The 548,808-nt window shown below is 42.9% G+C and overlaps 5 protein-coding genes across 10 annotated transcripts; 2 read left to right on the top strand and 3 right to left on the bottom strand.

Moving 5' to 3' along the window:
• Positions 1-58,405: 58,405 nt before the first annotated feature.
• Positions 58,406-66,500, bottom strand: ZIC5 (Zic family member 5). Its single transcript, XM_048494939.1, has 2 exons — positions 65,363-66,500; positions 58,406-61,380 (listed from the first exon to the last, which is right to left on the bottom strand). Exons 1-2 carry the CDS (start codon positions 66,405-66,407, stop codon positions 60,920-60,922), a joined length of 1,506 nt encoding a protein of 501 aa, XP_048350896.1. The 5' UTR covers positions 66,408-66,500; the 3' UTR covers positions 58,406-60,919.
• A 12,448-nt stretch (positions 66,501-78,948) lies between these two features.
• ZIC2 (Zic family member 2) lies at positions 78,949-84,287 on the top strand. Its single transcript, XM_048494456.1, has 3 exons — positions 78,949-80,030; positions 82,179-82,342; positions 82,833-84,287. Exons 1-3 carry the CDS (start codon positions 78,956-78,958, stop codon positions 83,100-83,102), a joined length of 1,509 nt encoding a protein of 502 aa, XP_048350413.1. The 5' UTR covers positions 78,949-78,955; the 3' UTR covers positions 83,103-84,287.
• Positions 84,288-100,253: 15,966 nt separating this feature from the next.
• Positions 100,254-445,759, top strand: PCCA (propionyl-CoA carboxylase subunit alpha). 2 transcript variants are annotated; one of them, XM_048493110.1, is made up of 24 exons: positions 100,254-100,480; positions 155,322-155,405; positions 161,364-161,411; positions 161,508-161,576; positions 208,999-209,112; positions 211,040-211,093; positions 235,289-235,420; positions 239,745-239,781; positions 244,038-244,116; positions 257,481-257,583; positions 260,262-260,356; positions 264,843-264,993; positions 272,510-272,653; positions 273,923-273,997; positions 282,972-283,040; positions 283,635-283,710; positions 302,375-302,485; positions 306,204-306,306; positions 338,966-339,068; positions 363,339-363,437; positions 369,525-369,578; positions 422,281-422,421; positions 442,659-442,736; positions 445,112-445,759. In XM_048493110.1, the coding sequence occupies exons 3-24, from the start codon at positions 161,364-161,366 to the stop codon at positions 445,178-445,180; spliced, it is 2,004 nt and encodes a 667-aa protein (XP_048349067.1). In that variant the 5' UTR covers positions 100,254-100,480; positions 155,322-155,405; the 3' UTR covers positions 445,181-445,759. The 2 variants fall into 2 exon arrangements, with proteins under 2 accessions (XP_048349067.1, XP_048349066.1); XM_048493109.1 differs by lacking the exon at positions 100,254-100,480 and adding an exon at positions 142,663-142,933.
• On the bottom strand, positions 435,619-465,721 carry GGACT (gamma-glutamylamine cyclotransferase). Of its 2 annotated transcripts, XM_048493112.1 has the most exons (3): positions 465,613-465,721; positions 449,651-450,113; positions 435,619-435,794 (listed from the first exon to the last, which is right to left on the bottom strand). In XM_048493112.1, the coding sequence occupies exons 2-3, from the start codon at positions 450,094-450,096 to the stop codon at positions 435,770-435,772; spliced, it is 471 nt and encodes a 156-aa protein (XP_048349069.1). In that variant the 5' UTR covers positions 450,097-450,113; positions 465,613-465,721; the 3' UTR covers positions 435,619-435,769. The 2 variants fall into 2 exon arrangements, with proteins under 2 accessions (XP_048349069.1, XP_048349068.1); XM_048493111.1 differs by lacking the exon at positions 435,619-435,794 and having other exon boundaries at positions 449,031-450,113.
• Positions 465,722-471,650: 5,929 nt separating this feature from the next.
• On the bottom strand, positions 471,651-525,658 carry TMTC4 (transmembrane O-mannosyltransferase targeting cadherins 4). 4 transcript variants are annotated; one of them, XM_048493282.1, is made up of 19 exons: positions 525,529-525,658; positions 521,042-521,257; positions 507,085-507,200; positions 506,387-506,413; positions 505,305-505,521; positions 500,859-500,946; positions 496,224-496,321; positions 495,353-495,445; positions 491,862-492,023; positions 489,944-490,146; positions 486,938-487,109; positions 486,711-486,842; positions 482,891-482,970; positions 481,954-482,061; positions 481,714-481,855; positions 479,818-479,932; positions 477,827-477,939; positions 476,137-476,206; positions 471,651-475,610 (listed from the first exon to the last, which is right to left on the bottom strand). In XM_048493282.1, the coding sequence occupies exons 2-19, from the start codon at positions 521,201-521,203 to the stop codon at positions 475,465-475,467; spliced, it is 2,244 nt and encodes a 747-aa protein (XP_048349239.1). In that variant the 5' UTR covers positions 521,204-521,257; positions 525,529-525,658; the 3' UTR covers positions 471,651-475,464. The 4 variants fall into 4 exon arrangements, with proteins under 4 accessions (XP_048349239.1, XP_048349241.1, XP_048349240.1 ...); XM_048493284.1 differs by lacking the exon at positions 525,529-525,658 and adding an exon at positions 507,937-508,022 and having other exon boundaries at positions 521,042-521,181; XM_048493283.1 differs by lacking the exon at positions 506,387-506,413.
• Between the last annotated feature and the right edge of the window lie 23,150 nt (positions 525,659-548,808).

Below are 548,808 nucleotides of genomic sequence, written 5' to 3'. Positions count from 1 at the left end.
AACTTTTTAGGGAGAGACCCTCCAGGAAGATCCTTTTCTTCATTTGCCAGGAGTGGGGGACAATTTCTGGGTGTGGAGAACTGATTGGCCCCATTCTTACTGTTGGGGGGACAACCTACTCACTGAGATGGACCACATTCTTGGAGGGGGGAATGGAATAATTTTAGATGTGGACCCCTCATAATCCCTATTGTTCGGTCGATAGATTTCAACAGCTTAATTCCTTCAAAATATATGGGAGAAAAGAGCTTCACAAATAAGAGTCAAGAGAACTTTGATTTGCTCTCCTCCAAGTTAAACTGCAGTTTGGAGGATAAACCCAACCAGAGTTGGCTGAAGTTGCATCAAACTGGGCTGCTGTTCACTGTCAGGGTTCTCTATGGGAGAGGTTAGGTTGAAATGAATATAGCAGTGCTGAATTTGGGCTAAATCTGTTGGGGAGAGAGTTTTTTACTGACTTTCTCTTCATTAATATATTTCCAATTTTCTTTCCCTGCCCCCAGAAATTCTATTTTTTTCTGTTATCTTTTTCTATATAGAAAATGTCCTTAGTTTACAGTTTAAAAAAACTTGTTTAAGGCAACTAAAATAAATATCTTGGTTTTAGGAATCCAGCGGAAGCCACAAAACTGCATGCATGGGGTGGAGGGGCAGAACCGGTTGGTTGGCATGTGAATTGCAGGGCCCAGCTGCTCATGAGCGCCCCGAACTTTGCAAAAGGGGGACCCGGAGGCGCGCCTGGAAATGTGTAGAGAAATAAAAGACCTTCGAGGCTTTTCTTTCTGAAATTGCCAACCCTGCAGAGCGACCGCCTGCCGGGTCTTTTCTAGCCATCTAGATTGGGGCGAACTTTTGAGGCCAAACATTAAGCTCGCGGGCGGCTCAAAGGTGCAGGAGAATTCGGCAGGTGCAACTTCCTCTGGCGCTCCTGGGGAAAGCTGCACCTGCTGAATTTCGGCTATGTCGAAAAGTATAAGGAAGTCGGAAAGTGTGTCGAGGGGGAACACTTTTCCTGCACTACAACAGCCTCTCGGAAGAAGGCGGCCCTGTCCCCTTCTTGCTGCGCTTAGTAAAAACTGGTGGGATGAACCAGATGCGAGGCTGCCTGTATATGCGCGTCAATTCGTCATGCGTGATGCATGTCCACTGTATGTTGGGGGGGGGGGGGTGTTTACATTTTGTCACCCGCCTTGGGCATGATGGAAAGGCATGAATAAATATTGCTATAAATAAATACATATACACCAGTAATAAACAATGATAACAGGGCGGGGATCTATGGATTCCTATTTAAAATAAAACTTGCTTGTCCCCCTATTCTTTCGGGGGAGGCTCAGATATTCACGCGCGGGCGCGCGCACACACACACTCCCTTCTTATGCTGTAAAAGTCTGGAGGGGGCTGGCCCCTCTGCGCTCCCCCACCCTGTCCCCCAAGCTCGTTTCCTTAGCTGAAGCTCTCTGACCGATCGCCCAGTTCTAGGCGGGTTTACTCGGAAGTAACTCCCAATTCCCGCAGGACTGCACAGTGAATCGCAGGAAGGACAGATCCGTTCGCTCCTTCCTCAAGAACGGGAAAAGGAAAAGGTTGCGGAGCCTCCTTGAGTCAACTCAGGAAAACGTTGAGGTCGATCCAACGAAATCCCAGGGCGGCTTCCTCGGGAGTAAGCCTCACAGAACTTGATGGGACTTGCTTTCGAGCAAGCGATCGAGCGGGTTCTCCTGATTTCTGCCCTAGAGCGAAGCATAGAGGGAGGATTTCTCTTGATCGAGGTGACTTCCATGATTCTCTCTTCAACTGACTCCGTTATTTTTTAAAAAATAAAATAAAAATATATTTACGAGCCAAGAAAACGAAATTTTAGTCCTGCCCCCCAAGCGGGCTGACCTTTCTTAGGAAGGAAATGGGGCGACTTGAAAGCGAGGTTCAAAATACTTTTCTTTTTTAAACTGTCTTTATTTGGCTGCCATTTTTCTGATTTCCTTTCCAAGCCAAAGGCTGGGGGAGAGAAAGGGGAAAGGGCTGGATCGTTTGCCGAAAGCCGGGACTGCTTCCCTTCGCCTGGATCGTGGCCCCCGGCTCTCCCCACCGCGCCTCCCCAGCAAGGCGAAAGAGCCGTCTGGTTGTGCGCAAAGGAGCGGCGCGCGCCAGCTGCGATGCGCAAGGAACTAAAAAGCCGCAAGGAGGGGAGGGGGCTAAGAAGAGACCAAAGACGGGGGGGGGGATGAGGGCTCAAGGGGCGCAGGGGGAGGCTGTGGTCAGGGGGAGCCGCCAAATTCCTTCCCCTCCCCCAATGCCAGCGGGCACCTGGGCAGCCTGACCCGGGAGCTTGGACAAAGAGAGCCAGAGGTCCCTTCCGCACAGGCAGAGTCCACTTTCACAATTGATTAAAAGTGGCTTTTGCTTTCCAAAGGCACCATTTGCCCCAGGTGAGCTGATCTCTGTGACTGATCTCTGGGAGATCAGCTGTAATCCCTTGAGATTTCCAGTCGCCACCTGGAGGTTGGCATTGGCCACCCTGTACAAAATGCAGAAGACAGATTTTTTTGCGCCTTACTGATTTAAAGAGAAGCATCGCCAGTGGGGAGGGCGGGGTGTCAAGATTTCCTGCTGAGCCGCGATGTGAGTGGGACTGTGTAAAGACAGGCCAAAAAACAACTAATCCTACTTAAGTTTTCTTGAACATGGTGCCCAGCAAAGGCAAAGGGAATTCTGAGAGGTCCAATGATAAGAGGGAAATGTGGGGCTTAAATTAACCTGTCCGGTTCGCTCCTGACTCACCTGCATTCAAGCCCTTCCCACCAATCCTTACAAGCTACACCCCCCAGGAGTTGTGCAAAATTTTTCAAAGAGATTATATTCCGTTTATGGAAGGAAAGCAGGAAGGCACCGACTACCAGAAGAAATCATCTTCCTCTCCCTGATGCTTTTAAGAGAGGGCCAATATCCCCTCCCCTCCCCCAGCAGAGAATTCCTCAGGAGGAAATGCCAGCAAATGAGTGACAGGCAGGATTCACAGGACAGCCGAATGGCCCTATGGGTACTCCTGACCAGGGAAATCTCTGCAGTCTCTAGTCTGCTCCCCTGACAATGACCAGATAACTTTCCCTGAGGCTTTGCCTTATTCTGAAGTGGAACCTTTCTTTTCCCCCACATTCAGTCCAGAAGGGAGTTTTTAGAACTGTTCTCATTGCTTTCATTATCCATTTTGAACCTTCTCAAAGCAAAGAGATCAGCTCGGACCCTTTCTGGGGTGGAAGTTCTGTCTCTCCCCACCCCAGAGAAGGTCTTTAGCTTGATAGGCTCTAATTCGCCTTTGTGTGGTTCTTGATGATGACAAGTGAGTGGATTCTCTAACCTGCTGTTGCTTATCCCCTTACTAGAGCATTGCTGCCCTGACCTGAATAGGTCAGACTAGCCAAGACATTTTTTGGAGTTAAGCTGGGTCAGTCCTGGTTTGCATTTGGACAGGAGAACACAAAGGAAGTCCAGGTTTGCTATGCAGAGGCAGACAATCACAAACCACCTCTGAACGTCTCTTGCCTTGAAAACTTACAGGGTCACCATCAACCAAGGACATAGGTAATGGGGGGGGGGGGGTTCTCGGGTTCAACCCCCCCATTCATGTCCGAAGCTCCGCCCACCCGTTTGTGGATTTTTAAAACATTTTTAGTGTTTTTCGGTTTTTGGCCTGCAGGGGGCGCATTGTTTAGGCTAGCAGCACCAAACTTTCAGGGATTCTTTGGGGGGACTCTCCTGATGATACTACCCAGGTTTGGTGAGGTTTGGTTGAGGGGGTCCAAAGTTATGGATTCCCAAAAGGGGTGCCCCCATCCTCCATTGTTTCCAATGGGAGCTAATAGAAGATGGGGGCTACACCTTTGAGGGTCCATAACTTTGGACCCCCTGAACCAAATTTCACCAAACCTGGGAGGTATCATCAGGAGAGTATCCTAAAGATACTCTAAAAGTTTGGTGCTGCTAGCTTAACAATTGCACCCCTGACAGCAGGCACTCCCCAAATTTCCCCAGATTCTCCTTTTAAATCCACCCCCTTCGGCATGGATTTAAAGGGAGAATCTGAGGTCCTCAGTTTAGAAGAAGAAAAAGAGTTTGGATTTATATCCTCCCTTTCTCTCCTGTAGGAGACTCAAAGGATCTTACAATCTCCTTGACCTTCCCCCTCACAACAAACACCCTGTGAGGTGGGTGGGACTGAGAGAGCTCCGAAAAGCTGTGACTAGCCCAAGGTCACCCAGCTGGCATGTGTGGGAGTGCACAGGCTAATCTGAATTCCCCAGATAAGCCTCCACAGCTCAAGCGGCAGAGCAGGGAATCACCCGGTTCCTCCAGATTAGAATGCACCTGCTCTTAACCACTACGCCACATTGAAAGTGATGCTGTTTCACGGTGGGTGATAATCCACCCCAAAACAGCATCACTTTCAATGTTGTTTAACTGGGGACCCCAGATTCTCCCTTTAAGGTGGATTTAAAAGGAGAATTTGGGCTCTCTAGTTTAAACACCATTGAAAGTGATGCTTTGGGGGTAGATTCCAGCATCACATTCTTTCCCTATGTAGGTTGGTAAACTTTGCTAATACAAGTGGGTGGAATGCTCAGCCATACTGGCATCCCATGAGGGGGTCTGTGCCCAGGAAGAACAATGCCCCTGTTAGACCAGGCACATGTAGAGCAGCCTGCCTTATTGACGCTGCATCTGCGCCTATTCCAGATGCTCTCATTACCAAGACAAATTCCTCTGCAGTAAACTAAGGCAGATTCCGCATGGGTCAAAAACAGCAGTGTGAAAACAGTGTAAACCCTTTTACACCATTTTAAACCATTTTCACACTGCTGTTTTTGGCCCATGCGGAATCCGCCAAAGTCTTTAAAAACTGTTGTATATTTGCATATATGGAGTTGTAAATAAAAAAATATTGTTTCCATTAGCTGATTCATATTCTGGAGGTCCTTTCTATACGATGGATTATGCTGCCACCAGTTGTACAAATCCAAAGTAGTAAAGAGCACATACATATATGCAGTCTGAAAACTCATGCCCATTGTTGGGGCATCATCTGAAGGACAGTGTCTGGATCTTTTTCTTTAGCTTTCTTCTTTTTATGCACACCACACTACCTGTACAATCAACACCACAACTGAGGCAATAAGTCTTTCTAGGTTTAGAACTTCTATTTGAGCGCATCAATTCCTCTCCTTTACCCACCCCGCTGAGGTTCATCTTCTTCCTTTTCCTCCTCTTCCTCTTCCACTGCTTCCTCACTGTCCAAAACACTCAAAACACCTTTCTCCCACCAGCACCCGCTGCAGCTCCCTCACCCCCCTGCCCTCTGCTGTTGCATCAGAACTGCAACCGCGCCTCCTCCATCCCATTGTCCCAATCCCCCAGCATTTCTAGGCGTAGCGGCCATGTTATTCTGGTTGGTGGGAGGGTTTGGTGAGGACGGGGGCACAACTGGAGGTGGCAGCTGTGACCAGAATTCCTGTTTAAAGGGAGACTCCAAATGATGTTTAGTTGGTGTAACATTTAGCTGAGGTAACGTTGATTGACAAGTATCCTTCTATATGACCACTGAACTTTGTAAGACTGATTGCTCCTGCCCACAACAATTGCCTATTTTGGACAGCAGCCAAAAATAAAGCGATTTTTGTTTTACCTCTCACTATCGGCATCTTGACTTATTGGGACCATCTGGGGCTGAGTCTGAACCGTTGGTCTGCCATTGTGGCCCCACTAACCACTCCTGTAATTTCAACTGCAGCCCTTCTATCCTCAGCAACTCTATTTCAATTCATCTTTTCCCTGTGGGAGCGAAGGCTTGTCAGTGTTTCATTCCTGCTGATGCTGTGTCCACTCATCTGGCTCATCCTACGTCCAGCCTGAATCCTAGGTTAAGAAAAAAGCAACCCCAGTCATATAGAGATTCCCATAGAAACACAGTAAGGGCAGGTGTTGAGCTACACATCAGGAATGCCTTGTTTCAAATGCAACCTGAGCTATGATCCTATGTGCACTTCTGCCACACAAGGAACACACCCACCCACATGTAATACAAGGCTCCCACTACTGGCCTAGGTCAACAGCTGTCAGGATTACAGAGTTCCTGTGAAGAAAACAGTGTGAGCTCTCACAAAGTACTGAAGGTTTGTTTGGATTAAATTGTTCTTTCCTTCTACCTTGTTCCATTAGAAGGCCTGCTCGTTCCAGCAGACTTTTCCCCACAGGATCCAACAGTAAAGAAAAACGGATGCCGTGCCTTCGAAAGAGGGTTCAAGAAATGTTATTGAGCAACAGAGCAATGAATGTGCGCCAACCCCAATTCCAGCTGCACGGCAACTTCATTTTGAAACTGAGGGAAGTTCCCTGAACAATGGATCATATGCCCTGTGGGGGGAAAATAATTACTACTGGGCTGGAGATTAGCTTGAAAAACATCCGCACTCTTTGAACCCTGCCCTGAGTTGTTATTGCAATCCTACTGAAGAAGGGAGAAGCACCCACCCACACATATACACATTTCTGTTCCAACCCCTCCACCCATGAAGTCCATGCTCTTGCTCAAGAAGATTGATGGATCACCCCAGTGCTCATCTAAACAACCATGCTTGCAAGAGTCACAGCCTCTGGTAGATGTGATGGAATCCACCTGAAACTGGGCAGGAGATCCAATAGCAGACCATGCTTTTGCCCATACATGCTCTACTTAGTATGTGTGATACATACTGTTGAGCATCTTCTTAGAGTCCTCCTATCACTTGATTCTCATTATGCGCGGTTCTTTCTGTGCCAATTACTTTCAAATAAATTGTGTTGCTTCAGAAAACCCAGACAAAATATTCCTGTGGGTTGCGCAGAGGAATAGGAGCCATGAAATGATGCAGAACTAGCAGTTTACAGGAAGAGCTTGAGCCCCCGGTGAGGCTAAATTATCGTGATGGTATTTGTTCTCTCTCGTTTTTTTAAAGTGATTTATTAGTTTATGTCTCATTGATATTCCAAAGAAGCTTAATGACAAAAACATTGTATCAGATGCTTGCGATAAATGTCTTCCACATGTGCTCCCCATAATAACGTTAAAATTAAACTCATCTTATTTATTGCATAGTATTACATTCCAAGTACTTAATTCAATATAAAACACTAAATACATTCCAAGTGATCTCTCCATTGGGACAGTCTGGGTAAAGTAGACATTCCAATATATTACAAAATGACCAATTGACTAGGTAGTATCTGCTCTTTCCCTACTTCCTGTTCCCCAAAGTTAAACAAATGGGCATACCACGTACAAGGTATTGTAAAGTCTTTGCTGTGTTGAAGTCTTCTTTATACAAACCTCACCTATTTTCCCATTTGCTTATGATTTCAACTCCTGATGTTATTAATAGGTTATTATCTTTCTCTTAATGTTCCATTTATCCCTCATTGAGGACACTGGTAATAGATAAGAAGGAATAGACTTAGTAGGTCTCCATGACAGGGCTATGAATTTGGACAGAAGATAGATTCTCAGTATTAAGCCAAACATTTGGAGAGTGTCTTATGCCCCTTCCCTGTGTAAATACAACCAATAAGTATGTTGAAATAATAGGTGCCATTTTTTAATTGTTAGGATTTTATTGATATGTGTAGATGTTATATTTTTGTACAGTATTTTATATTGTAAGCCACCCTGAGCCCATCTTTGGAGAGGAAAGGGCAGGTTATAAAGCCCAATAAAATAAAAATTAAAAAAAATAGTCAATCAAAACCCAAACGAGAGATACAGTGTTTATTTTTATAGTGAATATAAAATACTGTGTTTATTTTTATAGTGATTATAACTGACCAACTGAAAATTTATTTAGCAGCTGAAATATTGGGAAACATTTAGATCTCCTAGCTGGTATTCTAGTTTCGAGTTCAAGAAGTTCAGAGGGAAGGGCTATGTCCCTGACAGGAATGTTTACCAGTCAGCAGCCAGAGAGCATTTTTCATGCCATTTTCTCTCATTCTGCACTGCAGTGTACACTGGAAACAGCAGAGTTATACACTTCTAAGTCCATTAACTTTAGTGTAATTAGAAGGCTGTAACACTGCCTAGGAACACACTGTTAGCAACACAGAAAGACAGACAGACTAGGCCAAAGTGGTTGAAACACAGGACATCAGTAATGAGGATGTGAAGTTATTCAAAGCAGCTGCAAGGTGAGAGGATTTGGGTTGGGGGTTTAACGCTCCCACCCTGCACACATGCACTGTTTCCTCATGAGAAGTTTTCTCCAAGCTGCTATTAGACCCAATAGAGAAAAGGGACAGGCAATGTCAGGTTTTACAAGGGGAGGGGGGGTGTTTCTAATCTTAAGTAAACAACCTGCAGGAAAGGGGAACTAGACCCTGCTCCCTCCCAAATAATAGCATGCTGTGCTTTAATAAACCACAGCAACCCCGTGGCATCCCAAAGGAGTTTCAAGACTCCTTGCTTTGCTTTCTTTTAGTTTTTTTTCCTCACAACCCAGCTCACTTTCAATCTTGCCGCCTGGTGAATTGAAAAAAAAATGCTTCAAGAAATATAATGAAGCAAAGTAAGGTACCTGATGGGGCTGGATTCAGCTGCCCTCACCTGTGCATTCTGCCTTTGTTTGATCATAGATCTCTATCCTCATTTTAGATATGAATCACCCCTGAGGATTCCCCACCAACATTCATTATATGCTATTTGGGGGCCCCCACTTTCTAGGTTTCCCAAAGTCTGTCTTCAAATGAGGTTTTTAAGTGTGTAGCAAAGTTGGATCCTTTCTTCTTTCTGCCTGAAATATGTTAGGGAAGATTCTTTGGATGAAGGGCTGAATCTCTACGAAATTTATCTCTCTTGGGCGAAGAAAGTTATAGCCAGAAGTTTCTCTTAGAACCAATGATTAACAAACATACTAGAGGACACTAACACATGTAGAAATGAAAATAACAAAAGAATAGTAAAAAAGTGATAAAAATACATCCCTGCTCTCCCTTAATAATCTTGACTATTTCAGCAATTCTATCACATGTGTTTTAAAGTTAACTCGTGCAGATAAACATAAACATAAATTATTAAATACTGTAATAGTACATTTGCTTATCGTGGTTGGGGCATGTTTTCAAATATGGAGGACTTGGTGGTGTGTTGGATCCAAAGGTGACCTTCTGCTGATAGGAGCAGCTTCCATTCATGGAAGAGCTCTTTCCATTATCAGAAAACTCCTCTGATGAATGGAATTGTCCTCTGTTAGTGGAAGAAGATTCATTAATCCATCTGCCAAGCTAGTTAAAATAGTGTGCCCCCTCTCATTCTAAGAATAGTTTCCCAGTTTTGATCTGTTATTTCCTGTCTACACCCATGAACCCATTTCAATTTGAGCTGTCTTTCTTTCCACCCCCACCATAGCAACAGTCCACCGGATGCTATTTTGCAGATGACCCTTTTGTTCCAACCATTAACCAGCCTTTGCCCACCCCCACCCCCCTGCACAGCATTGATCAGCAACTTATTTATGTGGCACAAGTTTGATCTACCTGGCGTGCCTAAAATTTGGAGTGCTCAGTGAAGTCAGCAAAAGGGTTATTTGGTAAGCAGTGTCAGAAGAAGAGGGGCCTTTGCCTAGGCCAGTGGTGGCAAACCTATGGCATGGGTGCCAGAGGTGGCACTCAGAGCCCTCTTTGTGGGCACGCGAGCTGTTGCCCCAGTTTGGGCACTCGGCAGTGGCATAGTGCTAAGGGGGCAAGAGGTGTGTGACGTACTGGGTATGCGTTCCTGCGGGGGTGTGGCGAGGGTGTTCTGGGGGTGGGGGTGGGGTTTCCAAGGGGATTCCTGGGCAGAGCGGGGGCATGGAAGGGGCATAGGGTGCACATGTGCCCCAGGTGCAGTTTTCCCTCGCTCCACCCAGGCACTCAGTTTCTAAAAGGTTCGCCATCACTGGCCTAGGCCCACCAGAGAAGTCCAGCATCGCAACACAGAGGCAGAGACCTGGGCCAAAGCAGCGATGGGTGTGGGCTGTCCCAGTGGACCCAGGTCTGAGCTGATCAGCCCCTTGTGGTGCATTAAGGGATGAAGCTACATGGTTGTGGCTAGAGGATAGTGTGGTGGAGAACCAGGTTTGATTCCCCACTCGTCCACATGAAGACTGCTTCAGTGACAGTCCTCTTAGAACTCTCTCAGCCCCACCAACCTCACAAGGGGATTCTTGTGGGGGAGAAGGGAAGGAAAAGGAGTTTGTAAGCCACTTTGAGACCCCTTATGGTTGAGAAAAGCAGGGTATAAATCCAAACTCTTATTCTTCTTCACAAAGGTGGCTAACAGATCAACACATAAGAGTCTCCCCCTCCCCGTCACACACGCCACTGGAGGGATAACAGAGAGACCCATTCAGTGCATCCCCTTCTCCTAGCCTGGGACAGGCCTGTGCTTCTGAGTATCTCTCCCGTGAGGAAACCAGATGTTGATGTATTGCTCTGCTTTGTGGTGTGTGTGCCAGCAGCCTCTGTCTATCTGTGTTCATCTGTCTGGAGTGTAATGGTGGCAGATCAAAGGCTGCCCGTGCCCCTGCCGAGCCCCAGAACAATCCTGCCACTATTGTTGGCTGTTGCTAGGAGCCCGGAAAACTATAGGAAAGTGTCAGGAGCATGTTAATCAGACTCGTTACAGTACAACAATAACGTCTCTCTCCAGCGATGCCCTCCCCACTGCCACCTCCCCAAATACAGAAGGAGGCACTCGGAAACACTGGTGGGCTGCCTCTAGCCCAGCAGCATCAGGGGCTAAGCCCCATTTTCTGGAAGGTAGTACAAGCTTACCCCTTCGTAATCTGGATCCGGGGTAACTATTACTCCCCAGTTTGGTACTCTCACCCTCTGACTGACATGAATTAGAATATGTGCGGAGTCTTAAAAATATACTTAGATGGGGAGGTAGAACACTTTAGTCCAATTAAGCACTGATTTGGGATCATGGGTCGTGACAGCGAACACTCATTAGGAAGTAATCCTAATCCATGGGGGTTTTTTTGCTTAAAAATGCATTGTCATGTATATTCTCAGACAAGTGCAGGAGGGGGGGGGGCAATCTCCTGTGCCTTTCTGTGAGAAACACATCTTGCTGTGACACACTTTTAAATATTCCAGCCATTGTCACAAAAAACCTACCAGACCATGGCCACATAGCCAGAAAACCCACAACAGTCACTTTGTCAGCTGAATTAGCTGAAATTTCCTGGCAAATTGTAAAGACGTCTCCAGATTTTTGATCAGGTTCAGAAAAGTGTGGTAAAGATTTTTCCCCACTGTTTGACTGGAGAATTCAGATGACCAGTTAGGAAGCAAGCAAGTCCATACACAACATAGCATGGTGCCATTTGGGAAATGGTTGTCAGCATGGGCCAGTATCCTTCTGTTCAGGTCTCAGGCTAGATGACAATGAAAAACAGGACAGTTATGTAAGAGAGGGTTGTTTAGGAGGCACGACTTAACTTTTAGGAGTCAGAAAAAATACAGTCTAAAATTCCCTCTTCTGCACAGCTATTTGGGTTACAGGAACTGGTTCAAAATGCAGTTTGCCACTGGACTCTTTACTTACGCTAACTGCTAATGACTTTTTGAGCAGGAATCACAAAGACTAATGGCCCAAGCGAAAAAAGTTTGCTCCCCTATCCATCTGGGCATCCTCCCTCGGTTTACCATCACATCCAGCTACCTTCACTTCTTAACTGATCCCAAAATGCGACGAGTTGTTTCTCTGGCTAAATGCAACGTGCTTCCTTCCACCAGAAGATTCAGAAGAGAGAATCATATTGCAACTGTAACCTCTTTCTGTGGGTTCTGTGGGGCAGTACTTGGAAGGAGTTGCAAAGAACTAAGTTTAAACAAAACAGTTTACTTCTCTTAACAAATAACACTTTTAAAACATTTAACATTTACACTTTACAGTCCCGTTAAGTTTGCATTTTTGAGTCCTTATATTTACAGTCTACTGATATTGCCAAGTCCAATTCTTCTTTGCTGGTGGTTGGTTTTGAAGACTTCAGAGGCTTGGTGAACAGGATTCAAGGTGTTGAAGGTTCCCAGAAAACTCTCAGCACTTACATACACAAAAACCCTTAACAAGGTGTTAAGGGCTTAATAAAATAAATCAAGGTCCCAGCCTGGTAGCCTTGCTTCCTCCAACCTCATGAGTTCTGCAGCATTCTGCTTCTTTTCAGACTCCACCTCTTTCTGGGTCATCCATTCTGGGCCAATCCATTCTGGGCATGGGGGTTACACAACCACTGATAGAACTTGCAGTTGCACCCTTGAATTGGAGGAAACCGTCCACCATGTCCTTCACCACAGCCCTTTGTGAAGGAAAACGTTCTTGAACCCCTTTTCTCTGGCCTAGACAGCATTGAGGATGCTGCCAAAACTCTTTTTTTGTTAGATAGCAACTCTGTCTCAATACTGGAACCTATGGCCAGATTTCTGTGTGTTGTTGTCACCACATTCCCAATTTTTCGCCAAACAGAACTTTTAATCATTTCTTTTTTTTAAAAAAAAAGATTGTTTTATTTAATTATCTTAAATTTTATATTCTTCAAGTCTATCTTTTTAAAAATGCCATTAAAGGTTTCTATTTCAAGTCTAATTCTTCTCAGGGCCAGGATGGTTTATTTGTATCAGGTCTGTTTTGTGTGTTCAATTATATATTATTTTTCCCCATGTGAGTTTTAAGGCTGTGCGTGTGTGCGTGCGTGCGTGCAAAAATAATCTCCAGAATTTTTTGACCAAGGAGAGGAAGATGGCATGAGAAGAGGTGAACCTTTAAACCTTTCATCCTCTCCTATTTTCTCTCTAGAAACTCCTTAAGATGGATTTATTCTGCAGAGGAAAACTTGCAAATACTTGTGCCTCTGCAAAAGCAGAAACATGACCCGAGTGGCTTTATCCAGTGAGAAAATGGCAGGGGAGGAAAAAAGGTCTCCCTCCCTCTTAAACCATGCCATTTCCCTCCTTGATCAAGCAATCCTGGGGTTGCATTTGCAAAACAATAAAAAAGTAATTCAAAATAATTAAGGTGGTGGATGCTTAGCTGAGCTCTAAGGCTGCCTATTTCTTTCCAGGTTTAAGTCAAGGTGTGGCTTGTGGCCCTAAAAATCCTTCTCAACCACCAGACCCACATCCTTCAAAAACCAGCCAGCAGGTTTGGTGGTTTTGACAGTAGTTCCTTTTGGTTGATAGGTTGCCTGATCATCTCTTTTCCCTTGGAACAACCTCCCCAAGCAAGCCAGGGTCTGCTCACATTTTTTATTTTTATAAGACTAGTGTGAGACAGGAGGGAAGGAGGCATAGACCAGCCCTGATGAGATCTTGCAAGCTAAACAGGATCAGTACTGGGAAGAGTGCCCACCAAGGAAGGCTCTGTGCAGGAAGGCAACGGCAAACCAACTCTGCTTACGATTTGCCGTGAAAGCCCCTTTCAGAAGTTGGCTGCGATTTGAGGAAATAGATGTATATAATTTAAGATGGCGCTATTCAGAAAAAAAATGCTCGACGGCAGCTAATGAAAATGGGTGTTGATTTTGCCAGGTTGCTTTCTGCTTTCATGACTTTTATATATATGATTACCGCTGGATTTTTAAAATAGCCATTGTAAGCTACTTTGCGGTCACTTTGAGAGAAAAGCAAGGAAGGAGAGCTTTAAACAAGCAAGCAAGCAAGCTTCCAGGCACAGCATGGTACAAGAATGGGCAGGTTTCTCTTATTTCACATGAATAACCACATTAGCCTTTGGTGACAAAAATAAACAATAATCCAGTGGCAGTTTAAAAAAATACTTAGCACAGTCTTTCCTAGTTTAGAGTCTACTTTGTCAGATCAAGATCTACAAAAACTGATGCTAAAATCAAACCGTGTTAGTTTTTAAGGTCCCCCCAAGGCCGACGTTTATTTCAGCTTCCTCTTGGAGAACTGCACAAAGAATAAGGGCAGGTGACTTGCTCTGGCCCCTGTCACGACTATACAGCAGTCATGGACTTGTTGAAGATTTACAGTGGGCTCTTGGCATCAGGGCTGAACGCTTTCTCCTCATAAAGTAACTCTGGAAGCATCTCCTGCTCTGACCTTAGGCATCTGTTCATCAAAGGCGCTTTCTTCAAGCTGAGCTTCGTTAGCAGTTGAAGTCACAGGAGGACAACCGACTTCCTCCAATGTTAATGGGAAACATTCTCTTGCACTTGTTGCTGGAGTGTGAAAAGATTTCCTGCATGTCAGTTTCTTCACTAGTTCTTTTTTTTTTTAACTGGCATGTTGGGTGAAGAGATCAATGTCTGGGTTTGTGAGGGCATGGAGTCTCTGCATAGGCCTCCCGGGCTTAATCTTTATACATACAACTTGAAACACAACTGGTTGGCCTCATTTCCAGGCTGTCTTTCAAATATATTAGGTTGGTGTAGGCTTGAAAGAAGGAGTTTCCTCAGGGCTGTATAGATGGAGTCGCTACCTTTGGGCCTTGATAGAAGAGACAGCTTGATGGGAAGAGAACACGTCTTCTAGTTGTGCCTGTAGAATGGAGCTCTTGAATTTCTGAAAGCTCTTTCTGGGCTGGAGGAGGACTTCCCTTGGTGACCTGAGAGAATCATAGCTATTGAATCTCTCTGTGCTTCAGGGATAACCTCAAGGAAGGACAGAAAGAGAACTGTGACCTCTTTTTCTGTTTACTTCACTAACTTTTTCTGGACCTGCTCTGATAACTTCTTGTCTTTATATTGCCTCCTTTATATTTTTTGCTCCTTCCTCCAGATTTAATTTCTTTCTAATTTTAACCTATTTTGTTTGTCACTCTCCCTCCCCACCTTCCTCTTCTGACACTGAAAGTTTGAAACTTCAGCAATGTTAGTTGGGTGGAGCAGCCACTTGAAGGGGGGGGGGGTACCCTCAGCTGCCTGGCATCCTCCCCGCAAGAACTCTGTGCTGCCCAGACAGGTCCAGCTTTAAACTTTGGACTCTTTCACCAAAGTCCATGTGGACTCTGGAGGTGGGGTGCAGTTGAAAGCTGCAGGGGAGGAAGAAGGAAGAGGGGGTTTTAGCGCTTGCCTAAGTAGAGTTTTCTGCAGATACGTCCCCTGTTTGGGGTTGCCTAGTAACCCCAAACTGACCACTGAGATCTCACACCATAGTGAGATCATTAGTTGCATACTTTTCTTAAAGAAGCAGATTTTATTTCTATAGTTTGAGGTTTTTAAAACACACACAACACACAACCCAAATGTATTTTTAAATCTCTCAGGGCTTCCCCTAGGCTTGTGGAAAAATCTCCCCTGTCTATTCCTGGCTCCATTGTATGGATTTTTTTTGTCCATACCCGAGCTGATAGTTAGATATAATGATAGCTGTGCAAATGTATCTTGCTATAGTCCTCTATTATCAATGTTAATACAGCTACTGATATAACTGCAGGACCAAAGTGTGCAACAGCTCTCTTAATACCTTTTATTAGCCTTTGTCAATGGTCATTTTGTATTTTATCAACCTTTTTAGGTGCAATTTTAACATGTACTTAGAATTCCATATTCAGTATTAAGCAATATTTCAGTTACAGGAAATTTATCAGGGACATAATGGATAACTGTGCTCTCCATAGACACCAACAGCAATGGCCAAAAATACCGGCAGGTAGCAAAAGGGTCAAGAGCATGCCAAAAAACCCCAGGCAACAGGTTGCAATCTCAAGCCCCAATTTATTCAGCAGGAATAAAACAGGATTGACCAATTGCTAAGCACCAATTTTCTCAGCCAAGGGCAGAAATATAACAAAAGTATATTTTATTTAAACCTCAAAGTAGTTAACATAGCTGAAGGAAATTTCCCTTTCTCCTGCCAGCAGCATTAACCTAATCCAAATAAAATGAGCTTTTTTTTAAAAAAAACACCCAGCTTTTTAGTAGAGTAGCGATAGATTAACTATGAAGAGGAATCTTGTTATGACAGAAGCTTGGAGCAGATAATATTTAAAATCATGTCTTCCTTGCCAGTTCTCTGCTCATCCTGGAATTAAAGGCAGAGAGATGATAATGTACCAAAAAGAAGTAGGGGAGACATGCCCAGTTAGCATCAATACATGTGCTGTTTGTTTGTCTGTTTCTGGAGTGGGAGCCACATGCGTGGATGGGATGTAAATCAGCATCTGAACACAAATCTATAGTGTGATGTCAATGTAGGTGAGAAGCATCTGAACAGCTAAAGAAGGGGACCTACATTTATTTATCTCTGTACTGGATAAATAGGCTGGAAATATAGTATGCAGAACATCTGGAATTACTGTCTTGCCCAATGCACCTGCATTTGCAAGGAGCTGCAACTCCAGTGCGGCTTGGATGAATGTTCTTATCACACCATTGGATATGAATGACAGTTCCTGGTATGTTATCCAATGAAGTACATCGGTTCTTTCAGAACAGTACTGGCGGATACGTTGTCAGCGGATACATTGATGTCAGTGATCGTTTCCCCACTTTAAAAAATAACGTTGAGCCAAACCGCGCTCCTTGAATCTGTGCTTTTGAGCGCGAGGTCTGACTCTCCACCGCAGCTTGTCCCTGTTGTAAACCTCGTGGCAGCCGTGAGCTTCATGACATGCAGCATTCCCCACAACCGCGCGCTCAGTGGTCATTGGCAGGGCACTTCTCTGTCCCAATTGGCTGGAGCGCCGGTTTGTGGGCGGAACTTGGTTTTTTAAAAAACCTGAGATCGTCGACGAAACGTTGACATGCACAGTCATCTTTGCAAACTGAACCAATGCCTTTTTTCCTTTAAAAAAAAAATGGTTTCTGATTGGTTGTCATGCTGCGGCGCGAAAATTTGCGGAACACAGAAATGCCCGCTTTCCTTTCTCCTCCATTTCATGAGATGAATGTTCTGAATGAACAATGAATGTTCTAAATGAACAATGAAAATAAGCTGTGTCCGCGTGCGCTCGAAGCGATGTGCAGACGAGTGATTTCATGGTAAAAAAATGGTGGAAGGAAATGCTGCGTGCTCATTGCGCATGCCCTGCAGTGTCCTGATTGGTCCACGTCACCATGTACAGCGGGAAATTCAAACCCACAGTGACTCCCGGCTTCCCCACTGCCTCGCTCTCCCCTGCGGTCGCCGCAGGGTTTTCAGAAATGTTGCTCGACCATCCAGGGGGAGAAATGACGTGCACTGAGGAGGACGGAGAGCAGCAGGCCCCCAATTTAGGTAGTGGGGATTGCAGCAGGCCCCCGATTTATTTGCCGCAACTACTGCGCAACAAAAGGTGAGTGGGGAAACGACCAGTGGCAAAACTGCCATTGGTTTGAATGGAGATGTGCTGCATCCATTGAGCGCAAGTTATGCCATTCTGGGGAGATCTGTTTCAGAGAAGATATACGCATCAAAGGGCCATGAAGAAGTAACTGAAGTGGGACAGACTTAGGGCAACCTCAGCAAGTGGTTATCAAGGCAAGTGAGTAGAGATGGGTAGCTATTGTCTTCTTCTCCCATTCTAGTGCTGACCCAGCTTAACTTTCGAGATCTGATGAGATCGAGCTACATCACGAGTCCTTCCCTCCCTTGCAAACAGTTATGCCCCCACCAATAAAATATTCCTAGTAAAGAAACTGATTTCAAATATGAATGTTTCCAGAAAAGCAGGAATGAAACCAACCAGTCTTATACCTCAAAAAAATGCAGGTGTAAAAAGGTAACCTGTCACCAGCAAAGACCTTCTGATGGAAAATGGTACAAAGTTTCAATTGATGTGATCCATTAGATGATAGGAAACGGTTGCCAGAGCACAGGTATTAAAAGCTTAGAAATACAAAAACAGATTAGTAGTTCAAGGTTCTCCCCCACGCCCCACTGCCATCTTCCCAAAAGTGAAGGCATTTGTGTGGAGGATGAGGATGTCCAATGAAATGGTTAATGGAAGTACAATGGTTATATGAAATCCTTGGACTTGGCAGAACTATGGAAAAACAGGAGACCATCTACTTCACTTTCATGCACTGAGGCAAGATCTCTTACTCACAAATGGTAGCCATTCAACCATCACAATCCAGCAAGAATGACCTTATTTGGTGTCTAATGTGAAGTACCAAAGTACCAAGAGGCAACGTTAACATCCCTCCTTTAGCTGTACATCACCTAAATGAGCCAGCGTGTTGTAGTGGTTAAGAGCAGGTGGATTCTAATCTGGAGAACTGGGTTTGATTCCCAACTCCTCCACCTGAGTGGCAGAGGCTTATCTGGTGAACCAGATGTGTTTCTGCACTCCTACATTCCTGCTGGGTGACCTTGGGCTAGTCCAGGGGTAGGGAACCTGCGGCTCTCCAGATGTTCAGGAACTACATTTCCCATCAGCCTCTGTCAGCATGGCCAATTGGCCATGCTGGTAGGGGCTGATGGGAATTGTAGTTTCTGAACATCTGGAGAGCCGCAGGTTCCCTACCCCTGGGCTAGTCACAGTTCTCTCAGAACTCTCTCAGTCTCACCTACCTCACAAAGTGTCCGTTATGGGGAGAGGAAGGGAAAGGAGCTTGTAGGCCACCTTGAGTCTCCTTATAGGAGACAAAGGTGGGATATAAATCCAAACTCTTCTTCTAAGGGCAAGATTCCAGACCTCCCATTCCCACCCAGGCTCCTGACAAATCTCAAAGCAGAAGTCAGCAGTTGTTGACCTGAAGGATTTGCTCATGCTGAACTGGCCTTGATTGATGGCCAGATTACAATTATAATACATCCTTGTTGGGAAAAAATTTAAGAACCTAGAATTGTTTGCAGAAGTAGTTCAACATAGCCTACGCTGATTGCAACCTGTAAAACATTGGTGAATAATGCCTATTTGCTAAATAATCAGAACTGTGAGCGGTAATGTGGAAATTTGAGAATAAAGTTACTGTGGCACAGAACTTCCAACAATAAGTACATTTCCCAAGTGAAAAAACATAATGGTCATTTATGCACTTGTGGTCTGCTCTGCAGAAAGTGTTCATTCCCTTTGGGATTGATTCTCTGTAACACACACATTTAAACCTCCTCACATCTCACTGTGCCTCAGATCAGACTCTCATTGGGGTTTATAAAACTTGGTAAAAAATACCCCCCCCCCCCCCCCCGCTTCACAGGGAAGGCAAAAGGAATCAGGATGTGTTTCACTTTCCTGGGTTTTCTCACTCCTTCTGGCTTTCTCTGCCCACCCAACAGCAGTTCCTCAGGCAGGGCTAAAACAAGGAAGGGGTGGGGGGTGGGTGGGCAGGACAGACTCCTGTGGCTTCATGCTTCACAGCCGAAGACTTCCCTGTAAACCTCAAACTATGGGGAAAAGCACAAAGTCACCTGAAAAGCGAAATAACTACACAGTTGTCACTGCATGTTTTGTAGTTAGTGTGTTATTGTCACACCCTTCGTACAAACCCTTCTTGTTCAGTATAATAACACCTCACCAGCAGTTGCTTTATCTCGCCTGTACTACAGGTAGTGTTCTCTCACACTGCGAGCCAGCGTGGTGTAGTGGTTAAGAGCAGGTGCACTCTAATCTGGAGAACTGGGTTTGATTCCCTACTCTACCACTTGAGCTGTGGAGGCTTATCTGGTGAACCAGATTAGCTTGAGCAATCCGACACATGCCAGCTGGGTAACCTTGGGCTAGTCACAGTTCTTCAGAGCTCTTTTAGCCCCACCTACCTCACAAGGTGTTTGTGGGGGGGGGGGAAGGGAAAGGAAATTGTAAGCCCCTTTGAGTGTCCTTACAGGAGAGAAAGGGGGGATATAAATCCAAACTCCTCCTCCTCCTCCTCCTCTTCTGCAATGTTTTAGCTCTTCACTATCTCCCTTTTCTCTATGTACTCCTTAAATATTATCCTCCGTAGGATTAAATCTCTCTGCCTCACCCTCCCATTTCTTCCTCCCTTCCACCTTCCCCCTCCCCTCCTTTAATAGCGGTGCCAAACTTAGACATTTTAGTCGAAGACCTGCCAAGACACTTTGTACCTATATCCGCCGGCTGTGTTGTGTTTATAATACAAATGAAGCTGAAAGCCCACTCTGCACATTTTCTGTGCTACTGTTCTTGGCAGCGTATCGTTGTGAAGTTGCCTTTCCAACATCTGGTGGGAAAAAAATTGTTACCAGATGCAGAATATGTGGCTTCCCTCACATGAAGCTGGAGCCAAAATCTTTTTAACGCTCTTTTCTTGAGCAACTGTTTAGGCTGCAAGGCCAGTGCTCAACCCAGATTGACATGTCTGAAGCTACAAGGGACCTGAGATCTGCCAAGCAAGGTGGATGGCATGGTTCGGAATTATCCAGCTTGAGAGAGAGGTTGACAGCAAATAGAAGCCTTCGCCCCTCCCCAGCTGTCCATCAGGGATGAAACATTTTGCAGAACTGCAGGAAGAGATCAGCTGCAGGGGGCTTATCAGTCTCCAACATCCTGATCTGAATTCTTGATGGCTACCCAAACTCCCATCTTAAGCCCATTTAGTAGAAATATGGGAGTGAGACGGAGGCAGCGCACACAACTGAGTCCTCTCAGCTCCACATGCAACCCAAGCAAATGCACTAAGCAGCAGCTATTTAAGGGAACTGATAAAGCAGCAAGATGCCAGGGAGCTTCACCACAGAGGCCCTTGAGATAACACAGAGCAGACTGGGGCACAACGGTCTCAGAATGCATGCCAAATTACAGCCCATTGGCCTCTGTGACAAAGAAGTGCTAACTCTCTTCTATCATGTGGTGTGGCTGTTCAGGTAGCGAAATGTCTCAGTCCAGACTTTGAGGAGAATAAAGTAGTCCCCCTTCTAGATCAGAGCAATTAAGCCAACACTTATGGACTAGGGATTGAAATATACCTCGAGGGATTATCACCGCTAGCTGCAGTCATTTTGTGAGAGCCATTATGAATAACTGTAAGAGGGTCAGACTAAGATGTGGGAAATCCAGGTTTGAACCCCCACTTTACTTGCTAGGTGATCTTGGGCCAGACTCTCTCTCTCTCTCTCTCTCTCTCTCACACACACACACACACACACTCTCTCTCTCTCTCTCTCACTCTCTCACTCTCTCTCTCTCTCACTCACTCACTCACTCACTCACTCACTCACTCACTCACTCACTCACTCACTCACACTCAGCCGAGCATATTTCTTAAGCCTAGCCTTTCTCATAGAATTGTCGTGAGGATAAAATGGAGGAGACTAGAATTATGTAAGCCACTTTGAGTCCTTACTAGGGAGAAGGACAGGGTCTAAATATAGACATTCATTATTTTCATTTATTCACTTCATTTACCCAGCGGAGACTCAAAGCAACATAACGTCGTTATCCTCTCCTTGATTTTATCCTCACAACAGTCATGTGAAATAGGCTAGACTGAGCGTATGTGATTTGGTCCAAGGTCACCAAGAAAGTTTCCTTTGCAGACACTGACACTCTAACCACTGGCCATAACTCCTGCCAGCCTTCTGCACAATTGTAGCTTTATCTCCTATAATTTAGATTTTTCTGCACAAATTGGGTCTGGCCATTGATTTTTTGCCATGCAGTTGCTATTTAAGGCTCAGTTAAAATTGCCAACCCACCACTGGAAAACAGAGTGCCCCGACCAGAGGGTCCTTCTTTTAGTGCATTGCCATGGGGGGGGGGGCACTACACAGGTGAGTCACACCCACCCCTGGGCTCTTCCATGGCCCCTCTCCCCCTCACAAGGCACCTACAGAATTGGAAAAGGTAGAGAAGAGACAAGACCACAAGCAGTCCTTTACAAACCAATGTAAAAGTAGTTTGAATTCTGGAAAGGACCATATACTTCTCCTTGAGCCTTGCCCAGGAGAGAGGTTAGCCCAAAACCAAGTGGCTGTGCCATACTTGGTGGGCAAGAGGATTCTACAGCAGCACTTTGCAGTATTTGCAAGTTACTGTCATGCCCAGGCTCCACTGTTGTTGTTGTTGTTGGTGGTGGGGTGTGTGTGTGTGTGTGTTTTGTAGTATATGACCTCCTGCTTCATGAAATCCAATCTGGCTATTGCTGCACCATAATTCTGCTCCCAGCCTTCTGTATTTTCGCCAACTTCCTATTAAGCTTCAACGAAAGCAGCTGAGCCACATTCTTATTTCTCTTTCTTAGCTGAAGCCCACAATAAATCTCGTTCCTCCAAAGAGGAATTCCTGATGGGATCCAATCATGGCAAGCCTTGAAGAACACTGTCCTATCAGCCCAGTTTCCTACAAGGGTGTTCCATGGGTTGTGGCTCAGGGGAAGGGCTCTACTTTGCATATAGGAGGTCTCAGGCTCAATCCCCGGCATCTCCAGCTAAAAGGATGTGGTAGTGGGTGTAAGTGGAAGACCTCTGCTTGAGACCCAATATTGACCTTGGTGGACTGATGGTCTGATTTGGTATAAGGCAACTTTATGTTTACGGCCGCATGACGTAGTGGTTAAGTGCTTGCACTGCCACTCACACGGTCCGGAGTTTGCGTCCCCAGGGGTCAGATATCCTGGCAGCTGGCTCATGGTCAACTCAGCCATCCATCCATTCCTTGGTTGGAAAATGAGTACCTAGCTCATAGCTAGGGGGTAAAGAATAGCTGGGGAAAGCAATGGCAAACTACCCCACAAAAACGGCTTGCCTATGAAATCACTGCTTGCAGTGGTACCCCAGGGTCAGACACGACTGAAGGGGAAACTTTACCTTTTAGCTTCATGTGTGCATCATGTGTCCTACATTGCATAGCTATTGTCCCTCTCAAGTTTTCATGACATCGAGGAGCATAGAGATACATGAAACTGGCATGTTTTGAGTCAGACCATTGGCCGAGTGAGGACACTTTTGTCTACCGAGAGCGGCTCTCCATCACCTGCTGCTTAACTGGAGGTGCTGAGGATGGAACCAGGGACATTCCACCTGCCACTGAGCCACAGCCTGTCACAACTTAAAAGGACTGAGTTGCAGGCTGGCAGCTGTAGCCCCTTTCTCTTTGGATTAATCTTCCATCATTCTATTAGAACCTCAAGCTTCAAAGGTTTTTCTCGGCTGTGAGTTCCCTGATGGTTCTTTGCGATTGTTTGTAAAGACTCCCAGAGAAAAAGCAGAATGCACACGAAAGTGCTGTTTAGGATCTTAGCAGGTTTCTCTTCTGCTTCATGCTTTAGCCAGTTGGATGCTGAGCGAAAGCACCTGAAATGGCTCCTCCGGGGCTCTGTTTACAGTCCTGCCTTCTACGTTGCTTCCAACCTGGAGCTGGGTGGACTCCTGTCAAAGCCTTCACACAGCAGCCACCTGGTGTGATTAATGCTTTCTAATTCGGCAGTATCATCTGCTCTGGAATGTCCAAATGTCTGCATTTTCTGCCAGCTGAAAAGACATTTCAGGGCTAATGGGCAGAATCCAAAATAAGCCTGCCAGGCTAACAGCAGTAAGCTCGCAAGGCACTGGGAAAATTGCATGGCCAGGAGGCCAGGTGGTTTATGCCACTTCTCTTTCAAATATGGTTGTTGTTGTCATTGTTGGAAATCATTAAAGAAAACAAAAGATGGCTGCACATGACATTCTGAAGTGCAACGCTGCGGCACAATATTGGTGCCAATGTGACATAAAAGCAGCAACCAGCTTCAGACAAGAACATGGGCAGCTGGTTTGCAGGAGCAACGTTTCTGAGGATAAAATTCCACACTGACATCAGTGAATCTTTGGAATGTATTACAAACACCAGTGAATCTTTAATTGAACAGTGGAAAGGTAGCTTCTCCATGATTTTAATATTTGGTGATCTGATAGAAATATACTGGTTTGGGCTCTTGACTTGTTTTTCGGATGTGGCAAAGGGATGGCAAATTTGTCTTCTGGGGACAGAGCTGTATGTACTGAAAACAGTGCCCAGGGCAAGCATTATGGCTCCCCCACCCCCAAACTCCATGTGGACTTCAGGGTCAGAATGTGCCTGTTCTACACTGGGCTCAGCTGGGTCGGGCTTTAAACTGTAGACCTTGAGCCTGTAGTTTAAAGCCCGACTCAGCTAGATTAAGCCCAGTATTAAACTGAGTACTCGATCTGACCAATTCCAGCTTTATACTGCTGGCTCTGATCCCCAAACACCATCTGACCTCCAGTTTAGAGCATCAACAGACAAACTGGCCCCTAAATTTCACACTGGCCAGGTTCAGTTTTAAGCCTCTGGGGTAGGGCAGGATAAAAATAGGATAAATAAATAAACTGCAACTACCTCCTAACTCTACATGGAGTTTGAAGGCAGGGGGCAATCACCCTCAGAGGCTGTGTGGTGCAGTTTGGCACCCCTTGAGGGGACATGCCCTACCCTTTTCCCACCCTAGATACACCTCTGCCTGGGGAACAAACACAGGAATGACCAGCAGCTGAATTCTCAGGGGCCATTCTGTTTTCTGGAGAGCTGCAAGTGTCTTGTGCTGTGCTAGCGGGTCAACTGGCGTGTGAGCTGGCTTCAGAACACAGTGGGCACCATCAAATAGCACATTGATTCACCATTTTAGAGCACTTGAGTACCAGATCTTAAGTAGAAATGGAGCACAGTTCAGAATTTCTCTTGTTTGGTTTATTTTATTATTTCAACACTTGTTTCTTCTCCTCAGAAGTTTAATAGTGGGCATTTTCTTTAAGGTGAAAATGTGGTAGGTCTTGGGAGAAGCAAGATAGAATTACTTTGGGGACAGTTCCAGTTTGTTGGCTGCCAGTCATTCCTGTTTGAACACAGACATGCAATTTTAACCCACTGGGAAGATGATGAAAGTCCTTCTTGGAAGACGAGACATGAGAACAGTCGGGAGCGGAAGAGGCAATTCCATTCAGGCCATTTCTTCGTTCCTGTCTCTAATTCTACTTGCACAGGACTTTCACCTTTGAAATGTGTCAACATAGTTCAGTATGGTATTGTGTATTTTTAAATTTCTCTTGATTTATATGTGCCCTTGAATATATATGCCCTTAAACCTGACATAAGCCCAATGCTAACAGCCCTACATACTGGCTACTATACATACAAACTGAAGCCCCCTCATCTGTCAGTCTTAACAACTCTACTGATCTGTTTAAGGTACCGTAATGTATGTAGTTGCTGCCCCAGGGAAGGGGGTTGGCAGTGGTGGGGTTGACAGGAGCTGAGCTACAGAGAAATAACCTCTATGGGCTGGTTTACAGAATCAAGCTGTAATGGCTCACAGCTTTTCCCCTCATACCACTTTTGGATTCTGGTGAGAAATTGCATATTTGCCTTCCTATAGGGCCAAGGTGAGGAAGGACATTTTAAAAGTCATGTCAAAGAGAGGAATAGGTTGCACAATTTGCCTTAATATGCTATTTTGCAATTGCAGTTAATTCATTAAGCACATTTCTATTCCATCTTTCCAGAGCAGACCCCCCACCCCACGAACAGCTGTTTATTCAAGCAGCTCCCCCTGCCCTGTGGGTGAAGCAAGCAAAAAATCTGGGTTGGATTCATCCAGCTTTCCTGCTAAGAAGCAAGGGAAGATCCTTGTGCAGGAGATCAAGGATCTGCCTGACCAAAACAAGCTGTAGTAGCGAGGAAAATCCAGCAAGCTGAGTGAAAAACCAAGCTGGATTCAGCCCTATGAGCTGGATACAGCTATATTTTTCAGTGGCAGAATGGAATTTTTCTTTTCTGCCTCCCACTCCAGCCTTCTGATCTCCACAAAATGCTGCTTATGAAGATCTGACAGAGGACCTTGAGGGATGACAAGAAGGAGGAATCAGTGGAAAGTGTCAATTTAGTCTGGATCTGTCCCTAGGTTTTTCCCCTGAGTTGTGCTCAGATCCATATCAGGCTGAACATTAAACACAACCACATTGATCCTTACCTCTGAAGATCTCCGTATTATTCATTTATTTGCTCCCAAGTCCCAACCAATCTACAGTAACCCCATAGGGTTTTTAAGGTGACATTCAGAGACATTCAGAGGTGATCTTGCCATTGCCTGCATCTGTGTGTCAATCCTTGGTGGTCTCCCATCCAAGTACTAACCAGGGCTGACCTTGCTTAGTTTCCAAGATCTGACAAAATTGTCGAGCCTAAGCCTAGGCCATTCAGGTCAGGGCAGTGGTCTCCACAATTCTTTGCTGATGGCATCTCAATTAGATGGTAGCTCACTGAAGGCTTCTTGTTTCTCTGGTCAAATAACAACTAGATCAACCCACAATGGTGGAGAATACCTTCCACAGTCACCTTTGTCAGTTCCAGGAACCCAACCATCCATAATTTCTAAAAGTACATCCAGAACTGTGCATGCTATTTTACCAAAAACCTGTACTCATATTTTGTATCCCTAAAAGAAGCCAGCCCAATTTTGTCATATCTCAGAAGTTGAACACCAAGGAAGTCCAGGCTTGCTAAGCAGAGGGAGCCAATGGCAAACCACATCTGAAATGCCTTGAAAACACAATGGGGTCACCTGAGTTCGGCTACAACTCAACTGCACTTTGCACCACCAGCACAGAGGGAGGCGTTTTCAAACCACTTTCACAACTGTTTGCAAGTGAGTTTTGCTATTCCACACAGCTTCAAAGAGCACTGAAAGCAGTTTGAAAGTGCATTATTCTGCATGTGCGGAAAGAGCCTCTCTCTCTCTAAGGCAGCGATCTGAAGCATATGAGCCTAGCAGATGAATCTGCAAGCACCACTGCTGCTGCTTTTTTGTAAATATGGGATTTATGCTAGAACCAAAACAAATCTTCCAATACAGTCAAAATTCAGAATCTGACTAAGAGCATTCCTCCCACAATTTATCTCAGCTCTGTTTAGAAAACTAAGAACATAACAGATGTCATCAAAAGGGCATTGGCATCTCTGTCTTCCTGATCAGGAAGGAGGACCTAAGAAGTGGGAACTGTGGGCAATATTTAATATTTGAAGAACAGAGATATGTTGATATCTGAGTTTCCAAACTGAAATGTTATCACCAAACTGTGAACATTAGCACACATACTATGTGCTCAACAAAAGATGGAATTCCACTTCACAACTGGAAAAATATTCAGTACTGAAAACTTAAATATCAAATGTGAAATTGTGCTGAGACTTTCAAATGTTTGAGATCAATGTGCAAAACATTTGAAAAATATATCTCATGGGAAATGTGCTCCTGCCTGAATATTATTTTCTTTTGGCCCTTTTGCAGCTGCAGAGGTAGATTTTCACCCTCACATTGAAACATACAGATTATTTAATGTGTTTGTCCTTAGAACTTCTCTGTGTGATATTCTATTGTTACGTCCATCGTCCAGATAGGTAATGGAGGGTGAGAAACACACAGACAGACACACAGACACACACACACACAGACACACACACACACACACAGAGAGAGAGAGAGAGAGAGAGAGAGAGAGAGAGAGAGAGAGAGAGAGAGAGAGAGAGAGAGAGAGAGAGAATTGTATAATGAGCTTGTGGCAGAAGAGAAACCAGAACACTGATCTACCCAATGGTATATCGGGGGGGGGGGGCAGAGGGGGAAGACAACCCAGGTGCCATTTGTTGGGATCATGTGGGTAATCTCTCCGCATGCCCAGACCCTGGCCAGCCAGCCCCACCTCTCCTGTCCAAGCCCTTTCTGAGACAGGGGGAGCTTTGCTCGAAGTCAGGAGAGAGAGAGCTTGTGATCTTGCATGCCAGTCTTCTCAACTTCTCAGCCCGGCATGCAAGATTCCTGCCCCCTGCCTCTTCTGTCACAACCCAAAAGGTGGGGGGAGACTGCCTGACTGGCTCACACTGCTTGCAGACCCACCCTGCTCTCTCACACACCCGCCACTCAATGGCAGGGATTGCTTCGCCCAGGCTTGCTCCACCATGGTACTGTTTTATAACAGTACACCCATCATCTCCTATATCAAACTTTCTGCTAACCATTTATCTTATCCACATGGGCTCTTTGTCTTCTACAGCCCAGCCAGCAGAATAATTTTTACACAAACTGTCTTTACCTGGGTAAGAGCACCTAGCTGTACACTCAAATCAGTCTTTCTGCTCTCTAAATTTCGCATGAGAGAGATTCATGTGATTACCTGGGCATCAGAACCCGCACCCCCCAGCCTCCACCTCTCTTTTTTTTACTACATCAGCTCTGCCCCACAAGGAGTACCCTCTAAATCCTGCCTTCCATTGAGCCAAGATGAGCTTTTTATTCAGTATTTTTTCCAACAGCAGGTAAGAGATTGCAGGTTTGAATCCAAACAACATAATTTCCTGAGTGCATGGCTATCACTTCTGCTAGTTTGCTAAGATCTGTGAGTATTTTAAATGATAAACACCCTAATGGTCTGTTAGCATGGCCTTCATCCCCTGCCTTATGAACTAGTGGATTTTCATATTATTCCTTACATTGTGTGCTGCAAAATGCCAGTTTCCATGTTTGTATGGGTGGATAGCAGAGTGTCCAAGCTGAAAGCAAGCCTAAGGCAAAACAGTCTGTTTGCAGAGATTAGATCTATGAGTTACTCCAGTAATATAATCTGGACACCTCATAACAAGGACATGAATCTTTTATTACTCCACGCTGCCAGAGTACTCCATTAACATAATGGAATCTGTAGAACTCCTGAACACCACACCTCGCTAAGCTGTTTCTTTGGAAGCCCCTGATACTGTGCTCTTGAGAAAATATTTCTCCAAACAATTGCCTCTTCCCTGCATTTCCCACACCTCTCAGATACGATCTCCCTAATAACAAGATCCCTTCCTCACTCAAGCCTCAACCAAATTTAAATACTTAAGGCAGAGATTCTAGGAAGCACCTCTGCATAAACTATTCAAGGTTTCACTGATATAATCTAGGATCAATTGACCCCATTGTCCCGGGGAGTAGAGACAATAGATAGAGCTGCTAATTAGCTCAACCCCGCAAGTCCAGCAAGGAAACCCCAAGCAGTTGCAAAAGAAACGAAACCTAAGTTTGAATTTTCCACCTTAGCTGCATAAAAGGGTATAAAAGTACTGCACACCAGAGCCTCAGTGCTCATTTCTAACCTGAACCTCCCTTGGTTAAGTTGGTGTGAGACATGATATATCATCCTTCACTTGGGTCCCTATGCTGGCATAGAGATCCTTGCCTTCTTCTGGAACTTCTCTGCAGATTTTAGGTAACGTATAAGTCCCCTGCTTCCCCACTTCCATTCTATCATCCAACTTATCTTTTCCTCCCTACCTATATATCTAGGAACTGTGTGTATGTGCCTTAACATCTCACTGTGTGATTGTTTGCAACCAAAACTTATATAAAAATATTTAAACTGCAATTTGGTCTCTTTTGTGAATTCTCTGCGGATACGTTTCAAGCCATTTCTGGTATAGTTGTCTAAAAAGATCCCCTCCCAGCCTACCTCTTGCATTGCCAAGCCAAGTAATTCCACATTGCTATATAAAAATAAGTTCATATACTGTTAAGCTGGGTAACAGGTCCCATTGAGTTAGTCGCAGCAATTAACAATGACCCTGGACCTCTTAAGAGAAAGAGTCCAGCACACATAGAAAGAAACAGAATACACAAAGCAATATACACCCAAATACTCTGTAACCCTGTAAATAACTATAAAAGCCTTACAATTTTGTGACTATCCTCAGTTTTTAAAAACTCTCTTCTTGGTCTATATTTTCACTGTCAGATGCTGACCCATTAATTTGTTAAGGGCCTCGACATTGCTCAGATTTTCAGAGTGAGCTGTAATGCATTTTATGAACAACAGTTTCTTCTCCCTTCTCCAGTCACTGCCATGCTAAACCAGGTGGTCTCCCCAGTCCCTCCTTGCGCAATTAGTTAATGGCAACCTGTCAGTGCCATGTACAGTAGAGGACTGCGTTAATGAGTTATTATTAGGAATGAATGATGAGGCCCTTTCCCATTCTCCCGTCCCACTCCCAGCCTCAGGCCTCAGGAAATGACGAGACCTTCCCTGCTAATGAGAGGGGGAAACTTTGGCTGCAAAGCTGCAGTTCTCAGCCAAGCCAGACTTCAAAGCAATGAAGAACAGATTTGGGGCCTCTGCAGCTGAAAGGTTGGTTCCCTCCAACACAGACCTGGTAAGGATAGCCCTAGGTCTGGAGGCTATAATTTGTCTGTCTGGACTCCAGGTTGGAGGCGAGGCACCTTGGGACAAAGGTGTTGGGTATTGGTGCTATGTTTCTTCCCATTCAGGGTGTTCCTTTATACAACAGCACCTAGTCTTCCAGTGCTCAGGCCCCTTCCGCACATGCAGAATAATGCACTTTCTGCAATTGTTTGCTAGTGGGTTTTGCTATTCTGCACAGTAAAATCCAGCTGCAAAGTTCATTGAAAGTGGATTGAAAGTGCATTATTCTGCATGTGCGGAAGGGGCCTCAGTTTTGTGATGATTAACTGCCATGTCAGGGGGATAAGGTTGCCAACCTCCAGGTGGAGCCTGGGGATATCCTGGAATTACAACTGGTCTCCAGATGACAAAAAATGGTTGTCTTGGATGGTGAGCTTTATGGCATTATGCCCCTCTAAGGTCCTTCTCCACCCCAAGCCCTGCCTTCCCCTGGATCCACCCCCCCCACACACACACACACCCTCTCCAGGAATTTCCCACTATGGAGTTGGCAACCCTATGAGGAGAAAGAAATTACTTTAGCCTATGTCTCTCCTCACGCCCATCCCATCTTGCTTACTTTCCTTTTTTTGTTTTTTTGTTTTGAGAAATCACCTCGCGGTTTCCTTCTACTGCCTGCCATCCTTTGAAGTCTGTTTTACAAATTTCTTTTTAAAAAATACCCTTTTATTATTTCCCCCCTTTTGTAGCCAGATCAAAGAAGCTTCCATTTAAAAAGCAAAACAAAACGCTGACTTCTCTTTCAGCATTTAAGGTGTGGTACTCAAAGCATGGGGCGGAGAAGAGAGGTGCCCCCTGCGCCAGGAACGGCCTGCTTTGCTCAACAGCACAGCGAACACCAACTCCATAGGACCCAGCAATTGAGGGACGTTGTGGGCATCTGTTCACAAAGGGCTGTTTCTCTGCCAGCTTTGCAGAAGCATTGCTGGGACCTTTCAGGGATCTTCCGGGGATGAATCATGCCTTGGACTCAGCCGTGGGGGTAATATTGATGGCTGCTGACAAAACAGCCTTGATTCATTTTCTTTAATGTGTCTTGCAGGAGGGCTGCCAGGTTTCCCCTCACTCTTAATGAATCGGATCCTGAGGATATTTGGATCACGTTTGACCCATCTGCTGTTACAGAGCAGGCATATTCCATGGGGGGAGGGGGTGGGGGTGGGAATTACAGTATTTGTTTTTCACGAGGCAAAGCTTTATGGAATCAAGGCAATGAATTGTTTTCTTTTTGGCCATGTTGCAGGAATAGAAAACTAACTTATTGTTATTGCTGCTATGGCTACTACTATTACAGCTTATTACTACAGCTAGTAGATCCAGTAGGCAATGCTCCAAAGTGCTTGATTTCCAAGTCCACTAGGAGGTGAACTATGAACCACCTTAAGTGTATCTAAATTGCTGCTTGTGAGTCTCTCAAGTCATTCTAGGGATTCTACAGTTTGAAGGCATGTGCAAATATTGTTCCTGGGAGAGGCGAATTTTAAAACCAAATGAATGGTCTATGAAAATTACATTCCCATTAGAGACTCCAAAAACACGAAACCTGATTTAAGCACCATCAGCATCCTAGAGTTCACTTTTAGAAAAAGCATGGAAAATCTCCCAGACCTCAGTCAACATTATCTAAGAGAAAAAGAGCCCCATATGTAACTTCAGTATTATTATTCCAAATCATCAGACATGACATAAGATATTTTTGAAGGCACAAGTAAAAAGGACTCCTCTCCCAAAATAACATCCCTCTCAATGGGAGATCAAGAGTCACTGGCAATTTGCTGCCCCCCCCCTCCCCCGCAAAGTAGCTAGCAGGGATGCTTGTAGCATCCAGCTCATCTTGAGCAGGAAACGGTTGGGCCTGATCCATATTGCTGATTGGGAGGGACTGAAAGATTAGTGGCCTGTCCAAGATTACCTAGGCAGCGTATTCAGGTGCTCCATACCTCTGCTTTTTCTCCCCTGAGATGTGTCTGCTTGCCTGCACCTTTGCAATAGAACTGATGCATGGACTTCTCAGGAGTTCATGCGCCAGTTCAATCATCAGTCCTCTTCCCCCTGTCAGTCTCCAGGTGGACTAGCTGCTTTTGTGGAGAATTTTTCAAAGCTCTGTTTGTGTTTCTATGCAACTAATCGATGACCTTTTGTGCAATTAGTCAAGGACCTTATGCATATATTTGATTTTTTTAATGTACAAAACTGCTAATGAGGAGCAGCACAGGACAGCAAAGCACTGGACAATCAGTACTGTGCGCAGTGCAAATGTGCGGAAGCTGGATGTCTGGAGTTCGATCCCAGAGAGCAAATTGTTTGCCCGGATCCCCATGAATGTGCTTCCATAGCAAACCCAGTGGCCTAGTTTTGTTTGGATGCAGCCCAGGTGAACTTGAGAGTGCTGGGAAATTGGAAACTGGGACTTCTGGATCTATACTCTTAACCACCTTATGACATGGACTGGTTTTATTTATTCTTCTGGCTTGGCTTGGTTGGTTGGTTTCGCAGGATGGTGTCAAACTAGAGTCTGAGAGACTCAGGTTCGAATCCCCACTGGGTGACCTTGGGCAACTCAAACACTCAAAGCTGAACCTGTCTCACAGTATTGTTAATGTGGGGATACAACTGAAGAGAGCAGGACAATGTGGGTCACTTTGGGTTCCCACTGGCAAGTGAGGCAGGGTATAAACAAACTAAATAAATAAAAATGAATTGCTTAGGTTTGGAGAGGCAGCATACCTATATCCTAAATAAATAATATTTCATGACTAAAAACAGCTTGAGAATGGTATTTGCATTCGTAAAACTGCAGTGAAAAGAACACAGAATATTGTATTACATTTCAGATCTCCCTTCTTTATATTGTATTTGCACTATTCAAACATGCTGCATTCAAGGCAACACTATAACTTTTCATATCAGTTCTGAAAAGGCCCTGGGGTTTACCATTTTATTTTGAGGACAAAATGCTCCTCCTTACTACTTCTCTTCAAGACTTTTTGCCCTCCTCGCCATAGCACATTTCCTGGGTGTAAGGGATTGGAGGCCAAGAAAGAGGCTTTGGATTCTAGAGGATTTTGGTGCTTGTATCTGAGGGCCAGAAGGAGTAATGGGGGGCGGGGGGGGGGGGGGGCTGGGTTTAGTTCTGAGAACTGATAATTGGCTATCTTTCTCTGGCCTCTGCAGGACACAACCAAATGGCAAATGCTGCATCTGACATGTGAATGTTGCCAGTCTGGACTAAAGAAACAAGTGCTGACAGAACCATAAGGATGAAAGCAGCTTGGTAAATGAACATTGCTTTGGGGTCTTCCTAAAGAAGATGGAATGGCATAAAAGAAAGACAGACACACAGAGAGAGGCCCAAAGCCAGTAATACCATGGTAATTGGAAGCCTGTGGGTATACTGGGCAGACTGTTGTATCCTTTGGTCCTCTATCACCACAACATATCTAACTGTGAACTGGTAATGAAACTCCATGCAAGTGGTCTAATCAAGGGTACCACTGAAGGCAGGTGAAGGGCGTGGCCTTCTCACATTCCAGATCACATACGGTTCTTCTCAGTGGGTTTACTTGGGAAACTGTTTGGATTCTTCTGAATGCTTTAAGCGAATAATAAGGAGTGGGTTTTTTAAAAGGTGGCCAGTTACATGTGCTTATGGCTCTATTTCTAGAGATCATAGGTCAGCTGCGGGTGTATGCACATACATGTATAGGTATGTGGGCATATGGTTACACCTATATCTATATCAGGTAAATATGTTTACATACACCTGAACTTGTAAGTATAACCAGATTTGGTGTTAAAGAACATAGGAGCATTTTTATTTATTTATTTCCAACTGTAAAGGTAATTTCCTGGGGGAGTTACCTTGGAGAGAAAAAAATGTTTTGTTCTTATAACCACATTAAAAGGTATAACGTTTACATAATTTTCTTTGGCAACTGAATCTTGAATGTCATCTTTAAGAACCTTGCTAAGATTTTCCCTCCACTCAAAATCTCTTCACCTCTCCTATATGAAATCTGAAATACAACTTTGATTCTAGTATGCTCAAACAGAAGTATTTAACATAAGGATGTTTTTTAAAGTTACATTTTAATAGAATTACAAAACAAATGTCCTGGCTGTGTGCTATTAACAATATATATATTTTCAGAAATAAATTATTGGTTGAGCACCAGGTTTAGGTTTGCCCTTTTCATTTTCTTTTCATTTATCCCATTGCTTTTTAATTTGTTAAACAAAAGCCTGCAATGGAAGAGCGAATTGGGTCCTTCAGGAACCAACGGACAGAATACAGCCTCCATTTTCTTGAAACACAAGCTAGAAATTCAGAGAAAGAGACTGGAATATCCTCCACTGTCTTGTTCATGTAATGATGGACCAGGGGCAAAGAGGTTAGTTCTAGAGGGAACAGAAGTCAAGATAACAAGATTCCAGAGCTTTTTACTTCTCGCTCTGGAAAATGAACTCAAGAGCCATACATCAGGAAATGCTGGCTCAGCCTCAGCAAACTCATAAGACTCACTTCAGGTTGTAGCCCATAAAATCAACAGCAGTAACTCTCCACGGAGGCAGAAGGGTATTTTAAGGGGGGAGGGGGAGATTAGTCCCCTGTTGTTCTTTTTTAAGACTGGAGACTTGAGAGCGACCCTTTGGGCTTCTTTTCTTAAGGCTGTTATTCATTGTTTTATTATTTTTAAGGGATCTTTTTAATGTCACTTTGGAGAGTCTGCATTTTTGTGGGATTCCAATATCCTTTAATTAAGGCACTGTCTCTTGCTAGAGAGAAAAGATGGATTTTAATTCATTTTCCTGTGCTGTTTCCATTCCTTTCCTATTTAATAACAAGGCAGGGAAATGTTAAGTGTCTGCTGTAAAATAGATTAGCGTTGAAGGCTCCAAGTGCAACTTTTGAACACCCCAGACCCCAGAGAGCAAGGGATGAACAGAAATGGGAACTCCACAAAGAAACAAAGGCCAGAGGCCAGACTAACAGGTGCTGCTCAGAGCATGTTTCCATACCGACTTCCACTGTTGGGGAACGAGAGAAAGAGTTTGAAATGGATTGGGTTTTTGAATCAATCAATGGCCACACAGCAATCTCATCTCAGTGTTCATGGACTTTATGACACTTCTTACTTGGTTACTTCATTTATACTCTAATGGGAATCCAGGATGGCTTACAACAGGGGTGGCCAACCGGTGGTGCTCCAGATGTTCATGGACTACAATTCCCCTCAGCCCCTGCCAGCATAGCCAATTGGCCATGCCGGCAGGGGCTGATGGGAATTGTAGTCCATGAACATCTGGAGCACCATGATTGCCCCCTCCCAACTTGCAACATTCTCCCCTCCTCCATTTTGTCCTCACAACAACCCTGTCAGGTAGATTGGAGGGAGAAATGTCCCCCACTCTTGCAGAGATTTTCTATTTCCCTGGTGCAGATAAATGTGAAAAAGGTGCCGTGAAGCCCTTCAAGTCTTCTGAGTTCAAGGCTCACTTCATGATAGATACAAGGAAGCTACCATCTGTTAAACTCTGTTCCCCTATAATGCGAATATGATGCTCACCTACTTTACAGGATTCCAATGAGATGTGTTTTCACCATTTCAAAATGCTAGGCAAGTGTTACATATGATTTCCGATCAGAAACACTGAATGAAGCAAGATGCGAAGCTGCCTTCGGGAGTTTCCAAATCCTCTGGGCCAATGACACCTCTATTTCCAGCAGATTGTGGGGATTACAATGTCTTCCTAAGAAGGCCCAGTCAAAATCCCATTTGTGCCCATCCAATAAGGGTTAACCCCAAGAATATGTTCTCAGGATTGCCCCATTAGGGTGCAATCCCAAAGTACCTTTCCCTGGGAGTGATCTCCATTGAACAGACCATGATTTACTTCTGGGGGACTGATGTCTGAGCAGACCTGTTTAGGATTGCTCTGGTGGTCTGTTATAGGAAGATTAAACCTATATAGATAATCCTGTATACATATAGATGCACTGACCTGGTATTGCAGTTCTTTATATATTGTTTACTTGTGTATCTAAATTATTTATACTGTCAAGGTGGCTTTATAAATCTATAGGGGAGTATGGCTAGCAGATCCCAATCCTATTTAACCCGTTGATTTCATGAGGTTTTCATTCAATCTCATGTACATAGGATGACAGCTTCAATCCATGTCACATGTACAGTGCAATCCTAAACAGAGTTACATCGTTCTAAATCCATAGAAATCGGTGGGTTTAGAGGGCTGTAACTCTGTGCACGATTGCATTAGTTTAGTGTAAAGACGCCGAACACGCTAGTATTACTTGGTATTAGAGTTAGCGGGCACAGGTGCAAGTTGTTAAATCACCCAACAATATGAATTAACCTCTGAAACCGGAGTGAAAATTGGTCCCCCCCCCCCCCCCACAAAGTCTCTCCCTGGAGACTGACGCCGATCTGGGACCTGCCAGCGTGTCGGGTGGTCTTTCTTCCTTTCGCCCTTGCAGTAGATCCGGCGGGTGCGAAGTGGATTTCGGGCCGGGGTGTGACAAGCCTCCTTCCCGGGCTGGGGTTTGACGTGCGGCGGGCAGAATCGTGGCCGGCGGGTCGAGAGGAGGGGGCTGCGGCGGGCGGGCGCGGCAGGGGGGCGGGCGGCGGAGGGGCCGGCCCCGGCCTCGCATTTTGTCTGTTTTGTTTTGTTTTCGTCCCAGTTAAAAACCAATTTGTTAGTAAAGGGTCAACGAGCTGGATCCAGCCTGTTAATGCTGCCTTTGGAAGGGGAGCCGCAATTTGTTTGTCCAAGGCACAAAAGCAACAGACAAACACCGCCTCCGCCCGCCCGCCCGCCCGCCCGCCCGATGGGTCCTCCCCGGCGCTCCCCCCCCCCCGGTCCTTTGGATCAGAGGGCGGGAAAAGGCAGGCTTTTTTGGGGGGGGGGAGTCTTTAAGTTTTACATTTTCGTTTTTTATTTCCAAAAAGCAAACCAGTCGGCTTCCGATCCCAGTTGTTCTGCCCGCCGCGCCTTTCCAACTCTTTCAAAAACTGAGCAGATCCTTTTTCTAAAGGATCGCAATCGGTTGCAACAGGACCCGGTGGGTTTGGCTCGCCCGCAGCCGCCTTTACGCCTTATGGGGAGACGGGGGACCACGGCCAAGGGCGGCGGCGGCGGCGGCGGCCCTTGGCTGACCGGGCTTGGCCCAAGGCTCCGCGCGTGAGGCCGCGTCCTGCCGAGCAGGGCCTGATCCGGGGCCACTCGTTTCGGGGGTGCAGCGGCTAGTATGAAATCTAGCGAGGATCTCGGGAAGCAATTCTCACCTGAGTATCCCCCACGGATGATGACGATGATAACAACAACAACTTTAGAAGGGATGCTTAAAGCACCCTTTTGCATGCCAGGAGGCGCACAAGGCACACCCCTGACTTCGTTGGGAAATCTCTTTCCTCTTCCTAACTCCGGGGTTGAGGCAGGCTGCACTTTGCTCCCCCCCCCCCTCGCACTCCGCCCAAAGAAGTGCGGGACGGGAGTGCAGGGGAGGGGGTGACCCACGGGGGACTCCTCTGCGGGAAATCCACTGAGGGGGCAGCCGATGCACGCCTTCGCCAATCGAGCCGGGCAGAAGGCCCGACCGGCAGAGCGCAACTGGTGGGCGGGCGACCCCCCCACGACTAAGCCGAGGCACGGGGTGCGGGCCCCTCCCTCCCGTGGCCTCGCGGCAGGACACTCGCGCAGAAAGGGAGCCAAGGCGCCGGGGTGTAAATGCGCGTGGCCGCACTCCCATAAGGGGCCCACTTGGCCGGGACCATCCCCCCAACCTTTGCAAATTCCGCTTTGCAAATTCACAAGTTGTTTTGGACGGCTCAAAACTTTTTCTTTCTTTCTTTCTTTCTTTCTTTCTTTCTTTCTTTCTTTCTTTCTTTCTTTCTTTCTTTCTTTCTTTCTTTCTTTCTTTCTTTCTTTCTTTCTTTCTTTCTTTCTTCATCCTGGCCAGATAAATGACATAATCTGGGCACCCGGGGAAATTGCCTTCTCCCTCCAAAGGGACTTTCTCCCCGCGACTAAGTAAATCCATCCTTTGCTGTGCTACCAATCCTGCCCGGCCCGCGGGGTTTATTAACTGTAGAAACAAAAGGGCTGAAAATCCTCCGCTAACACTTATTTTTAAATTCAATTTGAATTGAATTTTTTTAATCCATTAAAAAAAACCACCTCGTTCGAACCTGGCCCTCCTTTGTTCTCTTGAACTTTCAAATCCTTGCGCTTCTCTCTCCCCCCCCCCGCCCCCCAACTCCTTTCTTTTTCTCATTTCTAACCCGCCGATGCTCCGGCACCCAAGTGGCACTCCTTGGCGTCTGTCTCGGAACTGGAACCCAGATTCCAATCCGGCTTCGTTTTCGTTTTCTTTTGCCGTCTGTTCCCCGACTTTCTAGAGCGCCGCCCCATATCCTCTCCCGGCCTCTCCCTTTCCCCCAAAAAACGCTTTGGGGCAGGACCCAGACGACTGTAGATCTCAGCCGGTTTCTCTGGATCCCAGGGATACATGGGGGGGGGGGGGATGTTGCAAACACCCGGCCTGAAGGAGAACTTCTTTGCAACCCCCCCCCCCCCCAGAGGGTCCCTCCCTTTCTAGAGGGAGCGGCCAGACCCGTCGAGGGGCTCTCCTTGCTCGGTGTGTCGAAACCAGGTGGGGCCTCCCGTGCTGCGGAGAAGGGGCGCCAAACAAACATCCCGCACAGGTTTCAGGGATTGGCGGGGGGGGGGGGGGTTGCTCTCTCTCTTTGCGATGTCTCCCTCGGGAAGCCACTCCGGGACTGGGGACCTGGAGCCGCCGGTGTCACTGGAACCAGAAGCGCCAAGCACTTGGAGGAAGAACGTCCGCCGGCTTTACTCAAACTCTGGTGCCGAGTCTTTCACAACAGCAAGGGACCGGGAAGGGAAACCGAACAGCGGCGCCTCGGGTCTGTCTCCCCCCCCCCCCCTCGCCTGTGGGAGAACAGGGGACCAGGTGGGCCCGTTCACGAGGGAGGCTTGGCTGGACCCCCACCCCCACCCTCCTCTGACACCCAGTCGGCGGTGGGACCAGGGTGGGGAACGTTTGGACAGCTCCCGGCTCTGGGCGCAGCTTTTCACCCGGTCCTGGGGGATGAAGCCCCCTCCCGGGGCCGCTCCAAATACTCCTAGAGCGATGATGCCCAGCACGTCTCTCCCCCCGCCCCCCCGCGACCCGTCTCCCAGGGCTTCTCGGGCTGATGCGGGAGACGAGGCAGCCAATCACAGGCCCGGTGCTGCAACTCTCTTTTTTGATTCCTGAGGGAGGGAGATCCTCAGGTGCTCCAGCCTGCCTTGGGCAGCAGACGTCGGGCTGGATCTTCCCTTGCCCTGCGGAGCAGGTCGGGTGGAAGTCGCTGGGACTCTCTCCAGGGCGATATATATATATATCTTCTGTTCTATTCTGCTAATATATTTATAGATATAGATATACATATTTATATAAGATAGATATAGATATATAGATATATAGAGAGAGAATAGAACAGAAGAGACAGATTCTCAGTTGCTTTTTATATGTGAGTTTATTACCTATAAAGGGAGGGTTATGTGGAGATAAAATAAATCCTTTCTTTCCTGTTACACATCTACATTGCTGCATGTTTGGCTACATCTTGCTACCTATCTGCTGTCTCACATGATGTCGTGAACCTGGTGTTTTCTCATTGGGGTCGTCTCTGTTCAAATACAGAAACAGAGTTAACTTTATAACTTCAGATGGGGGTGGTGGTGGTGGAGGAATCAGCCAAGCTCGTTGCTCACTACCATGGAAGCAACGGGCTACCTGACTGACCAATAGCTAATCAATAGATCAGGTCACAAACAGTGACTTCAGCGACTTGTTTACATACGAACAGTTAACCCTTTTATAACTGAATCGTGACAGACCCTTCCAAAATCCCAACAGACTTTCGGCGGCTTAAAAGCCGGAATTCTTCCACGCAAATTCTCCACCCGCGTTTGCTCGAGAGAGCTCCCTTCTTCCTTTCCCAGGGGGGGACCCTCGCCAAGCCTCGGGCCGGGATCCACGGAAGCGCGGCTGCCCCACTGGCCGCCGGGAGAGCCGCACTTCGCCCGATCCCCCACCTAGTGGGGAGGGTCGCCGCATGTTCTTGGGATCCCCCCCCCCCCCGCGACTGGGGACACCGATTTGCCTTCTCGGCAGGCCGACGGTAGGTACGGTTGGGTTTGGGTTGAAACCAATGCAGCCTTCGGGGAGTCGTCGGGGCAAGGGCTGACCCGGCCCCGATCCGAGGGCCGGTTGCTCCTCCGGGCATCCCCTGAGCCGAGCGACAAGGCTCCGTCCCGGCAGCCGCCTACAGATACGCCGCCGCTGGAAGCTACGAGCGCGCTCGGGCCGGCTGGCGGGGCTCCGCTTGCCAAGGAAAACGGGGGCGGCTTTCAAAAGGAGCCACTCAAAATAAAGGGAACCCCCCCCCAATTTCTCCCAGCCAAAGAAGTGAAAACGGGGTTCACGACGTCCTTCCCCGCTTTTCTTGCAAAGGGTGCAAAAAAAACAACGAATAAGTGACACGTTTGGAGAACCGAAACTCGCACATGGGTCGACTGCGGAACTCTCCGCTACATTTAACGGGCTCAGACAGACGAGAGACGCTCCTCTAATTTAGCTCTCTTGCTGAACACCTCAGCCCTTCCTTCCTTCCTTCCTTCCTTCCTTCCTTCCTTCCTTCCTTCCTTCCTTCCTTCCTTCCTTCCTTCCTTCCCGCAGTTTCTGGTAAAAAACCCCTTCCCCTCCCCCCCTCTCTCTCCCCTCTTTCTTGACTGAAGCCTAAGCCACCCAAGAGTGGCAAGAGGTGGCAGGAGAGGCGCTTCTCGAAGGGGGCTGATTTCTTGGTTGGAGCGCCCAGGCGACCGAGAGGCTAGGAGCTCTGCAGGCCTGGCTTGGAAACCCCCCACCTGTGCTCAGCTCATAAAGTAAACCGCGGAAGTGGTTGAGGAAGGGGCGCTCCACGCAGTCACTCACACAGACACACGCCCCTCTGCCTGACCCACGGCTCAATGAAGCCACAGCGGGAAGTGGGGGCCTTCTCCCTCCCCCCCCTTGCTGCACCCCCACTCCCAGTTCTGCCCTTTGGCGCACTGGAGCCGGAGAGAGGGCGCAGCGGAGACTCCTTTCCCTCACCCCCTCCCCAGAATTTCGACTGGAGTTTCACCCCCCCCCCCCGCCTCCACCCAGTTTGGGAAGAAGAGGCCTGGTTGTGGCGACCAGCCCGGAGTGGGCAGAGTCAGGAGGGCCGCTCTCAATTCTCCCTCCTGTAGACCTAGAATCAGAAAGAGCTCCCGGGCTGTCGAGGGTGGGGATCGAACTCTCTCGCCCGCTGGGGCTGCCTCTTTTTTCGTTAACCGCGGGGGAAGGAGGGGTGACAGACCTCGGGAGGCGGAACCAGAGCAGGGAAATCGCGTCTCCCAGAAAGGATCTGCTGCGCTTCTTTGCTGCGCAGCGGCTGGGAGGGCGGGACCCCCCCCCCGCCCGTCTTGCGCGCAAAGACCCGCGTGGTCCTTCCGAGCAGGGGGGGGGAGAGGGGCGCTAGGACTGGCTGCTGCCCCTCCCCCTTGGCACTCCGGGGAATCACTGGACACGATCCCCCCCCTTCCCACTCTCACACACTGGTTTAGGGAGAACTTCATGCGCGCATCCACGGTGACAAGATCCAGAGCGAGTGGATCTGACTGGGCGCTTTTTTCCCCTCCCCAAATTCTCTCTGTTTTTGATGGCCTTCTCCCCCCCCCCCATTTCCCCCCATTTCCCCCACTTCCTTTTTGGTCTCCTCCTTATTCCATTCTTATAGAAATTAGATAGATCGGACTGGAAGGAAATGGCACCCATTTTGTTTAACGCGGGCTCACTTCGGAGTAATTCCTTGAATCCTGCCTGTTAATTTTTTAAAAATGGTGAAATAGAGGCTTTCAGTCAAATCGACATTTACATTTTATCTCCGCATGTCTCTTTTATCCATTTTATCCGCCACCCTTTGCCTTGTCTCCTTTCTCTGGGGGTAAACCAGAAGCAGTCTCTCTCTCTCTCTCTCTCTCTCTCTCTCTCTCTCTCTGTTTTTTTTTTACAGATTTGTACAGCGCTTTGGAGACCTTTCAGCGCCTATTAGAAAGAATTAGAAGTAATAACAAGAAGAGCCAGCGCAGTCAAAATGACCAGCCAATAACGGCTGTTGTTAGATTTAGAAGACCACCTAGCACCTGAAGAGCCCAAACAAAGCAGCCGCCCCTCCTTCCTGCCACCTGCTTTCTGGGAGGGAGGTAAAGGAGCCAGGCCCATGGGGGTGAAAAAGGAGTCTGGGGGCACCCTGCCCCCCCCCCAGTCGATTCACGATTGAGACACGAAGTTTCCTCGTTGTTGAGGCCAACCCAGAAAGGGGCTTCTAGTCCCCGGACAGCCCCGCTGGGGCTCGTCTGGTCCCTCCGTCGGCTGCAGGTCCTGGGCGCTCCGGACTCTCCACAAGGGGCGGTAGCTGCGCCGGGGAGCTGATTGTGGCGAGGGCGAGGGAAGGAGAGCCCCCAAGAGGGGTCCGGCCTTGATGTGCCCCGGGGATCTGCTGCCAGCCCTGAAGGCTGAGAAGTATCAAAGGCGCTGGGGCCCTTGAGCATATGCAGAGTGCAGACCAATGATCTCTTGGTCTCCGTTGGACCCCCCCCCCCTGCAGCGCTCACCAAACCTCCCCAGTTCAGGAGAACGGCCTCTGGCGCCCTTTCCTGCCCCGGAACCATCTGATGCCCAACGGGGCATCAACCCAGCCCCCTCCCCTCCTGTCCGGCGCGACCCCGCTGACTCACCCAGCTTCCCCGCTGCATGCCCGCGAATGGGTTTCCCTGTCTCCTGTCCGGAGCCCTCCTGAAAGCCCTTCTAAGCCTGGCCCGGCGGCTGGCGGCTCTTCCCCAGCCCGCCTGCCCGCCCGCCCCCCTCCCCATAGCAGCAGCGGCAGCAGGTAAGAGGGATGCTGGCCTGGGACTTTGGCAGGGTGCCTGGAAAATTGGTGGGGGGGGTGAAGAGAAGGAGGTGGGAGCCCTTCTGGCTCGGGCCACTCTTCAAAGGGGCCTGGGACGGGGAGGGGGGCCGGAGGGAGAGGCTCTGACTTCCTGGCGCAAAAAAAGTTTTGCAGCCGGTGAAAGTAACAGGCGAGTTCCCGCTGCAAATTCCCCCGAGGGTCGCTGTTCAGTCTCCTATGCTCTCAGTGTTCATTCCGCGTTCATTCCGGATTAAACACCTAACACCCGCTGAGTTTAGACTGGTTTACGCTGCAGAGGATCGCGCTCTTAGGCCGGGAGCGGAGTCTGGAGTCTTCTTCCCTGGGCTTCCTTGCAGCAGCGGCGGCGGCAGGTCCAGAGAAAGCTGCCTCGCCCGCCCGCTCCCCTTTTCCCGCCGTGCGAATCCACGGTCCCGGAGAGACCTCCAGACCCTGCCGCGGCGCCCCTCCTTGGTGGGGTGAAAAGGAGAGTCGGAGGGAAAGAAAGGACAGGCCTCCAGATTGGCTGTCCTCTGTTGGTATTTGTTTAGCTCAACAGAGCGGGCTGATTGACAGGTGCTTTTCTCCCGCGCCTACTTGCCCTGAGCGGGGATCAAACCCTGCTCTTTGCCCTCCGCGTTCCCGCTCCCTCGGACACTTTGTAGGGGGGGGGTCCTCTGCCGGGATCATCGCGCTCTTTGATGTTACCCATCGCGGTCTTTGATGTTACCCACCGAGCAGGGTGCGGCTCCAACCAGCAGGTTTGGAGTTTCTGTGAGGGTCAATCGATGCCAGTCCTGATCATCACCTGCTCAGCCCTGGCCAGGCCAACGGGATCCAGAGTCCTGGCTGGCTAACCACTGCCATCAATGACCTTTCCATTTGGGATAAATTGTGCAAAAGACTGGGCAAGCTTTCTGACTCTGCAGAGCTCTTCACCTGGATTGTATGTGTATGTGTGTGTGTGTGTGGGGGGGCACATTGTGTAGGCTATTGTCATTTGCATTGCTGATACAGAATGCCAAAATGCTTTCACATTAAGCAAAATTAAGTGGTTAGTCCTCACAGCTGCCGGTTCTTCTATTGCCCAGAAGTGCACCATTACACCAGCTCCATATCCAGTCACTAGTGAGTAACAGTGTTGCACTATCACTGATGTTCCTTGAGACATCTTCTGTGCAGCTGCACCCTGGGACTGTGCACAGAGAGCCAGTTAAGTCTGACCTGGAGAACCAGCATTGATTCCCAATCCTCAACATGAGGGGTGGATTCTAACCAGATTCTGTTCCCCCACTTCTACATGTGAAGCCTGCTGGGTGACCTTGGCCTAGTCACGGTTCTCTCAGGAGTCTCTCAGCCCCACGTACCTTGTGAGGTGTCTGTGGTGGGGTGGCGAAGGGAAAGAGGAAGGAGTTGTAAGCTGCTTAAAGGCTCCTTTCCCAACTGTTGTGTCTTGCCTTGCATCCGTATCCACCACATAACGGCAGATGATTGTATCTGGATATGACCACATGTCAGCCTTGCAGGTGTTCCAGAGACTCCACTGCAGAAGTCAGCAAAGGTTGTCTGCAATCTAGCCCTAGCAGAGTCTATTGGAAGCAACTGAGGGCAATCCATGCTAGTCCTCCATTGGCAACAGCCCGATCTGCACAGTCCATGGAGACAAAGTATGAGAAGACACTGAATGTCCAGCAGGCAGAACAATAAAACAGATAAGCAGAGAATGACTCTTACCAAAATTCTTTGTGTGGTATATCTAAAATAATAAAGCCCTCTCAATGTCCAGGCTGTGCAGCAGATGAAAGGGGGTTGGGCCAGAACACAGGTAAGGAAAGGGCCTGGGAGAGATGGAAACTGGACACCACCTTTAATAACTTGGGCACAGGAGAACCCAGGAAAAACTGAATGACCAGAGGCCAATACTGGAAGCACTTCCGGCTCACCTGCCTTCATAGCAGACTGGGTGATAGCTACCAGGAAACAATTCTTAAACAAAGGTGAGAAAAGAGGGCTCCCTCCCAAAGGCTGAAACTGTGGCTTCATCAATCAAGATAATACTAAGGAGGAAGAGAGACCACTGTGATGCAGCAGGCCATCTAGGAAGGTGCAGCTTTAACAACTCCTTAAGGAATTGTTTGGATGCATGATGGAAAAATAATGAATAATCATTAATTCAATCATGAAATGCCAAAACAGTGGCCAACCCAACCCAACTTTCTGAAAGGGTAGGAAATATTCTGGAACAAAAGGTAAAGGGCAGGAAGGTGTCTGGGCCCTCACTCACCCCCACACCACTGGAAGGTTCCCTGGAATTAAATAAAACTTCTAGTACTCGATGGGAGAACTTCGTCAGGGAAGAAGGAGGAGCCAGGCTGTGAAGTACAGTTTGTGACCCTCCTGATGCAGGAGGGGTCCCATGTGAAGAAGCTCCTGGGCCTACTGAAGGTGTATAAACCTGCTATTGGCCATGGATAGGAGTCTGAGAATCGCACCTGGTGTGGCCTAAAACGTTCTACATGGATACAGCTTGTGTTCTGTGTTCCTGTGCAGGTGAGCACTTTTCCCATCAGGGGAAGGGTGGGAATGGTGCACTTCTGGCATAAAACAGACCAGTGGTCCAAAGGATCTGAAATGTGTCCTCTTCTGATCCTGGGTCATGATGTGATCTGGAACAGACATGGGTGTTCTGGCATTCACTGAGGTGGCAAACAGATCCACTGCAGGGAATTCTCATGCCTGAAAGACTGGAAGCAGGGAAGATCACTTGACAGACCAAAGAACATCTGCTCAATCTATCTGACACTGAACTGTGAACTCTGGCAACATGAATTGCTCATAGGATGGCCTTGTGCTGAGTTGCCCAGTTCCAAATTTTTGTGACCTTTCCACAGAGAAACAACATCATTCCCCACCCCCATCTTTTTATATAGTACATATCAATAGTGTAATCTGTATACAGTGTAGACTCTACACCATCAGTTGCTCATTGTAAAGTATATCTGAATTTAGAAACCAAAGCCTGTTCTAGGAAGGAAATGTGTCATTTAGATTCTCCATTCGGCCACACTGCTTGCACAAAGCACCCCTCACAGTGGACTCCCCCAGCAAGGAAATGTCTGAGGTAAAAGGGACACCAACCAGTAGATAAGTGTCCATGAACCACCAAACCAGAATTCTTAGAACAGCTCTGGGAATGGAGGGGGTAAAGAGTAGACAACCAGGGAAGGCAACCACAAGCCACCCTGTAAAGAAAGTCTGCCTAGTAAATGTCATGATGTGATGTCACCTCTTAGTTGTAGAGGTAAAGTCATCTGGCAAATGGGATGACCACTGTAGTAGAGACCTAATAACAACTTGGAATAAACCCCAGGCTCCAGCCAATACACTTCTTCAACAGTTTTTGACACCCAAGAATCTGTGATCATCTCCCTTCAGAGTAGAATATGCTGAGCTAATTTGTCCTTGAAGCTAGCAGCTGATGGCAGGGCAATATCATCTAGTCAAAGGGTAGATTTATGCCCCTGTTGCTTTGGGGACTGTGGCCGATAAGACCTGGATCTGGGATTTGAAGACTTGCATCTTCCCTGATTCTGTGTTGGTTAGTAAAGGCACTAACTGTTGTCCATAGAAAATGGAGGAATGACCACACTTGTGGTACCTCTGCTGTTGGAAATGCTCTCTCCTTGAGAATCTCAGTCTAGATGATGGAGGGAGGAACAGCGACATCCAAGGACTGAGCAGACAGTTTGTCTTTCTTGATTTGTGTCTCTGCAGTCTTATCTGAGAACAAAGAGTGGCCTTTGAAGGGCAGATCTTCCATCCTTGAGTAAGTCTTAGTATGCAAGGCTGTAGAGAGTAGCTAGGAAAACATCTAAGTGTAATCACAGCTGCCATAGCAGTCAGCTGCCTGGCTGTCTGCAATCTTTTGTTGTTTTGGCAGTTTTGTCATGAGAACTTTAGCTAAGGTGACCTTGGGCTCGTCACAGCTTTTTGGAGCTCTCTCAGCCCCTCCCACCTCACAGGGTGTTTGTTGTGAGGAGGGAAGGGAGAGGAGATTGTAAGCCCCTTTGAGTCTCCTTACAGGAGAAAAAGGGGGAATATAAATCCAACTCCTCCTCCTCCTCCTCCTCTTCTTCTAGATCAACGTAAGATGCCATCTTTGATCCCAGCAAAAACTGGTAAGCAGCGATGATAGCCTGATAGCTGGCTATATGGTTGATGATGAAGATGAAGAAGAAGAAGAAAAGAGGAGGAGGAGGAAGAGGAAGAGGAAGAGGAAGAGGAGGAAGAGGAGGAAGAAGAAGAAGAAGAAGAAGAAGAAGAAGAAGAAGAAGCAGCAGCAGCAGCAGCAGCAGCAGCAGCAGCAGCAGCAGCCTTTAATGGCATATGTAAATTATACAATGGAAATTAAAAATTGGCTTGTAAAAAAAGTTTTAAAAAACATGCATCGTAAGAGCTAGAATATTAAACCACTGGATTGGAATTAAGTCTAATAAGCAATTAGGAACGTTCAGTGATGACAGCACACAAGAATCTAGCAGTTTGATCAGCTGAGTAGACCTTTCTACCTAGGGCATCAGTCTTGTGGCCATCTTTGTCCACTGGGGCCCAATGTCCACCCTGCATGTGTTTTGACTGTACTTAATCTATGACCAGGTGTGAAAAATAAATAAATCCACAAACAGCCTGTTGTTCTTTATACAGATTTTCAATCTTTCTGGCCATTGTAGGAATGGGGTTGGGTTTCTCCCAAATATTCATGGAAATGTCCATGAAATCCTCCAGAACTGGGAAGGTGACAGTCACTGCTGTCTCAGAATATATTGACAAGATCTTGGCTATATGCTTAGGGTTGGAAGATACTAGCCTCTATGTCAAACCCTTGGCTATTCTGAGCATCTGTTCAGAAAAGAGTTGTAGCTCATCATTGGGAGATATAGGCACCCTCAATAGTGAGGGTCCAGTACTTCCTACAAGTCTCATTTGGCAACAAGTCTGAGGTTAACTCAAGTCTGAAATCTAAACAGGAAGTCTGATCTTCATGGTCAGAATCAGAGAAGCTCCCAAGGAAGTAAGGCAGTACTTCAGGCTGTGAACTTTGGGGAGATGGTGAATAAGGAGTCATAGGAGGGCAATGACTGGATGATGGTAGGGAGCTGCTGGAGTCACCATGTAGTCAATAGAACATTCTACTGCTAGGTAGGGAAGGGCCATTTGGAGTTAATGAAGAAATATGGGAGAAGAGGCTACAAAGAATGAACTTACTGCTGTTTGTTTAAAACAAAATTGAGAAGATAAGATCAAGGGGAAAATGTATTGTTTGAAAATGTAAGAAGATACATATTTATATATACAATGGAAAATTCAAACTATACAATAAAAACATTTTTTTAAGGGAAGGGCCATTTGAGGCTCCACCAATATTGGAATGGTGGCTGTAGTGGAAATGATTGAGTGGGAACCAATGACTGTGGAGCTGGTGGCCATAACTCTGAAACCGCTAGATGTGGAACCTGTTGGAAGTGAAGGACTTTACACTGTTACGCTGTTTCCTGCCTCTAGCCACCTGTGCCGCTCTGCTAACTACGAATAGGGATAATCTCCAACTACCAGGAGCACTTATCCCAACAGAACCAACAACTGTGTGACAGACACCTGTAGAAGTGAAAACTGCTTTTCCAATAGCGAAGCATGCTCTGATAAACTATTTTTGGAACTGTAGAAATGAAGTTCAAGAAAGCAAGGTGACTGGTTGCAAGGAAAGGGTAAAGGCACTTCCTCAATTATAATCCATTCTGAAAGCTCTGGGATCTGCAGCTGGTCTGTAGTTTTGGACATCAGTATGCTGATGACACCCAATTATATAGGTTCATGGAGGACTGGTGAGAAGCAACCTCAGAAAACCTGGCCAAGTATCTGGAGGTTATTGTGAAATGCTTGCCTCAGAGCCAGCAGAAGCTAAATCATTCTAAGACAGAGGTCCTGTGGCTGGGTCAGGGAGGAGAGGTGGGAAAAGGCCGGCTGCCAAGTCTGGTTGGGTGACATTGCCACACTCACCTGTGTATGATCTTGGATGCCTCATTATCTTTGGAGGCCTAGGTCACATGGACAAATTGGCTTTGTCAGGTAAAGCAGCTGGCCCTCTACCTGTCTTGGCCCAACCTAGCCATAGTGATTCATACAATGGTCACCTCCAGACTGGATTCTGCATTTCACTCTACACTGGGCTTTCCTTGAAGTTGCTCCAGAGATTACAGCTGGTTCAGAATACAACGGTGAGGGTCCAGTAAGAGCACACATATCTCCAGTGCTTTGCCAGCTGCACTGGCTGCAAATTGAGTTTTGGATCAGTTTCAAGGTGTTGGTGTTGACGTTTAAAGCCCTGAGTGGTCCATAGCCATTATCTACTGGACTGCATCTCCTAATTTCACTTCTGGAGGACCTTATGTTCCTGCAGTAGTAACATTCTGGAAATCCCTGACCTAAAGGACATCCGGCTGTTGGGACATCATCTTTGTTCCATACCACTGAGAAGTTCTATGATGCATCTGATGTTAATCCAGTGCTAGATATTATATTATTCATGCTTTAATTGTATCAGTGGCTTGATTATCAGACTGACATTTTATAGTCTATATCATTATATTGTATGTTGTTATTGTTATTCACTGCCCTGAGTCTGCTTGCTGGGGTAAGGTGGGTCAGAAATTTAAAATAAAGTATAGTAAAGAAATAGTAGCTGGGGTCTCCTTGCTTTTATGGCAAGGTGTGGAATGCTTGTCCACATGTTTGGACTTTGCCTTAGTATCAGGCCACACCATTATCGGCCTGCCAGAGTGCACGTCTCCAGACCAGCAACAGCTGGGCATGCCATCTCCGCCACCCCAAGGCCATGGAGCCTCTTTCCTTTGTTCGCATGTAACTACTAGTTCAATAGAACTTCTCTTTCTTTCATAGGGAGTAACTCGCCTTTCCCAAAACAATGAATCTGTAGTTCTCTTTCTGTCTTTCTCATGCTGATATTGGGGGAATGCAAAGGTGGGGGCTTTATGGGTTGAGCCAAACTGTAACCTTAAGGTATATACTGGGGCCAGGGAGTTTGAATCTCAGATTCAGCTGCCCGGTCTTTGGGCTGACACAGATCTGATTAAAGCTCTTGAACCTTTCCTGAGTCTTGTCATTGACTGGAGTACCAGACCCTTACACTTAGCTTTCTTCGCAGGTGATTCCTGGTGACTGCTGGATGCGATGACCAGACCGATATTTGTGAGTGGAACTAAATGACAGCATACTACAGAATCAGACTCAGCAGTCAAATCTTGAGGCCGGCTTACCCAAACAGTATGGTCCCGCTGAGGGGCTTTGAGCCACCAAGCCCTAACTGCAACAGGCCTTAGGCATGAACTGATGGCAAAGGCAGCTGGCTCCAACATTCCTTTTCTTTCACAGCAATATAAAACTGCTTCATTGACTGGTTTACAATAGTACAGCACAATAAATATCGATCCCAGATACATCAATCATATAGGACAAGGACAAAGAAGGTCCCTGAAGAGTGTGATAGAAAGGGACAGAACAAAGCTACTCCAAGAGATACTCTGCTAACTGGAGTCCTTTCTGTTTCTTAGATATAGCAGCGGTGAAGAGTTCATAAAGGACATAGACCAAAGGTGTCCAACTCTGGCCCTCCAGATGTTCATGTACTGCAATGCCCATCAGCCCCTACCAGCATGGTTTTAAGCATATACAAGCTTAGTTAACATCAATGGGGGGATTCTCTAGTTTTAAGAATACGCAACCAAAAGTTAGTAAACAGGGAGTCCAAGGCAGCTAGCCGATATAAAATGGTTTAAATCCCCCAAATGCCAATTATAACATTCTAAGCTATTCAGATCGGCTTTATTGGCCCTGCTTGCATTTGAGGCTGAAGAAGTCAGAAAAGCAGAATATCATAGTTTAAATCCACCCAAATGCCTTTTGACATCCTAAGCTATTCAGTTTTCCCAGCTTTTTCGGGGAAGTTTAAAGAGAGCCTTCAGTAGCGGCTAGCTGCCTTGGACTTATTTAAAGTTAAATAAATGTTGATGGCCTATACTGAAGTTTGGTACCTAGCCCAAGAAGAGTTCTGGTTCCAGATCGTGCAACAAATTGCCGAACAAACCATTCCTAACAGCCATTAGAACAACTAATCCAGAATGCATTTCCCTTCCACTCCAACTCAGATATCAATCTGTATCTCCCAAACTTATTTTGGAAAGTCTGGTTGGCTGGACATAGAGAGGTTTACCAGTCATACAAACAGGTTTGTGTGTTATCTCTGGGATGTTCCTGGCTCCATCTTCCCTTCTGCTATACCCTTTCTCTGAATCATCCAGGAGTTTCAGACCCATGATGGGGTTGTTATACTGAACTACCTTCTAGGGCTGTCATGAGGATTAAAATGCTCTGAATATGTTAAAGCATGATATAAACAGCCATTGAAGGTATGGAAGTACATTATAACTTCTGCAACTTCCTTCCTTCCCATATATTTCCATGATTATGGGAAGACTTCCCGCCACTTCTGCCTTTCGTGCCACTGGACCATTCTACCAGGAACTTGTTCCCATCACCTTTCTGGTGACCATTTGTCACCTGGGTGGAAAGTCAGCTTCACCTGCTTCCCTAAAGATCTTTTGGTTCTCCCCCACGTTTTAAGAAAGGAAGCAAAGGTGTGCACATGTGTAAGGAACGGGCCTGGCTCTCTGTCCCAAAGGTAGCCTGTGTGCCTCTTGTTTGCCCAACACAATGCTCTTGGGAATGTGCAAACACCACTTTGTCCCTGGCTACTGAAAGCCTCCCCCTTCTTTTCCTCCTGAATATTCTTCAATTAAATAGCATTTGATCATTATATTGGCCTCCTCTTGAAAGGCCACTGCTTGCTTAGCCTGGAGTTTTAACACAAGTAGTGACGCTTCCCTTCCCTTCCCCCAGCCGTCCCTTTCGTCCCCCAACCCACTTCCCCAACCGCGGGAAGCTGTGGTCTCCAGAGAACCATTGAGAGTGGACAAAGGCAAGCCGCAGGGAAGCCACAGCAGCCTTCATTAAGGGCTGCTGGCACAAAGTTGGGTCTCCTGCACTGCACAATCCTGCCAAAGGAGACTCAAGATGACCCGTCCTGTCTCTTAAAATGGACTTGCAACATCCGGGAGATCCTAGGGAAAAGCTATTTGCAGTCATGTGACCCCAACGGGCAAAAATGGCTGGGGGGAGGGGGGCCTCAATGGGTTGTGCTTGACTGTAATAGGAAGAGGAAGAGTTTGGATTTATATCCCACCTTTCTCTCCTATAAGGTAGCTTACAAACTCCTTTCCTTTCCTCTCCCCACAACAAACACCTTTGAAGGTAGGTGGGGCTGAGAGATTCCAAAGAACTGTGATTAGCTCAAGGTCACCCAGCAGGAATGTAGGAGTGTGGAAACACATCTGGTTCACCAGATAAGCCTCTGCCACTTATGTGGAGGAGTGGGGAATCAAACCCGGTTCTCCAGATTAGAATCCATCTGCTCTTAACCACTACACCATGCTGGCTACTGCCTTCTTCTGTACTCATGATAAGGGGAAAGGCATTTACATGTGCACCTAAAACTCTGGAGAGCTGTTGAAGGCCACATGCAAATTCTTCATGCGCTGTATCTGTTGTATGATAGCCTGTCATGACTAGATCTTGCCGCCATCGAGATGCCACATGTGAGAACAGATGGGGTGGAGTGGGGTGGGGGGAAAGAGTGGATGCAAGGCATGTTTGAGTACATGAGCAGGTGCTGTGCTTGTTAACAGACAACATCCACAAACTGTGTGAACGGGTGGGAAGAAGAAAGAGGAGAAAGAGTTTGGATTTATACTCTGAGAGAACTATGAAGGGCCCAAGGTCACCCAGTAGGCAGAGGCGTAGCTCCAAGGGGAAGGCATTCTGGGGCGGGGCAGAGGCGAAGTACCAACTGGTGAACTGGGTGCTTTTGCCAGCAGGCTTCATGTGGAAGAGCAGGGAAACAAATCCAGTCCACCAGATAAGATTCCGCCGCTCTTAACCACTTCACCATGCTGGCTCTCAACAGAGTATGGCTGCAGTTTGTATTTATATGAAAATCTGGAGTGTTATGTGTGCACACTAAAGAATGAGTAAGGTTTAACTAGTTGTAATTAAAGCATGTCTGACTGTTAGGAACATATGCTGGCTGTTGTGGGGACAGAAAGGGAAGGGGTTTGTAAGCCACTTTGAGATGCTTTGCGATTGAGAAAAGCAGGGTATAAATCCAAACTCCTCCTCTTCTTCTCATCCTATTCCTAGAAGCTAGAAAATTATCTCCGTTGGCATGCACAGTCTCAGTGTGGGACTGCGTAGAAGCCTGAAGACAAACCCACTATCCAAGCAAGGGGTGCATTTGCATGCTTCAAAGTAGCAAGCTGGGATCAAGGAAAGAAGGAGAGCTGAGGAGAGAATTTTGTGGGTAACAAAGGAAGGGGTGAGGTTTGGGCACCAGTGGGGACTCTGGGTGCCTGGAAAGTGCTCAGGTGACCCGGTAGGAGACTAAGAATCCCTCAGGGCTAGAAAATGAAATGAACCACAGGTGCCCCAACTGGATGTGAGGGCGATCTGGCTGCGACATCTGTCACCCCATTGGTCGCCAGGGTTGATTCGGCTGATCTGGCTGGCTAGGCGGGTGTCCCCTACCTCCCTCACCGCTCCATGTGCCCGGAAGCTGCCCCAACTCAGCTGCAGGGAAGGTCAAAGGGGAGGCAGCATTCGAAGATCCCAGAACCGCCTTGGTGCGGTGGTGAGCTTGGGGTGCTAAGACCAAGGAGACGCGGGTTCAAGACCCAGCTATTTTAGCCGCTCTGTGGGTGAGCTGGGGCCAGAGACCCACCCTAAACCTGATCTCCCTCACGGGTTGCTGTGAGCATGAAAATGGGAGAGCCATTTATAGTTCCGGGATGCAAATGTGCCCAGTCTTTGTAAGAACTTTCCCGTGCAGTCTGGTGGAAACCTGCACCCTGCAAAAAAACAAGCAGGCAAATAACACCAAAGGGAGCGCTGGCGCCTAGCCCTGCGGAAAAGTCGCGGAAGGACTGCGCTGCTTCAGAGTTGGTAGGGCAGGCTCAGTGGTCTGGGGCACCCCTTTCGCTTGATCCTGCGAGATAATTCCCCTGACCTGAAAAAAAAGAAGAAGGGGGGGGGGCGACTTCTAGGGACTGATGAAGGGGAATGAATGGGTGGGGGCGGGGGTCCCCCTTTCTCCTGAGCTGCACCCCAAAATAGGGAAGCAGTGGGTCAGTGCATGGGTGTGTTGGGGAGGGGGCGCTCCCCTCCTCCTCTTTTCTGCCCTCCCCCACTTCTGCCCTCAGGAGAGCGGCGCCTCCAAGTCTGAGCTGGGAGTTGGGGCTTCGCCGGATGCGCCCCGGAGGCAGCCCCCGTGTCAGTCATTTCTGCGGGCGACCCAGCAAAGGAGAACAAATCGGGGACAAAGGCGGGCGCTTTCCTTTCAGCGGCGTCGTTAGGGCAACCCCCAAGTATGCCGGCCATAATAAGGCCCACTTCAAAGGCTTTTTCTCCTCGGGCGCCGCCCGCCTCCTCCTCCGCCCGCCACTTTTATGAAGTCCGACCCCCACCCCCGGCAATCTTTCTTTTCCACTCGCGCGACGGACTCATCTGTTGGGTTATTTTTCATCGTGCTTATTTATTTTCTTTTTGCACCCTTCAGGCCAGCCTGGCATGAAATTAGTGCAGTGAAAGTGCCCTTAGGTGGGAACATGCGGAGAGGGGGGTCGGGGGGTTGGGCTGGAGGTAGCGGATTCCCCCTAGTGAACCTCCGTATTGATTGACCAGGTGGGAATTTGGGATGTTAAAGGAGGAGGGTATTGGGGGAGAGATGGGCAGAGGAGCTGCAGAAGACTGATCCTTGCTGTTTAATCAGCTTATAGCGAGGCCGGGGGGGGGGGCAGTTTGGGAAGAGGGGCGTAGGCAAGGGGGTACACAACACCGCCGCCCCCCTGGGCGGGCCTGCCAGGCGAAATGGCACCGGGGCGCCTGATGCCTGGGCTAGCAGGCCGGGAAACATGAGCTCGTCGCAACTCTGCCTTAACGGGGTGTCGTGAATCGGGGCCACCTGGAAGCAAGGTCGCGCTCGGAGTTTGCCACGCCTGGCCCGTCCCCCTTTGAATTTTCCCCGGCCCCCTCGGGAGTCACTAGCACCCAGATAAAGTCGGAGAGATCCGACTCCCCTACACTCCGTGAGGCTGGAGAGAGACACGGGTTTGGAGAGTGCGCGTGTGAACGGGTGCGCAGGCAGGATTCATAATTCTGATGGAGTATTAATTAAAAGAGAGACAGAGATCTAGAGGCTGGCTCCGAGGCATGGAAGGGGACAGGGCGCCTTCTCTCACCCTCCACCCATCACCTGTCCCAAGGATTTCCCCCCCCCCCCTCTCTCTCTCTCTCCTATGATCTACGCCTAGGAGAGGGCATGAAACAGGCACATCTCTTCGGGCTGCCTGCCCGCCCACCCCTCCACGCACGCCTTGTGTGAGCCTGAACACCAGCACAGGGAAGAGAAACACCTCCAGCCGGTCCACGCAGCCCGCGCACGGAGGCCACGGTAAAGCACGGCTTCTTGCACGTGCGCACTGAGCCCTGGCGTCTCCAACACCGCAAACATCGCTTTCCACACCTCTCAGTGGCTGCGCTGTTCACACATTCAGCTGCCAGGCTTCACAGGTATAGTAATCGGACACCGACAAGTTACTCCAGCTGTCTACATGCACGTGCGAACTGGCCCTTGGGGTGTGTACGAGGGAAGAGGGCAGAAATCAGAAGAGGCTGCTTTAACCTCGAAGTGCCAGCCACGTAAACAGACTGGATGGCATCACTTTAAAGGCACCCTCGCTGCTGAAGGCCCCTAAGACGTGGATCCACGCAAACATTCGTATATCACCTGCACAGTTTTCCTCGGACGACCCTACCTGCTTGTGCAGGTAATCCCTGGAATGCGAGCGCCTGTCTAACTCTGTGCCCATATTGATGCTTTATGCTCTGGATGCGTTTTTGAACGCTGGCGTTTAATAACTTGAATAATGTATTATGATTTCATTTTATTTTGTAAGCCACCTGGAATGCCCCCGGAGAGGCGGTACAGGTGATGTTACAAATAAAACGAAGAAAAAAAATGCCCACTCCTGTTCTTAGCCTAAACCCTGGCCACACCACCTTCCGACTCTCTTCCGGATCTCTTCCGTCTTCCCCTAGTGTAGGATCTTTGATGGATGCCTGTAATGCACGGACATTCATCCTTTTAAAAGGGTGGGAACGTTCCTAAACAGGTGTACTCAAAGGTAAAAGCTTCCTTTATTCGATTACTCTTACTCCAGGGGAAAGTGTTTTTAGGATTGCAATCTTGGTTTAGGATTGAGCTGGTGGATGGCAACCATTGCTCCAGGAAGAGGGAAACACTATTTTTCTCTCTTGTTTTCCAAGGATCCCCGAGTGTTGAGGGCAAAATTTGGGAGATGTTCTGCACGTGTGAGCCAATCTGGCCTAAACCCTGAAGAAGTAGGAGCCTTACTCGGAAGTAGGCGGCCCATTTGCACCCAGTGGAGCGGACGGAAGCAATTGCGCTCAAGGCACCGGGTTGGATCCGAATCAGCTTTTCTGCTGGTTAAAAAAAGGGGTGGGATTCCCTCAGCCTACTCAAAAAGGTTACCGCTGGGGATCGTGGGATCGAATGGGCAACAGGCGTCGGGTTGCAGGAAAGAGAATCGATCGGGCCAAGGCTGAGCTAAAAACCTGGCTGAATCCACCCCACCCCTCAGCCAACTCGCCCTGCCCCCTGCGCCATGGCCAACGCTTCATTAGACCCCCACTCCCACCGGTAGCGAAGACAAAAGCGGATCACGGCTGATTTAAAGGTATCTCTCTTCCCCTCCCCCCCCCCGCCCCTTTGTACGAGAGCCCCGGGGGTGGGGGTGTTGTTTCTTCTCCTTCTCGCGCTGCCTGGAGGAGGCGAAGTCTTTGAAGGGGGCCCACTCGGTGTCCAGCCGCCCCCCCTCCTCTGAGTCGCATTCAGCTGGGAAAAGCCCCGCTCGCCCCTCGCCATAGAAATCCTAACGCGCCATGAAGACGGGCCGAGCGCCGGGCCTTCCGCCCGGGCCCACACCTCGCCCTTGGAAGGGGCGCACTCACGGGGTCCATCCCTGGCAGCCCTCCAAACCGGCGGGGGAAGGCGGACGCAAAGGGGCCCCCACGCGCATTTGAGGGCGCCTACATTGTCCGGCCTTCTTTTATCTTTGGTTTATTTCCCATGAATGATGGGGGGGGGGGTGTTGTCCAGCCCTTCTTTTCACCAAGAAACTCCATTAGAGAGGGATGAGCCCCCACCACCCCAACACACACACCGGAGTTCTCACTTAAGAGGGGGCAGGTTTTTCTTCAACCCCTGGGAACTAGTCTTGTTTCGCTGATGCAAGCGAGAGCAAGCACGCTCTCCCCCCTCCCACTTTTTGGGAGAGGGGAGAGGACAATGTTGACATTTGGATCAAATACTTTTATCGAAAATGTGGAGAACAGAGAAACATGCCAAACAGGAGGGGGGGTACTTCGGTGGGGGGGCGCTTCGGTAGATTGTTCCCCTTGTATCGGGAATCAAACGGAGCCCCCCCCCTTTCCTTTGTGCAGAAGCCAGTGAGCACAGCCCCTTCACCTGGATCACCCAGCGACCTTCTCCCCTTGGAAGGGGACTGGTCAGTGTTGCAGACTTAACTCCGGAGTCCTTTCCAGAAATCATTTCGATCTATGGAGAAAGTTCCCATATGTGGGGAGGGGGAGCACTTGCCAAATTTTAAACTCCCATCTGTGGATAGTTGCCTCTAAAGATTCTGGAAAAAAATCTATATGGGTTTGTATCTATATACATGCACATATGTGATATTTTGAGGAGGAAGTTTTTCATCTTCATGCTGTGTGTAGACACACATTAATAAAGTCTTCTTGTGTCTTGACCAGGAAATTTTCCTTTGAGTTTGACCGGAGTGTGCACAGAGCCACAAATTTCCCCTTCCAACATCTAAGTAGACCTGTAAATCCAAGGACAGAGGAATCTTATTCTACATTTTTCTTACATGTATATATGAGGGGGAGAAGGGCAAATCAGGAACTCCCTAAAATGCAACATGCCAACTTCCCTCTTTAATTTCTCTCAGCACAAGAAACCACAAGTAAATATATTAAGAAGTATGTTTTATTGTACTTTACCCACTCTTGCTTTCTATGACCAGGTTTACAGTATTGAAAGAGGTATTGTATGTTGCAAAAAATGCGGGGGGGGGGGAGATAATTTTGTCATCTTCAGGGCACAGCAGATAGAGATCCAGCAACTTCTACCACCATCCTCCAAGTAATCCCATTTCCTTGGTGGCAAGTCCTATTGAAAACTAAGTAGTTGCATCCAAATAATTGCATTTTCTGAAATGTATTAGTTTCCTATCAGGCTGCTGTAATGAACAGTGCAATCTATTTTGTGGGGAAGCAAACACATAAATTAAACAGTTATTTCAAAATCCACAGCAAATTTCCTAAAACAAAAATAAATTATCCTTTAGAAATCCATGTTCTGCTTCACTGTTTCCCCCTTATCTGAATAGGTTATGAAAAAGAAAGGAATGCGAATCAATTTTTTTTAAAAAAGGTGTGTGTTCAAGTTTTTATGTATATATTTATAGATATTAAAAGGAGTGTCCTTTCCTCTGTTCATATGATCAGCATATAAAGGCTTGTGGATGGACAGCACCATGCACTGTACTATGAAACAAATATTACTAGAAACTATATAAGAATCACCAACACACTGCACAGAAGACATGCAGGAAGGGCCCGGTTCACATTACATTGTTCATTCAAGTAACTTGAAAAATATGACTTTCCCCCCTCCTGAACAACCACAGAATCATAGACACCTATCACCCGGATTATTAATATTCCTCTTTGGCGTGTCCTGTACTCTTCCAAATTAAAAAAAGAAAGAAAAAAGATGACATAAAAATAAATTAATTCAACTGTACAGAAATTAAGCACTTCCACATACAGGTTGTAACAATGACAAGACTACGTATCACGGCACACAGACGCACACAAAAATCCCCACGCATTCCCACAGGTCTTGGAAATGAGTAGGTGAACGGATCCTTCCTCAGTGGTCTCTGAGGATACATTAGTGCTCTTGAGATGATTTCTGTCGGGTACTTATGAGGAATCACCATTTTGCCTGTGAAAGGTGTCATTTACCAATGCATCAGAAACTGTCAGCTTACCATAACCTTGCCCCTGAATAGCTTGGCAGCCATGTCAAAGATCATCTGTGCCGCATCTCCCTTCTCCCTTCGGTGCTATGTTGATAACAATTTGCTTTCTTTAAAACCTCAGTTCACTTTGACCATTGGGTGGGTTGCATACAAAACAGGGCTCCTGCCATAAAAGTGTACAAACCATTTTTTTTTAAAAAAAACCCTTTTGTTCACAGTTATGGAACCACCATGTCATTCGCATCATAGCTCTTTTGACGGGGAGATTTGGTCACTGGTCACAACAACAGTGGTGAAGTCGACAGTACTTCTGACCTACCGTACCAAACATGCTTACTCAAAACCCCCTACAGGTTGCATCACAAGTGTGTTTAGACTCAAGGCTTCTGCCATTAACAGCACAAGAAGACAAACCATCAAATGCAGCTGATCCCATACACTAGTCCTGCTATAAATAACATTTACTTGCAAGCAAATTCTGTTGCAAAACCAAGGGATAGATGTTTCAAGACGAGATACCAGTAATGTTTTTTTAAGCCATAGGATCAGTGTTGCCATATTATCAGCTTTTAACAAATGGGTTCCTTTCAAGATTATAACAAGGAAACAAATTAAGAGAAATATACATCCTTGGAAGTCAGTCCTATTTAAATCAGTGTGATTTATTTCTGAGTAAACAGTTGAAAATGAGGGTGCCCCAAAAAGAAACCTTCACAAGAATGCCCAGTGTTCCTTTCAAAACCTTTCATGGGTTAACATCTGTGAAATGCCATTGACGGAGAAACCAGTTTCACTTCAAACAATGCACCAAAATACTGTGCTAGGGTTTTAGCCTTGATCTGTAAAACTAAGAAAATTTTGCTGCAGGTTTGAGAGGGCTGTGTCCACAACCCCAGGAGTACCTTCAGGGATTTTTTTTTTTTAGACACTGGTGACAGTTAAACCATGAGGGTTTTAATGGCAGTAAACTGTGCATGTAAACATCTAGGATCTGGAAATTGAGGAACTGGAAACTGATGGGGGGCACGGGGGGGGGCACCAATGTAACTTTTGGCAAGGGATGCAAGATCTTCAAGCCTGTGCCGGAACACAGAAAGTCTATCTGCTACTAAGTTACATTCATAAACACCCCCTTCCATCCCAGTTTCATTTCGGGTAAACTACTGCATGGGAATTGCCAGTGCATGCAATTCCCTGGACACGATCCTTGAACTTCCTTAAACTTGCAAAGGTGCAAGTTGAATCATTGTCACAGTCCAGCTTGGTGGATGTTCTTCCCCCTCAAAAGATTCTTCCTTTTAATTAAAAAGAAAAAGCAAGTCCAATGTCTTAATTAAATTAATTACACATACAAACACCATAGGGTTTCATATAGGAATAAATAGCTGAGTTCTCCAAGATAGCACAGGTGTGCCACCTCTCTCTCGCTCGCTCTCTTTCTCAGTTTGAGTGAATAGTTCTGGCCTCAGAGTTCCTATAAGTCTCTTCCTCCTCCTCCTCTTCCTCCTCGGAAGATGTGGCATTGCTGGATGGCTTGTGGAAGTGGTTGGGTACCCCACTGGCCTGGCAGACATACCATTCGTTGAGATTGGTCACCTGAGGAGAAAGGTTGGCAGGGCGGCTCCTGCCCATGTCCTGGAGAGGGGACAGAGGGGCCCCCAGCGGTGTCCCTGCGGGCTGCAAGCCATGAGGCCCTGGAGGCGGAGAGGGTGGGGGGGATTTGCAGTGGATCTTCATGTGCTTGCGCAAGGAGCTCGGGTGCGTGTAGGATTTGTCACAACCTCTGACTTTGCAGAAATATGGCTTGTCACTGGTGTGCACATGGGAGTGTTTTTTCCTGTCGCTGCTGTTTGCAAATTTCCGGTCGCAGCCGTCAAACTCGCACTTAAAAGGCTTCTCTCCTGAAAGAAAAATAAATAAATCTATAATATGCCTCCTCCTGGATGAAAAGGAAAAAAACCCCCAGTGTCTCAGTGTACATGACACACCAAACAAAAAAACTAGAAGCAACAAACAGAAGGCCTTGCTATGCCCAATAAAGATCCAGCCGAAAAATTCTTCTCTTCTTCTAACATAAGCTCATTTTCCATATTTGTTATATGGTTGCTGAAATACACGTGAGAGTGGGTAGGTTAAAATTCATTGTCAAAAATTCAATCAACGCCCAAAAGGAACATTTTTGTGAATCCCAGTCTGCTACCATTTCAGATAAACACACCCAGGACAATAGAGATGTCTTCCAAATGAAACATTTAAGTGGTGGATTAAGGGGAGGGGAGAGGGAGAATGGAGGCTGCTGACACATTGATACAGGGCAATGGCTTTGTCTCCAGACCAAACCCATGTTGGCATAATCCCTCCTGTTGGTTTGCAAGGGAGAAGTCCTCTTTTTTCAAAAATAAAAGCAACACCTGCTTAAACACATTACTCCTTCTGCTGTCTTTGCATTTTACAACTGCAGCAGACCACCCTCTCCCATCACTTTAAAGCAAGCCCAACCTACCCTTCCAAGAGGAAGGCACTGGGATAACAGGAATGACAATAGCAGAGTAGCTGGTTGCCGAATCTCTTCACCAGAGCCTGGTTTGGGCCTGGAACCTGATCTTAGATTTGTTCCAGTAGGTTTAGGGGAGAGCTTAACAGCACAAATTGTGTGGAAGCAACTGTCCTGTCTTCACCTTTCCATTTACCTGCAATCCTGCAAAACCAAGATTTGCTGCACAAACATCTCCTGGTCGGATAATAACTATTTTTTATTTTCTCAGGTCAGGAAGAGTATCCAGGACCGTACTCTCACAGGGAAAAGCAAGCAATTTTATACAATACAGAAGTGTATATTGGCTTTAGATCCCCCCCCCCACACACACACACACTTTTGACTCCACAAGGTTGCCTTCTTGTCCTTATTTGCCCCAGTGGATTACATTAAGCCAAGTGAACCCCAAGATTGACTCCCATCAAGGCCCACCCCAGATCATCTTCTGGCTTCTGTCAGTCCACCAATACAGCTGAGGAGGTGGGAGGTCCCAGATGGTCCCCAAACATCTTCTTTGTGGTGCCCTCTGTGGGTGCCCTCCTAGCCCCTCCAAAACATTTCTAGTGTCATCAGGGCAGAAACCGACTCAAGCAAAATCTGCATTCTGTTAAGACAGGTGTGGATTCTGCAGAGCATATTTGTAACAAGCTGAATTCGTTATAAATGAACTGTGCTGTGAGGAATCACTCACAGGGAGCCTGGAAGGTGTTCATTCGAACTTGGATACAAGTTCCTGTGAGAGGAGCCCTGCCAGGGAGCTTAGCCAGACGCGGCAGATTTCCCAGGTGGGTGGGCAGGTTCGCCTCTCCGGATCTGATCAGCTTTCCTACCTCTGGACAGCGAGCTGGTTAAAACTAGTTCCGTTTTCGGGGGGGGGGGGGGGGCGAGTTGGGTGGGGAGATGGGATCTCTTACGAGGAGCCCGGGCCAGTTGATCGCCAACCACCATGACCACCCTACCCCTCGCCCGCACCCTGGCCCAACTTTCTAGTTCAACGGGAGGACACATGGGGTGCAAGCGAAGGCTTCCCCGGAGCAAAAGGGCGCCGGAGGTGCAGGGCCCAGGTCTGCCTCCGCCAGCCATGGGGCCCCTTCCCTGCCCCGGAGCAGCATCCAGGGCCGGAAAAGGGAAGCGGCTTCGCATTGGGCTGGCCAAGACGCGGGGAAACCTCCTCCAGTCGCCAAAAGGCACTCCCTGCCTGGCCCTGAAGACCCGGGGTGGTGCTGGCTGGGGAGGGGGTAGTCCCTCGACGCCCCGCTGGGGATCCACAGGCCAAGCCCCATTCGATCTCCGGGCAGAGGCTCGCAATGGCCCAGGGCCCCAGGCCATCCGACAGGGCAATCCCAAAGGCAGCTCAGTCAATGGCGCTGAGTCCCCGTGGAGCCCCGCCCCCACTCCCACTCCTAACCCGGCGCCACTCAGGAGCACGCGTGACTCGCTCCGTCCCGGGGGGCGCCCCAAGGCTGTGGCCTCCGGCCCCGCATCTCCTGGCCTTGATCGCCACAGCGGCCGCGTCGTCCTTCCCGCGGGCGCAGCTGGCCAGGCGCCGGGAGAAGGGGGCCCCGGGAGTGGCGGCGCCTGAGGCTGGTTAGCGAAAGGGCAGGTGGCGACGTCCTCCCCCCCACCCCTCGGGTTGCTCACCGGCCGGAGGCTGGGGGAAGGAGAGCCTTGCAAGGGAAGGAGCCCTGCTCGCCCCCCGCTGTCTGTCGGGCGCCTTTGGAGCCAGGAACGCGAGAAAAGGATCAGAGAGGCGGCGCAAAGGGCGCCCCAAGCGCACCGGCCTCTAGAGCCTGACGCTCAGTGGAGTGGGATGGGGTGGGGATGTGTGTGTAGGTGTTTGTTGGCCCCCCTGAGTGAGGTGGATCAGAGAGTCCGCCCGATTCTTCCAGGTTCTGGAGAGGAGCGACCCCAACCGATCTTCCCTCGAACAGGACCACCCTGGATCCCAGGCGCGTGTACCCCGATTCCCTTCCAAGGGCCAGGAGAAAGGACGCTGAGCACTGGCTAACCGGAACCAAGAGAAAGCCGGGCCGGGGGAGGGGGCGCAAAACGGGAAGACCTGCCAATGCCAAGCCAGAGCCTGGACGGCTGTGGGGAGGAAATCCCAGCTGAGCTCTGGTGCCCCCGGATTTCGAAGGGCTGCCCCATCTCCCCAGCCCGCTTCCTTCGGGCCAGACAACCCGCGTCTAGCAGGGCTGTCTTGACCAGCTCAGCTTCTCCAGAGGATCCGGAGGCAAGCTGGCACACTGAAGGACAAACGCTCCCCACCCCACTGAGCGCACACGAAGGTGGGGTTGGGCCAACAGAGGAATCTACCCTCCTCACCAGGAGGGCCATTCGCTTGGGCGTCTGAACCGCCCCTCGCCCCCTTCAAACAAAACGCAATAAATAACGAAAACCAATTACGTGGAGCCCCCCCCCCCCCCCATTCGCCCCTTTCCTCTTAAAGAGTCTCCGGTGGATCATATCTGTCCCTCCGCAACTATAAATCCCAGCGGCCTTTTAAGTTCAGCCAAAAGAACAGTCGCAAATCAATACCAAGGTGGTAAAAAAAAAAGAGGGAGAGCTAAAGGTCATAAAGGAGATGCCGAGGCGGGGGCGGGGGCCTCTTTCACACAGCAAAGAAGCACACCCATGTCGCTTTGGGCCCCGCGGCGGAAAGGAAAACAACGCAGGAAAAGTTTTCCTTTCCAACGACACACATCTTATTGGCACCGAGAACTTCCGCTCAGGCTGCCAAAGTTGATCGGAACAAGAATAGACCCGGGACTGCCGCCACGCCCCCATCCCCCACCCCCACCCCCACGCCCCACTCCCCGAGGAGAGCCAGCCAGCCGAACAAGAAGAATCACGCCAATTCCCCAAACTGGAAGCCGGGGGAGGCCTTGCACAGCGCCCCGCACCCCAGCTCTGGTTAAAGCCATTCTGCCCCCCCCCCCCTCCAAAGAGCCGCCTCTCCTTTCAGCGCAGGTAAAATCCCAGGAGGAGGGGAGAGTTTGGATTTGGATTCAGGGACGGCGAAACACGGGGGGGGGGGGCTTCCTCCCTCGCCACCTCGGAAACCGAAGGAGAAGCTGGGGGAGCTCTCAGCCCCCCACCCCCACGCCCCTGGGCCGCGGAAGGCGCTCTGCCTGCCCGACCAGCCGGCGGAGGGGAGCCCGTCTGTCGGAGGGGGAGGAAGAGGCCGCCCTGCTGGCCCGCGCCCCTCCCGGGAGGAGCTCCGTCCCGCCCCCGGCGCGCAGGCGAGGCGAGGGGCCGTCGATGGTGACGCCCGGCCCGAGCGAGTCACGTGGCCGCGCGTGGCTGGCCCGGCGAGGGGGGAGGGGAGGAGGACCGCCGCCACCCACCTGTATGAGTCCGCTTGTGGATCTTGAGGTTCTCGGAGCGAGCGAAGACCTTGCCGCAGCCGGGGAAGGGGCAGGGGAAGGGCTTCTCGCCGGTGTGGACGCGGATGTGGTTGATGAGCTTGTACTTGGCCTTGAAGGGCTTCCCCTGGCGGGGGCACTCCTCCCAGAAGCACACGTGGCTGCTCTGCTCCGAGCCCCCGACGTGCTCCACCGTGACGTGCCCCACCAGCTCGGGCATGGTGCTGTAGGTCCTGGCGCAGGGGGGAGCCGGCCCCACGTCCCGCCACTTGCAGATCAGCTCCTGCTTGATGCGCGGCTGCCGCAGGTAGCGCAGGAAAGCGGCGGCGGCAGCGGCCTGGGCAGGCCCGGGGGGCTCGGCGGGCGGAGGGGCCCCCGACGGCTGCTGCTGCTGCTGCTGCTGCAGGAGGGCCGCGGCGGCCAGGTAGGCGGGCGGCGCGGAGGGGCCGAAGGGCGCCTCGCAGGCAGCGGCCGAGCCCGGGCGGAAGGCTTCCCCGCCCCCGCGCCCGTAGAGCTCCGCCGCCGCCGCCGCCACGGCCAGACCCAGGCGCAGCTGCCCGTTGAGCGGCGCCGGCTCGGGCAGGGGCGGGAAGAGGGCTGCTCCGTGGGCCTCGCCGCCCGCCCCGTAGGTGCCAGCCGAGGAGATGAACATGGGCGCCTCGGTGGGCCGCTCTCTGCGCAGCGCCAGCAGTTCCCGCCCGGCCGCCGCCGCCGCCACCACCGGGAAGGCGAAGGGGCTCTCGTCGCCCAGCTTCAGCGCCGCCGCGGGCTCGGGCCCAAAGGGGGCGGCGGCGGCAGGGTCGGGGGCGCCCAGGTCCCCCGGGTGCAGGTGCGCGGGCCCGGCCCCGAGGGCTCCTCCGGCGTGCAGCGCGGCCAGGTCGGCCAGGCGCAGGCCGGGGCTCCGCTGGCAGGTCAGCGCCGGCTCCATGGCGCCGCGGCCCGGATGCCCGGCGGGGGCTGCGGCCCGGCTCGCCCTGCCCGCCGCCGCCGCCGAGCCCGCTCCGCCCGCCGCCGCCTTGGCCAACATGGAGCGCCGGAGCGGCGGCGGCGGCGGCCGGGGCGCCTCTTTTGTCTACTGGGCTGCGGCGGGCATCCTCTCCCGGCGGCGGCCTCCAGCGATTGGCAGAGCGCTCGGCGCATTTGAGCGGCGCCGTCGGGGAGCAGAGTTTGGGACCGTGCGCGGGTGGGATTGGAGGGAGACCGGTGATTGGCAGAGGCCAGGGCAGCGCGATTGGCTCCCATTCAGGCCGGGCGCTCAGCGGGGCACCGCCCTCCGCGCGCTCCCGCGCTCCTCGCCCCCTCCCCCACCCCCTCTTTGCAAAAGTTTCTCTGGGAGGAAGAGGAGCGGCAAAGTTTGCGCCCGGGCGCGCGAGGGAGGAGGAGGAGGAGGGCGGGTGGCAAACTCGCTGGGAGGGGGTCGGCTGGGCAGGCGGCCGCACTGGGGCGCACAGGCGCCTCCTCGAGAGCCGGACTTCCCAGCCACCTGGAGGGAGGCTGCGGGACAACTTCTTTTTTCTTTGTGGGCGTATCAGGCCTCTTGGCTGGCCAGCTCGTGGAGAGACCATTTTTGGAAGCAGCGGCGGGCTCGTGTCCTCAGAGATATCAGATGCAATTATAAACATGATTTTCTCTGAGTGTGTATGCATATCTCTGGGCTTCTTATCCGCGCCCTTGAAAATTATATCTACCATTTTTATAAAGGCCTACAATCTTTGACTGTCTTTCGTCCACATTTTGCGCTTCTGTTCCGGAGCAACTGCCACGGAACTTGGCCGGGGGAGGGGCAAGCGGCTTCGTCCCAGAGTGTCACTTTCAGGTCTGTGTCCCTTCTGCGTAGCACGATCTTTGTTGTAAAAAATAAGCCACCGGTCAGAACGGTCTCGTTTAATATTACAAAGAGAAGCGCCTTTACGCGCGCAGAAGAGACCGCGCCGCCCTTCCCGAAGCACGCCCGTCCGATCGAATCGGTGCTGCGGATTGCAACGCCGGCGCCCGCTCCAACCCACCCTCGCTCCTTTAAAAACAAGTTCCATTCGCTTCCGAGGGACTTACTTCAGTGTAGAGACGCGTGGTTTGGGGCTGCGAAACAGCGCGGCCTGAAACCGAATTCCGTGGAAGTAAAACTCCAGGAAAACGAATTCTGGGGCCGTCGGCGCCGGGTAGCTTGTCAATCACTCTCGCCCACGGTTGGGGCGGACGAGGGGGGGGGGTGTCTTGGGACCAGGGCGTTGACTGATAGGAGGTGTGGGGGACGGGACGATCTCTTCCTGGTCCAGGCGCGGCACAACTGTCGAGCCCTGTCGGAAATGCCGGCACAGATGTTTCGGATTCGAGTTCCGTGGTATATGTCGGAGGGGAGCGCATTTGGGGCCAAGGCTGAGCCGCAACTACCCCCACTTCCCCTAGACGGCAGAGTCAACTTACTGGTGGAGGGGATAATAGGAATTCGTTTTCGGAGACTTTTCGTCTCAGATGACGAAATCTGGCCGCGGACGTCAGATCCGCCTCTCGACTGCTCTCCCGTCTGAGCTAAGGCTAATAATAGATCCGTCTTTGGGTCTTCCGTTTGGAAACGGACCCGACGACGGAGTGAATCGTCAGGATTGGGAGTCAGTCACTCCTGGAAAGAGTATTCGCTGCTCCGGCTTCTCGAGGCTTCACCAACTTTCGTGTCCCGTTTAAACCGGATCTGCTTTTACCGTTCGGAAAAGTGGAGACCTCGGAGTGTTTTTAGGTAGAGGGAAGGGGCTGCCCAAGTCCTTTAAGGAAGGGCCTTAGCTTTGTCTGTTTAGTTGCAAGCGGGCCGGTAGGGAGGGAAAGACTGCAACTTTCCTCTAAAGGGTCTTTTGGGTTTATGGCGTTTGCCTCAACGTTGCATTTTGCGGCGAGCCTCCCTTTCGTAAAAGCTGATCTCCCTCGAGCAGGCGAGAGGCTGCCGCCCCGATCCTCAGCCTTTACACTTTGCAGTTAATCTGAATAGTAAGTACCAGTGAACTGAATGAGACTTGTCCCCAAGGACGCGCATTACGCGGGAAAATATGCGCTCCGGTTTTTGTGAACGGGAAGGCCACGCCCACATTTCCCTGATAAACAAGCGACAAGGAGGGAAAAAGGTTGCCCCCTCCTTCTGCAAACTCAATTCTGTGGCTGTTGCGGGGGGGGGGGCGCAACCAACTCTGGAGGAAGAGCGATCCGGGAGCCCTTACCGCTCTGCCAAGTTTTAGCCTCCCTAAATGGTCAAGGCGGACTCTTTGGCAAAAGGGGCCTCCAGTAGTCCTGCGCCTAATTCGAAACAGACGCCGAGGACGTGAAAACGCTCCCCAGCCAATTCCGGCACTCTCTCGCCAACTCTCATAAACATGCGGCAAGACGGCGCGCCTGCTCTGCAAACTAGGCAGGGACCGCGAGGGAGAGAGAGGTTTTAGGCACCCCGTGGAAACTGCCACCACCTTCTAGCTGGCCAGCTTTCGGGGAGGGTGTGGGGTGAAAAGCCTCATCTGGTAGTCAATTCGTCGGCAATCTCTTTCGTGGACTGCTGCGAACGAAATCTGGCGACCTTCCGGTGAATCATATTCCTGTTTCAGGAGTCCTGCTCGCGAGCAACACGCATCTGTGTCCTCCTCTCCACAAGATCCAGGCTGACACTCTCTCTCTCTCTCTCTCTCTCTCTCTCTCTCTCTCTCTCTCTCTCTCTCTCTCACGCACACACGCACACACGCACAAAACTTACTCAACCCGGCTGCTTCAATGCAAATGGTCACCCTTTGCTCCAAAAGCCAACCCTCGGGGGCGCCCTAGACTGAAATAACTAGGAAGGCTGTAGACCTTTTGAATATACATGTTGCGTTCACACTGTGGTTTGGTTGGATGTTTTCCAGTGCCCTGAAAACTTTAACAACATTTTACGAAGGGTTATATTTTTATGTATTTATTTGTTATTCAATTTATTTACTACTACTATTACTGCTTGCACTGAGTCTCCTGGGCGGATAGAGGGGAAGGGCACTGGCAAGTCTTGTTCGAAGCAGCAGCGTGATATGGATCTGTGATGGTTTTCCTACGTCTTAATTCGACTGGATCTCTCTGATCAATTCCTTTGTTTTAAGAGGAGTACTAAATAGTGTGTGGGGTGGGAGGCAGGCTTGCATTTACACACAGTTAAAAACACCTTTGCACGGGAGTAATCAGGACGCTTAAGGGCAACCTAGAGGTTGCTTTGCCATTTAGCACTGGTGTATGCTTGCCACCCCGTGACAACTGCAAACCCAACGCCGGCTATTCTGAAGTCCCCCTCCTCTTACATCAGATTAGCTGCCTTCCAGGTCCTAAACACAGGTCTCTTGAAAAGCAGTTGAAATCCCATTGATAGCCACTGTTTATTCATATTTTTTAATTTATCACATTTCTTTGCTGCTCCTTCCTTTACCCGCTCCCAGCGGTTTCTAGCAATAAAGATGTCCACTCCCTGAAGGCAGTTGTCTCTGGGGGACATACCAGGAGAGAGGCGGGTACGCCGGTCCCAGATCATCTAGGGTTTTGGTCCTCAGCACTAAGACCTTGAACTTGATCTGGTAATCCCCTCCCCCAGCCAGGGCAGACGGCCCAGAGCTGCCCCCAGGTCCCTTTAATGACCTTGGCTGCTGCATTCTTGACCAGTTGAAGTGTTTGCAGCAAGCACAAGGGTTGCCCTACGTAGAGGGAGTTGCAGAAGTCTGGTCTTGTTGGGTGGATCACTGGGGTCAAGTCGGCCAGGGACAGGTAGGGGGCCGACTGCTTCGCCTGCCGAAGATGGAAAAACGCCTGTGCCAGTGATTTGTGCCACTTCAGCCTCCGTCCTCGAGGAGGATGTGCCCCTTCAATGGCACTATTCCATCGCAATCAATGGGAACATGTTGTGTGCATGTGCCGACCCTCGCATATACCCGGGTCTCCAGTCCATTCTGAGTCCCTTTCGAAATAATTGCTATTGCAAGCGAGCGAGCAAATACAATATCTGCTTCCTACGACTCAACCTATTACGCCTGGAAGATTTTATTTTTCCTCCTCCGGTACTTTTATTTCTGGTTTTCTCTTCCCCTCCACGCACCTCTCTCTCTCTCTCTCTCTCTCTCTCTCTCTCTCTCTCTCTCTCTCTCTCTCTCTGTTGCCTTTTTTTAAAGTCAGTTCACGGCACGTTTAGTAAATCAGCTCTCCAGAGTTCGTGTTTTTGTTTGCTCGCTGCTTAAGGCGTTTGTTTGACGGCAGCATTATGCAAATATATGCTAATGATCATGAAGTCTATTTGCAAGTAGCTGTCTTTAGTGCGCAAATGTTATTGATATTTAGGGGGAAGGGACGATATTCCAGGAAAGGGGGAATGCCTTCTGGGGAACAATTAAAACGAGAGAGCAATTAACAGCTTTTCTGAAGAAGTTCCCTTTTTTTTTCCCTGAAGGAAGATTTGCCAGGCGAGCAGGAAACGTTCTTTACGGCCAGACGCGCGCAAACAAGCCTCCCTCGCAAAACAATGGAGGAATGTAAACAAAAATGCCCAAGTTGCAATCCTATATGCGAGCTTCCAGATGAGCCCAAAGGATTGCGGACAGCCCCACCTTTAGGAGTTTAATAGCAAAAGTGCTTTGGAGAAACCGCTGTTCCAGGATCGCACGTGGCTGGCCCCCTTCTTCCCACTAGAAGCTTTGCGCGCTTCGATTTCGCCTCGTGTTGGGCCTTCCAGAGGGAGAAGCGACAAATGGGTTTTCCCCTGGGGAGGGAGGCCGGTCGACAAACGGAGCTGAGTCTCCAGTTGTCCCGGGCCGGTTTAGCTGCCTTATAGGCGCGGATCTCAGCGAGGGGGTTCTGCCATTTGCCCCTTCAGATGAGCCCGTCCATCAGGCACGGGGCGGGGGGAGGCTGCCTGGTTGGCTTTCGGTGACATGGACAGCTTATCCCCCCCCCCCCAAAAAAGCGAATATGGGTGGCAGGAGGAGGAAAGGAAGAGGGCCATCTTTTCTAGGGCCCTGGAGATTTGGGGAATCTTTTCTAGGGCCCTGGAGATTTGGGGAAGAAGGAATGAATGGGTTAAAGGTTTTCCCGTCCACTTTCTCGTCCTTGTGTTGCTGGAACTGGGCTCCCAAGTCCAGGTTGGGGAACAAGCAGTTCACGCGCGCCCCCAAGTCAATTTTGAAACCAATTCTTTTGGGGTCTGTCTAAGTTCCTTGTAAGAAGCCTGGGTCAGCTTGCCCAGCAGGGGATCATTATGTGGCATGGGAAGCCAGATCCACAACCAAACCCCAAACCGAACTACTTTCCGAAGGTCAAGACCCCCCACCGAAAAAATAACTCGGTAGGCAAGGACCCGCGGCTTCTTCCTCCACGTAGGAACGGGAGGGCTTGCGCCTACGATAGTCATCGTCCCCCACATACACACTCTCATTCTAATATGTTTCTCCACCGACTGGCATACCCTTGCAGGTTAGTGCCAATTGCCGAGGCCTGCGGTTTTCCTGCCCTTTGCTCGAGGGCCGAGGCTGGCACCAGATAGGCCACGCGAACGTTTGTGGACGGTCCAGTTTGGCTGTCGTGGGTTTTTGGGGCTATGCGGCCGAGCTCTGACCGGAAAACCCCCCACAGCCAGTTGATTCGGCCCTGAAAGCCATCGACAATACAGTGTCCGGTCTGTTTCTCTCCCCGATTTCTTTTGGCCAGGTCAAGCAGCCAGATACAAGATGTGCTACAGTCAGGCATAGCACAGCGCTTGAAATACTCCGGAAGTGAAATGATAAGCCGAGACTGGAACCGACTTTACGGTGTGATCCAGGGTGTGCTTCTCAACCACCACCAGCCCACCCCCGTAAAACTCTAGGTTTTTACACCGGCGTAAAATTGACATTTCAGCCCCCCTCTCACCCCACCCCAAGTCTTTCCACTGTGGTGTTGTGGGTTTTCCGGGTTGTATAGCCGGAAACCCTCTGAAGATGCCAGCCACAGATGCAGGCGAAACGTCAGAAGAAAATGCTACTGGAACACGGCCATACAACCCGGAAAACCCACAACACTGTAGTGACTGTGGTCCTGAAAGCCTTCGACAAAAAATCCTTTCCACTGTCTTGCGTTCAAGGGTCAATCTGGGGATCAGGGCCTGCGAACGGCTGCTAGAGATTGCAGCAACCTGGCACCTGGCAAGCGGAGGGCGAGCGATCCCCTGCTTGATCGCGACGGGATGGCCCGTCCTTTCCAAGCGCGCCTCGCCTCGCTTCCGAGGTACGCCTGGAGCCTCGCTGCACTCCGCAAATCCAATTTCAAAATCGCCTGGGAAAAGGAAGGCTGCGATCCCTCAAGCCGCTGAGCAGGAGCTCAGCCCGATAAAGCAGGAGTTTACTTCTGTGTCAGCACTCCCAGGATCGCGTTGACAGCCCTTTCCAGGGACTACGCTGCGCGGAGCAGACGCTCTCAGGATCGCTGTGCCAATGAGTCCCCCCCCCCCCTTCCCCGACTTCCACCAACAGGATGTCCCCAGTGGAGCGGCCAGGCCGTTTTGCTCAGCCGACGAGAGCGCATTGCATCCTTCTAACTCGGTCCGGTTTTGAAGGCTGACCATCAGGTGGGGCACGCAGATTGAGGGTCGCTGGACCCCCCCCCCCGTGCCAGGCGACTGGTGGTCCATGAGCCCCATCCCCCGTGTCAGAACCAGCCTTCCGCACAGGCCAGGACGCTTCATATGGCAGCCAAGGAGCAGCCCAGCGGCACCTCAGAGACCAACCACATTTATTTCACTTCCAGTTTCCCCCAAATCAATGTTGTTAGTCTTCAAGGTGGCTCAATCCAGACCAAGCAGGTTTGGCATTTCATGGGAACGGTGCTGGCTGGCTCTCCCTGCAATAGGAAGGGCAGACCCACCCCTCTGCCTTTACCCAGGAGTCAGGGTCTCCTTTCTTTAGAGAATATTAATCCCCCAGCAAACGGTTGCAAGATCTACTCGCCTGGGCCCACTTTTCCTTTGCTCCCAAGGCTCCGGCCACCCCTTGGCCATCTTCAGATGGGGGCCATTGAAACAAAGATGTCCCCTGACTGGCAGGCAAGGCAGCCCCTGATTGGGAATATTGTTCCCACCATTACTGGATATTTGTAACAGTTCCCCTTTCCTCCTAAACAAACAATAATGTGCCGGCACATCTTGTTTTAGGAAACGCCAGGCTGACCGAATGCTGCGGACCTACTCATTCATCCACACCTCTCTCTCTCTCTGTGTGTGTGTGAATGTGTGTGCACGCGTGTGTGTGCCTACGTGAGTGTGTATTTGGATCTCTGGGCGCATCCTTCCGGTCTCTTCTGTTTCAGCAGAGTGGGGAAGAAGCTGTTCCGATAAATCAAACGCTGACATTTTGACGGCTTGCCTTGTATAAGCGATATGGTTCCCATATGGCCCCCTTATTTATGAAAGGCAGCCCGAAGTGCATCACTCAGTCCGGTGCAGCACCCCGGGGGACCCCTTCTCCAAGAGCCCGCTTGGCCGGGTTTTCCGAGACCAGCACCCAAGGGAAGACCAAAGGCCAGGCAAGATCTGGCGTCCTTTCCTGCAGTGGGGAGACCCAAAGGACTGGGCACGATCCAGACAGAGTTCTGTTTCTGCGATTCTGCTCATTTAAAGTATGGCTTTAAACCAGGGCTTCCTTTGCCCCCCCCCCCGCCCCCACTCCCCACCATGGTGGCAAACCCAGCACAGGTTTCCTTCACTGATGCGGTCCCCTCCCACCGACAACCACCTACACCCCTCCCCAAATCCACTGTACTTTGGCAGCCCAAACCGCCTGCGAATACAGGGAACAATAAATTTTAATAGCAGGAGGGGGGAGGGTGATTCTCTGCGGACCGCCCCCCCCCCCGCCTTGCGGTGGGGCTGTTGTTGTTTTTAAAATAGGCATTTAAAAGTTACAACTTTGGCTGAGATTTTCACAACTTCCCTTTCGCCTGGATATTAGGCTTCTGTAGAGCAAAGCCGGAGAAAAGGACCGGGGATGGATTTTATTTTATTTTTTGTTTCCAAGAATAACAAAAGAAAGCTGCCCTCCCCCCCTTCTTCCTAGAACAAGGGCTTCTCGAAGGGGTCAGAGGTCGAACGGCCTAAAAGTGGCTGAGCTCCGATATATCAAAGGTGACGGGCTCATCAACAAGATATTAAGTTGCAAGGTGACGTGCAACTTAATATCTTGTTAAAGAGCCCGTTGAATTTACGAGTGTCATGCGGGGCAAGCAAGGCGGATGGAAAACGCGCGTCGCTCATGCACACGTTCTCTTCGGGTTACACAGAAAACGCGAAGAGTCCCCCTGACCGCCGGCCAGTTTCGCTTTCTTTCGGATTTCCCTTGAATTTCTCCCACAGACATATTTAAAAACAAATTAGTAGGAAGCAAATCTGGCACCTTTCTGTTTGTCTCGGCCAAGAAGCAAGACTTTCAACACACCGGGCTCGATCCAGCCACACTTGAGGCCAAGCGGGGTTTGACTGTCATGGGAACGGAGCTCGGCTCTCTCCCTGCAATTGGGAGGGCAGGTCCGGCCTTCTAAATTTCGGGCTCTACCTTATTTACAGAATATTAATTCCCCAGTGGAGGCCGTAGGGCCGCGGCGGCAGATCTGGCCGCTTGGGGCCCTTTTCATGAGAGCAAACCCTGTGATCCTGATGGAGCCACCGTCCCAACGAAGGCGGCCACCTCCCTTGCTAGTCAGTCCCGCGGAACAGCTGGCAACTTTTCCGAGCCTGCCCCCGGACGTCACTCCGCGCCACGATCCTCCGGGTTGGAAGGGACGAGCCCTGCTTCCCAGGAAGAAGCGGAGGTGGGTCTCTGCTTGCAGATCTTCTGACTGTGCCATCAAACCGAGACGGGTGCAAGGAACGCCGGACGCCTCTGCAACCCTTTCCCCAACCTCGGCCGCCCTCCCCAGACCCGTGGAGATATCCTGGGAGCCCCCCCCCCCCAAAGTCCCCATCTACCAGCTGCAAGGAAGCCTGGCTAAGCAGCGAAGCACCCGACTGAAGCAGGAGGATGTCTTGCCAAGGGGAGCCCCGCCACCCTTCCCCGCTGCCCGGGCCTGCCGGAGACGAGGGTGCAAAGAAGGACACTTACAGACCCCGGGGCTTCTCCCGCAAGAGCTGCGGCGGCGGCTGGGGCGGGTCTGGCCGATCTGCAGAAACCTGTTGAGGCCCAGGAGTCCGGCGGCTGCCCTCGGTCCCCTGGCCAAAATAAAGCGCTTCTTCGCCGGCGGCTCTGCGGCCAGTGGCCCATGAAAGGGACTGCGGGCTCCTTTCTTGGCTCCTTCTCTCCCCCTCTGCCGCCGCTTTCCCTTCTCGCCCCCCTGACATCAAGGGAGGGGAGCGGGTTTTGCGGTTTGGAGAGAGAAATAAAGCATTTATTTTGGGGGTTGGTGGGGCGGGGGGGGGGAAGGGAAGGACGGCGATCTGCCTTTGAACTTGGATGAGCTCCTGTTTCCTGCGGGGAGAGGAGAAACTGGAAGTTTTGAAAGAAAAGCGGAGAGGCCAGCCTGCGGGAGCTCTGGCTGGAATGAGCGAATTTACAGCCCCCCCCCCCCCGTCACTCCCCGCCAAAAGTGTCCTGAAGCAGGAGAGGCATTTAGGCAGCAGGAAAGAAAGGCAGAAAGAAGTGTGGGCTGTGATTGTATTAAAAATCCCCGGGCACAGAACTGTCGTGTGCGCGAGTCTTTCTCTCCCCTTCATTTTCTTGAAAAACAGGGGAAGCAGGACTCCGATCCCGGTCACGGTTCCTCGAAAAGCATTTCCCCTGAGAGCGCTGGGTCCCCCCCCCCCCCAAGCAGGGTCGCCCATGATCCCCAGAGTCGCCGGGTACAGCAGCTCTTTCGGTCTCTCGGTCCAGCTGCCCGAGCAAAGGCGGCAAGACTTTATCTCTGGGCTCGCTGCCTCCAGCCCTGCTTCTGTGGGCTTCCTTCAAGCCTGCCTTTCGGGAAAGGGGGCTTCAGCCCCACGGAGAGAAACGGGTGGGGGCCTCAACAAGCCAGGCTGCTTGGTTCAGCGGAAGGACACTGCCACCCCCACCCCCTCCACCCCACACGCAGCCCGCTGGCAAGAGAAGCGGAGGGAGCTGGCCAAGTAGCCCAGGCAGGGAGAAAGGGAAGGGACAGGTGGGGGTGGGGGTGGGGTCCAGCCCAGAGGAACCCCCAGAGCCTGTGAAAGAGAAGGTCCATTTTGCCTGGGAAATAGCCCGGGCTCCCAACTGGAAACCAGGTCCGAGGTCTGGTCTACCTCGACCTTTTAAACGTGCATCAGAATAGATAGATAGATAGATAGATAGATAGATAGATAGATAGATAGATAGATAGATAGATAGATAGATAGATAGATAGATAGATAGATAGATAGATAGATAGATAGATAGATAGATAGATAGATAGATAGATAGATGAAAATTAAATCTTTATCCCTGAACTATCATTTATTAAGATAACAAAATAGTGTAACAAAATGAGCAAATGGAAACATTTATTGCAAGTTATTGGATTTGAACATTGCAGGTGGGTGTAATGTATCTTTCCTCCCTGCTCTTTCCAAATAATAAATGGGTTCCGGGGAATGCAATCAGAATAGGGGTGTTTGCGTGTTTATGAAGAATACGGTTTCTTGCAAACAATAGCATTGCCCATTCTTTCCCGGTTTCATCTCTCAGCTAATCATAAAGATTATTGGGTTGATACTGCTTTTTTTAAAGGGTATAAATCCGTGGGTTCGTCCCTAGTAAAACGTGTGCACAAATCGGTCATATTAAAGATTATTTTTAGCTCCTCCAAAACCAGGATCACTGTCAGGAGTGGGAATCTTGGAATCTCAACTGCAAATTTCGGTTTATCAGGACTGGGGATATGATTCACAGACATTCTCTTCCTCACATACACGAACAAGCACCGCTGAAACCTTTTGCAGTTAAAAAAATCCCTTCCCTATTATGCAGCTAGATGCTCCCCCGCCACAAAACACCCCACCCCCACCAGTCCTCTCTTTTCTTTTCCACGAGCCAGAGACATCTCCATTGACACCCGTGTCAACCTCCTCGGGCATCACAGCTCCGGTTGTGGATGGTGGCAGTCGCGGATGGTGGCAAAATCCCGTCGGTTTCAGGCGCAGGCGGCGACTTCTCGCCAGTCTCTCTCCCCCACCCCCCACCCCGCCACCGCCGTTGTTTATTTGCTTGGAGTTCCTTCTCCTTTGACCCCCGCCCCCCCAAGCCACCCAAGTGCGCCTTGCCTGTTTTCTACCCAGGTTTCCATGGTTGAGAACGGGGGACTGGGGCGAGTTCCCTTTCCCCCTCCACTCCCCAAGATTCCGCCTAGAAGGGTCTCTGATTTTTTTGCTGGCCTCGTACCCCCTTCCCCCCCGCAGCGAATCCCAGAGGCAAGGGGGAGGTTTCTGTGCCCCCCAAACCACCAGGACTGGTTCTTTCTGCCCTCTGAACCGAGGACTGCTTCTCTCCGGCCTTGGCCAGAAGGAGGTGTGTGTGTGTGTGTATTTGTGTGTGTGTGTATTTGGGGAGGTGGGGGGTCAGCGGTGCTGAGGAGCTGCCGCCGCTGCCCAGGTTGGGAGCGGAGAGGAGGCGGGCTGGGGGATGGGGAGGCGGGCCGGCCCGGGGCCTGGCGAGTGGCTATTAGCCCGCGGAGGGGGGACGGCTTGGATTGATGGGGCCGGGCCGACCAATGAGAGGGCGCCTGGAGAAAGGCCTGGCTGCTGTTAAAGGGGGCGGTGGGAGAAGAGCTGCCAGTCCAGCCTAGGCTCGAGCGGGAGAGGCTGGGAGGAGGAGAAGGGGGTGGGGAGGGCGGATAAAAAGCCGCCGCAGCCGCTGCGCCCACCGCAACAAGCAGGCGAGCGAGGGACAGGCGAGCAGGGAGATCCAGCCGGCGCCGAAGGAGACACCCTCCCCCCACCCACCCCCGCCGGCGGGAGAAGGAGGAGGAAGGACGGACGGACGGACGGACGGACGGGGACGGACGGACGGACCGCCGGAGCCTCTCGCGGGCTGCTGCCGCCGCCACTGCTGCGCCCGGCCGCGCCGGAGCGGGACCCGGACAGAGGGCCGTCCGCGGAGCCCCCTCCCCCGCCCCCTCCCCCGGGTCATTGTTCTGGACAGCCTTTTTTAATCCTCCCCCTCCTCTCCCTCCCCTCCCCTCCCTCCCTCCCCCTCCGCCCCGTCCCCTCCTCCTCCTCCTCTTCCTCCCGGCTTAAAGCGCGAGCGCCAGAGAGAAAGAGCCCGGCCGGCCAGCCGAGAGAGCGGCGGAGAGAGGCGCCCCAGTCCTGCCTGGGCGCGGGAACGGCAAGTTGGGCTCTCCAGCGCCAGAGAAGGGCTGCCGGAGACACAAGAGGAGGAGGAGGAAGGGGGGGACCGGGGGGAGGGGGGACCGGGCCGGGGCCCCCCGTGGTGTTGTTGGCCGAGCGGCGGCGGAGGCTTTGCGGTTGGTTGGGTGTCTCCGTAGGCGGCGGCGGCGGCAGGAGGGGAGGACCGGTGCGCGGCCCCTGGTAGCCCCGTGCGGGCGGTGGTGGCGGGGCGCTGCCGGTGGCGCGGCGGGGCGGGCGGGATGCTGCTGGACGCGGGGCCGCAGTTTCCGGGGCTGGGGGTGGGCACCTTCGCGCGGGCCCCCCCGGGGTCGGCGGCGGCGGAGATGCAGGACCGGGAGCTGAGCCTGCCCAACAGCTTCGTGGACGCGGCGGCGGCGGCGCACCTGGGCGCCTTCAAGCTCAACGCGGCGGCGGCTGCGGCGGCGGCGGCGGCCCACGAGCTCTCCCCGGGCCAGGGCTCGGCCTTCAGCTCGCAGGCGCCCGCCTACCCGCACGCCGCCCATGTGGGCTCCTACTCCGCGCCGCCCTTCAACTCGCCCCGGGACTTCTTGTTCCGCAGCCGCGGATTCGGCGAGGCGGCGGCGGCGGGCGGGGGCCAGCACGGACTCTTTGGGGCGGCGGCGGCGGCCGGGGGGGCCCCGGGCAGCCTCCACCACGCTCACGCCGAGGCGCAGGGCCACCTGCTCTTCCCGGGCATCGGCGAGCAGCACGGCGCGCCCGGGTCGCCCAACGTGCTCAACGGGCAGATGCGGCTCAGCCTGCCGGGGGAGGTCTTCGGCCGCACGGAGCAGTACCGGCAGGTGTCCAGCCCTAGGACTGACCCCTACGCCGCAGCCCAGCTGCACGGCCAGTACGGCCCCATGAACATGGGCATGAACATGGCGGCGCACCATGCCCACCACCCGCACCACGCCCACCACCCGCACCATGCCCACCACCATCACCACCACCACCACCCGGGCGCCTTCTTCCGCTACATGCGCCAGCAGTGCATCAAGCAGGAGCTCATCTGCAAGTGGGTCGACCCGGAGCAGCTCAGCAGCCCCAAGAAGAGCTGCAACAAGACTTTCAGCACCATGCACGAGCTCGTCACCCACGTCTCCGTCGAGCACGTAGGCGGGCCCGAGCAGAGCAACCACATCTGCTTCTGGGAGGAGTGCCCCCGCGAGGGCAAGCCCTTCAAGGCCAAGTACAAGCTCGTCAACCACATCCGCGTCCACACCGGCGAGAAGCCCTTCCCCTGCCCCTTCCCCGGCTGCGGCAAGGTCTTCGCCCGCTCCGAGAACCTCAAGATCCACAAACGCACCCACACAGGTCAGTCCCGGCCCGGCGGGTGGGAGGGAGGGCGGGAGGGCCGGGGGCGAGATCCGCTCCCTCGCCACTGCCTTTGGGCCCTAAGAGAGGCCTTTCCCCGGACCTCTGGGGAGGGGGAGGGGGGAGGTTGGAGACTCCCTTGGCTGGCCGGAGTCATTGCTGAGAAAGCGGGCTTTCTTGTGACCCTGCACCTGGGCACCACTGCGGAACGAACGAGGCCCCGAAACCCGGGAAGCAGCCACGGAATTCCGCAGCCCGGCGCTAGAGCCAGGCGTCTGGAAGGCACATTTCTTGCAAATGTGTCCGGTTAGTTTCAGTGGGATTTACAGCCATGCAAATAAATATGCCCTCCTCGGCCCGAATGGCTTCGTCGCGACTTCCTTTGAAGTCCACAGGATTTCATTTCGCATCGAAAAGGGACTGAGAGAAGCGCTTTTAGCTGCATTTGCGGAAACTCCGGGGAAACAAAGCAAGCCTCGCTCGTGCCATTTCGGAAATGCGTGAGGGCTTGCAAGGAAGAGGAACGTTTGTACACTCTTTCTCTAATGTTTTTTTCCCATTACGGGGGAGCTCTTCTAGAATGGTAGAATGGAGTTTTTGCCCCTTTCCCCCACGCTTCGGACAGGCTGCCCATTAAATTTAAATAGGGCGAGGCAGAGCCATAAATGTTTTCTCATTTCCCAGAGTGTTTGGAAAGTGCACCTGGGGCAGGCGAATGTGGTTTTCCGCCAGTTTATTAAAATTATGTAATAACCGGCAGAGGCTTTGACAGACTTCCCAGGCGCGAGATGCCCGCGCCCCTCGAGGCTGGGTTTAACGGGCCGAGAACAGAGCCGGCGGGCGGTTCGAGGCTCCGGCTGGCTGCTGCTGTCTGCAGCCCACCGGCAGAGCAGCCGAGCAAACGCCTTCCGCGGACTCCCGCCCGGATCCCCCTCCCTCCCTCCCCAAAAAGAAAAAGGCAGCCAAATACTTGAGCGGTTTCCGGGCATCAATATTTACTGGGTGCAAGACAGGAGCCCTGGACCTCGCCGGCGAAGTGTTGAGGCTGAGGTGCCAGACGGGCTTTAACAAGGTTTGGCCAGGCGAGAGCCCCATTTGCATGGAGTCGGCCGCTTTGGGAAGGGGACTAGGGCCGGCGGAAGACACCATTGGGGGGCTAATGGCATTGCAGGGGAAACGGCACGTCTCCCCCACCTCGGATTTCTAGGGGAGGATTTGTGCACGGGTTTGTTTGTGTGGTTTTTTTTTAGTTCTCGCACCTTCAAATTGCTCGGAAATCTGGCAAAGGGGTGAAGAATCTCTCGGCAGAGTCCGAGGGGACAGTTTTGCGTGTTGTTTACGGGGAAGGGGGGAGTTCCTCTCGTTCTCCTCCCCCCCCCCCCGCGGATATCTTTAGATTGACTTCCAATGTTCTTGCTGGAAAGGGGGAGATACGTGGGGGGGGGGGCTATGTTCAGCAACGCAGGAGACTTTGGGTGAAGTTTAGCGAGGATGGACGGGGTTTGCTGTTTTGAAGGCGAATCGGTTGGGGGGGGGGGTGCCCGGCTTTCCAAGAGAGTGTAAACAAAAGAAAGGGGAAAGAGCCGGACTCAAGCTCAGGTCCCTGGGAAAAGCAGATTCTCTTCCTCGGTTTCCTTAAGGGCTGAGGGAAGGGGCCGGAGGATCATTTAAACGTTATGGTCGACCCTCCCAATAAACATTCTCTCTGTGTCCAAATTTGCAGCTCGGAAAACGGTCTAAAATTCCCGTTTGTCGGGTCTGGGCTGGGATCCTGGCACTAAAGATCGGGGCTCGCCTATTTGTTACGGCTTCTTATTTGAATTTTTAAAATAAGTATGTAAGGCTGACTTATTTCAGCACAACTGCTTTGGCGCAGTCAGCGCTTCCTGGCGAGCTCCGCTTTCCGGAGAGCCGGTTCTGCTGAAATCCAGAGCAAACTGACCTACCCGCGAGGCAAACTTCAGGTGCGCGGAAGGCAAAGCTGCGCCCTGCTCGACGGCCTTTGCAAATCTGAATTTCGGGGAGGAAGTTGCTGCCTAGGCGGGGGTGGGGGTGGGATCTGCCGGGCGAGTGGTCTGCCGCGTCCTGACGCTTCCCGGGCCTATCTGTGCTCCCCCCTGCCCGATTTTCTGCCCCCTCTCCTTGCAGGCGAGAAGCCCTTCCAGTGCGAGTTCGAGGGCTGCGACCGACGCTTCGCCAACAGCAGCGACCGCAAGAAGCACATGCACGTCCACACCTCGGACAAGCCCTACTTGTGCAAGATGTGCGACAAGTCGTACACCCACCCCAGCTCCCTGCGGAAACACATGAAGGTAATCCGGGGCGGAAGGGAGCCGAGAGGGTGTAGAGGCTTCTGTAGCCTCTGGCGGCAGACTTGCTCGGAAGTCAGTCCCACTGAAACCGATGAGGCTTACTTGCGAGTAAACAGGGGATGTATGCCATTAAAGGTTGAACTGAATTGAGTAAACTGGGGAGGGGGACACCCGTGGGAGGGAACTTGCAGGGGGCCTGCGGGGCTGCTCTCCGACGTTCTGCGATTTCTGTCCGAGGACTAGCCAGAAGTATTCTTTTGTTCCTGGGCTCAGGAATTTAACTGAGGGGAGGGGCAACCAGGACCCCCTCCCCAAAAAAATCCAGCAGCCTTTGGATGCCTTGTGAGTGGGGGGGGGGGCCTTGGAAGGAGGGAGGGGGCGAGAGGGAGGGAGTGAGATCCGCGGAGGCTTCTCTTCCTTTTTCTTGGCCAGCAAAGGTGGGCCCCGGCGACTGACCCGGCTACCTCCCCCCCCTCTCTCCCCACGGCAGGTCCACGAGTCTTCCCCGCAAGGATCCGAGTCCTCTCCGGCCGCCAGCTCGGGCTACGAGTCCTCCACCCCTCCGGGCTTGGTGTCCCCCACCGCCGAAAGCCAACCTGCGGCGCCCACTAACTTGTCCCCGGCGGCGGCTGCGGCGGCGGCCGTCTCGGCGGTGCACCGGAGTACCGGCGGCGGGAGCGGGGGCGGGGGCGGCAGCGGCGGCGGCGGCGGCGCCAGCCACACCGGCCTGACCTCCAACTTCAACGAGTGGTACGTCTGAAGACGGCTGGGCGGCCGCGGGATGCCGGGCGCCGCCTCTGCGCGCTCCCTCTCCCCCCCTCTTCGTTTTCACCTGCGGAACATTTGGGAGCAGCCAGAAAAAAGGAAGAGAAAGAGAGAAAAAGGGGGGAAACGAAGAAGGAGAAGAAGAAGAAGAAGAGGAAGAAGAAGAAGGAAGGAAGGATTTGAAAGCCGCCCCGAGGTTTCCACGCGCCCCTCCTCCAGGGCCTGGCCAGGCCAGCGACAGAGAGACAACCCCCCCCCCCTCCCGCGCCTGGCTCCCTCGCCCGGGGAACAAAAGATCAGACGCCCGGACTAGCAGCCCTCCGGCTCGGTTGCCTCCTCCGAAAGTCTCTTTGTGTACATAAGAGGACGCGCTTCCCTCCCTCTTCCCTGCAAGGTGGGAAATCAAAGTTTTCTTGGGTTTCTTGTTGTATAGAAATTGGCCCACTTCGTAAACGATGGATTGGTTTTTTGGGGGGGGGAGTGACTTCCTCTCTCCAAAGTGACGCGCTCCCTTCTTTCCCTCTCTCCCCCCTTCCAAACCGCCCTCTCTTTCTCCTTTTGATTCACCCAGGGGATCGGGGGAAAGTAATGTGGAATCAAAATGGTTTCTTTTTGTAATTGTGGTATTGAATATCGTGTTTCTTTCGAAAGAGGCAACTTTGATTGTAAGCTTCATTCAAACTATAGACTGAAAAGATTTTTTTTAAAGCGAACAAAATTTTTTAAGGTGCCAAAGTCTCTATGCTGTCCTTCAAAACACCGCCAGACTAATTCTTCCTTCTCTTCCAACGCTTGTGAATGTATTTTTCCCCCTGTTAGCTGGGTTTACATGTGATGTTTTAGTGCTTTTGCCAGTTGGATTTGTTAGTTCTTGTTTGGAAGGTGACCGGGAGGGGGGAAATCTGCGTATTCCCCCCCACCCTAAATAATACCCTTCCTTTTGTAAATACCTGTTGACATATTTATCCATTTGTAATTAAATTATGGTATTAACTTGCTACAGAGGAAACAGTATTTATAAAGAATGTTTCTTAACTATAAATATGTACAACTGTGAGCATTAAACTGTTTCAGATTTTTTTTAATTTGAAGGTTGATGTGGTTTTATCATTTCTTGTGATATGGTTTTTTTCCCGAGAGTAATGCATACAGAAATATAATAAAATGTGTTGAAACTGCAGTTGCTGAACATCTTTTTTTCCCGCTCTCCTTAAAAAGAAAGAAAGCAAAGCTTTGCATGACCTTGGCTAACCCTACCCTCCAAAAATATAACACAGAATCCCTTTTTGATAAGCGAGGGAAATCATATCTGTATACAAATGACCCCTCAACGCTAAACTGTGTTTATTAATGTAGACAAAATGGTTTTTTTAAAAAAAACCAAATGCCTTATTTTTGGATGTCGTTGCCAAGTCTTTTTTAAAATACCCAGAAGGCCTAACGAACCCAGCCACACAACCAAAATCAAGAGCTTCTCGGGGGTTCCCTTTCAGCGGAAGAGTGCCCAGTCTATTGCAGTCTCTCTAACACAAATCAATGGATTTTAGCTTGATGCTCCTTTTCTGCATTACTCTACACTGGATCCAGCACTCTTGTCTTTCTATAGATTTTTGGTTCTCCGTGCTGCCTCTATCTCGCCTGTATGCAGATCACCTTCCTCTCTCTTTGCATTTGATAGAGGGGGTCTGTCCCCCCCCCCCATCGCATTCTAATAAGATGCATTGTTTTGCAGAATTCGGGCGAGTTTGAAGGATAGTTAAGCTGATATTCTCCGGGGTTAGATTTTAGCTGCCTTCTGCAACTGGAGTTCTTGCAAAGTCTGGAGCCGGTTTCTCCCGGCGTGGTGTGGAATAATCTCTTTTTACCCGGGTTTTATTCGGAGAAGCTTGTTGGGTTTGCTTGTTTTTTGGCTTGCAGGGAAAAAAATTAAAATAAACTGCCCCCCTGGCCTCAGTGGCCTGGCGGCTTTGCTTTGAGAGAGGAGCTCTAAAGTTTTCGGGGGGGGGGGGGGGGGGAACCGAGTGCCTTCAGGGGCTCATTAAAACTCACGCCCCAATCCGGCATTTAAAATGGTTAGAAATAGAAAATGATGAGTGTATTGGGGGAGTGGGGGAGATGCTGAAGTGTTTCGAAGGACAAAAAAGCGAGAGGTCTATTGAATCCTCGCTTGGCTGCGGGGTTTGCCTGCGGCGGGAATGCTCCGGATCCCGGGAATCCGGGAGGCCGGAGCCGAGCGGCAAAGTCGCTTTTCCAGGAATAAGGCGGACGAGGCCATGGACGGAGAAGTCTCCCAGAGGCCTGGCCTGGGCCCAAAACCCGGCGCCAGCCGTCAGGGTCCCCCCCACACACACACACACCCACCCCGAGGCAGGCGCACGCCCTCCCTTCCCCCAGCCCCCTGGAAGCCGTTCTTGGCCTGCTCTTAAAAGCCCAGCAGCGCCAACCCAAAACAAAAAGGGCTCGCAAAAGATTCCTCGACCGCTCTGTCGCCGACGCTGCTTCCCTTTGCCACCCCCCAAGCCTCCCCGCCCCCAAATCTGCCGGGGATGAGCCCCTTCCCAGAAAAAAAGTAGGACCTTAACGGGGAGTTAGTCTTGCTTACTTTCAGTGGCGCTCACTTTGCAATAGGATGGGGCCGGTGGGGCCCCGAAATGGCTGCAAGCTGGTAACGGAACAGGGGGCTGCTCGGTGCCCCCCCCCCCAGCTTCTCCCTCGCCCCTCCTGGGAAGCGTTTTATCCCCTCAATCCGAAGAAACCACCCCGCGGAATCTTCTTTGCCTTCCATTCATCCTTTCATTCATTCATTTCCAGCTGCATAATGTTAAACCCCCGAAGTAATCAAATGGCGGTTAAAATCTCATTTTCCTCCGTTAATAATATTAGGCAGAGTTTAAAAAAAAAGGAAAGAAAGAAAGGGGGGGAACCCACCGCCATGCCAATTTTTATTAAAATTATTAGGAGAGGAGGACGACGCCAGGGAGAGATGACAGTGGCTGAGCGGGGAAGGAGAAGCAAGAAGTGGGGGGGGGGGGAGCGAGAGGGGCCAAGGGAGGGGGGCTGCCTTCCAAATTTCGTCTCGGCGTCTTCTTCCCTCTGTTTCGCCCTTCAGCCGCTTACCAGTTCAGCCAAGTTTAAAGTTGAAGGTGAACGATTTGCTCGTAGGATGGGGTGGCGGCTGTCTGGCTTGTGCATCGCGCCCCCTGCCCTTTTGCGGAAAGGGGGCAGGGTGTCCAGGAGCCTGCAAGTGGAAAGGGGAGTCCAGACGAGGTGGGGCGGGGGGGCGGACGGCCGTATCATCTGCACCCCGGAAATGTCTGCCAGCTAGAAAGGGAGCAGGGGGCTGCTTGGTACCCCCCCCCCCAACTCCGCAGACGAGTTCAGCCGCGCTTGCACCCTTTTCCCCACAGTTCAGCTGGAGGAAGTTTCTGCTCGTTCATGGGATGCAGGCCTTCCTTCCCACCGACTTACCCCCAAGCCAACCCCTGTTTAGGGCCGATTCACCACGGTCAATTAATTGCGTGATACTCACAGGAGATCTCAAGGATTCAGGAAGAACTCCCCACTGCCTGATCCACGAACAAGGATTCATCCCAGTTCTGGCGCTCATTCTCCCCTTTTTCCCCCGCGTCTTTGCCGAACCTGATTGGAAGTACTACTTTTTCGGCCTGGAGATGCCCTCTCTCCCCGAGGTTTTTCTCTAGGTGCGGCCTTCCAGCCGGTGGGAGCAGAAACCGGCGCCTCGACGGGGCGGTCAGGCTCAGCTTCGGCAGAGGTGCAGCACCCTCTGCCCAAGCGGCTCCGCCTCCCACCGGGCTGCTCCAACGGCCTTCCCTTGCAGGGGGGCCCTGAGGAGAGCGAGGGGGGCTCCTTTCCCTCCCCCTCCGCCAGGCTGCCCGTGAACTTGAACTGGGGCTGGCCTCCGGGCTGTGCGACGGCCCGGTTTTTCCCAGGATCCGGCAGGACTACGGAGAGAGTTGGGGGGGGGGCGGGGTACACCCGACCGGTTGTGAAACGCGTGGCTGGGCGCGGGAGACGGACCCGGAGGCAGAATCAGCAACGCGGAGCCGACTCTAATCCCGGTGTCTCATGTTTAATGCATGATGGCGGATGGATGTCTAACAACCTCTAATGTATAATAGAAGGCAGGATAGATAACGTAGCCCCGCGAAAGGGCGCTGCGAGGGAAGCTCGACGGAGCCCTCGCGGTCCCCAGCAAGGGCGACTCTGCCGGCCTTTCAAAGGCCCTTCCAGCGGTGAGATCCGTGCGGCTCCCTGGCTTCAAATTGCGGCCTTACTCGGGAGCAAAGCCCACTGGATTCGGAGGGACTTCGGAGCAGCCTTCAGGATAAACTCGGAGCCTTGGGATTTATTTCCACGGCAGACATTAGACACTCGCGGGAGGAGGGTCTATCCTTGGGAAGGGAATTCTAAAGCCCGGGCTTTGCACGACTTCATTTGCGCGTGTGAATTGAAGCCGGTGGCGCTTTCGGGAGGACCAATATTTATCCCAGCCCAGAAATCTGCAGAGGAGAGGTTGGGGTGGACGGGGTGTCAGCCTTGCAGGCGTCGCCGGAGCCATGTTTCATTTTGCTGCTGCGGACGAAACGAGCGGCCTCGTCTGGAATGATAGAGGTGCGGGCGTGTTCCTTGAATGCTGTTCACAAACACGCACGCAGACACACACACACACCCGTTTGGGTGGGAGGAAGCGAAGAAGTCTTCCTCGCCCTCTTTCCCACCCCTCTTTTCTCTCTTTCTTCTCCCCCAGCCCTCCTTCGCCCAAACCGGTTTCAACGTATCATTCCGAGTCCCCTGGATTTGACACAGCTCTTCCACAGCCGTCCAAATAACATCAGCAATAATCGAAGCCCCCCCCCTCCCTCCCCAGGACGTTTTAGCTTTCGGGTCCTCAGCGGTTCGACTTCCGTTTGGTCGCAGCCTGCACGGAGCAGCTGGTAATAGTAGTAGTAGTGTAGTAGTAGTATCGTGGCCGCTTTGGGGAAAGAAAGCCCGGGAGAGGCGAGTGACCCTACCCGGGCAACGGCTCCTCAGCGGCCTGCAAAAGAACAGAGGAGAATCTGGTTCCCCTCCCGCCCCCTCCTGCCACAAACAAACCCTCGATCACGCCTGCAAGGTAGGCCCACGCCTGAACGAATCGGGAGTTTCCCTTAGGAAACTATAGGCAAGGCCTGGGGGAAGGCTCTTTGGACAGATCTGGACTCCCAAGGAAGCCTGCCAGGAAAGGGAGTCATCAGAAGCTGGTGCAGTATAGTAAAGCTGTGAACTTTGTTTTCTTCACCGGCTGACTTGAGTCAACCGATTTTGAATCCGAATCCAGCTCTGCTTGACTCTGAATGCAGCTCTAAGGCTCCTTCCGCACATGCAGAATAATGCACTTTCAATCCACTTTCACAATTGTTTGCAAGTGGATTTTGCTATTAGGCACAGCTGCAAATGCACTGAAATTGAATTGAAAGTGCATTATTCTGCATGTACTGAAGAGGCCTTAAACGAGAATCGCCATTAGGATTCACCCTCCCTTGTGCTGTCCTTGAACTGGCAGCCCAATGAGAGCAAGACATGATCCAGAGGAAGTTAAGCATGTGAGTGTCCAATAGGTGGGCCTCCCTGGAGGTTCTGAGCACGTGTTTTCTCATGTCCTCCACAGAAATCTTTCAAATGCTCAACTGAGAGGGACCCCTTTCCCTGTCCCCACCCAATGGAAGGGGTTGTAGGTGGATTATGGGGCGGGCGGGGGGGGGGGGAAGAGTGAGATATATTTAAAAGCAAGTTCGGCCAGACGTTCGTCCCCAGCCAGGTTACATTTTCCACATCTATCCACAGACTTGTTCCATGGAGCTGAATGAGATCCCCTCCCCGTAGAGAATCACAAAGGATCCTGGATCGGATTGCCCAGGCTTGGCCTGACAACTGAGCAGGGTTGGCCCTGTTTATTATTTGGATGGAAGGCCCAGGGGTCCAAGAAACGACCTCTGAAAACCCTTCGGATCTCCATAAGTTGGTTGCGACTGGATGGCCCTCTAGTATAGGGAGCCGCTGCCGTGGTTGAACCCAAACCATCTGCAGGGTGGCAGGGAAATTGCTGAGTTCCCTACCAACCCTGGGAATCCGTTGGCTGCCCTTTTCTGCTCAGAATCGCCCTAGTATCCTTGTAGGTGCCAATTCAAAGCAGCATCACTTACTCCCGAGTAAACAAGGAAAGGCTCGGGCCGAAGGAGACCTTTGAACCATGGAAGGGCCATTGCAAAAGCCTCTCAAATCCGGCAGAGAGAGCAACCCTCCAAGAAACAAAACTCCACGGATCTCCCCGTCTGATGCTGTCTAATGCTGGCTGCTCCAGGTCAGGTTAGCGAATGGCCTCTCGGGCAATATCGTTTCTCCCCCCCATCTGCAACGCCAGAGGTCTCTTGGTCCAGAATAGGGGCCTTTAGGTGCCACTTGGCGGTGTTTATATCCGAGATAGTATATCCAACTAGATGGGTTGAGGATCATGCGCTGCAAATAGGTGGACAGCTATTGAGGGAATGATGTTGTGTACAGTAGACTTATATGAAACAACAATATCAATTGATCGTATCAGTTATAAATTATTAATTATACAATATCCTCACTGCGAAGCAGGTTGCTTAAAGGTTACTTCCACAGTATCACTGTATTCTGTGATGAGACAGCTATATGGCGCTTTGAACCCTGCCAGAAAGCATTGCAGAAGCATAGTGAATAAATACACATTTCCATTTTATTGGACATACTGCATTGGCTTTATTGGATATATTGGCCTCTTGCTCAGGGAAGAGCAAGTAATTCCCAGATAATTCCGGAACTACAAGGCCTCTCTGGAATTCATATTGGTATTGTATCCGCCCTCTTTTCCTCATACGCAGTGGCCACCAGAAGATAGAAATGCCCAGGGCAAAGCAGTGCATGAGATACCTGCACCTACCTGCACTTGGGGTTGCAGAGATGACACGATGCTAAATCAGAGGAGAATGCCAATGTCCACTTGTCATAAAACTGATATTAATATTTTTTAGAAAAACACATGCTAAACATCCACTTTCCAATAACACACATTTTTGGTTTATCATAGTATTTATTTATTTACTGACAGCAAGTCACAACCTTCATTGCCTGGGGGCTGTATGCTCCTGGGGCCCAGGGGGAAATAGCTTGGGGGGAGGGGGGAGAATCAATGCATTTAGACGGACGGCCCAACCGGGTCACCAAAAGTCAGATAGTACTTGACTGTGCTTTGCACCACTTTAGTGGACTCCGCACAGCATATTTATAAAAAGCTGAAATCGTTGTAAGTGCAGTTGTTTTCACTTTCGAGCTCCTTATAAATATGCTGTGCGGAATCCACTTTTTGAGACAGAAACAATGTTTCTTATCTGTTTGCAGTTCAGGAAAGAGAGAGACCCTGTTTCTCTCCATTTCTAACTCAGCCCCCCAAATCCCAGCTCTGAAACAAACGGAAAATGTGCTGGGTTTGATCAGAGGCCATTTTTCATGTCGCCTCATAACAGACAGGCCCCATTTTCCTCATGAATCCTGAAGCTGCTTGCCCCTGATAAACACCCGCTCATCCTTCTTCTTCGAGGGGATATCCAACTATGGGTGGGGATTCTGACACAGAGAAAGGCTAGGGTGGTCTTTGGGAGGAGGAGATGCTGTAAGATTATTACCTACATTAGGATATTCCTCTCTTCCTTTGGGCCCTCGGACTGGGAGACAAACTTTTTTTCCCTTTATTATATTTCTATGCTGCCTCTTCAGAGCCCTCCTTGAGGCGGCTGATGATGAAATCGATCTAATAACAGAAAAATAAACAAGGCCACTAAAAACAACCTATGAGGCATGTCCCCAGCTGACCCTCACAACCAGCCTGTAAGGTATAATGAGGCCGGGGAGACGCATTGGTTCAGGGTCACCCGAGGAAAACTTCCTGGCTGAGCGGAGATTCGAACCCTGAGGACCCTGAGCTGCTCAATTTGCCCCCCTCCCTTAGCGCCTGCGGCTCAACCCCAGGGAAAGGGAATCTGATCCTAAATAGGTTTATTTTCCTCTCCCTTGGGCGACGTTTTTCAAGGGATAACTTCGAAGGAGGTAAAGACTGCCGAGACCACTGTTATCTAGCAAGAGAGATTTTTCTTGGGTGGGTTGGTGTATCCAGACGTTCCTGCCCTCATGGAAGCCAGGTCTCTTCTGACTGGATGGAGAGGGGGTGGGGGGTGGGGATATGGGATGACTTCCAGCCAGCACAGGGTGTCAGAGTAAGAGCGAAGAGACTGAAATCCATGAAGCTTGCTCGGAGTTCTGGACCTTGTCTTTCTAGCGCGCTCTCTCTCTCAGCCTAACCTACCTCACAGGATTGTTGTGAGAATGCAATGGGGGAGGGAGAAAGACTGCTCTGAGCTCCTTGGCCGGAAGGACTGGCTCAAAATGTACCTGAATAAGTACATCAAAAAAACGGGTTCATGGGTTCGAGATCTAGGCGTGGCGGGTCGCTGGAGGGGGAGAAAAAAAGAGCCCATTTCCCCGGGCGCCGTTTGGAGCGACCCAGCGAGCGGTGGAGGGAGATGAAGAACCCCGAAGGGGTGACTCTGGAGCGGGACAACGGCTCCGTCTGCCCGGGAGGGACGGAGGGAAAGGTCACCCCAAGGCGGGGCCGTCATATTGATCCGCCGAGCGCGCTCGACATGAAAGCCGGCCTGGGTGTCATGAATGCTAATGAAAGGCGCTGGCGGATTTTAATTGGCCTTGACTCTCCCCCCCCCCCGCGCCTCCGCTTCCCCTCCGCCCACCCCCAATATTGCACGCACTCAGGCGGTGAGGTGGGAGACCCCCGGGCCAGCCGAAGCCCCGCCTGCCCCCTCCCACGCCAGAGAGAAGCCAAAGGACGGGACGAGAGCAGACCCCTCCCGCGTGGCTTTCAGGCCAGGCTGCCCACTCCCTCCTGCTTCCTCGGAAGTAAACGTCCTCCACATCCAGCAGGGGACTGGCTGCCTAGTCAAGGCGTTGAGGGGCCACGCAGGGGCTTCCCGGCCTGGGCGGCGCTTAGGCTGTTTGCAGAAAGCCCGTGGGGGTCAAGAGGCCTTCGGTCGGCCCCTTTGATCAGACCTCCACGTGGGTCGGGACTGCAAATACTGGAGGGTTTCAGGGGTCGTCACGTGCAGCCCGATCCCGGGAAGGAAGGATCGTCGCTGATTCCAAGGAAGTGAGTTCAGGACTGCAGGCTGGGATCGGAGTTTGGATCTTGGACTCGATCGAGGCGGAAATTAAATGCTGCTGACCGCATCGATTTCCAAATCGAAGCCATCAGATGAGACCCCGAGACCACGGCTGCCCCCCCCCCCTTGCTGAACTCTGCGGGTCTTGCCTGCTTGTAAATATAGGGAGCCTGCTCTCTTCATCAACTCCATCGCTACTCTTAGTTCCAAGGAAGGATACACAAGGTGTAAAGTCAACCTCCTGGCTCCTAAACACGTTTGTAGTCCGAGGCCCAACAGATGTTTTCTCGGAAGTAAGTTCTACTGCGGACAGTGGGACTTACTTCCAAGTAAGATAAAGGACACAGGCAGCCTCCTGGGTGCAAAGCACCATCCCAGAACACAATCAAGACAGGTGTTTATTTGAGCCCGGTGTAAGAGCGCTGTGCCCCCCCTCGCCCGCCCCCTTCTGTTTCGCTGGCCCAGAGGCGACGGTCGGTGACCTTCGTGCACTCTGGGGTGGCCGCCTTAATTGGCTGGAAGTCCTACTTCCGAGTAAGGATCCCATCCTAAGTGGTTGCTTTAGTCTTCATGGAGCGGGGCCCCTCGGATGGCCGGACTGAAAGTAAAATGAACCCGCCCGCCCGCCCGCCCGGAAAAAAAAATCGGTCCCCTTGAGCAGCGGTAGAGAGGGCCTCAGAGAGGCAGAGGCGATTTTTCTCCCGGAGGAGCGAAGGACGCCCCAACTTCGCTGCATTTGTGCCTGGTGGCGCAAAACCTCTTTTGGGGCCCGACACGTGCAGGCACACTCACACGCACGGCGCGCTCCCCGCATCAGCGTGGTGAGCAACAGGTCTTCTTGGCTCAAATGCCAGGAGGGTTCTCCCCCTCCGTCCCTACTCCCCCTTCCTTTCGGAGCTGATTTATGGCAGGACTAATGTGCAGGGATCGAGTTTACGGCTTGAGTGATTAGGCCAGGCACCTCCGGCTGACACCCCGACGCCTTTTCGGACAGCCCCCCCCCCCCCAGCCCCCAGCCCAGCCCGCAGCTGGGAGCACCAGCCGGCCCCCAAATCCCGCCGCTGCTGCAGCGCCGCCGCCGCCGCATTCCTGCACAAAAGGCGGCTTCCTGCGACGAGCAGAGCGCGGATCAAAGGCGCGGCGAGCAGAGCCGGACCGGGAAACCCAGCAGAGCCATTCAGGGGCCGAACAAAACCCCCGGCCAAAAACAAACCCCGGACCCTGCGCGGCACAAGGCGCGGGAGAAGACGGCTGGGGGCTGGAGCTCCCCCCCTCCCGCAGCAAGGGAAACGAGGGGGAGGGTGGGTGGGGGGTCGACGCCCAAACAAGCCAATATTTTAGTCTCCTGGCCCTTCGCATAATACAGGGGATTTTCTTTCTTTCTTTTCTTTCTTTCTTTCTTTTTTTTCTTCTTCCTTCCTTCCTTCCTTCCTTCCTTCCTTCCTTCCTTCCTTCCTTCCTTCCTTCCTTCCTTCCTTCCTTCCTTCCTTCCTTCCTTCCTTCTCCCTCCCTCCCTCCCTCCCTCCCTTCTCTCTCTTCTCTTCTCTTCTTCTTCTCTTCTTCTTTCTTTCTTTCTTTTCTTTTCTTTCTTTCTTTCTTTCTTTCTTTCTTTCCTTCCTTCCTTCCTTCCTTCCTTCCTTCCTTCCTTCCTTCCTTCCTTCCTTCCTTCCTTCCTTCCTTCCTTCCTTCCTTTCTTTCTTTCTTAAATCTGTTTAGGGTCCGGGTATGACTCAGAGGACTTTAAGAGGTGAAAGGCAAGAGTTTTTCACAAAGGCAATAGCTCATGAGATTGTGTCGCTCATTGAGGGACAGGAAATACGATTCTTATATGTTTAAGCAAATTATTATTTGTCTGCCATGGAAGGAAATAAGTTCACGGTGCAGAATGAAAGACTTGATGCACTCAACATGAAAAAAACCCCTCTGTTCTGTTCCTTTGAGTGGGAAAAGAGGGGGTCGCCCACTTAAGATGAAACAATTTAGAATTAAACTGCAGGTGAAAGTAACGGAAGGCAGAAGCACAAGATTGTGATTCTATAGGGCCGAAGTCACCCACAAGAAAACGGTGCAGTTCTGCTGGTTGGTGGGTTTAGACTGAAGTAAGTCGCATTGGGTCCCTCTGATAGTTAGAGCCCCCCCTAAAAATAAACGGTGCCCTAAAGGCTACCAGCATTTATTCCCACATGAACTTTTTCTCTTGCTATATCACTACAGCCAGAATATCCTTTCTACTTGCGATTTTGCCACAGGAGGTGAGTTGCTACTCCAGATGGGAAACCTTGGTGGATCGGGTCCCAGGTAAAACCATCCTCACTGCCGCCACATCCCTGACTCCGAGTTGAAAAAGGAGAGCCCCAAGGTCGAATCCTGCGTAACTAGCTAGCTCCATCCACTCCTGCGGAACAGGAGGAAGAATCCACTTTTCTCAGGGAAGCCCGTTTCTTTCTAAAAGTGACACCTACGTAGAGATTCCCTCTCTCTCTCTCCCCCTCCCCCTTTTCAGGTTGTCGACAGCGAGCAGACTCTCGGATTTGAATAAGACGTGAGCCCTCAGCCGGCTTTGACTTCCCAGGTCTGGGAGTGCCGATCATGTTCACCCATTCGCACTCGTGTCACCAAGGCCGGCTATGGAAGAAAACGGGGCCAGGACTTATTGCTTCATTTATTAACCTTTCGCTGGCTCTTGGAGCGGAAGGCGAGAAGAAGATGCAAAAACAAAAGGAAGTCGTTTCCTGGCCAAGTAGCCTGCCAGTTCTAAGAGTCTGAGATATCTGGGCCAAACTGAACGCTGCTGCATGAAGATGCACACGCAACAAACATGGGGTTTGGTGGGTCCTCCAGATCAAGGCCGAGGAAGGCTTGTGGTCGTGTAAACTCAATCCCCGGAGTTGGAGCAAGCGTCTGGACGTTCAACACCGCCCCCCCACCCCCGGACAGTCAAAAGGACACCTTCCTAGTCTCAGGACCCTCTTTAGAGTGACCTTCTCCCAAGTTATGATCGCTTCAAACGTTTCCTGGGAGACCCACAGCTGCCCCCCAAGCCTCCTTCTCTCCCTTCCTTTCGCAACACATTTCTTGTGCTTTTGGCTAAGACAGGCTCTTTTTGCAACTAGTCCGGACTTGCGAAGTGTTCGTGAAACACCCAGCGCTTCTCGGGAAGCGAGCTGAGACCCACAGACGTTTATGCTGCGCAGTACCTCTGATTTAGAGTGGTTGCCGGACTCCGGTTTGATTTTCCAGTCTGAACCGTCTACTTTCGAAGCAACCACTTTGGGACTCACAGCAAGGTCGTAATCGGAGTCACGCCCCTCTAAGGTCCTGGACTTCAGTGGCCTGAGAAGAGCCTAACTCTGTTTAGGAGTGGCCCGCAAACGGTCCCACGGTCACGGATGGAAGAAGGCCCCCATGCCACCACAGCTGAAACTTAAATATAGCAGGCTCGGGAATCTTGTGCGGAGAGGCGGCCAATAACATATTCGATGCTCCTAATGTTATTTGCATTGTGTGAAACATTTAATGCATGGGTCGTGGTGGGTTTCCGGGCTGTATGGCCGTGTTCTGGTAGCATTTTCTCCTGACGGTTCGCCTGCATCTCTGGCTGGCATCTTCAAGGAAGATGAGGGCAAAACTTCAGGAGAAAATGCTACTGGAACACGGCCATACAGCCCGGAAAACCCACCACATCTTAGTGATTCCGGCCGTGAAAGCCTTCGACAGGACATATAATACATGTTTGGATTGTGTCTGCAGTCACCTCAGGGTTCCATAGTCCAGACCCCGGCGTGGAGAAGAAGGGTGTCTGCTACTGAACAACCAGGTAGAAAACACGCATCCTCCCCTCTCTAGCTCAAGAAAAAGGCTGAGAAACTCCCAGGCCAGGCCCCATTTGGGAGGGGGGGGGCAACAGAAGACAGGAGCAGCCGCCCCTTCCGGATTTCTGACTTCAGGTGACTGATGATTTTGAAGCTTTGGAGAACAATGGAAGGGGTCACGGGCTACGAACTGCGCACGTCAAAGGCACAAATCCCTCTGCCTGTGAAAACACACAGCAAACGGTGCTTCTGTTCACCAGGATCCATCCTAGTTACTAACAGGCATGGAAAACTAATGACAGCACACGCTAGTACAATTCTCTGGGATTTTTTTTTGAGGGGTGGTGGTGGTTGAACCTGAAACTTATCCAGGCACGAATAAATGTTTGTGAACGGTGGTTGTAACTCTCTCCAGGTGTCCACTGAAATATTTCTCCCTCCCATCCCATTATCGACATTTCCATGGGCGCTCTCCATCTTCTTCCGAAATATCAGTCATCAGATGGAAATAACAGAATTGCCCCCTTCCTTGAAATCCTCCCTCCACCCCATTTACCCCACATGTTGCAGTTTGGCTGTTCCGGTCAATGTAATTTTAGTAAAGATAACGAAGACGTTTAGAAACAGAAAAAACGATGGGATTTCTGGTGGAAGGGACTTTCTTCGACACAGAGAAGCACTCTGTAAACAAGTCTTTTTGGGATCAAAATGATTTTCAGTCCCACAAGAAACGGGGCGGGGCTTCTAGTCAAGAAGAATGAGGGTTTATTTGGAACAGTTATTCGAGTCCAGAAATGCTTTGGAGATCAGGCAGATTTCATAAGCGTTGGGGAATCAAAGTTCCCTTCCTCAGATACTAGCAGGAATGAATATCTGAGTCTTTTTCTCCAGTCAGAAGATGGGAGGGGTGTGGAAAAGGATGCGGCTAAAGGATGCGCACGTTGGATGCTCGCTGTAATCACAGCTGGATCACAGCGGAGGGGCAAACTGATCCTGGCCAACTCTTCTCAACTTGTTGTGGGTTTTCCAGGTTGTATGGTCGTGTTCCAGTAGCATTTTCTCCTGACGGTTCGCCTGCATCTGTGGCTGGCATCTTCAGGCGAAATGTCAGGAGAAAATGCTACTGGAACACCGCCATACAACACGGAAAACCCACAACACCTTAGTGATTCCGGCCGTGAAAGCCTTCCACAGTACATCTTCCCAACTTTTCACACTATTTGGAGACGCTTCTGCACATGGTTGGGCTTCTTTCCTCGACCCAGTGTGAGTCACCATCTGTCCCCGTGCGACGGAAATTGGCACACACACATACATGAAATTGACGTGTTGGGTGGGGGGGAGGAAGATTTTTACAGAATATATAGGAAAGAAGCACGCACACCCCGATCTTGTGGTTCCGATCTTGGCATTTGAACCAGTGCAGATTCGTGGCAAATATGGCGCTTTCTGGAAAAAGTCCTGGGGGGCAGAGAGAGAAAGAGAGAGAAAGTGGGAATGAGGGAGTACTACCCGTCAAGCCTCTTTCAGTGGATCTGGCTCACAAGCTTTAATACAGGAGTCCCAGGAAATAAGTATTGTTGACTCCAGAGCTCAGAGCAGCTCAGAAAGGTTCGTTTTGCCTGTCGCCACAATTGCTTGTTCAGTCGCGCCAGGATTTCACACACGGAGTGCTTAACTTTGGCTGGATCGCGCAGTCCTTGAGGGGGGAGGGAGGGAGGGAATGGACCGCGGCGGGAGGAATGGGTTTATCCAGATCGCTTCCACGTCCCGGCACACGTCCCTTGCCTGGAAGGAAATATCTCCCCTCACGTCCAGTTTAAGTACCATCTCGCCAAATGCACGGTCCGGAGCGCAGAGAGATTCTAGCTGCACCAAAGTTTCATCGCAGACATACACGCGTTAGTCAAAGTGACATTCCAGGCAGCCCCGTGTAGATCCAAGCCCCTTTCGCCCCCCAAGAGTTTGGGAAGAGACCTTGGCATTGTGGGGAGGAGGCGCTGTGTCCCCCCCCCCCCGTTCTTGGTGGAGGACGTGCCTTTGGAAGTGGGGAGCCACAGCGGGCTTCGACGTGTGGCGAAGGGGGGGCGACCTCGGATCGAGGGAAACTCTGCCAGTCCGTGGCTTTCTCTCTGCAGCTCCGGGATGCCATCGTGGGTGAGCAGATGCTCCTCGGGGGCCGCCAGGAGCGCGCTTTGTTCCTGGCGCCTAAACCGAGGTCTCCTCCTGACTGGCACCGGGGGCGGGTGCCCAAGTCACGCCGCTTAAGATCTGGCACTGCTTGGGAGGGAATTCCGAGTCACCCATTCGACCCCCCCCCCCTTTGCCATTCCGCAAACACCTGCCCAGGGTAGGGATGTCACCCTTGGCTAAGCTCTGGGAAGGCAACGCAAGGAGAGCTACTCTCATCTAAGCTCAGGGGGCTTCCACCGAAGTCACTGCATAGGACTGCACTTTGCCCCGAATTCGGATTTTTTTAAAGGAAAAAGGAACCCAAATTTCAACTGAATGTTTATGATGCGTTTGAAAGCGACCCTCAGTAATTTCCAGGAAAGGGAAGGAAGGAAATAAAAAGAAAGGGCGCAAAAACAGGCTGGCTGCACTAAAGTCTCATCGCAGACCTACACGCGTTAGTCAAAGTGACATTCCAGGCAGCCCCGTGTAGATCCAAGCCCCTTTCGCCCCCCCAAGAGTTTGGGGAGAGACCTTGGCATTGTGGGGAGGAGGCGCTGTGCCCCCCCCTTAGAAAGTGTTACTTTCCCATCGCTACATTTTTGCCTGGGGGGGGGGGGATGGGGAAGTGACAGGTTTTGTAACAGGCATAGTTTGTCCGCACAGTTCCGGCGCGAGGCGATGCGGCCTCCATCCCACTGCCTTTTATGCAAACCTCGGAATGTCAAACCTCCATTGGCTTTAGCGGGACTCGGTTAGTTGAAGCCCCAAAAGGGATCTCCGAGTACAACGCACGGGAGTGGGCGGTTGCCCCGCGGCCGCAGGCGTTTTTCGCGGTCTGGCGTGGGAACCTCCACCCGCACAATTCGATTTGGATTTCCCGTGTTCTGTTGAAGGGAAGCCGGAGGGGCTCCACTTTGGCTGCTGGGCCGTGGGGAGGGGCAGGGGGGAATGGCTCCTCTTTCAACCTGGCACGATTTGCCTGCCTAGATTATTTTGTTATAAATTTGAATACTACGAATAAATAATCATTCACGTCGTGCGGGAAATTTTCCCTACCTTGTCCCCTGTTTGAAAGCAGTCCCCGAGGGCACAGCCCGGAGATGGGCGGAGGATATATATAGCAGCATAAAATAAAATAAATCCATCCCTTGGAATGGACATCCCAGCCAAGCTTCTTAGGTCCCCTGTTTAGAGAGAGAAATCTTGGGCCTCAATTCTAACACCCCCCCCCCCCATTTCAGCACTTCCAACCTGCTGAAGAGTCCTGGAGTACTCGGAAGTTTGCACACCGCTAGGTTCTGAAAAGGGATAAGGCTTCCCCCCCCCCTTCGTGTAAACGGGGCCTTCTGGGATTCGAACCCCGCTTTCCTTGCAAGAGGACGGCCTTGCAAGGAAGCGGCAACTTCCCTCCAAAGTCAGTTCCAGGGGAGGCAAAGGAACTTCCTTCCAAGCATGGGGGGGAGGGGGGATCCGCCGCCCTGGGTCGCCCAGCCTGCCCCTCCCCGCGCGGGGCTTTCATGGGCCCAAGAAGGTGCATTCAGCGCCCTGACGACAGGTCTATTAAGGGCTGCGCGCCGCTCCGGCCAGCCCGGGCCTTGAACAGTCCGTTGCTCAAACACAACAGCCGACAACCGCCAGCTGCCAGGACGACTGGGGGGAAAAAGAAGGAGCCGGAGAATGCCGGGGCTATTATGGGATAGCTCTGGAGCCCAGGAGAGGAGAGCCGCGCTCAATTAAAAACCACGCAGGAGTCACCGAAACAAAAGCTCCTCAAGTTCAAGTGGGTTCCCATTGAAGGGCTGGAGCAAGGCGCTGGCCTGGCCCGCCGGGGGGGGGGGGGGTCTTCCTTTTTTGTGGGGTGGGGGTGGGGGTGCGGGGGTGAAGGAGAGGAGGGCTTAATTAGCTAAAAAGGGAGGGAAAACTGTTTGCATGGGAACGTGCAGCGCCTCTCCCGCTTGTGGCCCGCGGAGCTGCCAGCGGAGGGGAACGCGAGCCTGACACCTTTAGGCCTGTTCACACGTGACGCTCAAGAACCTCTTCGCCTCGCTCGCCCTCCGGTTTCGTCGGACACACACGTCTGAATGATGTCGAGTTGAACAGAGCGGGACCCCGTTCAGCCTCGTTGGAGAAGGCAGGTAAGGTGCCCCCCACCCAAATGAAACTCGGTGGGTGGGTGTGGGGGGGAAGGGGGGGAAGAGGCTTAACCAGCTGATTTAGCCCCAAGGGCCGCTGGAGACTATTGCAAGTAGAACCTCCGTGGGAGAAATGTTTTCTAAGCCCTTTGGGTGTGCATGGGAGGCTCGTGCCATGAACAGGACTGGAGGGGAGGGAAACTGGTGCCTGAGAAGGGTTGCAAGTTAACAGCCTAGCAGCGGTGTCCAACTCTGGCGCTTCAGATGTTCATGGACTACAATTCCCATCAGCCCCTGCTTTGACGGAATTTGGTGGAAATCGTAGTCTATGAACATCTGAAGCGCCAGAGTTGGACACCTCTGCCCTAGGGCTTCTCCTGCGGGCTCTGGGCCAGAACTGGCGGCTCCAGCAATCGACAAGAAACTTCTTTGAAACTTCCTCCAAAGACGTACAGTTTAATCTCTCCCGAGGAGACGTCTCCATCAGGGAGACCTTAGGGGCGGACGCGAGTCATGCACATGTGTCTGGGAGAGAGGGTGGCGCGAAAGCCAGAGAGCCGAGCCCGGCTACTTTCCCTCTCCGATGCGGTTCTTGAGAGGTGCAGCGTAGGAGAGGATCAGGCCTGGCGGCAGCTGGGATCCCAATCCCAACTCTTCGGGAGGCAGGAGCAGCCGAATTTAGCCAGCTAACTTCAGAGCGACCTGAATGGGTCGATCGACTCCTCCCTCCCTTCCAAGTTCCCCAATGAATCCCTAAGGAGACGTCATGGACACTGGGCAATCATCCCGCCTCCTTCAGGACTCCCTTCCCCCCTTGCTCTTTCTCCCGAGACAGAGATCCATGCGGCTCATCTATAGACAAAAACACACGCGCATCAACCTCGAGATTTCCTGGGAAAGCCAGGTCAGGCACCGACAAGGAAAAAATGGCATCGAATATCACAGGAGGAGCAGCTCAGCCGCCTCCCCGCTTCCAGAAACCTGGCATCCACCTCGAGCCATCCGCCGGAGTAGTCCCCGGAGCCCGACCCAGTGACCCAGTGTTGGCAACCCCACCCATAATAATGGAGGCACACGGTGCCCCTTCATGTTGCAGTAGCTGTCCAAAGGGATGGAGAAGAGATCTGGAGAAAACTAGTTTTGTCTTGGAGGGAAGAATCAGACAGTGCTCCCTCCTGGGTCCTCTTTTCCACATTCGATTCCTCCAGCCTCAAAATGGCCCAAATGGTCTGCTAATACCACATACTGAAAGATATGAGGCCAGCCAAGCCTAAAAAACAAGGACTGTATATATAGGGATACAAGGCAATGAGGTATAAGCAGTTAGTTTGAGTGTAATTTAAACAGATACTTCATAAACCGTTCATAAAGATTGTTCATAAGGATATATTATGGTTATTTAACTGGATAGAAAGGTAATAAAACATATATAATGAGAGCATGTCATAAACATTGTCCATGAGGCACGAAACCTGCAATAGTCATATTGCGTTCCAGTCAGTAGAAAGAGTCAGTATCTCCAAAAATTCAATGAATCAAAGATATTAAGTTGAGTTGTGGTAGTTGACAGCAACAGCTCCAGCAAGTGATAGAAGAAACTTCACAGTAGCAGCCACATTCATGGAGACGTTAGCAGCTAATCCGCGTTTTCAACAGAATTTCTTCATTCGCGTTCAGGTAATTCTATTAGAAGTAGAGATTGAATTCTCTTATTTTGTGTGTTTAGCTAGGTAAAGCGGCATACGAAACTTGCATTCCGGTGAAATCATCTGGTTACAAAGATGATTCGCTGAGATGTAGAAACTTTGTATGCCGCTGCTACTCTAACTAAACTACCTGAATAAAGAAGTATAATTCAATCTCTATTTCTAATGGAATTACCTGAGCGCTTACTGAAGAAATTTCTGTTGGAAAACGTCGGATTAGCAGCGCTCTGCGAATAGTAACTGCTAACAAAGCAATCAGTTCATCGCTTGCTGGAGCTATTGCTCGAAACTACCACAACTCAACTTAATATCTTTGATTCATTGGAATTTTGGAGATACTGACCCTTTCTTTTCTGACAGGAACATAATATGACTAATGCAGGGTTCATGCTACTCATGGTGCAATGTTTATGACATGCTCTCATTATATATGTGTTTATTACCTTTCTATCCAGTTAAATAACCATAATATATCCTTATGAACAATCTTTATGAACGGTTTATGAAGTATCTGTTTAAATTACACTCAAACTAACTGCTTATACCTCATTGCCTTGTATCCCTATATATACAGTCCTTGTTTTTTAGGCTTGGCTGGCCTCATATCTTTCAGTATTGGGTTGACTGTATATATTTGCTGATCTGCTAATACCACAACCAGGATGCACATGGATGATTTTTTATACTACCTCCTGATCCAGCACTGGCATGGCAACACCTGGTTTTCCATTCTGAGGAGGAACAATCCAATCAAATAAAAAAAAGATGTTTGTTTTTGTGCTCAATATGACAATTTGGCAGGCATTTGTGAATTAGGGGTGTGCATTTTGTTTCATAAAGCAACCCCTTGAGACTACCAACAGTTTTAACATTTGAACTTCTAACAGGCTCACTATCTGTCTAGTCCACACATATGTGTCTAGTCCACTACTAATGTTTGGTTAACAAGCATTAATGTGTCAACTAGTTGAGTCCTGTTATTAATTAGCATGAAGGCCAGCACTGGGAAATACCCATTCTGCAAACCTGAAAAGAGAATTAATATATAAATGGTAAACAAATCTTTATTGGCCAGATTGATGTAGTGGTTAAGAGTCTCAGACTAGTATATGGGAAGCCCAGGTTTGAATCCATTCTCTGTCATGTAAGCTGACTGGGTGACTGCAACCAGTCATACTTTCTCGCCCAACCTACCTCACAGGGTTGTTGTTGGGATATAGTATATATAAAGCCTTTACTGGCATTATAAATTACAGTAAAACATTAATCAATAAAAGAAACAAATAGAATGCATCAGATATATACACATACAAATAGTTCCTATGGGTTTTGTTTGTAATTCCAGCTCTTATAAATAAAAAGCCCAGACATAATCACCAAAAGCTACAGTCCATAAGTGCTTACTATTTTACGGTTCAGATAAAAAGTGACACCTGATAATGAGACTGCAGCATCTTTTTATAAGTCCTCCACACTTGCTTTGTTTGGTTATCAGGGGTCCTGGGTTGTTTTCTAGCAGAACTATTCCCAACATATTGAGAAGTGGACTGATTAAAAAATTGTTATAGATTTCCAAATCTATCAAGGAATAAGTAATACTACTCGTTAAGAAAAATGTTGTTAGGATATAATGGAGGAAATAATAATGATGTCAATTTCTTTGGATCTCTATTGGGGAGTAAGGCGGGCCATAAAACAAACAAATAAACAAAGAAAGGTTTAATCCTTTAATGTTTTACATTTCTATTGTGCAGCTGGTGAGAGGAGCTACAATTTCACCCTCTCCCTTTTTGTTTAAGCCGGTCTATATAACATCATCAGACCCCTCCCTACCTTCAGAAGTTTATCAATCTGGATATTCTTGGATTGGAAAACTGTTTCAGCAGTTTAGAATGTGTTGATTAATCCAAGGAAGCCATTTTACTTGGGGAAGGCAGACTTTGATGAGTGTCACTGAGAGTCAAGGGTCCACCTCAGATTATTTTCATTCTGGTGCGTAATTTGCAAAAGCTTTCTTCTGGAGGGAAAAATGTTCAGCCCCTTCAACAGAGGCTTCATGGCATTGGGCATCTGAAGCTTTTCACCACATGGAAGTACAGGAAGTACAATAACATCACATGATAAATAACATCCCATCAAGCTGTCATTGAAGGGTGGTGGGGTGGGATATGTTTTTTTCCCCAGGTTATTGGCAATCCTGCTTTCTCTTAGTGTGACTGCACATTGAATTGCAAGTCACCTCACACTTCCTGCAGTATCTCAGAAAGGTTTGTGGGTTTGGTGCTACAAACACTTATGAATAATTCGGTAAAAGGTAAGAGGAATATTTTTCATTATTTACTGGTTGTGTTTTTTCCCCTCCTACCTTCTTCACTTTGGATCTCCAAAGAGGAGTCCAGTTGCACCTTAAAGACTAACAACGTTTATCCCAAGATAAGTTAATCTTGAAGGTGATACTGGACTTTTGGCTACAACAGAATAATAAATCTTTCGATTCCGTTACCTCAATAACAGCTACATTTTTTGGTATCAGACAGCTATATATCTGGCCAGAGTTACCTTCTTCCATTTCTACATCAACACTGAACTAATTCCACTGATCTTAATAGGACATTTCTATTCTTGTATTGTAAGTGTCACAAGGAAAGATAGGGTAGAAATGTTTTAATAAATAAAAATAAGAGAAATGTTCTCTGGTAAGACTCCCTCATGTGCACCATGCATCCTGAATTTGTACAGCCCAATTTTTTATTTATTTTCTTTATTTCTGTCCTGCCTTTCTCTCCAGTGGGGACCCACAGAGGATTATATCATTCTCTCCTTCATTTTGTTCTCAACAATCCTATGAGGTACTTAAAGCCAAGAGAATGTGATTGACCCAAGATAACCCAGCAAGCTTTCATGGCGGAGTGGGAATTCAAACCTGTGTCTCCCTATTCCCCATTCTGGTTTGAGAAGGCATTGTTATTTGTTAGGTATCTGGAATCAGTAAGTATTTATTTAGTCAAAGCTGTGCAGAAACTTACATAGTTAATTCCAGCATGAGCCTTTTGTACAAAAAACAAAGACTCTTGTTTTGCGTTAAAGACTGATTTATTGTGGCATAAACTTTAATGGTCTGGAGTGTGATAAAATGGTCTCTAGTTCATGAATCTCACAATAAATATTTTAGTCTGTAAGGTGACATAGGATTGCTGTTAGTTTATAAACAGATAGGTTCATTCAAGACTGCAGCCCAGCTTTGGCACACTTGTTCATTTCTAGCTATTGTTGCTCTAGATGCACTTTTACAGTGACTTATAATGTATAATTTGGGAGCTAAAATGTACTCTGTCAAGAATGGCGTTGGGAAGCTTGTCTCAGTGGAGGAAAAGGTTTGAAGGTTCATCGTTATCAACAAGTGGGAAAAATGAGAGAAGGGTCCACTCGGTCTTCCTGATAGTTATGCGAATGAGGAAGAGGAAACTTCAGAGGAATTCTGTGCTGGCAAGCCAGTCATAATCATACACTCTGTGTTGCCACCAATCTTTGAAATCAATTGGATTTACTTTATTAACAGCTTATGCTGGGAAATCCAGAAAGGAAAATATGCATCCCATTCCTCTAGCATAAGACGTAAAGGCTAAATCTTCTTTAGATAGGAAATACATAGCATACCAATGGCTAACCTAAATGGTGCTATGTAGTAGTTAGAGCCATGAGGATTCTGGAAATGCAGGGTGGAGTCCCTATTCTACCATGGTCATGGTTGCTGGGTGACTTTGGGCCAGTCACACAGTTGCTGTCTCACTGGTGGTTGCAACAATAAAATGGAAGAGATCACTATGGGTCCATATTCATAAGAATTTTTTTAAAAAAGAAATATTACATCTGAGGCCATAAATCCCAGATATACCCTCTGGGCATGTCTAGCTGAAACCAGTTTCAAAGTAAAATGGCACCCGAAAGACTGACAGAATTTATCCAGCATGAGTCAGAGATCACAGCCCTTGCATTTAATGAAGTGAACTCTGGCGGATTCCGCATTGGCCAAAAACAGCGGTGTGAAAATGGTGTAAAATAGTTTAAAATGGTGTAAAAGGGTTTACACCATTTTCACACTGTTTTCAAATCGCTGTTTTTGGCCCATGCGGAATCCATCTCTGACTCGCAAAACTTTATGCCTGAATAATTTGTTTCATTTGGTTTTGTTTTACGCACCAATACGGCTACCCTCCTGGAATTATCAGTTTCCAGGTGGAGCTTCCTTCCAGAGGCATCCTTAAGCCCCATGGAGGGATGTCAGCTTCTGTTGTACTGAGGAATGCTGAGAAGATGGCATAAACAACAAGCAGCCTTTTCGTGCCCCAAATCTGACAACGATGTTCATATGTCTGAGATGGTTGGATGTGGTATATAAGGAGAATACAAGAAGCTGGAACACTTTCAGCCCCACATCCATCAACGCAGAAGAAGGTGGCCGCATCAGAAGAAAAGAAAACCACACAAACCACACGAACACTGTGACATCTGGAGCATTGGCCTAAGGTCACCAGTTGGACCTACATGCCCCTTTTGGTTTATTCCATGCTCTGCTGCTCCTGCACAGAGGATCATAAAACCAAATAATTAATCCTCATTGGCTGCAGAGAGAATATACTGGCCTGTAACCAGTTCTTGTGATTTAACTGGTTTGTAGATGCTGGTGGTTGTGACTTCCCATTGGAACCCTCCCGTTGTTGACCCGTGAGTTGATTTTGTTTCCCCAGGCTTGGGATTTTAGCTCTGATTTGATCAAACAGGAAATAAAGAATGAGTAGGTAAACAAGCAAATAATAATAGTATCTTTGTTCTAAATACTTATGTTTGGTCTCAACGGTTAAGGAGCCCTCATACTTCAATTTTCTTTAATTTTTGTTTACTCGGATTATGTTTTCTAAGGCACTGGGAGAACTCCCACACAGGAAACAGTCCTTAGAAGAGGAAATATCTCTGCTGAGAGTTTCACAAAGCCGCTGTTGTGTAGTCTCTCTGAGCAGCCAATGATACTAACAACAGTCATAGAAACAGTCTTGTAGTGAGAATTGGTGTCCAGTACATCCAGCGTTGTATTACTAAAATTTGTACTTCAACCCAACACCTATGGAAGGATTAAGCTTGCCGGCTAAATACCTGTGTTAGAATGAAGCATACCAACCATGCTAGTTTTGCAGGGAAAACTGTGGGAACTGGCAGCACCTTGAAGATTTAACCATCTGTTTGGACAGCATGGGCTCTTATGCATTAGATACCACTTCATCCAATATACGAATCACTATCCTCATTTGACAGACATAGGTAATAGCTAAATGGTCATGAAATGCAAGGTGGATCTGTGTAATTTATATGCAAGCCTAAACAAAGACAAGGTAAGAATAGAGTAAGCTATTCAGAACTGCTTTCACTGGAATAATATTTTTCTTGTTATGCTAATTTCCCACAGTGGGAAAGAAATCAAATTCTGATTAAATTCAGTTAGAATAGTACCCAATTTTCTGACAAATTCTAATGCAGCAGTTTCATTTTGGAGCCCTCTTTTGAGGTCTTTTTTGGTCACAGACTGTAACATTTTCCCGCTGGTTTCTTAGGCTGGTCAGTTTTTGAGGTCCCTTTATTCTCTTGTACACCGAGAAGTCCCATGCACGTGATGGAAGGTTGGATACACTCACCTTTTCTAGTGAGAAAGGGAGGAGGGATTCTCTTTGATTATCAAAAAGGTATGCTTCAGATCACAGGATCATGCTTAGGGATAGTGGAACTAGTCTAGGAGAAATGGGGACTTTTCACAGATGCAAAGTTGATGGATGTCTCTAGGCTGTTCTGAGCTGGATCTTTTTAAAAGACTGAAAAATCTTTTCATGGAGGGGTGGAGGAGATGCAAGTATAACCAGTATGTGAAGAGAATGGCAGGCATATAGTTTTAGGGGACCAATGGACTTCTTAGAAATCCTTTACAGAAAGGGAAATGATCAAGGAGAACAGTTGCCATTAATCCAAGTGTGAAGTATGATAATGATTGTGCTCCAGTATATTTAATACTTGCTGTGAGAACTTAAATGTGCCATTTCGTAATAAATGACAAACCAGTGTTTGGGCTGCAGAAACATTGTGGATTATTAACCAGCATGCTAAAGTCAAGTTGTGTATTCTCGATTACATAAATGGACTCTCTAATGCTTAGTTGATCTATTGCTCCAAATTTTGGTATACACTGGTGTTCTGCCCTGCACAGAAAAGAGATTTTGTTCAGGGCAGAGCTTCTGTTATGGACGCGTTTTCCCTCCTCTCACATTCACTGCATGGGAGATCCCATAATCTCCACAATTTGTGACAGCAGGCAACGAACGACCTTTTCCCCTGCTTCTCAGGGAAAATGAAACAAATGGTCCTGTGTTGTTCTTTGGTTTGGGCTTTTTTGCTCCCCCCGCCTCCCCCACTCTGCTTCTGCCCTCTTCCGTGGGTAGGAGGGCTTTAAAAAACTTTATTTCAACTTCAAACATTTATACCACATTAGATTTATTGAAATGATAGATCAAATACAGGAATATTGAAATACCAAGGAATACAAAAATAACAAGCCTCTCTCTCCTCCTGCAGGAGCAGTGGCAGCGGGAAGTGTGTTTGTAGAATATCAGTTCTAGAACATGGTCCTCTCCTTCAGCAGAGTGTGGTCCAAGGAATTGTTTTGCCTCTTTCATGGGGGGGGGGGGATTATTTTTGGAAAGGGGCTACAATGTCAACATGACAGCAACAACAGCAATATCAATATAACAGCAATGTAAAGGTTTTTAACAAAGCCAGAAATCTTTCAACTACTAGGTGTGATGAGATGTGTGCCTTTAAGAGTGAGTTGATGGGCAGATATAAAAGAACCAAGAAAAACAGTTAGAACTAAGACCTGAGAGAGTTCAGCAGGCAAGCCAGCTAGCAGGCAATGGTGTGCCTCAGGGGTGGAGCGAGGGGAAACAGAGCCTGAGACATGTGCATGCCCTGCGCCAGGGCCTGCGCCCCTGCCGCAGTGTCACCCGCCCCCACCCCGGAACGCCATGCACAAGCCCCACCCCCTCAGTGGCCCAGCCATGCCTTTGCCACTGCTGTGCCTGGGGTGTTGTGCCCCCGGCCCCGTGGGCATTATACCAGTGGGGTGCCTCTTTGCATGTAAACAAACGTGAGGAGGCTCCCATTACAATCCTACTGCACAGTGAAGAGCCCTGATGAAAGCGTTCCATGCCTAATTTGGCTCTTTTATTATAAATGGCTGCTGATCCTGGTATTAGTACTAGGAGCTTAGCTTTTTTTGCTTGCCTGGGAAATAAGGTAGTGTCTTCTGCTTCCAGATTCAGTTGCTGATCGTAGGGATCTGGAATTTGGTGTCCAAGTATAGGTGTAGGTATAGTAACCTACAGCCATGCCTTGGCTATGCCTTGGTGATTTGGTAGTGAAATCCACTCATGTTTCCAGAGTGAACTTGATAATCTCTTTTCATCATCCAGCATAAATACTTTAAAATAAATATTTATTCTGGGGCTGTGATTCAATGGTAGAGCATCTACTTGCATGCAGAAAGCCCTAGATTTAATCCCTGATCTCTTCAGCAAGAAGGATCAGATAGTAGTTATTGTGAAATACCTGGGATGCAGAAGAGTGCTGCCTGCCAAACTAGACTATGCTGCCATTGGGGCAGAGCAACAATTTGACCAAATGTAACGTGTGTTCATGTATATTCTTTAAGAGAATCACTTTGCAACTTGAGCAGTTCAGAGCACTCTCTTCTGAATATTCACATCACTAGTTTGGGTTCAAGAGTGTTTGAACATATGTTTCAAGTGACCCTTTTTGATTTTTTTTTTACATTCTCTGCCTGAAGGCACCTTACAGAGCTGTGTTTCTACAGTCTCCAGCATTGTTTAGAAAATTGTTTCTGGTGCCAATCAGGGAACAGAGATTTGTTAAGTCTAGCAATTCCTTCTCCTTGTTGGAGCAGCTTACAAGGATACATGCTAAAGAACTGAAGAGAGAGAGAAAAAAATCGTTGTAGGCATAAGGTCAAAATTTCAGAGAATGAAACAATCCTGAAGTATAAGATGAATATTAACGTTTAGACTTCAGTGCATCAGATCAGTATAAGCTTTATAACAAGGGCTGCTTAAAGTTGAAGTCTCACTGATGAGCTGACCTTAGTAACTGTAAGGAATATGGAAAAAGCCAAGGACTCAGGTCCCTTAGTGTCATTTGATTAATACTTAGGCAGTAATTTATTTGACATAATAAACTGACCGGTATGTGGGGTATGGAGATTCCTTACACTAAGTTGTCAGAAGGCATCCCACTTGTATTCAAGCACAATTCAAAGTGTTGATGTAAAACCCTAAATGGCTTGGGGCCAGGGAACTTGAAAGACTGTCTCTTCCCATATTGTCTAGCCTACCAGTTAAGATCTGCCTCACAAGTCCTATTCTCAGTGCCCCTGCTGTCAGAAGTGTGGTGGTTGAACCAGAGACAGGGCTTTTTTAGTAGTGGCAACTGGCCTGTAGGATGCCCTTGCCCTTGAGGTTCTCTCCATGCCAGGCCAAATTGTTTCTGTATACACAGACTTTTAACCTTTGCTGAGGACTTCATGACATGGTCTCAAATGACAATCCGGAGTAGCAGCTCTGTGCTTGGCAAATGGGATTTTACCAATCATGGCATTGTCAAATTGGTTCAAAACTAGTTTTCTAAGAAAACGATGCCTGTTCATAAATCATTACATGGTGTTTATTCTGTCTCAGGAACCTCAGGGGAAGATGTCCTCTTTCCCACTCTGTTCTTGATTTTTCATTTTTTAACTGGCAATTTAATGTTCTCTGTTGTATAAACGATTTAAAGCACATGTAAAGATCTTAGCAACCAGCTAGTGCAAAGCATTGTTTCCCTATCATTGTTATATGTTACAGTCTATTTTTCACCTACCAGATTGTGTATTTCCAGATGCAGAATTTCATTTGATTCACTGTGTTTGTTCCTAAGGATCTTGTGAACTTTGGCTACATATGCTTGTGGGAAGATCTTTTTCATCACTAGCCTTTAACATTTGGTAGCTTGTTTGTAGATGTTTTGTTCTCCAAATACAACTAGTACTCAGCTCTGATGTTTGCAAATCTCTCCAACTCTCACCACTGTTTCCATTCATTTACAGAACTTTCTGTCTACCTGTATTGAATGTTCTTTGCACAAAGATACAGCATATATGAGCAGGACTTTGATGATAATGGTTCAAAACTGATCTGAAATGTCAGAAGTTACAATAGGAAATTTGAGATTTAGTCATTATCTGTGCAAGTGGTATTTCAAACCATGCATCTAAGAATAAATATAACGCTTTTGCCTTTGGCAAATTCATAATGCTGATTTATTATCATACAGAGGTGTGTGACTGCCTTCATTCTCTTTTAATTATTGGTAAACTGAAGGTGAGATCAGAATAGTTCAGGGATACCATGAGGCTTTGAAAAAATCCTACTAGAACTTGAGCCCCATGAACAACATCCCATGTTAAAATAATACTTTTGTTACAAATAAAATAATTTGGATTTAATTGTAACTATGGCCCCTTCTGCACATGCAGGATAATGCACTTTCAATCCACTTTCAATCCACTTTGCAGCTAGATTTTACTGTGCAAAATAGCAAAATCCACTTGCAAACAATTGTGAAAGTGGACTGAAAGTCCATTAATCTGCACGTGCGAAAAGGACCTATGTGCTTGGAGTAAAAACAGTAGTTTGGGAATTTAATTGCATGGCTGCAGAATGCAAAACCACATGGTCTAGGAGAATATAGTTGACATGATTTCTGCTACTGTCAATAATACGAATGTTGATTCCAATCAGCCCCTTGCCTGGTTTTTCTTGACCGTATCCAGTTTTCCTGGACTGGGACCTAGGGGGGAAGGAGGCAGTCCACTGTTTGCCTCCATGTCTTTGACTCAGGAGAAGTGAAATCATATTGAAGGTCTCTTTTCCCTGCTGCTGAACTAACAGACATGTTGGAGGTCAGGAAAGAGTCAGGTCATGACCCAGTTTAGAGAGCATCTGTGGTTGAGTGGACAGAGACAACAGTGAACTTGGGACTATTTAGACAAGAGTCAGTTGTGGTTGGAGAGGGACAATGAATGAGCAGTTTCTTGCTTCCATCCTTCCATTTCACATCCCTAAATTTTGCCAGAGTGCTAGTTCTTGAAGAGCATATAAGAATACTAAGTTTAGTTAAATAGCTAAATTAGTCTGTAAAAATATTAAACCCGATGTGCTTTGGAACAATGGTTTATTAGGTTTGATCAAACCAAATAACAGTCCATTTTCTGAGTTGCTTAGAATTGCCCGAAAAGGAATATAAGATCCTATGTATAGGAATGGAGAAGTTCAGATGCAAATGCCCTGTCTAAATGTTTGCTGATGCATGAATGTTAACCAGAGCTCCTGATCAATTACTTAATTTTGAGTTAATGAACAACCTTCTAAGCTGATTAAACTACATTTAAATAAACGTGTGTATAAATAAATCTCACTGTTGTGAGATATTACAGGAACTGAAAGACCATTTGATCTAAATGTATAATGGAAAGTCTACTATTATTCTTTTCCATTCCTTATTACAGCAGTTCAAGGTAATCCTGAGCTCTCAAACTCACCAATGAAATTACTCCCTTTAGCTGATTGATCAGCTAATCTAACACAGCATTCCTAAGCAGTTACACCCTTTGAAGTCCATTGCCTACGTTATGTTTAGTCTGGAGAAGAGAAGGTTAAGGCGTGACATGATAGCCATGTTTAAATATTTGAAGGGATGTCATGGAGCAAGGTTGTTTTCTGCTGCTCCAGCGACTGGGTTAAGGAATAACAATTGGTTCAAGGTACAGGAAAAGAGATTCCACCTAAACATTAGGAAGAACTTCCTGACTATAAGGGCTGTTCGACAATGAAATATGCTGCCTCAGAGGTTGGTGCAGTTTCCTTCTTTGGAGGTTTTTAAACTGAGGCTGAATGGCCATCTGTCAGGAGTGCTTTGATTGTGTATTCTTGCACGGCAGGGGGTTAGACTCTATGGCCCTTGCGGTGTCTTCCAACTCTACGATTTTATGACTTCAGTAGACTTAGAAGGATGCATCTCTGCTAAATTACAGTTATACTGCAAACCTTTGGTCCTTAGGTGAATAGTTTTTGGAATTTAGGTCAAATAAAACAAGGTAATAGGAAGGACTTTTCCATGGTGGTCCATGACCTCCAGTATTTCTCCCCATAGCTGATCACCTGGCCTATCTCGGCCTATCGAGTTTGAGGTTTTCCTTGGGTGCCTTTTTGCTTACTCCTGCTTTTTCAATGTTCTGTCCCGCATGGCCCTTCTTCTTTTGCAGTTTTTTTTCAAATAATTAATGTGTGGAATTAATGTATCATTGCTAGCTGCTTTAATTATTGTGATTTATTATTGTAATTTTACTATTGGGAACAACTTCAAAAGCTGTATTTTAGCCAATTAATCAATTAATAATTGGAAGGTTTGTTGTTGCATGTCCTGTCATGTTGCATGTTTCCATCTTTAGTACATCTACTACAATTTCAAATGGATTAAGAGGCTTGGTCTTTTCAGCTTCCCTCATCTTCCAGCTAATCAGAAATTTGTCACCAGCAAAACTTGGAGGGATAAAAAGTTCAGCTGAGCTTGAATTGAAAAAGGGGGAACTTTAGTCCTTTTCAGACATCACATTCATGTTTTATTAGAAGTATCCATTTGCATGTAGATGGTCTTATTTCGATCCCCCCCCCCCCAATTTTTATCCTGCCCTATCCCCAAAGGTCTTCATACGGTTGGAGAACAATCCTCAGGGCCCTTCTGCACATGCAGAATAATGCACTTTCAATCCACTTTCACAATTGTTTGCAAGTGGATTTTGCTATTCCACGCAGTAAAATCCAGATGCGAAGTGGATTGAAAGTGGATTGAAAGTGCATTATGGTTGCCTGTGGAGCTCTGGGGCCGTTTGCACGCTGAGGTGTGAGTGACCCCAGAGCAGAGGCGCCTCCATTTTCTTTCCTCACACTTACCTTTTCTCCCTGCAGAGTTCCGGTGCTGTTTCCATAGCGCCAGCTGGGAAACGCTGTTTCCGCGGGGGGGGGGGGGGGGAGCACGGCACTGCCTCGTTGCAGAGGCAGTAGTCATGCAAACAGCGCCCCAGAATGATGTTTTTGCCATTCCAGGGGCACTGTTTTTGGCCCATGTGGATTCCGCCTCAGAACCCTACTCAGGCCTATTCAATGGAACTTACTTCAAGAAAATGCTTTTTGTAATGCACTCGTGATTGCTGTGTTGTCTGTTGTCTGACTAGGGGGCAATGTGCATATTTTGGAAGGCTGTGCAGCTTTTGCCCACTGGGTTTTTCAGGCTTCTGGTCTGTACTTACTGAAGTTGTGCATGCAAAATACCCACCTTGTCCCTGTTCTGAAAACATAGTGACCTGTATTGAGAGGATCATGGGTAGTGTGTGCTCCTGATATGTGCTGTTGCCAGGTTACCATTACATGTGGATGTAATATCTTGAACAGAATTTTATCTAGGGCTGAGCACAAACAATTGTGATCAATAAATTTCATGTTCGGATGATAAAAACATGGACATTGGTGGTAAAGTCGAATAAAACCAATATATATCAGCTTCATTTGTCTTTTACTTAATTTGGGCGCGGAATGTGAAAAATGTCAGTTTTCCCGGCTGCTGCTTTTCAAGTACACATGGTCTTGAGAAGCAGCAGCAGGGAGAGCTTCTCCATCCACCCCCATGCTGCTGGTCATAGGGCTGAGAGAGAGAGAGAGAGAGAGAGAGAGAGAGAGAGAGAGAGAGAGAGAGAGAGAGCGCATTTCAACTGAATTCTGGACTCCAGCATTCAGTTGAAACTCTCTTAGCCGATAAAGCCAGCTTTACTGGTTCCCAGACTATTTGGCTCTGCCAAAAAGCCTGGGGAATTTTGGGGTTTTTTCCCCAAAAAACTTGATAAGTTTTATCATGAATTTGTGGGTAATCAAGTAAGCCTGGGGAATTTTGGGGTTTTTCCCCCAAAAAACTTGATAAGTTTTATCATGAATTTGTGGGTAATCAAGTCCTTATTTTACAGGACTACATTTCTTTACTTTATAACAGCTATTTACACTCTGCTGTCTCCCACACTCATGATTTAACTATTGTTCTACATTCTATACATCTTGGTCTTCATCAGGATTGGTATTTACTGGGATTGTCCTCCTAACCAGAATCCTAATCCAGATTTCGAAATGGGTTACCAAAGTTTGGTTTTAGACAAGAACTGGGTGGGACCTAGCCATGGTTAGAATAAATACACGTATAATACAAAACCATGCCTAATAGAGGGAGGGGCAAGGTGTCCATCTTCCTGAGGCTGATTTTTGATATACAAACCAGGGTTTGCTGGGAGCCAGCACTGATATCTGCCTCAGCCCAGTATGCTATGACTCCACTTGCATAAATTTCATGTTGATTTGAAAACTGGGAAGGTCTCTGACCTCCACTGGTATACATTCATAATCAAGCTCCTGAAAATGGCTACAACATAGAGTGATTTGGCCACCAGAAACAATACCTTTGCTTCCATTGAACTCACGTAGAGTTCAGTCTAGTCCCAGAGGTGCTGGGCTGGAGACATGTTTTATTAACATTCTGGAGTTGTCCCTTCTTCACTAACCAGCCATTAGCTGGCTCACTGATCCTTAACTGCAGTTCACTCTCTTATTTAGGCTGCATTTCCCTTAGGTTCCAAAATAATTAGTCTCACAGCTATCAATGGGATTTCCTGTCAAGCAACGAGGGGAATGTAGACAGAGCAGCACCGCACCGCTACTGCTGGTAAGCAACTCGACTCTGCTTATTTTTAACACTTGCAGAACTGCAGTCTGGTTTGACTTTCAGAATCAAAGAAGCAGACCCACCCAAAGCCAGAGAGAGAGAGAGAGAGAGAGAGAGAGAGAGAGAGAGAGAGAGAGAGCTACGTTTGTCACCCTGTCCAATTTATAGTGAAGAAAAATGTGTCCTATGTGCCACTCACGTCATAATTGCTTCTGTTCTTTCCATCCCTTTACCTCACTCTCCTGCCAAGCAAGAATGCTAAGCTAAAGCTACAGTATTGACCATGGAGGCAAGAACTGGGTACATTTGTTTCCTTTTTAGATTTTGGATATTTCTGATCATGTGTTTTCATGCGGCACTGAAAAGAATCCATTAATGCTTGATGTTGTTCCCATGTGTCAGGGATCAGTGGCTCAGCTGCATTCTGCAGAGAATTTTTTTTCCAGCTGATACATGGTAGTAAATGAAAAAAAAAACCTTAAATCAGACAGGTTTGTTGATTGACATATTCTTTCGCCTTCACGCTTTCCCTTCCCTCAAACATGCTCACTCTTACCATTTTCTTTACGTTTCTATTGGTTGGCATGAGACCCCAGCCATTGCTTTCCAACTTTAACCCTTACATAGATTTATTTCATATTATTTGAATATGTATATGCTGCCTGTCCAGAGCCCTTCTTGTAGGAAGCTTGCAACTAAAACAAAATATTTTAAAACAAGTCACTAAAATTAAGTCAAAACCATTTAGTCATTAAAGGAGCAAGCCAGGACATAAAAGGGGCATTAAACACAAATCAGGCAGCCTGGGTTTGTAAGAGAATGTATATTTGTAAAATAATCCCTAGTCCAGAAGAAGACCATTAAAGAGAGAGAGAGAGAGAGAGAGAGAGAGAGAGAGAGAGAGAGAGAGAGAGAGAGAATCCATTCATTAAAAAATCCTAAAAGGGAACTTTTTAGCCTGGCACCTACAGGAATGTAAGGTAGACACCATGTGAGCCATCATGGTGTAGTGATTAAGAGCAGGTGGATTCTAATGTGGCGTATCAGGTTTGATTCCCCACTCCTCCACATGAGTGGTGGACGCTTATTTGGTGAACTGGATTTGTTTCCCCACTCCTCCATATGAATTCTGCTGGGTCACCTCAGGCTAGTCACAGTTCCCTAAGAATTTTCTCAACCCCAACTATGTCACAACGTGTCTGTTGTGGAGAGAGAAAGGGAAAGGAGGTTGTAAGTTGCTTTGGCTCATTCCGCACATGCAGAATAATGCACTTTCAAACTGCTTTCAGTGCCCTTTGAAGCTGTGCGGAATGGCAAAATCCACTTGCAAACAGTTGTGAAAGTGATTTGAAAACGCATTATTTTGCGTGTGCGGAAGGGGCCTTTGAGACTTCTTAGGAAATAAAAGTGGGGTATAAATCCAAACTCATCCTCCTCCTCCCCCTCCTCCTTCTTCTTGGGGCACGGCATTCAAAGGCAAGGTGCCACCGCTTAAGGAACTCTGCCTCTGTGACCTACTTCACTTTTGAAGCTGAGGCATGAAAAGGAAATCTTAAGAAGAGGAACCTCTGCTCAGGCACTGAATTCCTGGACATGACTGAAGATTCTCAGGTTTCATGAACTTTATTCTTTCATACAAGGTGCCAATTAAATGCAGCTGCACCTCTGTGCAACTGGTTTCATGCTGCCCAGCAGATACCATTACTGCAGATATATAATACGTACATTTATTTAAAACTTTTTATGCCACCTTTCCTCCCAATCAGGATCCACAAGGTAGCAAACATTTTTTAATCAAAACATTGAAACAATTAAAAATGCAGTTACAATTATAAAGGAATTCAGTTAAAAACACATAAACTACACTAGAAGGAGAACTCGTAATCATTATTGGGGGTATATTTGGCCAAAAAAAATAGTCTTCGCCTACTGGCAAAATTGAGTGAGACAGACAAATCTCCCTGGGGAGGGAGTCCCTAACCTTTGCTGCCTGCCTTGGGTTGCCACCTATTTAAATGCACTGCTGTGTAAATGCACTGCATTTGGTAGAGGAGGCACTTTTGTATTACCAATGTCCCAGCAGCCATTGCATATGTTAAAAGAGATCTGGCTGTCCTGGACCAGGGTCACAGCTTTTTGGCTCTGGCTTTGGCCTAGTGGAATGCTCTGTCAAATGACACCTGAGCCCTGCAGGACAGTCACACATCTGCAGGGCCTGTAAGACAGAGTTATTCCACCAGGCCTATGGTTGAGGGCAGCAAGGACATTCCAACAGAGCTGACCTTCCTCTGCCTTCAACTCTCCCCACTCCTTATTTAGAACTGGTTAGGGCACCACGGGGATACTGTGTTGGGAATTTTCAAATGTGTTTTATGAGTTTGAACTGTATTTGAATGTGCTGTAAGCTGCCCTGGTCATGGCAGGGGAAGGGCAGCCTATAAACAAACAAACAAATAAATACTGGTTGGGTTTTCCGGGCTGTGTGACCATGGTCTGGTGGATCTTGTTCCTAACGTTTCACCTGCATCTGTGGCTGGCATCTTCAGACGTGTATCACAGAGGGGAGTCTGTTACACACTGTAACAGCCTTCCCTCTGTGATACACCTCTGAAGATGCCAGCCACAGAAGCAGGCAAAACATTAGGAACAAGATCCACCAGACCATAACTATACAGCCCTGAAAACCCACCACAACCAGTTGAACCCAGCCTTCGACAATACAAACAAACAAACAAATAAGCAAGCAAGCAGAATAAGGAGCCACTCTGATCGTGTGGCCTTGGATGTGTCTAATGTTCTCTGGTGGTTGCACATTATTCAGAGAGACCCATAAAAAGTAGTCAAATTAACTACTCCTTCACAGCCCATCCTCAACAGTTCCTTAGCATTTATCTCTACATCTAAATACGTCTCATGCAAACTTTTAATTAAGTTGTTTGGCACTCTTTGTTAGAGCCTGCTGATAATGCAAGGAGTACAAAGATTCTGGCTGCTTACTACAGTGGCCCAATAACTAGGTGCTCCCTCTTTCTTCCTACATCCCTCCTTTGAAAATTAATGATGTCCCCCTGCCCCAGTCAATTTGTCTAAGAAGGATGTCTTTTTAGAAATGGAGAACACATGTTTGTAACAGAAAATCAACAGTTTTAACTTAAAAGTTGTGTTGTCCATGGGTAATGATGTTCAACTGATGTTGTTTGTAATGTTGCTAATGCTCTGCTATCTTCTGAACTAACACCTGAGCTTCAAGTAGCACAGGCAGCTGAAATTTGTAGTATCTCTGGAAAGGTATAGGAGAGTCTCTGAGTCCAGCTATGGAGTAGGGTCAGGCCTCAATTCCCACCTGTCTCCACCCCATTGCACTTCGATGTGTTCTCTGGTTCCATATGCCTGAGAGAGAACCACTCAAAGGCATGGAACATTGGCCTGTGTACTGATTCCAAACAAATGCTGCTTTCCCCCTTAACCACTTAGCAACTATCACTGGAAAATGACACTCTTTTCTGGGAGCATTCCATCTATAGGAATTCTGTAGTAGTTCGTCCCGTCCCCCGTCCCCCACATTCTGATGTTTGATTCTGAACCTTTTTTGTTTTTTTAAAACATATTACAATGCTTTTAGTTTCAAACCTACTCTGCCTTTTCATGTGGTTTGTGCACAGACCTGACAATATCCTATTTATTTTCATTGTTCCAGCAGGTGTCTGAATGTTTATTTCTACATTCTCTTTTAATTACTAGACATTCTAATCCACCCATCTTGGCTCCAGGCTTCCAGCATTTGCATATAAACACTGTATGTTCTGTCACCCTTTCAATGTCCTTTTTAGTGTCTGTCTTTTATCTGACACTTTAATTGCTCATATTGCTTTTCATTGGTTTCATGTGTATGTTGTCAGTTTCTGGAGAATTCTTGTTTTGAGTGCATGAGATTCAAGTCACCTAACTATGTACAGGATTGCTGATATGGGTATAGCATCTTCACTAATGACTTAAATGTCTGTCACTTTCCTGTCAGGTGCCTGTCACTTTCCAACTTTCTCCCAAAGGATTGACTTCAAAGGTCTTCTGCACCATTTAAAAGGTACTCATAGACCGCCATTTTGTTTCCAGTAGATACTGTTGGAATCTCTTGGGGACTGCTCTCTCTTTGTCTGGATCCATCTATCTTGAACTTGGTCTGAAGAATGTGAACTGAAGCTTCTTGAATTAAATGTTTTATCTTTGCATTAACCTCTTTATAATTTTTCCATAGCTGCACTCAACACACATTGGGCTGATCCAAAATAACTCCAACAGACACTTTCTCAAAATTTATCTCCTCCTAACTGAAAACATTCTTGGAGAAGTTCTTGGCAAAACCTTTCCCAATTAATACTCCTAACTTCTCATGGAGATACTACATATAAAAATATCTCGTATTTTTCTATCATGGCAAGTTTAAGAGAACGCATTGGCTTGGATTCAGATTAGTGGGTACAGGTCCTTGTTCCTGCACAGTGTGATTCCTCAAACCTCCCCCTTTCCTGATATCCCCCCATGCTGTTCTGGACCATGAACTAGCCAGACTCTCTCAGCCTAGCCTACCTCACAGGACTGGATCAAGGAGAGAGGCAAGAAGGGGAAGAAACTGCCCCTCTTCTCAGATGAGCTGTGGGTGTGTAAGAGGAAGGAAGAGTGACTCCCACTCATCATCCGCCATTACTACAGTTCTCAGAACTCATGCATGTTTCTTCATTGTGGGTCCTGTAACCCCAGGACTACTCCCTCTAAGGAAGAAGAGTTTGGATTTATAACCTTTTCTCAACCATAAGGAGTCTCAAAGTGGCTTACAAACTCCTTCCTTCCTATTCCCCACAACAGACACCTTGTGAGGTATGTGGGGCTGAGAGAGTTCTGAGAGCCCAAGGTCAGCCAGCAGGCTTCATGTGTAGGAGTGGGAAAACAAATCCAGTTCGCCAGATTAGAGTCCATCACTTATGTGGAGGAGTGGGGGATCAAACCCCATTCTCCAGATTGGAGTCCACAACTCTTAACCACTACACCACACTGGCTGTCTGACAGAGCAACAGAGAATTGCAGGAAAGTTATACCCACCATTTACAGAGTGGTAGGATAATGGCCACTGATTATGACATTCACAGTTTACTGATCCAAGGCCACTTCCTGTGAAGGTAAGTCCCTTGTGATTAACAGTTCTTCTTTGATGTGCATTTACACACATACATAATGCACCACCTGAGACTTTAACTTTGAAGTCTGTTTCATGCCCCTGTTGGATAACTGCCACTTCTCTTGACGATTTGTGGGTATGATATTGATCATATTTGAGTCTGGTTTTTATATGTTTGTATTAAGGATAGTTTAATGATTTTATGTCAGCCGCCTGGATCATCCAAGAGAAAGAGGCAAGGCAAACATGTTTGCAATAAGCAAATAAATTACACAAAAGAGTGGTGAGAGGTCCAATGTCACACACAGAACTTGTGTATCATCTAAGCTAGTCCACAGATTCTATTTTTCAGTGGGATCTGCAGACACTTTCAGTTGCAGGCCACCAAGTATAGAGTAACCAAGTGATACCCTGTTGTGAGTGAAATAGTCTGAAGTATTAAAAAAAACCCTGTGATATTAGAAAATGTAGCTGTTTTTGTAGAAATGATGTCCCCAAGTGGATTTTGGCAAGGATATTTCTTTGTTTTGATCTAGACAATCAATTTACCCTGATGTTGATGACCCAGGTTAGCCCTATTTTGTCATATCTCAGAAACCAAACAGACCTGGTTAGTTCTCAAATGGGAGACCATAATAGAAGACCAGAGTCATTACACAGTGCCAGGCAATAGCAAGCCACCTTTGAACATCTCTTGCCTTAATTGTATTTTACACGCGCACACTCTCTGTCCATTGGGTGTGCTCATTTGGGTAAAAGCACTGGGTCATTACTGACCCAGTACAAGCACTGGGTCAAGCACTGGGTCATTACTGACCTAAGGGGTGATGCCACATCACAACAGTTACTCGGCAGACAATATTTACAGGGTAGTTTGCCATTACCTTCCCTAGTTGTCTACCCTTTGCCCTCAGCAAGCTGGGCACTCATTTCACCAACCTTGGAAGGATGGAAGGCTGAGTGAACCTTGAGTTGGCTACCTGCAACCAACTTCTGTCGGACTTGAACTCAGGTTGTGAACAGAGCTTGACTGCAGTACAACAGCTTACCGCTCTGCGCCACAAGGTTCTTGCTTGTTTTAGATCCTGGCAAAAATTGGGCTTTTAGCTGCATTTCATAGTACTTTGCTAATGATGTAAACCCAATGGGATCTTACTTTACACAAACATCTATAAAGAATGAGAAATAACCTTTGTTTCTAGAAGCATGCTTCAGGATGAAAGAAGGTTCCTCCCTTGGCTTAGTCTCCTTTTGCGTGCATTTGCTCACTGTCTCTTTTATTTGGTGTAGCGAGGGCATACACAGCAAAAGAGTCTTTTCATCTCTCTAGGTGGGAAGGTGAGGGGAAGTTGAAATACTTTTCCTATTTACTTTTTATTAAACTGTATCTTCCTGGATAATTCATTAGAAATATTGGCCGTTTCAAATACACGCTTTGATCTGGTTCCTTGGTAATTAAATTGCTGCCTGTTACATTTCCAGCATTTAAAATAATCCTTATTAATACAGTTTTGCCCCTGTCAGACATCAAATATTGATTTTTAAAATATTTGAGTGTGAAGAAAAGAGTTTGTGATTCTGGGTCTATTTGCTTAATCACAGCCTGGTTAGTTCAAACGAAGAAATTGATTTTCTTGCCTCTTCAGTTAATGTGTAGTATAATCCAGCCAACTTTTACCCAAGTGAGCAGTCTCATTGGTTCATGAATTTAATCAAGGCATATTCATACAACTCTGGGAATGATATATTGTGATTCATTTCATCTGAACCCTGCAGTACAGGTGTTCTTGCATGTTTTGCCTGCAATTGCCCCCAATGGCAGTTGATGAGAAGCCGGGGAAGACATTCCCAAGAGTTCAGGGAGTCCACAGCAACCTGAGCAAGTATTTGTCCTTTGCTATGACATTTGCCACAAATCTTGTGTCACACTACTGTGCTCAAGGGAGAGTATGGGAAGCTGCAGTTGAGCATATCCACAAGCAATAACACTTGTCAAAGCTGGGCAAGAAATGTCAGGCTCAGATCTTAGTGTGGCCAGTCATTCTTCTGAACAGAATCCTAGTAAGGCATCACAGTTGCCATGTGACTTTGTAGCTGAGTCTTTTCCCCACTCCTTTCTTGCAGGTAACCTTTTGAAAATCTGACCTGGTCCACAGGTATGAGTCACGGAGCTCTTAGCCTTCAGTTCTTAGCCCAAACTGGGAGGCAAGGGATGTGTGTATGTGTGTGTGTGTGTGTGTGAGAGAGAGAGAGATTGGCAGAGAGATATATAAAGAGTCAGGCAAAGAGAGAGACACAGAGAGAGAGACAAAGTGAGAGACTGCCCTGCCTTCAGAGGCATTTCTTCTCCTTTCCTATTTGTTTACATAGTATTAGCTGTTTTGGGTCTCCATTTGGAAAAAAGGTGGCATATGTATTTCAATAATATGTAATAAATGCTATATTATGAAATGGGAAGGAAGGCAGCATAGTATAGCCTGATCTCATCAGCTGTCAGAAGCTAAGCCTGGTCAATACTTGAATGGGAGACTTCCAAGGAGGAATCTGCAGAGGGAGGGAGGTCAGGGCAAACCACCTCTGTTTTTCATGTGCCTTGAAAGCTCCTTCCTGGGGTAGCCACAAGTCAGCTGTGACTTATGGCACTTTTCACACACACACATGCATTCGGAAATAGCCACAAAGGTCTATAGGAGAGTTCAATGTAGTACTCAGGACCAATTTACATTTTCACACAGAAAGCCATTTAGCAAACTGTATCTTTTCCATGGGGTTGTTACTGTGCTTTGCTTGTTTTTGTAGGAGATTCATGCAAGCCAATTTACATGCAAACAGTCTGTTAATTCCTTCAATAAGACTGACAGAAAAGAGCAGAGATCTGGTATAATATTCCAGTTTAGCTTATGAGCTGGAAAATCCCTGATTCAAATATTGATCTCAACCAGGAATTCAAAAGGCGGACTGGAAAACCTATGGCCATTTATGCACTCGTTGTCTCCTTTGCATTGAGTGTTGTAATGGACTTGCCCCACCCTGAAGGGCTGGTGTGAAGCAGGCCTGCTTAAAGAGGCTGAGTGACAGTAAAAGTAAGGCAGCAGGCCCTAATTTAAATAAAAGCAAGGTGATTGGTCGATGGAAGGCACAGTTGCCCCTGTCCAATGTAAGGGGGCACTAAAATGCTGCTATCAGGGGTAGGGAACCTGCGGCTCTCCAGATGTTCAGGAACTACAATTCCCATCAGCCCCTACCAGCATGGCCAATTGGATGACCAATTGGCCATGCTGATAGAGGCTGATGGGAATTGTAGTTCCTGAATATCTGGAGAGCCGCAGGTTCCCTACCCCTGTGCTAGATAAACAGAAAGACAGAGAGAACCTGTCAGACAGTTCTTGGTTGGGAGTTCTGAAGAGAACAGCTTGTGTTCAGTTGAGAGCAGAGTCTGTGGAGTGAAGTCTCCCCGCTCTGTCTCTGGTGTAAAGGAATTCTGGTCCAGCTCAGTCAGCTGGCAGGATTCTAGTGACTCTCCTCAAGCGAAGGAAGCTTGTGAGAGGAAGGAAGGCACTGGCTTTTTGGTGCAGAGCGAAGCACAGGGCAGAGGCTTGTCAGTAGACACTGACCAGACCTAGGAGTTTGTCCAGCCCCTGTACAACACCAGTCTGGGAAAAGCCGGATCCAGTGGCAGTGAGGCCAGTTTGGGAGTAGTGTGAGAGAGGGAGGCTTTGTATGCCAGAATCTCACAGGGCATAGACTGTGTGTGTGTGTATTCAGTGGGTTGTGGATCAGAAAGGACTAGTGTCTGTCTGTGAGGAAAAGCAAAGTGTATAAAAGCCAAAATCATTCCTGAAGAGACACCTGTGTGTGTCTCTGTGTGTGAAACCTAAGTAATATCTGAAGCTCTGTATCTTTTAAGTGAAAAGAACCTCTCTGCAACCATCAAGCGTTAGTACCTCTCTGAGCCAGTTTAAGAAGCCTTTCTTTTGTTTTCAAAATAAATTTCATTCGTTGTGTTCAAGTTACCCTCGTGCCAGCCTACGTTTGTGTGTGAGAGATTGAAGAGTGTCTGTGTGGCTAGAATCCCACCCAATTTGAGTTCCCTCCATTTTTGTATATGGGACTCTGAAGGACATTCCCCTCAGACCAAGAGTGAATGTGAGGTGGGATCCTTTATATATATTTGGCAGCAGCTTTGGGATTCCTAGTTCCTTCTCTTTAATGGTGGCAGCAGAGTAAAAAGAAGATCCCTGAATATTAGCCTGGGATATTTTGGGTGGCCAAGGAAATCCCACTGGTCAGTTTAGTGGGAACCTTGATTGTAGGCCACCCGTCCCATTACAATTGGTGGCTAGTGGCAAGATAATATCTCTCCCTTGCCCTTGAATGTAAGCGACCCCGTTACAAGTGTACATTCTCTTCCCATTTGATTCTCTATTATGCACACATTTCCCTCTCTCTAAACCACTGTGCTCTCAGATCAGAAAATCTCTGTAATTTCAGAAAGCACTTAAAGTGTGACTTTTTCTCTCCCTTCACAAGGAAAATGAAGGAGATCCAAATGAATTAGGCTTTGTTCAGGTTTTCTTGCTCCTTCCTGTTTTTCCCTGCCCCCACCACAGCAGTTCCTCCTGTACTTTGGGCCATCATTTCAGAACAATCTGAAGGGCTTTGCAAAAATGCTGTAAAATTGACATGAAATTGAGCTGGTCTAGTGAAGTAGCATTAGACTAAAAATGGCAGAGAAAAAAGGTGGCAGGCATCCTCCCCAAAAATGGAGGTTGCATGGAATCAACAAGGAAGTGGTGGGCAGGCAAAATGGTGGCTTGGCTTGGCTTGGGACACTTTGCAGGAGAAGAATCCCTGTGCAAACAAAAACTGGTGGGAAAATCTCGCTATGAAGTGAACAGCTGCAAGATAAGTAGTGCATGGATAAATGACCATTGTTTCAGCCCCACACCCGTCTATAAGATAAAAATTCTGGCTTACTTTACAGGGTTGTCAAAAGAATGAATAAAATACTCTTAGTACCCCAGAAAAGAAAGCATGGTTAGAGTGGAATGCCTTTGATGGAGGAACACACTTATTTGGGAATCGCCCTGAGTCTCCCAGGGAAGGGCGATGAAGAAATTGAATACATAAATTTAAAAAATTAAAAATCCTAAATAGTTTATGAACTGCAGCCATATCCCATCTGATATAATAAACTGGGCTTTCTAAAACCACAGTGAAGCCTGGCTCTCCACAGTACCAGCTTGGTACAGTCTGAATAACTAAAATAAGTTCCATGTCTGCAAACTAAAAGTACTCTTTTGCTGCAAAACCCCATTTTCTGTACATGGAAAAATTATTTTCCTTTGTTGTCAGCTTTGCAAAGAGAACACCAAGTCAATCCAGAGGATTGTTTCTGCACGTGGAAGTCTTGTTACTATCTAAATGTTCACAGAGCTTGTGCAAAGACTTACAACTGCGTGCCCATCTCCAAGAAGGAGTGTGTGCCCTTCCCCCCTCCCTTTGGTTTACAGCCCTCTAGATTGTGGTCCAAAGTTCTTTGATGTAATGCAGCACAAAGAGCCTTCTGCATTTTATTACACATTACGCAACTGACACTTTAAAATGTCAATTCCTGCCCATATTCGTGTACACATTTGCATCTGCGTTAATTGTTTAAATGATGAAGGGTCTTTTTAAGGAAGAAAACCCCCTTGCTTTAACCATACAATTAAAAAAGACAGATTAACAGTCTTTTTGATGAGATGGAAATATGGAAAATACCACGTTGTTTAAGTGGGATTTTATATTCGCCTACTGAAGTGATGAAGGAGCTTTTGTAAAGAAAACCTTTCATCTTAAACATGCAATGCTCCATCACAACATAATTACCCTAATTTGTATTCCGCAGTAGAAACAGGCTTTTTCTGCTTAAACGAATTAAGCAACGATCAGGAAACCTACATGCCTGCATTTTTTTCCCCAGGTATGCTATTATCTGGCCAGCGACAGTGTGACTTTAAAAAAAAACTTGTGCTCCAGATTTTTCTCTGTTTTGGTTGGTTTGAGGAAATCAGACTTGGAAATATAAATATACATTTTTTTGTTTGTCAAAAGAGAAACATGTAGAAATTGATATTTTTCAACTGGGGACTTAACCATACATGTCTTTGTGGATTCCTCTGTTAGCTTTAACCACCATAGAGAACATTAATTAATTAATCAATTAATTAATCAATCAATTAATACCCTATTGTTCTTCCCAATGGGAGCCCAAAATGGCTTCCATTGTTCTTCTCCATTTTATCTTCACAATTGCCCTGTGAGATAGGTGAGGCTGATGGTCACCCAGAGTAGTTCTGTGGCACAAACGCTGGCTCCCAAATACTAGTCTAACACTCTTAACCATTACACTGAACTGAACTAGTATTTGCCACTGGCAATTGGTCCACAACTTCTTCTCCAGGAGGCAGTTGTTGTCTTGATGTTTTTTGGGTACAGAAATATACAACATTAACTGTGTTCTCTCACAGTCATGAGGAAATTGGCTCAAACCTTCCAGCTTCTCAAGCATTGATCTCTTGAAGATACAGCAAAATATTTTTAATAAGCATTCTTTACCTGACAGGGTGTGTGTGTGTTAGGAATGTCTTAACTGAAATTTAATACCAAAAAAGGGAGGTGTGACAGGTAGGAGGTCTTCTGACCTGGGAAATGGACTATCCCTTGTTCTGGATGGGATCTATAAAGGAGCAGGTTCATAGCTTGGGGAGGGGGCTCCTGGACCTAGGCCTTCTGTTGGATAAAACATTGGCAGAGTAGCTAAGGATGCCTTTCAGCAGCGTTGACTGGTAAGTCATCTGTAGCCTGTCCTGAACAGAAAAGGTCTTGACACTGTGGTGCGTGCACTGGCAACATCTAGACTAGATTACTGCAAAGTGCTCTACGTGGGACTGCTCTTGAAGACAGTCTGGAAGCAACAGTTGGCACAGAAAGCTTCAGCCAGAGTATTGACTGGAATGGGTTGTAGGGTCTATAACACTCCAGTCTTGTTCCAGCTACACTGACTTTCACTCAGCCCCATAGCAGCCACCCCAAGTTTCTCTATTAATTTCTCACTCTGTTTCATTCAGGTTTATGTAGTTTAAAAGTCTAAACTTCACAGATTTTGTGGGGTTTTTTAGACAGCTGAATATAAGGTCCAAAGGAAAATGTCAAATGTCCACTTCCAACAGTTAAATTATTTTTTAGTATATAATTTTATTTCCAGTAACTGGGTAAAATCTCAGATTGAAAGACAGCTGATGAGCTTTGAGACCACAATTACAAATCATTGTTATTATTTCAAAAGAGCTAATTCTTATTTTTAGAAAGAAATCAAGATTGTAAAATACTTACTGGACAGCATTTAACAGGGTGGTCCTTAGCAGAATTATACCCCTCTAAGTCAAGGGACTTAAAAGCACATACCTCTACAAGGGATGGGACTAGAAATGTATTCAGAAGAGATCCTATTGACATCTATTGGGAGTATTCACCCAAACTCAATACTATGTAAAAGATATGAAAGGTATATCATCCCCATTCAGCCACTTCTTGTTTTACAGGACAAAGTCACTAATGAGGATGTATGTAAATTTCAAAGAAAATTAATAATCTTTTATGTTTCAGCAATGCCATGGCAGATGAAGGGCCCTGCCTCAGAATCACCAGGTTACGGGACATGCTGAGATACCCATTCATTACAGGACACTATACAACGCTCACCTGAAGAGCATTTTGAATGATGATGCCTTTGCATTACACTTTTGAAAACTAATCTCTTCAAAAAGCCAGCTGAATGACCCTTTATTTGTTATTGATGAGTATGGAATATAGCCTTTGTGTGTGTGTGTGTGTGTGTGTGTGTGTGATTTTCTTCTTTCCTTAAGAAGTTCATTATCATATAGCGCTTTCTTCTTCCCTTAAATGTCGTTCATCATTGGTCAGTGTTTGCATACCACTGAGTAAAATTGTAAATGATCTTTTAGGGGGAAAAGGAACTGGAATAAACAGATCTAAAGAATGAATATGGAAATCACAAATGGAAAAAAATGATGGGTTTTAATAATTTCTCAAGAGAGCACAGAGCGGAGTACTACATGTAGGGAGCAGTGAAAGAGAAATGGGAGAAAGAGAAGAATGGTAAGAACAAGATTGGAGGTAGATTTTGTGCATATGCCTCCCACACCTCACAGGCTGCTACAGTGAGACAGCACCCCTCACAACCCCTGTGTCCATACATTTCCCCTATACACACCTGAATGCAGAAGACTGCAATACCCTGTGGCTGTTGTTGCTGTTTGGTTCTGCCTTGATGCAGCTCCAGCCAGAAATCAATGTTAGAAGGACATGACTGGGGATGAGTACATATGCAGGGAGGTTCACCTGAATGTGTGGCCTCAAGGAGTACACTTTGTACCAGGAAAAAATGTAGCCATGGATTTTGCATGGGGGAAGGACATGGTAGTTGAACAGTACAGGGACGAGAGAGAAAGTCACCAGGGAAGTGGGAAAACCTTTGTTTCTGGTTAAAACCCTTCTTACTTTTGAGGAAAGGGGCATGAAAAACAGACTTTCACCAACAGAGGTTTATTTTTTATTTTATTGTATTTGACGTAATGTCCTGCCCTTCCCCGACTCAAAGGCAGGGTCAGGATGGCTATATGGGAATCCATGGCTGCAAACTGTTTAAAGATAAGAACCACCACTTTTAATTGTGCTGGGACATGAATTGGCTGGCTATGTATACTTCTTTTAAGACTGGCAAGATACACTGTACCTACACTAGTCCAAAATCTGAACCATTTGTGGTTGCTAAGCGTGGTGTAGTGGTTAAGAGCAAGTGGATTCTAATCTGGAGAAATTGGTTTGATTCCCCACTCCTCCGCCTGAGTGGCAGAGACTTATCTGGTGAACCAGATGTGTTTCCGCACTACTGCATTCCTGCTGGGTGACCTTGGGCTAGTCACAGTTCTTCAAAACTTTCTCAGCTCCACCTTCCTCACAAGGTATTTGTTGTGGGGAAAGGAAGAGTTGGAGTTTGTAAGCCACCTTGAGTCTCCTTACAGGAGAGAAAGGTGGGATATAAATCCAACTCTTCTTCTTCTTCTTCTTCTTCTTCTTCTTCTTCTTCTTCTTCTTCTTCTTCTTCTTCTTCTTCTTCTTCTTCTTCTTCTTCTTCTTCTTCTTCTTCTTCTTCTTCTTCTTCTTCTTCTTCTTCTTCTTCTTCTTCTTCTTCTTCTTCTTCTTCTTCTTCTTCTTCTTCTTCTCCTTCTTCTTCTCCTTCTTCTTCTTCTTCTTCTTCAGCTCCACACAGACAAAACACTGCAACCATCTAATCTAAATGCTATTGTGGAAAACAACAGCCAAATCTTGCTTTCAAAAAATGGGCATGGAAGTTGAACAATCATGTAGTCCTAGCTGCAGAGGGTGGCCATGTTGGTCTGCCATGAAAGAGCTAGACATGAATCTGTAGCACCTTACAAGCCATCAAGATTTTGGAGTACTACAAGCTTTTGAGAGTCAAAGATCCCATCATCAAAATGTAGAGTTGCCCAACTCCATGTGGAGCCTGGAGATCTAGAATTACAACGAATCCCTAGGCTACAGGGATCAGTTAACCTGGAGAATGTGGCAGCCTCAGAAGGTCAACTCAATAGTATCATCAGATGATCCCTGTTGCACTCCCTCCCTCCCCAAATTCTGTCCTCCTGAGGCTCTGCCACCAAAACTCCAGGAATTTCCTAATCCAGAGTTGGCAACCTTATGTCAGATTGAAGAAGGGAGCTCTGACTCTCAAAAATGTATACCCTGAAAATCGTGTTGGTGCTACTGCACTCAAATCTATCTTGTGCAATCCTTGATAGTATTATACCTCTCGAAATCCATTGGAGTTAGTTTAGGATTGCATGGAAAAAGTGTGTCGCACAGAAGATTTGAACCTCCATCTGCAGACACAGATCTAATAGTATCCCCAAGCTGTGATTGGTTGCTCTTCCAGGGAAAATGCAACCAATATCCAGGACAAGGTGACTCCTTGATTCCTGAACTCCTTAATCTCTGTGTGGCTGATTGTGGTTTGGGTCTTGTGCAGATCAAAGTTCAGTTTATGGGCTCTTACGAGCCCACCTGCAGCTACTTGTTCAGAAAGATCTACTGACTCACCTGAATCCATTGTCAAAAATAAATAGAGTTTGGTGTCATCCACATAGTGATGATCCTTTACTTTCCTGGGCACCATCTCCCCATGGTTTCATGTGTATGTTAAACTGTACACAAGTTGGATGGAACTTTTAGCACAGGTGCTGAAGAACCAAGCAACTGTCCAGACAGCATCATCTTTCGATATTGGTCAGCCAGATAGGACCACACACAACAATCATCCCTCAAGGCATTCTGTGGAGAGGGGTATGTCTTTTTCTACAACCGGTAACAAGAAGCAACATCAGGAGAAGGTCTGGGCCTCTACGCCCTGTTTGTTGATCTTCCAGGGAAACTGTTCAGTTGCTGTGTGAAACAGGCTGTTGAACTAGCTATGGGGGGTGGTGGTGTTTACAGAAAATGGCAGCTGTCAAATTGTGCCCCCCAAATTCTGGATCTGCCTCTCCCTCCCCAGCTTTTGGCGTTGCCTATCATTCTCCTCCTCCTGTTGGCAGTGAGGCTTTGCCACTGCCTGGAGGTGTCCCAGGTGCTGAGCACCTGCCACTTCCTGCCTTTGCATCAGCCACCCGGCTGCCACCAATGGTCAGGGCACCCCGCATTCCCCTGCCTTCCTGCATGGTGGACTGGGCAGGCAGTTCAGGAAATGATGCCGGGTGCTGGAAAACCTGCTTCCCCCGCCTGCCCTGTAGTGCAGCTTCTTGGAGAGCAGACAGGTGCCAGGCTCGGGCTGGCCTCTTTGCAAAGGGGTGGCCCGACTACTCATCCAGGGTGCTCTGCCACTTCCACCCTCCAGCCTGGGATGAGCTGTGGCCAGGTGGCAGCTTTCCTAACTCCTCGCTGGGAAGGGGAGGGAGAGGTGGCTGGCTGAATACACCCCAAACATGATCCACGCAAGTCATGCCTGGGGTGCCCCGTCCCCTCCCGTCCCCTGGTTCCGTGTCTGTGGACTAGATGGACCACTGATCTGATCCAGTAGGGTTCTTCTTAGGTTCTTCAGCAATGACTCACATTTCCAAAGGCCCATATAATTTTATTATTTTTCCCCATGATTGCTGTGCGCTGTTTTCATACATGCACTGCTGAACTGTCTTTCCTGAATGCAAAAATGAAGAAACAAAATAAATAAAACCCTGATGAATGCATATGTTTCTCAGAAGTACCAGGCCTACCAAACCCTTTTTTGGAACACATCACTGATCGTGACCTAATCATGCCATACGACTCAGTGTTATTTACTCTGGCTGCAGTCTCAGTCCTAGCTAAGCCTCCTTAAGTCTCATTGATTTCAGTGGGATTTAGGGGCCCGTAACTGGGAACAGGATTGTGCCCGATGGGGCCTGTGCAGCCTGCAGTTCTTTGGAAGGGCGGAGTGTAATATTTTTCTCCTCCTTTCAGTCTTAATGAGCTCCTTCCATGCGTAAAGTGCCTTAATTCTTTTGCGAGGGAGGAAAAATGACTTGGGTCAGGCAGTTTTCCTTTGGCCTCCAGCTCTTTACTCTCCCATCCAGCTGGCTGCAGACATCCCGGTTGTAGCCTTCTCTCTCTGTCTCTGTAATCCTAGTCAGTTTCTTGTGGCCACAGTGGGGTGCTTCCTTTGATGTCTCTCTGCAGGTGGCTGCCTCTGCATAAAATGGGGACTGCAAACAGAAAACCTTCTGCAGAGCAAACGAAAACACACGGAAGATGCCTTTGTGCCTCTGTGCCTTATATACCGGGAGGAACTGACGTCAATGCCTAAAGATTTTGTTGTGTAATGTAATAACTCAGTGCAGAAAGGGCAAAGATGTATCATCCGGATGTGATCTTCTCTTCTCTACCAACAGAGTTAAGATATATTAATGTTCAGCGGGAAGAGAGAAAGTTGGAGTCACAATCTGTGTGGGATTCTTCATCAGACCCAACTGGTTTTGGCATGAATGAGTTACTGTATGAGTTGGCATTAGAAGATAAACATTTCTTTTGGCTTGGGTTATTCTTACCAGAGTGGAGTCCTGCGGCTTGAGCAAGCACGTTTAACATTTTTTAAAAATACTGCATCAGAAAGATTAGCAATATATTATTCATTTTTTCTTACTGCTTTCCTAAAATAATGGCCTCAGTCAAAACTCTCTGTGATTGTATGTAAGTAGTCAGCCTGTAAAAAGTCAAGAGGTGAACCATACATCTTGAGAGAACTCAAATCTCTGAGCCATAGCCTGCATTCATACACTCTATATTTTGCTGTTGTTACACTGTAGTAGTCATTTGCAACTGGCTTGGCTTGTCCGCGCAGAAGAATGCAGTTCTTCAAATGATTGCTATGGTACTGACAACACAATATCTCCTGCTGTGTGCATGCAGCCATAATGTCAAGCAATCCCATCAAGACGCACTTGCACACAAACCAGAGAGAACACAAAATGTACAGGGAGTGGGGGGAAAGTAAATAACTAGGGCTCAGCTTACGTTGTCTCAAAATAACTAGGGCTCAGCTTACGTTGTAATTCACACACACAATTTGACATTCTGTATGAAGGCAGAGTTGGGATGCCAGCCCAGCACTGCCTTGGCAAATGCCTGAGAGTTTGAGGGTGGAGTTTGGAGAAGGTGTGATGTCACTTCTGGGAGATGCTCTGGGAATTTCACTCAATCCCAATGGTAAAGACACTGGGAAATTCCTAGTGTCACTATGGAGCCCATTTTCTGGCTATTTTTCTCCTTTCCCTCAGTTTCTTAAGGGTAGGAGAAGGGGGCTAGGGATGTCAAGCTCCCCATTGGGGCAGGGATTGTCCCACCTCTAGTTACCATTGTCTACTTTCACTCTGAGCAGAAACGGGATATGTGTAGTGCTACATTTATTCTAACAAAAACGTAGAAGTGTCGCAGGGTCACTCTAGGAATTGGAGTAAACAGAGCTACCCTGTGTCACTTGATGTAGTCTTGTAGCCAGAGTTGTGGCCCCATGTCCCACCCAAATCCCTCCCATTGCCTGGCAGCATTAATTGGGGTTAAGGGCAGGGGTTTGCCTGCTGTTGGTTGGCCAGTGACAATTCTATAGCATAGTCAAATTATATGGTAGATCATTGAAGGTTTCTGCAATGCCCTTATCATGAACTAAGCTTTACCCAATGAAGTTTTACACTGTGGGTGGCTCACGGCACATGTGGTGGAGCCAACTCGAATGGATCTGAATCGACTACTGAAAGGACTTGGTGAGCTTTCTATGACAGGGTAGTATTTCTTATAGTTTCCTCAAACAGGAGGGGCTGCAGAGATTTTATGCTTCCAGTTTGGTGAGATTTACTCCCAAGGTTGATATATCTCTTGTCTCTAACACTTCCCATTCCTGCTCTCTTAATTTGGAAAGCATTCTACTGTGAAAACATTGTTTTGCGCTCACCTCTTCCTCACCAAAAAAAGCCTCCTCTCCCTGGCTTGGGAAATCAAATTTGTTGTCCTTTTATTTTCTGGGTCCTATGAAAATGGGAACTTTTCAGCATTCCAACTCATTCTAAGCTGATCATCCCCTTCTCCCCCACCCCGGTCTTTGTTAACCCTAGTTCATGTCCTTTCTTTTTGGGATCTCCTTGATTTATTGCCTAGATTTCTACCTGGATTCATGCTTCGCTTACTTACCACACAATCCTTCCAGGAACTCTGCCTGAATCTCTGGGTTTGTGTGGGTCTGAAGATTCCTTGGATCATCAGAATACTCATTATCCTCCCCAAATGACATCTCTACACAACAAAGGATAGTCAGTCTCCGTTCATCTTTCCACTCACTCCACCTCTCCATTCTTTAGGGTTCATAGGGTTTCTGTGTGGGCACTGGGACTGTGTGAGGGTATTGCGGGCACTTTAGCATTCTGGGCTGTAAAATACTTGAATATTACTTTGCCTATATGCCTGTACTTCTGTTTTCCTCAATAAACTTTTTTCTGATTAATTTGCTAAATTCCTGCTTCTGTTCTCCTAAAGACATTTTAGATGAGCTGGGAGCCGGTCCTTTAGAACAGAAATGAGAGTTGGCAGAACAGACATTGGTTCCCCCAAGACTGAATGTCCATCCATCCAGGAACTGGACCTCACTGGCACAGCCGCTTAGCTAGCATGCACATGGTCGCATCCTGTTGAAGCTCTGGAATTCTAGATATCCACTTTCTGAGCCAACACCTGCTCTTTAATTTATGGAGGAACTTGGAGCAATGAAACAAATCACGAGACTGTTCAAATAAAAAAAAAAAACACCTCCAAACAAACATGGCAAAACATGTTAGATGCCCATTCTGTGGGTAGCAACAGTGGCACAGCAAAATTTGTCTGGCCTGATCCAGGTTATGAAGGTTATTGGAAAACTGGAAGGTCACTGTGACACACAGACATCAGTGACTTGCAAGCTGGGTCTTAGGGAATATCTAGCCCCATTCAAGGGATCTCAGTGGCTGCTCTGAACCTGGCTGTTGAGCCGAGAGAGGGGGACGGGATATTAAACCTAAAAAATAATAGTAGGGGGTTGGGATATTCCCTGCAGCTTATTCACGTGGAACTGCATTTTGGCAAGAGAACATCTGTCTGTTGTGTCAATGAGACCCATCTCCTAGCTGGATGGACATTCAGTCTTGACAAAACCAAGTGTAAGAGAGAAACTTGTATTCACAACCTGAACAATATTTGGCGTTTATCCCTATGGAAAGGAAGATTTTTGTGATGATTTCTACCGATTTCAACATTAATCTTTCCTATCTAATTTCAATTACAGAAAATGAAAAGAAGGAAAATAAGTTTTCTTGTCACACACTTATTGCACAGAATCCCAACTGTGTTACTAAATCTTGTGGCTTTTCTAAACTTGTGGTTTGTGGAACATAGCTGTTAAGCTAAATGTACATTGATAGAGATTTCGGAAACAGATTAACAAATTACAGGTGAATAAAGGGGAAGAAAACAATTGGAGAGAAGAAGGGTAAGGGAAAAGATGAAAGATGAACACAGATGCTTTTCTTTTAGACAGTAGCTGAAGTATAACAGTACAGGCTTAAACCTTTCCAGACTAAGAACCCGACTTTAATCCCTAGGAAGCATTATGGGACCCAGTAAATAGCAAACAGTTCATACTGCGATGACAAGAAGAGGGGGAGTCAAATCAAATCAAAGACCTTTAATAGCATTTTACAAATAATATAAGGAGAATATAAAAATCCATGTGTAGATTAAAAGATTGTTTACAACAAGGGAGCAGCTTATATCTTTGGTTTGATGGTGGAATAGGTGTAGTCGTGGGATCTGTCAGCCATTATGGTAGATAGAAAATAAGCCACCGTAGAGGTTATTGTTTCCTTCCTGTCCATCAACAGAAGCTTCACCCGATCCTTGTCCGAGCGACCATTCTTGTTTTCAAGCAGTTGTCCGAAGATAGATGTTCGGACTTCCTTATGTAAGGGGCAGTGAAGAATAATATGGATGAGTGTATCCGGTTCATTAGCATCACAAGAACACAATCGGGCAGAATATGGAGTTTGTAAAAATCTCCCCAGGGTGACTGCGGAAGGGAAGACATTTACTCTTGCTAGGAGGAACGCTCTGCGATGTATTTGATCGTTGAGTGTGGTCAGATATTTTGCACTTGCATCTACCGGGGACACTATTCCGAATATTCCTGGGGAGCATGTTCTGGGTTTGTGAGGGTACAGTAGATGCCTATTATGATCTATTAGTCTTTGATTATTTGGGAAATATATTTTTCATCACACATTTGCAGGGTGTCCAGTGCAATTCCAATTTTGGCTATTTTATTGTAAATGGGTTTGGACCAGTTTAAGAATTTTGGGTCCCTGAGAAGAAATGAAACAAGACTACCTTCATTAAGGTTGAAGTGAATTTTCAACCAATATTGGATGGTAAGTAGCCATCCTTTGGACTCAAGTAATTGTTGGCCTGTTTCAACACAAAGAGCCGTGTAGCTGACACATTTGGGAATGCCAAGAATTTGTCTAAGAAAGTTGGCTTGTACCTGTTCGATGTCTTTGTGGAAGGAATTTATCCAAATTGGAATGCCATACAGTAATTGTGAAACAGCTTTAGCCTGAAAAATCTGAGTGGCATCAGGCACGTACTGGTTCCCCTTTAGAAATAATTTTTTTTTAATTCTAGCAGCAGTGCATTTTGCTTGTGTGGTAGCTTTCTTCCAGTGGGTAGTCCATTTAAGATTAGATTGGAAGTTTAAACCTAGATATTTTAAGGATTTCACCTGTTCCAAATAGGCTCCACCAAGTTTCCATGTGTGGAGAGGGGGAGTCAAGTTATAATCATAGGCCAGCAGACCAAGAGAACCAGAAACTGGAAACTCAGCATGAGGAGATGATCTATAATGAGGAACAAGTTGGGGGCTAATGGTTTGAAGGAGTTTTCTCCAATACTGAGTGGTTTCATCTTACCACCCTGCTGTTTTTCTCACAGTGCATGCAAAGAGAGGCAGAAGATGTGGCTCCCTTGTTCTCTGCACATGCACACTAGCACCAGGTTCAGCGTGGTGTGGTGGTTAAGAGCAGGTGGACTTTAAGCTGGAGAACTGGGTTTGATTCCCTAATCCTCCACATGAACAGCAGAGTCTTATCTGATGAACCATATTTGTTTCCCCACTCCTACATTCCTGCTGAGTGATGTCAGGCTAGTCATAGTTCTTTGCAACTCTCTCAGCCCCACCTACCTCACAAGGTGTCTGTAGTGGGGAAAGGAAGGGAAAGGCATTTGTAAGCCGCTTTGAATGTCCTTACAGGAGAGGAAAAGGGGGGTGTAAATGATCCAAACTCTTCTTCTCTTCAAGTTCTTCCAGCAAAAGTAAAGATGGCCTTATGGGGACTTGCAACCCAGGAGGTGGGTCTCCATGACCCATTTCAGGGTTCTGACCACTGGGCTGAAAAGCACTGCTCTGGTTATTTGCAGTACAACTCTTCACAGAGTTACTCCAGTTTAAGCCCATTGATTTCAAGGAACTTATACTGAAGTAACACTTGCATAAGATTGCTCTGTTGGTATAGGTTGTGTGAGTAAGTGCCCATAAATAAGATTGATACATGTGGGTCTCATTTCCTAAAATGCATAGTGCTAGAAAACTAGAAGGTATGCAAAATATTAATGCTCACTTTGAATATCTCAGTGTGAACTAATTAATTTACTGGTCAAATCTGAAAGGTAAATGAAATCATGAAAATTACATTCACACCCCTGTCCTGTTTTGAGTCCTGCATTTACTTCTGCCCTTGATTGTCCTGAGTGCAAGCCAGTTTCACAGGGTCAGCCTGTTTGCCCTTTTAAAAATATTGACACAGCATCAGGTCAGAAGACCATGTGCTGAGAAAGTGGTTTACTGAATGAATGGTGTTTTCCTTTCAGGCATTGACCTCAAAGTTAACACAACTTGTAAGCAGTTGAACTTGCCTCGAAGGCATGGGGGCCAAAGACTGGCATAAGGCAAGACACTGCTCCTCACAAAATGGATGCCTCTCAGATAGTTTTGGGATCCATCTGGTGTGTCAAGTTTGGGCAGGAAGGAGATTGGCAGCGGAACTTTTCCCCTGGCCCTGAGGTGTGCCACGTGTCACTTTAAGCATTCTCTTGGAACCTGGTGACTCATCAAGCCTCTCCTATCTTATTATTGGAACCCTGCAAAAGCAATAAATACTTTGTTTTAGACGTTCCTGCCAGCTTGCCTCATAATGCCTCAGGACACTTTTGGGGTACAAATATTGGCCCTCTGGGCCGTTCATAGTATGTGTATGTTCTAGATCCATGCATGCACACACACACCTCTTTACGTGTGGGCTCTTTCCTCTGTTCCTGGAAATGCTAGTTATTTTTTTCTTCAGTGCTGCTTTTCCTGGATGTCCCTTTAAGAGTGATAATGATCCCTGATCCCTGAAGCCCTGTCCAACTTCCTCTCTTTCCTTGTAGTCAGCTCTTATATTCTTTATGTGTGTATGTTCATTGCTTATAATATATTTCTTGTTTTTGTTATTCTACTTTTTAACAAAACCAATTTTAGTTATATTACTGCCTGCTCATTTGTGAGTTTTCACCCAGGTCTATCCTGGTATGCATAGGTTATCGATCTCAGTTACCCCGTCTTGTTCTCCGTATCTAGCTAATTTCCCCAACTAAAGTGAAGACGGCCTACTTTGAGTAACAAACTCTACAATGTACTCACTGTGGAAAAAATCACTTTGATTTCAGCATACAATGCCAATCATGGCTTGCACAGATACAAACTTTTAAAATATATATGTGTCACCTTACTAGCTGACTCCCAGATTCCTATTTAGTAAATGAATAGTCAGACAGACATAGTGAGTTGCAAACAACTGGGCTGGGGGGAGGTGAATCCCCATCAGAATAACCTTGAGATAAATTTTGAATTTCCATTTCTAAAAGGGTGCTGTATTTAATTGGTCCTTGCATATTTATAATGATTGTTAAACTATTATTTTCCAATAAAATAGTTACCCTAAATGTAACATAAGTCATGAGGGAGGAAGCAAGAGGGGAAGGAGATGGGACTATAGAATGTAAAGAGTGGTGCTGAGCACCTATGAAGAGGTAATGTACTTGCAGCAGTTGTGTTTACTCCATACCTCACAAAGAACCACACCTGCAATTATCAACCTGCAGAGCTATGCTTGTCCTGACCTGGATGGCCCTAGCCAGCCCAATTTCATCAAATCTCAGAAGGTAAGCAGGGTCAGGCCTAGTTAGCAACTGGATGGTAGACCACCAAGGAATACTAGGGTTGTCAGGCTGAGGAAGGCAATGGCAAACCACTACTGTTAGTCTCTTACCTTGAAAATCCTATTGGGTTGCCTTAATTTGGCTGTGACTTGCTAGCCCTGTTTACTTCCATCTTGCAAAAACTCCTCAGGATAGCTTGCAGTTTACATGTTCATCTGGCACAAGTCTGTTTCAAAGTTGGAACCATCTCCCAACCACAAACCCTCCTGGCCAAGAGCCTTGTCCACAAACTTGTTATTGAAGAACTGTGCTCAGAAGAGCCACAGGTTGTATGCCAAAGGCTGCATGTATACCCTTTTCACGATAAAGATGACACCAGATATGAGAATTCATCTGCTGTTTCCTGGATCACCTTTGTTCTAGAATGCTCCACTTGACTCCTAGGGCCTTGGGGACAAAACTAGGAAGGCACCAGGACCCAAACGGAGCATTCTAGAACAAAGACAATCAAGGAAATGGTGAATGAATTCTTAAATCTGCTATCATATTTATCCTGGAAAGGGCTCCCAAGTCCTTGAGTATCACTGACATGCAGGTTAAAAACCCAGTGATTAGAATATCTGTATATCTGTGAAAGATTTCCTGGCCACCTATCTTGAAGGGTTGTTCTCAAGATGAAAGAGAGCAGGGAGTGTAGTTTTACTTCCAAATAAGTAATACATGTACTTTAGTAACTTTAGTGTCCTAAACAGTTACACCCTTCTAGGACTTAGAATGGTGTAACTCGTCTTATGGCACTGCAACTCTGGGGTTAGGGTGGATGGAGATGAATATGCAGGGGTCTTCCCTGGGCAATGAAATGCTAGTTTTACCATCCATGCATTGCCAAAGAGTATAAATTAAGATTGTTCAACACATTCTTTTGCTCATTGCAGGGGTCATAAATGCCAGAGATGGGTCAACATTTTCTTTTCCATTTTGAGAACCTCTTCTATGTGTGTGCATGGGTTATAACAGTACCACTGGCTTCTTTCAGCTCTTGAACCAATCTGTTAGCACTGAGAAGAGCAATCTGGTCCAGTTTAATTCATGTCTGCCACATGGGTGGTATTCCACCTTACAGTGGAGAAAGTTAATCAGATCTAAGGGACCTTCCTGCTATGCAAAAGCCAGTAAAGTTGAAGTAACTTTCCTTAGGACTGGTGAAATTCTTCAGACTTTGCTTAATAGAGTAAAAGGATGCAGGCCCTGTGTATATGAGCGTGAGTTGGAAAGAATGGGAATCGTAAAGATTCTGTCTCTATTTTCTGTTTCTGGCCATCCTGTCAGTGCAAAGGTATTGGCTGAGTGAACTTTTGAAGCTTAGGCAAATACACTTCATCATCCTTTAATATTCCAACTGAGAACTGTCTGAAACCTTTCCCCTCAGTTTACAGTGCAAGTGAGGTGACTGTCCAGTAAGATTAATCTTTAATCACTGAGGAGGGAGTTCTAGAGCAATCTTAGATAGGTCAGGAGAAAACCCCACACCTTTATCTGATAAGAGATGCTTGGTGCCAATAGTAAGGTGTGGGACAGTGAAATAACAAAATCCATGGGTTTGATCTACAAGCTATCAAAAAGAGAGTACTCAAATATAAATGTGCACTGGCTTCAAAACACCATCTGTGGAGGTATTCTGGAGCAGGCATGCATGGTATCTAATTTGCAACTTAACGATTATCAATTTTTGTTGTAGCCATGGCCCATAAGATTACAGCTAAGGCCACAAAAGCGTCCATTTAATTTTTTCAAAATGTGTTGCGCATGATGCATCCTTTGGAGATGGAGGGGTTGTATTTTGTCAGCTTGCATGTAACAGCAACTTTTGTAAATATGCCCATCTTTACCTTAGAGTTGCCAATGCATAATCTAAGCTAGAAACAACCTATTTCAAATGCAAGTGTACAAAAGTACAACAGTGTGTGCCAGCACAGGTGTTTTTGAGAAAGCATCAGAGACTACTAAAATCCAACAGATTTTAATGGTCAGATATTTATGAGCTGAATACTATTGCTTTAATCAGTTGTGTGGGCTAGTAGTCTGACGTTTGGTTTGTATTGTGCACGGTTCAATGGACCGCAAAGTTCTTAATTAAAATCAATAGTGTGCAAGCTTTTGAGCCCTCCAAAACTTTTCATCCAGCCTACCTGATGAAGAGTTCTGGAGAACACGAATGCTTGCACATGATATCGTGATTTCGGTTTTTCTTAGTGAAAGATATTGACGTGGCCCTTCCCCCCCCCCCCCCGCCCTTCATTAATCATTAACCCCTAGAGTTAGATTTGTAACTATGCTCCGCATGCCTACCAGTGGTGGATTCACATACGCTTTACATATTCACATGCAACAGCCTGCAGTTCCGAAACCAACCCGACTGCGCTTGCGCCATTCCTTCCGCGCGACAACTATGCCTCAGGAGGCACTTACTCTCCGCGTGGGCCACGCCCACTCCTCTAAGCCCGTCCCAATAGAGAGGCAAAATCTTGGGAGTTCTTCGCGTCTCATTCGGCAGTGGCGGTAGCCCCGAGCGGGAGGGAAGAGAGAAGGAGGCGTGTGCCTGTCATGGGGAAGGAGCAGTTTCTGATTGGTCAAAACGAGGCGAGGTGAAAGGGCGGCCCAGGCTGCAGAGGAGAGGCCAGCGGCCGGTGTGGAGCGATGGCGGCGACGGCCTTTCTGTGCCGGGTTGGGGCTCGGCAGCCCCTGCAGCCCGGCGTCCTGGAGCGGCTCTCTGCAGCGCGGAAGGTGAGGAGCGTCTGAGGGGAATGGCCGCGTTGGGCATGCCTGGCCCCGTCTGCGCAGCCGCGAAATGAGCTGGAGGAACGCGGAGTCGGATACAACAGAGCCAGCCAGCAGTATGGCAGGAGCTGCTTGCTGCACTCACGAGCGTCCCTTTCCCATGTCAGGGGTGTTCGCGCGCCGTGAGTCCGGAGGGCGTTTGCATCTGGGAAATGTCAGACGCGTGTCCAGAGGAGCCGGTGTCTGCGCCTCTCCTCGCCAGCACCTTGCCTCTTCGGCTTGCAGCCCTATGCACCGCCCACAAGTCCTTGAGAGAGTACCTGTCTTGTGCAGGTCATGGGCATCGTATGCATGACCTGCGTCTACTATAGGCTGAATGGAGCAGACACCCGAGTCGGTTTGGGCACAGTTTAAAAAATCCTACTGTTTTCTCAAGGGGGCTCGGAAGAGCATATATGACCCCCCCTCCCATTTTATTTTCACAACGTGTTTGGGTGAGAAAGTGTGACATGTCGAGAGGGTGTCTGCTCATCCAGTCGGGAGGTGGGTATTCTCCGTGGCTTCTCCCCACGCGTTTGAGAATAGCATCCACTAAGAGCACAAGGATGCCCGGAAGGGAGCGGGAGTCTCTTGTGAATCTCAGGTTTCCTGTGAAAGCCAGTTTAGAAAGAGAAGATCTTGTGTAAGAGGAGCACACTGCTTAAGGATCAGTATCTTTCATGGCACACGTTTGTCTCTGTCCTGTGGTTCATGCTAGATTATTATAAGTTCTTATTTAGCAGCAATATGTAATAACTAGTATGCCAGATTTTCTTCAGTGTGTCACCTTTGTTTATGAATGCATCTAAATAGGACTGTGAGATTATAGTACAGTTACATTACATAATGCACATGAAGGCTGTATGCATATTTAATGTATCTCAGAGGGAGAGCCTTTCTGGCTTTGACAGTACATAGCCAGTACATGGCTAGTTGTGCACAGTGAAGTACAATAGGCTCCCCACATTGCACTTATGCACTTGATTATCTGGATAGTTGAGGTTTGTTCAATACCTACCTAGGTTCCCTTTTTTTCCCCTAAGAGTTTTGAACTCATTTATCCCCCCTCCCACTGCAATCAATTATTTCTGTGTTGTGAAGGAATTTTAGCATAGTGTTAGCTGACAAGTGACAATAAACTGAATATCAGTATGTCATCTCAGCAAAACACAGAATTGTCCCCAGATGCTATGTATTTTTCTCTTTAATTTGCCAGGTGAAGTGAACATATGGATGGCTAATTAAAGAAATGTTGTCTGTTGGTATTTATTTAGAAAATGTTATGTGATGCATCTGCAGAGACCTTTGTTCCAGATTTTTGGCAGAATAAAGAAATTATGGGATGATAATTTAGTGAGCCTATGTTTTTTTTGTACCAGTTCACACATGGAGGGAAGGAGTTTCTCTTTGGCTTAAATTGGATTTTAAATGTCTGTCCTGACACAAAGCAGCTTGTCTGCTATTTTGGTGTAATGTCTGTTAGACCTTCTGTTTTTGGTATATTCCATCCTAACCAGCTGTTGTGTAGTGATTAGAGCAGTGGTCCCCAACCTTGTTGAGTGTGTGGACACATTTGGAATTTTAACATGGCATGGTGCAACAAAATGACGGCTACAAAATGGCTGCTGCAGGAAGTGGAGCCAGCTGCAGAGTGATTGTCACATCTTAACTTCACTAACAGTGTACATCTTTGTGCTGAGGTGGCAGCTGTTATCAAAGCAGTATTCATAAAAGGTCTGCACGACCTATCAAATTTCCAGTTGCTGGGCAGAAACTGTACCTGACCTCACCTACTTCCTAAAAATACTTGGTGGCTCCTAGAAAAGGTGTCAATGGGTGCCATGTTGGGGACCCCAGGGTTAGAGTGTCAGATTGGGATCTTGGAGAGCCTGGTTCAGACCTTCATTCTGCCTTGGAAGCTTGCTGGATGATTGTGTGCCAGTCATAGATTCTCAGCCTAACCTCCCTCGCAGGGTTGCTGTGATAATCAAATGGAGAAAGAACAATGTCAGCCACTTTAGATCCTCATTAGGGAGAAAGGTGGGGTAAAAATGAAATAAATAATTGTTGTAATGGGTCAGTTAGTCTGCACACTTAAGTGTGGAGGGGTGCACTGAAAATACTAATCAGCCCTAATTTAATGGATTCTTTGTAGATCAAGGTCATGAGTAACTTTTAAAATTACTCTTTATACTTATACCTGTCTGCCTGCAAACTTGAGCTGTGGCATTATCAGCTGGTAAACTGGCCTGGAGAAAGCCTGCCTCATGCTGTTTCTGTATCTGCTGGCCATTTTACTTACTTGTTCATTGGGCTTTGCCCTGTTTACCGTGAACTACCATGCTGCTGTCATGCTGCAGTGATATGACAGACATGACAGTTAGTATTGTGTGTGGTCAGCTAGCAACAGGTTGAGTCTGGGTTTCCCGGGTCCTAGTTCAATATTCTACCAGTACACCACACTGGCTCCCTGACTGCTAGATTCTTAAACTTTGTGGGAGAGGAGGAGGAAGTTGTATCAGATGTATATAACTGTACATTCTTTTGCTGATAAGCAATGGTACTAAGATATTGTGTGGATGCATGGATGGATACAGGTACTGAGAAAACAAGGGGATCTGTTCTCCTTTACTTTCATTATTTCAATACACATGAAAAACAGCCTTTAAACATTTATGGTGTTTAAGAAGAGAGAAGATCTTGACTGGTAGTTCTAATAGATAGAGGATGTTAGCACTCATTCAGACCAAATGAAAATGTGTTTGTGTTGAATCTTTAGAGGCTGGTCTGGTGGAACGTTTGGGCTGTCAGTAGAAAGACAACTTTCTATTAAAATGTAGATTTAAATTACAGATAGTGAATACATTTCTAACTCATTATCAGGGTTAAACATTAAATCTTCTTGTAAAAAGTTTATGAACATGCTTTGTTCTCAGTTGAATGTATTTTGCCAGCAACTAACATAATTGGCTATAAAGTTTTTTTAACCGTGCAAAAGTTAAACTGGGCCATGTTTCTTATGGAGGATAATTCCATAGTGGCATAGAAAGGGTGGTTAGTGAGATGTTGCAAGTCTGGTGATTGCAAGGAAGTTTAAGGCCGCTGAATAGGGTTGCCATAAGTTAGAAGCGACAGGATGGCACTTAGAACTTTGATAAAATTATGAGAATGGCATAGAGACCCAGCTCACAGCAGCCGGCATTTCATACTGAAACACCTATGAGAGGCTTGCTTACCGGTATTTGCTGTAGTATTTTATGGTGTATGAACATCCAGAGGAGGGAGGTATTTGGCATTTTTAAATATTATTCATAATTTGTAATGTTTTAATCACCACCTGCATGCCTTGAGCCAAGGTATGGTACCAATATTTGAGCCAAGGTATGGTACCAATATTTTAATAACAGATGGTATAAATCAGGGATATTTTACCCTAAAACTTCATTTGACTGAGTGAGAGTTCCATATGATGCTTGAGTGAGCTGACTAGAAGCACTCTGTTCCATAGTATTATGTACAGTATTGTAGAATAAATGGAAGACTCAGGGGAAGAAGAGAGTTCCCGAATAACCAAAAGTGCAAACTGACTGAAAAGATTTGGAGAGTTGTTTTGGTAATTTGAGCTGTTTGTATTATAGATTGAGAAGTCTTTGCTGGGTCATTAGAATGTGAATAAGACTAAATCTAAATCCTGCACAGATGTGTGTGCCTGCTAATATAAACAAGGGCTGTAATCTGAGAATTAAATAATTTCACACTTTATAAGCAGAACTGTTCTTATCTAGGCCCAAGTTTGTTAAGGATGTCCTTTTCTTCTTGGGTAGGTAATCTCCCTCTCTTCGCGATAGAAGGCTGGCAGCAAACGTGAAAAACTATTTCTGGAGCCCAATGGCAAATCTTCCAAGGATAAAGAGTTTAAAAAGAAATAAAACTAATTTAAAATCATGTGATACTTAGTAGCAACACAATCTTTGCTGGGTACCTTTCCTTTCCCTTCCTGGTTGCAGTACTTGATGTGCATCACTTTGTTGTTCGATGCAACATAAACACCTTTTTTTACTTTGACCATTTAGGTTCCTGTTTCACATACCTTAGTTCATTCTGATTACCTGGTTAATCATGAGATCAAGTCTTGAGTTTCTCCTTTCAAATGATATGCATGCTGATGGTTTTAATAATGTTCATCAGTGATGATACCCCGACTTCATGGACTATGGCTCTAGAAAGAACTGGAAACAGCTAACTTGCTATAAAAAATAACTATCCCTCTTTACAGGTCTTTGTATGCTATTAGCTTTATTTTACAAATTCACCCGCAGTTGGAAACAGCCCATCCATAAGGACAGTTTTCTCTTTTGATTGGCCCTGATCTTCATCAGCAGCCTGCAGTAGTGATGTGGGATATAAAATTTTCCAGTGCTGTATTTTTCTGTGGAATATGTTCCACTTCACGCATGTAAATGTAGTCAGTTTATCTATAGTTGTCAGGGCTGTAGTTCTGCAAATTAGTCATGTCCGATGGTCTAAATATGTGATATGAAGCATGGACAAACTCCAGCGCTTGCACATGGTGTATTTGCTTTCATTAAAATCTGAATTATTTAAACATGAACCCACATCACTTCTCTGCATTATAATGCAACACCCCACCTGTTGTGTTTTTACCCTGTGTATGTTAGCATGTACGTGACGTAATATGTACACAGTTGGTGATACGTAAAACATCTTCATACATCTGATTACTTCATTCATCTTTACTGTGCCATAAGATTCCTTGTCCTGAGTCAGCCAGACCTACCATGATTTAGTCTTCTAGTCTGTATAGTTGGAATTCTATATTAAGGATGTATCTTGTAGTTGGATCATGGGGTCATGGGCAAAAAATTGATCTCTTAACATGAATGAGTGGTTGATGTTCTCTCATTGTGAATAACAATGAAAGGCTGGAGACACTATTTGCAATAAGCCATGCAATAGTTAGGCAGTAGAAGAAGAAGAACTATTTGCTTTCTGCCTGTATAACATTAATAATCAGGCCTATTTTAGGATGCCATCCTGTTGAATTAGTCACTGTATCAAATTTCTTGGTGGGTTTAATGAACCCTGGACATGTTCACAAATCAAGATGAGGTCTAGGTACTTTATATACTAAAACAAAGAATTTTAGATGTTGAAAAACAAACTTTACTAGCTCATACCAAGGGTCCTTGTTCGCCATTGATTTATCGGATATCCCAGCCATCCTCTGGTGCCTTACCAGACTATTTTGCCAATCTTACGTCACCTGTTTTACGACATGCTGCTATGCAGACCTGATTCAATATCCTTCCCACTGCGATAACACGTGGAAGATACCTCCGTTTTCCACTATCTGAAAGGACCTTTTCATTTTCTTCAACTGTGATGGAAATGACAGAACACGTTCTATTGCACTGTCCCCACCACACTGACCTATGCAGATAATTTTTTCGAGCTGTATATAAATCCAAAATCTGCCTTTTTCTGACAGGACTATGGCTCAGATACTCCTCAACGATTGCTGTCCCAAACGGACCGAGGATGTGGCATAGTTTCTTGCTCTGGCACTGAACAAAACCTAGTAATCCTGATTTTGTTTTTCTGTTTTTTTTCTGTTTAATATTCTTATCTATGCCGAATAAAGGTCAATGAATGAATGATTTAATGAGCCATCTTGTAGTTTCCAAGGCACAAAATAACAGCTTAAATCCAGTGATACAATGAAGCTGTCCAAAGAGGCTGTGGGATAGACTGTAGGAGAGACGATTGCTCTTCACCCTGTTCCTATTCTCCACTGTTTCCTAGTGGGAGATGAATTTCAGCGTTTATTGATTTAAAGGAATGTTGCTATTGTATGTGTCTGAAATATCTCATAACCTTTATTTGCATACCGAAAGAGAAGCAATAAATCAATAAAACTTAAATTAGATCAGTAAAAATGTACTAAGCATACTAGATAAATGCTAAAATAGACACAGTATATAAAATTCAGCTATTATGAAACTACTAGTACTGTCTCTAGATTCTTAGTAGAAATTTTAAAGTTAAATATAATTTCAGAAATATCTTTAACAAACAACCATGAGAAGACCTTGAATTTGTAATGTGAATAATCAATACCAATCGTCTGTGTTCTGGCAAATCTACAGTAATGCAAACTCAACATGGCCATCTTTAGTTGCCACCTATTTTCACCTCAAAATAGGGAGTAAGGTCCTGGAGGCAGATCTTAATAGGCAAGCTAAAAAGTGTGGGAGGAAACTATCCTTCAGATTATGGTTGGGCATATTTCCTGTACTTTTGGGGGGATGTGGAGAGGTAAGGGGCTTGCCAGTAACCTCCACCTCTATCTCCCAAAGAAGCTCTTAAACTGCATTTTGAGGCATGGACATCCATGGTCTTGGAGAGCTGCGGGACTGACTGGTTGTACTGCCTTTGTTTGGGAGGTGGCATGTTGGGAAGGGAGATTATTGCCCCTCACTTCCTTTTTCCGCTAGGTCACAGGTGTCAAACTTGCAGCCCTCCAGATGTTATGGACTTCAGTTCCCGATGATGGGAACTGTAGTCCATAACATCTGGAGGGCTGCAAGTTTGACACCTATGCTCTATGTCTTCTAGCAGGAGAGCTATAGACCCGTAACACTTCTTCTTCTGCCTGCCAACTGACAATGAAGGCTATGCATGCCCATTCCCAGGTCTTTCTGATTTTAGGGAATTCTAGCATTTTGGTGAGTGAGTGAGTGAGTGAGTGAGTGAGTGAGTGAGTGAGTGAGTGAGTGAGTGAGTGAGTGTGTTAATTAATTATATTTATATACCGCCCTATCCCCTAAGGGCTAATTTGAGAACTAAATTTTCCAGGAAAGTGGGGAGGGGGCGTTTTCTCCAACCTAGTGTATAATAAATAACAGCAAATTAGAAAGCTTTGATAAAATCTATATAAACTATATGTAATTGGTGGGGGAAAATGACAATCACTAGGATGATGTTTGAAAGGTGATATGAAAGGGGTAAATGAAAATGCTGACTGTACAGCTGCATTGGAAGGAGTTGTCTCAGTCGGGGAGTTAGAATACAATTCTGAGAATGGCAGTTGGCATGAAAAAGAACTCATTTGGGGTTGGGATCAGCAAGGATTCATAACCAGTTATCTAGGAAAAATAGCTCTAAAGTTTATAGAGTGATTTTGAAGAGTTTAACGGGAGATAGCTCTGTGGAAAGGAGTGATCCCAGGCCACGAGAGAGAAACTGGGGAAATGTGTTAATGTTCCTAACACCTCCAACTAAACAACTGCTGTGTAAAAGAAAGGAGATTAAGTTTAAGAAACAAATCAGTGACTGTCAAGAGAAATCACTCTCAGAAGAAAATAAAGGTTAAAGCACATGTATGTTAATAACCTTGATACATTTATATCATTGAACTTAACCATCTCAGACCTGTAAATTCTGTTATTCTGTTTGACCCTATATTCCTACAAAGCTTTGCTAATCTGACTTTTAAATCCCACAAAAAGAGACAAAAGTGTTTTAAGTTGTATTTCACAAAACCTCTTGAATGCCAAATATATGACTATTTTATCAAAACAAGTCCTTCCATCGTAGGGACAGAATTTTAAAAGTGTGGTTTTAATTAGTAGCTGTCTACTAGCACATTTGATGTTGGAAACATGACTGTGTTGTTTCTTTAAACTAATTGAAACCTGAATTCATACAGCTTTTCTGTCAGAATACTGAATTGCATTGGTAACTATTATATCTACAGTGGCTTCTGATTTAACTTCTACCATCAAATGAACTTATTTTCTTTCATTTCTCCTATCTTGTGTTACTCCAAGAAATACTTTTTGATTGTTTGTGTAAACCATTTATGGTCTTATTATTTTGCGATATGGTAAATTCACTAACTTCCATTGCAAAGAGTAAGCAAGAGCCTTCAGAGGCATGGTGAGAAAATGTTTTTATGTTTTCTTTGAAAATTTTAAAGTAGCTGAAACATCTGGGAGTTTGGGTAGAATGTGAGGGAAATAGCAAATGTGTTCTCTGTATATGCCATTTTATTTTCACCCATTGTTCTTTATGTCTCTCTGTCTAAAAGGCCAAGCTCTAGTTTTTGTTTTCCCTGCGTTTGGTTTGGTGGGCGTTCAGTGTGTTTTCTGATCACTTTCCCCTAGGCCTAGGAAGTAGATTTGAGTTGTTGCATTGACCTTGGCCTATTGTTCTCATGCTACAGGTCAGCACAAAAAGTGGGTTGCAACTTGCAGGTGGAAGACTCAGTAGTCAATTCAGGTTACTTCTGCATAGTTTGTGAAAAGACTATGAAATACAACCTGTTGATCAGTAATGCTAAAAATAATACATTATAAATGCATTCCTTATTAACTGATTGGAGATTCCTGTAATTTTATTTTTGGGTAGGAAGTTGTAGCATGAACTTACTTAGAAAATGATAAATACAGTACGTTTGGAAATGAATCTCCCTTCAAATAGTTTGAGGACTGCAGGTTTTGAAAGAACACCCAGAATGGAAACAACTCGTACAAGGCTTATGATAAGAACTGAATACCTACTGGAAGTTTGCTGGGTTGCTAAATATTATTTGGAATCCCACATGGGAGCTACCTTATTGTTACACTCTCAATATTCATGTCGGCATTTTATGTCACTTCTGTCCTCCTTCCACTTTAGACTTCTTTCTGACTTTCTGCCACGAATGAGAATGGCCCATAGTCATGCAGCAAACTTCTGTGGCAGGGTGGGGATTTGAACCTGGGTCCAATAGGAAACCACCTCTCCTCATCTCCTGCTTTGAACACCCCATGGTGGGGGTTACCATGAATTGGTTCCAACTTGATGGCATGCTCTTTCCCATATTCTAGTTGAACACTCTAACTTCTGTGCCTCACTCCCTGTTTCAGTGCTATTGTTTGGATGAAGTCCTTATGTTTCCCAAGTACCTAATGGCAAAGCATATGTTGTATGTGACAGATTCCAACCCTTAGCCTTATTTACTGCAGGTGGACTGCAGCCCACAAGGAGCTTGTGACTGGCTGGGAAAAGCAGAGGTCTAAAGGCTGTGTGAGGAGATTTGAAGAGAGTTCTGATGAGTGCCCGAGTGAACGGGTGCGTGCTGAGTGCCTGGTATTAACAAAATAGTGAAATGGAATAAACACAGGGTTGCTTGGTTGTTTTCTCTCAGGAGAACCCACACTCGGATACTAAACAGTGAAGCTTATGAGAGTGGGAGGATCCTAATATAGAGATAGTGAGGAAACTGACTTTCTGAGGGCTACCTGGAATTCCTTCTCTGTTAATCAGTGTGTGGTGGCAGGACATCTCTCCTGGAGTGTTTGAAGAAACTGTATTGGAATAATTACCTGAGGGTCTTTCAAATTAATAGAAAGACAAACTGCACATTATGTCACCTATAGTGGTGCGCATATATTTGTCTATAATAAACTGAATGTAACCTCTTGAAGGCACGAAGCTAGTGACCTGAGCCATCTTGTAACAATTGCGAAGAAAAATACAGAAACAACTTGTAAATAAGAACATCTCAACTTACCTACTTGTTTCATAATCTTTATTATTTTGCCTAAAAGTATTTTTTGTTGTTCCTGTTAATAAAAATTTAATTTAATCTTTTAGTGTTATCAAGCGTCTGGTGCCTAAGTTATTATTTTCTGAGAGAAGGAAAAGGGTTTATTTTATATTCCCTTGCAGCAAAACTCTGCCAGACTGAGAGGTGCCCAAGCTGAGCAGCTGAAGAATTTTTACTTTTTATTATAAGGTGGAAAAGCACAAAGTGGGAAAAAAGTTAAAAACATTGTTTATGCTATTGCATCAATATAATAACTGTCAGAACATTTGGAGGAAAAATCTCCTCAGGGCTCTGCTGGGCAGAAGGAAGCAGCTTGAGGGTAACACATTGGGCTATGACTTGAATCCTAAACCTTGCATTTGCCTTCTCTGCATCCTTTTTTATAGCAGAGGTGGCCCTCCCCCATTCTTTTGGCTCTCAGTTGGGTTTGTTTAGTGAACTAAAAAAGCTCTGCACAGTGGAGGACCATTTCTTCAGTAGAAGAACAAGAGCACGAATGTAAGCAAGCCTGCCATAAGATCCAGACCCAGGGCATTGTTGATTCTGGTTCAAAACAGTACTCTGCATTAAATTTGCTGAGTGACCTTGGCTATTAATTCTTGTCTCTCAGCATAACTTGCCTTGTAGGATTGTCGGGGGTGGGGGTTGAAGCAGAGGAGACAGACCAATATACACTGCCCTGAGGTTTTTGGAGGCAGGTCAGATAATGTACTAAATAAATAAGCTTCTGTTTTTGCATCTCTTTTGCATTCATTTTTCTTGGAACTGTAACCATAGCAAAGGGTCCCAGTTCTTAACCAGTCTGGCTAGCTAGCTGCAGATTTTGATTTAAGGAAGACTTAATGCTAATTCTTCGTCTACTGCTCTGTGCAGATGTGATTCCTTTTTAGAGCCTACTCATATTGATGCTGTACTTAATTGTCTTTGAACAATTGTGCAAATGTGCAGAAATTTCAGGGATTTACATCAGATGTGAGATATGTATTGCCAACTGTTTTATATGATCATTTGTCAATATAGACTTTCAATTTGTAGTTTCTTCTTGCTTGACCAATTTATCCTTTTCAAGGCTTGATTGCGTATATACTTTGTTCAGGACAAATATGGTTCATTTACATCCAGTTATCTCTTAGACCAGTGGTTCTCAACCTTCCTAATGCCGCGACCCTTTAATACAGTTCCTCATGTTGTGGTGACCCTCAACCCTAACATTTATCCATTTTACAGATGGAGAACACTGATGCAGACAGTCTTAGACGACCCCTGTGAAAGGGTAGTTTGACCGCCAAAGGGGTCCCGACCCCCAGGTTGAGAACTACTGTCTTAGACCGTTAATTTTTTCTATAGCTCTTGACCACATACCTTGTTGGAGCAGCAGTGGCATAGGAGCAGCAGTGGCATAGGAGGTTAAGAGCTCGTGTATCTAATCTGGAGGAATCTAATCTGGAGGAACCGGGTTTGATTCCCAGCTCTGCCACCTGAGCTGTGGAGGCTTATCTGGGGGAATTCAGATCAGCCTGTGCACTCCCACACACGCCAGCTGGGTGACCTTGGGCTAGTTACAGCTTCTCGGAGCTCTCTCAGCCCCATCTACCTCACAGGGTGTTTGTTGTGAGGGGGGAAGGGCAAGGAGATTGTAAGCCCCTTTGAGTCTCCTGCAGGAGAGAAAGGGGGGATATAAATCCAAACTCTTCTTCTTCTCTTGTACTCTTGTGCTAAACCTCTCCAGCAAAAAGAACAACAGTAATATTCCTGAAGTATACAGCTTATATCTTTTAGCAGACTGACAACTTTAGTGAAGTATCTACATGCAGATGGGCTTTCTTTGGTAGTGACTTTGTATGTTCAGAGAATTATTTTATTTTAGTAGAGGGTGAGGGGAATTGGGAGCAACAGAAGATGTGTGTAAACAGCTTTATGGATGACTGATAAAAATAGCGTATTGTGGTTTTCCAAATTTCTGTTTGGAGATCTTTTTGCTTACAGTTTACTTTATTCTAAGCCAAATAAGTCATGGACTTTGTTTTATAATGTACTTTTCCTCTATAAAAGTTCCTGAATAAAAATAATTGATCACCCTAAACAGGCTGATGGAGCTGTAATGACTTCACTATTTGAGAAACAGTTGGTAGGTGGGAGGGAAAACAAATGGGCATCTGAAATATAGTTAGAATTTTGCTCAGGTGTTTGAAATAAAGTCTTTGGTAGGCTCTGATTGCTCTGTATGGAGACTCTTGTGCATGATTTTTCTGTGCACATGAAACTTGTCTGTTCTGAATATAGTTATTCTGGGGAATGTTAGGCAGTTAGTGCTGAGAGTTTGCCTGATCCTCATATAGGAAGATGTGTCTGTGTAGCTTGTTAATACAGATTCCTTTGGCCTGGTAATCAGCTTTTCAGTATAATTTATTAATGCAAAAGCACATATAGCCCCCCCTTTAAAATATAAACCAACCAACTGTCTTAAAACTGAGCTTTAAAAAAATCACATTCATGTTGCTTGAAAGTGTTGTGCTGAAATGTGCTTGAGGTATTTAAAATTCAACAAATTTTTTTGCTGATGCTTTAGACTTAATGTCACATGAACAGTGTGTATAAGTTTAAAGGTTTCATTTTTACTTTTTCAGTGTATTATTTGTTTAAAATTTTGTCTTCTGGTTTTAAAAAAAAGCTGTGTCCAAAATCCTTCAAAGGATTTCTGTTATTTTTAATCACCTGTATTTCTCTGTCTCTTTTAAACAGTGTGCTGCACGGATTTCAAGATGGAGATGGTGCCTTATCACATCTTGTGGCTTGCACTCAACTGTATATGATCCTAATGAAAAAGTAAGTTCTTTGTGCTCGCTTGTTGCTTATCTCTTGACTGCAGGAAGGTACAAACAAACCTCTGCTCCACGAGCAAAATCTGGAGATGGTTAGTTCAGCGATCCTTTTATAGATACCTTTAATTTCCTGTTCCAGTCCATCTGTTAGCTTGCAAACTTTCTTATTTTTCTATATGGCTTGGTTTTGAAGACAGTAATTTTATTACATGAGCAGAGTGTAGATGAGGAACCACCGTATGGCTTTCCTTCAGGAGAATGCCCCTGGGTCTGTTCTACTGGCATTTTGGAACTCTGGCTGGCAAACATTTTTAATTTTTATGTTATTGCTTGCCCTATGCAGCCCTTTGTCTGGAGTTAGGTCAAAACTCCTTGGAATCAGCCGCTTGGTCGCTTTTAGATTCTGGCTGCGAATCCATTTTCTCTTTTAGATTTTAGATTCTGGCTGCGAATCCATTTTCTCTCGGACTGTAATTCCCTGGTCCACCGTCTGTTCTCTGACACCCATTCCAACCCCTGGTTTTCCATAATCAAAGAATAAATGGCTTCTATTGGACTGTCAGTGGATTCACTTTGCCCTCCCTTGTCCCATTCCAGAAGCTTCCTATAGACACTTCAAAGGTCAACTATTAGATTGAGAGTTCTCTACCCTAATCACTGCAGCCAAGAAAACATGCTCCCCCCTGTATTTTTCTCTACCATTTGAACAGGGCCACTCGGCACACTACGTGTATTGTTTAATAAACCCTGCTCAAAGGAGAGCCGTAATGCTTGCCAGGTTTAATGTTATGCCTTCTGCCTTGTTGCATGGCAGATTTAACAAGCAAGAAAAGGCTAAAAGATTGTGCCTATGTAATGATGGCTCAGTTGAATCTCTGACCCACCAATTACTACACTGTTTCAGATTCAAGGAAATCAGATCCAAGTATGTGAATCTTACTCCTTTACATTTCCCCATCTCCCTGATTTATTTAGATTACACTACTTGGTGGACAATCCTGATCCTTCTCTCTGTATGATAGTGGCAAACTTTCTCCTGGAAATTACTAAATGCCAGTAGATTTCCCTCCACTTAACATTTATTTCCTGTATTGTATATGTTTTTAATCAGTTTTTTTACTATTGTTTTACTGTTGTCTATGCCAATAAAGGCTTGCTGCTGCTGCATTAAATTTAAATTTTTATGTTAGTAACCTATATTGGAACCAATTCAGCAATTTTTCTACTCCTAGCATTCAAACCTCAATGTTGGGTGAAACTTTTATGCTTTAAGGGCTACAAGAGATCCCTGAGTTATAGCCCTCAGGTATATTCCAAGAGTTCCAGGTTGGAGTGTAGGAGAATATATTATTGTAGTTAATTTTGCTTCTTTCTATACTCTGTCTCACAAAAAGATGTTAGTAGATTGCATATTCCTTTGCCACAGAACTCAACATGTCAAATTGTCTTTGTTGTAGAATGCTGTACCTGGGTCCTAGTGCCTACCTAGTCTTGCTCCCCTCCATCCATTTGAAAGTTTGATGATAGTTGTTTAATGAACTCTAAGTGCTCTTGCATCAAAGTACCATGTTCAAGTGATACACAAAATAATGGTTTTGACAAAGGCAGTGCATAAAAATGAATGATAATTCTCATATTCGTTGGGACTATATTCTAATGTTTAAGCAAATAATTTTCTCAACCACTGCACCTCAGCTAACTGTATTAACACCTTTACCTGAGACAGAGTATAACTTGCTCATAATAGTAACAGGGTACTTTCTTGTAACTGTCTTACATACTTTCAAAACTTCATTGAAATGCTACATAGATTGATGCAATTGTGTTTGCTCGCTCTTAAATGAACTTGATGTGAATTGATATTTTCTGTTTTGGACTGAATACTTGTAGTTCACTGTAGATGAATTATTACTGTCAACTGGTTTGTTAAGTTAAACTTGCCCATTCAAACTAGTAACAGAGAATAAGAGGATTCCAAAACCTAACTTTTATGTTAGTTTGTACATCTGTTAAAATGACTGCAGAGTATGGACAACACTGAAGATAGTACATCAGCAGAATTTGAAAGTATTAAAACAAATGTTTGGTTTAAATTGGTAGGTGGAATATAATGTTGCTAGAAATTGGGATGACAAAAGCTGGATGTTTTGAAAAGGAGCTTTGGTAACTATGATAAGATACTAAAGAATGTTCAAGAACATCAAAAGGAAGTGGGGAATAAAACTGGAGTATTTGTTAACTAAGTTGAGTATGCAAGTTGAAGACTTTCAAAGAAAAGCCGTGGTAAACAACTGTATGGATTTGTTCCTGAGCATAGAGGATAGAGCAGTGATGGTGAACCTTTTCGAGACTGAGTGCCCAAACCGCAATCCAAAACTCATTTATCGCAAAGTGCCAACACGGTAATTTAACCTGAATACTGAAGTTTTAGTTTAGAAAAAAGGTTGGCTCCAAGGTGCACATTATTCGGGAGTAAGCTTGGTGGTAATCGGTGGCTTTGCTTTGAAGCAACCATGCAATGCTTTGAATGGGTGAATTACGACCCTAGGACGGTTTACTCAGAAGCAAGCCCAATTGCCAGCAACTGAGCTTACTCCCAGGTAAAAGATCGCACTTTAGTTCTTCCCATGAAAATCAGTGGGGTTTAACAGCACTTAACAGGGTTACCTACACTGCTTCCCCAAAACTAGGTCTGAAGTTTGATGCTAATAATCTCCCTGAAATAATTACACTATTATCACACTGGGGGCCTGGCGGGGGAAGGGGGAGGGGTGCAGGGTGAGGGGGAAGTAAAACTTACTTTCTGAAACCTAATAACCCCCCATCACAAAACTAAAAAGGCAGTCAAGGAAGGCAATCCTAAGCAAGAATTCTGTGCGAGGGGTGTGATAACTTCAGGAAATCTAAATTTGTGGAGCAGCCATCTGATCTGCGGTTTTTCCTTCACATGTCATCACAGCACTTGACTTTCTACAAAAATGCAGTAGGAACAGAAAAATAAAAGCATGGAGAATATTTTGAAATGGACTTCTCTGTCCCACATTTGCCTCAGTCAGAATAGCCCTAATTCTGACAACGGGGGTGGGGAAGGAATGCTCAGGGCGGTAAGGGGTGCTCCTCTCCCTTTTCTGCCAGTTGGTTGGGGCCTGGTTTAGCTCAATTCTTTATCGGTATGAAATGCCTTTTGTATTTTGTACTTTTGATCCTGTCAGAACAGGATTGGTGTGGTGAGCCTAGGGATCTTGCAAGATCTCTCCTTCCTGCCCTGTGCTCCCAGGCACTAAAAGCCCCATCACTCTCTCTACCAGGGGAGGGGGGCCATTAACAAACAGTCCACTCCAATTGGGGCAAATGCCTGAATCCCACCACTGTGCATGCCCTGCTCTTGGCAGATGCACTACTCCCAATGGAAGCCCCTCACCCGGAGTGCTGCTTTTTAATCCTACCCCCAAAGTTTTAGTTTGGTCCCAAAAGTTACATGCCAAGAAAAGCGCGCCAGCCTCCAGTCTCCCAAGCTTTGTGGGGGTACTTATGGGTGGTAGATAGTACCTACAGCAAATCAGGTTGACTCAAGAGGACCTCCCTGAAGCTCAGCCCCAGCCGGCAGAGCGCCTTGTGCACAGCCAGCCTGTGTAGCGTGGCTCCTAACACATCTGCTGGTAGCCGCCTCTGGCTTGGCGATGGGGAAAGGGGGAGGGGGAGATGATGGCATGAGTGCCCACGGAGATGGTTCTGAGTGCTGCCTTGGGCACCCATGCCATAGGTTCGCCATCACGGGGATAGAGGGTTGGGTAACTTCTTTAAGACTTGCGGGCAGAACATTCAACTTTCAGAATTCGGATAAACATCTCAGAGGTCTTCCTAACTGTGTTGGATTCAACCAGCTTTTCTACTGGAGAAAATAGGGGGAGGATTCTGCTTTGACCACACCCGAAAAAGATTATGCTGGACATCATGGAACCTGAAAAAAACAAAAGCCATGTCATACTGAGGCTGTAGGAAGGGAATAAATTCAGTGAAACTTAAAAAAAAGCTAGCTGGATCCAGCCCATGGTCACTTTTTAAAAAGTATTGTCAGATGCCTATTAGGCAATTGCCAAATCCTTAATCCAGACAACCGATATGTAGAGCTTTTAGGAAGCAGAGGTTACTAAACTTTATGACCTCTTCATTGCAACAGAAAAAGATTAAGTTGTTGGCAGTAACTTCTCAAAACCTACCTTTTCTGGAAGACCATGAATGGTTACGTCTCCATGTCACTTTGATATTTTTCTAATTTGTTGTAGGGGGCGTGTTCTCTGGGCCCTTGTGTCAATACTAATATATTAATTTTATTAGGTAAAATATTGAGATATTCCCTAAAAATTTTTGTATTTTTTTATATTCCCCTCCCCCAATAATAAATAAGCTAGTCGTTCTGGTGACGATGCTGAAGACACTTCATAGCTTTCAAATGGCTTTTTATCAGAGCCAACTTTTTAGCTAGAACCTGGCCTTCAAGACTTTTGAATATTTATTTATTTCCTTAACTATCTGTAGTAAAATGTTTGAGGCAATATAAAAACCACAAATACATAACAAGGTACCAAATGAAAAAGCACCCCAACAAAATAAAACCATGATTTGCATCAGCAATGAATTGAAAAACCATCTATAAGAGCAGTGAATATAAAAGTAGTAAGATCTTACAACTGTTTTAACATCTGAAAAAATCTCCTGTGACCAAAGGGGGAAAAATGTTGGAGGCCTTGAACCAAACTTCATGATCAAAGGAGATAAGTTCTTGGATAAGACATTTTGATAGATAGACCAAGGATTGGGAAAATAAAACATCTTTCTTATGTTTAAAAGACTGAAGATTTGGCACTAGGCAAGCTTCTTGGGGTATTGAAATCTCAGTGTACCAACTGATAAGGCCCTTCTGTGGTGTCCATTCAACTTAGGCTTCCTAGTAGGAGAAAACAACAATCATAAGTTGTAAGAAGATTTATACTGGAGAAGATACACTCATCCCAGTCTTCATAGGACTTCATGGATACTCAACATTTTGGACTGTGTCCAGAAGCAGACCAGCAGTCAGTAAAGATCTCTTAAAATTAACACAATAGTACCAGCACAGTCCTTCCTACATTTTGAACCAATTGAAACTTCTGGTCAGACTTCACAGCTGTAGGTCTTAGCATATTGCTGTGATCCAACTTGGATATAATCAGTGAATGAGTAACAGTGGGAAAATTGTGTCTTTTAAGATGACAGATATTTGGGCCATCTTTTTCTTGCTCTCTGCTCCATTGTTCAGTGTTGGGTTCAAGGATGTTCAGCCTAATGTTCAGCCAGATTCAGCGCAAGACTAGTTATAAGTTTGGTTTCTGGTATAGTGTCATCAAAGTGTGCAAGTCCTTGGGAAGTCATCCTACTAACTTTTTGAGTAAATCAATCCATAAGAACTAGATCTTTAAATTGCTTTGCCCTATATGTTAGAGATGTTTGAGATTTCAGAGTGGCCCACATAGTCTTCTTTCTACATTCCAAAATGATCTGAATGTAACTGCTGATCACTAATTGTTTATCAATGTGAAGCAACCCCGTTCTATTCTTTTCAAATTTGTTTGTGGTAAATAATATCTGTGCAGCATTAGATGGGCCGTTAGTCTGATACGCAAGGCTATTCTTGTCCATGGGTTTGAAGCTGGTTAGAAATCTTGGTGGGATCCAGGTTCACAGTAGATATTGGTGCCAATGTATCCTTTAATCAGAATTATGACCAGAGAGGGTGTACAATTTTGTGTCCCGGAGGGTTCAGTGATGCATCCCTGTATGGCTGTATGTGGGAGGGTGAATGCAAATCTAATATGCAATTGTACTGGATTTAGAAACGGTTAACTTCACAGGCTAAATAAATGTATAAATGTTTTATGCTATAATCTGTGGAGTCATGCTTTCCCCTTTCTTGTTCATTCAGATGTTTGAAAAGATTCTTATTGCCAACAGAGGAGAAATTGCATGTAGAGTAAGTATAACTTCTCCAAAACAATTGCCTCTTCAATCTTGTCACTTGTGTGATTTTCTTTAAAACTCATCTTTTTTTAATTTCCCAAATTACTAGGTAATTAAAACCTGCAAGACGATGGGCATTAAAACAATTGCTATACACAGTGACGTTGATTCCAATGCTGTAAGTACCAGCCGCGTAAAATTTCTTATGGAATGGTTGTCTTTCAAGAAGTGGATTATATGCCAGTTTATATATGTGAATTATTGTTTAAATGTCTAAATAAGATGAAATACTATCTGTCTTATAGAAACAAGTAATTCTAAAATAGGGGTTGTAATTTAAGGGCTTCAAGGGAAAAGCAGATCAAGCATATAGTAGGTTTATATCCCAGAGAAGTTCGGTTAGCCTCAATTAGGGCCAGGGCTTTTTTGGCCCTAGCCCCAGTCTGGTGGAACACTCTGTCCAATGAGACCAGGGCCTTATGCAGTTCCGCAGGGCTTGTGAGGCAGTGCTGTTCCCCAAGACGTGTGGTTGAGGCAGCCATTGTACCATCCAGCGTCTCCCCCCTCACCCCTTTCTCTTTCACCATTCTCCATCTGACTGTTATGAGTTCATTTCACCACTTACAGGAATATTGTATGTTTTGCCATCTGGACAAATATAGTCGTAAATTATTGGAATTTATTTATTGAAATGTTTTAATGTTTAGATGATTTTCGGTTTTATACACATGTTGTAAGCCTCCCCGAGCCCGAAAGAGGAGGGGCAGCCTAGTAAATCTAATAAAATAAATAAAATATGACTATGCTAGTAGGGACCACTGAGGAGCTCACGAGAGAGGGGAAATCCCACATTCCTCCTTGCATTGCTTTCCAAGGGCCAGGGCTCTCATTCTTCCCTCTGGTGCCCCACTCTCATTCTTCCCTCTGGTGCCCCACTCACTTACAGTGCTTCCCCTACTGCACTGCCCCTGTCTGTTTGACTCAGCCTGCCTGATCATTTTTCTCAGCTGCCTTTCTCGGTTTCCCTTGTTCACCTGTTGGCGGTGGCCGTGCCTCTTACAGTTTCCCCACTGCTGTTCCACTCACATGCCTGCCTAGTGGTGCCTGGTACCTTCCTTACCTTCGCTGTTGAGTGCTCCCACCCCCATCTCTCTACCCACTGGCTGGTAGAAGTTGGACCTTTCTTGGCTCCCCTGCCACCTCTATCTTCCTAGAAAAGCCTAGTGAGATGTTGTAGCATTTGTCAAGAAAATGATTCCTTCAAGCAGTTTCTTGTTCAGTTCAGGCTGAGACCTGCAAAAGGTGGAAACTTCTCTTTCTGAAAACTTAGACCAAGCTACTTGTAGCTTCAGAGAGTGAGGTAAGGGGAGAAGGGAAGAAATCCAGGTGCCAGTCACACCATTGGGCATAATAGTTTCAAGGTTATGGAGGCCTGGGAGGATACATTCCATCTCATTAATGCCTGAGCTCTGGGTTGGGAAAATGTGTTTGTTAACTGGACCTGATGGAGCCTCAGGGCATCTGGTTGAATGGGCAAGCTAATTTGATTGGTTGGATCACAATTAGCAACATGTTTCATTGGTCAAGTTACATCATTGGCTGTTTATTTTATTGGTTAACTGGAACGAGGCCAGCATGGGTCATTGAGCATGTAGGTAAGATATTTCGTTCTAGTTTTGCCCTGTGGCAGGATTACATCTGACTTTGAGATACTTCTTGACTTTGGTGGGTCATACTGACCGGAAACCCTGTCTTCGACTTTGGAATTTGAAACTTTATTTGACTCAGTTCTATTGGTAACATATGGAACTTAAACCAGTGCTTGTAAATGTGCTTATTTTACACTTATAGTTGTACTATTTTTATCCTCACTGTTCATTGCTATTTTTATTGAATATTCTTGCACAAGTTTAATAAAACAAAAAACATAAGTAATTGTGTGGTGGTTTTGAATTCTGGAGGCTTCACTCTGAATCCAGTTCTTCAGCCTTCATTGGCTCCACTACCAAATTAATTGTGTTCTGAAACTTGGTTTGTATGCATCCTATCTTGCAAGGGCAACTTTCTTGATTTTAGTCCCAGGAAACCTAGAGGTTTTTCCCCTTGGTCTCTTGTTGCCTGGGCAGGAAGGGGACTGGTAGCAGTGCTGCCTGGAAATTGTGACAACTCATAGTTCTGCCTTTTAAGTTTTGTTTTGCTTGACTACCTCCTCCCAAAGATTCGTGGGCTGCAAGATCTTGGGGTTTCTTCTTTTTTGATTTGAAGTTTCGGTGTTTTAAAAAATTCCCGTACTTTTCCCGGTTCTCATTTTTTTCCCTTGTAAACCTTGGTATTTTCACAGGAGCCTGCCTTCTCTGTATATGGCCCTGTTTGGGTTTTGTTCTGCTTTTTGGGTCAGAATTGGGTGTGATTGGTCGCTCATCTTCTCTCCTCTGTCCTCTGAACTTTTTTTCTGTTTCATAATGGAGAGACAGACTGCCAACGTTATCTTGTAAAACCTTGGTAGCTATTTTGGAGCTTCTAGGCAACTTGTTTCAAATGATAGCCTTGTTAGTATGCAGTAGAAAAGTTAAGATTTGAGTCCATTAGCACCCTAATGAGCAGCAAGATTTTTGGGCATGGACTTTTGAGAATCAAAGTTCCTTTTGTCTGGGTCAAGTAGGGATGGAGATCCGCGAATCCTTATATCCTACTTTGAAGTTGAGAGGGATGTTACTAAGAAGGGAATGAGGATACAGAGGTACAAGGCAAAATGTGATCAGCTTGATTAGTGCAGGAGAGAAATGCTTAGGGGCAGAAAGCTACCATGTTGTCATAAGGTAAGAAACCTTTGAACCTATGGAGCCCTGTTCTGAATTTGTAAATGAATTTGATGAGGATGCTGGGAGTTGGATTCAGAAATAGATTATAAGATTGTTATAGATATTGCATGCCTGCCTGTATTGTGTGTGATCAAGGCTGGGACACAGCCCTAAGGTTCTTAGGTCTTAAGGTCACCTCTATTTTGGTGTGTGTAGGGGCTATTTAAAACACAGGTGCTCTTGAAGATTCTTTTTTTTTTTAAATTTTTTATTGTATCATTTGAATTTTACAATTTATGATAATAATTTCTTTCTTCATACATTTTCAAACAATACATTTTCCCCCTTTTCTCCCACCCCCCCATTGCTTCCTCTTAGTTTTTTCACACAAACAGCAGTAAGTTCATTCTTTGTAGCCTCTTCTCCCGCTCTTGAAGATTCTTAACCAGTCAGAGGTTCTGAATAAAATCAGCCTCAGAATAATCCAGAACATGATGCCTGGTTGAAAAGCTTTCTAATGTTTAGGTGGAATCTCTTTTCCTGCACCTTGAATTCGTTACTCCGTGTTCTAGTCTCTGAGGCAGCAGAAAATAAGCTTGTTCCCTTTTCGACAAGACATCCCTTCACATATTTAAACATGGCTATCATGTCCCCCTTTAACTTTCACTTCTCCAGACTAAACATCCCCAGCTCCCCAAGTCTCTCTTCGTAGGGCATGGATTCCAGACCTTTTACCATTTTGGTTGCCTTCCTCTGGACATGTTCCAGCTTGTCAATATCGTGGTTAAGAGCAGGTGGATTCTAATCTGGAGAACTGGGTTTGATTCCCCTGAGTGGCAGAGGCTTATCTGGTGAACCAAATGTGTTTCTGCACTCCTACATTCCTGCTGGGTAACCTTTGGCTAGTCACAGTTCTTCGGAATTCTCTCAGCCCCACCTACTTCACAAGGTGTCTTGTTGTGGGAAAGGAAGGGAAAGGAGTTTGTAAGCTGCCTTGAGTTTCCTTGCAGGAGAGAAAGGTCGGGTATAAATCCAAACTCTTCTTCTTCTTAAATTGTGGTGCCCAGAACTGAACACATACTCTAATTGAGGTCTGACCAATGCAGAGTAGAGTAGTACAATTACTTCCCCCGATCTAGACACTATACTCTTATTGATGCATCCCTGAATTGCATTGGCTTTCTTGGCTGCCATATCACACTGCTGACTGATGTTCAGTTTGTGGTCTACTAAGACTCCCAGATTCCTTTCACATAGTATTGTCAAGCTAGGTGTCACCCATCCTATATCTGCATTTCTTTTTTTCTGCTTAAGTGTGGAATCTTACATTTATCTCTGTTGAAATTCTGTCCAGATCATTTTGAATCAAGGGGTGTAATTCAAGTGGTGTTGCAGAAAATGGTAATGAAACTGAAGTGTCCCAGTGACCTGTTTGGGAGAATTACACTTGGTTGAAATAGATGACTGGAAAATAGGGTTGACAGTTCTAGCATGAGAAATTGCTGGAGATTTTGCAAAAGTGCCTGGAGTGGATGGGATTTAGGGAGCGGAGGAAGGTTGTGATCGCGTAGAGTCCTCTGCCAAAGCCACCATTTCTTTCAGGGGAACTGATTTCATTCTGGGAGATCTTCAGGCCCGAGTGGATGGCAGCCCAAGTAGGCAGCCACATACGTGGCATATCATCAATTCTTCGTGTGTTCTAAAATTGAGGTCAGCAGTTTTCACTGCCTTTGGCTTTTTTCTTACATTTAAACTATGTAAGAAATACGTGCTGGATTGTTTTGTAAAAAGAATTCTTGTTCCAGTAAAACAGTTTAACAAAACAGTTTGAATTGTTTGAATGTAGCATTTAAGCCATGCTTGACTTTTTGCCCTAATTAAATATTTCAGATCCAGCATTTGTTGCTTTGGGGACATAAAAGTAACATGGGATGCTTAAAAACATTTTTTTCCTAAATAAAAGTAAAAATAAGCATGGTAGTTTCAATTATATTCTCCTTAGAATATGTTAAAACTTTCTGGTTCATATTCTTCTGGGGAAACTCACATATGTGTTCCTTAATTCTTTTTTGTTCATTGACTGCCAGACATCCCATGGCCTCACAATTATGTTAGGTAAGCTCCATGGGATTATATGAACCAGAAGACTTGGATACACAGCTGATGCGTCTAGCTGTAGACTTGTGTTCTCTAACGTATACCTCTAAGTGTTAATACCACTGTGGAAAATATTTATTCTGCACTAGAATATTTTGAAGCATGTGTGGGTTACATGTTCTTTAGAACACTATATAGATGGTTCTATTCATTTGTTTCCTGTGAGGATTCTGCTATCAAAGTGTACAGAGGGTCAGCCATCAAAAGTGTAGATGTATTAGCCTGCTGGAAAGTATCTTTTATGTAAACTTGAGTCCTGGGCTTTGGAAAATAGAATCTTTGCTAAGGAAATAGCTTCAGAGAAGTGTATTCTTCTATAGTCTATTCTTGAATCAGTGCTTTGTCCTTCTTTCATGTTAGCAAGTGTACTTTTACTCACACAAGTCTAATGTATTCAGCTTTTGTTGATTTTAAAAGCTGCCTATGATACCAACAGTTTCACCCAAAATAAATTTATAATTGTATTTTGGAGCACAATCTTTTGGAATGAATCCCCCCCGCCCGTTTTTTTAAAACTCCCATACTGTTTTACAAGGTTGCTTCCCCATGAAGTTTTTCTTCCAGCTTGGCACCCAAGGTCAAGTGTAATTTTATAACAGAGACTGTTAACTGTTGGTGCTAAACTAAGTGAATAGTTCTAGAATTGTTAAGTAAAATTACCTTTGGTACTGGTTTCCCAAATTACATCATATGAAATGAATGCCCCCTTCTTATATTGGCTGACTTGGTTTCAGAGTCTGCTTCAACTGTTGCCATGTCATGGACCTATTTCTTCACTTAAAAGACAGATCAGGCAAAAGCTTAACATTTCTACCCAGCATGCCATGGCTTCATAAGACAACAGTACAATTTATTTTATTTAGGTTGTTTATGGCCTGCTTTTCTTCTGGAGGTGGAGGTCATCTATCTGGGTGTTTCTTGCCTTTGCTCAGGGAGGCAGGAAAAAGAATTCATCACTTCCTGTAGAGGCTCTGGACTCCATTTTGCCAGTATTTTTCCTGCCTCTACAGGGAGTGCACGGATTCTCTGACTCCTCCAGCAGGATTAGCTTTTTTTCTTACTTCTAAGTTTCATTGTTGCTCTCTCTGTGTCACTCTTCTGTCCTCCCTGTCCTTTTCTCCTGGATAGGGTAGTGTGATGGAATACTACTGTAAAATTCCATCACAGGTAGATATTTTCTGTTGGGCTTAGATTAGGCTAGGTAGCTTTCACGCCAAAAGTTGTGAGGCAAAACCGCCACCAAGGAATTCTCCCCAGTCAGGGAGATCTTCTCAATTTTGGCTGTGGAACAACTAGGACAGTGACAAAGAACAGGGCTTTCCTCATTTTGCCTACAGGCACTGAAGAGGGTTCTCCCAGCTGCATGCTGGAAAATTCATCCCAACAGGAGCCTCCAGATCCAGCCGTGGCACAGAACTCAGCCACATCCAAAAAGGAAAGTGAACGCAAGCACACCGCCACTGCCAGCAAAGGCGGTAAGAAAGGGAAGCTTGCACCCGTGAAGAAGCAACTCAGCCTGGCCCCTCTTGGAAAAGGTCATCCTTCAGGGTGACCAAGGCAGTTTCAGTTCCATGACCGGGTCTGAATCCAAATTGGATTGGACCTATATAATAAGCTTCTTCCAAGCATGCCTGTAGTTGAACAGCCACAAACCTCCCTAATATCTGGGCAAAAAAAGGTATGTTAGCCACCAGGCGATAGTTGTTTAGATCTTCAGGGTCTAGAAGAAGAAGAGTTTGGATTTATATCCCCCCTTTCTCTCCTGCAGGAGACTCAAAGGGGCTTACAATCTCCTGGCCCTTCCCCCCTCACAACAAACACCCTGTGAGGTAGGTGGGGCTGAGAGAGTTCCGAAAAGCTGTGACTAGCCCAAGGTCACCCAGCTGGCGTGTGTGGGAGTGTACAGGCTAATCTGAATTCCCCAGATAAGCCTCCACATCTCAGGCGGCAGAGCTGGGAATCAAACCCTGTTCCTCCAGATTAGATACACAAGCTCTTAACCTCCTACGCCACTGCTGCTCCTGATCTCAAGAAGATCTCTTAAAAAGCGGGTGCATGACCACCTCCTTGAGAACCAGCGAAACCACAGTTTCTCTCAAGGAAGTATTCACTGCCCCTGTATCCATTCAGTCATACCCATTGATACCAATGACCATGGTATCCTCCTGGAAAGGCTGCAAAACTTGGCAGTTGGGGGTACCGCGTTGAGATGGTTCTGCTCCTACTTCCAAGACCAGTACCAGAGTAGTCATGGGATACTGTTGCTCATAATCGTGGATACTCTCTTATGGGATTCCTCAGGAGTTGGTTTTGTCTCTCATGCTTTTAAACATCAATATGAAGCTGCTAGGGGAGGTTATCAGGAGATTTGTAGTTAGGTGCCATCAATATTCTAATGATACTCTAGCCCAGGGGTAGGGAACCTGCGGCTCTCCAGATGTTCAGGAACTACAATTCCCATCAGCCTCTGTCAGCATGGCCAATTGGCCATGCTGGTAGGGGCTGATGGGAATTGTAGTTCCTGAACATCTGGAGAGCCGCAGGTTCCCTACCCCTGCTCTAGCCCCTTATGCATGGAACAGTCACCTTGCGGCTCTTAGCTGCACAGCAGGGCTGTAGTGTGGTCTCCTTGCATTTCTGTTTACACATGAGGAGGCATTCACTGCCTGTCCCACAACTGCTTGCTGATGCCTCAGCGGGCCTTTTCTTGGTTCTCTTTACTCTGCCCATCAGCTCCTTCTTAAAGACACCGTTCTCATCCCAATCAGTAGTTGCAGGATAAAGGGCTTTGTTAGAGCCCTTTAAATTGCAGTTATATTGGCACACTTGTGATTGCAGTTATAGTGATATTGTAGCCCCTTTTTTGAACCCCCCCCCCCAAAAAAAAAATAAGAAAGAAAGAGGCAAAGAAATTCCCTGGACCATACTGTGCTGTCCTGGAACTGATATCTCTCCCCACCCCAACACACACTCTTCCTGGTTTTCAAATGCTATAAAAACAGTGATTTTGCAGTGATTCTCTGTTTATAGTGCTATGTTGATATATCAATAATATATAACAAACACTGAAGCAATAACAAATCTGAAAAGGGGGAAGGAGTGTGAGGGACTGGTGGTGGGTAGAGGGAAGATGTCTGGGGCAAAGCTATGCTCACTGGCAAATCTCCCCTACTCTGACAGTGAAGAAAATTAAAGTTGCACTTAAAGTAGTGTCATTTGTCATGGGAAGAGTGGAAATTGAAAGTAGGGCTCAGGGAAATACATATGAACAAGACATTTTGCTGCAACGGACATTTGCCCTGCCGTGCAGCAGACACCTGGTGCATAATGGGCCTCAGCGCTATCTCTCCATGCCATCTGAATCTGGAGAGGTAGTCAGCATTCTTGTCAGGTGCTTAGAGGTAGTAATGGGATGGATGAGGGCCAATAAATTGAGGCTGAATACAGACCAGATGGAGATGTGTGTCAGTAGATCTCAGGTCCGTGAAGTGGGGAGGCAGCCATACTTGATGGGGCTGTATTTCCCTGCGAAGGACTGGTGTGAAATCTGGGGGTGCTCCTGGACTCTGCTGTGACATTTGAAGTACAGGTGTGGAAGGTGTGGCCAGTACATATTCCCAGCTCTGGCTGGATTGCCAGCTATGGCCCCTTTTGGACAGAGACCATCTGGCTAGAGTAATCCACTCTCTAATAACCTCCAGTTGTAATATTCTTGACATGGGGCTACCCTTGAAGACCGTTTGGAAACTGGAGCCAGTGCAGAAAGCAGCAGCAAGACTGCTAACTGGTGTTGCTGGCTGGATGCACATCATGCCAGTCTTAGGAGAACTACACTGACGGCCAATTCACTATCCAAGCCAATTCAATGAAGTGTTATTGACTTATGAAGCCCTAAACAGATTGGCCCCCAGATATCTAAAGCAATGCCTTCTCCCATATCAGCTTGCCCTTGCCCTCAGATCAGCAGATGAAGCCTTTTTGGTGGTACCACCACCAGTGGCAAAAAAGGTGGAGATCTGGGGCAGTGGTGGCCCCAAAACTGTGGAATGATCTCTCCCTGAGGAGCATCAAGCACCTTCTTTATATGCATTTAGAAAATTAGTAAAGACAACCTATTTTCCCTGACCTTTGGCTGAAGAGATGGTTTCTCCCTTCTGGTAAATGAATTTTTAAATAGGTTTTATAATTTTAAAAACATTTTTAATGGATTTAAAATTATTGGATTGGATTGGTTTGGATTTAAAGTTTTATGAATTTTGATACGTTTTAATAGATTTTATGGATTTTAAATAAGTGTTCTTGTTATAGTGATACAGATTGCAAGCATTTTTAGGTTTATCGATACTTTGTGACTTTGATCTTATGTTGTAATCCTCTCTGAGACCTTTGGGTACAGGGTAGGCTAAAAATACAAATAAATAAATAAATAAAAATACCCTCATTTTAATGTGACGGAAATCAAAAAGAACTTGCATTTTTTTTAAAGCTTGGCAAAAATTGAGCTGATATGCTGGAATAATTTCAAATGGGCAGTACGCTGCTGAAGTGGTTTTTGTAGTCTGAAAAAACAGATGCTTCATCTTTGAATTCTTGACTGTTCATAGAACCGAGTCTTCAGGATGAAAATACCTCCTCAAACATGAGTACAATGTCAGGAGTACAACTGTACACAATAGGTCTTTAGCATTTCTTTTGACACCTAATGTACATGTAGTTAAATTTTTTTATGATAAACAAAGAACAAGCTAACACTAATTGGATGGGAACAAAAGAAGTTATAGCATAAAGCAATGAATGAGGGATAATTTTATGTGGCGTTTTTAACACAGCAGGGATGCTGTAGTCTTAGAATGTAGTGGCTGTAAATGGTTAGGAAAATCCCATGGTAAAGTAATTACAGGAATTTGGTTTAGTAAAGGATTATTAGTGTTTACCTCAATATATGTTCATTCAGACTGCATGCATCATTGTAGTGTAAGCATCAGGACCTTGTAATCAGAGGTGTATGTGTGACCGAAGTCCTCAGATTGTATTTTCTCTACAGAACACATTTCCTTGGTGATGATAAACATACAAATGAAACTCATAGATAAAATGGAATGTTTTAGAAGTTTCCTTTCCAGTCCAACTCTTCTGACTGGAAGCAATGAAGCTCTTTCCTGTGTCGGGCCCACTAGTCCCATGGTGGCCATGTGGAGATGAGCCAATCTTGTCAAAGCGGCCTCTGCGTGAATGCTGGTATCCTGCAGAACCAAGTCTGGGAGATGCCAGCAGCAACCTGGAGACCATCTCTGTCTGCTCACACAAGCTATCCAGTGGCAAGATAGGCAGCCGATAAACCAGGACACTTAGTCTATCCCTGGTTCTCAGCATGAGGAACAGTCAACCAGTGCCAGCAGCATTCTGCATTGGAATTCTGTGAAATGAGAAAGACTGCCAGGGGATGGCTGCTTCCTTGACCCTGTGCTTGTGGTTGGTGAAGGACCATATACCCATCTGGGATCAGCTGAGACCGAGTAACATTGTGAAAGTCATCCAGCGAAGTCTCAATCAGAGAATGTCAACTGGCTTTTCAATAGAAGGTTGGATAAACCAGCAGTGTGAGTTTGGACAGACCTGGTGTTGCATGTTTTTCCTTTATCTGTCTTGAATTCAGGTGTAGATTTGGCATTGTGTACTTACGTGCTGGCTCTTCATCATTTTATGGTGGACCCTTCAAAGGGGGAAATCCCATGTTTTTCAGTGCTGTTCATTCTGGCTTGATAGGGCTCTTCATGTTACTCAATGCAGGGTGGGTTCAGTCTTTGCACATTTCACCAGCTCTATGAAAACTTTCTCTATACCCACTGCTGATATCTGTAGTGACACTACTTAATCCGTTCCTTCCATTAAGTGCTAAGCCTTCTGAAGTATGAAGTATGAAGTCAACTTTAGCAGAACTTTCTTGAATGGTCTTTTCAGTCGATTATATCTCTTATTGATTGTCTTCTATTTCTTTCTTCGCTTGTAAGGAATTTTGAGAATAATGATTCCTGGTCTTTCAGATCTTTCTAGAAATCCTGTCTGTGGTCTGCATAGGTAATTGAGAGAGTGGTGTTGGAGCAGCTTCAAGATTTTCTGGATGACGCATCGGCTTTCGACCCCTTCCAGTCCGGCTTCCGTACTGGGCATGGGACGGAGACTGTTCTCGTCGCTGTCACAGATACACTTCATATACAGCTTGACCGAGGCGGATCGGCGCTGCTGGTATTGCTTGATCTTACAGCAGCGTTTGATGTGGTCGACCACGACCTTTTGACCCACCGCCTGGCTGTCTCTGGAGTGCGGGGCACTGTCCTTCAATGGATTGTCTCGTTTCTCCGGGGTCGGACTCAGCAAGTGAGGTGTGGGGATCAGGCCTCCCGGAAGTGCCCGCTTCATTGCGGTGTACCCCAGGGGGCATTACTATCCCCGCTATTATTTAATATCTATATGCGACCCCTTGCTCAGCTGGTACGGAGTTTTGGGCTAGCTTGTCATCAGTATGTGGATGACACACAGCTCATTCTGTTGATGGAGAGGGGAGCAGTCACCGCCCCTGCGGCTCTACAGCATTGTCTGGAGGCGGTTGCTGGTTGGTTGCGACAGAGCAAGTTAAAACTGAATCTATCGAAGACGGAGATCCTTTGGCTTGGCTGCGAGGGAGGGGGCGGGACTTTCCAGCTGCCGGTGTGGGAGGGGGTCACATTGGCGCCAACCCACTCCGTTCGCAACCTGGGGGTCCACCTGGATTCGTCTCTTTCAATGGAGACCCAGGTGGCCCATATAACCCGGGTTGCTTTTTTCCACCTTCGTCAGGCCCGGCGGTTGGCTCCCTTCCTCTCCCAAGCGGACCTAGCCACAGTGGTCCATGCAACGGTCACCTCCAGACTGGACTATTGTAACTCGCTCTACGCGGGCCTTCCCTTGCGTCTGATTCGGAGACTAAAACTGGTCCAACATGCGGCGGCACGGTTGCTTACAGGCATCGCCATCTGGGAACACATCCAGCCTGTGCTGCGCCAGCTGCATTGGCTCCCAGTAGAGTTCCGAATCATTTTCAAGGTGTTGGTGCTGACCTTTAAGGCCTTACGTGGCTTGGGACCCTCGTACCTGCGAGACCGCATCACCCCATATGTCCCTACACGGCCTCTCCGCTCGGCTGAGGCCAATCTTTTGGTGGTCCCTGGCCCCTCAATGATGCGGCTGGCCTCCACACGGGCCAGGGCCTTTACGGCTCTGGCCCCGGCCTGGTGGAACACTCTTCCACCAGCCATCCGGGCCCTGCGGGACCTTGGGGAGTTCCGCAGGGCCTGTAAAACAGAACTGTTCCGCCGGGCCTTTGGAGGGACCAGCCGCTGAAGGTGCCCCCCCCCTTTAGCTCTTAACACCTGAGTCCTTCTACCTAATAGGACTCGCCACTCCCTCCCTCTTAGGGGAGGATTTAAAATTAGGGTATTTGGACGCCTCTTATTATTCTACTGCTGTTTTTTAAAGGTTTTAACCATATTTATTTGTACTGAGATTCATGTTGTACACCGCCCAGAGCCCCTTGGGATGGGGCGGTATAAAAGTTTAAATAATAAATAAATAAATAAAAATAAACATTCCGTTACATGCTAATACATTTTGGTCAAAGGGCATAGTACTGATGATCAATACAGCGTAGAATTCTCCCCTTGAACTTGATGGAGGAGAGGTGGAAGGAAATCTCCCTGAAGCCCAATGGTAAACATTGTACCAGTAAAGTCAACTTTGACCTGCTTTACAGATTGTTATAAGGACAGAATGGGGCACATCCCATACATACCACCCTTACCTCCTTGAAAGCAGGATGGGCTAGAAATCTGACAGATACCCAAATATCCTTGTAGCAGTGTTTTCGAATAATCACCCACATGTCCTTGGTAGCAGCTGCTGGTTGTAAATTCTTTGGTTCTTTCCAAATCCTGTTGGTTGGCTTTCAATGCAGTTTTTGAAAGGGAGGTTTGAACAGCTAGTTTTTTTGACAACCAGCCCTGGCAATGGCTAGAACATGGGAACAGGAGCAGAATGTATTGTCTAGACTAGGCTGAGACATGCCATTTTTTGAAAATTTTCTCTGAAAAACTGATGACTCTCCCAGGTTTCTTCCCCCCCCCCCCCAATAATTTTTATTTTATAAAAAAAAATACTGGAAAATAAAAGAGAGTGACCAGCAAAAAAATAAGAAGGGGAAAGACTAATGAGGAAAAACAAAAAAAAGCGGAAGGCTGCTTCCAAGAGCTCAACGGATCACTCACATTTTTGATCCTGGATTTTCTCAGAACTAGTGGGTCTAAAGTCTAGACACTTCCAGTCCCCAATATCGGGTAGGCGAGAGTTAAGAAAAACGTGCTCTACAGCCAGCAAAGTACCCCCTATCAGCAGAGTGTAATCTGGGAGCTCTCAGAGGCTCAACCAGTTTGAAAGGCCATCACACAGGAAGTCCTGACTTTTCCGGGTTCCTGTGCCTGGATTCTTTTTTCTTTTCTTTTGTATTTTATTTTGATAGGAGAAAAAAATATTGTGCGGCTGGAATTATCATGCGGACACAGAGCAGGAAGAAAACTTCTTTCCCATCCCCATGTTTCTGCAGAGTAGGTCATATATACTTTAAGAACATTTTATGATGAGCTTTAATCCTATGATTAAGGAGCACAGGTGGAAAAATTTCAAGATCAGAAACTATGCTTATACTGAAATACGATGCTTCAGTGTTTCTTGGATATATCACAAACTGTATAATAGTGGTCATAGACCAAAAGGAACCAACTCTGAAATGGCCACCTGATTTAAAAAAACAAACAAACAGCAGGTTGGATTGGTTGGGATTTTTTTTTTAAAAGCCTAGAGTTGTTTCTAAAGAAAGTTCAGAAACTGGCTTTGTGATCCTGGGGTCTCTTCCCCAACCCTTTCTGCTTTGGTTATCTTGGAGAGAAACAGAAGACTTAACAGTGCAGTCCTAAGGAGAGTTAATCCAGTCTACTCCATTTCAGTGAGCTTAGATTAGTTAGTATAACTCAGCATAGGATTGCACTGTTAGGACAGTCTGTGGTTATTATTTTTTTTATCCCTGCTGCCCGCGGGCTCTAAAACCCGCCGTGTGGTCCCCTTCTGGGTGGGAGGGGGTGAGCGGGCCACCTGCCCGTGACGGGCCTTCCCAGCTGACCCGGAGCCGGGCACGGCGCACTGCTGGCATAGAAAATGCACCTGATGGGGGCTGGGCACCGCCCGGGCGGCTGTCCCCTCCGGGGCCCTTTCCCCGTGAGGGGGCGGGGGACGGAGGGAATCCGCCGGGCCCAAGGCGGCCAGCGCCACCCGCCGGGTTGAAATCTGTCTGTGGTTATTGAACTGGTGACCTTTCTTTACTCTTATAGATATTTTAATCTAGGTTAAGGAGAGACCCTGTCCTATCCTGGATGGCCCAGGCTAGTCCAATCTCACATTTCAGAAGCTCAGCAGGGTCAGCCCTGGTTAGTATTTGGATGGGAAAGCAGCAATGAAGTCCAGGTTGCTTTGCAGAGGCAGGCAATGACAGACCACCTTTGAATGTCTCTTGTTTTAAAAATCTTTTCAGATTGCTGTTTTTTCTGCACTTTCTACCACTAAGGAGAGATCCAGCATTAAGAGAGCCTACTCTATTTTTTGAATCTCTGTAAAATTACAGAAGCAGCCATCAAGATGCAAGCCAAAGGATAACCCAATCATTCTGAGAGAAATTGAGGGGAGAGAGAATAATTGCTTTCTAGGCTTAGAATGTAGTGGACTAGCTATGTTGAAAAACATGAGTGAATATTTTTGATAGTGCACTTTTCACTCTAATAATGTCTAAGCTACTTTAATTTCCATCCTTTCATCTTCCACCTTAAGTATTTTAGGTACAGATTTTAATCTCTCAGCTTTTTTAGACACTTCTCTAAAATATCACCACAGACAACAACCATTTGGATAGCCACATATATGTGCTGCCTATTTTTCTCTGTCTCACAAGAGTGAGACTGTGCCCCCATTATCTTGGGAGCAGCGTTACTGTTTGTCCCAATGGCATCTAATTGCAGTGGGGCTATCCTTCTACTTTAGCAGTACAGAGTAATTAAAAAGTACTGTTTGAGACCAAGTCCTGGAAGTGAAAATACAACTTCTGTTTTTAAAAGGTACATTGTCTTCTGGTGGGCTTACAAACTGTTGAACAACTTCACATTGCCTTGTTGGTAGACATCTTATTAAACTCATGTATATTCTCCCTCTTATTAGCGCAGTTGCCTCCTGCTGTGTGGTGTCGATGATGAAGATGGTCACAGCATTTTTGTTTTTTGGTGGAGGATATATTTCACCATTCTGCATGGGAGGATGGCAGCAGAGTGATATTCATTTGCTTGAAAATAAATATTCATTTGCTTGAAAACTAAGTGATATTCATTTGCTTGAAAACTTTTAACAGAATGTATACTCTTCACCACATAAAGATTAAAGAGTGATCAGTTGTGGTGCAGCAGAAGAGACAGTAGCGCGCTTTTGCAGTAGAAAAATAGTCCTGAATGGTTATGAGCATTGTAATTCATTTTTAAGTGCAACCTTTGTCAAAAACCATAATTCTGTGCAGTATAAAACATGTTACTTTGAAAAAACAGCATTTATAGTGCCTCAAATGACTGTAAGCAAAACCTGCCTTCTCCACCTTAGATCTGCTGCTTTCCTTTTTCTAGCGCCCATCATTTTCAGCCAGCTTCAGGTGCCTCTGTGCTGCTGCCGCCAGTTGCAGAAAGTTCTCAGAAGTTTCCTCTGCTTGCAGCTCATCTGATGACCATTTCACTATAAAAAGTAGATGAATAAAATTTGTTTTTCCTAGTGATCCCGTGCACATGTCATTTCCCCCCTTTTTTTAAAAAAATGAGAAATCTTCATAGCCACGACAGCATCATCTAAGAATTGCAACTGTTTGAAGGGCTGCTCTACCTCCCATTAAGAAGCAGTGGGTAGACCTGGCAGCTTTCTACCCATTCCTTTCAATTGTGGATAGACCTGCTTTCCGGAGGGCAGGTCTATCTGCGATTGAAAGTAATGGGTTGGTCTACCAGTGGTAATGTAGCAATTTACAGTGTGGCTTTCTTTCTCTTTTTTAACCCCCGTTTTTCTACAGAAAGCTGGATTAGATTTAGATGGAAGGTAGAGTGAAAATGAGTGTAAGGAACATTAACAGATAGTGAAAGGAACACTAAAAGGTATGCAGATGATACCTCATAACTGGCAGAAAAGAGTAAAGACTTGAAATGATTTTTGATGAAGGTTAAAGGAGAAAGTGCCAGAGCGGGATTACTGCTGATCATAAAGAAGACAAAAGTAATGACCGTGGAGGAATTGCACAGCTTTCACATTGACAATGAAGAAACTAAAATTGTTTCCTTGGCTCAATCATCAATCAAAAGGGAGACTTCAACCAAGAAATCCGAAAGAGATTGAGACTGAGAAGGATAGCCATGAAGGAACTTGAAAAGATACCTGAGTGCAAAGAAGTGTCACTGGGAGACCAAGATCAAGATAATTCATACTGTGATATTCGCCATCACTATGTATGGATGTCGAAGTTGGATTATGAATAATGTTGTCAGGAAGAAAATTGAAATGTGGTGAGACGTTTATGTCGACTATTGACTGCCAAAGATACTATATTTATTGATTCATTTGTACCCCACCCTTTGCTCCAATGGGGACCTAAAGCAGCTTACATTGTTTTCTTCACCATTAAATTCTCCACAAGGACCCTGTGAGGTAGACTGAGAGAGGGTGACTGGCCCAAGGTCACCCATCAGAAGTGACAGGGCAGATGAGACTTGATGGCATGCAACACACAAAATGACTGTTCCACAGAATTCTGGGATTTCTTAAATCTACCAGGTTTCCTATGTGGAAATTTGACTAATGATGAGCAAGCCTTTTTGAAAAACTATTGACCCACCACTGTCGATCTTCCCAAGGAGATGGCAGCCACAGTTGGAGTATTTTCTTGATTGCATTTTCATCTCATCTGGGGCAAAAGGTAAAATCACAGGACAAGTCAGAGCCTTGCATGAACTGAAGGTGTTAATTCCCATAATCTATGTTTTGAATTTTAAAATCAAATTTTCTTGTTCAAAACGATTGCATTGTAAACATGGATTGTTGGTACTTTGGATGGCACTTCATACTTGTTTGCAATATCTTTCACATGTATTTGTTTGAGGAAGTGATTCGTGGCTTTCTCCATCTCCTTTTCATAGCTACATACTTCTTAAACCTATAAGTGTTTGACATTTGTGTTGGAAGGAAAGCCGATGGGAATTCATCGACCATCTACTAAGTTGCATCTTTTCAGGGTGGCCTGCTGTTTGAAATATGACTCCTGGAGTGTATTGTCTTTGTAGCCCTAGGATTCAGTAATGAGATTGAGTGTTATCTTGTGTGAGCCCTCATAGATGATTGACAAAGAGGTGATGTGACTCATCATTTATCAAGATATTATCATGCCTACCCTTTATCATTTATCCCTGCTGTCTTGGGAGGTAGTGAGGACAGCTATGACTTTGTGATGTCAAAGTAATTAGTGTTTGTTTTTGGTATCCAGCTGAACAAACTGGAAGCTAACGATCAGGTAAATTAAGATGGCATGCATTAGTGGAGGAAGGTGAGAGGACCTCTGGGAAGAGCTTATCAAAATTTCATAATTTTAAAAAACTGTCTTGTGTCTTCTAATTGTTTCCTTGTATTCATTTGCCATTAATAGGCATTGACTAAGTTAAAGATGCCTTATAGCACTGTCTACTTTCAATTCAAGGCACTTCCTGCCTGAAATTACGCTGAGGTACCTTTTATTTGATATGTCTGCAATTCCAAATACTCAAAAATCTTTGTCTTAAAATATTTCAGTTCTGTCATAATTCAGCATCTCTTTTTTTCTGAAAGTTTGATCTGTCGATCATCCTGTGTCTGAAATGTCTGTAACCATATCAGAATTTTCCTGGGAAATTAATGCAAAATTGGGCTTGAGTTAGTCATATTTAAAAATTACAAAAGAAATTGTGAATGAACTTCATAAAAACTGTGAACAACTTACTTATTTGTGTACCATAGAGTAAATAATGTAACACACCACCTTTCTGTTTAAAAGCATTCACAGTTTCTTTCAAGATAAACATAAAGATAAATAAAACTAGCAATTAAAATTAAGAATAAAATAAAAGTCAGGAATAAAAGAGAGGAAACATCAGAAGTAAAAAATCTATCCCACAGCCTATCAAAATTTAACGAAAAAATGAATGTGTATTGCTAGCTAGGCTGCTCTTATGTTGCGAAATATTCTGTTCCTAATTAATGAAGCCTGGTAGGGTATGACATGTTCAAAAACAAAAAATTGTGGTACGGCACTATAAATACTAAAACTTCTAAACTTGTTCAGTTCAGTCATCTTTGGAGGCCCTGCTTCAGGTGCCTTGCCTTCTGTTACTATTCAGGTAATTATCTGAGAAGTGGTCTTCTTGGTTGTGGCTAGGAATGGACACCACGAAAAAATTGGTATCTTTTGGACCTGGATACTAAAGCTGAAAAATATTGGTGTCTAGATTTCAAATACTGGTTTACTATTTGAATCTGTTGCGGCTGTTTTTAAATATGTATATATATATATATATATATTATTCACTATGGGGAGACTTTTCAGGGTACTGGCAAGGCAAGTTTTTAAGTTAATGGCACCAAAGTTGTAGCAACACTGATAGTGCCTGCGACTAAATAACCCTCAAGTTTCAAGTGGGCCCCTGAACAAAGTGCCCTTAGCCACCCTTCATCGTCTCCTATGGGGAGAAAAAAAATCAAGCTTTCTCTGAGGGAAAGAGTAACCAAATATTCAAGAACAAGCAAAGCAGCCACTAACCAGAAGCCTCACAAAGTGGACAAGACCAACATGACAAAAGAACTCACACAGAACTAGACAGACACTGCTATGTGGCAAGCTTAACAGCAAATGTCAAATCAGAAAATCCAAGCCAATGTCAAACTAACAAACCCTCCAAATTAAATCAAGGTAATAAGGAAGGATGCTGCAAGCCAAACACATCAGATAATCTAAGGCAGTGTAGAACTGAGAATCCAAGCCAATGTAGAAACAGAGAATTCAGCACAAAACATAAACTTGATGCAAAATATCTTAAGCGCAGAACATATTCATTCATTTATTCATATTCATATTTATACCCTTCCCTTCCCCAGCTGGGCTCAGGGTGGCAACAACAATAAAATTACAATTTAAAACAACTATAAAACATCAGTCGATCATTAAAACATTAAAACAACAATCAGATGGCACTAAAAACTCTGCCCATGCGAGGCCAATGATGACAGCGGTCAGGCCGGCTGGCAAGGTGGAAATACCTGGTGGAAAAACTCCATCTACAGACCCTGTGGAACTCATTCAGGTCTTGCAGGACCCTGATCTCATAGGGGAGCTTATCCTACCAGGTAGGGGCCAGGACTGAAAAGGTCCTGGCCCTTGTGGAAGCCTCCTTTGGGCCAGGGATCTCCAGTAGGTTTCCCTCCGACAAGCGAAGGGACCTAATGGGGCAATATGGGGAGAGGCGGTCCTGTAGGTATGCAGGTCGAAGACTGCTCTCAGCCTTAAATGTCAACACTAACACTTTGAACACAATTCGGAACTCGATCGGCAGCCAATGGAGTAGGTACAGAACCAGAGTAAGACCAACAAGACCAACAAAACAAAATCCAACTTAAAAAAAAAAAACTTGACAAGTCAAAACCAGAGATGCATAGTAAAATAGAAAAAATAATCTTGGAAGCCTTGAAACGACTCCCAATATTCTTGATTATTCCTGAATACATCTGGGATTTTTTGTGGATCCTGGTATTCCAAAAATCATAGTTATCATCTGGATACCTGACTATATCCAGGAAATATTGATAAGACAATATCCAGACATACACCAGTAGTCATGGTGCCAAAACTCTGGAATTCTGGAATTCCCTTCCAAGGGAGATTTGTCTTTCTCCTTCTATCATTGTCCTCTGTCAGTGGTCTAAATCCCCCTGTTTTTGGCACACTGCAAATAATTGATATTGACCTTCTTCCCTGATTTTAGTGTTATGTGTGTTCATGTGTTTTTATTGAATTATTGTATATCTATTTAATATTTTTAGTGTGGAAATTTTTAATGTTCTGATGTTTGCTGCCTTAAGAACCCTATTTGTAAAAAAAAAGTGGCATAGATCGAAAAGTGACTTTCCTCTGAAGATGACAGCCATAGATGCGGGCAGAATGTTAGGAGCAAAAACTACCAGACCAAAACCACCCAGCCCAGAAACCCCACAACAGCCAACTGACATTGAAATGTTTTAAATAAATAACATAAACAAGCCAAGTACATAGCAAAGTCACAAAACCCTCACACTGTCAGTGAAAACATAAAAGACCAAACAGGTTTTTGACAAAGATATCTTCATCAACTGTCATCTGTGAAAAACTATTTTGAAAAAAGTACAGCTGATTCCTATGTCAGAAATATGTATACAGCATACAAACCATTGCAGACAGTATGACCATAATAAGACATCCGTGTTACAAAGCAGGTGTATTTGGGTTTGTATATCAATTCTTATGAATATACAGTTCATTTTTTTGTTTTTGGTCTTTGGGGGTTGGCTGCATGTCTTTTCTACTTTTATTTTGTTGCCTTTCCAGGTTCTAATATAGCAATAAAACCAGTGTAGCTGTTGGAAAGGTTGCAGAAAATTTAGCTGGTATGGTTATTGGAAGTGTAATGCAGGAAGGTTGAGATTCAGGGGCTGAGGAAGCAGAATAAAGAAGATTTTACATGTAATATTTTACAGTTATAGTAAGCAAAATCTTTATTGCAAGTTCAGAGCAGTCTGGTGCAGATGTTATGTTTCTCATTCCTGTGCTCAGGTAAGTAACCATATGTGGGGGACAACATGCTTCCTCTTTTCTGCTTGTTCCTTTTTGGAAATAAAACAAATAAAGAAGTAAATTGTGCATGCGTGCTCTTTACTGTTTAATTGCTACTCGTAACTATTTTGTAAGGAGCTGTGGTTAATGCTAACCAGAGTTGGCGCTTAACCTAGAACTGGTAGCCCGTTTCTTGTGATTAACATTGGTGCAAATAGTAAAGATCTACACTTATTTATTTAATATTTATCGATTTATCTATTTTGTATCCTACTGTCCCGCCACCAAAGTGTGCCTCATAGGACCCAAGTGTGAATTCACACATGAATGAAGAAACTGGGGAAGCAAGTGTCCATGGCTATGGAATAGGCATGCTACCCTCCTACAAGATTTAGCAAACCTTCAGATTTGGAATTAAAAGCTAACGCTTTATCAGTAGCAAGTGCATAAATTAACAGTCTGAGTCAGATAGAACTGAAACATTTTCTTAAGGAGACAGCTGTGGGATTTTTTCATACCGCTTTACCTTTATTAAACTGTATTGTGACATTTTCAGACTGGCTCTGATTTTAAATAAACCGCTCTATTGTATTGTGAATGTTTTCCCTTCTGTGGCTCCCCCCATTCCCCCCTTTTTGGTGAGATTAAGTGGAGCAGAATCCCTGGCAGAAATTTGTCCAGACTAATATGGCTAATCAGAGACATTATGTTTAATTGGGGAGCCTGCGGTATAGTAGCAGGAGGCTGGAGGGAATTATTGAGCATTAGCAACGGCTCGTCTGGGAGTTGTGCGCTAATCAAGGAGCTTGTGTGTTAGCTGTAGGGATGATGGGAATTATGACGATTATGACATGTTAGCACATGTCTGTGGGAGAGGTGGACAGGCAATGAGTTAATCAAGAAGTATATTAAATAGCTCCCATGCTGCTTTCTTACCACCCTTTATACTGTCTGTCAGGGGGTTGAATTTTGAGGGAAAATGTTTTCTCTGTTTGATTTTGTATGTGTAGGTAATGCATTAAACTTTTTTTTTTACACAAAAGGGCCCTTCTGTATACATGTGAAGGAGAGAATGAATTCACCATTTGAGGCCTGCTTGAAAATCTGCTTTTTCTTAAATGTCCGCTTGCCTGCTTTGGCTGTTTTCTGCTACTGCTAGATATGCACTTATGAATTACTGCTTTTAAAACGTAAACCAGTTTGTGTGTCTTTTTAACCTATTAAATATTTTTGAAAGTTTTCCATCTGCAGTCAAATCCAAACTATCAGCCTTTTGCACTGTCAGAATGCTTCAAAACCTTAGTGGTGGGAGGAGGTTTTTCTTGTGTGTCAGGGAAACCTATTCTATGCCCAGCATGGGCAGAACTGTACATTTCCTATCTGTCATGAACCTATCAGTTAATAATGCTAGAAGTGTGCATGATTCTGGGAAGCAGAACTAATAAACCGAGTTCGTTTTTAAAAAAACGAAACGTTTCATAAATCTCATGAGCCGACTGGATTATATCTGTACGTAAACTTATCCTGGAGTTACTGTACAGATGAGCATAAACATTATTTTATTATTAGAAGCACTGCCAAATTTATTAAAAACTTCCTACCAAACTGTGACCTTCACGTATTAACTTAATTAAAGTAGTGTCATGGATGCTACTCAAAAGTGTTAACCTGTAGGAGGTTGTTATTGAAATCCATTATCTATGGAGTCAGTATTAGTGGTCAGCAGCATCAGAAGTAAAACTGCGCGAGTCAGGTCCTCCCTTGGGTGCTGTGAGCCCAGCAGGTTAAACTGTCAAAGCTTCTTAAAGGGACTGATAGTTAACCCTCCTGGAGCTATAGGTAAACCAATCATTTGCCATCAGCAGGGAATATGACTTTATTTAGCAGACGGTGGGAAAAAAACCCTAATTGCTAACAGGAAAGAGGATTTAGTTGTGCAATACTAGAAATACGTTCTACACCCCCCACCCCACCCCACCCCCTCTCTCTTTTTTTTCTGTGTCTATACCTTGGAAAGTTTTTACTTCGATTTTATCCTTGGTTTGCTGTCTAAGAAATAAGGTTCATCTGTACCACTCTTGCATAGACTTCTGATCCCATCCCCTGTTGTACTCCTCGCTGTTGTGCTAACCCCTTTCAACTACCACAAGGATAATTCTTAGGTTTGTGGGGTCTGTGTAGTGGAATAGCTGCATGGGCCAGAATGCTGCAGCATGAAGGGGGAAGCAATATCAACTCCTTCTTTCTGTGTCTTCTGCAAGTGCATCCTTGAGAAGTGATTTTTAATTATCTCCTTCCTTCTCAGTGCGGGGCCCCAACTCCTGCAGCTATTCCCATGCACAAGTTCTGCAAACCCAGGTATGATAGTTCGGGGAATCTGGAGGGGCTGCCATAATGGAAAGGAATGTAGGAAAATTCTTCATGCCTTCCTTGAATGCATGGGTGGATATGTTCCATCGTAGGTTGTTTTTTTTAAAATGTAACCAGTCCCCCAGTGCTTGCGAGAAAAAATGCAGGCCCATAAAATTGGAATCCCTGACTCAGTCTTCACCAAATTTGGGGATTCAGGTAGGAAGAGTTACTAGCAGCTGTTCTGCAAATTTGGTGCCCCTATCTTGAAAAAGAGCTTCATCAGAACCCTTCAAAGATATAATTGACATAATATTCATCTATGTCAGAACTGGGAATCATGGAGATAAAATTTTCCCAGCATAAGGAAACTATTGGGAAATCTTTGCGGGGCTCTTGGGAGGTGGTTTTTGAGATAGTGGTAAAAAAATTGTAGCATCACTGCTTGTGACTCATTATGAGACTCAATGGAGAATAGATGGGACACCGTCTTTGGGTGCCCATAATTGGACCCTCTGACTCAGTCTTTACCAAACTTGGTGGTTCTAGAGTCACCTGAGGTTACGTTGAAAAATTGGTGCTTTTATCTCAAAACACAGCCTCCCCAGAACGTCACAAAAAAATCCCTAGGGCACAATGCACTTAAAAATCCAATAAAGAAACGAACTGTTTTTGGGATTTGCCTTTTCAGTTCCATAGAAATTCTACCTCTTTGTTTAGTTCAACATATCTAAATGCACACCCCTAGTTGTATCACAGATGCAAGCCATGACAAACCACCTATGAAGGTCTCTTTCCTTGAAAACCCTTTGGGGTCACCAAGTCTGTAGAGGTGATTTTACAGTGAAAGAAAGAAACTCCTCTTTTGAATGGTCCTTGGAGACAGATTCTGGATTACAAAGATAGTGATATACAGTGGAACCTCGGTAATCGCCGCCTTCGGTTTTCACTGGTTTCAGTTTTCACCAGTCGCCCCCGGCCGTTTTTTTGCCTTGGTTTTTGCCAGGCGCCTCCGTTTTCGGCTACGCCATTTGCGTAAATTTACACTTTTTGCGTAAATTTGCTACCCCGTTTGCGTAGCACATGTGCGAATGGTGTAGTTTCGGTTTTCGCCGGTTTTGGTTTTCACTGAGCATCACCGGATGGATTACCGGCGAAAACCGAGGTTTCACTGTAGCTGCTTTTCGCTTTGAAATATTCATGAATGGGGTACAGTCCTTTCCTCTGTTCTTGTGTTTCAAAAGTGGAAGTATGGTAACAATGGTAGACACTTCAGTCCTTCAAAAGCAAAGTTGTACGGACTTGTTTGGTTATTGGATACCTGCACCCAAGAAGTAATTCATTTTTTCCTAATTGGCCGAAGCATTTCATGTCAGTTATCTTGGTAATCATTACAGCAGTTTTGTAAAACAGAGCACTATTATCAGAAATAGAGCCTTTAAGGGATCAACTGAATTCAAGAAAGATCTGAACTTTAGACTTCCTAACTCATTCTTCATTCTCTTTGACATGATACTAGCTCCAAGGTAGCATTCTTGAACATGTGTCAAGACTCTCCAGCAGGTCATGCAGCCTCACCTGGTAGGTCATGGGGTTTCTGCAGTGCTGCCTTTTTGTGTGTGCTGCTTCTTGGAAAAGCCATGCTGCTTGGGTGTCATGCTTCCTGTCTTTCTTTGCAAGCATGCTCAGAGGAGTAGCAAGATAGTGACTCAAGTCACTCACAGTTCATTTGTAAGTACATTCTTCTGGACTGTGATGATCTTAGAATGATGTAGCTCTGCTCAGAGATTGCACTTACAAACACTGAAGAGGACTTTTCTGTGGCCCTGACCCTTCGCTTGTTTCTCACCATGGTGCTCGCAGTGCTTGGCTTATGTTTATGTTCCTGACTCTTCTCTGCAGATCATGGTTCTGATTCCAGGGAGGTCATAATCATGTGCTTGCAGCTGATGTTCTGCATGTCCCAGATCTGGGAAGACTGAATAGCATGATTATGTTACCTTAGCTAGACTCTCATTGCATTTTTTTTGCCATGAAGTCACAGCTGACTCATGGCAACTCCATAGCATTTTCAAGGCAAGAGGAGTTTGGAGGTCATCATGACCCTGATATTCCTTGGAGGTCTCCCATGTAAATACTATCCATGGTCAGGTCTGAGAATGTGAGTGGCCCAGGATCACCCAGCAAGCTTTCATAGCACAGTGGAGATTTGAACCTGGTTTTCCCAGGTCCTAGTCTGACATCTTGGCTGCTGTACTTATTGCAACAGGGATGTTAAAATGGGTTTCCTAACTGTGTAGTATGCCATAAATGTGACTAATGCATGCTTGTATTGCTTGTATTAAAAGAGGTTCCAATATAATTCTAAGCCTTCTGTAGTCATTCACAGTAATTAATTTTCAGCTGGCGGTTTGAAGTGTTCACTTTCAATAGAGGTGGAGTGCTGAACTCTTATCTTGTTAGCCAGCTATAGAGGTGGATGGTTAGTTGTCACCAAATACCCTTAGTTTCTCTGCAATGTGAACTCTTTGCTGTTTTAAACCCACAACTGAGTGTGGTTCCACACTTAAAAAGTTTATTTGAGAGGTAGGGTTCCTTGTTTTCACTGCAGTACAGTGATTCTTGGCACAAACTTGCTTGGTTTCACAAGATTTTCCTCCCAGTGCCACAAGCTAGTCTATGAAAAAGCTAAGTTGCATATTAAAAGCCTTTCTTTCCCACTTTTCTCTATGAACAGACTCAAGTGTGAGTTACTGATGTTGTCCAGGTGAAGAATCCCCCAAGATTCTTTCTCTTGTTAACTATTTGATTTGTGAGTCAGAAAACAACAGTTTTGTTTTTGGAAAAGCTCAGGTCTTTGCTTTAATCTGAATGGTGATTCTATTGCAAATGTTGCTTATTGCTTTCATCACTGTTGTCATCTGACTCATCTGTCTCTAATCCAGATATAGCCAAGAATGTGAAAAAGAGTTTCTTCTGCCTCTTTCCCCATGGTATCCAAGCCCTGCCCCCATTTAAGAGAATCTTAGCCAAGCCTCACTTTTCTAACTAATTTCTGTTTCCCCTTTTCAACCTGTAAACTCGCAGACTTTGTTGCCTATTTTGCTTTCCTTGCTTCTCTGCTTTCCTCTAATTCAGTGATTCCCAAAGTGGGCGCCACCGCCCCCTGGTGGGTGCTGCAGCGATCCAGGGGGGTGGGTGCTGCAGCGATCCAGGGGGGTGGCCACAGGTAGAAACATTAATACATATATATTTCTGTTTAATTGCTATTAAAATTTTAAAAAATTAATTTCCAGGGGGCGCTAAGTAATATTTTTTCTGGAAAGGGGGCGGTAGGCCAAATAAGTTTGGGAACCACTGCTCTAATTCCTCTCTTTACCCGCTAAAGACCAGTTTCCTGCTTTCTGCATTTCACTGAAACTTTCTTCATCAAAATCAGTGGCTATTTTCTCATTGCTGGACCTAAAGACTGATGTACTGTTCTCACCTTTCTTTACCCCTGGTTGTGCTTTGGACATGCATGTTCTCTTCTTTCCCTTCTCTTTGGGTCAAGCAGACATTACCTTTGGACCAGATTGTGCACGTTTTCCCCCTTCTTCATATCTCACCACGCCACAGATCAGAGAAACATGGGGCGATTCCCCATGTGGGAATTAATCCTGGAATAGTCCCAGCAGGTGTCCTGGGACAACAGAGAACTCCCCATGGCTCCTGTGTCAAATTCGGGTCAGTTCTGCCTCCCTTCTCCCCCCCCAATCCAGGGATTTTCAGAAACTGCCAGGAAGGTACATCTTTTCTGGTGATTCCGGGATAACCCTGGTATCGTGGGGAATCCCTGAGTCTCTGTTCATGCTGTGAGCCAATCACAGCACAGTGGCCTGGGCATGCGCAGAATGGGAGACTCAGGGTGGGCAGGAACGCGCCTTTTTTTAAAAAAAATTCTTCTAGCATACGAAGCCACGACCATGCATCTAATAGGCGCATGTTTGTGCAGTGTTCTTGTTTTGTGACGACGTAGGCCATTACGGAAAAAACAAAAACAAAAAAGGGAATGCCCCCTCACATTCCTGCCCTAAAGCAACAGCCAATCGGGAATGAGGAGCAAAAGAGCGATGAAGCTGATCCCAGGCTCTGATCCCGGTTTCAACTTCAGATCTCGGCTGTTGTGCGGAGGGACAGACCGGGATCAAAAGGTACTGTACTTTATGGTCCCGGTCCAATCCCAGGATGATTTTCCCCATGGGGAATCAACCTTTGATGTTTCCTGGAGTGGAGAAAACACAATCTTTTCCCCATCTGCACAGAGAAAGCAGAGCTTGCAAGCATGCATTTTTCTACACTTGACTTTTCCACTCCTCCTCCTTCCCTTGCCCTCATAGGAGCAGTTCCCCTAGCATTTCTGAGGGATCTGTGGGGCCTCTTTAAAAAAAAATTAAGGCTTTTGATCTGATTTGATCTTTTGATCTGTTGCCCCAGATAGTTGAAATAATGTGCAAAAAGAAAAGAGGCGGTGAACAACTTCCCGATCCAGAAACAAGAGGTCAGGAAAAATGGCGGCTTGGCTTTAGAGAAGCAGTGGGGCATCTCCTCTCCTGTAAATGAGGAAATGCAAGGAGACCCTGCTGCAAAGCAGAGAAAGCAAAGGACCAGTGTTCTTGAGGGACATCATCATATCCCTTAGCTTTCATCTAGCTATGGATTTCATTCCACGTTTTCCCCTATTGCTATCTTCACATGGTTTTCTCCTTTGCTGTCCCTTTCATCTGGAACTCTCTCCCAGAACTCTCTCTGTGTGCGTACCACGGTCTTCCTTCAGATGTGTCCTCAGTGCCTGCCTGCCTTCTGTGGTCTTTATCACCTCCAGCTAAACATGAGTCTTTGTGCTGGAACTGGATGCCCATTGTCCCCATGTTTTCCCTTGTCTCTATGTTGCTTTCCTCTCCTATGGAAATTTTTTGACAGTGTGCTCCCTGGGTTATGCTCCTGCCTTTTCATTAATTTATGAAGCACCATACATATTGCTAGTGCCGACAACCATAACTAATCTTGATCCTCCTTGATCTGAGATTGCAAATGCCTTAGCAGACCAGGTGCTCGGGAGCAGCAGCAGCAGCAGCAGCAGGCCATTGCTTTCACATCCTGCATGTGAGCTTCCAGAGGCACCTGGTGGGCCACTGCGAGTAGCTGGATTAGATGGACTCTGGTCTGATCCAGCAGGCTTGTTCTTATGTTCTCATGTTCTTAATGTGTATGGATGTAAAATACAGCTTCTGCAACTTTTAAACAGCAGATGAAGATTTAGAATGGGAAGAAGATGAATATACTATTCAGGGTATGGCAACTTAATCCAAACCTTCTGCTGCCTCCTTTTGTTGAGCCACATTTTGCTCTGGCCCAGGGGTAGGGAACCTGCGGCTCGAGAGCCACATGCGGCTCTTCTGCCCTTGCACTGTGGCTCCACGAGCCGAGCCACCGGCCCCATCCTTGCCCACCCTGCAGGCAGCAGGGTGGGTGCACCAACTGCCCACGGTTGGCTGGGCCGCACTGCGGGCTTCCCCTCTCGCCCGCCCCGTTGGAGTGGGGCGGGCGCTTTCTCAGTGGTCGGTGAGGCCGAGCCGCCGTCTTCATCCTTGCCCGCCCTGCAGGCAGCAGGGCAGACGCATCCATGCGCTTCTCAGAATGAGCGGAGTAAAAGGTAAAAAAACCCCTATATATATATAGCGTTATCTTTACTTTAAATGTCAAAAATTATTTGCGGCTCCAAGTGTTTTATTTTCCCGTGGAAAACGGGTCCAAATGGCTCTTTGAGTGTTAAAGGTTCCCTACCCCTGCTCTGGCCCAATCAACATAGTTTCAGTGGAGTTTCCCCTGGTTGAAATAAGTGAAATTGATTTACTGTTTTATTATTGAATTTTTAATTTTCCCCCTGTCAGGGTTAGGCCTGTTTGGACCAAGAAAAGTTTTAATGTTTTTTCCTCTGCACAGGAACATACAGGAACAGCTAATTAAATGCAAAACTATTGCATTGTATTTATTTATTTGCTTCATTTGTTACCCTCCTCATTTTCCCCAATGAGGACCCAAAGGACCCAAAGACATCATTCTCCTCTCCTCCACTCTATCCTCACAATAACCCTGGGAGTAGGTTATGCTGAGAATATGTGACCAGTCCAAGGTCACCCAGCAAGTTTCTTCGGCAGAGTGGGGGGTTAGAGGGTTAGGGTTAGATCCTAGTCTGGAACTATAATTACAACGCTATGCAAGGGTCTCTGTGCTGTGGACTGGGAACAGGCTTTGAAGAATATAATTTCTTCATGGAGAAATTCGCAACAGGATGATTCTGGTATCTGATCTTCTGCCATTGATGCATTTTAGTTCATAGAAATGAGAAAAGTTGTAAAATGTGAGTGCTGTCTAATCACAAACTTCAGAAAAACCCATCGTACCATGGGCATGGTGGAATGATGAAGATTCTCTGAATGCACCTTTTTCTTCAAATCCAGTTCAGAATTTGTTTTTGTAACCTCTTGACTTTCCGTTGGGGAGAAAAACCAAGGGAGTTTAATGATATGCATCCACACTCATCCTGTGTTTCCTCTCGTTCTTCTGCTGTCTTCTTTCTTCTGTGGTTTCTTCTGTTCAAATCTAGGTTGTTAACTTTTTGAGGGCAAGAGCCTTGTGTTATTTGTCAATTGCCATGCACATGTGATAATAAATCTCCCATTTAACTAATTCGGTGGGAGATGTTTCTAGAATAGATTGTCTCCCTCACAGTAACTGTTACAACTTCTTAAAGGTTATGGAAACATGGAATGCGAAACATTGATGATATTTATTTACATGCTAGTTAGTATTTTTCCAGTTGTGTTTTTTTACCATTATAAGAACTTCCCCATTAACACTTGTTGGAGTTTGATACCACCATGTGGTGACACAATCTATATGATCTGATATTGCTTTTAAAGTTTTCAGCCACTGTACACTGTGTGCTTAAATGTATTTAGATTTGGTGGACTGTACAAAGCTTGGTATTGGTACCGACTTCCTTTGTTAACAGTGGATTCAAAGTTAATTTGCATTCAATTGATTTTTAATTCAGGACTTTGCCATCCTTTTTTTCTGTGTGTGAGTGAGGGAAGCAATCTTACAAAGGATTTACTCATTATCCTCATTTTATGGGACAAGCTAATTGTAGTTTGTCTTGCTGAGCTGTATTACACTGTTTGGGTCAATTGAGTGAATCCACTTTAACGCTGAAACATCACTCATGGCACTGTAATATTGATTTGAACAAAGAAAAGGAGGATGCTAAGTTTTGTGTAAATGCTCAAGACCTTGGCTAATGTTTTAAACAGACTCATTGCACAGAATGTACTGTGACATTGGGCTAGATTTTGGAAGATGAACCGGGAAATGAAAATGGAAGAAGAGTGTTGTGTGGAGTGTGACTGCATCCTGCAGCGACATCAGAATCTCTGATGGAAGTCCTAAGGATGTTAAGGGTTGACCTACTCTGCATAACTGGGACAGTGGGTGATCCCAGACGTTCATCTCTCCTGAGGGACTGGTGTGCTGTGTTGTGTGTTTGCTTTTAATTAGGCATTTACATTCTGCTAAATTGTGTCTGCTAAGTGGAAAACATCCTCAGCTGTTTAACGTACAGAAAGGTATTGTGAAAAAATGCAGGTGGGTGGCTCTGGCGGCCCCAAGTAGGCAACTGATCCGCTTTTGTTTCTATTTTGATTCTGTGACTTGGTAAGAGGAGTAGTTTGTACGGAGCGTTCAAGATTTTGGTCTCATTTCGCAGGACCAACCATAGAATTAATTTCAGCAAAATTTTTTGGTGGATTTGCAGAACTTTTAAATAAAAGTCGGCGTGAGAAGTTATTTTCTTGATTTTTTTTAGCCGTGCCCCTTTGTAAAGTTCAAGGTTTAATTAAAAAGCAGTGGGTTAAGGTTTGTATCATGTCATTGAAGAGCTGTTTGTAGGAGCGCATCTTAAAAATATTGTCAAGCACAGGATCCCTTTATATCATGGTTAAAAACTATTTTAGACTTTTGTAGGGGGTGTATAAGGCGTGGAGGTGTGTGGTGGTGTGAGTGCTAAAATACCAGTCAGCAGGATAATACTGCCCGATAAACTTGTGTTGCTTGTTGTATTGCTGATCTGATTGGGGATTTTTATGATTTTGGAAGATTATATGACTTGTAAACTCTGTGGTCGAGCCTGAGGCTATCTGTGTGCATGTGCACATGTTGCAGTTATATTTAAACGTTGCGCATCCAGAGCAGAGCCATGCAGTCTGAACAGGTAATTCTGAATGTGAGGATTCACTTGCGTTGTTCTTTTCACACTATGACCAATTAGGTTTTTATAAGTGTAAGAGGATCAATAGGCTTTTATTGTTATAACTGGACTGATAAACATGTCAGCCCCTCCAACAGAAATCCACTGACAGTTTATTCCGGCAGGAACTTTTGGGAGTCAGTGACCTCTTCTTCAGATGCTATGAAGGGAAAATAATTTTCTATATTTGATAAGAAAAATTACAGAAGGAGGTAGTGCATTATAAACTGAGTTATACCATTATCTTCAGAGGACTTCTCCTCATCCTCCATCTTTTACAACTTTGTTTTTGGGTTCTTTCTTCTTTTGAGAAAAAAAGAAGGGTGACTGAAGGTGATGATCTTAGAATTATTTCCTGTGAGAGCCAGCGTGGTGTAGTGGTTAAGAGCAGGTGCACTCTAATCTGGAGAACCGAGTTTGATTCCCCACACTGCCACTTGAGCTGTGGAGGCTTATCTGGTGAACCTGATTAGCTTGTGCACTCCAACACATGCCAGCTGGGTGACCTTGGGCTAGTCACAGTTCTTCGGAGCTTTCTCAGCCCCACCTGCCTCATAGGGTGTTTGTTGTGAGGGGAGAAGGGAAAGGAGATTGTAAGCCCTTTTGAGTCTCCTTACTTTTCTTCCTACTCTGTAATTACTCTACTCTGTGATATCTCAAAGAACAAGCCAGAGTTGTGCTGGCATAGTCCTTCATTTTAGTAGCTTCTAGGCAGGTTATTTTAATATGCTTCATGGGGTCCTGCCTTTTAGAGGCATTTTTAGTTTTTCATTTGGTAAAAAATGCTGCAGGACTGTTTTCATAAGAAGCTGGTCTTAGAGAACATATCACTCCCATTTTTGCTAACAGTTGCTGTTGTTTGTTTCTGAGCCCAATTCAAAATCGTGTATATCACCTTCTAAACTTTACATAGCTTAGGCTTGGATAACTTCTGAGAATTCCATCTCCAATGTAAACATCTCTGGTTATGGATCCTGACTCTGCTCTACTTGTAACACAACATCTACAAAGCCACTTAGTAGTCTTTTTATTGGTGGTATTTATTGTATTGGAATAGTCTCCCTAGGGAGGAAAACAAGTTTATTTTTTATCTTCTGCTATTAAAGTGATCTGGCTTTAACTTAATTACCAGTTGGTGTTTATATTGTAATTGTTGTTAGTTTTTATAGTTTAGATAAGCAAACTCTCATTTTGCCCTTTTCTTTTAAAATAAGTACTTCAGGTTGTCTGGTTGCTGCTGCTGCTGCTGCTGCTGCTGCTGCTAATAACAACAACAACAACAACAACAACAACAACAACAACAACAACAACAACAACAACAACAACAACCAATACATTACAACTTCCTAGACTTCTGGGTGAGGCTCAAATTGTAATGAAGGCCAATAATAATAATAATAATAATAATAATAATAATAATAATAATAATAATAATAATAATAATAATAATAAAAAGAGGATACCTCAAACGAATGTACCAAGTCTGGAAAGAACTTCACCCAGACACAGAAATTACTGAGCAAAGACTTGCTGATCAAAGAAGATATATTGAAAGGAACAAGGTTTTTAGTGCACTAGAGCTAGCAGAAATCCAGCAGAAAGCACAAGACAATGGTATTGAAAATATACCAAGAAACACTCAAAGAAATTCAACAAAATTGGCAACAATTCAAGGACTGCAAGAGACAGAATATGAAGAGGAGGAAGAAACAACAATAATCACACCTCCAAAGGAGCCAACCCAAACAACCCAAAGTTCCCAATTGACAAAAAAGCAGGAAGAACTGATGGGTTGTTCCTAGAACACATGAACAATGCAAATGAACGTACAAGATTGCCACCATTGAAGATTGTTCCAAGGAAGGATCTGCTCAATTCACTGAAGGATGCAAACAAGGTCATTGTTGGAATCCAAACAATGTCACTGCATGAAACAAACCAGCTTATGTACAGCACTGCAGTAGTGATTACTAAAGAGCTAGGGGTAAAGATCCATCACCCAGAAAGAAGACCGAAAATAGGTACTCCAAAGTGGAAAATCAGACTGGGAAGAAAAATCAGCAAACTACGATCGGATGCCAGCAAACTGAAAAGCATGAAGGAGAAGAAGCTGAAAAATGAGAAAATCAAGGCAGACCTAGTTAAGAGATACCACCTGGACAAGAGGAAACTCAATGAGGCAATAGAGGTAGTCAAACAACAGCTGGTGGCAGTTTCAAAGAAGATTGCAAGATTCGAAGCAAGGGTTGCTCAATTCAAGCAGAATCAACTTTTCTACTCCAACCAGAAACAATTCTACCAGAATGTAAGTGGAGATGTGAAACGAAACACAGGAGAGCCAGACAGAGAACAAACAATTGAGTTCTGGAGAAACATTTGGGACAGCCCAAAGAACTACAACCAAAATGCAAATTGGGCCAAAGATGTGGAGGCTGAACTTAGCAGCAACAACATGGACAACCTTGTAATAACAACTAAAATGGTTGGAAAACGAGCAAAAAAAGGTGAAGAACTGGACTGCCCCAGGCAATGATGAACTACATGGATTCTGGCTGAAGAAACTGACCAACTTGCATGAAAGAATTGCCCAACAGTTGAATCAAGTGCTGCAAACAGGCCAAATTGAAGAATGGATGACAACAGGGAAAACGTTTCTGATAATAAAAGACCAAGAAAAGGGAGCAATCCCTAGCAATTACAGACCAATCACTTGCCTACCAACAACCTTTAAGCTGCTTACTGGCATATTAGCTGATGCAATACAAGACCACCTGGAAGGAAAGAACTTGCTGCCCCCAGAACAAAAAGGAAACAAACAAAACAGTAGGGAACAAAAGATCAACTGCTCATAGATAAAATGATCCTTGAGAATTGCAAAAGAAGGAAAACCAACTTGCATGTAGCTTGGATTGATTACAGGAAAGCATTCGACTCACTGCCACACAGTTGGATACTTCATTGCCTGGAGATAATTGGAGTCAGTGAAAACATCAAGAAATTGGTCAAGAATGCAATGCACACTTGGAAAACAGAATTAATAATCAATGGAGCAGGAATAGGGAAAGTCAACATCCGAAGGGGAATATTCCAAGGAGACTCCCTGTCCCCACTACTCTTCATCATTGCTATGATTCCGCTTTCTATAATTCTGAAGAAAACAGGTCAAGGATATCAGACAGCAAGAAACTCACCAAAAATTTCACACCTTCTATACATGGATGACCTAAAGCTCTATGGAAAATCAAAAGCAGAGATTGAGTCACTACTGAACACAGTGAGAGTCTTTAGCACTGACATTGCAATGGATTTTGGACTTGACAAGTGTGCAACTTTGGAACTCAGTAAAGGTAAACTTGCAACATGCGAGGGTGTGAATATGCCAAATGCCATAGAAATAAAGAGAGCCTACCAGTGAATGAAAGCTACAAATACTTGGGGATATTGCAAGCAGAGAACATCAAGCATGCAGAAGTCAAAGGCGCAATTAGGAAGGAATATCTTAGAAGGGTAAGAAAAATTTTGAAATCAAAGTTAAATGGAGGAAATACAATACAAAGGCAATTAATACTTGGGCGGTGCCTGTGATGCAGCTACACTGCTGGCATAATTAACTGGACACAAGCCAAATTGGACATCCTGGACAGAAAAACAAGGAAAATTATGACCATCAATCGAGAGCACTGCATCCAAGAAGTGATGTAGACAGACTCTACCTAGCAAGGTCAGAAGGAGGAAGAGGAGCTGCTCCACATCAAGCAATCAGTAGAGGAAGAGAAAAGAGGCCTGACAGAATACATCCAAGAAAGTCAAGAGCCAGCATTGAAAAGAAGTCCACAAGGCTGAGATGCTGAAAGCCAAAAGAAGCAAAAAGAGTATAGAGTCCAACAGTTTAAAACACGAAAGGAGCAGTGGCTAAACAAGCCACTCCATGGGCAGTACTTTAAGAACATTGAAGGGAAGGTTGACAGCAAGAAAACATGGGAGTGGCTCAGAAGGGGAACTCTAAAGAAGGAAACTGAAGGCCTGGTTTTTGCTGCCCAGGAGCAAGCATTAAGGACAAATGCAATAAAGACACGAATTGAAAAGTCCTACAATGACCCAAAGTGCTGTCTCTGCAAAGAGAGCGATGAAACCGTGGAGCACATCATCTGCTGTTCCAAGAAAATAGCCCAAACTGACTATCTCGAACGTCACAATAGGCTAGCAGTATTGGTGCACTGGAACCTTTGCAAAAAGTACGACCTGCCCTGTAGCAAGACCTGGTACGAGCACAAGCCAGAGAAGATCACAGAAAATGAAGAAGCAAAAATACTCTGGGACTTTAGAATACAGACAGACAGACACCTGGCACACAACACCCCAGACATAACAGTGGTAGAGAAAAAAACATGTTTGGATCATAGATGTTGCTGTGCCAGTTGACCAACTGAGGTAGAGGACAAAGAGCTGGGAAAAGATCACAAAATACAAGGACCTACAAATTGAAGTCGAACGATTGTGGCAAAAAAAGAACAACAGTAATCCCACTAGTAGTCGGTGCTCTAGGAGGAATCCCAAGAAATCTTGAAAAACATCTGGAAAGCCTAAACTTGGACAGAACATCAGTCCACATGCTGCAGAAAGCAGCACTTCTAGGAACTGCACATATTCTACGCAAATACCTCTAATATCCTAGGTCCTTGGGAAGGACTCGATATTCAGAGATGAATTCCAGACACTTGTGCTGTGCTGTAATGTGAATAATAATAATAATAATAATAATAATAATAATAATAATAATAAAAGTTATTTAAATATTGCTTCCCTATCTCACTGGTTCTTCAGGCTTAACTTAATTCAAAAAACAATAATCCAGTAAAAGCAAGAGCAAAAAAGTTAAAACTAACACAGTTGGTGGCAGCTCTATTCAGTAGCACTGTTGTCCACAGGTCTACCTGAAAAGGTGGATCTTTATTTATTTATTTATTTATTTATTTATTTATTTATTTATTTATATTTTAGATTTATAGGCCGCCTCTTTCCCGAAGGGCTCAAAGGGATCTTATTGTCCCCGAAGGGATCTTATTGTCCCTCCTTCCCCGAAGGGATCTTATTGTCCCTCCAGAAAACTAGCAAAGACCTGCTGTGGTAGACTTCTGAAAAACTGTTTCACGTCTAGGGCTGTTAAGAGAGAGTCTTGTTCTATCAGAGGCAGTATTTCAGGACTAGGTCAAGGCACTTTGCTGTCCTAAACATGGTGGTAGAGTTGGAGGTAAAGAAGGTGACACTTGTCTCTTTCTCCCACCAGGATGGATAAATCAAATCGATTTAAATCACTAGCAAGGAAGACTTGATTTAAATCATTTTTTTTAAACATTGTGACCCTTTCTGCACATGCAGAATAATGCATTTTCAATCCACCTTCACAATTGTTTGCAAGTGGATTTTGCTATTCTGCACTGCTTCAAAGTGCATTGAAAGTGGATTGAAAGTGCATTATTCTGCATGTGTGGAAGGGGCCTGTGACTCATTCTTGCTAGTATAATCTTCATATTTACAACCAGAGGAAGGTTTTATTTTTAGAATAATTCCTGCCTTACCCAAAGGTAGAGGAACGTCATTAATTATATTCCCAAACTTGGACTCTTTTATGGTCTGCTGTCATCATAGATTTTCTCCTCCAGCGAGATAAAAATAAGATAAACCTCAGGCTATACACACAAAAATCCCAGAACTTGTGGAATATTTCGCTCAAAAGGTTTCATTTTAATGTTTACTTCTTGCCCCTCCCTCTTAGCTCCTTATGCAGATTTCACTCCAAATAATCTTCTATTAATTGAACTTCTTGCAACATACCACTTAAGAGGGTAAGGAATTTATTCTGTGAGCATAGATTTTCAAAGGAAAAATGGAGTTAAGATCTTTTCCCTCAACTCTGTATGTTTATTCTATAAAATTTTTACTGTGAAGGAGAGTCATGTTATCTCTGCAGATACAAATTCAAAATTTTGAGAACTGCCAAACCAAGCATGTGCGGTAATCACTGCTAGATGTAAAAACTGCCCCAAATATTCTTAACAAAACCTCTGGAAGCACACAATATTGTAAATGAGTTAATGAAATTCATGTGCCAAAATATTTAAACATTTCATGAATATACTGTTTCTTGCAACATAATTAAAAATCAATCCTCATTTCATGATTAATAACCTTTGAACTGTAAAGTATCTTAAATAGAAAACTATTTAAGCTGTCTGGTGAAGGATTCTCCTCAGGAGTAAAAAGGAACACATTTTGGGTTTTTGGATCAGGACAGGATCCATAAAATAGCTCTAAATTTTATAGAGTGATTCCTAAGAGTTTAATGGAAGCTCTTGTGAAACAAGTGATTCCAGGTCAGTTTAGGAGGGAAACTGGGAAAGTGTGTTGATGCTCCTCATACAAATAAAGAACTCTTCTCAATTCAATTTATTATAATCCAGGATCAGCAAACAAACTAGAGATGGTGACAATTACACGACAATGTTATAGGGCATATAATCCATAAAATGTTAATCCATATAAAATAAAAGAACTACTCTGGTAAAGAAAGAAGCTGAAGTTTAAGAAAATGTAAAAAAAGCTGAAGTTTAAGGAACAAACCAGTGACTGGGTTTTGTGGTTTGTGTGCCTATGGTCTGGTAGTTTTTGCTCTTAACATTTTACCTGCATCCATGGTTGGCATCTGCAGAGGCGTGTCATGGTAAGCTGTGTTTCTGTCTTTGACACAGTGGCCTCTGAAGATACCAGCCATATAGGAGCAAAAACTACCAGACCATGGACACACAGCTGTGAAAGCCTTCAGCAAAACCATTGAATAACCAAGAGAAACTATTCTCAGTATAAAATAAAGGTTTAAACACTTGTATGTGAACCACCAACCATCTCAAACTTCTCAATTCTGTTATTGTGTTACAAACCATATTCCTGTTAAGAAGTTTTGCTAACCTTACTTTTAAATTCCCCAAAAAGAGTCAAATAAAACTACTTTTCAGTTGTATTTCAAAAAACCTTTCAAGAGCCAAATATTTCTGACAGTTTTAAAATTCAAAATAAATCTCTCCATCATTAATCAACTACAGGTAATGTAGTGGTATTCAAACACTGGCAGTCAGGGACAAAGCAGATATTATGACATCCTCTGCAGTGAGGACTTGGCTCCACTTTGGATTCAGGGAGTCTGCCATGGGGACTCACTGCCTTTTTACAATGCCGTGGTTGCCTGATTCCATGTGGGACCAACCTGGCACACGAAGAAAAGAGGCTTCTGCCCTCGGTATTGTTTTCCTTATCTGAAATGACACTGGGGATGCAAAGATGCAGAGAACACCTTTCAGCTTGAGACGATGATGCAGTGGGAAGCCTGGAAGCCCCTCCTTCTCCTGCATTATGGCAGCCCCCAGTGGCGTAACTAGGCAAACTGGAGCCCTGGGCAAAACTTTAGTTTGATGCCCCCCAAGCGTGTGCCCGGTGCAACACGCACCTCCCTGGTCCCCTTGTAGCAATGCCCAGTGGCATATCTAGGCAAACTGGAGTTTGCCCCCCCCCCCGTGGGCAGCCACCCTCCCCCACTGTGACCAAGCAATTATTTTTTATACCAGGTCGTTTCAAAGTCATGATCACATTATAGAACATGCCCCAACTCACAAATCTGAACACAGCAATAGACCATGCCACACAGCAGAAATAATTTTTTAAAAAACATTTTCAAAATGTTTTATTACTGCTATGAAAACATTTTATGGTGTTGTATGCAGTCCCCCTAATTGGGGGAAACAGCATCACTTTCAATGTTATTTCAACTGGGAACCCCAGATTTTCCCTTTAAGGTAGATTTAAAAGGAGAATCTGAGCTCCCTAGTTTAAACAAGTGATGCTGGAATCCACCCCCAAACAGCATCATTTTCAATGGTGTTTAAACTAGGGAGCCCAGATTCTCCTTTTAAATCCACCTTAAAGGGAGAATCTGGGGTCCCCAGTTCGCTAAAATCAACATTGAAAATTGATGATGCTATTTTAGGGGTTGATTCTCCCCACCCTGACAAAAACAGCATCACTTTCAATGTTTAAACTGGGGACCTTTCCAAGATTCTCCCTTTAAATCCCATGCCAAAGGGGATTTAAAAGGAAAATCTGTGGAAATTTTTTTGGGGGGTGCCTGCTGTCAGGGGTGCAATTGTTAAGCTAGCAGCACCAAACTTTCAGGAAATCTTTAGGAGACTCTCCTAATGATACCACCCAGGTTTGGTGAAGTTTGGTTCAGGGGGTCCAATGTTATGGACCCTCAAAGGTGTAGCCCCATCTTCTGTTAGCTCCCATTGGAAACAATAGGTGAGGGGGCACCCCCTTTGGGAGTCCATAGCTTTGGACCCCATGGACCAAACTTTACAAAACCTGGGTGATATCAGTAAGAGACTCTCCTGATTATACCTCCCAGGTTTGGTGAAGTTTGGTTCAGGGGGTCCAAAGTTATCGTCCCTCAAAGGTGTAGCCCCATCTCCTATTAGCTCCCATTGGAAACAGTGGGGGATGGGGCACCCCTTTGGGAGTCCATAACTTTGGACCCCCTGAACCAAACCTTACCAAACATCCCTGAAATTTTGGTGCTGCTAGCCTAAAAACTGCGCCCTCTGCAGGCCAAAAACGGAAAAAACACTGAAAATACAAAAAATCCCACAAACGAAGCTGCAGTTTTTGTGCCCCCCACAAGGGGGCACCCTGGACAACTGCCCACTTTGCCTAATGGGAGGAACGTCTCTGGCAGCCCCACACAGAATCAGACATTTTTTGCACTTTTAAAAAGACTTCCACTGGCAACACCCCAGCTCCCCTTCACAGACTTGAGAACACTGTAATGTGTAGTTTGGCCCTCCTGGTAAAACCTTTTAAGGAATTTGGAAAGGTATGAGAAAATATATATTTTTAAATTGTGTGTGATTAGTTCACTGCTTCTGTAGCCACTTTTGTAAGACTGACACTTGTGACATGGCTCTCAATATTAGTCTTATTTTGGGGTAAATGTAAGTTGCTGAGGCGGGAGTGAGGCATGTGATAATTTCACTAAGACTTAGTCATCCTCTCTCTCTGCTGTAAGGCAACTCTTCATAAATTAATTCAGGCTAGAAAGACCATCTACTGTTAAAGAACAAGCTGGGAGCTTGAAAAGTCTTGGGGGAGGCGCGAATAAACAACTGAGAAATCCCATGTCCTTGCAGTCGCGTGAGGCTACTGAGTATCAGTGAGTTAGAAGCTCTTGTGAGCTCTAGTGAGTTAAAGGCTCTTGCACTGAAAATGCACAATACAGACTTTTTAATATTCCCCAAACCTTGTTGCACCTTCCAGTTCCAACTTGAGAAGGCGCAACTCCCATCCCCTATGTTTTCCTTACAAAATTACTTACAAAAAAAAATTAAAACAAAACAAACAAACTGAACTGATGCTCAGTGGCTGTTACTTTTTTGGGGTCTTAGAAGGCACTCAGTATACTCCATGTTTTTTAAGCCATTTTTAAAATTTATGAATGAATACTTTTTCCTGTTTCCATGGAATGTTTCCCAAATATATTGGAACTCCTGCCTTTCCTGCAGGTGATACCATTTACGGAAACCATCAGGTTTGCTATTAGGAAGGATGATTGAAGTTCAGGACTAGGTAGGTACTAGGACCCAAGCAAAACATTCTAAAACTAAGATGGCGAATGTGGCGAATGAAGTTACTTAGATCTTTCAGGGAAAAAGAGTTTATAACAAGGAAATTAGTGTTTTTTAACTCACTGAAGGACATATTACAGGATTCTATAAGAGACAATACCAATCAGGAAGCAGAAGCCCCTAACAAAACCCTCATGCCGTTGATGTCACCTAAGGTGAACAATCTTTGCGAAATGCAAGAATCGCAGGAAGTAAGTTCACCTGGAGTGCCGGTGGGGAGAATAATTCATTATGAAGTAGACCTGAAATCCCATAACTTTATTCAAATGAACCTTAACCCAATAACAAGGGGGGTGAAAAGACTTCGGGCTACTGGTGGAGCTCAAAGCGAGCTTTTAAACATTCCACCTGCCACGCCTTACAGGAGCCATCACAAGTACTAGATGGTAACACCCAGATACATTCCTAATTTTTGTTCTATAACATCTGAAGCAACACCAAGTGTAAGGGGAGGCAGACCATAAAATCCAAGGAGGGTTAAGGAGGAATATTCATCTCAAATCCAGTCTACAGGTGCAAGTTAAAAAAGAATTTGACTGCCACTGCCCATTGGCCCTAGTGGTGTTATTATATAAATAAGGTATTTAGCTTTCTCTGTGTGGACATCTACCTCACCCCTTCTCAATCTAAAGGCACAGGTTGAGGAAAAAAAGTGAATGAGAGCCAGAGGTAGATGAAATGCTGGGGTTTTTTGCTGTTTAGAACTACCCAACAGTCCAAATAGTTATTGCGGGTGATTGTCCAATGCAAAATGGGACAGAGCGATGAACGGTTGTTAGCGCGATATGGGGCATGCATTGCAGAATACAATGAGAAACCATGCAGATATACTCCAGAGAAACAATCTGGATACAGCAATAAAATTATGCTGGAATGTGCTTATGCACCAGACAGCAAAACAAATATAGCTTGAAGTTATCATGAATGGGAAGCCAGCCAGGAGATTACCCAGGGGCAATTTACTTTTTTGGACTGGAACAAAAGTGTCTACTATTGATTATATGATGGGCTCACAGGAAATTCTAAATAGAATTAGACACTTTACTATTGTCCTAGGATAGAAAGTGACCACTTTCCCCTGGTGTTGAAAATGACAACTGGACAGCTGAGACCCACTAGGAAACTACATTTAAATCTCTCAGTGGAGTCAAATAAACTGAGAATAAAATGGAACAGCAAATTAGAACAACAATTTACCGAGTGGTTTAACTCAGATATTGGCAGACTGATGAAAGACAAGTTCTTAGAACAAGCCTATAAAGGGTCAGTGGTGGGCGGTTATGAGGAATTGGTACAAACTCTTAAACCCCTTCTTACAAAGAATAGCAGAGACACCCTGTACCCAGAATCACGTAACAAACATTGGTTCGATCATGATTGTAAATCAGCAAAAAATAACCTTCTAAAACTATTTAACAACTTTCAAGATGGCTTGATTGAACAATCACAAGTATTAGAAGGGAAAAGAGCATATAAAGCCTTAATAAGAGACAAAAAAAGGAGAGACAGCCACGGCAAATGGCAGGCTTTAATAAGAGCGACTAAAACAAATGATTCCAGAACTTTCTGGAGTCTAATCACACAGAATAAAAACTTCCATAACCTCAAGATGGCAAATTCAATTGCAGGGGATGCCTGGGAGAGATATTTCTTTAATCTTTATAAAGACCAGCAGGCCCCAACAAGGCAACACCTTGCCATAACCGATACCCCTTTGTGGCCACCAGTGACACCAGAGGAAGTTAAATCGATGATCTCAAAACTGCAAGCGGGTAAAGCCCCAGGAAATGACTTCATGCCACCAGAATTACTGAAATCCAATGCAGAATGGTGGGCACCGGTATTGGCCAAACTTTTTTCCCATATTAATAGCACCGGTCATATTCCATCAGACTGGAATGCCGCAATTATCGTTCCCATTTTTAAAAAAGGTTTGTCCACAGAACCGGCTAATTATAGACCAATTAGCCTTCTTAATGTCACGAGCAAACTTTATACTAAATATCTGAGTACAAAACTTTTAGAATGGATGGATAGGGAAAATATATTGGCAGATGAACAGGCAGGCTTCCGCAAAGGCCGGTCGACAATGGACCAGTGCCTAATACTTCTAACTACATTTGATAGAGAGAGAATATGTAAATATTAAAAAAGGATCTCTATTTGCAGCCTTCATTGGACCTTAGAGGTCGCGATTTGATGTAATGTCACCACGTAGCCTTGACTATGGACAAAACTAGTGAAAACTAATATTACGATAGGCGTCTCCCTCCATCTAATCTCATCAAGTTACACGAAAATACAACTGTACAGATAAGGTTTAGCGATGATGCAGCAGGCTAACTTGGCACCCATTCCTACCCAGAAAGGGGTGAGGCAAAGGGTGCGTCTCCTGAACTCCTCATTTATTTAACATCTATGTTAATACACTTATAACTGCATTTCATAGGGGCAGATACCCACGCTACCTTCCTTACCCCCACCCAATAAAAGAATAGCCATTCTTATGTATGCAGATGATGCAGTGGTATTATCTCTTACAAAGAGGGTGGGACTGAAGAGAGCACTGAGGATTTTTTGACTCAAAAAGTGCACAGGAAGAACTGTTAAAGGCATCAATTATACCAAGACTGAGATAGTGCACTTCAGCACTAAACTCAAGAGATCTAAATGGCAGCTGAAAGGGCAACTGTAGATAGAGCAAAACAAAAATGTTTCAAATAATATCTAGGAGTGGTGTACCAATACAATGGAAGCTTCCACAAGCCCAATGTACAATCAGTTATTCAATCGGCTCCAAAGAAGTTCACAGGCAATCTTGAGGTTTTTTCGCTCACAGGGGAACGGATTCATCCCAAGTGCAGTTAGACTGTTTGAGGCCAAAAGCCTTAGAAATCCAATTGACCCTATGGTGCTCCAAGTTGGCAATGATTTCAGATTTTGTGCCTTTGGAGAGAGTCTGCTATCGATCTCTTTCTGAGATACTTGTTTAATACACCGAAATGTACAGCCAATGTGGTATTAAGGCAAGAAGCAGGGCTGCGGGATGGCCAAAGTCGGAGACCATCTTTTGGAAATTAACCATCAAATACTGGTTGGTTGCTTAAAGTACTTTCCTGTCCCCAGGGATTAATCGCTCTTCATTATTGGCAGCAACACCCTACTCCTGTGGATGGCTAGAAAAGATTACATCAAAAACTCAGACAGTGTGGTCTTGATCCAATGCAACTTTTTTGGAGATTGGAAGTAGCAGAGCAATGGGTATGAAAGTCCACCAACGCCTTACTGACATTGAGTTGCAAACAGATTTCCCCGGCTACCTGTCCTATATAAACCACTCGTAAAATCATGGATAGGTATTTCAGCTGCACCTTATCTATCCCGTAATAACATTCGCAGCGCAAGAAGCCGATGGGCTTTTTTTCTAGGGCTCGCTTTCGATGCCTTCTCATCAGCTAATCTGATGGGACGCATTCCCAAAAAAAAACATTCCAAGGCACAGGAGAACCTGTGTGTGCGGCTCAGGGGAATGTAGACTCAATGTCATATGATCTTACTGCATTGCAAGTTACATGAAGGTGAAAGGAAGCTGTTGGATCCCAACCATTGTTAACTCTTCGTCATGTATATCCCATTCATAGATAACTCGGATACCTGAATTCTGTAAGAATATTATTAGAAGATCGTGTTTCTGCCATCTCACAGAAGGTAGCTAAATTTTGCATACTGGTACACAACAAGCGTAGTTCCTTATTAAAACAAAGAGCCGCACTGTGTGATGAGGACTGTAATAATGCCTGAAGCTAATGTTATTTATTAATAGATTTTATAATGGATTTTAATTTATATTATATTTTTGTATAAGTGGAGTGCTATGTATTCACATGTACTCTGATTTTAAACTATTGGCTGGCCAAAAGGCCGTAATAATAAATATCTATATAGTGTTTTTTAACATGATTTTCTCCCTTCTGTTCAGTAAGTCAACTGATTTGCTAATTAAATAATAATGTTTAGGAAGTTTGGGATAATTAAATTACGTAACTGTTTCTATGATTTCCAATTATCAGTGCTGAGATTTGCTTCACTGTTGAAAAGTGAGGCATTGAGGAAGTATAATGCTGCACCTCTCCATTGTGGTTACCCACATTTTTTCTGGCCTTGCTTCTGCATCTTTTGATGTACAGATATTCAACAGGTAAAGCTTCTTTTAACACTTCCCCCCCAATGTCAGTGAACATATCATTTTAATGTAAAAATCGGTTAGGTAACCCCCCATCCCAATTGGGTGACTGGAGAGTATCTGTTATGGCGATATACAAGTAGCTGTTAAAAAAAAGTTCCTGGCTCCTTGATAAGACTAGTTGATTAGTTAGTTACTGGTTAAATCCTCTAAACATCTAAAGAATTAGGAAATATTTATCTGCTGCATTTGGAGATTAAAGCCTGTGGTTTGGTTACAATTTGGCTAGCAATTTATTTTATATACCTTCTGTATGTACAATTCATTAGGAATTTTATTTTGTTTTATGTGATAAACACTACTTCAGAAGCTGCTTAGTTAAAGATGACGTTCTAATAGAAACTTATTATCATATTATATAAATATATAATTAAAGAACACACATGCAAACAGGCTATAGTGTGATCACTTTTTTTAAAAAAGAAAGGCCCAGTAAAGGTTGCATTATGATGTATTTTACAGATTTGCCTCGAAGACAACAACTTCGCCATGGAAGTTTGGTATGCCTATTCAAGATAGCAGTCCGTATTTCAGGTTTAAAGAGTAGTTATGATCTGATCACCCCATTTTTGAAGTAGGGGGTGGAATTCATGATCAGTTGCAATAAACATTGCATGTGAGACTCCTTGGAATACTATGTTAATTTTAATTAAATGGGATCCTAGTACCTACAGTAGGGAACATAATGATGAACTCATAACGTTTTATGACTTAGCAACTGCTTTTGTTCTGGCTGTAAACTGGCTTTGGCATCCAGTATGGAGGAAAAGTTGGGTTCAAATCCTGTAATCTAATCCAGGGACTGCAGTTCTTATTAATTTTAAAATTCTGACTGCGGAGCTATTTACGTCCTCTCTTTGTTTCTGTTCTAAATATTTCGTTATCTTGGAGAGGCTGGCAGATTTCTACCTGAGACAGTAACAAATACTTCAAAAGAAGTTGCTGCTAAGCGTCAACTTAACTGCATCTACTTATTTTGCTACTGTTGTCAGTCTTGGACCACTGCTGTGGAAAAAGGAAACAGCTACGCTACTGATGCCTGGTTTATTTATATGTCTCTGTGTGTATTTTATACTATATATATATATAAATGTCTGCATAGATATTATTAAATAGTATGTATTTGATAAAATAAAAAGTCTTTCCCATTCCTAATTATTTAAAATGCTGGCTGCTTCCTGAGTAATTTTTGCCCTTTTAAAAAAAATTAAGCTTCCTTAAACTTTGCCAAACCTAGTTCTTTTAGACACTCTGGATAGACTCCAGGCTATTGCTTGGAGCTTGCTATAAAAAACCCCCTCAGCATATTGGACAATTGCTCATGTGAATAAGGATAACAATGAATTGGGAAATGAAACCTAAGCCTCCTTAAATAATTCCCAAGATTTTCTGGTTCACGTGTAGTGATATTGAACTCTTCAGTCATAGGCTTTAATTTGTGTGCGGTGCTGACCTGATGCTGTGTAGGGACGCTGGCTGCATCCCCTCATTCAATTCACTCTAATTATCACCAACTTCCTGGGGAGCCTGCTTAGATGGAACTAGCCGTGAATGTTTGTTGTTAAGTACTAAGATATTAGGCTACCCTGGTTACATTTAACAAAGTAGTTTTAAGTTCTGAATTTACATATAGATTGTCAGTGTAGTCTACTTGAATTTGTTATCTCTTTGCATGTATTTTTCCAAACACAAACTATGGTTGGATATAAAAATAAATTTTAATGTTCGTATGTTCATGTATACACCAATGACTCTTCATTATATGCTACGATAAAAATAAGAGACTCCTTCTGAGGAGTGTCTTATTTTTATTATAAGATTACATCTGTGTTTATTTGCACCTAGACAGTATTTTAGAAGAGGCTATAACATAGGATTCATTTTTTATAGTGGTGCATTGGGGGTGTTTCTTTAAAGCGGGGAGATGGTGCGATCAACATTTGCTGGGTGCGGATGTGTTTGAAATATAGACATTTTGTCTTTTCAGGTCCATGTGAAAATGGCGGACGAGGCAGTCTGTGTTGGCCCAGCTCCCACTAGTAAAAGCTACCTCAACATGGATGCTATCATGGAAGCCATTAAAAAAACCCGGGCCCAAGCTGTGAGTCTGAATGAGTCTCTCCTCTGCAGCTGTTTCATATATAGAAAGCAGAGAAGCTAGAGTTTTTATTTAAAGATTTAAAAAAAGGCGAGGGGGGGGGGTGGGGAATGATTGAATATGCTATTCCATTTTAGTTCATGTCACATGAGTTAAATGTGGCCGAAATCGCTACTGGAAATCAAAGGCTTTTGTAGCATCTGGCAGTGCCGGTTGCTGATCCTGCAGGTGGCTTCTGGATTCAGCTTTCACACCAGGGAGCAGCTTCAGTTCATTTCCAAATTTGCTGGGGGGAAAAAATCCCAATTAGTTTAGAGCGCTAACCCTTTCTGTGCCACAGTCTCTTTTTTTCTAGAAGTCTTTTATAATATGAGATATTTGTTTTTGTGTTTGCTGTTCAATCCAGTTTTTGTTTTTTTTAATTAATGTGTGTTTATGCACACAATGAATAGTTGCATAAAGGTAAATGGGCCACACGGTAATTATTTTTCTGTGTTTCATGTTGCTGGCAAATGTTACCTTGGTTTAGATGGGTGTTTTCCTTCTCAGATTGGATCAGAGATATGCAGTTTTGAAATAATTGATTGCTGTTTTAAAGAAAATCATGGAAATAATGTTTTGGGACTAGTGGAGTGAGGCTGCGTAAGTGAATGTAAACGTGGTGTTTAGAACTGCTGAATTCAGCATCATCTTTAAATAAAATTCGATGAATGGGGAGTCGATCAACACCAACAATTACCCTGGAGTGTCTCAATTAGCATTATCATTTCTTTTGAAATAAATGTTTCAATGTGGTGCATTTGGAGGGGGGAGGGGAGAGAAAGGGAGGAGGAAAAAATGGCAAACAACGTTAATTAGCTAACAGACACTGCAGATGTTTACATTGTTCGTTAAAAAGACTTAATAGAGATTAAAATAGTTCAGGCTTTCATCTTTAGTCTGCCATGTATATTCCCTTAGCTCTGAGCTTACATATGATTATAAATGCCAAAACTGACCCCCCCCTCCCCCATTACTGTGTTGTGTAGTTACACATCATGTTATTTGTAAAACGGAATTGCATACTCAATTCATTGTTTTTGTGTTGGGCTTATGATGTCTTTTCTATGCTATACGAATTGGGATCTATACCATTAGCCATGCCAGTGCTACTAGCTGTATTGTTAAACTCTATATCAGGAGAACATTTCAGAGAGGAGCACGACTGGTTAGGAAAAGAGTAATTTAAAAAGGTGGGAATGTACACTGAGAAAAAGGTAACATGGAAAAGCTTCTGAAATATTTTTGTCTGGTGTGAACAGAAGGGAAACCAAAAATAGGGAGAAAAGAAATGAATCAGCCATTTCTGTATCTGTCTCGAATATTCTCCTCAGTTGGGCTGGTTTGTATGGGTTGGGATAGTTCCAGAGAGATCTGCTCAGCATCGTCTATAAACCAGGTTGTTGGCCCCTGTGTGGGCACTATCAACATACTAGAGGTCTGTGGCCTTGGAAGCACCTGACACTGGCAGGCTCCTGTGCCAACAACTTGGCTTATTTGTGATAGGAACATGTGGAGCCCTGAACTACCAAAGCTGTTTCTGTTTTAAATTCAGTGAAAAAGAACCCCTTATGTTTAAAACCAGGACTGAAAGACACACAGTATGTTGTGCGTAGTGGGGCAGCTGAAGGCTTGTCCATTACAGTTGTCATAAGACAAGAATGGACAGATATACTGTTTCTTACTCAAAAACTTGCTTATTTCTACTCCGTAAAATATGATCCTTTTATCTGAGGTGATCAGCTGAATTGCTGGGAAGAGTGACTCAGGGTGATCAACTTGCCTATCATAATTACAAGCAAATGGGTTGCCTTCAGATTTAATTTCTGTAGAAGATATTGTTTGAACTCAAGTTTCAAATGTTTGAAGTCCCTGGCTTTTGTTTTTAAAGGTCCACCCCGGATATGGATTTCTTTCGGAAAACAAAGAATTCTCAAGGCGACTGGTAAGTTTTGTTGTTGATGTCCTGAGGAGAGTGTGACTTGGTGTATTGCATACCTTGGTGTATACCTTCATCGCTTCAACAGTGAACCAGTCTGATTAATTTATTATACCTTCAATTATACATGACAATTCTGTTACTTTGCCACACTCGAAGACAAAGAATCTTAAAATGGACTTTCCTTTCCAGTGTGTATAAATGCATAACCAAAACTGTGTTGGATATTTTACACGTGCTGAAGTTCTGTGGTTCTCTTTTTAACAGTAAGGGTTAAAAATGCCAGTGGACAAATAAAAAGAATGGATACATCTTTTAAACCATTTCACTGTGCTGCTTGGCTTTTTAAAAAATAGTTTAACTCTTGGATGTACTGTGTGGTTTTTGGTAAACCAAATATAATAAAAAAGAAACTATGGAACATGGTTGATTAGTAGAGAATCATGTTTAGAAGGAAAAAAATATCTTTCATGTTGAAGACAAGTTATGACTTCCTTTCAGGATCTTCTGAACAATACCTTTGAGATTTAAAAAAATTACATCATGATAAAATGCATTTGTGTTAACTGTGACTCTTATTTGCTTGGTAGATTTGATTTAAAGGCAGTCTATAAATAGTAAGCACCTTTTGTTTTGCATATACTTAGTTAACTTTAATGAATTGTTTTAAAACCGTAAATTAGTTTGCTTTTTTAATCAGTTAACAGTCCTTTTAGGAAGCTAGGTCTGAATATTTAAAGCATTGTTATGGCAAGTTTTATATTAATCTGTGTATACAACAAGTTGATTTTAGCAATAAATTTATAGTACCTGTAAGTAGATATAAATATTCAAAGTCTTGTTGGTATTTATCAGTGGGGTACTCTGAATCTCTTCCCATTGTTGAGACTTTGATGGCTTGAAGAACTACTCAGAGACTCTTTGGGGCAGAATTCACTGCAGTGCTGACAGCACTGAAAAGAAAGGAAAATTGTCTGGATCCTGGCTGAATCCTGGAAGGTGCTCAGAATTTAACAGTAGATCTCAATAATTTTTTCATTCCGTTTTTAAAGAAGTAACAGACAATACCATCAAAAGAAGATATAAAATTAAGATGTTGAGAGACAGCTCAAATATCTCAATAAATTGGGTTGTATAATTTACAGATATGTTCTAATTGTATGAAAGGGATTTCCAAAGACTCTTCAATGTGCATGCACTTTGAAATCGTAAGAAGGAGCTTGATTTAAATCATTGACTTTAGTATGAACTCTAGTTCAGGAAATTGATTAATTGGTTCCCCTGATAATTAAAATATATTGACTTAAAACTAAATAACTGTACTGCCTCTGAGAATAATCCAAATGCTGTTGATAATTAGTTATAAATGTTTATAATTTCCTCCAGTATTAAATCTGTTAGTCATATTTAAAATGAGTACTGCTGAGGCGAAATATTCTCTTTTTCTTTTACATAGACCAGTGGTGGCGAACCTATGGCCAATTGGCCATGCTGGCAGAGGCTGATGGGAATTGTACTCAGTGAACATCTGGAGAGCCGCAGGTTGCAGACCCCTGCACTGTGCATTATAAGGCCAGATGCCAGGGACAGAAATAGGGAAGGGCTGCTGGGTTTGTGTCCTACTCATAACCATGCAAGGAGCATTTGGTTGATCGCTCTTGGGACACAGAATGCTGGACATGATGGATCTTAGTTTTGCTCTAGCAGTTCTGTTCTTCGGTCCATGTCATCAATGAAAGAGACTGGACAGAATGTAATCACTTGCACGTCACAGGAAGAAAACATGTGAAATCTTCCAATTGGTGTATTTATTAAAAAGGTTTGCATTGAAAATATTGACTTGTCTTGATACTGACACTATTCAAACTACATTCAGCAACAAATTTAAAATTATGGAGCCAGTTCCAAGAAAATATGTACTGAATTGTTTCAACAATTTACACTGACAAAAAGATACATATATTGTTTCTACTTTGTTCTTTTTGTTTTTTTAAAGCACACATTGGCAATGACTAAAGAATGCCATAGGTTCGCCACCACTGACATAGACTAACTGGCTTTAATTCAATTTGTCCGAAGGTCGTTAATATTTGTGAGATGTGGAAACCAGCGTATTTGTATCTAAGTTGATTTTAATTGACTATTTTTTCAAAAAATAAACAATATAATACAATTTTTCATCAAAAAATTATGAAAACTCATGTTTAATCCAACCTGCAATCTTCATAAGCACTTACAAAGTAAGTTGGTGACCAGACCCACAGTAGTGTGGTTTTCCATATAATCTCAGTGCTTGAGATATTTGAGAGCCAGTGTGGTTTAGTAGTTAAGAGCAGGTGGACTCTAATCTGCAGAACCAACTCTTCCACATGAGTGGTGGTCTCTTATCTGGTGAACCAGATTTGATTCCCCAGGCCTACATATGAATCCTGCTGGTGACCTTGGGCTAGTCACAGTTCTTCGGAATTCTCTCAGCCCCACCTACCTCACAAGGTGTCTGATGTGGGGAGAGGAAAAGAAAGGAGTTTGTAAGGCGCCTTGAGTCTCCATACTGGAGAGGAGTGGGGTATAAATCCAAACTCTTCTTGTTCTGTTGCTATTTCAGAAATTTTCTTACAGGCACTGATTTCTAGTGATGTCATTGAGGTACTTGCAACTAATTCAGTCCTGATGATTCTGCTCCTAATTCTGAAGTGGCTGTACGCCAATCACTAAGGTAATCGAAAAGGCTACAACCATGAAGGACATTGCTGCATCCTGGATCTGCAGAAAAACTGTGCCTACATCCTGCCAAAGAATCCTGCAAAAGAATCCTGGTGGTGTGGGTGTAAACTGTATCTGCCAGGTGGGGATTAAAATGAAGATACATCTAAGAGTAGGTGGAAATTGAGAGTGGGGCTCAGATGCTTTCATGCACTTATCCCTTACCCCATTTTTAAAAAAGTGGATCTAGGTTGCTTGAAGCCGTTGCATGGGTAGCTCCTTACTTCACAGGGAAGGAGAGAAAGAGAACCAACTGCTCCTGTAGCCTGTGATACCTCAGCAGTCTTGGGGAGCTGCTGGTCTGAGCACACTCCTTCACTTCTGTGGTTGCATCTCCTGTCTTGAAGTATGACTCTTGTTCCCATTGGCTGATGGCCATGCCAGGGGTAAATACAGCTTCTGACAAGGCTGTGGCTTTTCTTCCTCCTGTACCCTGAAGCCCTTAAGTCTCTTGCTTGGTATTAGCTAAAAGTGGCTGTGCTGTGGTCAGAATACTTTCAAAACATTCTCTTAAACTCAGGGAAGGTGTATCAGGCTTTAAGCTCTTGAGTAGGGGTGGAAATTGAGGCCATGGAATAGATATGTGTATGACAGCACTCAAACCCCAGCCTGCTCAAATGACTCTGATAGCACACAGGATTCTGGAGGGAGAAGTTTAGGTATGGGGAAGAAATGGGGAAGAAATGGGGAAGAGCACAGTAATTCTCTCTTGCCCCTTCCATCCCACCTGTATCGTATGAATAACCAAGTAGATTTATATTAGGCTCCAATGGGAACTACATATTTGTCACTTAAAGCTTTAATTTTATTGTCTTAGTCCAGACATAAAATGGTATGAAGGGGATGCATGAGAGTTTGTCATAGGTCACTAGTGATGTCTTGGAATCTCTCTTCTCCACACCCTGTGGCTGTGATACATACATGGTCACAGGTCTGCACATCACTTCGAAACATCTGTCTTTGAAGTATTACTAATTGGGGGAATAACTTGCATATTCCAAGTGACAAATACTGTAATCTTTAGAACCGGAGAATGAAGTGTCCTCACAACAGAAGCGCCACCTTGAGGTAAGATATCAGAGCACTGTGCGACAGAGGAGTAGGGGAAGCAGCGGTTGTACGGGAAGACTGTGAACTGTATTAAAACAGTATTTTACTTATTGTGCATAAAACCTAGCTTGTGCTTCCTAGATTAGTATAATTACGTGCATGCATTAACAGTGGTTTCCTTCAGAGTTTGCAGAGTGCCAGTGGCGAGTGGTCTGATCTTAGATGTAGATCCTGAAACTTTGTGTGTTCTTTTTTATTCTCTTTTTTTGTCTCTTGTGCCATTTTCAGCTTTTTCTAAGCCTGATTTCTGTTCACTAATTCCCATGTTTCTTACGTTTATTGTAACTTCTGATCTAGGTGGACTCCAGAAGTTCCTTGGTTTCCTTACATCTCTTGCCTTATAGCGTTGGTATTTCTCTAAGGAGTTTTATTTTTGCTTCAGTGCCTTACTTGATTCTGATCCTAGCTTGTTTCTGGTCTCCCTCATCTTGTCATTTTCTAGACATCACCTTCCCACATGTCCCAATTCGCTGGTGATTCCCCCTCTCGCTTCCTCCTGTTCCTGCATGGCTGGGGAACAGAAGAGGCAAAATCCAGCCCTGTGATCAGTCAGCAAAGTAGGCTGCTTAAGCTCTGTTATGAATTCATTTTGTGATGTTGTGCCAAACCTCTGTTGACTTTGCAAAACATGAACATTTGTACAGTAGTAAAACCCAGTCACTTCATGGCAGCTTCAGTGCACATAACATCTGGAAAGCCCTTGGCATGCCTTGTGGCTTTCTTGTTTGTGACAGCAAAAGGGGGATGACAAGAATCTCAACACAGTGATGCGCTGTGATTCCCATCCCTTGCTCAAAGATGACTCTGGAAACATACATGCTTCTAGATGAATCTGTGTCTGAAGCCAGGTATACCAAGGAATTAGCATATCTGAACTGCTTTTTATAAAATTCAGAATGCGATTTAAATTTTGCACTCTTTTCAGTATGTAATGCTTTACTGCTTAATAGAGCTACTAACTGCCAGGCCTGCATACTTACATTTGCCGGTAGCTGTATTTTAGAAGACATTAAAGAGAACATGGTAGCTCTGTGCAAGGACAGAGGATTTAGATCGGTTTACAATACCCAAACAAACAAAAACAAAGGAGCCTTTTTCTGCACATGGGAGATTTGTTTACTTAGGATTTTTTCCCCCTCGAGTATATTCTTTCCTTTGTCCACCTAGTGGAATTGGGGAGAATAAAAAGTGAGTTAAATAATAAGCTATTGAATATGGGCATCATGAGTGTTGTTGGTATCAGTCCAACCAAGAGTTTGTTGGTCCATATTTTGTAACATGAATAAGCAATAACCAGTGCTCATTAACATACATGAAGCTGCCTTGTTATCTGTGCTGACTGGCAGTGGCTCTCCAGGACCCAGGCAGAGGTCTTGCATATTGCTTCCTGACTTTTTAAATTGGAGATGCCGGGGATTGAACCTGGTACCTTTTGCATGCAAAGCAGATGCTCTAACATTGAGCTATGGCTCCATCCCTGGCACATTATTGGTTCATTGGTTCAATTTAACCTTTAATGGCATATAAAATTGCATATATATTTACAATTTAAAACATTTAAATATTGGTATGTAAAATGTTTTCCAAGAACTTAGCCACTGCCAAGGTAATCAATGGACTACAATCACTTAACAAAAAGCGAGTGGTCTGGAATTTAGGGTGATTAAGCCTTGGAAGCAACAAAGGGTGGATTAAAATCATGCGCAGGTTGCTATGAAGATGACATTCCAGGAGGATATGAGATATGGTTTCAGGAGATCCACATCCGCAATGGCATAGTCTCTGTTACTTGGGAATTTGGAGGTATCTCCCAGAAGTAACCGCTGATGGGGAGCTGTTGAGGTGTCCTAACATAAATGCGCAGGGTTGCTTAATGGATGACATTGGTTATTTATATCCTTTGCTTTGTTGTTACATGTGCTCAGGTATGTTCATAGGTTGTGCTTCATTTATGGTATTAAAATTACCTCAGAGTGCTTACTATACAATCTAAAAGCAAACTGAAATGATTGACAACAGACCATACTCTGTTATCGTACCTAGCTCTGATGCAAGTGAAAATGAAGCATATTTCAGATTCTTGTGATTTTTTTATATCCAGGAGTTGCTGTCTTGGGGCATAATTATTAAAGGTACTGTTTCCTTGGGGATTATATTTGGAGTTGAGATATAGTGTAAAAAAGAGCATACCAATTTTTTTTAAGGCTGTTATTTGGCTTTTCCTGTATAGTCTGACCTGTAGGCCCTTTGTTCAGTGTTCTAGATGCCATAGGTGTGTGCCTGCTTTCCTTTGTTACCATAGTCAATGTCATCTTTTATTCAAACAAGAAAAGCTGTTTGTTAATTATATTAGAAATCTTTATTATGTAGCATTCAGATAAACCAAATGAGACTCTAATTCTTGTGGGTGTACAGTCCTTTCTACATGACACTGAAACACCGCCCCCCTCTTGCTGAAGTTGGTGGCAGTATGTATCCACTCTAGTTCAATCAGTAGCTTGTCAATCTGATAAATAGTGCAGTCTTTATTTAAAATTATTAATTAACTTATTAATTAAAAGAAATCTTGGAGTGCTTCTCTTTGAGGGAAGGAGGAGTGTAGCAGAATGATTTGATCTTTAATAGAAGGTATGCTTTATTCTCAAGCAAATGGTTTTCCTACTGGGCTGTTCCAGAACTGGCAATACTTGGCAAATTCCCCAAATATAAAACAATGAAACAAAAGCATTTGTTCATGTTGTTGATAAGCTATTATGTTGCTGTTTGGCTGCCAACCTTGGCAATTTTGCAATCATTATTCTACTCTGGGCTCACTTCCTAGCAATCTGGTGGGTTTGGGGGGCGGGGGGGGGGCGTTTGGATTACAGGACTGGTGGCAATATCCTTGGCTGAATTTATTGTAATGCATGCAGAATTAGTTTATTCTTGGATAGTCATTTATATTTTGAAGTGCGTACTGTAACAAATAATAGTTTATGTTAGTATGATTTTTCCATTTCTGTCCAAACTGAGAAAAATGCAGAGCTCTCAAAAATGTACTTTATGGTCTTTTTGGGCCGTTCACATAAGATGAACTCACTCTCCTTATACAATTTCCATGTATAAAATAATGGGAACTCCTCTGTGGACACTTATTACCAGTTATATACACACAGGCACAGATTTGTTTGTGAAGCATCTCTTGTGAAATTTAATTTGGGAGACTTGTGACCAGAAGGCACAGACAGATGTGTTTGTCTTTAAATAATTTTTTAGCCAATATTATTCCCCATGATGCGTAAGATAAAAACTTCAAATGAAGTTGCCATGCATGCTTCTTCACCATTGCTTTCATTCATTCATTCATTCATTCATTCATTCATTCATTCATTCATTCATTCATTCATTCATTCATTCATTCATTCATTCATTCATTCATTCATTCATTCATTCAGTTAGATTTATTCAGTAAGTTAGATAATATTCTTCCCCTCACCCTTTTGATCTCAGGGTCTCACAACATTTTATATTGCAGATTACAACATTTTAAAACATTACAAATAAATTACATTTCATTTACAATATTTTCCAAGATGGTCATAAACAGTAAGCAGATCCATTGAGGGTTAAACGGTGGATTTGATGGAAGAAGCAGGGAGGCTTGATGGTATTGTAGCTGCCCAACCATATGCCTGATGGAACAGATCTGTCTTACAGGCCCTGTGGAGTTGCACAAGATCCCTCAGGATCCTGGTCTTGTTGCACAGTGCTGCACTGGACTGGGGCCGGTTGAGGCTAGGTGGACTTCCTTTGGGCCAGAGACTACCAGCAGATTAAAGTGATCTTTGGGGAACATACCAGAAGAGATGTTCCCATGAGTATGCAGGTCCCAGACCATTTAGGGCTTTGAACGTAAGTAAAAGAACCTTGAATCTGATATAGTCCTCCATCTGGAGGCAGTGCAGCTGGCAAAGCACTGGTTACATATGTGCCTGCCACAGGGGTCCTGTAAGAACCCTTGCTGTTGCATTTTGGACCAACTGGAGCTTCCAGAACAGATGCAAGGATAGTGTAAAGCAAATTGCAGTAGTCTAATCTGAAGGTGACTCAGGAGGGGCAGGACGCTAGCTGCTTTGCCTGGCAGAGATGGAAAAATACTGTATGAGTCATATGTGCCACCTGGGCCTCCATAATTAAGGTGGTATCCAGGTGCACACCCAAACCTTTGATGGTTGGTATAGCTTTTAGCTGGACATTGAGAGAGTGGTGCTTGCGCTGGTTTGGCCATGTCTGACGAGCAGCCCTGGTCACTGTCGCCAGCATTGCCTATCACATTGAGGATACTGCCTGGTGGCCACTCGGATGGCCAAACCAATGATGGCAAGATACCATCAATATGCTCGATCGAGAGAAGTGGCATTTCAAAATCCGAACAGCGGACCCTGCATTAGTGGGACAACGCTAGGAAGAAAAAGAAGACGATTGTCTAAGTCAGCATCTGGCACTCCCCATCCAACCCGCGGTTGTCCAGCCACATGAACTCCATCTTTGTTTGATTCAGCTTCAGTCAGCACTCTTTCAACCATCCCACTACAGTCTCCAAACAACTGCTGATGACCTTCCATCAACAGATATAACTGGGTGTCATCAGTGTACTGATGACAACCCAGTTCACACCTCTGGATTAACCTGGCAAGGGTCGCATATCAATGTTAAATACTATTGGTAAGAGACTCACCCCTTGCAGGACTCTGAACACCAATGGATGGTGGGCAGAAGTACTCTCCCCAATTGCTATCTTCTGCTCCTGGCCCTGGAGAAATGAACACACCCATTGCAAAGCTGTCCCTTGATTCCCCATGCCAGTGAGATGGTTGGCCAAGCTGTCATAGTTGAACAAGTCAAACGCTAATAATATTAGCGCGCTGTCTAGCTTCTGTTTAGGTGTCTCCGGAGGTCATTTATGAGAGTGGGCAGAGCAGTAACCCCTAGTATGTCCAGTCAAGGAGGAAGTCTGCTCTTGAATTGGGGACCTAGGGTAACCCCTAGTCTCTCCTTGGGCCTCAGTCTGTGCTGGTGCTAGAGGAGGTAGAGAAGGGGTAGACCTGCCTTCTCTAGTTTGCTGAATTTCTTGTAACTTGTTCTCAATAGCTCTGTTAAGGAAGGCAGCAAAATCTGCTGGTGTTAGGGAATGCCAATCAAAGGGAGTATTAGCAGACACAGAGGAATTTCCCTCCTGAGAGTCCTAATCTCTCCCCCCCACCCCCACAATCAACTCTCTTTCCTTGGATCAGATATTGCAGATGGAGAGGGTAGCTCTGGCCTACTTGCAGAGGCGCTGTTTACTGGGTGCATGTCGGCTCGGGGGCAAGGAAGGTGCATCCTGTTGCCCTATGGGTGGTTGATGAGCTAGCAATGTCTGTTTGCCGTGCATTCACTTGTTTTTCTGAGGCTTAGAAGCTTCCAAGGTGGTTCCTTTGTTTTGTGCACATTTGTGTGTTCCGCAGTTGTTTTCGGCACGCTGTTGCAGGACTCAGCTATTGGGGCCCTCCCCAGGGTTGTTGTTGTGTTGATCCCTGGGGGTGGGGGGTGGGGGGTCAGCTCGCTTATAGGCTGATCTAGTTGTCTCTGCCGCCGACTTATGAAAGTTTTCCCTTATGGGGCAAAATTCCCTGGTTGCCATTTTAGGGAAATTTGGCGGAAAAGAAAGGGGAGACACAGAAGGGCTTAGAACACAAACAGCTTGAATAGATAAGAGAGAAAGACAGAGAGAAAAAACTGCTACAGGCCAATTTAGGAGATGGAAGGATGGATCAGGCACAAGGATCACCAGAAAAACAGTAGAGTGCAGGAGAATTCCGCGTGCTCCCTGTCGAGGCAGGAAAAAAACTGGCTAAAATGGAGACCACCTAGCCTTGACAGGAAGTGATGAATTTTTTTTCCTGCCTCCCTGAGATGGGGTGGAAATTACCCACCAAGATGTCCTCCTTCCTACCAAAAGAAGGCCCCTTCTCTGTGAATATACAGTGGACCATTTCTACCCCATGGCCAGCACGGAAGCAAAGGATCTGGGGCTGATGTCTCATCCAGAAACCTCTGGAGCTGCTCTGTGACTGCTCTCTCAATTTCCTTGCTCAGAAACAAAAGATTTGACACTGGGCAGGAATTGAAAGGATCTTGAGGATCCAGTGATGGCTTTTTAAAGAGCGGTCTCGCCATGGCCCCTTTCAGTCCCTCAAGGAAGATCCCTGAACTTAGGGATAGATTTATAATATTCCCTGAGAGAGTCCACAACTCATCCCCACTGACTTTCACAGGCAGGATGGGCACGGATCCAAGAAGTATGTGGTGGAATTCACAGTCCTGAGAACTCGTCCTGTGAGAGTCAACTGAAGTGGTTCAATATATCATCATCATCACCACCTTTTATTGGCATAGATAAGTACAAAAGTTAGAAAAATAAGATAAAATAAATAATAATAAAATATATTTGGTCATTGTATCAGGATTGTTGATTAAAAGATAGTTGGACAGAGCCTGGATCAAATTTGCTGAGCCTGTGCCAAAATTTTTGCTATGTCCAAAGACCTCTGTGGGTGTTGGTCACAGAGCAAATAGAAGGTCTTTGCCTTGGCTGAGAGTAGGATATTGTTCTGGATATGGGGATCGATATACTGACTTCTGATAGAGGCATAAAAATTACAGTCTAGAACAGGGGTCGGGAACCCGCGGCTCGCGAGCCGCATGCGGCTCTCCCGCCGCTGTTCTGCGGCTCCATGAGCCGAGCCGCGGGGCCCATCTTCACCCGCCCTGCAAGCAGCAGGGCGGGCACATCCCTCGCCCGCGGCCGGCCAGCCTGTGCCGCGGGCTTTGCCTAATGCCCGCCTCGCTCATTGCGAGGCTGGCGCTCTCCTGGCGGCCGGCCAGGCTGAGCCGCCGGACCCATCTTCGCCTGCCCTGCAGGCGGGGGGTGTGAGCGGGCGGGGGGTGCAAGCGAGCAAGTGGGCGGGGGAGCAGAGGGGGGGCGTGCGAGCGAGTGGGGGGGTGAGTGGGGGAGGGTGAGCCAAATGGCTCTTTGAGGGGAAAAGGTTCCCGACCCCTGGTCTAGAAGGACATGATAGACCAGTGGTGGCCAATTGGCCATGCTGGTAGGGGCTGATGGGAATTGTAGTCCTTAACATCTGGAGTGCCAAAGGTTTGCCACCATGGTGATAGACTGATTCGATGGCCTTCCATGGGCAGGGGCAGGTTCTTTTATGATATGGAATCCTTTGATACCTGCCACTCAGAACAGCTGAAGGGAGCACTTTCAGTCGAGCCAACATTAAAATATGTCTCAGGAAGGCGAAGAAAAATTGATAAGATATGCTGATGGACCCCTATGTCTTTCATATGGTGGGGAGATAGTATCTGAATTTCAATATCAATTAGCCTTTGTGTCAAAAGGCTAACAGTTTGTGTTTCATCCATGTTGTTAAAAAAATCCAGTGCGAAGCCCAGTGAATTTATTTTGGATGTGATCTGGGAACTCCAGGAAGAGAGAAATGGTCCAATATATTTATTTCTGTAAATTTATATCCCACCCATCACCAAAGTCCCTGGGTGGGTTACAATCATATATATAGGACCAGAAGACAGGCAAGAGGCCTCTAGGACACTATCCGCTTCAAATTTGGTAGGAAGCTCCTGATGGAGTGATAAGATTTTATCAGCAAAATAGCATGTGGAATCATCATAGCTACAATGAATGAATGTGAAGGTATTTCTATATTTGCATAATTGGATTATTCTCTGCTTTCCTTTTCCTCTGCAATATTGAATGCATTGCTATAGTTGTGAACCTTTCTGTGTCACAACTTTGTTTCTGCATGTTTCAGAAAGTACACTGTCCAGATAAAGTTGCTGAGTTTAGGTTGACAGCTTCTGCAGGTTTAGGGATGGTTCCTGTGGAGGGCAGAGTATGGGGAGGGGAGGGAGCTGAGCAGGGATGTGATGCCATAGAATCTGCCTTCTGGAGCTACCGTTTACTCCAGGGATAGTAATATATCTGCAATCTGCAGAATAGTGACAATTCTAAGGCAACTCTAGGCCCCAGATGATGGTAGGCAACTGTACGTCTTGGAATGGGAGTGAGTTTGGAATGGGAGTGAGTTTGAGGTTAATTGTTCTAGATGTTGAAAAGTAGCTGGAAAATTTTTACAAACTCTTGGGAAAATGGGAGGGGATTCTTTACGAGGGGTAAAGGGGACTGTGAATGCCACCTTCGTCAGAACTGACTTTGCCAAGTATGGTGCTTCGATGCCTATTCAATAAATGCTACTGATCAATAATTCAGAGTCCATTTATTGTCTTAAGGTTGTGAGACCTAACAGTTCATCACTCCTCCATGTGAACTTTGCTGGGGGACCTTGGGCCAGTCACAGTTCTCTCAGAACTCTCTCAGCTCACACAGAGGAAGGCAATGGCAAGCCAGCTCTCTTGCCTTGAACACCCTATGGGTCAGCTGTGACTTGACAACACTTTCCATCAACAAGTATTTTGGTTAGTGGCTTGAAGCTGAGACTTTGGCTTGCTGAAGGCTACCCAGTAAGCTTTTGTCTTGAGCATATAAGTGATAATTTGGGTCACAACTAATTCATTTAACCACTGTGCTATACCAGTTAGACATTTCAGACTAAAATCACCACTACCACCACTTGTATAGGATTTGGGATATAATATGCTCTCAGTTGGGCCCCATTCCAGTTGAATGGATAGATCTTTAGGTTATGAAGTAAAGACCTCAGATATAACAATCATGGACAGATTAGTTTTATTGCCTACAAAAGGAGATTATTGGCAAATTGTGCTCAGGGCCTGATGAACAGAGAAAGTGCAGTTGAGCTCTTCAAGCTTTTTAACAAGCCTTCTGTTAGATTTTGCTTTTACAAACAGAAAAGTTTTCAAAAGTGAGGCGATCTAAAAGTCAAAATGAAAGCCAATTGAACAAAATCAAATATCTTTGGGTACTGTAGGGGCTAATAAGAGGAAGCCCAATAGAAAGCACCTAATAGATCAAGATAGTGCAGGGTCCAGAAGAGACTAATGGGTGGAGGCCATAAAGAGGAATATGAGGAATCTACAGCTGTTGCCATTTTCCCCTGCTCGTGAACTCTGAGGCGTTGGTCTGTCTACTGTTGGGAGACCAGAAAGCTGCTATAGATTGACAAAAGGTATAACTCAGTATGGCAGGTCTTACATTCTTAAACAGCAGCCTTCTTGGCAGCCACGCACAACTTAATTATGTGGTTTACAACAGTAGTGTCATTGGAACTGAACCTCCACTTCACTCAACATCCAACAGTTTTCTTATGCCTTTCAGGTTAACCCTGAGTCAATAGTTAAAAAGCTGCTGTGTGGCACTTCTATTACAAGCTCTTTGATATAATGCCGAATTGTGGCTTTCAGTACGCACAGGGTTAAGTGAAAAGGTTATAGTAATCTAGTGAGCATTTTCCCCTTTTTAATGTGCTCATTAACAGTGGCAAGTCCAGGTTTTCGCCCATGTCAGTAATTTACATTTCATTGCTAAGTGACTGCTCCTGTTCAAGAGCCCTTTATAAGGCTGTTGAACATACTTGTATTGGGAATAAACAGAGTAGAAGAATTGAAAGCCAAGTACCCTGCTAGGCTTTTCAGTCGGTTCTGAAGTTTCCAGTAGATCACTGATTAGCAATGCATGGAGTGATATAAAAATAAAAAAAGATGAGGTCTATAAACATTATCATGGGTAGGCTATAGGCCAGTGATGGCGAACCTTTTCAAGACCAAGTGCCCAAATTGCAACCCCAAACCCACTTATTTATCGCAAAGTGCCAACACGGCAATTTAACCTGAATGCTGAGGTTTTAGTTTAGAAAAAACAGTTGGCTCAGAGGCGTGAGTTACTCAGGAGTAAGCTTGGTGGTACTCGGTGGCTTTGCTTTGAAGCAACCGTGCAACTCTTCCAACGGGTGAATCACGACCCTAGGAGGGTTTACTCAGAAGCAAGTCCCATTGCCAGCAACCAAGCTTACTCCCAGGTAAAGGATCGCACTTTAGTTCTTCGCATGAATATCAGTGGGGTTTAACAGCACTTAACAGGGTTACCTACACGGGTTTCCCAAAACTAGGTCTTAGGTTTAATGCTAATAATTGAGCCCAGCAGCCCAGACCAGCCTAGATATGTGGGGGGGGGGGGACTCTGCGCGTGCCCACAGAGAAGGCTCTGAGTGCCACCTCTGGCACCCTTGCCATAGGTTTGCCACCACTGCTATACGCTATCCTCCTCCCTATATTCGTTTCTCCTGCCAGGTTTTCTTAATATGAAACGGCACCGTATTACAGACAAAGCAAGAGAATAATGTACGGAGTATTAGGCTCCTCAGTCTTTTTTTCCATCTGAACTAGTCTGGTTATTATGGGGACTGAGGAAAACAAAGGGCTTGATGGCCTTGCAACTCCCTGGAATAACTTTATAAAGCATGGAGATCATGTGAATTCTTGCTCTGGGACTTATTTCCCTCCCATCTTCCTGACTGGTTCCAGCTTGTTGTTATGTCCTTAATTTGGAGAGACACTCACCATAACGGTGTAAAAGAAGAATGGCATGGGCTTTGGGGAATGTAACAGCAGTGCCAGGGGCTGCTCTTCATGTAGACATGGCCATCTGTGACAGGCATTTGCATGTTTCCAGCCTGTAAAAGATGCTGCCATTCTGAGTAACACAGGGAATTCCCTTTGTTTTCGGATTGAGGTGAATCAGCATGTGAAAAAACTAAAAACATATTTGGAATTAATTTCTTCACGGTGGTGGAAAGTGCTGTCGAGTCAGGGCTGACTTACATAGGGTTTTCAAGGTGACAGACTTTGGTGGTGGTTTGCCATTGCCTGCCTCTGTGTCATGCCCCTGTATTCTTAGGAGGACTTCTATATAAATACTTGCCATGGTTAAGGCTGAGGGTGTGCTGCAGGCAGGCAGGCGCTAGAGTGTGGTTGGGTGAGCCAGAATCAAGGCGGGCAGCATGTGAGATGTGGTCAACCAGTCCAGAGTCAGAACAGGCATGGTCAAGGCAGTCCAAAGGCACAGGCAGGAGATCAGGAAGGCAGGCTGAGAACTGGAGGTCAGAGAAGTGCGGAGCTTACCAGAAAATACACTCGTTCAGGCAGAGCCAAGCCCAGGGGAGGGTTTATATAGGGAGTTCTGGTTACTGAGTCTGGGATCCTGCGAGGACCCAGTCCTCCTCAGCTGCAGATGCCTCCTGATTTTCCCTTAGCAGACTTTGTTCCCCTGTAATTCTATCTTTGATTGCACTTTCTGCTAATTTTCCTGGAACAGACATTAGACTACCTGGCCTGTAATTTCTTGGCTCCCCTTTGGCCTCCTTTTTCAAAAATGGTGTAACATCTTTTTTTCAGCCTTATGGTACAGTGGGTGGGTTTAGTGACAAATTGCATATACTGGTTAGTAAATTAACCATCTCACATTTCAGTTCCCTACGGACCCTTGGGTGTATGCCATCAGCACCTGGACACTAATTGCCTCATCTCTCATCTCTTCAATTTGACTCTGTTCTTCAATCTCCCTTCCTGAAAATAGTGGCTGCGGCCTCAGTACACTTCCTACAGTGAGCACAGGTACAAAGAGGTCAGTGAGGGTCTCTGCCATTTCCCCATCTTTCTTTAGCAATCCTTTCATTTCTTGATCATCCAAAGAGCCCAACTGCTTCTCTAGCTGGTTTCCTAGCATCCTTTCAGACTTGGCAGTGCCTTTCGTAACCTGAGGAATGAGCTTCAATTAGAAGGTTTTAAATAGCTTCCCAGCATCCTCTAGGGATTTGATTCTCTTGTGTTTTCCTTTTAACTTCCTTCTAACTAGACCTCTAATTTTTGTAAAGTCCTTGATCTTCATGGAAATAGTAATGGATGGTCTAAAATTAGATTTGCCATTCGAACCACATCACAAACCTCACTGTTGCCCTCCCACCTTTCTCCTTGGGGCTGCCCAAGACGCCAAGGAGATTTGAGGTTCTTTTAAAAGACCCCCCCTTTTCACCAACTCTCCCCCCAGGTGTGGAACTTTAATCATTCAGTAGATCACTGCCACCATCAACAGACATTTCTCTCCTTGGGGAGCATCAGGATGTGTTTGTGTGTGTATCTGTGAGAGAGAAGTAAAGGTGTTTTCAGTTTCTCGCTCTCCCCTTCTGATCTCCATTATCACTCAGCCAGCTGTGTCCCTTTTGTGCGAGAGTACCTGAAGCAGACAAGTCAAGATCATTAAGAGTATTTAAGAATCTTTATTAAGATACATGCTTAGTTATTTTTTAAAAATTGGAAATAAATTAGAAACCAAATCACTTGAGGCAGAAGACTTGCCAGAAGAAACTGAAATATGTAATCCTAGCTGGTTGTCTACTTAGAGCAGATAAGAAGATCCTCTGAAGATGCCAGCCACAGACGCAGGCGAAACGTCAGGAGAGAATGCTGCTAGAACACAGCCATACAGCCCGGAAACCACACAGCACCCAAAAGATAAGAAGATGTTTGTATTTGTCTCCTTGGAATGGGTACATCAAGATGCTGTCTGGCAGGGCTAGTTTTAGTTATCAGCACTGTGACAGAACTCTAAGCCAGGTTATTAGTTGCATTGATTCTAAGAGGATCTTTGTTAACTGTCTTGGTTCTTTTGAAACCCATGAAAAATGAAAACAGGATCTCAATTTCCTTTGGTTAGCCCAGATTACTATAAACCTGCCTCTTCCTTCCTAGGATTCAATTTGGAGATTTTTATTTCCTGGCTGTACAGATGTTTGAGTGTTGTTCTAAGGCATCTTTCAGAACTTGCCTTTTGTGATCACAAAAGTGTCCAGTGAAGGTCCAGGAAGTGGCTGCAGATTGACTCACATTGAGGTTCTTTCTTTTGTTGAGACAGGGTATAGGTTAAAACACTTTAGAAATACACCTTTTGCTCATATTTCTTGGTTCACTAAAGTTTTTAAACTGGCATGGTATGCTGATCTGTATGTTTTTGATATGTAGGTATCCCTGTTCCAGCAAAATTGTTTGTCTGAATTCACCTGCTCTCCTTGTAGGAAACTTGGATGATAGGAACACGTCTAGCTGATCCTTCTCCCTGTCTTTCTTTGTTTCCCTTATTGGCAAGTTTTCCTATTTATTTCCAATCAAGGTGCATTCTGCCTCCCCCCCCCCCCCATGCATCCCCCCTCCCAGCCTGTAGAGAAACAGCTTGGACACAGGCTTACCATTAGTGAGGGAAGGAGACTTCTGGAACTGTTACTGTCGTCAGTGAGGAAGGAGGGAAATTCTTCCCTGTCCTGTGAGGATTTGTATAGTTACTGAACCAGTTTGAAGACTTAAGTTGTGGAAAGGCAAGATTTAAATCTCTATATCTATTTGTCAAGTGTGGGCAGATCTGCAGTTAGCTAAATCCACAGATCAGGCCCACGCTGAGGGAAAGTAGATTTTCCTTCAAATTTGGAATCTACAGATTTGCAGAAAAATCTGAAATTGGTAAAAAAAATATTGCAGGGTGAGTTTAACCCCCCCCCCCCCCAGTAACAAGAGAGTCACGTTCACACATGCAGTCGGCTATCACCATATCTCCACTAATCTATTTGCAAGTCTCAGATTGCTCTGATTTGAAGAACATTTTTGGGAGGCAATTTTGCATGACTGTAAAATTATGTAAGGTATTGCCGTGGTCTTTTGCATGCTCTTCTGCCTTTTCTTCTCCTTTCAGTTCTACTTTGTTTTGCATACAGAACGATTCTCTACCCAGCAGGGATCTATTTTATGTGTAGCTGCATTCCTCTTGTAATAGCCTTGTGTTGTGCCACTTGTGCTGCTTTGGCAGGGCATCAGTGTGCAAATGCAGGCATCAGGTGAGTTAACAATAGGGAAATGAAAAAGTTAAACCAATGGTCACAATCATCATGATCTATGGGAACTGCAGGAACGTAAAACTCTGAACATATAAGTGGGGAGAAATGACTGAATTAACCCTCTGCAATGTAAACACAGTTCTTCGTTTAGTGGTTTTTAGAGTAGATGCCCAGATATTACATTGTACAAAGTAAAGCTTTGATGAAAGTGTGCTCAAGCCCTATCTCATTTGACGACATTTTACAAGTAAACCACAGCATAAAAGCAATCCTTTAATGAACGACCACTAGGTTTTCCCAAGCCTTACATGTTACTATTCAAATACCTAATGTTCTGGGTTGGGTTGTTGAAGTTATGAACCTACATACTTAGACTGGCATTTGAGCCACACAAAACACTTTTTAATAGTCATTTCAGAGCTTGATAAACTTCAAGGTTCATTGCTCCTGTACATTTTTCAAATTATTAGCTTCTTAATGCATATGGCTTTAATTTACCCCCTACTGACATTCTTAAATGGGTTTTCAAGAATTTTAAAAAGTGGACTACTATAGTTATTCCTTCACTCTTGGCCCTGATTGCTGACACAGAATTTTGTAAGTAGTCTCCACAATTAACAGAATGGAGGTTCAAACAGTTCTACTGCCAAAGCTCAAGATTCCCTTGAAAACCGATTTGTGTTTGGTTTCCTGTAGTGTGTTTGCTCCATTTATTTCTAATGAGATGCCAGAAGCTTTTGAGGAGGTTCCTCTTCTGTGGAAAGAAATCTAAGTGTCATTATCTGTTTGTTTCACAATTGTATTTATTTTTTTAAAAAATGAATGTTCTTCAAGTGACAGTATTGGTCCTTGTGTAAAGGATTAGAAATTTAAAAGTCAGAAGATTTTTTAGCAGTCATTGTTACAGATTTGAAAAAGTAGGATGTAGCCGCATGCAGTGCTGTTTAAATTAAACTTTAATTTAGGGATTTTTAAATATTACAAAACATTTTTAATATATGCTGGAGATATTATTTGTTGTGTGTTACTAAATCTTCAAATGAAACTTTTCCAGTATTAAACTGTGTTTCTGGGGTTGAATCTTATAAAATGACAGAATGAAACCCTTAGGCTGTGATGGATGTAAGTAAGCTTTGAAGGTTCTTTTGTTGTACCAAATGAAAGTGGAATTTACAGAACTGGTCTAGATCCCAAATGCTTACACCTTACTGAAGGACTTCAACCTCATTCCACCCCTCCACCCATAGGAAATAAGATTTAACTGCTGCCACCAGCATGAGGAATGGTCCTAAAATCTCTAGACGTACTTCCATGAAATGATCACTGCTATAATCATAACTGAAGAAGATCCTACAAGTTCCCTGAAGAACCGATCCCGGGCACTTGTGATGAAACTCAGAGTGGTTGTGGTGGGTTTTCTGGGCTGTGTGGCCATGGTCTGGTGGACCTTGTTCCGGCCGTGAAAGCCTTCGACAATACATTGAAACTCAGAGGTTTATTTATATATTATACAATTTGGGCCTAGAGGCAACAGTTCCAGCCCACTGTTTTAACAACCACCTCATTTGCATAGTTGAATCATGGGAGGATCCTCGCAGAACAATATTAATAAGTTATGTATTAGAAGTCCTAGTCTCGCATCCTCATTTTCCTTCATTCTCCTCCTCCTTGCCTTGCAAGCTTTAAGCAATATGTCACCAAACATTGGATTTATCCAGCCATTTTTTCTCTTGGTAAAAAGGGAAGAGGTGCCCCCTTTTTGAGCACCCCAACAAGCAATGCTGGGGATCATGGGACCTGCGCAGACAAAAGCCAAGTGGTACAGGGGCTGTATTAAGGAGAGTTGGGTGAGATTGGCTGTGTTGCCCTAAGGATACTTATTTGGTACTTTACCCCAGTACTTTATTTCTGGACCGGCATCAGCACATAAGTGTTCAGAACAGGCTACACTGAAGCCAGTGTGTTGTGAGAATGTCACCATCTCTGACATTGGGTTGATATTGAGTCAGCCTCTCAAATTGCTTTTTGTTGGTTGACATTGCTTTGCTGACCCCATAGAATCGAGTAGCTTCTAATACTTGGCTTTAATCTGTTGCAGATTTCAGATGCTGTTTTGTATTTTAAAAGCCTTTGTATTTTAAAAGTTATTGTTGCGAGGCATTCCACGAACCTTTTACATGGATGGAGAGGGGCATAAGTACCTTAACATATATGTTATTTTGGATTTTACAGACAGCTGACTTGTAAGGTGGAAGCCTGTACCAGCTCATCTCTGTGCAGTTTAGGTTCCAGTGTCACAAAGTTTTATGCGATATATAATTATTCTACATGGTTACAAGGATTGACATCTCAATATTTGTTCAGAAAATGTATATGCCACCTGCTGGCGTTGACTTGCAAATAAAACATGATAAAATTATAACACAGCATAAAAATCACTACACAAACAAAAATAATTACAGTGATCATTAAAAGAGCATAAAAATCCAGAGTGTAATAAATGTAGCAGCTAAATATCATTGTGACCATGTTTAGACTACGAACAAATAATAAAACCATTTAAAAACATCAATATCCTAGTTAACAGCCCAGGTAAAAAGAAATACTTTCATCTGGAATGCCAGAGAGAATTGGTGGACATCAGTCAGACCTCAAGCTAACGGACATTCCATAGGCGAGGTGCCATCACTGAAAAAGTTCTTGTCTTTGGGGGCCACCTACTCAACAGGGTAGGCACAAACAGCAGCCCTTTCAAGGAAGATCTTAACTGGTAGGCTGGTATTCTGGTGAACTGGTGCTTGACAGTATGAGAAGAGGTAGTCATTCAGGCCCCATAGGTCCAAACCATTTAAGGCCTTCAAGGTAAGAATCAGTACTTTGTGCCTGGAAACAGATAGACAGCCAGTACAGATCTTATGTTACGATTCTTGTACCCAGCCTCTGACAGTAACCTGGCTGCCACATTTTGGATAAACTGAAGTTTTCTGTACAGTATTCAAACGTTACCCTCCATTACATTAGTCTAAACCCGTGGTGGCGAACCTTTGGCACTCCAGATGTTATGGACTACAATTCCCATCAGCCCCTTCCAGCATGGCCAATTGTAACATTATTTATTTATTTATTTATTTAATTGGATTTTTATACCGCCCCATCCCTGAGGGGCTCTGGGTGGTGTACAGCATTTAAAACAATATAATTAAATTAGTCTAAGCATATTACATTAGTCTAACCTGGATGTGACCAGAACATAAACATCTTCCACTGTAGTGAACCTGGTATGTGTTATAGCCATCAGTGGACTTTATAAAGAGAAAGGAAGTTGAGCTTTATCTTTGTTTTTTGTCTTTCATCTCCAGAAAATGAAGAATGGCTACTCAGAACTATAAGGCTAGAAAAACTGAGAATTATGCTAGTTAGTATTTGCTGTTTCCTGTAGCATGTACTTGACTTCCTTTCTCTGTCTTCATGCAATCAGCATCAATATCCTCTTTCGAACTGCAGTTGATCTGTTCAGAAGAAAAGAGCTGAGGCTCTGAAGCTTCTGCATTCTCTTCTCTTTGTATTGATTAGTAGTGCTAAAAAGAGATGAGTTAACATAAACCTGAGTAGACTGTTTAACCTTCTCTCTCTCTCTCTCTCTCTCTCTCTCTCTCTCTCTCTCTCTAAATGTAGATGCAAAAACATTTGCAGATGAAAAGGTTCATTCTCAGTTTCTAATGTTTAAGGATGCAAATGAAGCATTTTGTCTTCCCTGTCGCCTGGAGGTGTTATGCAGGAAAACAGAGGTTTCTAGGATTAGTTCCACAGATTTCTTTTATCATGTAAAACCTATGAGCGATTTCAATGCCACTAACTGAAGAAATGCTATATGGAAAAACATCTATAGAAAATTCTTTACATGTTTCACTTTGTTTCTAAGTAAAACCACTAAGAAACTTACTACTTAATGAGTGCTTTTTCAGTCTGTAGTCTTATAATTCAGGTGAACTTTTTAAGATGTCTTGGGAAAGAATGTTACCCATAATGCTGCATACAGTTTACAGTATATTTGGTCTAATGGAGGAAGGTACCTTTCTGTTTAGTGCATTTTAATGTACTTTGTGGCTATTTGTATGTTCTTCTGTCTGAAGTTATGTGCAATTGAAATCTTCCAAAAAAAAGTACAGACATTCTCATTCATAGTTTTGTTCCTTCTTCATGATGTTCAACGGTGAGGTTTCCCATTGGTGTTTCAGCACTTTCCCCCCAAAGTTCTAGGTGGTGTTGAATTTAGATTCCTTCATTGCATGTATAAACATCAGAATTTATTTAAAAATACTATAGCAAAATGTTGTTTGCTGCAGATTCGAAAAGGCAGACTTTTTTAAAAAACCAACTAAATAGTTGAAATCAATATTCTAAATAATTTGGACAATGGGTTCATAATAATATGGAGTTGTGAAAACTGTTTTCCAGGGAATTAGAGTAGGTTAAGGTGTGGCAGGCACGAGAGCTCTCACATCTCTTTTGCCCATTCCTTTAAACCAAACAGCTGTAGGGAATGCTGGGAGTACTCATAGGTGCACTCAGAGTTCAATGTGGAACCATAGTGAGGAACAGTAGCCTATTACCATGCTGTGTGAATTGAGTCTGTTCTCACTTGTATCTGCATTTTAAAGCACTTTGTGGAATCTGAGGTAGATGCGGAGGAGTTATTAGTCAAGCAGGCTCATATTATAAAATTTCACAAACTAGAAGATCTGAAGATCAGTTTAGTGGATGGTATACTAGTATACTCTTGTCTCTTATGTGAGCAGTTTCCTTCACTTAAGTAAGTTTCAAGTAAAACATGACTCTGTTGGATGTCCTTTATATGTTCCAAAGCTGTCTTTGCCATTGAAAAAGAATCCATGATTCCAGTTTGTTCCTTATTTACTTATCTATTTACTTCATTTACGTCCTCCTTTCTCACTCACATTTACAGGAATACTTTAATCAGCAAGTTAATTAAGTTGATCATTTGAAGATGGCCTCAGTATGAAATTGTGACTTGCATGTTCTGTCACCTTGTGTTGCCATCTTCCCCCAGTGGGTGGAGACTTTTTTGTCTTGTTCAGATTTCCTTCAGCGATCCTTCCTTTTTGTCCAGTGTTCTAATTATTGTGGTTATGTCTTTGTCTACATTTTACCTCTAATTTTAATAGTTTTAATGATTTTGGTTGGTTTTAATATGTGATTTTATTTATATTTTAATTTTTAAGCCACTTTGGTGGCCCCTGTGAAGCAGAAAGGTAGAATATAAATGTTGTAAAACAAAATAAAATGTGTGAATCACTGATCAAACTATAGACAGAACTTCATTACCTCAAACATAAGGCATTTTTCAGCAGTTAACTTCATTTAACTGTGAGTAAAGAAGTAGTATGGGAAACGTTGAGGCAAACATGATGACACTTTATTTTATAAATCTATCTCTAAATAGTTTTGCAGATGTTTAGTTTAATGATAATACAGGATAGTGCCAAGGTATGGCAAATGGTTTTATTATCTGATTGCTTTAAAACCTTGTCATGTGGGACAGCACTGTTTTTACCTTTGTAATACACTTCCTGCATTGTTTGTGCTATGCCATGCCTCATACAGGGTTTTTTTTGTTTGCATTGCTGTCTTATGCTGACTAAATTGATTTTTGTACTTTGTAATCCATCTTGAGTCTCACTGAGAAAGGTGGACTACAAATGAAGGAAATAAACAAATAAAAATGAATAGAAAACACAGGTAACTACCATGACTGCCTTAACCGCTCCTTACCTACCACATGAGAATGAGAATGATAACTTAAAAGCTATGCTATAATACCTAGTCAAGTGTTACAAGGACATGGCTTTTTCTTTATGTATAAAAAAGCATCACTTTAGGATATTACACTGAGGTAAAAGCATGTCTAGTCTTAAAGATGGACTCCAGATATACCTTTTATTACATATGTGGTACCATAATATTTTTTAAAAGTCATCTTGTATGTCTTGAACGCCTTTAAGAGGAATTTCATTTCCTTTTTGTGTGAGGCTTATGTTTTAAAGTATGGAGAATGAAATCCTGAACTGTGTTATATATTAGTGAACATACCTTTGTAAGCCACTTGTGGCTCTTTGAGTCATGAGTTAACTGGTGTTCTCTCACTCAAGGGATCCGGCAAATGTTCTAGCTGAAATACTTTATGACTTTCAGCTATTTTGTCTTGGTCTGGCTTTAATTTATACAAACAGTAATTATAGGAGCTTTGAGCTTGTGTTCCTTACAGGCTTAACAAACTCATATACATCTTTAATGTAATGGCTTGAGTTATGTTGCTTACATAAATCTGGGTGTTTCCTGAATGAAATTTCATCACAGTATTTCATTGTTAATGTGAGTAAACCCCTTTGTCTTCACTGTCTCTTAGGAATCTGAAGGTGTTGCTTTTATTGGACCAGACATGCACGCTATTCAAGCGATGGGGGACAAGATAGAAAGCAAACTCATAGCTAAAAATGCAAAGGTCAACACAATACCTGGTTTTGATGGGGTGGTCAAGGTAAGAACATTCAAAACAGAAATGTATTTTGTTTCCCGTTTTGTTTTTCATTTTATAAGGAGCATTATTATGAACTAGTAAAATGCTCAAATGGTATCTGGGGTTTGAATGAATGGAGCGATCGTATATTTCAGAAGATAGTGCAGTGCAAATAGGGTTGCCAACTCTGGCTTTGTGGGACGTTTATGGAATTTTGGGGAAGGTACCTGGGGCTTGGGATTTGGGCAAGAGACAGGAGTATGTATCAATGAGTGAGAATCACAGCATAAAGGAAGAACAGCAGAAGCCATCAGGTTACATATATGGTGTCCTCAGGAAAGCTATTTTAGTACTTTTGAACTAAAGAGTGAATTTAGGGGAAAAGTCTACTTAAACTGTCCTTGTGTATTATTCCAACTGTCCTTGTGTATTATTCCGTTGCCTTTGACATATAGACATTCTGTGCTTACAGCATTATATTAAACAGATTTTTAGTCTGAGGGCGAGTCCATCTGAGTTCAATGTGGGCATTGGACCCAGCAATGTTGCGGTGCCAGCATCACATCTGTGCAGGCTGGATAAGAGCCCTCACCCAACTTTTTACATGTGACACAGGCAATGTGGAGTCTTGTGTGCATTTTCAGTGACTTTTCTGGATAGGATACCATTCTGATTGAATCACCATTATGTGGGAGCATGTTTGATGCAGTATAAAGCGAGTCACACTGGGGATCGAGGAAAATTAAGTTCAAGTCCTTGCTTGGCCATGAAACTCACAGAGAAGCCTTGGACCAGTCACCACCTTTCAATGGTATTTCCTTCATCTGTTGGCTGAGAGAATTAAATAACACTTCTGCAATGCCCCGAGTTCCTTTAAAACTAAACCATTGTGCAGACATAGTGAAGTCTTGACTTGAACACTTAGAAACACAAGTTATTTGGGAGGGGATCATAGAAGCATGTTCTATTATAATATTTATTAACTTGGGGGCAGATGACAGGAATGGGTTGTGAGAGGAGAATGTTAGCTTTTCATACTTTTTGGCTAGTAGTTTATAGACTTATAGTGCAGTCCTCAGTGTACATAGACACGCACATAGTAGGGTGTATGTGTGTGAGTAAATCTCATTGAGTTCAATGAGACATACTTCCCAGTAAGTGTGTTAGAACTGCAGTCTATGTCCTCTTAACAGTGGAAACACAAATTTATATTTCAGCCAGGATCCAAAGAAATAGGCAGTTACTACATTGTAGCTCAAGTTTCCTTGGGCTTCTGTTTTTACAGCAGCACCCACCCACCTGTTTTGCATGGGAGACCAATTATGGAAGCTGAGGACAAATACACCTCTGAAGATGCCAGCCACAGATGCAGGCGAAATGTTAGGAACAAGTTCCACCAGACCACGGCCACACAGCCCAGGAAAACCCACCACAACCAGTTGAATCTGGCTGTGAAAGCCTTCGACAATACAATCTCATTTTGTATTTTCACATGGTTTTTCAGGGGCAAGGTGCAGTCACAATTTGCATTTGTCTACAGTGATTCTAGACTGATTCCAGAGAAAGACACAGCTAGCTTAAGCTGACAATGCATCAGAAGTGTCTTATATGAATTGGCTTGAATGCTAAAACAAATAGCAGATATTTCAGCAACTTGGCTTAAAAGATGTTAAAGGGTCAAATGTAGACTCACAAATAACTCTAGTGATATTAGGTGTGTGCACATATTTGTATATTGTTGTTGGAGCATGTTCTGCTTTCACAAATAGTATGGGTTTGTTTGGATTTAAAACAGAAATAATTGGTGGTTTTCAATACTTGCCACCTATGCTGTGTCTTTAACACTTGTGGCATGTGACTGCACTGTCACAGAAACTGTCCTGTGGAGGTTTATTGTCACATACTGTAGAAGCCAGAGTAGTGTTCACTGTCAGGCGTGCACTCTTGATAGGAGACAGATGACATTTATAATTCTGCAAAAGTGGATGCATTGGATGCCCAAGGAAAAAACGGGTTCCTTAAGTGTTTTCCGTTGCCTTTGATATATTTTTTTTCAAGGTAGCAAAATTGTAGACTGCATGTTTTTTAAAAGTTTTTTTTGGGGGGAGAGAATGGTTCAAAAAGCACAGTAGTGTCAGTTGTCTTGGATAATTTGCAGCTTGCTTTCAAATGCGCTTGCGGCATGCACCAGTTTGCAGGTACTAAATGGAGGGAAAATGACCTCCTTTGGTGCTTTTATATTAAAATTCTGTTTAGCAAATATCTGCCTGCATTTGCAAAAGAAAAGAAATGTAAAAGTTTCCTCCCTGCTTCTAATCAGGCTCTTCATCAGTCATCACTCTTCCTGCATTTTATTCAAGAGGTTCTAATTGTCTGCATTTGGCAGGTTTAACACTTCCTGACAGAGAGGGCTATTAAGGGGAAGTATTCTCGCATAACTGTCACAGACAGGAACAAAGAACCTTCAGACTCAATGTGTGGAAACCACTAACATTCTTAAATGACCCTTTTCATGCATTTTTTTTATCCCTCTGAGCAAAAACTTACAGGCTGTGTAGGCTGCAAGGTTGCGGAAAGTAACAGAGGTGTAATAAAACAATAAACCCCGATTTTTATTCTTTCTCCTCACTCCTCCTTTTTTTTGGTAGACTTATCTGTGCCTTAAAAACAATTGTTGTTTGGGAAATCTCATTAACAGATGTGCCTGCTTCAAGTAAAAAAAAAAGTCTTAAAAACTGATGTTGCTTTCAGAGTTGCTTTGAACTTAACAAGCACCGATTTGTGGAGCAGACTAGCTAATGAAAGGAAATTAAACTTTCTGACAACTTCCTGTACCAGCTTCCTTATTCTTCATTGGGTTCTTAGTAGGCACTAAGAGGATTTTGTTTTATTGTTGGGGGCAAAAAAGTTAGCCAGGTATGAAAAACTCCGCTGTTTTTGCTTTGCTGTCTTAGGTAAAAGAAAGCTCTGGCCTGAAACTTGGGTGGATCGGTGGGTGTGGAGAAAGGCCTTAGATGCTTAAAAATATCAGTTTTCATTTTAATGTTCCTGAGTTGAGCCCCCATGGATACAGCCAAGGTTAGCTGTAGGAGGTTTCTAGACATTGTTGCTATATACATAACATTAAAAGGATTCAAGAGTAATGTAAATATTAACACATTTTGGATGGACTTTCAAAGCTGAATGTCATTTAGTAATGCGTAATGGAAACATAGCATGTGGGTAAAGGGAAAGTTAGCTGACTTCTTGACAATTGATTTAGGTCAGTAAGTCAACTGCCACTTGACGGGGGGGGGGGGGGGCACACACAACCTTTCATTGACCAGTTGCCAGGAAGAGTGTGCTGTTTTCTTTTACCCAAACCTCTCTGCTTGGGATATTGCTTACCTTTTTTGAAAGTTAATATATGAAGCTGGCAGACACTGTCAGAAAGATGACTCAGCTCCGTCTGCTTTGATGGGCCGTCACTCTCCAAGATACCAGGCTGTGGTTTTTCCCAACTGTGCTATCTATAGAATCGTGGATTTTTCACATGCAAAGCATGTGATCAGCTGGGTAATTCTCCCCCTCCCCTGCGTGTAACTTGTGGGGAGGGGGGTCTAATGTGTTGTGACAAGCACCTCTCAGTTTGTGTGAAGGTTGGCATAAGATGGCTGTGATGTTTATGGCTATATCCATACTGATATTTTTCAATCCATGTTGCAAAGCCTCACATTAGTTATCTTATATAACAGGTAGTGATTGTAGACATTTGCTTCCTGCCATTAAAATTCCAATCAGCTCTTTAATTATTAGAGATTGTGTGGATTTGAAGTTTTTTTTGCGGCGTCTGATATGCATTAAAAATTCCTGTCTGCCTTAAAAAGAAAATACACCTGTGAATACATTTGGATCTTTCAATGAAGTCTGTAAAAATCGTTCTGACCCTGAAGCTTAGCCAAACAATAGAGAATCAACTCCCCCTACTGCCTGTATCCAGGAAAACACAACACACGTATACCTGAGGAGACAGGAAGCTCTGATATGTACCTTCTCTATGAAACCATCTAAATTCTGTAACGTAAATTCTAGCACCTTGAGAAATCCTTCTGTAGTCCTGCTGATCTGTTTCCCTGCCAGTTGATTTTCCACTGCTTAGAGCTTAAGTATTAGGCAACGATGAAGTAAAATTTACATTCCACTTATGGTATTAATTTTACATTCCTCCGAATGAAGTGGGTCAGAAGGTTGTAAAATCAAACATTAAATGAATCGAAGGAGACAGTAGTGCAATATACGGCTGCCCTAGAGACATAGTGCAGTTGCTGATGGGATTAATGTTGGGTCTAATTTCCTGCCTTTACAGGATGCAGATGAAGCTGTCAGAATTGCGAGGGAAATTGGTAAGTTCTTAAATTGGTTGTGCTGAGATTTGTATGCTTTTCAGAAGACACTGGACTAAATTAACTGTGTAATAAGTAGTCCCTATGGAAAAAGTGTTTTTAATGTTGTTAAATTCTTGGTTGCCTTTGGGACTGGAAGAGTCTGAGCATTAAATCTCTTTAAATCGTAATTTTGTAGGTATATAAGTAGACTTCAGACTCAAGTTGCGTACAGGATATTAGAGGTAGTAATCAGGATCTTCTTAAAAGCAGTGTGGTATTTTCACGAAGGGGAAAAGCAGTATTTGTGCTTAACGTGCCAAGAAAAAGTCAGTTGTCTTCTATCAGAGAGCTGACATAAACAAAATTTTGCTTCTCCTAACAACCGTTTGGACTATGCTGTTTTTTACATGAAGACCAGCAAACCATGCAACTTATTTACCATCACCACTCCATCCCGGTAGCCTTTTGCCTTATTTTTCTCAGACATGATGCAAGACAAATCAATGCAAGTCTTGAAAACAATGAATGTTTTTGGGGGAAAAAACACACCAATTTCAGTTATGGGAGTGAGAGATGCCTTTAAGGGGAGTTCTAAACTCTTGAGATTCTGGCCTTAAATTTGGGGCAATATGACAGTTTCCCTTCATCAGATGAACATAGGAACTGTTTAACACATTGCTGTTTTTTTTCTGGGTGTTCACACTTAAAGATTTTAAAATATCAGGAAGATATAATTATATAGAAATGTGCATTAAAACTTCCAAATTAAAATGTTCCACTATGATTTTGAAATTACCTTTATTCAGATTCAGGACCTTGAAAACACTTTACTATATGCCATTAAAGGTTTTGTATTTGTATTTGTATTTGAAAACACTTTACTCTGCAAAGTGTGTCTGATCTCTGCTCTTCAGCTCAGTTAACTTTTTCATTACTACCTCACATATTTTTTAATTCTGAACTTCGGGGTGAAATATTGCCCCAATCAAATTGAATATTAGCCAGATCTATGTTCTGAGAAACCTACACATAACCTATAAGAAATGAAACCCAGGCACATCCTATAAGAAATGAGAAAAATCCGCTAATACCCCATGGGAGAAATTAGGCATGCAAAAATTGTAGCTGGATTTGGGAGCAAATATTCAGCTAAATTAATACTACTACATTGTATGCAAAGCCTAATTCTTCTGCAATAATATCCATAACTACGGTTGCCCCCTAAGGCTGCTAACCAGTGGGAGAGTTATTGGGAGAGGCCATCATGGGCAGGCCACTTACAGCATAACAAAGAAGTGATGTCATTACATAGCAGTAAGGCTCTAGCATTTGCCTAAAACTGTATTGTTGGCCCATAGAATTTTGGGTGAATGCTAGCGTGTCACCTGACATAGTGATGTCACTTCCAGGTGTCACTGGAAGTTGCATAATGTTGTATTAACAAAAGGAAAATGATTATTTGCATTCAATGTATTGTCGAAGGCTTTCACTACTGGAATCAACTGGCTGTTGTGGGTTTTTCAAACTGTATGGCTGTGGTCTGGCAGTTTTTGCTCCCAATGTTTTGCCTTCATCTGTGGCTGGCATCTTCAGAGGTATGTCATGTGAAATATTAGGAGCAAGAACTACCAGACCTCAGCAACATAGCCTGGAAAACCAACAACAATCAATTATTCGCATTCCTTTTCTATTTTAATTTTTTAAAATTAGTAAATATGTTATTCAAATCTAAATCGTTTGAAAGATGTACATTTTCTGGTGAAGGAAAGTGAAGAAATTCGGGCCAATCCATGACTTCTTTACCCATCAGTATTTGTTTATTATAAAAGTATACATCTGCTGTTGAAAGGGTCAGTACAATGCTTACTTTAAATTTCTGTCTTTAAGAATTTATTATAAATGAGAAGAGGCTTGACTTTGGCTGATTCCGCACAGGCAACACGGGTTTACGGAACCAGTTTCTGTTGCCTGTGCCACCGTTTGCACAATGGCTGCAGAAGCCGTCTGGGATCAGAGGCAGGAGGCAGCACAGTTCTCACGGAAAGGCTGTGTTTCTGTGCAAACTGCGCAGCCAAGAATCCCCCCCACCTGAGAATCCACCTATCTACCTGTATGGCACGATGGCCACCTATTAGAATATCCACTCTAATGGTGACCTCCTGGTGGATGGAAGGGTTTGGGGAATGAATGTTTCCTGCTTGCTGTAGTTCGCACAGGTAAGCAAGAAGCGTTTGCAACCCGGGTTTAAGAAAAAAGGCACTAATTTAGCAATTTTCATTTAACCCAGGTTCTGACCAATAAAACGGGTTAGAAGCATTTGTGGGGCGAGTTCTGTGGGAACCCCCTCCCCGCCGCTTTTAAAAAGGGCCTCAACCTATTTTACTTGGCCTGTGCACAATCACCCTAAATTTTCCAAGAACAAGGAACTCTGGGGTCATATTACAGACTGACATATTATTAGTGCAGTCTACTTTTTCAGATTTTTTTTTCAGATGGGGAGTTCCAAATAATTTATTAGAGTACATGCTTTGCGTACAGAAGGTTCCCAGGTTCTGCCATTGCACCTACAGTTAAAAGGATTTCTGGAATCAGGGCAGAAGTTAGCAGTAGATAAGAGCTTAAGGTCATTGCAGTTCACAGTAGAAGATGCTGGACTGGCTTAGAAGTAGGGTTGCTATTCATGAGGAGAGGATGGGAACTCCCACCCTTGTGGCCTCTTGCTCTAGTGAATGCTGTGGGGATAATGCAGAACCTATAATGATGGTTGGTGTGATGATGATGTAATTTCAGACGTGTAGCTAGGGAAAATGTAGCCTGGTGCAAAATCTGAGTTTTCCACACCCCCCCTCATATGGGTGGCTGCCCTTCCCCACCACAACCAAACAACTTTGTTTGCACCAGGTCATCAGGGAAGGAGGGGGGGTGTGGGGGCAATTCCTACTCCCCACATGACTAAATGGCCACAGCCCAGGGACATTTGACCCCATGTGTTCCCCTGGGTGGTATGCCCCTGTGTCATTTCCAGCATATGACTGGAAGGGATGTCACTAGATACTCTAGCAGCCATCCAAAATGATAAGGTTTTACCATAGAATTCCTAATGAATGTTACAGTCTCCAGCAACATGGTGACCTTATTTCTGGTTCTGCAGCTGGAAATGACACCATCATGTTGCCAAATGTCACTTCATAAGTCACCACCTCCCCAAATCTCCATGATGTTGCCAGGGCCCCCTCCCCCTCCCTCCCCCTCCCTTGCATGCTACTCCTCCTTCCCTCCCCTCCCTTCCTCCTCTTCCCTTGCAAGCCCTCCCTCCCCTCCCCCTCCCTCCGTTAGGGTGGGTGGGCCATGTTCAGATGCCAGGCCCCCTCCCCCCTCCCTTGCATGCCACCCCTCCCTCCCTCCCCTCCCCTTGCATGGTGGCAACCCCACTGAGAAGAGGACAGTAGAACAGGCCCTCAAAGACAGCTGGAATAGCTTTGAAGTACAGAGCAGTATCAACTTGAAAATAAAAGTAAAATGGGTGGCAGGCTTTGAAGTATGAGCTTCCTAAATCAAATATCTTTGCTTTCAAAACAGCTTCCAGGAAGAAAAACTTTCTTGCCATGGGTTGATAGCATGGGATACAACAGTTTGCAGCTATGTTTTGCTTTAATATTGGATGAATGTGCAGTTTTTCCTGTGGAAAACAAAGAGACCAAGTATTCTTCTTGGGAGTAAGTTCCATATAATTTAATGGGGCTAACTCCCAGGGAAGTTTTCTTAGAAGGACACTGCCAAGAATTTATATTTTTAAATCCCATACATATGCCAATTAAAATTTATAGCGTTTGTGTTTACTGTTGACTTCCTGTCTAAACATTTTATGGCACTGGGCTGCTGTTCAAATATATGGTGCTTATTTCTAGAACAGATTACACAGATATCCTGATTTAAATCAACATATATAGCAAAGTCATTGCTGTGGTACTATTTCAGTTTCTATAATGTAATTCTGCACTTGTAGCAATAATACACCTAAGTAGGAACTGTTGCTTGAGGATTTTAAGTGCTAATCCCTTTAGTTTGCTCTTATACTAGGTTAAGTTAATCTGATACACTGAAATTCTTAAAATGGCGTTTGTATCTAAAGCAGCTTTAAAAATGTTCCTCCCCACAAAACCTTTTAAATAAGCCAGTTATTTGCTGTGTTATTGAACGTGTAGTCAGTTGTTGCATTTGTATGACTTACTGATCAAAGTCTGAACTTCTGTCTAATTGTTCCCTGCTGCTAGGCTACCCTGTCATGATCAAGGCTTCAGCAGGTGGTGGTGGGAAAGGCATGAGAATTGCATGGGATGATGAAGAGACCAGGTGAGATGGTGTCCAAAAAAAAATAGTCTTGTTCTTCTTCTAATATCCACTGTTTTCCTAATATCCACTGTAACATATCTTGTTTAATACTGAAGTTTTGTGTGTGTGTGTGTGTGTGTGTGCATTTTGATTGTGACTCCAATTATAGAATGTACTGTAGCATTATGAAATAAAACAAAAAAGGTATTTGCTCAATTCTTTAGTCATTGCCAATGTGTGCTTAAAAAAACAAAAAGAACAAAGTAGAAACAATATATGTATCTTTTTGTCAGTGTAAATTGTTGAAACAAATCAGTGCATATTTTATTTGAACTGGCTCCATAATTTTAAATTGGTTGCTGAATGTATTTTGAATAGTGTCAGTATCAAGATAGGTCAATATTTTCAATGCAAACCTTTTTAATAAATACACCAATTGGAAGATTTCACATGTTTTCTTCCTGTGACGTGCAAGTGATTACATTCTGTCCAGTCTCTTTCATTGATGACATGGACCAAAAAAGAGATCTGCTAGAGCAAAACTAAGATCCATCATGTCCAGCGTTCTGTGTCGCAAGAGCGATCAACCAAATGCTCCTTGCATGGTTATGAGTAGGACACAAACCCAGCAGCCCTTCCCTATTTCTGTCCCTGACATCTGGCCTTATAATGTATAGTGTCTTTGAAATAGGGGATACTACCTAGTGATCATGACTATTGACAAAATGAAGAACAGTAGCCTTAGTTGCAAAATAGCATCTTACAAATCTTAGTAGTAAGATCATGCATCAAAAATAAATTTAATGAATATAATATCAAGGCACTAAAAATAGCAACCTGCCCAATACATCTGAATAAAAATTTCTTAAAACCTACTGTTTTACTGCTTATTAACCGAATAAAATCATCTATTCATGGAGCTGCTATGTATGGATCAGATATCAAATTAAGGCTGTCTTGTCTTCAGCGGTTTTAGTGTATGGGAGGAGTTACAAAAGCAGTTCTCATATTGTACAGGGAGAACCATGCTTGAGAAATAGCTTTTTTGGGTATCCTCCTTTTCCCAATGCATAATTCTTAGTGAGTGGGGTTTTTTTTCCTGTCAAGTCACATCTCACTTACGGTGACTCCTGATGGGGTTTTCAAGACAAGGGATGTTCAGAGGTGGTTTAGCATTGCCTACCTGACATGACCCTGGTATTTCTTGGAGGTCTTCCACCAAATACTTGCCAGGATTGACCCACCTTAGCACCTGAGAACTGACAAGATCAGGCTAGCCATTACGATCATTTAATTGTCTCCCACATGGGTCAGTAATGACCTGCTGCTTGCACCTTTACCTTTATATGCTCCATTAGCCACATCTGAAAGTAAAGCTCCCTTTATGTGGTTTGACAGGGAGAGGTGTCGATGGCAGGAACCCTCCTTGTATGGGGAGAGAGTTCGGGAACAAGTGGGGAGGCTTGGATCATGCCCTTAATTTCTTAAAATTTAAATAATGTTCATCTGAAAAAAACAAAGGAAAGGAATTGTGATTCCTATGCGAAAGACAAGCAGGGGGAGACTAGTGGGATATAAATAAATAAAAATATAGTAATCTTTTATGACAGCAGAGTTCCTGGGACCTTAAAATGCTGAAAAGCATCGCATGTATCAGAGGTTGTAGCTAGCCATATTGGTTCAAAGCAAAATCCAGAAACAAAAATTGTGAAATCCCTTTAATTAAATAAAAAGTATTAAATGGATTTTATTTTTGTAGTTATCTGGAAATCTCAATAAGCACTGTGACATAAATCATCATTACCATAAATTTAATGGCACGTGCTAGGCTTTTCTTTGTATCTAAAGAATCAGGCAGGTAAAGGATCAAAAGCTGGTGACATTTTCCTTGTTTTTGAAAAGCCTCAAGAATGCTATTCAGCTTATTTCCGTTTTGTGCCAGATGGTCTTCTTGCTGGTGTTATATTCGCTTTGCATCTGTTCTGTTTCCTATCCCAAGAGCATGCAGAGTAGGAGAGAAGATTTGACTTACTGATGGGGGAAAAAGAACCAAGTTTAGATAGGCTCTCAAAGTTTTACCATCACTCTAATTTAGTAGAAATTCGCTGTTAAAATTTCATTTGTTTGATGAAATGCCAAGGTTAACTTTAATCTTGCTTTTATATATATGTGATGTATTATATTTTTAAAAATTACTGGGATACTAGCATAAGTACCTAGATTTTTCTTAAAAATTTAAATGTAGGGAAGTAAATACATATTAGACTGCTCTGGGTTTGGATTTTTGCTTGTGTTATCTGCTGCAGAAAGAATATCCCACAATAGAGTATAATTTTTCACCACCCAGTTCCCTCTGCAGCTCTAAGGCCCCTTTTTTGCACATGCAGAACAATGCACTTTCAGTCCACTTTCACAGTTGTTTACAAGTGGATTTTGCTATTTTGCACAGTAAAATCCAGCTGCAAAGTGCATTAAAAGTGGATTGAAATTGTATTATTCTGCATGTGCGGAAGGGGCCTAACCCCCCCCCCCCCTGCCATGGTGCTCCTGCAGAACAAGGAACTATCAGGAAGAGTATGAAGGAGGTCTTGGAAGTTTGCACCTGTGTGTGCGTGCGGGGGCACACTAAAATCCCCCTGTTAGTTATCTGAGAGATATTTATGTCAGTGTAGTCTTTTTATTCAGAAATTTTTTTTATTATGGTCTGACTGTGAAACAAAAGTGGGTGCGAGTTGTGTTCATTCTCTATTCTTCATCATAACCTAGTAAAACCACTGACTATTTGGGTTTCGTTGTACAAACTCTTCTCTTCTTATCATGTCTGTCTTTGTTGAAGGAACCATCTCACACTTTTAAGACCTGGGTTAAAAGGGCTGCAGGCCTGTGGTTCTTGCTCCTTTGACTACTGTTCAAGTTTCCACTGATATAAATAAAATGTGTTTTTATGTAGACATTGTTCCCAAAGTGGTAACAGTGATTATTTTCTGAGTGCATAAATTGAGTTTAGATGTGACTAACTTCAGAAATGAAGTGTAGTCTTATCCTTATTGACATGAAACAGACTGGTGAACAGGTTTCATTGCATGTGTTTGCCTGTGTTCTTATGGAGGGTTTATCCTCATTGTTTCACCAAAATTTGTATTAGTATTGTTTAGAATGATGTTAGATAATGTCTCTGAGTTAATTATTTTTAAAGGTCATTGAGTCTTTCAGTAATTTTTTCTGTTCATGATAGTGTATGTGAAACAAAAAGTCTTACAAATTTAGTTCCCTATTGCAGATTAGACCGTATTTGTTCTGTTACATTTTTTTCAGGTATATGTAGCTTTAAGGTCAAGATAGCCGCTGCAATGTACTTTCTATCCACTAGTACCCTGAGGAGATTTTTCTCTTCAAAATTATAACTGCCTGCCTCTGGAGGCTCTGAGCAGTCTTTACTGTTCGCTTCTATAGAAAAACATAGTGTGTGTTCTATTTCTGTAATTTCACTGTTTTTCTACGCTGTACTAGAAATAAATATATTTGGTCTTCTTCAGCTCAGAGTTCCAGACACCTCCCAGTAAGCCAGAGAATGTTGCTTGTTTTTTTTTAAATTACCACCATTTATAGCCAGAAACAAACAGGTACAAGAGAGTTTTTAAAAGTTAAAAACAGATGAACTTGGTTGACATTTATTTTAAAAACGTAAAGATATTTGGCGAAGAAATATAAAATAAATAAAGCAGGTAAGTTGATGAGACACTATATACAAGCAAGCTGATGTTAGTAGTTTATTATACTGGTTCAGATTAGCTCAGTTCTTCAAGAGATGTTGGTTTTCTTAGTTTTTTAAACTACATTGATCAGATTTAAATACTTCACAGATGTTATTACAGTTCATTGTTCTCTTTCTCTCTTCTGAGAGATTTCTATGTATCCTCAGGTATAACATATTTTAGCATGATTCCTCCATACTGCCAGGACAAACTGAACCTGTATTCCAGTAGGATAAATCCACTCCTGTCTCTGTGAAATACTGCTGTCTTTAATAAGCCTTCTTTGCTTATTCTCCTTTGGTGGATTTCCCTTAGAGATGACTCAGTAACCAGAGTGCTTTAGTGTATCACTGCTATATTTCTGGGAACTCAGAACAGATCTCTTTTTTCCCCCTCACAAAGAGTAAGCTTTACATGAAGAAAACAGAACAGTTGTATTCTAAATCTATTGCTTAGCTCACTCTGCCTCGGAATCCCCCTGAAATCTCACAGTGCTGACTGAAAACTGGGTCTCTAGCTGCCAGCCAACCACAAGCTGACGTGGTTAACTCCTTGTTTGCTGGAGCTTGGCTCTGTTACAGTGCAGCAATGTCCCGGAATTCGTCACAGCCACCAAGGTTCCAGGATATGTATGTGACTATACCTTTCTCCACTGAAAGAAGATGGGAGATGTGTGAATTAATACACCATATCTTCCGAGACCTTTTTGTGGAAAAATGATCTGCTGGTGTCTTAGTGCTTGCCTTACCCCCCCCCCCCCCCCGGATTCTCTTTTAAGGCTAGAAAATCATATTTTGGCTTCGCCAAAACCATTATCCTTTGCAACATTAAACATAACACTTCAATAAAAGAGCATTTATAGTGCTCTGGACAGCTATCAGCACCACTTCCGTTTTCTTACAGTTGTATCCGCCATTTTGTTTCCTGTGTCAGGAACAGAAAACAAAATGGGGAGCACAACTGTAAGAAAATGACAGTGATGCTGATAGCTGTCTGGAGCACTATAAATGCTCTTTTATCAAAGTGCTGTGCTTAACATTGCAAAGGATAATGTTTTTGAAGAAGCTGGTGCTTAAATACGCATCTCTAGCCTTAAAAGAGAATTGGTACCTCTTTGAATGCCACTTGGCTTCCGCCAAAGAACACACAACCGCACCGTCTTCTTTTTGTGGAAAAAAGCATAGATATTTTTTCCATGGCAACAATTTTGTTGTATTCATGTTGTCTGCAGATAATGGTTTCTTGTTGTCAGTTCTCTTTGCCCCCTTGTGGCATAATTTAGTGGTCTATTATTTTTTCAGACCTGGGGCTCCCCTTTAAAACTCTGGGTGCAACCATGAGGCCTACTTCATTTTTTAAACATACGAGTCTTTTCTTCTTTATTCTGTTTCCTGCCTCTCCCCATCTTTTTCCTTCCCTTAAAATATAGATAAAGAAATTATGACAAGGATATTCTGTTGGGTCAGTTTGGGTGATGGGTTGACTCAAAAGTTGACCATCAGCTCACTAGAAATGTTACACAGCTTGATTCCTTTGAGCCGTTTCAGATAGAAGCTTTTGTTACTTCAGCTACAGCAGGATCCTGCACTCAGGAAGGCAGATGGAGTCATTGTGCTTTTCTGCTCTTCTTCTGCCATCTTAAGAGTGCTGGGAGGGCTCCAGTTGCTTGCCTGTGTTATAACTCATTCCCCTTTTTCTCTCTTGATCATATAGGATGAGCCAACAGACTCATAAACGTGAACTGGAAATTACTTTCAGTACTTAGCTGCAATGGAACACATATTCCTAAGTCTTTACATATTTATAGATTATTAATTAGGCATATTGATTTTAACAAAATAAAAATAATAAACAAGAACAGCAATCAATAATTTTAATTAGCACATGAATCAATTAATTAATCATTATACATATCATCCAACTGCTTACCGAAAGAAGCCAAAGAATTAAAATAGGCTTGTTTTAACTGTTAAAATAGTACTGCATCTAATGGTGCCAAACATTTTTTGTAAACAGGTTTGAAAAAGAATAACAAATTTATTCAACTGTGGACATATGCTAATTACTTTGGACATTATTTGTTCTACTTAGTTTCTTTTAAAAAATCATTCATATATACCAGTAGTTTTTTTTTGTTTTTGTGTTCAATCATTACAATCAACAAAAACATTAATAGGAATTTCTCATATTTTCAGTGGATTGTTTCCAACCCCACATTTCCAAAACTTAAGGTCACCTACATTTTTGGAGGGGGGTGCATGGGATGGTGATTTCTTCTGATTTTGCCCTCCATCTTGCCCTGTCTCCATTTTGTCTCCATTTTTGTTTGGGAAGGTCTGTTGACCCCCTCAGAAACAATAGATCTGAGTGGGTTCCAGTAAGCTCCATTGTAAAGGGGTGTAAATCATTCAGCCATTCTGAAAATTTTAAGTGCCCCTAAGTTTTTGGAGTTGCATGGTTGGATACAGACAAGTGTGTTCTGATTATTTCAGATGAGATTATGGAATGAGATTATTTAAGTGAAAGAGATGTTGAGTGTGGGCAGTCTGAAGTTCTTTAGTTGTGAAAAAATTAAAATACAGAAACTACCTCTGAAATGCAAAGGAATTGTTTAAAAATAGTCTGACGTGAAGCAGACTAAAAACATCTCAATATTGTTATTTTTGATATATTGGTATTTTCATTTATTGATATGAATTTCCCAAAAACTTTTAACAAAATGGTTCACCAAAGGCTCCTAGTAAATTTTTTTGTCATGGTATAATGGAATAAGCAAACAGAATTTATCGTCTGTAACTGGCTCAAGAATGTCAGAGAGAAGGTGGGAGTCAGCAGACAGATGGCACAATATGGAGCCAACCAAGTTTTTGGGCATTTTTGCATCAGTTGTTTACAACATATCTTGCCGCCAAATGCTATTTTTTTGTTTTAATTCCATAAGTTTTGTTGCTCCGGGGCAGGGGGGGGGGGCATTTTTTAACTTGGGTGTTTCTCACTATCTGCTTAGGTAGTCAGGACTAAAACTTTCCCCAATCTATCTCCTAGGCAGGAATGCATCGGCCAGTTTTACTCCTGCCTTTCAAAGGAGAGCAACTGAGTTAGATCTCTGCAGCCAAATGCAGACTGGCACTGACTGTTGCATGTGAACTTTGTTTATCCTTCATCTTGTCCATGCCTTCTTCCCCTGCCTCCCCCCTGCAAATGAAGGGAGACATGAATATCTATTCCCCCCCTCCCCTGCAAATGAAGGGATCCACAAATACCTATTGGGCCTGCTGTCTTCTTTGCAGTTGGGAGCTCTCATGAAGCCACATAGCCAGGCCAATGCTGAGAGAAGGGGAAAAGGAGCCACAGCGCAGCAGCCTCAGAAGCAAAAGTGGCTGAATGTGCTGATAGGAAAAAGTGCATAAAGAGCTCCTTCAATGAAAAAACGCTTAATGGCTGCTAATTTGGCTTAGTGTGGCAGCAATTGCAGGTCTTATCCCACAGAAATTGACATTGCCATCCAGATGGTGAAGATAGAAGGTTGCCAAGGTAATGTAACTTAGCTAACTCATACTTAGTGGTAATAGCAGAGCCAGAAATATAGATACTTGGGGAACTTGTTTACTTACAATATTTTTTGGTCAGCCCATTTTAAAACAGCATCAGTAAAAGCTACGTTGACTGCAAATGCTTTACTAATGTTTTTTTATCCTAGTGGACGTCAATATATTACAGCAGTAATTACGGCATTCAATGCAAAAGTAGTTCCTCAGCTACTCTATGGTTCCCCAGTCCTCTCTTTAGCTCAAAACACCAGTGTAAATATTATAATTCTAAATTTTTACACAGGACTATGGGTTTTCCAAACTGCGTGTCCTACACAGCCTTATGCATTTAATTAGGCCAGTGTTCTCTAACTACCTTGGTTTGGATAAGAGCGATAATATATTGACTAAAAATCCACCATCATTCCAAGCTGGGAAGTTTTAACTATCTGCTGTTGTCCAATCTTAACACCTCCAACTGGCATGGGGAAATTGTTGATAACATTGCAGAAATTGGTATATATGGATGAAATATTAATGCTGACTTATCTAGTGGCCAAAAAATGGATAAAAGACAAATTCTTAGAATGGGATTATCAAAGATCTTTAATAGCAGCAAATTCAACTTGTTCACCTGTAAATCAACTCTTAGTTGGAGAAAAGGGTTGTATGTCCTATTATCTGTTCTACATGACTAATCTTAAATTAAGGCATGCATTTTCCTTAGCCAGATTTAATATCTTGCCATCTGCTTTACTTGAGGGCAGGTTTCAAAAAAATACCAAGGGCTGAAAGAGTATGCTTATTCAATAGTGCACAAGTGGAAACGCTAGCGCACACTATGTTTCACTGCCCAAATAGGGTATACTTAAGGCAGGGGTGTACCTAGGCAAACTGGCGCCCGGGGACAAAACCTGAGTTTGGCGCCCCCCCACCCCCGGCCCAGCGTATGGGCGGCCACCCTCCCCCACCATGACCAAACAATGATTTTTTGTACCAGCTCACAAAACACCTCCCACTCCCATCAAAACATACATGGCTCTCTCCCCACCAACTCTTTTCCTAATTTCCTAATCACAACAACCCCATAAGGTAGGTTGTTAGCCTGAGAAACAACTCCAAGCCAGTGCAAGTGGGTATTAAGCATGTAAATCTCTCACAAATCACCCCCAGCAAAACATTTACCAAACAAATGTCAGCATCATCTCTCACAAAACACCTCCAGTGGAATCCACCTCCAAACAGAATCACTTTCAATGGTGTTTAAACTAGGGAGCTCAGATTCTTCTTTTAAATCTACCTTAAAGGGAGAATCTAGGGACCCCGGTTAAAACAAAGTTGAAAGTGATGCTGTTTGGGGGTGGATTCTTCCCCACCCTGAAACAGCATCACTTTTGAGGGTTGGAGATTCAGATGAAACAAATAGCAGATTTGGCTGGAATCTGGGCAAATTTGGGCACATTCGGACAAAAATTGTCCGATTATGTCCTGCCCAAATATGAACAAATGCGAATGCAAGGTATTTGGGTTTTTTGGGGGTATTTTTGGTGTTTTTTCGGCCTGCAGGGAGCATATTTTAAAGTTAGCAGCACCATGATTTCAGGGCATCATCCAGAGACTGTCCTGGTGATACCACCCGAGTTTGGCGATGTTTGGTTCAGGGGCAGCAAAGTTATGGACTCCCAAATGGAATGCCCCCATCCCCATTGTTTTCAATGGGAGCTAACCTGAGATGGGGGCTACCCATTTGGGGGACCATAACTTTGGTCCCCCTGAACATAACTTCACCAAACTTGGGTGGAATCATAAGAATAGTTAACAGATGGTACCCTGAAATTTTGGTGTCACTAGCTTTAAAAATACACCCCTTCCAGGCACCCCAAGATTCTTTGTTTTGCAGTGACTTTGCTCCATTGTAGCTAATGAGGAATGTCTGAGGCAGGCTGCACATTTTTGAAGGTAGAGGCGCCAGACTTTCAAGGTGGCTCCAAGAGGCCTTGAGTAATAGCATCCAAGCTTGGTGAGCTTTGCTTCTGGAGTTGGGGGGGGGAGTTGAGAGAGTTCTGAGAGATCTCAGCACACAGGCTTTCATGTGCAGGAGCGGGGAAACAAAATAAGCCTTTTGGGGGCCCATAAAATTGTACCCTCCAGAAGCAAAGGTCTCCAAACCTGGATGCTATTACCAGGAGGACCTCCTGGAGCCACCCTGAAAGTCTGGTGCCTCTATCTTCAAAAATGTGCAGCCTGCCTACACACTCAGAAATTCCCCATTGGCTACAATGGAGCAAAGTCACTGCAAAACAAAGAATCTTGGGGTGCCTGGAAGGGGTGTATTTTTAAAGCTACTGACACCAAAATTTCAGGGTATCATCTGTTAACTATTCTTATGATTCCACCCAAGTTTGGTGAAGTTATGTTCAGGGGGACCAAAGTTATGGTCCCTCAAATGGGTAGCCCCATCTCAGGTTAGCTCCCATTGAAAACAATGGGGATGGGGGCACCCCCTTTGGGGGTCCATAACTTTGCTTCCCCTGAACCAAACATCACCAAATTTGGGTGGTATCATCAGGACAGTCTCTGGATAGTACCCTGAAATTGTGGCACCACTAGCCTTAAAAATGCGCCCCCTGCAGGCCGGAACGTGGAAAAAACACTTAAAAATTCAAAAACGCACGAACGACCCTGAAATGTTGGCGCCCCCCCCCCCCACGTAACTAAATGGGGGGCGCCCGGGGACATAGAGTACCCCCTGTCCCTAGGCAGGAACACCACTGACTTAAGGCATAAGCATCGAGTATTGTTCACATCTTCTAACCTGGATATGACAGATGACCGAAGGATAAATCATTTTTGGATGACTCTAATCAGGATTTTTCTGAACTAGTTGCCAAGTTTTTGTTTGATATAATTGGTACTTCTGCAAAGGGAAGTTTTTGTATTAAATGATGGTTATTTTGAGCTGTATTAATGTTATTCTGGTTGTAAACTGTTTTGTTGTATGATGCCAATAAAGGCTATATGCATGAAAAAATAGCAGAGCCATGAAAGGGATAGGCCATGTCTTTCCTAGTAGCTGCATCCCTAGACACTATGGCCTTGCTCGATCCATGACCACAGCAGCTATTATGAGATGGGCTCTGTGGGTATGGATATGGCAAGCAGACCTTTGCTAAAGCCACAGTCATTTGCTAAAGCCATAGTGATACCCCTTCTAAGGCAGTAGACTGTTTGAGGGCAGTCTGTAAAAAAAATAATGATGGAGACCAGATACAAGACAAAGGGGAATGGAGGTATGTGGAATGATTTCACAGAAGATGTTTCCAAGACACAAGGTTTGACCACTGGGAATATCTGTGGTGAGCTGTGAATTAGGAAAAGGCCCCTGTTTTGAGACCAGTAATTTATTTGTAAGTGATCTGGAATCAGAGATGAACTTAAATTTGGAGTTGACACCAGATTATTCATAGAGGTGAAACTTGTATCATACTACAAACATCCCTTAAAATGACCTTTCCAAGCTGGATAAATGGATAGTAAAATGTAACAAAATATAAGTCAATACAGGGATGTTGTGTAGGTGTAACTTTCTTTCCTCTTGTTTACCTGGCTCTCATATTGTGTGTCCTTTACCCATTTATCCTTGAGTATGGTTATGACTGTATGCATTGTGAAAGGGAAAAATCCCAGCTTCATGTATATAATGTCTAAACATTCTGGTTAGTACTCAGGAAAGAGGTATTGGGGATCAGTGACTAGCACAATGAAGACACCAGTTCAGTGTGTGGTGGTGGTAGGGATTATTAGAAAAGGAAATCGATTGATGATGCAGCTACATTTCAGATTCAGTGTATAGTTATAATTGTTGCAACCAAAATAACCAAGGCTTTGGAGCAACTTTGCTGTAAAGACAGGCTTGAAACCAATGGTGCTTTTTTGTTTTAAAAATGACTAAATTTATGAATCTGTGCTGGGTATTGAAAAAGCAAATAGAGGAAAATCACAACACTAGAACTTGGGGTTGGTCAGTGAAATTGATTTGTTCTAGATAGGGTGGATACAAGAAACCTTGCATTATTAAGTGGTGGAATTCATTACAACAAAATGGAGTGTTTCCATTGGGTTTAATGACTTTCAGAGAGGATCAGATGAATTCTTGGGTGATAGATAGTAACTACTATTAGTCATGATGGAGCTGCTGGATTCAGAGGCAATATGAATACCTGTTTCTCTGGGGACAACCATTTTAATGTGCTTCTATTAATCTTTACAGCTTTGAAAGCCCTTCATCCAGTTTAACTGTAGAACATCTTTCTTTCCTATCAGTCCCTCATATACAGTGAGACCATCTGAATGACCTGTGTTTAGGAGTTGAATCTTTGTTAAATGATAGATCAGTGGTTCTCAACCTTCCTAATGCCGTGACCCTTTAATACAGTTCCTCATGCTGTGGTGACCCCCAACCCTAACATTTATCCATTTTACAGATGGAGAACACTGATGCAGACAGTCTTAGACGAACCCTGTGAAAGGGTTGTTCGATCCCCAAAAGGGTCCCAACCCCCAGGTTGAGAACCACTGTGATGGATTGATTGAAACATGTAACAGATCCACCTTTGAAGTGGTATCGTTATCAAAGATCCTCCTCCAAAAGCCCTTTGACCCATCTTGGTCTATTACCTGCAGGTGCAGCTTGTGTGCATATTGGAACCATCAGACTTGCCACCGTTGGAAACATTTTGCTCATTTATCCTTGATTTGATCCAGCAGAGCAGTTCTCGTGTTCTTATGATCAGATCCATGCTTACATCCAATCTGTGTGATCAATTCTGGATTATATGTGATATACTGATCAGGCATTGTATTTATACATACCCATGTGTATCCAGAGGTCTTTAAGGTGTACTAGAGTGGATCATATGGTGCAAATTATTTCCTATGACCATGTTTCCCCGAAAATAAGACAGGGCTTATTTTCAGGGGATGTCTTATTTTTCCCCATGATTTTGCGCCCCCCATGTGGCCAGATCACCTGCGCTGGGGAATCTGTAACTAGGGCTTATTTTTGGAGTAGGGCTTATATTTCAAGCATCCTCCAAAAATCATGCTCATTTTCAGGGTAGGTCTTATTTTTGGGGAAGCAGGGTATGCATAGTGGTGCCTTTTACTAACTGAGGTTGTTTGACATTTCTGATCATTACTAGAAAATGTGCGCTTGCCTACTGTGATCTGTGGCTTGGCAAATTGAGGCTGAACTGCTATTATGCCCTGCCTTTGAAAACTGGGAACTTTCTGTTAGTTCAAAATACCTTTAGCGCTTTGGATGCTCTTGGTCCAGTTAACTTTAGAAAAGTACTTCTTCCCTTTCAATCTCTTGTATACACGGAGATCATCTGAGCGGTCTGTGCTTAGGAGATGCATCTTTCTTTGATGCTAGACTGATTGCAGTGAAGAACAGATCCTCCTTTGTCATAGCACCTTTTTAAAGGAACATCCTCCCAAAACAACCCAATTGAGCCACTCCAGACTTTATTGTTAGAAGGTCAGTATAAGCCAACTAGATTTTGCTAGGGGTCAGATCTTGATTGCATAAACTGGCATAGGTTTTCTGTTTTTTTTTTGCTGTCTGTTGCTTTTCAAATCATGATTGTATTTGGTACTGTTAGGTGCCAAAATGGTTATAGGGAGCTGTTCTTGGTGAGGTGCAATTCCTAAAATAAAACTTCCTGTGTGGGTCATGGCCTAAGCCAGGGACAGGCAGCCATAGGGTGGGGGGTGCTGAACAACAACTTGCTTGACCATTTGGCTTCACACACATGGATGGTTGTCAAACCAAGATATTGAGGTCAGTTCCTGTGGCATTGCTAGGATTCAGCTTGCTCTTGCTGTGACTGGCTAAGAACAACCCCATCTGTCTCTCTCCCTGGTGCCTTCCGCCCTCAGTTTGCTGATCCATTTTCACAGCTCGATATTGTGGGGATTTTTGTTAGTACTCTGGCCAAAAAAGTTGCCAACCCTGACCCAGTTGTTGGATAAAAGTTCAGTGTATTAGTTTGTTTTTTCTAATTTGTTTTTTCTAATTCTCTGATTTGTTTGCTTAAAGGGAAGGCTTTAGGTTTTCATCTCAGGAAGCTGCTTCAAGTTTTGGTGATGATCGATTGCTAATAGAAAAGTTTATCGATAACCCTCGACACATAGAAATTCAGGTTGGTTTTTTTTGCACATGAATTAAATATATTTGTTGATGGAACTGATGATTGAATTAGTCTCAAATTAATTTCTCCTCTGAAATAGAACTGAACAGAGATTCAGCAACAGAGAACAAAGATTTATGTTTAGCCTTTGAATATTTGCTTCTTGGTATATATATTAAACTTTATTGTACATGAGTATAGTAGTAAGTTAATCTGTGTTTTCTCCCCATCTGTAATACAGAGTCCTTAACTTCTATCATGAATTTTGTTTAAGTAGCTTGGAATAAGTTCTGATGAGCTCAGTAAATTAATGCATCACAAACCCTTCTCAACCCATGAACAGCTTTCAGTGGTGGCGAACCTATGGCACTCCAGATGTTCAAGGACTACAATTCCCATCAGCCCCTGCCAGCATGGCCAGTCGGCCATGCTGGCAGGGGCTGATGGGAATTGTAGTCCTTGAACATCTGGAGTGCCATAGGTTCGCCATTGACAGTCCTTGCAGTTTTGTAGCATTGTAATCCAAACTTCCTTAGCACGTGGTAACATTCAGATTCTAAATGCAGTAGCCAGAATCCAAAGAAGTGGGCAGCCTGGCCTGTTTGACAAAGGAAACTTCAGATTTGTGTTTGTAAACAACACCTTCACGTGGTATATAAAACCCAATTTTTGGAATGGCAGCAGTACTGGCAAAGCAGTTTACCTTCTGGCTTAATGGTTCACTATCACTGGGCATGTGCAAATCCTTTGACACTACTGTTCGTCTCTTCCCTGCTTCCTAAAAAATCTGAATAGTTCCTTTAAAAGTCGTGGCTCTTGACTGTATACTTATTTTATCCCCAAGAGGATTTTGGCCTTGCTTTATTTTATTTATTTCAAATTGCTTTTGAAATGAGGATTTTAGAAACAGTTTAATATATGGTATGGAGATTGTCTATTCAAAGAATAAAACCTGAAAAGTCTTACAAGACAGGTCCTTTGGAGAATGCATAAAATGTCAATCCAGAGATGCCACTGGACTCAAGGCCAGCCTCTCCATGGCCACCATGGAAGCACCTGGCAGCCCCACTCTGGCTGGCACAGAGCCCAGCAGCATCTTGGGTAGCAACATGGAAACAGTGTCAGGCTGGAACAGGCAGGACTGATGCTTTTGGGGAAGGGGAAGAGTGGATATATATGGCCCTTCCCTGAACTTGACTCTAGGTGCTAGTGGAATAATGATCTTGGATGTGAAGCTCATTCTGGTGGAGCAGATAGTGCTTCTGCTCAGGTAGGGATGATGTTTTTTATTTTCTCTACTTCCACATTTAGCCTCCTCTCCCTGAAAACTTAGGTGGATTCTGCATGGGCCAAAAACAGCAGTGTGAAAACAGTGTAAACCGTTTTACACTGTTTTAAACCATTTTACACCATTTTCACACCACTGTTTTTGGCCCATGCGAAATCCACCTTAGAGTATGGAGATGTACGTGGGAAGGGATGGGAGAAACCATTTCATCAGCATAAGTGCCTTTTGCTAACATTGTGGGACCTTTTATGGTCTTGGGGATATCCAATTCAAACATCAATTAAAAATCTTAGTTCAAGAAAGTGAAATGAGTCGTTCAGCTAGTTTTTTTAAATGTCAGTTTGTATCTGTCATATTTTCATCCTTTGGGGAAGGTTCTGTGCGACTCCAGTTGCAGAATGCATGGAGGTAAGATCTCCTTCTTACTAGAAGAGAATATTTTTACCCTGCTTTTCTCAACCGTAAGGAGACTCAAAGCAGCTTATAAACCCCTTCCCTTCCTGTCCCCACAACAGCCACCTTGTGAGGTAGGTGGGGCTGAGTGAGTTCTGAGAGAACTCTCACTAGCCCAAGCTAACTACATCTGGAGGAGTGGGAAAACAAACCTGTTTTTCCAGATTAGAGTCCACTGCTGATAACTACTATACCCCTCTGGCTCAAAGATGCCCCGAGAGAAGCAAAACTATGATCTGAACACACTTCTAAATATATTTTTGATTTCATTTAGCTGCTCATAAATACAGTACATTGGATCAGGGTACCAAAGTAACAGGATTTATATTTTTTTACTTATGTGAACTTAATTGTCAATATGGATTTTTTTAAAGTTGCCTGAGAGACCAGCTTGCTGGGGAAGAGGTTTAGTTTGAGTTTTAACGTTCTTACCACTATGAATCTGATTGAGCAAAACAGTGAGGTCCTGTTCCAATTCAGGGAAGATTCCCAACCTGTAAGATGAGAACATGCACCCCTCTCTGTTCCCTTCTGTTTGAAAGTGACAAATGAATTGATCCCAGTTGTCACCATTAATGTCACAATGTCACAACCTGCATCATGTCTTTGACCACCTGGTTCAAACCCCTATTCTTTCTGTAACTGCAGGGTGATATGTTCAAAAAGATACAGTCCAATTTAATTCACCTGTTACTTGTTTATTCCCATGGAGGGGGCATAGTATAGCCTGACACTTTATCAAGTGGAGAATTATCCCTTGAATGAATGAATGACTAATAATCTTGGAGTTTCTGAATATTATGTATGCATGTAGTTTTTTTTTAAGGCAGCCTCAGTGGATTGATTTTTGTATCATTAATTTTATTTTAACTGGAACTATTGCATCAATGTTCCTGGTACTGAGAGAGACAAACAATGCATTTATTTATTAAAAGTTACCTTTTACTAGGTTTTGGCTGATAAGCATGACAATGCATTATGGCTGAATGAAAGAGAATGTTCCATTCAGAGAAGAAATCAGAAAGTGATTGAAGAAGCACCAAGGTGAGTATTGGCACTTTTCATGAGTCTGTACAATCCTTTGGAGAGTGTAGGTTGTGAATTCCACAAGCCATTTAGTACGGATGTGCAGTACAGCAGAGAAGTGAGGGGGACGCCTCAACTGTTCATCTAGTACCATGGGGTTGGATAGACACACTTTGTCCCCTTTGGCGCAGAAGCAAATACCATGGAAACTAATACCATGGGGAAAAAAATACCATGGAAAAAAATGAGAACTTCCACAGGTGTTCCCCTCCTTTAGCTGTAGCCTTTGTACTTCATCCTGTACTAGGAATACCCAAACTCTTAGGAATTACTTTTTTGGTGATGTAGGGGGTTGCAGCAGAAATGTTAGAAAGTCTGCTGCTTGAGCTCTGCTCCACTCCCAGTTCTTCGGGTCCAACCTGTATTTCTTAGCACAAAAATTGACAGAAGGTGGTAATAACATTCTGGTTTGTTTCAGTATTATTTTGCAATAATATTTGGTGCTGTGCATAATTCTGTGCTGTGAGACATGGGCTTCTGAAATCTGTTCTATTCTGAGAAAAGGAATTATAGTTTGGCATTTCAGATTCCGAAGCATTGGAGCACTCTTAGAAAATAAACAGATGGGCAGTAGCAATGTGTGGAATGACTCAGAACTGCCTCAGCTAACAGAATTACCTGTCTGTTAAAATCATATCATTACACACATTCTGGATTTTTAAAGGGTTAAAACTCCCAACAGAAACAGATACTCAGCCTGTTGAGATGATAAACCCCCTGGAACTTGTATGGGTGGTGAGATTTCACGTAGGGTGTGGGCTGCTGCACAGGCTCGGAGTTCCTGTGTTGACGCATAAACAGTGTCTCCCTGTTTCAGCATTACCTTCTATGACTTGGACTGGGAGAAGAGCAAGGTTGTTTCTGCATGTGTACGTTGTTATTGTTTTTTGTGGTCACCCTCTTCCACCTGGAAAGCCTCCCTACACCTGGGAGCCCTCTGGAGCAGCCCCTCATATGGCATAAGGGGCAGCTGCTGGATTCTCATATTGTCCATCCCTGTGCCGCTTATGCATGGGCTTCTCTGGATCTGAGATTATGAGTGTGATGAGAGGAAGAGGAGGAGAAAGAGACGTGATTCAGAGGTTCTTCTCTGATATCACTGCAAATAGGGGTTGAAGTATGTGCAGGGGATTATCACTGGAATAGGCTGTCTGCTATGCTTGCCTGACCTGTTTACTGGGGAAAAAAAGATTTTTATTTTATGGTTTTGATGTGAAACCTGAAGCTGAGTTTTTCAGGAGGTACTTGTGAAGTCTGCAATCCTTTCAGTGTGGAAAAAAATTCCTCTCCTTTATACCCATTCCATTTCAATCTACAACTCCTCTTGCTTCTGTACTATGTCTTTCTTGTCCTTGACTGTGAGCTAGCAGATTGTCTTTATTTATGTTTTATTTCTGTATAGCACCTAGTTAGTTTTTAGGCGCTTAATAAACACAGATTTTCAACCATTTTGTGTACAGGAAATGCTCTATTGTAGTGTTCTGTTGGAATTCTGATTATCTGACTCCCCTGCTGTTGGGATTATTACATTAGTTTGATTTACCACTCTAATATGAGAAGTGTGATAAAATGCTTGTTGGTCTTTGCTTTCTAAGTGGGGTGGATGGGAAGAGAGACAGATTGTCAAATTTCAGTTTTAAAAATTCTGTATACACTTGTGTATCCAGATCAGGTTCTCAGCATGAGGACAGGAGTAACCTCCTCCCTATTTTGATAGGTAAAACTTGCAAAATTTTATAGAAGTCGATATAAATTTGAACAGGGTAGTATAGAAGCATAGTCTGAATAGTGTGAAGAAATATGGCCAGAATAGACATTTTTTCTCCCTGTGTTTTCTGAGCCTCTGGCCTCAAGATGATATATTTAGTGTCCTATAGTGAGAAAACTCATTGGTTGGGGATCAGTCTTCACAGAAGTTTTCAAAAGGATTTCCACAACTGCACTCTTGGGAAAAAGAAACAGCTGTGCTTTGGGTGGGGATGGGGGCACCTTGCTGTGTGGAACAGATGAATCAAGTAAGAAAAACAAAAAATTAAAACTTTCAGCTTTAAGGGTAAAGTTGAAAGAATAATTTAAGCTGCAAGCTGTTACTGTCATTGGATGTCACATTCTGTGTTACAGGCGAAAGTTGAAACAGCAAGACAGTTCAGCGGGAAGCTTTACAAGTTTTGATTTCAAGATTCCCCCCCCCCCCCGACATACCCAACCCTTCCATCACTAATGTCTTAATTTGTTCTCTATGGAAACAAAAACATTCCAAATGAGAGTGTTGCTTAATCCCGTATATTAAATCATTAACTGAAGTTTTTTTTAAAAAAATTAATAATGTGCTTTGTTTAATTATGGAGGCTATGATTCCAAAAATGGAGGTATGCAGGTACTTGCAATTGAGTACATATGTTACTGTGATGGGTGGCCCTCAGCTTCTTCATTTGCTGAGGTAGGCTAAGCACTTTCTGACTAGACTTGCCAGATTTCCCGCCTTTTCCCAGTCATTGAGCAGCTTAAGATGGTACCATGTGGTGAAATAAAGCACTATTACTGAGCCCTGTAACACCCCAGAAGGTAAAAGGAGCTTGTTATTTTTACTTCTGGCAGTTCCCCTTATCAAGGCACCAAATAATGCTGAGGCAGGTTTCAACAAACAGAATTTAAATTTATTTAACAGAGGGAATGAGAATAGGAGAAACTTAGATGGTAAAAGATCAGGAAAAATATATGCAAGAGGTTTGGCTTCGGTATCAGTTTTCAGTTTCTGGCACATATCTTATTTAGGTTTAATATGATTCAAGTTCAGTAGCTTAGATGTACTATTTGGTACAGTTACAGATGTTTCAGGCTTAAAGATTATTACAGCGTCCTAGCAGCTGGTACTTTTCCAGACTATCCTCACACCTAGTCTTATCTCAGTTAGAAACCCCAAACTAAACATATAACTCTCTCTGGAAGTTAAACAAAGCAAAACACTAAATACACCAGACTAACTGGTCCTAGGAATTATTCTACTTTCTTAGAAAATCTGTTCCTATCTGGTTTATATGGCCGTCTGTGGAAAGACTCTGGTCTTCCACCTCAGCTTTGACCTCTCTATAAACTATCAGTTCTCTCTGTTGGGGTATCATTTTTGCTCTCACAGCTCAGGTTATCACCATATAACCAGTCAAGTTCCTCACACTATCTGAAATACAACTTCAGAGAAGGTGTGTTTAACACAGTTAAGGCACTCAAATGTTCACACAAAGGAATCGGAATCCAAAAGCTCCTTTCGATCTTTTCTTGTCAGAGAGATATCCTCCTCCCTCTCTGAGTCATCCTGTTGCTACACCAATCAGAGCACAGGTTAGCGCATCCAATCAGATCGCTCCCCCCTGTACTTATGGGGCTTATTCCCCACTCTGAAATGTAAACAACATTTTTCCTTAGACAGACCTGCACATTTAAACTCTCTTATACTGTGCAGTCCATCACAGTTACATTTTCATCTTTAAAATATTGTGCTAATCTTTGCTGAGACAGGAATTAGCATACATGCAAATTGTTCTGGTGCATTCTTTTGTGGCTTAACTTGCTTCTTGCATGTTAGAGATTTAGGGTAAGGTCCTGCTTGTCCAAAAGAGCACAAATCAATTTTGGGAATTTGCACCTCAGTTGTCTGGATGGGTATTTTCAAAAAGATGCTGACCATTGGTTTCTAAATTTGGTTTCTAAATGTGGTTGTGGAAGAACTCAGGGGATGTGGGGAGGGGTGGGAATATGGATCAAGGTTATGGTATTGCGAAAGTGGGGCTTAACTCCCACCCTCCTCTATGCCATTTTTCTAACCGAAAATTGCCCTGGCTGCTTTTAGCTACAATCCAACAGGCACAATGCTGGATTGTTGGGAGGGTTAAAACCGAAGAATTGAGAATCACATTTACTACGATGAGCTCCTTGGAAGATGAGCAAGGTAAACTTGTGAGAGAAAGGGATAATAATCTATGCTCAATAAATGTTTTATCTGTTTTTACACTGGAAACAGGTCTGTGGAATGAGAAAGAGCTCTCCTAACTCTAACATTACTCCTGTGGACACTACAAAAATTGTTTATCATCTGTAACAGAACCATGTGTTCATGTGCTAGGCTGAACTCCTAATGATTTGATCCTGTGACTCCGTACCTCTAGTTTTCCTCTAATGGAGAAAGAATTCCTTCAACAAAGAAAGACTGTTCTTTCTAAAATAAGCCTTTCACCATCAAAAACGTCATTATCTGTTGGAAAAAAAGTCTTTGTTAACGGAAGACTTAGTGAAAGTGTTGCATGATCCAACCCCATATATCTGATGTGAACCTCAGTGACTTTATGTTTCTGTTCCCCACCCTCAATTCTATTTTGGTATCAAAGGTATAAAATATTCCCAAATGCTGCTGTCTATGTTTTAAAACTTTTTTTTCAACATGTGTAAGCACTTTTTTAGATCCTGAGACACGCAGAGCAATGGGAGAACAGGCCGTAGCTCTTGCCAAAGCTGTAAAATACTCATCTGCTGGAACAGTGGAATTCCTGGTGGACTCAAAAAAGAACTTCTATTTCTTGGAAATGAACACTAGACTTCAGGTACCGCATGTGGGGAAGGTGGTGGTGGAGGGGAGAGAAGTGTTCTTTTAATTGTTAAGTGTGTGTACAGATTGTTTAGCATAATACAATGAATGCATGTTTGTCATCTTGTGGCTTCAAATTCATAGTCAAGTAACTCTTAAGAGATCTCTTTATATAGTATTCTGCATATGCCATGTCAGAAACAGTGCTTGGAAAGAAAACCGTTTCACTTAAATCATATGGTAGCTATATGTGTTCCCCAGTCACTGTGCCATAGGGAATGAGGTGTCTGTATTGTTCTCTTGGGCCATACTAAATGTGGTAAGGAGAGGATGCTTTAACTGACAGTATTAAAAGGTTAACTTTTGAACATACATAGTTTGGGTCACAGTAATGTCACCATAGCGATCCAGGAAATTAAAAGGTGATTGAAGTGAGTCTTGGGAAAGCACTCATACATTAGTAAAACTTATCCATAAAACTTCTCAGTGCTTGTAAATGTAAGCAGGTTTGCATATTCTGTGTTTGTTAGTTTTACAGGGTAGTTAGTATGTCTTCTGATATTAGACATTTTAAAAGTTGGAATAAGTGTTAGTTTTAGAATTACCAGTATTGGAGCACTCCTTGTTGTTTATTGGAAAAGCCAAAACAAGATCTGAGAAGTGTGACTGTTGCTATTGCAATAGATACTTTCAGGTGGGTAGCCACGTTGGTGTGCAGTAGAACAGCAAGATTCGAAATGAAGTTAAGTTGCAGCCAGAACTTATCTGTGGGAACCAACGGAAAACAAATTAATGCACAAGTGGTGAAATTTTGGAAATGGAAAATAAATCCCTGAAACTTCAGCTTCTCTGTAAAATTTGTTTTCTGGTTTAAAGAGACTGAGCCGCCATGTGCAGTGGAAATTTCCAAGGCTGGAACAAAATTGGAAATTGCCAAGGCTGCAACAAAAAGCTTTCCAGATAGAAAGATTGTGGTTGCTGGAAACTTTAGAATGCTTATTTTAAACACTTTTTAAGGCAGTTTGAGAAAGGCTTCCCTTCTGTAGTAGCAGATTCATTCTTTCCCAACTTTGTCAGAAATTTAAAAACCATTAATTAAAATGTATATTAGGTACATTCCTCTAATTTCACTAGCTTGGCTGTGTATTGTCCCTAATTAGTGTTTCAATTTGAGGCTGGTGAGTAGTAATTTTATTGGTTTCATCCCCAGGCTTTTCCAGATGATCTGTCACTTTTCTCCTTCCCTCAAACTTTGATGTCTGTTAACGGACTTGTAACTAGCCATCTAAGGTTTTCTTTCCTTTTCTTAAGAGCCAACTGTTAATGACTCTAATGATGCTCTTCCAAATTTAACTTTAGAACTAGGAAAGTGTGCAGATGTCTTTGTTTTTTTGCAGTCATTTTAAATGGTGTTTCTTTTCTGCCATTTGTTGTATATTTTTTTGGGGGGGGGGTAAGTTGGCTGGATGATTCATTCACTTGCAGCTCCTTCACAGTGCCAAGAAAGATCTGTGCCCACTGTTATGGCTAAGGACTGCATTTAGCCTTTGTAACTTTCTACATTGTTTGTAAAGGAAGCCTTCTTAAAACATCCTGTAGAACGGCTGTCTCATCTCACAGCTCAGTTTTCAGTGATATGATCTTAGCCTCATGCTCAATATGCCAAAATATAGAAGGCTGTTAAGGATGCTGGACTTGTAAACTTTTTCATTTGGTAGGAACATTGGGTTGGATAAGTATGAGTAAGGCTTTAATTGTGGGACAGTCCTTTGCAGCCTTTACCTTCCTATTGCAGACCCATGCACCCCTGAGTCGCATCCCTCACCTTTTCAGCCTTCTCTGAAAAACTGTGCAGGACTCATGAGAAAGAGGCACAGCAAGGGTGGGTGTGATGGACAGCTGTATTTTAAGGAGTTGTTCTGGTCATAGAACCCTTCAAAAGGGATTGAAAGGGAGGTCAAAGAGAATTCTGAGAATGGCAGTTAGAGAATTCTGACAGTTGAGAACTAGCAGTTGAGTGGGAGAGAAGTTAACAGACAGAGCTTGGAGACAGCAGTGTGAACTGCAAGCTGTCTGGAGGGAAAAGGAATACAAGGGATGAAAAACATAAATGGGAGGTGCAAAGGCAGAAAACTAAGGTGGCTCCCATATGGGAATTCACAATGGCAACAGAGCCACCATGGAGGAATTGGCGCTACGCTTTCCCCTCCCACCTGCCATTTACTCCCTCCTTCCTTAACTGTTGCTTGCAGACATTTTCCCAATTTTCTTTTTAAAATTCTACCGGTAATGGTAAAATGTTTGCTAATATCAGAGGCTGGTTGATATGATGAAAAACAGGTAGGATATGGCACCAGGTGTAGGAAGGGACGTGCCCAAATCAGCACCTTCCTATCTTCACAGGTCCTAAACCTTAGAATCTCCTTAGAATCTCCTTAGAAACTTCCTTAGAAGTTTCTTAGAAGATTCCTTAGAAGATTCCTTAGAATCTCCTTAGAAACTTCCTACCAAAGGAGGTCTGGGAAACCTCAGAGTGTAACCTGGGAAAACGTGGAAAGAGGGAGGGAGTCTTAGTGAAAACAAGCAATTAAGCTGCGAAGAGACTAGACAAAATAATCCATTCTAAGTATTAAATGAAGACTGTTTAATAAAACTTAAAATGTAACCATCCTGGTTGTGAAACAGTATATATTACACAGAGTATGTGCCTGGTTTCTTGGTACTTACAAAGTAAACATGGGACCAAACTCCTGAAGTAAACCAAAGCAAAATGACCAGTTCACTTTCATATGCCAAATCTAAGTAGTTCACTTTCAAATGCTGATCCTAAATAACAATGAGTAATATTTAATGACGTGTTTACAATTAAAAGCACAAAACACAACATCAAACAGAAAAGCTAGATAGATATAATCTTTTCTACTAAAAGATTTAAATGTGGTCAGAATTGATGTGGTGGAAGAGAGTGCTTCTGCGGTAGAAAATAGTCCCAAATGACTATGAGCATTATAACTTATTTTTAAGTGCAGCATTCATCAAAACAATTATTCTGATCAGATTACCTTCTGGAGAGAAATTGTGCACGCTGTGATAGCAGTATGTAAAAGCAAGTACAGAGGAAAGGAAACAAAAATATGAAATGAATTTGTGACATAATATCCCTCTGCGTTTGGATATTACTGCATTTCCCTTTGTTAGGAATAAATTCCCCACGTTGTGGCTCCTCCCCTCCACCCCCAATCTGCAACTCAGAAGAAATGAATGATTCAAGAAGAGGTGCTTCTCCAGAAATAGAGGAGGAAGAACATGAAGTTAAAGTGAGAGTGACTCCAATGAGCAGGACTCCTCCTGGGAGGAGCTGCGTACACCACCCTGGTCGCTATCTCTGCCCGTCAGCACTGGCTGGAGCTGGGGGACCACTGCTAGGACTGCTTAAAGACCAGCTATGTTGGCCTTGGCTTTGTAAGAAACAAAGGATGACTTGGTTACACTGTCCACCGTGATGCCGCCCAATATAACCAAGTCATCCTTTGTTTTTTACACTAGCCCTGAGATAAGTTGAGAAGGGGAAAGTGAGTCTGAGAGTGGGTTGCGGGGAAAGGACAGGGAAGGGGCCAAGGAGGAAGAGGGTTGGGTCAAGTCAGAGGGGGATGTGAGGGTGGAAGACGGGTCAGCTTTGCTCCTTTTTCCCACTCAGAAACTCAGGGGTTGGTAATGCTGGGAATAGCTATTGACTGTAGGCTCCCCCCTCCTGTTTTTAGGTTTTAGTAGCATGTTTCATATCAATATGTTCCCCCCTTTAAAGCGTTTTTTAGCATGTTTAATGTTGATTTTTAAAACTATGTGAATGTTAGCTTAACCAGGTGCTTTTGCTCTTTTAGAAAAACTTCCTTGGTATATTCTGTTGGTTCTAACTTATGTATATTGACTGGCAATCCTTAGCACGCGCGCCATCCTACTTTTGGAAAATTGGCAGGCAAATGCCAAACTGACTGCTTGTCACAAGGAGGAGGCTTCTTGCTGAGATTTAGTTTCACCCTGGGTAGAATATAAGGAAGTACCTTACTAGGGAGGCTGACAGGGGGAAGAGGCAGGGGGAACAGAACAAAGTAGCCACTAGGACCTAATAGGAGCATTCTGCAACCAAGAAGGTCCAGGAAGTGGCGACGGATGAATTCACAATTGTTCTTAGATCTTTCAGTGGAAAAGAATATAAATTGTTTCGCTTAATCAAAAAGCTTTCTCAGTGGAATTGTTGAATGAAGGGCAGGTATGACTTGTTACATTTGGGAGTTCTATTAACAAGCCTCTGCTATATTAAAAGTTAAACGATTATAAAATCAATCTTATGTTATTAAACATTAAATCAAAGGCATACTAACGCAGTCTAACTTACTCCCAGTATTTGTTGAACACAATTCTTTGAATGCTGTAAAGTTTTAACAATGTTATACTGGAACACTCTGTTCACCAGGGTGTGACCAGAACATTCAAAAAATCATGGCTGATCATGGGGTCTCCATGGACAAAAACCATTTGAGACGGGAGCTATAGTAAGGAGGGGAAGTTGGCAAGTTGGAATAGGGAATATGGTTGACTCCATCCCAAAATGAACATCACTCCTTATCATGTTAACTGGGAAAATTCAATGTAGGTTGATCTTTCTGCATATATGCTCCTAAATTGAGATGCTGTCCTTTCCACATTTCTTCTGCTTGCCAAGGAGTCTGCTGCATTCATTTAATCCCAAAGTACCTAGCGCAAATACTTCTTAGATCAACAGAAGTCTTTCATTTCTTGTAGGTTACACCACTGATGATTTGTACAGCATCAAACTGAATTCTGCTCTGTTTACTTCATTTGAATTCCTCAACTATTCTTGGTGTTGCATTAATCTCGGTATCATTGTTGGCCTCAATAACTAGCATAGTTTCACTGGAAAAACAGTGGCCTTTGCAGATACTGTTTGTGCCCAAAGTAGTTGTGGTTATCTTCATAGAGTCCCCCTCCTGCTTAATAAGTGTAATGTATTATTCTGAGCAATCCCTATTTTTTTGCTGAAATATCCTCTTTTATTTTAATTAAATATATCATGGTACATATTTATGCACTTAACACATTTTTTCTTTCCAGTCTCTCATGTTCTTAATAAGAATTCCAGTGTAAGACGAGTTGAAAAGTGAATTCCATTTAGATTACTGAGATGAATACCCCATTTCACTGCCAAAAGTTGTCATTGAGTTTATTTCAGTTATTTCAAAAAGTTTAATTAACCATTCTTTAACTGTTTGGAATACCTCACATTAGATATTTGCAGTCAGTGCCTCTCTGAGGCTGTTACACTGTCTATCATCTGGGTACACTTTTGGTGTTAGTACACCTTTGTCTCAGATTGCGCTGAATTTTTTGAAGCACATGAAATAAATAATGTGTGTAAAAATCGTAGCAGAACCAGAACAGATACTGAAAAAAAATCCTTGGTGTTTTAATTTGTACTTTGTATAACTTATTTCATTAAATTAATTAAAATGTCAGTAAAAAAAAAAGTCTATAAGAAGAAAATGCATAAGTACAATATGAATGCCTTGTTAGTTAAGATAGTATTTTTTCATTGTCTTCTTTTCCTTCTGTCTTCCTCCCACACACATACTTTGTACAAAGGAAGTATGTTGACGCAATAGTCAATGTTTATGAAGGCAAAGATTTCTTTTGAAGAACTGATTAAATAAATGTTTTGAGAATAAATTGTACAAATATTTTGGTTTCTGGAGGAGTTTTATCCTAGTTTGATTGTTCACTATAAAAGTTGGCTCCACAATGGAGTATTGTATTTCACATTGGGATAATGATTCATGGAAAAAAGATGCAAAAACTCAATAATTAAAATGCTTCTGCAGAGATTTCAGTCATTTCCCAAGACATAGTTTTGAGAGTGTAGTTCTTAAAGGTGCTTCAGAAACGGCAATAACAAATTAATGTGCTGAACAAACTTCTTTTCTCACAGTGTTGGTTCTTGATAAGTTGTAAAATGTTAATAGGAAATGTATATCTTCTGTTGAACATGGCAGGGAAGATTAAGAGCTGTCCTCATCTGTGAATGCTATGATTAAGCTTGACATACTGAAGTGTATCATGTTTGAGGAAAAATGAACTGATCCCAGAGGTAGCTTCCAAACTGCACAATCAAACCCCCATTTCTGGATGTTGTAAACATCATCTTTGCTTCTTTTTCCCCCTTAAAGGTACTGATTTCAGTGATGTCATTAAAGTTGTCAGGCTGTCTTAAAATATGGTGCTGTAAACAAACTCCAAATGCACAGAGGGCTAATTATGGATGCCATCTGTTTATTTTTACTAATTTTTTTACAAGGCTTACTGAAAGGATATTACAATAGACAAAACATTCTCCTTCAATTAACGTACTTGAAGGAAGATACCTATCTTGTTCAATGACCTTATCCTGTTTCACCAAATATATATGCTATGACATCTCATGATAGAGAAACCTCATTTCACAAAGGTTTCTTCAGACATATCACTCCAACCTCAAAAAAAGTATATATAAAATATATATTTTAGGAAGCTTCCAACAATGGTAGAGTAGTTGTCTGTTTAAAAACATGCACAGTTACTGCACTCCTGTTGTGTAACTTTTGCTGCAAAGTCTCTGAACTTGTTCCTTTTTTCTTTCTTTTGGAGCATCCTTGTTTCATGGCTCCTCCATGCTGATTAAGTTGTGTTTGCTCGGTTAAAATATACATGTGTATAAATCCTGCTTTAACAAGAGAGAGCGCGACTTGTGCGCTCGCTCTCATTCTTGGTTTCTCTGTGAATGAGGGGGGTATTCCCATGACAGCATCATCCTGAGCTGTTAGCAACTATTTGCTGAGAGCACGCTGTAATTCTACTGGTCCAGCTCAGCTATTGTGCATGCTAAGCACTACACAGATAAGTCTGGAGGGGGAGAAAAAAAAACCTGAAGGATCCATCTGCTCATTTCTGCTACACTGCACTGATGTAAGATTACGCTAATCTGGTTGCTTGTCAGGACAGGTTAGTGAAAGCAGGCGTGTGGGTGAGACTTAGGCTAGTCTGGTTCTATGGAAGGGTGTGGGCTGCTCCTGTACATGCCATGTTAAGTGTAGCAGAAATGGGTTGATTATCAGCCAGCTACTTTGCGGTTCCAGTTAAAATATTGTGTGTTTCTAGATCAAAAGTTGATCTCTTAGGTTTTGTTTTCTAAAGTCCCTCCTCCAAACACTTGGAAACCAGTTAACCCTTCATTAGGCTTTAATATTAATATTATATTAATATTTAATGGCTTGCCATGTTTAATTTGGCTTGTTTTATTGTATACTTTTTTGCCTCATGTCTTGAACTTGGGGCTTGTTCTCTTCGGTATGCTGAAAATAATAACCATAATTGTAAATCATCCTCTTTTTAGTATTTTTATTTATTGCCAGAGGATGGAGAGGGTAGGGATGAGTTAGTTGTTTGTGCTACCTACTGACTGACAATTCTTGCCCTTGCAGGTTGAACACCCCATCACAGAGTGCATTACTGGCCTGGACCTAGTCCAAGAAATGATCCGTGTTGCTAAGGGTTACCCTCTCAGGCACAAGCAGGCTGATATTCCCATCAACGGCTGGGCCATTGAATGTCGAGTGTATGCTGAGGTAAAAACTATTAACAGTTGGGAGGGTGGCTAGCTGTGTGAGAAGCAGTAAACACCAGGTGTAAGAAAGCACCAAGATTTTGCTTTGAGCTTGATCTGTTGTGTGTGACGTAATTGACAGAGGTTTTCAAATTTTTTCCCCCTATTGTTATGCAAACATTTTCTAAGATGGAAAAATATATGCATTTGTAATAATAGCATTTGGTGATTATTTCATGATTCAGTGCAGTTGCATAGTGTTTGAATAGTCATTTTCTTATGACCTTACCTTAACTTGGATATGTTTGTTTGCTTGCTTGCTTAAACTGATCTGGAAATGACAAACAATTCCTGTACTTTCCCCTATTTCTAGGTGAGATAACCATCAGCTAATTAAAAACAAAACAAAACTCCTGGTCTTTTAATTAGAACTGATGGGATGCTTGCTCTTCAATCGAGAGTGGAAATGTTCTCTGTATGAAATATTTCTCTGTAATTCTCTGTGGGCAGTAATTTTCGATTTGGTTAATGCTGTGTCATTCCCCCCTCCCCCCCCCCCCCAAGACTTGTAGTCCTTCTCTTTGAACTGTATTGCCTTTCTCACCCTGCTAACACCTTTCTCCTGTTTATGTATAGTGATCTTTAGCAGTCATAGCACAGCTCCAAGATCTCTCTCACTGAAAAGCAGAAAAACATTCAAACAATACATGTGGATTTTGCATATTTCTGGCAGTTCTGGTATTTCTTTACCAATTCCATGTGCAATATAATTGTCTTATAAAAATTCTTCCAGTAAAATATACTGCCTAGGATTTTTGATTTGCAGTACTATTTCACACTTTGCACTGAGTGCCACAAAGCAGTTATGCCGTGTGTTGTGCCTTGAATAACTTCTGTTAGTGAATATTTTGGATGTGCTCCTGGAAGCACTGAAGCTTGAGTAAAACTCCACAACTACTTGTCTGGTTTCTTTCTTTTTGGGGAGGGCGTTCTTTTTGTGTTGCATGTTTTTGTTCTCTGCCCATGCCCCTACTATTGTGTCTTCTCTTAGAACGATTGCCCTTGGTTTAATAAAAGCACAGCAGGAAGGTTTTAGCTTTAACAAACCTTCCATGACTTGAATGGAAGAAGCAAATTCATATCCCCCCCAAAATAAGTCATTTTGAAAACAAAATATAGTTGGTTCGAAATTTAAAGTGGAGGAAACTGCTGGCTTCCCAGTGACTTAACCTTGCTTCCTGTGCTTTGTCTTACGGAGTTAATACCACCCTACATTTGAATTTCATTTCAGGATCCCTACAAGTCTTTTGGACTGCCATCTATTGGTAGGTTGTCTCAGTATAGAGAGCCACTGCATGTGCCTCATGTAAGTAATTCTGATGCTCCTTTCCTCCTCATTTTCACAGATGCTAAGAAACCACAGATCTCATTGAGTTCAGTAGCGGTTATAGGTGTTTCGCACCATCTAAAACCAGTCACCTTAAAATGCTTTTCTTAAATGAAAGAAGTGGAAGTTAATGTCATTAGTTTATAGTAATTGGAAATAAGATACATAGGCTTTGGATTAATAAAAGAAAAACAGACCTATTGAACATTCTTCATACTCATACTGTTTTTTCTAGTACATACTGTGTAATTCTGTTCTCAAAAATATTAGCAATTATAACCAGGAGAATCACAGCAAAAAAGGAAAATATAGACAACGTCAGATTGTCCAGTGCTACAAAATGTCCCAACGAGGAGTAGTCCTATTTGTTTAGCTTTCAAGCTTTTAAAGCCAAATGCAATTTGCTACCGTTATCAAAAGTGATTATTACAATCTCAGTGTTGTAGACTGTCTTTTTAGAGTGGTTGTTTAACAACCAGTACAAAAAAGGACAAGGGCATCTCTTCTCTTCTGTATAATCAAGGTAGTCAAAGTAATAAGTGCGTATATATGGCATGGTGTCGGCATTGTGAAATGACAAGCCAATACCATCTGTGAATATGATTATTTACCATGATTGCTTCCATGGGAAAAATGGTGAAAGATTACAGGCTGAATCCTAAATTTGGTGATGTTATTGGATATAGGATTTATTTCACTTCTTAAATTGTTTTTGCCCATATGCTTCCTAGAGAGGACCTGACCCTTTCTAGGGCTTTAAGGCTTCATGCTGTGTTCAAAGCTTAAAGCAGAAATACAAATTGTCAAGGTTTAGCAGTCACTATGTGATGTTGAATGGAAGATGTGGGGTGGGGGGGGGGAGCAGCTATTACCTAGAGAATGTATCTTAAGCATATTTAATGAAACCCAAATGAACTAAGAAAGAATTTTCAGTAATTACTCCAGGGGCAGGTTGAGGTTTTTCACCATGTTATAATAGCTAACAGGATGTCAAATATTTTGCCCTTGTAAGTTTTTGCAATTTACAATTTTCTAAACATGAGACCTGTTGAAAGTACAAGTGATAATGGACAAACTGTACCCCCTACAGTCTTTGTCCCACCAAATCTTTCTTCAATTAATGCTGCAGCAGGAGTTTTATGTAATAACTTTTGCGCTTGTGAGCCATCCAGAGAAAGAAAAAACAATTAAAATGCCTTAAATGTTCTGCTTACTGCTGTTATTTGCTTTCGCGAATGTTGCATGTCAGCTAAATGGACCACGGAATAGATAAAGTGATTGGGTGCAAGAGAGTGCATACTAAGCTTTGTCTATCATTATTGCTGGGAGCAATCAAATTGATGCCAGCAGGACAGTAGATGCGTTGACAGCTGTAATTATGTATCTCCATGGTGATCACTTTTGGCCTGTCATGGAGGCCCACGAGTCCCCTCCTTTGCAAGCATTTAATCAGATTGGGCTGTCACTTGTCAGGTAGACATGGCGGGTTGGGAGTTGTGCTTAGGGGGAGAGGTGAATTGAAAATGAAGAGTGGGAGAAAGATTCACGTGGCCCATCATAGCACCGAAATAATAAATTTTATTTATGCTGGAAGCCTAAGAGCAGTGTGTTGAGGATCACATACAGAGTGACTTGGCTGTTACCATCCTGTGGACTCCCACCGTTTTGTAAAAAATAGAGCAGGTAGTTTTATTTAGCAAACAGGATTTGCTTGGTTTTTTTCTGTTTACAGAGGCAGAAATTTTTGAAATTGAGAGATTAATTTGACAAAATGGGAGAGTTTTATAATTATGAGAAAATCATTTGTTCCAGAGTTTTATCATTTTCCTTGTAAGAAAAAAAATGTGGTCAGAAAAAAAGATTGCTAATTGTTTGGTTCATTCTTCTTATTGACACCGAAGGGTTGTTGTTCATCATGATTTTATAAAAAGATGGTTGCTGGTTTTTGGGTGGACAGTGTGTAGGAAATGGAAGACATGTATTAGAAGTGATTGCTGTATTAGCCATTCTTTCAACACCATGCTACTAAATGGTGTTTACTTATCTGGGGGCATACTGTAGCCATATTAGGGTCATACTGTAGCCTTTCTATTGGAGGAGTTCAGCCCTGGTGCATGTGAAATAATAAGAAATAAAAGATCAACGAGAAGTGTGTTCCAGAAACTAGTTTTGCTTCACTAGTTCTTCATGTAGTTCTTACGTTTCTTCAACAAACAGTGCAATACATGATCCCACAGAAGTAAGGCTAATTTTATTTACGGGTGATTATGCCAGTGCATTTGTTCTTGGGATTGCTGCCTAACAGTGCCAGTCTAAGTGGAGTTACACTCTTCTAAGTCCACTGCAGGCAATGGGTGTAGAAGGGTGTTAACTTTGCCTGGAATGGAAGTGACTAAAAGAGTTTGAATCTTAATAACTGTTGGAATCAGTACATCTGTCTGAGGTGCAGAATGCATTGCTAGAATGTTAATTCATTTCTTTTTTATTCTAATTAAATAACTAGATAGAGAAAAATTTCTTGGTCTTCAACAGCAATTGTTCAAGTGTATCAGAAGCTGTGGTACAGTAGATTACAGACTGACTTTTAACATCACTTTATGGACTAATCACTGAGCATACAATTCATGCATACCTTCTTGATTCATGATGTCCTAAATATTAGTTGTTGATAAATCAAACCTTACAATTATTGTCAGGGGAATTTTTTTGGGGTGGTGGGGGTGGGAAGTACACTATATTGACAGTTAAGGAGCCCCATGGTACAAAATGGTAAGCTGTAGTATTACAGTCAAAGCTCTGCTCGTGATCTAAGTTTGATCCTGACAAAAGTTGGGTTCAAGTAATTAGCTTAAGGTCAACTCAGTCTTCTATCTTTCTGAGTTTGGTAAAATGATTATCCAGTTTGCAGGCGGTATAGGATAGGTGATAGGGAAGGTAATGGCAAACCACCTCATAGTCTGCCTAGTAAACATCATGATGTGATGTTACCTCATGGGTCAGTAGTGATGCAGTACCTTGTACAAGGGTCTGCCTTTACCTTTATACTGAGAATGCAATCCTAAGGAAAATTAAAACCATTGAAGTCAGTGGGCTTAGAAGGATGTAACTCTGTTTAGAATTGCACTGTACGAACCTGGTTTATACCTGCCTACTTTGGACAGGCAGAGGAAATCAGATAATAGAAATTATTATTACTGCTTACACAACCCACTATTATTATTGTAGATTTCACAGCTGCCAGATCTTTAGCTGGTTGTTGGCCTTTATTACAATTCGAGCCTCACCCAGAGGCCTAGGAAGTTATAATGTATTGGCGTAGTATTCGTGCAGATCCCAGCAGGGCTGCCTTCTGAATTTGACAGATGTTAATTTTGTCAATTCGAAGATGTTTCAAGTGCTGCCCTAGTGTTTTTGGGATGGCGCCCAGCATGCCGATTACCACTGGGACGACCTCAGCTGGTTTGTGCCATAGATGCTGAAGCTCGATTTTCAAATTTTGTTCTTTTTCAATGACCCTGCTGTCACCGGGGACTGCTATGTTGATGATGGTCACTTTCTTGTCCTTGATCACGGTGATGTCTGGTGTATTGTGTTTCAACACTTTGTCTGTTTGGATTCGAAAGTCCCATAGGATCTTGACCTTCTCATTTTCCATTACTTTCTCTGGACAATGTTCCCACTAGTTCTTAGCTGTTCTTATGTTGTAAATCTTTAATAAATTCCAATGGATCATCTTGGCCACTGAGTTGTGTCTCTGTTTGTACTCAGTCTGGGCAATCTTTTTGCAGCAGCTGAGGACATGATCTACAGTTTCATCAGCTTCTTTGCACAATCTGCATTTTGCATCATCTGAGGATTTTTCGATTTTGGCCTTGATCGAATTTGTTCTAATGGCTTGCTCTTGGGCAGCTAAAATCAGGGATTCCGTTTCCTTTTTCAGAGTTCCAGTTGTTAACCACAGCCAGGTTTTTTCATTGTCTACCTTGTATTTGATTATTATTCTGATATTATTATTCTTTTCATTGTCCCCCTTGTCTTTGATAATTAATAATAATAATAATAATAATAATAATAATGATAATAATAATGATAATAATGATAATAATAATAATAATAATAATAATAATAATTATTATTATTATTATTATTATTATTATTATTATTATTATTATTATTATTATTATTATTATTATTATTATTATTATTATTATTATTATTATTCCCCGCCCTTTACAATAATCTCAGGGATGGTTACAATAAAAGCCATAATAAAATCTCATACAATAAGTCAGTAAAACCACTATAAAATCAATCCTAAAACCATACAAAATTCTAAGTTCTAAAGCTCCTAGCCCAACCACCCCCAGGAGTGGGAAGAGTGTACAGGACACCTTGAGGGCCCCCATCCTGGTGGGGAGGGAATGAGCCAAATGCTCAGATGAAGAGGCCAGTCTTCACCAGACTCCAAACTCCAGGAGAGTAGGCAGCTGGCAGGCCTTTGGTGGGAGGGCATTACACAGTGCAAAGCCCACTACTGAGAAGGCCTTCCAGGCATCCCCCACCCCCTTATTTCCGAGGGGGTGGGACAGCCAGGCAGGACTCCCCTCAGACCTCAGTGCCAGGGTAGGAATACATGGGTAGATGCACTCTCAAGTATCCAGGACCAAAGCCGTATAGGTTAACACCAGCACTTTGAATTGGGCCCATTAGCAAGCACTTCAGAAGCCAGTACAAACTCCTCACAGTTCTGATGATGTGGTCCTGGCAGAAGGCATTGATCATTAGACAAGCTGCCATATTCTGTACAAGGTCAAGATTCTGGATCTTCCTCAAAGGCAGACGGGGTCAGAGGATCCTCTCCCTCCTGGTTCTGTCCTCCTGGTTCAGGCCTCAACATTACTTCCCAAGGTGCTTCTACCATAAAGTTTTTGCCCAAATACCAGATCATCTCCTGCAGTGTTACTGACGTGATGATGTAACTTCTGCTTATGAAGTCATCCCTGTAGCCATGTGGAGGCCTAGGCCTCAATTTAAGCCTGATAAGATCCCCCCCCTCCCCCTGGTCAGTTGATAGAAGGTACCTTCAGTGGATGTTTGTGTACCTATGTTCAAGATTTATTCAGTACTTTCCATAGCAGAAAACACTGGTACATAACACATTGATGTGTATTCTGTGCTAAGGTCTTTTATCACCAAAGTGATAAACTTTATCTTAGTTGTATTCACTATACTTTCAAAAGTGGACTTCATGCCTAAGGCCTGTGAATGGAATGGATTTTGCTGAAGAGGTTGTTGCTGCCTTCTTTTTCCTACTTAAGCTGTCTGCACCCTGCAGTTATTCCTTATGCAACTGTGGACTCTTTGGAATGGAATGGGATATGGTAGATGGGCAAAGAAATGTAAAAACTCATTTCCCTCACCATGCAAACTGTTGCTCTGTATATTTTTCTGGTTCCCACTACATCCCCAGCTATATAGTATTTCCAAAATTTCCAGACTCTAAAGGCTTCTTCTTTTTTTAATGGAGGGGCATTCAGTTAAGTGAGTCACTGTTCATAATCTGATGTGATGCAGTCATATACTGGTTTATCACCTCGTTGAGAACTAGGCCTAAGATACAATATAGTCCGATTGTACCTCAAGGGGAAAACATTATGGTAGCTGACTGTAAAGTTCTTTGGTTCAGTTATATTGCCTTTAGCCTTTCTAGGCTTTTATGTCTTTTAATGTGTGAGTGTAAAATTCTGTAAAGTCACAGCTGACTTATGGTGACTCTAGCGAGGGGTTTTCAAGGCAAATAAGAACCAGAGGTGGGTTGCCATTGCATTCTCCTGTAGAGTCTTCTTTGGAGGTCTCCCTTCCAAGTACTGACCTGCTTAGTTCCCGAGATCTGATGAGATCAGGCTACACCATGCCGTCTTCTCTCTCTTCTTTTGTTATAGCTACCGTAAAAGAAGCCACTGCTACAGTGGTTCTTTGTCACAAGCAATGTACAATTTTTTGGTTTTTGCAGAATAAAGGGGAAAATTTAAGAGAAATGACAACAGAAATTTCTTTCTGGTCCTATATAAACAAGGTGATTGGCAGAGATTGATCCTCCCATCCAGTATGAGCAGTTTGTAGCTTGTCTTCAGGGGCTAGTATGGAGCATTTAAGTGGATTTTAAATATGGAGTCTGATGACCCAAGTGTGCCTGTGAAATTGGATTTTCTTTAACAACTCAGTTTAGTTAACCTTTTAGAATACCATCTCACTCTCTGTCTTTCTGTGTTCACCTGTGAACAAAGTTTTCATTGTGGTACTTCAAAAAAGTATTAGGAAAAAAGCAGGTACCAAAAGACTGGCTATTTTATCTAAATTGTAGAAATCATTAAATAGCCATTTTCTTGAAAAACAAAAGCAGAACAGAATACTACTTTTAGCTATACTGGAAACATAGATCTATATGACCAGTAACAGTGGTCCTTTTCCAACAGCTCATTCATAAACACATAAAACCCTGTATAAAATGTCCAGTCTTATATTATGACCCACAATAGATCTAACAAGAACATTTTCAGATTTCTTATCTGTTTCTTTGAACTACTGATAAATATTTGTGTGCGTTGAGTGCCATCAAGTCACTGTCATGACGATCCTATGAATTGATGTCCTCCAAAATGTCCTATCATTAGCAGCCCTACTCAGGCCCATAAAGAAGGTCTGTGGCCTCCTTTATGGAGTAAATACATATTTATACATAATTAAGTCATATCCACATAATATTAATTTTAAGACTGTGCAAGGATATTATACCATCTTTTGTCCTTTGAATCTTTTTGATATATTGTTTAAACATCTGGATTAGTAATGTGTTTGGAAGCTAAACATTTAATGCTTTTCTCTAGAACGGGGGTTCCCAACCTTTTTCACTTGAGTACCCCTTGGCAACCCATTTCCCTAAAATTGTACCCCAATATTAGTAAACCCATTATGTAATTTTTTTGCATACCCCCAAACTCTCTGGTGTGTACCCCTGGTTGGGAACCACTTCGCTAGAAGTTTCTTTTTAACATTCTTATTTTAACAAAGCAAAAAGGATGTAAGGTTGTGCTTTATTATCATTTCAGGGTAAAAATTATCATTTCAATACCTAAATAAATAATAAAATAATGCCAATTTCTCAAAAAAGTTAGATCTGCTGAGACTAGATCTTAATTTACCATAACCATAGTGTGATAGGTTAGGCATTGATAAAAAGTCCCATGTATGCTTGTACCAATCTATTGGTAAGGCGGGTATTAGTTTTTAGCTGGTATTCAACAGTATAGTTGTGAGCCCAATATCGGACAAGGTACAGTTTCCAGGTCTTCATTCATGACAGTGTTTTTTTAGGAAAACCCAGCCAACAACAACAACAACAAAACCCAAATAAAAAGTACCTTAGGATCAATTGGTAAATTATATCCTGTTGTGTCTCCTATTGTATCCAAGATTGTTTTTCAAAATTGCTGTATAACTTAGTGTTGCCAGACTATTTGGAGTAGTGTTAACACAGAACACCTTGCTGAGAACTGAAGTTAGTGCACCTAAGGCACCTTGACATTTTTCTAATGAACATGCTAGGCAGCTGCCATTGCAGTTATGAAGCCTGCATTAATGAACAAGCAATGGTATTATGGTAAAGGCACAGTTAATTTTTTTTCCTCTAGGAAAAAAGTGTGATTCAGTTTCCTTTGCAGAGAATAAAGCCTATTAGGACATGTCATTTGGATAATAAAGTCATCACTGTGACCTCATGTGGATACTGTAGACAAGAGGTTCTACATCTGGCCCCTTGATAATTGCCTAAATTAAAATCTAAAAGCCTAACAGCCGTTGGGTTGACCTCTTTCTGCCTTGCTGCAGACAGATGAGCTGTTTTATTACAAGGTTTTTTTCCCCCCAGGTGAAGATTGAAGGGAGGTTTCTTAGTCCTTCCCCTCCCCCCATTTCTTTGCCTCTCCCAAGTATAATATTTTGTATTATCTGCCTTTGTTTTTTCTCCCTTTAGATTCCAAAGATATTAGTAATTCTGAATTGTTTTGTTGGTATTGTAATGTCGTTTCTAAATTTCAAAAACAACAATCTCAACAAATACTTATTTAAGCTTATGTTTTATGTAGAGATCTTTCTGGGGCAAAAATTGTACCAACAGATGAAAATGGATATCAGCAATAATGCTAAGTTTTGATGGCTAACAGCTATCAGATTCTTCAGAAGAAATATCTGAATATGTGTCCACTCTTAATCCCCTGCTTTGCAGAGTCAGAGATTTAATTTTGGCTATATCCTTATACAGCAGAGTCATGGAAAAAGCTGTGTAAACATTCAAACCTCAGGAGAGTGGTATCATGAGAAGAAAAATATGCCCAGATGAATGTGAGGCAGAAAAAAGAAAGTGACTGAAACATAAAAGCTAGAGAATCAGTATTCCTATAGGGCTGATAAGCAGGACTCCATGGCTGCTGCTGAATATCCTTCAGTTGTGTCCCTCCTGGAGCTCTTGAATATTGGGTCAAGTGGGGCATAGGGGGTGCGATTACACAGTGGGGACATTTTTGACAATAGGTATCAGTTACAGGACTATGTGCATTTTGTCACGGTGCTTTAATCTGGTTTTACCCATACTGAAAGTTCTAGATTTGAGAACTTCAAAACAAACCATTGAGAATGTCTGTGTAAGATCACTTGTAATTTATTTATGAAGACATTTATAGATGGGCTCATTATTGAGGTTCTTGAGTTGTTTCACAAAAATAAAAAGTATAGTTGTAAAATTAACTCCTAAGTATAATAGCAGTGATACAATTTCCTGTAATTCTAACCAATTGTCATCTAACAGTGCATTGTAATTAATTGGGTTCAGTTTGATGATAACATTCTTTTCCTCCAAAAATTGTTTTACTCATAGTGTTCTCTCACTCTTTCAAAGGTCCGTGTTGACAGCGGCATACAACAAGGAAGTGAAATCAGCATTTACTATGATCCCATGATTTCAAAAGTAAGGTTTGGATGATTTTTAAAAATCTGGAAAAAATATTAATTTTAACTTAATTTAAAAAACTGATAAGGATAATAGATATATTAGGAAGCACAGAGAGATTATTCTTAGTGTTTTTCTTGGAGTTTTTCTTGCTTTGTTCATTGCCACTCTTGACATTTACATACAATGTACATTTCATAGTTCTGGAGCCAAATGGCTTCATATGCAAAATCTTATCAGATTAATGATGAAGTATCAGATTTCATCATTTGTTATGTAAGTAACTGGACCTGGTGATTATATATGGCATCCTGCTTACTTTGCAAAAAGGGTCCTGGATCTCTCTAAGCTTTAAGTTTTGAGAATCATAATGATCGATGAGGTCTCTGAATAGAAGAAAACTTATTTATTGGGAAGGATCTAGCTGTTCTTCAAGGAGCCTCCCTCCAACAAGTCGATCTTCAAACTTTGCTCAGGGTTGAGGTAGGATCGTTATCTTGAAATACTACTGTTCACATAATCCCATAAAATGGCAGCTTGGACTAATCTTTGGAAATCTTGGAAAGGGTTAATATTTGGTGCTAAATGTAACTTAGATATTTTTTGTTTCAGCTGATTACCTATGGATCTAATAGAACTGAAGCCCTGAAACGAATGGAAGAGGCCTTGGACAATTATGTAATAAGAGGTAATTATAAAAATGTGGTTTTCTGGTGCAGTAGTGGACAAAAACAGCTTAGAAATGTAATCATTTGTAATTTAGGGAAGCATATATTCAATTAAGAAAATATTGTTTTATGCAGTGCGTCCTCTTGGATATCATGAATAAAATTTAGTTAAATTCCAGTCCCTTAACTGACAATAGCATCCTCATTTCTCTTGCAAAGTAAAAAAATTATATTGTTTGAAATTTCCATAGAACAAGATACCTGTAGCCAAGTATTTAAGAGATTAGTTCAATCAATATCCAAAAAATGCACCTCTCTTTCTTTTAGATCAGTCTGAGGTTCCTTGATCTAAAAATCTTTAGATCATCCAAAGCTTTCTTGCCGTTTTGTTCCCTTCTGGGCAGCTGTATACAGCTTTATCTGTCTCTAGATGCCATTTTGAAAATTTGGTTCATCCTTTCTTCCCAAGTTAAATTATTTCTATAATTTAAAGATAAGGAAATCTTCAGGTTCTGTAGAATGTAGGCCAATACAATGCATTAGGTATTGTAGCAATAAACTTAAGAAGTTTAGGAGGGATATTTTCTAATGAAATGTTTAAAGAGTGCAGCCATATTATGGCAAACTCCATGCTCCAACCCTTTGTCTTGTAAGCAATAGTAATGTCTGTGGGTGCTTACTGAAGGTCACCTAGATCTTGTACAGAGCACCAATCTAAAGGTATATTTTCTCTCTTCTCCAAATTCTTTTGGTATGCATCTATTATTAGCTATATACTAGTTGTAAAGATGGCAATTTCAGAAAATTTAGCAGTGAAATTGTTTTATTTTTTTCCTTCTCTCCCAAAATACGTTTTCTGGTTTTGAGTCTACTTTTATCCATTTGAGACGGCTGTGTAATTCCGACACGGCAGGATTTCCAGTTGCTTGACGTCTTTTCACCTAACCCCCATTGCTAAACTCCGATAAATCAGTGCATTAAAAGAGAGAATTGTGGAAAGTTTTTTTTTCTGCTGCTGCACTTCTCCTACGACCTTTTCTTCACAGAAAGTAGTAACTTGAGAGCTTCAGCATATGTGTGTCTCTGTAGAAATCCATCCAACTGCTGAAATACTTTGAGAGACAGTAGAATTACAGTTTGCTTCCTGGTTGCTTTTCTGTATGGAGCTATTTAATATTTGCTTGATTCTAAACTTGTTTTTGTCAGTAGTCTGAAATAAATGTGAGATTTAATTGGATTGTTGGCATTACTCTAATGGCTCAGCTGCACATGGAAAAAAACGTGTTCTGCTTGGTCAATGACAGGAACTACAGAAATAATATCTATCTTTATATTGAGTGCCAGTATAAAAATACACTTGTCTTGAGCAGCAGTGGCATAGTGGTTAAGAGCAGGTGCATTCTAATCTGGAGGAACTGGGTTTGATTCCCTGCTCTGCCACTTGAGCTGTGGAGGCTTATCTGGGGAATTCAGGTTAGCCTGTGCACTCCCACACACGCCAGCTGGGTGACCTTGGGCTAGTCACAGCTTTTCGGAGCTCTCTCAGCCCCACCCACCTCACAGGGTGTTTGTTGTGAGGGGGGAAGGAAGAGGAGATTGTAAGCCCCCTTCAGTCTCCTACAGGAGAGAAAGGAGGGATATAAATCCAAACTCCTTCTCCTCTTCTGCTTCTGCTGCTTCTGCTTCTTCTTGATACTTGTATACATGGAAGCTGAGCCAGTGCATGTGGAAATTTGATTCACCTGAAACTGCGGTAAATTACTCTAGGACAAAAATGGAGCAAAAATGTAGGATTGTACTGGCTTAGAATCTACTTAAAAAGACACTTCTTTCCTATGATTTAAACATTTAACATGTCATTTGACATGGTGGTGGAGCACTACTACATTGCTGTATCAGGTAACCAAAACATTTAAATAATCAGATGAACCAGATAGATTGATTTATTTCTATAAAGGATTGATTTACCAATTTTGGATGGGGTATTTTGGATGGGGTAAGATTAGGTGACCATGTGAAGAGATTAAGCATAGTCTTAGACCTACCCTTGTTGATGTCAGCTTCAGGTTGGGAAATACATGGATATTTTAGGGATGGCATGAGGAGGTCAGAGTTTGGGGAGAGGAAGAACTTGGATTAATGCCACAGAGTCCACTTTCCAAAGTAACCATTTTCTCCAGGTGAACTGATCTCTATTGCCTGGAGATCAGTTGTCATCTCCAGCTATCACCTGGCAACCCTAGCACTGATGGGGACTGCATGCGATGTGGATGAACATCTCTATCAGCATATCAGATAAAGTCCTCCTCTCATCCACCTGTGAGAAGGTTCTCACAATACTAATCTGATCTTTGAAGCACGGAGGGTGCAACTACTTTAACATTCTTTGCTGATGCTTTTTCCATATTATTTGCTTTTTTTACTTCTTCCATTTTCCAGCATTTTTATGTGTGTATTTTTTGCTTTGGTGGTAGGTGCTGTTCATTCTTAATATCTTCATGGTGTCCAGATTGCACTTAAACACAGAATAAATAAATGTGTTTCTGAAAGAACAGATCTGTACAGGGCCCTGGTCTTGAAGGTATCCTGGATTAATCTTGAAAATTATCTGAACTTTTCCCCCTTTGCTCAAGAATGACAGGATATAAAATTCTAGGCAATGTGTGCTGTCTCTAGAATAATAGAATTTTATGAAAGAGAAGTTCTGAGCATGAATTAAACTTCTTTTTCCTTTTAGAAAAACTTCATAATTTACTTGTACATAGCCAAGTGTGGAATTGTGTTGTATGTACTTTTTAAGGCATACAGTTTGTTGGTCCAGGCTAATAAATGTCTGAAGTAGAAAATAGGACATTTTCTTTATATTTCTAGGAGAGAACATTTTCTTAACTTGCCAGCATCATTTCTTAACTTGCCAACACAAAAGTAGAGAAACCAGTTAGTACTGTTGCCATTGTAAACAATGGAGGTCTCATAATTAAAAGCTTGGCAGCCTCTCCCCTCTGCCCTTGGACTGGAAGTAAATGACCTGGAAGTAGGGGTGGGTAGCGTGGTGGCCAAGTTTGCAGATGATACCAAATTATATAGTGTGGTGAGAACCGCAAAGGATTGCGAAGAGCTCCAAGCGGACCTTGATAAATTAGGTGAGTGGGCTAAGAAATGGCAAATGCAGTTCAATGTAGCAAAATGTAAAGTGATGCACATAGGGGCAAAAAATCCAAACTTCACATACACGCTACAGGGGTCAGTGCTATCAGTCACAGACCAGGAAAGGGATTTGGGCGTCTTAGTTGATAGTTCCATGGGAATGTCAACTCAATGCATGGCAGCTGTGAAAAAGGCAAACTCTATGTTGGGGATAATTAGGAAAGGAATTGAGAATAAAACTGCAAAGATTGTCATGCCCTTATATAAAGCCGTGGTGCGACCGCACTTGGAGTACTGTGTTCAGTTCTGGTCGCCACATCTCAAAAAGGATATTGAAGAGATAGAAAAAGTGCAGAGAAGGACAACGAGGATGATTGAGGGACTGGAGCACCTTCCTTATGAGGAGAGGCTGCAGCGTTTGGGACTCTTTAGCTTGGAGAGGAGACGTCTGAGGGGGGATATGATTGAAGTCTATAAAATTATGCATGGGGTAGAAAATGTTGACAGAGAGAAATTTTTCTCTCTTTCTCAAAATACTAGAACCAGGGGGCATACATTGAAAATGCTGGGGGGAAGAATTAGAACTAATAAAAGGAAACACTTCTTCACGCAACGTGTGATTGGTGTTTGGAATATGCTGCCACAGGAGGTGGTGATGGCCACTCACCTGGATAGCTTTAAAAGGGGCTTGGACAGATTTATGGAGAAGTCGATTTATGGCTACCAATCTTGATCCTCTTGATCTGAGATTGCAAATGCCTTAGCAGACCAGGTGATCGGGAGCAACAGCCGCAGAAGGCCATTGCGTTCACATCCTACATGTGAGCTCCCAAAGGCACCTGGTGGGCCACTGCGAGTAGCAGAAAGCTGGACTAGATGGACTCTGGTCTGATCCAGCTGGCTTGTTCTTATGTTCTTATGTTCTTCTTATGACTCAATATGAGTGGAGCATTTAATGAATGTTCTTCTCATCAGTGTAGCCCCCCCCCCTTTCCCAACTACTTATCTAGTTGTGGCTGTAGCAGCAGTTAGGAGTATATTCTAGGCTGCTGAACCTCTCAGGAATGAAATGGTAGCATTCCAGGTAAAGGGAAACCTGAGATTTCTCCCGGAGGAGGAGGAGGACATCTTGTTAGGTGATTCCCACTGACCAATCAGGAAGGCAGGATTGAGTTTTTCTTCTAGTTTCCTGTTCCAGTGGGAGTCGTCCTTCCATTTCAGTTTTATTCCTGTCTCAACAGGGAGAAGTTTGTCAGAGTAGCTGTTCCTCACTTTACTAACAGCTATTGCAACACTTTGCTTTACTTACCCCTTCTAGCCTTCTTTTGTACTCTTTTCTTCGCCTTTCTTCCTCCTTTGTCTTTTGCTCAGCTGGGCTTGCTCCCTTCTTTCCCCGGCTCCTTTCCCTATAGTTGGTGAATACAGGCAGTTTGGAAAGGGTGCCATGGCTGCTTAAACTGCACCCAAAGAAGTGAGCAGCGACAAGAGCAGCTTTCTCTCTGAGAATGAGGACTGCAAGACTGTGATAATTCATTATCGGTCTCAAATCTTCACGGACTCCAGTCTTTTCAACTGGGGAGCAATCCTAAATGAAGTTCTAATCCAAGGGGAATGGATTTCAGAGGAATCTCTACTATCTATTAACCTCTTGGAGCTCTTGGCCATTTGTCTAGCTCTCCAGCACTTCCAACCACAATTGTCCCAATCGCATGTCTTGATCAGGATGGACAATATAGCTGCTACATGAACAGCCAAGGGGTTCCAAGTCATCCAGCCTTCACAGGGAGGTGATGCGGATTCTCTTTTGGACCAAATCCCATCTATTATCTCTTCGAGCAGACCACATAAAGGGAGTGGCAACATTAAGGCATACTGACTCAGCAGGACCTCTGTACAGGAGAAAGAGTGGCCTCTCAACAGATGAGTTGTTATGCTGATAGTTGAACAATTTGGGAAACCAAAACTGGACCTTTTCACCTTGGAGAACAATCACTAGGCTCCAAGATTCATGTTGTGGTATCATTATCATCAAGCCATTAGGTGTTGGCTCTCTCGATCCCAGTGGCCTGGTTTTCCTCCTCTGCCCATTATTCACAAGATCCTCAGAAAAATCAGAGAACAGGAGGTAATGGTCATTCTGGTGGCTCCCTTTTGACCTTACCTTCCCCGGTTCATGGATCTACTGAAGCTATCTGTGAAACCACCCTTTGTGTACCAGTGTCATCAGGCTTGCTGCACCAGGCCCAGTTCTCCATCCAGACCGGGGTTGGTGGAATTTGACCACATGGAAATTGAGCGCGATAGACTCTTAATGTTGGCTACCAGAGGTCACGAGAGAAACGGGTTTGATTCCCCATTCCTCAACATGAGTGATGGACTCTAATCTGGTGAACTAGATTTGTTTCCCTGCTCCTACTCATGAAGTCTGCTGGATGACCTCGGACTACTCACAGTTCTCTCAGAACTCTCTAAGCCGCACCTACCTCACAAGGTGGCTGCTGTGGGGAGAGGAAGGAAAGGAGCTTGTAAGCTGCTTTGAGACTTCTTATGGTTGAGAAAGGCAGGATATAAATCCAAACATCTTCTTCTATTTAACAGAAGTTTCACTGCAGTTGTGGGACACATATAGCTATATAGATCCAATTTGCTTGAATGCTGTGTGCTAAAATTCAGATTATTTCAGATCATTACTGAAAAAAACTACAATAAAATGTTATGATAAAAGCCAATCTAGAACCAGTACAAGCACTGCAAGTCACAATAGACCTAGAATGTGCACTTCAAAAGTTGCTTACAATCACATCCACCTGATGGATTTCATTGAGATATATGGATCTTTTTCTGGCTACAAAATGAATAGAACTAGAACAGAGATAATTTTAAATGTTCAAACAGAGCAAGAAATACAGAGGGCCCAGGAAATTACAAATTGTGCTTTCCATTTAAAACTGTGAGATAATTGGGCATGTACATAACTGAACATAATAAAATGTTATTTAAAGACAATTTTTCAGTTATTTGGAAAAAAGATTTATTAAGATAGTCCAGATTAAATAATCTTGGTTCAGAAGGACTGCAGAGATCAAAATGAATGTTTTGCCAAAACTAATTTTTTGTACCTAATGTTACCAGTGTTCATACCAGACAAGATATTAAGGAATTGGCAATTACATTTAAGTGCATTCATCTGCAACCATTAAAAAAACCAGAATTAATTTTAAAGTTCTGCAAGATGAAAAGAGAGGAGGCCTTGCTATTCCTAATGTTATGCTTTATTGTAAGGCAGCTTCCCTGGTTTGGAAATTGGATCAAATGCCCAAGAATAATCAAATTAGAGACATTTAATTTGAAAACTGGTATACATAATTATACATGGCCAGAAAATCCATCACATTTGAGAGAAACATACCAGAAAGAAAAACAGGCAATAAGGAAAGGTTTATTTGGACTATGGATAAAGACACACAAAAGTCTCAGTATGCCAACTTCACCTTTAGCGTGCCCTGTAGAAGCCCAGTATGATGTGAATACCCAAAAGAATAATGATCTTTTATTGTACAAAGACATGATTAATAACCAAGGGACAATCAAATCAAATCACAGCAAGAAGTTAAGCAAGGAGGGAAGGATATTCAATGGATGATATGCTTCCAAATCGAGTCCAGACTAACGATACATTTAAAGACAACAGAAAATGTCCTAGAGATACGTCATAATTTGAAAGAGAAACTGACCAAACAAAACAACATTTAATAATGAGAATCTATATGTTATTACTTAAATATGACCTTAGAAACCGAACAAGTCAAGAATTATATGATAAAATGGATGCAAAATGTTCAAGCAGAGATCGACTTTCAACAGTGGGAAACATTATGGGCAAAAAAACATTAAATTTACTACTGGTCAGCAGCTGAGAGAAAATTGGTATAAGATGTTTTACAGATGGTATATCAACCGAGAAGATATTTTAAAAATGGACCCCAAAAAAGGGTATGTGCTAGAAATGCCAAGAAAAACCTGGTTCTTTTTTTTTTCACATGTGGTGGTGAACTTGCAACAAGACAAAAAAAATTCTGGAAACTAATCCACACAGAAATACAAAAAATATTAAAGATGAACTTTCAATTGGATCAAAAAGTCATGCTGCTGGATATCTTTACTCAAAATTCACCAAAATAGCATCAAGAACTGTTCTTGTACTAAATAACAGCAGCAAGAACTGCATATGTTTTTTCTTGGAAAATGGAAAGCATCTCCTGTCAAGTGATTTGGGAGGATAAAACAAGAGAGTATTACTTAATGGTGAAATTAGCCAATTTTGTAAATATATGAATTCAAAGAAAAATGGGATTCTTAATTCGAAGTATTATAAAATGTAAAGTTATATTTAATTCCACGTGCAGCTATCATGATTCCAATATATGTGTATAAATGCAGGTGTATTTTTAAAAATATTTAACAGTTATTAATATGGATATCTAATTCTAAATCAAGTAAATTCCAAGATTGTAGAAAAGAATAAAAATATTATTCTTATCCTCCATTGTTTTTTTAAATTTCTTCAGTATTTTTGATAATTAATGCAGAGCCATCTTTCATGTTCTTGTATGTTATTCTTTTTGTTGTGTTCTTTTTTAGTGTCTATTGCTATGCTGTTATGCTTTGTTAAAAATAATACCTTATGTTAAAAGTTGTTTACAAACATATAGTTCACAGAATATGGAAGAGCTATAGAGATCATAGCCTCAATTTTAGGCCGTTTTGTGGCTATGTTCAAAAATAAGTGGGAAAGTTTGTACTTTCCCCACCCATGATCACAAACTCTACACAATGTCTTCATTAGATCTTAGATCACCTTGGAATACAGATCCTGGGGTAAATCAAAGCAACCACTGTCTTTCTTTTCCCATCAAGTCAGTCACAGATGATGGAATAGAAGCTGCACTGAAAACAATTGGGGTGCAGATCAGGAATTATTATTAGAGGGCACGGGGAAGAAAAGAACAAGAGGAGACAAAAACAGAAATTTCAAAGAATAGAAGCTCAGGGGGCAGGGAAGGTTAACAGTAGGAAGAAAGGAAAAGAGATATAAAGTAAGGTTGAACCCGACCTAGGGTAGATTAAATAGAAACAAAGAGGAGCTGCGGGTAGTGGGAACAGCGTGGAAAGTACAGGAAAATGGTTTGGGAGAAAAACAGCAGGAGAAGGAACTGAAGAGTAACGAGTATCATTTTCAAGTGGAGTTCCTTTTACAATCTAATTTCTCTTTTGCCTGCCTATTTTAATAAACTTATTGAGTGTCCCATTTTTCAACTTTCTATCATTCTCATGTTTGTTTTTAAGTTTTAAGCTTTCAAGGAAAGCAAGAGACTCTTCCTGTTCACAGATGGAAGTTCTAAAGTCTCTCTAGCAGCCCCTGAAGCTAAACGAGACAGGAACATTTCCTACTTACATAGTTCCTAGCACTAGAATCCAGCTTGCCCTATGTCTGTGTTTCAGTTATGGCATTTTTCATTAGCCATATTGGCTTTTTATGACTGTGGGTGGAGGAAAAATATACAGCAGAAATATAGTTGTTACTTTTGGGGGGGGTCATTTACCCTATGACCATAGCAACAGTAAAAATGTGCCCTCCAGATAGTTTTGTGGTCTGGATTCTTCTGATACACCACTGATGTCTTTATGAGCTATTTCTCCATCTAAAATATGGATGAATGCATACAACCAGCTTATGCTGAAAATGTGGAGAAAGTTTCCTTGTATTTTAGTGTTCCATTGTCACTTTTTGTGTTGGGTTTGTTTCTGATCTGTCGTTGGTGTTTTCTTTACCCTTACTAAGCCATTAAGGTTTTGTGGAGTAGAGATGTTAGGTTTAAATGCGGGGCATCGCTGCATTATTTTGGATGAACAATTGTGCTAGGATTTTGAGATGTGGCAACGCAGTTAATTCCCACGTCCTGAATAATATGATCAGTGTATTTGCCAGAAGTTAAAGAATGGAAAAATCATTCTGAGTCTATAATGGATCTAGATTTATTTTATTTAAACAGCAGTCACCCTAAACCTCATGGGAATCTGGGTTTGAAAATGAAAGAGATTCAAAAGAAGTTTGTGACATGTATCATAGGTCATGTTTTCCAAAAGAATGGAAAATAAAATTTTCCACTGGGGACATGCAAGTCTTTGACCTTAAAGGAGTTCTCTGGATCCTGACCGTTATCTGAGAAGCTGTACATGACCATAGAAAAAAGGCAGAAAAGTGTGTAAATTAGGAAGCATCTGACATATTTCTATGCTTCTGATGTAGTGACATGTCATTTAGACTGTAAATACAGTTCATCTTTGAACAGACATTGGGAGAAGTGGTCCATATGATATGATCTGTTATACTTCATAACAATATGTAGTTTACGTGTCATGTATGACACTTCTCAAAACTGCAGCCTTACCTAGTTAGGTGAGGGACGTAAATCAAAATGAATCATGAGCAGAATTGTCTTCATTGAAAAACTAGATATGGGAAGAATCTATAGTCTCTTTGAATGCATGCTTTTATTTTAGTCCAGATATCCCCAAACATGGTGCCTTTTGGCATCATGGCACCCTCTGACATCTTTTCAGGCACCTGCCAAATGTTTTTAGGAAGTGAGCAGGGCCAAGTGAGGCTTTCTGCCCAGTATGGCTTTTGATTGACTGTTAAAGATTTGATTGGCCGTGCAGATCTTTCAAAATACAGCAAAATACAGCTTTGGCAGCAGTTGCCATGACAGCACAAGGACCTTTACTGTCTGATGAACGTAAGCTCTAGCAATCATTGTGTGGCTGGCTCCACCAACTGTAGCAGCCATTTTGTTGCAGCACCCACCATGCCATGTCAGAATTCCAAATGTGCACACGGGCTCAAAAAGGTTAGGAATCCCTGTTTATACAGTGTTGTCACAAATGTGAAACATCTGAAATGACTGTGGATTTCTGTTGGTAGGTGAGTGAGCAGTGTTCTCTCTTTTCATTATAAGTGCTTTTCTTGAGGTGTATTTTGACCTGAATACAGTAGATGTCCCTAATTCCCTAATTTTTACTTCTATTTTAATAAAATGAAACATACATTAAATGTCCGATACGGACAGTACGTTTTTAAGATAGTCTTGTACACTAACGATGCCCAGTTATCATTATGCAGTTAAATTTCTCATAAAAATGAATGCAGTGCTTTTGCAACTAATAACTATGCAAATAAAGTTCTTTCCATTCCACTTAACACAATTAAAATTCTCAGCAAGTTAAATATATTGAATTGTTTATCTATGGAGAGACATGTAGGACACCAATTAAGTTTACATGGATAAATGCAGATTTGTGTTTTGTGAATGTCAAGCTGACAGAAGCTTAATAGTGTAAAAAGGGCTAATCAACACAGAATATGTTTAGTGTCAGTAAATATTTATTCTGAAGAATGTTTTCCATGAATGATGAACTACAACAGCTTATTCTGAGTTTTACTAATTAAAGTCTATGACTTGTAGATTGTTGTGCTCCTACAATTTCTGTACAATTGATACACATTTTGGTGAGAGAAGTCAGGTTGGAAAGTGTGTACAGGTTTTTCCTCCCGAACATTGAAACGATAAGTATAATTTTGCTGTGATCCACGGTGCTTAAGTTCTGTACTAGGGGATAGAAGTCCATCGTCTTGCAGATTACATTGGCTGGGGAGCCTAACTTGTTTTTTCATTCTTCCTGTGAATAACAATCTAGTGAAGAAATAATAACTGGGGTGGGGGTGGGGTGAGATAGGGCAAGATTGTTGCCCTTCTAACATCTTGCATTAGGTACTGCATACAATTACTCTGGGACTGTGGAAAGTGCAGTTCTGAACTGACTGAACTGATTTTCAAGATCTAACTTGCCATGATGCTTATTTGAGAGGCCTTGGGTTCAAAGCCCACTATCAATTCAGACAAATCTATTGCCAGAGTAAATAAATACCTTTCATGCCTTCAAAGGTGTATTGTTCTGCTTATCTTCCAGTGTGATACATTTACATCACCAAAAAATATTCTGTTCCAGCTTACATAAACCACCAGAGCTCTTGAGAATCAGAAAGAAACCTAGTCTTGATTCTTCGTTTCTGGAACCCTACATACTGTAATAACCATTTTTTCCCTGTCAGGTCGCATCTGACTTCTGGCAACCCTGTGGGGTTTTCAAGGCAGGAGATGATTGGTAGAAGGTTTTCCATTTTCTGCTTCTGTGTCATATCCTTGGTATTCCTTGGAAATCTCCTAGCCCATGGGTCTGCAACCTGCGGCTCTCCAGATGTTCATGGACTAGAAATCCCATCAGCCCTAGCCAGCATGACCCATGTCCTTGCCAAATACTTGCCAGGATTGAGGCTGAGATTGAGTGACTGGCCCAAGGTCACTCAGCAGGTTTCCATGGCAGAGTGTGGATTCGAACCTGAGTTCCCAGATTCCAGTCTGACACCTTAACTGCTACATCACACTGGCTGTCAATTGATGTAAGCATAGCCTAATATTTTAAATTGAATTAAAGTATTTTGTTAGAATTTGGGATTTAATAAATGCTATTTCAGTAAGATAGAGTTGACCTTTGATATTTGATGCTTTGTATTTGATAATGAACCCAGCATGGTGTACTTGTAAAGATGTCAAACTAGGACCTGGAAAACCCAGTTTCAAAATCTTCACTTGCACCCTGGAAGCGTGCTGGGTGACCTTGGGCCAGTCACACATTCTCAGTCTTGACCCTGGCTAGTATTTAGAAGAGAGATCTGCAAGAAATACCAGGGTCGTGATGTGGATGCAGACAATGGCAAGAGACCTCTGAACATCTTTTGCCTTGAAAACCCTACAGGGTTGCCATAAATCATTATCACAGATAACGAAAACCTAGCCTAATTATTCAATAAAAAAGGTTTCTTACAGACCCCCCCACAGAGAGAGACAGACTCCCCCTAATTTTTCAAACTGCTCTTTCTCAGATTCCTCCCCCCCACAGATAGGCCCCCTAACTTTGCAAATGGGCTCTCTTTTCTCAGACCCCCCCCAACAAGCTTCCTTAACTTTGCAAATAGTCTCTTCTTACTCAGATTTCTACACCCACACACATACATAGACAGGCTCCCCTAACTTTGCAAAGAGGCCCTGCTTTTTCAGATCCTGCTCCCCCCCCCCCCCCCCCCGCCCCGTTAGACAGGCTGCCCTGTAAACAGGCTCTTCCAGCTCTGCTGTGGCTTGACACAGTTTGCCCTGTGTTCCCAGGCAGAAAGTTCTTCAGAGTTTACCACAGGGACATAGTCCTAGTAGGGAGAATCATACCATGCGGGGAGGAGGGTAGAATGTCTTCCTCCTGTACTTTCCCCCCTTTTAAGGCTTGCTGCCACCAGGGAGAAGTTCACTATGGGGAGAGGCGGAATAGAGCCAGCTCCAAGTCCATCCCTGCCAGCCGAGGGAGAGCCAGATGTGATGCAGCTGGTAGAGCTGTCAGCAGCCCCCCTTGAGCCACGTTGTGAACCAGCTGCATGAAGACGACAAAGGCAGAGACAGCAGGTCAGTAGTAAAAGAAGGGCTCATATTGCAGCTTGTTATGACAAAATGCTCTGTGAGCTGGAAACAGCAACATCAGAGGAGGACAGAGCCTTTGTAGGATCCTGGTCTCATTAATAAGGGCATCCTATATGAACATTGTCTTGGGCTTGGCTCTGCCAGGGTGCACTGGAAAACTCCAGGTACCAGGTTCCCTGCTCCATGCCTTATACATCTGCGCCTAGCCTTCCTTCTTGAACTCCTGGACTTGCTTGACTCTGGACTGCCTGATTACACCTTTGCTTGCTGCCTGCCTTGATTCTGGACTGTCTACCATGTTTGCTTGCTACCTGCTTTGACCCTGAGACTGCTTGACTGTGCCTTAGCTGTCACTTGCCAACAGTAAACCAGATGGCTGAGGACTACACTTCCCAGCAGTCTATGCTTTTTCTGATTTGTTGTTGACAACATGCTGCTCAATTATATAGTAGGACTAGGATTTTACAAGAGAGATTGCTCAATAGTTTAACATTATGTATGAAAGGCTTTGCTAACAAAGCCAACTTTGCAAATAAATCCACTCAAGCTACTAGTTCTCACATGTTTTAGCAATTCAGTGGCAGCTGGCACTCATTGGGGCTGGTGCATTGGAGCCAACTAAGTATAGTTTTATCTCCATCCTTCTTCCTTGCAACTCTGCAGAAGAAGGTAATTGTATATAAAAGTCTTTCTAGAAACCGTTGTACAAAAGGGATTGTACAATCCTTTTGCAACTGCCAACCTAATGCAGCCTCTAGTTTTACAACTGTGCTTCCCTCTCCTAATGACTACTACTCAGAAAGTAACATTAATGAGATAAAGGAGAATATGAGCACTGCAGGTCTCCGTTTGATCCAGAACCCATGAAGATTGTAGCTCAAGGACTCATTATCCATGTGACACAAAGGCCGTTTCCGCACGGCGGCGGAAACGGCGAGGTCGGTGCATTGCGCGCTGACCCAAAGACTCTGGGACCGTCCGCACGGACGGTCCTGGGAAGAGGCGGGATGCCGGCGCCGCGGAGCGCCGCCGCCCCGGCGTGTCCCTGGGCCTCCGGCGCGTTGCCGAGGCCTGGGGACACGCCTCCCTGGCCCTGCGCGCCTGCTCCAGTGGCGCAGGGCAGGGGGGCGTGTCCCCAGGCTCCTGACTGCAACGCGTCGGAGGCTCTGGACAATGGACAAGGTAAGCAGAATGCCGGGTGGGGGAAGTGACGTGAAGTCGGCTGCCGTTACGCTTCGGCAGCGGCTTCACGGCGGCGTATCCCCAAAAAGAGCGCTTCCCAGCGCTCTGGGAATACACCGGCTTCAGGCCGGGCGGGCGGCGATGAGGCTGAGGCGGTTGCAGCGGCTGCGCTTGCAGCCAAGCGTACCCTGTGCGTAATGAAGCTGGCCTGGAGGCGGCATTTTTTTACCGATCTCCCAGGCCGTCATTTTATGCCTGTGCGGAAACGGCCTATGAAAGGAGGCGGCTTTTGGCTACATGTGGAAGTCAAAGGCATTCTCTTATCATTGGGTAACTAACTGCATTGGATTAAGAGTTGCTGGCTCTGGAGAAAACTTTCAGGAACTGTTTTCAGGAATTCTGGTAAAAAGATTATTGACAGCATGTGCAGTGCCTTTGAATTAACACTCATTTTACAAGTTCAATCAAAGTCCTGTATGTAATAGGATTGATTTTTCAGCGAGTGTGTGTACGATTGAAGACTGAAGATTTGGTGTTTTTTTGGGCAAAGAAGTGTATATTGAGAAAGAGTTCAACCTTTTTGTTTAAATAGATATTGTGTTTTGACAACTAAGTTACTAAGGTTGTCAGACTTAGTGTCATTGGTGTGGTGGCATCATTGGTGTGGTAATGTTGCTTCCAGTCACCTGGAAGTGACTTTGCTGTTCCTGCACTACACTAGAAGTTTCATCTGTGTGGCACAAACCATAGAGATTGCGAAAATTCCTAGAGAATTGCAGACGTGGTGACCAAAAGTGATGTTACTACATCTGAAACATCATTCCATTCCTTTTTTCTCCTGCAAGAAGAGCAGGGAAGAGCTGGTGGGAAATGGGGGTTTCGCGCTAAAGTGGACGGTCTATTATTATTATTATTATTGTTGTTGTTGTTGTTGTTGTTGTTATTAAGATTTCATAGATCACCTCATCCCCGAAGGGCTCTAGGCGGTTTGCAACACGTAATATCTAACAACAATTAGAACATAATTACAACCTTTAAAATCAATAGCAGCATACAAAAAGTCTAGTAGACCTATGACTTACTGAAGAAATTATCTTCTACCATTCTGCTTCTTAAACTTCTCAGAGTCAGAGAAAAGGCTGAAGGACAGGATTTCCCCCCTTGCACTGAGAGAAGGTTATCTCTTTATTGTGCAGCAGTAAGATTTCATTGTGAGACAAAAGAGCCAAGTGAGTACTTTTTGCCTGGCTTTCCCCTCGTACTAACATCAAATGGCTGCTTCCTGCTGTTCATGAACTGTACAATCCTCTACGCTAAATGTCCTGACTGAAGGAGGCATGTGTAAAACAGACAAACACACACCACTACTCTGGATTCATTCTGTTGGTAAGACCTGATTCTGACTCATGGTGGGGTGTGTGTGTGTGTGTGTGTGTGATACTTTAAATGGTCAGTAGTCTCCTTCATTTGGGTCTTGATAGCCATCACATTTCTCCATTAGAGAAGAATGACCTGACCGTCGTTTTTCCCCTTCCCTGTAGAAAAGAAGATTGACACACCTGGTCCATGGATTCTTACAGATCCAATAGCCAAACTGTGGAAACCATGAGAACTTTTTCCTGCCTAAGGAACTACTGCAATGATTTGGATGAACCTAGTTCCCTCTCCCATTGTTAAGGGGGGGACTTATTTGCTAGCCAGGGTTACTTAACAAAGCTGACTGACTGACTATAGCTGACTATTTCTGTCATCTCCTGGACTCTCTAATGAAGACCGTAAAGAGGCAGGCAGGAGGGAATTGGTGTTGGGGGGCGGTGGCGGCGTTGCCTTATTTACCCTTAGATACCAGCTTCTATTCCATGCATTATATTTCTCATATTGCTGGGTGAAGAGAAACTTTGTCACCTTGAATTATAGCAATGGTGTTCTTGTTCTGGCATGCTGAGGCTCAGAGCTATAGGAAGCTACTCATTTAAGCCTGGACCTTATGCACTATAGTGGGAAAGGAAATCTCTTGTCTGTTTATCTCCTCCTCCCCTAGTAATTCCTTGAAATCCCTCAACTTGTAGACGGTCTGTTGCGGGGGTTTCCACCTTCCTTTGTAAATTGAAACGCTTCCCTCTTTGGTCACCTGGAAGAGATTTACTCACCACAGGAATCCAGTGGAGAAGTGGTTGTATACAGTGAGTAGCCCATTATTTTTGTGACCAGAAAGACCTGTATTTCAGCCTCTCCTTAGCCTTCAGTCTCACTGGGTGGCCTTTGGCTGATTATGACCTCAGACCTACCTCACAGAAGTGTTGTAAGGATAAAATAGGAAAATTCAATTTCACTGACTGCATTGAGCTGCTTTTGAGGAAGGGCAGGTTTCAAAAGTTGAGCTTTTGAGGAAGGGCAGGTTTCAAAAGTTGCTGTTGTTCGTTATGGGTGGTTTAGAAACCTTCAGAAAATTACCTCAGAGGGATACGTTTTTAAGAAAATCTTTAGAAGTTATGGGCACTGATTCAAAGATTTCTCTAATCTCCGTAGAATTGTGAAATGCAATAAAGGCTAAATATTTTTTTAAGACGATGTTCCATTTAATTTTCCTTTTTCCGCACACCACATAAAATAAAAGATTTGATTATTATGTTGAGCTTAACATTGTTCTTCTTCTCCTGGAACTTTGAGCAACAAACCTACAACATTCTTATTTTCTGTTAATCAACCTTTTCCCCCCAATCATGAATTAAAAAAAAATAGAGGTGATTATTCTTTGAGTTTTGTGGCTTCAGTCTCAGTTGCTGTTTTTTCTTAAGTTGGTGCAGAAGGAAATATCATTGTGGGATGGACGTAATATATAGTTCAGTGTGCAAGCAGGCTGGCCTCTGTTTGATCCTGTGAAAATGTGGGGTTAATGTCTGGCTGGTGTTTTGGAAGCAGCAGGTAGCCAGGAGTAAACTCCTCTAGGGGTCCAGATTTCTGTAGCCTCATAGTTATTCACACAGATGGGGGTTACCTTGCGAACTTTCACTGAGGTCATGGCAAACTGCAAATCATACTTGAAATTTCTTAAGTTGTGGAATACTAGAAACTTCTTGTGGGGGTGGCAGCATTAGAATTATGAATGTGCTTAAAAAGTTATGTTGGCTTTTGTTTGATAGTTCAAGATAGATGTATAAGTCCTCGCGGCAAAGGAAAAATCCAAGCTTAGAATGCTAATTTACACATATAAAACGTTTTCTTGGCACTTCTCCTGAAATGTGTTAAAAGGATTGCAGGAGTCTTTGACTTAATTTCTCTTTTGCACATAGTTTGCACTGAATTAGAATACTACTTGATTTTGGCTCCTGAGTGCTGTCAGTAAACATAAATAGATCCCTGTCAACTGCCACCTCATTAGAGATTGCATAGCACCCTAACCTTTTATGAGCCAGTGGACATCTTTCAAATGCTGACACAGGGTGGTGGCGCAGCCACATAATGGCTATTACAAGAGGCACAGCCAGGCACAAAATGGCTGTCATTGCTTACTTTCAGTCATTCAGTGAACATCTTTGGTCTCTGCAGCAAAAGCAACATTTAAAACTAAATCTTCACAGCCAATCAGAAGACTTGCTGGCCAAAAGCCCCACCTGCCATCTGACATTCTAAGTATTCATCAGGAAAGGACTTGGTAGGGGCTGTGGTACCCCCAGGTGCCACATTTGGGACCTCTGGCATAGCATTTTGGGGCAGGAGAACTTTTCACCTGACTTTTCATATTGCAGTAATATTGCTGGCTGGAGGCCCATAAGAAATTGCAGGTGGGGGTATGAATTATTTGGAAATCTCTACCACGTGCCTCTGTTTTTCCAGGACTCTCTAAACTGGAAGGACTGAAGAAAGACCTATTGTTCTCTGCCATTCCTATTTCTTTTACTATTTAGTTTAGTTTACTATTCACTATATTTGCACTCAGTCAGGTGTATGTAAGTAAAACTGCTGAATTTGTACTAATTTTGCTATCAATTGTTTTCTCGGCTGCCTTTTGTTCACAAGAAAGAATTGTAAATATTGCTTCCTTATCTTTAAACGTGTTTCTAAGTTTCTTTGTTTCACTGAATGGGCATTAAGTTTGCTTAAAAATACATTTTCTACAGGAATGATCCCCAATATCATGCTCATAGTACTATGCATCCCAACGGTATATTTTCTGGCGCTAATTCCCAGAATATTTGTGCTCCCAAACAAAGAGTTGACCTAAGAAGTAGTCTTTAATCAGTAACAGTTAGGCTGCCTTTTTACATTAAGAGGTGCATTGTACCTGCTAAACAAAAAGCTATAATATTTCTACTATAGTGGAAAATGTAGTCTTTGAATTGTTTCTTTACTCTTTGAATTGTCTGTGTAGTTCTGAAGTGAAGTAATAGAAGAAAAGAGTGTCAGTTTTAACTTTTAAAATACCCCTCTTCTCTGTTCCATTGAATTTTCCAGTGATATTGTCTCTTATTACAGGAAAACATTGTCCAGTTAGTGTTGTGAAGCATGATTATGTATGCCTCATTTGAAGTTCCTCTGGTTTGGTTATGTTGAACTAGCTTTCAGAATGAATGATTGTGTAGTGCTATAAAATATCATTTATTCAGATGTTTCACATCTGGATCTTTCTGTACACTTGTGTGTTTTTAGCTTTCCCCCCACTTGAAGCACCAGTCCCTCTAAATGTATCTGCATAGCATGTTTGAGTTTCCACATCTCTTCCAGAATACAATATTGCAACATGACTTGAATATTACTTTATTTTTAGGTGTGGCCCATAATATTTCCTTACTACGGGAAGTGATCATTCATCCACGCTTCGTACAGGGAGATATCAGTACTAAGTTTCTGCCTGACGTGTATCCAGATGGCTTTAAAGGTTAGTCCTCAATGGAAATGTTATTTCTGATTTAAAATGTGTATAGGATTTTAATTTCTCTGTGCTACTGAAATAGTTCTCAAATTCTTTTTTGAACTTTTAATCTCAGCCCACAACATTTTAACTTTTAAAAATTGAAATAATGATTATCTTCAATCTGAAAAACAGCTGTCGTGCAAGTTTGGTTCTAATTGTCAGACTGAGCTATTAAACTCGGGAGAGAAACTGATATTTTGGAAGCCAGAGCCACTAAATTAAGACAGTTTTAATTCTGAATATTTATACTGAGATATCTACTTGTCAGGATTTTGTAACTTCCCCCAATCGCCTGTCTAACCAACATGATGGAGTGGGGGGCATGTCAGGCTAGGATCTTGGAGACTCGGGTTTGAATCCTTAGTCTGCCATGGAAGCATGCTGGATAGCCTTGGGCCAGTCTCAACCTAATGTACTTCACATTGTTGAGGATAAAGTAAAGGAGAGGGGATCTATACAAACCGCTTTAAGAAAGCTGTGCCATAAATGAAGTAAATAGATAAATAATAAACCTCATGGCATGTAATGACTTCACTGGTGTAGTTGTTGGTACATCCCATCGTAGACCACCAAGTGCCAGAGAGAGGACTGTCACCATTTGTGGGGGAGCTATTCCTAATATCACTGTGAATTACAAAATCCATGACACCTATGTGACGACTATGATGATGGCACAGTGAGGGGGGAAAACAGGCCAGAGACCTCACTGCATGATTGTACTCGGTGAATAAATTAAATAGTGAGTATAAATGCACCAGTGGTGAAGATTTACTGTATATTTTAACCATCAGCTGTGTTTTGGAGGAGCATTTCTCCTCCACTTGCATAAAGTCCCAGGATACTTTGCAGAAATCTTGTCTCCCTTATGGCATGCATGCGAAATTGAAAGCTGAACTACTCTTAAGTTGATTGAAAGGTTCTGATAAGTAAAAAAACACTTCTACATTTTTATTTACGTTTTAATTAGAATAATTGTGCATGCTAGCAAATCCAAGGAATAAATATTGAGAGAGATTACTTTTAATTTGTGAAGCAAGTTTGTGCACATTTTGAAATGAAAGTGACATTTCTTACTGTAATTTAACAGCATTAATTAGATTTATAGCACTTCACAGGTTTTTCAGGTGTTTATTAGCTGTACCTATCCACATTATACTGAATTAAATATTTTGCCAAGAATTATACATTATGGTAATATTTGAACTTTATGAACATATGCTCCTTATGTCTTTCTTTCTCATGTGATAGGATGTATTCCTGAATATTGTTGTCTTTCATATATTTCACTTCTCATTCACTCAAATGTAATATCCTCGGACTGGATAAATATTTACAGCTGAAATTTAGTAAGGTGTTGAACGATCCAGATCTATTATAAACTTCCTAGACTTTATAAAATGAATTTAAATTAAAATAATTATGTTCTAAAACAGCAGATGAAACCATAACATAAGAAAAAGTTTATTGAACAAAAGAAACAGCAACAATTATAACAATAAAGAAATAACAATTAACTTCTGAGCTGTGATTTACAAAGATTAATCTAATAACAATAATAAAACTTTATATAAAAGAAAAAGTAAAGAGATATAATCAACCTAATGACAAGAGTATAATAAAATTGTTAATATTTAATGGTACGAGTAACGGTTGAACAAAAATTTAATAACCCTTTAATAAAATGTTTATAATTTCAGAACATCTTTTAAAAAGTCTGAAAGGGCTAAAAGCTTTTATTTCAAAAGGTGTATGAATCTGAAGGATGGTTTATATAATAATATTTATTAAATACTTTATAAAATATAGGTGGAAAACAAGACGAACCCACATGTTTAAAATTATTTTCACCACCAAATCGCATGGAAACAGTTTTGTAGCCACCATGTGCTGAATCGATAAACTTTAGCTCCGATTTCCATAATTGTGGCTGCAATTTTGTTGCTACTGTAAATGTAGGAATTGTCTACCTTAATGTGTTTCCAGTCTGCTTGGCATTTTCTTGGTGCAGTTGGACATACAGTGATAGATCTCATGGAGACAAGACTGTGTGAACTGGCCCTGAGATGCTTGAATTGGTTTCATTTTTTATTTTATCCAACTTAACACCCTGCCCACCCTGGCCAAAGCTAGAATCAAGAATGGGAATATGAGGAGGAAGGAGAGGAGGAGAAACCAAGGCTGTGTACCCAACAAGTCCTGTGCAAGTAAAATTCTATCTGAGTGAAACTGTGCTGTCAATTTCTGATAGACTATTTTCTTTTTTTTTAAAAATTAACTTAAGAACTCTTAAGACCACTCATTCCTTTCATGTTCCAAGTCTGAATACGATAATTTTACTAATGGGCTTGATGAAGACAAAGTACCCCTGAGTTGGAAAAGAATAAGATTTTTACATTCAGGGATCAATAAAATAAACATTTTAACAACTTCATTCTAAGAAATAGCCTGACAGATTTCCTATTAACCTCAGCTGGCAACTTTTAATTAAATTTTTACTTGGAGTGGAGTACTTGACACATGTTCAGGCTAATTTTCTAGGATATATGTTCCTCATGTGTCAGCTTTCATCAACACAAAGCAGCTTGTTTAAAAAGGCATTCTCTTTTTTTCTGCTTTGCATACTTTAGTGATGGGCTTTCTGAAGGCATCCACATCCCTACATTACTGTACTTTTCTTCTCACCACTATTACAGAAAGGCTATTTCTTTCAAAAGTAGGGCCAATTGGCAGCTTACAGGCAGTAGTGCTTAGTTCCAGAATAGGTCCTGAGTGACCTATTTTGAATCCCTCGCTCAGCCATGAAAGCATGCTGAGTAACTTTGGGCCCCTCACGGTCTCTCAGTCTAACCTCACAAGATTGTTGTTGTAGGGGATACATGAAGGAAGGCGGAACGATCAGGGAGAAAAGTGGGATATGCACATTAAACTGCTCAGGTGACTTTTCTTTCTCACTGCAACTTTCTCCAAGGCAGGGCCAAAGACCAGCAATTTTCAGGCACAATACAGGTTCCTGAGGCTTTTTTTGCTTGAATAGGGCCACTTGTGGCATGAGTTTGCAATGGGCTGTGTGCTGCCCATCCCCAAAACAATAAAAGAGAGCTTTGGATGCTACTTCTGACCTAGCCTAGCATCCCTCTGCACATAAGGTAACAATGTAACCCAGCAGCTTTTTGTGACAGAATGCGAGCCTCTTTTTGTCTCCCCTCACCAATCCTCTGGATTGGGCCCTGAACAACTGCTTGGACATATGGTCTCCCACTGTGAACAAGTTGGCCACCCTTGCTGTAGGAAATGAAGAACTGAAACACATGCTGTTTGAACGAATTCAAAGGCCCACAAGAACTTGCTACCAGAATAAGTCACAGTATGTCACACGATGCCGTAGTTTCATTTCATTTATTCCATTTCTGGATTATTTTTAGCAAAAATGGACAGCTTTTGCTGAAAGTATGAAATCATTCCTGAATTTCAGGTTTTGAACTTCCATTATGTGGGCTACATTGCAGAGTGTCCTGTAGTTTGGATGACATGCTGTTGTGTTTCTAGAGGGATTTTAAATATTAATCTGGCTAGATGGAGTGTAGAGATTGGGCATTGGAGGGTAATAGGAACAGAGCAAATAGTGGATAAACTATTTCTTTTTTGACATTTCAGATACACATGACTTTTTTTTTTAATCCAGGACACCTGTTGACAGAGTCTGAAAAAAGGGAGCTCTTAGGAACAGCAGCGTCTTTGTATGTGGCTGACCAACTTAGAGCACAAAGATTTCTAGGGAGTCCAAGGTAAGCTTGTTAGAAAATTACATATTTTGAACACTTTACATAATGGCATCTCTACATATGTATCAGAAGCACTGTTTAGAATTGACACCCTTCCTAGTATAACTTGCATCTTTTTATAGTACTCAGAAGAGCTATACTTTTTAATTGCTACAAACTCAGCACCACCTGTTCTCAGATTCCTTTGAATTGGTAAATAACCTTTGGTCAAACCTGGGCTATAAAGAAGACATAACTGAGGATCAATAGGATGCCACTTATCTAGTTCTGCTCATCTAACAAAATAGCAGCTGCTCCCTGGCGTGGTGTGTAGTACTGTACCTGAAATTCATGATTTATCAGGGAAATCTTCTGTTGTGTTGAAAAACGTACAAGCTTAACTGGAAAGCCACAAGCTCTGGACCTGCCTAAAGTAGTTCTTTGGATTCTGAAACTAGTGGCAAATTTACTTCAGAATATCATAGGCTAAATTCATAATGTAAACATAATGAAAAAATTAACACATATTCTTAGATGTAAGCCAAATAGGAAGGAACTGTGAATATTTTAGTTCTCATAGGAATAGGGGTAGTGGCTTAAACTCAAGTATACTGGTGATTGTCTTTTGAAATTTAAAGTTACATTTGACCCGTAAATGCTTCCTGATTACTAGTGCAGTCCTAAATATAGTTACACCCTTCTACATTCATTGAAGCCAATGAGTTAAAAAAAGGCGTGATGCTGCATAGGATTGCACTTTGCTGTACCTAATAAAGTCCCTACCTTAACTGAACTACAAATTCCTTTCTTGGTTTGTTTGAAGGATCAGTTTCTCCCAGGTACAAAACACTCCTCTTTTAAACTGACGCGTTTCAAAAATTTCTTCATCATAGTATGCTAACTTAATTCCTGAGGTTTTAAAGAATGATAGCCCATAAGTCCTTGGGACCCTGAAGCTTCGTTTCAGTAATACAAAATTTTGATTCTTTCCCATTAATAATTTAGATTGATACAACAGCACTACAGTATCCAAAGCAGAAGAAATTGTACAGGATTAAACATTTTTCAGTTAACTTTATTACTTTATGTCTCTTCTTTCTGCCCAAGACTATGTACACAAAGATCCTAGGTAGTCTCCTGTGCAGACACTGAGCAGACACAAACACGTTCAGCTTCTGCAAGGGTTTACCATCATGAATCGTCAGGCCATACCCTGGGGCCCCTTAATTATAGTTTAACAAAGCAGGCTGAAAAGGAAAAGTTTCAAGAATGCTTTTTATCGTTCAAGAAAAAGCATTTGCTGTGACAAACATTGCTGTGCGCTTGTCAGACATGACTGTCAACAAGTATGCAGGATTCTGAAATACACAACATTTTATGAGGCAAACCCTCTAGGGGATGTTGGAAAATAAAGCACCTCATCACTGTTTGGTCCCTATTATGTTTCCCATGGCACAGAGCAAATGGACAGAGAGCATGACCTCTCTACATGTAGGAGTGTCAGAGGCAAAAGGGGGAGACAAAACCTTTGTTTTCCCCTTTGTTGGGCCCATGAAGAGGTGATTTAAGTCTCTATTGGGTTACTTTATCTCCCTGAAGTTGTGTCAGAAATCATGAACTGTGCTGGGTCTCTGACCTTCTGCTTGCTCTTTAAGCTGGGCTTTGCAGCTTCAGTTCTAAGTAAAGTGCAGCATTGTCCCACAAAGGGGGAGGATCAAGGCAGTAAAGGTGTCCTGTGTGCCAAGGGTATAAGGTTCTTTATTGTCCAATCTGGGGGACTTGTTGTTTCCTATTCTTGTCCACTGACCAAATACAAGTATGTGCAGGGTGGTGAATTAGAGCCACTGGCTTAATTTTCGTTGAACAAACTCTGCTACCCTTTGTTGTCAATAGCTGTAGTGGTTCCTAATGAAAGCAAAACTAGCAGGACAAAGAGATAAAGTGGAGAATAGCATTAGGACTTAGCGCAATGCTGAGCATGGATAAATTTTGGAAAAGCAGAGACATCAGCATCAAAACCAAGCACAGGCTAGTCCAAGCCATCATCTTCCCCATAACCATGTATGGGGGTGAAAGCTGGACTATAAAGAAAGCTGACAGAAGAAGAATAGACGCTTTCGAGTTGTGGTGTTGGCGAAAACTACTGCGCATACCATGGACAACTAGGGTGACAATGCAGAAGTCTTGAGCCTCATAAAACCAGATACATCACTAGAAGGGAAAATAACCAGGCTCAGACTTACATACTTTGGTCATGTGATGCGATCAAATTCGTTAGAAAAATCTATGATGCTCGGACTTGTCAATAGTGGGAGACAACCTGGACGCCAAAGAACATGATGGCTAGATACCATAAAAGCTGATACAGGCTTGAGCATCAACCAGCTGAAGGAAGCAGTACTTAATAGAAAAATGTGGAAAGAGCTTGCATATCGGGTTGCCAAGGGTCGAGAACAACTGAATGGATAACATCATCACATGTGAAGGTAACTTAGACAAGTCTGAGCAGTGCCTGTGCCGTCTCCTGTTTCTTTTTTCAGATGGGCAGAAGTGTCTGAAAGTCTAGACATTTTTAGCATTAGTTGCTTACCTTTGAATAGTTCCTAAACTTATTATGCTTTATCCCATAATTCCTTATTAAAAACTGATAATGTAGATGCATGTGCATCAGCCTTATTTGTAATGTCTTTCTTGCCCAGTGAAGCTGACTTCTGAATTAACTGCCAGTGTTCTTGTGTTAGATCCAACTAGGTTTTCCACTGGTAGAGGTGACTCCCTTGACCACTCAAAGGCTATGCTTGGGATCACAGGCTATGCTGGGGATCACAGGAATTGGATGGACAAAAGCTATGTGAAATGGAGGCTGTAATAAAGAGAACTCGGTGAGACTGAAGCGGATTCTGCATGGCCCCCAAAAAAGCGGTGTTCAAACGGTGTAAAATGGTTTAAAACTGTATAAAAGGGTTTACACTGTTTTCACACTGCTGTTTTTGGCCCATGCAGAATCCGCCAGAGTGGAAAAAGTTGGTTGGATCCAATCCCTATTTTCCTATTTAAATTCATATTATCCCAGATTTTGGTATGAGAAAATGTAATCACAACTAATTGTACTGGCCTATTTAGACATTATCATACTCACTGGATAATCTGGGTGGTTCAGTGTCGTTGTCCTCAACCCATGGAACAAGGTCCTCAGTTATATTACAGAACGTAACTTGGATAACAAACTTCTATAGAGCTTCCAGGTTTGAGGTGGTATTGTTTTTTTGCCAATTTCTAAAAAGAGTTGCTGCTGGTGGGTTTAAAATTATGCAATAATGGGTTTAAATTACAGGCTTTAAGGTACTGGCTGGATATTAGAAAAAAATTACAGTAAGAGTTGTTCATAGTGGAATTGGTTGCCTGGGGAGGTGGTGAGCTTGTCTTCTCTGCTCTGTCAGTCCTCAGATGTGGTTGAATTAACACTTGTTAGGCTGATCCTGCATTGAGCAGGAGGTTGGACTAGGTGGCCTGTATGCCCCTTCCAACTCTGTGATTCCAGTGCCATGCCTCCTGATTGTCTTTGCATGCGTACTCTGAAGAACAACAGTATAGTGAGACTGCCCATTGCGTAATGGATCACATTCTCTCAAGGTTCTGACCCTGGGCCTCCTATTTTCAGTAATGACATATCCTGATACTTGGCTTGGGTTTTCTGGCCTGGGCTCTCTTGGTCTGTTGCCCTTGGGATCTTGATGCTGATAAGGCCGTGGGGTCTTGATGCTGATAAGGTCAGAGAACTGCTTCCCCTTCTTCCTCTTACATGACTTTGATATTACTTGATTTCCTGTCACAGGCGTAAAACTTAGTGGGTTCATTTGTTGCCATCTCAGTCTTAAAATTGGGTCCCACTTTTTTGCATATCCATTTGTTAGTTGTTTGAAGAAATTTTGCTCACATATGTTCTAATTGCCATCGAGACTGTTGCCCCCCGGCGTCCTCTTCGCCCCCGTGTTCGGCAGGCTCCCTGGTATACCGAGGAGCTGCGTCATATGAAACGGGTGCTTAGACGACTAGAGCAAGTGTGGAGGAGATCTCGTGATGGCGCTGCGCGAACATCTTATAGGACGTTTATGAAAACCTATGAGATGGCAACGAGGGAGGCGAAGAGGGCTTCCTTCTCCTCCTTTCTTGCGTCTGCTAGCTCCCGCCCGGCTCAATTGTTCTGTATAATTCGGTCCTTGACCTCCTTATCGGAAGGGTCTACAAATTGTCGATTGGTTATTAGCTGTGAGGCATTCATGAGCTTTTTTGCGGATAAAATCACGTCGCTTCGCCAGGACCTCCCCGCCACATTATCTACAATTAGTGAACTGGAGGCTCCCTTGCAGTCTTCAGGCCCAAGTTTGGCCCAGTTCTCCCTGCTCTCCGAAGCACGCTTTAATGCGACAGGGCCTTGGCTGCTGTTAGACCTACTACCTGCCATCCTCTGGATCCGTGCCCATCCCTGGCTCATTAAAGCTTGCCGAAGGCGGAACTCACGACCCATCTGTTGAACATCATCAATGGCTCCCTTGAGCAAGGAGTCTTTCGGATGGGTTGAAAGGAGGCAGTGGTCCATACACTCTTGAAAAAGACCATCATTAGATCCTGGCGATCTCTGGCCAATTACCGCCCCGTTTCGAATCTTTCGTTTCTGGGAAGGTAGTTGAGAGAAGTGGTATGTTGGAGCAGCTTCAGGGAGCTTCCTGGATGGCGGCATCGACCTTTGACCCCTTCCAGTCCGGCTTCGAGTGTGCTGGAGCGCACGGGCCGGAGAGCTGCTCTTAATATAGCCATCACGGAATACACTCGGTACATGCAGCTTGACCCGGGCGGATCGGCGCTGCTGGTTTTGTTAGATCTTACGCAGCGTTTGATATGGTGCGATCCGCGACTTTTGACCCACCGCCTGGCGTGTCCGAAGTCACGGGGCACTGTCCTTCAGTGGATTGCCTCGTTTTCTCGGGCGGGCCCGGAAGCCAGCATGAAAGTGTGATCGCCCGAGGATGAAGCCTCTAGGAAGTGCCGGCTTTATTCGCGGAGTACCCCGAGGGGGGGCACTACTATCCCGCTATTATTTAACATCTATATGCGACCACTTGCTCAGCACAATGTTACGGAGTTTTGGGCTGATCTGTCATCAATATCGGATGACACTCAGCTCGACATTCTGTTGATGGAGGGAGCAGTTGCCGCCCCTCGGCTCTACAGCGGTGTTTGGGCGGTATCTGGATTTGGTTGCAGCAAGAGCAGGCTGAAACTGAATCCAGTAGGAAGATGGAGGTCCTATGGCTGGAGGCTGTGAGGGAGAGGCTTTCCGGGGATTTCCAGCTGCGGTGTGTGGGAGGGGGGCCTTATTGGCGCCCGGCCTCCTCATTCGCTTCGCAGTCTGAGGGGTCCATCTGGATTAAGATCTCTTTCAATGGGGCCAGGTGGCCCATACAACCCGGACTGGGTTTTTCCATCGCTTCGTCAGGCCCAGCGGTTGGCCCCCTTCCTCTCCCAAATGGACCTAGCCACCGTGATCCATCTGCAGCGGTCTACCTCCAGGCTAAAAGACTATTGCCCAACTTCGCTCTGCTGGCGGAGCCTTCCCCTTCGCTAGTTTGATTCCGGAAACTAAAGCTGGTCCAAAAATGCAGCTGTATTTTTTTCACAGGAGAAGCGCCTTTAGAAAGCTTATATCCAGCCTGTGTTGAGCCAGCTGCATTGGCTCCCGTTTGAATTCCGAATCATCTTCAAGGTGTGGATTCCTGACAGCTTCAAGGCATTATGCAGTCTAAGGACCCTCGTACCTTCGGGACGCATCACCCCATATGTCCCTACTCTGCCTCTGCACAGATTTCCAGCAGAGGAGCCAATTTACTAGTGGTCCCCGGCCCACTCAATGAGTGCGAGCTACAGCCTCCCACACGAGGGCCAGGACTTTTACAACGCTGGCCCCGGCCTGGTGGAACACCCTCCCACCAACTGTCCCTCCGGCGGGCCCTGGGGACCTTGGTGTGTTCCGCAGGGCCTGTAAGACTGTGTTGTTCCCACAGCGGGCCTTTACTGGCGTGTCCAGCAGCTGATATGGTGCCCCCACTGCTCCTGCTTTGGCACTGGTACAACAGAGCTCCTCATATTGAGGGGCCTGCGTCCCCCCTTCTTGGGGTGGGTTTTTAAATTGAGCCTGGGCGCCTCTTGTTTAATTTACTTGATGGTGTTAGTTGCTGTTTTTATGTATTTTAAGATGTTTTATTGAGAGCCTATGTTTGTATGTTACGGATTTGCTCCTTTTTTATTGTTTATATATTATGTTGTTCCTTGAAGAGCCCTTTGGGAGATCGGTGAGGGGTATAAGTGAATTAATAATAATAATAATAATAATAATAATAATAATAATAATAATAATAATAATAATAATAATAATAATAATAATAATAATAATAATAATAATTTATTAAATCTACATAAATTGGCCTGTGAATAAAAAAGTCTGAAGGAAAAACCTCTTTTAAAAATATAATTTTACATATTTTAGAAGAGGCATTTCTTATGTGAGAGGAAGGAAATTCTTCTTATGAGATGACACCAAACGTCTGCATGTTTTATAAGTTCTTGTGTTAAAAAAATTAATCTGATGGTGGAAAGTGTTGTTAAATTGCAGTTGATTTATGGCACCCCTGTAGGGGTTTCAAGGCGAGAGACAAACAAGGTGGTTTTCTGTTGCCTGCCTCCATAGCACTCCTGGGCTTCCTTGGTGGTTTTCCATCCAAGTGCTAACCAGAGCTGACCCTGCTTAGCTTGCAAGAACTGACTAGCTCAGGTCATCCACCGTCTTAGGTGGATCACTTCTATAAATTGATAAAAATTAATCACTTGGTGGAACAGTATACATATTTTGATCTTCAGTGAACTAAGATCTGTTTTTGCCAAACTTTATTTGTTTAAAATCTGTTTGTACTTGTGACTCTGCTATGTAGTACAAAACAAACACACAACCGTACTTACGTTATACAGTATTTACGTTATACAGTTATACAGTATTTGGAGAGATTCAAAGTACTGGCTTGCTGAGGGCAAAATTTGAGAGAGCTGATCTGTTGTACTCTGGGCTTGATCAAGCAAGTTGAGAGATATAACCTAGCATGGTGTAGTAGTGGTTAAGAGCAGCAAACTCTAATATAGAAAACTGAGTTTGATTCTCCACACCTTCACACGAAGCTTCAAGCTAGTCACTGTTTTCTCTCAGCCCAATTTACAAAGGGATTGTGATTGTAAGCCGCTTTGAGACTCTTTAAGGTAGAGAACTGTGGGGTATAAAACCCTTCTTTGAATCATTAAATGGGATTCCAAGTACTGATAGCATTGTAATAAATCCAATTCCCGAAGACCTCTGTCTGCCACCACCTAATCCTTCCATGATGATGTCACAGGCCCAGGAATTCTTGTGCTTGCTTAAGGGGAAAGAGGGGCTAGAGACTGGGCTAGACTGTGTAGAAGCCTGAGTGAGATGTGCCACACTCCTGTCCCCCACCTACCCTTAACAGCAGGAAGAGTCAGAGGACAGCCTTCTTTTGCTGCTTGATGTGGTTGGCCTGAGAATCACGACCTTCTTGTGTCCTTCCAGAGTGGTGGGTCTCTGCAGACACATGCTTGTGAGTCAGCAGATCTGGACTACGGTGTAACTTCTATGTTAATTTGAGGAAGCTGGCATTATTTTTTTATAATTTATTATGGCTTGAGAAAACTTGGCTTTGTAGGAACGAAGTCATGGAGCAGGTTGGGTGACCTTGATCAGTCCCAGCCTAATGTACTTCATAGGATTGCTGTGAGGATAAGCCGGGGAAATTATGTATGTCACCTTGAGCTCCTTGGTGGAGTAAAAGTGTAATTAATATATAATGAATATATTGTTGGGTGTATTATGGTGTTGCTACGTAAAGGAAGTATGTGAATTTTTGTTTTCCCTTTTGGAGTTCAAAGTTTTTTTTTAATTTGATCTATCTTCCTGGTAATTCTTCAAACTGCTTTCTTAGGGGAAATTGTAACATTTTTTTCCCAAGCTAATTATCTAAATATTCAATATCACAAGGGTCAAATTGCTAATGTGCTTTTCAGATAATAGGCACACAGATTTCCTACAGGAAGTAGCTGTCAGTGGTCTATGACTGTTTTTATTGTTTTTTTTTTAAAACCTATTTTACTGAGAATTTTCCCTATTTATTCAGGAGGCTGGCTTGCCGTCAAGTGGGTACCACCCATTGCTGCAGATCAGTTTTATATTATCCAGTTTAAAAAAAATTCTGAGGTTGTCATAGAATATGATCCAGTTTCCAGTGGAAACATTTTAATTTAAGTGAATCCAGCTTGTTTGATGTAGCAGAGGCCCTTGCAAACCAAAACTGATGTTCAACTGATGTATTGGCTGTAGTCTTATTTTCATTAGTCGTTTGGACAGGGGAATAGGGGAGCAATGCTCCAGGTGTGGCTATATCATACTCTCTCATGGGTCTACTAATGTAATGTTTACACTTCTCGGCCCAATTGCCTACAGCACTTCCTATGTGTTGCTTGTGTTGGCTGCTAAATTTATTTTCCTAATTTCTGTATTGGTTTTGGCTTCTCATCATTCATGGCTTAGAAAAATTTGTCATTTGCTGCATGCCTCCCTTACTCCAAGGTAGAACATGTGGAAAAGGTTTGCCTTTGCATTGAAATAAGGGGATATTATTTTCTTAGGAAGCAGCAGACATTTTCTTGGTGGCGGTACAGATGAGACAGTGGAACTGACAGTTTAGAGATCGTATCTATCTTACACTTGTTTCTCCTACATAATACAACATCACTTTTGCAACCACTCTGTCACATACTAGTAGATGGCTGTCTTAAAAATGCTCCATCAGCAGGTTCTTTTGTGTTCATAAATTGTGCCAAAACATCTGAAGAAGGAATGCAATAAATGAATATTAATATAACATAAATTAAATCTAGATATATTTTTGAATAGCTATTATCTTTCTGAAAGGTAGAAACCATTGTAATTCAGTGATTCAAGTGCTGCACTAGGAAACCCTGGTTTCCTCTTCCTTGAAACTCACTGGGTAACATTAAGCCAGTCAATCTCTCTCAGCCTAACCTACCTCAGGAGGATGTTGTGTTGCTTGCACTGCCTACTAAATGTGTTTTCCTAATTTCTTGTATACCATCCTGAATTCTTTGGAGGAAGAGGTGTAGAATGTAGTTGAGCCATGAAGTTTTATCACTTTTGAATCCATGACACTTAAAGAAGTTAATCAGAAAGGATTTTTTGTTTTGTTTTTTAAGATTCATCGTTTATTGTTATGGGAGTCAGTTGTACTCAGTTATTTAGCTGAAATGTATAAGCCAGGGTGATAAAGTGACAAAAAGGGTGAATCTTAGGGACGTATCAACAGAGGCCTAGCATGTAAATTGCTATATGTCCTAGCTCCACTGTACACTACATTGATCAGGCCTCACCTGAAGTATTGTGTGCAGCTCTGGAGGCCTCTCTTCAAAAAGGAGGTTGGCAGAATGGAGTGGGTGCAGAGGAGAGCGAAGAGTATGATCAAGGGCCTGGAGACCAAACCCTATGAGGAAAGGCCGGGGACTTGGGAATGTTTAGTCTGGAGGAGATTGAGGGGGGACATGATTACTCTTTTTAAGCATTTGAAGGGCTGTCAATTAGAGGAGGGCAGTGGAGGATAGGACTCGTAATAATGGCTATAAATTATGGTCAGAAAAATACCAGCTGGACATTAGAAATTTTTTTACAGTAAGAGTTCTGCAACAGTGGAATCAGTTACATAGGGAGGTGGGGAGCTCCCCCTCACTGGCAGTCTTTAAGCAGTGGCTGGACAAACACTTGTTTGGGATGCTCCAGGCTGATCCTGCATTGAGGAGGAAGTTGAACTAGATGGCTGGGATAGCCCCTTCCAATTCTATGATTAGTTTTTAGATGAATTTTTGATGAATTGTGATTGTGGCAAATGTTAGATTTGTCTGGAAAAGAAGGCAAAATAATTTTGCAACATTCTATTGTAGTAGAATATGAAGGTAAAACTGCTAGAGACCACATTTTACCTGTGCTGTGCCGTCTGCACTGGTTACCGGTTGAATTCCGAGTCATTTTCAAGGTGCTGGTATTGACCTTTAAGGCCTTGCGCGGCCTGGGACGTCCGTACCTGCGGGGCTGTCTTGCCCCATATGTCCCGAATCGGCCCCTGCGGTCAGCAGAGGTCAATCTGCTGGTGATCCCTGGCCCCTCAATGATGTGGCTGGCCTCCACCTGGGCCAGAGCCTTTACAGCTCTGGCCCCTGCCTGGTGGAACGCTCTACCTCCAGCTACGCAGGCCCTGCGGGATCTTAATGAATTTCGCAGGGCCTGCAAGACTGAGCTGTTCCACCAGGCCTTTGGGGAGACCGGCTGCTGATGGCCCCCCCTTTCTATAACATCTGTGGATCCTTCTGTCCCCTCCCCCCTTTTTCTTAGGGGATTTGTTAGTAGGACGCCAACTATATATCTGATATTAGAACGCTGCATTTTAATGGGGTTTGGTTTTTAACATGAATAGAGCCACTACTTAATGATTTATTTAATTAATTTGATATTATTGATTTTATTTGTGCTCTATCTATATGTTCTGTTCACCGTCCTGAGCACTCCGGAGGAGGGCAGTTTATAATAATAATAATAATAATAATAATAATAATAATAATAATAATAATAATAATAATAATAATAATAATAATAATAATAAAAACAGGCAAGGCTGCAGGAAACTGTGTGCTCTAAATTATGCTGACTGTACAGGAGGCGAAGTTTTATCATATTTATTCTGCTTTGGTTACTATATCTATTTAAGGCATTATTTACTGCTTCCCATACATTATCTCAACAGTTCTTAAAATATCTGTGAGAGTCAATATTGCCCTATGTTTGAAAAGTTTTTAAAAATTCAAAGGTTTGCCTAATAGATTTATGATGGAGACACAGGGAACTTCTCTTGTCCTGCTTCTGTACTACATTGGCTAACTGCTGGTTACCGGTAGTTCCCATGAGTTAATTAAGTGAAAACGACAACTGTTCTGGCAAAGCTTTCAATTCTGTGCATATTTAAAGCTATAGGAGGTGCTTTAAGTTTTGAAATCGGCAACCCTCCACCCATTATCTCTCTGGTTAATTCTTTATAACTTTACTCTTCCCTTTCTTGCTGTACTACTGAATAGAAGAAGAAGAGTTGGATTTATATTCCCCCTTTCTCTCCTATAGGAGACTCAAAGGGGCTTACAAACTCCTTTCCCTTCCCCCCTCACAACAAACACCCTATGAGGTACGTGGGGCTGAGAGAGCTCAGAAGAACTGTGATTAGCCCAAGGTCACCCAGCTGGCGTGTGTTGGAGTATACAGGCTAATCTGAATTCCCCAGATAAGCCTCCACATCTCAGGCGGCAGAGCGGGGATTCAAACCCGGTTCCTCCAGATTAGCGTATGGATCCATGAAGACTCCAGTCTTCAGGGATGGATCTGCCAATAACACTGGGACCAGTGTATTGGGACCAGTGCTCTTTAACTTATTCATAAATGACCTGGAAGTAGGGGTGGGTAGCGTGGTGGCCAAGTTTGCAGAAGATACCAAATTATGTAGTGTGGTGAGAACCACAAAGGATTGTGAAGAGCTCCAAGCGGACCTTGATAAATTAGGTGATTGGGCTAAGAAATGGCAAATGCAGTTCAATGTAGCAAAATGCAAAGTGATGCACATAGGGGCAAAAAATCCAAACTTCACATACACGCTACAAGGGTCAGTGCTATCAGTCACAGACCAGGAAAGGGATTTGGGCGTCTTAGTTGATAGTTCCATGGGAATGTCAACTCGATGCATGGCAGCTGTGAAAAAGGCAAACTCTATGCTGGGGATCATTAGGAAAGGAATTGATAATAAAACTGCAAAGATTGTCATGCCGTTATATAAAGCCATGGTGCGACTGCACTTGGAATACTGTGTTCAGTTCTGGTCGCCACATCTCAAAAAGGATATTGAAGAGATAGAAAAAGTGCAGAGAAGGACAACGAGGATGATTGAGGGACTGGAGCACCTTCCTTATGAGGAGAGGCTGCAGCGTTTGGGACTCTTTAGTTTGGAGAGGAGACGTCTGAGGGGGGATATGATTGAAATCTATAAAATTATGCATGGGGTAGAAAATGTTGACAGAGAGAATTTTTTCTCTCTTTCTCACAATACTAGAACCAGGGGGCATACATTGAAAATGCTGGGGGGAAGAATGAGGACTAATAAAAGGAAACACTTCTTCACACAACGTGTGATTGGTGTTTGGAATATGCTGCCACAGAAGGTGGTGATGGCCACTAACCTGGATAGCTTTAAAAAGGGCTTGGACAGATTTATGGAGGAGAAGTCGATCTATGGCTACCAATCTTGATCCTCTTTGATCTCAGATTGCAAATGCCTTAGCAGACCAGGTGCTCGGGAGCAGCAGTAGCAGAAGGCCATTGCTTTCACATCCTGCATGTGAGCTCCCAAAGGCACCTGGTGGGCCACTGCCAGTAGCAGAGTGCTGGACTAGATGGACTTTGGTCTGATCCAGCAGGCTAGTTCTTATGTTCTTATGTTCTTAGAGTACACCTGCTCTTAACCACTATGCCACTGCTTCTCCTTTACTTGAACATTTTGTTTTACTATTAATAAATGCATTTGTAAAGACAGATGGCCTCATGGCATGAAGGTAATGTCCTGCATAGAGTATCACTTCTGTGCAACAAGGCGCAAAATCTCTGCGATATTCCCTCCCCCCCCACCTCCCAAGTAGTGTCTGTTAAGAAACTGTTAAATGAGAGGGAATCAGTAGAAACAAGAGAACTTTAGTGAATTGAGACACTTGAATAAGATGTGTATGAATTCACATAGCGAGCCTGTGAATTGTGGGATACAAATTCTGTGTGGGTGTTCTGAGTTACCCTATCAATAGAGTGTGTTTATACTTTCATATTTTCCTACCTCTTTTAGAATTATTGCTTGTGGCTGTCCTTCTGAGACAACAGTTCCTATCCGATTAGTGGGGAATAGTTTCAAACTAGTATTTCTGTGGACTCTCTTAAGCTGTTCAGTGTCCTTTGTGTGTAGCAGAAAGCATCTATGGCAAACATTAACAGCTGTGGTGTTTACATGATCACATCTTGGAAGGGAAAAAGATGAGTTAGATTTTTCCAGGAGAACATGTTTGTAGCATCTTGTTTACCATTTGTAATCAACTAATCTTTTGCATAGGACTTTTTCTGTTTACTCACAAGGGGATGGGGGTGGGTGGGGTGTAGAATGGCTGAATAACTGATTTGCAGGGTTTTTTTTAACAAGTACACATATTGATTTCTGATCCATAGCATGCTTGATACATTTGACCAAGATCTATAGAGTCGCTTGAGGCTTGCACTTGCACATGCCTAATGGAGTATCCTCCTTTTTTGTTTGGTCTGTCCTGTGTGATGTCATACTAGAAAGTGTTTTTGAAATCCCTTTGTCTTTCAAAAGTGGTTTTCCATGTGGCATGAGAGACTGCAGCTGGAGGCGGAACTGTAAAAATTCCCTAGGGCTTATGGAACTAGTGCTGTAGAACCTTGGATCCTGATTCTTCAGGATGCGAGTAGTGGCGGATTGCTGTTGTGAAGATGCATCATTCCTTTGATTCTGCCGTCCGGGCCAGAATGGCATCATCATTGTTGGAGTAGTCCTCTCTTCTCGGCAGTGATTCCAAAAGCTCTTGCCTCTTGCGCACTTCATCAGTATTATTGTACTTCTTTGGCTGCAGGATATTTGGCAGCTGTTGCACCCCACTGGCAAATCCTATTCATACTTTTCTTCTATTCACCACTGCCATTGGAGAATTGATTTCTCCCTCCTCTGCTCTAACCTTTCCCAATTCATTTTGGATTGTTCAATGTGAAACATTTTAATTTCATATCATACAGCCATTCAGCTGGCAATCCTTTTTTTTAACCTGTCACTAGGGTAACAGCATAGCATGCTTCCTGTAGGCAATCAGGTTTTTATTTCACATGCTTAATGTTGCATTAAATGTTTGCATTTTTGTTTAACCCTTTTAAACTGTGAGTATGTTTTGCAATGCAATTAAGTCTCTCATTCTGACCTCAAGCCTTTTCACAAATTGCTTAGTTTTAAAATAAAATGTCAGAAGAGAATCTAGTGGTAACAAAGTGATTATGAATAAAATCTGCAATGGCCAAATAGAATACTGATTCTCCTATTTTTAAAAAATCTCTCAAATAACTTTGCATTTATAATGCAATCTCTGAGTATGAGCTACAAGCGATGTAGGTTTAAATTGTGAGCATTTCTATAAAGTTTATAAATCTTACTAACGGTTACACTGAATTTGAACAATATGTAATAATTACCCCAGACTGTAAATTGAACATGTTTATAAAAATAAATTTCACGATTCTGCTATAGAAGTTAAGGTCAAAAATACTTTCATTGGTCTTAGTTGCTCCAAAATATTGTGGATTTCTGAAAATGTTCTTTTCGGTTTTGTAGCATTACAGAGTTGAAATTTCTGCTTCAAATTTTATTTGGTAAGATTGTGATCGTGATGGCAAAAAAATGGATGTTGTAGTGTAATTTTGAAAGTTTGTACTCCTGACATCATTATAAACATTATCTTAGAAAAATCATCTGCCTTGGGGAAATAACATGCCTGATACTACTGTATGAGTTTGTTTCAATTATTGAGCTCTTTTCCCTATTCATTTGTGGGTTATTTTCTATTGATCAGTGGCTTTATAGATCTAGCCAGATATATTTACCAGCTTTGTTGGAATAATTTTTCTATAAGCTCTGTTATGTTAATAGTAGGGTTTCTTCAGTTAATTTCCAAACTCTCTTTCAAGTTTCCTTGTTTAAGTCAGACTAGAAGCTACTTTAGCCTGACTCTCTGCCAGAAAGTGGTTTGGCAAGGTTTTTGTGACTGAATTTGGCCAAAGTGAGTCAAACATATGGTAACGGTTAATTTACTGGTGGTTCTTTCCTCATGAGAACTCAGTTCCTGAGAGCGTATTATATTTTAATCTAACCTTTTCTAACTGAAAGAGCTACTGATTTGAAATTTGATATGCCAGAGTTAAAGTCAACGCATATTCAGTTATCGTCATTTTTATTAACTAAAGAAATACATGACTGCATTCAAATGCTTCCAAAAGAAAAAAAAATGCCATGTCATTGATTTAGTTCTCTTTTTAGAATGAACTTGTGACCTGTTTCTCCCTCTGTGATAAAATTGATTCAGTAAGCCAGCTTGATCAGTTGTAGTGCAGCCTTTCAGTCCCACCCCCATTGAAGATGTTCTCAATTCCAGTGATTCTCTCTACTTTCATTTGTAACTCGCCACCTTTGCATTTGTTTTTCCTGGCCAAATATTTCATTTTGTCTTTCTATCCTGCCATCTAGAATGAATGGCTTATGAAATTGAATAACCAAACAAATTTAAAATAAAAGTTAATGGACTCTCAAGCAGCCCAGTTTAAAATAATCTTGTTTGGGACTGTCAGAAAGGGAGACAGTCTTCTGTGTGAGTAGCTGACTCTTTTGAACTGGTATAATTACTGAGTAGCTTTTATGTTGTGTTAACGTATTTTAATTTTAAGAATATTGTATTCTGACAGAGTATAACCTATTCTGAGAAAAACCAGTTCTAAGCGCTTCAGGGTGACTTGATAGATTGTGAATTGGTTACAGGCAGCTTCCAATCAAATGTTTATTTCTTTGATGATCCTTAAAGAAATCATAGCAGCATTAAGTCAGTACTGTGATGTATTACTGAGACTTTTTCCCCAGTTGCCGTTTATAAAAAACAGTAGTTTTCCACCTCTCTGCCTATTTGACGATCACTTTCCATGTTGATTTTGTCTGCTAAAGAAAGCTCATGCACCTGATAATCTTCTAGAGAATTCTGGAGCATGTTCTAAGCATAGATTTGTGCTCCATTCAGTACTTATTATACTTGATTGTCCCTTTATATGAACTGAGTGTAGTTGCCAGTATAGCACTGGAAACCACTTCATACCTTTTGGCGGTAAGGAGCAACACTGTGCATCACTTCTTGTTTGTACCAGAAAGTGATGTCATTCTGCTCTAGGAATGTTCTTGTCTCTGTGGCTTTTATCACCCAACAACACTCCTCCCCACTGCTCTGTGCTCACATTGGAGCGAAGAGGCCCAGTGGAGCCTGGAGCCTGGGAACAGGCACTTGCCCACCTCCCTCTGCAGAACCACAATCTTGGTGTCTAAGAACACACCAGCTACTTCATCAGATACTTCACCATGCAAGAGATTAGCTACAAGGTCAGGGATGCTTATGTTTAGGTATTAATTCATAAAAGGTGTTACATGGGCTCAACTACTGTTGCTCTTTTCCTTGAGACATACATATTTACTCACAAAACAGCCTGAAAACCAAAGATCTCAAGTTTTCCCTGTGTAGTAGAGGCACCATATGCAGGAAATGGTGCCCGGGGCAAGCACCAAAATTGTGCCGCCTCACTTCATTGCCCCAGAGACAGAGTTTTAACCCTTTATCTTCCCAAATGGAGGAAACACACACACACACAGCAGCGCACATACACACGCAAAAAGGAGTAGGTTTTTTTAAAAAATAAATAGAAACTTTTGCAGCTGTTTCCCCCTGGTTCAAAAAAGACAAACCAGCCATGCAAGCAAGCCAAACAAGCCACAGCGAATAAATTGATAAACTTATGCAAAGGCAGAAGATAAGTGGTGGGGGAGGAGGTGCGAAAATTTGTGCTTTGGGAACGCACCCACTCTAGAGGTACAATTCACACTTACTTGGGGGTAACCAATGAAATCCTTGGACCTTACAGCTGAGTAACTGGATTGCAGAAGGGAAATAAATTGATCCACACAATGCATGATGCCCCTGATATCTCCTTGAGAGAAAGGGCCACCACCTCCCTAACCCCACTAGTACAATCCGAGTTCTTTGTCAACAATAAACCAAGAACACTTGGTGGCTGTTCTGGACTCCCTCTCTTCAGGCTTCTGCTGCTTTGGAGGTGTCTGGCCAGAGATTGGATGCACCATGCATAGATGAAGGTGGGCTAGAAGCGGCAGAGGTGGGCAACCTGGGTGGCAGGCTGCTCTGGCTGGCGAGGGATGGAGAGCTCCATGTGCCACTTCTGCTGCTGCAGTGGCTACGGTGGCTGCTACTTCTTGCCCCAGGAGCGAGAAGGTGGAGGTGGCGGGGCTCCACAGACCTTGCTACAGTGAGAACCCTCGGGCAGAGCAGCCAGCAGCATCTGGGGTGTTTCTTCTGCAAGTGCCATCACTGGGCTTCGGAGGGCGATCTCCAAGGGGAGAAGAGGGTTGGGGGCTTCCCTGAATTCACATGGGAAGCTGGGTTGTTCCAGTTACGTGCCTGTGGCATCTAAGCCAATCCATGCAGCAGGCCCATGATGGAGCCACCCTTGTAGCACCACTTCCTCATCTGGCTTGCAAATGGCAGAAGTGCAGAGTAGCCCTGCAGGTGACAACAAGTGGCAAGAAGTGCCAGAAGTGGCCTGACGAGAGTGACAACAAGTGGCAAGAAGTGGCCGCAGTAGGCAGCAGTGGCAGAAGTGTAGCGATCTCTGCGACTGGGGGGAGGTGAGTTGGATGAGTGAGTGGCGAGTTATACCCACAACGTGACCCAGGAGAATGGCACCTGGGTCAAAAGACCACTACTGACCGTATGATTGTCAGGTGTGCAGTTCTGAGCCAAGCAGTTGCAAAGACTGCAGGGAACAGGAAAAGAAGGGATGATAGAATGGAGTTTGTAACCCAGAAAGGTCCTAGCAAAAGCCATCTTTGCTTGGGTGAAATATGTGTCAGAAAAGGCCTGAATAGTCTGAAAGATAACAACTTTTAAGGAAATAACTGGTAGGATTCAGCAACATTTTACCTCAGTGAATGGTTCAAACAAGCGTTCGCCATTTTTACACAAACTGTGTTGCTCCTTTATTACATTATATCTCTTTAGCAAATTTATTAATTTAGCATATTTATATGCCACTTTCTCCCTATAATACATAGTCAAAGTGGATTACAAACTTTAAAGTTATAGACAATGAAAAATAAGCATATAATCACTCAGAAGCTTAATACTATAAAACTTTAAAATGGGACAAATACTAGCAAAAACACCTACAGAGACAAAACTGGTAACCCGCAGGCTAGGGTGGTAGTAGCCTTTTCCTCTTCCCAGCCCCAAGTAGCATGCTGTATATCATCACTAAGCAGGGGCTGAGTAGCAGCTCTGCTGGTAGAATGAGGAGCTGGCGGTGGGCCGGCCCAGGCGGCAGGCCACTCAGTTCCCCTCTTTTAGTAGCTTGGTAATATTCTTTCAATATAGAGTTCCTTTCTGTCCTCGTATACAGAGTTACACACTTCTAAGCTCATGTATTTCAATGGACTTAGAAGGGCGTGACAGTGCTTAGGAGAGTACTGCCTGTCTCTCATGTTAGAGTACTCATTCCTGGATGGAAATTCCTGGAAATTTGAGGATGGAGCCTCGGGAAGGCGGAGTTTGGGGATGGAGGGTCCTCAGCTGGTTACAATGTTATAATGTTTACCTGTGGAAGCTGACATTTTCTCTACGAGAACTGGAGCCCAGTTGGTAATTCCAGGAGAATGCCGGTTCCTTTCTGAATGTTGCCAACCCTATTTTCATGGTGGTGGATTGTAGCCATTTATAGTGAAACTGGGTGGAAGAGACAGGGAATGACAAAACTGCAGGGTGGGGGGGGGGGGAGGCTGGCCACCCTTGGGACTCCTGTAGTTGGTCCAATCATATCATTTGTTTTCAAACTACATTCCAGTTGTATGGGTTGGGGTCTCGTAGGAGTATTTGTCATCGGGGGGTTACAGTTGGCAGAACTCTGCTTAGGATTACTATTAAAGTCAGGGCAAATCTACCCCTTCCCTCTGAACACTGGAGTCCCTGTTGTCTGAAGAAAGGACAGGTTAGCTTACTCTCCTTCTCTCATAGAAATCATTGGCACCTGTTGACTAGTATGGAAGATGATAAAATACTGAGTATTATATTGGTACGCTGCTAGTGTTGTATGAAAGCAACTATAAAACTTATTTGACAGATGCTGTTGAATAAAAGGTTTATTAAGGTGGCCTGAAAAAGTGGGTGAAGGGTGGCATGCCTTTTGAGCTTCTCAAGAATTGCTACATTATTGCATTGTAATGTAGTTTTCATTCTTAACATACAGAGAAACGGATAGTTGTTTGTCTACAAGACTGGAAAGTGAGTTGGGTGTGTCTGCGTGTGTTAATATGCAATAAATAAATAAGCAGAATATTTTACATATTTTATTTTCTAAAAAATGGAAATGCTGCTTTTATCTCTTGAATTTGTACTGTCATGAATTTTTATACTGGAAGATGTTGAAAGCACTTGAATAGTAAAGCTTCAAATTTTTTGTTTTGTTTTGTTATGTTTGGCAGTCAGCTTCTGTTTAAAATTCTTTTAATCTATCTGTTCCATGCTTTTATGTTTCCCTCCACTGCTGAAGGCACTGTGAAGGATTTTTTAAAATATGAACTTATTAAACAAAAAATGCCAGAAAATGCATTGTCTTTTTGTGTGTGCGCGCGCCATAAAATGAACTGTTGTGTGAACTGTTAAATTTCTGTTTGCCTTTCTTGATTCCCCCCTCCCCTTTTGGAAGAAAACCACAATTTCTGTGCTTCATCTAAAGTTTCATTGAAATTGCTTATGCCCTGTCCCAGCCATTTTAAGTGGGCCATCTGTCTAAACATCTCTCTATTTTTTTCTGATCATTTCCTCGACTTATTCATGAGCCATGGGAGGGCTTCTTTGTAGTCTCTGTGTAGCTGGTTCAGTCTACCCCCACTGAATACATCTATGTGCTTGCATAACATATCTTTTCACAGTGCTGGAAATTCTCTGAACTTGGTTCAGATGAATGGCCCACTTTCTGAAAGTTCCCCCCTCCCCTTCTGCTGTAAAGATTTGTATGCAGGAATTGACCTCGGTGGCTAAAAAATCCGGCACATTATTCTCGATCATCTTACAGGCTCTCCTACGGTGAAAGTTATGATGAAGGATTTCTTAATTACTCTTGGACCATTAATATTGTTTTAAGACAATAGGTTGCTTTTATTTAGCTGCCAAAGTAGGTAATGGTGCAACAGGAAAAAAAACACCCTTGCATTTGTAGAGTGCTGCGTAATGCAATTTCCAATGCTGGTGTATGAAGACTGAAAAGTTTTGTTGGTCGTATTCTGATTCTCAAGTTACTGAAGAGATTATTTAAAAGGCAAATGACATTTTAATGTAATCCTTTATTCTTTTGGCTTCATGCTTTAGATATTTTGAATTTTAATAAAGATACCTATGCTTTGGTTCTCATAACTCCTGGTAATACTGCATTATTTTCAGCAGTTGCAAATGAAGGTGGGAAAGGCACGTATTTCCTGAAAGGTGCGTGTTGGAGACTTAGGCCCATTCTGCACTGGCCAATAAACATGGGTGTAGGACAGTAAAGAACCTGGTTTTTGGGGGAGCTTTGCACAGATCCCACCCCTAAACCAAGTCTGCCCCATGTTATTTCCCCCAAACTGGGTTTTTTTAGAATCACACTACTAGTGAGTCTTTTCAAAAATTCCGGGTTGCAGCTGCTTGCGAGTGAACATCGGGGCAGGAGGTGCTTTGTTTGCCTTCGTTTTCCTTTTAAAAATTTTTGCATCTTACATCTGCACAGCTACGCAGGCGCAGATGGTCATTTTGTGAGGCATGAGCATAGCTGCGGGGGTTCATTTGTGCATGCCTGCATAGCTATCCATGGGTGGGAAGTAAATTTCATCTCCATGTGAAAATGCAACAGTAACCCAAATTGTTTCCGTGGGCTCCAGTCACTTCCTGCATGGATGTATGTGAATGTGAAAACAGGAAGACGGGTTCCTTTATCCCGATTGCAACCCATTATACATTTGCTTTGTGCAAAGGGCCCAAGTCAGATCTTTCATTCTAAGTGGTTGCTAATAATCAAAGCCCAAATAACTGTTGCTTTTTTCTGGTTTATATTAATGGCTCTTCAAATGATTACAATACGATACAATACGATACAATACGATACAAATGATTACAATACGATACAGGGCTCTCAGAACTAGGACAAAGAGGCTTAGAGACAGCTTCTACTCTAGAGCTGTGGCTATGCTAAACTCCGCTGCTTCATATTGATGTATTTGGGGCTGTGTAGGGATGGGTGGAGGAAGGGGAAGTGAGGATGATGTATGAGTCTGAAATTGTGTGCATCGAGGAATGCTGCTGTAAATTTCGTTGTGCGTGCACAATGACAATAAAATGCTTATGCTTATGCTTATGCTTATGATTACGGTTGAGTAGAGGTTCTAGTCACTTCTTCCACATGGAATGATTGAGTGTGGTGTAATGTCAAGTTACAGGCAACATGGCAACCTCATAAAATTTTCAAGGCAAGAGATGTTCAGAGGTGGTTTGCCACTTCCTTCCCCTGTGAACCAACCCTGGACTTCTTTGTTGGTTTCTCATTCAGGTATTAGCCAGGGCTGTTTAGTATACTAAAATATCTCCCCCTCCTTAAGCTCTACCTCTGTCAGCTTTTCCTCTAAAACAGATGTTACCTAGCCTAACATGGGTTATAAATTTCTTAAAGGAATCTCCACCAGCTGCTAAGAGTGTAACAGCACACATATGGTTTAAAACAGCGAAGGGGAATGAGCACTCAACTTGGCAGTGTGAGAGGTGGCTAGGAGGGGATATTTTAGACTATGTATACGGGGAAGGGATTGGCAAGGAGCGATCCGCAGAGTAATGCAAGAGTCCAAATTGAGTTTCAAAATATTTAGATAAATTTGGTTTAAAAGGCATACATACAGCAAGGCATAAGAGCACATACATACAAGTTCCTAGAATATAGAAAGGTTGGAAAAGTAGGTGGGAGGATAGAGAGGGAGTTGGGAAGCAGCAAGGTGATACATTACCTAACGATCTTAAGGAGCACACGAAGCAGTAGAAGGCAGGGATTCCACACCAGCACAGAAACCCAGTAGAAAACGATATCGTGTCTCACACTAACCAAACCAAGGGAAGCACAGGCTAGTAATGAGCAAGGTGTTGCCGGTGAACTAGGTTTTTATAAGGTAGATCGTTCTCTTGGCGGGAAAAGGAACCAATTGCACTAAGTTTCACATCTGTGCTGGGTTTGGGGTGCAGAGCTAATTAATCAGCTCATCTATTGCTAAGTCCGGGACAATGGGGCCAAATTACATTGTTAGGCTAAATGAGGAAATGCTGCAAGGCTTCCATGCAGATTAACTCTTTAGAGTCACTGCCCAAGTTATTCAGATTTGGCTGAGACATTGGATCGGGATAAGGTGAGTGGTTGAGGAAAGTCATAACAATGGGTAGAGGAGATGCAGAGAAGCAACCATTTGTTGCTGACCTGGTTTCCAGAAGAGATAGGGAAATGCAGCATCTGATATTACTGTGTCTTTCCATATTCTTTGTCTTGACAGTATCTTTGCAAGGTGTGGTAATCAAGCATGCCCTTAAACAAAATGAGACCTCCAGGTAATGCAGGAGTAACTCATCCCCTTGATTAGATTTTGTGAAGCAAACCTTTGACCTTTGGCTTGCTGTCAAGTGGACATGCCGCTACCTACACAGAGAGGTGTTGTGACAACTGGATTCTGCCAATATGATTTTAAAGAAAATATATATATTGCAATAATATATGTATGGGGGTGATCAGGGCCATAACACAGAAGCTTCCCTTTCCCCCTCACTTCTTTTGTCGCCTTTTCTCCTGTTGTTCCTTGTATCCCTTTCTTACTGCTAGAGCATCATCTTCCATCCTTGATTACTACCTGTTCTATAAAACACTGGCCTGTGTCTAAAGCCCTGGAAGGAATGTAAGTGGGTCATTTTTTGTATCAGAATCACCACAAAATTGTACTGCATGTATCCTCTCTCTCTAACAGATTTAGTTGGCTGAGAGCAGAGGGCTCCAGTCTGGTGAACCAGGTTTGTTTTCCCACTCCTTCATGTGAAGCCTGCTAGGTAAGCTTGGGCTGGTCACAGTTCTCTCAGAACTCTCTCAGCCCCACGTGCCTCACAAAATATCTGTTGTGGGAAGGCGTCTGTAAGCTGCTTTGAGACTCCTTACAGTTGAGAAAAGCAGGGTATAAATCCAAACTCTTCTAGTGGTAGCAAGCAGAACCATACGCTTTCTCAGTTAATTGCAGGCATCAATTGCATGCAAGGGAAGAGCTGAGGTTGTATTTTTCAGTGCTTATGCTTATGAAGAACTTTGAACATGTGGCAACCCTGTAAAGTACAAATGCTTAGTGAGGATGAGTAGAGCAGAACAAAGTGGAACATTGACTTCTTGATTTTTTTTGATGCACCAGACCTCTCAATTCACAAGTGATTTTTTTCTTTTAAAAAATGAAGAACAGACACTACCAAGGGAACGAGGGTTCTGATGCCAGCAATACAAGTGTCTATAAATATTTATAGGAGTAAAAATTATGCATACTTTATCCTTCTTTGAATAGGCACCTGGTTTATTTGTTCAAGAAGTAAAACTATGTGCTCGCTACATTTTATCCATGTAACGTACCCATTAACTGTATTATCACAGTAGGCTGAACCGCATGTTTACCTCCATCGGAGTCTGCCATTGATTGTTATGCTAATCATTCACCACCTATAAGGTGTCACATACAGTAAGCATTGCTGTGATTGTGGTCTAAAAGCAAATGTTTGCTAAATGTAGAAATTGTGAGTTTAATATTTGAAAAAAATATAGCTAACCTTGAGAAAGGATCTTACTCAAATATGTTTTGACAGTTACTTCTTCATATTTGTTATTTGGAGGAGATCTAGTGACTCTCTTTTTGCTAAGGGAGAAGTCTTGCTCTAGCAACGGACTTTTCACCACTTAGTGGGAAAGAGCTATTGGATCCAACCAAAATATATTAATAAACATTCTTTGCTTTGCAGTATGCGTGGAAATGTACTCAAATGAATTGTTTGCTTTAAAAACTTAGGTGATGCTTTTGCACAGCTATGATTTTACATCAAAATATGGAAATACGAAAATATGAATTCACACACCACAGTCATATCCACAAGTTTTCATACAGTTTCATACAATTAATACCTCTCTTACAGCAATAAATATAACATATAGATAACACTAAATGCTTTGTCCAGTTCTCCAGGAATCCCCTGGAGATCTTTCCAAAGTTGCCAGAAATCTTCAATTATTGTCCCAGTATCCTCAGTTCAGAGGTTGGTTGTATTATAGATCCAAAACAGTGATCAATAATCTCTGGTCAGTAATGATGTTCTCAAGTGGGTAGGCAATAACTGGAACAAGCAATGAAATAAAAGAGTCATTTCATCATTGTTTGCGCTCTAACAGGTGGCTTATCAAGTACATTTGGCAATAATTATTCCATTCAAAGAAATTCCATACATGCACAAATTGGCATAAATATGAACGTGGTCCTTGGTTAGACTCCACGCTTTCAGGGAACTTCACCCCTTCCCCAGACAGCCAATTCAAATTTTTGAAGAAGGAGATCTTTTTTGGAAGTTAATCTGAATGTATCTCCTTCTAATTTCATTATGGAATACAGATATAAAGGAGAAAAGACTCTATATCATACTACTAAACCAGCACCCACTGATTGAAGCCTGGTGAACTAAACTTCAGAATAAAATGAAAAAATATAACTTTTGTGTGCTCTACGACTATAAAACAGAAATAGCACCTTTTTGACACTTTGAAATTATAATAGCCTGATGGCAAACCAAATACAGTACTGAAATACAACTGTAAAGATTTCAGAAGACATTTGTTGCCCCAAAGATGATGCTGTTTCACCAAAAATACCAACAAAACAGTCTTGTACTGTCAGCTGCAAGCTGCACACAAAGGGCTGCTGAGCAGATATTTCTTCAAAGTACCCTCCCTCAAAAGTTTTCCAGCAAACAAAAGGCTTCTGAGAAAGCAGTCTGTTGATTCTCTCAAAATCCACTAGTGCTGGGGAAAATCATCCTCTGTAGAAATAATAAGTCCTTTCTCCAACCAACTCAGTAGATTGTTGGTTCATCCTTCCATCGCAGTATAATCTTAAAACATAATTCTGGCAACAAGGAAACCCTGAAGTAAATTAAGTCAGCTAAGCACCAAGTGGGTCTAGTCTGGGGACAATGTCATATCTCGTGCCCTCTGAGGAAACATGTTTGCTCACATGCTTGCACTTTTGTGTAAGTTTCTGGTGCTCTGACAGACATTGGGGGATCTTCATATAGTATTTTACTTGATCTGTGCAGCTCGGTACTATTTACTCTGACTGGCAGCAGCTTTACAGGTTCTCAAGCAGAGGCATTTCCCAGCCAGTTGAGATTCTTTTGAAAAACTGAGAATACCAGAGAATAACACTTGGCTGTTCCAGATGTAGAGCATGTGCTTCACCACTGAGGTTTCATTTTTTTCCTGCTATCTACAACATTAACAGTGTAATGCAGGTTCAGCACATTTTTAAATCTGGTTCCACATTGGTTTTGGAACATATATTGACTTCAGTAGAAATTATTCATTTTTACAAATTGTTGATCCCGTCTAGTTTTCGTAAGTAGTCACACATCAAGCAAGGAAGCTCTTGTCACTCCTTGTTAAACATTTGCTGTGAACAAGCCTGCCCATCTCTTACTTGGGGGTTGCTGTCTATCTAATAAATTGTGTATGGTGGAAAACTTAAATGTTCTTCTTTCAAAGACACTATCAGCTTGTATTGGTCTTAAAGGTTTTCCTTTTAAATCAGGGAATGTTCTATTAGGGGATTATTTGAAGTATATTGAGAGCAGAGACAAATAGATTCCTGCCATAATGAAATCACCAAGCATATGTTCAGTGATAACGGGGGCATACGACCACAGGAAAGAACTCCAGGAGAAAAGTGGGCCAATTATGGTAATGAACAGGTAGCCAACTGAAAAGGAAGGGGGAGAGAGCACAGGGTAACCATGTGAAATTATGATGAGCACAGTAAGCAGCTGGCACAGCCTAACTATTGTCAAATGTCTGAAACATCATTGCAGAATACAATTTAAGGACAGTCTGAAAGGACAAAACAATCTGGGCATTTCTACAGGGAGTTGTTGAAAAGTATAAAGATTGCATTGGAAAACCATCATCTTCTGAAACTTCTAACTAAGACGAATTGCATCAGTCCTGGTTTCTAGGGTGATCTGTTCTTCACTGGTTGCCTTCCATTTACTTGCTCTCCATAAATGAGGTTTTCAACCTGACATGACTCTCAGATCCATTGTAGCAATGTGATGTGGTTAGGAAGGCTGGAAGAATTACAGTGCCAAAGCAAGCAAGTGTTCTTTGAAATAGGCATTGGAAAATATTTCTTCTTTTCTGATATGCCAAGACAAAAATTCTATATTTTGCCCTTCTCTTGCTGGTTTTACCCACAACATGAAAGCAATTAAGGTTCAAGCATGTTAAGAGATACCCTCAATAAGAGTATGATTATATACCTCTCTGAATTCCCTCTAAGGCTACAAGACTTATTCACTGCTTTGTCATATTCCATCTTTCTATTATGTTCAAGGCAACTAACAAACTAACATTGCACAAAATCATAACAATTCAGGACCAGCAAACCTTATAGTTACTATATGGAATATTATTCATGATTGAAACTTATAAGATTTGGATTTTGCTACTGTGCATTACAGATTTAAGACTGTGCACCATCCCCCCGGCCCCACTATTTTTCAGATTCCAGTTTACTGGAAGTTTTCAGAAAAGCTGGATACCCATACTAGTAAATGGGGTTTTTCAGCTTCCCCATACTAGTAAATGGGGTTTTTCAGACTCCATTAAAGTTTATGGTAACTTTTTTCAAGGCTCCAGGTAGTGATTGGGCTGTTTTTCAAGGTGGAAGCACCAAATTTGCAGCATAGCTTCAGGTGAATCTTGTTAGAAGAATCCCTAAATTTGGTGAAATTTGGTGCTAGGGGTCTAATTTTATGGGCCCCCAAAAGGTTTCCCCATCTTCCATTGAACTGAGCAATTAGTATTCTAAGTCCACCCCGCTTCAATTGTAATGAAGCTCAAAGCTGACACTGCAAAGGTATATGCTAATTAACTGTTTGGCAAATAAGATCTTCGACTCTTCTTAACACCTACAATAAGCCAAATTAGGAAGAATCTAAGGCCCTACACCCAAGTTAAAATCTGAGGTTTTTAAAACCAGTTCCTCATATACCCTTATTAAAATTAGATTCTGTTTAAATCTTTCAACTGCTATTTCAAAATAGTTCAAATGATACCTGCCAGGAGGAGCAAAGCAATATAACTCCACCAATTCAATACAGCAATGAAGAACAAAACCCACTAAATGAATGAAAAAAGCCCAGAGAACAAGGGTCCAGCTAGCCACAACACCTCAACACAACAGAGAAACAAGCACCAGAAAATGAAGGGTGGGGGAGGAAGAAGAATCAATGCAAAAAACTGAAAGAGTTCCCCCAAACCCTGAAATTTAGAGAAAGAAACCCAAAGAAAAAATCCTGGAAGACAGGTGAGAAAACACACACAAAACCAAATAAAATACCCTTTTAAAAAAAAAGGCTGACCCCTCTCCTCAAAGCCCTAAAATTTAAAAAGACCCTGAAACAACTTTTAAGAATACAACAGGGAAACAAAAATCAAACAAGGAAAATTAAGGCCCTTTAGGCCTTCCAAGGCCTTGAGCTCTCCACCCGCCACCAACAGGCTAAAGAAAAAATATGCAACAGGCACACTTCACAAAACAATAAAATAACCAAATTATTTAAAAATAAACCAGTTATTTCAAACCGTTTAGATAGCAGGCAGAGAACAGGATTCCAATGCAGGCAGCACAGTTGAAGCACTGGAAACCCAGAGGAAAGAGCAGCAGCTAAAGCCCAGCTTTGCACATAACACTCTCAAACCTCTGACTGGAACGGGGTCTGCTGGAACAGGCCTCCTATTTATGCTCTTTGGCCATTCATAGAAAAATCTGAAAGAAATCCAGGGCAAACACACTTTCTGTGATTGGCCAAAGAGCCATGTTGTCCCTAATCCGAACTTCTAATGGCCACCCATCAGGGGCGTACCTAGGCAAACTGGCGCCCGGGGACAAAACCTGCATTTGGCGCCCCCCCCCTGGTATGAGGCTGCCACCTCCCCACCATGACAAACAATAATTTTTGTATCAGCTCACAAACACCTCCCATTCCCCATCAAAACATACATGGCTCTCTACCCTGTATTTTCTAATTTCCTGATGCAACAACCTATGGTGAGTTGTTAGCCTGAGAAACAACTCCAAGCCAGTGCAAGTGGGTATTAAGCATGTAAATTTCACAAATCACCCCCAGCAAAACATTTACCAAACAAATGTCACATCATCTCTCACAAAACACCTCCGTGGAATCCACCCCAAACAGCATCACTTTCCAATGGTGTTTAACTAGGGAGCTCAAGGTTCTTCTTTTTAATCTACCTTAAAGGAGAATCTGGGGTCAAACAAAAAATTGAAAGTGATGCTACTGAGATGAATTCTCTACCCTGGTAGTATCACTTTTGAGGGTTCGGAGATTCAGATGAAGACAAATAGCAGATTAGGATCTGAGCCAGAATTTAAGGCACATTCAGACAAAAATTGTCTGGTGTATTCTCTGAAACATGAACAAATCACGAATACAAGGTATTTGGGTTTTGGGGGGGGGGTATTTTTTGGTATTTTTTGATATACAGGGGCGCTTGTTTACAAGCTAAGCGGCACCTTGATTTCAGGGCATCATCCAGGGCTGCCTGATGATACTACTGAGTTTGGCGATGTGTTTGGTTCAGGGGGCAGCAAAGTTATGGACACCCAAAATGAGATGCCCCCCCGTCCCCACTGTTTTCAGACTAACACAGAGATGAGGGGCTACCCATTTTGAAAGGACCATAACTGAGGTCCCCCTGAACATAACTTCATAAACTTGGATGGCATCATAAGAATAGTTAACAGATGATACCTGAAACTTTGAATTGATAACTGGCTTTAAAAATACATCCTTCCAGGCACTGAGGAATTTACTTAGATTCTTTGTTTGCAGTGACTTTGCTCCATTGCTTAGCTAATGAGGAATTTCTAGGGGCCAGGCTGCACATTTTTGAGAAGAAAGAAGCCAAACTTTCAAGGTGACTCCAAGAGGCCTTGAAGTAATAGCATCCAATCTTGGTGAGCTTTGCTTCTGGGTAGAGGTGGGAGTTGAGAGTTCTGAGAAGAACTCAGCCTGAGCTTTCATGTGTGCAGGAGAAAGGAAACAAAATAAGCCTTTTGGGGGCCCATACAATTGAACCCAGAAACCAAGGTCTCCAAGCCTGGATGCTATTACCAGGAGGCCCTCCTGGAGCCACACTGAGAATTCTGTTGCCTCTATCTTCTCAAAATGTGCAACCTACTACCTCCAGAATTCCCCATTGTGGCTGATGAACAAATCACTACAAAAGTGCCTGAAAGGATGCATTTAAATCTAGTGACACCAATTTTTCAGGGGTTTCATCTGTTAACTCTTATATTCTACACAAGGCTAGTGAGATTGTATTCAGAGGACAAAGTTATGGTCCCTCAAATAATTGCCCATCTCCATATTGAATTCCATTGAAAGCACTAATGAGAGAATAAGGGCACCCAGGTCCTGGCCTATTTAAACATGAAGTCGAGTGGTATCGTCAGGACAGATCTCTGGATGTACCCTGAAATTTTTATTAACAAAATCTTTCACCAGGCAGAGAGCGTGAAAAAGGCACTTTAAAAAATTTAAAACACACAAAAGCGACCTTCCTGAGATATTTGGTTGCTACGTGACCAAATGGGGCGCCGAGGACATAAGGCACCCCTGTCCTAGGCAGCATAATGGCCACCCATCCTCTCCTTTCTAGAAGTTCTTGCAGACCACACATTAAGACTGTTGCAGCCCAGCAAAACTGTAGTGCAAAGTGCATTGCAGCCATTAGTCAAATTGGAAAGCTCCATCAAGCTCTCCTATTTGCCCCTTCAAATTGCCTCTCCCTGACCCTCCTGTTGCCCAGGAAACCAGCCACAGGGTAGGAAAAGGGCAACAAGAAATTGCTCTTTCCAGAGAAATCCAGCAAAGGGGGGGGGGACTTTTGCCAGCCCAGCAGAACCTATCTGGAAGCCCCAACAGAGTACCAGCCAAGATAAGTTCTTTTGAGGGTGTCCGGGGGCTGTGCCAACTGGCTGGGACAAGTGGCTCGCCGAGCGGCCCCATCAATCTGCCACCTCGCTGCCCCGCCCAGCGACTCACCGCCTCGGGATCCGGACGGGCTGCTGATCCACATGCTCGTTGATCCACCGGCCCGTCGCCTCTCCGATCTGCAGACCCGGGCACGCAATGCGGAGGAGGCGAGGGGGCGGGGCCCAGAGCCCGGCCGGGCTCACCCCCCCAGCTGAAGAGGATGTAAGGCAGTGATGGCAAACCTTTTCGAGACCGAGTGTCCAAATTGCAACCCAAAACCCACTTATTTATTGCAAAGGGCCAACATGGCAATTTAACCTGAATACTGAGTTTTAGTATAGAAAAAATGGTTGGATCCGAGGCACACGTTACTCAGGAGTAAGCTTGGTGAAGCAACCGTGCAACGCTTCGAATGGGTGAATCACGATCCTAGGAGGGTTTACTCAGAAGCAAGCCCCATTGCCAGCAACCGAGCTTACTCCCAGGTAAATGATCATGCCCAGGCCAGCCTAGATGTGTGTGTGTGTGGGTGTGTGGGGGGGGTGATTTTCCACCCCCCTCCCACATGATGAACTGTGCACGAGTGCCCACAGAGAGGGCTCTGAGTGCCACCTCTGGCACCTGTGCCATAGGTTTGCCACCACTGATGTAAGGGATCGAGTGGGGCGACAGCTGGGACGTGGAAGGGAAATGAGGTGGGGAAAGGGATATAAGGGGGTGGGAAAGGAGGCAAAGGGGCGTTGGCTGGGAGAAGAGGATGGAAGGGAGAGTTGGAAAGAAGCAGAAGGGAGAGGGAGCTTGAACAAAGAGGCAGGGAAAGGGGAAAGGATGCAAGGGGGGAGGGTTTTGCAGTCCAGCTGTGCTGTTCAACAAGCTGGGGGACCCACGACTCCCTACTTGCCAATAGGTAGCCCTGCCCCTGTGAGGGTATAACAGGGAAGGGGGAGTGGAGGAGAGCCTGGGTGGCCAATGGACCCCCGCTCAGTGAAGCAACAGAGCGAGGGGGGGAAGACAGGGTGCGGGGAGAGTGTCAGGGTGCGCCCGTTTCTAGGCGCCCTGTGGGCGAGACTGTTTCTTGGCCCTTCAGGCCGAGGGGAAAGAACATCGGCTGGGGAAGTCAACCCCCAGGTCAGGGAAGGTGGGACGGCACACTCGCCTGCAGGAGAGGGGCGGCTAGGGGAGATGCCACAGGGGGAGAAGTTAAAATTTAAAGCCCAATTGGCAGCCATATAGTATGAATTTAAAATTACCTTGAGATTCAAGGCAAATTACTTTGAGATCCTGACTCAAAAATGAAAGTTTGAGCAGGTTGCTCTTGAAGCAATAGGAAAATATGTGGCCATCCCCTGGCAACTGCACATGACACTTGCATGTGTCAGTTGATCTAGTGCTTTGTGGTTGTCCTAACTAGTGTATACAAAGGGACTGACAGATTTTTTAAAATACAGGAACAAAGCTGTCCTATCTCGGGAGGCCTTCAAAATCCTATTGGGACTGATGCACATGATTTTACAGTATTGTTACAACTAAGGGTACATGTGGCCCTGAGTGGCATCCAGCACAAGGGACCTTTGCTTAGAGAAGAGGCAGGTGGGAGCAGTTTTGGCTTCTTCCCCCTCCCTGCTGCAATCTCCTGACCTGCATAGCTATGACTCTATGGACTCTATGGACACTTTCCACTGACGGATTGCGGGATCTAACCCAGTATACACTGGCATAGCGCCCAGGGGGCAGGGGTGGGGCATCTTGCACCGGGCGTTTGCCGATGCGGGGGTGTTCCGGGGCGGGGACGGGCGAGGGTGTGGCAGGGACGCAGGATACACATGTGCCCCGGGCGCAGTTCCCCCTCGCTACGGCTCTGCCAGTATCTCTGAATTTTCTAAAAATCTAAGGCCAGTGTCTCTATCCAAAACTGTAAGAATATTTGGACAAAGCATTACCAAGTGTTTGATCATTCACTGCCCCCAAAATGGTGAATAAACTGTAATAGACTCCAGACCATGTTACAATGGAGCTTTGGGAGGTTCAGTGCAGAAACTTGTCTGTCTGGAATGCTCAGTGTGGCTGGAAGAGCATATCCCCAAACTTTTAGCACTGACATTTTATATAATGATTTTGTTTTATATTGCGAGGTGAGGAGATGTTTTTCAATCTCTGGTATCATTGAATTTTAAAAAACTGTGATGAAACATTACCTTTGATCAATAAGGATTAAAATAGGACCCCCCTTTTTTTTCTCTTGCTGATACAGAGTCTCTATAATTAAATCTGATGCAAATAACTGGGAGCTGTCAGTCCAACTGGGAGACACAACTCACTCAGTTATAACGTCATGTCAAGGGTCAACATTCTTGGTAAGTGTTTGCTCATTGTGCACCAACTTTTAATCAGTATTCTTGATTTTGGTCCAAAAGTATGTGGAAACAATAATGAATCATATCACAATAACAACAATAACATATGCATTTCTCAAAGACAATTAAAAAAATCAGTACACATTCATGTGCTGTTTGAAATTTTCTAAGAATTGTTGTTACAGCAGTTTCAGATACTACAATTAGTCAGTATAACAGAACCTGAATGTGCTTTGACCTTTGGGCTTCATCAGCTGCTTGTATATGAGCTATTCAAGAAAAAGTGCATTTTTAGAGCACGTTTGGGAAACTGCGTTGCCTGATGAAGACCAGTGGGCAAAACCCACTGAACTAAGTTATGGAGTTATTTTGTAAATAAAACTCATGTTGGAATGGCTTATTGTTGATCCTAATTCTGAAGTTGTGGGCATCTTTTCTAGTAAACTATTTTGAAGAGGGGACTTCTTGACTTTGAATGTTTTTTGTTTGACTTTGAATGTATATTTTGAATGTATATTTTGTTTTTTGCACATATATGACTGTATCAAGCATTCCTATATTAGATTTGTGGATGGGGTGCTCAAGTGGTATGGGAAAGAGGGAGAAAGATTATGTTTGGCAGAATTTGCTTAGAAGGGAGCAATATAAACTGCACCTTGAAGAGACTAACTAGAAGAAATAATCAGTGAATTAGGTTACAGTGTTATTCAGCTTTCTATTATGCACTGCCTATGACTTCATGTTCCTTTCCTCATTGTGTTGCATTAGAGAGAAGTAAAAGGATAGGCTGTACTATGCTGTTATAAGTAGACCCAGTAGGCAGAGAATATGAAATGATGTACATATTTGGAGAGTAGTGTTGTGAAGATCTTGGTGAGTTGTGTCATTTTAGACTATAGGTGAGGGAGTACATAGTTGATTGCTTCTCCCACACATTTACAAAAATAGCATTTCCGGAAGTAAGACTCTAGTGTTGCCTTTTTATTTGCAGAGAGTTTGTGTAGAAGAGAATTTGAAATCAACTTCAGTACTTAGTCTGATAGGGCCTAAGGAGGTCATTTGATTCTCCTGGCCATGTGTAGTAAAAGAAATAGCAATGTAGACTAGTCCTAGGAATTCCTCCTTCTGGTCAACTGTGCTGCATCTGGACTGACACAGTTTAAAGCCAGATGCTTCTGTGCCTGTCAGTTGCGTACCAAGTCTAAATGGCGCCCAGAGACCAAAACCCTCTGGGCACCCCCCGTGGAGCCCTGCTTACTCGCGAGTAAGCGCTGCAGTGCTTACTTGCGAGTTGCGCGTGCAGCGCCTCGAACCCTCACTCACTCTTTACTTTCCCCACAGACTCTGAGGCTTGGGCCGTTTCCACACGGCCACGCTGGGGGTTGGGTCAGTGTACATGACGCCGACCCAACCCCCCCGGGACCGTTCGCACGAATGGTCCCAGTAATGAAAGGGAAGACGGCGAGCGTGAGTGCGATAAAGATCGATCGACCTACTTCTCTCTGCGACCGTCCGGCGCATCGCTGAGGCCAGGGGACACGCCCCCCTGCCCTGTGCAACCGCTCCGGAGTCACAGGGCAGGGGGGGCGTGTCCCCAGGCCTCGGCGACACGCCGGACAGTCACAGAGAAGGTAGGTTGATCGGGCAAAGGGGGAAGGGATGGTACCTTCCAGCTGCTGCCATTCGCACGGCAGCGGCTGGAAGCGGCTGTTTTCCAAAAACCTCGCTCCGGGAGCGAAGTGGGGAAATGGCGCCGCATGCGAACAGCTCCCTGGGGATGGCGTTTTTGCCGTCCCCAGGGCGCTGTATTTACCCTGTGCGGAAAGGGCCTTGGCTTCAGGGAAGCTGCCGGTTAAGCAGCCTGTCTCTATAATTTCTTAAAAGAGCAATGCTCCAAAGATTGCTTAAGCCAGGGGTCTGCAACCTGCGCCTCTCCAGATGTTCATGGACTATAATTCCCATCAGCCCCTGCCAGCATGGCCGCAGGTTGCAGACCCCTGGATTAGGCAATCTTTGGAGCATTGCCCTTTTAAGAAAGTCATAGAGACGGGCTGCCCGTGCAGCAGCTTCCCTGAAGCTAAGCCTCAGAGCCTGCGGGGAAAGTGAAGAATGAGTGAGGGGGCCGGCCAGCCAGCGGGCAGCGGGCAAGGGGGGGCTGGAGCCTGCTGGACGCCCCACAGGCGTGCACCCGGCAACATGGATGGCCCCATGTCTCCATAGGCCTCTGGTGCCTGTGCTCCTCACCAGCCCCATCTTGGGGACAGGGTGGGGCCTCAGTAGCACACAGGGATATTTCCTGTTAAATAAAGGGCCAGTGTTCCCCTGCTCCATATAATAGGATTCCATGCAATAATGGAAACGTTCATCTACTTGTTCAGAAAAATAAGTGCTGAGAAGTGTCAGTAAGGTTCTCTTTCTCAGTATGTGCTGCACTGAGCTCCTTGAAGGCAGGGCAGAGTAAAATGGATAGATAGATATGGTATATGTGGTATGGTATCAGGAGGACTCTCTTGCATCTTGACCCTACTTGATCTGGGAAACAAGGTCAAAACTTTGCTTATTCTTTCAAGGAATGGGACGCCATCCCATCCCACTAGCCTTCCTGGCATATAAGAAACCTGGTGTTATGCAAGAAGTTTGCTGAGGAAGATGGGGGAGGACTTCTTTCTGGCAGAACTGCATACTTTCCTTCTCTTCAAAAGTAAATGGGAGACAGGATCAAAAGATTTTGACTGTCTGCAGCTGAGCTCCTTGGATCTCTTTTCCCATTTATTTTTAGAAGCTGTTTGTTTACCCAGTGCAGTATTGTACTGGTTTTCACTTGTCTGCATATCTGAAAAAAGGTGTAGAAAGTAGTTGAGTGTAAGTATCCTGGTCATTGTCTTGATGGTATAATCCACAGTGTCTAAGTTGTTCTAGCTCCGTTTATGGGTCAAGAGTGCCAACTTGTTTCTAAGGAGCAAATCTAAATGAGACAGTTTAATGTTACTAGAGAGAATCTTGCAGGAAACAATGCCCCTTGTGATGTCTAGACATCTTCCAAAAAGAGCAGTCTACCAGAATGATCTTACAGTGGCCCTCTCTCACTCCAACTCTCTTTTGGAATGCTTTTTCAAATCAAAATAATGTTTCATGTATAGTAAGACTAATAACAAAGCATAGAAAAAACTGTAGAAATATTAACAGTGCTGAATCTACATATCATAGCCTAAAATGGTACAAGGTTCATTTGATCAAATTTTCCACTACCTAATTTTTCTGTCACAAAGAAGAATAATGCTGAGCGAGGAACAAAAGGGGAAAAAATAAACAGTGGTCCTTGCTTGCTGAAGCTGCATCCTGCTCTCTTTCAATATTTATTGGGTCTGTGTTCTTTCTGCTGTGAATATCTCCGAATTGGGAAGCTAGAAAGCATGCTCATTTTGGTTATCTCCCTGATGTTAAAAGTCTCAGGGATAAAAGGGATAGAGGTTTTTAGCTATGTGTATCCTACTTCCGACAGCTTGAATGTCAAACGTTTTTAGCTTAGAATTCAGGCTGTTTTTTACTGATGGTGTCTTTTCACGCTGCCTACCAGCTCACCAGGTGTGTTCCAGAGTGGAAAGAAGCAGCCATTTCACCAATGAGATTCCTTTTCACTAAGCTTTAACTTGCTGTTTGACTGGAGAACCAAAATAAGCTTGGAAGTACAGTATACAACTATTTCAGAAACAGCTAAAGTTAGCTTTAGGGTAAATGCGGTAGAAAAAGTTCTGTGTATTGTCTTGCCTTGCAGGTGATAATTCACTGCATATGCTAACCAGCCTCTTTTATTATTTATCATCTGCATGTTTTTTCACGTGTGTGTACCCAGCAATGTCTAATGCTTTGCAAGTTGTCCCCACATCAATATTTATAGCACTATAAAATATTTTCTATTGAATCAACTCACTGCTCTCTTCCTCATTTTTCATGCTTTCCATTTTGTTTTGGAAACTTTGGTCTTCTTGTGTGTTATGATGATCTTTTCTGACCAAAAGTGCATTCCAACCGTATCTGTTATTTTTCTATCTATTTAAAAATCAATGGAAATTTTAACCTGTGTGGCCGTGGTCTGTAACAGATTTCCCTCTGTGATACACCTCTGAAGATGTCAGCCACAGTTGCAGGCGAAACGTTAGGAATAAGATCCACCAGACCACGGCCACACAGCCCGGAATACCCACCAGAACCAATTGAATCCGGCCGGGAAAGCCTTCGACAATATCTTGAGCTACAGCCTATTCATAGAAGCTGTGGCAACAGCTTCAACAAAGTGGGATTTCTGCTTCATCTTCATGTCTTCTGTGTAGTTCCACATGGGATGGCTGCAAAGAGTAGATTTGCAAAGCTTTTGGAAAATTCAGTTCTATGGTGCTCTTCCCTGTCTCTTCGTCATGCACTGGAGGTAGAGATTGTTCCCACCTGGTCACAATATCTGCCTAAAATATTACATGATAGCGGGGCATAGGGAAGCATTCCTCCATCAGTTCTTTTTCTGTCACTGCGGAGAAAGGACCTATTTTCAGCTTCTCTTGGAATTTTGAGGTATTTCTCTAGTGATCGAAAACATGACTTTTTAAAGAAATTTCAGCAGTGTGGTACTAACATTTCTCTGAATGATAAGCACATTGATTGTTTAATGTGCCTAGGAAAAGATCATAACACCATGGCTTGCCGGGCATGTGGGTTATTCACCCTGAAGGCCAGACAAAAGAGGACCTCCTGATTAAAAGCAGTTTTGTGGGAGAAGCTCTTGGGAGTTCCTGAAAAAATCGGAAGGGCACATAAAAGTGGTATCAGTGCCAACGGCATCTTCAAAGTCCCTCTCAGACTCAGCCTTACTAGTTCAAAGAACAACATGAGAGCCTCCTAACAAAAAGGCCAAGAAAAAAAAAAGTCTGCTCCAGCTCAGGTTCCAAAATCACCTCAGGCAAGTTGCTCACCATTGCCTTACAGAGTCCCAGTCTTCTTGCCAGGTGCCATGTACCATGTTTATTGGCCTGGCATTGATGGTTGAACTTGTCTTAATGTCATCCTCAAATCTCTTCTCAAGGTCAAAGCCTATCTTTGCCTCAGCACCAGCAGTGGACTTCAGCTCAATGCTGGATACCAATGCCACCTTGATATTGATCTTCTCTGTCAACTCTGACACCAAAATCTTTCATCACCCCAATGCATTGTCGAATGGCTTCCCCAGATATTGGAGGGATTCTAGACAAACAGCCTTGCACACCATCTCTCTCCTTGGGAGTCCTGGATTCCCCATCATCAATGACGATGTCATGGAAGTCCCTCCAGCCATCTCCACTGGTCTTGTCCACTGTTCTTTTGGCTTTTCAAAATAATACTGGACTCGATGAAACTTACTCCAAGGCGATTCTTGAGCTATAGCTTATTCATGAAAGTTGTTTCAACTAGCTGGGATTTCTCCTTCCCCATGCTGTGATTTCTGTGAATACCCTTCTCTGGCATTACACAGTAAGTCAGGTGAATGGTGATTTTGCAAGCTTTGATGGCTGTAGGGTTCTTTACTTCTTTCTGGAAAGGGAGAAACTTGTCTCCAGAGGAAGCCTTTGACATGTACCAAGCTCCTCTTGAATTGAATTTCATCTTGTATTGCTGTATTGTTCATTTGCAGATGCAGGTAGCCTTTTAGGCACTTTTAAAGGTATGTTTCACACCACTGTGGTGCAAGCAAATGTGGCATGTGGCAAATAACGAAAAATTTGCCATGTGGACTTCCAACAGGATGCATTTTAGAAACGTTTAACATCTACGATCTAGAAAAGAGCTTCTGTTATTCTCATATTGATGTTCCTAAATTGGCCTAAAGCAGACTTTTCCCGTAACTTCAGTGAACTTGACAATGCAATGCCTCTCTTTAACCATCACCTAACTTTAATTATACTGCATCTGAATGAGATAAAGTATTCCCATGAGATAAAGTATTCCCATCTTCATGCTTTAGTGCTTCCTAAATATACTCCACATTTCTTAATGAAAGAAAGATAGAAATGTCCTATCTCATGTGAGTTAATTATTTTCCTGTTCAGAAGGATGTTTGAATGTCTTTAAACCCCCCTCCCCCCCACTTTTTAAAAGGTAATTCATTATATTTTTCATGGTGCAGAAACCAGCTTTTGAAGGAAAATGTGTATTTTATTACATGTCATGATCATGTTGTTGAGTGATAACTTTCATCTGTGAAACAGCCACCATATATGTGGAATTTCTTGTATCTTGTAGAACTGATATTATCTCAGGTTTTGCAGTAGAAGATATCTGCACATTTGGCTGCAAGTGAGCAACATCATCCATTAACGTGCGCCATTGTGTCATGTAGACATGTAGAATTAGGATTTTGTATCATTGTCAGCCATTCCATTGTTCAACTGGATCAGGAATTTGCATAGTCTGTGAACTGATTTCTTAGTTTTTGTATTAGTAATCTAACCCTCACTTTCCATTCACTGGGTGAGATCTAGGCTGAGCTTTCTTCTCATGCAAGGTACTTTTGTCAGTGGAACAAAATGTTCTTGCCACCCTACCCTAACACACTGCAGCTCTAAAATGGTGCTCCTCTTACAGTACTTTATTAGAATAACCACACCAAACACATAGATTCCCATTCTAGTGAGTAGTTTACAGGTAGAAGATGAACAACCACTGCTTGCCAGTGAGAGCCACTCTGGGCAGATTATGATGTTACTTTCTAAGGTGCCATAGCTTTGGGCAAATGAACATACCAGCGTGATGTAGATTACCTTGCATGGAGATGCTTTGAAATTTCTGATGCATCATTTGGAAATGATGGTAGGTACCAGAGAACATTTCTAGGTAATTTTTTTGACTGCAAAGCAACTTGATACTCATCCCAGAGGGGATTCTTTATCAGCATGCAGTCTTTGATCACCATCTGAGTGTGGAGAAAAGGGAATAATACAGTCACATAGTATGCTTGCTACTCAGGATACTCACAGTCTGACAACCAGAAGCTGTCACAAAAGCAGGAAAATTAAAAGATCCAGAATGCACAAACTGGGCATGGTTCAGTTTGAAAGCCCTCCTGCACAGGCCTCACTGAAATGGAGAGCTGCACACGCTTGTTGGATTGTGCCCATTTATTCTATCCCTTAAGATATAATAACCATGAGCTCCTCCTGCTGGTGTAACAGTAGCACCTGACTATGCCAGTACATTCCACATAGCGTTGAGGGGATGGGCATGAATCAACAAAAAACAGTGATTAATTCTACAGGTCTTAGTTTAACTGTTTTGTTAGCAGATTTACTTCCTCTTGTAACATCTTCTCTGAAATTCATCTGAATTTCGGCATGTGGGGGAGAAATGGGATTATTCAAGAGTTGCTGGTTTGCTGGCTGATTTGCTTGCTTGCTGTGGCTCCAAATTGCATTGCCTCTCTCAGGGCAAGAAGAAAACAGGCTTATTAACATGACTTTAATGTAGCTCTTAGTCTTTTATGAAAAATAATGCCGTTGTAGTGGCTATATGTGCATCAGCTGTAACAAACTGTTTTGATGTAGACTTTTCAAAGGGCTAGACCAGAGCTTTCTTTCTGAAACGTGCAAAGCAGAGTAGATGCGGCTTCTCAGATGGATCTAATTAGTCCTTCGTAGAGGCTGGATGTCCGTTCGTTGCAGCTGAATTCTCATTTCATTCACCCATAACTAGAAACACCTCGCTTCAAACACATTTCTTCAAAGAAAAGAGGGGTTTAGAGTTCCATGTTTTTACTACTTTTTGATGTCTGTTTCCCTTTAACAGAGAAGACCTTATGTTTATACAACTGTTGTTATTAAGAAAACATAGCTTTGTTCAGGAGGATTCATTTTGTATCAGTATTTGGCTTTTGCTAAAAGTGGGAGATCTTGCTTGCAGTAAACTGCAAAGGGTCAGTTGCACATCCCTGATACAGCAAACTTGTTTATTAGAAAGATGAGAGCTTTTCTGATAGTAGGATAAAAGAAAAGATTAAACAGCACAGATTATGGGGTTTATGGAGCCCTTAGAAACCATATTATGGTCTTGCTTCAGTGGTGCTATTGTTGTTAGCACTAAAGTGATACTACATCTCAATTGCTAATGTACATTTTTTTGGAAAAAATTGGTACTTTGGATTTCTGATACTGAGCAATAGGATTTCTCCTGTATTTTCTCCAACATGAAGTGGCTAAATTATTTTACCAATAAAGACTCCTGCCAATGAGTCATTGGCAAGATCCTTTGTTACTCAGATAGTGTTCATAGGCCAATTACACCACAGGCGTAGCTGGACCAGAGTGCGCCCGGTGCGCACTCTGGCTTCCCCCCCCCCCCGCGGCGCCCCCCGCAGCGGCACCCCCTCCCACTCCCACTTACTTTAGAAATGGTCCAACATGCGGCAGCACGCCTGCTCACAGGTGGCGCCTTCAGAGAACACATCCAGCCTGTGCTGCGGCAGCTGCACTGGCTTCCGGTTGAATTCCGAATCATCTTCAAGGTGTGGGTTTTGACCTTCAAGGCTTTGCACGGCCTGGGACCCTCGTACCTTTGGGACCGCATCACCCCATGTGTCCCAATTCGGCCTCTGCGTTCTGCAGAGGCCAACTTACTGGTGATCCCCGGCCCCTCTATGATGCGGCTGGCCTCCACGCGGGCCAGGACGTTTACGGCACTGGCCCCGGCCTGGTGGAACACCCTTCCTCCAGCTGTCCGGGCCCTGCGGGACCTGGGTGAGTTCCGCAGGGCCTGCAAGACTGTGTTGTTCCACCGGGCCTTTGGAGTGTCCAGCTGCTGAACGGTGCTCCCTCACTGCTCTGTGCCTGGGACAGTTACATCAGGGTCCCCTCATATTGAGGGGCCCCACCACCCCCCCCTCATGGGGGTAGGTTTTAAATTGGGGTTGGACGCCTCTTGTTGTTATTATGTATTATGGTTATTTGCTGTTTTTATGAGTTTTAAGCTATTTTATGGGATGGAGCTTATGTATTTATATTTGTATGACCGGTCCTGTTGATGTTCAAATAATGTTGTTCACCGCCCGGAGCCCTTCGGGGATCGGGCGGTATATAAATTTAATCAATCAATCAATCAATCAATCAATCAATCAATCAATCAATCAATCAATCAATCAATCAATCAATCAATCAATCAATCAATCAATAAAACAGACCGAGCAGGCTGGAGAACAGGCACATTTCCCAGGGTCTCCTGGGAAATGTAGTTCCCACCAGAACAGGAAGGCCTGTTCTGCAGCCTACTCAGTTTCCTAAAGTAAGTGTGGGGGGCGCAGGGGGGCTGCTGTGGAGGGAATCATGCTGCCCCCCCGCGGCACCCCCCCACTCCCACTTACTTTAGAAAACCGAGCAGGCTGGAGAACAGGCCTTCCTGTTCTGCAGCCTGCTCGGTTTCCTAAAGTAAGTGTTGGGGGGCTGCTGTGGGGGGGAATCATGCCCACTCCCCCGCAGCACCCCCTGCGGCGCCCAATCACTTGCGCAATCAATCAATCAATCAATCAATCAATAAAACGAACTGAGTAGGCTGCAGAACCCAGGCACATTTCCCTGGTAGTAAGGCTGACGGCCCCAGAGAACACGCAAATAATTCCCTGCAGAACAGGAAGGCCTGTTCTCCAGCCTGCTCGGTTTTCTAAAGTAAGTGTGTAGGGGGACGCCGCGGGAGTTCTGCGGGGGGAAAGGGGGAGGGGCCGGGGATTTCACGCCCCCCACGTGATCCAACTCCGTGCGCCCGGTGTGTCGCGCACCCCCTACCCCCTGGGAGCTTCGCCACTGGATTACACACAATGTGCTTGCTGCGTGATGGGGGCAAGTGTCCATCACAGCAAGATTTCTCATATGGACCTGTTTACTGATGCCCCGCTTTCACTTTTCATTCTGTACATGGCAAGTAAGACCACTTTTAGCATGAGCAGGACAGATTTGCCAGTGAGTACAGCTTTGCCCCGGAGACCTTCCCTCCGCCCATGGCCAGCCTTCCCTGTCCCTTGTGCTGCTTTTCACATCTTCCCATTCACCCCCTTTCCAAGTTTCTGGCTTCTTCAAATAGCAGAAAAGAAGCTCTCTCACACAACACCAATCTCTTCTTTAGCAGCCTGTGGTCCAGGGAATTACTTTACCTCTTTAAGGGGGGGGGGTTACTTTTGGAACAGTAATATCAACATAAGTGCAGTTTGAATGACGAAGCCGGCAGTCTTGATTACCAGAGGTAATGAGATCTGTGCCTTTGAGGATTATTTGATGGGTGGAGTTAGGAGAATCAGGCCTAGTGAGCTCTCTGCAGAAAAATTCTGGGGAAAGGAGAGAATGCTTTCTCACGTGTAAACACATAAATGCAAGGAGAGCCCCTTACAAGCTCCCTGTAAGCCACCCTCGACTTATACAAAAAATGTGCTGAAAAATTTTACTTATATGCGAGTATATACTGTACCTTGCATGGTAAATCCTGAAAAGATTTGTTCACTTTCTTAGTAATCGTGTACTCTGGATAACCTAAATACAACCTTTTTTCTTTTCCATGTGAATATTAACGCATTGTGGTCTGGGAAGGTTTTAGGGCAAACATCAATACTCAGGCACCAGTATATTTAGCCCTACTGGATTTGCAGTCCAAACCACATCAATTCTTGAGTGGGATTTGTGTCTTTCAGAATAAAAGGTGTATTCCTTGGCATTGCTATTTTTATGCCAGCATAAATCTTGCAAGTTTAAGTTCTTCACCAAATAAAAAAAAACTTTTAGGAAGCTTACCTTCTGTCGTTCTAGTGATACTTTCAGATTTCTTGTCTAACTGCATTGAGATCTCTCCATTAAAATCTCCTATTAATATAACGTTTTCTATGGTAAGTTCTAATAGTCTTTATTCTACCTCTTTGTAAAATAGTAAGTTTTTAAAAATCATTTAGGGCATACATGCCTGCTAGAATTATTTTAAGTCTGTCAATTGTAACCTTCACCATCAGCAACCTGTCCATATCATGTTTAAATATCAAGGTTGGTTCAAGTTGTGTTTTTATATAGAAAATCACTCCTCTTTTTCTTAATACCAGCAGAAATAAATTGTTGGCCCAAAAACTTACTGTTCATGTATTTCCTGTCTTGTTTTTTAATGTGTGTCTCTTGTAGGCATATTGTATCAATTTTTAAATGAAAAATCTTCCTTTTTGCTAATGAGTAAAGTCCATTTATATTACAAGACACAATTTTGCAATCCATCATATTTATTTTTCCTGTGATGTGTCAAAGTCTTTTTTTGTGTGATTTTTGGGCTAGATTGGGGCCGCAGTGCTGATGTTCTGCTCCAAGGGAGGCAGAACATTGGTGCTGCAGCCCCAATCTAGCCTCGAAAGACTGCGGAGGGATTGATTGGATCCCTTGGATCCATCAGTTTCAGGCACTGTTCTCCTGGTTTTCCCCTTTTTTCTCTCACCAGTCCTTTCTGATCCTGGAAAAGTTTATTCTTGGTGTTGCAGTACCTTCATGAAGTAATAGCTACATCAGCTGGAAGGCTGCATTGTGGTACAAAATTACATCCTCATGCAGAAACCATGGTCCTCAGTTTGCAAGAACTACAAGTGACAGGACATTTTGGGCATCATTAATTCATAGGGTCACCATAACCAGAAACAAGATGATGACACTTGATGCACACATACTCACACAGCCTTTTGCATGACTGGAACTCTGCTGACAGAAGAGGAATTGGGCAAGGGTTTCACTTATTTCCCCCTCTTTACTGTGTGTGGCTATTAGGCTAGATCTCAGAATTAAACATTCCTGTGTTGGAAATGGCTATTTGTTTTTTGGGGGGGGGAGTTGGGGATCATTGTGTGGCCCTTGCATGGTTCTTATACCTAGATCGAACCTGGTGTTTCCATTAAGAAGAGAATCTGTGTATGAAGAGCAAAGTAACACATAACTAGAGGAGCAAGGACAGTAAACAACTTCTTCGGGCATTCTCTTAAGATGGGCTGCATCCTTGTGAAACCGCAGTCATATGTTTGTATAATTCACATTATTACCTTATGCAGAATTACTCTACTACAGATGGCTTAGACTAGAGAAATGTGGCATAGGATCACACTATCAGTGCCTTGGTTTACTCTTTGTAAGCATGGAGGTTAGTTGTATTTTGCATTTTACAAATATGTGGTCATGTATTGTGCTTACTGTGCTATGGAAATGATTCATGCACTCTTACATCTTGAGGACGTATTTATGATTTCTCAGCTCAATATGGGGCACTGAGCAGTTGTGGCTTCCTTGTAGAAAGCGCTTCTTTTGGTCAAACTGGATGAGAGAAGGAAACAAGAATTTTGGCTATAAACGGCCAAAACTGACTGCTACCATGCATTGTGGGACAAAGTCAAGCTGGACTTTATAGTCTTCCCAACATCATATTTAGTGGAGCAGGCTTCAGTACAATCACCTGGCTTCTTCCCAAGCAGAGGAACAGACTAAAAATCACTAAATGTGGCGATCTGAGACTTCTTAGTTTGGATGTTGAGAAGCTGATATCTCTGCACCAAGCACATCCGTCCCATTAAAATCATAAGAACATAATGAGATTCAAATGTATCCTTTCAGATTGCTGAAACAGCTCAATAAATTGGTTTACTTTTACTAGGTCATGTTTTATTGGTGAAATAACTACGTGTGTTTGCAGTCTTAGAAGTTGCTTTGCATTCGGAGAAGACTTAATACTGAGAAAATGCTGGGGGGGGGGGCACTAGAGATGTGGCCTGGGAGCCAAGGGAACGGCAGCTCAAAAAAGTTTGGGACCCACTGCTTTAGGCTCTCAGTCTTGGGAAGAATATAAAGTTGGCCAGCTCTCATCTCTACTTCACATGCAACTTAACAATTAAATCTGGGTTTTTTTCTGAGCAAAATATACTAAACACTGTCTTCTACAAGTTACTGGTGTTTCAGAGCATTGTCCTGAAAGTTTTCAGTATTTTTTTAAAAAAATCCGAAATAAAAACCTCATATTCTTAGCCTGCTGGAGAGCATTGCTATTGGAAATAAAAATCATCTCAAGTTGTCGAACAGCAAGCATGATGACTTATGATGTTTGCACCAATATTAAATGAGAAATGTTACCTACAGATGGAAGCATTTTATCTCCAGCTATATCAGTATACCCTACCAAAAAAACACATACCAGGATGCATCTTGCAGATAAGTTCATCCTGTGATACACCCATCAGGCTATTCATCATTATGCAGAAACAAGAAGGAGTGAATCAATAAAATATCACCCTGCAGCATTAAATGTACTATTATGGCTGCAAATTTGTTATCAGGAGGAATTGGTAGCTCAAAGAAAAGTAACAAATAGACTAGATCAAAAGAGATGCAGGGAATTAACGTGGAGAAGATGAAAGTAAAAGAGACAAATGATAGAGTAGACAGTAAGTGGAGGATTAGCATAAGTAGTCATTTTTTTATGGATCAGAGGAAGAGAAATAGAGGGAAAGTGTTTGAGGGTAGTTCACGGTGCAAATGACACTAATTTTTGAGGGTCACATGAAATCCATAACTTGGTTGTGGCTCGTGTTGTAAGTTATTCCTTGTGGGAGTGTTTCAGGTTATACTCATATATGTGCATGCTAGCACAAAACCTGGCAGACTCTTCTAACCATTTCATGGGAATGTCTTCCTTCTTTTGCCACAACTATGTGGGCCATGCAGTCTTTTAATGTTACCATTTGGTAATGCTAGCGGATGCTTGACGCAGAACATACTGTGTTCAGATGTTTAATTCCATTTGCTAAATTGCAATACCTTGAACTGTTTGGTTGTGGGTGGCTTTTCCGACCGTGTGGGCATGGTTTGGTAGATTTAGTTCCTAACGTTTAACCCGCATCTATTTCTGGCATCTATGGAGAGAAACATATCTTACCATGACATACCTCCAAAGATGCCAGCCATTAATGCAGGGGAAATGTTGGGAGCTAAAACTACCAGACCACAGCCCCAGAGCCTGAAAAACCCACAATAGCCAGTTAATTCTGGCTGTGGAAGCTTTCAACAATAACTTGAACTTTTTGTTTGGGAAGCAAGTAAATGTATTGTGCCCACTAAGTAAATTTTGTTTACATGCGTAAATCCTGATGGGACTAGAATGGGTAAAATGAAGGAAAAGAGCCTATGAATTGGTGCTGTGTTCCTTGACAGGAGAATTCTTTACCTGTATAGTTTGGAAAATATAAAATACATCCACAATAGCAAAGAAATGTAAAAGTCAAATATTATTGGGCTTGGTTGCCAATGCAATAATCTTATTTTTTTTGCTTTCTGGTCATCTGGTGTAATAATATCTTCAAAACTGTGATGACAGCAGCTGAGAAATAAGACAGATTCATTGTGGGCAAGTGGGGACTTTGTTCAATTATTTTATGCATTTAAATGCCAGTGGTTCACAAGCCCAAATAATAGTTGGAGAACACATTTTCACATTCTACTGGTGAAGCTGAGAAGATAACAGGTATGGCCAGGAACTCTGGGGGTTGTTACTGGGAAATCCTATATTTTCTTTTTTCAACTGCTTGGAGGAAGTGGAATAGGAAAACAATCAAGTATGATCAGTATCTCAGGCTCATTCATTTTTGTGAATGGAATGGACACACACACACACACACTGACCTTGCTATAGGACAAGTCATTTTTACCAATTTCAAAAGCAGACATACATGCCTTGTAGAGAGGAGCAACTCTTCAAGGAAAGCATCTCGTAAAGCGGAGTTCCCTGACTTGGTGTCCATGAATGGCATGATACCAGCTGACACCTTTTCTGGACCCTGTCTAGTGTTTTTAGAAAGTGAGCACGGCCAGTTAGGGCTTTGACCCAGCAAGGGTTTTCATTGACCACAGGAGGCTTGATTGGCTGTGCAGTTTTAAATGTTGCTTTGATAGCAGCTGTTACTACAGCACAAGAATCTGCACCGTGATGCTGAGGTTAATCTGTGGCAATCGTTTTATGACTGGCTCCGTCTCTTGCGGCATCCATTTTACGGCAGCCATTTGATTGCCCCACCCACCATGCATGTCAGAATTCCAAATGTGCCCACATCGTCAAAAAGATTGAGAATCTCAATCTTATAGTCTTGAGCTTTGGTCCTCTTAATTAACCATTTGTGAACTTTCACTCTTGTGCCCTTTTAATGAATGACTACTGTTAGTGCCTTCTACCTGTAGCACAAAATTATCTTCATCGAAGGCAGAAATTGCTTGATTTGAAATGGTGTGTGGGTTGCTTTTTGACATGTAAAATGGTAAATAATAAATATGGGACATTTCAGTAGGGGGCAGAATTTGTAGAATTTCATCACATGCAGCTTTCTCTGTCCTTTGTGTGGTAACTATACAACATTCCTCCTTGCAAATGTTTTGTGTTTAAAAACTCGGGTAGAGAGCCAAGGCCAACTGACTCCCAGCTGCTTAATGCTCAGTGAAATGAGGGTGAACAAAGCCTAGTGAAGTGTAAAGCTATTAAACCAAACATATTTCCAGTGTCAGTAATTCTTAGTAATGTAACTGATGCATGTGTTTAACCATATGAAGCTGTGACTGCTCTGAACTGTTTCATGTTAACGGTTCTCAACGTCAGATTCCTCCCACTTTTCATCGGTATGCAGTTGAATGTTTCAGAGCCCATCCTAAGACATAGACACCTGTGATGCACAGGCTGTGCTAGTTAGTCAGTATTGTACGCTCACTCCTTTGCAAGGAAATAGCTGACAAAAATAACCGGTTGTAAGCTGCTGACGGCCACCCATCAAGAAGCAGTGTTCCATCAATGCTCTTGGGATAGGCAGATGAAGACTGCCTGCTGACATGGCTGGTGTGGTCATGCCCCCCTAATATCAGTCGGTTGTCATCCCTACACAGAGTATTCCAAGGAGGGAGCAAAGAGAACCCAGCCTCCTCACTGGAAGCCATAACCTGCTGTGACCAATGTGAGCCCTGGTGTGAACATTTGCCCGGAAGCTCCACAGGTGTGTGTTCAGCTGAGGTTGCTTTTCTCAAGGACATGAACAGCATTATCATGTTTATTTGGCTCACACAGCATAGGCAAACCTCATATAATACATGACACGCCAGGTGGCAATACATATCTATAGAAGACCCTCCAGTTCTTCAAACAAATGAAAGAATCCAGGTGAACACAACAAGACTCAGCCAGAATCTGCATAGAAAAATTGGTCTTACATACGATGGGTGCCAATGTCTAGAGAGTTTTGTGTTTGAACGAGCTCCTTGGTCAAATACTTGTTTTCGTCACTACTCCTTCAGTATAAATCTTTCAGGTTGCCATAATAATACAGGAACGATATTGCAACAGTAATTATACTTGGAAATGTTCCACCCAACAGGCTAAGCAGCATGCATCATTTTTCTTTGTGTCTGACAGCATATTTAAGACCAATTTATCTGTGCGGATGCTGGCTGAGTCTTGCTATGGATTCTTTCATTTGTTTGAAGAACTGGAGGGCCTTCTGTAGTTGTATATTGCCACTTTGCGTGTCATGTATTATAATTCACGTTTCATATATTTGTGCTTGCTTAAGAGGTCTGAATGCCTAGTAGCCTAAGTTTGTAAATTCTTCTGTCCTTTAATGCCTAGTAGCCTGAATGCCTAGTAGCCTAAGTTTGTAAATTCTTCTGTCATTTAATGCACATGTTATGTCCACGTGGTTTTGTTTAGTGATTAACTTTGATGTAATGCCCCTAAGGCCTCTCATTCACACAAGAGTTGGGTCTTGAGCAGGATTGGGCAGGGAACACCAGCTTTTTGCCAGATAAGGGAAACATAGACACTGGGGCTAAAACACAGAAACAGACAACTGCACCTTCATAAAGGGCAGTCCTCTCAGTTCCCCAGTGCTTCACTGGGGAATTGCATCCATGTGGAAAATGGGAGGCATGAGTTTAGTTACTGTTGGGCACTTGCAAAAAGGTCAAGCTCACTTTTCTCCCAACAGACCTATTTGTCTAACAGTGTTGTACTCAGAAAACTTATTGGTACTCTGTCTCAGGACACAATCACCAAAGGGGAGACTCTACTCCCAATTGGGCTTGTCACAACAGTGCTTCTCAAAGCAATGGAGGCGAAGACCCTACCTTGAAGCTGGACTTCTGAAACCGTCCATTACTGCCCTCCTCCATACCTAGTCTTGTATTACCCCCAAACCTGGCTCATACAATAGCAGCTATCAGTGAGTATGAACAGTGCCATAGGGCTCTAATGAGTTCCACAGTAATATTCCACAGCAAAAGCACAGAGTAAGTGGGTTTTCAAGGTCTCAAAGTCTGTATGAGTCTGCAGTCTTCCCCACACACTGATTTTGCAACCCAGTAGGCATGATAGCTGTTTCATCAACAGCAGCACAGGGTGAAATGAAGTAGTTGGCAGTCTCTCTGGGCTACAGTTGCATTCCCTCTGTCCCCCATTTGTCAGGTTGACGGTTGCATTAACTTGAAAGTACACGAACACTATGGCAGTGGAGCACTGGCATATGTACAAGAGCTTCTCCGACAGAGCAGCCCTGACCTGTATAACCCAGGGTAGCTCTATCTCATCAGATCTCAGAAGCTAAGCAGGGTCGGAGGCTACAAAGGAATATCATGGTTGCAACATGGAGACAGGCAATGGAAAAACACCTTTGAATGTTTGTTGCCTTGAAAACCCCATGCTATAAATCAGCTGTGACTTGATGGCAAAAAAGGAGGGATGGGACAGAACAACCATGGTACTATTCCAATTAGTCAGCATCTCCCAGTCTCTAGATGAATGTGTTGGATAAATAAATGCAATGACAAATGGAATACACCTACAGAAGAGTCATGGAGAAATTTGGGGGGAGGGGGAAATTTAAGGGACTATCCCTAGGGACAAATTCTCTTCACATGATAACCCTGGCTGTATATGTCCCATGGTAGCTGGAAAGATGGGTTTCTCCTGGAACAGGATTTTTAATACAGCAAAATCCCCATTCCTGTTTAGTGTAGTGCAAGACAAGTATTTTGGAGACATAAGGTTTTCTTCTTCCATGTTACTATACTTTCTTGAGGCAGAAACTTGCTGTTTTCAGTTGCTGTTTTCAGGCTAAGCCCAACTTGTCTAAATATTCTTCTAAGCAATCCAGAAGCTCTTCTACCCTCTTCTCTGTGGGAAGAATCCCTGAAGCCTCTTACAAAAACGATTATAGACTGATTCATCTCTTTTGCACTGAAATGATGAGTCAAGGTAGTTTACAGGAAGGAATAATGCCTCCCTCTTTCACACAAACATTAAAAATTACATCAGCAAAATTGTCAAAAGCAGATCAAATCCTGACTGCCAATTTTCTCTGTATATTTTAATCTATCTTCTAAAGGTTAAAATGGTTGGTCTCTGGCTGATCTTTCTTGCATGAGCATTCCATAACTGGGACCCTGTTCTGTGCTGCAAAAAATGTCTTGAGTATTTGGTAGCCAGAGCAACTCCTTGCTGGTATGAGGATTGTGTTTTGGATCTGTAGCTTCTTTAGGCTCCTTAGTGATAATGGCCTGGCATATTAGGATGATAGGCCTGTCTCATTTACTTACTTAATCTTTACTTAATCTCCTTAGTGAGTCTACTGTTTAAGCTTCTCTGTAGAACCCACTAAAGGCTGATGTACACAGCATCTCGTCTTCTAGGGTCAGTTCAACATGATATTTATTTTGACAATGAAAATACCATTTCTGAAGCCATTGTTTCAGGGTTCATAGAAGTAGCATTAAGCAAGACAAGCAGAAGAAAGATCACAAGGCTGGGGAATTGAGAATTTATAACATTAGCCCACAACTTTCTTAATGCTTCTGCTATAGAGCCTCTTTTGATCTATCATAGCAAGGAGGAAGAAAACCTGCCCCCTCCCCAGGCCTTTGAGACTGTTGTCTGCTAGGGCACAATTCCAACAGACATTTCTGGAGAGGGTACGTTCCTGGTGACCCTACTAGACTTTTCTCTATGAAGTTTGGATATCACAAAGGGGACGTCTGATCTTTATGCTGTTTTCTGGATATATCGATTTTGGTGGTTTGACTTTCCTTGCCCAGTGAAGGACATGTTGTAAATCTTTAAGTGAGAGCTGGAAGGAATCACCACTGTTGAGAGTAACGTGGGAGTGAAGACTATGGACCTTATTTGAATGTTGACGCGTGAGAGGTTTGTCTTGTTTATATCATCCACGTTTGTCTTTTGGCTCGTATGCTCTTGAACTCTCAGGGATAGAGGGTAGCATTTCTTGTGTGTGTGTGTGTGTGTGTGTGTGTGTGTGTGTGTGTGTGTGTGTGTGTGTGTGTGTGTGTGTGTGTGTGTGTGAGATTGGGGTATTTTGTGGTAGTGTATGTGGGGGGAGATGGGGTTTCAGATATGAACAGATCAGGAATAAAGATGATCATAGAGTTGCCATACTCCAGGTGAGGACTGGAGATCCCTTGGAATTACAATTGATCTCCAGACAAAAAAGATCAGTTCCTCTGGAGAAAATGGCTCTTTGGAAGGGTGGACAGTATGGCATTGTAGCGTCTCTCTCCTCCCCAGATCCCCTCTGCACCTTCCATCCCCATATCACCAGAAATTTCTCAACCCAGAACTGGCAACCCTACATGATGATGGAAGAAGGATGGGTCAGACAAGGGGTAGAGAGCAAAGATACATAGTCTGTTCTCCCTTTTGATTTCTCTACTCGCTAGAAGGTTCCCACTTGCTGTTTCACTGTCATGTGCAGTGTAAAAATGTTGCTGATTAATGCCAGGTTAGCAAAAGGGATGTCTAATGTCATCCAGAGTTTGATCTTGGATGAGCAGTCCTGTATTATAGAGACTTGTGTGAGCTAAAATAAGACATTTGATCACTTCCAACCATGTTCATTTGGATTTTCCCTTCAGAAGTAGAAAAAGCCTTGTAGGCAAGGTAGCTGTAGTGTGCATCATGGTTTCCTTTCCCTAGGTAGGCATTCTAACAGTCTCCATACCTGGGTATTTGTGTCTGGTCCTGATCTCTTAAAACCATCTACCCAGCTATTGGAAGTTCTCCTTTCTGAAGTGGTCTTGGAAGAGAAGGTGAAAACTCTTAGGATTTTAGACCTGGGGGACATCCATGCCTAAGGCATGATATAACTCTGAATGTTAGGATTTCCACAATATGACCACAAGTCCGTCTCAGATTATATTTGGCTTAATATATTTATTGGAGCCCACTCTCAGTTCGGTTTTTCCTTCAGAACACGAGGATGATGATCAGGGAAAGTACATGTAATGCCCTTTCCCCATTGTTTTGTATGAATCTGTCATTAGTGTGTGGAGTGTTTTGTCATGCATAATTGACCTTTAGTCCTCTTGTTTCATGTCCTTAACAATGAAAAGGTTAGCCAGGTTTCGGTCATTTGCCATTGACGTTTTCCCCGTTCATATTAGATAAAAGGAGTCAGCAGTATCAGTTCATCCTAATACTTTCATGTGTTTAACCTTCAATATATTTTATTGTATAAGTGGTAGATAAAAAGCAAATGTGGACATTTTTCCATCCACTCGTTGGAACATTGAGTTTTCCAACTTGCGTAAATGCAGAGGAAAAGGCAGTGTGCACACCCTGGAAGAGCTTGGCACTTGTGCAGAATTACCTACTTCCATTAGCATTAAACACAAACCATTTCCTCACTGAATAACCCTAATTATGTATGACTACAGTAATGTCACTAGAACACCTTTTTATTCGAGCGAAGCTATTCAAAAACTTTTTGGCCAGTGAAAACAGTTTGGCCTGGTTGTTGCAAATGTTTACTCTCTTAATAAAGCATACAAAATGATGGATAAGCATTTCCCCCGAGGATGATCTCTTTCAGAAAAAACTGTCACTTTCATGGAAGGTGAAACAAAATACTGAGTTCTTATCTCAGGCACTTGGAACTCGATAATTACAGTGTTAAATGTTACCTTATTTTTAATCTATTGAAACAGCACATTGAACTTGTTTTTCAAGAGATGCATTTATAATGCTGCTTTACTGCTACTGGAATACTACTGCTACACCAAAATTAAATTTGTTGGTAGGACCTGTTAAAGTAACTCAGGAAGCTTTTGCGCAAACGGTTGTTTCAATTATTGAATGCATTCCTATGAGAAATAAAGGCACTGCTGAGACTTCTGTAAGAACCAAATCACTGGTCTTAAAATCAAGGCAATCAACATAATCCTTGAACTGTTTATACAGATGAGTAACAAAGTAGGTTAGTTGGCACTGATGTGCTACTTTAACCCTCTAATGCATTTGAGGCTTGTGGAAATCCAAAGGGCAACTACAGTTTACATAATGTGTAGTGGTACAGTGCATTCTGAAAGCGATTCTAGTTTTGCCAGGTCAAACAGATTAGCAGTGCAATCCCAGATAAATTGATTTGAGTCCAGTAGCTCCTTAGAGAGCAACAAGGCTTTTAAGATACAAGCTTTTGAGAGTCAAAGCTTCATTTGTCAGAAGTGTCTGATGAAGGGAGCTGGGACTCAAGAAAGCTTCTGTCCTGAAAATCTTTAAAGTGCAACTGGACTCGAATCTAACTGTTCTGCAGCGGAACAACATGGCTGCCCTTTAAAACTATCCTAGAGAAATGTATTGTTGAAGGCTTTCACGGCCGGATTCAACTGGTTCTGGTGGGTTTTCCAGGCTGTGTGGCCGTGGTCTGGTGGATTTTGTTCCTAACGTTTCGCCTGCATCTGTAAACATGAGGAACAAATTGCCAGCTACAGATACGAAGTATCATCCTGATCTGCTCTTCCACCAAGAAACATATCCTAGAGAGAGTTACACTCTCCTAAATCATTGAAGTGAATGGACTTAGAAGGGGTGTAGCTTCGTCGGATTGTACTGAAGGTTTCCTTCTGTTTTCTGACGTTAAGAACTTCTGAGTGCTGTGGTTGATTTTGCACATGTCTGTTAACCATTATGCTACCACGCAGATACATCAGCTGTGTATCTTGCCGTTTTATGAGAAGATGTAGATGCTTCTGTAGTTATGGTCTGTAAGCAGTAAAAGCTTTTAAAAGCAATGGTAATAATTCCTATCATATTGAAAATTTACATTTGACGAAAAAACTCCCTGCAACTCAAAAATCTTCCTGCCTCATTGGTAGCAGGTAAAAGGCTGCTTTGAAGACACTTGGACAACATAGGATTTTGCCCTGCCATCATGTGTTTGGAACAAAAGAATAAGATCTATAAATAGGTAACTGGGCTTTCCTTAGGATATGAAATAAAGTTGCTCCCTTGGGGTCTTTTATTAAAGGCTTTTGTTTTAATAAGACTGAAACCCCATGTACTTGAACTTCCTTTTGTGGTTATACCAATAACCCAAAGCTATTTAAAGCTGACCTTACACTTATCTGTAAGGAATGTGTGACCATGTATGTGAAAGCATATAGCTTTTTTTGTCAACAAAATAAAATGTAGTTTGCCACTATAGTGACACTATATATATATTGTTTTGACTGAGCTGTGCATAGTATGCTCAGCTAACTGCCTTGCTTACTTTTTGTAGTTGTTACTAGTCTGCTTTAATGTAGTACAAAATGGTGCTACTTTTGATCTTTTCTCTTTCCTAACTTCTCATATATATTTCTGCTCTAGCAATAGAAGTAGGGATAATGTACACTATAAATATATTTCATTGAAGGATCTTTGTATATGATTTAACTTTTATATTACTACATAAATTGGATGTGAATTGTAATTTGCTTGGGCCATCTTGGTGGATTCTGCATCATTATTCAGGAAATAAAAATAACTATGTAGGATTAATGTATTGTCAAAGGCCACCAGACCATGGCCACACAGCCCAGAAAACCCACCAGAACCAGTATGTAGGGTTAGTATCCAAGGTCTGTTTTGCCACTCCTAGAAAGTCTAATCAAGTTAACAATTAATTTGAATTTCAGTAATTTATTATAAATGTTAGCATTTTGAATTTATCCTGGTGCCAGTTGCTAAGAAGAGTTATAATAATTTTAATAAATTATTCAGAAGCACTTACAAAGGATAAGAATATTAAATGCAAAATTTAAGTAACTCATTTCCAGTCTCAGCCAGCCCATATCTGCATATGTAAGCAAATCATTCTAGAAGAGACATGGTTTTGGGTGACAGTAAGTGGCTACTTTACGAATTTCTTTTTGAGAATCACCATTTTGCTTATTTGGCACTATCAGGAACCAGTCTGGCTAAAAAAGACCACAGCCTTTTTGAAATTAAATAGTAGGCTTTTGGTCCAGTATGGGTGCCCACTTAACCATGCAATCCTGTGCACTATGAATGAACTCCATTAACACAGTGAGATTGGCCTCTGAAAAAATATGCATAGTATTGTGCTGTTAGCGTTTGTGAATAAATGATGAAAAATGTTTTGTCTTTTTTGAATTAGAGTCAGCATGTTAAATCTGTTTTCTTTTTGCAATTAATAATGGCAGAGTTTCATGATTTTTTTTAAAAATGCTTTTTCTAAATTCGAATTGATTTTTTTAAAAAATAATTGTTGCCATCTATTTTGTTTTATATTATAATTGTTTTATATTTGCCGTATTTTAGGCAGTTCATGCTTCATTAAATAATGTCAGATTTGTTTATTTTTCTTATTGTCAAAGAAATAACTATTAGTGACTTCATTCATAGCGTATTGAAAAATTACATTTTGTATTACTGGTTAGTTAATGGAGGAAGAACAAGACAGAAATTGCAAAGTTTGACTGGACTTCGAGATTAATTACTGTCTTATTAATTAAGATAACAGTGTGAAAGCCCTTCATTAAATCATACAAAAAGTTCTTTGTTGGTCCTTGGAGAGCATTTTATATGCAAGGCCTGTTGTGTGGGTTGCCAAGTGTCAACGGGATTCATATGCATTGCTTGTCTAATTACAGTAAATGCTGCATGTCCAGATATGGTTTAAAAGTTGGATGGCTGTTTGCTACTTGGTGGAAATTACTTTAAACCCTCCATAGGCAGCTGTTCACAGGTCCTTCACCTCTTCCCCAGAGATGCTCAAAAGACTCTGTTGTTAGACCCTGTCTTTTGTGTCAGAGACAGTAAACATGACAGGTTGCTTGGGAGCCATCTGTTTTAAGATGGTTGCTCCTTTGTATGCAGCAATGAACTTGAGTTCTGTTTCTTGTCTGGCTTTATACTAATAGTTTTTTTTTTCCCTTTGGTGCTACAAAGGCGGAAGTGGATGGAATAAAACTTAGTGTGACTGGTGAGTGGAACTTCGCTTCAGCACTATTGCCTGTTACTGTGAATGGGATTCAGAGAACCGTACAGGTAAATGTTCTTCTGCTTCTTTTTTACACCTGTATAGTTTTGGAAAGATTGGCTGCACTTCAGATTGTATTTGCAAATAGTTAATCTTCCATGGGAGGCAATGGGGAAGAGCTTGCACACCTACAGGCTACCTTGTAGGTGTTTGCTGGTTTCCAAAGAGCCTGTACGGCATAATCAGACTTGCTAGGATTTCCTCACTTTTCTTATGCTTTGTAGGTTGCCTCAAGACAAGATATGTCTTGCCAGGATGTTGGATGACCTCTGTCAGAGGGAGAAGTTGGAGCTCCAAATCACCAAATCCCAAAGCATTCTGAATTTCTCGTTGCATCCTTGCCATTTGTCTGTCCTTGTAGAGACTGACACATTCAAGAGAAATTATTTGTTTTAACAGAACTTCATTTTGTGCTTGATGTGGGCTGCAAAGAACAAATTGTGTTCTTGACAGTAAGCAAGACCTCTCCCCAAATAAGTCTACTTTTCTAGTATTTTCTAGTATGGTCTTGACTCTTTGGAGAACTTCACCTCTTGGTAATAGAATGGGTCCTCAGGCTAAAGATACCAAGAGGCTTTCTTCATATCTGTCACATCTGTTCATACCTGGGTAGCAGGCACCAGGATTCCACAGCGGACCCACTAGATACGAACCCTCTCTTTTTTCTCCTCCCCCCCCTTTCCCTCTCTTTTTCACCCTTCCCCTTCCCAGTTAGGGTGCAGGAGAATCAGAAGGCTTGCTCCTAAATTCGAAAAAGAGAGACACTTTGGGAACATCCCCTCTACTCTGCCCACATTTTTGTGAGTGTTAGGGAATGGTAATACTGAATGGCTGCAGGGACAGCTGGGAATTCAGGTAGAGCTGCCAATGCTGACTTTTACATTTCAAACTGTATAATACTATGGTTGCTAAATACAGGGCCTTAAATTGGGCATCATTTTATTGTGACCACTAAAATCAGAATGGCAGAAGGATGCTCTGTAACTTTATTTATGCTCACTAAATAATTATTTCTAATAAATAATTTAATTCTATATTATTGTTAGATGTACACTAGTAATTTTTATCGTGTGTAGCATAGCAACATCTTGTTATTATGGCTAACAGTGTGAAATAAATAACATATAGGAAATGTATGCATTTGTTTTTATGAATAAGGAGAAACAGCAATTATTAATCATGCTTTATTTTCCTAGTTGCCAATCATGTTTGCAATTAAATTTGCAAATCTCTGAAATGACTTCTGTTTAATAAGTTAACAGCATTTCATTATTGATATTTATTGACAACTAATTTGCAACATTATGATAACGTGTATTGGCTTTTGCATTTCAATACTGAAAAGCTTCCATTTCCCCCATTTTTCAAGGTTAATAGTCTTTTTGCAACTTGTACTCTGGAGAAGAGATTACTGATATGATCAAATATAGAGAAACAGAATAGTTTTCCATTGGCAAAGGGGTCAGACAAGGAAGTATTTTACCTCCTATCTCTTAAAACTGTATGCAGAACATATCTTAAGGAAAGCTGGATTAGATTTTGATGAAGATGGAGTGAAAATTGGAGGGAGGAACATTAACAGTTTGAGATAATGTAATACTACATTACTGGCAGAAAATAGCAAAGACTTGAAACAACTACTTGTGTAAATTGAAGTGGCAAGGACTGCAGCTGAATGTCAAGAAGACAAAAGTAATGACTACTGGGGAATTACTCAACATTAAGGTTGATGATGAAGAAATTGAAATTGTTGAAGATTTTCTGTTCCTTGGCTCCATCATCAGAAAAAGGGAGACTGCAACCAAGAAATCAGAAGGACATTGAGACTATAATACAATAGGAAGGGCAGCCATGAAGGAGCTAGAAAATATTTTAAGTGTAAATACTGGTCACTGGCAATTGAGACGAAATTAATTCATGCCGTAGTGTTCCCTATTACCATGTTTGGGTTTGAAAGCTAGCTAATGTAGAAACCTGGCAGGAAGAAAGAAGATTCCTTTGAAATGTGGTATTGGAAGAGAATGTTACAGATACTGTGGCCTGCCAAAAACAAATAAACGAATCAGTGGGTCTAGATCAAATCAAGCCTGAACTGTCCCCTAGAAGCTAAAATGTCAAAAAAGAGGCTGTTGTACATTGGTCACATAATGAGAAGACAAAAGTCACTGGAAAAGGCAATAATACTAATAAAAGTTGAAGGCAGTAGGAAAAGAGAAAGACCTAATATGGGATGGCTTGACTTGATAAAGGAAGCCACGGCCCTTAGACAAGAACAAGGATGTTAATGATAGGACATTTTGGAAGTCATTGATTCATAAGGTTGCCAGGAGTTGGAAGTGACTTTACGTGACTCCTGGCAACCTTATAAATCAATGACACTGTGACCATTTTTGCACTCATGGTCTGCTTCACAACCAACTTACCATTCTTTCACCATAGACTTTATACATTATTATTTGCCCTTTCTGAAGACACTGCAGGGCAGAGCGGAGAAGCTGTACAGTTTCCAAATACTGGCAAAACATGACTTTTCCTGTTGCTTCGCTTTTCCTCACCAAGTAAAACTGCTAAACAGGAAGCATAATTCTTTATTTGGGTTTGGATCTAGCTCTAAGCTGCAGACTGCAACTTAGCCTGAAGCCAGCTGCTCTCAATCCCGCTAGCTTTATACTGTGGACTCTGTTCTGGAGAACTGGGTTTGATTCCCCACTCCTCTGCATGAGCGGCAGATTCTTGTCTGGTGAAGTGGATTTGTTTCCCTGCTCTTCTGCACAAAGCCTGCTTGGTCACCTTGGGCTAGTCACAGTTCTTCACAACTCCCATCAGCCTCACAAGGTTTCTGTTGTGGGAAGAGGAAGGGAAAAGTTGTCTGTAAGCCCCTTTGAGACTCCTTACAGGAGAGAAAGGAGTCTAAACCCAAACTCTTCTTCCTTCTGTAAAAACCACTGGCACAAGTAATTTGGATGCCTTGGCCCTTTTAATGACAAGTTTTGAATATTTTTTTCCAGTATAATACCTTCTTTTTTAAAGTCTTTTGGTTAAAATATTTCACCACAATGAGATCTGTATTTTATTTGGTGTGATGACTATTCAAAAAAATTCTCATGCACATTGTCTGTGTCTCTCCCTGTGCGTGTACAAATTTTGCTAGGGATTAAAATGGCTTGTTCTCTTCTTAAATACGTCACTAATTGACAGGATGCTAATGAGAGTGCAGCACATTCCATTTAAGAGAATTAAGTCCTTGATTTTTGTTTCACTTTACCAACTTTGACAGCTTTATCAAATAGTCTGTACCTGTTTACTTTGGCTTAATCTGATTAATTGTATGCAGCTGGTACTTTGTTCTTTTTTCCAGTTTCCAAAACTTGATTGTTTTTTCCCAATCTGTAGGGGAAAGTGTGTATTCCTGTTTCCTTTTTAAAAGCTAACATCAGAATTTTTGTATGAAATTTTATTTCCCACATTTTCTACCCCATTAATCATTATTGTTGAAATATGTCAAGCTTTGGCACATCGCCTTTGTTTTCCTGAGGCTGTAGAGAATGGAGTGCTACTGAATGACCCGTTAGCTGGGGGGAAAAAATGATTCAGCAACAGCATTGCCTTATTTATATACATATAACTATGAAGATTATCTAGAAAGGGTACTTAACACCACTCATTTTTGGTGAGGGGAAATTGGTAGTGTGTGGTCTATTTTACCCCACTTTAACATGTTTAAATGAAATTAAGGCAGTGGTGGGATTCAGCAGGTTTGCACCACTTTGGCAGAACCGGTTGTTAAAATGGTGCTTGTATACAACCAGTTGTTAAATTATTTGAATCCCACCACTGCAATTGGTTGTTAATTTATTTGAATCCCATCACTGAAATAAGGGTGTGCGTGCATGCGTGCGTTCGTGCGTGGGCGTGCTGAAGTAGCTTGATGGTAGTTTTATTACCTCAAACGACTGTCAAAGATCAAAATTTCATTAGTATTTGATTTGACATTGCTAAGTTGATTTGACATTGCTAAGTTCATTGCTAAGATCTGACATTGCTAAGTTGCTACTCATTATCAACCTTGGGATGGAAATATTCATGTTGAAGTTACTGCTTCAATGCAAAACTTATCCAATGACCTTGAACAGATCACTGTCTCACAGCACAAACTGCCTTATGAGGACCCTGTGAGGTGAAACATGACTGAGTTTCTTAGTGAAGGATGAGAAAACCCTTACACTAAAAAGATACATGACAGGAACTCTGAAGGAGCATTAATGAATTATAACTTTCCTCGTCTGGTTTACCGTTATTATATTTGATGCCACTTTTTACAAGGCCTAAGTATTGTTTATTATTATGTTAATTATGCATTCAACTCTCCTTCAACTGTCAGACCCCCAATGTAAAAGTCTATGAGAATTTAAATTTATGTAGGGTTATTGCTGGCATAACATTACACTGGCGTTGGGGATGTGAGGGGGAGCAAAACAGCCATAAAATCAGCAGAATGGAACTAAAGCAAATATCCATGTCCAAGGAGAGCAAAGGGTTGAGGATACGTCTTCACCTTCACACAAATAAAACAAGATGACAGTCAACCAAATGCCCCAGTAAACAGAAATTATTGTACCTCACTAACTGTGCAATCCAAAGGGAGTGGGGGAGCCTCTCAGGAGGCAGTGTGACCCCCAGTGTAAATGTCACTTATGTTGACAGAAGGGACATTTATGCTGGTGTTGGGCAGCACACTGTCTGGGCACCAGCACATCTGGTACAGGCGCAAGTTCTGGCACCAAAGGGGGTGTTCCCAGTGGTTCAGTCAGCTTCCTGAGCCCTTTGAACCTGGGAACACCTCCATTTGCTGGTGTGAGCTTACACTGGCAAAAACAGTGGCACAGCCCATTGTGCTGCATAGGCCACTTTCATGGGGGAAGGGGGAGTGCCAATGTGTAATTCCTGACTGCAGCTCAGCAAGTCTCTTAGGAGGTGTCATGGCTGCATTGTGTCTGTGTCTTCCCTGGTTATGGCACTACTACGCCCCCCCGCCCCCGATTGCACTATAAGACTTACGGTGAGCTACTAGACAGCTTTCCGATGATAGTAAGCTTGTACAGAATAGGCTCTCCACCTTTGCTAGTTGCTTTGTTCATTACTGAAAAAGGTAGATGAAGAGTTTCATCAGATGGTAAACATAGTTTCTTGTGTAACAGAAGGGCTTGGATTCCTGATTTTGAGATGTTCTTCATTGTCACAAAATCAGAGGTGTAGCTAGACCAGAGTGTGCCCGGTGCACACTTTGGCTTTTTCACCTCCCCCCCCATCGCCCCCCCCCCCAGCGGCACCCTACCCCATTTACTTTTAGGAAAGGAGCAGGCCAGAGAAGAAGACCGGAAGCCTGCCTGCATTGCCTGGGCCTGGTGGGAACTACATTTCCCAGGAGCCCCTGGGAAATGTAGTTCCCACGAGGCCCAGGCAACTCAGGCAGGCTTCCAGCCTGCTACATTCCTAGAAAGTGAAGTCAGGAGTAATGCAGTGCAGCGAGGGGGCACCGTGAGGGCAGGGGGGCCATGGGGGGAAGTGGGAATTTTTCCACCCCCACGTGACTAGAAATGGTGCGCCCGGTGCGTTGCGCACCCCCCTCTCCCTAGTGGATTCGCCGCTGCACAAAATAGTACGGAGTCTGCCTTTAGCACTTCCTTGTTGGTAAATTGAACTGTTTTCAAAAGTAGCTGTGCTGTGGAGTCCAGGTTCAGTAAGGAGTGACAGGGCCAAGTAAGTTAAAGCAGTAACTGATATAGATTTTCCTCATTTTTGGCAGTGATTACTGAAAAGAGGCTTTGGATCAACTTCAGTCCATCTATTGTGAATATGAAACTGGGGTCTTTCTAGCTTGGGATGATCCATGTTGTGTTGTTGTATAATATATTACATTATGCTTTAATCACACTGCTTTTAATGAATCACATTTTTCTTAAAGTTTGAGTTGATTATTAATCTGTCACCCAGCTCCCTCTATCATAATATAATTTGGAGGCTTTCTCAGAAAAAAAGTGACTTCCGCTATTTATATAGTATAATTTAATGATTTCTATACCTGTTTCTTTCAGTGCCTTTCATGGGATGCCAGTGGAAACTTCAGCATTCAATTCCTTGGTACAGTGGTAAGTACTAAAAGCTACTGCACATTCTTTGTTTGAAATAAGCATTAAAAATGGAGAACATAATGACTCTACTTGTGTTACATTTTTTGTTCCTCTTTGAAGACAATATCATTCGTATACGTGTGGCCAACCCTTTTTTGGGCTCCTCGCCCTCTTGCTGCAACCTACTGACTTCCTTGAAATACTTCTGGAAGAAAGGGGGACCATAAGGAACAGACTTAATGGCAGATTGGAGATCTGTAATGAGAGAGGAGGATTGACAGAAATTGTTCTCCTTTTCTGCTGAAAGAAAACAGTCTGTAAGATCCCATCATGTGGCAACATAAATGTGAAACTGCACTGCATCTGAAGAACAATGTAGGGGGACAAGGGGCTGAATTTTCCTCCGTGGAATAGTTAGCAAGTTTTGTCTCCTCTCAACTGTATGTGAAATTTCATCCCATTTAATTGATCCTGCTAGATTCTGTGGGGAGCCACTGAGAGCACTCCAGACATGGATCCTCCATTGGGATAAACATGTGTGTAGATAAAGATAACACCATATATGCAGCCCAACTCATGTGGTCTTTGCCAGTATTTATATGCATACACTCCCAATTGTAAAGGCAACCCATTTTCTAGGTATTTGATCAAAATCTATTTTCATTTGCATTATCTTTGTAATGTTTTCACTTCAAAATAGGATAGTATTCTTGCATGGTAGTAAAATCCATGGCGAAACAGCTGAATGTTGATGGTGATCTTGAGTCAGAATAACACAAAAAATCAGGACTATTGGTTATTTATTAAATGAGACCTGTTCACATATTACAGTGAATGCATATACATTGTACACATACATGTGTAAATCTGTCTGTAAGAAACAGCAACATATATTCACTTTACATGACATGAGAACCAGTATTTGTATAAACAAGAGGTTTAAATCACACACTCAGTTGTACATGCATTGAATGTAACCTGAGACTTACTCAGTGTAAAAATGAGGAAAAATCAAGCACATTGTGTATACAGATTGTACATTTGTTCACTGTAACTTGTGTGTCAAACATCTGAGGTGATTTATGCAAGCTTTTATTTGTGCATTTAGAAGATGCTGTTATACTTTCCTCTTTAATGTATAATGGCACTTGTTTGCCTTCTGTGCCATTTGGGGATGCACTTTGTCACATCAGCAGCTGTCTTGCTATGTATCTTGGGTACTTGGTAGTACACCAGAGACTATTTTTAGGAACATTTTGGGTATGTACAGCTGCACCTGTCTTTGGGGAGCAATGTTCAGTGTTTGGGGAATGAACTTCCCTATCATATCCCGCCTATCCTGTACAGTTCTGAAACAGCTTGACTTGAATAAATACGCTCCTTAGTTGATGGTGTGTTATTCAATAGGTTGTTTTGCATCTGAGTTTCAGACCTAGTGAGTAGCTGGAGGCTGGTCTGTTAACATACCACTGGCCTCTTCATTGGCACTTGTTCTCTGATCTAGCTGTCTCAGAGAATAATCATCCTGTTTGTCACAGGGGCATTGGTTGAAATAGTTCACTGAATGGTTTCCCTCCTCTGAATTTAGATGCTTTAAATATTCTGTTACTGTTTTGTTTTTCATGTAAGGTATGTGTAGTGGCTGAATTAAGACAGCTGACAAATTGAACAGGGTCTCCTTGTTGAATAATTTTTGTTGGCTTCTCTAACCAGAACTCTAACTAAAACTTTGTTCCAAAGAGCAAATTTTTACAATTATTTTGAAAAGAAAGTTTTAGGTAAACAAATACAATTGGTACTTGTGTGCAGTTTCAACATTTGTACCCCACTCTCACCTTCAGTCTGCTGACCCGTGAACAATCGTACAGCCCCAAACGATTGTTCATATGATACAACTATCCCTGATCTCTAGTGAAAGGCACTGATAAATCACTTTTTCCCCCTATGTTGGAATACATTGTTAAAAATGTTAATATGAGATGCTAGAATTGTCATTCCTGGGAATTTTGCTTCTTCTACAGAATGAGCTAAATATTTCTGAGTGGGTTCTCAGTGTATTTCACACACTATAAATGAAGAGGTACATTTTGACCAGATTGTACAAGCAACTATATTTTATATTCTTCCATATATTCTGCCCATCCTTTAGCAGGGGTCTTCAAACTATGGCCCTCCAGATGTTCAGGAACTACAATTCCCATCAGCCCTGCTACTTGGCCATGCTGGCAGAGGCTGATGGGAATTGTAGTTCCTGAACATCTGGAGGGCCATAGTTTGAAGACCTCTGCTTTAGGGTATCTTTACATAGCTCTAGACTGCACTCTAGCCTCATCTGGGTATCTGTAACATTCTGTCAGTTGAACTGAGTTTTGAATTTACTGCCTCTCCATTTAATCATTCTAAATAAAAGTATGATTTAATTATTTAAATGATTTTTACCTCTTTCCTTTTCTAAGAAATACCATATATACTTGTGTGCACGTCGACCCACATATAAGTTGAGGCACCTTATTTTACCACAAAAAACTGGGAAAACTTATTGACTCGCATATAAGTCAAGGGTGGGAAATGCAGCAGCTACTAGTAAATTTCAAAAATAAAAATAGATACCAATAAAATTGCTACATTAATTAGCAGAGGCATCAGTAGGTTAAATAAGTTTTTGAATATTTATTTCAAAAGAAAAACAGTAACCCTGAGCTCTGTAAGCCCTGATTTCTCCATACTTTAAATCCCACTCACAGAAAGGCTGGGGTGTGTGAGTTTAAAGGGAGAATCTAGAGAGGAAAATTTGAAAATGAGGGAGGTGCACTGTCAGGGGAGGAATGTTAATGTTAGTAGTACCAACATTTCAGAGTATCTTTAGAGACCTTCCTGATGATACCATCCAGGTTTGGTGAAGTTTGGCTCAAGGGGTCCAAAGTTATGGACCTTCAAAAGGGTAGCCCCATCTGCTATTCACTTCCATTGGAAACAATGGGGGATGGGAGCACCCACTTTGAGGATCCATAACTTTGGATCCCCTGAACCAAACTTCACCAAACCTGGCTGGTATCAGCAAGAGATTATCCTGATGATATCACTCAGGTTTAGTGAAGTTTGGTTCAAGGGGTCCAAAGTTATGGATCCTCAAAATGTAGCCCCATCTACTATTAGCTCCCATTGGAAACAATGCGGGATGGGGCACTCCCTTTGGGGGTCCATAACTTTGAATCCCCTAAACCAAACTTCACCAAACCTGGCTGGTATCATCAGAAGTGTCACCTGATGATACCCTGAAATTTTGGTGCTGCTAGCCTAAAAACTGCACCTCCTGGTGGCCGACAAAGTAAAAACCCTAAAATATTTTTTAAAATACATCTTACTCTTGTCTAAGTCAAGGGGGGCTTTTTCAGCACAAAAAATGTGCTGAAAAATTTGACTTATATGCGAGTATATATGGTACTGTGCCAAACCAGACTCACATATGCACAGGCTTAAATATCCGAAAGACATGGGTTTGTAAGTGCACATAAGAGGGCTGTATCTGTACCTCTAAGTCACAGCAAACACAGGAATCCTCAGACATGCTCATAGGACAGCAGTAGAGTTTAATAAAGAGAGAAGTCTGGAAACACGACGTCTCTGAACATAGACAGAGAACAGAAACTACAAGAGAGCAACAACCAATTTATGATAAAACAGCAGACTTAACAAAGATCAGGTGTGCTAGGGGAACAATGCTACTTAAAGGAACATATATCACAGTACCCATGCATCAGGAGCAATTTGTGTAACAGTGGCATTCAAGGTGGTTTCCAGTAAATAAAAACTAAACAACCAAATGAAACTATATTAAATAACAATGATTAAAAGCAGAAACAGAAAAACCCAAAGTAATAGGACTACAGAGTTAGGGGGAAATATCAGTCTTAGTGACAAAGGCTTAGGTAGGTAGCATAGATTTTTCTTGCTGATGAGGACACTCATATGGGAGAAGTTGCTCCTTCAGATACCCTGGTCCCAAACTGTTCTGAGCTTTCCAAGTGCATGGTACTTCTTTTATTGTGCCAGAAACAAACTTGAAGTCAGTGAAGATACTTAAAAATATATCCACTGCAGTAAGGCCCTGTTAACACTCTAAGAACATAAGAAAAAGCCTGCTGGATCAGACCAGAGTCCATCTAGTCCAGGACTCTGCTACTCGCAGTGGCCCACCAGATGCCTTTGGGAGCTCACATGCAGGACTCTGGTCAACATATTGTGGACCAATTGAAGACTCTTCAAAGGCAATAATGCATAGCATATTACAGTAGGGTAGTCTCAATGTTATTGAGGTATGTCTAACTGTAAGAAGATAACTCTTTTCCATAACGGCAGAGGGAAGTGGGCATTTATACTTACTAGTGTGTAAAATGTAGTTTTGCCTTTCTGTTGAGGAGTGTGGTTTGACAACATACTATATCACTCCAGTGTTTTCTAATGCTTTTATGTTTAAAGGTATGAGATATTTGAATCTCTCGTCAGTGAAGGATTGTACTGTTCAAGTTGTCATTTTACACAGCTCTGTTGCTTCCTTAGTATTTGTAGGAAAACATTGATTTATCGGGCTGTGGCTTAACCACGGACCTTAATGAAACAAAATACTGAATGAAGTCAGTAAACCTAATTTAAATCTCGCAAAGTACATCTTTAAATTAAGTTTTTATTGATAATAAATGTACTTCATTTCTCATTTTTTCAGCTTCAGTGAGGATATCAGTAGAATAAACATGTTTTTATAAAGCTTTAGCAATAAGAGTGCTATTAATATGACCCTTGGCACACTACCACAATTAGATTTCAAAGCGAGCATTTAAGATGTAACAGCGATTAATGACAACCATCGAAAACAATTTTGAACTCCATCAGTTTAACTCAGGAGGGTAAACTTAATATGATAATTTATCTAGTTGAATTGTATCAGCTTAGCAGGAAAGTATGCAAATGTGTGACCCTTACCTAGCATCTAAATGGCTGCTGTGCTGATAAATTTATCAGTTCCATTAATGAACTTTGGGGAACTTTGGAATTTTCAGCATTTGTTCCCTCGGAGGCTGAAAGCCAAACCTGATCTCATACTGGGACCATTCTGGTCTGCATATTTCCATAATTTGCTGCTGCTACTAATATGACAGCAAGACGCAAATAACTGTTTCTAATAATATCAGATGGAGTTGTGGAGGACAGCATTTTAATGTAGTAAAAGACCTCCCTGTGGGGTTGTTATTGCCACTATAGAACAGCAGTTACGCAGTTGCAACAATAGTCTCTTAATTGATTCGTTTAATTAGCAAGAGATGAAGCTTGTGCTGTATCTTGTCATTTGAGATCATGGGGGATGATACACAAAGACTCTGTTTTTATCGCATGTTTCCATACTTCTGTTAAGTGTAGTGGATAGAAAGTTCCTAACCCTTCTGAGTAAGTGTTCTTGAGTGTATACAAGCTTTTTGAAGTTCCCTTTGGATAAATTATGGTTGTTATGCCTTGTGGAAATAATTATAAACCATTCATAAATTCCAGGAACTATGTTTGGAGTTTCTATGTTAAATATGCAAATCTAAGATTTACAGGGCTTATGGATTATTTAGAAGCATCAGTGCATTTAACAGTTCTCTTGATCTGGTCTTGGACAAATAAGGTCAGATTAATAAAACTGGCCATCTGCCTTGTAGCTCTGTTCTAGTTGCACAACCCCCCTCCGACCCCCGCATATGAAATGAGTTTGACCACATTGTCCAGTAGGCAGCATGTGTTTGGGCAGAAATTGCATTTGCAGTTGAGTTTCCTTAGGGGATGCTTATGAATATAGTAATGCATAATATTTCAGACTAGAACAGGAAATACATTTCAGTATGTAGCAGCTATAAGTAGCTTTATTATAATTATCTCTTGTTAATAGCCAAGAGTGAAGTAATAATTTGTTAGGGTAGACCAATGTTGCTGTGTGCTTAGTTATCCTGAAAAAAAATTCCCAGGTGGTAGTTCTTTTCCTGATGATTGCTTCTTACATGGTAGGGCAATAGAAATATTTTTTTCTTTTTCAGGAGACTATATTTTAAAATCTCTTTGATTAACCTGAAATGTAATGATTGGCAGCATGAAAACTCAACCAGAGAGGTGTCTAGATTTATTTCTGTACATTGAAAAACCTTTCCCCATATAAAGCCTTCAAGGCAGTTTACCTATCAAAATAATACAGGATTGCAAACACCCCATCCAACTGCCCAATAAGTTTTACGTTGCTGTCCTAAACATACTAAGTTAGGAATCAAGTCAGGGGAATTCAATGGAACTTACTTCTCAGAAAGCATACTTGAGATTACACTGGAAGTTTCTCAAAACTTAGTACTATGTTTTCATTTTTTAATTTTCTATTATATTGCAGATTTACTTCTGTAGAATATGATGTTCTACGGAAGTGATGTTCTAAGAGCATGACTGAAAATTCAATGGAACAAAATCTGGACTTTGCTGTCAAATTTTGAATTCTCTGTATCTAAAGAAATGGAGTGGACTGTGATGGCAAACCACAAAGTTCAAACCACTGGTTATATCTACCTTAGACTGGAGGAGGTTCCTCCGATGTAGAACCTTCCTCCAAATTAAAAGGCTGTTCTGTTTGAAGAACGAGCACTTAAGTTGGAGGAAAGCTTTAACACTACATAGGAGATTGATTGAGCACTGAGCCATTTTTTTCTGCGTATTCATAATTTCTTAGACTATTTTATTTTATGCTTCTTAGCAGTGCTGAATTTAGATAAAGAGAGACCTTAGGCTGTTCCACTTGTGAGGCTCCTCTGCTTCAGCACTAGAGAAAGATGGAAGAATGTTTTAAACAAAATTGAGTAAATACAAGGATGGGTGTCTGAAATTCTATTCCTCCTCTTAAGGACATAAATATATTATTGTTAAATATTATAGTGATTGGGGGGAATACATAAACATTAAAATTAACACTGTGAAAACCTTTTGCTATAACCAAACTTTTTAAGCATTTTGTGGAATAAGCAGGAATTTTAGGAAAATGAAATTTTAAGTTTGTTGTTATATTCTTTTTAAAAACCTTGAGCTTACAAATTTTATCAAAAAAGAAAACATGAAGGGGTGTTCTCACAAAATGGGGTCCACTTCAATGAAATCCTGGAAGGTCAAAAGCAATACAGATGGTTTAAGACAGTATTATTCCAAAATGGGTTGCAAGGAAAATTACTGAAGAGTTGTTTAGAGACTACAGTGCGTCATGACAACATATGTAAGAAAGGCCTATGAGAGGTGTCAAAATATTATACATTGGTCAGAGGCCCCCTAGATGTTGAGGCCATAGACTTTAGCCTGCCAAGCTTATAGGTAAATCCGGCAATGCTTCTTGGCTACTGCAAGGCTTTATAGGCTTGAGAGACAGGAAGAGAAACATGCCGCTTTAATAGGCAAGGCTAGACTGGTAGATCTGGTTGCCTTTAAACTAGCAATAGCAGATTTGGAAAAAACAGTTTGATATGGTAACTATATGAAGCCACTTTTTTGTTTAGGGTATTTTATTTTATGTGGTTTCCAGTTGTCTGAAGGTTTTTCTGTTACAGGCATGAGATAAGAGCAAAGCCTCAACATATCTTCCCAGATGCATTTTGCTAGGGCATTGAGTATCTCATTTGCAGATGGGAAGGAAGAAAGGGATGGTTAGTGGCATTATAGCGGTTCACATGTATATTAAAATTGGCAGACATTTATCAGCCTACCCCAGTGTGGAAGAGGTAGCCCTAAATCATTCTTAATGAAATGTCCAGGAAGATTGGCATGGCCAGGTGAGCCACAATGTTGCTCTGTAATGAACAGCTCATTTTTCTCCACACTGCTGTCCATTTCTCTTATTGGAGAGGCAGGTGTGTGGTAAGTTTCCTACTGAAGTTGCCTACAACTGTGTTGGATGTACTGTTGCTTCACTACTAAAACCAGTGTAGTTTTCTTGAAACTTTCCAGTTATGTCAGTATCTGGCTATCTCCATCTTATTCAAGCTGTTACTCCTCAGCACCTCCCCGCTAATGATAATGCCTTTTCCCATACCCACGCTAGTCTAGCAACTTAGTGATGAAAATGGCAAAAAAGTAATTAATCAGCCTAATTCAAATTCAATCAAATTACAAAATGCATTACCTGGGAGAAGGAATAGTTCAAGTAGGCCAAATGGCTAAGCCAACAACCAATCAAGAATGACACAAAAACCCCTCCTCCTAAGCCTCCCCCTCCACAGATGATCAATTAAAGCCTTGGTTGCTCCCCTACAGGTGGGTTGTACTACATGCCTGTCCAGGCTGATATGAGGGCTTGATTGGAATAAGCCTTAAATAGATCCATCTCTCACATGAAGCCTCAGGCTGCGTTTCTAATCTCTTGAGACTGCTGACAAAATTATGTATTGTGCTTTTGTGGGGGAAGCCAATTTGAGTTAAATCCTGTGTATATCACATTGGAGATTCAATTTGAGTTAAATCATGTGTATATCACATTGGAGATCCATAAAAAGCTGAAAGACCATCATTTTAATGTCAGCCATAGCACTGGGCAAGGTGGGGGTAACTCCCTTGCCCCCTTCCCCAGTTTTCCCAGTTGAAATGAGTCCTCTTGATTCTACCACAATTAGTCTGGTAGGGAAAAATATAGGATACATGTCTTCTTCACTTGTCAGGGTTAATTGTAGCCCAGAGGGGCTACCTTCAATCAGCCCCTCTCCACACACACATTTTTAAGGTAAAAAACACATTGGGAGATCTAAGCACAGATCTCCAACACAGCATATACTCTGCTCTTTAGTGAAACTGGATGTTGTAGGGCAGTGGTTCTCAACCTTCCCAATGCCACAACCCTTCAATACAGTTTGTCATGTTGTGGTGACCCCCAACCATAACATCCATTTTACAGATGGAGAACACTGATGCAGAGTGTCTTAGGCGCCCCTGTGAATTTGACCCCCAAAGGGGTCACGACCCACAGGTTGAGAACCCTGTTGTAGGGTAGTACTGTAGAATGTTCTAAAAGACAAATGATACATATGTTGACATTTTGCATACATGTGGCTGGTTTCTAGAGAGTGATCTAACTGGCTACCCTGTGAGAGCTGCCTTGTGGGACATTTTGAAGCAGCAGCTATATGAAGAAGAATTGGTTTTTTAAACTCTGCTTTTCTCTCCTTAAAGAGTCTCAAAGAGGCTTAAGTTGCTTTTCCCTCCCCACAACAGGCACCTTGTGAGGTAGGTGGGGCTAAGAGTTCTGAGAAAGTTCTCACTAGCCCAAGGTCACCTAGCAGGCTTCATTTGGAGGAGTGGGGAATCAAATCCTGATTAGAGACCACTGTCCTTTTGTCACGAGGAAGAGCAGGTTATCCTTGGGCTGGCTTAAATAGTCCATCCATTTCTTTAGCTTGGCTAAGACAATCCTTGCTGTTTCATATTTATTGAGCATTATGCCTTACAATTTGGTGTTTTCTTAAGGAAGTAGAAAGCAAAGCTCTTGAGGGAGGTCCTGATTAGCATAGGAAGTATCATACATGTGTGGCACATCTCCCAAACATTGTTCCAAAATACATCAAACATTAGCATAGCAAATTGTAATGTGAGTCCTGGATTCATACAGGGCTCTTCCTGTATCTCTTGCTTCTTGCTTGATTTGAAAGAAGAGGTAATAAGGAGATTTTTTTAAAAATCAATAACAACAGTGGTGGAAAACAAAATAATTATTTAATTAGCCCAGTTCTCAACTATCTTAGGAAATTCTGAAGCAGCAGATTTTTAAAGAATTGTTTAACCTCACCTACCAAGAATCTTTATACGTTTTTTTTGCCAAAAACTTTCCTATGAGTATGAAAAGTTCAAAAAAGTTAAAATGGGATTTTTGAAGCATCTTTAGGTCAAATACTATTCTCTTCTAAGGGAACTAGGGGCTTTAAAATCATCTATACATTTGGAATGCTGCATAAAGTATCTGCAGCCATATTCTCCATATGTTATAGAAGGTCATCTTGAATAGCAGAAGGAAGCAGAAGGTGCAGAAGTAAGATGGGAGAATACAATTTTGTGAGAACTTTGGCTTGTCAAGGCAATCTTAAATTTTATCTGAGAAGAAATGGGGGGAAATTGTGCCCGCAATTCAGAATGAAGAGCTGTGGCAAGCTGATAACATCTTAACCTGTCAAAATCTAGTTGGAAGGGGGTGATGGAAGCTGTAGAGAAGGCTAAGCACAGATTAGCATCAGACATGAATAAATTGCTGGGGTGTGTATACATGTCCCAATTGCTTTCCCCTAAAGAAATAAGGAACTGTAGTGCCAAGGCATTGATTCAGTGGGCTCTATATTCAAAATGTTACACAATTTATTCCCCAAATACTGATTTGGAATTGTGTCCTTCTTGACCCTTAAGAGGACAAAGTTTTCCCTCAATTGAGTATATGGATAATAGTTTTCTTCTAATTAGACAATGAAAACATTACAGAAAGGAAATTAAAAGGCACCTGTGAAACTCATGCTTCTTGGAACTGTATATTGCCCCCCAGCCGTTTGCTGTAGCCAACCAGATGTGCAACAAATTCCTGGTTTTCCTGCCTACTGCTAATAGATCATTTGACAGCCAAGTATACAGCCTGGGCACTGTTTGACAGCCATATATGATCTCACTCAATATTAGGAAGAGTCATTTTAAACCTTCTTTAGAAAATAAATAAAAGTGCACAAAGGGGATGTGCCGTAAATTTACAGTCATGTGGCACCATTTATTGACCAATTGATGATACTGTAGTGGCCAGCAGTGCTGGCAACAACCAAGATAACAACTACAGGGCTACTCCAGCACAGGGTAACAAAACCAAAGTAAAGTGAGGAGAGTCTTTTTGTGGCTGAATACAGTTTCATGATGGTAGTTTCCAGGAAACAGTTGAGAGAGGAGGAACAATTTTCTAGAGAGCGGCGTTAGAGCAACAACCAACCCAAACAGAAATGGTCAGAGTTTGAAACAACCTGAGCACCACCTGAGATGATACTGTCATCTTTCCTAGACAGCTGAGTTACCCATGGCTTCCTAGGCAAAGTGACCCAGCATTTTATTGGTCACATTTTATTGGTCACATTTTATTGGTTATATGAGCCTACAATTGATGACCCAATGCCAATCATGCATGAAGGTACTATGTGGGGATTGCTTGTTCAGAAAGGAAAGGGATTGAGAACTTTTTCATGGCATTATATGTTCCTTCTGGTCTTCTCGGAGCTATGGAAGCTAGTATACTCTAGCACCAGTTTATGGCAAGGTGGGTTTGCCTGGAACTGAACACTTCAGTCTTGCCCGATGGGTCAGAATACCACAGTAGCTTCAGTGATGGAAGCCATTGCTTCTACTTCCATGGGCAATAGGATTGCCAGGGCGGGGGCGGGGAGCATATTTTGAGATAATTTCACCAATCCATTATGTATATTCTCTGTAGTTCTCTGTAGCAGGTGCTCAGTAATGAAAACAACAACATGTGTTTCATAAGGCTTCTAAAAAATGCAGTGGACAATTAATGATGTGAGATTTCCACAACAATCTTGCCAGATGACTGGATATCAGTGGCAAGAGCCCTGAGAACAGAGGTAAAAGATTACAATGGAACCTGCATTGCTGATAACAGCTTATAAAAATTGATATTTTGGTTAAGTTTAATATTCTTGGTTTTGCAGGTTTATTACAGAATAAATTGCTTCAAGCTGCTTTGTGCAAGTATTATTCCTTCCTTTCTCCAGTTGTCTATTAAATAAGACTTTGAGGATTAGAGGAGTTGATGCCTCTAAAAGCAGAAAATGCAGGGAATATCTACCCCGTCTAATATGGCACACTGCTGACACCACATTCATAATCAACAGGACCACTGAGTTGTCACAAGGTAGTTGCTGTATTCATTGATGTCAGTGATAGTTGTAATGAGAATGGATGGATGACAACTCAGTGCCTGAGAAAGGATGTTCTGTTTCTTTCATGTTGATGATGAAACTCGGATAAGAATGATGTAATAAGTTCTGGGACAGATCCGCACAGCTTGTGACTTCCATCCCTTCTTGCATGCTGACTGCCAGCCATGCATTATGGCCTGCTGGGCACTTGATGATTGCCCTGTTGTTGTAGGCAGACAGTGACACTAGGACGGTTATCTAATACTCTGGGCAGCCATTCATGGCTACTGTGCATTCAACTTCCAGGGTTTTGCTGGTGTATTCTGGGAGTCTTCTATGATGCTACCAACATGGGGATGGTTTCATATAGTATCACTTGGTGGTTTTTGCACTGGATCAGTGGCCTGCAGTTATGTTTGGTTAACCTCACAGTCTTGTTAGCTGTGAAAATGGTGGGAAACTATGCAGTAACTTTATAATCAGTGAAACAGCACCTTTCTTTAGTCAAAAATTGGGGAGGTAAAAATACTTATATTCATTGCATGGGAGACTTCTTCCAACTTAGACAAAGTGGCATGATGAGGAATGATGGATCCCCAGTTTGTCTCACATATGGATATTCAGTCATTGTGTGACAATGTCTGTTTTTACATAGAATGAATGAACTCATTAATTTGCTAATGGCATTTTATATGTGCTATCTGCATTGACTGTTTTTGTCATACCTGTAGTTACTAGTGGATCAGGAACTAAATGCCATGTGAATACATGCACAGATAGCTTACATGAAACCCAAAGGACTAGGTCAGAGCTGATTTTGATTGATATTAGGGGTTTCTGATGTGATGTGCCAAAGTCACCAAAATAGAAATTCCCTTTTTTGTATAAAGAATGCCCCCTTCTACCAGCCTTCTTTGGCTTCTCTTTCCGCGCTCCAAGAAAACACTTTAAAGGTGCCGTAGCAACACAGAACTGACACAGATGGTAAACATTTTTACTGCAGAACACCAGCCGTGAGAGCCATATCATGGAGTTAGTGCTCTCAGCACTGTGCTTGCTCAGCTGTACATAATCGCTCTTGTTTCCTTCTCTTGGGTTTCTAGCCAGCTCTGGAAAACTTAGCTGAGTGTTTCAGTTCAATTCTACTGACAGCACAAAGCTGTCATCTAGTTCCCATGGATGCTGGAGTCAGAAGTTTGGTTGCTGGAGCTGCTGAGAATATAGGTTTTTGTTTTACATCATTCTGTGGTTTCTTGAAAAAGTTTTCCCCCCTCCCACCCTGATCCACTCACAAAAGATCATTACAAGCTCACTTATTGGGCCACTTAGATGGCTCTGTAGCGATACCTGGAGTTGTTCATAAGTGGCAGTGGCAGCCTTCTAGTTTTGTGACTGGATGAGGCCATGTGTGTTTGGGCTGTGTGTGCTCTTAATTTTGAGTGTGTTCCTGTAACTTCCACATGTCACTTTCGATCCCACCCCCCTTTGGAAGTTTTGAAAGTTTTAATTATTGCTAAAACTCTAGTGCACTATTTTTAGTGATTGTTTTCCTGTTACCTCCTCAGTGCTGTTTTGTATACCAGCTGTTACGGAGGAAGCTGTTTGCTGTTCAACGTGGGATTTCTGTCCCTCTTGTTCAGAATTAGTCAGTATTGGTAAAACTGCGCAAGCTATGACTTAAAAAGGGCCCTGTTTTCATTAGCTTGCATAAACCTGCTCGTTTAATAAATGCTTGGATGCATATACTGTCAGTCACTAAGCTGATTTCTAGAGTAATGCACATCTGTGGCAAATGTAATAAAATACAGTTATGTTCATCCCCCTTCACTGTATTTGACCAAAAAAGTCAGAATCTCGAACCCCTTCAACATTGTTTGTAAAATGTTATATTTCTGTGGGGGCAATTAATTTTATCGTCTGCCTGATGGTAGCAGCGTCAATCCACCATTTTCTGTTTTAGTTTCCTTGCTGTTCTGGCCTTGTCCTCGTGTCTCATTGTTTGGCTTGCAAAAGAGATTTTTTGTTTGTTTGTGAAATGCAGAAGCATCCAGCTTTGAAACATTTTCTGGACTAACATTTCCTTCTCAAGAAGATACAGCTAATGGCGGCTGGGTTTATTTGAACAGCGTAAAGTCAAAGAAGCAGCAGCAAAAACAAATATTTCTAATTCTTGTGCTTTTTCTTTGGTGTTTACCTTGGAGTTGGTGTCTTCCTTAGATAAAACGATTTGATATTAAACAGTTCCTCTAATTTTATGGGTCTCTGTTTCTTTTTACGGCAGTGCACACTGTGCAGGAAGGTCATTATGCTGGGAGGGGAGAACTGTCAGCATAAAAGAGAAAGTGAACATTGTACATGTTGTCTTTGTTTATGGGGTTCCTGGAATGTGTTGAGATTCATTCCAAATGACGGCTTGAAATAATTTGTTGCAGTGTGCTGGACAACTGCTTCATGGGATTCTTCAGTATGAAGAGGCATTTCTGTTGAAAGTGTACCTCAAACAAATATCAGCCCAAAGGGTGTAGAATGTTTATTGTTTATCTGATCTTTTTTAAAGTGGGAGAGATCCTACTGCAGTGGTGTCAAATTTCAATAAGGGATTGGATCTGGCTACTTGATGGGGCTTATTAGACCCCCCAGCTGGACTCACCAGGCCAGATCAGAAGTGGGGGGAGAGGTTTGCCTTAGCTGGCTCATGGGCCTGATAAACCCTCTCAAGGCAACCACCCTACCCTGCTTCAGGCTCACTAGTCCAGGAACCCCTCAGTGCCGTTCTAGGGCCAGCTGAGGCAGCTGTCCCCAAGTCACATTTATGTCATATCAGGCCCTTCTAACAAATGAATTGAACACCCCTGCCCTACTACACAGCCACATCTATTTGTTTCATACAGTTCAAGAAATATGTTGGTATTATAGGTAATAGGTCCCAGCTGTAAAACACAGAAACAAAACCGCCACTCCCATTCCTACCCTCTAAGGTTAGCAGAGCCATAAGTTTTGTAAATTAATGCTCTAGTCTGTGCACAACATACTGATAATTTTCCTTATTTTCTGTTAGGGCTGGTGACTATTGTATAACAGAAGACTGAGCGGATTTTCTTTCTTTCTTTCTTTCTTTCTTTCTTTCTTTCTTTCTTTCTTTCTTTCTTTCTTTCTTTCTTTCTTTCTTTCTTTCTTTCTTTCTTTCTTTCTTTCTTTCTTTCTTTCTTTCTTTCTTTCTTTCTTTCTTTCCAGAAGAGAATGTTTCAAAACCCAGAAATTTTGGAAGACTTCTTACTTATTGAAATGTAAACATGTGGGACTAATTGAACATTAATGGATTGTTATTGGAATGTTTCTGCACAGTAACAAGGCGTTTGGGTTAACGAGTTTGGCACTTAGCTGTTAAAAGACGACGAAGTAGAAAGGAAGAAGAAAAAAGGGATTAGCTAGGAAGTGTTAAATCAACAAAAATCTGAAACAACTGATGCACCTGCTTAATCTTATGGGGCATAGTTCCCCCACCCCTTCCATAAGTGTATGAATCTGGAAAACTTAGAAATAGAGAACTGTTCCATCTTGTTGAATGCCTGTTGAGCAAGCCAGAAAAGAAAATATTAACAATGTGATCCTATTTAGATTTCTTTCTTTCTGAGCCTGTTGATTTGAACGTGTTTAGAGTTGCACAGCAAGTCTTCAACTGTTTTCAGATATCTTGTGAACTTGTACATTAAACCTCATTTGGTTAGCTTAAGTGACATATTTGCAGGCTTTAATAGAGATGCTGTTGTTTTAGTCAGGTATCAAAATCTGGGTTTTTTCCTGTTTCTTAAAAGTGAATTTAAGGTAAATGTGGTCCCCTGTGCAATCACCAGGTCATTACTGACCCATGAGGTGACTTCATAGCACGGTGTTTACTAGGCCGACTGTATTTATGTTTGCCCCTGTCTTCCCCAGTCTTCACACTTTACTTCCAGCAAGCTGGGTACTCATTTTACTGACCTTGGAAGGATGGAAGAGTGAGTCAATCTTGAGCCAGCACAGTTTTATATTTGAGGGAACAGGAGCTGTCTTTTCTAGTTCCTTTTGAGAAGATAACCCTTGTCCTGTTTGAAACCCATCCAACTAGTGTGAATGGTTGCAAACTAAAAGAAAAGGCCTATTGCTGATCACAGTAGGCAGTAACAGACATAAAACCTTGTTGTAGACATTTAAGCTGGTTTTGATGAAGAGATCACACAGCAAAACATCTTTTGACTTCCTTTTTTTTGCTTGTGTGATGAAACTCTGAGATAAGTTGCTTCTATACAGGCTGCTTTAGATTGGGATTGCTTCTAATTGGCCTCTGCTTCAACAGATAATCAAGACATTAATGGTACCATGTTTCATTTCATTATTGTTTTTGTTCTTTCCCTGATATGTTTTATGGTAGTTTTTCTTTCTTAAAATGCAGTTGTTGCTGGCTGTCCAATGCAGACAGTGAAAAAACTGTGTGAGATTTCTCAGAGTTTCTGTTCCCTTTTAAATGTTCCTTCTATTTTTTTCTTCCCACCTGAATTGAAAACTTTGTATTTCCTTGCAGTTCAACTTTTCACTTTCTGTCCACCCAAAGTCACTGCTTATTTAAAATTTATTGTTATGTTGTTGCTTTGTAAATGAGCTATTACATCAATTCAACAAAAGTTGCTTTGAATCGATGCAAAATAGAAAAGCAGGATTTAAGCGCACACTCCCCTGTGAAGAGAACATGGTCTAGAACATAAACCAAAGCTCTTTAGTAAAAGACTGAGTAAAGTATTTAATTGTTGGTGTTGTAACTCACAGTACATGTCCCTTAAACATACAATTTGGGTGTGTTCAGTTATTTGGTTTTTCTGGGAGTACTCATATCAATCTTGTATTACAATGCTCATTGCTTTTGAAGATGTTTATGACTTTTTCACTATCTCTTGGAGTCCAAGTGATGGTAAACAAAAATGGATCTTTAGTGTCCTTACGACAGCAAAAAGTTAGTACCGCAGCATTAGAGAGATAAATGCCCACCTCATATAAATTAATGGATTGAGCACTTTATGCAGCTTTGTCAATATTTGAATGCATGACATAGACAAAAATTGTGTGTGATCTTATTTTTAGACATTTGGAAATCTTTTATAGGAACTTATGCCACCGCTGCTGTATTTTTGCTTCTACTTTTTATATACTTACCCTCATTTTTCTTTTTTCCCCTTTTCTTTTTGTTGCTATATATTTAGACCCCCCCCCCTTGTTCTTCTTTGGGTTTTGAAAGAAAGAAATAATCAAAAGAGGGGACATCGACTAATAGCCATTGATTCATAAATGCTGATGATGAACCAGTCAACTATGAGAAAATAGAACATAATTATGCTAAAAACAAAATAATAAAAGGAAAAGTAGCACCTTTTTCTGATAACTGGAACACAAAACTAGAAAATAATAGCAGAATTAAATATTGTTGGAATATTTGAGGTGGAAGCTTGAAATGAAGCAGAAGAGCAACTCATGGAATTCTGTGAAGATAACAGTTTGTACATCTTGAATATGTTTCATGTAACCAAACAGACAATTGCATATATGGTTATCATTGGATGACCACTATAGAAATTAAACAGCTTACACAAGCAGAAGATGGAGAAACTCCATTTTCTGTGCTAAAACAAGACCAGGAGCTTATTGTGGTACAGACCAAGAATGGTTAATATTGAAAATTAGAATAAATCGGAAGAAAACACCAGAACACAATCTAAAAAATCCTGAGGAGTTTAAAGACCTTAGAAAGAACATTTTTTTGCATTACTAAGTTTAGAAAGAAATGAAATTTGCAAATTTAAGAAAGGACTTCAATGGTTAAAAGAACCAGAGATATTATCAAGGGATGAAAAAGGAATGGACAAAGGCTAATTCCAAGTGACCCCAAAAGGAAATGGAATGGGAAGCATCAATGGATGACTGATAAAATTCTCAAAATTGCTAAAAATCGATGAGAAGTAAAAGGTGATAAAAATAGAACCAGAAGTCTAAATTTAACATTCCAGTGACTTGCACATAACCTGTGTAAATAATTACAACAATAAAAAAGGAAGAACAAGAGATCTGTTCCACAGGATCCAAGAAATCAAAGGGAAATTTAAAGCATAATTAGGCATGCTGAAATATTAACACAGAAATGCATTAACTGAATAGGACAAAATAAAAAATAGACTAATACACTGAAGAATTATACAGATGAGATGAAAGGATGACAGATTCCTTCACAGAAGAAACTTTTGAAAAAGAACTTACAGTTTTAGAAAGTGAAGTGAAAGCTGCACTGAATGCAGTTTGTAGAAACAAATCACCAGAAGTAGATGGGATATTGCCAGAACTGTTCTAATCCACAGAAATGGAATGCATCAAAATCTTAACAAGAAAATGCCAAAAAATATGGAAAACAAAACAATGGCCCCATCTGGAAATGTCCAATTTACATTCCAGTTTCAAAAAAAGGAGATGTCAAAGACTGCAGCACTATTGGACCATTGCATTATTTTTCATGTAAATAAAATCTTACAACAAGGACTGTCACCCTATGTAGCATGAGAAATGTCATATGTTCATGCTGGATTCTGGATTCAGACAGAAGAGGCACTAGAGCTCATATTGTGAGTTTACATTGGTGCAGATGAGAGAATTCCAGAAGAAAATCAGCTTGTGTTTTATAGATTATAGCAAAGCTATGGTTGGTTTTAAAAGAAATGGGTGTTCTACAACATGTGATTGATTTGACCTGTGCTCTGGATAATAGGTTACCATTAGGACAATATGGAGAAAAAGATTGGATAAGAAAAGCTATATCTGATTTAGATGAAGTTGGAGTGAAAATTAGTGGAAGAATTTAAGATATGCAAAGGATACCACATTACTGACAGAAAATAGTGAAGACTTGAAACAACTACTGATGAAGGTTAAAGCAGGAAGTACCAAAGCAGGATTACAGCTCAACATCTAAAAGTGGTAATGATGATTTAGGAATTACACAACTTCAAGGTCAATGATGAAGAACCTGAAATTGTTAAAGATTTTCTATTCTTTGGCTTCGTCACCAACCACCGATGGGCCTGTAACCAAGAAATCAGAAGGAGATTGAGACCAGGAAGTACATCCATGAAGGAGCTAAAAAGATCTTAAGTGAAAAGATGTGGTGCTGGCAGCCAAGATCCATGTCCTAGTATTCCCCATTACTTTGTATGGGTATGAAACTTGTGCAATAAAGAAAGCTGACGGGAAGAAAGCTAATTCACTTGGAAGGTATTGGAGACGTGTTTTAAGCAGACTCTAGATCAAATCAAGCCTGAACTCTCCCTAGATGGTAAAATGACTCAACTGAAGCTATAGTAGTTTAGTCACATCATGAGAAGACAAGAGTCACTGAAAAATGCAATAATGCTAGGGAAAGTGAAGGCAATAGAAAAGACATTAGATGGTTTGATTCAATAAAGGAAATCACAGTCCTCACTTTGCAAGATTAATAGGTTGCTCCGGAGGTCATTAATTCATATGGTTGCTATAAGTTGGAAGGAATTTGACAGCAGTTAATACACACAGCACTTTTTCTAATGGGACTTATTTCTATGTAGCTATACAGTAGGGTTTTGCTCAACAGTGTGTGTGGTTATGTATTTGTACCTGTTTTTATGGTAAATACAGTGAGATATTAAGTGCTATGTGGAACCATAGTTTCAATTCTGTTTCCAGCTCACAGTCAAAGAATGGTCTTATAGCAGCAGAGAACAGCTTTCCTGTGGAGAGTCTTATCAGAGCTACCACTGTCCATCCAAAGACCAAAACTGATTTCCTGACCAGCCACCAGATTTTAAAAATCATCATGAGAGAAGTACCTTGCCCTTGCAGAGTGACTTAATCAGGGTCAGTCTGCCCTGTTCCTCAGTGCCATCTTGACAGGTGGAGTGGGGGAAACTGAACAAGACACTAACAAAATTTGTTGCTGCTATCTACCCGTCACCAGAACAAATATGTTTACACAGTAGCTGCTGTTGAATCCAGAGGATGTAGTCATTCATCACATTTCAGTGTTTTCTGTGGAGTCTTTCTTTCCCATCTAGTAGCAATTTTTAAAAACTTATAATCAAGACGTAGCACTAGCTGCTCATCTGTGGACTGACAAAAATGCAACTGAAGCTCTGCTGTACAACAAGACTTTTTACATTTTTCTCCTTGTCCTAAAGCAGCTTCTGCTTAATTAATTACTTTCTTTCAGTAGGATGTCATAGCATTCCTGAATTAAACCATAATCCGTTGGGGTGTGAGTGCTAATGTCTGCTTTTTAATTATCAGAATTACATATTTATGAAACTACGGCTATGGTGAAGGGCAAGGGATGAGTAAATTTCACTGAAAAGAGAAAAATAATAAAGCTTCCCCCCATAGAGAAAAATAATAATTAAAGCCCCCCCCCCCCCCCCCGAAGAAAGAACTGGTTAACGGATCCATTTAGATGCCATGGGAGCAATAAAAAAAACAAAATAGGAAGTGAAGGATAATTGCAAGCAGTGTGGTCTAAACGGGACTTCCTTGCATGTCTTGCCTGGAGGAGATGGGCATTATGATTACTCTGACAGCTGAATGTGGAAAAGAATTCTATAATTCTCTTCTATCAGCACAACAAGGTTTTAGTAGAGAAACAATGCACCACACAGCCAATATGAAATCTTCAGCGGATGCTTTCTGGGCATTTCCCTACGTGTGGTTATAGTGCCTGGTGGCCAGCCAATCCCAGATTATAAAGATAGAACATATATGTCACTGCCCTCAACTGGAAGCCGCTTCACCCTGACTTCCAGATACCCAGCCAGGTCCATGCCCCTACGTGGTTGTCTATCAATAGGTAGAATTAGGTGCCATCAGCATACTGGTGCTAACCAAGCCCAAAGCTCCTAACCAATTGGACAAGAGGCGCATACCGACATTAAACAGCATTGGGAAGAGGATTGACCCCTTTGGTGCCCACATTCAAGAGAGTACCTGGCCAATATTTTCTCCCCTAGCACCACTTTGTCTTTGTTCCTGGAGAAAGGAGGTGAACCATTGTAAAGAAACCCCCTGGATTCCAACAGCAGAGAGGCAGAAGGTCAACAGAACACGTTAGACCAGGGGTAGGGAACCTGCGGCTCTCCAGATGTTCAGGAACTACAATTCCCATCAGCCCCTACCAGCATGGCCAATTGGCCATGCTGGCCATGAAGCGGCAGGAAAGCTCAGTAGATTATGGATCCCTGAACTGGTATCTGGAGAGCCGCAGGTTCCCTACCCCTGCGTTAGACCATATTGAGTGTGAGTGTGACTGACTGGTCGAGTAATGGGAGCTGACCCACCTCAATCCAACTGACAGCAGAGATTGTGAGGGTGACCAGTATAGTCTCAGTCCCATAGCCAGGCAGGAAGCCTAACTGGAAAAGGTTGCAGGCCAATGCCTCATCCAGGAATTTCTGGAGAGCTCAGTCATGGAAGAGAAATAGCTTGAGCATGTTAATCTGGCCCAAAGAAAAAGGAATTTCTCAGAGTTAAATTGCTTTTTACTATTTCTGAACTTTGTGATTCAGGGCAGCATTTTCCTCTAACTCTTTCCAGTAGACAGGTTGGCTTTGTGTACAGCTGCTGTCTTGTTGAGTATGTGACCCTTTGGATTTGGTGATAGTATTTCTCTCCAAATATTGAATTGCCATTTAGGACATCAGCCTTCATTTTTGCATTAAAAATAATTCCTTTCAAGTTTCTGATTTGCTGTGCTGATGGCTTTGTTAAGGAAGATGACTTTATCCAAGAGATAGGGGGCAAAAATAGAAACATCTTTAATCAGCAGAACAAAGAAAAACCATGACTACTAGTAAATTAAAGGTGTTAGATAAGTTTTTTTAATTAAATGTGAAAAATGAAGTTGTCTGGTCCTCCATGAAACAATCTCACCGTGCCATTACTTTATTAATGTTTGCTTTCCAACTAAGAAGGGACTTATTTATTGAAATTATATCCCAGCGGCTGGAAAAAAGCACCTTGGTTAATAATATCGCTGTGATGCTGAAACAGTTAAAACTATAAATATTTTTTAATATTTTCCTCTTTGATGGCTCAATTATTCCTGTTAATGTCTAAAGAAGTGGCTCACCCAAGCTGTTCAAGAAAACAATTTGAGTGTCAGTGTCAAATGAAAAAAGTCCCCAAAGGAAAAGGAAGCAATTCTCTCACAACGGGACATGTTGTCGAGGAGGATAACCTACCTTCAAAGATTTTGTTTCGAGTATTATGATGTTTAATAAATTGTTTGCTTCAAAGCCTTTGCTACAACAAAATAAGCAGCCTTCCTGCTATTCTTGTTCACTGGTAAGCTATAAGTAGCTCATATCCTGTCCTCTCAGGTGGCTTGCTTTTGTTTGTAAAACCAAAGCTGCCGCTTTAAAGTGCTCTGATACGTCTTTGCGTTATTAGCAAGTTCACAATGTGTTTCAACAATCAGTTGAACTTCTCATATAGTTACTTGACACTTTGGTTCATTATAAGGAACAATGAGCCACATCTGCTTGGCATATAAGGCCATCTTATCTCATCTAAAAAAAGTTGTGATTGATTCTCTTGTAATAAAAATGTGATTGATTCTCTTAAAATAAAAATGTTCCCCCTGAAAAGTGTTGTAAAACACTCTTGCCAGGTAAATGGAGTCTGCAGAGACTAGATGTGGTCATCAGGGCCTTTTAGGTATCAAGTTGTGTTGGTGAATCATTTATTTGTTTAACTATTTATGGCCCACTTTTTTCTCCAAAAATGACCATGTAGGAAATGCTGGCTGATTAAAACACAAGGTGATTACTGCATGGTGGAGGCAAATGTCTGCCATGGCAGGATTTATTGGACAGGCATATTTTCTCTAGCCCCACTTTCACTTTTCATTCTCACTGTGGCAAGCAAATCCACTTATAGCATGATTTTAATTTTGCTTTGCTGTCAGAGTGGGACAGATTTGTCAGTAGGCACAACTTTGCCACAGACCTCTTTCCTCTACCTGCAGCAAGCCTGTCTAGTCTTACCCCCCCTCCCCCACTCCCTCAAGCTGCTTTTGCATACTTCCCCCTGGCGCTGCTCCCTGTCGCTGATTACTTCGCGCTTCTTGTTCTGCTGTATCATTTCTGTTGCCCAGGGCCTCCCCACTTTTGAATACCTTTAGATCTTTAGATTTTTAAAAAATTAAACAACCATATCGATAGATCAATAAATCAATACTAACATTACAAAATGTAAAAATAATAATAGTTAATCAATCCAAACACCTGATTTGCCCCTGCATTTGATCAACAGACTGGGATGTCTCCAGCCTTGTAGTTTTATACACAAGCCATCAGTGATTCCAGGCCACACTGGGAAAAGCCCATTGGTCTTGACTGTTGAGTTTACCTCACAGTGAGAGACAGACGATTGTGAATCTGGAGAGCTTAGCAAATGGCAGTTCATGTTATCCTTTTGTGGTTTTGCAGTTCGTATACTGCCATTACTTCCCCTCACTTCCCCCCATAAAAGACAATCAGTGTTCCAGCAAACTGTATTCAAGACTTTACTAGGTCGCGTTTTATGTCAATCTATTGATAAGATTAAAGATAAAAATTAAAGGTTGTATTAAAAATTAAAGCAAGCATGTCCAATAGAGAACCCGCAAAATATTGTGGGGTCCCCTTCCCCCAGGACACAAGCAAAAACCAGCCTGCCCCGCTGCAAACAGAGTGGTGGTTAATAATGCTGAACATCCCCTGAAACAAAGACTCCCCGGGCAATTTTCTTTGAAGTCATGGGAACCTCACCATGCGTAATTGGCCACTGCATTGCCAATGAGACACCATTGGTAGGATTATCAATCTCAAGGTGGGGTCTGGAGTTCACTAAGAATTAAACTGATCTTCAAACTACAAAGCTCGACACCCCCAGAGAAAATGGCAGCTTTGGAGGGCATTGCATCCTGGTTGAGCTCCTTCTGTCACCAAACTCTGCCCTCTCCAAAAGAGTCGCCAGCTACCAGCAAGCAATATGCATGAGTCTGGGAGGCAGTGATATGTGTGTGTGTGTGTGGGAGGGGGGCACTGTTGGCCTTCAACATTATGTTACTTCTGGGGAAAACCTGGAATTGATTCCTAGAGCAGACCGACGCTACTACTGAATTTCCTCCCAAAATGATAAAATCTTATCAACTAATGGTGATTTTTAAAAAAGCAACTCCAGTTGGCTACTCTTACCTTGGCAACTGAAATCCCCTCCCAGAGACCCTTCTGCTGTGTTAGCAAGCATGATATATACCTTTGTAAGCTTCATAAGCTTCATTTCACTATGTGGAGAAGAACCAGAAACTTGCTTCTTTTAAGAACCACTGACAGGAATAAGTGATGGTTAATACCTGATTTCAGTGCCTTCCTTTGATGCACTTGTGACAGTGTTCCTGTTTAGAACGTTCTTGTGTTATCAAAATTCAGCATTTTCAAGATTCTAATATTACATCTTACAACCTAACACTTCTCCACGCTGTATATAGCTTAATGGTATTTTATGTTTGTATCATAAATGGTAAATATGATGCAGGGAAGCACAGACGTGAGTGTTCAAGAACTAAGTTGTCATAATATTTATCTATGTTGGTTTGCTAAAATAAGATAGCCATGTTGCTTAGACTAACAGTGGTGGTTCAGATTAAACAATTATGGTGTAAGTGTGCTGCACTGTACTTTGGTAATTACAAAGAGTTAATAATTAACTTTGAATTGTGCTCCTGCTGTAATAAGGATGAACACTTGATATAAATGCTTACATTGATTTTTTCTTAACAGAACCTGGTTGGCTCAGATTCATGAACATATTAGTATGTAACTGGTAAGCAATGTACAGAATTGTGAGAATTGATCAGGTGTGAAATAAATCAGGTCAAGTGGAAGTAAAAAACCCCCACTGAAATAGGGAATGTTCTAAAACCTTGCATTAAGTTGTTTTTCTTCCTTTGGGTTAGTTGCACAGAACTTACTAACCTTGTAAGACTCTTTAAAATCACTAGTAACATGCACACGTGAAAAGCCTACAAAATATCTAATTTTAAAAAACGTTTATTCTTCCTACTGTGTCACGGGGCCGGGGAGGGGGAGAGTTAGATGGCTAGAGTGAATTTGGGGAAGTACTTGTGGAAAAGCAGCAAGAGCATCTTACAGGATATTTATGAAATTCTATGAGATGGCAATGAACTGCTAGAAAAGAATATTACTTGACCTCCATTGCATCCACTAGCTCTTGCCCAGCGCAATTGTTTACAGTAATTAGATCCTTGAATACTCTCACAGAGGGATCTTCAAATATTAGGAATTTGACAATTAGCTGTGAGGCCGTTCTTGGGCCAGCCGAGGCACACACACACACCTGGGCACGCCCCAACCTACTTTGAGCTATGTCATATTCAGCCGTCGTAACAAATAAGTTCAACATCCCTGCCCTAAACGGTTTGGAACTTTCATATCTGTGGGTCACTCCGCAAAGATCATTACAGTCAGTGAATAGCGACTTACTGGTGGTTCCTGGCCTGAAAAGTGATCAGCTGTCCTCAAACAGCCCAAGAGCCTTTTTGGCTCTGATTCCAGCCTGGTGAAATGCTCTTTTGAGTTAGATCTGGGCCTGCAGGATTTACTTCAATTCTTCAGGGCCTGTAAGACAGAGATATTCCACCAGGCCTGTAGTTGAGGACAATGATGGTTTCCATCTAAACTGGCCTTCTTCCCCTCCCTTCTCCCTCCTCTTTTCTCCCTTTTTTTGGTTTCATTTTTATGCCCTCCTTAATTTCCTTTAAGAATGCTATGTGATCCTTTCCTTGCTTTGGTCGTGTTTCCATTACAAATGAGTTTTAGGTCATCGAAATGATCCAAATTTTTAGAGTTTGGGAAATGGTATAAATTTTGTTTTTATTACGGTAGAATTTGATTTGTTGTGAACTGCCTCGAATCGATCTTGAGAGGAAAGGGTGGGTTATAAATCAAATAAATGAATCAATGTCTTGATCCTGCTTGTTGTATCAGTAAGCTCCAGGTGACTGGAGAATTTAACAGAGTCTGCCAGAGCTCTTGAGGGGGTGGACGAGCTTGCACCTGCCCAGCTGCTGCCAGAGCCAGGAAGGGAACAGGCAGACATCTATGCAAGGTGGTTGCTGAGCTGGCCAGCCATTGCCCAGCTCAAACCCCTGAGGGCCAACAAATGTGCATAATGGCTGAGCTAGCTGGTCACCTTTTCCCTGTAGGGGGCAAATGCATTGACAGTAATACTTTCTTCCTCCTTCCATGGGGGTGGGATATGAGCAGTCAGGGGCACACTTACAAGGGCAGCTGCCCCGGATGCCCCAAAACTTAGCCTTCCCCTGAGCAAGAGAGAATGTGTAGAAATACATACTCTTTGCAGGGATTTGTATGCCCAGTTATAAGGCAAGTAGGAGGGGCATTGGGGGTCTTTTCTTTTTTGACTTGATGACAAAAGGATGCATAATTCTGAATCAACTTGTGACAAAAAAGGTAAAAGATGACTGGGTCAGGAAGTGTTTATGAGATCTATATACAGCAAAGGACATGCTAATAATGACATGGTAAAACTTTTGGGAGCAAAAACTCCTGAAGGGTAGCCCATGTTAGACTGTTTTAGCTGTTCAGGTGTTTACAGAGTCTGTAAGTGAATATATTTACAGCATGAAAACACATGCTCAGTTTAGGAGTGTAGCATAATGTAACTATTATTTATGTATTACTTTAGAATTCTTCAGGCCAAGAAGATGGCAAGATCAGGTCTGAAAGCAGTAGCTGATGAGCCTGAAGGATTATTGGTATAACATTATTATGTATATAAGGTTGCATAATAGCCTGTGAAGACACATATAAGCATCTAGGACAGATTATAAAATGCTGGGAGTGTCTACAATATTAGGATATTGAGTTTATGTAGTATTGATTACACTGGGTTTGGAAGACACGTAGAGTGTTGAGGATTAATTGGTTTTATGTTATTCAATAGTAGGGTACTGCCAGCCGACAAGTGCAAAGTGCTTTTCATTGATTTTAAAGCAGCTTTTGATTCCATCTCTCAAGTTAAACTGTGGGAAAAATTGGAGGCTTCCTCACTTGACCAGCACTTGCTCTACCTAATTCATATGTTGCATGAAGGGACCTCACTCATTTTGATTTAACCCACATGCTTATCTTTTCAGTGCTGTTGAAACTGAGAAAGGTGTTAAGCAAGGTTATATATTGGCCCAAGTTTATTTAACTTTTATATTAATGATATGTTGGGCGATCCTTATAATATGAGTTTTCACCCCCCCTCGCCACCGCCCCCCCCCCCACAGCTTGCCCCCCCCCCACAGCACTGAAAGGACTACCATTGTACTGTAAGGAGGACAAATTAGAATTTAATTACCAGAAAACCAAAATCATGGCATTTCCAAAAGTGGTCTTGGGTCTTCTGCAAATTAGTTGGTCATCCTGCTACTTTCACCAGGGCACTAGACGTTCCTTACTTTTGTCTTTTATTTTAATGCAAACATTCCACATAGTCATGGAATACATTATAGTTATGCTTTTTTCAACTAACAGGGGCCCGATTTCCAGATGCTGTAACTGGAGGCCATGGCTATTTGGCCTTGCCCAACAATGGGACGTTAAGTGTCCTGTGCTTTTTTGCTTTTTTCTTGACAGGGTCACCCATCAATGGGGAATGCCCTTCTGTTCCCTTGACAGGATAATCTGTTTTTATCATTTTCCCCTAACCATTTTTGCTGTGCTGATTGCTCTGCAGGTTGCACAAGGTTCATTTATGCTGTCCATCCTTTATTTGGCTGCATCAGGCTTGCTTCACTATTTTCATGATTATGGTGTGTATTGGCTCCGAACCTTGAAAAGCTGACTTTTAGAGCAGGAATACCATCTCTTATTGGGGCAAGCAAGTAAATCTTGCTCTCCCCTTTCTCTCGGAATAGTACCTGAACAAGGGCACATAGCCAAATATCTCAAACTATTAACTGAACCCCAACAGAGATAGATTATCACAAGGACCAGATGCAATACTTTCCCATCTGCCATTACAAAGGGTCGCTGTTTATCTATCCCTCTCTAGGATTGGGTTTGTCCACACTGTAAAAATCAAGTGGAGACTCTTGCTCACATTATCCTCAACTGTCCGAGATATGTGGGTATCAAGAATTTCTCTCCTTGGCTGGACCTAGACAAATCTGCAGGAGACTCTGACAATTTTGTTGTGGGGTTTCTGTTAAATAATACAGACATGCTCTTGGAAAAAGTAGCAAAATTTATCTTACAAGTGATGGAACTCTGTAAGCAATATCTAATGCTAGACACACTTCCTCTGTCTGTTTTGATCTTACTCTTGCTTTGCACATTACAAATGTCTGGTAACGTAACTAGAGCCTAATTTAGAGCCTAATTTATATGTTGTGTTGGTTTATTTATACTTTTGCTGATGACTTGTAGTTTTAATTAGCTTCTTTCCTGCATTGCAACATGGCCTCAGGTTTTTCTGAGTGGCAAGCATCACTCCTTCACTATGAGAGGTTGTACCCCTAATTGGGAAAGTCTCTTTGGGGGCTGTAACAGGGTTTCGACCCTGCTTCTTGTGCTATTGATAATGTTTTGGCCGCTGGTTGGGATTCATGCTCTAAACTTTCCTCCTCCTTATTGGCTTTCTCAGGATATTATAAACAGAGGTGTGAACCTCGTTGATTATTTGTGCACTTCCCTGGTGCTTCCTTTATAATAATGTTTTGTTGTATGCAGCACTTCCAAATGTGGAATGAGGACATGTAGGTTCTACCCTATGCCTCCTCTATTCAAGAACTTACTAAGGTTAGGATGTCTGATATCCTGGCTAGGATTCCCTATGGAGGGATTGTCTTTCAGTCCTCATGGCTCACAATGCTATCCATACACTTGTTTCTGGTACCAAACATCTGTGTACTCCTTACACATTTGGAATGTGACTTTTCTTAGGTGTGGGTCTGTTAGGATTCTTAGGCTCCAAGAATGACTGGTCAGCATCCTCACACTGCTTGCCCGTGTGGGCTGGTAGAAACTATCCCACTCTGTCCAGAGTGCATGGCTGCTCAATGCCACTTTACATATCACAACCTCTCTCCAACTGAGGTCTGTTTTTCTTTGCCACATTTCATTCATGCATTTCAGTAGGGACATTGAGGGAATTCCCTGCTCTGTTAATGAGACAGTTCTGGATGAATGTTGATGTGGGATGCTAAACAACTGTTGGGAATGCGACCCTCTATGGTCTCTTCCACTGAGATCTTCACATCCATCTCCTTAACTCAGTAAGCTTGCTAATCTCCCAGTGTGGGACTGCACAGAAGCCACAAAGATGAAATACAGTGTTGCGCTTACCTATAACTGTTGTTCATTGCGTGGTCTTCTGTACAGGCACTCATCTCTCCCTTCCACCCTGCTGTAAACTCTCTGGAACTTTAGTTTCTTGGGGTCTCTGGCAGTGACACGGAGAACTGAGGGAGTAGCACCCCTCCTTCTGGTCATGTGATTGTTTTGATGGGAAAGCACCAGAAGGAGGAGAAGCACTCCTACTCTGCTAGAAAGCTATGGAAATCTTTTCCGTGGCTGGCCTGCACACGTGCAGTTCCAATGAAGATGTGTGCCTACACAGAAGACCATTTGATGAACAACAGCTACAGGTAAGTGCAACACTGTTTTTATCCTGCTCTTCCTCCAAAGCATTTTAGGGCAGTATATATAGTCTATCTCCCCACCTTTACCCGCACAACAATCCTTTGAAATAAGTTAGGTTGAGAGGCTGTCTAGTGATGTGAACAGGGATATGAGCATAGATCTTCCCTCTTCTGCTTCAATACCACTATGCCATACTGGCTTTCCAGTTGACTTCCGTAGTAACTAGTTTATGGCTTATGGTCCTGGGGTAGCCATGAGACACTGGTGACTTGATGGCAATTATCCATAACCATATTGCCCATTGGAAAGACACCAGTACAAGAGGTCAGTAAATTTAATAGAAGGAGATACTTTTGAGAGAAATTCAATTTTCATTTCAGTAACCATTCACTTGCTACAAAACAAACTTTTTTGGCATATTGATTTTTTCATTTTCTACTGCAAAATGCACTTCCTGATAACTACCTGCTGATGTGGAATCAATCTTGTGAGAAGCATGGAGACAGATTTGTCAGGTAGGGTAAATAACATTGATTCTATCTTTTAATAAACAGATATAACTTTAATTAGTCCTGAGAGATGTCTTTAAACCATTTGATACAACAAGGCAAATTCTAACTAGAAGTTCAGGTATTTCAGGCTACTCTTTTTCATCTGAAAATAAAAGTATTCATCATTTTTTTTAAATCATACTTGGTAATTTTGGTGGCATCCCAGTCAAGCTACACTACCCTATTACCTGAATGACCATCTGTCAGGAGCACTTTGATTGTGTATTCCTGCATGGGGTTAGACTCCATGTGGAATCCTCCAACTCTATAATTTTGTTATTCTACCTGCATGCTTATGCGTTTTCTCAGTTGCCATGTGATCCAGAAGGCTTTGGTTTGAAGGTTCCCTTCGTAATCTGAGAGATTCAAACACTCTTATGATAGCTTCTGGCCTGCTCAATGATGAGATTTTTGATTGTCACACCTAGTTTATTTCTTCCTAAACCTATCAGTCAGCTAAACTGTGAAGGATGTAAAAACCGATTGCAAATCATCTTTGTAAAATTGTACAAAAATACACACACAAAGATATGTTAAAATACCATACAGTAAAATAATTAATAAATGCATTAGGAAAACATGAATTTAGTAAATGAAAACTGGTTTTTGACCATATACATTTGCTGAGTTCAGAATACATAAACCATACACTCACTGCAAATTAAGAATTGAAAGACTTTCTTCTATTCACGCTCTCTTCCTCATTTTTGGTGACCATGTTAGTGTCGCATGATCAGGTATAATTTTACAATTACCTGGCAAAAAAGACGACTTCCTGAAAACAGGCAACTTATCTATGCACTCTCTGTTATACACTAAAATTAAGTCTAATTGGAAAACAAAAACAAAAATCTGACTCTTCAAACACCAGCTGCAAAATATTGCCCTGAGGATGGAGGTTAACTCAATTGTGAAATGACGGCCAAAGCTCATACTCTTAATAACTGTTTTCTTTAGCCCTTGAGAAAACTCCATAATTTAATGTGAAATGCTTGGCAGAAAGAGCTTCAATTTGGAGACCGTCTCAGCAGGGGAGGAAGAGTTGAAAAGTCTCGTGTTACAAACGTGCTTATGTTTGCGACTTTACATAATCCCCCTGTATATTTCTAACATGAATCAAATCCTAACAATTTATGAAAATTTAAAACCTTGAAAGATATGTATCGAGGATTACATGAAAAAGAATCCATGTTGTGCACCCTAGGTAATATTGGCAGAAACGTTCCCCTGTGTGTTGCATGTGTGCTACTGACGTGATCAAACCATCAAAACTGTCCTCTTGTTACTAAAAGTGTTCATATCAATCTTTGGAGTCACAGGTTAGCATCCAATCATACATCTGAATGGAGATAGGTTATAAAATTATTAAAAAACATTTATCCTTTTCATCCTGTTGTGTCCCCAAGGCAGTTTACAGGGAAGCTCAAAAGCAACGCAAAACCACAATATGAAAATATTTTAAAACAAACCCAAAATGAAAACCAGCAGACGCTAGCTGTCATTAAAGCCAGCACTATTCTGGCACTTCAGTCAATAACAACTATCCAAAATTTGTGTTATAAATTACAAATTAAGAGCCTATGAAAGAGGACCATCAACTCTTTTAACAACTCCCAAAGCATATGGTATGCTATTTTATGCATTTTTTAAAATTACGGTGGATGTGAAAAGACTTGTGTTGGAGGGGGTAGTATGGTTTCATAGTTCTATGTTCAGTTCAGTCCTACATGGGAACTGCATGGGCACAGGCCAGCAGTAGTGATCTGGCCAGAAAGTCTCTACAAGCTTTTGAGTACTAAGAGCGCTCTCCTCTCTCCCCTTCTGGAGCCAAGAGCAGGCTAGTTTCCCACCAAAATGGTCACATGAAAGGAAGCAGGGAGAGTGTTTCTCCCTCAGTTTTCTCTTCCTCCACGATGTTCCAAAATGTGGGACAAAAGATGACTCTGAACAGTGAGCACAAAGAATGCCTCTTCTATCTTGGTGTGGCTCATGTCTTGGATATGCATCCTTCTTGCCCCCTTTTCACTTTGAAGGCCAGACATGAAGGGGTCTTGAGGCTCTGGGGTCTTGAGGCTCTGTGGTAGAAGTCTCTCATCCAGAGAGAGTGGATATTCCCTCTGCTAAGCTTTTGAAGATGACATGTATGCCCTTGGCATTTTAAAGTCCCTATGATTCTGTTTGGGTAGCCTTCTGACATGGCTTTACTTGAACCTCCCTGTTAAAAAGGCCAAAAAGAAAGTAAAAATACCTTTCAGGCCGAGTCACTGGTTTATTGTTGCTGTCACATCCACAGTTAAATTCACCAGTTTGCCCACTGGAGGTCTCTTCTTGACGTTGATCATTGTCCTCACCTTGATGCCAAGGGTTGACATCAACAGGCCAATTTAACTCCTCAATTCACCAGTCTGATATCTCCTCTCATTGCCAACCTCTGTCTTCTTGACTCAAAGATCCATAGGTTCCATGTCACCCATCTCTTTGATATGGTTAGTTGAAATCTCTTCCAATTTGGAACCCCTATTATGGTCGTAGTCCAGGAGTTTCACATTGGAACTCCCATTTCCCCACCACCACCCTTCATCCTTGACACCCGTTGTAGACTTTACTGTCAGTCTGCAGCTCCTCTGTCATTCAAGGACACTTCTACCACTCTTCAGAAGACATTAATATCCTTTATCAGGGGATAGTGTTTTCAAAGTTCCTCTCCAGGTCGACATCGATACCATGTTTGTCTTGTCATGTCAGTCAGGTTTCCGTCATCCTCTCCAATTTTCTCATGCTTGCTCTTTGGGAGTGTATATGGCTTCCCATCAACTGTCAGAACATGCCTCCTCTGTGTCACATCTCTTCTTGGTTGAGATCAACTGTCCAGCATTTGAGAAATTACAGAGGGTATGTGGGTTGGAGGGAGCAGCAGTGGTGTAGTGGCTAAGAGCAGATGCACTCTGATCTGGAGGAACCGGGTTTGATTCCCAGATCTGCCACTTGAGTTGTGGAGGCTTATCTGGGGAATTCAAATTAGCCTGGGCACTCCCACACACGCCAGCTGGGTGACCTTGGGCTAGTCACAGCTTTTTGGAGCTCTCTCAGCCCCACCCACCTCACAGGGTGTTTGTTGTGGAAGGGAAGGGCAAGGAGATTGTAAGCTCCTTTGAGTCTCCTTCAGGAGAGAAAGGGGGGATATAAATCTTAACTCTTCTTCTTCATCTAGTCAAGCCTCCACAAAAAAGTGGGGAATCTGTATAAAATTTAACACAAGAATCTGAATTCCTGTTTTACCACCCTACACCTAATTCCTTAGTCACGAAGGTGCTACCTTTCCAGTATAAATCTGGTTCCCACTTATCCCCCATGGATAAGGAAGGGAGAAATTAGACACGTCGGGTCAGAAGGTGTACTCTTCAGGTGCATTAGGTCTCAGAGTTTCCAATTCCACTGCAGTGATAGGTTTCTATCAAAAGTTTTTTGGGGAACATATGTCCCACCCACCTAATCGAATCTTTATCAGGTTCTGGATAAGGTCTTATTTGCGGAGGATTCCAGGCTGGGAAAACAGCAGTTAAATAAGAGCATAAGAAAGATCCTGCTGGAACAGACCAGAGTCCATCTAGTCCAGCACTCTGCTACTCACAGTGGCCCACCAGATGCCTTTGGGAGCTCACATGCAAGATGTGAAAGCAATAGCCTTCTGCTGCTGCTGCTTCCGAGCACCTGGTCTGCTAAGGCATTTGCAATCTCAGATCAAGGAGTATCAAGATTGGTAGCCATAGATCGACTTCTCCTCCATAAATCTGTCCAAGCCCCTTTTAAAGTTATCCAGGTTAGTGGCCATCACCACCTCCTGTGGCAGCATGTTACAAACACCAATAGCACGTTGCGTGAATAAATGTTTCCTATCTCTTCAATATCTTTTTTGAGATGTGGCAACCAGAACTGAACACAGTACTCCAAGTGCAGTCGCACCAGTGCTTTATATAAAGGCATGACGATCTTTTCAGTTTTATTATCAGTTCCTTTCCTAATGCAGCAAGACACATGGTTGACTGTGCCAATCAGAGCTATGGCCTTGGGAGTTGTTCTGAGGAGGCACACTTGACTCTGGTCTTCCCCATTACCGCTAATACTGGGATGAGAGTCTAAGTCCTTTCTTTTGAGGGTAAGACGCTATTTAGTAAGGAGATAGATACCATCCTGGACAGAATCAGGAGAAGTCATCTTTGGGTACAACTCCCAGATTACTATACCTCTCAATCCCATTTAGAACCTACATGGAATATATAGTTTATCAGGATAGTAGTATTGGATTTCACAAAAGGCTTATTTACTATGTATATGGTCGAAGGCCATTCAGTCTTTGGTCACTTACTTTTCTAATAACAGACTTCAAAAGGCCGTCTAATCTTGGGATTTATAGCCTCTACTACCTCTGTTGTTCCCCATGCTAGACTAAACGTTAGATGTTTTAAAAATTGGTTTCTTTGGAAATTTAGACCAAACATTGATCCTCAGTACCATATGCTCTCAATACCCAAAGTCGTTCTTAGATTTGCTCCATTGGTGGTGTCCCCAGACCTTTTGTTGGGAACCTTTCCTCATGACCTCGCTATTTACACTGTTGCTTCCCTAATGGGTTGGGAAGTTTCCTGCAACTTCTTCCAAGTTTGCAGTCATTGGACGGGTAGTGAATCTTATCATACATATACATCTTTTGGAAATGTGAATTGTCAGGTATGCTGTTGCATCTCTTTCAACCACAGGCTCAGGAAAACATCTGCTGATTGCTATGGACAGTACGGCTGCCAAGTGTAACATCAGTAAGCAAGGGGTACAAGATCTGGGTCCCTCTGTGCTGATGCCTCCTGGTTATGGCAGTGGGCCATGCCACACGGTGTTTCCCTGATGTTCGTCCATGTGGCTGGAGAGAGCAGCACCACTGCAGATTTCCTCAGCAGGCAGGTATCTTCTACTCATGAATGACCCCTGAAGATCCTGTGGTTCCAAATGGATACACTTTCTCCATTGATCACAGCCCTAAGGTCTAGGGCCTGAAACTTCTACTTCATCTGATATTTTTGGTACTACTTGTATTTAAAAGATATGGATTTAGCCACTTCTATCAAGGCTCACCTTGCTGCAATTTCTTCATTCCCCACATGTTGGCCCTTGTTCTGTACCTTCAGTTCCTGATTCCAAAAGATTTTTGAGAGGCCTAACTTACCTCTACCCTTCCTTTATACCTCTTTTCTCTGGAGTTTGTCTTTTATATTGTCACAGATTGTACATAAACCTTTTGAGTCTCTGGCAATGTCTAATTGGTTTTTGTCTTATAAAGGTGCCTTCCTGGTCGCTATCACCTCGGCCAGGATAGTAGGAGAGTTATCTGCTCTCTGAGTTGACTTTCCATTCACCAGATTTCACACTGATGAGATGATCCTATGTCTTCATTTAGAATTTAGGCCTAAGATGGTATCTCATTTCCATATGTCGCATGATATTACCCTGCCAATGTTTTTCCCAAATCCTCAGTCCATGGGTGAACAATCACTCCATACTCTTGTTGTTAGGAGGGCACTCTTTTTTATTTTAGTCACACAGATTCTTTCTGACAAAACAAAAATTTAAGGGTTTCAAGATGTGCAAAGCTGCTTCTTCCCGAGCCATTTATGGATGGGTTGTTTCTTCCGTTAGGCCATCATTGACCCTTGCGAAGAAGTCCACTTCAAGTAAGGGCTCATTCCATCAGGGCCCAAGCCTCTTCAGCTGCTTTTCTTGCCAGGGCTAACCTTCGTGACATAAGTTAGGCAGCAACCTGGTCTGTTCTGTCCATGTTTCTCTAGCATTGCTCCATCGATGTGGACTTCAGGAGAGAGAGAGCTGTTGGGAGAGCAGTATTGCAGTCATTATTTCAATGACAAGCCCACACACCCCTCCATGATAAGTGAGTTTGCTACACTCCCTTGTGGGATTGCATTGAAGACACAGTGATGAAAACAAAATTACACTTACCAGTAACTGTTGTTCATCAATTGTCTTTGGTGCAAGCATTCATCCTTCCCTCCTTTCCCACTGTGGACTACTGTCTCTTCTAATGGTGCTCTTCCACAGCAGCAAAGCAGACCTGAGGGAGGAGTGCTCTCCTCGCCTCCTTTCATGTGACCATTTGGGCCGGAAACCAGCTCACTATGTGGGGTGGGGGATGAGGGAACGCTCCCAGTGCTCAAAACTTTTAGAAGCCTTCTGGTCAGATTTCCATGGCTGGCCTGCACAGTTTCCATTCATACCTGCACAGAAGATACTACATGAGCAATAATTACAAGTTTGTTTTCCGTATAATATTCTGAACACATATTAAGCTGCTCATACAGAGTTCGATTACTAGCTCTGTATTACCTACTCAGGTTCTGGCTCTCCAGGGTCTTCATTGCTCATGGGCTGGGAAGCTAAAATGAGTGCTAACTGTTGAAAGCATGTGCTGTCATAAATCTGCTACTGTTTCAGGTGAGGATTGGATCCAGACCAAATTGGCAGTTTCCACCAAATCTCCTTCCCTTCTGTCATTCCTCAGAACCCTCTACATTCCCAGATCAGCATTTCGTGGATATCAGTGGGGAGGGTTGTGTTTTGCCATTGGAAAACATTGATTGGACCCAAACCTCTGTTTTGTTTCGCTGCAATGGATTAACAAGGCTGCCCCTCTACAACTTGTAAACAGAAAGAAAGCACCATGATAAACATAGACTGCAATACTATGAACACTTTTTTGAGAGTAAACCCTACTAAATAAATAAGATGGAACTTGTTTTTGAGTAAGTCTGCTTAGGTTTGTGTGCTTTATTGCTGTGTATATTGATTACATCAATCCTACATTGTGTTGACTGTCATCCATCTGGGAGTTAAACTTAATTTCTACATTAAACATGAAAAGTTCATAAATTCCATTTATTGTTTATTCACTAGTTTAGTACACATTTTGATTAAAAACTATTTTCAATTTTGCTAATTTTCTCTATGACAATTATTTTGTACTAATTCAGTTTATCATTCATTCGTTTGTCATCTAAAATGTATGTTTCTGTGGGCTAAAATGTGTAGGAAAACTGGAATTTAGGAACTGTTTGAAATGTCAGTTTTAACTTCATTGCCCTTAGTGGTTTAGATAAGGTCTTTTTATCTCTGAATCAAGGTAAGAAATGATTGAAAGGACTTAAAACCCATAATGCTTTGAATCTGTTAGCATTAATTAAAATGTTACCAGTGGGTAACAGAATCATGCAGCTGACTTACCCAGCAACATCATTGGGTATATCTTTTTGTTTGACTTCAAGAGTAATTTTTGGAAGGTTGTGTATAGGCAGTTTAGTTGTCTTTCTGTTGGGGTGTTGTGGGGTTTCCAGCCTGGATGGCTGTGTTCCAATAGCATTTTCTGCTGATGTTTCGCCTGGATCTGTGGCTGGCATCTTCCTCTGAAGATGCCAGCCACGGATGCAGGAGAAATGTCAAGAGAAAATGCTATTGGAAAAGCCCGGAAAGCCCACAACATCCCAGTGATTCCAGCCATGAAAGCCTTCGACAATGTCTTTGTGTTCTCGTGTTTCTAATGACTTTTAAGCAAAACTTGCTAGTTCATTGAAAATGTTCAGGCCTTTAATTAAATGAAGTAACATCAGCAGCAGCAAACTGCCTGTTGCCTTAACAGAAGTGGTGTTCTTTTTCCTTGTCTTGGGAGAAGATCTTTCAAAGCACAGTGTTTCCTTGAAAGCCACATTTCACTGTCACCCACCGTGAGCTTTGTTTGCTTGACTGCCAGTCAACAATGCTGCAAGTGATACGTATGCCTAACAATTATCTGTGTACAGCAGCATATGTACTTTTGTTTTATTTATGTTCATATTTTTCTTTAAGTCCTGTTTTTGGACCCAGGGCAGCTTATTACATTGTTCTCGTCTCCTCTGCTCTAGAGTGGCAGTGCTAAAGAGCTCTTGGTGTTGGGCTTTTTAAAGTCAGGATGGGATTTAGAGCTTTAGAACTTTCTGTTGGTCCTGTTCCTGTCCAGATAGACTCTTCCGTCAGTGATGCTGTGGATCTGTTGCTCAGACCCATGGCACCTAAGCTATAGGATTCCATCTTGTCTTGCACTGTTTACATGAAACTTCGGGGGGGGGGGGTATCCAGAAATGTCAGTATATGTAAGACCCCCAGCTTGTAGTTTTTCCATTCTATCTGCTCCGAACAATGAGTACACTAAATTAATTCTGGGATAAATAAGGGATAATAAACTGAAATTCAATTCAGAGAAGATGCAAGTACAGTTGGTAGGGAATGTGGTTGATTATTGAGATACTGTTCTGCCTTTTCTGAATGGATGGTGTTGCCTCCGCGAAAGCCAAAATTAAAAGGGTGGAGAAGAGGGGGGGGGGAGAGAGAGAGAGAGAGAGAGAGAGAGATTTGCTCTTGGAGCTGATTCTTGCATTGACCTTGTATTGAATTTATGTTCCTTTATCTGTGGTGACCCTGAACCGCTGTTTAAAATTTTTACAAGAACAGTATGTATTTTCAAAACAATAAAAATTATTACTGATTATACTCATAAAGTTATGACAGTAGTTATCCTCACTGATTTTTCTGTTGTTGTTCAGTAAGACACAGAAAATCAAGTGGGCCCTTCCCCCCCTTTTCCAAACTAATGGATAGTTTGGAATCCATGGGCCATCCATGGGCCCAGACGTGATTAAAGTGACGGATTGTGTCAGCATAACATATTGACACTATCAATTGGATGTTATCAAACATCTTAAGCTAATGGAATGATTTGCTTCGTGTGTAACTGCCTTTTTCAATTAAAGGTAGCAAATGCTGTGGGACCTGAGCCTAAGTGAACAAACCATATATTTTCTCCTGTTAACACCAGCATTGCTGACATGCAAGTGATGGGAGTGTTACCCTATTGCTGCAGGCTGTAATAGGCGAGTTTAAATGGTCACAGGGGGGGACAAGTGATTAATGATTAGGAACAGGGTTGTTACATGGCTTCACATCTTTTTTTCCTCCATGCATTTCCACTCTCCTCAGCTAGCTGCCCACTGGGAGGTATTATTTCCAAGTAGTCAACATAGCTTATTTCTGCAACTATTTGTTCCCAAGTCATGAGTCCCTTTGGCTGGTCCAGATCTAGCTCGCATTTCCTTGGGAGTCGTCAGCTTTGCTAATGATAAAAGGAGGATTATGTACCGAGCTTTTATTAGCCTAGTGGCCACAGTCTCAACTCCTGAACTTGAGCATCACTGCAGACACAAGGGAATTCTTTTCTTTATTGCTCAGCAGCACTGGGGCTATGTGATACATTTGGGAGGAGCTACTGAAATTGCTAGAGCGTTAACCTGTCATCTTGTAATAACAATGATCATTGCTGTTCACCAAGAATTTGCATAGACAGCATGCTCAGTAATACACATTAGTGCCCTTTTGTTACTAAACTTCATATCATCGTTCATTGATGGACTTGCTCATTTGGCCATTTAGAATTCTTTGAGAGTACTGAGCTACATATAGATGGAGATGGTACAGTTGACATATACTTCACCCCTCAATTTTTTTTCAGCAAAGTCCTTCACCTGGTTGGTATTTAGAAGTGAAAACAAGCCATGCACAGGCTACAATACAATGATCACAAATGTCATAAGTGCAAAAAGTGCTGAACATATAAACGTGCATGTGTCTGCAGAAGTGTGGAAACTACAAACTGATGAGGAACATCAGACTCAAGAATCTCCACAATGCACCATTGCCGTACAAATATATTGTGCAGATCTGGCATCAAGTCCACAAGGAGAGAGCCATGATGACCACAAGAAATCCAGAGTCCAAAATTAAGATGAGCTCTCAAATTTTTTTGCCCGTTTCACATATGAAAACCGCTTACATCAGTCCCATTGAAAACCGGCTAAGATTGAGTGTAAGGTGCCTGGTTGGTGCCCCCCGCCAAATCCTAACGGTATGCATTCATTCATAACTTGCTACCCTTCCCAATACAAAAATAAAGTACAAAATTACAATAGAACCAGACAAAACAAGCAGAGGGGTGAGGAAGTGCCCTTCCCAGCAGATCTTCCTGCCAACTCCAGGCTGCAGGCCTGAGGCCAAGAGACCCGATGAGACTACAACTTGCTGTGACTATACGAGAGAAATATGGGAGTTCATGAAGGATATGATGAGTTCGATTGCAGTGGTGAAAATGGCAAGTTTCTTGTTAGGCGTTATTAGGGGATAGGTTGAAAACAAAATTATTGCAATCCCATTGTGCCACTTCATGGTGCGGAGAGTACAGTTGTGGATACCTGTTTCAAAACACAGGAAAAGATTTTGAAAAAGACAGAAGACATCTTTTTGTCATAGCAAATTTTTGTCATTTTTGTCATTTCCCCCATCTTGCTCTGGAAAACAGGGTCACTTGCTGAAATTGATTGAATGAAGATTCAGCACAGACACAAACTGCTATTTCGCATAGCAGTAGATTCAGCTGGGTAACCGTGTTGATCTGAAGCAGCAGAAAAATGTTTGAGCCCAGTGGCGCCCTTGGGACCAACAACATTTTATTCTTGGTATCAGCTTTCATGTGCATTCACACTTCTTCAGAACAGCTCTGAAGAATGTGCATACACATGAAATACCAAAATTAAAACTCTGGTGGTCTCAAAGGTACCACTGGACTCAAACTTTTTTTTGTAGGCAAAAGCGTAGCTGGTTTTAAAAGGCAATTGGATGAATTTATGAAGGGTAGACCTATCAACAGTTCTTAGCCGTAATAATCAAGGAGACAGAAGGATAACTTAAATTACTGATGAAGATAACATTCAGGACATGTCCAAACGCAAATGAGAACCCATTTGAAGGCCTGCTCCGGTGATGGTGGCAATGGGGAATGAGTTCTCAAGGCCACCCAACACAGCTTTTCTGGGTGAGCTGGTGCTTCATAATCATCATTGACTCCTTGGTAGCCCATTGTGACTTGTTTGCTTAGCACTTTGTAGAAAAAGAAAGCTCTCTTCTGTTCCAAGGGACTTCACACTGAATACAAAGAGTGTGCCTCAATCACTGTCTAGTCTTTCTTGGATGAGTTTTTAGCACTGCAACTTGAGAATATAGATGTGGTGGTAGATGTACACCTGTTTACTCAATCCTTGCCTGTCTTGGCTTGTTATATCCAGCAGAGGTAGAGTAGTGGTTGGATCTAGGAAGGTTAATGCTTCCTTATAAGAGGGAGTGGTCCCAGCTGCCTGGAAAGGAATCATGTTTGATGAAAAGTCATTCCTGGATTGTATCAACGTATCCAGTTACCATCTAGTGGAAAATCTTCTTTCCTTATACAAAGTACTCAAGTGGTTGGTGGTAGGATAGTAGGATATCTCCTCTGGATGAAATGTCTGTTACAGTATAGATTCTGGCCTAGTTATGAAACTGAAACCATTCAACTTGATGGAGATTCTGTACTGAGAGAGAAAGAGATGAAGAGAACTGTGAACCTGTAGATTTTCTTGGGTCAATTGGCATCTTTCAAGTTCATGGTATACCATGATATCTTCTGGATCTCCAAATGAGAACTGGAGACATCATGCTGCAGTGGTTCCACTCCTACCTAGTGGACTGGGTTTTACCCCCAGTCCTGTAGCCTTCATTCTGTACTTGCAGGGACATCCTTTTTCCCATTCGATTTAAAATCTTCATGAAACCATTGGTTCAGTTTGAGGATTTGCAGTGCAATCCTAAAGATAGTTACTCTAGTCTAAACTCATTGGCATGAATGGGATTAGACTAGAGTAACTCTCTTTAGAATTAGTCTGTTGGAGAGGCAATATTGCTTTTGTCTAGGTGAGGACTAATAAACTGAAGCATAAATAGACAAGGTGGAGATAATATTGGTACATGATCAATTAGCCCATGAAGATGGAGTTTCCCTTAGTCTGGACATGTTCTACTTGAAGGTCATATGCACAGCTTAGAGTGCTTCTTGATTTGTGTCTACTGGATGTGGAAGTATCATAAAATGGATGAAGCAATTTCCAACAGCTGCAGGGAGAGCCATCTTCAGCCCTGCCTAGATTAAAATCATCTTGTCAGAAGTTTGGATTATAAGGTTGATTAATGATCTGTAATCTACATAGGGCAGTGATGGCGAACCTATGGCACGGGTGCCAGAGGTGGCACTCGGAGACCTCTCTGTGGGCACGCACACACAGAGTTCGTCATGTGTGGGGCGGAAAAACACCCACACACCCACACACACATCTAGGCTGGCCTGGGCCACTGAGCATGACGTGTGCACACCGCGGTGAGCAGGGAGGACTCGGCTGACGGGCCTGGTGCCTGTGCTCTGGGTGGCTGCTGCCCAAGGGGGCGGGGGGGGGGGGCACAGAAGAGGCAGAGATGCTAGAGAGGCACAGTGCGGTGCGTGCAGGACTTGCTGGAGGCTAGAGCAGGCTGGCCCTTGCTCGAGCGGGTGGGGCGGAGAAAGAGGGAGCCAACTGTTTTTTTCTAAACTAAAACCTCAGCATTCAGGTTAAATTGCCAGGTTGGCACTTTGCGATAAGTAAGTGGGGTTTGGGTTGCAATTTGGGCACTCGGTCTCAAAAAGGTTCGCCATCACTGACATAGGATTACTGTTGAAGACTATTTACCTGCTGTAGAATGTGCCAAGGCGTTATTAACCAAAACTGGTTGAAAGGAACAGGGAGCTACACAGGCATAGACAACGGGGGTGGGGGTTAGACAAATTCATACTTCCCATTGGGTTAAAGGGAACCTACGCTTTCAGAGGCAGCAAACCTCTCAATACTAGTTCTTGGAAGCAGCATCGGGGAAGGTCTTGGCCTCTAAGCCTTCTTGTTGGATCTCCAGAAGAACTAGTTGGCCAGTATGTGACACAGGATTATAGACTAGATGGATCACTGCTCTTCTTATAGTCATATATCCCATCCTGACTAAAGGTATATTGTCTTTATTTCCTGGCAAAATTCAAACTGTTGGTGTTGACCTATATCAGCCTAAATGATCTGAAACCAGGTTATCTTAGGGAATACTTGGCCCTTCATGATCTGCATTGAAGACTTTGAAATGTCTCCACCTTGAAAAGTTTGACAGATGGGCTACCAGAGGGTGGCATCCCAGCTGTGGAATTCCCTCGCTAGTCAAATTTGCCTGTTACTTTAACATGTGTTGTTTACTCACAGTTTTAATCACATGTCAGTCAAAGCAAACAACTTTTTTGTAAGTAACTATAGATGGTTTTAATTGCTAAATTTATTTTAGTTGCAATTGGTGTTTTTTTTTCCCCCCCCCCCCCCCGCAAGACTGAGTTGTCTGTTTTGACTGCCTTGTGTGGCAGAAAGGCAAGAAAAGATTCTCTGATCAATGAATAAAGTTATAGGTAGATGAAACTTCCATGGTTAGAGGTGGAATGCAAGTTGTGTGGGAAAGGAGGGGGAGAGAGAGAGAGAGTGAGAAAAGATGGTTCCCTGTGTGCCCTTCTTGTAGACTTCCCAAAAGCATCTGACTGGGAACAATTTAGCTATCATTTTCTGGGCTAAGGCTCAGTGTTAGAATATCTGCTTGGGATGCAGGAAATGTGGCATGCCAAAGTCCTAGTGTCAGCACATCTCTAGAATTCTTGGTTAAGTATCCTGACTCATTCTTTACTGAGGAAGGTTCCTAGAATATGTTTTATATTTTAACAATTTTTCAGTCTGGTTTTGCCAGTGGGAATTCATATTTCTTACTTTTATAATACTGCTCATACAGCCTATTTAGCTCTGAACAGTGTCGCATTAAGACTTAAAAAATATAGAGAAAGAGAGAGAAAGTCAAAAACTAATGATTTTTCATCTTAATCAGCTGGGAATAGCATTCCTGTTTAAAAAAATCATAAATCTGAATTGCAAACTCCTGTGGAAATTAAGCCCCAATTGCCCAAGTAAGTGTCCAGTTCATAGTTTTTAATAAGCCCGATTTAGCAATATGGAACAAAGTGATAATGATCTGATGCCCCTTGAACTAGAGGTTGTAGTCAGAAAGCCTAATGGTTGTATTATACAGGATTTAGATACAATTTTGCCAGCAACTGAAGATTGACTCTTAGCCATTTCTGTAAACATTATTTCATGGAACATAGTGGTCTAGGTATCCAAAACTGAGGCATGGAGGTCGAGTTTCTTAATCATTTTTTGATATTATTACAAGTTACCTGGGTTTTGCATGATGTGCATCTTTTGGGATATACAACCTTTTCAGTAAAAACATTGTGGAAGAAAAGAAGGTCACCCAAAAGCCGTACTTTGTATTTCTACTCAGGACCCCCCTTTTAAGCTTTGTGACTATAACTTAGACATTATGTTGAACCCTTCCTTTCCCTAACCTAAACTCAGCTTTGCCTTTTATACCCTGCCAGGCTGTGGCTTGTGTAATTTCTCAGACATGTATTCACTGAGTTCTGAGGCACCTTAAAGATTAACAATTTTATTATACCATATGCTAACAGAGTCCACTTTGTCAGTGGGTTGTAATCCACAAAAGCTTATGCCACAATAAAATCATTAAAAGGGCTACTGGGGCTCTTTGTTGTGGTTGCTACAACATGGCTACCCCTCTGGAATTCATTGAACACATTTTTTTAAATTTGGGGGTTTTTTTTACTGAAGGCCCCCTTCCCTTCCCTCTTTTGAAGAGCTTGCTCCTATGCCATGAGGTAAACTCTTTCTCAACACATCCGTGTGGCACTTTTTTTGGTAGTTTTTCAAGAAGTCTTCAGCTCATGAGCAGGTTTCAAAGGAACCTCATCTCCATATGGTTTTACTGGATAATCCTTTATCCGCCATCTTTCGCCTCTCATTCCCTTGCTTTCTTGCCTGTGGCTACGTTTCTATCTCTGCATCAATTAGCCAAGTGATTTATACAACAAGCAAGCAGTTTAGAGGTAAATGGTACACAATTAACATCTCATTCCACCATAAAGGGTATGCTAAATACCCCAGTCACTGCTTTCTCTGCCTGGAATTGAAATAAGTGTTTGTCCTAATTCATATGCTATCTTGATGTGAAGTGGGCCTGCTTTGTGCCGCACTACACCATTAATCTAATTATAGATAGCTGCAAATGAAGTGCTGTCTGAGCACAGAGGCTGAAGAAAAATAGCGCTTTTGTCATTTAGCATGACTCTGTGAAGCAAGATCACACTTTGCATGGAGGGGCTGGCAAAAATGGGAGCCCGAATAATATTGCTGCCTGTTGCATGCTTTCTAATTACGAGAGCCTTGTAAACAGAAGTAGGCGCCGGGTGTAAATAGAGCTGTAGTTGCGCTGTCATGTGGTTTATAAGGAGGAAAATCCTCTGAGTGCTGTTGTATTAAATGATGAATCCTGATTGACAGCTACCTTGAGACTGTGCTGATGGAGTTGTCAAAGCAGAATGCTAACAGGGCTGCTCCAGTGACTGCAGAGCTTTGCTATTCAGACAGCTTTCTCACTGCTATCTGTTCACTTTACCTTGTCCGGCTGTATTGTAACTCCACGCACGAAGGACAGCTACAAGCTTTATTTTTGTATGCTTTTGACTCTGACTGCTCAGCCTTAACCTAAAGTAGAAGGATTCTGTGTTGTGAGGTTTTAATCCTGATTTGGGGAGGAGGTTGGGCATCTCTCTAGACTGTATAACATGGTGGTTTTCGAGGTGGAAAGGGTGAGCAAAATTAATTGCTGTTTTAATTGTTTTGTTGCAAGGACTTGTACTATATAATGGTAGTCTAATTCTCCTTACTACCCCCATTAAATAGCCACTGCCCCCATCCCTCACCGGAGGCTAGGGAGACCTAGTAACTCTAGGCCTAATTTTAATAGTTCTTTTTATGTTATGAAATTCCTTCACTATGTGAGGGCTTGGCTTTCCTTGATATAAACTCAGCATTTCTTGTGGGATAATTACACTACCTTGTTTTGGATCTAAGGTTTCCCTGCAGATCTTTCTGAGATTTGGGAAGCCAATCTCCAGGGATAAAAAACTGTGTTTCTGTGTGGCTTCTCTGGGCACAGCCGCACGTTTTTCAGCTGCAGGGAATGCAGGGATCTCCCCTGAGAATTTGTGGTTGTGCCTGTGGGGGAATGTGAAGAGCCTGGGGATGTAGGGAGACAATGTAACCATATCAGCCACCCTTAGAGATTCTCTTAAAGTTTGTTGTACTTTCTAGCCTCTACAATGAATCACATAAATATGTTGTTTTACTTTTATTGGTACATAGGGGTCATGCCAAGTAAGCAGATCAGGACTACAAGGTAAATAGAACCATTGTCTGAGAATTTAGTTTATTACTTGCAGTGCCTAGTTGGCCTTTGACTCCAGTATGCTTACTGTACCAGAATGTTCTGGACAAACAAAAATGGGTGTCCTCTGATTACTCTAAAGCTTGCCTTTTTTGAATATGATAAAAGTGAAGGTATCTTAGTCCACTGTAAACAGACACAGAAATTATCACCTTCTTTGTAGAAAGCTGGTGAACATGTCATGATAAATGTGGACCAAATTCATGCAAACCCCTCCCCCCATATCTAGTGAAAATTCCCCAGAGAGCCCTAAAGTTACATGTGTTCTCAGACACTCTCTGAAGATTTTGTTGTCTGCAGGCTTATGAGTTAGCTAGATTACATTTGAAAACCTGGCTAAGTGGCCCCTGAACTCTGTACCTGTTTTCTCACTGGGACACTGTGCATTATGTGGTGTCTTCGGCTTCTATTTAGGATACATGTGTGTCTGAGATCTTTTAACTTTTGAAAATGAACAGCTCTTTTTCTTCAAACCTAATCCTTTCCCATCATATGCTTTCTATGTATTGCACACGATCTAAGCATTATTTTTGAAACCATGCGTCCAATTTGCCATTCAATCCATAGCTCTTTCAATTTCTTCTTAGATTTTTCTCCTCCCCCATCATCTTGCAATTGTTCTTAGATCTCTTTTTGTAGGTAAAGAGGAAATTGTAGACACTGGAAGAGGTTCTAGATTTTATACAGTGTACAAAGTCGGCAGTGGCGTAGCGCCAATGGAGTATGGGGGGGCGCACTGGTGCGGGGGCATGGCAGGGGCACAGGACACACATGTACCCTGGGCGCAGATCCCCCTCGCTCCGGCCCTGAATGTAGGTCTGCTCATAAACTGTACACATTGGAAACAAGCAATGCAGTCTAAGCAGAGTTTCATCCTTCAAAATTCATAGAAGTCAAAGGGCTTAGAAGGGTATGACTCTGTTTAGGGTTGCATTGTAGGTATTCTTGATGTTATAAAATGTGGAATGGAGACATTTATACTCTGTTGAGAATACTATCTACAGCTAAAGCATTAATATGCTTCCCTGGTCTTGTCATTCTGATACAAAACCAGGCCTTCCCTTCATGGTGGCATGATCACAACTAGAATGACACCCTGTAAATAGGGTTCGTCCTGCAACACTGTTATGTACGTTTCAACCCACTGATTTCAGTGTACTTAATAAAGTGTACATTTGTGCTGGATTTTGACAATTGGCTCCTCCAGAATCAGAGATAAGCAACTTTGTATTTTACTAAGGGATCTTGGTTGCTTCATGTTTTTCCTTAGATAGAGCCTCTGCGTCCAGCTATATTTTATACTGCAGGTAGCCAATACCTCACTGCGACAACTCATAATATACTGCATGCTTACATTCCAGTCATCTTCTTCATTTAACTTCTTCTGTCAGATTTGATCTGGAAGAATGTAGACATGAGACCCTCCCAGAGGGCCCAGAGGAGATTTCATGGTGGCAAACATTGCTACTTTTCTCTCTCTACTATAATTCTACCTGTGATTCCGACAGATTTTTCCTTGTGTTCAGTTTATACCTCCTGTTTCATTTGGTGATGCAGGCCCCCTACAACATTTGCAATGTATTTTCATTTTCTTGTAACATACCTACTCAGTTTCACAACGTTTTTAAAAAGTTAAGAAAATTCAGCATAAGGTTTTCATTACCTTACCTTTCTGAGAAAATAAAGGTGCTTTTGGTGATATGTGTAAGACTGGTTATCTTTGATTTTGAGCCAGGAATTATTTGGTCTTCTAAACTCTTTTACACTTCCTTTCTAACCAATCCACATGTTAACATCCTCAGAGGAACTCTTTGGTCAGGCTGTTTCTGAATGCTGAGAAAGTATTTTACTGAGGAATACTTTTTTTGTGTGTGTGTAGCGGGGTGTGTTATTTACTGGGATTCGACTGACTGTAGAAACACATCAGACAGAACTTTAAAACCGAGAAACTTGCTCTATGTTGCTTTGGCCATGCTACATTCACAAAGGTCATCTGTCCCCAACTGTGCCCCCAACAAGATCTTTCCTAAGAAGTCTTCTGGACTTTTTGGGGTGGGGGCAGCTTTTTGATTACAATAGCTAATTCCCCTCCCCCCCCAAAGCAGACTAAAGAACAATAAACAAATACAAAAGGAAAGGGAACAGCTCATCAATAACAAAGGCCTGCATTTGAAAGCTTTTAGCTTACTGACTCTCACATCTCATTCCAAGCCAAGCAGGAGCCCTGCAGAGAAAGGAATCCAGAAGATAGGGAAATATAAAAATAGTAAAAGCGGAATGTTCTGTAGGGTCTGTGATGGAGAGAAGCAATGTTTTTACAGCACAACAATTGGGAACCGTTTCCTTGCCAGTAAACCTCACCCCCAAGCCTGTTCTCTCCTCCAAGTTGAAAGCTAGTTTGGAAAAACTTAAATCATTTTACATTCAGTGCAGGTGGCTTGACCATTGATTGGCCAAGCAAGCCAGGGCACCTGGCACCTGAAGGTCTGAGCTTAAAAGTGAACCTGTGTAAAAGAATTTGCCTTGCAAACTACCATGATTCCCCCCCCCCCATTTCCTTCCATGATACCTGTTGGCCTTTTTTTATTATTACTTTCCAAGGAGGAATAGATGGCAGACATTTTACCATGGATACTGAAACTGTGTAATTTGATGTAATTATGTTCTCCCCCCAAAGGTTTAATGAATGACTTTTAACTACAATTTATCTTTTGATAAATAGTCCCTCTGCACAGAATGTTTATTAGATTGACAGCAGAATGTATTCTGCAAGCTTCCCCCCCCCCTTCCCATATGACGCTGACAAATTTTAATAAGAACAAAAAGCTTTTCATTTGCACTGTAATTTCACTTAAAGATCATATCCTTCAAAAGCTGGCAGGCACTTGTGCGCGTCTTGATTGCAAAACACACAGAGAAGAGCAAAGAAACAAGCAGAAGCTGTTGTTATTTGGCCTGTCACAGAGCATAGTGATTCTGCTGGCAATTTGTGCTAACAAATCTTCTCAAACACACCATCTTCCTCTCAAATTCCAAGCATACCCTCATAGGATTTTTCTTCTAAGCTATGGTGCTAAAATTGCCATGGAAATTAAATAATCTTTCTTTTGTTTTTAAAAAAGTGTTAACTATTTTAACTGACAGACAGATGCATATTGGGAGTTTGAAGAACATGATTGATGGGAATCAAAATGTGGGTTTGCTTGGACTTCCCAGAATTTTCTGGGCTGTTTGGGCCCTTTGTAATTCTATATTCTGTGTCTTTGGCCAGCTCATTCTACGTGTGCCTCACCCTACGTGTGCCTCACCCTTTGCATGTGTCTCAAATAGGCTTCCTCGTCACGTGTGCCTCACCCTTTGCATGTGTCTCAAATAGGCTTCCTCGTCACCTCTTGGGGAAATCTTGTTATACAGCTTGAGTAAAACCAATCCTATCTTGGGAATTGGGGGTTGCATCACTGGGTGAATTCTAAAATTGATTTAAGTAGTGATTGCGGATTGTCCACGATGCCCCCCCCCCCGGTGTCAATTAAATAAATTGCCGTACATACTTCAGCAGTGGCCTTCACTTTCTGTGGGTGGGTTTACACCTATATAGGAAGACAAATTCATATTGGAACTGAGCTTTGTGCTATTATGTAGCTTTGCAAAAGATTTTTATGGCATCTTAGAGCTATTTTGAAGGCTGTATTTGACTTGGCTCATCTCTGTCTCTAGGCATGCTGCGACCACCTGGTTGCCCCGATCAGTGTACTCAGGTGTCATTTCAGTGTATTGGAAATATACAGTTCGATTCGATTCAATTCAATTTAACCTTTAATGGCATTTAATGGAAATATACAGTTTTGTTTGCCTTTGGACTTGGAAAGCTTTCTAGAATGCGCGCATGTGTGTATTCTCAGTAAAAAATTGTACGTCCTGTTACTGGCTCAGTTGTGAATCCTTTGGGATGTGCGTGTTTAGTTATAGAATTGGTTATAAAAATGTAGAACAGTCTCAAACAGATTAATAAGGCAACATATAATTGATTGGTGAAGATTATCAAAGGCTCACTAAAATCAATGGACATTCCATAGGACTGATACTGTAAGTTCATCCATTTATCATTCTTTCCGGCGGGAGTGGTGTTGCTCCAAATCAACCAGGCTTCATTTAATTTCCATTTGCCCTTTTATTGGATGCTTTCTTCACCAGGCATCTCACAATGAATGGGCTGTTTGTGAACCCACTGGACTGGGGAACCAAAGATAATTTAGGCTGATACTGTCTTCATAAGCCTGTGGGTTTATTGGGGGGGGGGGTACTGTTCAGAGGTTTTGTGATGAGAAGATTGAACGTGGTGGAGAAGCTGCTGGAAAAGCAGCTCATCCATAATTCCCTTGCAATGAGCAGCTGCTACACAGATGGTTGGGCAGGTTCTTGGGTGCCCTCTTGATTTGCACAGTTAGGCTTTATCAACTCCTGCACAAATCAGATGTTTTACATTGGGTCGTGGTATGTACAGTGGAGGTAGTGCAAATGCATCTCCAGTATAAAAACGTTTAGAGTTGGCCCTGAGAGTTGACTCTGCTTACCCTCGAAACCTCTGTAATGTGTAGAGATTCCTTAGCAAACGGATCAATTGGAAAACTTCCTTTTGGGTAGGAAATTTGAACTTCAAGGCCATCTAGTGATCAGGCTTTAACCACATTGGAAACAGGCTAGAAATATGCTCAGAGATTGAATGTTTTCAAAAACCCGAAAGCTTAGATGTTGAAACTGGTTGCTTATTGCAAATTGGATTATTAGGTGCAGATCTAGCTGCAACATTTATCATCAACACTGTTGATTAAACGACTGATGGAAATATTTTTTGTTCATTTTGTCCATTGATGGCCGAAGATTGAAAAGTTTCTTACAGAGACCTGCTGCCATCTACTGGATTTCTGAATGCACTGTCTCTTTTTCTAGGTAGATTTTTTTGGGGGGAAACCCACATAAATAAACCCTGATGACTACAGAATTCAGATAATCTTTTCAGATTAACAAAATAAAATCTGCAGAGAAACCTCAAACATTAATAAAGCTACAGCCATTTTTGCTAAGCTTTTATATGACCAAAGCTGTAAGGATTAGTACTGTTGTGTCTTTTGAAAAATTAGAATTTTTTACGGGTCCCATTTGAGTGTGTATAAGGGTCTTAAACAAAGTGTTCAAGTTTGTATAACGCAAAGTATCTCACTTGGAAATTGAAGTCCAGATTGCATTTGCTCTTGTGGGAGGGGCATTTCATATTTTGCAATGTATCCTGTACGTAAGAGCTGAGAAGGGAACGGTATATGTATGGGCAGTTTTCACATGATATTTTTGTTGTTGTTCCTACTTATGAACCCTGGGTTGCTTGCAAAAGATCAAATTAATCTCTTGTACATTTTTTAAATAAGCTAAAGCAAAGCTTTTCCCCTGGAGCTACCATTCGACTTTGCTTATTTACTGTGGTTTAAATTTTGGATTGATTCCATCAATTGCTCTACATTTACATCAGTATAATTTCAGAAGTATGGCTGGCAGCAGGTATAGATATTCCCTGTAGAATGCTTTCTCAGGAGTCAACCACAGTGTATAATTGGTATTCTTATAATATCACAATCGTTTTAGTTAAATTGTGTGGCACAGTGAGAGGAGAGGAGGAATGGAGAAATTACAAAATAATTCCAAATTGTTGAATATTTGCATAAAGCTGGGTTTCATTAAATTTGTTATATTTTCTGTGCCCATTCAAAGTAATCGATGCTGGATTGTGCTTCATCACATCTTTAACACAGAGTACATTTTTATGTTTAATCTTTTTTTTTAAAAAAAGAAAACCACGAGTCACCATTTCATTTGTTCTTTGGGGTGAAAAAAAATCTTGTTTTGCATCTTTCCTTTATGCAACAGAGCTTCTAAATTAACGATCCGTTTTTTTTCAAATATGTCCATTTTTCTCCCAACTTTTTAAAACAATAGTTTTCAAGTTACATATTGATCAAGTTGTAATTGTAAAGGGCTGTGTCCAAATGTTTATTTTGTACAAACCCTTTATTTCATGTCTTTAGATCAACGTTTGTGTGTGTTCTCTCCTCCCTTGCCTCCTTAGTACAAGTTGCGTATCTTGACTAAGCTTGCTGCAGAGCTGAGCAAGTACATGCCTGAGAAAGTGGTGGAGGACAGCAGCAGCATCCTGAGATCACCCATGCCTGGAGTAGTGGTGGCAGTTTCTGTGAAGCCTGGAGACATGGTAAGATGCTTCCTTCTCTTTGTGCCTAACATTCTTCTCTGGAGTACCAGGACCATTTCATGTGTGTATTGAATACTAAAAATACCTGCAGCATACACCTGAACATGAATCCTGCTGCATATGGTAGCTCATGTTGTTAACTATGAGCACTATATGGATACAATTCTTGCAGAGTGCCAACTGGTGTGGCCTCCTGTCACATGATGACTTGGTGAAAAGCCTGGGTTGGCTGTTCTGTTGTATCTGAAAGACCCTTCTTGTTTCTCTTGAAAGCGGAAGTATGCTGTCTTTAGGCTGTTTTCTTTCATGGAGCTGCTATATTTAAGAAAGTCTGTGCAACCCATTTTCAGAAAAATCATGGTTGATGCTTATTATAGCATTTTGTGAGCGGCCTCCTTAATTAGGCATTTATTCCAACTGTATATTGTTTTATAGCAAACAGCTAAGCAAGAAGAAGGCTTCTGTTCAGAATGAAGAACACTTACTTCTGTGCCCCCCCCAAAATGACTGACCCTTTGAGTGACCAATTGCCACTAATTATACCAAAACAACATAAAGTCCAGTCTTCTTTCTTGATGCCTTAAATGTTAATTACCCCTATTTACCTGTAGGAGGACTAAGTTTTTTCCTTACATTGCCAGTAAGAAAAGAACAGTTGTCTTAAATTTGCATCTACAGTTATAAAAAAAATTATGTATAACCTGGGGAAAGGATTGTCTTACATTTTGAGTTGTCTTTTGTCAGATAAATGCAACATTACTTTATAATCGTCCATTTGTGTTAAAGATGCCTGTTTAATTTTTAAAATTCCATTTAATATACCTATCGTAGAACCAAAACAGTCTAAGAACATACCAGTGGGCAATTAGCCCTCAGCTGCATTGATTAAATCGGACATTTTATCCCTGATATGTAATCCAACAAATGAACTGACGAAGCTGGTGAAAGCTTGAAGAGCTCGTAGTCACCTCCGGGTAAATAAAGATAGGCATTCAGGGCATTAGAAGCCATAGGTCTGAATGGCGCTCCTCAGGTGGTGAGGCATGCTTGATCCTCTATGTGCCTTTTTTCAATCTAAGCGGTTTCATTACAAGACGAAGAGAGGCCGTTGATTTCACACTCTAATCCAGTGCTACGGGCATTGTGCTTGTAATGCTTTCAGTGTAACACTTAATATTTCATTTTCCTGTTCATTTTTATATGTGCTGTATCTTTAAAATGTGTATGTGCTTTTTTTAAAAAAATGCATGGAAGTTTTATCTAGCTCTTTAAAAATGTGAGCATTTTTTTTTCAAAAGTGGAGACCTTGAGTTAGCTAGATTTATTTATATTCCTAAACACTGAACTATTTACAAATAGGCAGCTCATCTTCCTCTCTCCCATACTGTCCTTCACATGCCTGCAGAGAACGATCTGTCATACCCTTTCCTTGTGTTCATATGCATGTTTAAAAGTTTCCTCTTGGATCCCATTTGAGCAATTTCATATATATCTTTAAGGACAAATTTGTATTTACTTCAAAATAGGACTAAAGAAAGGTTCGCTCGGTTAAAACCCCAAGTGGCGCGGTTGTGTCTGAGAGGAACTACCTGGAATCTGTGGGAGAGGGTACAGATTTTGTTATTCCTGATTTTAGCTGGACAAGTGGTCTGTGTGAAACAGTGTGCCTCCAGAAATCTTCAGGTGTGCTTCCAAAATGCATGACAAAGGGGGTTTCAAAAGGGGCATATCAAATACATACATGTAACAAACCAATGGTCAGATTTTAACAACCATTTTCTGATACACCGACTGGGCCATTAGGAAGTTGAACTGCTTTTCTATCCTTGCTGTGTAGAGTACAGTTTTCAGTGTTTCTCTCATCGGCAGAAGCAGTACAAGTACTTTTGGCGTAAGACAAGAAGCACATACATCTGTCTGCAAGAGTTAAAATATCCCCTTCCCTGCGCATTGTGACTAGATTTGTTTTATGAGTTATGAAAATGAAGTGGCTGTTTTACAATCATTATTTTTATGTGTGTAACTGGTGCATATTTTGTGTACATGAAGAAGCAGAACCATGAGAGAGGATGGGCCTCCAGCCAGGAAATTAAAATGGGGAAAACATTCTTCCCATACAATCAAACGTTCCAAAAGAAGTGCAGTGCAATACCAAACAAGTTGTTAAATAATGAGGGGAGATTTCTTTCTTTCATTTCCCCCCCCCTTCTCCCCCGCCTGTGGGTTTTTGCTGGAGGCACTGAGAGGCAGGCGCATTTGAACAGCACGGGCTTATGTTCTGCCGACTTGGGCTTGTCAATGGTAATTGTGCAGCTTTAATTGCGAAAACACGTTTGTGGCATTGAAAAGGGGAGTTTAGCGTAAATCCTTCCTTTCCAGGACTGGTGTCAAAAAGTTTTTTTGAAAGGAGATGAGGTTGTATCAGCTATCCAGACTGAATAAGCGGCGAGATGGCGCGATTCAGCTTACATGTTTTGGCTGTCCATCAGGACAAGGATCATTCATTGTAGCTTTTCAGAGCTCTGAAGTACAAGGGACGGGAACTCTTACACACTAGTTTTTTTGTCCCACTATTTGAATGCGTCCTGATTTTGTGTTTTTCCCCCTACTTTTCAGACAGCCTAAGGAGTACTTAAGTACCCTTTTTATTTTCTTGAAGTATTTACCAGTTAATAATATAATGAGGTGTGAAACAATATTAGTGGAAAATAGCAAAAAAAATGTTTTCATTTGTGTATTATACTAACACTGCTGTGAGCAGCATGTCCGCAAAGTTTGTCTATGTGAACTCTGCTGAAGATATTTTTGGGCAAAGTCATTGCTAAGTAGTGTTTCACAAGAAGACTTCTGTAATTTCAGAACACACAGTAATGGGATCCAAACATTGCCAAGAAAATATATTTGTTATTGAAGATTAAATTCAGAAATACCATCTCAGAAAAGTGTGGAGAAAGATGAGTTAACATCTTTGTTTGCCCGGTGCTGTGTTTAAGTTACAGAGAGCCTGCTTTTATTTTTTAACATATGATATTGACTGTGGTTTAATCCTATTCCTTTCTGGCTACTAGTCTGAAGTCTGTATGAAAAACTACTATTTGCTCAGATGTTCTCTATATCCTTTTAATGTTTAAATCCTGTTTTGTGAAGTACTGCCTACTTAGCAGTGAGGGGAAAATAACTTCTGGGACTCTGAATTTATGAACTTGACAGTACAACTTTGCTTTCCAGTTCCTTGAGGTTTCCCTGAAGGCAGAAATATGGGCTGCCTCCAGAAACCTGCATGGAAAATACATATCTCCCAGAGAGAGAAGATTAATCCTGCTTCCAGTTACACATAAAAATCAAAAGGACTTGAATGTGCATAATTTAAGAGCAGAATCATAGAGATAACAGTGGGATCACTGGGATCCATAAAGCTCTTTAGGTGTATCCTGAAGAGTGACTTAACTCTGAAAATAGCTGTTCAGTGATTCTTGGGGTATTGCAAACCATTTTTGAACCTTCCCTGAGTTTCAAAACTATTATGTCCTGCAGTAGGAGGAATAGCTGTTTTGAGAATAACTCAAGGCCTCCTTGGGTGTGTGGGTCCAGTTATGGATCCTGGCCAATACGTTTAGCGTTAAGGTGCTGGAATGCTGAACTAAATCCTGAATCCTTACTATTGAACCTGCTTAATTAGCAAAAGTCAGCGTTCATTATTTACAAAATCTGAACAACAGAAGCCATGCCCCCACTGCAAACAAGAAATTGGTATGTCTGCATGTTCATCTAGGCAGTATTGGACTAATTGGATGCACCTTCTGACAGGGATGAGCTTTTCTATATGCAGTCATTCGTCATTGCACATGACTAATAGTGCAACACTAGAGTTGGAACATTCTCTAGCAGTTCAGATCACCAGTGGGTATAAAACTGTAATGATAGGCTGTGGTTCCATATATGACTGGATGACCTCATTTTGTGTTTCGCTTGGCATTTCTGTGTGCCAGTGTCACTTGTAGTTGTACAGAGGCAACCTAGCTAATCCTGTGTACCAAGATCAAGGTTATTTTTTAGCTCTCAGCTCCCCTAATATCACCCCCCCCAAATTTAACATTTGTGGCATTGACCCAAATGTTCCCATTACAATTATATTTGCCACGAAACTCCATTTTGACAGATATAAAAGTAAAGGTGCAAGTACTGGGTCATTACTGACCCCATGGTGTGATATTATTATGGTAGATTTCACAGCTGCCAGATCTTTAGCTGGTTGTTGGCCTTTCATTACAATGAGCCTCACCCAGAAGCCTAGGAAGTTGTAATGTATCAGCGTAGTATATCCCAGCAGGGTTGCCTTCTGAATTTGACAGATGTTAATTTTGTCAATTCAAAGATGTTTCAAGTGCTGCCCTAGTGTTTTCGGGATGGTGCCCAGTGTGCCGATTACCACTGGGACGACCTCAGCTGGTTTGTTCCATAGACACTGAAGCTCGATTTTCAAATCCTGGTATCTAGTTACCTTCTTGTGTTCTTTTTCATGACCCTGCTGTCACCAGGTACTGCTATGTTGATGATGGTCACTTTCTTGACCTCGATCACGGTGATGTCTGATGTATTGTGTTTCAACACTTTGTCCGTTTGGATTTGAAAGTCCCACAGGATCTTGACCTTCTCATTTTCCATTACTTTTCTGGACAGTGTTCCCACCAGTTCCTAGCTGTTCTTATGTTGTAATTCTTGCATAAATTCCAATGGATCATCTTGGCCTCCGTTTGTACTCAGTCTGGGCAATCTTTTTGCAGCAGCTGAGGACATGATCTACAGTTTCATCAGCTTCTTTGCACATAATGGCGCCCAGTGTGCCGATTGCCACTGGGACAACCTCAGCTGGTTTGGGCCATAGACGCTGAAGCTCGATTTTCAAATCATGGTATCTAGTGACCTTCTCGTGTTCTTTTTCAATGATCCTTCTGTCACCGGGTACTGCTATGTCGATGATGGTCACTTTCTTGTCTTCAATCACAGTAATGTTGTTGTTGTTATTATACATACATAACAATACAGCACAAGTGTCTGTAATTCGTCTCTGAATATTGAGTTCTTCCCAAGGACCTAGGATATTAGAGGTATTTGCATAAAATGTGTGCAGTTCCTAGAAGTGCTGCTTTCTGCAGCATGTGGACTGATGTTTTGTCCAAGTTTAGGCTTTTCAGATGCTTTTCAATGTTTCTTGGGATTTCTCCTAGAGCACCGACTACTATTGGAATTACTGTTGTTCTTTTTCTCCATAATCGTTCGACTTCAATTTGTAGATCCTTGAATTTCGTGATATTTTCCAGCTCTTTGTCCTCTACCCTGCTGTCAACTGGAACTGCAACATCTATGATCTAAACATTTTTTCCTACCACTATTATGTCTGAGGTGTTATGTGCCAGGTGTTTGTCTGTCTGTATGCTAAAGCAGAGTATTTTTGCTTCTTCATTTTCTGTGGTCTTCTCTAGCTTGTGCTTATACCAGGTCTTGCTACAGGGCAGGCCGTATTTTTTGCAAAGGTTCCAGTGCACCATTGCTGCTAGCCTATTGTGACGTTCAATATAGTCAGTTTGGGCTATTTTCTTGCAACAGCAGATAATGTGCTCCAGTTTCATCACTCTCTTTGCAGAGGTGGCACTTTGGGTCATTATAGGACTTTTCAATTTGTGTCTTTATTGCGTTTGTTTGTAATGCTTGCTCCTGGGCAGCAAAAATCAGGCCGTCAGTTTCCTTCTTTAGAGTTCCCTTTCTGAGCCACTCCCATGTTTTCTGGCTGTCAACCTTCCCTTCAGTGTTCTTAAAGTACTGCCCATAGAATGGCTTGTTTAGCCACTGCTCCTTTCATGTTGTGTAAACTGTTGGGCTCTATACTCTTCTTTTGATTCTTTGGCTTTCAGCATTTCAGCCTTGTGGACTTCTTTCAGTGCTGGCCCTTGGCTTTCTTGGATGTATTCTTTCAGGCCTCTTTTCTCTTCCTCTACTGATTGCTTGACTTGGAGCAGCTCTCTTCCTCCTCCTGACCTTGCTAGGTAGAGTCTGTCTATATCACTTCTTGGGTGCAGTGCTCGATTTATGGTCATAATTTTCCTTGTTTTTCTGTCCAGGGTGTTCAATTCTGCTTGTGTCCAGTTAATTATGCCAGCAGTGTAGCGTACTGCAGGTACTGCCCAAGTATTAATTGCCTTTATTGTATTTCCTTCATTTAGCTTTGATTTCAAAAATTTTCTTACCCTTCTAAGATATTCCTTCCTAATTGAGCATTATTATTGTTGTTGTTGTTGTAGATTTCACAGCTGCCAGATCTCTAGCTGGTTGTTGTTCTCATTACAATTCGAGCCTCACCCAGAGTACCACACTGGGTACTGCTATGTCAATGATGGTAACCACCACCACCACCACCTCCTTCCTCTTCCTCTTCCTCTTCCTCTTCCTCTTCTTCCTCTTCCTCTTCCTCTTCCTCTTCTTCTTCTTCTTCTTCTTCTTCTTCTTCTTCTTCTTATTATTATTATTATTATTATTATTATTATTATTATTATTATTATTATTATTATTATTATTATTATTGTAGATTTCACAGCTGCCAGATCTTTAGCTGGTTGTTGTTCTCATTACAATTCGAGCCTCACCCACAGTACCTCACTGGGTACTGCTATGTCAGTGATGGTAACCACCACCACCTCCTCCTCCTTCCTCTTCCTCTTCCTCCTCCTCCTCCTCCTCTTCTTCTTCTTCTTATTTTATTTTTATTTTTATTATTTTTATTATTATTATTATTATTATTATTATTATTATTATTATTATTATTATTATTATTATTATTATTATTATTATTGTAGATTTCACAGCTGCCAGATCTTTAGCTGGTTGTTGCCCTTCATTACAATTCGAGCCTCACCCAGAGGCCTAGGAAGTTGTAATGTATCAGCGTAGTATTCGTGTCGATCCCAGCAGGGCTGCCTTCTGAATTTGACAGATGTTAATTTTGTCAATTCGAAGATGTTTCAAGTGCTGCCCTAGTGTTTTCGGGATGGCACCCAGTGTGCCGATTACCACTGGGACAACCTCAGCTGGTTTGTTGTTGTTGTTGTTATTTCATAGACCGCCCAATCCCCAGAGGGCTCTGGGTGGTGTACAACAACAACAATACAACAATATACAACAAATACAAATTATAAACATTAAAATCCCTTAAAAATCACAATAGCAGCATCATAATACCCATATTGGTTGATGGCGTCTGAACCTAAGGCAGGGAGGGGACCAGCAATGCCAAAGGTGGTATAGAATATATGATACAAGAGGCAATGCCAAAGATGGTATGAAAATATGGTGCAGGGGGCATCAGGAGGGGGCAGGCAATCCGCAGCCAGCCTCCCCAAAAGCCTGGTGGAACAACTCAGTTTTGCAGGCCCTACGGAATTCACCAAGGTCCCGCAGGGCCTGAACGGTTGGTGAAAGAGTGTACCACCAGGCAGGGGCCAGGACAGTAAAAGCCCTGGCCCAGGTAGAAGCTAACTGCATCATTGAGGGGCAAGGTACTACCAGTAAATTTGCCTCTGTGGATCGCAGAGGCCTGCTTGGGACATATGGGCTATGATGGTCGCGAAGATATGAGGCCCGCAAGCTGCAAAAGACCTTAAAGGTCAAAACCAACACCTTGAATATGATCTGGAATTTCACCGGGAGCCAGTGCAGGCGGTGCAAGACTGGGGTGATGTGACCTCTAAAAGAACCACCCATTAATGTAATTCAAAATGTAATTAATTATTACATCATGGCACTTTACTAAGCAGACTCTGTTTACGAAGTGGTTTGCCATTGCCTTTCCCATTCATCCGTACCTTACCTCCAGCAATCTCGGTACTCATTTTACTGACCTTGAAAAGATGGAAGGCTGAGATAAATTTGAGCTGGCTACTGAAACCAGCTTCCGATAGGATCGAACTTAGGTTGTGAGCAGAGCTTTGATTGCAGAACTGCAGTTTATCACTCTGCGCTATGGGGTTCTGTGTCAAATTATATAGGAGCTGTGATATCTGAGGGAGATTATATAGAATTAAATAACCATTGACTGTAGGGTAGTTTGTTCAAGACTGTCATGGTTCTAGAGTAAGAAATTAGAAGGTTGTGAATTATTGAGCTCCAGTCAACTTGTGCATGAAGTTGCCCATGATGTTGATTTTTCTGACTGGAAACCCTCCTTCTGCCTGTCTGCAATACATTTTTGAAAGCTTTAAAAACAAACTTGAATGTTGAAAGCTGCTTTGCAATCTGTCCTGGTAGTGGAGATAGGGAGGAAGAAGTTGAAAGTAGCATACATTTCTTATCACAGCTGTCTCTCTTGGGGGTGGGGAATGCTCAAAGTAAAAGATGGAAAGTATCACTCTGGCTGCTTCTTTCTGTTCCTGCTCTATACTGTGTTTTCTGAAGCTGGGAAAGTTGGTCAAATTGAGTGCATGCCAGGTGAAATAGAACTCCATGGATTGGGAGCAGAGAGCTGAATTCCAGAGGAATCATTTGTGTACAGGAGTGTCTTCATCCACTTCATACACAATCCACATTCTTTAGCTTAATTTATGTACATGTTGGGTTGTGGCTTTTACATTATCTTGGGATGTTTCTGAATATCTGAGTAGACTGGCCAAAGCAGTACAGCTTTGGTGGGATGGGTGGGTTGAAAATCAATACTGTAAATAGCAACATGTTTCTGAGTTTGAAACAGGTTAAAGATCTGTGCGGATTGCTACTATTTACATATTTCTGTATAAAAAATGTAAAGCAAAAGTAATCAATGGATCCTATCTGGAATCATCTCTACACAAGGTAGTTAGATCAAGTTAGTGAAGTTGTTCGACCCAATGGCTTTGTCTTACAAAGTGAAGTTGTCATGTATATTTTAAAACGTTGTGCAGAAGAAGAATTTTTGTTTACAAGAATAAATACATGAATACTTTCTGGTATCATAAAGAGTACCTAGTACCATTTTGGATTTTTTTAAAAAAGAACTATTGTGCAGTTACATTTTACCCAAAATTCTGAATCAGACTTTTATTAAAGATAGCCTGAAATGCATGTGTTAACATCGCCCCCTTGACAGAGTAGCAAATGGAAATTTGTTCTGTGTTATGTTGAAGTAGTGTTGAAATACTGTCCTAGTCAAATGGTAAATGCAAGGTTTCAGACTTATTTAATTTTAGACCAGAGCTGTTCTGTTCCATAACACTCAATTTAAAAAACCTAGGAAAAAATACGTCTTGCTGAGATTACAGATAATGTCCAGACATCGTTACGTCTTCCAGAATGTTCAAATGCAACAAACCGAAAAACACCTTACAATCTCCTCTTTCCCTCACTTCACTAAACACGCCACAGGAGATTTCTGAATTTCTTGTAAAATGTAGGGTTGTATATTTTTTTAATATACTACTTGTTGCTTGTAACTGCTTCCCTGTTTCTTTTGACGCCTTGCTTGCTGCGGAGCTCTTAAAGTCTGAAATAAATTCTTTTGGCCTTGGGTAATTAGCAGTGCTTTGTATAACAAGGCAGAACAATGATGGCAGGGGAAGGCCCAGGAATTGGATGGTTAATTAGGCTGCTGCTTTAAATAATACCTTTTACGTAGCTTTGTGATATAATTTAATGGGCACCAAATATTGATTAGCTGCACTTGTCCCTCCTGCGTGAGGAGCCCAGTTGCTTTCATGTGCGAGTATTTCCAAAGAGATGCGTTGGTGTCAACTTGAGGCAGTGCCATACAAAACAAATAACGTGGCCACTCTAACACTTAAAAATGTAGTGCTGGTGCCTATAAATTAGAAATGGGTTTTCATTTCTGGGTTATGCTACCTTCTGTGCCAAAACATGGGAACAGGAAGTATTTTTCCCCCAGCCCTGATCTTATGCAATGCAAAAAATTGATGAGAGAGTTCACATGTAGCTGGATTTGACCCAAAGGTTCCTCTGTAAATGCCCAGATTTTGATGTGCTTGTTATAAAATTCAAATTAAAAATATTGCAAGGAAATAATAATAATAAATAAAAAATAAAATAACCTCTTTCCAAAGGGAAAACATTTATCCATGTTAGTACAAATAGATTTTCATCTTAACTTTCCTCACACTCGTAAATATTTTTCAACACTTCAAATAGTTCTTCAGAAATGACTATTATGTGCCTTTCACTGTAAAAACTTTATGGAAATTGGAAATTTCTGGAACCTTTGGGTGCACGTGTTATGGATAAATGGGGGTACCATGATTGGTGCTTATTGCTGTCAGGGGAACATCACTAACCTTTGGTTAATCAAGGGTCAGAAAATCTGGGATGCGCTCTGCCAAAATTAATTCTTTAAGGGAGAGTGGCATAAAAAGTTTAATAATCATCTGTCAAGCACTGCTAATTGCTGCTAATTATATTTTCAACTCGGTAGCTCCTGTTTCAAAATTAATTTGGAAGGAAGGGGGAAAATGGCATTAATTATTTTACACAGGTTTGGACAATGTCAAGGAATTCGGTCAAGGGTTACTTAGTTTATACTGATTTTTGTTTTCTGCATTGGAATTTGATGCCAGTCATAGAAATTCGAAGAACCTCAAAGAACAGCACTAGCCCAAGCAGATGATGCTAAAAAGCACTGGGTAGGATTCCTTTTGAAAGTCACAGAGTTTGATTTCATACCCTTTCTGTCACTGTTGCCCTTCTCAGGTTTTGCACAATGTAGGCATTTTCCATGTTATATACAATGATCTTGCAACTCAAGTTGTCATCATTTTTTTTTTTTTGCAAATTTTTAGTTTGCAAGCAGGTGGGTTCTGGCAATCTGTTCCCACCTCACCCAGAGTAGCTAAATACAGGGATATATGGATATCGTGGACTTTTCTTTCAACCGCACTCACGTTCCAGCTTAGAAAGAAGGTGGTTTTAAAATAAGATTCTAACTGTGCTTTTGAGCTGCTCAGAGATGTTAGGTTGGTGTTTTTTTATTCCCTTCAATTTGTTATGTTTTGTGTTGTGCTTAAAAGTTGCGTGTGTGACCTCCTTCCCACCCCACCCCAATGAGCTTTTCAAACGCATTCTATTCAGGCACCTGTGCTCTAAAATATAAAGGTCTCAAAAAAGTAATTGAAGGGTTTTCACTTTTGCAGACGAGTCAGCAGGGTTGATATTGATCCATCGTTTTAGGGAGTCCCAGTGTATCAGAAGGTGATACCGGGGAAGGCCCTGCAATCCCTCCAAGCCTTCTGTCTAATTTGGCAGAAAAACACAATGCAGGGCAACAAAAGAACAATCCCAAACCGTACGAAATTTCACTCTCCACCCTCTTCCTCTTCTCTCTCCCCTCAACCCCATCCCCCCAAAAAGAGGGTTAATTTTTTTCAGCTGCACACAATGATTCGATGCTCACTCTTGCATTGAAACAGTTGCTGTCAGAACAGGCAGGAAACAGTTTTCTTTTAATTGCTGAAATCATTCGGAAGTGCTTCGTACGCTGCTTCTGTGCAGCAGATGCTGTGCATTAATTGGCCTGTGTAGGACTGACCCAGGGTTCCTTGCAGCGGGCCCAATGTTAGGCACGGGGTTTAAATAGCTTATTTATTATTTTGGATAAGCTGGCAGGCATGGTATGTTTCTTGCACATACTGTATTTCATGGTCTGCCGTTCCAGTGTCATGTGGGTTTTCCAGCTTTGGTAATGTATTAGCAGCAGGTAAGCTCTAAATAACATCCATCAGGAGTTAATTTTTTTTTACCCAGCTATGCCAATGACTGATGAACCTGTCTTTTGTATGAATGTTTAGCACAGTAGAAAGCCATATGCCACTGGCACCGTTTCCTGTGCATTCTTTGCAGTGGCTGGAGAGTCGAGGGGAGGGGAAAAATTCTCTTGCATTTGAATCCTGTCATTTATGAACACTTCTAAAATACATTCAGGTTGTGTGTGTTTGTGTGTGGACGTGTGTGTGGAGCAACAAAATGTGGGGTTTTGAGTTTCTTAAAGGTAATCCGAGTCTTGTGTTCTTTATCCAGGGATATTAGAGCTCATCCTGAATAGAGAACCTTGTTTTGTAACTCCCCGTCTGTTCAAAACAGACCTTACCCCATTAGAAGGTCCTCCCTTGTGTGGGAGGACCACAGCTGTCACCGTAAATCTCATCCAGTAACTGCATAACCCCCCATTTTGTGGTTCTAAAGGATGAAATTGAGAAATGGAATACGGTGCACTCATCCTTTACCTCTCCAATTTTAGGCCCTTGCACATCATTTTCATGCTTTTATTCCAAATCAGACGACATTAATGAGCAACACCCTCCCTCTGCTAAATGTCTAGCAGCAAGGCCACACGCTAACATTTCGTTTCGTGTGGGGTTGGGGAAACCGTCCCCTTCTGTCAAAATCTTCGTGATTTCTTCAAGATTATTGTTCTTGGTTGTGGAGGGGGGGATGTTGTTCCTTCCCCACCTTGTTGAAAAAGCAGGCAAGGGGCGTTTTTGAAATTAAGGATTTCCACAAAGCAAAACAAGGCCCCAGCTTAGCTTACAAAAAGAGAACAGCAAACGGCCTGAAGAGGGTTTTGTTGCTTTGAATCTCTGCAAACAAAATGGAGCTGATTTTTTATGAAGTGATATTGGGGGATTTCATGGAAAACAAGAAGTGGTTGAAATCGTCAATGCAACAAAGTAAACTATAATCTTGAAGATAAAAGTCCCTGGGGAAAGAGTCCTCTGAAAATAAATGGGACTTGATAGATTTCCATATCATTTATAACTTCCCTTAATTACACTTGGAAGACTTGCCAGTAAAACTGGAAAATTGGCAGCCTATATCCATTATAGTAATTTTGCCGACCATGGCAAGCAGCTGGCTTTACTGGATTTTATTTCCCATCACTCACAATTAATCATCAGCTGGAGATGTCTGAAACTCTTCAGAACGTAGCAATACTGTGTGACATTTGGGCCTCCTTAAAATGCTAAAATCTGCTGAGTAAATGGGCTGAGCTTTCCTTCATGCTAACTCGTTTTGGTGCAAAGCAGGCCACTGCTTAATGAATGCCACTTTGATAATCGGATGCGAATGTGAACCTTGACCCGGTGTCAAAGGAGAGGACGCAGCAAGCTGGGTGAAAGATATGAGACTCAGATCTGCAAACTTTACACCAATTAGACAGAGTGGAGAAATACATCAGTGCCGATTGGGTTTATCAAAAAGACTGGCGGGGCTTGTGACTGTTTTGTAAGCCTAACATTGAAGACATCCTGTCACAATCATTAAGTCTTTATCAGATGATTCACAAAAAGTATTCGGGGAGTGAGCTGGACTCACAAAGATCTCTTCAGCGAGAGTCCTCTTCATTGTACCTTTGAATGTGAAAAAAGGACAATTAACACTCCTGCTATTGGCTTGAAGGTAGTAACAACAGATTAAGAAAGTGACTTTACCACATTGCGCTTCCATTTTCCAGGATTTAATTTGGTAAACAAGCGAAGCCTTGACACACTTCCTTTAGCTCCTTGTAACCTTCAAGACTGTACCCCAAAAGTCAAGTATACAAACCACCAGTTACTGTATCCATAACCCCAAATTTCATTTTCCAGTAATTTTTCCTTTTCATTAAATGGAAATTTAGAGAATTTGATGCACAAAATCTTTTGATGAGGCAATATAGTTTTGGTTATAGTCAGTGAACAATGAAATTAAATATTCTTAATTATCCTTTTAATCCCAGCAGTTTCAAATTTGTTTCTTCTGAACGATAAACCTGTTTAGATGAATATTACATTTGTTTTATATTTTCAATATATATTTTCTAGAAGCCAGGAGAAAGTAAGGATGAAAAACATTATAATGGCCTCATGTCAACTAGAATTCTGCAGTTTTGATTTTTGACTTTTATTTTACCATTTTAGGTCAACACTAAAGAAACAATTAAAATGTAAAAAGAATTTTTAATTGGAATTCTATTTCATTGTTGCAAACTGTGCTGTAGAGTATGACTTTTGTGCTTTTTCTTCTGATCAGTGTCTTTTAAAAACGTGTAGAAAAGTTATTGAATTTTAAAAAGCCTAACTTAATCCTTAAATGAGGAAAGGGGATATTTTAGAGATTTCTAAGATATTCATTTTCCAGCTTAAATAATACTAGCAGGCAAAAAGATACAAACAATTATACAGTGAAAGAAACTGAACAAAGCCCAAGAGAATGAATGAAAGAGAAAAAAGAGATATTGGGGGCTAATTTTAGGATTTGCTGCTTTGCAACACAGTGGGGAAAGAGTGCTACAAAGGATTGACATAAAGAACAATTATTAAATGTGAGTGCTTAAGTGACACTTTCCACTAGAGCTGTTTTAAACAAATTGACTGTTATTAGAAGTAATGCCACAGTATTTAAACATTGACTATCTATGGAAATAAAAGTCTCCTCCTAACTAGGCTACTTTTTCTGCAAAGGTCCAATGGGTAATTTCTCTCTAAAGAATAAAATTTCAAATTACTTGTGTAAAATAGATATGAGTGCACGCTGGTGACATTGAAGGGGATCCATAAAGAAACCAGACTCTGTGTGTGTGTGTGTGTGTGTGTGTGTGTGTGTGTGTGTGTGTGTGTGTGTGTGTGTGTGTGTGTGTGTGTGAGAGAGAGAGAGAGAGAGAGAGAGAGAGAGAGAGAGAGAGAGAGACAAGGTCTTGGAAACAAACTTCCTCAGCTTGGAAAACTTGTGAAGTCTTGTAAACATATTTGTAAAACTAAGTGAAGTCTTTAAAGGTCCATTTGGCTTTTAATTACTTTGCCTTGAGTCTAGTCTTGCTACGTGTCGCCAATTTCTGTTCCTGACTTAGTGATAGAAAGGGCTTCTCTGGGTTTAGTCTTTCACCGTTTTTAGAAATAACTTGAACTTTCACTGTGAGTTCTCTGAGAGATCTCAGAAAGACCAGGACAGGGATCTGCAACCTGTGGCTCTCCAGATGTTCATGGACTACAAATCCCATCATCCCCTGCCAGCATTCTGATGGGATCTGTAGTCCACGAACATCTGGAGAGCCACAGGTTGCAGACCCCTGGACTAGGACCATTCTACATTGAGATGGGCCAAGGAGGTTGCCCATCAATACATCTAGAGTTGACAGCCCAAGGCTGGCAACCAGCAGGAGACTTGCCCAGGGGACAACTGCCTTCAGTGGCAGCATCATGACAATATTGGCAACACAGTGACAGCAGGCTTCATGTGGAGGAGTGGGGAATCAAACCTAGTTCTTCAGATTAGAGTCTGCTACTCTAAACCACTACACCGTGCTGGCTATGACAGCGTAGACATGACATATACAGTTTCCGACACAGAATTAATATCTGTTTAGCACTGTTACTATTCTTGATAGGACCACCAATGTGCATGGCTCTTCATGAAGCAGTGTAAGCAAAAACAACAGACCTCTGCTCTTGTTTCTAAAGAGAAAGAAATACAGGAAGGGGATATGTGGGCAGATACAGTTACATACGACTAGACTTTGTTTTATTTGAGCTAAAGTCTAATAAATTCAGCTTAAAGCTTGGGAAAAAGTAAACTTTTCTCACTGTAATATGAAAACATTTCATATTGTGTTCCTAAAACAGTCATGGAACTGCCCAATTCTTACTATACTTGAGAAAAGGCCTGAGTAGTTTAGCTGTCAAAAGAGAAGTTAGAACTTGAACAAAGTCTTTTGTCTTGAGAAATCAAACAGAAGATCCCTTGACCACCATTACTGTCAGTATTTCAAGAGTATGCTCAAGAGGCACATTTCAGGTGAGCATTCCTGGTGACTTGTATTCATGTTCATTTTAGTTTTTGGTTTCTTTTTTAAACATTATCATTAGTGCATTTGCTTATGCTCTTGATTATAGCTTTTCATAATTACCACTGATACCAACAGGACACACTGTTGAACCCATGAAGCTGCCTTACAGTGAATCGGATCTTTAGGTCCATCATAATATGTATTGTCTCTTCTCTGACTGGCAATACCTCTCTATAAACTCAAGTGAAAGTCTTCCATGTCACCTGGTACCTGATCCCTTTGATGCTAAAGATTCAGAATAAATACCAAGCAGATGCTCTGCCACTGAGCCACAGCTTTCCAGCAACACTTTATCTCACCCATCTAGATAAAATTCTCAGGGTATTGTTCCCATTTCCCAAATAATTCCCCCTGCTAAATTTCAGGCAGATAGCAGAAAGCATCCCAGTTATATGTACATTCAAAATTCTCACAAGGCAGGCATGAAGCCTTGTTGCCACCATAGAAGCTTTGGGTGGCACGGAAACGAAGGTAATTTGAAAACCGTCCTGCTTCCCTGAATTGCCTCATAGCCCAAGCAGGCTCACTGCACAAGCATGTAGCCTGTGTCTGTGGGCTCTGAGGGCAGCATTCCCTGGACTGGGACACAGGTGGAGACTGACTACGATTGGCTCCCCATCCCATCCCCCCTCTCTGCACCAGCATCCACTCAAATGCCTGAGTAGCTCTTCTTGTTGGTTGCAGAGTTGGATGGTGGCCAGACACTGATGTTTTTGTTCCCTCTGCCAGTGTGAGTGCCCACAATCCTCTGCCATTCCCTATGTCCATTAACCCCCCCCCCCCCCCCATCTGCATTGGACTGTTAAGCAAGTAGACAGTAAGCACAAATAATATTTAGGCCGAATCCTTCTGTATGTACAAGAGTCCACCCATTCATGAAGCAACTCAAGGGAACTTTTTTTTTTAATGGGACATGCTGGATGAAGGGCACCAAACCCTACCACTTTCCATACTTTACTAAAATTTGGTACTTAAAGAATCTGTTTCCCAGCCTCGCTTTGATATCGGAAGTAAACTTGGTGGGGAGGAAAATGCTAGATGAAATTGAATACAGCTGATTTTTTCTTACATGTGACTAGTATAAACAAGGACCATCCATCACAGCTAGTTCAGCCCTTAGTTTAATTAATTAAAAGCGACTGATGTTTTTCCTATGGTAGTTAAAAGCACAGGAGACTGGGGGAATCAGTGTATAAAATTCTGTTAACTCACTTTGAGTAAAATGTAGAATTACTGTAACATCAAAAGTCTCCATCACCATGCTGAGAGTCAGCATCGTGTAGTGGTTAGGGGCCTTTTCTGCATATCCCACTTACCCAGTTTTGAAAATGTTTTCAATCCCAATGTTTACAACAAAGTTTGTCCACACTCCCCTTCTCAAAATTTTGTTCCCTGGCCACCAGCTCCCTGCCCCCCCCCCTCCCCGCACACATACACATGTGCTGTGGGGATCAGCTACCTTGATCGGATTCATTGATATCAAAAACCAGGTGGGTGGGGGGAACTAAATAATAAATTTTAAGAGAAGAGGAGCAAAGCTGTGAAGTGAGGGCTCAAGCTCCAAACTTGAGGACTGACGACCACACGGGGGTGTCGAAAATGGCCTGTGGTTTTGGCGGGAAAAATAAAACATTTCAGTATGATCACACTGTCAGGGAATCCAGCTCAGAAACCTTTCAGCAAAAAGAAACGCTGTAAACCTGTTTTCAAAACATTTCCAAACCAAAGGTGGGGATGGGGGGGGGGGGGGAGGACAGTGCCAAACTCTGCAGAGGAAACATTTTATGTCTAACCTAAAAATGCCATAAATGGCATTTACAGAAAAGGCCAGAGTATTTGATTGAGATCTAGGAGCCCCAGGCTCTGATCCCCACTTTGGGCATTTTAAGCTGACCCTGGGCCATTCGTGCTCAAGCTCCCAGGGTGGTGGTAGCGATGATGCAATAGAATCTGCCAGAGGGATCAATAGACTGCTGTTTTAGGTCCCCATAAGGGAGAAAAGTGAGATATAAATATAAAATAAATATATCAAGGCCCAAGCCTAAACACTGTTCCCTTTTCTAGATTTACAACTCCACTATACCTCTGATTAATTTGTTTCTCATGGACCTCAGAATCTGGTCCCTCTCCACGTAATTTATTGTTCTTATACACAAAGTCACATAGCTACATTGTATACAGAGATGTGAAGAGAAAGAGAAGATGAATTTGAATAGTTTTCGCCACTTGGTATCAGATGCACAAAGGTGTCAAGAAAAGATGAAAGAAGTGAGGAACAGTTGGTGGGGCAACAAAGAATAGGTGTACAAGGACTCCAACTTAGTTCTGCTGGATAAAGGCAGCAGGTGTGCCAGCAGAGAGACAAGAGTCCGGTGGTGATGAGAATTAGTGTAACAAATACATTTATTCATGCAGTAGATCTGTTGTGCCATTGTCATTTAATAAGGTGCGTCTAGTGACAAAATTGCATAAGTAGGTGGTATAATCTTGGAGACAGAATTTCACAGTTACAATTATACATATCTATTATTTAGTTCCTGCACCCCATATATATCAGACCACTTATTGGAAGAATCTCATATTGCTACCGTCTCTGGCTTTAGAATAGTATAAAGTCACCAAAGGAAGTAGGGAACGTCTGTGTGTTTTTCTCTTTGTCCTCAGGTTCTTGCGTTATCTGCGTGAGGCGGCATGCTTTATATCCCCTCTTTCAAAACACACAGTTAATTTCAGATCTGATATGGGGAGAAATAATGTACACCACCTGTAAATTTTGATGTTTGACTTTGTTGAGAAAATAATATTCTCTGTAAGGAAACAAAATTGCCCATCTTCCTGGAAAACTGCACATCCTATCTTGTCAGAAATATCTTGTCAGCACAAGATGGACCTATGCCTACCCCATGCCATCTGGTTCTAGAAGAATTTTATTGGAAATCCATGGAGCTTCCTATGGGGTTGCTGGCTACTTTGAGCTTGTGTACATCTGTTAGCAGAGTTCAAACAGTCAGAGACGTGAAGCAAGAGTGTGACTCTGAAAGAGTACAGAAATGAGGTGTTTGTCATTCTGGCAGTATAAGACTTTCCTAATAGGCACAAATCTGTGTCTTCCTGTAAACCTGGAAGATATTGTGGGTTGATGTCATAGTTATGTATGTGTATGTGTACTCTGCACCAAAACAGAACAAAGAAGCTAAATTTTGCACCAAGAGAAGTTGAATTCTGTGAGCTGTATGAATTAGACCAATATTTAGTTTGTGTCAATCTGCTTTAATTTAAGGACTTACGGTATTTCTTCCCCACTATTCCTTGTTGCTCAAAGCCATTTACAGTGAAATCAAGCAGTTTAAAACTGTCCAGAACCTGACCTCTGAAAATAACAGACAAAACAGCCCCAGACAGAGCAATTGCAGGCAACTCAGGCTTCAGGCATGCATGATCTGGACCACAAAGAAGAAGTAGTGTTTGGAGTGATACCCCCTCCCTTTATCTCCTGTAAGGAGAGCTTACAAGCTTCTCTCCACAGCAGACACCTTGTGAGGTAGGAGGGGCTGGGAGAGTTCTGAAGAATTATGACAAGCCCAAGCTCACCCAACAGGCTTCATGTGGAGGAGTGGGAAAACAAACCCAGTTCTCCAGATAAGAGTCTGCCACTCAGATGGAGGAGTGGGGAATCAAACCCAGTTCTCTATATTAGAGTCCACCTGCTCTTAACCACTACACCATGCTGGAGAACTATGAAGCTATGGATGACAGGAAGCATGCTTTTAAAAAGAAAGAAGTAAAATCTCAATATGCTGAATTCTGTACAGAGAGATGCACTTGCACAGAGCTATGAAACATGTATAGCCCTGATCATAAACAGAATCCATATTCTGCATATGGTTAAGGCCCCTAATAGTGCCATTGTATAGTGTTACACCCTTGGACTTCAATAAACTAAGAAGGTTTGCAGCTTAGGATGTCCCTTGGCTATAGGGCAAGTATTTAAAAAATCTAAATTCCCCTCCTAGATCTGTGGAATCTGAGTGTATATCTTCACCAAAGACGAACATAGCATGTTTTGATGTAGTGTTTGAACTGTGAATACAGAAGACAAACTGTCCTGCATATGGGATAGAATATCTTTTGAGCTTTTTGAAATATCAAATCAACAGTAGAAGTAATTTATGTATTTTATTACACTGGTGTATTTAGGAAAGGCACATGCTGGCTCTTGAGAGATCTACTTGGGCAGTTCATGAAGTAAAATCTTACAAACCACCAGCATAAAATGATCAATTTTGTCATGTCTGGTCTTCACTGGCACCTCATCCCTTGCATTTTAGGCAAGAATTGATAGCATTTTAACCTTTCCCAATTCCCCCCCTTCCCCTCTGTTTTTAACCAGGTTGTTGAAGGGCAAGAGATCTGTGTGATTGAAGCTATGAAAATGCAGAACAGTTTGGCTGCTGCTAAAACTGGCAAGGTATGCTTCATTGTAAGATTGGACTTTGGGCCCTTGCTATGTTGAAGATGGGTTGCATTTTTTTTTTTTAAAAAGAGGATAAAATAAATGTAATTATTCTTTAGAATTTTTTTCAAAACGTTGGCCTCAGTCTTGAACTGTGGTGGCACACCAAGCTTTGGATTTAGAAATGTTTTATCAGTTGTTCAAAACGAATTAGTCTTGGCTGCAACCCGTTTTTTCAGATTTGGGCCCACGCCACAATCCGACATACGAGTTAAGATCATTTAAGCAGACTTAACTTCAAGTTGGAATGTGGCCCTAGGAAACCATAATTCGTGCCTTTTCTGATTTCAGAAATTGGACTACAGCTCAGCTGTTTTCATTTATGTACTAGAAACTCCCAAAATGTGCCATGCGCAGTTGGACCTGTTACCCACAATACAGAGCACATGGCCAAGGGCTTGTGTGCAACCAGGCGGTCTTTTGAATGCTTTCCCCCAGTGAATAGCAGCTTGCTGCTCCCTCCTATGCCAAGTTTAAAAAAGATTTCTCATTTGGGTCAGGAGTTGCTTTTGCATGTGAATATATCCTGGGCTCTACAGACAACAGTATGTGAGCTGAAATGAGTACGTAATGATTGGAAGTGGGCATGAACATGTTGGCTCCACTCCCTGCGTACATGTAGTCACCAGCTTGAGCACAGAGTCTGCACACATAGCAAGCTCCATCCCCATGATCTGGAGCATCCTTTTTTTAGGGCATTCTTGGTCACAGAGACAGGGGCAGTTTCCTTCACACGGCTGGCAGTTGCATGTAGGCAGGGGGCAGGACCACTATGCTAATGCCTTCAGCTTATCTACCTGTGTTGATTGCAGTGCGCATATAATGTTGTCTGTAGAGGGCTTATGTGTTAGGAGCAGAGAAAGCTACCTGCACCGTTCTCTAGATGATAGCTCTGAAACTGGGAAGTACTTCCAGATGTTGACTGCTGCCTGCTTATTGCAGCTCCACCCTGCTCCTCGCCCAGTGAGCTCAGGGCAGCATGCATACTTCTTTCTTCATCCATTTTATTCTTACAACAACCCTGTGAGGTAGGTTGGGCTGAGAAAGAGGGGTGATGGGCCCCAAGGTCAGCCACAGAGTTCCATGGTTGAGTGGGGCTTCAAACCCAAGACTGCCCCAGTCCTGGTCAGCAGTTCTGAAGAATGGATCTCAGTAAGCTTACTGCTGACTCATAATAAACTTTTATCAATTGGTAACTTTTTTCCCAGTGGAAACCCAAGGGGGCTTGTAGCATTCTCCTCACCTCCGTTTATACTCACAATAACCCTGAGAGGTAGGTTAGGCTGAGAGTATGGCTGGCCCGAGATCAGCCAGTGAGCTTCCAGGTCCTAGTCCAACACTTTTTAGCCCCTTTACCTCCTCACTTGCTTTCTTATGGTGATGACAGTGTTATCAGGGGAATGAAACTTGGTGAACAGTTTATTTTCCTCAGATTAGGGTCTTTGTGAAAAATGTTTGTACGACACAAAACAAGGCAAAGTGGGCAGTTGTTTAAGAAAACAAAGGGCCCTTTCACACATGCACTTTCAATGCGCTTTCACAATCATTTGCAAGTGGGCTTTGCCATTTCGCGCAGTAAAATCCAGCTGCAAAGTGCATTGAAAGTGGATTGAAAGTGCATTATTCTGCCCAAAGTGCATTATTCTGCCCAAAGTGCCCAAAGAGGAGCATGTGGGTTGCTTCTCAGCATTGAGCATATTTGAATTTGGAACTTCAGAGCCCAGGGCTTCAACAATGTCTCCACTGGTTTGACAGCTCATATATCTCACAAGCAAGCTCCAGTGCAGCATCTCATATTTGCGGAGGGGAAGAGATACAGACATCTCTGTGCAGGTGCTGCCTCCCACGCAGTGCTCGCTGTTCCAAGAAAAATTGAGCTCTGGGCCTGATTTTGAAAGAAATTTGTTGTTCCGGTTTTTCTTCCTAAATTTGCAGTTTCTCCGCACAGAACCCCACAAAAGCAGGTTTTATTTCTGCCGCTTTACAGCAGGTGCAGCAAAGACACCCAAGGAAAAATAACCAGCCTTGCAATTCTTGAGGCTCTAAATCTAAATCAGTGCATTTTGTAACTGGGGGTGGGGGGGGGGGCGCTGTGTTACAAGAGGCTGCACTTCAGTGTTTGGACAGGAATGAAAGCACAGCACAAAGACAAGAGCAATATTCTTGAAGATGCTTTTGGATTTGAGTTGTTTCATGCATTCAAATAGACCTGATAAATGGGAATCCATCATTCATTTTGTATTGTACAACCAACAGCATCCAGGGGGGGGAAAGCTTGCCTGGCCCTGTTTTCAGAACAAGATTTAATTATCCCTTCCTTTACGCTGCAGGTGAAATCTGTGCACTGCCAGGCTGGCGAAACTGTTGGGGAAGGAGACGAGCTGGTGGAACTAGAATGAAACCATTTCTTTCACATCATGTCGCAACTGGACTTTGCGGCTGCACTTAGAGAACATCATAAACTCTGTTTAGGCAGGGAGTTTGCTGGAATCGGGCTGATCGCAGCTTGTTTGCTGGGCTCACGCTTCCCTTTCTGCTCCTCCTTTGTCTCCTATGTGGAGCACGATTGAACACTTCCCTGTTTGATCAAGCCTCATTTCTAACGTAGGATTTTACCAAACTATAGAATCCCAGCTTCTGGGTGGGAATAAGGCCAATTTGAGGAGGAGCCTGTATTTGGATGTCATGACAAACTGAAGCTGAACGCAGCCAAGTATCCCCACTCCTCAAATCAAGTGAGTTCCAACTGAATGAGAGAATTGTGATTCAAACAGTGCTCTGACATGTGTTCTTCACAATGTGTGTGCACAAAGGACTAGGGGCCATGTGGCAAACCCTGTGGAGGCTTGCATTAAATTTGCTCCTGATTCTCTAACTACACTCCTTTTACAAACATCTGTACATAAGAGATTTGTAATTCTCTTTCCACAGTTCTCTTGGTGTCAAACAATCAATAAAACAAATCATTTCAATATAAACTCTGTATGTGTCATCCAACTTCCTTTGTAACACTGACAGTTTAAGCCTAAGGGAGGCTGAGGCTAGGAAGTGGAACGAGAAGTCGAATAAACTTCAGACTGCAGGCAAGGGACACTGTTTTTAATCATCCCCCTAAATGAAAATGTCCTCTTAGTAAAGGGCAAGTACTGCAGGGCAAAGAATGGGCTAGATCAGGGGTAGGGAACCTGCGGCTCTCCAGATGTTCAGGAACTACAATTCCCATCAGCCTCTGTCAGCATGGCCAATTGACCATGCTGGTAGGGGCTGATGGGAATTGTAGTTCCTGAACATCTGGAGAGCCGCAGGTTCCCTACCCCTGGGCTAGATCCTCTGTGAGCTAGTCTTCCACTTGCAAGGCAGAGCTCTTAAGAAAGCAGTATTCCTCAGTGATACAGTCTATTCCATCCAGTCAGGTCTCTTCCATTTTGTATCCGTGGCATAAAGAACACATCATCAACCATATCTGACCTCTGCTGATTAAATTTGGAAATGGCAAAATGGAACTTTCTCGCTTCCCCGCTTCCACTGCAGCCATTGATTTCCAGGAGCTGATCTGTGGATCCTGAAAAATGTTGTGTGTGTGTGTGTGTGATTATTGGAAATCACTAGCCCTTAGCATGCAGTGTGTTTCAGAAGTGATTGGGCCTCACAGTCTGGTTCCAAGTCTCTTGATGTCTAAATATGGCTAACCCTAAGAATGCTTTAGGCTTCCTACAGAATCTGCTGCTGTTGAAGACATTGTTTAAAAATAATGCTGATAAGTAAAGCTCTCACCAATGCCTTCCTCAACCCAAACCCCTCTTTTCCTTATAAGATGGAGTGCTTGAACCCAGCAGAATTTGTTGTCTGACTTGAATAGCCAGGAAGAGTTCAGAAATTCACCTGCATATTGAACACCAGTTACCCTATAAAGGTATTATGTTTCAGTGTCTTTTTGCTTTGTTTTTTAAAGGCACAAGCCTCTCTCTCTCTCTCCCTCCCTCTCTCTCAACAGAATAGCTCTTTGACTTTTGCTTCTTGAGCTCTGATACATTTCAGGACATGAAAGGGCTAATAGGAAGAAGTACGTGTGTGAAAGTTTGACAGATGGGCTCGACAAAGACTGTCTAACCTTGACTCAGCTTCTGATTACTTCTATGTCATTGAGAGCAAAATCCAAAGATAACTCCAATTTCATGTGTCAGCAGATTCTTTTAAGACCTTAAGAATACGTATTGAATGTGGCCAGGGTTAGCTATCCCTCAAGTAGCGGCTTTCAGGCAGAATTGGGGAAGAGAAGGGTGCCATTTTCCTGCCTCCTGGTCTGTGTACTTTTTTTTTTTTTACAAAAAAATTAGATGAAACATTCCAGCAAAGGCTGCTTAGAGACTTTAATTGAATATTTGTTGGCGCATAACATTGTCATACCCCTGATTAATCTCTTGTAACCATCCGCATTGAAACAAATCCCTGAGTGTAAGATTAATTAAAACAACTCTACCAGTTTCAGAACAGGCTACTGAAAGAGATTATCAGAGTGACCTCTTTTATATTTTTGTAAATTCATGAGTTTAAAAAATGGTATAAATGTTATCGTTTTACAATTAGAGGGTTTACTCAACTAGCATAAAGGAATCCTTGGCGCCAGCTCCATGATCATAAATTATAGATTTTGTCAAATTAGCATTTCTTGCTACCAAATTGCAATTTAAATGCTCCTTGTTTAAAAGTGCAAGAAGAACAAATATGAAAGTAATGGTAAAAAGATCTGGGGCAAAGAAACTGCATGTGCACAAATGTGTACTGTTTATCCAGTTCATAAAAACAGCACTGTGGCACAAGGAGAAATGGTTCCATCTGAGTATTGAGTATGAACAACAGCTTCTTCTGCACATCCTGTCAGGGGTCACTTGAAGCCTGCATTTTTTAAAAAACACACAGAAAATGGTTCTTTCTTCAAGGAGTATGAAGGTTTTGGTTCTGCGGTAGCCAGTGCCCCAAGCTCTACCATCCTGCCCATGCATGTGTTTGGAACTGCTGAGATTCAAGACAAACAAGGGTGCTGAGCCATGTAGCTGATTCAAACGCTACCCCCTGATCAGCAGTGAGCTATAATAATAGGTTTTGTAAAGTAATGCAGTGTAATCCAGGGTTAATCATGCTGATGAAAAACAGTTGTTGGTAGGGAAGGGAGGGTAAGTTTTTTAAAGCACACAATGGTAAAGACACCTAATTGGCCTAGGAAAAGAGCCAGTGAAAGCAGAAGTAAGATGGCACCATGGTAGCAGAAACACCACTTGAGCTGGCTTTCCTCCTCTCTGCCAGCTTCTCTGTTGTTGCTGTAGCATCTGTGGTGACTGAATTCCTTGGCAGCACATCAACCCCATTTGCATTTCTGGAGCAATGCTCATCACTCCACCCCAGAACAATGCCATGGTATGAAAGGCTGGTCCACGGGCAATGTTGCCCAGCCTTCTGGCTCACTATCAGACACTGAAACCCAGACACTGCGTCCAGAGGCTCGGACTTTGGGCAATTTCTGGACGCAGCTTTGATGGTGGCTTGATTCCTTTCATGAACTCATTCATGTCTCTTTGCTAGATTAAAGGGGTTCTTCTAGTGAGAACCATTTGGTAGCTTATGTGACCGTTGTGCACCAATGAAAAAATATATCTACTGAGCTTGAGCAGTACTTGCCCAACTCCACAGTAAATGGCCAAGTACAGCAGAATTTCCTTTCAGCCATGCTTAGAAAGAAAAATCTTGATGCAGTTCTTGGTTTACATCTTGTCTGGTATTTATCCCACTTGGTTAAGTAAAAGTTTGCAAGCCTCAATATACTCATTTGAAATCAGCCGTTTCCTGGTCAGAATCCACCCTTTTCGCACGGGTGGAATACAGCGCCCCAGGGACGGCAAAAATGCCATCCTTGGGGTGCTGTTCACACATCCTGGCCGCCCTGGAGCGGCGTGAAGCCACCACTTTAAACCTCGCTTGTTGAGCGAGGTTTTTGCAACGTGGCATCTTCTCGTCGGCGCAGTGCGAACTGCACCGCTGGGAAGACGCTACTTTTCCCGTCACCTCCACTGACCTTCCTGTCCAGCGTCGCTCTGGAGGGCTACAGAGACCCGCCCACGCTGCCCTCCAACCCCTGGAGGTTGGAGGGCAGTGTGGGCAGGTCCCTGCAGCCCTCCAGAGCAACACTGGACAGGAAGGTCAGTGGAGGGGGCAGACTGGAGCCATCTTTCCAGCTGGGAGGAAATTTGGGGCCGCTTGCACGATAGCGTGCGAATGGTCCCCAAGCCTCCACCGGCACAATTCATGCCGGTGGAACTGCATTTCCGCACATGTGCAGAAACAGTCTACAGTTTGGGTCCAAATGGTTGCCTCTGCCAGCTTACATTGACACTGCCCTTGGCAGAGGATAGAAGGGAAATTTCTACTGATTTCCCCTCTCCCAGTGCAGACCCCACTGTCCCTTGACCCCCCCCCGGAGAAGAATTTTGTGGGGGGCTCACTGGGACAGTAGGAGTGGGGAGGCAGGGAATTCCTGTTCCACTAGCTTCTTTCTATCCAATGTTTGGATCCAACCTATTACTACTTTCTTTCACTAAGGAATGCTACACATTTTATTAAATTTCCTTTATCAATATAAGCAATTTGTCTTCCAGTTTTAAACTCATTTACAAAACTTATTGTAAACATTATGAATATATGGTCTAATACTACAGAATTAGATTTTATAATCCCTATTCTGGGATAAGCTACCTTTAAGCTACAATGTATCTTAATTAAATTTAGATATGAAATTCCCTTAGAAGGCATTTAATTAAAAAGTCACTTTTTTCATTCACTGATTTTTATCCACCCTATTTTCCCGTAGTACGTACTGAAGTCCGTGCTTCCCAAAGGAGTCGTAGTCGTCATAGTAAGGGAGATTTATCCATTCAGGCTGGTAAGTGGTGGTGCTGTACACATGGCATTCCAGAATGCTGTTAACAGCCGGCCTCTCTTCAGGTGCACCGCTTGTACCTTCCCACTCAACTATTTCAATTCCCATTGGAGAACGCTGATACATGTTCGGGCAGCCTTCAAATTCATCAAGGAATTGCAACATCTGGTCATCGACAAAATAAATCTCTCCCGCAATACGGTGCCCCGTTCCTGGGATGTTCAGCAAATAAGGAATGTTGTATTTCCCGGCAATCACCAGTGGATATTTCTCCACTGTGAGTCCTTTGCCCTGGAACCTGGCGGTCCCATGAGTCCTGTCCATGATGCTACAGTAGTTCGGCTGTCCTTTTTTAAGGGTTCCGTAGACAAAGACACGGGCCATTCTTCCAACCGAAGAGACTTAAAAATTAAAAAATATCATTTATTAAATTATTGCACTTGTATTTTTTCCCAAAACTGTTCCCTCATAAAGTGATTTACAAGATAAAGACAAAAGACATCCTAATGAATGTCCACCTTGTTCCCACCTATGATGAAATTCTAAGCAAGGTCTCACTGACAGATCTTTAAGGAACATCTGCATCTGTTATTTAAGTACTTTGAGGCCTTTAAAAGCATAAGAACTACTGTCTTGCCCAAAACCTTTAGACAGCCAATCAAGTGGTCACAGCAGTGATCTGCTCAGAGGTTGCAGAAATGTAGCCTTCAGACAATTTAAGAGCAGCCCCACATGGGAGTACATTACAGAAGTCTAAAAGTACTCCCCCCACCCCCCAGGTTAATTACATTCTTCAGGGTAAAAAATTGTTGGAAATTGCAATAAACAAACAAACACCCTCCTGCCTGGCAGTTTGGTTCAGGGAGCAGAACAGAAATCACAAGGAAAGAGAAGAGGCAGGAAAGATCACTAATAAACTCACTCTGAAGGACGACGTTTTATGAAGGTCTGCCAATGAGTAACTTCAGTTGACTAATCAGCTGGTATGTACTTGGCCTTGACAACTGAAATAGTCATGTATCCCAGAAGCAATCTGTTTAATGTAACAATTACGCCCATCTAGGTTTGACAATTTCAATAAGCAACATATAGTATCACACTATACACAAAAGATGTATTTTAAACGCTTCCTTGGAAGTATATCCCAAGGCCAAAACAGAAGAATTCAGTGAAATCCATGACTGGGCTGAGAGACGTGTGAGCGAGGGAAAGGGCTTCAAATAATAACCTTGAAACAAATATTTCTAATGATGAGCATTTGTGAAACAAGGTTTAGTATTTCCTAATGCCACCTCCTTGGGCCCATCAGATGTTAAGCAAACTTGGAGAAGAAGGCTATTATAACAAGACTGAAAATGGGCAGGTTTGGAAATGGCCGGAACGCTGGTTTTCGTGAATGTATTCTTCATACATGAACTCTGCCATCTTCTTTGAACAACAGAAGAAATGACACAAAGTTGGAGTCATTTGATTGTTCTTGCCAAAAAGAACACGGCATGGGGCCGTTCTGTGTAATGTACTCAAGCGTCGTCGTAACAGCAGCTTCCTGAATCCATATTTATGAATGCTAATACTAATTTGGCAAACTGCAAGGACTGAAAGTCAAAGCAGGAAAAACCCGCTTCCAATTTCTGCTCCCGTTGCTAAAGGGGAAAGTAGGGTGGATTCCCACGGCCACTTTTTCCTGATCTGTGGCAGTTTTGGAAGCTGCCATGCAACAGCAACTCTAGAGAATTTGGTCTCTTATTGAAAGAATTCAATGTAGGATGATTTTTACTTCCACCGTGACTGATTGCGGGGGGACGGGAGGGTTCACCTCCATATCTGTTGCATTAAGTTCTTATATGTCTTTTATAAATGATTTTTTTGTATTATACTGCAGGTCTTTTTCCAGAGAAACTGCTGGCTCCTTATTTAATCCTGAAGATGACACTCTAAACCTGCCATTTTTGTTCACATTGATTCTTGGCATTCCCTGAATTTCAAGTTTCTAATCGGTCAATGTTAGAATGGCTGGCGCCATCAGTTCTCCTTTGGTTGCTACCGAATGTCTGGCCCACATTCCCTCCCTTAGTTCCAATAATACGTCCGATGTCCCTCGTCAGGGAGTTCTGTGACAAACTGGGGCTGTAGCTTTTGTGGTAAGTGGGGAGTTAATCTCTGCAAGGCAGCTGGCTCTTTCTTTTCATGTCCCCTTTTAGGGAACGGCCTTCCCAAAGTAAGGAGAGAGGGTTCTGTTTTCTGAACAAATGAATAAGGTTTCCCTCCTTGGCTTCAGTTCAAAAGTAGTCTGCTTCCCAGCTGCATTTGCTTCCTCCCTCACAATCCTTCTGTCTTCCCAAAGCCCAAAGCATCTGACGCGTTCCCAAATTTTGCTGTCAGTCACCAGACTTCTAGGAAAGATAGTCTCCATTCCCCTCTCTGCCCAGCTCAGCAGTTTGGTCTCTTAACTGCCAGATGTAAAGAATCTTCAGAAATGGGAGGCACACCTGGCCCTTATTTTAAGCTGAAGGTCATTAAATGGCATTAAAGTAACAGGAAAAGTAAAAGCAATAGGCATCTACCTTGGCTTGCGTTAATATTTCATTTACTCTGAAAGTGCGTAAAAGTTACAATTACCCAGTCTCACGGATCCTAAGCTGTGTTTCTAAATGAGCCATTGATCTAATCTCCCTTGTAGAAAAGACCAGAGCAGAAACTCATGCAGAGTTGCAACTGATAACATCCTCCAAGGCTAGGTATTTCTGTTGACTTTCTGCAGGACTGATAGAATGACCTCAACATGCCAGCTGCAAAGACTGGAAGAATGCAGAGCAGTGAGTAACCTTTGTATATGTGTATGTATGGAGACGAAGGGAATTATGAGCTCACACAAGCCTTTTCATTTTTCCCCCATAAGGTACACTAGCAGTTATCTCGCAGCATGGAGTTTGGAAGTTACTATCACAGAAGCAGTTAAAAGCACAAGCCCCTGGTTCCTGGTTCAAATCCCACCCCAGCCATGAACTCATTAGGTAGCCTCGTATGAGTTGCCCTGCTTCAACCCCCCCTCCCCCAATCAGAAGTGTGGTATACCTGGCAGGCTTGTTGTCCAGATTACCGAGGACTATCTATGAAGCCCTTTCCTCACTGAAAAATCACTTGTAAACTCGCAGAGAAGAAATCCTATGGATCAGAAGAACAGTTTACTACTTTGAAAACAATATTGCCTCTGACCAAAGCATGGGTTTTTACCTCACAGAAGAAGGGCTGAATGCTGTTTTTCCCCAGTGCACAAAAAAATCCCTCAAACCCACACGTTATTTGCCCTGTTGTTCCATCAACAGTTAAAGTTGTATGTTTACCCTTCCTGACATCAAATGGGTTTGAGGCTACAGCTTGTTCACCCGACAAAGCAAAGAACATTAATATTCGGTTTCTCTGGTTCCCCTTTTAGAAGAAAAAAAAATCATTACCTTTCAGATTGTGTTTTGAATAACAAACACATCCTTCAGGAAGAAACTTGTCCCAGTGGGGATTGAGAAAGGATCAGACTTAAGCACCGAAACATGCAATTAATTCCCATTAGGGGATTAGGGCACTCGTGTTCACTTTGAATCAGAAAAAGTGAATCATGAATTAAATTGTTCACAACCAAGAGGTTACTTGTCAGAGTTAATATGTTAAAATATAAAAAGGGGAATGAAAACGCATGTTAAAATCTCCAGCACCAAGTAGCACATCTGTCTGCAAGAGATACGCTTCATTTACATGGAAGCAATTTCTTGACTGCACACATTAAGTGACACTTTTTTAGGGGAGGAAAGAGTTTCAGGGAGAATTCTTCACAAAACCTGGATCAGAACACTTCATCTGGCAGAGAGAGCTAAGGTTTAAGGAGTCTTGCTACAACTGGTGGGGGGGGGGGGCGGGGAGGAGAGGAGAGACTTTACGGCCATGCAAGTCCTCTGCTTAACATTTGGGAATATGGTTTCCATTACAACTCCTAGTTGCTGACATGCTGTTTAATAGAAAGGAAAGACCAATGAGGAAATTGAAGCTTAAATCAAGACTGGCGGCCCTGACTGCTGTCATAAGCACACCCGTGAATAAAACCTGGCAAGTTAGAACTTGTAAATGCATGAAAGATTGTGACCTCTCAGTCAGACACAGGACAATCACTTTTTTGGGAGGTAACGGAAGATATGAAAAAACACACTTGAACGGAAAAAGTCTCTTTTAAAAATACACTGCTTTTCTCAGTCCAATTCACACAAGTTTACACACTTGTGCAGCAAATGATGAATGCAAAAATACTGACTGATATACTGGCCTGGAACTTCCTTTTCCTAAAATCCTACATATAAAATAAAATTTCTCACCTCCTTTCAAAGGTTATTTAGCCACTCTGCAGCAAAAGTAAAGAGTAGCATTTGATGTTTAATTTCATATGACAAGCTGCCAAACTAGCAACACTGGCCCATTTAAGCAGAATATCAGTGAGGGAATGAAAATTTATTTTTCTTTCCTATCGAGGACAACAAACTTGGTGCACGATTCCTCTCTTGCCTTGCCTAGGCAGAAATCAGGCCTTCTAATGTACAATATCCTCCAGGACAAAACAACCCTATTCAAAAAGATACTTTCATGAAATATTCATGCTATAGTCATTAAAGTTTAATATCCTGGGAAAATGAGTGAAATCTGTATGTCATCTCTTCAAGCGATTTCTTTTAACTACGACTGACAGCCCGTCCAATTGTTGGTGCAGCTTATTTGCTTAGGACTGTATTTCAGAAGGAGAAAACAAAAATGACAGCAAATAAAAAGCAGATTGTGAAATGGGAGAGGAAAGCAGCTGAGAACCCAGTTGGCCAAGAACAGAAGAAGCTCCCACCCAAATTAGCTATGATCACATTTGCACTGATTTCAAGCTACTAATTCAATTATGAATGGCTAAACAGTGACTTATTTTGGTGGGTGGGATGTATTTTTGGATCTGGCACAGCACAGTGGCTAAAAGTGTTAACTGTGGACGTCCCGGTTTCATTTCTGCCATGAACTTACTACAGGGCCTTTTGTTAAGTGACAACCTTTGCAGCTCTCTCTCCCTGTCCAAATACACAGGTGCTGCAACAATAATGCAAGTACCTCCCAGGGTAGTTGTGAGGATTACAAAGATAATGGTAGCATTCAAAGGCAGTGATCCTATAAAAATTATTTGAGAGGAAGTCCTACTGAATGCAGAAGAACTTCCATATAAACATATACTGGACAGCGATGGGAAAAAACACCCCAATTCTATATATCTTACCAAAAAATCTAAGTGTGGTCGATAGTCGTTGGAGGAAAGTTGAAAGCTTCCACAGTAGAAAATATTCCCAACCACACTTAGACCTTTTGTTGGGAAAATATTCCTGGTGGGGCAGCAGGCGGCTTTCTGCCACTGCCCTGCTGGGGCCGGCTTGGTCTTTAGGGCAGGGGAAGGTTGGAGGGGGCTTTGGTCCAGTGGGGCAGTGGGTGACTTTTCCTCTGCACCCGCACCTTCTGCTGCCTGCCTGCCTCCCCCACCTCCCCCCACTCACCCGTTGCTTTTCTTCTGCGCTCTTATTCTCTAAAACAATGTAACAGGACTACAGTTATAAAAATTCAAAAAGTGCAAAAAAGTATCAGACATGCTAAAATCAGGTTTCTTCAGACCTGCTAACTATTCATTCTGATTTAGCCAATTGCATAGAGAATTCACACTTGGAAAGATTTGTGACAGGATTCCCACCTTTTTGCCTCAACTGTTTCCTTTCCCCTTTATATAGAGAATTTACACTTGAAAGACTTGTGACAGATTTCACACAAAACCCCTAGTGCTGATTGGAGGGGCAAGAGAAATAATTGATGGGGCACCGCCTCCTTTTGCCGCACTGCCCTACTTACTTGTCCACAGAGACTGATAAATCCAGGATACTCCAGGGCTGTATCACCTAACAATCCTATAACTGCACATCAAATCATCTCCAATTGTTCTGTGCTCTTGACTACATGTGTGACAATTTTAAGCTGAGTCTGACTATTGGTCTACCCAGCTCAATACTGTCTACTCTGACAGGTCGTGACTCTCCAGGGCCTCAGTTGGAGGTCTTTCACATCACTGCTACCTGATCCTTTTCTTTACTAGAGATGCTGGAGTTTAAACCAGAGCCCTTCGGGATGGGGCAGGATATAAATCCAAGGTAAGTAAGTAAATAAATAAATGTTGTAAGCATGCTGCACCACAGAGCGACATCCCTTCCCCTCCTGTAGTAAATCAGTGCTAAAACAGCGCTATATTCTGCCCCCAAACCAAAAAATTCTGACAAGCCCCTCTGGCTTCATCATTCTTTAAAAACTGTTGGATCCTGCACACACTGTTTGGGCCGCGGTAGAGATGTTGGCACTGAAAAGTTTTACTGTAACGTAATATAGCTTATTTTTTTCTATACAGTAACATTATTTTCCCATGAGGAAAAAAAAAACCTCAGTTGGCTCAGTGACCAGATATAGTTACACATTAATTCTTCAGAAGTTTCAAAAAACTGTAGGAAACAGGTGAAAAAACAAAATGCCTTGAACTTTAAACCTGAGCTCGGTCTGTTTGAATAAAGTGAGTTTTAAGGTCACACTTCACTCAGTGCTCACTTTCAAGAAGGACCAACAGGCCAGAATAGACTCCAGGGACCGCATCCTGTTGGCTCTTTGATGCTTTCATTTTGTAACTTACTATTTTCTTTACGGGGCAGACACAGGCTTCCTGCTTGGGCCGACCCCTCTCCAACCTCACCAAATGCCTCAAAACTCTTTATGGCAAAACACCTTTCTTACATTAGCCAGCAAGGCACCATTGGAAGCCACAGCCCCTTTGAAATCAAGAGGTTATGGTCTCCTCTCAGCAGTTGTCTGCTGCGAAACGATCAAGTCCTGATTTGTGAAAACAAACAGCATCAGAACTACTGGTAGGATATCACAGGACAATACCTGTAAAGCTGCCCCAAGCTTCACAGGCTGGTTATTTCTTTCTTCCCCACAGCCAACCAGCCCCCAATCCCAACTCGGGCCAATCTGACATTAAAGGGATTAGTTGATGTGTTACACATGGAGAAAAAATGCTTCTTGAAAACATAGTGATCACTATTTAGTTTAGCTGTAGCTTAAAATATGACAACCTGGAAAAAGTCATGGAGAGTTGGGAACAACTTCCCACCAATACAAAAATTGGAAAATTGGGGAAAATTTTAATAACTGAAGGAAAGGATTTTAAATATTTTTAAATACTGAAAAGGTTCAGAATATTGTTTTAGTTGCCATTTACATGCTCAAAATGCTTTCTATCAGCTACAGGAAAAAGTATAGTATCAGGGAATTGTAATGTCTATATACTACATAATGACTCTCTGCTTTTGTTCAGTTAGATTTTTGTCTGATCTTTTTGAAGTCCATCAAGATGAAAATAAAAGTTCAGAAGTGGAAGCTATTGATCTCTCAGATAAAGATTCTTGCTAGAGAAAAACTTGAGATAATAGTATCTTGAAGGACACCTTGCTGTTTAAATGATAGGTGATATGGGTTTCACATGGCTAATTATGTCTACATTAAGTAGACTACTTTCTGCTTGTGATGGTGATAGATTACTGAATAGAGAAATCTTACTGCAAAGTTAAATTCAGTATCCAGATTTACTGATAGTCCCTAATGCTGTAATTGCTTAGGCTGGACACAAATGCCATTTTTGTTCCTGACAGCTTGAAGCAGTTTGAATAAGGGATCATTACCACAATTTCCTCTCATAAGCAAAATTTTAAAACTAATGTTTTGTTTTTTTGTTTTGTTTCCAGATTTTTACTTACATTCCAAATTCCTTCCATCATGGAACTCAAGGAGGCATTCCCAGGACTCCCATGAGGCTTTCCGACGAGGCCCTTGCCTGAGCACTCACTAGATTGGGGTTCTCAACCTTGTATTGTCGAAGGCTTTCATATCAGGAATCAACTGGCTGTCGTAGGTTTTCAGGGCTGTGTGGATTTGGTCTGGAAGTTTTTGCTCCTAGTAGCCATAGATGTGGGCAAACCATTAGGAGTAAAAGTTACCAAACCGTAGCCATGCAGATGCAGGCCAGAAAACCCACAAAAGCCCCAACCTTGTTGATATTGTGGTAATTTTGAGACAGGTTATTGGGCAACACTACAAAATGGCTACTTGGGGTAGTGCCCAGTGGGGATGGGAAGGAAGGAAACACACACAGAACAAAACTACAGGATCTTTCAAAACAATTTGCCTTCTATGAAAGGCCCCTAAATATGGACCTTCCTGAATGCAGAAGGTAATGGTAACCACCATACCTATTCTTGTAAGATAGTCAAAGGACTGGATCTACTAGTCAAAAGTCCTGTGAACTCACTGTTGCCAGACAGGCACTCCTAAGAGATAGTACCATGAGGGGAAGGCTGGCCAAAGAACACAGCTGAATGGAATGAAGCAGTTTTATATGTATGAGGCATCCAGGCCGTGAAGAGCTATAGAGATAATAACCAGCACTTTGAACAGAGTCCATAAGCACATACGCAATCAGTGCAATTGACTTAGGACTGGAGTTATATACTCTGAACGACTGACCACAGACAGGAGTCTTGACAGCATTTTATACCATATTCAAAGGCTGTCCCATGTAATGCCTGTTATAGTAGGCCAGTCCAGAACATACAGTAGTATGGATTACCAGTGCTAAGTTAGCAGAGTCTAAATAAGGGGCCAGTTTACAAGCCGGATGTAAGCAAAACAAAGTGCTTCTAGCAATAGCACTGACCTTGTTTCTCCACTGAAAAAGATGGGGTCCAATCAGAGGTGGGATCCAAAAGGTTCTCACAGGTTCCCGAGAGTAGGTTACTAATTATTTGTGTGTGCCGAGAGGGGGTTACTAATTGGTGATTTTGCCACGTGATTCTTGCCTTAGTTATGCCCCTTCTCTCAGCAGTAGCACGCAGAACTTGAAGCAGTCTAGCAGGAGGTGCACCGGCGTGCGTGGCAGCCTGCGCCTGCGTGCATTCGTTTCCCGCCCAAGGACCGGTGCAGTGGCTGCGTCCTTGCCACAGCCCTGCCCATGAATGCCCAACCCCCAGCATGCCCGGCCACGCCCCTGGAATGCCCCGCCCAGCCCCACTGGCGCTTCGCCACAGTTTGAATCCCACCACCATGGGAACCTGTTACTAAAATTTTTGGATCCCACCACTGGGTCCAATAGTACTCTTTCCTTGATCTACACTGAGAGCTTAACCTCATCTAAAGCTGATAAATCAATATCAGACAAACACTTAGCCTTCCCTGCCAGCATCTCCTTGATCTTGCCTGGATTAAGCTTCCTTTTGTTCATTCTCATACACTAAGGTGACCAGATGGTCACCTTTCCATCCCAGGACGGTGAAGTGGCTGTGCGCGCATGCGCCAGAGAGCGCAAGTCGCGGCTTCTGCCGCTTGTACCGCCTCTGTGACATAAGGCGCAAACGCAATAGCTTCGCAGAAGCCTCGCCAAGAGGGAGTTAGCAGGCAGTTTTATGTTAGCGCTTTCCTTCAGTCAGGGAAACAGGGAAGCCCCAGAAGCCTTCTGGGCGCCTTCCTGTTTCCTGACTGGGGAGCCACGCAAAGGGCAGTGTGTTATTGGGGCCATTGTCCGTAATCGACAATGGCATAAGCTCCATGGGGACGCTGGACACTTCTAATCAAAAGCGTGAGTGTCCCGCGAAAATAGGGACGGATGGTCACCCTATCATACACTGACATCACTATATGTAAAACTACAATAGTTATCACAAAGGTAGCATACAGATTTGGCCAATAGCAAAAAGGTCAGATGCCGGCTTTTTTCAGCTATGCACTGTTGTGTTTAGTTATGTATTACTGGCATTTTATTGTAGCTCAAAACTGTATCTCAATGTTCAGCTGAAAATGGGATCTACCTCTTTGAAGTGACATATATTCAACCTGCTGCATATAGAAATATTATCTGTATTTCATTTTTCTCACCATCTTTGCTATTGGGAACAATCTTGCATAAGGATTTAGTTCCTGGTTTTGCTTGGGGCAGTTTGACTATAGTGGATTCCGCACAGTATATTTATAACGAGTTGTAATAGTTACAAATATGCTGTGTGGAATCCACATGTCTTCTGTAGGCTCTGCCTGTTATCCTACATACAAAAGTTTGGAGTTTACTAATTTATTTTAGCTTTAACTAAAAATGTTTGCAATTATTGTAAGCTGCCTAACACCATGAGGAAAAGTGGGATATAAATGTTTTAAAAACAATTTAAAAACCGCTGTACACAAGGGTCCTTATATTTTCTCTAGAAAGGACTACTAACAAAAGGAACCGAACCTAGCTTGCTTTCAGCTGGTTGTACAAGGATGTTCTTTTTCAATGTACAAGGATGTTTTTTTCATTCTGGCATTGTCAACTTGATCCTCCTCATTTGTGTATTGCATTTTAATCCATATGAACTACTTTGGAAGACAATATTTGTTAGAACAGCAGGATAATTACATTATATATACTATTTGTGGTTTACTTGATAAAAAAAGCACATTCTTGGTTATGCTAGTTTGAAATTATTGTTCCAGCTAGAAGGGGGGGGGGGATGCAATGCACAGTACGATAGAATGACAGCTAGGGCCTCTTTTTTTGAGAATATGCAAACCCAGGCACTGTTCACAAGAAATTTTAGTGTCTCTTACTTAAGTGACCATAGAGGGTAACACTGAAAACAAATTTTTGCTTGTCAGATCATAAACAATAAAAATAACTTTCCACCACATTATTCAATATTTTGTCAAGGGTGACACAATGATTGGCCAGTCTCTTTATGTAAGAAATATAGTCTTTATACTACTGAAGAGCAAGAAGGCAAAGCAAGGACCCCTTGACCAAATAATAGCCATAACATCAGATAAATGATTTTCCCCCACAAACTTCACAGCTAATTATTATTTTAACAATGGTATAAAACTGATTTCATAGAATTCCATTCAACTCAGGAGTCTAGTTATCTGGGCTTCTATATCTAATAAAAAGGTCACCAAAGTAACATGGGTTTAACATTTTAGAGACCCTACCAACTGGAGTGGAGAGGCACATACATCAATCCAACATGGTTGTCTGCTGGTAACAATGTTAATTTTCCTGCTCTCCAAGAGCCATATTGGAACAGCAAGTATAAAAACATTTGAAGTGAATGCTTTGCATGTTTATCACAAAATCAGCAGATCTACTTTGTAAAACCAATTTGCTGTCGATGCCCAACAATGGAATACAGGAAGGCCTGTCAATCTCGGAGGGAGGGAGCTGGCCATCTCAAGCAATTACAACTGATTTCCAGTCTACAGAATACTGTCTATAAAGAAAAGAGTGGCTTTGGAAGATGGACTTTATGACATTATACCCTCTTGAGGTGCCTCCCAAATCTCGCCTTCCCCAAGCTTCACCCCCAAACCTCTCAGAATTTCACCCCCAAATCTCTCAGAATTTCCCAACCCTAAACACAGGTAGCTCAAGTTTTTGTCTGCCTTTCTGCATTTGCTCATTTAAATACTTTTTTCCTTTCTCAGGGTCACTTACCACTTCATCTCTGGAATATTTTCCACATAAAGAAAATATGTTGTTAATATTCTACTCTGCCCCGGCTCCCCCACAACATTTGACAATCCATGAGCTAACAGTAACATCTCAGATTATGCTATCGATTAATAAATAGTGTGCCTTAATGCTTTTCCTACCTAGTAACTTCAAGCATACTACCTTTTTCCTGTAAAGAGGATAACTTTTACCAATAGCAAATTCATTCCCAGCTTTTCAAAGGTGATCTTTTTCTTAAATTGTGAGTTTTGTGAGTTTTCAACTTGTTTTTTAACACTATTTTAAAGCACTTTTTTATTTGTTTCAGATTTTCACTTTTAATATTATCAGCAACAGCTTATGCTACCATAGGGATGGATTACTATTAATCTTTTGCTCATGTATCTGTTTATGTAGTACAAGCATGTAAAAGATTAAATGTTATTTTCCCCACTCCCTTCTAGAAGTATAAACACTTCTAGATCAAATCGGAGTACATTGGGAAGAAGCATTTCTCCTTCAGTCAGCAGTGAGTTTGTCATCCTTTGATCCTGCTATGCTTCTAAGTAGCACACACAGAAATGTAAACGGTAGTTTGCTTTTCATTTGCTTGGGTGGAGGCAAAGCAGAGATATTAAATTGAGGTCGCCACCCTCAATTGCATAATCATTCTTCATACCATGATTTTTGCTAACCTTGGTAAAAGTGGCGCTGTGCCAACCTGCAAATCCCTTGACCGCTCCAAAGCAAAGATAGTGTCTGCTATGATAATTACAAATTAGAAAAAATGGGTAAGCCGCAGGCAAGTAAGAAAGAACAGAGATGGAAACTTCACAGAGCCAGTGTGGTGTAGTGGTTAAGAGCAGCAAACTCTAATCTGGAGAACCAGGTTTGATTCCCCGCTCTTCCACGTGAGCAGTGAACTCTTATCTGCTGAACTAGATTGGTTTCCCTGCTCCTACACATAAAGCCTGCTGTGTGACCTTGGGCTAGTCACAGTTCTTCAGAACTCTCTCAGCCCCACCTACCTCATCTATGCCACGGCGTCATACCCTGCTAAGGTCTCTTTCCTACCCAAAGCACACCCTTCCCAGGTTCCAGTCATTTCCCCCCAGAGTTGGCAACTCTAATTGTGCGTAATCCACACTGCTCAGGAAGGACAAAAAAGTGGGGATTAGATTGGATTTTTTCTTCATCTGTTTGTGTATGTGTTGCTCAGATGTGTAAAATAAACAAAAATTCTCAGAAAGAAACAGAAAGGACAAAAAGGTTACTTCACAAATTGGCATCCTGGTCACAAAAAAGGCCAAATATCAAGTGTTTCATATTCAGCAGTGTTGAAAATTGTGTGGCAGATGATGCTTCTACTAAATCTAACACAATAACAGTAACACATATACACATATGTGTGTGTTTGTCACTTATAGAAGGGGCAACAAAAATAAAGTGATCAGATGATAACTACTGTTGTTAAAGATGACTGCTGCATAAGTGAGTTTTTGTTATAATCTACGTCTCCTCCTGTGCTCCACCACAACATCTTGGCTAGTTCGAGCAAGGCCTTTTGAGGGTGCCGCCTACAAATGGGCAAGATCAACAACGCCCAGGCTTGTGCATTCTGTTGTGGTCCCCATCTTGGGAAGATCGAAAGCTCCCACGTTTCTGTCTTTCCACAAACTATGTAAATGGAATTGTTGCAACTCAGCATTTCTATAAAGGTAATATGGCTATATTACAAAAGAATGGTTCTGGAAGGTGCTTTTATAAAAGAATAAGACTGTGGGCTAGACTACTTGTACATAGTATGCTGTCTATTTTTGGTATGTATTATTTTATACCCACTGCTGTACTTTCTTCTACTTTCACAATACTATTTTCTGTGAGGCTTATAATCACTTTTGTGTTGTTTCAGATGCCTGTAATCCTAATCTTATTGCATTTCTTATTCATTCTTTTGAATGGATGGATTTATACTGTGTAATCCACGCTGAATGTCAGTGCAAAAGGTGGACTATAACTAAATAGAGAAATAATACAAACAAATGTATTTTTCTTCATAGGTCCTATTCTGTACTCATGGAGAAAACATCATTGATAATTAGCTATACAGTGTTGTCTGCTGTGTCATGCCCCATTGTGGGAACTCTCTCCTCACATGCATAGTGCACTCTGAAGTGGATCTGCTCATACTAATGATGTCTATTCAATGGGACTTACTTCCATGATAGTGTTCTTAGTGCGCTGATAGTCACCTTATGTAGGAACTCTGGAGTTAGATGCTAAAAAAGAACATTTATTTTCTGGAGCATTCACTAATGGTTATCTCTACATTTTCCACCAAGTTTATTTGCTGCTACACTTACTTCGCTCTGATCTTGTCTAGATTTCAAAACCTAACCAGAATTGGCCCTGGATGGGCCTAGGGCAGGGGTAGGGAACCTGCGGCTCTCCAGATGTTCAGGAACTACAATTCCCATCAGCCTCTGTCAGCATGGCCAATTGGCCATGCTGGCAGAGGCTGATGGGAATTGTAGTTCCTGAACATCTGGAGAGCCGCAGGTTCCCTACCCCTGGCCTAGGGTCATGATTGTAGAGGCAGGCAATGGCAAGCCACCTCTGAACATTTCTGGCCTAGAAAACTCTACGCAGTTGCTTAAATCACCTGTGATGTGATGACAGAAACACAAAAAAGACTGGCTTTGACTGTATTTATTTCTGTAACTTCTTTTGTTTTAGTATCCATTGCTGTCTCTGCTTTTACTGTTAGGACTGCTTTATTACAAAATTGTACATTTTATGTTGTGGGGCTTTTTTGCTGTGGATGTTTTAGTATTTTTGCTGTTGATCTTCTGCCAATTTTCATTTTCTTTGTATAATTTTTTATTTTTATAAGCTGTTTCATGAACTTTGGTTAAGAGTGTAGAACAGAAATGCCTTAAGAAGAAGAAGAGTTTGGATATCGATCCCCCCTTTCTCTCCTCTAGGAGACTCAAAGGGGCTTACAATCTCCTTGCCCTTCCCCCCTCACAACAAACACCCTGTGAGGTAGGTGGGGTTGAGAGAGCTCCGAGAAGCTGTGACTAGCCCAAGGTCACCCAGCTGGCGTGTGTGGGAGTGTACAGGCTAATCTGAATTCCCCAGATAAACCTCCACAGCTCAGGTGGCAGAGCTGGGAATCAAACCCGGTTCCTCCAGATTAGATACATGAGCTCTTAACCTCCTACGCCACTGCAAGGACAACTATCGGCCATATTTACATTTTCCTCAAAGTCTTCCAAAAAGGCATACATAGGATTCAGCTGATAAACAATTCTTGCAAAAACAACTGGGATTTCTCTGATTTCTAAGGTTACATTTTACCATAGCCATAATGGCTAGTTAACAAAATAGCAGAATTTAGCTTTGTTTTATCACATGTGCGTTAGGAAAACTTCCATTAAGAGTGTAAACCCTTTGCCAGCTGTAGTAAATTGTTAGATTTGAGAAACAGCAAGTGATCCCCTCCATCTTTTGCATCTAACTATATGGGAGACAAGTCTGTTCTAGGATTTAAGCTTTCTTTATAATTTTAGCAAGTTTTAAACTCTGGGCATGAGCCATGCAGAACCATCATTTCATAAATCCCATTGTAAAAACCAGGCACTCTTTGGCCCCTTCCACACATGAATAATGCACTTTTAATCCACTTTCACAATTATTTGCAACTGTTTATCTGCAAAGTGCATTGAAAGTGCATTATTATGTGTGGAAGGGGCTTCTTTGCATGCTCCCACTGAAATCGATCATTGAAAAGCATTTTATTTTACCCCCCATAAACCTGTTGGGCTGGTTTACTTCTACTAATTTTAAAGGAGTTATATCTCGTTCTTGGGGGGCTTTAAAACCACTATCTTTTTTTTTTCACAGTCAGGGCAAGCGTATTTTTTAACTGCTGAACCATAACGTAAAAGAAATCTGCTCCACTCTCCTCCCGCGACCCTCAGAGAACCCGAGAGGCTCCCCCACACCCTGTTTAGAAGGCTACTTTAGCCCTCAACCAATCTGACTCTTAGGTGCCTCTCACGTGGTTCTCCATTTGCACGCGCCACACATTTAAACGGCCGCAACTCTTCGACGCAGAAGATTGGTGGGAAGACTGAAAGAGGTGGGGACGCGCTGGCTCCTTTCGCCTCGCCCCTTTCTCCGTTTGCCCTGTGACATCACATTACCCAATCACATTCGAAAGCGAATCGCTCGCTCACGCCCATACCCTTCTTTGCAGTTTGTTAGAGCCGCTTCACAAAACTTACCCGCCACTGTAACGGCTTGTTAATAGCTGTTGCTCGACAGCTGTCAATCAGAATGTCACCGTCGGCCACTTCCGACTTGTGAGTGACTCGAAGGAATGGGAGGAGTCTCAGTATTTTCTATACCCGCCTTTTCCGGAGAAGACGAACCTCCTTTAAAAAAAGACGATACAGTTGGCGGAAAGAAGAAAAAAAGCAGGCAAAGCCGCTGTCGCCTAGACAACAAGAGCGCGCTAAGCGCCATTGCGCTTGCGCTATGAAGGCGAAGCCGCCGCCGCCTGATAAGTGCCTGTCATCCAGGTCCTTGGAAGTAAAACCCGCAGAGTTTAGTGGCACGTACTTCCAGGTAAGGATGCGTCTTAGTTCCACGTCACATGAGTCATTCACCCTTAAATTATCGAATACGCATCCAGTTGCATTCATGTTCAACACATTAGCCGTGTTTGCTCAGAAGCAAGTCCCCCTGAATAGAAGGGACTCGAATTCCAAGTTAGTTTATAAAAGAAAGGGACACAAACATAAAGCAGGAGTCTTTGTGGCGGCTTTGAGCTGCGACACGATTGTATCCCTTGCATGCATTTGCTAGGAGTAGTTTCTGTATAGCACACTAATAACGTGTGTAACGCTGTGTTTACCTTCGCATTGGAGGTTTCACCCCTCCAGGAAGTGATTGTAAACAGTCCCGCTCCTTTGGTTTCTCCAGAAAGATGGCTGGTTTAGCAATTTTTGTAAAACCCGAGAGTAAGAGCCCTATGTGAAGTTCTTCCCAAAAATAGAATAAACAGCTTCCTCAGCCTGTTGTATTTGGCCTGTGTGGGAACCACCAAAGATTCCGTTTTATTTGTCCTGCTAGGGACGTATCATTGGCCCTTTCTCCACTTACCTTAAGCCCCGCGCTACTCGAGGAGAGTAGCGTGGGGTCCCTCGGCACTCCCCACTGAGAGGGGAGGCGACAGCGCAGCTGCCCAGACGCTGCTGCTGTCGCGCCCCTCAGCGCAAGGCATTCCTGGCGCTCTTTCAAAGGGCGCCTTTTGATGACCCCGCGCAGAGCCAGAGCCAGGGATGCCGCGCGCTGGGAATTCTTGGCGCAGCAACCTGTGAAAAGAATGAAAGTGGGGAAAGGGCCAGTGCTGTCCCTAGAAATGAGACACTTTTCAGAGTCTCCCTGGCAGCCCCTCATGAGACAACAATGGTGGAGCTTGTCCCCTGTGCAGTGCTGGCGAGAAATCCTACAAGTGAATTCTTCCCTTTTTTCCTGGTAAAAGAGCTAGGAAAGGTTTGACGGAGTAATTATTAGCCATGGCTCAGCACTGCACCAAAGAGAGAAACAAGTCTTGCCTTGAAGATGTTGTAGCAATGTTCATCCACAATTCCATTCCCTTCAGGGCAGTCCCTGTCCCGGAGTTCACCGGCATGGAGTGTGTCGGCCTGGAGTGGTTGGCCATGGAGAGGTTGGCAGTCCTTCTGGTGTACCAGTCGCCTAGCGCACCCGGGGACGGCCTTCTGCGGCTGCTAGAGGTGGTGGCCGACTGGGCGTTGAGGTTTCCCAGGCTTATTGTCCTGGGTGACTTCAATGTCCATGTCGACACCGCCTCATGTATGGTGGCTGCGGACCTAGTGTCATCCATGGCGACTCTAGGCCTCTCCGTAATAAATTCTGGCCCCACCCATGAGGCCGGGCACTGCGCTGGATTTGGTCTTTGGGTTGGGGGTTAATCTGGTCGTATCCTCTATTGATAGAGTGCCATGGTCCGACCACTATGCCCTGAAGCTGCGGCTTGACATGCTGCACTGCCCCTGTCTAGGCGACGGGCCGATTTATGCCCGCCCACAGAGACTTATGGATCCAATTGGTTTCCTGAATGCTCTGCGGGACCCTGAACCCGCCGGCACACTCGATGAGCAAGTGGAGGATTGAATTCCGCCTCTCCGATGCCATCGAGACTGTTGCTCCCCAGCTTCCTCTCGCTCTCGTTCGGCGGGCTCCATGGTATACAGAGGAGCTGCGCCAGATGAAACGGGTGCTCAGGCGTCTAGAAGCGAGTGTGGAGGAATGCTCGCGGACGAAGCTGCTTGCTTGAACATCCTATAGGACGTTTATGAAAGCCTATGAGGTGGCGGCGAAGAGGCGAAGAGGGCTTTCTTCTCTTCTCTCTACATCTGCTAGCTCTTTCGCCCGGCTCAATTGTTTGAGGATAATTCGATCTTTGACCTCTTTATCAGACAAATGCATTAGATTGGCTACAAATGCGTAGAATTGGCTATTAGCTGTGAGGCATTTATGAGCTTTTGCAGACAAAGTCGCCAGCCTCCGCCAGGACCTTCCTGCCACCTTAACTACAATTAGTGAACTGGAGGCTCCCTTGCCGTCTTCTGGCCCTTGTTTGGCCCGGTTTTCCCTGCTCTCCGAAGCTGCTGTTGACAGGATCTTGGCTGCTGTTAGACCTACTACCTGTCCTCTGGATCCGTGCCCTTCCTGGCTAATTAAAACTTGCCGGGAGGAGTTATGACCCCACCTGTTGAAGATCATCAATGACTCTCTTGAGCAAGGAGTCTTTCCAGATGGGTTGAAGGAGGCAGTGGTCTGCCAACTCTTGAAAAGACCATCGTTAGATCCTGGAGATCTGGCCAATTACGCCCGTCTCCGGTCTTCGTTTCTGGGGAAGGTAATTGAGAGAGTGGTGTTGGAGCAGCTTCAGGGTTTCCTGGATGAAACATCAGCTTTCGACCCTTCCAGACCGGCTTCCGTGCTGGGCATGGGACGGAGACGGTTCTCGTCGCTGTCACAGATCTCCACGGCAGCGTTTGATGTGGTCGACCACGACCTTCCGGGTCCGGGGCACTGTCCTTCAATGGATTGTCGTTTCTCGGGCGGAGTCAGCAAGTGTGGTGTGGGGACAAAGCTTCTCAGAGGTGCCCGCTTCATTGTGGTGTGCCTCAGGGGGCATTGTTGTCCCCACTGTTATTTAACATCTATATGCACCCTTGCTCAGTTGGAATGGAGCTTTGGGCTGGTCTGCCATCCAGTATGCTGATGACACTCAGCTCATTCTGTCGATGGAGGCGGGAGCTGTCAGCACCCCTGCAGCACTACAGCATTGTTTGGAGGCGGTGGCTGGTTGGGTGCGACAGAGCAGGTTAAGACTGAATCCATCGAAGACGGCGATCCTCTGGCTTGGCGGGGTGAAGATTGGGGAATTCCAGCCGCCTGTGTGGGAGGGTCACATTGGGCGCCGGAACCTCCTCCGTCCGCTTGGCCTGGGGGTCCACCTGGATTCGTCTCTTTCAGTAGGGCCAGGTGGCCCTTACAACCGAGGTTGCATTTTTCCATCTTTGACAGGCCCGACGGCTGGCTCCCTTCCTCTCCAACACTGACCTAGCCACTGTGATCCATGCAATGGTCACCTCCAGGCTAGACTATTATGTAACTTCGCTCTATAACGGGCCTTCCCGCTAGCGTTTGATCCGAAATTGAAACTGGTCCAACACGTTAGGCGCCCGCTGCTCACAGGAGGCGCCTTTCGAGAACATATTTAGCCTGTGTTGCACGTTTGCATTGGTTACCGGTTGAATTCCGAATCATCTTCAAGGTGTGGGTGCTGACCTTTAAGGCCTTACGCGGCCTGGGACCCTCGTACCTTCGGGACCACATTACCCCATATGTCGAAGTGGACCTCTCGCTCAGCAGAGGCCAATTTACTGGAGATCCCTGGCCCTCAATGCTGCGGCTGGCCTCCACTCGGGCCAGGGCCTTTACGGCTCTGGCACCTGCCTGGTGGAACACTCTACCACCAGCTGTCCGGGCCCTGCGGGACCTTGGAGAGTTCCGTAGGGCCTGCAAGACCGAATTGTTCCACCGGGCCTTCGGAGAGACCAGCCGCTGAGGGTGCCCTGCTTTCATCCTCCCCCTTGCTGTATAGGGTCCCTAACATCATTGGGACCCATCATTCTTCTTGGGAGGGTTGCATATGGGTTCGTGGGATACTGTTTTAGAATGTTTATGTTTATATATGTTTATGTTTATATATGCTTTTATATTGTTCACCGCCCTGAGCCCTTTGGGGATAGGGCGGTATACTAAATCAAATAATTAAGAAAGAAAGAAAGAAAGAAAGAAAGAAAGAAAGAAAGAAAGAAAGAAAGAAAGAAAGAAAGAAAGAAAGAAAGAAAGAAAGAAAGAAAGCCAGCCACAGATGTGGAGAAAACTAGTGGTTAAAACTAGCACACCACGGCCACACAGCCCAGAAAACCCACAAATAGCCAGTTGATTCCGGGGATGAAAGCCTTTGACAATATTTGCCTCTCGTACTGACCAAGTCCTCCTCATAATGATCAATGCCTCCAGTCCCAGGACTACAGACTGAACCATAAAAACATGGACCCAATATTTTGTGGCTTTGGAACAGGGTTGTCAGGTCCCCTCTGGCCATGGGGGGTGAGGGAAGGGCCACCATATCCAGGTTGGGAAACTCCTGAGGATTTGAGGATGGAGCCTGGAGAGACTTCAGTCAGGTACAATGCCATAGCATCCATCCTCCAAAGAATCCATTTTCTCCAAGAGAACCTATCTCCGTAATCTGGAGAAGAGCTCTAATTCCAGGGGATCCCTAGATTCCACCTGGAGGCTAGCATCCCTAGGCTGGAATGACACAAATACATGGATCTGAGGCATGAATCCTCATGATTTTTTTACATATATAAACATAATTGTATATAGCTTTAAATATTTTTATTATAATTTCTTAATTTGTATACTAAGCATGGACCATCCTATTGTAGATCATAGGTAGCACCACAAAAATCACCCATTCACCACTTCATGGCACCAACACAGCACAAAAACGTTCCAATGCACAGATCCTCATGGATCCTCAGGACTTTTGTGTTTGGTCATCCAAAATTTACCATCAAATTACATATCACATCCATAGGAACAGATGACATTACAAAAATCACAGATCTGGCCTTTGTGGGGCTGTCAGTACAAAAAATGTGACTCCAAAGCATGGATTCTCATGGAGCATCAAGATGTTTATGTTGGGATGCCCCAAACGCACTGTCAAATCACATCTCATGTCTATAGCCACAAACTATGCCACAAAAATCATGGATCCACTACTTTGTGGGCCAGCATGGTGCAAAAACAATGGTATTGAATCTCACTATGCAGTTAAAAGGTGCACGTGTTGTGACAGGAAGAAGATAGAAGCAGTACCACATCTATTAGTGAGCACAAGTTAGGGTTTTTTGAGAAATTGGAGGAGGAACAGAGAAGGAAGCAATTAGGATATTCCTCCAGCATGCATCCTAATTTTCTCCACCAGACTAATCCTTACATAAAAATCACCTTTAAAATGAGCTTTTCATTTGGATTAATGTTAAAATTTGAATCACAGCAAACATCTCCAAAAACAAGGCAGGCAAGCAGAAGAGTGGCCCATCTTGATTTGTACTCTGCGCAATCCACTGTACATTGGCCAGCTTCACTGGATTAAAACTTGGGACAACTGTCTCACAGATTACTCTCAAGGCTCTCAGTGTGAGAAGTCATCCTTAAACTAAAGGGGGGCTTGGGTTGGGGGAGGGTCATTCAGGTATCTTGAAAAGGATTTTATAGCTAGATGCTTTTCACCAGGTACTCCTTAGCGCAGAATTAAGAACATACACAATTCTCCCAGTGAAATCAATGCCACTTTAACCCTTTCAAAACTAGGTAAATAAAAACAACAGTGCCAAAGAAGTGGGTGCATACATGCAAGAGTACTTATATTATTTCTACACTAAAGGTGGACTTGTGTGTCAACAAGGAAGATTTCCTTTTCCTCTTCTCACTATATTAATATTCTGTGCTTATTGAAACACTGTACATTTATCAGTATTCTTCAATGGGATTCTTTTAATTAGTAATTCATTTACAAATAGGCAAACTGTAGATGAGCTTTATTACAAATGAATTTTCTTCAAACTTTGTATTAATATAGAAAATGGAATGTTTTTATTAAAATTCAAAATGTTAAAGAATGACGACTAAGACTATAGCATCAGTTATGAGCCACTATTTTTTAAGTCCTCATGCTTTTTTTATTCCACAAACATACATTTATAATACATCATAGACTGACATACATTGAATGTACCACCAAACTTTTTAGTGTTTTCAAAAACAATACAAACAGTTCTCTTGTATAAAGGCCTATATTTGTGTCTGTTTTTTTAAAAAATGCAGATGTTTATAACAAACCTTGCACCACCTACAAGGAAGCATTTACCACATTAAATAGTAGCAGTGTCTAATAGTTTTGTACAATCAATGGTTTTATACTAGGTTATAAGAGAAGTCTTTTCAGAAATAAAAACTGTATTTAAGTCACTAATAAGGACAGATTTTCAAAAGTTTTAAGGAGCAGTTTCCCATCTGGGTGTGCCTGGCCCAATTATAAAACATGACATGAAGCCACAGTAGTGCTTCAGATGAGATTATGAATATCATTAGTACAGTATCACAGAAATATGATACAAACCATCAGGGCCAAGGTCTCCGAAATTGTAGGAATTTTGATTGTAAAAAATGGGGAACATTATGTAGATACTGGAGACAGGGGTGGAAATTTCCTCCCCAGTAATATCTTTACAATTTTTTGCATTGTATTAAAACCATTCAGAAACTGAATTATAACAGAATGACAATTATTTCCAAATGTAGTTCCATTTCAAATATTACACATTTAGGTCTGGGGAGATGTTTTCACTGTAGAGATAAAAACGTAACGTTTGCATTTAATTAAAAATGTGTTTGCAAACAGTGCCCTGTCAACCTTGGTTGCAGCTCCCTGTTCAGTGCTTGCTTGGTGGCAAGTGCAGATTTGCCACTGCATAATATGTTCAATGACCTGTAAATTTCATCCATGTTTCCCATTCAAAACTTTTGCATAGTCAACACATTCAGATAGGACTACATTCACATGAGAGTGCTGGGAAAGGGAACACACAACTTACTCCAAACAAACTGGAATACTAAGCATGGAAAATATTAATCTATTTTGCAAATGCTGTAAAAAAAACCAGAAAATCCAATATTTTTCACCATATAAAAATAAAAGTAAAATGCTCAGTTAAGAAGAACAGAAAATTTTAAAGCTTTCTTTTATAAATTCCAAAATCTATGTAAAACGTTATTCTACTAGATTAATACAGAATTAATAGTGCAGGCCAATGATGGTTAATCTTCTACATAAACTGTAGACATACGGATAATAAGTATGATACTTAACTACATCAGACACCACAGATTTCAATTATGAAACATCGTCATCTAGGATGGTATTGTCAACAGTCAAGACAATTTACATTTGAAGTCCCAGCTAAGAAAATATCCAAGTGGTATATATGAGGGGAAAGTATCTAACAAACTTAAAACCTCAGAAATAATTTGAATTTCTAGTTTACAGTTTTGTTTGAATTATATGATTATATACAATCGTATTTTTTTAAATTAAAGTCATTCATACCATGTGAGATAGATAGGCTGATTTCCTAAGAGCATCTTCTTGGGAGAAAGCCCCATTGAATAAAATGGGTCTTATTTCTGAGAAGTCCTTCTTATGATTGCTCCCATAGCATCTTCCATTTCAATAGCTGAAATGGTACTGGTTGCGTTTGTAAATATCCCAGAAACAGTTAATTGCCCCAAACCAGCAGTATTACTGTAGCTGGATTTCTACCTCTACCACCACAGGCAAGTTTGGGTCCCTACACATCCAGTGCTGTAGAAATATTAAGCACCGTTAGCTTTGATGGTAGTAACCACATGTCAGGAACTAGAGAGGCTGATCCCAGGCCCTCTTTCCCATAATAGCTGTCTGATACTGTCATATATTACAATAATATTTTTGTTTGTTTAAAACCACATACAAATGTATTTTCTCTCATAAGGCTGGATTTTTAAACATTGATGGCGACAGTTCTCACAGCGATATTTGTCTTTGCACATATCCATACATGTTAGAACAAAAAGGCAGGTTTTGGTTTTTACTTCTGCACCAGCAACTTAAAACTGCACCAGGAATAAAATATAGAATGGAAGGAAAGATGGTCTGACCAAGTTGAGGCAAATTCTGGGTTGAATCCAGCACTCAAAGACTTAACCAGCTCTCCCCTCCAATGGCAACTTAAAATGCCCCTGTAGATCAGAACTGCATGGAGCATTTCAGGGTGCTGCAAAAGGGGAAAGGTTAACAAAGCCAGGCTCCATGAGCAGAAGTCCTTTTATCCATGGAAACACTGTGCTGGATCCAACCCTTTCTTGATGGTTGGTCTAACAAGCCACTTAATAAAACAAGAAAAAGAAGATGGATATATCTAGGAGTTGTTAACACACTCATTGTTTTGAGGTAGTGATATCAGAATTTAATCTGTATCTTCTAAAGCCCTCTAAAAGTTAAAGTTCCAGACACATCCCTTACTGTTTTAGGTCACAGTTGCCCAGTTTAGACACTTTAAAACAATCACCTTTACGGATGTAGGGCCAGATATTACTTCCAAGCATAGCTGCATCCTCCAAGAGTTTTGGATTACATGAAACAACCTTATGAAACACTGAAACTGACCAAGGCATGTAACTATCTGCTATCGTTTATTACCACTTATCCATGAGATGAAAAGGAAGATCCAAGAAAACATGACATGTGAATTTAGGCTGATACCTCCTCAAAAACAGCTGCCCAAAAAAACAGAAAAAATCAAAAACAGTGAAAAGCCACACTGAGTAAAAAACCATAATCTCAGCCCCAACTCAGTTGCTACAAACTCTGTCTAAACCAGTGGTTCTCAACCTTCCTAATGCCGCAACCCTTTAATACAGTTCCTCATGTTGTGGTGACCCCCCAACCCTAACATTTATCCATTTTACAGATGGAGAACACTGAGGCAGAGAGTCTTAGGCAACCCTTGTGAAAGGATCGTTCGACCCCCAAAGGGATCCCGACCCCCAGGTTGAGCACCACTGGTCTAAACACTGTTAGATATTCACTGGAGGCCAGCAGAAGCTTATTGCTTGGAGATCAGGTGCTCTTTTGTAATTCATCGAACTCACTGCCTTCCAATTGCACCACAACACCTAAAAGTCGACTTCTAACCTATAAACCATTGGAATGAAAGATCTCTCTTGATGTGGAAAATACCTATTCCACTCTCACTGGTATCCTAGCTCTGCATTGGTAGCACACAGCGTTAAAGAAAAATACCCCTATGATGAAAAAAAACCTATCTTAATTTTACAACAATCTCTCTGCATAGATATACAAATCAACACTTGTTGTTCAAGGTGGTACCTCTATGTTAGGACCACCCCTCATCTCAACAGCGTATGAGAATTCCTATATCTTTAAAGAAGAACAGTTTGTTTCTGAAAGCAGTCCTGACTTTCATTTGTAACCTTCTGTGGTTATACGGTACTGTTCTGCAGTCACATATGCCGCCAATACATACATCTTCAATATGCCCCCTTGAAGAAAACCTTTTTTTAAAATTTTAGTATGGTCCCTAGCAGTGCCAGTAATAACTCCAGTTAACACACTGTAAATTGTTCAACAGATTTTAAGAACTGGTTCACAAATTTTAATGCTCCAACTCAACATACATACAAAAAACCCCTTGTTTATTTAAAATAAATTTATTTTGGATGGCTAGCCTCTGTGAAACATCTGAGTATCTCCATAGCGGGTGCTATAATTGTAGGGGCTTTTTGTTGTTTAAATGACAGGGAATGAGCGAAAGCTTCCCTCTGGTGATTAGTAGCCATGTTACCAGTAAATGGTGTGCTGTATGCATTCAAAGCCTGAGAAGAAACCTCAGACATCACCCCTTCTTTTGCAGTTGGTCCAGTTTCCTTTTTAAAAGACTATAGTTTTCCCTGGTCCCAGCCGCTGTGGGGTCAAGCTTCAGAGAGACTTCATAGTGTTTCTTGGCTAAGTCAAGATTCCCCCAGCGATGGTACAGCACAGCTGAAACAGCAGAAGAGGAGTTTTTGTTAGCAACGTGGTCAGAAGAATAGACAATCTTGCCAATTACTTAGAAAACATTAAAACATTCAGCTGGCTGTCGGCACGGTGGCAGCTTGTGCTGTTGCCAGCTGGAGGAGACACGTTTGGGAGCCGAGCGGGCCAAGGAATGACAAGAGCGGATTGTGCTAGAGCTATAAATTGCTGTTTTTATCTGGAGAGCTCATGGCGGTTTGCAAGCACGGCACAAAAGAGCCAATTTGCCACCACTGCCGTGCAGCCACCTCTGGGATGCAACACAGTGCCTGGTTGGTCGATCGCACAATGCAAGTAAGCCTCCGCATTCTTGGAACTCCGTTCTCTTGCTGGCAATTTGTTTAGCAAGTCATCAGCACAGAAATCTAGCCAGCAGAAGAATGCCTTTTAAAAACAGTAGTTTTTAAGACAATGGACGTGAAAAAAAAAGTACAAGCAGTATGTCTGATTTTTTTTTCTAAGTTTACACTAGGGGAACTGTAAAATGTCTTACCCAAATTACCATGGTAACTGGCTGCATTTGGATTGGCTTTAATTGCCTTGTGGAACAAAGCTTCCGATTCCTGAATAATTCAGAAAAAGAGATCAACAGGACCAGCTATTTTTTGTAGTGCACACAATGTCAAGTACAACCAAACACCATCAATTACCTCATGCTCTGTGGTCTATTAACATGATTATGTCACCATATTTTCTCCCCATGTGCATTCACACTTCTGCTTTCCTCTAATGGATATACATACAATATAATTCACAGCCTGATCCAGCTGTCTTCTAGTAGTTGCTGTCAATTAAAGAGTAATTACTCTAGTGCGGGTAAGAACACAAAAACACTTGTGGACAGTATTATAAACGGGCTGCTCACAGAAATTGCCACTTTCAACCAGCATACTTGAACTTAAATGAATTTAAGTGAGTGAAGCAAATAAACAGATGGTATTCTTTTTAGTGCAGGTGTATTAGTGGAAAATTGCAGCCAAATATTTTAAAAAGTTTTTAAAAGTTATAGTCCTCCTTTCCAAATGTTTGCAGCAACTATACACAGTAACTCAAAAACATGATTGCAAAATCCAGCCAGTTAAGATATATCAGAAAGATATTAACAAATGGAATGGCTCCTCTTTCTCCATTCTTAGAACAGAACTGTGCCTACAGACCAGACAATTTTTTTAAAACAAAAGGCCTTAAGTTGTTTTTATGGTTGACTATTATTGTTCCAAATCTGGTCAAAGCTCCACTTAATTTTCACCCAGAAATATTGAAACCACTGGATATTTTCACAAATAACATCCTTCCCAGACAAAACTTATAAACATTGATTGACACAACATATCTGATTCAATTTGCTTTATTCCTGCTTGATGAAAAAACGTGACTACATAGATAAATTGTCAACAAAGAAAATGAAGGATTCCATTTTTAAAGATGATTTCATGGAATGATTGCCTCCTACTGTATTGTCAAGCCTACTGTATTGTCAAGCCAGGTAAGGTTCTCTTCTCAAGCCCTGCTTTCTATGGCTGCCCCTGCATAGGTGGAGTGTGAGTGAGTGAGTGAGTGAGTGAGTGAGTGAGTGAGTGAGTGAGTGAGTGAGTGAGTGAGTGAGTGAGTGAGTGAGATGAGACAGAGCTTTTTCAGTGGTGGCACTTCACTTTTGGATTGGGTTGCCGGGTCCCCCAGGAACCAGTGGCAGATGAAGATGTGAAGGGAGGCTGATGCAATGATGCATTTCTTCTGGAAGAGGGTCCAAAGTGCAGTGTCCCCTACTCCCGGAAGGGTCTTGTATCCCTACCTCTGGAATACCCTACCCCTTGTATCCCTACCTCTGGAATACCCTACCTTCTGACTAACTTTCCTTTGGATTTCTGGTCAAAATCCATGTACCAATAGTTTAAGAACTTATGTCAATAAGATACATTTGAGTTTTTGAGACGATAGTAGATTATTTATTTGACCATAATTGTTTAAGTTTTCACTACCAGCCAGCCGGTGTGCTGCGCAATTTCCTGGGTTAATTGAATACTGAAGTAGTATCAAGGTCTAATCTTATCTGAATAATATTCAAAGAAATAAGCCACCATTTAACAACGGAGAAATGTAATATCAGCATCATTCACATCTTATTTTCTGTCTTATTTATTGTGAAGTGTCCTCCAAGGTCATTATCAGAATGGTTCTGGTACCTTATATTTCTGTGATTTCCCCAACACATTTGCCAGTGAAAACATCAGGGAATGATCATTAGGTATTAATTCCAGAGCCTCCCGTCCAACAACTTCAGCTTGTGCCAAGTTACCTAGGAACACACAGAAAGGGGGGGGGGGGGGAGGTGAATACTAATTTTTAACACTGTTAACAGTTTTACTTCTTTAGTGTTAGCATAAAAATTAATAACTCTGAATATATACCATCAGAAAATTTGTAACACAAGTGAAGAGACAGAGACCAGTTTATCTTTTCATCATTTTTAAAACGTGTGAGGAATTGAAATACTTAAAACTAAAATTAAAATATATGGATTTTTAAAAATACATTTTTAAATTTTCCAGAGTTACAAAAACATAAAAAAGATTTAGGAAAAGCAGAATAGATACAAACAATAATGATGATATTCTAAAAAAAGAAGAAGCAAAAATCCCAGAAAAAAATAAGGAAAATGAAATTGAAGAGAAAAAAAGAGGGAGGGGGGACTTCTGAAAGCCGAAAGGCTAGCTCACACCTACTGATCCCAAATATTTTCATAACTAGTGGGTCTATTAACAGTCCCCAACTAATTCACCTGTCCAATTGAAGGTTCCCAGGTCTCCAGGGGAGGCTGGAATCAGACCCCCGTCTGCTCTTATGCTGGAAAATTGCCTCTTTTAGTAATGTGTGGCAGGGAGCTTTAGAGAGCTCAAATCAGCTTAAGTGTCTTCTTCCCCGGAAGTGAAACCAAAATATATGGATTGATTGTAAACAATTTCACTTTGATCTGTGAGTTCAGTGAGCTCACAAACAATCTTGAAAAATCCAGAATTACTTCTAAGTATGAAAGAAGTGAGCCCATGTTGAAAGTCAAGGCATCAATCAGCACTGGAGAGAGCTCATGGGCCTCCATCCCAGATCAATGAAGCACCAGTTGGGTGCCAGCAGACCAAAGCAATGCCTTGTTGATCAGTCAACAGTTGTTCTCTACTGATGATTTAAAACACGAAGTGAAGCTAAACTTGAGAGCTAACTATGACAAGATGTGGTGTGGGTGATTAACCAACTGGCACTGGATTAATGATATTCCAACAACCACATTTATCATTTTATGAAGATGACATAGTACAATGTGACTGCATCTGAGTTCCTTCCTCATCAATAATTGCTCTCAGCTGCTGTGAGAAAGCTTCATCCCTTGGTCTGCTTCTGCTCCTGTCCGAATCACACATTCAGTTCCTACAAACATGGTCTCTTTATTGACTTGAATGTAAAGATAACTATTACAGGCAAAGAAGGCCCCCCATGTCCAGAGCTAAGTGCTGGAATGGGTTGCTCAACCCCAATCATCATTTTACCACTGTCTTTCAAATCCAGCACTGTTTTTCAAAAAGCCAAAGCCTATTTTAGGAATGATTCAAAAGCTTGCGACTAACTGGAGAGGGGAGTGTATAAACTACCCCAACCTCCTTAAAAGAAGAGACAGAAAAGTGTTCTAGATTGTGAGGTAGCAAGAACTATTTCATGGAACGTGTAGTAACAGTTGATCACTGAAAGCCACCATACAGAATCTTAACTCCCCCACCTCCCTTGAATAGCAGACGGTCAAAACAGGTTCAAAGACAGATTACAGAGTGATGCGGGAGGAACTTCTATTTCAGATCTAGTTAGTTTTCTGAATTGTGACCTTGTAAAATGCATACTAGTGTTTGCTCTACCGAACAAGGCAGGGAGGGGAAAACAACAAAACTAGTATGGAAACAAAGCACTTGTGTTATTTGTAAAGTGCCATCAGGTTGCAACTGACTTGTGGGTGAACCTGCAGGGTTTTCAAGGCAAGTGGTTCAGCCAAGGTCTTCCTTGGTGGTCTCCCATCCAAGAACTGATCCTACTTAGCTTCTGAGATCTGACAAGATCAGGCTACATTATACCATTCCACATCCAAACAAACCACTTACTTGAATAGCAAAGTGTAAATCTCATACTCTACCTGTGTTATCAAGCAATATAATCATGTTGTTCCAAGCCAAACTGTGTTGTGGTTTCAGAACAGTGGCATTCCTCCATGCATTCAATGCATCTACATGGCGATTTAGATCAGCATACTGAAAGTAACATAGTTCACACATAAATGCAGTCAATTCGCGAGACAGTGTCTATATCTTACGTATTTACGGTTTGCCAATAAAGGAGATAGAGGAGTGAATGAAACAAATGCAGTCCTGAATATGTTACATCTTTATTCGGATTCCACTCCCAACTCATATTCCTCTGGGCAAAGAATATAAATCAGGTATATGAATGAACCAGAACCGCAAGAAGCATATTATGCTTTGTAGGTAAGTTCTCAACGCAAATTTATAGAGGTCACCTCTAGGAAAGACAGGACAATTTGAACTTAATGGTTCTCTCTCTGATACTAGTCTGAGATGCTGAGGGAGTTGCAGGGTAATTCATCACCTCTCAAAGGATGAATATTCGGAAGTTTCATGAAAAGGTGCCCATTTTGGCAAAGTGTTTTTATCTCCTCTGGCAAAGCATCACATTTCTCCACACTTCTGAAGTGTGTGTGTATGGGGCACCACACATATAGCTCCACCAATAGAACTTTCATACCACATCAAACTGGTTCTCAGAAGACTCCCATGTTTAAATGCCAGCTATCAAGTATAAAGGTAAAGTTTCCCCTTCAGTCGTGTTCGACCCTGGGGTACCACTGCAAGCAGTGATTTCATAGGCAAGCCGTTTTTGTGGGGTAGTTTGCCATTGCTTTCCCTGGCTATTCTTTACCCCCTAGCTATGTGCTAGGTACTCATTTACCGACCAAGGAATGGATGGATGGCTGAGTTGACCATGAGCCAGCTGCCAGGATAACTGACCCACAGGGGACTCAAACTGCTGACTGTGTGAGTGGCAGTGCAAGCACTTACCCACTATGCCACATGGCTCCTTTATCAAGTATACCAGGTCTTATATTCCATGCGCCAGGTTGCAATGGACCCTAGGAATTTCACCATGATGCCTACATTTTTTTATCAGTGATTTTATTGTAATGTCTCTCAATGAGAAGTATAAAGCTATTTTTATCATTTCACATCAGGATATGTTTTGTTGTCTGGCATAAAAATACTCCAAGCAGAGCTACATCTCTCTAAGATATCAGAAGTCAATGGACTTAAAAGGGTGCTACATAAAATTGCATTGTTAGCACGAGAAGTGTAATAATAGAGCCCAAGTCTTTATTTTTCATTTCTGTGCAGCATTTACTTAATATAGGCACTGGGGAAAAAACCCAAATATTAATAGGAATTCGAGTTTTGGTTTTTCCACACTGTGTATATGTGTTTGGATTTTCCCCCATAGTGAACATATATAATAGCTTAGCAATTCAGTTCTGTACAGATTCAATTCTATGCAGAACTGGCATTGTGTAGTGGTTAAGTGCGGTGGACTCTAATCTGGAGAACCAGGCATGATTCTCCACTCCTCCACATGAACAGCAGACTCTAATCTGGTTAACCAGGTTTGTATCCCCACTCCTAAACATGAAGCCTGCTGGGTGGGCTATTCAGAATTCTCTTCAAAATATCTCACTGAGCTTTAGAATGGACCAATTCTGCCTAAGAGTATTTCGGCAGGTTCCAAACTCTGATTTTTTTGTGCAAGATGATGAATGTCATAAAGCAATGGTCAGTGTACATTACTGTACTTTATGATATTCAAACTGTAATAAGCAATCCTAAATTTATTTATGTTAAAGAAAGCACCACTGAATGTAATTGGACTTCTAGAAAAATTAAATCTGCCACAGAACTGTCACTCTAAACCCATTTCAACTTAATACATCAGTCGAATCATTAGAATAAATATAATTAAATTCACTTACCAAGCGTCCTAAATTGTAGTAACAATCTGGATATTTTTTTCTATGTCTGATTGCAGTCCAATAGCTTTGCTCTGCTTCTTCGTATCTTCTTAAACTATTCTGTACTATTCCTAGATTCATCCATGCTGCTGCAAAATCAGGCCTGGCCAAAATTGCCATATTTGTCTTAGTATATGGAGTGAAAGATTCTTTGTATATCTGTGCAACAAGTGGACTTTTTTTTGGTTGTCAAAAACTTACTGTATTTGTACAGCTAGCGAGAGAAGCTCCTCAGCTTCATGGAGTTCCTGTCTTTCTTTCAAGATGTTTCCCAGATTGTTCATAGCATGCACATATTTGGGATTCAGTCTTGGATTGAAACGATTAAAAAAAAATTACCAGAAAGGGTAAACTCTTTCACCTTCACAGTATAGTCACCCGTTTTCAACCCCTTCTACTATTTCATATCAACCAGTGGCAACCTTAGGCATTTTGAGCGGCTGATTCACAAATCATACAACCATCACTTGCCCCAAACTGGAACTATTTTTTAATCAGACAAAGGGAAGCCAGAGGCAGGAAAATGGTGCACCCTTGGGAATTTTTTGCTGGAAGCAACAGATTTCATGTTGCTTCGTGATAAGCATAGACTTGCTTCCAGCACAGTACACCTTTAGCTAATAACACACACTTCATTTGTTTTTTAAAAAATGGTATTGTTAAAAATAATTGCAGTTTCTTAATATCAAATCCTTCAAAAAGATAATTTTCAACATTTCTTGGATACCATTCAAATACTTCTGGAATTTCCATGTCACTTCCAATAATATGCATTTGTCATCCTAGTCACAACAATCAGGTTTCATATTCCAAATTGGCTTTTTGTACCATTGTCCTATACATCTCAAAATTTTTGGATTGACTTTTTAAAAATGTATTACACCTTCCAATTACAGCAAGAAGGTCAAACATGATGAAAAGCTGACCTTGCATGGTATATCTCTTAATGAACTGTGGTATTCTCTACTGTTCATAATGAGCATGTAACGTAATTTACCCAAATCTATGGAAAGTCAGCATTATTCCAAATCAAATTGTTATCAGGACCTTGTGTCCCCTTTGTCTCTTTCCTACTGGCCAATGAAACAATACCCTGCATCTTCCTGCTCATTTTTTTAAAAAAAGGAATGACTCATACCTTACAGCTTCCCTGTAATAACTGATTGCAGCATTTTGGTTGCCTCTATCCGCCAAATTTTTGCCAACATTATAATGAACCTGAAATTAAAGGCAGAGCTGTGTTAATTGCTGCAGACATTTGCTTGTAGCTTCTCAGGTCACTGTGTATTCAATTATTAAAAATATTTCCATCTCATCTTATTGCCTCAGGCTCAAGCAAGCTAATTATAATCCAGCATTTTTATGCACAAAAAGAAACAACCTGCAGAAGAACCTATAGTTTTAGAAAATGAAGTGAGAGCTGCACTGACAGCAACTGGGAGAAACAAATCACCAGTAGAAGATGGGATACCAATGGAGCTATTGCAAGCCACAGAAACAGAGTCCATCAATATCTTGATGAGAATATGCAAACCAATATGGAAAATTCAGCTGAATTTCTGAAGCTATTCTAGCCATGAAGAACAGGGGGGAGGAGCTTGACAGAGTCCATGGCAGGCCAAAATTGAGGTGACAGCTGCTTCCTCTCCACAGAGCTCCTTTTCGTACTTTATACACTCAACCTTTGTCTAAGCCAACTAGTTTGTAGGTCTACTTCATTTGGTTTTTTCTGCCAAAATATTTTTGAGCGGAATCGATCATAGAGGATTTCTATCCATACAGTACAAGTGCCTCTTCACTGCCCCACTGCAGTTGAAAATACCTTTCAAAATGATGCACTGGAAAAAGGGGACCCCCTCCCAGAACAGCAGTGGGAGACTTAAAAGGTTAACAGGGCAAAAGAAAATCAACAAAAATGACACACACTCCCATTTCCATCCATGGAAATCCTCCATGGGATCCAAGTCAGTATATTCTATTACCAAAAAGCATATGACAGATAAATCATTACTGACCTTACCGAATAACAGCTTATGTCCTTCCTTCCACCTAAACCCAGCATATCCAACCTCAAAGAAATTCTATGAGTTCAGATTTAAATAATAATAATAAAAAGTAAGAGCCCATCAGCTTCAACTAAGAACACAGAAGCAGTAGCTATACCTACAACTGTTATGAAGACAGCGAATATCAGCGAAATTGGGACCCTGCTTGAGTTCCTGCAGCAACCTTCTTTGGAGTTGTTCTAAAGTCTTACAACCAACCTAATTCTGGCTGACTGGGGAGATTTCAGCATGCATGAAAGACTACGAACTGGATTCCAATGTTTCCCTTCTGCTAAGTGGAGAAAGTTCCATCAGAAGATGAATTCTTTCTGTCCTTCCAACAGAATGATCCCTTCCTTCAACAGAAAGGAACGATTGGGTCCAACCAGTGTGTATGGCTATGTCAGAATGAGCACAAATATCTACATTTTGGAGTGGGATGATTCCCGTAAAAATTTAAAACTGGCATTGTTTTATCCATGTCAAGATTACTTCCTGCCCATGTCCTTACAATACCAATATGAAACACATAGCACATTACATTTTTATTGCTACCCCTACACTATAAGGAGACATACTTAGTAGCCTGCTGCTTGCCATTTTCTAGAACAGGCCAGAAAATTAATGATGCAGTCTAAGGCCCTTTCTGCACAGGTGAAATACAGCGACCCAGAGATGGCAAAAATGCCGCCCCTGGGCTGTTGTTTGCACAGGAGGCGCTGCTGCATTGCAGCAGCGCCGTCCTGGCCGCCTGGGAGCGGTGTGAAGGCACCGCTTTTAACCTCACTCAACAAGCGAGGTTTTTGCAAAGCGCCGTCTTCCCATTGGCGCGGTGCAAACAGGAAGACGCCACTTTCCCCTAACCCTCCCCTCCACTCACTGTCTTGTCCAGCGTCGCTCTGGAGGGTTGCAGAGACCCGCCCACACTGCCCTCCGACCCCTGGAGGTCGGAGGGCAGTGTGAGCGGGTCCCTGCAACCCTCCAGAGCAATGCTGGATGGGACGGTGAGTGGAGGGCAGCGACCGGCTGAAGGGAAAGGTGGGGCCGCTTGCACGCTAGTGTGCGAACAATCCCCGAGCCTCCACTGTTTCTGCACATGTGCGGAAAGGGCCTAAGTAAACTATAATGAGAGTACATTAGGGATGGCCTATCACGTTTGAAAACTAATTCAGGTATGACGCAAGGTGAATACAACACACTCTTGTTAATTATTTCTATCCTGCAATGGCTTTTAATTGTACATAAAACCAGGAGTTGATCTGATTTTACAGAGAAACCTTATGCATGCAAAAACAGGTAAGGATCTTAAATGATCTGTGATCCTCTTATTCACTTTCATTCTATTCAGTGCCACCATGAAAATAAGCTAGGTTGGATATCAGGGTCAAAATGCCATACGGAACAGACTATTAGGGAAAACTGGGTGTGACTGAGAAAAAAACTTGGCTGGATCCAGTCCACAGTTTTGAAAATCTGCTTCATTCACTCCAGGATCTAGCTTTAGAATGTCAGCTGCTGAAATGGGTGGTGCTATATCATTATTGAGGTTCTTGATGATATCGCCTGAAAGCGGAGCTATAAATTCAGATAATGTGTCTGTGGCATTTTAGCAATAAAGAAACTGCTTTAATTGGTGTGTCTGCATCGTAAATTCAGCTTGGCGTCCTTTTTTTTAACCTAGCGATAAAGATTTTTAGTTTTGTTGGTAGTTGATTAAGCCAGTCACTTTGCTTGTTGGCTACAATTAAATTAGCAATATATTTAAATTACTCAAGCAAGCAGGTCAAAAACCGCTTGATACACAAACAGAAAAACTAAAATGGTAAGCAGCTGATATAGCACCGCTAAGTTATGCTTGCAATTGAACCATCGAGTCTAAACAACTTGTGTTATTAATGTCTCTTTAGGCTGCAAACCCACGTGGTTGGGAAAGAGGGTATGATGAGCTTTTACAGAATTATAGGGTTGGATCCAACCAATTTTTCTGCTGATTGCAAAGAGGTCAGTGGGTCCCCCTGGAGACCCACTGAAGACGGTACAGAGAATTATGGAAACTGCGTGAACCAAGATCATGTGGGACAGGGATTGTAGTCAGAGGGGAATTAGGTGAGATTCAGTAAAAATGCTGGCTGCATCTAACCCATAATCTTGCCATCCCTGGCAGTTCACAGTCAGGGGAAGTATTCCCATGCTAAACGAAGAGTCTCTAGTATCCCAGAACACAGGCTATTCTCTAGAGAAAGCAAAAATCAAAGCTTGAAGTGACAAAGTGCCTCTGCTTGTCATGGGGTATGTTTAGAATAATTTAATTGGACAGCAAAGCCATCAAAGAAGAAAACACAGGCCCACAAGATACTAACAGCAAAATCCTGAATGAACTTCTGTCCTTCTAAGATCATTGATTTAAACAGACGTAGAAGGGTGGTAAGATGCCACTTCAAGTCTTTACTATAGTCATTCAATGCACAGGACAAAATTCCAGTTTCCATGGAATAAGCTCGCTAGGCCTATCGCATTGAGGTTACTGGTTAGCGGCCACTCAGAAGGCCAAAGCAACAATGGCAAGATACCATCAATGCGGATCTGAAAGTTACATCCTTGCAACCAGACAATGTGGTCAATCGAGAGAAGTGGCGTTTAAAAATGCAAACAGCGGACCCTGCATCAGTGGGACAATGCTAAGAAGAAGCTTCCTGGGTCTTTAAACACTTCTTCTCTGACCCATATTCTCTATTCCCCAAAATGGATGGAATTTGGACTGCTACCATAAAGCTATCATGTGGATTAGCAAACTGTGAGCCACATCACAAAAAGCAATCGTAAGTTTTAAAAGAAAAGCTATGTCTTAGCGTGATGCAGAAGTCATGTGTCAGATTATTGGTATATAAAGGGTTTTTTAAAAAGAAAACTTACTTTGGCATTCAGTGGACACACGGACAAAGCACTTCTAAAAAGTTGTTCCTCAGATCGCCATTGGTTACTGCGGATAACACAACGCCACACATTTATCAACAAGAGGCCCAGCAGAGCAGCAACAAGCAATTTCTTGGAGAAAGGAGACACACGTTAAAGACCATTCTTCTAAAGCCCTTTTGTGCATCCCTTCCAGTAGTCCATGATATAGATTATTTTGTTAGTACCTTTCTCTTTGCCTGTTTGCTTAATAGGCTGAATCCATACGTTATCAGCATGCAGTAGCCAATGCTGGGCAGATAAGTTACTCTTTCTGCAACAACAAATCCCACTCGAAAGAAAAGGTTGCTTGCAGGAAGAAAAGGAATAATGAGAAATCCCAATCCCAATGTGAGGATTCTAGAAAACAGAAAATAGAAATAGAAGATTAGCAACAAAATCTATATGATACACCTGTAAACTGTGAGTTCGTTATCAAAGAACATTCTTCAAATGTTCCCTATACAGGATGGGAGACGCAGCAGCATGAATAATTCTGGCACTGTTTGGTAACATCACATATCTAAGAGCTCATGCTCCAGTCCTTTCTATGCCAGTTTTGCTCAAGTACCCAGGAAGAAGCAGCGTGGCCTCCATCCACACAACGTTGAATTTTCAGAACTGCTATGGGGCCAGCGCATCACTGAAAAGTAATGTTGGAAGGGCCCTTAAGCCATATGAAAGAGGGTATGAAAATACCACACCTGCATGCTTGTTATGTGCTAGTCTTGTGATCACCACAGGATTAGACATAATTGACTCAAGTTTCAACTATATGTGTGAGATAGATAAACAAAGTGAGCTCTGACCCTTGAACTCTTATACCCTGGACATCTTGTTGGTCTTTCAGATGCCACCAGACTTGAATCTTGCGTTTCTACTGCAGATAAACATGGCTACTCACCAGAAACTCTGTGTGTGTTGCCCTAAACATGCAAAGTCTCTTCTATGAGAAAGGAAAAACTCCAGGATGATTCAAAAGGTCATTTTCTACTAGCACAAAACAATTTTTCAGTTTCCCCTTCCCCCTGCACAGTCCCACTTTGCCCTGCCCCGCCCCCTCCAGGCTGTTCAGCACAGTTCCCCATCTTTTCAGAACAGCATTTCGTGGAGGGGAGTGGGCTTCAGCAGAAGCTTTTTAAAAGTTCAGTTCTTTTAGTGGAGCTCTGATCATGATTCTTTGGCTTCAACCCTTGGTGTGTACAATCAGAAACATCTCTGGGCAGAAAGCCTTTCCTTGTAGCATGGAATTCCAGATCTCAGCAAATGGTTACAAAATATATTTGCACGAGACTGTTCTACCATTCAGATAAGCACTCCAGAATACATTACCAGGCTGTTAATATCTCTTTCTAGTCTATGGCTTCTTATAGGTTGGATCCAAGATAAATCTTCCATTAATGGAAGGCACTTCCATCAACAGAGTGGAACTTTCCTCCTCTCACCCAAATTCTGCTACAGTCCTCAATATTCTCCCAAATGCTGCTCTTAGAAACAGGGGGTTCTCTAGCAGTCCACAGAAGGACAGGACAAAAATGTTAGAAATTCCTCCCCCTCCTTCTGTTAATAGAAAATATAGTCTGAACCTAATTCCCTGTGGCCTGTCTCTACAACTCTTAAGGAGCGGCAAAGGATTAACTATCAAAACATAGTGTTAATAAAGGTCTCCTTTCAGGCACAAGAAGATACCATAGATTGCATTCTATGATCTCACCAAGGAACATCAGAAGAAAATATTGTTATGCCCTGTCAGTGAATATTACGACTAGATAAAAAAAATATGTAAAAGTAACAGCTAAACAAAATCAAATGTAAATGATCCAAGGTACCTTGAGTCAAGAATTCACTGAGCAAAAATCAGAATGGCTTGAATCCCAAGAGGCAAGAGAGGAGTCATGTTAGAGGAAGACAACTTCTCCACTTCTCCCCTCCTACTTCTTTCCCCCTGCAAACTGTGCTTCTGTGGATAAGTGAATCTTCAGGAACAGTCCGCCTGTGTGTGTGCATGAGGGGCACCCAAGTGAGAGACTGCAGCAGGAGGAAAGGAAATCAGCAATGACTCCCCTCCCTTCCTCCACAAATGGAAATGATATTCCTTTACAAGAAGTGCTATTGTGGCTACAGAACAGCTCCCGAGAATCAGGAGATGGTAACGGGTGTGGAGAAATGGTCAACAAATGTCTGGAGTACAAACGTCACCTTAGCTGTGAACTCACTAAGTGGCCTTAGGAAAGCATAGGCTGCAGGCTCGTGCTTTGTGCTTGCTCCACACTGTTTCTGGGGGGCTCAGTGACCCCACAGAAGCACAATCTCCTGGTCTCTTTCACTCCAGCAATACAGAAGTAATCCTCTCTAGCGCACTGTTGTGAGATTACTAAAATAATGCATATGAGATGCACGAACAGTTAACAAGCACTTTTAGATCAAAACATTTAATTGGGAAAGAACGAAATGAAATAAACGTAGAAATTAACTTAGAGCACTTTAGCTGCTTACAGCACGTTCCCCTTTCACTGTTTGAAAAATCTGCAAATTTAAAAACAGCAAAAGCAACTAATTCTTCAATTCAAATATTTTATCATCTAGACAACGATATCAGTCACTTATTATCCAAAGATACAGTTTTACAACTCACAACATTCTTACAGCAACTTCCATTTCTGAAAAAATAACTGGTTTTTACTCCTCCATTATTTTCTCTGTATCTTTCTCCTGATAAAAAGTAATCACTCGGGGACAAGCACTTTATTTTTTTAATCAACCGCCAGAATCGCTGCATTTCCCCAGAAGTTCTTTCTTTAGTTCTTTTATTATTATTTTTTTTACAAAAGAAACATTGATGGGAGAAAAAAAGAGGTGAAGGAAAACAACAAACATCAATTACACTTCATTCTTGACCACAAATTACTTTTTACCCCCTACAGAGTTAAGGATCACAAAATGCCAATTCAAGAAGATAAAGCAGCCACCCATACTTCCCTTTTTACAAGTTGTGCCTCCCCTGTAGTCAGTGTAAAAAATGATGGAAGCAAATTGGGAACAGAATGAAGTCACAGTTATAAATATTTATTTGTACTGTGTTTGCTAAGGTATTGATCCCACTGATTTGTTAAAAGAACCCAAACAAACGGTGCCAAGTTTAATAAAGTAATGCAAGAAACGCAGGGAGAAATTTGAAATTCAACATCTCTTACCTTCTCTTCTGGCTGTCTTCAGAGCACAGCGCTTGGCCCATCAGAGCAATTAGGCAGAACCAAAGGACTGCTAGTGCAATTATTCTCCAGTCAGTAACTGATTTAATAAGGGGTACACAGCCCATTGACCAATCAAAACACAGCCACCAGGGACATAGCAGCAACCATGCATTCAAGGAATAGTAGTAATTATAGTTTATAGCCTGTCAGTCAAAAGAAAAACAAACATTTACTTCATCTTGAACTTAAGTGGGTGTTGGGCAGAGAAGGGGTAGGGTGGAGAAACAGATTTCACAACTACTTTGTCAATTCACAGAGTTTTGTTTAAGCTTATGGCAAAATGTCATTTATCAAATGCTTTACCTTTAATGCTCTGATGGTCTAACTCAGCATGGCCAATTGGCCATGCTGGTAGGGGCTGATGGGAATTGTAGTTCCTGAACATCTGGAGAGCCGCAGGTTCCCTACCCCTGGTCTAACTGAATATAGGTTGTTATCACTATGTAGCTTTATACACACACATCACAAACACACTACACATACACTGGTGTTACTGGTTCATATATTATACATAATTTAGATGAAATCCAAATGACTACTTAGCTAAACTTCCTTGTCTAAACACTGTTCTACATCAACGTGAATGATGTTGCCAAAGATCAAAACCTCAATGATCTGAAAGTTCCAGATTTTCCACGAGTCTTTTGAATCAATTACTCTATTGATGTGGACAGCCAGGACTTTTTCCCTTTTTAGTCTCAGACATAACATAGGCTTTGATCTAATGCACACACACAGCACACAGAAGCCACAGAATGGTGAACACAAGCTGTTCTGCAGCCAGAAATGCAGAAACCTACTGGATTGTAGCCCACCAGATTGATTACAACACATCTGCCTTATTTTCTGAGTAGACGTCCTCATATCTTTCAGAGTAATAATTACTGGCTTTAAACCTTAGCTGAATTAAATTTATGCAATTTATGCACTGGAATTTATGCAAGAATTACAACATTAGGATAGCTAAAAACTGATGGGAACATTGCCCAGAGAAAGTCAAGATCTTGTGGAACTTTCAAATTCAGACAAGAGTGTTGGCACATAATACACTGGACATCACAGTGATCGAGGACAAGACAGTGACCATCATCGACATAGCAACCCCTGATGATAGCAGGGTCATTGAAAAGAAAACATGAGAAGGTCACTAAATACCGTGATTTGAAAATTGAGATTCAGTGACTATGGCACAAACCAGCTGAGCTTGTTCTAGTGGTAATCGGAACCCTGGGTGCCATTCCGAAAACACCAGGGAAGCACTTGAAACATCTTCAAATCGACAAAATCAACATCTCTCAGATTCAGAAGGCAGCCCTGCTGGGATCCACATGAATATTACACCTATTCACTACAACGTCCTAGGCCTCTGTGTGAGGCTCGAATTGTAATGAAAGACCAACCACCAGTAAAGAACTGGCAACTGTGATATTAAACAAAATCAAACAATAATAGTGCCATCAAGTTGCAACCAACTTATGGTGACCCCTCAAGACAAAAGATAAGTAAGGTGATTTACCATAAGTGATTTCTTGTGCATAGAACTCCTGGGTCTTCCTTAGTGGTCTCCCATTCAAATATTGACAATGGCTGACCCTGCTTGCTTAGCTTCCGAGCTAGGTTGGTATTCAGGTTGTTCGTGGGCTCTGAAGTAAACCTGTATTTGACATGTGATATGGCCTAACATCTTACCGCTGGTCCATACAGCTCAGTATCGTCTATTCTAATTGACTGAAACACTTTGCTAGCCCTTCTATCTAAGCCTGACCTTGGGTCCTTCTGCATACAAAGCGTTTATTTCACCCTTTCTTCTAAACAGCCATGTTCCAACTCACAGAAAAGCAGTAAGCTTACAACTTACCCTCACAAATAGACTATCTGCAAATGAAGCTGGGTTATCCACCTCAGTAAAAGCAGGTGGCCCCGTGCCCATAATGCGCCAGCGTATATATAGCATGGTGGCTCCTCCACATAGCAGAAGACTTGTCCTGAAGAGAAGTCCTTTTCGAATCACCACCAAGCTCTGGGGGGGTGGGGGGGGAGGAGGAATGATGGGAGAAAAGGTATGCAAGGTATTTATTGCTTATTCCTTTCAAAAAGGAAGAGAAGCCAACGTTGAAAAATATGATGCCACTTGTAATGAAAGCATAAATGAATGACACAGCAGGGATGGAGAAATTACATACTAAAATTACATCACGGGGGTATCTTTCTGAGAGAACATCACCTGTGCTGCGACAGCTGCACTGGCTGCCAGGGGAATTCCAAATCGGGTTCAAGGTTTTGGTGCTAATCTTTAAGGCCCTGAGTGGCCTGGGACCCTTGTATCTGTCAAATTGCATCATCCCACGTTGCCTATGGAGGATGATTCGGTCTGACAAAAATCGTGTTGTGGTTCCTGGTCCCAAGGACATGTAATTGGCATTTACCAGAACCAGGGCTTTCTCTGCCCTTACCTCAGCCTGGTGTAATTCTCTATCCACTGACACCAGGGCCTTGCAGGACCTTAACAGTTCCACAGGGCCTGTAAAATGGAGATGTTCCACCGGGCTTTTGGCTGAGGCCACTCATCAGTTCTGATTCCATCTGCTGACCTCCCAACTATTAACAACCAACCCGCTTTTGTCATTTTGCATCACCCCCTTTCCAACTTTTCCCAATGCTCAAACAGTCCTTTTAAGTAAGGGGTCTGTGTCGAGGTGGGATGGGTGATCTCTTATGGGTCTGTGACTTTGCCAACTTAATGACAAGAGGTAAACTGGTTAGTTTTTACGAATTGCTATTTATGAATGTTTTTAAATATGTATGTATGTTGTCTTGGTCAGGACATAAATCTAATAAAATAATGATAATAATATATGATCTATGTCTATGAGGTAACCAAAAGGAATGGAATTCCAGCTTCAATCTGCCATTTTTGACCAAGTTGAATCCCATGATGGGTTACTATTGGTATTCCCTTTGGCACCTTAATCTCTGTTATACATACTTTTGAAGTGATTGTTCAGGAGCAGGCTTGGAGGGACATTTTGAGCCTACACCCCTAAATAGACAAGAACAAGTCTAAAGCAATCACATTTCAAATTCTTGCAAGATTTGAAATTAAAACTGATACTTCAACCTACTTTGGACTTCTCTGAAAATTCATTTTAGCTCTTTGAAATTTTATTTTTAGACAATAGAGTGTATGCTGCAGAAAAGTTTTGCTAACAGAATCGGGGGGGGGGGGTTGATTACCTCTTCTGGTCGAACTTTAGCTCCCCTCCATTGGGTTCCAGTGGATCCCTCATTTTAAGGATCATTTTTGAGCTGCAATGGGCAGGGTGTGTGTGTGAGAAAGTATTGCTTTACTGAAGGAAATCCTTTCCATCAGCAGAGATTTATCATGGCAGTCAAGCCTGGGTACTACTTTGACCCAACTATGTCAAACTGGCTCTCAAGGCAGTTCACAATATAATTACCAAAGCAACAGACAGACAGAAAGAACTCTGGTATGGAAGAACGAGGTACAGAAATCTCAGTGGAAAGAAGTAGTCCCAAAAGGCACAAATTCCAGAGGCAGGATGACTACAAGAAATAAGTGGCAGTAACCCAAGCAAAATGAAGGGCAAAGAAGACAGAGACATGGAGAGTGCATGCGCTAATGAGAACAAGCATAAGAGAAAATCAATGCAAGGTCAACAGGAGAGCTATGTATTCTTGATTGAATAAGGGGGAGGAAATGTGTGATAGTCATGAAGGGAGGCTAGCCTGGTATCTGAGGAAAGTAGAATACAGTGTCATGAAAGTGGAATAGTGACCTGAGAAAACAACAGGTGACAGGAAGAAAGCATGTCAACTAGTGAGGGAGCTGTAGAAGTTCAGGCAGACATGATTTAGAACTATAAAAACACAACAGAAGGCCATAAATCTAGATATCAGGTTTGAAAACTGGCTTGATGTGTCTACTTATTTCAAAGGCAGGGCATGGAAAGATCTAACCTACGTTCATAGCATTTCCCCCTGAACTGTTTTGTTTGCATGAAATTTTTGGAACTGAGGCTGTTTCCGCATGGGCAGAAAACAGTGTCCTAGGGACGGTAAAAACACTGCCCCTGGGGCGCTGTTTGCACAGCTGGCTCTGCTGCATCGCAGCAATGTCGTGCTCACCCCCCAACCGGCACGAAGACGCCGCTTTTTTCAAAAGCGGTGTCTTCCCGCCAGCATGGTGTGAAGCGCACTGGAATGAGGCCGCCGCTTTTGGCCGCTCTGGTTTCCTGCTTACTTACCTCTCCTCCCTGAACAGCTCTGGATGGCTGCAGGAACACACCCACGCTGCCCTCCGACCCCTGGAGGTTACCATGCAAGCGGTCCCGAAGCTCCACCGGCATGAATTATGCCGGTGGAGAGCCATTTCCTGCTGCTGTGCAGAAATGGCCTGAGAAATTGTTTGTTAGCTTGTCTTTAGCATGTGCGTATTAGTTGAACAATTTGTAGTTTTATCGAATTAGTTAATATTTTAGATGAAATTGTATATTTTTGTATTTTATGTTGTGAGCCGCTCTGAGCCAATTTGGAAGAGCAGCATATAAGTTGAATAACAGGTAGGTAGGTAGGTAGGTAGGTAGGTAGGTAGGTAGGTAGGTAGGTAGGTAGGTAGGTAGATAGATAGATAGGTAGGTAGATAGATAGATAGATAGATAGATAGATAGATAGATAGATAGATAGATAGATAGATAGATAGATAGATAGATAGATAGATAGATAGATAGATAGATAGATAGATAGATAGATAGATAGATAGATAGATAGATAGATAGATAGATATTAATGCTGCACTTTAGGAAAGGCAGATTTGGACAGATATAATTATGTTTCTTTGAAGCAAGACCTTCTCAACCATTTGATTAACTAAAGCAAGGGCACCTTAGCTATGCAGATATGAGTCACTCATCTTATGGCCACTGATGACGCTAAAGGAAAGATGAGAGGCAGCCAATCATCTTGTGCCAGCAAATTGTCACATCTCATTAAACTTGAATCTGGCAACTCTAAGATTCTTCTTTGGAGGTACCTTTTTTAATTTACAGCTTTTCATTCAAATGAGCCACTTCGGTAGTCAGTTTTGTGAAGGAAAGGAAAAGGAATGCTCCATTTCACATTTGTAGCCTATGAGCCAAAGGGCTTGTCCAGTCAAAGCATGCTGGATTTAGATCAGAAATATGTTTTCTGGAAAATGCCCCTTAGCCTCAAATATTGTCACTCTGCTGGAAAGATGTCCCAGAGTGTTAAGAAACTGATACCAATGTTCAGACCATTAGAAGAACACAAGTAAATGGGGCATTCATTTATATCTACTGTTAAACAAATTACCTCTAGAGATTTATCCTTACGTAGAATCTTCAGTAGAACCTCCAAAATATTGAGTTTATTAATCATCACAGCATCAAAGAGAGCATTTAAACCCTACAAAGACAGGATTAAAGAGAAAACCAACAGGTAAATGTGTGTCTTAGCACTGCCTTTTGGTTCTGTATCAATTAGAAGGTTATCCTGCAGTCAAATTATGAATGACTTCCATATGGCTTGTCAGTAGTTGACAAGAAAGCTAATTATAGACTGAATGCTCTTCCACAGATCTATCCATCTATCAATATTTCTCAACAATGCTATCGTCTAGGTAAGTGTGGTTGGTAACTACCTGGAGCCATGTTTTCATAAGCATTCCTTCCCAATTATAGAATTGGTGCACACAGACCCATCTTTACTAGTCTTTGGAATGGCCTGTAAAATTTATCCGCTTACCAGAAAACATACATGGATATGTTTCAACCTTTGTTAAAACAAGGTTGAATTACACTCCATGTTAACAGTCTAAAGGAAGAGTTACAGGAGAAACAGTAACTGCTTCTACAAGTTTTGGCCTAATTTTTTTATAAAGTATCATTCAAACAGTCTTTTCAGATTTGCTGACAGATTGTACCGTTATAATCTTACTGCCATTCCCCAGTAAATCTATACAACAAAATCAGCATTAATGCTCCTTTTCAAGCCAAGAAGCTTACTAGTAATGTTGTGCTAAATTTAGGAAAGTTTATCATCATTTCTGTAGAGACACCTAAACAAGCTATAAGTTACAGAAAACACATATCTTGCGAGATCAAGCAATCTGCTTGGCTTATTTTGCATGACGTTAGCAGATTTGAAATAGTTACACATTTCAATGGTTAGGAGGGAGTCTTACCAGTATTGTGATTCCTTGTTCTTTGCATAGCATAGCCACAGCACCTAGGAAAATACTCAGCAAGATCCAGGCTACAGAAAAAGGGGTTCCTTCTTTACCTACCAATGCAAAAGGACAACACAAAGAAAATAAATCAGCACAAGAAAGTATACATAGATCTACCTGGAGTCTGAGGTGAAGTAAATTGGAATGAGCAACAAATCTTAATTCAAGGCTGTTCTTTTTGCTAATTACTGTTGGAATGCTTACAGAGAAGAAAGTGATGCATTTTTCTTGCTTGGAATGTGCAATTGAGAGAGATTTTTGTAGGCATTTTCATTCCATTAGTAAGCTACTGTCTAGTATTGATCCACAACCAATTCTGTTAGTAAATTAATGAGTGCTACAACGCTTAGGAGTTCAGAACAACTTTAAGTAATTACAATATTTCACACACATGAGCTACCAGACCATTCAAGATGAGCTTTATGAACTAAAACATTGTAAATACAACAGGTGTTTACCAATACCTGTTGGGGATTCTGTGAAGCCTTTCCATAAAATTATTTGTTTAATGTATTGTTGAAGGTGTATTGTCGAAGACTTTCATGGCAGTGTTCCAGTATTTTGTGGGTTTTCTAGGTTGTATGGCCGTGTTCCAGTATTTTCTGACGTTTTGCCTGCAAGATGCAGATGAAACATCAGGAGAAAATACTACTGGAACACAGTCATACAACCCTGAAAATTCACATCCTATTGTTGAAGGCTTTCATGGCTGGAATCAATAGCTTTTGTGGTTTTTCTGGGCTGTATGGCTGTGGCTTGGTCATTTTTGCTCCTAATGTTTCACCAGTATGTATGATTGGCATCTTCATTTCATCATCTTACCATGACATTCCTCTGAAGATGCCAACACAGATGCAGATAAAATGTTAGGACCAAAAACTACTCCACTATGGCCACAACAGCCAACTATTTAGTTAACATATTTTTTCCCCACTTTCACCTCTTTACTGGTCTCAATTTCATGTATGATCTTCCAAATGCTACTGATTTCACTACAATAGTCTTCCACAGGCCTACATCCCTTGTGGCATGGTGCCAAAGTGGGGTGATATTTATGGTGCATAGCAAGGAAGAAAAGTGTGGGAAGAACAAAGAGGTTAATGAAAGCCTATATATTGGTTTTCATCTTCGTTTGTCAGAGAAGCCTCAACACAAATCAGGTTTTGATGCTGTACAACAAACCAAATGAGCTTGAATTAATAAGATCCCCCTCCCAAATACTGCTGATTTTAGACTGTATTACAAATGTTCAGCTTGCAAAAAAATCAGGCATCATATGAAGTTATAACATATTCTGACCATGCCAGATAATCAATTTAGCTTTTGAATCCCTATTAACTGACTCTGACAACGTAAAGCAACAAATGCGTGCCAATTACTAAAAAAAATACACACGTGCCAAGTGTGTTAATCAGTTTAACGAAGCACACTCCCTGCGACTATGACGCTTCCCACCATGATCTTCTGTCAGGGAATGGGACTCGTTTGTGGTTGGCACCTGAATCTAGTTTAATGTGGTATACCGTATTGTAAAAAGACATTCTGCCACCCCCTCCAGATGGTCACAAGTTTTATGAATGCCAAAGACTTTCAGCAAGCATTTTAATCTTGTTCCAAAAGCAAAATGCCCACAAGTGTTTCTGTCGTTTTATATAAGAGACTTTAGTTTACAGAACCAGATTAACTTCACATTGTTGGGTCATAGAGCTCATGCTCCAGCGCAGCCGTTGTGGGACAGAGATCTATTAGAATTGCCGGCCTGGTTGAACATCCAGATGTGAACTCTTTTTACTATGTCGATTCGATGTAACCTGGTTTATGGTACCAATTTAATAATCAGGTTGACTTACACTTGGGACCAGTGGCCACAGTACTGTCAAATTTAATACCTAAATTAGGGCTGTCCCCTGATTAAAGACATATGAGCCAATTCATGTACAAGTTTTAGTCAATAAATTAATTCAACGAATCTTTATAAATCTGTATGAGACTGATAACATTTCTAAGAAAGGTAGAATTTCCTTGTTTTTGGGATAATGTGTGCACATAGCACAGCAAGTACCATTTTCAAACAGCCATTTTTTCATCTGAGTGCAGCAGGGATACCTGCTCTTCTGTAACGTTTTCCACTACTTATGGTGTTATAAATTCCTGTTTTTTAAAAAAAATATCAGATATTTAAAATGTTGCTTGGATAGAGGAGAGCATATCCCAAAATACTCTGGGCCATCACAGCCAAAGGTCCAGATTAAATAATCCAATTTGATATGAAAACAGGGAGAGTGGGTCTGGAACTAGCAAGAATTTCTTTGGCTGTTCTCAAAGGGAAGCAGTTCCTCTGTTGAAATGCTCCAAAGAACACACTGATTAAAGGTTATTTTGTCTTCGATCTGCAGAAGCTCCATCACAGCTGATTCTGATTGACTCAGGTTTGCTGACTAATAAAGTAAGGCTGACGAACTCTCCACCTCATTCAGCCTAACACAGCAATCCAATTCCAAACCAACAAGCCACTACTCAGGTCAGCTGGGACCATTTTCTAAAACCTGGTAACTCAACCATCTCACCTAGAAACTGTGCTAGTTCAGCCAGAGCTCTGGAGTTTCCAGTGCTTTTCCAGGAAGCAGCCACAGACTGGCAGAGTACCACAGACAGAAACTATATTCCAGTCCATTCGTCAGAAGACTGGGGTTCCAAGAGTAGTTGTCACACAGTCAAGGGCAAGCTAAATAGTAAGGTCTCATAGGTCTGGTCCGAGGGTCAGGATTTCACGAAGATCAGTCAGAGAAGTATTAGCATGACAGCAAAGAATTTGCACTGTTGCATCTACAATTTGCCGGGTGAACCTGCATCACTTTTGTAGCTGATTGGCCAGACTAGCTCTCATCTTGTGATGATTCATTGTTCTCAAGCAAGCATCATTTCTGCAAGAGCCTGGCACTGTATCTGTTAAATTGCAAATGACCCCTCAGGTGCTGCTGGTATCATTCTGCAGGTGAGTCTGGGGAAATAAAGGCCTGTGTCCCCTCAACTGGTTCCTGCCTGGGAGGCAGGAATAGCCTGCAAGGCTGAAGAGCCTCTTGCTGGGTTTCTAGATTCTCACTTTCCTGGGACTGACTCATGACAGAAACTGTATTCCCATTTCCTGAGTTTAGTTCTCTGCACTCTTGATCTAATCCTATTGTACACCTCAACTTCCTCTTTCTCAAAGGCCTTAGAAAGGACATCTCAAGTTCCTCCAACTCTGTGGTGTTTTCGTACCCAAGTCTGCTTTCCTCAGCCTTGACGGCAGTTGTTCCCCTGACCTTTGACCTTTTCGCTGAATCCCTCACTTGGATTCCCAACTTCTTAGCTGGTTTCAAGTCTGGATTTCCTTTCCCTTCTGCCCTGGACCACACAGACACTTCTTTTCTGGATAAAGTAAGGTATGTTTTTCTATTCACCCTCTATTTCCTCTTTGAGTCTCTATTCACCCCAATCAACATCCAAGGGTAGCATTGTGTTACTATATTGCAATGTATGTGGTTAATGTTTTTGTTCTCCAGGGGCACAGAGAAGGTAGACAAAACATTTCATAAGGAGTTAATGCTTTGTTATCATCCTACACAGCTGAAATTGCTTGCAGGATACCAAAACGGAACCCTCTTTAGTGCCTCTTAAGAACTAGGTTAAACAGTGGTGATAAATATTGAACAGTACAAGATTTAGACAGCTCTTTCTATATTATTTATTAGCTTTCATGTGGCTTTTCAATAAATTGCATATCAATTTCTTCTAACCCATATTTCTCAATCTCTTAAGGCTATTTTACATAAAGATAAATATAGAAAGCTCTGTGCAGTGGGAAGTGAGCACTCATGAGCATACATTGCTGGCAATATTTATGATCTGTTAATCTGCATCACAGATAAACACAGGTTCCTGAAAATGTTTGTAATACAATTCATGCAAGATCCATACAATCCTGGGAAACTCCAGGACTGGAGGAAAATCCAATTCGTTAAAAATAATTCAGATGAGAACTCCCTCTTCCAAAGTGCATTGATGCTGAGGTCTAAGCATATGAAGACATTTTGAAGGGGGGAGTTGAAGTGACACTTAGAATGTAACAAATCAAAATGGTGGCCAATGCTGAGATAGTGGTGTTGGCCACCATTTCTTCCATGAAGAGGAAGAAATGAAGATAAAAGCGGGGCGGGGGTGGGGTGGAACAGAAGCGGGAGAGGAGAAATGGGGCCAATGGCAGCAGAGGGGTAAACACATCTAGCAGGAAAAACAGGAACAGTAGTGGAGGATGGGACATCCACCTCTCCACAAATTTGTACCCTCTAACTTCCACTGATTCTTTCACTGAGAAAAGCAGTGATAGACTCACAGGGAAAAGGGGGATATTTCAGTTGCCCATGAAATTAAACATTAAACAAAAAGACATTAAACAAAAAGAAAGAAAAAATGATATGCAAGAGGAAGAATTAGGAAAGTTCTAGAACCTGAAGATGCAAAGTTTCCTTTTTACCCAATGCCATATGTTAGGTCACATTTTTAACTTCTACGATCTAACAGACAGCTGTATTTAGAAATCATACTTACTGTCTTTTAGTGCTCTGCAGTAGCCAAGAAATGACAACAGAAAGAACAGGGCACACAACAGATCTGCTCTGCCAACAATCCCTGCAATCTTGAAAAGGAAAAAACAGTTGACATTGAATTACAAAAAAAAAGTTTTCCTTAAAACTAAGGTGCACAAAAGAGACATTCTTTCTAAAATATTGCATTGCTTTGTCATTTGCTTCTATCGTTCAGGGATTTATGAACTGTCCACACAATCAAACCTAGGCTAATTTTGCAGTCCGAATGATTTCAACTGAAGTTATTTTGAAATATTTTCAAAAATAATTCATATAAAAAATAAATGGGAAAGAGGGCTTGTTCGTGACAGGGCTGTGAACATCATCAGAAGCAGGAAGAATGTGGAGTAGCCTCCCAGACCAGAAGTCAAAACTAAGCACAAGACACAGATTGTATATAAGGAACTTGTAGATTTATATTAAATTCAACGTGTACCCATAAAGACTAAAATAAGATCTCAGTGAGAAAATCCAGTGTGTTCTGAGCCCTATACAGTTCGAGACTAACATACCTGAAGCAGTGTCTACTCCCTTATGAAACTACCCAACCATTATAGTTACCTTTTTGGAATTCCTGCCTTCTGAAATTAGCCACATAGCAAATTGGGAGAGGGTTTTTTTGGTCATGGCACCAAAATTTTTGCAACACTGTTCCTAGGGAGACTTTTCTGTCCTATTGCTACCTTCCACCAGTGAGTTAAGATTGATTTTGTTTCATCTGGCGTTTACTCAGCAATCCCTTCTTCCTGCCCAATGTTTTAATTGTTTTTTTCCAATATATATTTCAGCTCTGGTTTTAATTGCTTTATTTATGCATTTTTGTTGTGTTTAATGGTTTCGAAGATGTTATTTTAGCATGTTTTCTAATTTGTTAGGCACCTTGTGGTCCTTATAAGGGTAAAGCATAAATTCTGTGAAAAATTAGCTATAGAGAGGGCACAGTAGGAAAGGCTCTCTGTAATGCATGTCAGAAATTGCCTACACTGAAAATGCCGAGAGACTGAAACAACTCATCCCTTTTCAACTCCTCTCAACCATAAACTTGGTTCTGGTCATGTACGTCACATGTGCACAATCCTGTTATTGCTGGAAAATTTCCCTGGAGTCAAAAGGCAACACGCAGAAGCTAGACTTGAGAAGAGATAAGGTGTTCACTGTGTTGGCTGCATATCACAGCACAAGCAGCCAGTCATTTGAAGCAATTAATACATATTTATGTCAGCCTTAGGTCCTTCAAGGTGTTCCCCTCTTCCACTTTATCCTGACGGCAATCCTGTGGAAGTAGGTTAGGCTAAGACAAAATAATTAGCCCATGATCACACAATGAGTTTCTTGGCAGGTTAGGATTTGGGGGAGTCCCAGCTTTATAGTCTAACCACATTGGCTCAAATCTCTTTCAATGGTAACAGCCACCTCAGAAGCAAAACGACCCCCATCTTTCCCAAGAATCCATAAGGCAAGGAAGAAACACTCAAGCACAGCATATACTTTAGTATGTTCTGAGCCCAGATCCTTCTCTTCAATAGCCATTTTGAGCTTCTCCTGTGACACAACTATGGAAAGGGATACAGTTCACATACCCACAAAGCCACCTTAAGGTAGAGAGAGCACCTTTGCATTGAATCATGGCTGCTGAGAAGTGTGGAAAAGATGCAACAATGAAAAGCAAGAGGGGTTTTTTTCTGCCAACTTTTACCTGACAAATATAGTGATAACTATTTGTAAAGCCTCCTGTTAAGTCACCAGAACATTAGAAACCACAACCCAAACTTCAAAACATGGATTTAGAAGTTGTGCTTCCCCAACCCAAGGACATCATCCTAAAAACACTGACTAGGGAGCTGAGCTATAGCTAGCTAATTTTGCACCCGAGACAAGAATATAAAACTGCACCCCCTATACTTTCATAGTAATTATTTTAGTCATGATATAATTTTTCTGAGCCCCTCAGCTCTCTGAGTCGGAGGCAAATGCCGTACTTGCCTTGCCCTTGTTACAGTTCGACTCAGAAATTAATCCCATTGAACTCAATGGGAGTTACTTCTGAGCACATTTGCTTAGGACTGTATTTCAGGTCAGACACAGTATCCAATGTACCATAATAATTACCAAGAAGCAATGCTTGGCAAAATTAAAATGCAAAGCATATTAATATGTACAGATAATACAGTCCAGTGTTTGTACAGCAATTTTACATATAAACATTCTTTTTTTTTTGCCTTTTTAATGTAAGTTTATTCCAGGAAGGTGTTCATTATAAATACATTAAAGCCTTTGAACTATTCTTATTCAGCTTACATATTTCTAACAATTCATAGAGACTTAGAAGTTGACAGGAAGATAACTGATTTTTTCATTTATTTCTTTTTTTCCAAATAAATTTATTTCCAACCAAAGATCACTGACATATACATCAATAATTAAGCTGTTACACAACATAAATATATGACAATTTAACAATCCTTACTAAATATAGATTATTATATTATAATATTAAAACTTTACATATTGTTATTAATCGCACAAATATTTACCAAAAATTCCTATTTACTATATCCACTACTATTCACTATCTATAACGATTCGTAAACCTTCCGTAATACACCAGCAAGACAGCTATCAGCATATAAACATTCTTAGATCCCCTGAGTTTACATCTACCAGAACAAAAGAAATCAGACTCTGTCTCATAACTACTTGTCAAAACATTTACTTTGAAAACAAAGTCACTTGTTATTTCAAAAGTCCATTGTGTTTTTGCATCCGGTTAACTAATATGATAGGAACTCTAATAATATTATGCCATAATTATCAGTATTAGATACATTAGAGGCAAAGCTCTGTCAGCTTTGGCCAGGTATTACATTTTTTCTTCCTACAGATTGCCTTAGCTGTTCAAGCGCTGTCACTATTTTATTCCAAAGAGTTTTGCAAATATAAAAAAGGAGGCAAAGGAACTTATAAAGTTGCTTCAATATGATCAGCACAGGTACAGCAAACTTTCCGTGCCCGACCAGGATTTGAGAGAGTCAGACTCAAGCCCCATTCTGCTTTAAAAACTGGCCGGCTAACTTTGGGCCAGTAACGCTCTCTCAGGAATTGTTGTATGTTGTTGTGAAGATAAAAAGGAGGAGGAGGGGAAAACCATTTTGTAAGAAGTTCTGGAGAAAATTGGGACATAAATAAAATTGTCACCCTGCAGTGAAGACAATCTCACAGTCTCCATTGATTAAGGTCAGATTTACATTTATGAGCACATTGCAATAGGTTTTATGTGCAATGAGGCAAGGGGTTACCAACCTCTATGTGGGCCTGTAGATCTTCTGCAATTACAATGGATCTCCCGCCTACATAAATCAGTTCCCCTGGAGAAAAATGGCTGTTTTGGAGCATAGGCTCCATAGAATTATAACCTGCTGAGATCCCTCCCCTCCCCAAATCTCCAGAATTTTCCCAATCCAGAGCTATCAACCTAGCAAGCATCACTTCACATCCAGAACTCTCAGTGGCAATCAGTGAGTGGATCATATATCAAGTATCCCATTTCTTTGAAGAGCACCTCCTCTGGAATCCACATAATTCCCATGGTTACAAATGTTATGATTACATGGGAGAAAGATGACTGATTGGTTAGGTTAACCTTTGAAGACTGTTTTAACCTTAGAATTCAAAGAATCTGCCAACTGGTTTCAATGCAGAACTCAGAAGAGTTCATGAAGTGATTATAGGTTTCAGATTGGAGCTGTCCCCTCCCCCCAACGCACACATTACATGCATGAAAAAAGGGGGAACAGGCCTACACCCCAACAACACAAAGATCGCCACTGTTCTGATAAGAGCAGTGTACAAACAGGCCTTCGAACCTTTCAGAAAAGATATCTATTCCTTGTGTCATTATACATGACAGAATGTTATCTTATTCCAGTGATTCAATCTATGTCATCTTGAACAAAGAGTCACTGAAACAAAAATTCTGAAGAGTTTTGCAAGTGAAATTTGCCTCAGGAGGATTACTCAGTTGAAAGGAACCGTTACATCAATGCAAAGATTGCAAGAGTCTGAAATGATTATGTTGCTGTCAAGTCACAGGGGATTTATGGCAACCCACTACAGTTTTCAAAGCAAGAGACAAACAGAGGGGGTTTGCCATGGTCTTCCTCTGCGTTTGCCTGGACTTCCTTGGTGGTCTCCCATCCACATACAAAGCAGTGCCAACCCTGCTTAGCTTCCAAGATCTGACTAGATCAGGCTAGTCTGCGTCACACAGGTCAAGGCGATAATAACATGAATAGATACTTGGATTCCATATAAAATATAAAGAGTGCACTAATAGGGACAGGACAGGTACTGTTAATAGAATACAGACATTTCCAAGTGCTCCTTAATCCTTGAGTAATTGCATACTTACACATTCGGTGTGAACTGGATGAACAGCAAACAGTAAAGCAGCCATCAGGGATGATTTTGGGACCAAGTTGAGTCTTCTGCCCTTACTGCTGTACTGCAGGCCGCCCAACAGTATCGAGAAGACATCAACGATTACAACGGAGATAACACAATGGAGTAATATATTGACGACATGAAAACCCAGTGGGTAGAAGCCTCCAGCTAAAAAGTAATTAATCCTATACCAAAGAAAAAAATACCTTCCATTAAAAATGAGGGTATTTCGATTAAATTGACAATGGTTTGTTTTTTAAAGTTCCTGAAGGAAAGGGGATATTTTAAAAGTCAAGCTTGTTCCAAGTTTGCACAGACATGGCACAGAAAGATCTTGAGTTTATTTATACAAACACAGCTGAAGAAAAAAATTCTCAGTATAGTAATGATGTTCCTGAAAACTGGGCTTGGCATGTAGCATTTGTGTGGGTGAATGGCCAGATAACCGAGCCTCTTCCTTCTCCTTCAGTCCTCTTTTCTCCCTTTAGTTCATTTTTCTTATTCCCTCCTGCACTCAATAGATTCCTTTTCACACTTCCATTTCTTGCTTGCTCGTCTCCCTTTCCTCTTTTCTTTTGTGTACCTCTTTGCTTTTCTCCAGCTATGTGGAACCTGGGTTTAACACAAGCCAGGGCTTCCCAAGACCTCACTCTAGAACTGTGAAAAGTCAGCTCTATAAAAGCAGCCTGCATGCAAAAGTGCCTTTTCCTCAGCACTGAGTAATCATAACCAGCATTGATAAGAGAAGAGTTCTGACTTCCATGTAGGTCTAGGCACATTTTGGAAGGAAAATGGAGAGGAGAGGCCTAGACAGAATGAGGCCTTTTCTTACTGATCCACTGGTCTCCATAGCTCTCTCCCCCCAAACTGGCTGCTAGAATATATAGCTGTAAAACTAGATTTTGACTTCTCCTCACCCTAATAACTCTGTGTCGCTTACATCTCATAGGAAAGGGATAAACTGTTTGAAAGGGTGATAGTAAAGGCCAAAATTGGATTCACCAGTTTGGCCCATCTAATCTCGGTAAGATGTACACAATATGAACTCACCCTGCAGTGATCTCTCCATCTGTTGACCTAAGAGAACAGGATAAGATGGGCAAGCACAAAGTGTATAATCCTCCTGCATATCCCTCAGTCCCTGCAGTTTCCAGAAAATCCTGACCTGTTTTCCAGTTTGACATTTTAGAGCTAAACTGACCCACAGGAAAAAGTCATTCAAAAAGAGAATTATGCATCAAAAAGGTGACAGTAAGCCTGAGAAAGACAAGTTACTGATGGAGATGCCACATCTCCCTTAAGTGTTTTCTCTAGCACAACTGATCATTTATTAAATCACCATTTCATGCCAGGGGGTTCTTTTTGAAAACTTCCCCTACTTTTCATAAGATTTCCCTTTTTCTTGATGTGGTTACTCAGTTTTAATGAATTTCCAGAGTCTGTCAAAAAGAGAGACTTGCATTACGTTAAGCGGCATTAAAAATGTACGTATGGTAGAGAGAGGTGCGGAGATCTGTGACATGCAGCTCTGCAGAGCAAAATTGCTGCACTTCTGCGTTGATCCTACAGAAGTATGAATGGTCAAATGGGTCAGCTTCCAGGAATCTTGTTCCAAGGCTATAAAAGATGATAAACACCCACTCATAATACAGGCAGTCTCCTCAATAAATTTGACTTCCCTTTTAAAGCCTCTTTGAATGATTTTTCAAAAGGAAAAGAAATCTTATGCACGTCCCATAACGTCTTACCTGAACGTTAATACAGTGAGCGGCCGATATGATTTGTGGCTGGTATTGCTGCTGAGTTTGCTCCCCCAGAAGTCATGATGCCACAGATCACCAAGTGGGGTTTCTGGCCTGAGGTCCTGCAACAAACAAGGTTTACAAGATCATCATCATCATCAAGACCAAAAATCTTGACTTTGGTTCAGGAAACCAAGAAAATTATTCTGCAAAAAGTATATCCTGACATAATCTTTGTTATTCCTCTCTATCATTTACACTAGAAATCTTACTTTCTTCAGAGACTTTCCTCTTTTTTTGCCTTTTTGAAGAATGTTTGCAAAACATTTGTGAGGAGAATGGAAAAAATCTGTCTTCACTGTGTGTTATTTATATGCAGATGATTCAAAATATAAGATATTACATATCATTCTTTAAGCTTAATTTATTTGGCAAGAATGTAGAGTCCTGTGGTTTGTTCACGGCCAGATTAATACATGCTTCTAAACTTGATATAGCTTCAGGTCTCAGCATTACAAAAATGGTAATTTATTTTTTTTTGTTAGTTAGATCATTAATAGACAATCTGAAAGCATTTAGAAGGGAATGCTATGAACACTAAAAGTCAACATGGGTTTCTCAACAAGTTAGGCCAAACTAATCTTCTCTCTCTCTCTCTCTCTCTCTCTCTCTCTCTCTCTCTCTCTCTCTCTCTCTCTGATAGGGTGGCAAGCTTGGTAGATGAAAGGAATGCTGTGGATGTAGCATACTTTGATTTCAGTAAGGCTTCTGACAAGGTTCCTCATGATTTTCTAGTAAAAAGTGAGCTAGACAATGCTACTGTAATTGATTGACCAACTGAACCCAACAGATGCTCACCAATGGCTCAGCTTCATCTTGGAAAGAAGTGACTAGTGGGATGCTGCAGGGTTCTGTCCGGGGCCTGGTACTATTCATTCAACGCACTAATCAAATTTGCAGAGAACAGGGTCAGAATTCAAAATGACCTTGACAAATTAGACAGCTAGGCAAAGAAATAACAAAATGAATTTCAACCGAGAGAAATGTAAGGCACTGCACTTAGGCAGAAAAAGTGAAATGCACAGATATAAGATGGGCAGCACCTGGCTGACAACAGTATGTGTGAAAGTGATCTGTGAGTCTTAGTAGGCCACAAGCTGAACATGAGTCAACTGTGTGATGTGGCAGCTAAGAAAGCTAATGGGATTCTGGGCTGCATGAATAGGAGTATACGTCTAGATCAGTGACAGCTAACCTTTTTGAGACCAAGTGCCAAAATTGCAACCTAAAACCCACTTCTTTATCGCAAAGTGCCAACATGGCAATTTAACCTGAATACTGAGGTTTTAGTTTAGAAAAAACGGTTGGCTCCGAGGCATGCGTTACTCAGGAGTAAGCTTGGTGGTAGTCCGTGACTTTGCTTTGAAGCAACAGTGCAACTCTTCCAATGGGTGACCCATGACCCTAGGAGGGTTTACTCAGAAGCAAGCCCCATTGCCAGCAACCGAGCTTACTCCCAGGTAAAGGATCATGCTTTAGTTCTTCGCATGAAAATCAGTGGGGTTTAACAGGGTTACATACACTTCACAGGGTTACATACACTGCTTCCCCAAAACTAGGTTGTAGGTTTAATGCTAATAATCGGGCCCAGCAGCCCAGGCCAGCCTAGATGAGTGCGGGGGGGGTGGGGGGCAACTCTGCATGTGCCCAAAGAATGCCACCTCCGGCACCCATGCCATAGGTTCGCCACCACTGGTCTAGATCAAGGGAAGCAATAGTACCACTCTATTCTGAGTTGGTCAGACTTCACCTGGAATACTGCGTCCTTGTGGTCTCTTCTAACTCCTTGATTCTAATGTTGAGAGTAGGTAACAGACGCAGAAACACGTCAGCCATGGGGGCTGTCCAATCTCACAAAGGTAAAAGCACATAAAGGTTAGGCAGGTCCAAGTCAACAGCCTTCTGTGACAGAGGCCACTGTTTCCAAATGGCTGCTTCCTGCAGAAACAACAGTGACGCCTCCTAGGTTTTTTTTTAAAAAATGTATTCTTCTCCAAAAAGGTGAAAGTCATGACTGGCTCTGTATTTTGGGGAAGAGATACTTTGTAGGGATTACAATCCTGTCAGAATAAAGTAATCACAGGGACATTCTCATAGCCACAGAATTCTATCATTACAAAGGCAAGTAACCATCAAATTCAGTTTCACATATGAGTAGTCTAATAGCTGTACAACTAAATCCTATACAAGTTTACTCAATACAAGTTCCACTATATCTAATATGGATGATTCACAGGTAAGGGTGCACAGGACTGCGGACTTAATGTTGCTTTCTTCACACCCAGGACTTGGGCAGTAGCGAGAGAATATCAACATATTTGTTCCACACTAGTAGCAACTTTAGCCATGATGGAAAACGGCAGGCAATCTCATTACATTCACAAAATAGAATGCAAATAATAAAAATTACTGATGCATGGAGCCTAAAGTATTACAGTGCCGAAATAATTTGCACAGCTGATATCCATAGGCTTTAAAAAACCCTTCAATAAATAACAAAATAAGGCAAAGCAAATAAGAGATTCAGAAACACTCTGAATTAAATTGGCCTCCTAGAAATCAGTGCCCAAGCTTCTATTTGATTTAATAGGAGGTGGGATTTTGCCCTGCATTGGTGATTCAATTAGCAGGTTAGCCAGTGAAGTTCCAAAGATGGCAATGTGACTGAATCAGTGTACACAGTCACCAATTCACCTACAGAACAACTGGATTTAACCTTCGTACTCACAATTGTGCTAATTCACACAAACCCAGGTGGGGCTGATTTTCCATCTGGGAAAACTACGTGTCTTTTGATAACTTAAAGACTAACAAGCTGATTGCTGCATTAATTCATACTCTAGAGCAGTGATTCCCAACCAGGGTTCTGTGGTACCCTGGGGTGCCATGAGTATGTAAAATGAGCACAGGGGCCCCCCAAGGCTGTGTACTTTCACCACTTCTCTTCTCTCTGTATACCAATGACTGCATCTCAAACGATCCATCTGTTAAAATACTGAAATTTGCAGATGATACAACAGTGATTGGTCTCATTCGAGACAACGATGAAACCGCATACAGACGGGAGGTTGAACAACTAGCCTCGTGGTGCCACTGGAACAATCTAGAACTGAACACACTTAAAACCGTAGAAATGGTGGTAGATTTCAGGAGAAACCCTCCCATCCTACCTCCTCTCACAATACTAGACAACACAGTATCAATAGTAGAGACCTTTAAATTTCTAGGCTCCATCATATCTCATGACCTAAAATGGTCACCTAATATCAAAAATGTCATCAAAAAAAGCACAACAAAGAATGTTCTTTCTGCGCCAACTCAGGAAGCTCAAACTGCCCAAGGAGCTGCTGATACAGTTCTACAGAGGAATCATTGAGTCTGTCATCTGCACCTCTATAACTGTGTGGTTTGGTTCTGCAACCCAACAAGATCGACACAGACTTCAGAGAATAATCAGAACTGCAGAAAAACAATTGCTGCTAACCTGCCTTCCATTGAGGACCTGTATACTGCGAAGGGTCAAAGGGCTGTGAAAATATTACTGACCCCTCGCATCCTGGACATAAACTGTTTCAACTCTTACCCTCTAAAAGTCGCTACAGATCACTGCACACCAAGACAACTAGACATAAGAACAGTTTTTCCGAATGCCATCACTCTGTTAAACAAATAATTCCCTCGATAGTGTTAAACTATTTATTATATACTTATTATATAATTACTGCACTACTTTTTTCATCATTCCTATTACCCATCTCCTCCCACTTATGACTGTATGACTACAGCCTGTGCTGACATTTTATTTTATTTTATGATTTTACATTTTATGTTTTCATTACTACTGATTGTTTCCTGATTGCTTACTAGACCTATATGACAATCATTAAGTGCTGTACCTTATGATTCTTGACAAATGTATTTTTCTTTTATGTACACTGAGAGCATATGCACCGGAGACAAATTCCTTGTGTGTCCAATCACACTTGGCCAATAAAGATTCTATTCTATTCTATGTCTCAGGGGTACCACGGCAATGCTACTGGCCCCCCTCACTTTTGCGGTGTCTCCTGCCGGCACCAGCAAGGATATGGAGCTGGCCCAGGGGGGAGGGCCTGCCACAAGGTCAGCAGCCACTTCCCACCCACTCCTGTGCTTCCCTTCACCCTGGGAGGGGAAGGTGGGGGGAGGATGGCCGGGGTACTGTGAGATTTGAAGAGTGAGGTCAAGGGTACCGTGATGTCAAAAAGGTTGGAAAACATTGCTCTAGAGCTCACTTCAACCGAGCCATTACCCAGTTTTCAATAAGATAATTTTTTGCCAGGGGAAATTGAATTTCCTTGTTCAGATGTGTTCCTGGTCAACTAAAAAACAAGCCTATAGCACTCCTGCTTTTTATATAGATGCTTCCTTTCCTTGGTTTCCCCACCCCAATTTCAGCTACTTTTAATGTGAAGTGTACAACATTCTGAATACTTATCCATCATTAGGTCAAACCAGAGTTTGCAAACCTGGCTGGCAACACTGCTGCAAACTCCTGGTTAGTGTTAGAATTGTTACCCATCTTATGGTCATGATAGTGGACTCCAATAAGAGATCAATACCTATTAGCGAAGGGGGGAAGGACATTTGAACTCCTTGGGTGTTCCCTATCTCCTAAGCCTAATTAGAAAATCAGGTGATGTTACAGATGTATTAGGTCAAATGTCAATCCAAATTCTCCACTATGGACACAAACACAAGCACTGATTCCAGAGACATCACCAACAATTTTAGAACTGTATCCCTCTGCCCATTTGTAGGCCAGCTCAAATTACTAGATATCACTCTTGCCATGTTAAGTAGGGTTGTCAGCTCTGGGTTGGGAAATATCTGGATATTTTGGGGGTGGAGCCACAGGAGGGCAAGGTTTGCGGAGGGGGGACTTTAATGGAGTGTAATGTAAGAGCGTTCACCCTCCAAAAGCTGTGTTCTCCTTTTTATTGATTTTATAGAAATTACAACAACCTAATAGGAACAATTACACAATAATGATCCACTCCAGAGGCAGTCCTCCCATTGGGCAAAGTGGGCAGCTGCCCAGGGCACCACCTTGTGGTGGGCGACAAAATTGCAGGTTCGTTTGTGGGGGATTTGTATTGTCAGTGTTTTTTCTGTTTTTGGCTTGCAGGGGGCGCAGATTTTAGGCTAGCAGCACCAAAATTTCAGGGATTTTTTTGGGAGACTCTCCTGATGATATGATCCAGGTTTGGTGATGTTTGGTTTAGGGAGTCCAAAGTTATGGACTCCCAAAGGGAGTGCCCCATCCCCCATTGTGGGGCAACCCTTTTGAGGGTCCATAACTTTGGACCCCCTGAACCAAACATCACCAAACCTGGGTGGTATCATCAGTAGGGTCTCACGAAGATACTCTGAAATTTTGGTGCTATAATTGCACCCCTGACAACAGGCACCCCCTAAATTTCCCCAGATTCTCTTTTCAAATCCACTCCCTTCCTGCCAATGCTTTTCTTTCTTTCTTTCTTTCTTTCTTTCTTTCTTTCTTTCTTTCTTTCTTTCTTTCTTTCTTTCTTTCTTTCTTTCTTTCTTTGGACCTTTCCACACACGCAGAATAATGTGTTTTCAAATCACTTTCACAACTGTTTGCAAGTGGATTTTGCTATTCTGCACAGCTTCAAAGAGCATTGAATGCAGTTTGAACGTGCATTATTCTGCATGTGCAGAAGGAGCCTGTCTTTCTTTCTTTCTTTTTCTGTGTTTACTTTATTTCTTTTATTCTCTTTCTTTTATTCTTTCTTTTATTTATTTATTTATTTTCTTTTATTTATTTATTTTCTTTCTTTTATTCTCTCAGTGCCTAATAAAGGTTATTGTTATTATTATTAAATCCACCCACTTCGGCATGGATTTAAAGGGAGAATCTGAGGTCCCCAGTTTTAACATTGAAAGGGATGCTGTTTCAGAGTGGGGGAGAATCCACCCCAAAATAGCATCATACCAATGTTAGTTCGCTTAGGATCCCAGATTCTCTTTAATGTGGATTTAAAAGGAGAATCTGGGCTCCTAGTTTAAAACACCATTGAAAATGATGCTGTTTGGGGGTGGATTCCAGCATCACTTGTTTAAACTAGGGAGCCCAGATTCTCCTTTTAAATCCACCTTAAAGGGAGAATCCGGGGTCCCCAGTTTAAATAACATTGAAAGTGATGCTGTTTCCCAATTGGGGGGACTGGATACACCACCATAAAATGTTTTCATAGCAGTAATAAAACATTTTGAAAGCATTTTGAAAATGTTTTCCAAAAATTATTTCTGCTGTGTGTCATGGCCCATTGCTGTGTTCAGATTTGTGAGTTGGGGATATTCTATAATGTGATGGTGACTTTGAAACAACCTGGTGGAAAAAATCATTGTTTGGTCACAGTGGGGGAGGGTGGCCGCCCAAGGGGGGGCATCAAACTCAGGTTTTGCCCAGGGCTCCAGTTTGTCTAGAAATGCTTCTGATCCAGTCACTCCACACTACAAAAACAACATAAGAGAAAAACTACAAATAACTATGTAGACTTTCCACCCATTACCCATTGTAAAAGTTATCCATAATATAATAAACTTTTCATTGATATTAAAACCAGAAAGCTTTAAGATCTTAGTAAGTACTTTAAACCAAATTCAATTTATAAAAAAACAGCTAAGTAAATGCAGATATAACTATAGTATAACATCTCCCTACCTTGGTACAAAAATTGAAGAGTTATATATAAATATCCTTCACATACACGCTACAGGAGTCAGTGCTATCAGTCACAGACCAGGAAAGGGATTTGGGCGTCTTAGTTGATAGTTCCATGGGAATGTCAACTCAGTGCATGGCAGCTGTGAAAAAGGCAAACTCTATGCTGGGGATCATTAGGAAAGGAATTGATAATAAAACTGCAAAGATTGTCATGCCCTTATATAAAGCAGTGGTACGATCGCACTTGGAGTACTGTGTTCAGTTCTGGTCATCACATCTCAAAAAGGATATCAAAGAGATAGAAAAAGTGCAGAGAAGAGCAACGAGGATGATTGAGGGACTGGAGCACCTTCCTTATGAGAAGAAGCTGCAGTGTTTGGGACTCTTTAGTTTGGAGAGGAGTCATCTGAGGGGGGATATGATTGAACTCTATAAAATTATGCATGGGGTAGAAAATGTCAACAGAGAGAAATTTTTCTCTTTCTTGCAATACTAAAACCAGGGGGCATACATTGAAATTGCTGGGGGGAAGAATTAGGACTAATAAAAGGAAACACTTCTTCATGCAACGTCTGATTGGTGTTTGGAATATGCTGCCACAGGAGGTGGTGATGGCCACTAACCTGGATAGCTTTAAAAGGGGCTTGGACAGATTTATGGAGGAGAAGTCGATCTATGGCTACCAATCTTGATCCTCCTTGATCTGAGATTGCAAATGCCTTAGAAGACCAGGGGCTCAGGAGCAGCAGCAGCAGAAGGCCATTGCTTTCACATCCTGCATGTAAGCTCCCAAAGGTATCTGGTGGGCCACTGCGAGTAGCAGAGTGCTGGACTAGATGGAGTCTGGTCTGATCCAGCAGGCTTTTTCTTATGTTATATTTAAATGTGTTTCTTTATTAACATTCATATCAAACATATCAAACATTTAACAAGCAGCCATTTTCTCCAGGGAAACTGGTTTTTATTGTCTGGAGATCTGTTGTACTAGCAGATCTCCAGGCCCCACCTGGAGGGTGGCACCCCAAGTGTTAAGGCCATCTACAACAGCATCTCCACAGCAAATTATCCGCCCCAGATAGTGACTACATCAGCACAGTGGCTGAATCAGAGCCATGACACAGATGCTACCCAAGGGCGAAAGCCAACAATAAAATGGAGATGGGTCAGATATAGCCCTTCTATGATGGCACCAGCTCATGTAGCAAATACTGCTTCAAACTGCAGCCAAGGGTAAGAAAGCCACCCACAGAGAGCGTGTTTTCAGCAGCAGCAGTAGCAGCAGCATCCCGAAAGTAATTCACAGACCATCCTTAACCTTCCACTGAACTCAGCAGGACTTGTTTCCCAGAAAATATTTATTTGTTTTAAAACATTTCTGTTTTACTGGCAGAGGCAGGGCACTCAAGGTAGTTTCACATCTGAATGCAACTAGAATAAAGCCAGCTACATACAATCAATAGAAGTAAAACTTCAATAGGAAAAATGAAAAATATGCATGATAAATTGGCTTCTGGCCTACTGTGGAGCTGTCTGACAACACCGCCGTTACCTCCTCATTCAATCTGGGCTGACAAATGTTATGACTCATGCAACAGTTGAAACATATGCCTGAGAAGTGGTTATGTAAATTACCCAACTCAAAAAGCAACCCAGAAGAAGAAGCTAAGAATACGGAAACATTGCCTATGGGAAACAATAACAAAAACTTTAGTTATTGATTAGTCCCACACACACACACAAAAAGGAATGCTATTTTTCCATCCACTTTCAACAAGCGCACATTTGGAAAAGTCATGCATATATTCCTCTTACTGCTTAGAATATCCAGTTTCAAGCATCTGAGTTTAAATAACAGCCTTTGCATCAATGGGTGTAACATTCAGAAAAAGATTCATTCTAATTAATACATGCAACTGAGACACATTCTGCCTGAAATGCTTTACTTGTCCAAATGTCTGCCCTTCTTAAACACACAAAAGACAAATCATTTGCTGTACACAGCTTTTTAAGAGCTGCTTGTAATGGCAAGAAAGCATCTGGAAAACAGCCCTGAATGCCAATAAAACCTAGTAACAGACTGCTCTGTGCTATAGTAGGCAGTGTGCCAACCGCAGAAGAGTACCACAAGCTGGAATTGTAAAGGCAGAAGAAAAAGTTAATAAAAGAATCACAGTATGGCGTCCACCACCAGCTTGCCCATAATCTATAGATCTATGAAACGGCTTCACCGGCTAGAGCTCGCACGGAAAAAGAACGAAATATGATGTGCTATCAATGAAGTCAACTTTCATTATGTCTTGCATTCTGCCTTGTTCAAAGGGCAGCTCATTGACTTCAGTTTCTGGAAGTGGCTTTAATTAAGTAGAACTAGAAAATAAAGCAACATTTCAGCAGGAACAAAACATACCATTTTGTTTTAAGACAAATGTGCAATGATATAAAATCAAAAATAAATTAAGTCCCCCCCCCATTTTAAAATGCAGACTGTGTATTGTAGTTTATTTGCTGAACTGATTGATTTTATGCTACTATCCTTGAGCAGAATCTTAATGCATTTTTTGAAGGAGGAAGCAGATAAATTGAACACTAATATATTTAATACAAAAGAGTTTGGACAAGGGGAGCAAATTGCAAGCACAAACACTGCAACAGGCTAGTCAAATGGATTACGGAAGGGTATTCCAGTATGGATGGTAGGCGCATGAGGAGCCTGCTGTGTGAACGCTTGTGCTAGGGGTTTGGGAACAAGCTGGAACACACTGTAAACAGTGATCATACGCAGGACGACAAATCTGGACATATATTTTCGAAGGTTTCCTTCAAGGGAATTCACTGTAGAATGCAGGGTATTATCCCCTTTTGTCATGACATTTAAAGGAAATAACCCTATGTATGTTGTCATGTGCTTCTCCGTAAGCTAAGAGCCAAGAGACAGAGATTTGCCTAAAGCTAATCCGACAAAAACATTGAATATGGCTGAAAGATCAGTGGAACCCAAGCCTTCCTACCCAGCTCCCCAGGCCATTTGGGGCCATTTTCCATTTACTGCATCACAAAACCTCTTGTGCAGGGGTAGGGAACCTGCGGCTCTCCAGATGTTCAGGAACTACAATTCCCATCAGCCCCTACCAGCATGGCCAATTGGCCATGCTGACAGAGGCTGATGGGAATTGTAGTTCCTGAACATCTGGAGAGCCGCAGGTTCCCTACCCCTGCTCTTGTGTATAGAAGGTAAGTTAGTGACATCATAAGAGTGAAAGGTAGACCACACTTTCAAATCTAAATACAGCTGGTGAGACACACAATTTGGCAGGGGCCACGGCTGAGAGGCAGCACATGTACTTGGCATGGAAAAGGTGCCAGGTTCATTCCCCAGCATCTCCAGTTAAACAGATCGGGACGTAAGTGATGTGAAATACCTCTGTCTGAGATACTTGAGAGCTGCTGCCAATCTGATTGGACAATACTGACTCTGATGGATCAAGGGTTTTATTCACTATAAGGCCAGCTTCAATGTGATCATGTGACAGGTCCCCTCCCCTTTACACAACAAAAATAAAGCTTAGCCAGATGCCCTCAGTCCTTCACTCAGATGCCCTTAGTCCTTCACTCATCTCCACCTTCTGGCTGCTAATGGTTTCAGTAGCTGGCCCTTGAGATGTCTCTGTTTGATAACAGCCCGTTTCACAGAAGATATCTCAACAAAAATAACTTGGGCAGGAAAGACCTGGTAGTTAAATAGCTTAATAGTGTCCCTCTTAAGGGCAGAAATATGGGGCCATCTGATTATTCAGATTTAAATGTCATGATATTTTAGAAGGGGGTAGTAGTAAAGTGAAATATGAAAAAAACACCTAGGATTTTTAAATATTTTAACAAATGCATTTATGTTCTACCTCTATACTGTAAATAAATAATGCATGTAAACACAAAAATGTACAGAACTGGTACTTTAAAATCCCCAAATAGGAAACACATAAATCAGCACCAAAAAAACCCCTGCCAAATTTAAAAGTGGCGTGTACAAGAAATGTAAAAGGGGGGAAATCACCAAAGAGGAATTCAAACAAATAGCCAGGATGTGTAGGGAGAAAGTTAGAGAAACTAAAGCGCAGAATAAGCTCAAGCTTGCCTAAGAGGTAAAAAAATAATAATTTAAAATGCTTTTTTGGTTATGTCAATAGCAAAGAAAGAAAAAGGATATGATAGAGTTACTGCATGGAGAAGATGGCAAAATGCTAACAGGGAACAGACAGAACTACTCAACACCAACTTTGCCTCAGTCATCTCCCAAAAGGAAAGCAGTGCTCAACTGAAGAAAATGGAACAGAAGATACAGTAGGGGAAATTCAACGCAGAATAAATAATGAAGGAGTATAGGAATACCTGGCTATTTAAATGAATTCAAATTCTCAGGGTCTGATGAACTTCCTCCTAGCATATTAAAAGAACTGGCAGAAGTAATCTCAAAACCACTTGCAATAATCTTTGAGAACTCCTGGAGAGCAGAAGAAGTCCCAGAAGACTGGTGGAAGGCTAATTTTGTCGCCATCTTCAAAAAGGGGAAAAAAGAGGACCCAAACAATTACAGGCCAGTCAGCCTATCAATACCAGGAAAGATTCTCAAGCAGATCATTAAACAGACAGTCTGTAAGCACTTAGAAGGGAATGCCAAGATCACCAGAAGTCAACATGGGTTTCTCAAAAACAAGTCATGTGAGACTAATTTGATAAAGTGACAAGTTTGGTAGACAAAGGGAATGCTGTGGATATAGAATACCTTGATTTCAGTAAGACCTTTGACAAGGTCCCCTATGACATTCTTGCAAGCAAGCTAGTAAAATGTGAGCTAGACAATGGTACTGTTAGATGGATTTGTAATTGGTTGACTGACCGACCCCAAAGGGTGCTCACCAATGGCTCATCTTCATCCTGGAAAGAAATGACTAATGGGGTGCTGCAGGGTTCTGTCCTGGGTTCAGTGCTATTCAATTTTTTTCTCAATGACTTGGATGATGGAATAGGGGGCATGCTAATCAAATTTGCAGGTGACATCAAATTAGGAGTAGTAGTTAATACTACTGAGGACAGGGTCAGAATTCAAAATCACCTGGGCAAATTAGAAAGCTGGGCCAAAGCACTTAGGCAGAACAAATGAAATGAATGGATATAAGAAGGGTTATAGATGGTTTGCAACAGTACATGTGAAAGGGATCGGAGAGTCTTAGTGGACCACAAGTTGAACATGAGTCAGCAGCATGATGAGGCAGCCAAGAAAGCCAATGTGATTCTGGGCTGTATCAATAGGAGTATATTGTTTAGATTGAGAGAAATAATAGTACCATTGATCAGACCTCACCTGGAATACAGTGTCCACTTCTGGGTGGTACAGTTCAAGAAGGATATTGACAAGCTGGAACGGGTCCAGAGGAGGACGACCAAAACGTTAAAAGGTTTTCCATGGATTCCATGACCTATGAGGAGTGGCTTAGAGAGCTAGGAATGCTCAGTCTGGAGAAGAGGGATGACATGATAGCCATGTTTACATATTTGAAAGGATGTAATGTTGAAGATAGAAGAAACTTGCTTTCTGCTACTCCAGAAATTAACTCAAGGAGTAATGGATTCAAGGTGCAGGAAAAGAGATTCCACATAAACATCAGGAAGACCTTCCTGACAATAAGGGCTGTTCGACAGTGGAATAGACTGCCTTGGGGGGGGGGGGGGGGGAGTCTCCTTCTTTGGAGGTTTTTAAACAGAGGCTGGATGGTCCTCTGTCAGGAGTGTTTTGATGTGTGTTCCTGCATGGAAGAGGGTTAGACTTGATGGCCCTTGTGGTTTCCTCCAACTCTATGATTCTATGAACCAGTAAAATAGCAGTGTTAGATCAAGAAAACAACAGAATTAGAATAAGGAACAAAAAGCCCTACCAATGCCTGAAGCTCTTCAAAACAGAAACTATTTTAAGAAAACAGGAATATACTGGACAAGGTCAAAGAACCTCCTGAAGAAAATCACTCTGTGGTCTGGGCCCAATGGCTGAAAAGGTGCAGAACACCTGAGAATTCTCAAGCCCTTCAATGGGCATCTCTTTACTTTCAAAAAAAGCATTGTCATTGCTTGTGCTTCCCTATATAACTATTCCAGGAATCTGAAAATGCATGACACAGCATGAAATCGATCCTTCTCATCTGTTCTATCTTTAGGAATACAACTAAATTACACAGTAATTGCTTGTGTACATTAAAATTCAGGACACAAACCATATCAAATAAACTGTTTGAAGTTAGCTATCACAGTGCAGCTTTCCCCCACCCCCATATTATGTCAAATCTCCTGTGTCTGTGTGAGGCAATGACATTTGACCAGTATGGAACTTGTATATATATATTTTCTAAAATTAAAAATGCAGTTTCTTTTATTAATACCATAGTTCACAGAACTTAGTAAGTTTTGGTCCCAAAACATTCCCTCCACATTTGGACAGGAGTCATACGCTTATGGTTCACCAGCTTGTTCTTGGTATTTGCATTTCTCTCACCAGCAGAAGACAAGTGTAATACCATTATATGACAGGGGAATATCTGGTAAATAAAATAGATAGATGGCAATCAGTGCTTGCCCTCCCTGCTCTGGTCCAGTAGTGGTGGTCCAAATTCTGACTATGAAAAGAAGATGCTTACTTTAAAGATGTGGCAGCTCATGAACTTAAATGGTTTTTTTTATGGTGACTCGGTTTTTGCATCTCTCAGACCCTTGGGATGGTAAGAGCAGTTGGTTATGAAGGAATCACTGATTTTCCATTCAATTATTTGAATTTCCTCATGAAATGTGGTTAATTATGGCCCTGGTTCACAATATGAAAATTTGAAAAAAGAAAAAGCATCTTCTTCTTCAAATACAAGTTTTACTACAGGACATTTTGTTATGCTGAGACAGAGTTGCTAATTAGTCTGCAAACGTTACTAGTCCACAAAAAGTTTTACTAGTCTATCTACCATACAAGTCATCTGTGGTTTAAAAAAAATCACCAATGCACACTAACCAGTTTGGTGTCATTTTCAAGAGTTTTCCTGCCTGCTCACCTAGAGGACATTCTTACATTTCATAGTAAACTTAACCAAGTGGCTATTTACACACCTGAATGAAAATCTAAGACAGAATACAACCAACCTTATTATTAAGGATAGCTTCAGAGTCATCGAAGACAAAGTCACCATCATAGCTGTTAGCAAAGCAGATGACGGAAAGAAGCCCCACAACCGTTTTAGCCCAGCATGACGGAAGGGGCCATAGCGGGAGGTCATGGTCCAGGTGATCTTCTGTCTGTGCCATTGTGTACAATACTTGTCCAAAAGTTGGAATGTCAACATTATGCTGGTTTCAAATCTGAAATAAAGACAACACACATTTTAAAGCTAACTCAAAGTTTTGACAGTTTGTCAGTCTATACAGATAGATAATAGTCACACTGGGGAAAAAACAGGGAAAAGCAGAAAATGGCGGTGAGGAATCATTTGAAGAGGGTGAGTGCAAACAAAAGCAGGGGATTGATGATGAAAGGGCCAATCTTGTATACAGTACCAACAGAAGTGGAAGCAGCCCAGGCCTGTGAGGCAGATCTTCAATTGCTGAGCAGAAAATATGCAACACCCTAGGAAACTCCGTCCCTCAACATCTGTTTATTTACTCTCTTCCCCAACCTCGGAATCATCAACCCAACAATATAAATTGGAACTATGCAATGCACAGTTCCTGCTTTTGTAGTAGCAAAAGAATAGAGGTTTTTGAAGGTGACATTACTAGATGCATTAACAAAAAGGTGGCGGAAAACTATCCGACCATTCAGCATTCAAATGTGTTGAAATGAATCTGGACCTTTGATGTCATCAGTTTCTCCCAACAGGTATTGACATCACAACAGTAACCTTTTCCAGCTGTCCTCACACATTTTGCATTACTAACTAGGGACAGAGAAAACTGTACCTCTGTAATAAAACTGTAATAAAGTCACCTCAGGGACAAAAATCCCTTAATATTGTCATATGTGTGGTATGTCTATAGATGCTGGGAATGAACTTACTATTCCTCTCAACATTCCTACATGTACTATGCACAGCAGTGTCCACATCTTGGATCTCTGGTGGCTTTCATCCTCAGATATAACTACCTCACCACCCCACCTCCCACATTGTCCAGGGAAGGGAGGCATCATACAAATGGCAGGGGTTTCCTTTATGACATGAACCATTTATGACATGCTGCAGCAAAGACTGAGACTGTAACTCCTGGCCCTTGATGATCTCTGGGAGCAGAAAAAACGTGTTGCACACCAAGCTGCCACCCAAAATTTAATACATGAAAAAGTGCAAACTGAGTATCACATACACCTCATACCATCAATTAAGTATAAAGATAATATAAAACATAAATAACATTGCACCCGTTTCTTTTTGTTGTTACCTTAGTGATGTTTGCCATATGCCACATCTTAAATACCAAATCCAACCCAATCTTCTAAGCATCCACATAATGGCCAAGAAATTAAACCAATTGTTTCAACTTAAAATGTATTTGGAAGAGTGGATCTGTCCATCTCAGCTAATAAGTTAACTTAACATTGCTTGTATACAGTACTGGGTCTTCTAAATTCACATCTGTGTACAGCATATTTTATCTCCTGTCCATTCATACAGCCTTTCTGTGAGGAGAACTGAGTTGCAGGCTCACAACAGACAGACATCCCACCAATAAAGGCTTACTTTCCCCTACATACTGTGGATGTAGGAGCTCACAGAAAAGCTCATGAGCTTCCCACAACCCACTGTATACTCTGAAAATCCAATGCTGGGGTCAGAGGACTAGGGCTAAGGAATTCGTGGGTTGGGAAATTCCTGTAGGTTTTGGGGATGCAACTTGGGGAGGAGGAGTTTGGCAAAGAAAGGGACCTCTGACAGTCCACCATAGAGTCCACCTTCCGAAGCGGCCATTTTGTCCAGGGGAACTGATCTCTGTTAGCTGGAGATCAGCTGTAATTCCAGGAGATCCCCAAGCTCCACCAGGTGGTTGGGAATCCTTCAGTGAACACTTATAAACAAAAGACATTTCAGCACAGGGAGGTTACAGTAACAAGGAGGAATGGGGAAAATAGACCTCGGTGGCCAATCAGACTAACTCTGCAACTGAGATTTGGCCCAGTTTCCCTCTGTCATTGCAGCCCCTTGTTCATGACAGACCTGCCCAAACCTGAGCATGGTTTTTTTTTGAGAGGGGGAGGTCAGGGTGTTCCCAGGGGGAATCTACTCCATCAACTCTTGCACATTTCTCCATAGGATCCAGCCACATGAAGCAATCCACCTTGGTGCTTGTATTTGTCCTTTGTTCATATGGAATTCAGTCCTAACACACGAGCTGAAGGTCATAGAAAATTCAGCCATAATGTCAGGAGCAGCATCCACTAAACTTTCTACATGTCACACAATCTTAAAAACCTGCAGATCAGTCAAGAATGGAAAACTGTTTGTGCTGCCAACTACACCAATCAGAGAAAGTTTCTTTGTACAGTGAGGAACTCCCATTATCCCATGAATTCATTGCTCAAGACTGGCTTTACATAAGCAAGTAATGTAGTACAGACAGCAGACTCAGATTCTCTGATGTGATACACTGTTGAGTTCATCCTAGCTACAGAAATTCTTCCAAAATTTGCCTCCTTCCTTTTGCTTTTTTCACCCTCTGGCCCTATTATCTTCTTGCGCCAAGTTTCCATTGCAAAGTGCTCCACCCCAGTCCAAACCACAGGACAATTCATACTACCTCCCACAACAAAGTCTTAACTAGGATTTGGGATTCTTCACTTATTCTAGACCTTCATACCTTGAACATTCTGCCCCTTCTATGGGATCTGCTTATGATGTTTCACTCTGCCTTTCCTGAGATTAGATTTTAAACTAATAGAATTTTGCCAGTCTATCAACAGTTGGGAGGAGCCCTCACCTATTTTGAGTGGATTAATTACATTTTTAATTGGATCTTTTTCTCAAAACTGGACTTTCTTTGCAACACAGTCCCATGCTGCCACCAGTGTTTCTGTTCCTTACAGCTTTTAGTATATGTTTATCTGTCTAACAGGTGTATGTGTCATCACCCCATGGGTCAGTAACAACCCAGTGTTTGCACCGGGCCTACCTTTACCTTAACAGATGTAGACTTCAGGTATTTGATGAAGTGAGATCTGACTCACAAAAGTATATGGGAATAAATGCTGTTAGTCTGTAAGATTATACTTGGCGGTTTTAGTCAATTATATTTCTTTGTGTCTTACAATTTGATAATGGGGCCTAGATTTCATTCTGTTCACAGAAACTGGATTACTTCTTTTAAGAATTTTTTTTAAAAAAAAGGGGGGGGGGGTAAAAGTCATGACTTCCCGGCTGGATATACAGGACTCTAACATTTTAGATATGTGCATTCCAAAAACCAACAGAAAAGGAAATGTCAATCATCATAGTGTTTATATAAAGCTCCAAGGCCCTACTTATTCAAAGCAATGGCATTGCTGGAAACTCTAATCGGACTACATGCTCCATACAGGTATTAATTCAGTCCAGGACTGAGCTTGTGTTACTATAGCAATGTCCCCTATAAAAGTGCCCATAAAATATACATGAACTGAAACACAACAGCTAACAGGAACCTCTCAACTATTATGCTAATATCCCATTTCCCTGATGGCTTCAAACCAGCCTATCATCCCCGCCCCCCTACCAAATTGGTGAAAATATAAAGGAAGTTTTAAAAAGGACCCAGAATAGCTTCAGGTTTATTTTTTATTGCATTTTATTTGCAGAGCACAGGTTACACACTCTACTTTCAAAAACCGATAAAATAGTATTATTTAAACCCCACCCCCGTCTTCCCACCACCCAGGAAGAAAGACAGAGGACCGTTTTAAGGTTTTCGCCACCCCAATAAGTGAAAAGGAATGAAAACCATGCACAAACTCGATCGTAACAGGGCACGGGGTCTTTGATCGCCTTGGAATATGTTGCAGCGGTCCTGCAAGAAACCAAAACAGACTTTCTTTCAAAAGAATGACGCCTACCATAGTGCTTGCATTAAAAAAAGCTCATAGGCTGTTCTGCCCAGCCCCAGACAGCAGCAGCAGCAACCCATCCAGGTCCCTTGTGCACCAACCCCCGGCCACCCAGCATTAACTCCCACCGAGTTCAACGGGGCTTATTTCCTAACTCAGTCATCGGAGGACTCCAGCCAGGATCCAGCCCTCCCGGCTCAGCAAAGCAGGTAATGCAGCACCGCGAGAGGCGCTGGACGCCTTCCAGCGGTCGGGCTGGGCGGATCGCGATGCCAAACACAACTCCAGCGGAGTTCGGGGACGTGGGGAGGAGAAGAGACCTCCAATCCATCGGGGCCGGACCCGGCGCCCCGCTCCCCTGGCCCTTTGTTTTGTCTGGCGCGCTCCCTTTTGTCTTGGCAGCGCGTTGCGGAGCTGGGTGCAAACCCTGCGCTGCTCGCCTGCCGCATAGAGCGCGCGCGCTGGGGAGCCCGGGGACCCTGCCCTGCAGAGAGGGGACCCCCCCTCCACTCCGCCAGCGATCGCCCCGCCACCTCCTGCCTCCAGCCCCCCACCCCGGCTTTACCTGCAGCCAGAAACAGCCCGAGCGGCATCTCCCACCCGAGCGCGAAACTCTGCGCGCTCGCCCTCCTGCAGGAGCCGCGGGGCTGGGCCGGCTCGAGGGAGGAGCCTGGCGCCGGGCAGGGGCCCTTTCCGCGCCCATTGGCTCGCCCCGCTTCCTCATCCTTCCCCCCAGCCCCTCCAACGGAGCCGCTCTGCTCATTGGCGGGGCCGGGCTGACGTCTGGAAGGGAAAGAGGCGGGCCGAGGAGGCGGCGCCGCAGGGGCGCCCGGGCTCAGGCTGGCAGCCGCAGCCCGTCGCGCTCTGCTTTAAACCTTGTGCGCCCAGCTTGCAGCCTCACTTGCCCACGTTGTCTTCAGCTCAGGTTCGCATTCCCCTTGGCACTGTTGGGGTTCTTCTACTTGCCACAGGTGCATGACAGGCAGAAATTCGTTCTGAGGGGCCTCTCCCTCTTCATGGCATCGCCCTGTTGGGAAAAGCAGAAGCGGGTAAAGTGGGGGGGGGGGGGGCACTCGCCGTTCCTAACGCGTTAGCATTAGCCTGCACTTTATTTTCCAAGGCAGAGAATGGCAGGTCTGGGGCAGGAAAAAAAAAACCTTTGGGGTTGGTCATCCTTAATTTTCTCTTGTAATAAGTACAAGAGGGAGGTGGCTTCTTCACCTTGAAGGAGTTGTCCCGTGTTGGGGGGAAAACAGGGGCATAACGAGGCAGCCCTGGGCAAACTGTAGCCCTGGGCAAAACCTGAGTTGGATGCCCCCCCCCCCCATGGGTGGCCACTCCACCACAACCAAATTTTTTTTTTGCACCAGGACATTGGTGCCTGCAGGGGTTGCATTTTTAGACATATCAGCACCAATATTTCAGCGTCCTTATGCTACTCCCCAAGTTTGGTGAGGTTTGGTTCAAGGAGTCCAAAGTTATGGACTCCCAAAGGGGGTGCCCCATCCCCCATTGTTTCCAATAGGAGCTAATAGGTGATGGGAACTACAGTTTTGAGGGTCCATAACTTTGGCCCCCCTGAACCAAACTGCACCAAACCTGGGGGGTATCATCAGGACAGTCTCCTGATGAGACCCTGAAAGTTTTGAGACTGTGCCTTCAGAAATGTCCCCCCCCCCCCATCCTGCAACCCCCATGGAAACTCAATGCAGAACAAAGATTCTTGGACAAATTTCTGGGATGTTCCTGCAGGGGGCGCATTTTTGGATGTATCGGCACCAGAATTTCAGGGAATCATCTGGAAACTGTCCTTATGGTACCCCCAAAGTTTGGTGCAGTTTGGTTCAGGGGGTCCAAAGTTATGGACCCTCAAAGGGGGTGCCCCATCCCCCATTCTTTACTAAGGAGATGGGGGGGCTACCCTTTGAGGGTCCATAACTTTGGACCCCCTTAATTTAAGCTACACCAAACCTCCAGTGCCATCATCTGAGATGATACCCTGAGAGTTTTTGAATAGCTGAAATATCCAAAAATGCACACCCTGCACGAACATCCTAGAAATTTGCCAAAAATATCTTTAATTCTACGATGAAGACCTATACATTAACTGTCAATGGGGGTTGCCGAGGCTGTGGGGGGCGCATTTCTCTGAAGAGCACAGTCGCAAAACTTTCAGGGTCTCATCAGGAGACTTCCCTAATGATACCCCCCAGGTTTGGTGCAGTTTGGTTCAGGGGGGCCAAAGTTATGGACCCTCAAAACTCTTGTATCTCCTATTAGCCAATCCATTAGAAAAGCGCTAATGGGGGATAGGGGCACCCCCTTTGGGAGTCCATAACTTTGGACTCCCTGAACCAAACCTCACCAAACCGGGGGGTAGTATAAGGACAGTCTCCTGATGATACACTGCAATTTTGGTGCCGCTAACTTAAAAACCACGCCCCCTGCAGGCCAGAAATGGAAAACCACTAAAATACCCAAAAACGAACCCAGCATTTTGATGCCCCCCACAAGGTGATGCCCTGGGCAGCTGCCCACCTTGCCCAATGGGCATTACACCAGTGGGGGAAAACTTTGTACAGGGCTCTCCCCCAAAGCGGGTTCAGTCCCTTGTATTTCTCTAAACCTGGATTTTGCAGAAATTGCTAAACTAGCAATCCTTTTGGAGAAATCAGAGGAGTCACAGCAACCCAGACTATTTGCAGTCGCTTCCTGGAGGGATGAAATCTCCAGTGCAAAGAGAAACCAGGTTCGATAATAATGTGTTACATATGTTATTAGTGTGCTGTGCAGAAACCACCAAAGAGGTGTTACAGATTCATTACAGATGTCCTGTCAGATCCAGGGTCATCCTATGGAGAGGGCCATGGGTACACCATTGTCCCTGCTCCTGTTTCTCCAGAAGAGCAGCTCTGAACTTCCCATTCCCAGTTCAGTGTGGAGCACCAGTTGATGCCTGAAAGGTCTGCATCACAGGTTCAGTATTGGCCCAAAATATACAACTATGTCAACCAGTGATTGCCCTCATGTGTTTCTGAAGACTTTTGGGGGGTTCAGAATTCCCTCAGACATGGTAACCTGGAGTTGCATCACTGATTTGCTTTGGTTATCCACTTGTAAGGACCTGAGAAAAACAGCCCCCTCTGTCTGTCATTCTTTTTGTCTGCAAATGTCTGTCTTGCCCCCATCACTTTGATGGGAAAACTATAGCTTCTAAGGGGGATGTTTTTTAAATCACCGAAGTAGCTTGAACTGTCCCTCGCCCTTTGATTCTGAAGAGTTTACCATAGTAGAATTTGAGAACCACTGGCCTTTGTGCAATTTTCAAAAATTCTAAAAATGGATTCACACAGCTACAATTCAGAGTTTTGTAGAGTTTTCAGAACAATCTGATTCGTTAAAAAAGGGGGATATTAACATCATGCATATGGAGACACCCTCCCCCCACGAAAAAACTAGAGCACTAAAGTTTGGGTTGCATATTGAGTTATGATGGTGTGGTAGGGGAAGGGAGCAGAACTGGAACCATTTTGGGGGAAACATGGAAGCTAGAGAGAAGGAAGGTAAGAGAATGCGGTTTCCCTTTTTAAAATATCTTCACAGGGCCAGGCTCCCTCCTCTTATGATCTCTTATCTATTATGTGTGTAGCATTATCTCTTGTGTGTGGGAGACAGTTTTGGAATGACAACAAAAGAAGTTGCTCTTTAAAATGTAAGTAAAGGAAACAAAGGGAGAAGATGACACTGAAGATGAAGATAGAAGAAAATGTATTCATTTCAGCGTTGCATGCTTAGGGCAGAGGGACTTGGGATTTGAGCTGATTTCTGTACACAAAAGATGTATTTTGAGGAAGGATTTGAAGGAAGCATGGTCCCTGCTTGAGGATTAATGAGCAGTAAGGGAGAAAATCTGAGGGAGAAAAGGAACTGATTTTCTGTTGTAGGCCAAACATAACAGAAACATTATTTCTAGAGATACTATCTCTATTCTGGAAACTTATTGTATCTCAATAAATATATCACATCTGAAAAGAAAGTCAAATCCATAACTATTTGGTTTTCATGTCGTTATTAAAGGTGGTGTATGTAATTGAGTTGCTGGTCTTATGTTTGCAAGAGCATGTTCTTACCATACATCAAGGGAATCACTGGTTGAATAGGGAAACTGATGAAGAAACCTAACCTCCAAACAATCTTCAGGCCCACCAAGAAAATTCAACAAATGCTACGTTCAGCAAAGGATAAAAGGGATCCTCTAACTTCTGCAGGAGTCTACCGTGTACCTTGCATCTGTGGACAAGTCTATATAGGGACCACGAAACACAGCGCCCAGATTCAAATCAAAGAACATGAAAGGCATTGCAGACTATGGTAATTCAGTCAGAAAAATCAGTAACAGCAGAACACGTGATAAACCAAGCTGGACACAGAATGTTATTTGAAAACACAGACATTCTAGACCACTCTGACAGCCACTACGTCAGACTACAAGAGAAGCCATTGAAATCCATAAGCACATGGACAAGTTCAACAGAAAGGAAGAAACTATGAAAATGAACAAAATTTGGCTACCAGTACTCAAAAACACTAGAATCAAAACAATGGTTAGTGAACACAACCCAGACACAGGATGTCTCTCTGTAGGAAGCAATTAAACGGATTACAATGATAGGCAACTGCTATGTAGATGCCTTTACTAATTGATCATGCAACTTCAGTGTTACATACATATGCTAAAAAAGGTGGATTCCACTTAACACATGCAAATTACACTTGCAAATTGCACCTTTAACACTTTTAACTAATACAAATGGTTCTTTTTCCCACCCTGGACATTCCACAGGTATATATACTCTGGTTTACTACCATCACATCCTCTGAAGATGCCAGCCACAGATGCAGGCGAAATGTCAGGAGAAAATGCTACTGGAACACGGCCATACAGCCCGGAAAAACCACAACACCCTAGTGATTCCGGCCATGAAAGCCTTCGACAATACAAATCTTATGTTTGTTGCCTTATTTATCCTCGTAATGAGCTTTGCTCCCAGTTCACATTTTTACACCCTTAAGTTTTACATTACATGGTTGGGATCCAGATTCATTAAAATTCATTTTGCCACAGGCTTCAGGAGACTCGTAAACATATTTCCATGTGCTTATGTAGAGCTGTAGTCCTCTGCATAGTTACTTCAGAGTAAGCCCCATGAACACAATATGATTTATTTCAGAGGAAACAAACATAGGTTCAAGATTCATTCATAGTAAGATTACTTACTGTAACACACAGACAGAGCCCAGACTACAGGAGGAAGCAGCTGGTAGCTGCTGATAGCCCAGGCACACCCCACTCACACACAAACTCTTCAGGCAAATCCTGTCAGGAAATAGTATGCTGCCCCCTTTTTGAGGGGTAATTTATCTCTTAGAGGCTTCTTAACAGTTAAACAAACAAGAATTTACCTACAGGAGTTCTTAATTTGTTGTTACAGAGAGTGTTTTTGCTTTTTCTTAAGCAGAGAATACACTCAGTCTATTCTTTCCTGGTAAACCTTCCTTCATGGATCCTGAACAAGAACCTAAACCACCCACCCTTTACTCCCAAGCGGTTCACACTGGGTTTCTCTAAACCCCCTCTTGACTCTGCCAGTTATACAAAACACACACTCAGGAACTCTCCAGTCCCATATCTAGGTGTGGTCTCTTTCAAGACTATAACCAAGCCCTTGGTGTGGTTTTAGGATTGTCCTTGTGAATAGGTTTCCCTCTGGACTTTCACCAATACCTGGCCACCTAGCCTCTGATGAAATACTGATCTTTTCCTCTCAGCTTTTGAGATTTCTTTGAGAACCCTGGCACTCTGCCATTCTCAGTCTGTCTCTGGCTCTCACTGCCTCCTGACTGACTCGATCTGTCTCTCTCAGGTGAGCACACACCCTTTCTGAGCTTCAGGCTAACTGCAACTCAGCCAGCCAATCAGATGGGGCTCTGGTTAACATACCGTGCTCCTGTTTTATCCGAACTGCACCTTTTAAATTAGCCATTTATTCAGTAATCCATCACACTTATTGGCATCTTTAGCAAAATAACATGTGAAATCATTATTTACAACCTAACTGCTCCAAGTAGAATGCGCCCATATACCTGACATGCTCTTGCATACATCAGTTTGTAAGAAGCAGCTGACTTGTGCTCACTTTACAAATAAAATCATGGACCGGTATCAGTATAAATTTGTGGTTTTAATCAACATTCAGCTGTATATGCATTGAATGTAGCACAAGAATTACTCAACACACCAAGAAAGAAAAATCCGTTGGCAGAACTAGCAGATTGATAAAGATAAAGTTAGCTGTTTATTAGGAAACCACAATTCAGATAAGAAATCTGGCAGAAAAGGTAGCTTGGAGCTATCTTGTTAGCTAGGGGAAGGGGGAAGAGACTTCCAAGAAGGAGGAGGAAATGAGATTTGAGAGGATTAGCCAAAGTACAGACAAGAGGTGACACAAAAGGGTGAAAGGGCCTTTAACATTACAGCCTTATCCAGCTGATCATCTCTCCCCCATGCCCTTGCAACTGTATCTTCTCAGTTTCCTTGCACACTAAACATTGTTACTTCCAACAAAAGCAAGTGTACAGTGTACACAGCTTGTACCTACATTCAAAATAACTTATGAATTAAAGGACATCTAGTACAGGAAACTGAGAGAGACCTTTCTCTGAGATCACAAGGGCCCCTTCCACACATGCAGAATAATGCACTTGCAATCCACTTTCACAATTGTTTGCAAGTGGATTTTGCTATTCCACACAGTGAAATCCAGCTGCAAAGTGCATTGAAAGTGGATTGAAAGTGCATTATTTTGCATGTGCAGAAGGAGCCCGTGAGCCACTTCCAGTTAGGCTTGATCATACTGAGCTGTTTGGGCTTTAATTTTGGCATCGCTGCTTCATCAGTAATCAACTTCTCAGGGACTGTTTAGGTTTTACATGAAAACTCTGGATTCCACCACAATACCTTTCATCATGCACAGCATCCAGTTTATAACAGGCATGAAAAAGAAGTATTTAAGGCATGATTCAGGGCATATTTATGTTCCATGCAGTCTGCAGAAGAAACATTTAAATGTTACTCTCCATCACATGAATTGCTGTGGTAGGAAAAGGTTTTTAGTAAGCGACTCCAGGAAGGGAACATTGATTTTTTAAAGGAACATCGTATCAGATTTTTACAGCTTTTCTTTGTCAGTGAAATTAAATTTATCACCAGACTTTGACACCATAAAAAGAGATGATTGGCCAGACGATTTAATGAAATATGGAACACTGTACTCATTTTCAAAGATACTGCAGGTTTCCTTCCAAATTTGTGTCAGGCAATGCATATGAAATTTATCAAAGGAGGACTAGATTCAACACCATTACATTAAATTGCAACTCTCCTGCTGTTTCTAGTGAAAGTTGGACAAAATCCAGGAAAAATTAAGAAAAACAAATATACCACATTTTACTTCACTCCATTTTTAATGTTATGTTTTATATGGGGGAAAAACTCTTCAATCGCCTTAATAAAAACATTTTCTCAGATATAAATTGTGCCATAAAATGGTGGCGTCAGTCAATGATAGGTGAGCCAGTTATTCAAGTTTATGCCATTCAGCAGACTACTGAGTAGGGGAAGGGAGGCCATTCTTCTCACATACCCAGCAAAGTGGGAGAAATCCAGCAAGGTGGGAAAGAAATCTGTATATATAATTACTGTCTTGGTTCTCTAGGGTTGTTTCTGCATGGTCCAAAATATCCTGGGTTGAGCAAGGGAAATATTTTGGTTTGGCCAAGAAGTTCACCTGGTTCCCAGTTCTAAAGCAGGTTTGTCCCATGATATTTCCCTCATCCTGGGATTTTCAAAAATTGCCAATTTGGTGATTCTTTAAAAAAAACACCCACATTTAATCCGCTACTGTGCAAACACCACAGGAACAGGACCAGTTTTATTTTCTCCACCCAGCCACCTGATCTCCCTGCCCCACCCCCTGATTTCCTCACCTGACATCATGTCAGTTTTCAAATCTGCTGAGCTGCTGACTGTTGCAGCCCACCCTTCCTGAAATGTTCTCCCAAGCAAGTTTTCTGCTCATGGTATCAACCGGGAGCCATTTTGCCCAAGTTAATCAGGAGGGGAGTCCCAGAATGTCCCCATTTTCTTTTCTGTACATGTACTGGTTGCTCAGAGCGCATAACTAGGGAGGTGTGCACTTTGGGCCGAATGTTAGTGGGCATATCGGGGGGGGGGTGTCTCTCATTTTCCACAAAAATATGAGAACATGAGTGGAAATGAGATGTGAAGTTGTGCCCCATTGTGTTTTGCTGCCGCTTGCCATGTTGAGGACTGTGCCAAACCCTATCCAGAACTGGAAAGGGGGGGGTTTCATTTCCCCCCACTCGCTGTGGGTTGACCAATCAGAAGCACAGTATTTTTGTGGGCCAGCAAGTCAAAAGGCAGGGCGGAGACTTTCATTCAAGCTGTCTCCCCAAAACAACAGTCAATCAGAACGTGGAACAATAGGGATGTTTGCACATGCGCCAATATGCTTGCGATGTAAATACAAAAGACCCAGGCTTATGCGAAACGAACTGGAGTATTTCCTTTTGGTCTTCACTCGATTCCTTCACAGAAATGGGCAGCCATTCAAAGGGAAAAACCGGGATAAAATAGATTATAAAGATACCAATTGTAACTTAATATAATTGTGCCGTTCAGAAATGGCCAAGCAGACAGGACTTAATACGAACTCTGCATATGGGACAAAAGCCTGTAAGGATAACAAAGGCACATATTTCCATGCAGGTCTGTCCTGTGCATGTGCAAAGCAGGGGATATGCTGAATCCATCTGTTTTTGGGTGTGCTTGTTCTTACCTTTAAGGCCTTTATGGCTTGGTGCCAGGGTGCCTGAAGGACTGCCTCCTCCCATACTGTCCGCTTTGCAGTTAAGATCTACTTGTTTCTTATTTCAAGCCTTATTTCTTAGGGTTGCCAGCTCTGGGTTGGGAAACACCTGGAGATTTGGGGAATGAAGCCTCAGGAGGGGGGGTTATACCTCATCAAAGCCAACAGGTATAATGCCATAGGGTCTACCTTCCAGAGCAGCCATTTTCTCCAGGTGAGCAATCTTTGTTACCTGGAGATCCGTTGTATTCACAGAAGATCTCCAGCCACTACCTGGAGATGATCAAAAAGAATATTCTGTACCTTTAAGGCTCAAATACTGTGAAACACAGTTTCCTTAAATAATGCTTAACACACACAAAGGTATTTGTACCATCACAATGATATTTTTACTACAACTATAATTTGTATACCCTTACAATGATATGTCTCAAACACAAAAATTCTTTACGTAAATAAGTATACAGTAAACAAGGGGCTAACTAACCCCCAAGTTAGATTATGCCTCGTGAACACCTATGGTCCCATAAACAATAAGACCTTGTAATAAATTTTAAATGACTAATACAAAAGGATTTGTTTCTCTTTTTTTCAGTGTGGTGCCTCTCCTGTTAGGAACAATTGTACTTCTCAAATCCCAACCACCTGTTTCCAAAAGAGAGGACCATTACTAGTAAATGGGGGCATTTTTAAAAAAATGTTCCCAGCTATTTTTTGGTTTACTTCTTGCCTGAGATCTGCTTTATGCTGTTTTTATGTTCGTTTGTTTGATATTTATGATGTTATATTACTTGTAAGCCACCTTGAGCAAGGCTCTGGGGAGGCAGCATAAAAATCGCCTCAATAAACAGAGGATGATTTTGCCTTCTCTGTCCATCCTTCCACATGCTTGTTTTTCCTAGTAGAGCTTTGTTGCCAGAAATGAAACTGAGAAAAATGTATGTGTGAGAGTGAGAATAAAATCTAATGTAGAAAAAAAAGCCACCATTTGGCGAGGATTCAACATACCTCACCTGTGTACCCTTTAACCTGCAGCTCCCCCACCCCTGCTTTACTTGTAAATGGGGGCAAATGATAATTTAAAGGTGTATATCTGCCATCAGCTTAGGTTCTTTGAAGCTTGGAGTTCATCCTAGATTTATATTTTGCCAGTGTTTTAGCTAGATATAGATTTTCCCACCTGGGGAAGCATTTGCAGGAAATGTGATATGGAAGGACAGCTTTTGTGGGTTCCCTTTCCCAGTTCTAAATTATCATCTGATGTCACTTTGGGGACTTGTTGCTGCATTTTGCAGGATTCCTGATTACATATATCAATTCTACAGACATCTAAATCATAAATATAGACTCTGTTCCAACTTTCAGATAATACATGGGAGTTAGGGGCAGGGATGCCATGAAATTAATGGTCAACATGTTCAGTAGTTAAACACACCATGTTTGACAGCTGTCAAACTCATCACTCATGAGCTAAATATCTAAAGTGGTTTCTCCATCTCAAACAGCTGAGAAGCACCTTTGTAGCTGTGCAGGAACTGAGGTGATGAAGTTTAGTTCCTTGCTTTGTGCATCTACACAAAATCATGCGGCCAAGTAATTGAATCATGAGGGGGAGAACCAGGTCTCCCATAACGCTGTGGTAAATACATATGCATGAAATAACATCAACACATGGCCTTGAGAATAGTACCAAAATACATATTTTATTACACTCTCAGGCTGATCGATTACATTTCTAACTGCTTCTGTATAAAACCTGAATGGAGAAAGTGGCTCATACTTGCATCAGAATAACGGGATGATAAATAATGGGTAAAGAATTCAGGAAAGCCTTTACAATAAATGGAACTTTGGCAACAGATCTGTTAGTTTTTAAAAAGTTCATTGATATCTAACTCACACATTTGTTTAACTTGCTTCTTATATCACTCTGTTTTCCCCCCACAGTCCTAATTCTCCAGCTCAGAATCTAGTCACCTATATTAATGTTCCAGTTCTTGCTTTCTTTTCCCTTTCCTGTTTGCCGCCCCCATACTCTCCTGCTGTCTTTCCTTCTGTTCTTTTTCTGAAGTATCTCTTCTTACTGGAATTAAAAAAATGTTTTTGTCTTTTACACACGGGGGATTATTTCCTCTGGATCTTGATGGCTTTTTTAAAAATGTAGGCTCTCTCAAGGAACGGCTTATCATAACTTCAAACATTTGTCATCACTAGCCTGATGATACCTCATTTTTCATACCTACTGAAGGGGCCTTGTGGTCACTTTTTTTCTCAGCTACTTCCCTCAGCAGCTTCACAGGCTGTCTGGAACATCCCCTAAAGATTCATTTCCCTACAGGAAAATATCCAGAACAAATATACATCTGTCACAGGAACTGTACGAGTATTCATTCTCTTCACAACATTCAGCTCTGTTCCCATATTTCTTCTCAAAATAAGTTCCCTCAGTTGCCCTAAGGCAAACTGAAGGTTTCTACAGGCAATTCTGATAGGGAGGAAGCAGGAGGAATTTTCTCCTTAGCATGATAGACCCCTGATCCTGCAACAGTGCATTGTACAAATGAATGTGTGTGTGGATGCACGGATACATGCATTGTTGCTGTGACAATCACCTTGCAATGCATGAAAGGGCTGTTCACAAAAAGAGAAGGAAAAAAGCAGAAGTGATGAACTGAAGGAGCATACATTCTTCAAAACAGAAAACAACCTTTAAAACTTCAAAAAGCTTTCCTTAAATGATACAATAATGCTATAGGACAGCGGTTCTCATCCTGGGGGTCGAACGACCCTTTCACAGGGGTCGCCTAAGACCATTGGAAAACACATATTTCTGATGGTCTTAGGAACCGAGACACAACTAATTTTATGGTTGGGGGTCACCACAACATGAGGAACTGTATTTAAGAGTCGCGGCATTAGGAAGGTTGAGAACCATTGCTATAGGAGAAAGGAACAACATTGCACTATTTTCTTTCAGAATTAAAAAATAAACGATGTGTGTTCCTCCCAGTCTTTCCCATCCCAATGAATATGCATATGTCATAGGCTGACCTTGATGCTGCCGGAATCCCACTCACCACAGCAAGGGCTATCGGGTTATCATGTGTGCTCCAGAAAACACACAGTAGATGTATGCCTGTGTGAATGAGGCTTGCCTGCTACTTGAATCCAAATTCAGTCTAGGGAAGCCAAGCAAAGAAGATACATTTCTGTTCTACCAGTTCTCCCTCCTTTTCTAAAAAGAGCCATATATTTAGGTTCTGACAACCCTATATAAGGGAGTGACGAACACAATTCCAGAATAGTGGGCTTGGATCTGGAAGACACAGGTTCACACCCTTACTCTGCCATGGAAGCTGGCTGGGCGACCTTGGGCCAGTCACATATTCTCACCCTAGACTACCTCCAAGAATGGAGGTAAAGGGGGGAGGGTTCCCAGGTTCAACCTCCCCATTACATGTCCAAAGCTCTGCCCCCTGTTAGAGTTTTTTTGTATTTGTTAGTTTTTTTTACTTTTTGGCCGGCAGGGGGCACAGTTTTAGGATAGCGGCACCAAAATTTCAGGGTATCATCATGTGACACTCCTTATGATACTACCCAGGTTTGGTGAGGTTTGGTTCAGGGGGTCAAAAGTTATGGACTCCCAAAGGGGGTGCCCCATCCCCCATTGTTTCCAATGGGAGCTCATAGAGGATGGGGGCTACACCTTTGAGAGTCCATAACTTTGAACCCCCTGAACCAAACGTCACCAAGCTTGGATGGTATCAGAAGGAGAGTCTCCTAAAGATACCCTGAAAGTTTGGTGCTGCTGGCTTAACAATTGCACCCCTGACAGCAGGCACTCCCCAAATTTCCCCAGATTCTCCTTTTAAATCCATCCCCTTCGGGATGGATTTAAAGGAAGAATCTGAGGTCCCCAGTTTAAACATTGAAAGTGATGCTGTTTCAGCGTGGGGGATAACCCACCCCAAAACAGCATCACTTTCAATGTTTTAACTGAGGACCCCAGATTCTCACTTTAATCTGGGCTCCCTGGTTTAAACACCATTGAAAGTGATGCTGTTTGGGGGTGGATTCCAGCATCACAGTGGCCGCCCATGGGGGGGCCCCCACAAAACTCAGATTTTGCACCAGGCTCCATTTTCCCTAGCTACGTCTCTACCCAGAGGGGAGGGCAGAAGGGACTGCTGGCTACCGCCTGGAAGCCCAGCTGGTGTGGGGGTGGGGCGGACGGGACAGGGGAGTCTATCATCCCTGGCCTTGGAGAGCTGCTTTTATAAACACAGGCCGGGACGGGGCTTGGGGAGGTGTGGCCATGCCCCCAGAGGCAGGTGTGGGCATGGCCCCACCCCGAACCCCCCCCCCAAAGTCTATACCTACGTCACTGCCTACCTCACAGGATAAAATAGAGAAAGGAAGAATGAAGGATGCCACCCAGAGCTGCTTGGAAGAAGGATGGTATTTTAAAAGTAAGACATTGATTAAAAAACTACTGTCACCTCTAGGCTGGTGATTAAAACAAACAACTCCAGTTTTAGCACCAAGTTCACAGAAAAACAGTTCTACTCCTACAGCTTACATATCAGTTAGAGACAGTCTTATGAATCAGGAATAGTGAGGAGAAAATACATCCCATCTTGCAAGTGTCCAGGTCTCATAATTCTGCTGAAGGTTGAAAGGCTGAGAGAAAAAAAGTCTTCTACAGATCTGGCCTGAGCAACCCACCTCTTTCCTGTTCTCATCAACAAATGCTTAATTTTTCCAGTTTGTGGCTGGGGTGCCTGAGACAGGTATCGAGGTGCATGAATAAACCACACCTGATTGTACCTCTATCCTCCCTTCCCAAACTCCATGACAAATCTGTGATAAAACTCTAGCAGGTGAGATCTCAGTCAAGCTTACTTCTGAAACACCCTCTCACTGGAAAAGCAAATAATGCTAAGAAAACTTGAAGACAGCATGCAAAGAGAAAGACAGAACATGAGATGGATTGACTTTGTCAAGGAAGCCAGGATTGCCTCTTCTTCCCTTCCCCCTTGCAATAGGATTTCTTGTTCCCTCATTCATTCAGGCACCAGGATTGCCTTCTCCTCTGGTCTCAGCCCATGATCTAACTTAGCAGCTGCTCACCACCCCGGTTTGGAGGAAGTCGGACTCCAGCAAAGAAGAGGGAGGTGACAGAGCTGGCGAGGCACTGGGTGCATAGGGGCATGACTGAGGGCTGCAAGAATCAAGACTGGGTTGCCCAGCTGTGGCAAAACTCAGTTTGTAGGCCTCAAGCCGATCTGAGCATGTGCAGCTGCTGCATCATCGGGCTGCTTCCTAGTCATGGAGGCTGCCTGTGGGGTCATCATCACCCCATCTCACATTCTCAACATGGCAGCATGCACAGCAGCCAGTCAGGTAGTCTCCCACAGTCTCTGACCAGTAGCTGCTGCTGCCACACCACTGACTGATCTCTCTTGCTGTCTCCTCTAGTCCCATGCCTGGGGCAGTTCCCCCCCCCCCCCGATCCAACCCTGTTCAAGGCAAATGAGAAGCAGAAGTGGTTTGTGGTTGCCTTCCTCTGCTGGGCCTTCTTTGGTGGACTCCCATCCAAGCACTAACCTGCTTAGCTTTCAAGATATGACAAGATCAGGCTATACCAAGCCTCCTTACCTCCACGAACTTGTAGTCAATGTAACAGCTAAATATTTGCTGAACAAAATATTAATATGTGCCTTCTCTGTGTGGAAAGTTATCTGTGCTGGCTTATGAGTGTTCAGGTATTCAGGGTTCAAAAAGATGTTAGATTTAACAAAAACTCAGAAATTCAGAGTTCTTGGAGGGATCACTTGGCAAGGGAGCCAAGTGAAAATCCAGGCAATGATTCAGATGATAAACCAAGGGAAGCAACTCATGTTATGAGGGCAAGAGAATAAAAGAGACAAAAGTTTGATTTTCTTGGGCTGGGAAAGAGAGAGGTCTTCTGATTGGAGTCAGGGGGTGGAGGAAGCATGGCCAAGAGGGTCTTTCCAAATAGGGAAACAGGGAGAGGGAAGAAAATAGAGATGAATGAGATATGAAATTAATCAAGTCAGAAAGTTAAGTCACAGAGAGTTCTTTTGTTCTGAAAGACAACAGAGCATTATGCCTGGTGGCATTTTGATTGGCTTGAAATGCTTAGAATAATAACTGTGGAGTTGATAGTGCTTGACTGGGTCATGTTCCCCTGAGCTTTTCTTTTGTGCCAGGACTACACATTTTTGAAACCAAGCTTGTTAGCCATTGTTGTTCTTGATGAAATAAAACACGCAAACTGGCCAGCTGCCTATTCTTCTGTCCCATCTCAGCTCTTTTACCTTGCAAACTCTCTCTGGAACAACTCCCAGGCAAGGGCTTGTTAGACCTTCTTGAGTTTGGCAGAATGGGTGGGCTGGTCACACAGCAAAGAGATAGAGAAACAAATGACAACAAAAGGGAGGCTGGATGATCATGGCAACAATCAACTGTCACTCACAAAAAATGCACACATTGCTATCACAGAAGAAGACGTTGTGTTCCCATAACAAGAGACTTTTAAGTTGGTGCTTTGTCAGATACCTCCTCAGATGCTGTGGAAACCGGTGAAAAAACTGAAACTGACAGCGGGGGAAAGTTCAATGGGAAAAAGACATTTTTGTCATGTGTAACATATGAAGTTCGGGCTGCCAGCCAGCAGCTACCAACATGATGGGAAGAACTGCAGGGTGAAGACAGGCATGCCAGCTTCACACAGCATCACTTCCGGCACAAAACAGAAGTGACATCATTCCATCATTTATTATTATCACACTCCTCTGACCAAAGGTCTTGAGCAAAGTCAATACAAATACAAGATAAAATTATAAAGCAGTAAACATTAAAATAAAGAAAAACAATGAAGACCCCTCTCTGAAATGGCATGCAGGAACAATAAGTGCTAAGAATTTGACAAAAGAACATGCTATTTTATGTCCAGGTTGGTGTCTGTCAGCAAAAAAGAGGTCACATAAGATTCAACAGGCAACTGACTTTTAGTCAGGATAGGTGTAATCCCAGAGTTCTCATAGTGGTGTCTGTTGATCACTGAATAAAATCAGGTGACCTATGGTTGCTGTTACTCCAGATACACAGGAACAACAGTGGTCAAAATATGGAGTTTGGTAAAGCATCCCCTGAGCTCTGCAGTTGACAGGACATTCAGTCCTCTGAACATAAAAGTTCACCTGCAGCCAGGAGTTGTGAGGAGGCTCAGATGCAAGACCTGACCTGGCCTTTGGGGTGGTAGCAGCGATGAGCCATGAGCTATGAACCAGAACTCCTAACACAAAATATGTTTTAAATTTGTATTAAAGAAAGAAGGTAAGACGTAGATTTAAAAACCTATCAGCAAACACAAAATCAAGGTGCAATACAGTTGCACAAATAAAACAACAAAAGCTAAAGTCTACATACCAAAAGAAGTGCTTGCAGGCAAAAGGTACTAGACATCTTCAGTACATGTACAAAGTTCCAATAGCATTTTAGGCAGAGTGGATGCAAAGCATAGAACAAAAAAGGGAAAGTAACTGCTAACACTGATAGAACTACTGGTAATTTATGGTTTAGACTGGCCACACCAAGTGATCACTGATTAACCAGCCAGGATACACGTTGATCAGAAACTTCTGGATGAAGAGTAACCTGCCTCACCCTCCTAAATAAGAACCTTTCCAATTAGCCTCTAACTAAATACCACATAAATATCACAGTTTCAGCTGGTTGGAATGAATAAAGATGACTCCATACCCTGTAACAAGTGCTCTGACCTTGGAGACACAGTACACTCATCCCCAGTTAACGAACACCTGCTTTCTAAACCTGTTGAATTCACGAGAAAGAAAAAAGATCCTTTTACTAGGCCTCACACCAAACAAAATGGATTCTCTCTTGACACAAGGGGAGGGCCAAAGAAGAGGAAATCCCCACAGAAAAAGTAGAGCATACATAACAGGCCTGTGTGCTGGCACATTTAGACCAGCTTAACCTTTGTCCTACCTATCCTTACAACTTCAGAATCGCCCATATTCTTCACCATTGCAAGAGAGGAACCAAGAAATTCTAATCCATTAGGCTCCTTCCGCACATGCAGAATAATGCGCTTTCAAACTGCTTTCAATGCTATTTGAAGCTGTGCGGAATAGCTAAATCCACTTGCAAACAGTTGTGAAAGTGGTTTGAAAATGCATTATTCTGCGTGTGCGGAAAGGGCCTTAGCCACATGTTTTCCCCATATGGTTCTCAAGTAATCCTCCTTCACTAAAAGTACCCCCACCTAAGTACTGGGCATTGAAAAGAAGGCCTTCAGTCTTAAGTTGAAGGTACCTATCCAGCTTGGAGCGCAGTTCGTGCCACACAGCTTGGTACACCTGTTATCTGGTGTAAAAATTGAAGAACTGTCAAGTGGACTTGTAACCTCAGCTTGTGGGTTCTGTGGGGCAGTACTTGGAAGGAGTTGCAAAGAACCAAATTTAAACAAAACAGTTTACTTTACTTAACAAATAACACTATTAAAACATTTAACATTTACACTTTGCAGTCCTGTTAAGTTTGCATTTTCAAGTCCTTATTTACAGTCTACTGATATTGCCAAGTCCAATTCTTCTTTGCTGGTGGTTGGTTTTGAAGACTTCTGAGGCTTGGTGAATGGGCTTCAAGATGATGAAGGTTCCCAGAAAACTCTCACCATTTACATACACAAAAACCCTGAAACAATAAATTCTAACATTTACAATATAGCAAAAAAATAAACTCCCTTCCCACTAGTTCCCCACAACATTGCAGTTACCTTAAACGGGTGATGGGGCTTAATAAAATCAATCAAAGATTCCCCAGCCTGGTAGTAGTCTCAGCTTCCTCCAACCTCGGGAACTGCGCAGCGTCTACTTCATTTCAGACTCCACCCCTTTCTGGGTCATCCCATTCTGACACAGGGGTTACAGACTCAGAGACTCCATTAATCTAATTGACTGCCCCATAGAATAATGTAAATGTGTTGCTATGAGTTCAGCCATCTTGATTATTTATTTATTATATTTTATCCCACCCTTCCTGACTAAGCTGGGCTCAAGGCTGCTAACAGCATTAAGTGATTACAATAGAGATCATAAATATCACATAAGTAACTGAATAATAATGAGTCATTAAAGCCATAAATAGTAAGAAACAATAATGGCAACCTGATCATGGCTGTCTTATGGGGCTACTTGATGAGTCTTGATCTGATCCAAAGTGGTTTTTCTTATGTTTTTTATGTCCCTATCACTGAACAACTGACAAAGAGTCAAGGACTTGACAATAGAATATTAACATTCCTTAATGATTGTGGGTGTTTTCCTTAATAGCTTGGAATATGCCATCCACCCATGGTAGAAAAGAGAAGAAACCATTTAGGGTGGGTTTGAACTTGAATAGGCAGAGGAAACAATGAGCTGAGAGCTTAGGTTTACAGTAGCTGGTCTGAAATAAGGTGGCCAATTCTGGCTGAGGAAATTCCTAGAGATTTGGGGACGGAACCTTCCAGAATGGGGGTTTGGGGAGCTGAGGACCTCAGTGTGATATCATGTCATACAGCCTACTCTCCAAAAAAAGAAAAACCCATTTTCTCCAGATCTCTATACTCTGCATATCAGTTGTAATTCTAGGAGTTCTTGAGGCCCCAACTGAAGGTGGTCAGTCCTGCCTGAAAGGCCTGGAGGATTCTCGCCACTGCCTGACTGGGGATCAGTGTTTTTGCTGCTTGCTTTTTAAAGTCCTCTTGCTTCCAATAGGCTCAGCATCTCTATCTGCAAACAGCCATTATAAAAATAAGTCTGCAACATTCTCTCAGGCACAGATAACAAAACCGCTACCCCTGGACTTCTCACTGCCTGGGGAAACGGGGAGCGCCTAATTGTCTCATGAGCCCCCAGGCATTAACTTTCATCCCTCTCTGGAAGCCTTCTTTTCTCACAGGGACCATCTGTTCGACTTAGCAACACAACATGTCAGTTGTGGCAGCTTCCACAGTCTGGCTAGCTCATGTCAGTTCCTGAGATCACAAATGCTGGGATGGCAGGATGATTTGTGGGCTTCTAGTCCTTGTGGTACATACACCTTTATAAAAGAGACAACTCCTGTAAGTGAGCAGAGGCATCCCAGGTGAGGAGGTTTTGTCTTTTCATAAAGAATTCTCAAGCTGCCTGGATCCCAGCTATTCTGTGGCACTTGCATTCTGCTTCTCTCCAGCTCCTAATCAGTTTTACTCTTATTCTCCCAGCATAAAAATAGAATTAAGAACAAAAAGCCAACCGCAATAACATACTATGAAATTCTTATCACCAGAGATTGTGTGAAATCACCTCCAGCAAGAGAGCAAACAGTTGTAATTGCTTGTTCTGTTGTTCAGATGCCTGCAGTAATGTTGGGAGGTGGAGTCTGTGCTTAGAAAGGTTCTGTTGTTCAGATGTTGTTCAGATGCCTGCAGTAATGTTGGGAGGTGGAGTCTGTGCTTAGAAAGGTAGGGGAGCAGAAAGAACAGACACTGGAAGGATATGTAGGGTTTGGACCAGGTGGAATCAGCCTGAACAGTGACACAAATTTTGACTATATCTCAGCTTGTTCTTTTACCTAAACATCAGTTTCTTCAAATGCTGTGATCCTTGGAAAGAATTCTGTCAGTCGACAAATCTGCAGACCAGAACTTGAAAATTTACTGTTTCTCTTCTCATCTTTTTATACATTACTTTGTGTGGAAAGATGCAGTGAAGTGCAATGATTATTTAGACAGACTGAAATAATGTCAATCAGTGCTCACTGTAATACACACTTTAAGGATCAGGCTGCTTGCATATCTGCACCGTACGTTTATTACAGCCAGATAAGGATGTTTTTCCAGTAAACGCAATATGTAATTACGTGCTTTCCGGCACTCACTTGGAGCAAGACCTTTGGATGCTAACTGTAGGATTAATCTTCTAAGAAGGTGTTTGTAAACAGGAATAAGGGTGTTGTAGCGGGGACAATTCGATTTGAAAATTGGGTACATCTATCATTAAGTATCAGATATAACATCATTTCTGTCTTCCCACAAAATTCACCATCACTCTTTTTGGGGTGGTACCTTCAGTTACAGAACGTCTGTAAAACCTTTCTAAGGAATCCATATAGTGATTTGCAACTGATTTCTATGCAAGGTTGTTTGGAACTAAATCCAATGGAACTTATTTCCAACTAGGTGTATACAGGTTTTTAAGCTCAGAGTTGCACAAACAGCCCATGCCTCAGTACAATCGTTCCAATTCTTATCATTAACCTCCTGTTCTTCTATTAAGTTTCAATTCACGTGTTGTTTTTATGCATCTATGTGACTATTTATTCACAAGATATATATCTTTTCATAAAGACCCGGATGTCTAACAATTCAATAAAACATAGTCATACTATAATTATTGAAAATGCCTTTTTGCGTGAGAAAAATATGTAGAGTTGAAAATATCCAGAGCTGAGCAGCCCAGTCCAGTGTGATATGGGCAGCCCAGTCCAGGGACATCACTGCTGTGGGACCGCCCAGCTGCCTCCAGAGGGCTTTTTGGTGGCATGGGGAAGCAAAGTACCAAAAAAATCTCCCGCTGTCGAAAAGCCCTCCATTGGGCTCACATCACCAGTGGGCTTACACCACCTAAAAGATGCTGGTGTCACAGGAGGTAAAGTAGGGGTGGAAGCCGACTAAAGTTGGCTCCACCCCCAGCTACACCTCTGGAATGTCCCCACTATGCCAGTGAAGTCATCTCTAACCATTGTGGAGGGCTGCGGCAGCTTCCTGCCTGCTGACAAATTTGCCTTTCCATGAGGTAAGTACACCAGAGAGGGCAAATCTGCCAGCACAGTGCCCAACTACCTCCACAACTCCCTTGCCTGCCCTCCACCCCCCAGTTTGGGTCTTAAGCCTCATACCTCACTAAGCCCACTGACACATTTCTTCATAGGATGGCACTGCATAATGCTATACATTTGTTCTAGAGAGTAATCTGTGTTGTGGATTGGAATGTCTGCAAAAGCACTAGCTCTTTCTGAAAATGAGCTTTGCCAAACAATACTAATACAATATTATTTTTATTTGAACATTTCTATCCTGCCTCTTCCAAGTACTAAATATTTCAAATGCTGTATAGCTACTGATTACCCCAATCCCCAGGAATTTCCCAACCTGGAGCTGTGAAACTCTAGCAGTGGCTCCTTAAAAACTAACACTTTTTTCCAGCCTGAGTTTTTGTGAGTCAGAGCTCATTTCTTCCAATGGAATGGAAAGAAAGGCATTACTCTCATATTTATCCAGAAAATTTCAGAAGGGTGCGCAAAGAGGCCTAGACCAAAGATCAGATATGATTCTCTATGTCAGGGATGGAAGTTCTAGCCCAGTGACGTAGGTATAGATTTTTTGTGGGGGGGTTGGGGGCACAGCCACACCCCCACCTGCCCCTGGGGGCGTGGCCATGCCTCCCCAAGCCCCACCCCGGCCTCAGTGTTTATAAAAGGAGCCCTCCCAGGCCAGAGATGACAAACTCCCTTGCCACGCTACCCCTGCCCCCTGCCCCCCACCCTGCTTCCCCACCAGCTGGGCTCCCAGCCAGCAACCAGCACTCCCTTCTGCCCTCCCCTCTGGGCAGAGACATAGTTAGGGAAAATGGAGCCTGGTGCAAAATCTGAGTTTGCGCGCGCACACACACCCCCGGGCGGCCGCTGTGATGCTGGAATCCACCCCCAAACAGCATCACTTTCAATGGTGTTTAAACCAGGGAGCCCAGATTATCTTTTTAAATCCACCTTAAAGGGAGAATCCAGGGTTCCCAGTTAAAACAACATTGTAAGTGATGCTGTTTTGGGGTGGATTATCCCTCACCCAGAAACAGCATCACTTTCAATGTTTAAACTGGGGACCTCAGATTCTTCCTTTAAATCCATGCTGAAGGGGGTGGATTTAAAAGGGGAATCTGGGGAAATTTGGGGGGTGTGCTTGCTGTAAGGGGTGCAATTGTTAAGCCAGCAGCACCAAACTTTCAGGGTATCTTTAGAAGACTCTCCTTCTGATTCCACTCAAGCTTGGTGACGTTTGGTTCAGGGGGTCCAAAGTTATGGATCCTCAAAGGTGGAGCCCCCATCTTCTGTTAGCTCCCGTTGGAAACAATGGGGGATGGGGCACCCCCTTTGGGAACCCATAACTTTGGACCCCCTGAACCAAACCTCACCAAACGTGGGTGGTATCAGAAGGAGAGTATTCTGATGATACCACCTTGGTTTAGTGAAAGAGAAACATGGCGAGACCTGTCTTTTCCTGCCATAAGCAAAAGAGAATGATTTATTTATTTATTTTATTATTTAAATGATGGCTGTATTAGTGGTATGACACTCCTTCACAAGTCGTGTGCTGCTCATTCAACTATCATGTTTGGTTGTTCAGTGAGGTGAGATGAAGCAATGGCCTCAGATAGCAGACAGGATTTTTTTTTTTTGGCGGGGGCTGAAGCACCTACTTTTATTTATGTATTTTCTTCATTTATACCCCACCTTTCTTCTCAGTGAGGACCCAAAGCAGCTTATGCTGCTCTCCCTTTTATACTCACACTCTCCCTTTTATACTCCCTTTTATACACCCACGCTGAGAGGAAAGTTCAGCTGAGATCACCCAGCAAGGTTCCTTGGCAGAGCAGGGAGGCTTCTTTCCCCCCATTTTCAAGGCATATTTAAACATAGTGTGGCAAGCCACCTATATACAATAGAGCTTCCTGAAGAGTCACAATACATGTGAGTTTGGGAAGCCCTATTGGGCACATTCAACATGCACACTGTGTTAAAGATGCTAGACAATGAGGAGGGAAAGAGCATTATGTGCTCCTGCTCCTGGACTGTGTGGTATGATGTGAAGGGTGGTAGGAGTAAGAAATACGAGCCTTGGTGGATAGTCACTTTCCTTGTTCAACTGCTAGCATCTACTCCTGCAAAATACTCTCTTGCACCATATCAAGTGGCAAAAGATGGGCTAAAATAAACAGAGAATGCTGACAAAAATCGTAATTGCTTTCCAAAAGTTGAGTACCTGCTTGTATAGTATATTATTTTTTTGTTTATTTTACCAGATTCCAATATCATTTTGCTGTTTTTACAACATTTCAAAGAGGTTTACAACATTTCTCAAATAATAGTACAAGCATTATAAAAATCTCAATAAAATCACCAAGCCAAATGAAAACCAGGCCCAAATCAACAGCAGCAAAGAAGAATCAATATGATTTCGTTATATGAATCTTATTTCTTGGGATATGCTTGAATCTGTGCTGGTTTTTTCCCCCTCAGAGCAAGGTTGCAATTGCGGTTTATTCCTCAGTTGTTTTTACCTACTTCTTATTTCTCTGACAGGGATGTTGCTCCATTTCATAGAAGAAAAAGTGTATTGTTTCATAATGAATAAACAAGGGGATTTATAATATTGTGCCAGCCAAATAGTAAACTATTTCCATGTGATCTTGACCCTGACAAAGTGCTTTGGATATATTACTTTCAAAATATGTATTTGTGCATAAATAGAGTGGACATTTTTGTGAGGTCATAAATGTGAGGTCATAAATGTGTCCACCTTTATTGTCCCAGTACAGCTCATTCGTAATCAACCCAAAATATTGGAAAAGGTTTGCTACTGAGGCTATGAGATCCAGCCTCCAATTGTGGTATTCTGCCAGTTCAATAAACACAAGTGGTAGCAGAAATTGGTTAAAAATATGGTCTCCAGAATCTTTGTGGTAAAGGCCAGTCCCCTTCTTAGATGTTCTGAAGGGGTGATTCAGTTGAAGAGACACGTGAAGTTAAAAAACCAACTTCCTTTA

Source organism: Sphaerodactylus townsendi, linkage group LG04 (assembly GCF_021028975.2).
Source record: "Sphaerodactylus townsendi isolate TG3544 linkage group LG04, MPM_Stown_v2.3, whole genome shotgun sequence".
In the NCBI taxonomy this organism is placed as follows: Eukaryota; Metazoa; Chordata; class Lepidosauria; order Squamata; family Sphaerodactylidae; genus Sphaerodactylus; species Sphaerodactylus townsendi.
This window is presented reverse-complemented; position numbering and strand designations above follow the sequence as displayed.

Coding starts and splice junctions, on each gene's coding strand:
- ZIC5 (XM_048494939.1), bottom strand. CDS start 66,407: ATGTTGGCCAAGGCGGCGGCGGGCGGAGCGGGCTCGGCGGCGGCGGCG. Junction 61,381..65,362: donor CCACAAGCGGACTCATACAG/GTGGGTGGCGGC, acceptor TTTTTCTTTCAG/GAGAGAAGCCTTTTAAGTGC.
- ZIC2 (XM_048494456.1), top strand. CDS start 78,956: ATGCTGCTGGACGCGGGGCCGCAGTTTCCGGGGCTGGGGGTGGGCACC. Junction 80,031..82,178: donor CCACAAACGCACCCACACAG/GTCAGTCCCGGC, acceptor CTCTCCTTGCAG/GCGAGAAGCCCTTCCAGTGC. Junction 82,343..82,832: donor CCCTGCGGAAACACATGAAG/GTAATCCGGGGC, acceptor TCCCCACGGCAG/GTCCACGAGTCTTCCCCGCA.
- PCCA (XM_048493109.1), top strand. CDS start 142,847: ATGGCGGCGACGGCCTTTCTGTGCCGGGTTGGGGCTCGGCAGCCCCTG. Junction 239,782..244,037: donor CAGAATTGCGAGGGAAATTG/GTAAGTTCTTAA, acceptor CCCTGCTGCTAG/GCTACCCTGTCATGATCAAG. Junction 260,357..264,842: donor GTGATTGAAGAAGCACCAAG/GTGAGTATTGGC, acceptor AACATGTGTAAG/CACTTTTTTAGATCCTGAGA.
- GGACT (XM_048493111.1), bottom strand. CDS start 450,096: ATGGCCCGTGTCTTTGTCTACGGAACCCTTAAAAAAGGACAGCCGAAC.
- TMTC4 (XM_048493282.1), bottom strand. CDS start 521,203: ATGGCACAGACAGAAGATCACCTGGACCATGACCTCCCGCTATGGCCC. Junction 506,414..507,084: donor CTCACTGTATTAACGTTCAG/GTAAGACGTTAT, acceptor CTGTTCTCTTAG/GTCAACAGATGGAGAGATCA. Junction 492,024..495,352: donor GTAAGGATAAATCTCTAGAG/GTAATTTGTTTA, acceptor CCACCCCCCCAG/AGCTTGGTGGTGATTCGAAA.